The sequence below is a fragment of the Astyanax mexicanus genome, chromosome 9 (assembly GCF_023375975.1).
Source record: "Astyanax mexicanus isolate ESR-SI-001 chromosome 9, AstMex3_surface, whole genome shotgun sequence".
Taxonomy (NCBI): Eukaryota; Metazoa; Chordata; class Actinopteri; order Characiformes; family Acestrorhamphidae; genus Astyanax; species Astyanax mexicanus.
The window spans coordinates 35055001-35483493 of record NC_064416.1 but is presented as its reverse complement, the minus strand read 5'-3'; the positions used below and the strand labels follow the sequence as shown (position 1 = coordinate 35483493).

The 428493-nt window shown below is 39.7% G+C and overlaps 6 protein-coding genes and 1 long non-coding RNA gene across 12 annotated transcripts in view; 4 read left to right on the top strand and 3 right to left on the bottom strand.

Annotated features, from left to right (window-relative positions):
- The first annotated feature begins 4611 nt into the window (after window positions 1-4611).
- LOC125804530 (uncharacterized) lies at window positions 4612-9993 on the top strand. The gene is made up of 3 exons (XR_007440638.1): window positions 4612-4674; window positions 8214-8317; window positions 9279-9993. It is a non-coding gene; the product is annotated as an uncharacterized LOC125804530 (long non-coding RNA).
- Window positions 9994-35285: 25292 nt separating this feature from the next.
- On the bottom strand, window positions 35286-282789 carry veph1 (ventricular zone expressed PH domain-containing 1). The gene is made up of 14 exons (XM_022679788.2): window positions 282685-282789; window positions 266924-267181; window positions 257584-257799; window positions 249146-249320; window positions 204926-205089; window positions 193351-193560; window positions 168768-168988; window positions 162536-162757; window positions 162126-162445; window positions 146331-146470; window positions 145625-145759; window positions 66306-66423; window positions 39083-39219; window positions 35286-35643 (listed from the first exon to the last, which is right to left on the bottom strand). The coding sequence occupies exons 2-14, from the start codon at window positions 267059-267061 to the stop codon at window positions 35407-35409; spliced, it is 2433 nt and encodes an 810-aa protein (XP_022535509.2). The 5' UTR covers window positions 267062-267181; window positions 282685-282789; the 3' UTR covers window positions 35286-35406.
- On the top strand, window positions 227020-236402 carry ptx3a (pentraxin 3, long a). The gene is made up of 3 exons (XM_007232095.4): window positions 227020-227413; window positions 230483-231058; window positions 233963-236402. Exons 1-3 carry the CDS (start codon window positions 227269-227271, stop codon window positions 234598-234600), a joined length of 1359 nt encoding a protein of 452 aa, XP_007232157.2. The 5' UTR covers window positions 227020-227268; the 3' UTR covers window positions 234601-236402.
- Window positions 282790-298420: 15631 nt separating the features above from the next.
- On the top strand, window positions 298421-324724 carry lbhl (LBH regulator of WNT signaling pathway, like). Of its 2 annotated transcripts, none has more exons than XM_049483649.1 (4): window positions 298421-298780; window positions 313879-313960; window positions 316713-316998; window positions 321658-324724. In XM_049483649.1, exons 1-4 carry the CDS (start codon window positions 298728-298730, stop codon window positions 321726-321728), a joined length of 492 nt encoding a protein of 163 aa, XP_049339606.1. In that variant the 5' UTR covers window positions 298421-298727; the 3' UTR covers window positions 321729-324724. The 2 variants fall into 2 exon arrangements, with proteins under 2 accessions (XP_049339606.1, XP_049339607.1); XM_049483650.1 differs by lacking the exon at window positions 298421-298780 and adding an exon at window positions 310749-310962.
- Window positions 324725-331627: 6903 nt separating this feature from the next.
- c5ar1 (complement C5a receptor 1) lies at window positions 331628-339262 on the top strand. Of its 2 annotated transcripts, none has more exons than XM_007250982.4 (2): window positions 331628-331754; window positions 336767-339262. In XM_007250982.4, exon 2 carries the CDS (start codon window positions 336772-336774, stop codon window positions 337840-337842), a length of 1071 nt encoding a protein of 356 aa, XP_007251044.3. In that variant the 5' UTR covers window positions 331628-331754; window positions 336767-336771; the 3' UTR covers window positions 337843-339262. The 2 variants fall into 2 exon arrangements, with proteins under 2 accessions (XP_007251044.3, XP_007251045.3); XM_007250983.4 differs by lacking the exon at window positions 331628-331754 and adding an exon at window positions 331799-331934.
- A 7935-nt stretch (window positions 339263-347197) lies between these two features.
- LOC103030887 (dapper 1-B) lies at window positions 347198-382723 on the bottom strand. The gene is made up of 4 exons (XM_022679786.2): window positions 382163-382723; window positions 356271-356391; window positions 355098-355190; window positions 347198-354677 (listed from the first exon to the last, which is right to left on the bottom strand). The coding sequence occupies exons 1-4, from the start codon at window positions 382373-382375 to the stop codon at window positions 353218-353220; spliced, it is 1887 nt and encodes a 628-aa protein (XP_022535507.2). The 5' UTR covers window positions 382376-382723; the 3' UTR covers window positions 347198-353217.
- A 3389-nt stretch (window positions 382724-386112) lies between these two features.
- Window positions 386113-428493, bottom strand: part of gramd1bb (GRAM domain containing 1Bb) — a 291298-nt gene continuing 248917 nt past the window's right edge. For 2 of the 4 annotated variants that reach the window (XM_049483728.1, XM_049483729.1), the window contains 14 exons: window positions 425497-425517; window positions 410530-410614; window positions 409967-410070; window positions 409302-409397; window positions 408387-408467; window positions 407630-407745; window positions 407305-407473; window positions 405842-406040; window positions 405393-405539; window positions 402812-402930; window positions 400847-400989; window positions 400604-400707; window positions 399514-399714; window positions 399116-399311 (listed from right to left, as the gene is read on the bottom strand). In XM_049483728.1, coding sequence (XP_049339685.1) covers window positions 399217-399311; window positions 399514-399714; window positions 400604-400707; window positions 400847-400989; window positions 402812-402930; window positions 405393-405539; window positions 405842-406040; window positions 407305-407473; window positions 407630-407745; window positions 408387-408467; window positions 409302-409397; window positions 409967-410070; window positions 410530-410614; window positions 425497-425517 — 1680 coding nt within the window. In that variant the 3' untranslated portion in view covers window positions 399116-399216. Of the gene's footprint in view, window positions 394244-395085; window positions 395207-396328; window positions 396437-396683; window positions 396696-399115; window positions 399312-399513; window positions 399715-400603; window positions 400708-400846; window positions 400990-402811; window positions 402931-405392; window positions 405540-405841; window positions 406041-407304; window positions 407474-407629; window positions 407746-408386; window positions 408468-409301; window positions 409398-409966; window positions 410071-410529; window positions 410615-425496; window positions 425518-428493 lie in introns of those variants that run through there. The other 2 variants (XM_049483731.1, XM_049483730.1) reach the window with 2 other exon arrangements.

Here is a 428493-nt window from a genome sequence, read left to right as displayed (position 1 = left end):
CTTCTGATATCACAGGTATTAAAAAGAGTTTATCCTTCTTTTGATGGAGTAACTGTTTCTTCAGTCCAGAGGAAAAAAAAAATCTACTTAACTCCAAAACTTAGTTTAGTATAAGGCATGATTCAATATCCAATATTCAATAGGAATATCTACAGTTTAAAAGTAGTATAAACAAATCTTTTACCACAGCTGAATGCAATTATTGAAAGTGGTGTCCACAAATATATGGATATATAATATAGTGTACTGTGCTTTGTTACCTGTAATTATGCCAGTGTCCCACACTGCTGCATACCTGTAGTTCAGGTTACAGTGGTTCTGTGGGCTGTGTGAGAGATTTCAATAAGGCATTGTTCACCTGATCACGTCTTATTTCAGGTCTAAATTGTGTTTAACCACATGCCTGCGGATGTCTCTCTCTAGCTTGTTGAATTGTTCAGACAACCTTGCCTTTATTCTTTTATTATTAATATTATTATTTATTTATTTTCCTTTTTAGCGTATTTCTTGATACATTTGGGCAGTGGTTTTAGACCTTTTTAGACTTGATATACCACGCACCACCCATGTTCAAACTGAACCTTACAAATACCACCTATTGGTACCTATTGACTACTGTGGGTCTTTGTCTGCTTTTGCAATCTTTAATTAATTGATTATTGTTTCTAGTCAATGCAGTATGCCTACATAGGGATATAAAGGGAAATAACAGGAGTTTAAAGCACTGTACTGACCTACAGTGTTGACATGTCATCCATCCTATGTTAATAATTATGCTACTAAATGCAGAAACGTTTGTGACTACTGTAGCACCTATGAAACTAATAGATAACTATAGAACTGTAGATGTAAGAGTAAAGAATTAAAGTTGTAAAGTATACACAGTTACATACACCAAACACAAACAAAATTTTAAGTTCACAGATGGAAACTACATATTTAAATCATTAATATTTTTGTGTTTGCAGCAAATTCTGAGGTCATCTGGTGTACAACCTTGGGATGCTTTAGGTACCACTAATGGTACACGTACCACAGTTTAAGAACCACTGTTTTGAGAGATTTATCTTTTTAATATGAATATGAACTTTTTTTAAACTGCATCACAGAGACAAGAGGCCTTTAAGGACAAAAATTATTCACAGTATTCAGCAGAATAAGTGTAAAAGGTTCCCCTCAGATCCCTTTTCTTTCTGTTCATAAATAAGGAGCAATCTACAGTTACAGTAGATACAATATGAAAACACTTTTTTGGATGGTTCAGACTTTTAGACCAATTACAGAAAGTTAAGACAGGCTATTGTCACTCAATAAACAATAGAAGAAGAAAATGAACCAAGGCTGTGTCAAAATCTGACTTCTAAAATACTTCTAATGCACTTGTTTCAAGTGTACTTAAAACTTTGATTTTAACAGACTGGGAATTCTCACGTACTGTAGTTTCAAGTTCTACTGCAGTTTTAAGTCATGCTGTGGAACATTACCCAACATTATGATCCACTATAGAAATAGCCCTGTTGTGAGGTCCCCCATCCTCAGTGCAGGCCCAAGCATCTGTGTCGAATTTGTGTGGCTTTGAATACGAATTCAAACTAAAAATGATTTTTCACCAAAACCTTGGCTTTTGTGCTGCAGTTAACTTTGTTTGTTTATCCGCCTCATTGTTTGTGAATGATGTGGTAATCGGAAAATGAAGCGTGACACTTTCATCACAGTTCTGACACAGCTTCGTTTCTTGGCACAAACCTACAGCGTTTTGAAAGATGAAGAGGCGCAGAGTGTTGGTAGAATGGTGGTTAGTGATGTCCTCAGATGCTGTGTAGGCCATCATTCTCGATTTTTTTGATTTTCACTTGGCAGGAGATGTTTTTGAACCAGGCCATCTCTCCTGCTGGCTAAATGGAAAGGAAGTCACACTCTGGAGAACACCACCAGCACACCAACCACGCAAATAAACCCGCTGTGAGGATGATGAAATTACCAGCCCACATCACAGTGTCCAGCACGGGATGATGACATAGTGTTTCCTGTTAAAGTGCTTTGGCAGGTGTGTGTGTGTGTGTGTGTGTTTAAGGGCTGGCCTGGGATGTAGGGATGTGTCAGATTGGAGGAGGTATGGGATGTGATGTTAAAGTTTCCCTTTCTGTTCTTATTATTAATAGTTTATTTACTGTCAACGTAACCACTGATTTACTGATTTACCTTGGGAGACAATGTAAGACCACAAGCAGCGGTCAAAAATTATAAAACAAGTTTGAGTGGGGTGGTAGTGGTTGGATTTCATGTGTGTGTATTGTTTATTCGACCAATATTTTCCTAATTTTTCTTTACTTTTACTCTTCTGGGTCAATATTAATATAACATGCCTTTTGTGTCCACAGCATAGTTGTTTAAATTTGATACAAACACTGTGTAACAATACATTTACTCAAGATTTACTGGGTCTGGACACATTATTACACATATAGAGGATGGTTAATCTTTGGTACATTTTATTCATTTTTCTTTGATGTGGGGGTGGCTTTTTGCCTGCGTGTTTGTAGTACTGTCTGGTTAAACTTAAAAACGAACCAAGACTGTTAAAAAGCATTGTAAATATATCTTAACTGATAGGTGTGATGGTCTGAAAGTGAGGTGTGTTCACATCTGGTGTATGGCTATCTTGATAGAGGAAAACACAGGTGCAGCACTGACCGATTTGTATCCTAACAACAGTCAACCCTCCATTCCTTTTTTAGCTATGCGGTGTAGCAGAGAAGTACAATTATTTTATTTAAATTCGCCAAAATAAGTTGTAAAAGGAAATACAACTAAACAATTATTTCTGTGGGCATACAGCACCATCTAGTGTTCACAGGCAGTATAGCCTAGCTAAAAAAAAAAGTTACCTACCATATCCAGTTCAGTCTGGTGACAGAGTATGTACAGTACTTTTAGTTGGAAAATGACTAAAGGTTTGTTTTTTTTTGCCTAAAATTGTAATTTATTTTGAGTTATTTAGCTTCTAGCTTCCTCTTACCAACTTCGCTAGTGATGTTGACCATGTGGTCATAATGTGTTAGCCCTAGCTAGCTAATTTAGCATTGTTTACTATGGGGTCGAATGCATAAACTTTTACCTACAGTAGCCTAGCGCTGCTCTTCATGTGCTTTTAATGTTAAAACTAATTTTAGTAAGAAGCTAATTAATTTTTTTGTGTTTTTATCTGTTAACAGTGGAGAAGCATACTGATAAGCTGCTGTTTTCTGTCCGATTTTATATAACCAGGTACATATATTCTATTTCCTTGACCTAAGTTAATGTTTTAAATTGTTGTAATATTTAAAATTGTTTTAATTAGTTTCTCTTTGTTTGTTTTTTCGTGTTACTGTTAAGGGCTAAAACAGGGTCCTTAGAATTTTCAATATCAATATCTATTTAAAAATGTCCAAATATTCCTTGTCCACCCTGTCATCCTGGGATAAATCCCTGCCCCTTAAAAAAAAATAAAAAAAATATATATATATATATATATATATATATATATATTAAGGGACTGAAGACACTTGCTGCATGTTCAGCATTAATGCATTAATTAATAATACAAAATTCCCTTAATATTTCTCATATTGCCATATTTAGCTGAGGTAAAGCTTAAGCTGTTTATCCTGTTGTGGTAAAATCTCAAGATAATTAAAATTATTTTAGAAATCAAAATGTACTTTTAAAAACAGAACAAGATCGGTCACCATGAACAATTCAATATGTCCGCAGCTCTAGGTCAGGTCAGTTAGAGCAGACGTGATATGAAATGATTCATTGTAGAGGAGCATATTCACCTTTTACACTGGTGGAAGTTGTAGTTGCCATGACTACAGCATGTATATATAAATAGACATTTTATTTACTACCAAAGCAACCAGTGAACCTACGTGTTCTGAGTTTTGTATGTAGGCACTAAACCTATTCTGGGTATTATATCTCTGTATACACTGTATTACCTTGTGTATTAACCACTGTATTAACCTGTGTATTAACCACTGTTTTAACCTGTGCATCACATTAATTCAGTGATGTAGAATGGTTGCTGAATACATTGTTTTTTTCACATTGCAAAGCACCTATATTGTAAGCCAATTAAATATAAATGTATATATTAACAATTATGCATTAATTATGTACAGATTTTGAACTGTGCCAGTGTACATTGGAACTGGATATGAAGTGAACCTATCAGTCTTAATAAAAGATCATCTTTTTGTTTACTTTAGTAAAGTTAATAACACTACAGCTGGTCATGAGTGGCCTTCAAATGATCTTGAGAAGAAATCTTTTTTCTGAAAATAATATATTGCACAATAATTATAAAATCGTCATAATGCCAATGTTTCTGGCAATAAAGTGAGCATTTGTTTTAAACATTTAATTTGTGTTTGGTTAATGTCTGTGTGATCAATACATCTTAAATGAGTATGGAATTAAACATGAATCTGAATGAAGTGTGGATATTTTATAAAGAGGTTCCTTGTTATTTTTCTGTGACTTATATATTTCCTCCTTTTTTCGCTGGACAATAGCAGTATAATGCTCTACCACATCCCACAAGAGGGCAGTGTCATTCCAGTAAGAGTCATTCTGTTCTTCTGTCCTTTAGAGGGAGCCATTTCCTCATCTGCAGTGCTCCAGAGATATATAGTAAGTATACTTCAGTACTCTGATCCATACAGTACATACAGAACATCCCACACCGGGACCAGGACAGGGTCTCCTCCTGACCATGCAGCTGTTCAGCACAGTGTGGTAATTTCCTGCTCAATTATAGTTGGTTCAACTCCGGTTCACAATTCCTCAAACTGCTGAACTGGAGTTGAAGATTTTTGATAATAAAAAAGGAAAAAGGCCAAATGTAATTGACTGTAATTGACTAAGCAAGTGCACTACTCAGTAACACGTCATACACTATAACACCTTTGGCAAGCATTACAACTTTTAAACACTTCTTCAGTTCTTGTTTAAGGCATTTTCTGCTCTTATTTGTTTGCGGGAGCCTTTTTTTAAAGATTATTGGACTTGCATGCATTTCTCTCTTAAGTTCATCCATGATATTTACATTGAGAGCCTTTAGGGTTCATGACAAAACCTAAAGCTTGTGCCTTCTAATGTTGCCCAGTGTTCTGTATAATCCTGCTCCCATATCTCTGATTTTATCTATTGGTCCCACTTTACTTGAATTATCCATTGCAGATGACTATTGTAGATGTTGTTCAAACAACATGTAACATGAATTCTTAGTTGTAAATGTAAATAATTCTACGATGAACCCTAATCATATACCCTAACTTTAACCCTTTAAGGTTAGGTTTAGAGTTAGGTTTAAGATTTTATGTTTTTGTTAGGGTTAGGATTAGATTTTAGGGCTAATTTAAGGTTAGAATTAAGGTTAGCATAACCAATGAAAATCTTTTACATTCAGCTAAAATGTAAAATGTGCATAGGTAGATTAACAACACTGTTTATACACACAGTACCTTGAGGTAGTTTTCTGGTTGCGCCATCTTGAAATTAAGTCTCGCTTATTTGACTGATGAGCATGAACAAATACGTTGAATAGGGGAACAGAGTGCAAAGTGAATTGTTAATTGTGTAAAACCTTATTTGCTTGCATTGTAACCCTATTGGGAGCGTCAGGCTGTGTTTCGGAATGCTGGGAGAGAACGAAAAAAGTATCACTGCACCCTATGGTCATTTCACACTGGATTTCTTCTTTAAGCTAGTAGGCCTTTTTTGCCTGTAGAATACAAATGATAGGGCCGTGGCAAAACCATCAGTATGTCTCTATTGGGGTAGTACTTTGTGGGGTTTGAGGTGTGTTATTAAGGTTGAATGATGTGCTTAGTTTTGAGAACTGCCCCTGAAATGTTTAAGAAGAAAAGAGAACAAATATTTATCTGCTTATTTAAAAAAAAAAAATAGTAATAAACTTTTATATGAAGTTTTTTTGCAGCACATTTGTCTTTTTAAGAGCCAGACTGCTTTGGTTTCATTTTAAAATCACTGAAACTATACCCTGCCATGTGATCATGAAGTGATCATGATGCTTGAGAAAGTTGTGAGCTGCTATCTTGTGAGCGAGGCTGAACACTTGCCAACATGCACATGAAAGGCGCCATGAGTTATGGGAGTTGAAACAAGGCCTGCTAGTGGGTGCCAGATGGAGAAGACATTCAATTTTTTAAGGTTGTGCAGACATTTTCACTTGTGTACTAGGAATACATCACTGATGGCCGGACATTTTCCTTCCTGTTTTTTTTGGCAGAATTCATAGTTCCATCAATTTCCTCAATCAGCAAGTTGTCCAATTCCTGAAGCAACAAAGCAGCCTCAGACTATCACACTACCACCACCATGTTCTGTGTGATGTCCTTTTTCTGAAATTCTGTGTTTGTTTTACACCAGATGTAATGGGACACACATTAACACTGAATCATTATCACTGAACTTAACTGAGGCAAGTAAGTCCTACAGTTCTACCTCCTGGATGAGTTGCCCATGCCCTTTTGGTGTAATTTCTGTAGCCGATCACTCCTGGGAAGGTTCACCAGTATTCCATGTTTTCTCTATTTGTAAATAATAGCTCTCACTGTGGTTCACTGGAGCCCAAAGCTTAAGAATTGACTTTGTATCATTTTCCTGATTGATAGATGTCAATGACTTTTCATTTGTTTTCTCATCTGTTTTTAAATTTCTTCAAATCGCAGCACAATATGTTGCTTTTTAAGATCTTTTATCTGCTTCATGTTTTTAGACAGGTTCTATTTAAGAGCTTTGATTGAGTGACTTGATTCTACAGGTCTGGCAGTAATAAGGCCTGCTTGTGGTTAGTAGTGAAATTGAACTCAGCTTTCCAAAAAGTGTGGTTAGTCACAAGTTTTTCACACAGGGTCAGGTTGGTTTGGATTGTTTTTTTCCCTTAATAAATGAAATCATAATTTAAAAAATTGTTTTTTTTTTATTTACTGTAGGTTGTTGGTAGGGTATCTTTGTCTGATATTAAAACTGATTTGATAATCTGAAAGATGTTACTATAACAAAAAAAAAACAAAAACAAAAGAAACCTGTAAGGGGCCAAATACATTTTCACAGCTACAGCTACAGTAGTAGCATGACCTATCCTCTTCATAATTAACATAAATATATTTAAAGATACTATGACATAATTACAGAGCTTTTTTATATTTCAAGGCATTTATTTAGTCCCTAAAGCGGACCTGTCTCCTAAAATAACCACATCTTGTGGTGTGTTAATTGTGTGAAACCTGACATATGCTACTTTTCAACTTACTGTACTGTAAATTTATGCTGACTCAGACCTGTGGATATGTGCCCAGTATGCCCTGTTGGTGATCTGTTCCTGCTCAGTGACAAACAGGTATGCTGACTCGGGGCTGTGGATAACTCACGGTAAATACAGTAAAATCACAGGACAGACAAATTCCATGACCCTGCTTCAGCAGTGTCCTGCCATTCAGTCTATCAGCTACTCTGAGCATCTGAGTGCAGTCAGCGGGCCAAAAATGACAAAGCGTACATATGGATATGACTTCAAAACTCCCCCATGAGTCATTACGCCAGAATGCAGAGAAAACCAGAGCGAAATGAGGCAAGTTGTTGCTCTGGGGCTTCAGCTGTCCTGCCTCTGGTCCTCAGGGCTCTGGGATTCCCTCTGTGCAGAAATCCCATACTCATAAACCACTCCTAAAAAGAAAGAACAAGCCCAGTGGAATGATGGGACTCTGTTAAACCCTGCTTGACTTCGTATAGAGAGCAAATAAGAGAATACTAAGCTTTATTTGGCTGTATCTGCTGATCCAGCATTCCCTCTGTCCTATAGAGTGCTAACAGACAGAGCGCCAGTGGGCTGGGCAATAATTCAAACTTCACGTTACCGAGCTCCGAGGGGGGTGAAGTGCTCTCCGCTGATTCAGACGCTGTGTGTATGTATGCTTTAGAAAGGAAAATACATGCTGCTTTCACAACTCAAGACGTAAAATGGATCACATCCAGTGGGGCCAGGAGAGTCAGCACTCTAGAGCTGCTGGATCTGTTGCACGGTTGTAAATAAAGCTCGCAACTGGAAAAATGTCTGTTCCCAATTGATTTAGCTGGAATTGAGCTGTTGCTGAAAGTGCAAGTTTGCTTTGTTAAGTTCATTATTGTTTTCTATGAATTTACAGACATGACTGGGAACTGCTGACTAGGAGACAGTGACCTTCAGACTGAGAAGAGCCAAGACTTCAAAGAGGAATGTACAGTATCCTCCTCTGCTCTGCACCAGATAGTAAGTCCAGTATACTTACACTTTGACATGACAAAATTCACAGCACTTAAAATTGTTCTCTACAAAGTAATTTTCAAAATATATTAATTATTGCAAACCATTACCTCAACTAACTGTATTAACTTTCTTGTTAAATGTTGGTCTGACTAAATAATCTGAGTGGACAAAATGAACGCATTTTAGTTGGTCCCTAGTTGAGGTCAAGATAACTACTTTGCACATGCTCATTTTGACTCCTTAATTGAACAGGGTCTACTGAGCAATTCTGCAGGCGTTTTCACCTGATGTTGATCAAGCAGTTGGTTTTCAGTGCACTATGGCCATTTTCAGAAAACTTACACATTTCCCATTGGCTCCTGGCAGTATCTGTTTGCATATTGGATGTGTCCTCCCAACACTGACAATCAGTGTGCAATCATTCTCCACATGCTGTTTTCTTGTGTGCCTGACCTCATTGTTAAAGACTATAAGAGCAAGTTGCTATATTTTCTGTTGCTGAGTGGGACTATATGCTGGTCACACTGTCATAACTATAAGTTTTGTAGTCAATAGTTAACTTAATGATCATTAGTTCCCATTTGCTTAAACTTGAACAAACAAAAAATATATAGTTTTGGCCCACTATGTGAATTTGATTATTGCAAAACATTGACACTGACACAACTTATTTTTTTTTATTTGATCCTAAAGTCGACAGAACTTACAATACACATTTCATACAGCTTAAATTAGGCCAAATAAAAACATAAAATGAATTTTTAGGTGGATGAGACTAAATATTTGAAGTTTTTTATGCATCTGAATTAAAGATTTCTAGTTGGTACAACTAGTGGTGGTTTTCTTCAAAACTTAAAAGTTGGCCTTAAAACTCTAGTGCAGTAACTTTGCTTTTAAATTTTCTTTAATTGTTATCCCATTTTCTCCCCAATTTACATGGACAATTACCCAACCCGCTCATTAGGACTCCCCCTATTACAAGTGATGCCCCAACACACCAGGAGGGTGAAGACTCACACCTGCTTCCTCTACTACGTGAAGTTAGCCACCGCCACTTTTTGAACTGCTGCTGATGCAGCATTGCCAAGTAGCATTACAGTGCATTCGGAGGAAAGTGCAGCGACTCAGAGCAATGCCAATTGTGCTCTCTCAGGGCTCCGGTAGCTGATGGCAAGCTACATAACCAGGATTCAAACCTGCGATCTCCTGATCTTAGTGGCAGCGCTTAGCATGCTGGACCACTTGGAGCCCCCTAGTGCAGTAAGTTGCCTTAAAATTTTGTTTTCTCAGTTTTTTTTTTTGTATTTGTTCTGGTCGCACAGAGTCCACTGTTTAGTGGAATCTGTCTTGACTTGCTTTTGCACTTGACTTCGGCTTAGTCTTATTTGGATTTGCTCTTATTTAGGCTTGATTCTCTCTCTCTCTCTCTCTCTTTCTCTCTCAGACTCTTGTTTCAGCTTTGCCTCGCTTTAATGTGTGTCATAGTCAGCTGGGGGTCCTAAATCAGATATTCCTTCTTTCAGAGTTGGTTTTGACTCGTACTTGATAAAGGTGCTCTCAACTACCACACTTATTACATTACACACATTATGTAGTTTTGAACTTTCATTCCTCCTGTAATTTATTATTATTTAATCTTGAATGTGACTGAGTGCCTACCACCCGTACCACACACACACACACACGCCATTCCCACATCTCCGTTTGTGTGTGTTGAACAGAAAAAAAACACCAGCCATTGACTGCAGTGTTGAAAGGAAAAGCTCAGTGTACGTGCATGATACCCTCTCTGGAGCCGCCACTCCACGCTGGTACGTGCAGCCCTGCATAGAGCCTTATTAAAGAGAAATCGGAGCTAATTAAGACGCACATGCCGACCCCACAGGGGCGCTGGGAAAATCACAGCCAGAGGACCTGAGTGAAAACATATGCGGCTTCTCATCATCCAAGCACACATACACACTGTCAGTCTTTCACTCATTTGAGTTCCTTCTTTCTTGTCTTTCATATGAGCTTTTGCATCCATCCTTTTAATCGCCTGCACTTTCTCGTCTAATTTGTCAATTTGTTATATGTTCCAAAGCTCTTCATGGCTTTTTAGAATGTCATATGTTTCCATTCTTCATCCCGACTGATCTGATAATCTGGTTGAGCTCTTTCTGGCAGCTCTGTCTGCCACACAGGGATCAGCAGTATGTGGTGGGGGTTGTGGGGGCAATACAAAGCCGAAAGTGATAATTTATCAGCCCATCCAATCCAGTTATCTTGTACAAAACTAAAGTACCAAACCGTTTTCCCAAAATGTGAAAGTCAGATTTTATGATGAAATATTGCTTTAAAGTGACAATATGTACAACATGGAGCTTTTATGTTCTATTTGCCTATTATTGTGTTACATACCTGGCAAACCGGGGTGTGTACAATGTACAAAGTACAATTCAAGGATAAATCATACAGTACTTGTTGCCTTGCCAGTGCTCAAACGTGTTATACTGTAGATGACTTAGAAGATATCATACACACTGGTCCTTTAAGAAAGTGAAATAAAGACAGATAAATGATAATACTGAAGTATTTCTAAGTATGTGTGTGTTGAAGCTGGACCAGGTTTATGATATGACCCCCAGTCTATTAAATATAGAGAAATTTGATCGAGGAAGCTTTGTGAATACCTGGATGGGATTAGGATCAGTCTTGCCTCTGGCCACCAGCAAACTCATGGCACACATATATGTATATTGTTTTGTATAGACTAATTTATATATCATCAGATCAATGTATACTGTAAGTAACGTACAGTTGCAAGAAAACCCTTTGGGATTACTTGGTTTTCTGCATAAATTGGTCGTTATATGTGTTGTTGTCACAACAATAGACAAACACAGTCTTCTTAATCTAATACCACACAAAACATTTTATGTTTGCATGGTTTTATTGAACATGCAACTGTATATAGCATAGTGCAATTTTGCTAATCTACCCATATCTACAGTAACTGTGAATTACTATTTAATTGCATATTATGCATTGGTATGCATGGTTTTATCCATCTAGCCGACCTAGCTAACTAGCCATACCCATTTACACCTGGTCACTTCATGTGACTAGTATCTGAATTGTATTTACAATTTGTACTTTAATATGTTTTAGGTTTGACAGAAATTCGATTGCTATGTGGGATAAACTTGATGGGAGTTTTAGATGAGGAATCATTAAAATCTCATAATTCCTAAGTGTAGCCCTGACTTCTTAAAATATATTAGAATATGGTTTCTGACATAATATGGTTTTAAAAATGGTTAGAATTAGACACAGGAGATGGAAACACAGTTTAGAGGAGAAAAAGAAGATTGAAAATAATCAAGTCTGTTTTGTCCTTATACCTATACCTAAACTGAATATGCACTAAATACATTGACTTTGCTACTGTGATATGAACTCAATGAAGCTGATCTAAAACATGGAGAAGGGTACAGGCCTACCAAATGAGTGGGCGAGTCTAAAATGACTCTGGTTGCAAATTTGACAACACGCCGACATTTTTGGCTTCATTTCTGTGAAACACAAGGGAATGGAGACGTGATGTACATGTTTTCTTCTGTTATTGCTAATTTTGACTGAATTAACACAAGTGTACAGTGCAATCTGTAGCACCCAACTGAAGAAACAAACCACCAAACATTTCTTCTGATTGATTGACTACATCTGGGGTAGCAGTGTGTAAATTTAATCCCTATTAAAGTTTTTCCTTGGAATCTGAAGCATAAAATGAAGCAACAACTCTACACAGTAAAAATAGCTGCGCTCACACAGACACAGAGATAAAGAACTGTAATGAGACTTTTCCACTCATTTCACAACATTTCAGCTGTATTAAGACTAAATCAGAGTGGATTAAGTCTTTGAAGCACACCACATTATAACACATCTGCCTGGAAGAAAGGTGCCAAAACTAACACAGCTTCCCAGCATCTCTCCATCTTTCTCTCAGAGTGTCTGAGTGTGTGGTAGTGTATTATCTCTCACAGTGTCTGGATGGGCTGATGTGGAGAGAAGGAGAGAAGCCATCGGCTGACCACATCATGGGCTCTGGTTCATACCTAGGGCAAACCTTTAAACCGTCCCATTTATAATGAAGAGCTCACTGAGATAATGGAAGATTTGGAGCGATGTCCTGCAGTGTCGTCCTGCTGAGTTCAGAGGAGGATTCTAACAAGGAACTCAAAGGGCTGACCATTAATAGCATTATTGTGGCACTTCTGAAAAAAGGAAGAGTTTTATCTATCAGAGATGATGAGCATGACTGCAAAAATGATAAATAAAGCTTATCTAGAGTGAAACTATTTTGTTTTTCCTACAATGACAAAGGGAGAAAAGCTTGTCAGACGTTACAAAGTTTTCAAGTTTTCACAACGATAATTTGTCTAAACTAGAAAACATAATGATTGTTCCCGAGTCACTAAACACAAGTCCAAGTTGAGTCTGTAGTCATTTGAATACGAATCCAAGCCAAGACTACATCTTTGTGTGTTAGAGCTTAGATTGGGCTCCAAAAATTCAGCCCGAACTGACCCGTGCTCTTTCTGCTTGAGTTCGCACCGGCCCGCCCTATACACTTTCCTTTAGAGCCCGAGCCTGAATTAAACCCGGCATTTTTTGAGTAAGAAGAGCATTAAAACTGAGCTTTTAAAAACATTTTGGACTGTTTAAATGAGCGAAATCTTTTCAGAATGATGTTCATTAACATTGCAACACTGAAGAAGCATAGACCTATTATTTAAGAACAATGTTTATTAGGAACTGATTTCCCCATATACTCTACAGTAAGTAACAATATCTAAGAATGTAAAACATTTTCTGAACAAACATTTTTTAAAAACATATAGCCTATAGCAAAACACAAAAAAACAACAATAAGGCTATGCACTGCATGATCATTAAATCGAAATAGACCAAGAACAATAACATAATTTACAATGGCTTTCGTCTGCTCTAATATAACTAACAATGAATTCTAGGAGCTTGCTGAAATAACGTGTTGTTACTATCAACAACTAACGTGAAGTAGCTCCATACCTGTGACTTTCCTTCACATTGGGCCAAAGTTAGCTCACCTGATGTCATTTTTCTCCTCACTTCAAAAAGCTCCATTTTATTGGCCTGGCTACACACAGTGCTGCAAGTCAAGTACTTAATGCAGACAAGCGGAGGAGCTGACGTGTGCACAGTGCTCACTGCACAGTTTCAGAGCTGCATGTTAATAATATTCTAACTTGTGCAACATTTTTTTTAAAACACAGTTTGATTTGTTAATTTACTATATTGTAATTATCATGCCATATCTTTTTATAAAATAAAAACAGCATTAAAAAACAGTGCCTGACCCGACCTGGCCCGAGGAAAGTAGTGGGAAATCTCGTCCCGACCCGGCCCAAGTACGATATTCGATGTTCGATATTTTACTATATGTGATATTGCATTAAAAATTCTCAAGTTCTTGGGGGATGGAAAACCAAAATGAAAAATTGTAAAAATCTAATTTTCTCAAATTTCGCAAAGAGAACATGTCCAGGAAGAAGAGAATGTCTTTACACTTGTAGCTCGTTACCTCATTACTCAAACCAAACAGGTTAAATACTGCAAATAATTTGGCCCATCTTCTTGATCCAGGGTGGACGAAACAGAAGAGTCTTGTTGTCTTGCTTTGATTTTGACCAAACCATAAAAGTACCACTGTCACACCTAGCCACCGTTCCACTGTCCTGAGATCAGCCTCTCCGGATTACTGAGACTCCGCCCTCACTCACCTGATGCATATTGGCTAATTGCAGTTGTGTATGTGTATATATATTGGGACTCAGTTTCTCTGCGAGATATTGCCACTCTGTGACTTTATTGAGCGTTATTCATCCTGTGTTTTGGTTTTCTGGATTTTTGACTATTTGCCTGTTTTTTCGACTCTGATTTTGCCTCGTGATTTTTGTCATTAAAGCTTCTCTGCATTTGCATCCCATTACCTGGTCTGCGTGTTACAACCACTAAAACATCCTCTCCTGCTGCCATTTCCACCGAACACCCGCCGCTGACCTTCCTGTTCCAACTGCATCCCTCACACTTCTCTCAGCAATTTCCTCCAGTTACACCACTGAACAGTTGGGCTTTCTTCAGCCCCGGGGCGACGCAGTTAACGCTAACTGTAAGAATAACGTCAAACACATGTTAGACCAGCTTCTGACCTGGATAAACATCACACTCCTGAGCTCTAGCTGCTGTCAGCCATGATGGAATGGAAAATACAACCGTCCACTACCAGCCAAAAGTCTGGAATCAATGACTTTAGTAATATAAAACCAGTGTGGTTTCAGATAAATCTAAAAAAAAAAACTTTCACAGGTTTGAAATACTTGGCATACCTGTTCTCTACTTTGAAAATACAATTTTACTAAAATTACACAACCTTTTATCACATTAGAACTAGAATTAACTTATGTACTGTTCCCTGTGCTCTATGAAAGAAAACCTTTTCTATATTTAAGATAAAAAAAGATATATAAGATATATATAAGATAAAAAAAAAACAGTGCACTTCAGAAATTCTGTCTTCATATTAGGATTACCATGTCATTTATGGTCCTTCTGCATGTTAACTTTGTGTATTATTAACCTCTGCCCTCAATTGTGGTATATTAGGTGGGCTGGAGGGCTCAACAATGTCCATTATCAAAACATATACATCACATTTCCATTGTGATGCTAACCAGCACTGAATTCTGTTGGCTGATGTATTAAAGCTGGGGATCCAGAGCTTTCCTCTGAGCTGCATTGGTGGTTGACTTTACATGTATTAGAGGAGGCTGTGGTTGTCCTTCGGTAAAGGTTGAATAAAAAAGATCAAGGTAAAGGTAGAATGAGGAAGAAAATCTGCTAAAACATCTTGGCTGTGTTTAAAATGTAGGAAATGTAGAAAAGGAAGGGCTGCACGATACTGGAAAAAATTGGCATTGCATTGTTTAGTATATTTCACTGGGTATAAAAATATATTTTAATATACTGTACTACAATTTGTTAGTTTTTTAATTAACAATAGTAATTTAATTTGCTTTCTAAAAAGTTACATGATACATTGTACTTTAAGTGAACTACTGTAACAATTGTTTTTAACACACTTTGCTAATAAATTACAAAAGTATATTTGGAAATAAGTATTGTAGAAATATATTGAATTACATTAAGCAAAAAATAGTCTAATTATTTAAAATACACTATATTGTAAAAGAGTATGATCAAAGTGTACTTTCAAACATTTGATAAAACCATAATATGAATGTACTTTTAATATTTTTGGTAAGTACATAAATCTGTTTCTTGGCAAGTTCTTCTTCACAAGTCTTACACACTGCTTTTGGATAACTTTATGCCACTTCTGGTGCAAAAAATCAAGCAGTTCAGCTTGGTTTGATGACTTGTGATCATCCATCTTCCTCTTGATTATATTCCAGAAGTTTTCAATTTGGTAAAAATAAAGAAACTCATCATTTTTAAGTTGCCTTTATTTTTTTAAGAGCTTTTTGTTAGGTTTTACAATTACTTGTAAAAATTGGAATTTTAAGTCATGACAACATTGGAATCTAGCATTCACAATCAGTGGTCCACTTGCATCTGGATTATCAATGTACTGAGTGTTTGAGAGAGGTAAAGTGATGCAGACTAGTGCTGGCTCTTACACCACCAAGCTACATGCTTTTTGTAACGATATATATCAAGATATAAAACAATGCAGGACTGTGACCTCACCAGACCTAGCCCCACCTGCAAGCTGTCTCGCGTCAGATATCCAGATTGAACGAGAGCTGAGTCAGCCCTTTAGAGTCAGGCGATCAATCAAAAAAAAAAAAAAAAAACAGCTAAAGAACAATAATCCGCCCTTTAATCTGGCATTTAAACGGCCTTTAAAAGGTTAATAAGAGCGTTTTTCTGGGATTAAAAGCTTGATTTTGGCACAAAACTGTGCCAGACTGAGGTGCACAGCTTTCAACAGGCTGTCTGCCGCTGCGTTTACAAGCACGTGCCCAGCCATGTTGGGCAGCAAGGCATCAAGTCAGTGATTTTTTGGGGTTTTGGACACAGGTCTTGAACAGGTGAATCAAAAGTCTGAAACAAAAGGGAAAATTACATATCCCTAATGGGTAAGAAGGCATATTTATTAGGCTATGTCCAGATCATGGGTGCCATCTTGAAAGCCCGTTTCAGAAATAAAAGGGTGTCCTGCGTCTTTTCACCCACCCTGTATTAATAAAAACAGAAAGCAAAGCAGTTTATTATGCACCAAAGTTGAGTAATCAAGAAAAAAGCACCACATGTTTAACAGAAATGTCCAAAGTATCAATTACAATCATTGTTGGGTACATCCTGAAACCTGTTCTAACTCTTTTCACATGTTGAAATCTTCTGAAAATAGCTCCAGACTCAAGAATCCTGCAGCGCTGCAGTCGTTACACAGCTGGCTTGGCAGAGTTTTGTACAGAACATATTAGAATTCATCTCAAGCTCACTTAAGCCTTTTGATATACAACAGCACTTAACAGTTCTGCACTTTAAAAATAGCCAGCGTGCCAAACACAATCTCCGTCCAAGCGTTTGAATCGAAATCACATACCCACTGTCTGAATATTTCTGGAGTATTTCTGAAGCTGCTCAGCTGTAAATGTTCCTTTAATGGTTTACCAGCCCGTGTTTTACTTTGGTGTCAGATTTAAGACCCAAACCCATTACGCATTTCTTTTTATTTCTCAACATCTGCATTAGGTTACTGCAGCACTCAAGAGTTCTTACTGTTGAATATGCTCTATATACAGTAGATGTATATTTTAATCTTATAGGGCTTTCTGTTATATGTATAGGTTTCTATGATCTAAGACTGTGGGGAGTCACTGAAAAAGGCCTCCAATAGCTGGCAGAGTTCATGATGATGACAGGAGTCTGTAAATATTTGTGCTTTCTGATTGGCTCACTTTCTCAACTGGAAGCTAAAAGATAACAGAGAGGAGAGGGAAAACGTAATGTGATAAAACAAGATGATAAACCAAAGTACCCTAGTAAAAAAAGCTGATTAAAGTATACTAAGCATTATTATGCTATAGTGCACTAAAGTGTTCTTGTAGCCACATTATTAATCAGTATATTTAAAGAGTGCTAAAATAGAACAACTTTTTTTTTAGTACAAAAGTCTTACTCAAAGTACTAAAATGGAACTATTTTATTTATATTTAAGTAACATTTAAACATACTACTTCATGTATTAAACCCCATATTTTAAATATGCTTACAGTAAAATTATAATACATTTAATGAGTATTACAACTGTATCACTATTATACATCGAGTATATTAGAAATGTATTAAGAATTAATGTTAAATATATTTACATTAGCACACTTCTAGTATATTTCATTGGGTATAAAAATATATTTTAATATACTGTACTACAATTTGTTATTGCGTTACAAATTTACTTTTTTTTAAATTAACAATAGTAATTTAATTTACTTTCTAAAAAAGTTACATGATACATTGTACTTTAAGTGAACCACTGTAACAATTGTTTTTAACACACTTTGCTAATAAATTACAAAAGTATATTTGGAAATAAGCATTGTAGAAATATATTGAATTAAATTAAGCAAAAAATAGTCTAATTATTTAAAATACACTATATTGTACTTTAAAAAAATTATGATCAAAATGTACTTTCAAACATTTGATAAAACTATAATATGAATGTACTTTTAATATTTTTGGTAAGTACATAAATCTGTTCGTTCGCAAGTTCTACTTCACAAGTCCTACACACTGCTTTTGGATAACTTTATGCCACTTCTGGTGCAACAATTCAAGTAGTTCAGTTTGGTTTGATGGCTTGTGATCATCCATCTTCCTCTTGATTATATTACAGAATATATTTGTTAAAAAGAAAGAAACTCAAGAAAATCATTTTTAAGTTGCCTTTATTTATTTTTTTGTAAAAATTGGAATTTTAAGTCATGACAACATTGGAATCTAGCATTCACAATCAGTGGTCCACTTGCATCTGCATTATCAATGTACTGAGTGTTTGAGAGAGGTAAAGTGATGCAGACTAGTGCTGGCTCTTACACCACCAAGCTAACATGAACTGTGACTCACAGTGGAGGAGCAGGCAGGCCACAGATGTTTACTACCTCAGTCTGAACAAGATTAATAGAAACATACGACAGAAACAGAACGCTGATTCTGTTTTGTCTTGGCTTAGATTAGCTATGAAAGTGATTACACTCTGCAATTGTAAAAATGTTTCATTCGCATAGGTTTAGTCTACTGAACCTGGAAACCTTGTGAGGTGAGTTGTGAGCCGACAACTGTCTCCAGTGTTTTAAAATTGGATTGCTTTATACATTTTACACGCTTGCTGTCATTTACTACATATTGTTCCTTTAAGGCAAACTTTTTATTTAACTAAATTTCAACCAGATGTTTCCAGGTCTTTGATTTGCTTATCCATTCAAAGTTGGCAGAAATTGCATAATGCCCTAAATATGCCTTAAGCTCTTCTCAGCATGTAGACATTTGGTTGACATGTTTCTTTCTGAGTGTGGGAATATCCCTCTCAGCATGAGAAAAGAGTGAATATCTAATCTTGAGATCTAGCAGAGCTGAACTCCAAAGCAAGCTGACATCACACAAATCAGAACACGGTATATACGGTACCAGTCAAAAGCTTGGACACACTTTGTCTCTTTCTTTTTATGATTTATGTAAATGTATTACTGAAGACATTATAGCTATAGTAGCTATTATTCTGTAAACAAAAACTTCTGCACACACCAGAATGTTTTATACTTTAGATTCTTCTAAGTATCACATTTATCTTTGAGGACAGATCTGCACACTCTTGGTATTTTAATCTCAGTGTCTTCATGAGGGAGAGTCACCTGGAATAGTTTTCTAAGTGTCTTGAAGGAGTTTCTGGAGGTGCTGAACAATAGTTTCTGCTTTTTCTTCACGCTGTAAAGCTCCAGTTCATCCAAATTTACCGCAAATCACCATCTCAGTTCATCAGGGGATTGTGGAGGTCAGATACTTTTTTTTTTACTGTTTACTACATAATTCCATATGTGTCCTTTAACAGTTTTTTATGTTTTAATATTATTTTTTTCTACAATGTAGAAAATACATAGAAAGTACAGAAATAAAGAAAAGTACTGAATGGGAAGGCGTGTCCAAACTTTTGACCTGTACTGTATGCACAAACGTTTGTGAACAAGCCTTCTAATTAATGCATTTAGCTACTTTAAGCTCGCACTTTTGCTAATACAGATGTGCAAGTGCATAGACACAGAATTTCTAGTCTATATGTACAGTTGCAAAAAACAAGTGTGTGAATCCAGATGGATGGATGGATGGATGGATGGATGGATGGATGGATGGATGGATGGATGGATACTTTATTGATCCCCGAGGGGAAATTCTAGACATCCAGCAGCAGGTATTTATAGTACACAAAGTTACAAAAAGATAAGGTATTACAATACATAGAAATACAATGAAATAAAAAATACAATTAAAAGTATAAAATTACAGTCTTTAGTGTGTGTGTGTGTGTAATGTAGAATGGAGGTAGTGCAGTTGAACACAATAGACAGTGAACACCAGTTGATGTGCATAAAGTGAGGATAACTGATGTCAGCCATACAGAAAGTGCAAATAGTTATATAAATTTAAATTTAAATTTAGCAGTGCAAAAGATCCGTAAACAGTAGATGAAGGAACTACTGAATGAACTACTAGTGCAAAATAGGGTAGAACTGTAAAAATAGTGTTATAGGCATCAGCAAGACTGAGAGTGTGTCCATAGATGGGGGTGTGTCCATGTGTGGCCAGAATTGCCAGAATGAAAAAGTGTCACAGAGTCTTCAGTTTGCTGTGCTGAGAGGAGTTGAACAGTCTTATGGCCTGAGATTCCTTTGAGATTCCTTGGATTTCTACATAAATTGGTCATTTAATGTGTTCTGGTCTTTATTTAAGTCACAACAATAGACAAACACAGTGTGCTTAAACTAATACCACACAAAAATATATATATATATATATTTCCTGTTTTAATTAAACACAATATTCACAGTGCATGGTAATCCCAAAGGGTTCACATATTTTTTCTTGCAACTGTAGAAGTATTAAAAAAAAATAAATAAATAAAAATTGATGAGCATCCTGACTATGTAGGTTTATGTGTATATTTGTGTTTATTTAGTTTAGTTTTAGTGGTTCCACTGGTGGATCAATTTTCATCCTCATGGTATTAGTGTGTAGGGTGAATAAGGGTCTCCACCAGTGGGGCAGCATTTGAAGATCAGTGCTTTTAGCAGTTATACAGGTGCATCTTGCAAATTTAGAGTATCATTAAAAAGTTACTTTATTTCAGTAATTCAGTTCAAAATGAGAAACTCCAAGAGCCATGTCATCTGCCGGTGTTGGTCCACTGTGTCATATCAGTGCAGCTTCTACCACAGGATTCTACAGGACTTTTAAGGAGATGCAGATTTCATTTTCCAGCAGGTCTTGGCACACTGCCAAAATATTCCATAATATTCTAATTTAATTTAATCTGAGACACGTTTTTTTTTAGAATTTTCATTGGCTGTGAGCCATAATCATCAACAATAAAACACATCTGTAGAATATAGAAGTTTCACATTTTTAACTCAATTACTGAAATAAAGTACTGAATCTTTTTCAATTATATTCTTTTTTTTTTTACATGCACTTGTACTCTTTTCTAGATTAAATAATGTTGCTGAACAAGACTATGACATAACCTTGTTTCTCAGCCCCTGGTGACAATACAATGTTATTACATCAACTACTTTTAATTATATAATAACACTTGCAAAGGGATGAGTTTTGATTTGGGGACGAAGTGTCCAATATTTTAACTTTACAAGTGCTTTTGTTTCTGCTGAATGCAATCAAATCCTCACAGCAAAGCTTCAAAATCTAGAAGAAAGCCTTTCTTTGGACAGTGGAGACAGTTCCTCCAACAAAAGCAGGATCAACTCATTTTAATACCTTAATGTTTTATTTTAATATAATCACTGAATAAGAAGTCAGTACTTTTGTCCTCATAGTGTATGTCCAAAGAGTTTATCCACTCTGGAGAAGAATTGTATAAATGAGAACAAAGACCCCCAGCTTTGTAATAGTGAAAAGCATTCTCTGAAGTGATGGATGAGTTGGACCAGAAATAATCATCCAATAAATTGTGTTGTGACTAAATGCAATCAATTTCTCACTGTAACATCACTGTAAAGCATTCCCAGAAAAGTGAAAAGGGGATATTATTGCAGCAACTTCCTAATAATACCTCTAATATCAGAAGGCAGTGTTCTATATGAACGCTTGGTCTGGTTTAGACAGATTTCGGGACATGCATGCATGCTGGTAGGGTTTATTTTGGATCAGGCCTTTCGGGTCTTTCAGTGCCTCTCCAGACTTCAGGGGGGTCTCAACAAGGATATCCCCTAGCAGGCCTGCTGAGGCTACATCAGCACAGTGAGGAGCTCACTGACCCGTCTGCTGTGAACCACCGTGTAACTGTACCACAGCCAGGGCTCTGGTTGCTCTCAGGTCAGTGCAGTGACCGCATCACGGGGAACATGAAGCCCTTCCCAGTGGTTTCAGGAGGCCCCAGCTGAATGTACTGATGTTTCACAGACACACACACACACACTCACACACACACACACGTACAGGTCCAGTCTACCACACGTTTACAATAAGCACAACTTGGTATTGTTGAGTTTAGTGTAACACTTTGTTAGTGTAAAACAAAGTCAGTCTGGATTAGAACATGTGGTAAATTATATACAGTGCCAGTCAAAAACCTCTAATTTAAATGAATCCCAAGTCCAAACTATGACTATGAAGGAACACATAAGTAATCATGTAGTAACTTAAAAGCCAACCAAAATACTCATTTAGTATTTTTAGAAATATTTAAAAACTCTTATATAGGGTGCTGTTAACTTGTGGTTTCTGAGGCTGGTAACTCTGATGAACTTATCCTGTACAACAGAGGTAACTCTTGCTCTTCTTGGTCTTGGTGGCCCGGCGGCTTAGTGGTTAGCATGTTTGCCTCCCAGCACCGGGGTCTTAAGTTCAAGTCCCTATCTAGGTGGAGTTTCCATGTTCTCCCACAGTGTAAAACCTTTAAGATCAGGTAAATTGAATAATCTAAAAATTGCCCAGAATAATATACTCTACATTGATCTGTTGGTGTGTACAGTATGTATTTGTACAGTATGTGTGTGTGTGTGCACAGATATGGCTTGGCACTCTATCCTGGGTAAAATGCTGTAGTACCTGATGCAGTCCTCCAGGTGGACGGTTGTTTCCGGTTGAGAGTACGCTGTGCACTATTGGCTGCTGCTTCTCACCAGTGTGTGGATGAGGTATGTGCTGGGTATAAATGGTTGTGTGTAAACTGTAAAGCGTCCTTGGATTTGTAGAAAGGCAATATATAAGTGTAACTTTATTCATTCACACATTCTTTCTTTCCTGGAGCTGTGCTGATGAGAGCCACTTTCATCAAAACCTTGTTGATGGTCTTTGCGAATGCACTCGAGGGGATTTTTTTTTTTTTTACAGTTGATATTTACATGTGTCCCTTAATTATTGTATGTCTTTAATCTACAATGTAGAAAATCAATTAAATAAAAAATCCAAAATTTAAAGTGGTGCTGTATGTGGATTATTTTTGTGGAATTTTTGGAAGTAAGCATTTTGTTTACCACATATTATAGTTTTAGTAATTTTGATGGAATTACACAACATCCACTTAATTATGATTATTATTATTATTACTATTATTATTATTATTATTAGTAGTAGTAGTAGTAGTAGTATTTTTATTATTATTATTCGTGGTTATTGTTCTGAATTTACCACGTTAGTTAAACATTTAGTAGAGGTGTATATTTCGAAAACTAGAGTCTGTTAAAACACAAAAAACTCTAATTTTTTTACTGCCCTAAACAAACAAACAAAATAAACGCAATTAAAATGTTTTATTGTTTTTTTCCTTGCTGATGATGTCAAGCAGTTGAGAGATAGTAAATGCATCAAGGCTTGCCTGTAACACTAAAAATGCTTAAAAAAAATGAAAAAAGATAAACCAAGCAAAACTATTGCAGTGCAGAGTAACGCGTCTCTGCTGTGGTTGGCTTTGATATATCTTGATTTTTTTCATCAGTTAAGGCTATCACATGTGAGCTGCCTTATCAACTGTTTTCTACCTAATGCTAAAGCTGCAGCTGGGAGCCTCTAAAGGACACCATATGTAGAAAGTCCTGTAATTGAATCATGTCAGTGTTTTGAGTTTTTGGTTGCATAATCTGCTTTTATTTTTAACCACTGAATAAACATTTATTCATTTCCATAAGAAAGCATAAATTAAAGGCACCAAAAAGTCCACATTCATCTCTAATTCAGGAACCTGTGGACATCTTTATATACACAAACACAGAAATTACAAAGCAGGAAGGGCCAAACTGTGGGCGAGTATGACCCATAAAGACCTGTGGTCGTATAATTGGTGTGTTGATACTGTTTTACATAGCTGCTAAAACCACGGACAAATCATACGTGCAATTTCCCATTAGCCTGCGGTCCAGATCTGACCACACGTACGACATCACCACAGAATAGAGTGAATAGAGTGGATGGAGTAGACTAATACTCAACTGAAAATATTGTTACTGTAATCGTTCCATTAAAAGACGGCTTCAGTAAAAAATAAAAAATAAAAAAAAAAAAACAGTTCATGAACAGAGAATCATACTAAGCTGTAGAACTGTGGAACTGCATTGAAACCTCAAAGAACATCAGCATCTGTCAGTATAGGAACTAAAGTTAGTTAGTTACTCCCAGACTCTTACGATGTTTCTCCTTTTGCATCTGGGTTTCTTTCAACAGCTGCCTTTTAAAATCTAGGCTGCATTCAGTAGGAATGTCCTATGAAGGTAACTCTTGCTCTTCCTTTCCTGAGGCGGTCCTGATGAGAGCCAGTTTCATCATAACATTTGTGACTGAACTTGATACTTTCAAAGTTCTTAAAATTCTTCAAAAGTATTTTTTCGTTACTTAGTTGAGAAGTTTTTTTTTGCCATAATATGGACATTACTCAAATAGAATAGAGTTTATATAGAATTATTCAGTGTATACCTGTAACTCTACCTCTTCACAACTTTACAACTGATGCTCTCAAACACATTAAGACACAAGAAATTCAAGTTATTAATTCTTGAACAGCTTTTAACTGAAAGCCATTCCAGGTGACTCTACCTCATAAAGCTGACTGAGAAAATACAGCCAAGATGTATAAAGCTGTCATCTAAGCAAGAGGTGCTACTTTAAAGAATCTAAAATATAAAACATATGTATTTTTTACTAAATAATTTCATATGTTTTTCTTTATAGTTTGAATGGCTTTACTATTAATCTACAATGTAGAAAAATTTGTCTTGGTTCCACTCAGTTTTTCTTCATGTCCTTTGGGAGCTTTTCCTGTTACTGCCCACCTTAAACCAGGTTTACACTACAGGACTCATCAATCATTAGATTGTTGTACTCTTGTTGTACTCTACACCACTTCTTTTCATGCAGAGGGAATACCAATTACACTGTACTTTAACTGTTTTCTGGATATCTGACAATTTCTATTGAAAAAATACAATATTAAAAAAAAAACATTGCTTTTAAAAGAATCAGCAGTAAATTTAATGTCAGATTAGAACACTTAAATCAGTAGAATCCTGCAGAATCTGGTCCGGGCCAAACCCTGACACATTGAGAACGACTGCCTTTTCAACCCTAATGTCTCTAATACGCTGAGAAAAAGCAGACCCCACAGGGAGTGATACCCAATGCCCTCTTTAACTCTGACCACTACAGCCATTGATCAGAGAAGCAGAGGCCCCAGTGACCCCTCACACACAAAGTGTAACCATGTGGCCCAACACGTCTCCAGTTGCAGCAGGAACAGCAGAAACTAGTGTCAGGATCCTCGACTGTCTCCATCCCAGCATTATTATGACTTGGTCTTTGACTCTGTATTCCTGCTTCTGGTGTTGGTCTTGGCTTGAGCTTGATGGATTATTAATAGGGACGTCCTGATCAGGTTATTTCTCTGCACACATTCTTTACTGCAGTTCTCAACAGGTCAGGGTTTCAACTCTTTCATTTGCCTGCTGAGAACTCTCCTCAGCGCTGCCAACTGGACAGTAATGTCTGTTTATGGTGCCTTGAGGAAACACACTGCGCACATTGTGCTCTAAACACTAGACCAGGGGTGTCCAAACTTTTTTTGTTGGGGGCCAGAAGGAGAAATATATTTGAAGTCACGGGCCACACGCTGTAATAAAACAAATAATGAAATATACCACTTTTAAATAATACTTTTTTCCTGATAATTTCATTTACACACCATTTTACTTGACTTACTATCTTTATCTTTGACAGTGTTGTGTAAACTAATATTTTTCAAATTGATGTTTCATTTCATAATGTATCTTAATATTAAACTCCTTAATTACGGCAACTTTAAGTCTCTTTGGCCCGTTTTTCTGCGCTAGAAACGCGCACCCTCTCCGCTATTAAACTCTTTGGCCCGTTTTTCTGCGCTAGAAATGCGCACTTTCTCTGCTTTTAGACTCTTTGGCGTGTTTTTCTGCGCTAGAAATGCGCACTCTCTCCGCTTTTAGACTCTTTGGCCCGTTTTTATGCGCTAGAAACGCGCACCCTCTCCGCTTTTAGACTCTTTGGCGTGTTTTTCTGCGCTAGAAATGCGCACTCTCTCCGTTTTTAGACTCTTTGGCCCGTTTTTCTGCGCTAGAAATGCGCACCCTCTCCGCTTTTAGACTCTTTGGACCGTTTCTGACACCTAGCGTTCAAACTTTGAATCTCACATTATAAAAACCTGCTTAACAGCGGGCCAACTTTCATTCTATTTCTAAAATACCTCGCGGGCCGCTTCAAAAAAGGAAACGGACCGCAAATGGCCAAAGAGTCCAGAACTAGATTTATCCAGAATTAAAATAGCCGATACCTGATACAATAAACTAAACATGGATCAGACCCAACTACTAGTCACTGGATTTGATTGGGTCATTCCTAAATATGAAGGCTTCACTTGAATAAACACTGTGTTTAGATCTCTATCTGGATTTGGAGCTTTAATAACCTTATTACAGCCAGTGTGTCATACTTTCTGGATCTATTTCTTCTTCAATTGACTGCATTACCAGAATTCCAGTGCCTCTCACACCATAGTCACATGCCCCTCTTCAGCCAACCATGGACAGCTCCCACACTCTTTGTCACCTGACTTTTAATCCCCTGCAGCTGTGACTGATTCTTTCACCTGTGTTTGATTGTCTGTATATGAATATAAGGCCTGTTGCTCTTTGCGAGGTATTGCTGAAACTGTTAACGTTAACATTGTTAAAGCATGTTTTTGACCCTTCTTCTGTTTTTGGATTTAGCCTCTTTATCTGCCCCTTGGCTGTGATTACTGTATTTTTGCTCGTTTTTGCCTGATCTTTGCCTGATCCCTATGTGCTTGTTTTTGCTTTGTGTTTTTGACCTGGCCTGGCTTTTTGACTATTATTTTTTTGTATTACCCTTCAAATATTAAACCTGTTTGCTGGTTTTACATCTGCAAATGTCTGGTTTGTCCTGAGAATGTGACAGTGTTTTATTCAATGAGACAGCAAATTCATAAAAAAGGATTTATTATGAATTATTTACTGTATTTATGTTGAGGCAGCAATGCAAAAAAAAAAAGAAAAGAAACGTGCTAAGAAACCAATGATTAGATATGGATTTACATTTGCAACATTATTTATACAAATTATCTCTAAAGTTAGCAAATAAACATGTAATATTGTGCTCTTTTTTCAAGGGTTTCAGACCTGGGTAAATTCATGTGATAATTCTAGACATAAATACAGCAGTGCTAGCTTTCAAAAAAAAAATAAAAATCTACAAAATTTATAAATTCCTATTTTTATACATTTCTAGGTACAGGTATTCTATGGTGTAGCTACTTGATTTTTCTCACAGTTTGTTTTCTATGTACAAAGACTGTAACACTTTTGAATATACCATACATCTAAAGCAGCTCCACTGGCCAAAGGTTTAAATTAGGGCTGCATTGATATGAAAAAAAAAAAAACACTGTAGTACCATTTTTTCTATTTATACTGCAATATAAAAATCTATATTTTCACCAGATTCTACCACATTTCAGTGATCCAACATGTCATAATATTCATAATTTTACTCTAATATAGATCCAATATTACAGTAAAATAAATAAAAATAAATGATATACAGCTCTGGAAAAATGAGAGACCACTTCAGTTTCTGAATCAGCTTCTCTAATTTTGCAATTTATTGGTTTATGTTGCTGTAAAATTAACATTATTGTTTTATTATATGAACACCGGACTGCATTTCTCCCAAATTCCAAATTAAAATATTGTCATTTAGAGCATTTATTTGCAGAAAATTAGAAATGGCTGAATTAACAACAAAGATGCAGAGCTTTCAGACCACAAATAATGCAAAGAAAACAAGTTCATATTCATAAAGTTTTAAGAGTTCAGAAATCATCAGTATTTGGTGGAAGAACTCTGTTTTTTAATCACAGTTTTTATGCATCTTGGCATCATGTTCTCCTCCACCAGTCTTACACACTGCTTTTGGATAACTTTATGCCATTACTCCTGGTGCAAAAATTCAAGCAGTTCAGTTTGGTTTGATGGCTTGTGATCATCCATCTTCCTCTTGATTATATTCCAGGGGTTTTCAATTTGAAAAAATCAAAGAAAATTATAATTTTTAAGTAGTCTCTTTTTTTTCCCAGAACTGTATATGTTGGACCCAGAAGGAATCAACCGATATTTTGTCTTGGTTGTATTGTTCCCAGGTTAAAAAAGCCAGGTATCTTGATGTGGGATACAATTGTGTATGGTGAGAAATCATCTTTTGTCTTTATTTTAGGCACTTTGGCAGTTAATAAATGTTACATTAATGAGGTCCTGCTATCAGTGGTCCCACCTTTTCTGAAAGCACACTCTGGTGCACTATTCCTATAACAATGCTCGTCCACATACTGCTATCATCTCAAGATTTTGCTTAGAAGATGGAATAGCGCATGCAGGACACCCTTAGGAACCTCTACAACTGCATACTGAGATGTCTGGCATGTTGCATTCTTACACAAACGTTACAAAATTGTTACACACTACTATATGTCCATTGTATGTGCAGTTCAAGAATCAGTTTGAATCATTTATTGTCCCTGGTAACTTTTACCTTTTATCTTCTAAATAAAATTGCAATCCAACACTTCCTTCTGGGTGAAACTAATTTAGCTATTTTTAAACTATTTCTTAGACAATTAATATACTCTGCAGCCCTAGTTTAAACCAGTTTTTTCACAGTGAAGACTTCCTCTGATATTCTCACAACGAATATTCTGTATATGACCATGAGTAACACCCTTTGGAGAGAGACCACCACTGAGAACCTAGACATCGTCTGACCCAAGAATAACAATAAACACAAATCCAATACTAATGATACAGCAGACACTCACGTCATGTGCAGCTTCATCTAGCATACGACTGTAGGACCGTCTGGATTTGTTCATTCATTTAGGTCATTCAGATGAACAAAGAATAATAAAATAAAAGTTTTAGCTATGTTTTGGCAAAGTAGCTGCCAGTCAAATCCCATCACATACTGTTCATATCATTCATTACATAATACAGAACACCACACCCGGACCCCACAAAGCCTCCAGAGGGAAACCCAGCAGAAAGGCCAAATGGTCTCATTGGGAAATCACCAGCACAGAGGTAAGGAGGGATGGTGGATGGGTGGGTTTGATGCTTCACACTATTGACAGCAATCCGGATGTCAAAGGTCAGGTGGGTTACTCTAGGGGACCTTGAAGCATCTTGACGGGGGTGATGAAGTTCCAGCTGTGTAAGCACTGCCCCAGTTACAGTGATGTCATGTCAGTCAGTCTGCATTTTTGCCTGCAAACAAAACACAAACAAAACATTTGCAATGCAATTACTCTTAAAATGTGCTTTTGAAGAGTGAAAGTCATTTTTTTTTTCAGAGTGAAGTACATAGAATTTAAAAACAAAGTATGCTTTGTAATACTGTATGTTTTAAGCATTTTCAGTTAGCATGTTGGACATGCAACAATGTCAAAGTGTAGGGGCAGTTTTAAAACATAAATATAGGTATTTTTTGCCCTTGGTATTCAAAAAGCTGACCCTAGTCTCCTCTATTTCATACAATAATTACAATATATATATATATATGATGGTGGAAAAATAGAAGGGGTAAAGCATAGTTTAGAGAAAGCATTCACAATTAAAAACATTTAAACACATAACAATTGCAATAAAAAAGCATAAAAAACATAATTTATTTTATGCACTGATTTTATTTCAAAAGTAATGGGATGGGAGTAAGGTGTTATTTTGTGAGTAAGGGTGAAGACTAGCCACCATAGCAAGGTGATGTGAATTATGGGAAATGGAGTGAGGATGGAATGGGATTTTGCATTTCTGAAATTATGTGATTTAACATTTCTCCATCCACAGTGTCATGAGTGAATACAGGGAATACATCATAGACTTTACCGCCCACAGTGCATTGAGTAGTAATAATCATGAAGGAATTAACCAACAGTAACGAAACTTGGTGGACAGTATGTGTATGAACTTAATTAATGAAATTAACAATGCTTGTCCACATACTGCTGCAAAGTTTTGGACGCATTTTAAACTACACGCCTAACTTAGAATCCGCAGGAACTTTGGGGGAATATTTTTACTGCATTGTATGGATTATCACAGGACACCATTAAGAACCTCAACAACTGCCAAGGTGTTTAGATTATTGTGTTACACATGCATGACCCACTAATTCTAAATGTGTAGCTCAATACATTTGACCTAAAACTTAAATCATTCATTGCTTCTGGTAACTTTTATCTTTTTTGTGAATAGCACTGCAATCAGACACTTCATTCTGGGTGCACCTATTTTTATGAGTGTTTTCTATTTATGTAGAATAGTTCACAAATGTAACTGAACTGGGCCTTTTAAATGGGTAAAAAGAAAAAGAAAACTGGCAAACCTCAGTGAGAGATGGTGGGTGGATTACATCAGCTTCTTGTATTACTGCTCCCGAGAGGCTCACCCACTGAAGGCACGGCTCCCAGCTTGGGGGTCCACTTTCGTATTTGTCAGGGAGCAAGGCTGGTCACATAGTTACTGGGATGGAAGTACATCAAGTGTTCATCCAGGGCTGTTCCAGCCAGCAGATCACTCTGTGCAGTCCTGTGCAGGCACAGCAGAAGCACAGTGTGTTCCCTCGGCATGTGGAGCTCTGCTCCTGCTCAGGGCTGATGGTTTTAAATAATACAATGGAAAAGAAAGACTCATGACCTACAGAGTAAACACGTACAAGAAATTTAAATGTAAAAAGAACACTTAAAATATATATATACAAGTCTGGACATGTAGAATATACTGATCTCACTATACAGGTCACAGTGGTGATAAAATAATATGACAATAAGACAAAAGAAAATAAAATAAAGTAGTCTTTTTCTGTGCTCTATAAAAAAAGAAACAAACATAATGCCAGTAGTAACTGCGTCTTTGGATCAGTGCCCATTTAAAAATTCAGCCAAGATGTGCAAAGCTCTCATCTAATCAAGAGGGACTACTTTGAAAAATCTAATATATATATATAAAAAAAATTCTGGTTTGTTTAAAAAAAAAATCCATTTGTTTTCTTCATGGTTTGGATGACTTTAGTATTAATCTACAATGACATAAAAAAAAAAACTGCTTAAATTTTGATTTACATTTTGACTTTCTGTTTTTTCCATTCATATTTTATACTATGTGAGTAAACTTTATGGTTAAAATTGTGAGCCATCACATGGTGGTAGCACAACATATTACATTTAGTTTTAGATTAATTAAATGTATGTAATTATAATAATAAAGAACATTTCCAACTAAAATATTTAAAACCGATGTGTCATGCATAAAATAGGGATTATAAGCAGTAAAGTTCCTCAGTGGGGGGTTCTCAAGCTCTAGGGGCTCAATGCAATACATGATTTTTACTCCCTGCCTTATCCAACCTAAACCATTAACCAAGTAATTACACTAACACACCAAACGTCATATAAAACATGTTTGTTTTAGCTTTTGTTGGGCTGATTTCACTATTATAAAGGTTTAAATAATAAGTATTTGAACCTGTAGTGTTTATTGTATATTATTATTATTATATTATATAACTGCCAGTGTAAAACTGAAATGAAATACACAAAAATGAAAGTGTTCTTTATAGACCATTAATATCCATAACATGATCTTCAGTAGTTCAGTAGTAAAGCTTATTCTGGCAAAATATGTCACATACGGAGTGTGAACTTAGTCTAGCAGTGACTCTGATTTCCCAAATGGATTATATTCTGATTCACAAGATCCCAATATGATTTAAATTCCACTTCGATTCTATATTGATTAATTTAGAGCTATTTCAGTTACTTTTCTACTTGGATATGAAAAGAGTTTTTCAGGGAAACAGTTGCTGTAATTGTACAAGGAGCCCTAAAACATAATTTAAAATATTTATATTAACATTAATATTTTCAAGGGTTTGTCTTAAATTGACACATTTTGCAGATTTAAATCAGGTTTATATGAATTGAAATTAAATCATGCAAATAAAGATTGTTTCGAATTTAAAAAGTAGAGCTTAAAAAGGTAAAAGAGGCTTTCAACACAGCAGTTACACAACTACAAGCTTCATTTCAAAAGATAAAAAAATACAGCTGGAGAACATTCAGCATCAATTCTGCATCTTTGTACATTTCATTACTGATGCAACATTGTGACACAGTGTTTCTAAAAGCTCTAATACTATAAGTCTGTTTTAAAAACAGAATCCATACAGATACTCATATACAGTATATATATACAGTATCCTACATTATAATGCCACTAAATCCATACTGTTTAAAATACTTTAACATTAAAATTCAGCTAGTTTGACTGTTTCTGGTTAATGTATAGTCTTTCTGCTCTAACATTTATTGCTGTTTTTATTATTGTCCTCTAGAGATTCAGCAAATAAGTGCTGTATTTATTTGCTATTAGTATTGCTTTCAGTTTGGCAAATGCTCAGTTAGGGTCAGTTAGTTTTGGCAGTAAGATACTCTAAGAGCTCTATTCTAGTGTTTAGGGGGCAGACCTAGATCAGTCCTCTGAAGTCACAGTGTATCATCGGCAATAATAACAGCAGGTTGATAGACATTTAAATAGTAAAATGAATGATCGCTCAATTTTTTAAGCCTCAGTTCCATGATCGCATATTGAGAGTCCAATGTATGTCTAGAACAGATTCACTCAAAGTTCTGAGAGTTCCAGCTTGGTTTAGTCTGATTGGTTAGAAAGCAGTTATCCAGTGCCATCCATGAAAAAAATGGCAACTAAGGCTGAATCCTGGAGAGAAATTCCATGTGTGTTCTGGTGAATACATGGCCACCAAGTCCGATTCTTGGAGGGCCATCCTGCAGAGATATCCCAGTCTCAATAGGGTGAACATTTGGTTGCCAAATCCAAATCCTGCAGATCCATCTTAGTCTAACTGTAGTGAACATTTGGCATATAATTCAGAATCCTGAAGAGCTATCTTGGAGAGATATTCCAGTGTTGTTCTAGTGAACACTTGGCCACCAAGTCCTCCATCCTGGAGAGATATCCCAGTCTCAATAGGATGAACATTTGGCTGCCAAATACAAATCCTGCAGATCCATCCCATTGTCATGGCAGTGAAAATGCCAGTGGTTACCAAATCAACTTTGAAAATCATTTCAATGTAGCGGTTACAAAGTTGACCAACTAACCAACACAGTTAGCTTAAATATACCAAAAAAATAAAAACATTTTGACTACAGTTTAGGGAAAATTCCAGATTTCATCAGCCTTTTCTCCTTACCTGCTGTGTTTGTGAGATCTGCTAAATGTTTTTTTTTGTTTTGTAATTAACACAATCATTGTGTTTATAATATCACTGTGGATGCTGTTCTTTGTGGGTTTTTTTGAGTGTCATAAATCATTTGTTTAGTTTAAATTGACTTTCCATTCTTTTCAGGGCTGATCCTATATTGTGAATCAATTAATTTATCTGTTTTCTTTCGTTTCCAGTTATTACAAAATCTAGTTTATTGCTTTACCCGAGGCAAATTATATCTGTTCAACATGTTGAGTTAATTTATTTTTATATATCTCAATATACACTACCTGGCCAAAAAAGGTCGCCACCTGGATTTAACTAAGCAAATAAGTTAAGAGTCTCCTATTGAATAATTACTGCATGATGGGTGATTATGCTTAAGCTGGCAACAAGTTATTTAACCCTAACTGATGCAGTGAGTAACTTCTCATTTATTAAACAACCATGTGGAAAGACACATCATGTGGTTGTGGAAAAGAAGGGACAAATTATTGGTAAACAGTGAAAGTAAGAGCATTTCCACATGTACAATGTGAAGGGAACTTAAGGGATTGGGACTAAAGAGATGTGTAGTCTTAAGAAAAGCACTTTTCAGGAGGCTAACCAGCAATAGGCAGCATAAAGATTGGAGTAATGAAAGAAGATCATGTGGTCTAGATTTACCCTGTTTCAGAGTGGAATGGAGCATCAGGGCAAGAACAGAGACATCTGAAGGCATGCCTAGTGCCTATGGTACAAGCCTGTGGGGGCGGGGCTATGATCTGGGGTTGCTGCAGTTGCAGGTCTGCAGGTCTGGGTTCAGCAACAGTATGTGCTGAAAGAATGAGGTCAGCTGACTACCTGAATATAGACCAGGTTATTCCATCAATGATCAATTTTGTTCTTCCCTGACAACACGGGAATATTCCAAGATGACAATGCCAGGATTCACGGTGCTGAAATTGTGAAAGAGTTCAGGGTTCAGGAAGCATGAGATCATCATTTTCACACATGGATTAAGAATTCACCACAGAGTCCAGATCTTAACCTCATTGAGAATCTTTGGGATGGAGAAGACTTTTTGCAGTGCTCCAAATCTCCCAAAATGTATACAAGATTAATATGCAACACTGGATTGAAATAAAAAATGTGTGAGATTGCAGAATCTTACTGAAACAATGCCACAGCGAATGTGTCCACAATCAAAGATAAGACCTTTATTTTTTGGTGGTGACTTTTTTTTTGTTTGGCCAGGCAGTGTATTTCAACTTTGTAATGAAATTATAATTCAGAGGATCCAATGACGCTCAAGAAAAACATTAACACAAGCCAATTCTATTCTTATAAGTCATAGCTAAATTAAAATCTTAAATAGTATTACTGATGAGTAGAATGCCTATTATTAGGGCTATTATCAGTTAAATAAGGGACTATAAACTACAATTTATGAACACTGTTGGTGGTCAAAGCATCTTGGAAAAAATGTGGGCTCAAATAGCTTAGAAAAAGTCTTTTTAAAGGTTCTGGTCACCCATGGATGATCTCCTTTGGGCAGCAATGAGTTTTTAATGGCTTTACTATGGCCATTTATTTATGTTCCTGACTTTTTGAACATTTATTGGACAGCCATGGAAGTTCCATGGAAGTTCTTTGTTTACTGGGTTGGTTTTCTTCCTTCATCACAATTAGAGCAGTGAAAAAGTGCAGCGCAGTACTGGAAGTGAGGAATGATGGATTACGATGTGTTAAGAAACCCCGCGGTTTCACATTAAGGACTGGCAGCCGTAGCCAGAAGACATCAGTTACAACACTGACATTGACTGACATTGTTCGGAACGGCACATCCAGTTTTCCCAGTTTTTGTAAGCACATGCTTCCATTCAGTATGAATCGACATCTGCAGAGCATCCGTTGAACGCAAACCCCTGTCGTCCTGTAGTCCAGGTAGCTGTAACTCACAGGTATGTAGTGGCCTCGCGATTCTCGCGCTCTTTGGCTTGAGCTACAGCTACATTAATGCACTGCAGCCACTCCTCAGCATGCTTCTCGTCCCGCGCCTTCAGCACGTACGTCTTACTGTCCGTGAAGATCTCGAAGGCCCGGGGCAGACCGCGGTCCCTCCGTTTTTTCGCCACCACCTTCACGCTCTGAACCTTGCTCAGCTCGATGGGGCTGTCGTCCAGCTCGTCCTTCTGTGGAGAGGAATTATAGGTGTTGTTATAAATATTCATGAGATCTGCACTTTTATTTTGAAAAAGAAAAACAAAAATTAACATGTACAGTGATGATTAAAATTTGGGAAACCTTTAGAATTTTTTATATTTATGCATAAATAGGAGCTAAAACATAATTAAACCTTATCACAAGTCATAAATGTAGATAAAGAGAACCCAGTAAAACAATAAGTGGTTGACAATAGGAGGTTGTTTGAACAATAATGAATGATAATAAAAAAAATAAATAAAATGCTCCTCTGGCGAGCTTTTGTTTACATTATTCCCTTGTCTCTCTGTTGTGACTTTAGTTGTTTGCCCGTTCTTGGGCTCCCTTTGTCCTTATAAGGGCCCTGATGACACAGGTTCAATCCTGCGCGAGGAGCATTTTAAGGTGTGTGTTTAATTATTTTTTTTCCTTTTTTTTAGTATTATTTAATTTACCTTCCTTTTTCCATTTTTTCTTCTTGGGTTTACCTGCTTTGAGATCAACTGTTCTGCAATTGGGTTCAAAAACCCTCTGGGCTGGAGAGCTACTAGTCTGTAGCACTCCATCCCATTACACCTCTTTTTCCAAAACAGGAATTTTATAATTTTTTTGTGGCCCGCCGCGTAATGGATAGAAAAATATCTGGCCCGCGGCCAAACTTCATTGCTGACCCCTGCAGTAAAACAAATAGCACAAAAATATTATACTTTTTCGCTTATTTATTATGTAAAATAATCAAATAATAGGTAATTAGGTAGGCAATTTGAAGGTGAAATTAGAATCAGGTATTTTGAGTTGGTGATCAGGTGTGAGTGGGTGGAGCCTGTTTTATTTAAAAAACAGGGATATATCACAGTCTGCTCTTCTCAACACATGTTAGTAGAAGTGCATCATGGCACAAACAAAAGAGAATTCTGAGGACTTCAGAAACATTCAGAGACATTGATGCTTATCAGGCTGGAAATGGTTAATAAATAATTTCTAAAGAGCTTGGACTCCACCAATCCACAGTCAAACAGGATTGGTCGTCCAACTAAGATAATTACAGGCGCAAGGCGTGCAATAATCGGTGGGACCCCAGAGTAACTTCTAAGCAACTGAAGGCCTCTCTCACATTTGCACCCTGTGGTGACCTCTTTGTATGAGGTCTTTTCCTTATGGTAGACTGAGATACTGATAATCCTCCTTCCTGGAGAATTTTCTTCACTTGGGTGGATGTTCTGAAAGGGTTTTTCTTCAATCTGGAAATTATTTTTATGATCGTCCACCACTGTTGTCCTCTGTAGACATCCAGGCTTTATTAAGTTCCTGAGCCCATCACTGCGCTCTTTTTTCCCCCAGAATGTACCAAAACATTGATTTGGACACACCTAACATCTCCGCTATCTCTCCAATGGATATCTTCTTTTTTTCCTAGTCTAATTATGGTCTGTTTGTATGGTCTTCTTTGACTACATATTATAGGTTCACAACAACAGCTTCCGAATGCAAATGCCACACCTCGAATCATCTCCAGACCTTTAACTTGCTTAACTGAAGATTAAGAGCATTAATGAGTTAGTATTCTTTTGGATAATTTGACCAACTTAATTTAACTTTTAAGACCCTAAAATGAGGAGGTTCTAAACACTTCTTATTTGGTCCATTTCAGATCCAGTGTGATGGCATGCAGAGCCCAAATTATGAAGATTGTTATAAAGTTTCACTCTCTTAACTGTATAGGAAGTACTAGAACAGTTTGGGTTGTCTTCTGTCCATGAACCACATGTCTCAGAGCTGCAGCTTCTATCCATTCCCCTCTCTCTCACCTCTCTGGCAGAATCAGCGGGAGAATCTGTTCCACGTTATCTCCTTAACTTCAGCATTCATGAATGCACACATTGCTACCCAGAGAACATTGGATGATGACTTATAAAAGGCGCGGGGGCACAGAGGGGGGAGTCCTGCAGCAATCGCAGCTTCAGGTTAAATTACAACAGACAATACAGTGCCAGATCTGAAGCTTTTAGAAAGGGCCTTCCTAGAAGACACATGGGAATACAGTGTGAGGATTATGGGTAGTTTGTGGTTTGGGGTATTGTTTGGTGTGTGTCCTCCTCTGATAATTACTGTTCTTTTACTGGTCTCTTCCTTCCTGCCGGCATCTCACTTTACTCATTCTTTCCCTGCCAGCAGGCTCCAGGGACTGTTAGGCAAAGGAAGTTGTCTGAATCAATTTAGGAAAACTGCTCAGACAAGACAAGACAAGACAAAAATCAGAACAAAAATAAACTCCAACCGAGTGTGGTGGTGTCCCATCACAAAGCCGGTGAATACAGACGACCATCCAGATTAAACGTCTGGCAAAGTCGCAAGCATTCTGCCAGCACAATAAAAAGCAAACGTGCATAACGAGGAAAATCTGCCCACAATTCAAGTTGGCAGAGCAACAGAGGGCAACGACAGCAAATTGCACAGAGATGCCCCACATTGCGCTGCTTCAAAGCATAGCACATTATAAAAACTCTTTGAAAGTTTTGGGGGGTGTCTTTCTCCTGCAAACACAACTAAATAACAAACATAATGTAAATTTGTAGGTTTGTAAGACCATATCTAATTTCTACTCCCTCGAAAAAACAGGTTTCCAAGATGTTTGGTCTCTAATGTGACGCTAAAACAATGGTGGTTCTGTTGGGGCACGGTTAAATTAAATCACACTAACAATGATTCATGTATTCCAAATAAGAATGACACATGTGAAGCCGGTCAAAAGAGGAACACGAACAAAAGATCTCATTTCCTTGTGGTTTGTGTGTTGAATGAATGCGCCTTTTCTTTCTTTATCAAACAAGCTTGACTTTCCCTTTATTTGGATTTCTCCAGTCTTGTTCTTATTGTTTCCACTTCCACTGTGGTTTTGATTGTGGAATCTCACTTTTTTGTACAAGCACACTGCTAGCCCCAAGCAACAGCGCACTCGCACCAACGTTGGCATTGAAGTCGTACTTGTCAAAGTTTGTTACATTGAAACATTCTGCTAAACCACAATTAGGGTTGTGTTCTTTTTGTTTTTCTACTTTTCTACCTTTTTTGAGGTCATCTTTCCATTCTCCAGAACCTACAGGGTGTTGATTCCATCTTTACTCACAAGAATGAAAAAAAAAAAAAAGGCATGAGTCATTATGAGTCGTTACCCCACGGCCTCGTACCGGGTCCTGCACCATTACATTCAGCTTGAGTCCTTCAATCCCCCAAAGGCGAGTTATTAGGAGATTTTCTTTCTCCATTGTTCCACTGACTATTTGATCACGATCCAATTATAAAGAGCAAGCTAGGAATATAAAACAACTACTAGAGGACAGTTAATGGTGGACAGAAAACTAGACCCCACCGGACATGGATTAGCTTATGAGTGCTTTGATCTGTTGAGGATGAGATATGAACACCTACTGATTTGCCCTTCCGGAAGAGGAGTTGGTTGCCAGCCAGAGTGAAGTAGCGTGTTTTCCAGCGTTTGATGAACTTCCAGCGCACCTGTTTTTCCTTCAGTTTGCCCTCGATGAGCGGCTGGCCATCCAGATTCACGACTGAAAAGACAAGGACAAAGACATAATATATATACAAAAAAAGAACAGCAGGAAATACTGCAGTTTACCCAATATAAAACTGATAATTCTGTATAAAGTGCATTTTATATAGGAAATGCAACACGGTTGGCTAAACTGGGAGGAATGAAGGATGGGATGAAAAAATGACAGATAGAATGACAGTATTAGAGCTTTGCAACCTGATGGATTGGAATTGGAAATTAATGGAAGTGAATGGAGGGATGTAAAGAAAACAGAAAATAAACAAGTGTGGGAAAAAAAACTTTTTTTTTGGATGTTTTTGGATGCTTGTATAGTGTGTTCAAAATGGTGTGTATTGTACATTACATTACATATTACATTAGATATCACCGCTGTCCTATGAAAAACACTTATCTCCACTTTTGTCGATTTTAAGTTTACTACATAATTTGAACAGACAAACTGTCCCTTACACTGTGCCAAAATTTCTTGGTGAACGGACCAATAGAAACTCTTCAAAATGTCCTGAAATAAACTCTTTTTACATTGACTTCCATTGAAAGTTTACAAGGTTTTTTCTCTCTCCTGTAAAGTTGGAGATAAGTGGAGATAAGTGTTTTTCATTGAAAAGCGATGTTATGCACGTACTGTTCACACCACAATAAATTATATTGGGAAAAAAATTGGGTGTTAGCAACGTCCTAATCCTATTATTTCATGTGTTTCTAAATGTGGCTAGGTGATCAGACAGATCAGACAGATCAGAGGGAGTATTAGATCATCAAAACCACTTCGCCCGAGTGCTGATACTGATTCCCATCTGTGTTTGCTGGGTCTGTTTAAAGCAAACAGTGAGGCAACACAGAGTGCTCCACCAATCGGCCCTCATTGGCCAGAGGACGCAGGGTTGTAGCTCATCCAGGACAACACAAAGCACCCCATTGTCTACAGTTTTATTCCTGCTGTTTTATTTCTTATTTTTTTCAGCTATCTCTCTGAAAACTCTGCCCAAGTTAAGTGAGATATCTCAGCTGGTTACCAAACACTGTTAACCTCTACTGGCAGAAGCCCTGTCGCAGGTTCTAGGACCGAACACTGGAACACTGTTCTGCGTTGTGCCACCCTGCAACAGGACAGCAAGACTTGGACTCCTGCTCGCATATAGAGGAGTTCCTGGAAAAGGGGAAAGGTCTACAGTGATGTCATCTGATAGTTTTGGCTAAACTACTACTGCTGAGAGGGACTGTTTGTGGAAGAGATCAGCACCTTGTTGTACAACAACACCAGCAGTGCAGAGACGGCGTATCACTGCTGATATATATGCAGAGATTCTGGCCTGGTTCCTTTGTTCCTTTCTTGATTTATAGTTGGATGCAAATGGTTAGTTAGAATATCCGCTAGCTACCATCAAATATCAGTTAGCTACTGTATCTATCCAGCCATCCGTTAATTTCATCCACGCTTCATTTTCCTCCAAATTGTCAAAACAGCTTTGAATCTCAAACCATCGTTGTCCACTGTCTAACCATCATTATTTGAAAGTACTTACATTTGCGTCCCTCATTTGCTGATTTGCCACAGACCCAACCTGACTTATCACAGATCCCTCCCTCAGATGAAGTCTGCTGGCTAATCCTGCTGTGTACTACTTGAGATTTTCAACCAAAATGACCAAAATGGCTGATCTTCAACTGATCTAGTGGGTCAACCATCTGCTAGCTACTGTATCTATTGAACCATCTGCTAATTTTTATCCACACTTCATTTTCCTCCAAATTGTCGAATTAGCTTTCAATCTCAAACGCCCTCTCTCACTCTCTCTCTGAAGCACACACACTTTTATCTCTTTTTATCCAATCAGGACGGCGTGATCTGAAGACAGAGTGAAAAACAGATATCTAGTGATCAGGGGTTTAAAGAAAACACAAAGTTGTCCACTGTCTGAACATCATTATTTGAAAGAACTTACATCTCCCTCATTTGCTGATTTGCCACAGACCCAACCTGACTTACCACAGATCCCTCCCTCAGATGAAGTCTACTGGCTAATCCTGCTGTGTACTACTTGAGATTTTCAACCAAAATGACCAAAATGGCTGATCTTCTACTGATCTAGTGGGTGGGGCTCTGGTAAGGGGCTAATGGGTGAGGGGTGATGCCAGGGTGGTTCTATGCATGTTTCCTTATTGTGATGTCACAATAAAGAAGCCTTCCAGACAACTCATAGAGACATGAGATTCCTGACACCAAACACTTTTTAATGATTTTTTGGCATTTGGAGTGCTGATAGGGGCAAAAAGTGATATTTGCATAACATGTCCCCTTCGACAGAATATAGAATTGTATTTTTTTATTTAACACACTTTGATTAAAAATGTACTAAGTTAAGTATTACGTATTAAGTTAAGTATTAACTGAGAATTTATTATTATTATTTTTTACATTACAATTGGGCTCAGGACTTCATTCTAAAATTTAAACCCTCAGCAGATTGACCCTTGCCGTATGAAGTTTCTCAGTGTCAGGGTTCTAGTTCAGTTGCGAAAACTCTCTCTTTTCTCTCTGTTGCTCCAAACAGCAAAACAGAAGGGTTTATTGCTTAGCAATACTGTATTTTTTATAGATGTCCTCAATCTGATTGCGTGATCAAAAATTGGGGCTGATCATGTTTTTAATTTTTTTTAAAGATCGGAATCAGGTGCAAAAGATCCAATTTTTTTGAGTGGATTCTGGCAACATGAGTGGCAACGAGACGAGCCATGAAAGCTATCTTCCAATTGAGCCATCTGCTACTTTCATCCACGCTTCATTTTCCTCCAAACTTTCGAAACAGAATTAAATCCTGAATGGTCTCCACACACACAGCTGATGGCATGTTTCACCTGTTAATTTTTTTAAAACTGCCACCACTAATATAAATATAATTTTTTTTTTTCCAATCTAATGCTGATTATTTTATTTACATTTTAAATTATAAATTAATAGAAGCTTAAAAGCTGGTAGGCCACATGGTTTATACCTCTGTGCACTGATACTGATATTTGCACTTGTGATTTTATTGCTTTTGTTTGTTTCAAGTACATTAAAAATGCCTTAAATGTATAGTTTCCATTAATGTATTTAGTATTTAAGTAATTATTGTCCTTTAACCTTTGTGTGGTGTTCGGGTCTGTGGGACCCGTTTTCATTTTTCATCAAATGATACTAAAAACATATTTTTTCTAACTCAAACTCATTGGCATTGGCTCATTTTTTGTGAAAAACATACATCAAAACACATTTTCGATAAACACACACTGTACGCCCCCCCCCCCCCCCCCCCCATTTATATTACATACAGTATGTTTGGCCAAGGGCTAATAAACATTGCTTCATTTGTAAATTTGAAACTAAACAAATTTTCTACTCATATCTTGAGTTTAATTCATTTTCTTTTACATTTTATTAAAAATCTAATAAAAAAAGAGTAGCACTTTTTGAAAGAAATGTAACATAAGAAAGGTAAAGGGCAAATATTAACCATGTAAGCTGTTTATATTGCTGGCAATTTAGGTGAAGCAAGCATGTGTAAAGCATTTTAATGTAAAATTGCTTAATTTTGCTGAATTAAATACAAGTAACAAAGTAAACGAGTAACAAAAATATGAACACCACACAAGGGTTAAGAAGTGCAGGACAGTATTTGAAACGATGTTGCGCTGCTTCATCAGACTTAAAGAATGCACATGCTAGCTCTCATCCCTCCAGCTGGTTAACACTTGAGTGTGATACAGGAAATCCTAGCTAATAGAAATAGCTTTGTTTTTCCTTGACATCAAAGTTTTCAATGCAATTCTCAGTGTATCTTTTTTAAACATCAATCAGCTCAACATTTTATTGATCCTCAGGGAGATAATGTGTGAACTGAGCAGAAGTGGATGAATTAGTAATGGTGTAAAAACCCAGTTTCTTCATCCCGCAGATGACTCATACAAAGCTGGCTATGGTAAATATTGAACTAGGCCATGGGTACGCCATCAGATACACCCTAAATCTCTCCTGCCTCCATCCATCTCCCCTTTTTGTCTTTCAGAATTCCCCTTGTTCTTCCTCCCTTTCCGTGTGAACATTAGTTTTGGGTGTGTGGGTTGGTGTGTGTGTGTGTGTATACTGATGTGGAAATGATGTGCACACTGTAAACCACGTGAAGGAAACCGACGGAGAGTAACAAGCAAATTCAGCCTTGCAGAGGATTTTCTAAACACCTCAGTGTTGATCTGCTGATGGAGGAACATCTGAGTGAATCAAGCCGAGTGTGTGATGTGCTAACAAACTGTTTGGTTGCTTGTGGTTGATGGGCTTGAAATGGTACAATTCAGGTCTGGCCAACGCCAAATAAACACAATCACAACAGAACAGAACTGGAGGTATCCTGGTACACTGAACAATATCAAATACATAAATAAAATAAACTAGAGGGCAGTTTCTTTCCTGCAGAAACGGTGAGTGTGGCTGCTTACTGGAACATTATTATGTTACAGTACTGAATATCCCACTAGATTTTGAACTAGGTGAATATGCTGAATGCTGTAATGTATTAAAATTGTTACAATGTTAAATCAATTGCTTTGCACATTAATTTTCATTTACTGAAAAGTGTGGTGTGCAAAAGTATTCATTTTCTCTGAGTGCAACCAATTGCATTCAGAAATTGTGCCTAATGACTGTTAAAGACTAAAAAAGAGTCCACCTGTGTGTGATCTAATCTCAGTACAAATACAGCTGCTCCGTGACGGCCTCAGAGGTTGGTTAAGAGAATACTGGGTAGTAACCAGCATCATGAAGTCCAAAGAACACATCATAAAGCAGGATTAGGCTCTAAAAAAGATTTCCCAAGCTTTAAACATCTCACAAAGCACTGTTCAATCCATTATCCGGAAATGGAAAGAGTATGGCACAACTGTAAACCTAACAAGACAAGGCCGTCCACCTAAACTTACAGGCCGAACAAGGAGAACACTGATCAGAGATGCAGCCAAGAGGCTCATGGTGACTCTGGACGAAATGCAGAGATCCACAGCTCAGGTGGAGGGAGAATCTGTCCACAGGACAACTATTAGTCATGCACTGCACAAATGTGGTCTTGAAAGAAAACCATAAAAAGACCTGTTGGCAGTTTGCCAGAAGCCATGTTGGGGACACAGCTAACATGTGGAAGAAGGTGCGTTGGCCACTTTTTGGCCAAAATGCAACATGTGTGGCGGAGAACCCCCACTGTGAAACATGGTGGTGGCAGCATCATTCTCTGGGACTGCTTCTCATCAGCAGGGACAGGGAGGTTGATGAGAGTTGATGGGAAGATGGATGGAGCCAAATACAGGAAAATCCTGGAAGAAAAGCTGTTGGAGTCTGCAAAAGACTTGAGACTGGGGCGGAGGTCCACCTTCCAGCAGGACAACGACCCTAAACAGAAAGCCAGGGCTACAGTGGAATGGTATAAAACAAAACATCTTCATGTGTTAGAACGGCCCAGTCAAAGTCCTGACCTGAACCCAATCGAGAACTTGTGGCTAGTTCTGAAAACTGCTGTTTACGAACGCTCTCCATCTAATCTGACTGAGCTTGAGCTGATGTGCGAAGAAGAATGGGCAAAAATTTCAGTCACTAGATGTGCAAAGCTGGTGGAGATATTGTACCCTAAAAGACTTGCAGCTGTAATTGCAGCAAAAGATGGTATTGACTTAGGGGGCGCACTTTTCAGCTTTTTATTTGTAAAAAAATGTTTTGAATCATGCACAACTTTCTTTGCACTTCACAATTGTATACCAGTTTGTGTTGGTCTTTCACATTAAATTCCAATGAAATATATTTATGTTTGTGGTTGTAATGTGACAACATATGGAAAAAAAATACTTTTGCAAAACCTAAATCAAATCCTAAATTTAATCCTAACTTAAACCCTGTAGTGACTCAATTTAACCCTCCATACTTCCCATACGCACACACACCACACTCCCAATAGAGAGAGCAGAACTGGACGGAGTATCTGCCTCTCCCAGTTCTGCTGCTATTTTAAATCTTGGAGAAGTGAGGGAATTGTTAATCTTCTGGGGATGGGGGTCAGTATATGTTAGCATGATTGATGAAGAACGTTCCAGAACTCTTTGGCATCAGCCGGAGTCCTGCGTCACTATTGACGCGTCCTGACAACAGAGAGAAGCTCTGACATTCAGATACAGCTCCAGAAACTCCTGCTGAGAGCGGACGCTGCTCCACTCAGCCCTGCTTCATCTGTAATAGACGGACGCCGCGTGCTTTACTGCTGAAATTCTAACCACATGTCAGAAACAGAGACTGTACACAGTGAGATAAGGAGATTGCGAAAGCTGGGAATATTTTTATTATTTCAAAATTCAGAGTTTTTTCTATAGTAATTCCAACCAGTTCTGTATTCATAATGCATTATGAATGCATTTATAATCTACTAATCTATATAATCGACTAATAATGTACAAACAATCAGAACTGTATTGTAATTTCTTTAGATTTAATTTTTTTAATATGTCAGCCGGAAAAGCCAGAAGCTTAATTTTACATGTGTAAAACGCTGCCTGTGGGGTAAAAATGCAATATTTGATAACCCTGAACTGAGAAACGGTTTGGGCATGCTGTCATTGTGGACCTGTGGAGCACCTAACCTCTTAAGCTCCAAGCCTATTTTTACTAATTTCCACCTGAAATTACATACTCACATTTGAAGGCTTTTCACTCTAATATTAAATAATATTAAATAATCAGAGGCAATTTTAAGAATTAATATTAATTAGAAGCCTTTACACAATTCATTTAAGACACTTTAATTATTCAATTGAACACGTAATGGCCAAAATATGAAAAAAAAAAAAACTAGGAAAATTTCTAGGCGCTTTTCAGATTTTCTATTTTTATTTTTTATTTTCAGAAACATTAAATGAAATAATTACATGGATGAATTGTTTTTGCAGCTCTATATTTTGCTATAAAGTGTTTAAATTCATCATATAAAATTATAAACTGCTCTCTTTCACTGGTTAGACAGGTAAGAGTGTAACGCACTCTTTCGGCTCTAATTCTGGAACCGTAAATTTTATTACTTCAAAATTCTGAGATTTTTTTTTTTCCGATAGTAATTCCTACCAGTTCTATATTCATAATGCATAATGCATTTATAATCTACTAATCTACATAATCTACAAACATTTGGACATAAAATAAATTTTAACTTTCTTAAACAGTCAGTACTGTATTGTAATTTCTTTAGATTAAATTGTTTTGAATATGTCAGCCTGAAATGCCAGGTGCTTATTTTTACATGTGTAAAGTACTGCCTGTGGGGTAAAAATGCAATATTTGATAACCCTGACCTGGCAAACGGTTCGAGCGTGCTGTCATTGTGGACCTGTGGAGCACTTAAAAGCAAAAAATTTACAGTTACTCCCACAGAGATCTCATTACATTAGATCTGTATCTCTCTCTCTTTCATCATTTTCCTAAACAACATTCCTTACAAACCACCGGATACAGAATTCTACTCCTTTGTTCTCCCTAAACCACCAGAGACAGAGGTAACACACAGGCAGCGCACTGCTCACAGGCCTGGTCTAGAGAGAAATCTGGAGCAGATGAAGTATAGGTTGAGGAATGGTCCCTTTCAGTTACATTTACTGTCATTAACTGTGAATCCCATTGTTCTCTACAAACACACGGCCAGTGATCTGAGATGGAACTAATTCATACCGGGTGATTCGGATCTGTTGAAGGAAAAGCATGCCAACAAATCAAATGTACACGATTCTCCACAATAACCCATATGCAATTGATCAGCCAAGGCATATGTGAGGCCTGAAATTTCAAAATTAGTTTCATTAGATTTGCACTGGAACTCCAAGTTAAAAAATAATAAACCTAATTTATCTATTAGCATTTAGATAACCACATGCCGACACTATAACACTGTATGATATGTTGGTATCTATAAACATGGACAGAATTACATTATATCTCTAAAAACAGAAAGAGCAGCTAATTGGAAATCTGTAAGTGAAATATACATACATCAACTGACAGGAATGAAACTTTGGGGGTAGTCGTGCTAGACTGACACTCATATCCAGCTGATCCACCTTGTAGATTTTATCAAGGGGCTCTATTTATACCCTGTGCAAGGCGCGTGGCGATGCTCATTGCTATCTTACAACCTGCCAACTGCCTATTTTCATGCCCTGCACCAGGGGTTGGCAATTAAGTTTGGAAAATGAAGCATAATGGGATGGAGTGCTACATACTAGTAGCTCTCCAGCCCAGAGGGTTGTTGAACCAAATTGCAGAACAGTTGATCTCAAAGCAGGTAAACCCACGAAAAAAAGAAAAGCTGGGAACAGCTGGGAAAAAAAAGGCCTTTATAAGGAGATAGGGAGCTCGAGAATGGGCGGAAACTAAAGTCACGGCAAGCGCAACAGAGAGACAGGGGAGGAATGTAAACAAAATCTTGCCAGATAAGCATGTGGCCCACAGGCCTGCCTATTGTCGACTCCTGCCCTGCACCATTTAAATAGCAATGGTGCTTGTGAACTACCCTGATGGGCATGGTGGTTCGAAAGATGAGGTGTGTTCAGGTACATTTCTAGCGTATTGCTATCTTGTCAGCGGAAAACACAGAAGCTCCACTAACAAAAAACAAAAAAAAAACCTTAGCAGACATCGATAAGTAGATGTTCATTGTTATCTGGGCAGCCCTCGCTTGTTATGAACACAAACACATAGCAGTGCACAAACCCATAGTGTGTGCCTATTGGCAGCCATGGAAACTTTTACATCTATATAAACAGAATAAACAGAATGAGTGTAAACTGGTAGTAAATTTTAAGGCATTTTCTTACATATTTACCCAGTGTCTCATCGTAAGATTCTGCCTTTGTAAATTTCCGCCTCTTCCTGAGACTAATGACTAAACTATGTCTGAAAGAATCCTGATCCTAGATCAGCACTTACTCTTTCAGTCAGAGTACACAAAAGTACAAAGAGAAATATGAGTAATACGCTCTTCTTTCGTTTAAACCAAACAGCTCAGAGTTAAAATGCTGCCGCAGGCTAATGGCTAACACATGTGTGCTGACTCACTACATGACTGCAGATTTTTAAGTGACAGTGCGTGAAGCAGATTGACAGCATTTGCTGGGAAGCCGTTAGGCCTGGGCATTCTTAACACGAGAGTACATTCAGCACTCAAAAACAAATTTAATTTAAAAAAAATGTAAAAGTAAAGTAAAAGAACATGTATTCTGAAGGAACTATTGTTTTAGATTTTTGTTGTGCATCGTCTGCACGAAAAAAGCCACCGTGCCAAACTCCAGGGAGCATCTTCTCTCACTTCAGACTGAGAAATGCCCACATTCTGTTACCTTTAATAGTGGAACAAACACAGTAATACCGGCAATCATTTTTCTGCATTACAATGGCTATTAATATGATGCATCAATCTGGGATATAAAGTAGTTATTAGGGAAATTTCCTTATTTTTTACAATATTAATATGCTTAGTAATTTATTTCTGCTCACTTTCAGATTGATCTCATCTCTAACTTCAAGGAAAGCTCTGGAGACACTAGCAGCATCATGGGAGTTCACTGAAAATGACTCTCTGCCATTCTGCTCCACCCATACCAACAAATCTGAAGAAATATTTAAGCTGCATGGATGGATAATCGCAGGACACCATTGGGAACCTCTAAAACTATTTTAGTTAAATTTCCTTCTGGGTGCACTTACTTTTTAATGGTAAGAATAGTGATGAGGGAATATTTTCTGCTATTTATGGCAAAATTATGGTGAATTTAGGGATTTATGGTGATCAATGTAATGCTGTAATCTGATAAATAACATATTATGTATTGTAGATTTGATTTGTTGCCTATAAAATTGTTCTACAGCTCTGGAAAAAAATTTAATAAATAAGAGACCACTTAAAAATGATCTGTATCTTTAATTTTTACTATTTAGAGGAATATATTTTATATATCTGAGTAAAATGAACATTGTTCAACAACCCTTCCAAATTAAAATATTAAAATAGAAATATTGTTATTTAGAGCAGTTATTTGCAGAAAATTGGAAATGGTCAAAATACTGAAAAAGATGCAGAGCTTTTAGACCTCAAATAATGCAAAGGAAACTAGATCAAATTTGTTTAGAAACAACAATGCTAAAGTTTTAAGAGTTCAGAAAACAATATTTGGTGAAATCACGCTGTTTTTTCAGGCTCTCCACCAGTCTTTCACACTGCTTTTGACTGAACTTCCTGGTCACAGCAGTTCAGCTTGGTTTGATGGCTTATTATCATCCATCTTCCTCTTGATTATAATCCAGAGGTTTTCAGGGGTTCAGATCTGGAGATTGTGATGTCATGATCCACACATAGCTGTGTCATCGCTGCTTGGGAAACATTGCCAGAACAGAAAGAAGCAAGTTTTCTTTCAGGACATGTGTTCCAGGACATACAAGGAACACCATAGATACTTCATCAAATTCCATAGTGGGTGCAAGACACTGGCGTTGGGCAAAGCTGAAAATTGGACTCCTTTTGCAAACTTCATGCTATTCTTTGCATCTCATAGATGAAGGGCTTTTTTTTAGCTTTACTTGACTCATCATGTTGTTGTTTCTATGTGATTCTGAACTTTTTTTATTTGAGGCCTAAAGCAATCTATCTTTTTTTTTTGACCATTTCTCATTTTCTGCAAGTAAATACTCTAAATTACAATCATTTTATTTGAATAGAATTTATAGAATAAAACAACCATGTTCAACTTACTCAAACATATACCTTTAAATAGCACCATCAGAGAAACTGATCGTTATGAAGTAGTTTCTTAATTTGTACATATATTGTATTGCATATTGCACAATGAGCTGATTGGAAAACATATTTGAAAAAAAAAACACATGGAAAGTGAAAGAATATTATGTTCTAGAAGACTGAAGTTGTTGAGTCTGCGTGACACTTAGTCTTGTCGTGTTTAAGCTTTTTGTTTTGAATCTGCTCAGGCACGGAAAAGCCAACGTGCCAAACTCCAGGGAGTATCTTCTCTAACTCTTTAAACACACACACACACACCCTCACAAAAACAGGGTTTCATTTGTAAACTGTCCTTATATTGCTCAAATATTGGGTGTTGTTATCATGTTATCATCAATAATGTTTCTGTCCAATGAAAACCCTGTATTTCCAAAGAGAAGATAAAAAAAAATTCTTTACATAGAATAGAGGTCAATGAAAAAATAATTTTAAAGCATTTCTATTTGTCTATTCACCAAGAAACATTAACACAGTTTAAAGAGCAGCTACAACGATGGAGAAAACCTAAACCAGACAGCAGCCATAATTTCTCTTGATGATAAAAGTGTCCACATAAGGCTCTTAATTTAAAAACTAACGTCAGAAACAATGATCAGGAGACCGTCCCTCTTCTCTGCAGTGCTCCATATCACGCTCCTGATTTACAGACGCATGGTACAGTTATTAGTGAGGCGTTCTGTACACAGTACGGGAACTCTTCCCGACTCTGTTCCTGCCAAATCTAAGAGCTCTGACTCCAGGCCTGCTTTCCAGTCCAGGCCTCTTTAGCTCTGCAAACATTACGCACACCCTATTAAAAAATCACTGCATCTCTCCGCGCATGGAACCCGTCCCACACACCAAACAGGGTGCTGAGACGCAGAGCGCGGGTGAGGCTAATGAGCGGCTGCTGTGCTGGAGGTTTTAAACGGGTCTTTATTCTCACCTTGGCCTGTTTGTTTGTGCTGCCTAGGAAAAAAAATCATTTCCTGCATCAACAACAACAAAAAAAACTACCCATGCTCTAAAGGTTCTGGGTTTGAAAGAGCAGCCATTGATGCAAAGGACTTGAAAGGTCAGTTTAAATTGAGAGAAAATAAACAGAGTGTGAGGTTTAACGCCCTTTAATTCCACAGGTTCAACGAGTTCATCAAAAAGTAGAAATGCAACAAGGTTGCAGAAATAAATAGTTAATAATAAACATAACTAATGCTCTTCTGTTGGTTTCTGTAGGGTAGCTAGGTGGTTGCTGTGGCACTGTTAGGTGATCTAGGGCTAAACGATTATTTGTTTTATAATTGAAATTGCTATTTGAATTAGCCAATAGCCTGCTAGTACGTGTGTGAATACGCAGCCTGCTCTTCCAGAGATGCGTCACGACATTGCGGCAAGTCTGCTGTGATTTCACCGCGTTTGTAGTCTGTAGAGTGCTGGGAATTGTAGTCTTTGGGCTCACAGTCGCAGCCGGGGCCGGCGTGACAATTAACCACTAATACAGGCTTAGAGTTTAATGAATTGAAAATAATAATTTAAATCGCGATAGAAATATTCGGTGGAAAAATCACAATTAGATATTTAGCCCAAATCATGCAGCTCTAGTGGTTACTCTATTTTCTTTGATTTGAGGTTGCTATGGTGCTGCTAGGTGGTCTCTACAGTGGTTGCTACATTATCCAAATGATTGCTATAGGGTGGCTAGGTGGTTGCTATGTGTTGGTGTAGCTAAGCATGTGCTATGGTGTTGCTATGGTCTTTAAGTGTTGCTATTTAGTGTTGCAAGGTGGTTGCAGTAGTGGTGTCGAATGGTTGTTAATATATGGTTATAATATTGTTGCTAGAGGCCTGTTAATAAGCTTCTGCCATGGTTGCTATTTTATCTCATGTGGTCGCTATGGTATTGCTGGTAGTTAATATAAACATGCTAAGTGGTTCCTATGGTATGCAAGTTGTTTGCTAAGTGGTTGATATGGTGTCCCAGGTAATTAATATGATGTTGTTAAGTGGATGTTAGATGGGTGCTACAATGTGGCAAGGTGATTGCTATGATATTGCAGGTGGTTGCCATGATATTGCGTTGTTTTGATACAGTAAGTGACTATGATGCTGGTTGGCTGGTACAAGTGTGTTGTATCATTGTACCAATTAAAGGGTCCTGAAACAGTTGTTATAATGACCAGGGAAGACTTTTTGCAGTGGAGATTTATTGTATTTAGTGATAAGAAAAGGATAGTGATCATCATCATTTTTAGGTGCAGCAACTTGGTTTCTATACATCAGCTCACAGACGCCTTGTGCTGAGCGACATCACCCTGGAATGATAAGACGAAAGAGTGCCATCTTCCCACCCAAAGCGAGCAAGGCCAATTGTGCTCTCTCAGGGCTCTGGCAGCTGATGGCAAGATGCATGATTGGGATTCGAATCATCAGCCTTTCTTCCGATCATAGTGGCAGCGCTTTAGACCGCTGGACCACTCGGCACCCTAGAGAGTCCTATTCTATTGTTCATATTTTCTACAGAGCTGGACAAGCTGTGTTTATGCATTTGCTAAAGTAGCTAAATGCAGTCAGTAGAAGCTCATATTGTAGTTATATAGACATTTAATGTGTATTTTCTAATAACCTTTAACCATTTCAACCACTATACTTTATAGAAGAGTGCAAATAAGTTCTTATCTTCAGTGGAAATAAAACTTAAAAAGATATTACACCAATTACACCATTTAAATTCAATCAAAACTAACAACTGGCAGCTTCACATAATGTCAAAAAGTGAAAAATGCTTTTATGGGTTCTAATACTAACCAGACCAGCTCAGTGCATTCACCACTGTAATAATTCTATTGGATTCCTGTTAAAACTAAAGCCCCAGAGATATTTTATACACTACGCTTTTTAATGAAAACCACCTGTGTCTTCATAAAGTGGGATAAATCTATAAGTCTAATCTATTAGAGATGAATGGCACGTGTATGGGGGGTAATTATCATTACTGCAGATTCTTTACTCTGGTCTTTTGCCAGAAAATATGCACACAGTGCTGCAAGTCCGACGCTGAACACTGAGAAACTGAGCTGCAGATCACAAACAGGAGATAAGGAGAGAGGCCACCCTCAGAACCTGGGAATTCTGCAGTCTTCCCTCTAAACGCTGCAGATGGATTTGCTGGTAGGCTGATTTCCTGTGATTTTAAATGATAATTAAGTGTTATAATAATATTGATGCATGCTCTGTAATAAGTGAATATATTTTACCCCACAATCAAACCCACTATAACACCATACATAATTATACGCTGTGCTAATGGAGGCCAATTAGGCATGTTACAAAATTGCTATTTATTATGTGCAATTTCCGAAATTTCAGAACGATTGCTTTGCTGAATCACGGTTGATTTCCTTTCAGAGCAACAAAAAAAACCTGGAAATCCTCCTTCAGTGCTTCACCTTCTGTGTGATTTAAGACGGATCAGAAGTGCTTAACCCATTACATCCTCTAGTCTACGTTTCTTCACCTCCAGACCTACATTACTGTCATATTTAGCAGTTTCATCTGCCCTAAAATAGAACTCAGTGGAATTACACAAGATATGCTAATCAAAAAGGTGATTTATTTTTAATGATACATTATAACTGATTAATAAAGCTAAGGTTTAAGGGGTTAAAATGAGATATAACAGATCTAAGCCTATGTTCACACTGCAGGATAATTAGATATATATTTTTTTAAATCAGATTAATTCTAATCAATTCTAATTCTACAAATTCTCTACCGTATTTTTTTGCACTATAAGGCACACTTAAAATCCTTTCATTTTCCCAAAAATCGTCAGTGCACTTTATAATCTGGTGCTCCTCATATATGAATTTTACCAGTCAGGATATAAGGAGCAGTTAAACCACTCTGCTAAAGTACAGCATTATACAGGGGCAGTATTAGCATTAGCCAATTAACTGCACTAAGCGCTAGCTCAGTGGTGAGTATTTTCGGCCTGTAGCCTGCTGCTAACCCTGGCTAGCACTGCTGGAGCAGCATTAGCAGTATCTGTGTATATTAACATCCATTGCTCTTTGACTTTCATTTTTTTTTTTTAATTACCAATTTTTTACTTAGCTGAGATTTACTTAACTTAGTTACCGCCTAGAAGGAAAGCATGGCGACACCCCTGTTCCTTACTAGTGTTGTATAATGCGCCTTATAATACAGGGCACTTTATGTATGAAACTAGACCAGAAAATAGACATTTATTGATAGTGTGCTTTATAATCCAAAAATATGGTATATATCTAATAAAGGCTAATTATTAGCTTGGACTTAACTTTTTTGTTTATTTAATGATTCCATGTTTTTGTCATAGTTTAGCATAAATCTTCAATGCAGAACATTTTAAAATAATGAAAAAATACTGAATTTAAGGTGTATCCACACTTTAGACTGGTAATGTACACTATACACAACTTTCATTCATTTTGCTGCAGTAGTAAATTCTTCAAATGAATCAAATATTGTCTATTTTGCAGTGTTTTGTCATATCGTCAAATATATTATTGGAAAAATACCCTGAACTGGTATGTAATTGTATAATTGGTTATATTGCTTATCCCTACTGTAAAACCCAGTAAAATACCTATAACCAGTTTTGTACACACACAATCACATGTACACTCCTGCACACCCACATCTACCATACCAGGTTGTTACCCAAAAAAAGCCCGGTCATTACCACAGATGAACGGTTTCAGGGGGGAATATAAGTGGGTGAATGATTACAGGTTGGGCTGGGTAATCTGTTTCAATCAGGCCTCGCTCCGGGCAGGGGCGAACGAGTCCGGGGGGGTCATCTGTCAGTCAGCGGAAAACCGCGGGACGCTAATACGGGCGACGGAGCTACGGGACGGCGGAGCTGCTGAATGAAACCTGACAGCCAAAGAGGAACAGGAGAGAGGAAAAGGACGACAGTCCCTCAGTCACTGAGGAAACACCGCAATTACTACCTGACCTCATCAGGGGGCTAATGACAGATACATCCTGAACCCATGCCGTAACCGTTCCACTTCAGTCCAACAGCCTCCCGCATTCCCACAAACCCTGTCACTTCAGCACTGCAGATAATTAGACTAAATGATGTTCCTCATGCTTTAAACACCGTACCTAACATCCACTGGAAAATATTACACATTTTACTGAACTGCTGTCCTATCAGAACTGCCTCAGAGTTCAACTGAACCTGGACGAGAAGAGAAGAAAAGCTGAAACTGGATAACGTACGTAAATAATGTCACCGCACCTGCAACGTCTCACTCTGCCACCTCAGAACACCTCAGAGTACAGAGCACATTAGCGTCCCGTCAGAACTGCTGCCAAACCACATGATTAATAAGCAGAGCCCTAACCCTCAAGTCCTGTTTCAGGCCTTCAGGGAAAGACTAACGATTTCTGGGAATGAATGGCAAAAAATATACTTGCCTATAACTGGAGATTATTTTTTAGCATTTACTGTAAAACAGTTAGACACCGTAGTTCCATTAGCTTCCTTTTCTATAGAAGTGATGCTAAAATTATCTGCCATGTTGCCAAATAATTTTCCAAGTTCTTAGACACTTGAAAAGTGACACTTTCCAAGTGTCTCAGACTGCCTTCATTGAGTTCACAGCTCAGCCTAAAGGATCATTAACAAAGTGAATTTTTACCGTGGATTCCCACTTTGTTTTGTAAGTATAATATCCCAACAGTAAAAATGAAGGTCATGTATTTTATTATCAAACCATTTACATTTCTATCAAACTACAGTACCAGAGCTCAGCTCTGTTCACTCTGTTTACTGCTGAGAAGAACCAAAGCTCTTACGTTCCAGCTCAACCCCCAAGCTGCTGCAAGAGTGTCAGGACACACTGGTTAACATTAAAAGAAGAAAATAAATAATGTTTTAAACACTGTTTGGAGTTGATCTAGGCCAAAAAAAATGTGACAAGAGTGCTGTGTGAGATCCGGTACAAATACTACCGAACCCAGCAGGTTTAACGACACTAATTTTATCTAGCTAATTATCTAACATCTAAGTCTCTTAACTTGAACAACAAAACAAAAACAGTGGTGTTTTTCATCGTTCTTTCCTTGTTTTTTTTTAAGTCATGTTTAAAAGCATTATTATGCTTCTCTTACCATTATATCAGTGCCATAACATGTCTTGAAGTGACAACAATACTGTCTATCACACTTATTCCTGTGATAATATATTGTACAAAAAATATATGTAGTTTTTCTTTAAAACACCTGCATAATGAATCTCAACCAAAACAAGCATTACCCAACAATACAAATCGCTAATTCTTATGTAGTGGCATGTTCTGAGGGTACAAAGCAGTTTGAGAGATGTAAAATGCAAGCCATATAGTTTGCAGCATGTCTGTAAAAGAAAACACACGTAGTAAAATACTACATATTGCACCTTTAAAGCCTACCTATAACCTTAAATGTAACTTTAACTGTAACTGTAACCCTAACTTAAACTTAAAATCTAACTTTAACCTAAAGTGTAATTCTAACTCTAAACCTACAGGGGTTGGAAAATGAAACTGAAACACCTGGTTTTAGACCACAATAATTTGTCTCGGCGGACAGTTCTGGTGGAAACAGGAGAGTTGAGGTGCACATTGAATTCTGCCGTGATTTGGGCAGCCGTGGTTTTATGTTTTTTGGATACGACCCGGGTTAGCACCCGAACATCCCTTTCAGACAGCTTCCTCTTACAGCGTCCACAGTTAATCCTGTTGGATGTGGCTGGTCCTTCTTGGTGGTATGCTGACATTACCCTGGATACCGTGGCTCTTGATACATCACAAAGACTTGCTGTCTTGGTCACAGATGCTCCAGCAAGACGTGCACCAACAATTTGTCCTCTTTTGAACTCTGGTATGTCACCCATAATGTTGTGTGCATTGCAATATTTTGAGCAGAACTGTGCTCTTACCCTGCTAATTGAACCTTCACCCTCTGCTCTTACTGGTGCAATGTGCAATTAATTAAGATTGGCCACCAGGCTGCTCCAATTTAGCCATGAAACCTCCCACACTAAAATGACAGGTGTTTCAGTTTCATTGTCCAACCCCTGTAATTGCTAGGCTACAAACAACCTTTATATGTGCATGTACATGTCACATTTTCTGTATCTGTTTTTTAATACAGTCTGAACTATTTTATTTAGTCTTATGTGGACTACATATTGTCTGTGACACACACAAAAACCTTACATCTCTTTACAATGCTCCTAAATGCTTTGGAATAAAATATTTTTACACTGACTCCCATTCAAAAACTTCCATTTTGAACAGTATAATGATGGAGCTCCAGACAGCATTTTCGGGATGAGTTGGGGAGTTTGGGGATGAGGTGGGGTGGTGATCATCCAACATCATGACCTCACTAAAGCTCTTGTGACTGCAATAATATCCTCACAGCAAAGCCCTCACCTCTATTAGAAACTCCCCTGGACAGTAGAGACAGTTACTCCAATAAAAGCAGGCTAAAAGCTTAATTTTTTCATTAAACAGGTTTGACTGACACCACCCCTCTGTGTATGACTCCCCAGCTACTGCAGTACTACTCAAGCAGAGCTCCACAGAAGAGCGCAACAGATCCAGTTCTCCAATATACAAACCTACTGACGCTTACATAAGCTTCTCCTTCATCCAGTTAGCTTGAAGCATTAACTTAAAGAGAAAGCACTCGAGCTGCTGAAAGCCAACACTGATTGCCCAAGAATGTTCTAGATTTGTCCTCATATTTGAGGCTCTATGGACAAGTCGACCAATAAATCTACTAAATGGCCCGTGGGCTGCAGCTGGGTAGTTGACTGCAGTGCCTAAAGTGAGTGGTGAAAAAGAAGCTTTGCTGATCCCAAAGTTGGAAATACCTCTTTACAAAATAAAGTGACTGGCATGGCATATGGTTGAGTTATTTAAGCTTGATGATTCAGCTGCTCTACAAGCTTGATCAACCTGAGAAAACTAGGCACCCAACATTACATTACATTACATTACATTTGGCAGACGCTTTTGTCCAAAGCGACTTACAATAGTGAAGTACAAAAGTAATAGAAGTTAAAGGTAAAACATCTTTAGATAGGGCCTAAAGGAGGTCAAAGGGAATAATAGGATAGAGGAGTGAAGGAGAGGAAGAAGGAAATGAGGTTAGAAGTAGTTAGTGTGTTAGAGGTGTTAGGAGAGTAAGTGCTCTTTGAAGAGCTCTGTCTTCAGGAGTTTATTAAAGATAGTGAGAGATTCTCCTGATCTGGTAGTGGAAGGTAGTTTGTTCCACCATTGGGGAGCTCTGTATGAGAACAGTCTGGATTGCTTTGTGTGAATGTTTGTTTAGTAAAGCGAGGCGACTTTCATTGGAGGGCCGGGAGGTAACGTAAGCCTTCAGGAGTGAGTGCACCTTGTAGGTGATTGTAAGAGCTTTGAATTTAATACGAGAATCAACTGGTAGCCAATGGAGCTCAATGAGCAGCTCAGTATGACCAAGCATTACCATGCTGGTTTACCAGCATGACAAAATTTGTTGGCCAGACTGACCAGCATCAAGCATCCTACACATTTTTATTTGGGCATATGTCTGAGGACTATAACTCTGGGTATGAGAAAGTAATTATAGCCCTTTTAAATATATTTAATACCGTAGTTTAAAGGATAAATTTAATGCACACTGAACTGAATGTGTTTGTCAACTGGAGAAAAAGGGAATTGTGTCTAATTTTAAATACTGTCGTGCCTCCAATGTCTTCAGAAAACCATTGTAAATTGATATTAATCTTGGGTCTGACTTGTGCAATACAGCTTTTGAAAAATATCTATTTTAAATATCTAAACATGGAGTATTTTAAGTCCATTTATTGTATTTATCAAACTATTTAAAAATGAAGCCATGTTAAAGTATCTGTTTTGGATGGATGGATGGATGGATCTTTATAAAGGTCTATTGTTTACATTTACAGCTGTTTTTCTGTTAATAAAGTCTGATTTATTCATATATTGTGTCATTTTGTTGAAAAAAAGTAAACCCAATAGTAATCAAAGCCTTAAATTGAGGCCTTAATTTTTTTTTATATATATTATGTGTACAGTAGAGTAAGTCACAAACCTATATTAAAGCCCAGTCATACAAATTTATAAAAATAAAATTAATAAAAATAAATAAATAAATAAGATAAAATAAAAATACTGTGATATACCGTGAAACTGTCAGAAACTTCAAACATACTGTGATATACATTTTTGGTCATGCTGCCCAGCACTTTTTCAGATATTGTAGACTGTATCTTGTACTGTACTCATGCTTGTTTGTATGTATGAGTGATGCATGGTGTAGAAGTAAACTCCCAGTGTGTTTGTGTCTTTGTATCTCTGTGTCTCCAAATGGAATTGGTTAGGCCAGATAAGGGAGGGCTTCACTTTCTGGACTGGTCTCAGGCTCTGCCACAATCTTTCCCCAGTCCGTGGGGGACAGTAAAGGAAGCAGACTCACTGAGGTGAGCAGTGTTCTCTGGCTATCATTGAGTCCAGATGGCTGTAAAGTCTGATATACCGTAAGAGGCTATGGCTAGATCCCTATCTGGTTATTGTTTCAGTGGATAATGGGGTGCACAAACTGATAATAAACAAGAAGCTGTGTATATGTGTGTGTGTGTGTGTGTGTGTGTGTGTGTGTGCGCTTCCTGCCCACTTAGCAAAACAAAGAGAAATTTGACTCCGATTTGGTTTGAGTGTGTTTAACCACAAACCTTATACCAGCCACTGCCGTGGGGTATCCATCAATAACCAGTCTGGGGGTCTGCTTACTGTGAAATATCTCAGAGACTACAACTGAACTCTGAGAGGGGAGAGAGGTGGGCTGACCAGACAGTCTCTGGTGTCTATTCTGAGATATTCTGCATGAAGGATCAGGGTGTTGAAATTGTATGACCAAAGCCAAATATTTTGATACACTAAAAGCCTAAAAAGTGAACAATGAATATACCAGAATACCAGCACTGCCTGGCTGACTGACCAATGAAATTACAGAAGTTTAACTGAGTATTTACAGCTAATTAACAGAAAGACAATATTAGAGTGAAAGAATACGTTTACTGGTAAAAACTGTACATACCTTCCAAAGAGGCTCTAGTTGGGCCTATTGGGGTACTCTAGCCTTGGTACCGAATGAGATACAGATTAGGAATTAAGGTGTACAGGTTCTGAATGGCATCCTGCAGCACCTTTACCCATAGATGTTGCAGCTGGGTATGTAGATTCTGCACATCCCCTAATTGCAAGATTGGCGAATTAAGAAATTGTCTTGTAGAGGCATTCCTGGAAAACCCTCACTTTGTGTGGGTGAGCATCATCATGCTGAAAAATGCTGAAGCCCTGCAATGAGAGGCAACACATGTGGCCTCTGGATGTTCTGCAGATGTTTCTACGCTGTTAGTATCCCTCATATCACTGTTAGGGGAGAGCTAAGGCAATACTGAATTGCTCACCACAAGGCCTCCATACTTGAACCTGACCTTTCGTTGTTAAATCCTAAACAGAACCTGAGACAGTTCCAGTCTGTAGCAGCCCAAGTGGACTTTCTTGTTCATGGTGTCATGGTAACAAAAGCAACTCTGGCTGGATGATGGACAGAATACATGGCAGGCAATTCAATAAAATAATCATACAGCACAATGTACAATGATCCTTCATCCTGCTTCTGTTGGATTAACTGTCTCTTCTGTCCAGAGAATACGTTCTACTAGATTTTGAGTATTGCTGTAAGGATTTGATTTCATTGGCCACACGAGCATTAGAGAGATTAGGGTGTTGAATAATCACCACCCCATATAAAAAGTACTGGATACAGCTCTAACAGTTCCCCAGCACAGAGCTTCATATTTATCTACTTCAGATAGAAAGTCCTATACTAGGAATGCGTCTCTATTAGAGGTGGACAATTAGACAATACTTTATCATATACAGTACCAGTGAGAAGTTTGGACACATCTTTAATTTAGTGTTTTGCTTTGAAGGTTAAGAGTTTTGCACATCTTGGCTGGGTTTTTTTTTCACCTGGAATGTTCAGCTTTCAGTTAACAGCTGTGCTGAACTTGTTAAGAGTTAATTGCTTGAATTTCTTGTCTGTTAATGTGTTTGAGAGCATCGGTTGTAAAGTTGTGAAGAGGTAGAGTTGATACATAGTGAAATGCTCTATTTGAGTAATATTCTAATCCATATTATGGTAAGAATTACTCAACTAAGGAAAGAAAAAAAAATACTTTAAGAAATGAAGGTCAGTCAATCTGAAACATTTTCAGGAACTCAGAAAAGCATCCTCAAGTGCAGTCGCAAAAATGTTATGATTAAACTGGCTCTCATCAGTTGAAGAATTACCTCTGTTGCACAAGATAAGTTCATCAGAGTTACCAGCCCTAGAAACCGCAAGTTAACAGCTTAACCCCAGATAAAAGCACCTACATTGTGGTTTGTTTAACATTTTTAACTTTACTACACGATTCCTTATGTGTAACCTCATTTAATCCTTCAGTATTTGAATAGTTTTTAAAGTTTGTGGACTGTGATCACATGTATTGTGATAAATATTGTGTATCGTTAACATGTCTTGAAATATCGTGACTCAACGTGATCCATATTGACCAGTCTTATTCTCTATATAGGCACTTGACAACCGTTTGTGTGAATTTGCACGTCTATGTCAGCAATGGGTGCTTACTTAAACAGATAAGATTTAAAGCAGATAAGGTCTGATGCAAAGCCAATGCTTAACAAAGTTCAGAAAAGAACAATAGTGCAGTATTTCCACCTCAACCTTTGAAAGCTGTCAAGGCTTCATGGTCATGGATTTGTATTTAGTGTATTTCTCAGCTGACTTATCCCAGCTAACTTTAACAAAGGTTAAGTTCTGAAATAAAAAACATTTGTCTTCAAATGTGAACAGAATGAATGGGGAAACCTGTAAACGATCAAACAGCGTCACAGTGAACAGTGAATCAGCAACAGCGCTCGGGATCTCTAAGAAAAGCCACGAAAAGTGCTCAAGGGAGCCATTCTCTTTGTGAAAAGGTTAAGAGAGAGAGCGTCCGCGGCAGAGCGGGGCTGAGACAAAACAGATGCGCTTTCTTCCACGAAGACCAATCTCAGATGCTCTGCTGTTGTTGGTAAATAAGCCTGCGGCGGAGGCATGAGTGTGCTGTGAAGGATCTGATAGCTTCGCATGAAAAAAAAAAATGCTACCATCAGGCACATCTGTTTTGCTGGAGTAGCCACAAAGCAAAACAAGTGCAATTATGGGTTCCAGTTGTGTGGGATCAGGAGAAAACAAAGGCGGCATTGACAAAGCCAGCAGCATCCTATTGCTGGTCTTGATTGAGCTACGGTACCTCCATGATGAGGATAGCAGAAGCTGCATCTTCTGCTTCTTCTTCTTCTTTTTTGTCTTATAATCAGGATACTGTGCCTTTTGGCATCTCATAACTTAATGACTTACAGTACCAGTCAAAAGTCTGGGCACACCTTCTTATTAAATGTTTTTTACAATAATAATACTGTTTGCTTCACACTATAAGCAGCACCATTTTATAAGGCACACTGGACTATAGGCACATTTTAAGAGACACTATAAGGAACTTTTAGTTCAGCAGGTCTCACTGCTGGGTGGTGGTGAGGGGTAACTAATTAAGTTTAGCAAAGCTGAAGCATTAGCATTAGCAGCTAACTGCTCTAGCAGTGCTAGCCAGGGTTAGGAGCAGGCTACAAGCCGATAATATTCCCCTCTGAATGGGGAAATAGCGAGCACAGATACCAGGTAATGCTAATGCTACTCTAGCAGTGCTAGCCAGGATTAAGAGGAGGCTATAGGCTGATAATACTCCCTCTGAACGGGGAAATAGCGAGCACGGTTAGCAGGTAATGCTAATGCTACTCTATCAGTGCTAGCCAGGATTAAGAGGAGGCTATAGGCTGATAATACTCCCTCTGAAGGGGGAAATAGTGAGCACGGTTAGCGGGTAATGCTAATGCTACTCTAGCAGTGCTAGCCAGGATTAAGAGGAGGCTATAGGCTGATAATACTCCCTCTGAACGGGGAAATAGCGAGCACGGTTAGCAGGTAATGCTAATGCTACTCTATCAGTGCTAGCCAGGATTAGGAGGAGGCTATAGGCTGATAATACTCCCTCTGAAGGGGGAAATAGTGAGCACGGTTAGCGGGTAATGCTAATGCTACTCTAGCAGTGCTAGCCAGGGTTAGGAGCAAGCTACAGGCTGATAATACTCCCCTCTGAACAGGGAAATAGTGGTCAGTGGCTAGAGCTAATGCTAATGCTACTCCAGCCCTGGTGCTGGAGAAGTAAACAATTTAGTGGAGTGTCTTTACTGCTACTTACAATCTCACTAGTAAAATTCATACATGAGACACACTGGATCACAAAGCACTGTCGATTTTTGGGAAAATTAAAGGATTATAAGAGCGCCTTATAGTGCGAAAAATATGGTACTGAAGTCTTTCAAAATCACGTAGTAACTTAAAAATGATGTTTCATTTGATGACTTTGGAATAAAGATATTGCTAATTATTTAACATTAAGGGAAAAATAAAGTAGGAATGAATTTTTATAAATTGCAATTAATTCAATTCCACTTCCTGTAATTCCAATTTCAATTCAAGTCAACATTCTGTAGGGTGGATACAGTTAAAATGTATTAACGGAATTATATTCTGAACTTTTGCACAACCCTGATGTGGATATGGCAAACAAAATGTAATCAGTTTGAATTTAGATGTGTAATAATGTGTGTATTCAGGGCAAATCTTGAAAAATGTATTGTATGACATTTAAAAAGTACATTATATTAACCCCTATATATTGACCCCTCACTGTATTCTTCTAATTTGCTTTTTTTCTCTATCTTCATCAGCTTTGTTTCTGGAGGACCAGCTTTCAGCTTGACTCTCTTTGACAGTCAGGAAGATTTAGGAGGCCCAGGATGTTCGTAAAACCAAACAGAGTTTCAGCCCAAATGAACTCCAGACTCCAGGTCTCTTATACTCGGTCTGAACACATGAAAGAAGTGAAGCAACTGGGGATAGTTCCTGGATGTAACTGAAGGGAAACTGACCTGCCTCTTTAGGGTCCAGTAGAATACACAGTGGGAGACCACGGGCTATTTGCCAATACTGCCTTTAAGATTCAGTCTTTATGTCAGTTTAGATAATCTGATAGACAGTCAGCCTTCCCTAAATTGGTCCCTCCTCACAAACGCTTTATTACTGATTCCATATGAAGTGATACTCTGATAGCCATGGAAAGTCCAATGATGTACCTCCGCTCACATTAGCTCAACTGGGCAAAAGAAGTTTTATAATAAGTTGTAGAGGAATGCCTAGTAGTTAATGGTCTTTCACCAAGAGGTACACATATGTCTCTGAATAAACTACAGCTCTGGAAAAAAATAAGATTAAACTGAATCAGTTTCTCTGGTTTTGCTATTTATAGGTATACGTTTGAGTAAAATGAATATTGTTGTTTATTCTATAAACTACGAACAACATTTCTCCCAAATTCCCAATTAAAAACATTTACATTTCAAGCATTTATTTGCAGAAAATGAGAAATGGCTGAAATAATAAAAAAAGATGCAGAGCTTTCAGACCTTAAATAATGCAAAGAAAACAAGTTAATATTCATATCAAGTTTTAAAAGTCAAGAAATCAATATTTGGTGGACTAACCCTGGTTTTTAATCACAGTTTTTTATGCATCTTGGCATCATGTTCTCCTCCACCAGTCTTACACGCTGCTTTTGGATAACTTTATGCCTTTACTTCTGGTGCAAATATTCAAGAAGTTCAGTTTGGTTTGATGGCTTGCGATCATCCATCTTCCTCTTGATTATATTACAGAGGATTTCAATTTGGTAAAATCAAAGAAACTCATCATTTTTAAGTGGTCTCTTGTTTTTTTTCCAGAGCTGTATATAAACAATAAAATGTATGAATAATGTTCCTCTTTTAAAGCGAGCTAAAGCGCTGTCAGTCTGAACTGCTTGAGATAACTAAAACTGAGAAGATGAAACCTAAACTTTTGAAGCATTGGTCTTTTGTAAATTAGCATCAATTTAGCAGCATGAACTGTTTAGTCAAATGCCAGATACACACACAAAAAAAAAACAGATTTCAGACACTTTTTTCTTCTGTGTATAAATGTAGCCTAAGCTTTGGTTTTTATCACAGATTTATCACCTTATACATCCATGGCTCCATTGAGTACCAGAGGGCATAACTGGCCTGATCCTTTTTTTTCTGGGAAAAAGTAGCCATTCTATTACCACTCCTCACTCAGGGTAATGCCAGCCAGTATAGGCTTTGGTTAGCTGATTACACAGAGCCTTCAATCCTGTTTAGCTGTCCAATGATGTTGTGTTACTGGCAATTTAAAAAGATGGCTGGCTGTGGTTGGCTGGCTTCATGTGGCTCGGTGGAAGCCCATACTTGCCCTTACTTTTGAAAAAAAGTGGTAACAAAGTAGGTAGAAATTGGATTGGGGCAAAATTTGGATGAAAGTTTTCTACAAGATTTCAGAGTCCTGCTGTCACACCTTAACCTGTGTCTGTCTAGTTATTTTTTTGTTTCTTCCTGTCCTCTTTTCTCTTGTTTTGTTCTTGTCTCCGCCTTAGCTCCACCCTGTCATCTGTAATCTCTTCTGTCTCATTTGTAACCCCGCCCCCTCGTTACTTCCACAGGTGTTCCTTGTCTGTGCCTGTGTATAAATACCCCATGTGCTCCTTTGTTCTCTGTTTTTTTATTGGTGTTTGTTGAGCCTTTGACCTGCTGTGTTTTGATCTGCAGAGTTGTGGTTTGTTTTCTTTAGATTTCTGATTCTGATTTTCTGTTTGATTTGACCTGGTTAGCCATTTGTTTTATAGTCTTTGTTTTTTAGTCTTAGCATTTATTCCTTTGCCTCAATTTTTATTTGTTTTTGTGATGGCTAAAAATAAAAACGACTTGCATTTGCATCCTGCCTCCAACACGTTACACCTGGTGTGATGACTTGATTTGATTGCATTCAACAACAAGAGCATTAGAAATGTCAGGATGTTGCTTGATCCCCAAACTCATCCCCCCCCCCCCCAAAAAAAAATAGTCTGTCATTTTTCCGGCATTTTTTGGCTTATGATTTAAATTATATATCGATTCTATAAATAGGACTGGTAACCTATCCTTACCTGTGGCCTTCTCTGGATTGTTGCACATAAAACACAGCCATCCGCCCTCCTCCTCGCTGTAGCCAAACAGATCAAAAAAGCGAACCTCCTCCAGATGGATCTGCAGACTGTCCAGATCCTGAAAATGAAAAAAGAGTGCATGAAAAACGAGGGCAATATTAGCAGGAAGAGGAAATGGGAAGGACATTCAAGTTCCACGTATGTGCCAAAAGTCATGGGATAGCAGTTTGTAAGTTGATGAAGTGTAACATCAGGGGACGGCTTGGGAATGACTAAAGCTGTCTTTATAAGCTGTGAGGTGTTATCTTGTAAGTGAGGTTAATTAATGGCCAGTAGGGATGTAAAGGTACAGAAAATACACAATTCGGTTCACACCTCGGTATAAACCCCACGGTTTGGTACTTTTTCGGTACGGTACGTAAAAAAAAAAAGGGGCTGGGTATTCTGTATAGCTTTACGTGTATTAACTTCTTAATAACAATGAATCTTCACTATAATCATGTTTTGTTTTTTTGGGATGGAATGTTGGAATGGGGCTCAAGCTCCTTTATTAAATGCAGGATTCTCTCATACTGTCATCATGAGAGAATCCATCTTTTGGATCTTGTTGTAACAAACAAACAATGAGCCTGATTGTGCTTAAACTACAAATATTTTTTTTCTATGCATATTATTAGAAGAGAGAGAAAGAGAGAGAGGGCGAACAAGTGTGAAAGAGAAAGAGACAGTACAAGTGCCTAACCCTGCGTTCACACTGGAAAGCGTCAGGCCACCATTCATTTCCTATGGCAGAGCGTGATTTCAGTGCAGAGTACATTAATTTTGCATTACATTCATTGGTTCCACATACTGCTTTTGTATTGTGTATTCTGCGTGCGTTTACGTGAACCGAACCGTGACCCTATACTGTGATAGTTTGTAAAGAATGCACAAACCGTTACAACCCTACTGACCAGTGTACTCATAGCAAGGCGATGTGAATTATCGCAGTTGGAGCGAGGCCTCAAAGTGGGTGCCAGACGCATGGAACATTCCATTTCTGAAACGAACATTGTGGGAACATTTAAAATTCCTCAAACCACAGTGGCCCATGTACAGAGGTTGGACAATGAAACCGAAACACCTGGTTTTAGACCACAATAATTTATTGTCCCGACGGACAGTTCTGGTGGAAACAGGAGAATTGAGGTGCACATTGAATTCTGTCGTGATTTGAGCAGCCGTGGTTTTATGTTTTTTGGATACAATTCGGGTTAGCACCCGAACATCCCTTTCAGACAGCTTCCTCTTACAGCGTCCACAGTTAATCCTGTTGGATGTGGTTGGTCCTTCTTGGTGGTATTCTGACATTACCCTGGATACCGTGGCTCTTGATACATCACTAAGACTGGCTGTCTTGGTCACAGATACTCCAGCAAGACGTGCACCAACAATTTGTCCTCTTTTGAACTCTGGTATGTCACCCATAATGTTGTGTGCATTGCAATATTTTGAGCAACACTGTGCTCTTACCCTGCTAATTGAACCTTCACACTCTGCTCTTACTGGTGCAATAATGTGCAATTAATGAAGATTGGCCACCAGGCTGCACCAATTTAGCCATGAAACCTCCCACACTAAAATTTCAAAGTTTCATTGTCCAATCCCTGTATAACACAAAATAGACTACACAAGGCATTACCACCCACAGTGGAAAGTGCAGTGAGAGGTAATTATTGTGACCAGCGGTATCTGGGTAGAATTGTCCGTGTGAACAGGCAAATGACTCTGGTAGACATCCCACCCACATTCAGTTCAGGGGAACCAACACACATATCCCAGTCAGTACATAACACTGCTATATTGGTACTTACGAGACCTGAGAGAAGAGTTTCAGAACTTTCTCTTGTATCACGTCTCTCAGATCTTTCTGTTTTTCTCTAGTGACCCAAAATGATAAACGCTGACCGATTTCAGTCCCAGTGGTGCAACCCGAGGAGTCTTGTTCAATAATAAACTGGTAGCAGCCGTCAGCCGGAGCCAGGCTTATGATCCACAGTAACATCTAAACTCTCTAATGAACCATAGACCCTCAGGGCCTCATCTTCAGCCTCCATCTGTCTTACAGTCTACTGGGACCCTGTGGTATCTAATCCCACTCTGAGAAGCTCAGGAAAATAAATGAGGTGGTGTCTGAGAGCATGACACAGCATTACTCTGACCTTAACACAACAGGAGAAAGCACAGATCCTTAAAAACTACAAAATCATCCAGGTGATGCAGGAGAACTATGGAGGTAATTATGTTGCAAACGAGAGTTCTTGTGGGATTCACAAAGATCTAAAATAAAATCTTTACTCGTATATTAAAATGAAAAAAAAAAAAAAATTAAACTAATAATTGCACTTTTAATTACAATGTCAAAACATGTAGACTAAAAATTATACTTGTAGTTTTAAAGAAAGAAATGTAAACAAAAAATGTTTTTGTCACGTAATATTTATAAAATAAATATTTATAAAATAAATCGATGTTACATTTAAATACCGTGGTACACAGTATTACCATCATACTGCCCAATCCTAATATAAATTATAACTACACTTTTTTTTTTTCAAATTTGTAGTTTTTTTTTATCAAATTGTAGTTTTCAAGTTCTGACATCACAATTACAAGTACAACTTGTAGTTTACAAGTTCTGACAGCACAATTACAGGTAAAGTTCTGACATCACAATTACAAGTACAAATTGTAGTTTGCAAGTTCTGACACCACAATTACAAGTACAACTTGTAGTTTACAAGTTCTGACACCACAACTACAAGTACAACTTGTAGTTTACAAGTTCTGACTCTAAAATTACAAGTACAAATTGTAGTTTACAAGTTCTGACACCAGAATTACCAGTACAAATTGTAGTTACAAATCCTAACACCAGAATTACCAGTACAAATTGTAGTTACAAATCCTAACACCAGAATTACCAGTACAAATTGTAGATTACAAGGTCTAATTCTAATATTGCCAGTAAAAAATTGTAGTTTACATGTTCTGACAACAAAATGACCAGAACAAATTGTAGTTTACCAATCCTGACCCCATAGTTATCAGTACAAATTATAGATTACAAGCTCTAATTCTAAAATTACCAGTAAAAAAATTAGTTTACATGCTCTGACAAATATTACCAGTACAAATTGTAGTTCACAAGTTCTGCCTCTAAAAAAACAAGTATAACTTGTAGTTTACAAGTTCTGACACCACAATTACAAGTAAAACTTCTAGTTTACAAGTTCTGACAGCACAATTAAAAGTAAAAATTGTAGTTTACAAGTTCTGACACCACAATTACAAGTACAACTTGTAGCTTACAAGTTCTGACACCACAACTACAAGTACAACTTGTAGCTTACAAGTTCTGACACCAGAATTACCAGTACAAATTGTAGTTACAAATCCTAACACCAGAATTACCAGTACAAATTGTAGATTACAAGGTCTGACTCTAACATTACCAGTAAAAAATTGTAGTTTACATGTTCTGACAACAAAGTGACCAGTACAACTTGTAGATTACAAGCTCTAATTCTAAAATTAGCAGTAAAAAAATTGTTTACATGTTCTGCCTCTAAAATTACAAATACAAATCGTAGTTTACAAGTTCTGACACCACAATTACAAGTACAACTTGCAGCTTACAATTTCTAACACCAGAATTACCAGTACAAATTGTAGTTACAAATCCTAATACCAAATTTACCAGTACAAATTGTAGTTTAAAAGTTCTGACAGCATAATTACAAGTAAAACTTGTAGTTTAAAAGTTCTGACATCACAATCACAAGTACAACTTGTAGTTTACAAGTTCTGACAGCACAATTACAAGTAAAGTTCTGACAGCACAATTACAAATACAACTTGTAGTTTACAAGTTCTGACACCAGAATCACCAGTACAAATTGTAGTTTGCAAGGTCTGACACCACAATTACAAGCACAACTTGTAGTTTACAAGTTCTGACAACAGAATTACAAGTACAACTTGTAGTTTACAAGTTCTGACATCACAGCTACAAGTACAACTTGTAGTTTACAAGTTGACACAATTACAAGTACAACTTGCAGTTTACAAGTTATGACACCACAATTACAAGTACAACTTGTAGTTTACAAGTTGACACAATTACAAGTACAACTTGCAGTTTACAAGTTATGACACCACAATTACAAGTACAACTTGTAGTTTACAAGTTATGACACCACAATTATAAGTAAAAAATGTAATTTACAAGTTCACACCAGAATTACCAGTACAAATTGTAGTTCACAAGTTCTGCCTCTAATATTACAAGTACAACTTGTAGTTTACAAGTTCTGACACCACAATTATAAGTAAAAAATTTAATTTACAAGTTCACACCAGAATTACCAGTACAAATTGTAGTTCACAAGTTCTGCCTCTAATATTACAAGTACAACTTGCAGTTTACAAGTTCTGACACCACAATTACAAGTACAACTTGTAGTTTACAAGTGGACACCACAATTACAAGTACAACTTGCAGTTTACAAGTTATGACACCACAATTACAAATTGTAGTTTACAAGTTCTGACTCTAAAATTACAAGTACAGTTTTTAGTTTACAAGTTCTGACACCACAATTACAAGTACAACTTGTAGTTTACAAGCTCTGACACCGGAGTTACCAGTAAAAACTGTAGTTTACAAATCCTGACCCAGATTTACCAGTACAAATTGTAGATTACAAGCCCTGATTCTAAAATTGCCAGTAAAAAAATGTAGTTTACATGTTCCGACATAAATATTACCAGTACAAATTGTAGTTTACAAGTTCTGACACCCCAATTACAAGTACAACTTGTAGCTTGCAAGTTCTAAACCACAATTACCAGTACAAATTCTATTTTACAAGTTCAGACTATAAAATTACCTGTACAAATTGTAGTTTACAAGTTTAAAAATGCAAGTACAAATTCTCTGATCAAATGACAGGCCCTCACATGTTACAACATAATTACCTATATAAAAAAAAAACATCCTGCTGGAAGAATGTAGATGTTGTTTTAAGTTGGAGTTACAAGTTGGTAATCTATCAAAGGGAAATGTAGCTACTACAGTGCTCTGTTAGGCTTCATGGGAAACATATGATACTCCTGCATGTTTAGACCTGAGGGTAATCTAACCGAGATAATAAAGTTTAAGATCCAGGGCTTCCCAGTTAGACGGGAACGTCAGTATTGGGAATGTTTGATGGTTTGCCTTCCTGTGTTCGTACAACACGGCTCAGATTATACATGATCTCTCCCAAGAATTCTGTGGCATGTTCTCTTAATGTAAGCCTGGAGATTGATGTAGGTCATTACTGAACTCACCTAGGACCATCCTCTCGTACAGACGAGGGGCTCTGTGGAGCCGCTGCCTGAGCTTGTTGGACTCTTACTAAATCAAACGTTAATTTTATTGCCATTTCCCTCCAAAAGGAACCTTAAAAAACTGCAAAACAGGACTGTGCATATATCTATCCCACGCTCCCACACATTACATCGCATTTTATAATATATTAAATTTAATATATTACATTTAATATATTACATTTCCTTTTACTTGTATTTCATTGCAGACAGGCAACATGAAACCAAAATATTTGATTCATTCCCTGGTATTTCCTTCATTTCGTTTGTTAATACCGTAGATCCATTCCTGGATTTAAGGCCTTCATTCCAAAAAAAAAAAAAAAAAGCTGGGTCAAGGATGGGTCAATTTAGGGCTAGAAATAAATACAAAAATGATCTAATGCAGCTACAGGCAAGGGGTTACTTAAATAAACCTCTGTCAAGCAATACAACATGAAGCTACTTCCACAAATACAAAATACAACTTCAAACTTTACTGTGTCAAACAGAAGCCTTTTTACATGTCCAGAAGCAGCCTCAACTTTTCTGGGCTATGAGTCATCTGAGATGGACCATTATAGAGTGGAAACATGTATTGTAATCTGTCACACCTGCACCTTTAAAATCAGCCTCACCGGAGTACTAATAAGCTGACTCCGCCCCTCCCACACACCTGTGGGACATCAGCTTATTACTGAGACTATTTATACTGGGACATTTACTGAATCTAGTTGCGAGATATTGCCACTCTAGTGTCTTATCGAGCGTTTACGTCTGTGTTTGTTATATCTGGTTTTTTGATCCTTGCCTGTTTTTCGACTACGATTTTGCCTAGTGATTTATTCCTGGTTTTGAACTGCTGCCTGTACTTTTGGATTAAGATATTTGCCTTGCATTTTGGATTATTAAAGCCTGCCTGCATTTGCATCCAAATCTCCCTGGTTGGTTCTTAAATAATCAAATAAATCAGTATTTCAAACCAGGATTTCTTTTTTTGGGGGAAAAAAAAGTACCAAAAATGGACACTGTGTGCTGCAAAAACAAGAATCACCCAGACTGTCCAAAAGCCAAGTTTAGGGTATGGGGATGTGTCAGTACATTTCTTTGATAGAGCATTATTGCAGCCTCAGTTAAACATTAGGAACACACCTTTCCATTCAATGTTTTTTTTACTACATTGTAAATGAATACTGAAGGCATCCAGACTATAAAATAACACATAAGGAATCATGTAGTAACTTAAAAAAGGGTTAAACAAACCAAAAATAATCTGTATTTGGCATTTAGGTGTTCTTATCTGGGGTTAAGCTATTAACTACTTAGCTATTATCATCATAACATTTTTAACGGTCACTGCAACTGCACTTGCTTTTAAATGCTTTCAAAGTTCTTGATTTTTTTTTTTTTTAGATTAACTGACATTCATTCCTTAAAGTATTTTTTTCTTTATTTAGTTGAGTAGTTTTTTTGCCATAATATGGATTAGAACATTAACATAAAACAGAACATTAACATAAAATCCTTTCATCCCCCCCCCCCCCCCCCCCCAAAAAAAGTGCACCTTTTAATCCAGTGTGCCTTATGTATAAATTTTACCAGTCAGGTTGTAAGGAGCAGTAAAGCCACTCTGATGAAGTTCAGCGTTATACAGGAGTTTCAATATAGTTCTTCAACACCAAGACTCGAGACTGGAGTAGTATTACCATTAGCCACTAAAAGCTATCTCTTTTGCCATTCAGGTGTGAGTACTATCCGCCTGTAGTCTTCTGCTAACCCTGGCTAGCACTGCTGGAGCATTATTAGCATAATCCTCTAACTGCGCTAAGCACTATTTTTTTTTTTTGTCATCCAGAGGTGAGTATTTGCGGCCTGTAGCCTGTGTGTTTACAGTGTTAAAACAATTTGCGTGGGATGAACTGCTAGCTACTATTGCTAATATTACTGGAACACTCAGGGTTCCTCCGTGTAGCGCTGTCGGGCAGCATTAGCCGCTAACCGTGGCTAGCCTTAGTGGAAATCTGGAAAGGTTAGCTTTTCAGGTCTCGCATGCCGACAGCCCTGTTCCTTGCATAATGTCGCATAAACCAGTGCGTCTTATGTATAAAAGCAAGCACAGCTGTTAACTCAAAGCCATTCTAGGGGACTCTACCTAATAAAGTTGACTGAGAAGATGTGCAAAGCCGTCATCTAAGCAAGAAGTGCTACTTTTAAAACTTAAAATTTAGCACTTTAGCAGGTTTTCTTCATAGTTTGGATGACTTTAGTATTCAACTGCAATGCAGAACATTAAAAAAAAAAAAAAAAAAAAAAAAACACTATTTAGAGCAACATAAGCTGCCTTCAAGAATTAATTTATATTATGCATTTTTCAACAAGACAATATAAAGCCACATGCTGCACACAATACAAAAGCATGGCTAAAGAGGACAAGGGCACAGGTCCTGAACAAAGAACGTAACACTGATGAGCTAAATAACACCTGAAACACATTAATGGTGCCCACAGGATAGGTAGATATTGTGTGGGTGGACTTTTCTAGTTGGTGGATTATTTTCTTTATTATTATTATTATTATTATTAGTGTGATTGCAGTAATGCAATCACAGTATTGTTCTTCTTAAGTCTTATTCTTCTTATTAGTGTGATTGCAGTAATGCAATCACAGTATTGTTCTTCTTAAGTCTTATTCTTATTATTAGTGTGATTGCAGTAATGCAATCACAGTATTGTTCTTCTTAAGTCTTATTCTTCTTCTTCTTCTTCTTCTTATTAGTGTGATTGCAGTAATGCAATCACAGTATTGTTCTTCTTAAGTCTTATTCTTATTATTATTATTATTAGTGTGATTGCAGTAATGCAATCACAGTATTGTTCTTCTTAAGTCTTATTCTTATTATTATTAGTGTGATTGCAGTAATGCAATCACAGTATTGTTCTTCTTAAGTCTTATTAGTGTGATTGCAGTATGCAATCACAGTACTGTTATTCTTAAGTCTTATTAGTGTGATTGCAGTAATGCAATCACAGTATTGTTCTTCTTAAGTCTTATTCTTATTATTAGTGTGATTGCAGTAATGCAATCACAGTATTGTTCTTCTTAAGTCTTATTCTTCTTCTTCTTCTTATTATTATTATTAGTGTGATTGCAGTAATGCAATCACAGTATTGTTCTTCTTAAGTCTTATTCTTCTTCTTCTTATTATTATTATTCCACCTGTTTTTTGTCCGGTTAACTAGTGCCGCAGTTTTCGAAATATCGACTTCGTTCAAAAGAGAAAACGTGCGTCCATATCGGGAATGGTGGGCTTGTATACAGCTTTCCGATCGGACTTACGCTTTTCGTAAAAACTTCGTAAGTACGCGTTTTTTTGCCCATTGAAAATGAATGGGCAGAACTTTGCACGCCCGTGGACGTCGCAATTTTTGAAATACGAAGATGAAACCAATTGAGGACCTGTAGAACTTATTGAGCTCTTTCCGAAAATATGCGTTACGAAAAGTTACGACGTACGGATTTCGTACGATTGTCGTACGAAGTGGCCCCATTGGAATGAATGGGGCCAATCGGAGGACGGCAGCTAGATCGAAGGACAGGTAGCTAGAACTCCAGTACTGTGAGTGTATGGAGCAGCTATGGGATAAATCAGCGTTAGGTCAAAAGTTTGGACACCCCGGCCCCCCCAGTACTGTGTGTAATGGAGCCACGGGTCAAAAGTTTGGACACCCCGGCCCCCCAGTACTGTGTGTAATGGAGCCACGGGTCAAAAGTTTGGACACCCCCGAACGGCCAGAGCAACCTAGCGTGCATAGCTGATTGATGTATTTGCACGTTGCGTAGCAACGTGCAAACACCATTTAATCTAATTTATGCATATAAATCACCTAGCAACCACCTAGAAACACCATAGCAACCACCACAGATACCATAGCAACACCTTAGCAACCGCCTAGCAACACCTTAGCAACCACCTAGCAACACCTTAGCAACCTCCCCGGATACCATAGCAACACCTTAGCAACCGCCTAGCAACACCTTAGCAACCGCATAGCAACCACTTAGCAACACCTTAGCAACCACCCCGGATACCATAGCAACACCTTAGCAACCGCCTAGCAACCGCCTAGCAACACCTAAGCAACCGCATAGCAACCACTTAGCAACACCTTAGCAACCACCCCGGATACCATAGCAACACCTTAGCAACCGCCTAGCAACACCTTAGCAACCACCTAGCAACACCTTAGCAACCACCCCGGATACCATAGCAACACCTTAGCAACCGCCTAGCAACACCCTAGCAACCACCTAGCAACCACCTAGCAACACCTTAGCAACCACCCCGGATACCATAGCAACACCTTAGCAACCGCCTAGCAACACCCTAGCAACAACCTAGCAACCACCTAGCAACACCTTAGCAACCACCCCGGATACCATAGCAACACCTTAGCAACCGCCTAGCAACACCTTAGCAACCACCTAGCAACCACCTAGCAACACCTTAGCAACCACCCTGGATACCATAGCAACACCTTAGCAACCGCCTAGCAACACCTTAGCCAATACCTAGCAACCACCTAGCAACACCTTAGCAACCACCCCGGATACCATAGCAACACCTTAGCAACCGCCTAGCAACACCTTAGCAACCACCTAGCAACACCTTAGCAACCACCCTGGATACCATAGCAACACCTTAGCAACCGCCTAGCAACACCTTAGCCAATACCTAGCAACCACCTAGCAACACCTTAGCAACCACCCCGGATACCATAGCAACACCTTAGCAACCGCCTAGCAACACCCTAGCAACCACCTAGCAACACCTTAGCAACCACCCCGGATACCATAGCAACACCTTAGCAACCGCCTAGCAACACCTTAGCAACCACACCGGATACCATAGCAACACCTTAGCAACCGCCTAGCAACACCCTAGCAACCACCTAGCAACCACCTAGCAGCACCTTAGCAACCATCCCGGATACCATAGCAACACCTTAGCAACCACCTAGCAACACCTTAGCAACCACCCCAGATACCATAGCAACACCTTAGCAACCGCCTAGCAACACCTTAGCAACCACCTAGCAACCACCTAGCAACACCTTAGCAACCACCACGGATACCATAGCAACACCTTAGCAACCGCCTAGCAACACCCTAGCAACCACCTAGCAACCACCTAGCAACACCTTAGCAACCACCCCGGATACCATAGCAACACCTTAGCAACCGCCTAGCAACACCTTAGCAACCACCTAGCAACCACCTAGCAACACCTTAGCAACCACCCCAGATACCATAGCAACACCTTAGCAACCGGCTAGCAACACCTTAGCAACCACCTAGCAACCACCTAGCAACACCTTAGCAACCACCCCGGATACCATAGCAACACCTTAGCAACCGCCTAGCAACACCCTAGCAACCACCTAGCAACCACCTAGCAACACCTTAGCAACCACCCCGGATACCATAGCAACACCTTAGCAACCGCCTAGCAACACCCTAGCAACCACCTAGCAACCACCTAGCAACACCTTAGCAACCACCCCGGATACCATAGCAACACCTTAGCAACCGCCTAGCAACACCCTAGCAACCACCTAGCAACACCTTAGCAACCACCCCGGATACCATAGCAACACCTTAGCAACCGCCTAGCAACACCCTAGCAACCACCTAGCAACCACCTAGCAACACCTTAGCAACCACCCCGGATACCATAGCAACACCTTAGCAACCGCCTAGCAACACCCTAGCAACCACCTAGCAACACCTTAGCAACCACCCCGGATACCATAGCAACACCTTAGCAACCGCCTAGCAACACCCTAGCAACCACCTTAGCAACCACCTAGCAACACCTTAGCAACCACCCCGGATACCATAGCAACACCTTAGCAACCGCCTAGCAACACCCTAGCAACCACCTAGCAACACCTTAGCAACCACCCCGGATACCATAGCAACACCTTAGCAACCGCCTAGCAACACCCTAGCAACCACCTAGCAACCACCTAGCAACACCTTAGCAACCACCCCGGATACCATAGCAACACCTTAGCAACCGCCTAGCAACACCCTAGCAACCACCTAGCAACACCTTAGCAACCACCCCGGATACCATAGCAACACCTTAGCAACCGCCTAGCAACACCTTAGCAACCACTTAGCAACACCTTAGCAACCACCCCGGATACCATAGCAACACCTTAGCAACACCATAGCAGATACCAGCCAGCACTGCAATCACACTCGCAGTTTCTGTAGGAACTGCAATCTAGTTATTATTATTATTCCACCTGTTTTTTGTCCGGTTAACTAGTGCCGCAGTTTTCGAAATATCGACTTCGTTCAAAAGAGAAAACGTGCGTCCATATCGGGAATGGTGGGCTTGTATACAGCTTTCCGATCGGACTTACGTTTTTCGTAAAAACTTCGTAAGTACGCGTTTTTTTGACCATTGAAAATGAATGGGCAGAACTTTGCACGCCCGTGGACGTCGCAATTTTTGAAATATGAAGATGAAACCAATTGAGGACCTGTAGAACTTATTGAGCTCTTTCCGAAAATATGCGTTACGAAAAGTTACGTCGTACGGATTTCGTACGATTGTCGTACGAAGTGGCCCCATTGGAATGAATGGGGCCAATCGGAGGACGGCAGCTAGATCGAAGGACAGGTAGCTAGAACTCCAGTACTGTGAGTGTATGGAGCAGCTATGGGATAAAACAGCATTAGGTCAAAAGTTTGGACACCCCGGCCCCGCAGTACTGTGTGTAATGGAGCCACGGGTCAAAAGTTTGGACACCCCGGCCCCCCAGTACTGTGTGTAATGGAGCCACGGGTCAAAAGTTTGGACACCCCGGCCCCCCAGTACTGTGTGTAATGGAGCCACGGGTCAAAAGTTTGGACACCCCCGAACGGCCAGAGCAACCTAGCGTGCATAGCTGATTGATGTATTTGCACGTTGCGTAGCAACGTGCAAACACCATTTAATCAAATTTATGCATATACATCACCTAGCAACCACCTAGAAACACCATAGCAACCACCCCGGATACCATAGCAACACCTTAGCAACCACCTAGCAACTGCTTAGGAGTGACCTACCAACCACTTAGCAACACCAAAGCAACCACCCTGGATACCATAGCAACACCTTAGCAACTGCCTAGCAACACCATAGCAACCACCTAGCAACCATCTAGCAACACCTTAGCAACCACCCGGGATACCATAGCAACACCTTAGCAACCGCCTAGCAACACCCTAGCAACCACCTAGCAACACCTTAGCAACCACCCCGGATACCATAGCAACACCTTAGCAACCGCCTAGCAACACCATAGCAACCACCTAGCAACCACCTAGCAACACCTTAGCAACAACCCCGGATACCATAGCAACACCTTAGCAACCGCCTAGCAACACCATAGCAACCACCTAGCAACCACCTACCAACACCTTAGCAACCACCCCGGATACCATAGCAACACCTTAGCAACCGCCTAGCAACACCCTAGCAACCACCTAGCAACCACCTAGCAACACCTTAGCAACCACCCCGGATACCATAGCAACACCTTAGCAACCGCCTAGCAACACCTTAGCAACCACCTAGCAACACCTTAGCAACCACCCCGGATACCATAGCAACACCTTAGCAACCGCCTAGCAACACCCTAGCAACCACCTAGCAACCACCTAGCAACACCTTAGCAACCACCCCAGATACCATAGCAACACCTTAGCAACCGCCTAGAAACACCCTAGCAACCATCTAGCAACACCTTAGCAACCACCCCGGATACCATAGCAACACCTTAGCAACCGCCTAGCAACACCCTAGCAACCACCTAGCAACCGCCTAGCAACACCCTAGCAACCACCTAGCAACCACCTAGCAACACCTTAGCAACCACCCCGGATACCATAGCAACACCTTAGCAACCGCTTAGCAACACCCTAGCAACCACCTAGCAACCACCTAGCAACACCTTAGCAACCACCAAAGATACCATAGCAACACCTTAGCAACCGCCTAGCAACACCCTAGCAACGACCTAGCAACCACCTAGCAACACCTTAGCAACCACCACGGATACCATAGCAACACCTTAGCAACCGCCTAGCAACACCCTAGCAACCACCTAGCAACCACCTAGCAACACCTTAGCAACCACCCCGGATACCATAGCAACACCTTAGCAACCGCCTAGCAACACCCTAGCAACCACCTAGCAACCACCTAGCAACACCTTAGCAACCACCCCGGATACCATAGCAACACCTTAGCAACTGCCTAGCAACACCCTAGCAACCACCTAGCAACACCTTAGCAACCACCCCGGATACCATAGCAACACCTTAGCAACCGCCTAGCAACACCCTAGCAACCACCTAGCAACCACCTAGCAACACCTTAGCAACCATCCCGGATACCATAGCAACACCTTAGCAACCGCCTAGCAACACCCTAGCAACCACCTAGCAACCACCTAGCAACACCTTAGCAACCACCCCGGATACCATAGCAACACCTTAGCAACCGCCTAGCAACACCCTAGCAACCACCTAGCAACCACCTAGCAACACCTTAGCAACCACCCCGGATACCATAGCAACACCTTAGCAACCGCCTAGCAACACCCTAGCAACCACCTAGCAACACCTTAGCAACCACCCCGGATACCATAGCAACACCTTAGCAACCGCCTAGCAACACCCTAGCAACCACTTAGCAACACCTTAGCAACCACCCCGGATACCATAGCAACACCTTAGCAACCGCCTAGCAACACCTTAGCAACCACCTAGCAACCACCTAGCAACACCTTAGCAACCACCCCGGATACCATAGCAACACCTTAGCAACCGCCTAGCAACACCTTAGCAACCACCTAGCAACCACTTAGCAACACCTTAGCAACCACCCCGGATACCATAGCCACACCTTAGCAACCACTTAGCAACACCTTAGCAACACCATAGCAGATACCAGCCAGCACTGCAATCACACTCGCAGTTTCTGTAGGAATTCTTATTATTATTATTATTATTATTCCACCTGTTTTTTGTCCGGTTAACTAGTGCCGCAGTTTTCGAAATATCGACTTCGTTCAAAAGAGAAAACGTGCGTCCATATCGGGAATGGTGGGCTTGTATACAGCTTTCCGATCGGACTTACGTTTTTCGTAAAAACTTCGTAAGTACGCGTTTTTTTGACCATTGAAAATGAATGGGCAGAACTTTGCACGCCCGTGGACGTCGCAATTTTTGAAATACGAAGATGAAACCAATTGAGGACCTGTAGAACTTATTGAGCTCTTTCCGAAAATATGCGTTACGAAAAGTTACGACGTACGGATTTCGTACGATTGTCGTACGAAGTGGCCCCATTGGAATGAATGGGGCCAATCGGAGGACGGCAGCTAGATCGAAGGACAGGTAGCTAGAACTCCAGTACTGTGTGTAATGGAGCAGCTATGGGATAAAACAGCATTAGGTCAAAAGTTTGGACACCCCGGCCCCCCCCAGTACTGTGTGTAATGGAGCCACGGGTCAAAAGTTTGGACACCCCGGCCCCCCAGTACTGTGTGTAATGGAGCCACGGGTCAAAAGTTTGGACACCCCCGAACGGCCAGAGCAACCTAGCGTGCATAGCTGATTGATGTATTTGCACGTTGCGTAGCAACGTGCAAACACCATTTAATCAAATTTATGCATATACATCACCTAGCAACCACCTAGAAACACCATAGCAACCACCCCGGATACCATAGCAACACCTTAGCAACCACCTAGCAACTGCTTACATCACCTAGCAAACACCTAGCAACACCTTAGCAACCACCTAGCAACCACCTAGCAACACCTTAGCAACCACCCCGGATACCATAGCAACACCTTAGCAACCACCTAGAAACACCATAGCAACCACCACAGATACCATAGCAACACCTTAGCAACCGCCTAGCAACACCTTATAAACCACCTAGCAACCACCTAGCAACACCTTAGCAACCTCCCTGGATACCATAGCAACACCTTAGCTACCGCCTAGCAACACCTTAGCAACCGCATAGCAACCACTTAGCAACACCTTAGCAACCACCCCGGATACCATAGCAACACCTTAGCAACCGCCTAGCAACCACCTAGCAACACCTTAGCAACCACCCCGGATACCATAGCAACACCTTAGCAACCGCCTAGCAACACCTTAGCAACCACCCCGGATACCATAGCAACACCTTAGCAACCGCCTAGCAACACCCTAGCAACCACCTAGCAACACCTTAGCAACCACCCCGGATACCATAGCAACACCTTAGCAACCACCTAGCAACTGCTTAGGAGTGACCTACCAACCACTTAGCAACACCATAGCAACCACCCCGGATACCATAGCAACACCTTAGCAACCGGCTAGCAACACCTTAGCAACCACCTAGCAACCACTTAGCAACACCTTAGCAACCACCCCGGATACCATAGTAACACCTTAGCAACCGCCTAGCAACACCCTAGAAACCACCTAGCAACCACCTAGCAACACCTTAGCAACCACCCCGGATACCATAGCAACACCTTAGCAACCGCCTAGCAACACCCTAGCAACCACCTAGCAACCACCTAGCAACACCTTAGCAACCACCCCGGATACCATAGCAACACCTTAGCAACCGCCTAGCAACACCCTAGCAACCACCTAGCAACACCTTAGCAACCACCCCGGATACCATAGCAACACCTTAGCAACCGCCTAGCAACACCCTAGCAACCACCTAGCAACCACCTAGCAACACCTTAGCAACCACCCCGGATACCATAGCAACACCTTAGCAACCGCCTAGCAACACCTTAGCAACCACCTAGCAACCACCTAGCAACACCTTAGCAACCACCCCAAATACCATAGCAACACCTTAGCAACCGCCTAGCAACACCTTAGCAACCGCCTAGCAACACCTTAGCAACCACCTAGTAATCACCTAGCAACACCTTAGCAACCACCCCAGATACCATAGCAACACCTTAGCAACCGCCTAGCAACACCTTAGCAACCACCTAGCAACATCTTAGCAACCACCCCGGATACCATAGCAACACCTTAGCAACACCTTAGCACCAGCCAGCACTGCAATCACACTCGCAGTTTCTGCAGGAACTGCAATCTAGTTATTATTATTATTCCACCTGTTTTTTGTCCGGTTAACTAGTGCCGCAGTTTTCGAAATATCGACTTCGTTCAAAAGAGAAAACGTGCGTCCATATCGGGAATGGTGGGCTTGTATACAGCTTTCCGATCGGACTTACGTTTTTCGTAAAAACTTCGTAAGTACGCGTTTTTTTGCCCATTGAAAATGAATGGGCAGAACTTTGCACGCCCGTGGACGTCGCAATTTTTGAAATACGAAGCTGAAACCAATTGAGGACCTGTAGAACTTATTGAGCTCTTTCCGAAAATATGCGTTACGAAAAGTTACGACGTACGGATTTCGTACGAATGTCGTACGAAGTGGCCCCATTGGAATGAATGGGGCCAATCGGAGGACGGCAGCTAGATCGAAGGACAGGTAGCTAGAACTCCAGTACTGTGTGTAATGGAGCAGCTATGGGATAAATCAGCGTTAGGTCAAAAGTTTGGACACCCCGGCCCCCCAGTACTGTGTGTAATGGAGCCACGGGTCAAAAGTTTGGACACCCCGGCCCCCCAGTACTGTGTGTAATGGAGCAACGGGTCAAAAGTTTGGACACCCCCGAACGGCCAGAGCAACCTAGCGTGCATAGCTGATTGATGTATTTGCACGTTGCGTAGCAACGTGCAAACACCATTTAATCAAATTTATGCATATACATCACCTAGCAACCACCTAGAAACACCATAGCAACCACCCCGGATACCATAGCAACACCTTAGCAACCGCCTAGCAACACCATAGCAACCACCTAGCAACCATCTAGCAACACCTTAGCAACCACCCCAGATACCATAGCAACACCTTAGCAACCCCGTAGCAACACCCTAGCAACCACCTAGCAACCACCTAGCAACACCTTAGCAACCACCCCGGATACCATAGCAACACCTTAGCAACCGCCTAGCAACACCCTAGCAACCACCTAGCAACCACCTAGCAACACCTTAGCAAACACCCCGGATACCATAGCAACACCTTAGCAACCGCCTAGCAACACCCTAGCAACCACCTAGCAACCACCTAGCAACACCTTAGCAACCACCCCGGATACCATAGCAACACCTTAGCAACCGCCTAGCAACACCCTAGCAACCACCTAGCAACCACCTAGCAACACCTTAGCAACCACCCCGGATACCATAGCAACACCTTAGCAACCGCCTAGCAACACCCTAGCAACCACCTAGCAACCACCTAGCAACACCTTAGCAACCACCCCGGATACCATAGCAACACCTTAGCAACCGCCTAGCAACACCCTAGCAACCACCTAGCAACACCTTAGCAACCACCCCGGATACCATAGCAACACCTTAGCAACCGCCTAGCAACACCCTAGCAACCACCTAGCAACACCTTAGCAACCACCCCGGATACCATAGCAACACCTTAGCAACCGCCTAGCAACACCCTAGCAACCACCTAGCAACCACCTAGCAACACCTTAGCAACCACCCCGGATACCATAGCAACACCCTAGCAACCACCTAGCAACACCTTAGCAACCACCCCGGATACCATAGCAACACCTTAGCAACCGCCTAGCAACACCTTAGCAACCACCTAGCAACACCTTAGCAACCACCCCGGATACCATAGCAACACCTTAGCAACCGCCTAGCAACACCCTAGCAACCACCTAGCAACCACCTAGCAACACCTTAGCAACCACCCCGGATACCATAGCAACACCTTAGCAACCGCCTAGAAACACCCTAGCAACCACCTTGCAACACCTTAGCAACCACCCCGGATACCATAGCAACACCTTAGCAACCGCCTAGCAACACCCTAGCAACCACCTAGCAACCACCTAGGAACACCTTAGCAACCACCCCGGATACCATAGCAACACCTTAGCAACCGCCTAGCAACACCTTAGCAACCACCTAGCAACCACCTAGCAACACCTTAGCAACCACCCCGGATACCATAGCAACACCTTATCAACCGCCTAGCAACACCTTAGCAACCACCTAGCAACCACCTAGCAACACCTTAGCAACCACCCCGGATACCATAGCAACCGCCTAGCAACACCTTAGCAACCACCTAGCAACCACCTAGCAACACCTTAGCAACCACCCCGGATACCATAGCAACACCTTAGCAACCGCCTAGCAACACCTTAGCAACCACCTAGCAACCACCTAGCAACACCTTAGCAACCACCCCGGATACCATAGCAACACCTTAGCAACCGCCTAGCAACACCTTAGCAACCACCTAGCAACACCTTAGCAACCACCCCGGATACCATAGCAACACCTTAGCAACCACCTAGCAACACCCTAGCAACCACCTAGCAACCACCTAGCAACCACCTAGCAACACCTTAGCAACCACCCCGGATACCATAGCAACACCTTAGCAACCGCCTAGCAACACCCTAGCAACCACCTAGCAACCACCTAGCAACACCTTAGCAACCACCCCGGATACCATAGCAACACCTTAGCAACCGCCTAGCAACCACCTAGCAACCACCTAGCAACCGCCTAGCAACCACCTAGCAACCACCTAGCAACACCTTAGCAACCACCCCGGATACCATAGCAACACCTTAGCAACCGCCTAGCAACACCTTAGCAACCACCTAGCAACCACTTAGCAACACCTTAGCAACCACCCCGGATACCATAGCAACACCTTAGCAACCGCCTAGCAACACCTTAGCAACCACCTAGCAACCACCTAGCAACACCTTAGCAACCACCCCGGATACCATAGCAACACCTTAGCAACCGCCTAGCAACACCCTAGCAACCACCTAGCAACACCTTAGCAACCACCCGGGATACCATAGCAACACCTTAGCAACCGCCTAGCAACACTCTAGGAACCACCTAGCAACCACCTAGCAACACCTTAGCAACCACCCCGGATACCATAGCAACACCTTAGCAACCGCCTAGCAACACCTTAGCAACCACCTAGCAACCACTTAGCAACACCTTAGCAACCACCCCGGATACCATAGCAACATCTTAGCAACCGCCTAGCAACACTCTAGCAACCACCTAGCAACCACCTAGCAACACCTTAGCAACCACCCCGAATACCATAGCAACACCTTAGCAACTGCCTAGCAACACCCTAGCAACCACCTAGCAACACCTTAGCAACCACCCTGGATACCATAGCAACACCTTAGCAACCGCCTAGCAACACCTTAGCAACCACCTAGCAACCACTTAGCAACACCTTAGCAACCACCCCAGATACCATAGCAACACCATAGCAACCGCCTAGCAACCACCTAGCAACCACCTAGCAACACCTTAGCAACCACCCCGGATACCATAGCAACACCTTAGCAACCGCCTAGCAACCACCTAGCAACCACCTAGCAACACCTTAGCAACCACCCCGGATACCATAGCAACACCTTAGCAACCGCCTAGAAATACCTTAGCAACCACCTAGCAACCACCTAGCAACATCTTAGCAACCACCCCGGATACCATAGCAACACCTTAGCAACCACCTAGCAACACCTTAGCAACCACCTAGCAACACCTTAGCAGATACCAGCCAGCACTGCAATCACACTCGCAGTTTCTGCAGGAACTGCAATCTAGTTATTAGTGTGATTGCAGTAATGCAATCACAGTATTGATCTTCTTAAGTCTTATTCTTATTATTATTATTATTATTATTCCACCTGTTTTTTGTCCGGTTAACTAGTGCCGCAGTTTTCGAAATATCGACTTCGTTCAAAAGAGAAAACGTGCGTCCATATCGGGAATGGTGGGCTTGTATACAGCTTTCCGATCGGACTTACGTTTTTCGTAAAAACTTCGTAAGTACGCGTTTTTTTGCCCATTGAAAATGAATGGGCAGAACTTTGCACGTCCGTGGACGTCGCAATTTTTGAAATACGAAGATGAAACCAATTGAGGACCTGTAGAACTTATTGAGCTCTTTCCGAAAATATGCGTTACGAAAAGTTACGTCGTACGGATTTCGTACGATTGTCGTACGAAGTGGCCCCATTGGAATGAATGGGGCAAATCGGAGGACGGCAGCTAGATCGAAGGACAGGTAGCTAGAACTCCAGTACTGTGTGTAATGGAGCAGCTATGGGATTAATCAGCGTTAGGTCAAAAGTTTGGACACCCCGGCCCCCCAGTACTGTGTGTAATGGAGCCACGGGTCAAAAGTTTGGACACCCCAGAGCCCCAGCACTGTGTGTAATGGAGCCACGGGTCAAAAGTTTGGACACCCCAGAGCCCCAGCACTGTGTGTAATGGAGCCACGGGTCAAAAGTTTGGACACCCCAGAGCCCAGTACTGTGTGTAATGGAGCCACGGGTCAAAAGTTTGGACACCCCAGAGCCCCAGCACTGTGTGTAATGGAGCTGCGGGTCAAAAGTTTGGACACCCCAGAGCCCCAGCACTGTGTGTAATGGAGTCACGGGTCAAAAGTTTGGACACCCCAGAGCCCCAGCACTGTGTGTAATGGAGCCACGGGTCAAAAGTTTGGACACCCCAGAGCCCCAGTACTGTGTAATGGAGCCACGGGTCAAAAGTTTGGACACCCCAGTGCCCCAGTACTGTGTGTAATGGAGCAACTGGTCAAAAGTTTGGGTACCCCGGTCAGCTCTGCAATCACACTCGCAGTTTCTGTAGGAACTGCAATCTAGTTATTATTATTATTATTATTAGTGTGATTGCAGTAATGCAATCACAGTATTGATCTTCTTAAGTCTTATTCTTCTTCTTCTTCTTCTTATTATTATTATTATTATTATTATTATTATTCCACCTGTTTTTTGTCCGGTTAACTAGTGCCGCAGTTTTCGAAATATCGACTTCGTTCAAAAGAGAAAACGTGTGTCTATATCGGGAATGGTGGGCTTGTATACAGCTTTCCGATCGGACTTACGTTTTTCGTAAAAACTTCGTAAGTACGCGTTTTTTTGCCCATTGACAATGAATGGGCAGAACTTTGCACGCCCGTGGACGTCGCAATTTTTGAAATACGAAGATGAAACCAATTGAGGACCTGTAGAACTTATTGAGCTCTTTCCGAAAATATGCGTTACGAAAAGTTACGACGTACGGATTTCGTACGAATGTCGTACGAAGTGGCCCCATTGGAATGAATGGGGCCAATCGGAGGACGGCAGCTAGATCGAAGGACAGGTAGCTAGAACTCCAGTACTGTGAGTGTATGGAGCAGCTATGGGATAAAACAGCATTAGGTCAAAAGTTTGGACACCCCGGCCCCCCAGTACTGTGTGTAATGGAGCCATGGGTCAAAAGTTTGGACACCCCGGCCCCCCAGTACTGTGTGTAATGGAGCCACGGGTCAAAAGTTTGGACACCCCCGAACGGCCAGAGCAACCTAGCGTGCATAGCTAATTGATGTATTTGCACGTTGCGTAGCAACGTGCAAACACCATTTAATCTAATTTATGCATATAAATCACCTAGTCACCACCTAGAAACACCATAGCAACCACCACAGATACCATAGCAACACCTTAGCAACCGCCTAGCAACACCTTAGCAACCACCTAGCAACCACCTAGCAACACCTTAGCAACCTCCCCGGATACCATAGCAACACCTTAGCAACCGCCTAGCAACACCTTAGCAACCGCATAGCAACCACTTAGCAACACCTTAGCAACCACCCCGGATACCATAGCAACACCTTAGCAACCGCCTAGCAACCACCTAGCAACCACCTAGCAACCACCTAGCAACACCTTAGCAACCACCCCGGATACCATAGCAACACCTTAGCAACCGCCTAGCAACACCTTAGCAACCACCTAGCAACCACCTAGCAACACCTTAGCAACCACCCCGGATACCATAGCAACACCTTAGCAACCGCCTAGCAACACCCTAGCAACAACCTAGCAACCACCTAGCAACACCTTAGCAACCACCCTGGATACCATAGCAACACCTTAGCAACCGCCTAGCAACACCCTAGCAACCACCTAGCAACCACCTAGCAACACCTTAGCAACCACCCCGGATACCGTAGCAACACCTTAGCAACCGCCTAGCAACACCCTAGCAACCACCTAGCAACCACCTAGCAACACCTTAGCAACCACCCTGGATACCATAGCAACACCTTAGCAACCGCCTAGCAACACTCTAGCAACCACCTAGCAACCACCTAGCAACACCTTAGCAACCACCCCGGATACCATAGCAACACCTTAGCAACCGCCTAGCAACACCTTAGCAACCACCTAGCAACCACTTAGCAACACCTTAGCAACCACCACGGATACCATAGCAACACCTTAGCAACCGCCTAGCAACACCCTAGCAACCACCTAGCAACACCTTAGCAACCACCCCGGATACCATAGCAACACCTTAGCAACCGCCTAGCAACACCCTAGCAACCACCTAGCAACCACCTAGCAACACCTTAGCAACCACCCCAGATACCATAGCAACACCTTAGCAACCGCCTAGCAACACCCTAGCAACCACCTAGCAACACCTTAGCAACCACCCCGGATACCATAGCAACACCTTAGCAACCGGCTAGCAACACCTTAGCAACCACCTAGCAACCACCTAGCAACACCTTAGCAACCACCCCGGATACCATAGCAACACCTTAGCAACCGCCTAGCAACACCCTAGCAACCACCTAGCAACCACCTAGCAACACCTTAGCAACCACCCCGGATACCGTAGCAACACCTTAGCAACCGCCTAGCAACACCCTAGCAACCACCTAGCAACCACCTAGCAACACCTTAGCAACCACCCTGGATACCATAGCAACACCTTAGCAACCGCCTAGCAACACTCTAGCAACCACCTAGCAACCACCTAGCAACACCTTAGCAACCACCCCGGATACCATAGCAACACCTTAGCAACCGCCTAGCAACACCTTAGCAACCACCTAGCAACCACTTAGCAACACCTTAGCAACCACCACGGATACCATAGCAACACCTTAGCAACCGCCTAGCAACACCCTAGCAACCACCTAGCAACCACCTAGCAACACCTTAGCAACCACCCCGGATACCATAGCAACACCTTAGCAACCGCCTAGCAACACCCTAGCAACCACCTAGCAACCACCTAGCAACACCTTAGCAACCACCCTGGATACCATAGCAACACCTTAGCAACCGCCTAGCAACACCCTAGCAACCACCTAGCAACCACCTAGCAACATCTTAGCAACCACCCCGGATACCATAGCAACACCTTAGCAACCACCTAGCAACACCTTAGCAACCACCTAGCAACACCTTAGCAGATACCAGCCAGCACTGCAATCACACTCGCAGTTTCTGCAGGAACTGCAATCTAGTTATTATTATTATTATTATTATTATTATTATTATTCCACCTGTTTTTTGTCCGGTTAACTAGTGCCGCAGTTTTCGAAATATCGACTTCGTTCAAAAGAGAAAACGTGCGTCCATATCGGGAATGGTGGGCTTGTATACAGCTTTCCGATCGGACTTACGTTTTTCGTAAAAACTTCGTAAGTACGCGTTTTTTTGACCATTGAAAATGAATGGGCAGAACTTTGCACGCCCGTGGACGTCGCAATTTTTGAAATACGAAGATGAAACCAATTGAGGACCTGTAGAACTTATTGAGCTCTTTCCGAAAATATGCGTTACGAAAAGTTACGTCGTACGGATTTCGTACGAATGTCGTACGAAGTGGCCCCATTGGAATGAATGGGGCCAATCGGAGGACGGCAGCTAGATCGAAGGACAGGTAGCTAGAACTCCAGTACTGTGAGTGTATGGAGCAGCTATGGGATAAAACAGCATTAGGTCAAAAGTTTGGACACCCCGGCCCCCCCCCAGTACTGTGTGTAATGGAGCCACGGGTCAAAAGTTTGGACACCCCGGCCCCCCAGTACTGTGTGTAATGGAGCCACGGGTCAAAAGTTTGGACACCCCCGAACGGCCAGAGCAACCTAGCGTGCATAGCTGATTGATGTATTTGCACGTTGCGTAGCAACGTGCAAACACCATTTAATCTAATTGATGCATATACATCACCTAGCAACCACCTAGAAACACCATAGCAACCACCCCGGATACCATAGCAACACCTTAGCAACCGCCTAGCAACACCCTAGCAACCACCTAGCAACCACCTAGCAACACCTTGGCAACCATCCCGGATACCATAGCAACACCTTAGCAACCGCCTAGCAACACCCTAGCAACCACCTAGCAACCACCTAGCAACACCTTAGCAACCACCCCAGATACCATAGCAACACCTTAGCAACCGCCTGGCAACACCTTAGCAACCACCTAGCAACCACCTAGCAACACCTTAGTAACCACCCCAGATACCATAGCAACACCTTAGCAACCGCCTAGCAACACCTTAGCAACCACCTACCAACCACTTAGCAACACCTTAGCAACCACCCCGGATACCATAGCAACACCTTAGCAACCGCCTAGCAACACCCTAGCAACCACCTAGCAACCACCTAGCAACACCTTAGCAACCACCCCGGATACCATAGCAACACCTTAGCAACCACCTAGCAACCGCCTAGCAACACCCTAGCAACCACCTAGCAACCACCTAGCAACACCTTAGCAACCACCCCGGATACCATAGCAACACCTTAGTAACCGCCTAGCAACACCCTAGCAACCACCTAGCAACCACCTAGCAACACCTTAGCAACCACCCCGGATACCATAGCAACACCTTAGCAACCGCCTAGCAACCACTTAGCAACACCTTAGCAACCACCCCGGATACCATAGCAACACCTTAGCAACCGCCTAGCAACTTCCTAGCAACACCTTAGCAACCACCCCGGATACCATAGCAACACCTTAGCAACCGCCTAGCAACACCTTAGCAACCACCTAGCAACACCTTAGCAACCACCCCGGATACCATAGCAACACCTTAGCAACCGCCTAGCAACACCCTAGCAACCACCTAGCAACCACCTAGCAACACCTTAGCAACCACCCCGGATACCATAGCAACACCTTAGCAACCGCCTAGCAACACCCTAGCAACCACCTAGCAACCACCTAGCAACACCTTAGCAACCACCCCGGATACCATAGCAACACCTTAGCAACCGCCTAGCAACACCCTAGCAACCACCTAGCAACCACCTAGCAACACCTTAGCAACCACCCCGGATACCATAGCAACACCTTAGCAACCGCCTAGCAACACTCTAGCAACCACCTAGCAACACCTTAGCAACCACCCCGGATACCATAGCAACACCTTAGCAACCGCCTAGCAACACCCTAGCAACCACCTAGCAACCACCTAGCAACACCTTAGCAACCACCCAAGATACCATAGCAACACCTTAGCAACCGCCTAGCAACACCCTAGCAACCACCTAGCAACACCTTAGCAACCACCCCGGATACCATAGCAACACCTTAGCAACCGCCTAGCAACACCTTAGCAACCACCTAGCAACCACCTAGCAACCACCTAGCAACACCTTAGCAACCACCCCAAATACCATAGCAACACCTTAGCAACCGCGTAGCAACACCTTAGCAACCGCGTAGCAACACCTTAGCAACCGCCTAGCAACACCTTAGCAACCACCTAGTAACCACCTAGCAACACCTTAGCAACCACCCCAGATACCATAGCAACACCTTAGCAACCGCCTAGCAACACCTTAGCAACCACCTAGCAACATCTTAGCAACCACCCCGGATACCATAGCAACACCTTAGCAACACCTTAGCAGATACCAGCCAGCACTGCAATCACACTCGCAGTTTCTGCAGGAACTGCAATCTAGTTATTATTATTATTCCACCTGTTTTTTGTCCGGTTAACTAGTGCCGCAGTTTTCGAAATATCGACTTCGTTCAAAAGAGAAAACGTGCGTCCATATCGGGAATGGTGGGCTTGTATACAGCTTTCCGATCGGACTTACGTTTTTCGTAAAAACTTCGTAAGTACGCGTTTTTTTGACCATTGAAAATGAATTGGCAGAACTTTGCACGCCCGTGGACGTCGCAATTTTTGAAATACGAAGATGAAACCAATTGAGGACCTGTAGAACTTATTGAGCTCTTTCCGAAAATATGCGTTACGAAAAGTTACGACGTACGAATTTCGTACGAATGTCGTACGAAGTGGCCCCATTGGAATGAATGGGGCCAATCGGAGGACGGCAGCTAGATCGAAGGACAGGTAGCTAGAACTCCAGTACTGTGAGTGTATGGAGCAGCTATGGGATAAAACAGCATTAGGTCAAAAGTTTGGACACCCCGGCCCCCCAGTACTGTGTGTAATGGAGCCACGGGTCAAAAGTTTGGACACCCCGGCCCCCCAGTACTGTGTGTAATGGAGCCACGGGTCAAAAGTTTGGACACCCCCGAACGGCCAGAGCAACCTAGCGTGCATAGCTGATTGATGTATTTGCACGTTGCGTAGCAACGTGCAAACACCATTTAATCTAATTTATGCATATAAATCACCTAGCAACCACCTAGAAACACCATAGCAACCACCCCGGATACCATAGCAACACCTTAGCAACCGCCTAGCAACACCCTAGCAACCACCTAGCAACACCTTAGCAACCATCCCGGATACCATAGCAACACCTTAGCAACCGCCTAGCAACACCCTAGCAACCACCTAGCAACCACCTAGCAACACCTTAGCAACCACCCCGGATACCATAGCAACACCTTAGCAACCGCCTGGCAACATCTTAGCAACCACCTAGCAACAACCTAGCAACACCTTAGCAACCACCCCGGATACCATAGCAACACCTTAGCAACCGCCTAGCAACACCTTAGCAACCACCTACCAACCACTTAGCAACACCTTAGCAACCACCCCGGATACCATAGCAACACCTTAGCAACCGCCTAGCAACACCCTAGCAACCACCTAGCAACCACCTAGCAACACCTTAGCAACCACCCCGGATACCATAGCAACACCTTAGCAACCGCCTAGCAACACCCTAGCAACCACCTAGCAACCACCTAGCAACACCTTAGCAACCAACCCAAATACCATAGCAACACCTTAGCAACCGCCTAGCAACACCTTAGCAACCGCCTAGCAACACCTTAGCAACCACCTAGCAACCACCTAGCAACACCTTAGCAACCACCCCGGATACCATAGCAACACCTTAGCAACCGCCTAGCAACACCCTAGCAACCACCTAGCAACCACCTAGCAACACCTTAGCAACCACCCCGGATACCATAGCAACACCTTAGCATCCGCCTAGCAACACCTTAGCAACCACCTAGCAACCACCTAGCAACACCTTAGCAACCACCCCGGATACCATAGCAACACCTTAGCAACCGCCTAGCAACACCTTAGCAACCACCTAGCAACACCTTAGCAACCACCCCGGATACCATAGCAACACCTTAGCAACCGCCTAGCAACACCTTAGCAACCACCTAGCAACACCTTAGCAACCACCCCGGATACCATAGCAACACCTTAGCAACCGCCTAGCAACACCCTAGCAACCACCTAGCAACCACCTAGCAACATCTTAGCAACCATCCCGGATACCATAGCAACACCTTAGCAACCGCCTAGCAATACCTTAGCAACCACCTAGCAACCACCTAGCAACATCTTAGCAACCATCCCGGATACCATAGCAACACCTTAGCAACCACCTAGCAACACCTTAGCAACCACCTAGCAACACCTTAGCAACACCATAGCAGATACCAGCCAGCACTGCAATCACACTCGCAGTTTCTGTAGGAACTGCAATCTAGTTCTTATTATTATTCCACCTGTTTTTTGTCCGGTTAACTAGTGCCGCAGTTTTCGAAATATTGACTTCGTTCAAAAGAGAAAACGTGCGTCCATATCGGGAATGGTGGGCTTGTATACAGCTTTCCGATCGGACTTACGTTTTTCGTAAAAACTTCGTAAGTACGCGTTTTTTTGCCCATTGAAAATGAATGGGCAGAACTTTGCACGCCCGTGGACGTCGCAATTTTTGAAATACGAAGATGAAACCAATTGAGGACCTGTAGAACTTATTGAGCTCTTTCCGAAAATATGCGTTACGAAAAGTTACGACGTACGGATTTCGTACGATTGTCGTACGAAGTGGCCCCATTGGAATGAATGGGGCCAATCGGAGGACGGCAGCTAGATCGAAGGACAGGTAGCTAGAACTCCAGTACTGTGAGTGTATGGAGCAGCTATGGGATAAATCAGCGTTAGGTCAAAAGTTTGGACACCCCGGCCCCCCCCAGTACTGTGTGTAATGGAGCCATGGGTCAAAAGTTTGGACACCCCGGCCCCCCAGTACTGTGTGTAATGGAGCCACGGGTCAAAAGTTTGGACACCCCCGAACGGCCAGAGCAACCTAGCGTGCATAGCTGATTGATGTATTTGCACGTTGCGTAGCAACGTGCAAACACCATTTAATCTAATTTATGCATATAAATCACCTAGCAACCACCTAGAAACACCATAGCAACCACCACAGATACCATAGCAACACCTTAGCAACCGCCTAGCAACACCTTAGCAACCACCTAGCAACCACCTAGCAACACCTTAGCAACCTCCCCGGATACCATAGCAACACCTTAGCAACCGCCTAGCAACACCCTAGCAACCACCTAGCAACCACCTAGCAACACCTAAGCAACCACCCCGGATACCATAGCAACACCTTAGCAACCGCCTAGCAACACCTTAGCAACCACCTAGCAACCACCTAGCAACACCTTAGCAACCACCCCGGATACCATAGCAACACCATAGCAACCGCCTAGCAACATCCTAGGAACAACCTAGCAACCACCTAGCAACACCTTAGCAACCACCCCGGATACCATAGCAACACCTTAGCAACCACCTAGCAACACCCTAGCAACCACCTAGCAACACCTTAGCAACCACCCCGGATACCATAGCAACACCTTAGCAACCGCCTAGCAACACCCTAGCAACCACCTAGCAACCACCTAGCAACACCTTAGCAACCACCCCGGATACCATAGCAACACCTTAGCAACCGCCTAGCAACACTCTAGCAACCACCTAGCAACACCTTAGCAACAACCCCGGATACCATAGCAACACCTTAGCAACCGCCTAGCAACACCTTAGCAACCACCTAGCAACCACTTAGCAACACTTTAGCAACCACCCCGGATACCATAGCAACACCTTAGCAACCGCCTAGCAACACCCTAGCAACCACCTAACAACCACCGAGCAACACCTTAGCAACCACCCCGGATACCATAGCAACACCTTAGCAACCGCCTAGCAACACCCTAGCAACCACCTAGCAACACCTTAGCAACCACCCTGGATACCATAGCAACACCTTAGCAACCGCCTAGCAACACCTTAGCAACCACCTAGCAACCACTTAGCAACACCTTAGCAACCACCCCGGATACCATAGCAACACCTTAGCAACCGCCTAGCAACACCCTAGCAACCACCTAGCAACACCTTAGCAACCACCCCGGATACCATAGCAACACCTTAGCAACCGCCTAGCAACACCTTAGCAACCACCTAGCAACCACCTAGCAACACCTTAGCAACCACCCCGGATACCATAGCAACACCTTAGCAACCACCTAGCAACCACCTAGCAACACCTTAGCAACCACCCCGGATACCATAGCAACACCTTAGCAACCGCCTAGCAACCACCTAGCAACACCTTAGCAACCACTCCGGATACCATAGCAACACCTTAGCAACCACCTAGCAACACCTTAGCAACCACCTACCAACACCATAGCAGATACCAGCCAGCACTGCAATCACACTCGCAGTTTCTGTAGGAACTGCAATCTAGTTCTTATTATTATTAGTGTGATTGCAGTAATGCAATCACAGTATTGTTCTTCTTAAGTCTTATTCTTCTTATTATTATTATTATTATTAGTGTGATTGCAGTAATGCAATCACAGTATTGTTCTTCTTAAGTCTTATTCTTATTATTATTATTATTATTATTATTATTCCACCTGTTTTTTGTCCGGTTAACTAGTGCCGCAGTTTTCGAAATATCGACTTCGTTCAAAAGAGAAAACGTGCGTCCATATCGGGAATGGTGGGCTTGTATACAGCTTTCCGATCGGACTTACGTTTTTCGTAAAAACTTCGTAAGTACGCGTTTTTTTGACCATTGAAAATGAATTGGCAGAACTTTGCACGCCCGTGGACGTCGCAATTTTTGAAATACTAAGATGAAACCAATTGAGGACCTGTAGAACTTATTGAGCTCTTTCCGAAAATATGCGTTACGAAAAGTTACGACGTACGGATTTCGTACGAATGTCGTACGAAGTGGCCCCATTGGAATGAATGGGGCCAATCGGAGGACGGCAGCTAGATCGAAGGACAGGTAGCTAGAACTCCAGTACTGTGAGTGTATGGAGCAGCTATGGGATAAAACAGCATTAGGTCAAAAGTTTGGACACCCCGGCCCCCCAGTACTGTGTGTAATGGAGCCACGGGTCAAAAGTTTGGACACCCCGGCCCCCCAGTACTGTGTGTAATGGAGCCACGGGTCAAAAGTTTGGACACCCCCGAACGGCCAGAGCAACCTACCGTGCATAGCTGATTGATGTATTTGCACGTTGCGTAGCAACGTGCAAACACCATTTAATCTAATTTATGCATATAAATCACCTAGCAACCACCTAGAAACACCATAGCAACCACCACAGATACCATAGCAACACCTTAGCAACCACCTAGCAACTGCTAAGGAGTGACCTACCAACCACTTAGCAACACCATAGCAACTACCCCGGATACCATAGCAACACCTTAGCAACCGCCTAGCAACACCTTAGCAACCACACCGGATACCATAGCAACACCTTAGCAACCGCCTAGCAACACCCTAGCAACCACCTAGCAACCACCTAGCAACACCTTAGCAACCATCCCGGATACCATAGCAACACCTTAGCAACCACCTAGCAACCACCTAGCAACACCTTAGCAACCACCCAAGATACCATAGCAACACCTTAGCAACCACCTAGCAACACCTTAGCAACCACCTAGCAACCACCTAGCAACACCTTAGCAACCACCCCGGATACCATAGCAACACCTTAGCAACCGCCTAGCAACACCTTAGCAACCACCTAGCAACCACCTAGCAACACCTTAGCAACCACCCCGGATACCATAGCAACACCTTAGCAACCACCTAGCAACACCCTAGCAACCACCTAGCAACACCTTAGCAACCACCCCGGATACCATAGCAACACCTTAGCAACCGCCTAGCAACACCTTAGCAACCACCTAGCAACCACCTAGCAACACCTTAGCAACCACCCCGGATACCATAGCAACACCTTAGCAACCGCCTAGCAACACCCTAGCAACCACCTAGCAACCACCTAGCAACACCTTAGCAACCACCCCAGATACCATAGCAACACCTTAGCAACCGCCTAGCAACACCTTAGCAACCACCTAGCAACCACCTAGCAACACCTTAGCAACCACCCCGCATACCATAGCAACACCTTAGCAACCGCCTAGCAACACCTTAGCAACCACCTAGCAACCACCTAGCAACACCTTAGCAACCACCCCGGATACCATAGCAACACCTTAGCAACCGCCTAGCAACACCCTAGCAACCACCTAGCAACCACCTAGCAACACCTTAGCAACCACCCCGGATACCATAGCAACACCTTAGCAACCGCCTAGCAACCACCTAGCAACCACCTAGCAACACCTTAGCAACCACCCCGGAAACCATAGCAACACCTTAGCAACCGCCTAGCAACACCCTAGCAACCACCTAGCAACCACCTAGCAACACCTTAGCAACCACCCCGGATACCATAGCAACACCTTAGCAACACCATAGCAGATACCAGCCAGCACTGCAATCACACTCGCAGTTTCTGTAGGAACTGCAATCTAGTTATTATTATTATTCCACCTGTTTTTTGTCCGGTTAACTAGTGCCGCAGTTTTCGAAATATCGACTTCGTTCAAAAGAGAAAACGTGCGTCCATATCGGGAATGGTGGGCTTGTATACAGCTTTCCGATCGGACTTACGTTTTTCGTAAAAACTTCGTAAGTACGCGTTTTTTTGCCCATTGAAAATGAATGGCCAGAACTTTGCACGCCCGTGGACGTCGCAATTTTTGAAATACGAAGATGAAACCAATTGAGGACCTGTAGAACTTATTGAGCTCTTTCCGAAAATATGCGTTACGAAAAGTTACGACGTACGGATTTCGTACGATTGTCGTACGAAGTGGCCCCATTGGAATGAATGGGGCCAATCGGAGGACGGCAGCTAGATCGAAGGACAGGTAGCTAGAACTCCAGTACTGTGAGTGTATGGAGCAGCTATGGGATAAAACAGCATTAGGTCAAAAGTTTGGACACCCCGGCCCCCCAGTACTGTGTGTAATGGAGCCACGGGTCAAAAGTTTGGACACCCCGGCCCCCCAGTACTGTGTGTAATGGAGCCACGGGTCAAAAGTTTGGACACCCCCGAACGGCCAGAGCAACCTAGCGTGCATAGCTTATTGATGTAGCAACCACCCCGGATACCATAGCAACACCTTAGCAACCGCCTGGCAACACCTTAGCAACCACCTAGCAACCACCTAGCAACACCTTAGCAACCACCCCGGATACCATAGCAACACCTTAGCAACCGCCTAGCAACACCTTAGCAACCACCTAGCAACCACCTAGCAACACCTTAGCAACCACCCCGGATACCATAGCAACACCTTAGCAACCGCCTAGCAACACCTTAGCAACCACCTAGCAACCACCTAGCAACTCCTTAGCAACCACCCCGGATACCATAGCAACACCTTAGCAACCGCCTAGCAACACCTTAGCAACCACCTAGCAACCACCTAGCAACACCTTAGCAACCACCCCGGATACCATAGCAACACCTTAGCAACCGCCTAGGAACACCCTAGCAACCACCTAGCAACCACCTAGCAACACCTTAGCAACCACCCCGGATACCATAGTAACACCTTAGCAACCGCCTAGCAACACCCTAGCAACCACCTAGCAACCACCTAGCAACACCTTAGCAACCACCCAAGATACCATAGCAACACCTTAGCAACCGCCTAGCAACACCCTAGCAACCACCTAGCAACCACCTAGCAACACCTTAGCAACCACCCCGGATACCATAGCAACACCTTAGCAACTGCCTAGCAACACCTTAGCAACCACCTAGCAATCACCTAGCAACACCTTAGCAACCACCCCAAATACCATAGCAACACCTTAGCAACCACCTAGCAACACCTTAGCAACCGCCTAGCAACACCTTAGCAACCACCTAGCAACCACCTAGCAACACCTTAGCAACCACCCCAGATACCATAGCAACACCTTAGCAACCGCTTGCCAACACCCTAGCAACCACCTAGCAACACCTTAGCAACCACCCCGGATACCATAGCAACACCTTAGCAACCGCCTAGCAACACCTTAGCAACCACCTAGCAACACCTTAGCAACCACCCCGGATACCATAGCAACACCTTAGCAACCGCCTAGCAACACCTTAGCAACCACCTAGCAACACCTTAGCAACCACCCCGGATACCATAGCAACACCTTAGCAACCGCCTAGCAACACCTTAGCAACCACCTAGCAACCACCTAGCAACACCTTAGCAACCACCCCGGATACCATAGCAACACCTTAGCAACCGCCTAGCAACACCTTAGCAACCACCTAGCAACCACTTAGCAACACCTTAGCAACCACCCCGGATACCATAGCCACACCTTAGCAACCACTTAGCAACACCTTAGCAACACCACAGCAGATACCAGCCAGCACTGCAATCACACTCGCAGTTTCTGTAGGAACTGCAATCTAGTTATTATTATTATTATTATTATTATTCCACCTGTTTTTTGTCCGGTTAACTAGTGCCGCAGTTTTCGAAATATCGACTTCGTTCAAAAGAGAAAACGTGCGTCCATATCGGGAATGGTGGGCTTGTATACAGCTTTCCGATCGGACTTACGTTTTTCGTAAAAACTTCGTAAGTACGCGTTTTTTTGCCCATTGAAAATGAATGGGCAGAACTTTGCACGCCCGTGGACGTCGCAATTTTTGAAATACGAAGATGAAACCAATTGAGGACCTGTAGAACTTATTGAGCTCTTTCCGAAAATATGCGTTACGAAAAGTTACGACGTACGGATTTCGTACGAATGTCGTACGAAGTGGCCCCATTGGAATGAATGGGGCCAATCGGAGGACGGCAGCTAGATCGAAGGACAGGTAGCTAGAACTCCAGTACTGTGTGTAATGGAGCAGCTATGGGATTAATCAGCGTTAGGTCAAAAGTTTGGACACCCTGGCCCCCCCCAGTACTGTGTGTAATGGAGCCATGGGTCAAAAGTTTGGACACCCCGGCCCCCCAGTACTGTGTGTAATGGAGCCACGGGTCAAAAGTTTGGACACCCCCGAACGGCCAGAGCAACCTAGCGTGCATAGCTGATTGATGTATTTGCACGTTGCGTAGCAACGTGCAAACACCATTTAATCTAATTTATGCATATAAATCACCTAGCAACCACCTAGAAACACCATAGCAACCACCACAGATACCATAGCAACACCTTAGCAACCGCCTAGCAACACCTTAGCAACCACCTAGCAACCACCTAGCAACACCTTAGCAACCTCCCCGGATACCATAGCAACACCTTAGCAACCGCCTAGCAACACCTTAGCAACCGCATAGCAACCACTTAGCAACACCTTAGCAACCACCCCAGATACCATAGCAACACCTTAGCAACCGCCTGGCAACACCTTAGCAACCACCTAGCAACCACCTAGCAACACCTTAGTAACCACCCCAGATACCATAGCAACACCTTAGCAACCGCCTAGCAACACCTTAGCAACCACCTACCAACCACTTAGCAACACCTTAGCAACCACCCCGGATACCATAGCAACACCTTAGCAACCGCCTAGCAACACCCTAGCAACCACCTAGCAACCACCTAGCAACACCTTAGCAACCACCCCGGATACCATAGCAACACCTTAGCAACCACCTAGCAACCGCCTAGCAACACCCTAGCAACCACCTAGCAACCACCTAGCAACACCTTAGCCACCACCCCGGATACCATAGCAACACCTTAGCAACCGCCTAGCAACACCCTAGCAACCACCTAGCAACACCTTAGCAACCACCCCGGATACCATAGCAACACCTTAGCAACCGCCTAGCAACACCAGTATTGTTCTTCTTAAGTCTTATTCTTCTTCTTCTTCTTCTTCTTCTTCTTCTTCTTCTTATTATTCCACCTGTTTTTTGTCCGGTTAACTAGTGCCGCAGTTTTCGAAATATCGACTTCGTTCAAAAGAGAAAACGTGCGTCCATATCGGGAATGGTGGGCTTGTATACAGCTTTCCGATCGGACTTACGTTTTTCGTAAAAACTTCGTAAGTACGCGTTTTTTTGCCCATTGAAAATGAATGGGCAGAACTTTGCACGCCCGTGGACGTCGCAATTTTTGAAATACGAAGATGAAACCAATTGAGGACCTGTAGAACTTATTGAGCTCTTTCCGAAAATATGCGTTACGAAAAGTTACGACGTACGGATTTCGTACGATTGTCGTACGAAGTGGCCCCATTGGAATGAATGGGGCCAATCGGAGGACGGCAGCTAGATCGAAGGACAGGTAGCTAGAACTCCAGTACTGTGAGTGTATGGAGCAGCTATGGGATAAAACAGCATTAGGTCAAAAGTTTGGACACCCCGGCCCCCCAGTACTGTGTGTAATGGAGCCACGGGTCAAAAGTTTGGACACCCCGGCCCCCCAGTACTGTGTGTAATGGAGCCACGGGTCAAAAGTTTGGACACCCCCGAACGGCCAGAGCAACCTAGCGTGCATAGCTGATTGATGTATTTGCACGTTGCGTAGCAAACACCATTTAATCTAATTTATGCATATAAATCACCTAGCAACCACCTAGAAACACCATAGCAACCACCACAGATACCATAGCAACACCTTAGCAACCACCTAGCAACTGCTAAGGAGTGACCTACCAACCACTTAGCAACACCATAGCAACTACCCCGGATACCATAGCAACACCTTAGCAACCGCCTAGCAACACCTTAGCAACCACACCGGATACCATAGCAACACCTTAGCAACCGCCTAGCAACACCCTAGCAACCACCTAGCAACCACCTAGCAACACCTTAGCAACCATCCCGGATACCATAGCAACACCTTAGCAACCACCTAGCAACCACCTAGCAACACCTTAGCAACCACCCCGGATACCATAGCAACACCTTAGCAACCGCCTAGCAACACCTTAGCAACCACCTAGCAACCACCTAGCAACACCTTAGCAACCACCCTGGATACCATAGCAACACCTTAGCAACCGCCTAGCAACACCTTAGCAACCACCTAGCAACACCTTAGCAACCACCCCAGATACCATAGCAACACCTTAGCAACCGCCTAGCAACACCTTAGCAACCACCTAGCAACCACTTAGCAACACCTTAGCAACCACCCCGGATACCATAGCCACACCTTAGCAACCACTTAGCAACACCTTAGCAACACCATAGCAGATACCAGCCAGCACTGCAATCACACTCGCAGTTTCTGTAGGAACTGCAATCTAGTTCTTATTATTATTCCACCTGTTTTTTGTCCGGTTAACTAGTGCCGCAGTTTTCGAAATATCGACTTCGTTCAAAAGAGAAAACGTGCGTCCTTATCGGGAATGGTGGGCTTGTATACAGCTTTCCGATCGGACTTACGTTTTTCGTAAAAACTTCGTAAGTACGCGTTTTTTTGCCCATTGAAAATGAATGGGCAGAACTTTGCACGCCCGTGGACGTCGCAATTTTTGAAATACGAAGATGAAACCAATTGAGGACCTGTAGAACTTATTGAGCTCTTTCCGAAAATATGCGTTACGAAAAGTTACGACGTACGGATTTCGTACGATTGTCGTACGAAGTGGCCCCATTGGAATGAATGGGGCCAATCGGAGGACGGCAGCTAGATCGAAGGACAGGTAGCTAGAACTCCAGTACTGTGAGTGTATGGAGCAGCTATGGGATAAAACAGCATTAGGTCAAAAGTTTGGACACCCCGGCCCCCCAGTACTGTGTGTAATGGAGCCACGGGTCAAAAGTTTGGACACCCCGGCCCCCCAGTACTGTGTGTAATGGAGCCACGGGTCAAAAGTTTGGACACCCCCGAACGGCCAGAGCAACCTAGCGTGCATAGCTGATTGATGTATTTGCACGTTGCGTAGCAACGTGCAAACACCATTTAATCTAATTTATGCATATACATCACCTAGCAACCACCTAGCAACACCTTAGCAACCACCTAGCAACCACCTAGCAACACCTTAGCAACCACCCCGGATACCATAGCAACACCTTAGCAACCGCCTAGCAACACCTTAGCAACCACCTACCAACCACTTAGCAACACCTTAGCAACCACCCTGGATACCATAGCAACACCTTAGCAACCGCCTAGCAACACCCTAGCAACCACCTAGCAACACCTTAGCAACCACCCCGGATACCATAGCAACACCTTAGCAACCGCCTAGCAACACCCTAGCAACCACCTAGCAACACCTTAGCAACCACCCCGGATACCATAGCAACACCTTAGCAACCGCCTAGCAACACCTTAGCAACCACCTAGCAACACCTTAGCAACCACCCCGGATACCATAGCAACACCTTAGCAACCGCCTAGCAACAGCCTAGCAACCACCTAGCAACCACCTAGCAACACCTTAGCAACCACCCCGGATACCATAGCAACACCTTAGCAACCGCCTAGCAACACCCTAGCAACCACCTAGCAACCACCTAGCAACACCTTAGCAACCACCCAAGATACCATAGCAACACCTTAGCAACCGCCTAGCAACACCCTAGCAACCACCTAGCAACCACCTAGCAACACCTTAGCAACCACCCCGGATACCATAGCAACACCTTAGCAACCGCCTAGCAACACCTTAGCAACCACCTAGCAACCACCTAGCAACCACCTAGCAACACCTTAGCAACCACCCCAAATACCATAGCAACACCTTAGCAACCGCCTAGCAACACCTTAGCAACCACCTAGCAAACACCTAGCAACACCTTAGCAACCACCCCGGATACCATAGCAACACCTTAGCAACCGCCTAGCAACACCCTAGCAACCACCTAGCAACCACCTAGCAACACCTTAGCAACCACTCCGGATACCATAGCAACACCTTAGCAACCGCCTAGCAACACCTTAGCAACCACCTAGCAACCACTTAGCAACACCTTAGCAACCACCCCGGATACCATAGCAACACCTTAGCAACCGCCTAGCAACACCCTAGCAACCACCTAGCAACCACCTAGCAACACCTTAGCAACCACCCCGGATACCATAGCAACACCTTAGCAACCGCCTAGCAACACCCTAGCAACCACCTAGCAACCACCTAGCAACACCTTAGCAACCACCCCGGATACCATAGCAACACCTTAGCAACCGCCTAGCAACACCCTAGCAACCACCTAGCAACCACCTAGCAACACCTTAGCAACCACCCAAGATACCATAGCAACACCTTAGCAACCGCCTAGCAACACCCTAGCAACCACCTAGCAACCACCTAGCAACACCTTAGCAACCACCCCGGATACCATAGCAACACCTTAGCAACCGCCTAGCAACACCTTAGCAACCACCTAGCAACCACCTAGCAACACCTTAGCAACCACCCCAAATACCATAGCAACACCTTAGCAACCGCCTAGCAACACCTTAGCAACCACCTAGCAAACACCTAGCAACACCTTAGCAACCACCCCGGATACCATAGCAACACCTTAGCAACCGCCTAGCAACACCCTAGCAACCACCTAGCAACCACCTAGCAACACCTTAGCAACCACTCCGGATACCATAGCAACACCTTAGCAACCGCCTAGCAACACCTTAGCAACCACCTAGCAACCACTTAGCAACACCTTAGCAACCACCCCGGATACCATAGCAACACCTTAGCAACCGCCTAGCAACACCCTAGCAACCACCTAGCAACCACCTAGCAACACCTTAGCAACCACCCCGGATACCATAGCAACACCTTAGCAACCGCCTAGCAACACCCTAGCAACCACCTAGCAACCACCTAGCAACACCTTAGCAACCACCCCGGATACCATAGCAACACCTTAGCAACCGCCTAGCAACACCTTAGCAACCACCTAGCAACACCTTAGCAGATACCAGCCAGCACTGCAATCACACTCGCAGTTTCTGCAGGAACTGCAATCTAGTTATTATTATTATTATTATTATTATTCCACCTGTTTTTTGTCCGGTTAACTAGTGCCGCAGTTTTCGAAATATCGACTTCGTCCAAAAGAGAAAACGTGCGTCCTTATCGGGAATGGTGGGCTTGTATACAGCTTTCCGATCGGACTTACGTTTTTCGTAAAAACTTCGTAAGTACGCGTTTTTTTGCCCATTGAAAATGAATGGGCAGAACTTTGCACGCCCGTGGACGTCGCAATTTTTGAAATACGAAGATGAAACCAATTGAGGACCTGTAGAACTTATTGAGCTCTTTCCGAAAATATGCGTTACGAAAAGTTACGACGTACGGATTTCGTACGATTGTCGTACGAAGTGGCCCCATTGGAATGAATGGGGCCAATCGGAGGACGGCAGCTAGATCGAAGGACAGGTAGCTAGAACTCCAGTACTGTGAGTGTATGGAGCAGCTATGGGATAAAACAGCGTTAGGTCAAAAGTTTGGACACCCCGGCCCCCCAGTACTGTGTGTAATGGAGCCACGGGTCAAAAGTTTGGACACCCCGGCCCCCCAGTACTGTGTGTAATGGAGCCACGGGTCAAAAGTTTGGACACCCCCGAACGGCCAAAGCAACCTAGCGTGCATAGCTGATTGATGTATTTGCACGTTGCGTAGCAACGTGCAAACACCATTTAATCTAATTTATGCATATAAATCACCTAGCAACCACCTAGAAACACCATAGCAACCACCACAGATACCATAGCAACACCTTAGCAAACGCCTAGCAACACCTTAGCAACCACCTAGCAACCACCTAGCAACACCTTAGCAACCTCCCCGGATACCATAGCAACACCTTAGCAACCGCCTAGCAACACCTTAGCAACCGCATAGCAACCACTTAGCAACACCTTAGCAACCACCCCGGATACCATAGCAACACCTTAGCAACCGCCTAGCAACCACCTAGAAACACCATAGCAACCACCACAGATACCATAGCAACACCTTAGCAAACGCCTAGCAACACCTTAGCAACCACCTAGCAACCACCTAGCAACACCTTAGCAACCTCCCCGGATACCATAGCAACACCTTAGCAACCGCCTAGCAACACCTTAGCAACCGCATAGCAACCACTTAGCAACACCTTAGCAACCACCCCGGATACCATAGCAACACCTTAGCAACCGCCTAGCAACCACCTAGCAACACCTTAGCAACCACCCCGGATACCATAGCAACACCTTAGCAACCGCCTAGCAACACCTTAGCAACCACCTAGCAACACCTTAGCAACCACCCCGGATACCATAGCAACACCTTAGCAACCGCCTAGCAACACCCTAGCAACCACCTAGCAACCACCTAGCAACACCTTAGCAACCACCCCGGATACCATAGCAACACCTTAGCAACCGCCTAGCAACACCTTAGCAACCACCTAGCAACCACCTAGCAACACCTTAGCAACCACCCCGGATACCATAGCAACACCTTAGCAACCGCCTAGCAACACCTTAGCAACCACCTAGCAACCACCTAGCAACACCTTAGCAACCACCCCGGATACCATAGCAACACCTTAGCAACCGCCTAGCAACACCCTAGCAACCACCTAGCAACCACCTAGCAACACCTTAGCAACCACCCCAGATACCATAGCAACACCTTAGCAACCGCCTAGCAACACCCTAGCAACCACCTAGCAACACCTTAGCAACCACCCCGGATACCATAGCAACACCTTAGCAACCACCTAGCAACACCGTAGCAACCACCTAGCAACCACCTAGCAACACCTTAGCAACCACCCCGGATACCATAGCAACACCTTAGCAACCGCCTAGCAACACCTTAGCAACCACCTAGCAACCACCTAGCAACACCTTAGCAACCACCCCAAATACCATAGCAACACCTTAGCAACCGCCTAGCAACACCTTAGCAACCACCTAGCAACCACCTAGCAACACCTTAGCAACCACCCCGGATACCATAGCAACACCTTAGCAACCGCCTAGCAACCACCTAGCAACACCTTAGCAACCACCCCGGATACCATAGCAACACCTTAGCAACCACCTAGCAACACCTTAGCAACCACCTAGCAACACCATAGCAGATACCAGCCAGCACTGCAATCACACTCGCAGTTTCTGTAGGAACTGCAATCTAGTTATTATTATTATTATTATTATTATTATTATTATTCCACCTGTTTTTTGTCCGGTTAACTAGTGCCGCAGTTTTCGAAATATCGACTTCGTTCAAAAGAGAAAACGTGCGTCCATATCGGGAATGGTGGGCTTGTATACAGCTTTCCGATCGGACTTACGTTTTTCGTAAAAACTTCGTAAGTACGCGTTTTTTTGACCATTGAAAATGAATGGGCAGAACTTTGCACGCCCGTGGACGTCGCAATTTTTGAAATACGAAGATGAAACCAATTGAGGACCTGTAGAACTTATTGAGCTCTTTCCGAAAATATGCGTTACGAAAAGTTACGTCGTACGGATTTCGTACGATTGTCGTACGAAGTGGCCCCATTGGCATGAATGGGGCCAATCGGAGGACGGCAGCTAGATCGAAGGACAGGTAGCTAGAACTCCAGTACTCTGTGTAATGGAGCAGCTATGGGATAAAACAGCATTAGGTCAAAAGTTTGGACACCCCGGCCCCCCAGTACTGTGTGTAATGGAGCCACGGGTCAAAAGTTTGGACACCCCGGCCCCCCAGTACTGTGTGTAATGGAGCCACGGGTCAAAAGTTTGGACACCCCCGAACGGCCAGAGCAACCTAGCGTGCATAGCTGATTGATGTATTTGCACGTTGCATAGCAACGTGCAAACACCATTTAATCTAATTTATGCATATAAATCACCTAGAAACACCATAGCAACCACCACAGATACCATAGCAACACCTTAGCAACCACCTAGCAACACCTTAGCAACCACCTAGCAACCACCTAGCAACACCTTAGCAACCTCCCCGGATACCATAGCAACACCTTAGCAACCGCCTAGCAACACCTTAGCAACCGCATAGCAACCACTTAGCAACACCTTAGCAACCACTCCGGATACCATAGCAACACCTTAGCAACCGCCTAGCAACCACCTAGCAACACCTTAGCAACCACCCCGGATACCATAGCAACACCTTAGCAACCGCCTAGCAACAACTTAGCAACCACCTAGCAACCACCTAGCAACACCTTAGCAACCACCCCGGATACCATAGCAACACCTTAGCAACCGCCTAGCAACCACCTAGCAACCACCTAGCAACACCTTAGCAACCACCCCGGATACCATAGCAACACCTTAGCAACCGCCTAGCAACACCCTAGCAACCACCTAGCAACACCTAAGCAACCACCCCGGATACCATAGCAACACCTTAGCAACCGGATAGCAACACCTTACCAACCACCTAGCAACCACCTAGCAACACCTTAGCAACCACCCCGGATACCATAGCAACACCTTAGCAACCGCCTAGCAACACCCTAGCAACCACCTAGCAACCACCTAGCAACACCTTAGCAACCACCCCGGATACCATAGCAACACCTTAGCAACCGCCTAGCAACACCCTAGCAACCACCTAGCAACACCTTAGCAACCACCCCGGATACCATAGCAACACCTTAGCAACCGCCTAGCAACAACCTAGCAACCACCTAGCAACCACCTAGCAACACCTTAGCAACCACCCCGGATACCATAGCAACACCTTAGCAACCGCCTAGCAACACCCTAGCAACCACCTAGCAACCACCTAGCAACACCTTAGCAACCACCCAGGATACCATAGCAACACCTTAGCAACCGCCTAGCAACACCCTAGCAACCACCTAGCAACACCTTAGCAACCACCCCGGATACCATAGCAACACCTTAGCAACCGCCTAGCAACACCCTAGCAACCACCTAGCAACCACCTAGCAACACCTTAGCAGCCACCCCGGATACCATAGCAACACCTTAGCAACCACCTAGCAACACCCTAGCAACCACCTAGCAACCACCTAGCAACACCTTAGCAACCACCCCGGATACCATAGCAACACCTTAGCAACCGCCTAGCAACACCTTAGCAACCACCTAGCAACACCTTAGCAACCACCCCGGATACCATAGCAACACCTTAGCAACACCATAGCAGATACCAGCCAGCACTGCAATCACACTCGCAGTTTCTGCAGGAACTGCAATCTAGTTATTATTATTATTCCACCTGTTTTTTGTCCGGTTAACTAGTGCCGCAGTTTTCGAAATATCGACTTCGTTCAAAAGAGAAAACGTGCGTCCATATCGGGAATGGTGGGCTTGTATACAGCTTTCCGATCGGACTTACGTTTTTCGTAAAAACTTCGTAAGTACGCGTTTTTTTGCCCATAGAAAATGAATGGGCAGAACTTTGCACGTCCGTGGACGTCGCAATTTTTGAAATACTAAGATGAAACCAATTGAGGACCTGTAGAACTTATTGAGCTCTTTCCGAAAATATGCGTTACGAAAAGTTACGACGTACGGATTTCGTACGAATGTCGTACGAAGTGGCCCCATTGGAATGAATGGGGCAAATCGGAGGACGGCAGCTAGATCGAAGGACAGGTAGCTAGAACTCCAGTACTGTGAGTGTATGGAGCAGCTATGGGATAAAACAGCATTAGGTCAAAAGTTTGGACACCCCGGCCCCCCAGTACTGTGTGTAATGGAGCCACGGGTCAAAAGTTTGGACACCCCGGCCCCCCAGTACTGTGTGTAATGGAGCCACGGGTCAAAAGTTTGGACACCCCCGAACGGCCAGAGCAACCTAGCGTGCATAGCTGATTGATGTATTTGCACGTTGCGTAGCAACGTGCAAACACCATTTAATCAAATTTATGCATATACATCACCTAGCAACCACCTAGAAACACCATAGCAACCACCCTGGATACCATAGCAACACCTTAGCAACCGCCTAGCAACACCATAGCAACCACCTAGCAACCATCTAGCAACACCTTAGCAACCACCCCAGATACCATAGCAACACCTTAGCAACCGCCTAGCAACACCCTAGCAACCACCTAGCAACCACCTAGCAACACCTTAGCAACCACCCCGGATACCATAGCAACACCTTAGCAACCGCCTAGCAACACCCTAGCAACCACCTAGCAACCACCTAGCAACACCTTAGCAACCACCCCGGATACCATAGCAACACCTTAGCAACCGCCTAGCAACACCCTAGCAACCACCTAGCAACACCTTAGCAACCACCCCGGATACCATAGCAACACCTTAGCAACCGCCTAGCAACACCCTAGCAACCACCTAGCAACCACCTAGCAACACCTTAGCAACCACCCCGGATACCATAGCAACACCTTAGCAACCGCCTAGCAACACCCTAGCAACCACCTAGCAACCACCTAGCAACACCTTAGCAACCACCCCGGATACCATAGCAACACCTTAGCAACCGCCTAGCAACACCCTAGCAACCACCTAGCAACCACTTAGCAACACCTTAGCAACCACCCCGGATACCATAGCAACACCTTAGCAACCACCTAGCAACACCTTAGCAACCACCTAGCAACACCTTAGCAACCACCCTGGATACCATAGCAACACCTTAGCAACCGCCTAGCAACACCCTAGCAACCACCTAGCAACCACCTAGCAACACCTTAGCAACCACCCCGGATACCATAGCAACACCTTAGCAACCGTCTTGCAACACCCTAGCAACCACCTAGCAACCACCTAGCAACACCTTAGCAACCACCCCGGATACCATAGCAACACCTTAGCAACCGCCTAGCAACACCCTAGCAACCACCTAGCAACACCTTAGCAACCACCCCGGATACCATAGCAACACCTTAGCAACCGCCTAGCAACAACTTAGCAACCACCTAGCAACACCTTAGCAACCACCCCGGATACCATAGCAACACCTTAGCAACCGCCTAGCAACACCTTAGCAACCACCTAGCAACCAGCTAGCAACACCTTAGCAACCACCCCGGATACCATAGCAACACCTTAGCAACCGCCTAGCAACACCTTAGCAACCACCTAGCAACACCTTAGCAACCACCCCAGATACCATAGCAACACCTTAGCAACCGCCTAGCAACACCTTAGCAACCACCTAGCAACCACTTAGCAACACCTTAGCAACCACCCCGGATACCATAGCCACACCTTAGCAACCACTTAGCAACACCTTAGCAACACCACAGCAGATACCAGCCAGCACTGCAATCACACTCGCAGTTTCTGTAGGAACTGCAATCTAGTTATTAGTGTGATTGCAGTATGCAATCACAGTATTGTTCTTCTTAAGTCTTATTCTTCTTCTTCTTCTTCTTCTTATTATTCCACCTGTTTTTTGTCCGGTTAACTAGTGCCGCAGTTTTCGAGATATCGACTTCGTTCAAAAGACAAAACGTGCGTCCTTATCGGGAATGGTGGGCTTGTATACAGCTTTCCGATCGGACTTACGTTTTTCGTAAAAACTTCGTAAGTGTGCGCTTTTTTGCCCACTGAAAATGAATGGGCAGAACTTTGCACGGCCGTGTACGTCACAATTTTTGAGATACGAAGATGAAACCAATTGAGGACCTGTAGAACTTATTGAGCTCTTTCCGAAAATATGCGTCACGAAACGTTACGACATACGAATTTCGTACGATTGTCGTACGAAGTGGCCCCATAGGAATGAATGGGGCCATCGGAGGATGGCAGCTAGATCGAAGGACGGCAGCTAGAACTCCAGTACTGTGTGTAATGGAGCCACGGGTCAAAAGTTTGGGTACCCCGGCCAGCACTGCAATCACACTCGCAGTTTCTGTAGGAACTGCAATCTAGTTAGTGTGATTGCAGTAATGCAATCACAGTATTGATCTTCTTAAGTCTTATTCTTCTTCTTCTTCTTCTTATTATTATTATTATTAGTGTGATTGCAGTAATGCAATCACAGTATTGTTCTTCTTAAGTCTTATTCTTCTTATTATTATTATTATTATTATTCCACCTGTTTTTTGTCCGGTTAACTAGTGCCGCAGTTTTCGAAATATCGACTTCGTTCAAAAGAGAAAACGTGCGTCCATATCGGGAATGGTGGGCTTGTATACAGCTTTCCGATCGGACTTACGTTTTTCGTGAAAACTTCGTAAGTACGCGTTTTTTTGACCATTGAAAATGAATGGGCAGAACTTTGCACGCCCGTGGACGTCGCAATTTTTGAAATACGAAGATGAAACCAATTGAGGACCTGTAGAACTTATTGAGCTCTTTCCGAAAATATGCGTTACGAAAAGTTACGACGTACGGATTTCGTACGATTGTCGTACGAAGTGGCCCCATTGGAATGAATGGGGCCAATCGGAGGACGGCAGCTAGATCGAAGGACAGGTAGCTAGAACTCCAGTACTGTGTGTAATGGAGCAGCTATGGGATAAAACAGCATTAGGTCAAAAGTTTGGACACCCCGGCACCCCAGTACTGTGTGTAATGGAGCCACGGGTCAAAAGTTTGGACACCCCGGCCCCCCAGTACTGTGTGTAATGGAGCCACGGGTCAAAAGTTTGGACACCCCCGAACGGCCAGAGCAACCTAGCGTGCATAGCTGATTGATGTATTTGCACGTTGCGTAGCAACGTGCAAACACCATTTAATCAAATTTATGCATATACATCACCTAGCAACCACCTAGAAACACCATAGCAACCACCCTGGATACCATAGCAACACCTTAGCAACCGCCTAGCAACACCCTAGCAACCACCTAGCAACCACCTAGCAACACCTTAGCAACCACCCCGGATACCATAGCAACACCTAAGCAACCGCCTGGCAACACCTTAGCAACCACCTAGCAACACCTTAGCAACCACCCCGGATACCATAGCAACACCTTAGCAACCGCCTAGCAACACCTTAGCAACCACCTACCAACCACTTAGCAACACCTTAGCAACCTCCCCGGATACCATAGCAACTGCCTAGCAACACCCTAGCAACCACCTAGCAACACCTTAGCAACCACTCCGGATACCATAGCAACACCTTAGCAACCGCCTAGCAACACCCTAGCAACCACCTAGCAACCACCTAGCAACACCTTAGCAACCACCCCGGATACCATAGCAACACCTTAGCAACCGCCTAGCAACACCCTAGCAACCACCCAGGATACCATAGCAACACCTTAGCAACCGCCTAGCAACACCCTAGCAACCACCTAGCAACCACCTAGCAACACCTTAGCAACCACCCCGGATACCATAGCAACACCTTAGCAACCGCCTAGCAACACCCTAGCAACCACCTAGCAACACCTTAGCAACCACCCCGGATACCATAGCAACACCTTAGCAACCGCCTAGCAACACCCTAGCAACCACCTAGCAACCACCTAGCAACACCTTAGCAACCACCCCGGATACCATAGCAACACCTTAGCAACCGCCTAGCAACACCCTAGCAACCACCTAGCAACCACCTAGCAACACCTTAGCAACCACCCCGGATACCATAGCAACACCTTAGCAACCGCCTAGCAACACCCTAGCAACCACCTAGCAACCACCTAGCAACACCTTAGCAACCACCCCGGATACCATAGCAACACCTTAGCAACCGCCTAGCAACACCCTAGCAACCACCTAGCAACACCTTAGCAACCACCCCGGATACCATAGCAACACCTTAGCAACCGCCTAGCAACACCCTAGCAACCACCTAGCAACCACCTAGCAACACCTTAGCAACCACCCAAGATACCATAGCAACACCTTAGCAACCGCCTAGCAACACCCTAGCAACCACCTAGCAACACCTTAGCAACCACCCCGGATACCATAGCAACACCTTAGCAACCGCCTAGCAACACCTTAGCAACCACCTAGCAACCACCTAGCAACCACCTAGCAACACCTTAGCAACCACCCCAAATACCATAGCAACACCTTAGCAACCGCGTAGCAACACCTTAGCAACCGCCTAGCAACACCTTAGCAACCACCTAGTAACCACCTAGCAACACCTTAGCAACCACCCCGGATACCATAGCAACACCTTAGCAACCGCCTAGCAACACCCTAGCAACCACCTAGCAACACCTTAGCAACCACCCCGGATACCATAGCAACTCCTTAGCAACCACCTAGCAACACCCTAGCAACCACCTAGCAACCACCTAGCAACACCTTAGCAACCACCCTGGATACCATAGCAACACCTTAGCAACCGCCTAGCAACACCGTAGCAACCACCTAGCAACACCTTAGCAACCACCCCGGATACCATAGCAACACCTTAGCAACCACCTAGCAACACCTTAGCAACCACCCCGGATACCATAGCAACACCTTAGCAACCGCCTAGCAACCACCTAGCAACACCTTAGCAACCACCCCGGATACCATTGCAACACCTTAGCAACCACCTAGCAACACCTTAGCAACCACCTAGCAACCACTTAGCAACACCTTAGCAACCACCCTGGATACGATAGCAACACCTTAGCAACCACTTAGCAACACCATAGCAGATACCAGCCAGCTCTGCAATCACACTCGCAGTTTCTGTAGGAACTGCAATCTAGTTATTATTATTATTCCACCTGTTTTTTGTCCGGTTAACTAGTGCCGCAGTTTTCGAAATATCGACTTCGTTCAAAAGAGAAAACGTGCGTCTATATCGGGAATGGTGGGCTTGTATACAGCTTTCCGATCGGACTTACGTTTTTCGTAAAAACTTCGTAAGTACGCGTTTTTTTGCCCATTGACAATGAATGGGCAGAACTTTGCACGCCCGTGGACGTCGCAATTTTTGAAATACGAAGATGAAACCAATTGAGGACCTGTAGAACTTATTGAGCTCTTTCCGAAAATATGCGTTACGAAAAGTTACGACGTACGGATTTCGTACGAATGTCGTACGAAGTGGCCCCATTGGAATGAATGGGGCCAATCGGAGGACGGCAGCTAGATCGAAGGACAGGTAGCTAGAACTCCAGTACTGTGAGTGTATGGAGCAGCTATGGGATAAAACAGCATTAGGTCAAAAGTTTGGACACCCCGGCCCCCCAGTACTGTGTGTAATGGAGCCACGGGTCAAAAGTTTGGACACCCCGGCCCCCCAGTACTGTGTGTAATGGAGCCACGGGTCAAAAGTTTGGACACCCCCGAACGGCCAGAGCAACCTAGCGTGCATAGCTAATTGATGTATTTGCACGTTGCGTAGCAACGTGCAAACACCATTTAATCTAATTTATGCATATAAATCACCTAGCAACCACCTAGAAACACCATAGCAACCACCACAGATACCATAGCAACACCTTAGCAACCGCCTAGCAACACCTTAGCAACCACCTAGCAACCACCTAGCAACACCTTAGCAACCTCCCCGGATACCATAGCAACACCTTAGCAACCGCCTAGCAACACCTTAGCAACCGCATAGCAACCACTTAGCAACACCTTAGCAACCACCCCGGATACCATAGCAACACCTTAGCAACCGCCTAGCAACCACCTAGCAACCACCTAGCAACCACCTAGCAACACCTTAGCAACCACCCCGGATACCATAGCAACACCTTAGCAACCGCCTAGCAACACCTTAGCAACCACCTAGCAACCACCTAGCAACACCTTAGCAACCACCCCGGATACCATAGCAACACCTTAGCAACCGCCTAGCAACACCCTAGCAACAACCTAGCAACCACCTAGCAACACCTTAGCAACCACCCTGGATACCATAGCAACCCCTTAGCAACCGCCTAGCAACACCCTAGCAACCACCTAGCAACCACCTAGCAACACCTTAGCAACCACCCCGGATACCGTAGCAACACCTTAGCAACCGCCTAGCAACACCCTAGCAACCACCTAGCAACACCTTAGCAACCACCCCGGATACCATAGCAACACCTTAGCAACCGCCTAGCAACACCCTAGCAACCACCTAGCAACCACCTAGCAACACCTTAGCAACCACCCCGGATACCATAGCAACACCTTAGCAACCGCCTAGCAACACCCTAGCAACCACCTAGCAACACCTTAGCAACCACCCCGGATACCGTAGCAACACCTTAGCAACCGCCTAGCAACACCCTAGCAACCACCTAGCAACACCTTAGCAACCACCCCGGATACCATAGCAACACCTTAGCAACCGCCTAGCAACACCCTAGCAACCACCTAGCAACCACCTAGCAACACCTTAGCAACCACCCCGGATACCATAGCAACACCTTAGCAACCGCCTAGCAACACCCTAGCAACCACCTAGCAACACCTTAGCAACCACCCCGGATACCATAGCAACACCTTAGCAACCGCCTAGCAACACCCTAGCAACCACCTAGCAACACCTTAGCAACCACCCCGGATACCATAGCAACACCTTAGCAACCGCCTAGCAACACCTTAGCAACCACCTAGCAACACCTTAGCAACCACCCCGGATACCATAGCAACACCTTAGCAACCGCCTAGCAACACCTTAGCAACCACCTAGCAACACCTTAGCAACCACCCCGGATACCATAGCAACACCTTAGCAACCGCCTAGCAACACCCTAGCAACCACCTAGCAACCACCTAGCAACACCTTAGCAACCACCCCGGATACCATAGCAACACCCTAGCAACCACCTAGCAACACCTTAGCAACCACCCCGGATACCATAGCAACACCTTAGCAACCGCCTAGCAACACCTTAGCAACCACCTAGCAACCACCTAGCAACACCTTAGCAACCACCCCGGATACCATAGCAACACCTTAGCAACCGCCTAGCAACACCTTAGCAACCACCTAGCAACCACCTAGCAACACCTTAGCAACCACCCTGGATACCATAGCAACACCTTAGCAACCGCCTAGCAACACCTTAGCAACCACCTAGCAACACCTTAGCAACCACCCCAGATACCATAGCAACACCTTAGCAACCGCCTAGCAACACCTTAGCAACCACCTAGCAACCACTTAGCAACACCTTAGCAACCACCCCGGATACCATAGCCACACCTTAGCAACCACTTAGCAACACCTTAGCAACACCATAGCAGATACCAGCCAGCACTGCAATCACACTCGCAGTTTCTGTAGGAACTGCAATCTAGTTATTATTATTATTCCACCTGTTTTTTGTCCGGTTAACTAGTGCCGCAGTTTTCGAAATATCGACTTCGTCCAAAAGAGAAAACGTGCGTCCTTATCGGGAATGGTGGGCTTGTATACAGCTTTCCGATCGGACTTACGTTTTTCGTAAAAACTTCGTAAGTACGCGTTTTTTTGCCCATTGAAAATGAATGGGCAGAACTTTGCACGCCCGTGGACGTCGCAATTTTTGAAATACGAAGATGAAACCAATTGAGGTCCTGTAGAACTTATTGAGCTCTTTCCGAAAATATGCGTTACGAAAAGTTACGACGTACGGATTTCGTACGAATGTCGTACGAAGTGGCCCCATTGGAATGAATGGGGCCAATCGGAGGACGGCAGCTAGATCGAAGGACAGGTAGCTAGAACTCCAGTACTGTGAGTGTATGGAGCAGCTATGGGATAAATCAGCGTTAGGTCAAAAGTTTGGACACCCCGGCCCCCCCAGTACTGTGTGTAATGGAGCCACGGGTCAAAAGTTTGGACACCCCGGCCCCCCAGTACTGTGTGTAATGGAGCCACGGGTCAAAAGTTTGGACACCCCCGAACGGCCAGAGCAACCTAGCGTGCATAGCTGATTGATGTATTTGCACGTTGCGTAGCAACGTGCAAACACCATTTAATCTAATTTATGCATATAAATCACCTAGCAACCACCTAGAAACACCATAGCAACCACCACAGATACCATAGCAACACCTTAGCAACCGCCTAGCAACACCTTAGCAACCACCTAGCAACCACCTAGCAACACCTTAGCAACCTCCCCGGATACCATAGCAACACCTTAGCAACACCTTAGCAACCGCATAGCAACCACTTAGCAACACCTTAGCAACCACCCCGGATACCATAGCAACACCTTAGCAACCGCCTAGCAACCACCTAGCAACACCTTAGCAACCACCCCGGATACCATAGCAACACCTTAGCAACCACCTAGCAACACCTTAGCAACCACCTAGCAACACCTTAGCAACCACCCCGGATACCATAGCAACACCTTAGCAACCGCCTAGCAACACCCTAGCAACCACCTAGCAACCACCTAGCAACACCTTAGCAACCACCCCGGATACCATAGCAACACCTTAGCAACCGCCTAGCAACACCTTAGCAACCACCTAGCAACACCTTAGCAACCACCCCGGATACCATAGCAACACCTTAGCAACCGCCTAGCAACACCCTAGCAACAACCTAGCAACCACCTAGCAACACCTTAGCAACCACCCCGGATACCATAGCAACACCTTAGCAACCGCCTAGCAACACCCTAGCAACCACCTAGCAACCACCTAGCAACACCTTAGAAACCACCCCGGATACCATAGCAACACCTTAGCAACTGCCTAGCAACACCCTAGCAACCACCTAGCAACACCTTAGCAACCACCCTGGATACCATAGCAACACCTTAGCAACCGCCTAGCAACACCTTAGCAACCACCTAGCAACCACTTAGCAACACCTTAGCAACCACCCCGGATACCATAGCAACACCTTAGCAACCGCCTAGCAACCACCTAGCAACCACCTAGCAACACCTTAGCAACCACCCCGGATACCATAGCAACACCTTAGCAACCGCCTAGCAACACCCTAGCAACCACCTAGCAACACCTTAGCAACCACCCCGGATACCATAGCAACACCTTAGCAACCGCCTAGCAACACCTTAGCAACCACCCCGGATACCATAGCAACACCTTAGCAACCACCTAGCAACTGCTTAGGAGTGACCTACCAACCACTTAGCAACACCATAGCAACCACCCCGGATACCATAGCAACACCTTAGCAACCGCCTAGCAACACCCTAGCAACCACCTAGCAACCACCTAGCAACACCTTAGCAACCACCCCGGATACCATAGCAACACCTTAGCAACCGCCTAGCAACACCCTAGCAACCACCTAGCAACCACCTAGCAACACCTTAGCAACCACCCCGGATACCATAGCAACACCTTAGCAACCGCCTAGCAACACCCTAGCAACCACCTAGCAACACCTTAGCAACCACCCCGGATACCATAGCAACACCTTAGCAACCGCCTAGCAACACCCTAGCAACCACCTAGCAACCACCTAGCAACACCTTAGCAACCACCCCGGATACCATAGCAACACCTTAGCAACCGCCTAGCAACACCCTAGCAACCACCTAGCAACCACCTAGCAACACCTTAGCAACCACCCCGGATACCATAGCAACACCTTAGCAACCGCCTAGCAACACCCTAGCAACCACCTAGCAACCACCTAGCAACACCTTAGCAACCACCCCAGATACCATAGCAACACCTTAGCAACCGCCTAGCAACACCCTAGCAACCACCTAGGAACACCTTAGCAACCACCCTGGATACCATAGCAACACCTTAGCAACCGCCTAGCAACACCCTAGCAACCACCTAGCAACCACCTAGCAACACCTTAGCAACCACCCCGGATACCATAGCAACACCTTAGCAACCGCCTAGCAACACCCTAGCAACCACCTAGCAACCACCTAGCAACACCTTAGCAACCACCCCGGATACCATAGCAACACCTTAGCAACCGCCTAGCAACACCCTAGCAACCACCTAGCAACACCTTAGCAACCACCCCGGATACCATAGCAACACCTTAGCAACCGCCTAGCAACAACTTAGCAACCACCTAGCAACCACCTAGCAACACCTTAGCAACCACCCCGGATACCATAGCAACACCTTAGCAACCGCCTAGCAACACCTTAGCAACCACCTAGCAACCAGCTAGCAACACCTTAGCAACCACCCCGGATACCATAGCAACACCTTAGCAACCGCCTAGCAACACCTTAGCAACCACCTAGCAACACCTTAGCAACCACCCCAGATACCATAGCAACACCTTAGCAACCGCCTAGCAACACCTTAGCAACCACCTAGCAACCACTTAGCAACACCTTAGCAACCACCCCGGATACCATAGCCACACCTTAGCAACCACTTAGCAACACCTTAGCAACACCACAGCAGATACCAGCCAGCACTGCAATCACACTCGCAGTTTCTGTAGGAACTGCAATCTAGTTAGTGTGATTGCAGTAATGCAATCACAGTATTGATCTTCTTAAGTCTTATTCTTCTTCTTCTTCTTCTTATTATTAGTGTGATTGCAGTAATGCAATCACAGTATTGTTCTTCTTAAGTCTTATTCTTCTTCTTCTTCTTCTTATTATTATTATTATTATTATTATTATTCCACCTGTTTTTTGTCCGGTTAACTAGTGCCGCAGTTTTCGAAATATCGACTTCGTTCAAAAGAGAAAACGTGCGTCCATATCGGGAATGGTGGGCTTGTATACAGCTTTCCGATCGGACTTACGTTTTTCGTAAAAACTTCGTAAGTACGCGTTTTTTTGCCCATTGAAAATGAATGGGCAGAACTTTGCACGCCCGTGGACGTCGCAATTTTTGAAATACTAAGATGAAACCAATTGAGGACCTGTAGAACTTATTGAGCTCTTTCCGAAAATATGCGTTACGAAAAGTTACGACGTACGGATTTCGTACGAATGTCGTACGAAGTGGCCCCATTGGAATGAATGGGGCCAATCGGAGGACGGCAGCTAGATCGAAGGACAGGTAGCTAGAACTCCAGTACTGTGTGTAATGGAGCAGCTATGGGATAAATCAGCGTTAGGTCAAAAGTTTGGACACCCCGGCCCCCCAGTACTGTGTGTAATGGAGCCACGGGTCAAAAGTTTGGACACCCCGGCCCCCCAGTACTGTGTGTAATGGAGCCACGGGTCAAAAGTTTGGACACCCCCGAACGGCCAGAGCAACCTAGCGTGCATAGCTGATTGATGTATTTGCACGTTGCGTAGCAACGTGCAAACACCATTTAATCAAATTTATGCATATACATCACCTAGCAACCACCTAGAAACACCATAGCAACCACCCCGGATACCATAGCAACACCTTAGCAACCGCCTAGCAACACCATGGCAACCACCTAGCAACCATCTAGCAACACCTTAGCAACCACCCCAGATACCATAGCAACACCTTAGCAACCCCCTAGCAACACCCTAGCAACCACCTAGCAACCACCTAGCAACACCTTAGCAACCACCCCGGATACCATAGCAACACCTTAGCAACCGCCTAGCAACACCCTAGCAACCACCTAGCAACCACCTAGCAACACCTTAGCAAACACCCCGGATACCATAGCAACACCTTAGCAACCGCCTAGCAACACCCTAGCAACCACCTAGCAACCACCTAGCAACACCTTAGCAACCACCCCGGATACCATAGCAACACCTTAGCAACCGCCTAGCAACACCCTAGCAACCACCTAGCAACCACCTAGCAACACCTTAGCAACCACCCCGGATACCATAGCAACACCTTAGCAACCGCCTACCAACACCCTAGCAACCACCTAGCAACCACCTAGCAACACCTTAGCAACCACCCCGGATACCATAGCAACACCTTAGCAACCGCCTAGCAACACCCTAGCAACCACCTAGCAACCACCTAGCAACACCTTAGCAACCACCCCGGATACCATAGCAACACCTTAGCAACCGCCTAGCAACACCCTAGCAACCACCTAGCAACACCTTAGCAACCACCCCGGATACCATAGCAACACCTTAGCAACCGCCTAGCAACACCCTAGCAACCACCTAGCAACACCTTAGCAACCACCCCGGATACCATAGCAACACCTTAGCAACCGCCTAGCAACACCTTAGCAACCACCTAGCAACACCTTAGCAACCACCCCGGATACCATAGCAACACCTTAGCAACCGCCTAGCAACACCTTAGCAACCACCTAGCAACACCTTAGCAACCACCCCGGATACCATAGCAACACCTTAGCAACCGCCTAGCAACACCCTAGCAACCACCTAGCAACCACCTAGCAACACCTTAGCAACCACCCCGGATACCATAGCAACACCCTAGCAACCACCTAGCAACACCTTAGCAACCACCCCGGATACCATAGCAACAACTTAGCAACCGCCTAGCAACACCTTAGCAACCACCTAGCAACCACCTAGCAACACCTTAGCAACCACCCCGGATACCATAGCAACACCTTAGCAACCGCCTAGCAACACCTTAGCAACCACCTAGCAACCACCTAGCAACACCTTAGCAACCACCCTGGATACCATAGCAACACCTTAGCAACCGCCTAGCAACACCTTAGCAACCACCTAGCAACACCTTAGCAACCACCCCAGATACCATAGCAACACCTTAGCAACCGCCTAGCAACACCTTAGCAACCACCTAGCAACCACTTAGCAACACCTTAGCAACCACCCCGGATACCATAGCCACACCTTAGCAACCACTTAGCAACACCTTAGCAACACCATAGCAGATACCAGCCAGCACTGCAATCACACTCGCAGTTTCTGTAGGAACTGCAATCTAGTTATTATTATTATTATTATTATTATTCCACCTGTTTTTTGTCCGGTTAACTAGTGCCGCAGTTTTCGAAATATCGACTTCGTTCAAAAGAGAAAACGTGTGTCTATATCGGGAATGGTGGGCTTGTATACAGCTTTCCGATCGGACTTACGTTTTTCGTAAAAACTTCGTAAGTACGCGTTTTTTTGCCCATTGACAATGAATGGGCAGAACTTTGCACGCCCGTGGACGTCGCAATTTTTGAAATACGAAGATGAAACCAATTGAGGACCTGTAGAACTTATTGAGCTCTTTCCGAAAATATGCGTTACGAAAAGTTACGACGTACGGATTTCGTACGAATGTCGTACGAAGTGGCCCCATTGGAATGAATGGGGCCAATCGGAGGACGGCAGCTAGATCGAAGGACAGGTAGCTAGAACTCCAGTACTGTGAGTGTATGGAGCAGCTATGGGATAAAACAGCATTAGGTCAAAAGTTTGGACACCCCGGCCCCCCAGTACTGTGTGTAATGGAGCCATGGGTCAAAAGTTTGGACACCCCGGCCCCCCAGTACTGTGTGTAATGGAGCCACGGGTCAAAAGTTTGGACACCCCCGAACGGCCAGAGCAACCTAGCGTGCATAGCTAATTGATGTATTTGCACGTTGCGTAGCAACGTGCAAACACCATTTAATCTAATTTATGCATATAAATCACCTAGTCACCACCTAGAAACACCATAGCAACCACCACAGATACCATAGCAACACCTTAGCAACCGCCTAGCAACACCTTAGCAACCACCTAGCAACCACCTAGCAACACCTTAGCAACCTCCCCGGATACCATAGCAACACCTTAGCAACCGCCTAGCAACACCTTAGCAACCGCATAGCAACCACTTAGCAACACCTTAGCAACCACCCCGGATACCATAGCAACACCTTAGCAACCGCCTAGCAACCACCTAGCAACCACCTAGCAACCACCTAGCAACACCTTAGCAACCACCCCGGATACCATAGCAACACCTTAGCAACCGCCTAGCAACACCTTAGCAACCACCTAGCAACCACCTAGCAACACCTTAGCAACCACCCCGGATACCATAGCAACACCTTAGCAACCGCCTAGCAACACCCTAGCAACAACCTAGCAACCACCTAGCAACACCTTAGCAACCACCCTGGATACCATAGCAACACCTTAGCAACCGCCTAGCAACACCCTAGCAACCACCTAGCAACCACCTAGCAACACCTTAGCAACCACCCCGGATACCGTAGCAACACCTTAGCAACCGCCTAGCAACACCCTAGCAACCACCTAGCAACCACCTAGCAACACCTTAGCAACCACCCTGGATACCATAGCAACACCTTAGCAACCGCCTAGCAACACTCTAGCAACCACCTAGCAACCACCTAGCAACACCTTAGCAACCACCCCGGATACCATAGCAACACCTTAGCAACCGCCTAGCAACACCTTAGCAACCACCTAGCAACCACTTAGCAACACCTTAGCAACCACCACGGATACCATAGCAACACCTTAGCAACCGCCTAGCAACACCCTAGCAACCACCTAGCAACACCTTAGCAACCACCCCGGATACCATAGCAACACCTTAGCAACCGCCTAGCAACACCCTAGCAACCACCTAGCAACCACCTAGCAACACCTTAGCAACCACCCCAGATACCATAGCAACACCTTAGCAACCGCCTAGCAACACCCTAGCAACCACCTAGCAACACCTTAGCAACCACCCCGGATACCATAGCAACACCTTAGCAACCGGCTAGCAACACCTTAGCAACCACCTAGCAACCACCTAGCAACACCTTAGCAACCACCCCGGATACCATAGCAACACCTTAGCAACCGCCTAGCAACACCCTAGCAACCACCTAGCAACCACCTAGCAACACCTTAGCAACCACCCCGGATACCGTAGCAACACCTTAGCAACCGCCTAGCAACACCCTAGCAACCACCTAGCAACCACCTAGCAACACCTTAGCAACCACCCTGGATACCATAGCAACACCTTAGCAACCGCCTAGCAACACTCTAGCAACCACCTAGCAACCACCTAGCAACACCTTAGCAACCACCCCGGATACCATAGCAACACCTTAGCAACCGCCTAGCAACACCTTAGCAACCACCTAGCAACCACTTAGCAACACCTTAGCAACCACCACGGATACCATAGCAACACCTTAGCAACCGCCTAGCAACACCCTAGCAACCACCTAGCAACCACCTAGCAACACCTTAGCAACCACCCCGGATACCATAGCAACACCTTAGCAACCGCCTAGCAACACCCTAGCAACCACCTAGCAACCACCTAGCAACACCTTAGCAACCACCCTGGATACCATAGCAACACCTTAGCAACCGCCTAGCAACACCCTAGCAACCACCTAGCAACCACCTAGCAACATCTTAGCAACCACCCCGGATACCATAGCAACACCTTAGCAACCACCTAGCAACACCTTAGCAACCACCTAGCAACACCTTAGCAGATACCAGCCAGCACTGCAATCACACTCGCAGTTTCTGCAGGAACTGCAATCTAGTTATTATTATTATTATTATTATTATTATTATTATTCCACCTGTTTTTTGTCCGGTTAACTAGTGCCGCAGTTTTCGAAATATCGACTTCGTTCAAAAGAGAAAACGTGCGTCCATATCGGGAATGGTGGGCTTGTATACAGCTTTCCGATCGGACTTACGTTTTTCGTAAAAACTTCGTAAGTACGCGTTTTTTTGACCATTGAAAATGAATGGGCAGAACTTTGCACGCCCGTGGACGTCGCAATTTTTGAAATACGAAGATGAAACCAATTGAGGACCTGTAGAACTTATTGAGCTCTTTCCGAAAATATGCGTTACGAAAAGTTACGTCGTACGGATTTCGTACGAATGTCGTACGAAGTGGCCCCATTGGAATGAATGGGGCCAATCGGAGGACGGCAGCTAGATCGAAGGACAGGTAGCTAGAACTCCAGTACTGTGAGTGTATGGAGCAGCTATGGGATAAAACAGCATTAGGTCAAAAGTTTGGACACCCCGGCCCCCCCCCAGTACTGTGTGTAATGGAGCCACGGGTCAAAAGTTTGGACACCCCGGCCCCCCAGTACTGTGTGTAATGGAGCCACGGGTCAAAAGTTTGGACACCCCCGAACGGCCAGAGCAACCTAGCGTGCATAGCTGATTGATGTATTTGCACGTTGCGTAGCAACGTGCAAACACCATTTAATCTAATTGATGCATATACATCACCTAGCAACCACCTAGAAACACCATAGCAACCACCCCGGATACCATAGCAACACCTTAGCAACCGCCTAGCAACACCCTAGCAACCACCTAGCAACCACCTAGCAACACCTTGGCAACCATCCCGGATACCATAGCAACACCTTAGCAACCGCCTAGCAACACCCTAGCAACCACCTAGCAACCACCTAGCAACACCTTAGCAACCACCCCAGATACCATAGCAACACCTTAGCAACCGCCTGGCAACACCTTAGCAACCACCTAGCAACCACCTAGCAACACCTTAGTAACCACCCCAGATACCATAGCAACACCTTAGCAACCGCCTAGCAACACCTTAGCAACCACCTACCAACCACTTAGCAACACCTTAGCAACCACCCCGGATACCATAGCAACACCTTAGCAACCGCCTAGCAACACCCTAGCAACCACCTAGCAACCACCTAGCAACACCTTAGCAACCACCCCGGATACCATAGCAACACCTTAGCAACCACCTAGCAACCGCCTAGCAACACCCTAGCAACCACCTAGCAACCACCTAGCAACACCTTAGCAACCACCCCGGATACCATAGCAACACCTTAGTAACCGCCTAGCAACACCCTAGCAACCACCTAGCAACCACCTAGCAACACCTTAGCAACCACCCCGGATACCATAGCAACACCTTAGCAACCGCCTAGCAACCACTTAGCAACACCTTAGCAACCACCCCGGATACCATAGCAACACCTTAGCAACCGCCTAGCAACTTCCTAGCAACACCTTAGCAACCACCCCGGATACCATAGCAACACCTTAGCAACCGCCTAGCAACACCTTAGCAACCACCTAGCAACACCTTAGCAACCACCCCGGATACCATAGCAACACCTTAGCAACCGCCTAGCAACACCCTAGCAACCACCTAGCAACCACCTAGCAACACCTTAGCAACCACCCCGGATACCATAGCAACACCTTAGCAACCGCCTAGCAACACCCTAGCAACCACCTAGCAACCACCTAGCAACACCTTAGCAACCACCCCGGATACCATAGCAACACCTTAGCAACCGCCTAGCAACACCCTAGCAACCACCTAGCAACCACCTAGCAACACCTTAGCAACCACCCCGGATACCATAGCAACACCTTAGCAACCGCCTAGCAACACTCTAGCAACCACCTAGCAACACCTTAGCAACCACCCCGGATACCATAGCAACACCTTAGCAACCGCCTAGCAACACCCTAGCAACCACCTAGCAACCACCTAGCAACACCTTAGCAACCACCCAAGATACCATAGCAACACCTTAGCAACCGCCTAGCAACACCCTAGCAACCACCTAGCAACACCTTAGCAACCACCCCGGATACCATAGCAACACCTTAGCAACCGCCTAGCAACACCTTAGCAACCACCTAGCAACCACCTAGCAACCACCTAGCAACACCTTAGCAACCACCCCAAATACCATAGCAACACCTTAGCAACCGCGTAGCAACACCTTAGCAACCGCGTAGCAACACCTTAGCAACCGCCTAGCAACACCTTAGCAACCACCTAGTAACCACCTAGCAACACCTTAGCAACCACCCCAGATACCATAGCAACACCTTAGCAACCGCCTAGCAACACCTTAGCAACCACCTAGCAACATCTTAGCAACCACCCCGGATACCATAGCAACACCTTAGCAACACCTTAGCAGATACCAGCCAGCACTGCAATCACACTCGCAGTTTCTGCAGGAACTGCAATCTAGTTATTATTATTATTCCACCTGTTTTTTGTCCGGTTAACTAGTGCCGCAGTTTTCGAAATATCGACTTCGTCCAAAAGAGAAAACGTGCGTCCTTATCGGGAATGGTGGGCTTGTATACAGCTTTCCGATCGGACTTACGTTTTTCGTAAAAACTTCGTAAGTACGCGTTTTTTTGCCCATTGAAAATGAATGGGCAGAACTTTGCACGCCCGTGGACGTCGCAATTTTTGAAATACGAAGATGAAACCAATTGAGGACCTGTAGAACTTATTGAGCTCTTTCCGAAAATATGCGTTACGAAAAGTTACGACGTACGGATTTCGTACGATTGTCGTACGAAGTGGCCCCATTGGAATGAATGGGGCCAATCGGAGGACGGCAGCTAGATCGAAGGACAGGTAGCTAGAACTCCAGTACTGTGAGTGTATGGAGCAGCTATGGGATAAAACAGCATTAGGTCAAAAGTTTGGACACCCCGGCCCCCAGTAGTGTGTAATGGAGCCATGGGTCAAAAGTTTGGACACCCCGGCCCCCCAGTACTGTGTGTAATGGAGCCACGGGTCAAAAGTTTGGACACCCCCGAACGGCCAAAGCAACCTAGCGTGCATAGCTGATTGATGTATTTGCACGTTGCGTAGCAACGTGCAAACACCATTTAATCTAATTTATGCATATACATCACCTAGCAACCACCTAGCAACACCTTAGCAACCACCTAGCAACACCTTAGCAACCACCCCGGATACCATAGCAACACCTTAGCAACCGCCTAGCAACACCTTAGCAACCACCTAGCAAACACCTAGCAACACCTTAGCAACCACCCCGGATACCATAGCAACACCTTAGCAACCGCCTAGCAACACCTTAGCAACCACCTAGCAACCACCTAGCAACACCTTAGCAACCACCCCGGATACCATAGCAACACCTTAGCAACCGCCTAGCAACACCTTAGCAACCACCTAGCAACCACCTAGCAACACCTTAGCAACCACCCCGGATACCATACCAACACCTTAGCAACCACCTAGCAACACCATAGCAACCACCTAGCAACCACCTAGCAACACCTTAGCAACCACCCCGGATACCATAGCAACACCTTAGCATCCGCCTAGCAACACCCTAGCAACCACCTAGCAACCACCTAGCAACACCTTAGCAACCACCCCGGATACCATAGCAACACCTTAGCAACCGCCTAGCAACACCCTAGCAACCACCTAGCAACCACCTAGCAACACCTTAGCAACCACCCCGGATACCATAGCAACACCTTAGCAACCGCCTAGCAACACCCTAGCAACCACCTAGCAACCACCTAGCAACACCTTAGCAACCACCCAAGATACCATAGCAACACCTTAGCAACCGCCTAGCAACACCCTAGCAACCACCTAGCAACCACCTAGCAACACCTTAGCAACCACCCCGGATACCATAGCAACACCTTAGCAACCGCCTAGCAACACCTTAGTAACCACCTAGCAACCACCTAGCAACCACCTAGCAACACCTTAGCAACCACCCCAAATACCATAGCAACACCTTAGCAACCGCCTAGCAACACCTTAGCAACCGCCTAGCAACACCTTAGCAACCACCTAGTAACCACCTAGCAACACCTTAGCAACCATCCCAGATACCATAGCAACACCTTAGCAACCGCCTAGCAACACCTTAGCAACCACCTAGCAACATCTTAGCAACCACCCCGGATACCATAGCAACACCTTAGCAACACCTTAGCAGATACCAGCCAGCACTGCAATCACACTCGCAGTTTCTGCAGGAACTGCAATCTAGTTATTATTATTACTTCTTTTACTGAGCTGAGGTGTTTAAAAACTCCAGCAGCACTGCTGTGTCTGACTCACTCATACCAGAACATCACATACTAACACCACATACACCACCACCATGTCAGTCCCACTGCAATGCTGAGAATGAATGACCCACCGCCCAAATTATAATATCTGCTCTGTGGTGGTTTTCTCTCCTGTGGGGTCCTGAGTATTGAAGAACAGGGAGAAAGGAGGATAATAATAAAGTATGTAGAGAAAGAGATACAAGACTACAGTCTGTAATTACAGAACTACAAAATGTTGCAAAAAAAATGGAAAATGTAGGCAAAACTTCTCAGAGCTAAACAAGAACCATGTGTGGGAGGGAGAAAGAGTGAGTGGTGGTACAGAAAACTGAGAATTTCCTACCTACAACAAATCTGCCATGGAGACACTGTAGACCTGGGGAGAGGGGTTCTGACCAGGATCATGTTTCCTGGTTGAGGACAGCACTTAAAACAAGCTCTGGCTGTTTGAGGTTTGATTGGAACTGTTTCATTACTGAACAAACTTTTTTTTTTCTTTTTTACGTTTGTTCTAGTTTAAGCAGAAGCATACCTAACAGAGGTAGTCAATGATCCTCAGCACTTTATTTGAACGCAGGTGTTGGGAAGTGTAATGGAACAAATATGTAGACCAACTGGGGGATATCTGGGAACCTGTGTTCTACAGCATGTCACTTTCAAGGTCTTAACTTCCTTTGTGTCACACCATAGCCTGTGTCTGTCCAGTGTCTTTCCTTTTTTTGGTTCCTTCCTGCTCCTGTCCTCTGTTCTCTTGTTTTGTTCACCTGTCATGTTTCCCAGCCATGTGCTACTGTTGTGTTTTGGTCTTGTCTCCGCCTTAGCCCCGCCTTGTCATCTGTAACCCCTCCTGTCTCATTTGTAACTCCGCCCCTATCATTACCTCCACAGGTGTCCCTAGTGTGCGCCTGTGTATAAATACCCCATGTGCTCCTTTGTTCTGTGTCGTGCTTTTTGTTTGACCGCGTCCTGTTACTGTCTGGATCTCGTTTATCTGTGTTTTGTTTCGCCTCAGACCGGCTGTGTTTTTCTCTTCAGTTTTTCCAGGTTTGCTTTATATAGTTTGTTTCATTGTTTGTTATTTTTGCTTGTTTGTTTCAGTCTTTTAGTTTATCGTCTGTTTCGTAGTGTTTTGTTTTATTACCTTTTCTTTATTACTCCCTAGTGTTTTGTCCTTTGTTAGTTCAATAATGAAAAATAAAGAAGACTTGCATTTGCATCCGGCGTCCTCTTCCACGTCATGTGGATCAAAAATAGGAATGCTGGTAAAAATCTTGAGGAATGCATTGATGTGAGTACAAGGCTGCACGTAAAATGGCAACATGTAATGCAAAAGCCTTTTATCTTTAACATGGCAAATTTTCAGCAAAGAAGGTCAATGGAATGGAAGCCATGGTATAAACATTATGAGGCATTTCTACGACTCTATTTATATCTGCCAGATTCACATTTTGTTTAAAAGTAAGAAGCATTGTCAAGCTGTTTGCATGACAGGGGCAATAGTATATAAAGTACCAGGCAAAAATTTGAATGTAACGTTACAGAGCGGATTCACGCGGTAAAAACTAGATGGGGCAAAAACAAAGAGCGTAGTCGTAATACTGGCGAGGGTCAGAACCAGAGAGACAGTAAACCAATACATTGGAGCCAAATCGCTAGACAAGAGTAATCCTGATCCAAAAATACAGAGTCAGTAAGCCAGAAGAGCTCTAAGTAAACAAGCAAATAGGGCGAGACAAAAACGGAGTCAAAATACGGATAATACACAGAGATACAAACAGAAATAGAACACTCGGTATGTCGCTGGATAACAGTGGCAATACTTCGCAGAAAACATGTGAAATAGACAGACTTATATACCCAAAGATAATGACAAACAGCTAAAAACAATCTCAGAATTTTGCCAATGAGGAGAGAGAAAGCGCACTGATTGGTGGAGTCCAGACAGATGAATTCTGGGGTTTAGAGTCCTGAGGTGGAGATTGTCCATTGACAGAAATGGAGGAGTCCACATTGTGAATACTGAAGTCATCCAGACTATAAAGAAACATATACGGAATCGTGTGGTAACTTAAATGTGGCTCTTATTTGGAGTTCTGTTAACTTGCGTATTCTGAGGCTGGTAACTTCTGGGGCGGTCCTGATGAGAGCCAGTTTCATCATAACGTTTTTGATGGTCTTTGCGACTGCACTTGAGGAAACTTTCTTGAAAAGTTCTTGAGATTTTTTAGATTGACTGACCTTCATTTCTTAAAGTTTTTTTTTTCTCTTTGCTTATTTGAGTAGTTCTTTCCATAATATGAATTAAAACATCATTTAAATAGAGCTATTCACTGTTCAGCACAGCTGTTAACCGAAAGCGATTCCAGGTGACTCTACCTCATAAAGCTGACTGAGAAAATGTGTAAAATGTGCAAAACTTTGAAGAATCTTAAATTAAAAAGCATATTCTGGTTTAACACTTTTTTTGTTTGCTAAAAAGATATATATCTATCTTTTTCTTCACAGTTTAGTATTAATCCACAAGGCACTAACAAGGAAAGTGTGTCCACACTTTTGACTGGTTCTGTACTCAATTGTTACACTTTTATCTACATTCCATACTCAAAAACAAGCTTGAATTAGTAATTAATACACAGTTGGGACGCACCCCTGCCGAAATCCAAGAAATCATGCCATCAGTTGTAAAAGCAGCACTGGAGTAAAAACAGTCGAGCGAGACAATAAATCTCAGAGACGTTCAGGCAACATCCCAAAGATTTGTAAACAGCTATGTCAACTGCTGACCCCATTAGGACACAAAAACGGTCAGTTACATTCTACATCTGGTGTGTAGTTCTGTGTGGTATTGGAACTACAGCCATGACACAGACGGGGGTCCTGTATTCTGCTCTGCTCAAACTCACACACTGAGATAGAGACCCCTTAGCAAGGATTCTGTCCCAGGAAATGGATAAAAAGTTCAGAGTAAACCAATTAAATGTACACATGTGAGGTAATGGCTCAACGATACGCCACTGCCAGAGTGAGCCCAGTCTTTCTTTATATAGAGCTCTGCAGCAGAAACAGCTGTGTCCTGTGTTTCAGCGTAAATACAGGAATCTGACTGTATACTTGGCGTGTAGCAGTGACAGGACCACATGTGGCTCTATCAGTGGACTACTTCAGGAAAGCTACAATCAGCAAGTCACATGACAGACTGATTGGAAAAGCAATACCTTGTGGGTATTTGAGTAATAAATAGGCAAAAAAAAACAGCGCTCAAAAAACAGCCTGGCCAGTTCAAGCTTGGCTCTTTACCTGCACAGGGTTTGTCTGAGTTGTTTGAGTTTATTGGTTTAGGTGGCCAACAAGATAAACAACCGGAATGACCAAGCTAAACACGCTGGTAGAACAGCATGACCAGCATTACCAAGCTGGTTAAATGGCTATTTTACCAGCATAGTGTATGTTTTTGAGTGGATTATCAGATATTCAACCACCTTTACCATTAAAATACTATCTAAGACCAACTGATACCAGCTCTCAGCAAAATCTGGATTTCTTAGTTTTTTTAGCAGGTAATTGTGGACTAAATCTACAGTATATCTCAATACCTGTGTAGACTTAACAGTATTTTTTATGTATTATGAAGGTAAATAAAAACAAAATGTATTGTACTCGATGTACCGCATTTTTTGCACCTAATAAACAGTTTTCAGGAGAGAAATCTGTGTAGATTACTGTGAGACATATATTAAACAGATATAATCAGATAATTTTTAACAAGAAATGAGAACAGTGTGGATTGTTCCTTTCTTTTTTCTAGCATTTTGCTACAAACTTTTTTTGCCAAAAAGTTGGCCCTAAAATAATATCTTGATATTTCAGGGTATTCTTTAAGAAATATGCAAATATATTATCACACAACGATACAATATGGTACACTCCTACTTGTTGCTGCTGCACACATTGAGATAACATGAGGCACATTCATTTTTAGTTTTGAATATTGTAGTTTTTAGAAAAATCTAGTATAGAACATGGTTGATTTGATAACATACAGTACTGCGTTGTGACTAGCATACTACTTGGTGAATAGGGTGGTTCTTTGGGGCTAGTCAACATTAGATTGGGACATTTTAAAACACAGCATTTGGTTCAAATATTGTACTTTTTGAAAGATTTAGTTAGTATTAAACTGTATTGCAATATATTAAACTGTGCTGTGATCAGTATAATAACTTCTGGAAAGTGTATTACCATGAGCTGAGGTGTTAGATTGGGACACTTTGTTCGCCAATATTTTACTTTTTAAAAAGTATCCAGAAAGCTGAAATCAATTTTTGTTGCTTCTGTTGGTTTTTCTATGGACTAAGCTGGTTGCAAGCTGGTTAAAAATCTGGATATCTTGGAGAAAACATACTTTATACTGATAAGCTAACTGGGTACGCAGTGCTTGACCGGCATTGTGTTTGTTAAATTTAATTTTGACAGATGTCAGCGTGGTCATGGTCATTTTATTAGTCATTGCCAGTTTTATCAATTTGGTTGATCTTATTGGTGATGGTGGCAATGCCGTTCGACGAGCTTGGTGATGCTGGACATGAAGGTCACTTACCTTTGTCATGATGGTCTTGCCAAATTATTACATATTTGGTGATTTTGGTTAAGCAGTGTAGTTATGTGTTATGAGGTTTTTTTATTTGTTTCAGTAAATTGAAACTAGTGTACTGTTTTGATTTTTCAGTTTGTTTTGGCAAGTGCTGATCCTTCGTAATTCACTGGCAACTTGTTCTGTGAAATTCCAAATTTATGAAAAATTAAGATCCTCTTTCCAGGAACACATTAAAACTGTATCCCTTCTGCTTCATTGCTTCAAATGCTGGGAAGTCTGATGAAACTTACAGCACTTTTTTTTTTAACAAACCAGGAAAATCCGTTCTGTAGTACCAGGAAATGACATTCACAACATTCACAGTTCAGAGGCGTGTGAACTCTTGCCAGCCTGCAGTGCGTCTTGGAGCGTAGATAAGAAGGCGAGTGAGTGGATGTGAGCACTAAAAGGAACGTGTGTGTTCTTATCCATCCCAGCTGATACACAAATGGCTCAAAGTGACTCAGGATGGGGGACGGGGCCCGAGGGGAATGACGAATAACCCTGCAGAGCCGCTGTCGGAGCCACTTTAGCCCACTGAGGGCCACCTTGCTGGAGGTGGGCGATCGTGAAGAGTGGTTTTGTGGACAGGACCTGGACGTGAACTGCTTCTGGCTTGGGCAATGCGGTGCGCTCCCTCTTTCTCCTTCTTTAGTTCCAAGGAGTTGAGCAATCAGAGCCGGCAGGCTGCCTGAGCAGAACAATAGCGCTATAATATTCCTGATACGTAAAAGGAAACATGTCCACATCAATCTCAGCCAGACACACAGCTCAAAAAAGCCTTGGGGTTGCGAGGGCCAGGAGGGATTCTGGAGGCAAAGGGGGAGAGCCTGAGGACCCGGGGCCCACCTCCCCCTTCAGCCCCTTCGGCATGGCAGAGTTTATATATATATATATAATATATATATATATATATATAGAGCCCACAAGATTGTTGGGCTTCCTTGCGTTTGTGACGGATGCCATTGCAAAACTCCCAAGTATCCTATTTCTCTCTGTCTGTCTCTCTGATGATCTCATGCCTTGTGCCTCATGCATATTATATAACCACAAAAGGCATTGTACATATGGCAACGTAAATACAGTAAATGAAAACAATGGGAACACAATATGCTCTCCATATTCCTCAAAACACGTGTTTCTTTATTTACATCTACTACTATGGCATTTCCAGAAAAGCAGAGCTCCTAATACCTTCAAGATGGTGCCGGCAGCACCACAGAGACCCCCAGCAGCTCTTTTATTCCCTCTGTTCTAATCAGAAAAGATCTGGTATAAAGACGTTCGGAGCCTCGCTGCATTCCTGAAACTGCTCCCACAAGCTGCTGTGATTCAGCACTCTCTTTCAGTCTCCGATGTTGTAATAATACTCTTTCTTCCTGCTGCTACTTAAAGCCAGAGTTCAGTGCCAAATCAAATTTACACAATTTGTCTCTTATCCCACATGTGGTGGATCAGTTAGTAGTGGCTACAAAAAGTGTGCCATAAACTATTAAAACCCAATGCTGAATTGTTATAACATAAATAAGGGTGTTTTCACACTAGCCTTTCTTCTTTAGGACCAAGAACGCTTGCTCTTTGAGTTTGGTACATTGTGAGTTTGGTAAAGTGTGAACGCTGGTTTGGAGCCCAGGGTTTGGTCTTGAGTGCCGATCTCTGGTCCCTTTATTGTCAGTGATCTGGGGTTCACTGGAAGCGGTCTGCTCCCTGTGCTACGTGTGGTATTATGTGATCGGTTCATTTTGCAATGTGATTTTTTTTGTTTTTTTTACAAGAAAGACTGTTGTTTTGGAGCATTCCAAAAGTCCCATTATTCATCACTTGTATAATTGCATTCAAATGCAATAATAAAAAGCAGCAAACAGCTAAAGCTTTTGTGAATCTACACAAAATGCATGCGCAATCCTTCCATGCTACGGAAAGAGTCAATATGTATTAAAACAAACCAGTGATAATGAGCCCCTCCACCAAATGAGCTCAGAATCAGCCCTGGGTGTGCACTCATTTATTTGTGACAAGTGTGAAAATGCCCTAAGATGCTCAAATATTTATTAAAACACTGTTTACACTGTTTAACCTATTTTTCCATCAGTCAGTACTTCATCAGTCAACTTCATTAGTTATTTGTCAATAAGACACCACTATTCCAAAGGTGGTTGTGTTAGTCAGAATGATCAATGTAGTCAAAAAATAAAGTCCAATGAAAAATCCAAAATCTGTAATTAAGCAATTTAATTATAGAAAACCGCATGCTGGTCTCGCTAAAGGATTTTTATATAGCCAGAATGTGAACGCATAGGTCAAGTGGCTGAAATAAATAATGGAACAAATTAAAAATCTAATCGTATTTTTGCTCCATTACAGAAAAGACAGGGGTATAGGTAAATTAAAAACGTATTGGTTCCTTACAGTAGCAGAAAACAAAATAAATACAAATAGAAACATAGAAAATTTAGGGCAAGAATCCTAACACTACATTGGCCCATCTCTGTAATAGGAACCACCTTGTAAGTCACTCTGGATAAGACCGTCACCCAAATGCCGTAAATGTAAAATGTAAATATTTTTTGTCCCTGTTTCTTTTCACCATGTTTACTTCGACCGCCACAGAACACTCTGCCTTCTTATTGGTCAGCGCCAGGGAGCATGTCACAGTGCATGTCAAACTAGGCGATAAAATACAAAAAGAAATCGGTACCACTTTAAAATAAGACTACCTTTATAAAGGGTTTATAAATGGTTTACAATTAGTTTATTAATGGTTACTAATTAGGTTGTAAATGCCTTAAAAGTCATTAATAATCAGTTATAACACATATGTAGAAAGGGCAACAATATAGATGGCTGTGGGTTCACTATTTGACAAACAACAGGTCATTGTTGCCCTTTCTACCTATGTGTTATAACTGATTATGAATGATTTTTAAGGCATTTACAACCTAATTAGTAATCATTAATAAACTAATTGTAATTAACCATTTATAAACCCTTTATAAAGGTAGTCTTATTTTAAAGTGGTACCAAGAAATCTAACACGCTAGAATTTTTGCAGCCATTGCATGGCGTCGCTAACGTCAAATTACCACTCTTTGACTATTTCATACTAGATGAACTTTTGACACTTGTGACACTGAGATTCAGATTTGACACAGGCCATTTGTCGGCTTCGACAAAATCGGGTAAAATTTTGGCTAAATTCTTGAAGTCTGATCCAGACATAACAGGTACAATGCTGACTTGAGAAACAAATTCTACTAGGTCACTATATGGACAAAACAATTGGGACACCTGATAATTTGTTGTTTCTTCCAAAAAATTAAGTCAATTAAAAATAACTTTTTTCTGCTTTTATTAGAGTAAACGTCTCTTCTGTCCTGGAAAGACTTTCTACTAGATTTTGGAACATTGCTGTGAGAATTTGATTGAATTCAGTGAAAGAATAGCTTTTGAAGTCTCAGAATGTTGATGATGATTACAACCCCACCTCATCCCAAAAGAACTGAATGGAGCTCCATCATTCCAGAGAACACTGTTCCACTCAATTCCACAGCTCCTCAGCTAAACATCAGCCGTGGGTGCAATTTAAAGTTGCTTAATGCATTCATTAGGAGGGGTGTTCACAAATATTTGGACACTAATGACTTTAAAACGGTCATAAGACATGGATTTTATAACTATAGTAACCCTGGTGTATCTGGGGCTTCATCACAGCCCTCTTTGGCCCCCTTAACTGACTGTGCATGTTCAGTGTTCTACCCAGCTGCCATGGAGAATAATAAAGGAATAAATGAGCCTGTCCGTTTGGGGCTTGTGTAATTTAACAGCACTCCCAATAAGAGTCCAGCGCCGCGCTTCAGGACACAGTGTAAACTGTAACTTTCCATTTTTAAACAAATCACAAGCGCATTAAAAACCACAGCCTGAAGAGGACACGCTGAGTTTAATGCAGTTCAACCTATTTCTTTTTAAGATACGTGATTACCAGCAGGAAAACAATTGGTCCAGCTTTTACACTGGAGTTTTAATCGGTCCTTCTTTCTTAGACCTTCTATTATTGTGTCACCAGGACAGTGGAGCGGGGGTGTTAATGTTGTGGCAGCTCCAGACAGTGGTTATTAAAGGGAGACAGTTTATGCTCAGCCCACACAATGCTTTAAATAAAGAAGCTCATATGAGGTCAGAGATGATGATACAGAGCTAACGTTAGCTGAACATTACTCTACGCAGTGTTGATACACACTCTTAACCTGACTGATGGGCGGGGGAGGTACTATACACGGATTCAGAGACCACCCAGTATGTATTTGGTTTTAAGCTGTTAAGTTTAGGTGATATTTCTGAGTACTTGAAAGCTACTTCAGACAGTTTAAGCTGGTTCAGACTGGTTCAACAGCCAAACTAGCTGACCAGTCTGACCAAACTACCAAGCTAGTCGACCAGTCTATCTGTCTGTTTGTCTGTCTGTATATCCATCCATACATCTATCAATCCATCCACATGTACAGTATGTGTCTGTCTGTTAATATGCCTGTCTGTTGGTTTATCCGTCTATCTGTCTGTTTTTCTCTGTTTATCTGTCTGAACATCTGTCTGTTTTTTTATCTGTTTGTCTGTTTATCCAACTGTCTGTTTGTTCCCTTTAGTCTGTCCATATTTATCTGATTGTCCGACTGTCCGTATATCTCTCTGTCTGTGTATCCATCTTTCTGTTTGTCTCTTTATCCGTCTGTCTCTTTATCTTCTCTGTTTGTCCATTTGTCTGATTGTCCTTCTATCTTTTCCTGTCTGTTTTTCCATCTGTCTGTACATCTGTCTGCTAGTCTATCTGTGTATCCATCTGTCTGTTTCTTTATCCGTCTGTCTCTTTATCTATCTGTCTGTTCATCTAACTGTCTGTTTACCCATCTATCTGTTTGTTTATCCGTCTTCCTGTCCAACTGTTTGTCCGTATGTCTGAGTGTCTATCTCTCATTATCTGTCTGTTTATCCATCTGTCTGTTTATCCGTCTGTTTTTCGTGTGTCCGTCTGTTTGTCTATCTTTGTCTGGGAACACAATATCGATATTGCGATACATTGTGCTGATTTCGTGTGCAATACGTCATCAATACATGGTGTCAAATATTGATTTTTTATTGAAACCTAGCAGCTTTAAAGTCCAAATTGTCTCCATTATGGCAGGTGGTGCCACTCATCAAATGAACAGGGTAAATCTGTGGTGAAGAATACTGGTCATCATATTCTGTGAAATTCTGTGTTCAATAAATCCATAATTTCTAGGTTTTTAATTATTTAAGAGTATTTTATCGTCTTCATTAACACAGATGCCGTGAGAAATCATAGAGAATTGTACTGCAATATTGTGGGCAACGTATCATTAAAAATATTGTGTCATTAGATGCCCTGTGATTCCCAGCCCAGCCTGGCACAAACCAAATAAAGGCACAAAACCAAAATTAGGACCAAACCCGATAACTTATCTAAGCACAAAAGTCAGATTAAGCCCAGAAATAAAAGTCTGATTAAACTGTATGAGTGTGCTATATAAACACAGCTTGAAAGATAGAAATGAACTCCAATGATAAAAGAGGCCCAGAGCTTCAGACTGTGGAGTGTTTATTGGTGGCACACTGAGCAGCTCAGCCTGGCCAGTTTGGACTGGGTTAGTCCAGTGCAGATGTTTATGGTAAGTGCTGGACCTTTAAGAGCAGGGGAGAGAATAAATCACAGGGCCAATCCGAGGCCAGGGCGATGCTACAGCAACAGAAGGCTCTTTTTTTCTTTTAAAAAGACATTATGTTTATGAGTATGTTCATGAGTATGATTGTGCACAGTGTATGTGTGGGTATTTAGTTTTAATCTTTTGTAGCGTCCCCATGATGATAGAAAATGAGAGGAAATGAAAATAATGGTTGTTTATACATATGGAATCTTTTTTCTTGTATAACATGCAGCTTTTGTTTAAACACAAATGATTGGATGCCTCTAATCATATAGGGATAAATGGGGGTTGGGGGTTAGGGGTAGCCCCCATAAAGGAATAGATTATTAAGCGTAACAAATGGTTATTTATTCTGTGTTGTACTGCGTGCAGACATTTTAGACCAGTTACAGTTACTTTTCCTTACTGCTAACTCTTTGACAACTGCTGTTGTCAGATGTGTTAGCATGTTAGCATGCTTACTTGTGAGAAGGAGCATACTAAATAGAAAAGGGGAAAATGGAAAACTACTTCCGCTTTTATGCCAGATACAGGCCTCTTTCAGTGTTGTTACCTGCTTCACTACTATAGTGATTACACGCCGACTGTGGTCAGTATCATTACTGCAAAGTTAGCACATATTGCTAATGGCCTCATTACTGCTAACAGCCCTATCCTACATTGCTATACAACAGCATTAGCATGTTGCCTACCTGCTTTATTCCCCATCACTACCATGGTATTTCTGGCACCAGCTACCAGATCGTTAGCAAGGCCAGCTAGCCAATCAGCAACGTTTAAATCTTTTGTAGCTTCCCCATGATTAACGAAAATGAGAGGAATTAAAAAAAAGTGTTGTTGAGGGTAGTTTGTTGATACATATGGAAACTTACCGCATTTCACGGAATATAAGGTGCACTATGAATGAACGTCTATTTTCTAGTCTATTTTCATACATAAGGTGCACTGGATTATAAGGTATATTTAAAGCGAAAATAGTAAGGAACAAGAGTGTCGCCATATTTTCCTTTTAATTCAAGCAGGTCTCACTGCTGGGGGGCACTTAAGTAAACAAAACTGTAATTCTTTAAAAAATATATATATTTTAAAGTAAAATGAACACTAGATGTTAATTTTACGAAGATTTCTCTCTTGAAAATGTGTTTATTTAACTGTTTAATAAGCTTAGATTTCCAATATTTTAGCGAGGTTAGCAGCAACGCTACTCACGGTTAGCAGCAGCGCTAGTCACGGTTAGCAGCAGCGCCAATCATGGTTAGTAGCAGCACTATTCACGGTTAGTAGCAACGCTTTTCATGGTTAGCAGCAGCGCTAGTCATGATACGCAGCAGCGCTAGCCATGGTAAGCAGTGAGTGGTTAGTCCCACATAGCTTGTTTTAACACGGTAAACACGCAAACTACAGTCTGATATATTCACCTCTAAATGACGAAAGAGCTAGCGCTTAGCACAGTTAGCGGCTAATGCTAATACTACCCCAGCATTAGTACTGGAGAAACTTTTACTGGCAATACACTATTGGAGTATATATATTCACAAGCACTGTTGCTACTTAAACGATGCAAGTGCAAGGTGTGAAAATAGACTGTTGGCGGGGCGTAAGATAGCAAAGAGCTTCGCAAAACGCCTTGCACAGGATGTAAGATCCATTGGGACCACACCTAATACCAGGTGTGGGTTAGAGGAGTATAAATCCTACAGTAAAATGAGCTGTGCAGCAGTATAACTGTGTTCTCTGGAATGATGTAGCTCCATCCAGTACCTTTAGATGATTGATGGATGAGTGGGATGGTGGATGAGTTCCGACATCCTGAAGCTCACTAAAGCTCTTGTCACTGAATGCAATAACTCTTACACGCTATGCTCCAAAATGTGTTAGAAATCCTTCCCTGGACAGCAGAGACTTTTGAATACCCTTGATTTTAGAATAAACAAAGAGTGAGCAGGTATCCCAACATGTAAGCTTTGGCCCAAAAGGATTTCACCTTGACGTACACATTTTAATGGAAAGGCCTCCAACAGACTGTGATACTAATGTGTATACATGAGTGAATGTGTATGTGTGCATGTGTATATATGTATATGTGTATACATGGACATTTGCCAAATACATTCCATATGGTTGCTGCATTATTTATACTCTGATTTCTGAGAGAAGAGAGCTAAAGGAAGGAGAGGAGAAAGCAGGGTAACAGCTGCCTTCGCTTTTTACCGCTAATTATTCTCGTTTACGACTTCAAGCTGGGATAAAAGAGAGCATGAGGACGTCTCTGCTTACACGACTTAAAAAATGAAAGTAAGAGGATCATTACAGAACCTTGAAAGCTCTTGTAAATCTTGACGACAGTCCGGCCCAGTCCAGTCCTGCTCATTCAGCAATACAACACCACAGTTCATCTGTAGTGCTGTCATTCCTGTAATGCTGTTACGGTCATTCTCAGTGGCGATTCTCCAGTGTGGTCAGTCTTGCAATTATATGCCCTGTTTTGCTGTTAAAGTCATAAGCAGTGGTGATTCTCCATTGAGGCAATTTCTGTACTGATTTTTACAATAAACACATAGAAAGAGCAGTGTAACACCACCCAAAAGTAAGGTCTTCAGCTTGTCCTGAAATGCATGTGTAAAACATGCCCTTCAAGGGTGGTTTAAAGCATGCATTACACTTCTCAACAGTAGAGGAAGCCCAGGTGCAATAAACACAAATTATTATATAAACACACATAATGCTGCGTTACCAGGTAAAAATGCAAGGTGTTTTTCGCTCTTTGGCTGGTGGTGGTCCTGTTCAGACACAAAGCTTTAGAGCAGAACATTATAAAGGGCTAATCCTAGATCAACACTGCTTTTCTGCATTGGCAAACAGGGTCAGGTGAGAGGTTACTGGTCATAGTTGAAAGCTGAAGTATGCAGAGGGAGCTGGAGGTGAGAGGTCAATTGTGATGTTTTATGTACTTCAGGGACACCAGAAGACTGAGAGGGTCAAGTAAGCATGTGGATAAAAAAAAAATGTGTGGACTTGTTGAACTGTGTCAGCATACAGTCATATCTTAAAGCTCACATTTGCACATAGGGGTGTACCGTATTTTTCGCACTATAAGGTGAACTGTATTATAAGGCGCACTATCAATGAACGTCTATATTGTGTTCTCTTTGCACCAGATTATAAGGCGCATTTAAATTTTAAGTACACTAGTAAGTCATATGAAAAAAAAACAGGAGGTGCTGAGTGGTTCAGCGGTCTAAAGCGCTGCCACTATGAGCATGAGGTCGCAGGTTCGAACCCCCGCTCATGCAGCTTTGCCATCAAGCTGCTGGTGCTCAGAGGGAGCAAAATTGGCTCTGCTCCCTCCGGGTGGGTAGATGGCGCTCTCTCCCTACATCACTCCTACGGTGATGTCTGCAGCACAGGGCGTCTGTGAGCTGATGTATCAGAACCAAGGCGCTGTGCTTTCCTCCAAGCATCAGCAGTAGCTCGAAAAGAAGCGGTGTCTAACTTTACATGTATCAGAGGAGGCATGTGCTAGTCTTCACCCTCCTGGTGTGTTGGGGCATTACTAGTGATGGGGGGAGTCCTAATGAGTGGGTTGGGTAATTAGCCGTGTAAATTGAGGAGAAAATGGGGAAAAAAAAAAATTCTTTCAAAGTAAAACGAGTGCTGGATGTAAATCTACACAAATTTCTCTTCTGAAAACTATTTACTTGGGCGAGTAAATCGCTTCTTTTTATTTATTATACAGTAAGCTTGGATTTCAAATATTATAGTGCGGTTAGCAGCAGCACTAGCAGCAGCGTTAGCTGTGGTTAGCAGAAGCGCTAACTGTGGTTACCAGCGCTTAGCGCTAGTAAATTTCCTTCGGGATAATTAAAGTATCTATCTATCTATCTATCTATCCATCCATCCATCCATCCATCCATCCATCCATCCATCCATCCATCCATCCATCCATCCATCCATCCATCCATCCATCCATCCATCCATCCATCCATCCATCCATCCATCCATCCATCCATCCATCCATCTAGCGCTACACTGTGGAACCCTTAGTGTTCTGGTAATCCAGGGAGCTATCAGGCAGCGTTTCGTCCCACGTAGCTTGTTTTAACACGATAAACATGCAGATAACAGTCCAATATACTCACCCAGCCGCAGTGCTGGACACCTAAACTGAACCTCCTGTATAAAGCTGTATTTCAGCAGAGTGGCTTTACAACCTGACTGTTAAAATTAATATAAAAGGTGCACTGGATATTAAGGCGGGCTGATGATTTTTTAGGAAAATTAAAGGATTTTAAGTGCTACTTATAGTGTGAAAAATACAGTACTCACGGTTAAGACATTAATGGCTGTGTGTCATTGAGTTATTGTGAGGGTTATTCAGTGTTGTCCTATGAAAAGACATAATAGAATATTGCGTGTACTGTATTTGTGCACAAACATATATTATGTGAGACTGTACCTTCTTGTGTGGGACAGGAGTCTGAGTCATGGCGAGCTCAAAGCTGTGAGCTCCTTTCAGCTGAGTCTTCTCCCACAACTTCCTCAGCTGCTGCACACACACATCTTCATAACTCAGCACCTCACTCGTCTTATTCTGCGTACACACACACACACACACACCAATCAGTGAACATGTACAGTTCTTACAGAAGTTTAAATACACTCATTATGTGCACAGATGTGAATGAAATGATAAAATTGGATTATTTTTAATGACTGAATGGGTGAAAACTTAACTTTGCCTAAATCTGAATCAGGCTCAATCATGCTAATAATTATTAGGTTTTTTTTCTTCACCTCAGTTTTCACTCTATTTCTCTTTCTCCTGTATTAAGATGTGCTGTTCCTTTTATTCTGCCTTCTGTGAAGCTGCCCTGCTTCAGACTCTCGCTTTAATTCTTTCCCGCCACACTCCTCAGCTGTTCTGTCAACATGTGTTCAAACACACACCTTATACAATTAGGAAAATACATAGCTCTTCGTTATCTCTTTATTATGACTGTGCACCGCAAAACTATTTTGTTATCTGATTTATCCGTCTTCTTATAGTTATTTTATTTTTCTATTTTTTGGCCACTGATCAAGCATAACATTATGCCCATATCCTTGTTGACTGTAGTTATTCTAGTTCTCTGCATCCCAAAGACACTCAGACACACGCTGACCTGCAGAGCGAGCAGCATGATCCGTATCCAGAGGTGGGGCTGCCGGCTGGACAGTAAAAAGCTGGACTTTCCATAAAGGCAGTAATGACCCTTCAGTGGACAGGAGAAGGACAGCTTAGCCACACAGCCACGGTGAGAGTCTGAAACACACAACAACACATACTCACAGATACTCAAAAAAGTGAATACGCACTTCAGATATTATAATTAGAAATACTCTACACCGGAGGTATTAAATTAGAATTCAGTATGGTCCAGTTAGAGAAAATTTCGTCAGGCCAAGGTCCGGACCGCTGTCATTTTAAACTTGTGTTATGATTCAGTGATAAATTCTGTATACCAGGGGACGGCAATCAGCGGCTCGTGAGCCAGATGTGGCCCGCAAGCATGAAACATCTGACCCGTGAGGATGTTTGAACTATAATTGGAAAAATATATATAATAATAATAATAATAATAATAATAATAATAATCTAAAACTCTAGCATTACAATAAATACAAACAGCCATTTTACAAAAAGCAGACCTTTTACAGCCCTGTTTTCCTTAAAACGTCTCCTAATCTCGCCTCATTGGCTCAGGATACAACCTACTTACCTAAAAATGAGAAATTCTTGTTACTTTTTACTGTATTTATTTTTATTTGCATCGGTTTAAATCATACGTGTTGTTTTTTTAAGCAAAAACACTCATATTGCTGAGATAAATGAATTAGTGTAATTGGTAACGCTTTCTTTTACAGTACCCTAAGTTCTAGGTATTAACCAGGTAATAGTGAGGTACAAACTCTGAAGTACTAAGTAATTATTTTGGGTAACGAGATGGTAAGTACCAGGAAAGTCTTGCCTAATTACACTGAAATATCTAGGTATTAACCAGGTAATAGTGAGGTACAAACTTGGAAGTACTAAGTAATTATTTTGGGTAACGAGATGGTAAGTACCAGGACAGTCTTGCCTAATTACACTGAAATGTCTAGGTATTAACCAGGTAATAGTGAGGTACAAACTTGGAAGTACTAAGTAATTATTTTGGGTAACAAGATGGTAAGTACCAGAAAAGTCTTGCCTAATTACACTGAAATGGAACTAGGTAATAAACAGGTACATGGGTGGTACAAACTCTAAAGTACTAGGTAATTATGTTGGTTAACAAGATGGTAAGAACCAGACAGTTCAATTTAATTACACTGAAATATCTCACAGGTTCTAGGTAATAACCAGGTAAGTGTGAGGTACTAACCCCAGCAACATGATGATAAGTACCAATATAGTCTCCTTACCCTGATATACCTCACAGGTTCTAGCTAATAACCAGGTAAGTGTGAGGTACTAACCCCAGTAACATGATGATAAGTACCAATACAGTCTCCTTACCCTGAAATATCTCGCAGGTTCTAGGTAATAACTAGGTAAGTGTGAGGTACTAACCCCAGTAACATGATGAAAAGTACCAATACTGTTCATTTTAATCAGTCTCTATTTATTTGACTGAGAAATCCCTAAAAATGAATTTAAGGTTTATAGAGTGGAATTCTTCTCTAGGAAGACAGCACAGGAATGGAATACTTGGCCATATGTTTAAAGACATTAGAGCATGTTACAAGGTTTAAGGGTGAAAAAGTATACCATAAGAATAAAGTGTTGAATATGTGTATTTACCCCCTTTTTAAACATAATTTGTAGAATAAGGTCTTACATGTTAAATATATATATATATATTTAACTTATATATATAAATTAAAACTGCTTAAAAATCAGGGTTATTAAAACTACCAAATATTGATTTCTGAAATCTTAAAACATTATTATAGTTGTTTCTAAATTAATATTAACTGCTTTTGTTTGCATTATTTGAGATCTGAAAGCACTAAAGCATCTTTTTCATTATTTTGACCATTTCTCCTTTTCTGCTCTAAATTACAATATTTTTATTTAGTATTTGGGAGAAATGTTGTCAGTAGTTTATAGAATAAAATAACAGTGTTCATTTTACTCAAACATGTACCTATACATAGTAAGATCAGAGAAATAGAAAATTTGAAGTGGCTTGGAAGGGTCAAGGGGGCGAAGGCAAGCTCCTGCCCGCAAGCTGCTTACCCCAATAAAAGCTGTCCTCAGCTTTCATTGTATATAAGTTCAGTAATGCATGCTTGGTTGTGTCAAAAAAGAGATAAATAATAAACAGTAAACAGTTCTGTTTTGTTTTGAAGTTGTATGTTGTTCTTTTTGAAGTGCTTATTTGTTGAACAGAAAGTTCTGTTAGTTACACAGTGTTTTATATGGTACTTACAGAAAGTTGTGTCACATTTAAGTAGTTATTATATATATTTTAATATATATATATATATATATATATATATATATATATATATATAATAACTACTTAAATGTGACACAACTTTCTGTAAGTACCATGTAATATATATTCTTTTGGGTTTCTGAATGGGTTTTTGTATGTGAAACGTGAAACATCCAGTCCTGTAGGGGGAGCAGTGCCAGGGGGCGGGCGCTAGGCTGTGGCTTAGGTGAGCAACAGGAGATGGGTCTCAGATTCAGCTGAGAACTCACACTGGGAACACCGTGTCTTCTCTGTATCCAGGTGGGGAAATATGTGGAACTGTGCATATAAATGTTTCCAAAGCACTATAAGAGGGATATTTGAGTGTATATGTTCGTTAAAAGGTTTTGCTGTGTAATATGAGCCGCTATGGTCTTGTGTGTTGGTGGACGCTCAGCATCGGGGAGCATTCACTCCCGCGGCCCGCTAGCCGCGCGCCTGGCCGGCGCTCTTGCCTTTGCCACTAGCATTAGCCACTGCCCCCGCTAACCGCGCGCCTTACCGGCTCCGCGCTGTTATTCCTCTCGCTCTTTCGGTCGCTAACTTCGCTCTATAACCGTGTTTAAGCCTGTAATTATCTCTCGTGTGTTCGCGCTCTAGTTTTAGCTATTTTCGCTCGGTAATTGTGCCCGTGTGTCGCTGTTTCTCAAAGTAGCTCGGGCTAATTTCGCGCCTTCATTCCTATTGTTTCTCTATACATTTACGCTAGCATTAGCAGTCGCTGTTAGTTAAATACATGTTTATTAAAAGTCAAGTCAATTTTATTCTCTTTTTAAGAGCCAGTTTGGCCTTGTTAAAGTAAATATAGAGCCTCTGCCAACCACAATAATGAGTTATTACAGCTAGATAAGCTACAGTTTAAGGTTTCTCTAAGTAATCATGTTTTTATACACTTTGTTCAAGTTTTATACTTTGGTCAATTCTATACACTCTATGCAGATACAAATATTAGAAACTCTGCTTAAAATGAGATTTAAAAGCACTAAGATGTAGTTAGTGTGCTCAGTAAAAGTTAAAGGGGTTTTTGGTAATGTAGTGTGTTAATATGAAAGAAGTTTGAGTATTGGTATATGTATGCATATGTAAATGTATTAATATAGAGTAGTATTTTTATATTCATATATATATATATATTTTTTTTTTGTGTAGAAACAGTATTAAGAGGGTTTGCTGATTAAAAAGTAAAGGTAATATGTACTGTGATATACAGAGTTTTGTTAACTGAAAAAAAGTAAAAAAAAAAAAAAAGGATTCTCTGTGAATGTATGTAAAATGCAGATGAGATGTAATGTGTGTGTGAAACTGCAAAAGAAAGAGAAAAGAGACCAAAGTAAAAGTGGTTTAGTTTGTGTATGTTGTTAAATAAAGAGATTAAGCTGAGAACTCACTGGAAACACCGTCTCACTGTGTCTTCTCTGTATCCTGTATTCAGCTGATCTAGGCCCTGCTCACCCGGGGTCGCAAACTGTTATAGCCTAACCCACGCCTGTGGAGTGTAACAGTTAGTGTTTTTACATGGTACTTACAGTAGGATGTTCTACAGAGGGTTATTTGTTGAACTACACGGTAAGAACTGAGTAAAACCAGAGAAATAAGCTCTGCTTTCTTTTACAGTCCTTTTACTCCTTTATTAAGCAGAAAGTTCTGTTAGTTACACAGTGTTTTACATGGTACTTACAGTAGGATGTTCTACAGAGGGTTATTTGTTGAACTACATGGTAAGAACTGAGTAAAACCAGAAAAATAAGCTCTGCTTTCTTTTACAGTCCTTTTACTCCTTTATTAAGCAGAAAGTTCTGTTAGTTACACAGTGTTTTACATGGTACTTACAGTAGGATGTTCTACAGAGGGTAATTTGTTGAACTACACGGTAAGAACTGAGTAAAACCAGAGAAATAAGCTCTGCTTTCTTTTACAGTCCTTTTACTCCTTTATTAAGCAGAAAGTTCTGTTAGTTACACAGTGTTTTATATGGTACTTACAGTAGGATGTTCTACAGAGGGTTATTTGTTGAACTACACGGTAAGAACTGAGTAAAACCAGAGAAATAAGCTCTGCTTTCTTTTACAGTCCTTTTACTCATTTATTAAGCAGAAAGTTCTGTTAGTTACACAGTGTTTTATATGGTACTTACAGAAGGATGTTCTACAGAGGGTTATTTGTTGAACTAAATGGTAAGAACTCAGTAAAGAGAAATAAGCTATTTCTTCTCTGTTATCAGGTATTGACCTTTTATTTTTAAATCAAATAAATAGAGACTGATTAAAATGAACAGTATTGGTACTTATCCTCATGTTACTGGCGTTAGTACCTCACACTTACCTGGTTATTACCTAGAACCTGCGAGATATTTCAGTGTAAGGAAGCTGTATTGGTACTTATCATCATGTTACTGGGGTTAGTACCTCACACTTACCTGGTTATTACCTAGAACCTGTGAGATATTTCAGTGTAATTAAATTGAACTGTCCTTGTTCTTACCATCTTGTTAACCAACATAATTACCTAGTACTTTAGAGTTTGTACCACCCATGTACCTGTTTATTACCTAGTTCCATTTCAGTGTAATTAGGCAAGACTGTCCTGGTGCTTACCATCTTGTTACCCAAAATAATTACTTAGTACTTCCGAGTTTGTACCTCACTATTACCTGGTTAATACCTAGACATTTCAGTGTAATTAGGCAAGACTTTCCTGGTACTTACCATCTCGTTACCCAAAATAATTACTTAGTACTTCCGAGTTTGTACCTCACTATTACCTGGTTAATACCTAGATATTTCAGTGTAATTAGGCAAGACTTTCCTGGTACTTACCATCTCGTTACCCAAAATAATTACTTAGTACTTCAGAGTTTGTACCTCACTATTACCTGGTTAATACCTAGAACTTAGGGTACTGTAAAAGAAAGCGTTACCGTGTAATTTGCTCAGGTGCCTAAAACCTTTGTACAGTACTGTATATCCAAATAGGCCTGTTTTATTGCCAATACTTTTCTACAAAGATAAGGCAAGCTGTGTGTGTGTTCATTTGCACATCTGTGTTAACTATCTTACACCCCACCAACAGCATATTTTCATGCCTTTTTGCCTGTGTTAAAATAGCAACTGGGCTTGTGAATATATCTACACTGATGATGGACATGGTGGTCTGGAAATTAGGTGTTTTCAGGTAAATGTCTGGTCTATTGCTATCTTGGCAACAGAAAACACAATTGTGCCACTGATTGAAAAAAACCTAAGCATACATCAACTGTCAGATGTTAATTGCTATCTTGGCAGTGAATGATCAACACAGACGCATCCACTAACACACGTTCAACCCCGCTTGGTATGCCCACATGGACATTTAGCAGTGCACAAACCCATAGAGCATGTAAACTTTTACATCAACAACAAACTGGTAGATTCTTGCGGTTCCTGTAAGTTTCCTCTTCTGAGAAGCGTTGGACATGTCCAGGGAGCTGCGGCATTGAAATAGCAATGGTCAGAGCAAACCTGGCTCTTAAAGGAAATGGCACTTGATTTGTTGATTTGTTTATTGTACCTTTATAATTAGTGCACAGCTTTTTGAGCTTTGCAAGGTGTACTTTTCCTGACATTTGACAGCTTACCTAAAGATCACTAAAATATATATAAATATATATTTATATTTTAAAAAATATATGTATATGAATGCAGAGGGTTTAGTTCTGTACTTCTTAAAAAATTATTTTGCTACTGTTGTCAGTAATAATCTCAAGTAACCCATTTCCATTTGCAGTGAAAATAAAGGGACTGAAAAAATTGACAAAATACTTAAAGCAACATTTTAATTCATCTATTTTAATCCTACAGACAAAAATGTTAAAAATGGTTGCAAAATGATTTTTAAGTGAGTAATTGAGCTTAATCCAGTAATCCTGTCAGCCCTGATCAGTTCAGTGATGCGTTTGCCGGTCCGTGCCGGGTCATCTGTACACTGTAGATTACAGGTAATCCAGGGAGCTTTAGGTAAGTGAAAACAGCAGTGAGAATTATTTTAAAGACTACAGGAGAAAACCTCTTGACCTGCACATGTTCACAGCCTGAGGGTACTGATCTCTTCCCTCAGATCTTCACTTTTCTAACGTTCCCCCAACTCACAAACGTATATCATAGAACACCAGCCTGAACTCTCAACTCTTACATCATCTGCCTTCGGTGATGTCACATCCGTGCACCCGGAGGCGGCACAGTGAACTTCCTGATAACCCTAATCTCACTTCATCTGCAGTGATTACATGAACTTCCAATTAGCACTGATTGGTTGGGCTGATTCTGTCACGGAAAGGGGATGACCCAGGCAGGGAGACGAGGAAAACGGACGCAAGTGCAGGTAAGGGCGAAACAAACAATAATAATTTAATAAATAAATAACAAATAAACAAAGAAACAAGGAAGGAGTAACACTAAACAAAGAAACACAAATAACCAATAACCAAAACAAACGAGCGATAATAATAAACAAACCAAACAGGGCAAGGAAATATAAACAAGGGAATAAACTAATAAACACAAAGCAGGGGTATATACAAGGAACTAGGGAACACGGAAATAAACAAGAAACTAGAAACATTAAACAAGAGATAAACAAAGGACAAGGGCTAAAGCTAAGAAAACGAGGGCTAGGCTAGAAAACACGAGAACGACAAAACAACAGAGGAAGGTGCAAAGACCGACGGAGGACAAGTGGCACAGGGGATCTATTTAACAAACAGGAAACACACTAGAATTGGAAACACCTGGGGAAGGGGCGGAGCTACAAATGAGAAACAGGTGATGGAAAACTACTGACAGGAGACACAGAGGGGCACAGGTCACGTGGGGAAGACACACAGAGACATGAGACAGGGCTAAGACATGACAGATTCTTGCTGTGATGTCAGCTGAAGTTTAAATGGTTGGTTAGTCCGAGGTGCTAAGCAAGAGTTGTAGTACGAAAAAGTAGTGAAGATAAAAAGATAGAAACACTGAAGCTGCCTCATCTGCCAGCTTGACTTTTTGACTTTGACTTTTTATTGTCTATATATTCAATTTAGATATGTATTTAGGTATGTAAATATAAATTTTTCATATCGCTTGAACTTTTTCACAGTTTTTTTCAACTGTATTGTATGTATTTTATTAAGATGTGTATGTTTATCTGTATGTTCAGGGTCATTGTCTTGCTGGAAGGTGAATCTTCTTTCCAGTCTCGAATATTTTGCAGCTTCCAACAGGTTTTCTTCCAGGATTGCCCTGTATTTATTTATCTCCATCTATCTTTCCATCAACTCTGACCAGCTTCCCTGTCCCTACTAAAGAAAAGCATCTCTAAAGCATGATGCTTCCACCACCATGTTTCACAGTAGGGATGTTGTATTCAGGGTGATGAGCGGTGTTACTTTTCCGACAAACACAGTGTTTTACTGTGTCCCCTATATGGTTTGTGGCAAACTGCAAATGTCTTTTAAACAATGGTCTTCTTCTTGACACTTCTTCTTCCACGAATGCCAGATTTGTGGAGAGCACGACTTCTAGATTCTCCCTCCTGAGCTGTGGATTTCTGCAGCTCCTCCAGAGTGACCATGGGCCTCTTGGCTGCTTTTCTTACTGATGCTCTTCTTGCTTGATCGGTTAGTTTGAGTGGACAGCTATGTTCTTGATTGCTTTAGAATATGTTTTCAATTATTGGATGATGGATTGAACAGTGCTGCTTGTGATGCTTAAAGCTTGGGATATGTTTGTATAACCAAACCCTGCTTTAAACTACTCCATAACTTTAACTCTGACCTGTCTGGTCTTGATTGGTCTTCTAGTGTTCTCTAACAAACCACTTGTTCCGGAGATGGTCATTGGACGAGGAGATGATCATAATATTCTGACTGGATTGTAAATCCTGTATGTATATAGTGGCCAGAAAGTGACCCCGTGAGAGTGTATTAATGCCAGCTGTACCTTAAGGAACACAGGTGGCCTTTTACTGTATCTCTGTTCCGTACACTGTACCCTAGCTTTGCTCTAAACTCAAGGAAAGTATCCAGTTTAATCCCCTGAGATATCTGCAGAGCTTGCAATTTTAAAAGGGGGTGTGGAAGGTGGGGTCTTGTAGGGGGCGGGGTCTTGCAGGAGTCACCAGCTTCTTCTTTGATCACCATTTAAACTGTATTTTACAGCTGGTGCACAGGTTATATGGGCATTAAAGATGAAAGGGGGACTTTAAAACATTAGACAGGTATGTTTACTGCTGAGCTGATAACGTCAAACTAAAACACATTGACCAGGACATAAACGTATAATATAAGTATAATATAATATATGAGTTAAAATATTGGGGTTCAGACTGAGGCGGTCTTGAATGCCACCAGGGCAGAGTCTGTTATTACCCATTTAATTACCCACATGATCTATCCTGCTAATATACTGATATGCCTAAAGTCATAAGACAGGAACAAGCATCCTAGTGATGGTAATGCCCTATATGATGTGTTCCCAGTACACATGTAATGCTGTGGATTAACGAATGTTAAATACTCGCACACATTTGGAAATGGAATGCCTCCTCTATCAGGCATTCACTAATATCAGGCCTCCAACTCCCATAATTCACATCGCCTTGCCATTAACCCATTGGTCAGTGTTTAACCTCACTCATAAGAGAACACCTCAAACCTTATACAGGTATGAGTGTTCAATTGTCTTAAATTATTATTATTGTTGTTGTTGTTATAATAATAATAATAATAATAATTATTATTATTATTATTATTATTATTATTATTATTTTATTTTATTTCAAGCCCATATGTTATTTTACCTCGAACCCAGTTGGTCTTTTCATTCCAGTACTTTCGCAAATCGATGAATCGAGCAGCTCTAAGTAAGATGTAGAATAATTTATAATGGGGTACAGTGATTTATAGTGAGGTAGCACAAGGTAGAGCGAGGTAAAGTGAGGTATAGTGAGGTAAAGTGGGGTACAGCGGTGTACAGCAAGATGTAGGGTAATGTATAGTTAGACAGAGTGAGGAAGAGTGATTTATAGCGAGGTAGATCAAGGTAGAGTGAGGTAGTGTGAGGTAGAGTGGGCTAGAGTGATGTAGAGTAAGATGTAGAGTGATTTACAGTGAGGCAGAGTGAGATAGAATGATTTATAGTGAGGTAGAACAAGGTAGTGTGAGGTAGAGTGGGGTAAAGAGATGTAGAGTAAGATGTAGAGTGATTTACAGTGAGGCAGTGTGAGACAGTATGATTTACAGTGAGCTAGAACAAGGTAGTGTGAGGTAGAGTGGGGTAGAGTGATGTAGAGTAAGATGTAGAGTAAGATGTAGCGTGATTAAGAGTGAGGCAGTGTGAGACAGTATGATTTACAGTGAGGTAGAACAAGGTAGTGTGAGGTAGAGTGGGGTAGAGTGATGTAGAGTAAGATGTAGCGTGATTAACAGTGAAGTAGAGTGAGATAGAGTAATTTATAGTGAGGCAGAACAAGGTAGTGTGAGGTAGTGTGAGACAGTATGATTTACAGTGAGGTAGAACAAGGTAGTGTGAGGTAGTGTGAGGTAGAGTGGGGTAGAGTAAGATGTAGCGTGATTAACAGTGAAGTAGAGTGAGAGAGTAATTTATAGTGAGGCAGAACAAGGTAGTGTGAGGTAGTGTGAGGTAGAGTGGGGTAGAGTGATGTAGAGTAAGATGTAGAGTGATTTACAGTGAGGCAGAGTGAGACAGAATGATTTATAGTGAGGTAGAACAAGGTAGTGTGAGGTAGAGTGGGGTAGAGTGATGCAGAGTAAGATGTAGAGTGATTTACAGTGATTTATAGGTAGAACAAGGTATAGTGAGGTAAATTGAGGTAGAGTGAGCCACTGAGAGTGAGGTAGAGTGAGAGTGAGTGAGGTAAAGTGAGGTGGGAGGATGTAGAGTAATTTATAGTGAGGAGGAGTGAGACACAGTAAAGCAGAGGCAGGTAGAGTCTTGCGATATATGGAGCATCACAGAATCACAGTATCGTGATATCATTGTTATCATATTGCAATAGGATATTGTGAGGTGCCCTGTGATTCCCTCCCCATTGGTGCGTTCTAGACATTACTCAGCCCTATATTACAGTCAGCTGTGCATCAGCATGATTCTGGAGCTGATAAGTGTTTTGAGTGCACATAGTGTGTCAATTAACAACAAAAAACGTAAACTGCCAAATCTAAAAACAAAACCCGAGCAGCACAGCAGCACGTACACAGGGCTTTTTACACTCAGTGACGTCAGCTAACCGCCCAGCTACTGTTGATAACCTGCAGCGGACGGCTCTCCGTAATACTACCTCCAGTTTCCACATGTTCTGCAGCATGACTCAACCCTGTGCCTCCCGCTGACACTCACACACTCTCAGACTGATGAATTACCTCGCTGTACCTCTGTAAGGGAACTGTTAAGTTACATGAACGAGCTGAGCAGGAAGTCTGCGGAGGAGACCCCCGGCCCACTGCTGAGAGATCAAATATACTCCATCAAACCAAAGCCAGACTGCTGCTCTGTACTCCTGAACTGTGAAGTATTGCTTACATTAAGCTGAGACTGCCTGAATTCACTACAGTACTGTAAGCTGAAATGTAACTTTACTCCAGTACTTCATGTATTTCTTACTTCAAAATTCCATCTACTATATATTTATTTTGACTTTAATTTAATTGCAGACAGTACTAGACCAATTTATTTCATGTTTTGTCTGCTCAACTTCATTTCATTTACTAAAATACATCCATTCCTGCATTTCAGCCCTGAGGTGAAGCATTAATGTAAAAAAAAAGTACATTACAGGGTTCATACACCTTTTAAACAATACATTTCCATGACTTTTTCGTGACTTTTCCATGCTTTCAAAGCAAATTTTCATGATCACACGATCTTTAAAACACCCATGCAGACATGAACAAACAATATTATAAACTATAATCAAAATTGATAACAGGCCTAAATTTAATTTAATAAAAAAAATTATTTAAGTAATGTGCAGGGCTAAATTACTTAACTAACTGATATGGTGTATTTGTGTATTTGTACAAAACTTTATGGGTATTTTTATTTTTCCAAAACTTATCCAGGCCTGGAAATTGCTTTTTTTTTATTTATTTCATGACTTTTCCAGGTTTTGCTGACTGTACGAACCCTGACATTAAGATCTTGTACACGATCTAGATCTAGAGCAACTGAGCTTCTACAGTAGAGAATGTGTGGAGAATTTTGAAATGCCCTATTTTAGCAATCTATAGGCAAGCCATCAACTGTGCACTTCATAGATTGACATAGGGTGTGTCTTAATAACAGGAAAAGTATGTGCAGCTTCAAAACACACAAAACCCATTCATTTTAAGAGACATCCCAGATAGCAAAAAGGATCTGGCCCAGATCCGGCACAATTCAAAACGGATCTGCCCCAGTGTCCTTTTGCACAGTGGGATGTGCGCTCTGTCTTTGGCAGATTGCTATTTTAATGCTGCAGCTACCTGAATTTGTCCATTGCTTCTCAGCAGAGAAAACTGACCACACTCAATCACACTGTTAATGTGCACAAGCAGGTTTTTTAATTAATGTACCAATGGCCTATATTCACTGCCAAGATTTGAATGAATTTGACTGTTGACATCTGTATAGGTTGCTTTCAGTCAGTGGCGCACCTGTGTTTTCCGTTGCCAAGATAGCAATGTGCCAGAAACGTACCTAAACACACACAACTTCGAGACCACCACGCCCATTGGCGTAAATCTATTTACAAGAAACCAAAAAAAAATGTTGGTGGGTTTAAGATAGGGCCCGTAGTGTTCATGCCTACTACTAAGCACACTTCACAGTGCAGGCTAGAAAAAGTAAGTCACTGATTCTGACTGATTCTAATACTAAAATGTGATCTGAACCTTATCTAAGTCACAATTATAGACCACAACAACAGTCTTAGTAAAGCAGTTAGACACAGTTAAACAGTTCTACTGCTCTTTTACTAAGCAAACTTAATAAATATCCATAAATATCAATGCAGACTAGAAAAAGTAAGTGAACCCTTTCATTTTTGTAATCTGTAGCCCCCAATAACAGCAGTCAATTACCTCCTCTTCCTTCTTCAGTCAAATATTTACTGTAGCTGCAAATACATTTTAGACTATTCCATAGAAATAGTCTAAAATCTATATTTTTAGTACCATATTAAAAAGGCGTACTATCAATAAACATCTATTTTCTGGTCTGTTTTCATACATAAGGCACACTGGATTATGCAACACTAGTAAAGCACAGGGGTTTCTCAATGTTTTGCATCTAATTCAGCAATTCTCGACACCTTTAAAGATAAACTAAGCTAAGTATACAAAATAAAATAAAAAATAAATAAAAAAAACGTTTCCTTTTGAAGTCAAATAACCGCTGGAAGTTAATCTATACAGATTTCTCTCCTAAAAAAAAATTTAAATTGGGAGAGTAAAACACTTCTGTTTATTTACAGTAAGCTTAAATTTCTAGATTTCCACCAAGACTAGCCGTGGTTAACGGAGAAGGGTGCACGACAGCGTTACACTGAGGAACCCTGGGTGTTCCGGTAAGCCAGGGTGATATTAGTTAGAGCTTCGTCCCACGTACAGTAGCTTGTTTAAACACGGTAAGCACAGGCTACAGCCCGATTTACTCCCCTCTGAACGGCAAAGGAGCTAGCGCTTAGCACGTTTAGTGGGTAATGCTAATGCTGCTCCAGCAGTGCTAGTTTGGGTTAGCAGCAGGCTACAGACTGATTATACTTACCTCTAAACAGTGAAAGAGCTATTGCTTAGCTCGGTTAGTGGCTAATGCTAATACTGCTGTAAAACTAAACTAAAACAACAGCGGAGTGGCTTTACTGCTTCTTACAACCTGACTGGTAAAATTCATACATAAGACACACTGGATTATAAGGTGCATCAACGATTTTTAGAAAAATTAAAGGATTTTAAGTGCATCTTATACAGCTAAAAATCATGCTATGGCCCAGCTGCACTGATTTTAATCACTCATTAAAAGTCTTGCAAAGTGCATAAAGAGGCGTTATGAGTCTGGGGCTGGTTGATACAAGATGTAATGTTCCAAAAACATTTCTGCATAGCTCACCAATGAAGCAGCCGACACACGTGAATCATACGAATCATATGAAGATGAACAACAGTGCTGAAAGGGGAGTGAAACGCTCTGAAATATCAGATACAGTATATCAGATATATATGAGCAGGAGGGACAGTAGGAAAATGGCCAAGAAAAACATGTAACACACCCCCAATGACTTTGTCGACAGCTGGGCCAGTTTTTGGGTCCAAAATAGAAATGATTCAATGTACAAACACGACACTTCGTGGATTAAATGTGGGACAGATGTGGCCCAGAGTTGAGAGGCCCTGACAGTGTTTCAGTGCAGCTGCTACAGCTGGGCCAGTTTTGGCTGACAGTACTCTTGTCATTGTCTTAACTGACCTGTAAACCCCTTACTGTAACTGCACTGAACTTGGCCTTGGAATCATCTGTTATGAGGATGACACACTTGGCTAGTGTCCTTTTACAGTACATTATTGAGTCATATTTAAAATCAAACATTGTGTATTTTCCTATTTAAACACATGTTAAGTTGGACAAACTGAAAATATACAGTGGCTTGCAAAAGAATGTCACATTGTGTCACCCTAGAACTACAAACTTAAATGTATTTTATTGAGATGTGGAAGTGGAAGACCAACAAAAGTAGCACATATAGTTGTAAAGTAGATCAGATTGAGATTTTTGCCCATTTTTCTTTACAAAACAGCTCGAGCTCAGCCAGGTTGGATGGAGAGCGACTGTGAACAGCAATTTTCATGTCTTACAACAGAAGCTCAAAAGGTTTTAGATCAGGACTTAGACTGGGCCATTCTAATATTCTAACACATGAATATTCTTTAATCAATTTAAACAATTCCACTGTAGCTCTGGCTGTATGTTTAGGGTTATTGTCTTGCTGGAAGGTGCATCTCCTTCCCATTAGTTGTAAAGTGACAAAATGTGAAACCGTTCACGTTCAAGGGTATGACTAATTTTGCAAGCCACTGTATGGACAATCATACAACACTAAATGGAACAAAGTTTGGGGACACTTGCTCATTAATTGTTTATGCCTAAATCAAGAAAGGCAACCCATCCCCAATTTACCAGCTCATACCATTACAAAGTATTGGTTTGAGCTCCATCATCCCAGAGAATACACTTCCACTGCTGCACAGCTCAATGGAATACTTCAAATGCATGGAAAATTCTACCAGATACCGCAGGTCACGATCATTACCACCCACTGCACTGTCTACTATGGGTGGTAATGTAAACAGTGGATTGACATATGTCTGGTGCATCTGCACTCACTATATTCACATTCACACCTTGCCATGAGCACAATGGCCAGTGTACAGCCTCACTCACATGATAACTCCTTACAACTTAAACAGGTGTGGGAGTTCTCAAAAGGTAGCACTTCACGATAAATTTCTGTACTGTTGTCCCATGATATCAAGCATATCAGTGTTTTATTGTAATATAAAGGGTAATTCAATGCATGTAGAAGGCTACGTTCACGTTACCAGACTAAAATGACTCAAATCTGATTTTTTGTTCAATGTGGCTCAGATCTGATTTTTTCATGGCTGTGTGAACGTGCCAAATCTGATTTTTTAAAATCATATGTGGTCCTAAATCAGATATGTATCTGATCCATGTACATGCGACATGAACGTGAATGGTCTGCTTTTCTCTCGCACTCACACCTCAGTGCCTGCTAGTGCTGGGTGATTTTCACAATTAATTCGGTTAATTCGAATTACAGTTCTAATGCAATTTTCAAAATGGAGTAACCACGATTTTACATAAAGACATTTTGTGGTTTTATTCTAAAATATTCAAAAATGCTACTAATTTCTGAAGTGTTTCTCCGTCTTTTTATACAGGTAAACCTATTTTTAAACCATTTCTTTGTCATCTGTAGTTTGAAGTTCAGTAAGGGGGGAAATTTTTATTTTTTTATTTTTCAGATTATTTTTTAGGTCATAATCGCCCAGCACTAGTGCCAGCTACAGCTGCAAAAACAGCAAAAGCAAACCACCTGGGCTTTTTTCACCTCCTTGACCTGAACATGTACTTGAGATCAACTGTTAGCTGTTTCTCCACTCGAGAAAAAGATGCTCCCCATATGAGCTGATATCTCATCCATTTCTCTTTATAAAGCTACGAGTCGTCTCTCTAATATGAGATTTTTTGTTTTTGGTGAAGAAGGCGACGTTTATACACATATCAATGTGCGCACATGAGACGTTTTAGGGACTTACTTACTTACATTTGTGAATGTGAACCATCAAGAAATCCGATCTGAGCAAAAAATCTGATTTGAGCAATGTGGCTTTTAATATGAACGTAGCATTAGTTGGTGTACCTTCAATGATGCACTGCTCTGGAATGGGGATCTGTCTGATCATCTCGGAGCAGAAGGATCTGATTTTCTCCATGTTGTCCCGCAGGTGCGTCCACAGTCTGTCCCCCTCCCGAGTCTCCACCCCCTCCTTCTCCGTCTCCCTTTGTGTCCCCGTGTCCCGGGCACTGTGGTTCTCCTGCACATGGGAGGGGGCAGTCTCTGGGTTCAGAGTGGGCTCAATTAGAAAGGAGTCAGGGTTAAGCTCCGCCCCCTCCCCTTCCTGAACGCTGTCGGGGTTGGTGGACCGGGAGCGGATGGCATGCAATGCCAGACTCTTAGATCTGAGAGATAGAAAGAGGAAAAGACACTTAAACACTCAATTATGTAGACATTATATAGAATTTTCCCTTTAAATATATTATAGGAGTTACCTATTGAATCTCATTTCTCGCCGCTCATCCCGTGCCGCCTGTCCCAGACTGTGGCGTCTCTGTGGTCCTGGAGAGCCTCCCCCAGCCTCTGTCTCAACCCCGTCCTCTCCCATCTTCTCCTCAAAGGCCTGGATCTTCACCTGCAGATGCTGCTCTTCACCATCTTCATCAGGACTGCACTCACGCTCCCCTCGCTTAGCGTCTGCAACCTCCTCGTTTCCTCTTACAGAAAAACACACAAAAAATAACATTTAATGGTAACTAAACCCCTTATTAGCTTCTCACAAGAATACATTTAGTAACTGTAGCACATCTACTCATATACAGTCAGTGTTGGGCACTTTAAAACCTTAATTACTGCTCAGTTTTTGACCACTAAAGCTGTTCTTCACGGAATGTTTTGTGGGTGAACAACCCATTCTCAATCTTGAGGTAAGACTTGTAACATCCTCAGCAATTCCTGCTGTTTTGTTATGTCAGAAAATATACATCCATTTTGAATTCCATTGAAAACAACAGATTAGCCCTAGCTATTTCAAGTTTTGTCTGCTCAAATTATTATACAGCTCTGGAAAAAAATAAGAGACCACTTAAAAATGATGAGTTTCTTTGATTTTACCAAATTGAAAACCTCTAGAATGTAATCAAGAGGAAGATGGATTATCTCAAGCCATCAAACCAAACTGAACTGCTTGAATTTCTGCACCAGGAGTAAAGTTTTAAAGTTTTAGTTTAGTTTTAAATATGTTGCAGATCAAACAGATTTTGGGAAAATATTCTGTGGGCTGACGGGAAAAAGTGGAACCTTTTGGATGGTGTGTCCTGTTACATTTAACATTAAATTGTACATAATTTCAGAAAAACAAAACAAAAAAACATACTGAAAATAAAACATGGTGGTGGTAGTTTGATGGTCTAGGGCTGCTTTGCTGCTTCAGGACCTGGAAAACATGCTGTAATAGATGGAACCATGAATGATGTGCTCTCTACAGAAAATCCAGAAGAAGAATATCTGACCATGTGTTTGTCACTTTAAGCTCAGGCATACTTGGGTTCTGCAGCAGGACAATGACCCAAAGGACACCAACAAATCCATCTTGGAATGGGGCCCTAAAATGTGGCTGAATTAAACAATTTTGCAAAGAAGAGTGGGCCAAAATTCCTCCACAGAGAAATGAAAGACTCACTGCCAGTAATCAGAAAAGCTTGATTGCAGTTGTTATTAGTTATTAGGTTTAGGAGCAAATACTTTTTCAATTTGGTTCCGGGTTGGTTTGGATTTAATTTATCCCCTAATAAATGATTTTTTTTATTTAAAAAGCGCAATTTATATTTACTCAGGTTATATTTGTCGGATTTTTAAATGTGCTTGTTAATCTAAAAAAAAAAAAAACATAAGAATGATAAAAATCTGTAGGATTTTTTCACAGCACTCCATATATGTGTGTGTGTGTTTGTTTATGAGAGCTTAATGAGCCTGAGCTAAAGGAACACCCCCCCCCCCCCCCCCCCCGTGCATGACATGTGAAAGACATCCTTGTGTGTCATCCTGACATTTACTCTTCAGACAGCTGCTGATATCACCCAACCAATGTCCTGCACTGTCTCACGCCCGCACCAGCCTACGTGTACACAGACAACGACGCATGCATTAAATAAATAATGCTCTAAAACCTGAAGTATGCACACACAGACAAGCAAACACAGTAAATGAGGCCTCTAAAACCTAAACACACACACAGAAACATACACACACACAAGCCCGTAGGCAGCGGATAAACTGCTGCTGTGCAGGAATGCACCACGTGCAAAAGAAAGAGAGAGAGAAAAACAGAGAGAATGAACTGAACTGGCTAACTATCTGACAAAAACACATTTCAGAATTCAGAGTGAGGAATTCCCACTTTACCCAGTGAACACTCTACCTGCTGCTATATTACAGTGAAAATGATGCACTGACCAGTATACTGCTGCTACCAGGCCTTAAACCCATTTCACAATAAAAGTCCCATGGAACATTTCTGGAATCAGAAGCCCTAGACAGTAGAGACAGTTACTCCAACAAAGCAGGATAAACACTTTCTAATTCCTAATAAGTACCAATCAAAAGTTTGCACACACTCTTTCTGATTAAATGTTTTTTATTTTTATTATTTTTTCCATTGTAGATTAATACTGAACACCTCAAAACTAAGAAGAAACACATATGCAATTATTTTGCAAACAAACAAAAAAAAAAGTATAAAACAAACCAGAATATGTTTTATATTTTACATTCTTCAAAGTAGCACCTTTTTCTTTGATGCCAACTTTGTCCACTCTTGGCTTTATTTAAAAAACAGAGGTTTTTAAAAATATCTTCGTCCACACGAGCAGCGTTTTCCAAAAAATACCCGTCCACACGGAAATACCATACCACTCAAAAACGCTGGAATGAACCTGGGATTCTTAAGACATTTGCATGTTTTCTCGCCACTTCTCAGAAAAAATTACTTAATTTTGAAAACTATCCTACCAGGTGCTTGTTGGTCCAGGCCTGGTCCAAATGTTTTTATACCTCCAGACAGGAGGATCAAAAAAAAAACATTTTGGTCCCTCTGCTAACAATAAAATAAGCTATAAACATGTTATTAATCTACAAATCGCAGAGAGAACAGAACCAATCCAGACGCTGCCCCTGTTTCAATCTCATTCTGAACAGGCTAAGCTAATCTAAACAAAAAGCAAACGCACAGACTCGCTGTGTGATGTTGGCGTTTTTAGAAAGCTCCAATTTCCCCATCCACTGCTAAGCAATAGTGTGCGTCAAATAAAGGCAGAGCCACCGATTGCAGGACCTCATTAGCATAACACTGGGATGTCAAAGTGCCTGACCAAGAGCCATGAAGACCAGGTGTTTTCTGGTATTATTCATAATTGCACTTCACACCATGATACCAGGTCTTCAACAAACACCGATTGGTTGGTTGTCTCCATTAAACATTTTAAAATACAAAATATAAAGACACAAGCATAAGGCTTCATCCCGACAGTAGGGATCTGCTGGTCAGTAGAGTTTTCCAGCACAGCAGCAGTCTATCAGCTGCCTAAAACTCTGTAATGCACTGTAATGTAAGCAACGTGATCTCAGCTTGGAACAAAAGCCATTCGTGTCTCCATAAGCACATTTTCTTTTTCTCTTTTCACAGCAAGGCATGCTTCCTTCATTCCTGAGACCCCAAGCAAAGCCCAATTGCACAAAATGTTCTTGTTTGGAAAAGCTTGACTTGGAATCTGCGTGCCACCTTCAGTTAGTCGGGCCAGTTGAGCCTCTTTCAACATAAACTTTTTTTTTTTTCCCCAATCCCAGAAGCTCCGAGCTCTGGACCTTCAGGGGGATGTGATTCATAAGTGTGGATTTTTATAAATCCATCGCTGGTCATTAGTGATTAATGGCCGAAAACATTGTGGAACTCATTATTATTTGTTTGCAGAAAGTGCTTACACCATTCAGCCTTTTTAAATGAGGAGTGAAAAACAAACAGAAATCAGAAGCTTCATTAAACTGCACTAATAAAAACCTGAAATGCTGTTATGAAACTTGTTATGAAAATCGCTCAGATTTTTGGGGTGAAACACAATGACACGCTGTATAAACACAGAAAATCATAGCAACAGATAGAGAAAAGCTGAAGAAAGAACAAGAAAAGAAACTCCACCAAGTGTTGGCACCCCTAAAAAATTATCCCGAAAATGACTGCAAATTAGGGGTTTTACGATTTCAATATTTTAGTCTTATTTTTCATGTTTAACTGTTATAGTAGGATAGAGTTCAGTTTGTTAAGGCTCTAATTGTTCTATTATTTTGTACATGACTGTTCCTGTATTTTCTTATGATTTATTTTGTTATGTTGCACATTGCTGTTTTAATAGTGCAGAGTGCTGCTACCAAAAAAGCCACTAGATGGCATTACATATATATCTTACATATATATCTTATTTAAATTTGACCATTAGTGCCTAATGTGATGTATTACAGATCACTTGTATCACTTTGCATCACTTATATCAAGCCCACCTTTTGAAATAAGATATTGTAAATTTGATGAATCAAACCAACGACTGACCATAGACTAATCTAAAACTGGCATAGGCCTCTCTTATGTAAAAAAAAAAAAAAACTGGAAATTAAATCGAATCGAGGATTTAGAGAATCGTGACACCCCTACTGCAAATCCATATGTTTTAAAATACACTTGTTTATTCAAGTAAAAAAAAAAACAGAACAGTATGAAAAAATAAATCTGAATATTTGCATTGTGGGTCTGTGTGTGCCACACTATGCATGGAGAACAGAAAGAGCAGAACAGAACTGTCAGAGGACTTAAGAATCAAAATAAATAAAAAAAATATATATATATATATATATATATATATATATATATATATCAACAAGTCCATCTCCAGAGAGATTGATGTTCCTTTGTCCACAGTGCACAGCATAATCAAGAAGTTTATAACCCATGACACTGTAGCTAACCTCCCTGGCTGTGGATGGAAGATATTGATGAAATTGATGAATAAAAGTTAAAATAAAGGAAAAAAAAAAAATTTGGGTGCATCAGTGTCAGCGTGAACTATCCGTCGATTTATAGGAAATTAAACGCTATGTCAGGTGACCAAAGAGGACACCACAGCTGACACAGTGACAAAAAAAAAGCTATAGTCTAGTTTGCCAAAATGCATGCGAACAAAGCCAAAATCGTTCTGGGAAGATGTCTTGTGGACAGATGAGACCAGGATGAACCTTTTTGGTAAAACACAACATCCTAAAACGAAATGAGGCCTACAAAGAACCACAGTCAATCATGCTGAAGTTTTAAAGAGTGCTTTGGGGTTGTTTTGCTGCCTCTGGTACTGGGTGCAAGGCATCATTATCAGTCTGACAGTCTGAGGATTACAAAAGGAGCTGGGTTTGCGTCCTAGGTCATGGGTCTTCCAGCAGGACAATGACCCCAAAGATGAATCTAAACTAAGAACTGGAGAGTTCCGAAGCAGCCAGCAATAAGTTTAAATCCCATTCAACACCTGTGAAGAGATCTTAAAATGTTTACATTTTAGTTTAGAGGTGTAAGAAACTTGCTGACGGTATAAGCGATTGATTTCAGTTATTCTTTCCAAAGTGTGAACAAACAAATATAAATTTAAAGGAGGTTTGACTGAAATTCTATACATTTTTGGGATTTTCTACCTGTTTTTTCGCTGTTCCAATACACACAAAGGAAATAAACCAGTATAACAAAACCTGTGCAATTACAATAATTCCCTGTGAGAAATATGTAATGCCTTCTATGATGTATTCTTGGACACAAATGATTGTGAATCGAGAAATGTTAAATGCCTTTTTGATTTGAATGTACAGTATCTGCCCCCACTATCCGACCTCACTCCAACTCCTATAATTCACATTATAATTCGCTTTGCGTGAGCACACCCCAGCTGGTCAACAGATGTTAATTTCAGGTTGAATGTTAGTCATGACGTCAGATGACAAGAATTTTACCTCAGCATGATGTCTAATACTGTTACGTGCTTGCAGGGACTGGCCAGTGTTCAGTCTCACTCAAAGGGTAACACCTCACAGCTTATACAGGTGTTTGTCAGTTACCTACCGGTAAAAGTTTTTCGGTATCTACAGTATTCCCATCATTAAGCAATTAGTGGGTAGATTAGTGCTAGTGCTATTGTGTGTGAAGCTTGACGTCCAGAATCAGCCAGTTTCGAGACAGCTTCTTCCCCCAGGCGACCAGGCTGTGGAACAGCCAGTAGAACAGTGTTCTGCCCAACCCACCCCAATGACTGACACCCATACAAACTCTGCTCCCTGCACTTTCCACACAAACTCTAGATATCTGCATATCTACATGGCATCATATATTACTTATTCAGTCTTACATAACATATTTCTGTGCAATATTTGTCTATAGTGTAAGCTATTACGTGTATTGTTATTGAGTATACTGTGTATATTGTTTATACAGTAAAGGTACCTGTATGTCTTATTTTATATTATATTTTATTTTTCTTCTTGTAATTATTATTTTCTGCACATTGGTGGGAATCTGCACCCAAGTTTATTACTCACATGTTCACATGTACTCTGTGACGTGACAATAAAAATCTTGAATCTTGTGTGTGTGTGTGTGTGTTGGGGGGCGGGGACCATGGTAGTGGGTTGTCTGGGAGATGATACCTGTTAGCTGGGCCAACGTCAGCCTCTAGCCTCCGCCCCAGAAGCCTGGCGATGGCACTGAAGCTGTTGCTCATGCGGTAGATGTCTTTGGCTCCTCCCCCAAGGATGTTGCTATAGCGATCAGTTAGGCTGCGGATCTCCAGCAGCAGGGTGTGGTGGACACTGTGCTCCATACACGCTAACAGAGACACCAGGTACAGCAGAGCCTCCCGAGCCTGATCCTAAAGCATACACACAAACACACACACACACACACATTGATCAGACTCTGACTGCTTATGTAGTTTCTCACACTTACAGCACCAGAGCATCAGAGCTTTTTCCATCATATTTTTATCCTCAAAACTGTATGTGTAACCAAGGGGAGCAGACGGGAGGCGGACGTAAATGCCGGTAAGACAAACTTTAATAAATAATAAAATAAATAAACAAACAAATAATGAAATAATGAGAAAATATATAAACATAAACAAACAGGGAAACAAACAAAAGAGCTAAGCTAAACAGATAATAAACTAACAGGGCTAAGGAATATATACAAGGGATAAATATGTAAATATATACAGGTATAAACAAGGAAACAGGCAGGAAATAAACGTGACAGGAAATAAACGTGACAAATAATAAACTAGAAATAAACAAGAGTGTGAAAATACAAATAACCAAGGAACGAGGAATAAGCTATAACGTGGCGAGACAGACAACACGCGAAGGTGCAAAGACCGACGGATAAACATTGACAACAGGGTACTACTTATACAAACAGGAAACAATGAACACCTGGGGAAAGGGCGGAGCTACAAATTACAAACACGTGACGGGAAAATACTGGGGAAACACATTAGGAAACGCGGAAACAGTATGTGCATGTCTAATGTCTACTTCCAACAGATAGTTGTCCCTGTACTACTACTGACATATTTATATTTCCCCTGGAAATAAGTTTTTGACCCTTATTTTGCTCTATTGTAAGAAGGCAGGATTACATCGAGGAATTAAGTGATTGACAGCCTGGTGCAAGTTTACACTTTCCCAGCAGCTTGGGGGTTAAACTGGAGCTGAGCTCCTTTACTGTAGTTTGATGGCAATGTAAATTGTTTGGTAATAAAATACACAACCTGCACTTTTACTGTTAAAACATTACACTTTCGGACAGACTTTTTCACGTATCTACGTGAAAAATCCATTCTGCCTCTGGTCATTTAAACTGTAATACAAACTCAATGAAGGCAGTCTGAGACTGGGCTTGGTCTAGGAACAAGTCTACTTGGGTGGGTCGACTAAATAAGCGTGCAAGTCTGCCTCAACCTCTGGTCTCTATTGCTCTCTATGGACTCTATGGGTTGCAAATATGACAATATGGCAGGCATTTTTTTCTTTATTTCTATAGAATAAGAAGGAATTTAACCACTACACCCATGCTTCTAAAGTGAATTACACTGATTCACTGTAATTCCATTGTACTGCTGGATTCAAAATTGATACAACACTGATATCCTCATTTCATCTACTGGCATCCATCCACAGCAACTAGAAACTGAGTCACTGCTTTTCTGCAGGGATTTCAGAGAACTTTAATTTAATAGGAAATAATTTCCTTCCAAGAAAATTAGAAGAGGAAAAGGAGCTGGCCGCCTCGTCACTTAATGACCAATGTCAAAACAGGATCCAACACATAAATGGAAAAACATACCGATACTGTAATATCAAGAGAAAAAGATGGCATTGTTCTCAGTGAAAAATGCTAACTATTTATGTAAGTTGTGGACAGTATAGTGCATGAGTCAGAGTGTCTGTGCCTCCCTGAATCTGGGGAATTGGGTACACATGTAAACATCTGCTAGTGTTTAAATCAGACACAAGCCTGGCTCCAGAAAACCGCGTCTATACAAACCAGGGCCAAGAACAGCCAGAGTGCTGCTGATTCAATAAAGCCCAGCTCTACACGTCTCTGTAATCTCCCCTTACCTCCACCGGATCTTCATCTAACATCTCACATCAGCGTTTTCATTCAAAATCATTTGAGATTTACACAAATTTCTGTAATATTGCTTTAGTACACTGTACTGTAGTCATATCATAGATTACATTTCACCCTCTGAAGAAATTATGAGTCAAGAGACCATAATTGAGACCATGATGTGCTTCCTAGAGAGACGTTTGTCTCTTTAAGAATTTGGCTTAGAAACAAGGGGCAGATGAACACAAACAGAGAGAAGAAGAAAGAAAGAGAGAACGAGATTGAGGAAGACAAAGAAATGACTTTTTTTGTAATACACATTCATTATGCAATTTATTATGAAGTCTTGTTCACTAGGGCTGCACAATATATCGTCTGAGCATTGTCATCACAATGTGCACATCCGCAATAGTCACATTGCAGGACTTGTAATGTCACTGAAGCCAAACTATACAATATACAGGGGTTGGGCAATGAAACTGAAACACCTGGTTTTAGAGCACAATAATTTATTGTCCTGACGGACAGTTCTGGTGGAAACAGGAGAGTTGAAGTGCACATTGAATTCTGCCGTGATTTGGGCAGCCGTGGCTTTATGTTTTTTGGATATAATCCGGGTTAGCACCTGAACATCCCTTTCAGACAGCTTCCTCTTACAGCGTCCACAGTTAATCCTGTTGGATGTGGTTGGTCCTTCTTGGTGGTATGCTGACATTACCCTGGATACCGTGGCTCCTGATGCATCACAAAGACTTGCTGTCTTGGTCACAGATGCGCCGGCAAGACGTGCACCAAACAATTTGTCCTCTTTTGAACTCTGGTATGTCACCCATAATGTTGTGTGCATTGCAATATTTTGAGCAAAACTGTGCTCTTACCCTGCTAATTGAACCTTCACACTCTGTTCTTACTGGTGCAATAATGTGCAACTAATGAAGATTGGCCACCAGGCTGGTTCAATTTAGCCATGAAACCTCCCACACTAAAATGACAGGTGTTTCAGTTTCATTGTCCAACCCCTGTATCTCATGCTACAACTCAACATTTGGTTGATGCAACCAGCCACATGAGCATGTGTCCAAAAACTTATACTACTACTAATACGGTTGTTCAGTGAGTGATTAACAAAGAATGGCCAGTCTAGTTGGAGCTGGCAGAGAGGCTACATTAACTCATATAACTACTCTTTACAATTATGATGAGCAGAAAAGCATCTCAGAATGTACAGCGTGTTTAGTGAACAGACACAGGTTCTGGTTCTGTCAGCCAAGAACAGAAAGCTGAGGCTGCAGTGAGCACTGAATATAGCAGGATGTTCTGCTGTGGATCATCATACAGAGAGTAGTAGTATCCATTCCTTGATCCATAGTATCATATGTGTACCAGGGATACAGTATGTCAAAAAAGGCATCATCACCCACAATGGATGTGGTACAAGTGGGTGGTAAGGATCATGACTGATGGCATCTGGCTAGAATCGTCCATTCAAACAGAGAACCAACTCTGGCAGAAATCAAATTCACATTCAGTGCAGGAAACCCCACATATCCCAACGGTTTGTCTTTAGCTTCCATGGGACATGGAAAAAGTCAATAACTGTTTCTGTCCTGTCCCTTCATTTTTGGCATTTCTGTCCGAAATATGGGGTTTTACTTTTAACAGTTTCTTAGCCCATAATACCATGTTCTATAGTAGTTCTATAGTAGTTACTAAACAATTCATAGTAGTTACTAAATCATTCACAGAGTCCTATATATAAGTGACTTAAAAAAGTCTTAAACTCAACAATAATCTAAGAGTTCAAGAGGTTTGCAAATCTTTCCTTTATAAGACCTTTCTGGCTTTACCTTTAAACATATAAATACCACTGGCACTATGTTTTATTACTTAGTTTCATAACCTTTAGAGGTGATGACTGTTTCCAGAATTGACATGTTAAAACCTATTAAGCTACACTATAAACCTAACCTGAACATTTGCAGAACTGATATTAAGGGTACAGTTTTTTTGTTTCTACTGTTCAGAGTTCTACTGTTCTACTGACAATACTTCTCTACCGAGACCAGAAACTTTGGGCGCTATTTTATTTATAATTGAGCCGTCAACCGTGCAGCTTGATTTAGGGCGTGTCAGTGTGTGTCATTGCTATCGTAAAGTGAGGATGCAAAAGGCATGCATTAATTATCTTAATTATTCATGGGTGTGTTTTGGGTGTAACGTACAATAATCCAATCAGCGTATCACTTGTCATTCCCTTTAAAGGACAACTCCAGTGTAAAATTGACGTTTGGTGTAGTAAAACATGATAAAGAGTACCATGATAAAGAGTACCTCCGCTCTCCTACAGCTTTCCGAGATCCAGAAATGTTGTGCTTTTTTGCCCAACACTCTTTACAACGGCCACTTCAAGGCATCCACTTCCTCCTGCAGATAAAACCCTTTTTATATTGTTATCCAGGCTCAAAGTAGCTCCACACTTCATTGGTAAAACGAGGCATTAAGAACTTTAAAAGAGCACTAGAATTTTATTTAAAACCAGTGTTTACATCCCATATCGTAGCGTAATCTCCGGGTTATTAATTATTAATGCCTCGTTTTAAATGTCAGGGCTGTCTGTATTCTACCAACAAGGTGTGGAGCTACTTTAAGCCTGGTAACAGTGTAAAAAGCTGCCCTCAAGCGCCCGTTATAAATATTGTTGGGCAAAAAGCACAAAATTACTGGATCTCAGAAAGCTGCATGAGAACGGAGGTGTGCTATTCAACAAAGGTAAGTACTGTTTATCATGTTTTTTGACACCCAAAGTCCATTTTACACCAAAGTTCTCTTTTAAAAGACAGGTGCACTCTGATTTTGGAGGATTGCTATATTAATGGCTCAGCGCTTCTGCGCTTCTCAGCAAAGGAAACTGACCTGTTTGTTCATGGTTCATTTACAGGAACAGCAATGTTATTTTATTTTGTATTCTGGTTATTGTTGAAGTTGGGTTTGTGCTGCTGCCTGTACTTGTGTGTGTGTGTGTGTGTGTGTGTGTGTGTGTGTGTGTGTGTGTGTGTGTAAGTGCCTACGTTGCTAAGATAGCAGTGAATGTGACTGTTGTCAGGGTTCAAATCAGTCAGTGGCACACCTGTGTTTTCCGCTGCCAAGATAGCAATACATCATAAATGTACCTGAACACACCTCACTTCCAGACCACCACGACCATTGGTGTAGTTATATTCCTATGAAGACAGAAGGCGTGAAAATTTACCGTTGATTGGATGCAACATAGTAATGAGCATTGCAACGTGCCTTGTGCAGCGTGCAAGATAGGGCCCTGAGTGTGTGTCCATTTCTGTTCATATTGTGCCAGCAATGGATACAACCTAAAAAAGCTCTATCATTTTACTTTGATAGGCTCCATTGTTCCAAATCCCATCTGAGCTCAGCAGCAGCGGCAGTGCACACGAGTCCTGGACACTTCTGCCAAAGCCCCGGCCAACACGCCATGTTAGTGAATAATTAGCAACGCAATCAGACCGTAACGAGAGGGTGTTAGCTGCTTATTAAGCCCTTACAGTAAAACGTGAGCACTGCACACTGCCCCTCTGCTCAAACCTGGCCAGGGATCAAGCGGCGCTCCGCAGCCTCCGCCTCGACGTCCCTGCATTTTAATGGCGGCGGCTTGGAGAGAGAGAGAGAGCGAGTGAGAGCGAGCAAAAGTGAGAGAGAGAGAGCTCTGTAACATTGTAGCTGGTCTGGATGACCTACTTCAGTGTGGTTCTTCTAGCTTAAACAAAGGCCACACCAGTCGGCATGGCTCATTTACATTAGACTAACTGGCCTTCGCTTTTACTGGCAACATTAGTAAAATATTTTGGTGAATAATCCTTTAAGCTCTGCTAGCATTACGCAGTGGAGGATTGGGTGGTGCCTGCCTGCTATTTATTAGATGTTGTTTTTAGTAGAAGAGAACTTTGCTTAGTGACTAAGGCCAAACTCTATATGTCTTTTGGGTACCACTTTAAAATAAGACTACCTTTATAAAGGGCTTATAAATGGTTTACAATTAGTTTATTAATGATTACTTATTAGGTTGTAAATGCCTTAAAAATCATTTATAATCAGTTATAACACGTAAAAGTAGAAATGTACGTAGACCTTTAGTTCGCCAATTGTGAACCCACAGCCATTTATATTGTTGCCCTTTCTACGCATGTGTTACAACTGATTATTAATGATTTTTAAAGCATTTACAACCTAATTAGTAACCATTAATAAAGTAATTGTAAACCATTTATAAACCCTTTATAAAGGTAGTCTTATTTTAAAGTGGTACCGTCTTTTGTACACCTACCTCTTGTTCGGAACAGAGTTATAAGAAGAAGGGCTGAAATCCACTCCCAAAGAATTGAGACAACCCTTCAAGCACCCGATACAGATATAGCTATAGCAGTGGAGTGCTAAAGTTCAGCAACCTAACTGCTGCTTGTTAACTAGTTAACTTTAGGGATTTATTTTATGTCTTCAGAAAGGGGTCAATGTGGTGCAGAAATGAATTATTATTGTCTATTCTTTAATTCCTTTGTCATAAGGAGGTGAAATTAGCTTTTATTATTATTTTTTTTTTATTTAACTTTTCCATTCCACCTTAAATAATGAAGCCTCTTCTGCATGTTGCACCCTGCAAGATGGATTTGACCAGAAACAATAAATGATAATTTATTAATAATTGCATTTTTTGATCATACCTGTACCAGCTACGCCTTCAAATCCTTGTTTGTCACTCAGGGTTGTTTCTTTACCTCATTGATGAGTCTCTGTTGTGCTCTTGGAGTAATTTTGATTGGGCGCCCACTCTTTTGCAGAGTATTCACAGTCCCAAATTGTCTCCATTTGTAGGATTTGAATGCATTAGTGAGGTAAGGATATTTCCCCAACTCATCCCACAAGTACTGAATGGAGCTCCATTATTCCAGAGAACACAGTTCCACTGCTCCACAGCTCTGTGCTTGGTGTGTTTTGGAAACAGATGATTGGTTGGTTGGCTGACTGGCTGGATGGATGCGTGGACGGATGGATGAAATGCAAAACTGGGTTTGCCTGGTTTTTCTTGTTTGAATGGCAATGAGATGATGAAAGAATGATTTTCACAGGAAGAATTATAAACCTCAGCATTTTCTTTGGTAAATGTTTATGGTGTTCATAAACTGATGCTGGAAAGCTGTGGTGAACTGTGGTAAAGAGAATGTTTATCAGGTCTGCTGGTAAAACGGTATGAAGAGGAGTTCTTTAGGGAATGTACTTGAAGCTCAGTACACACAAGCAATGTTCTTTCATCTGGTTTATTCAGGCTCCTTTATGCTGCCCAACACTCTACACTCATCCTGCTGTTTCATCCCCTTCATCTCCTCTGTTCTCCTTCAGGATTTCAGTTTCGTCTGCCTTGGTTCCCTGCTTACAGCTGACTAGAGGAGTTAGCTGTTGCACATGGTCAGCAGTAGGGCTGCACGATACTGGAAATTTTATTTTGCAATGTTTTTTTCCGATTATATATATATATTATGATACAATGCAGAACCCAGTCCCACCCCCACCCACCCACTGTCTCGTGTCAGAGATCCGGACTGACCGAGAGAGCTTTAGAGCACTTTAGAGTCATCTGAGCACTAAAACCCCGAGGAAAACAGTAAAACAACAATAATCTGCCCTTTAATCAGGCATTTAATGCCTTTTAAAAGGCAAGTAAGAGGGCTTTTCTTTGATTAAAATCGTGATTTTGGCTGTAACTGGAAATATCTGCGCAAAACTGTGCTGGACTGAGGTGCACAGCTTTCGACAGGCCGTCAGCCGCTGCGTTTACAAGCACGTGCTCAGCCATGTGGAGGCCATGCGGTTACCTCGTGTTTATGCTCGCACTTTGGGGAAAGAATGGGTTGCTCTCAGGAGCTCAGTGAACTCCAGTACTGTGGTGCTGTGTACTGTGCAGCACCTGTGCAACAAGTCCAGTCGTGAAATTTCCTCACTGCTAAAGATTCCACAGCCAACTGTCAGTGATATTATAACAAAGTGGAAAAAGTGACTGGAAACAAAACCAACTCACTCTGTCAGTGTAAAATTACAGAGCGTGGTCAGTAGATACTCCAAACCTTATGTAGCTTCAGATTATCACAAGAACAGTAGAGCGTAGGGAGAGCATCATGAAATGGGTTGCCATGTCCGAGCTCCATCCAAGTGCAAATACAGATGAGTACTTTTGGCAACACAGTGTTTGTACAGTAGAAAGGACTGGCTGGAGCACCAGTATTCCAGAGAACACAGTTCCACTGCTCCACAGCTCAAAGCTGGGGGCTTTATGCCCCTTTAGCCCACACCACAAACATTTGGATATACAGGACCCTATTGTACACCCTGCGCAAAGCACGTCGCGATGCTCATCAACAGTCTATGTTCACACACCACAATGGTTAATTTTGTGCGTTTCAAGCTGCACAAGGCGTATTTTTTGCACCCTCACGATGCCAAAGACACATCGACACGCCCTAAATCATGCTTCGCAATAAGCTTCGCAATACACAATTCACCAGTGCATGACAGAGCACTAAAACAGGGCCTATAGTGTTCAATATGTGTGTGTTAAGGACACAATAGACTAGGTTTATAAGATTGAGTGGCAATGGAGCATTGCCATTAAAATATGCAGCACAGTAATGACATTTTTATTGTAGTACTCGATTATTACATTAGCATTAAATGAATAGTGTCAGTCAATATAGGTCAAACGGGATATGCTACATATTGCAAAAAATAAAAATAAATAAAAATATAGCCGCAAGCGGCAATCATCGGGTTCAAGCACCAACTTGCACAATGGTGCCTACTGGAGCATTGAATGGTGATGTGTAAGAAGGTCTAATATGATTGGAGATGCCCTGTCACATTTAGAAATTATCAAGTTTTTCACCTGTTATTAATGTTGAGCAGAGGCCTTTCAACCTGATCAGTGCTTAAATTCACATGTAAATCTAGTGAACTTTGTAGGATATTCATTAAGTGAGTTAGAACTAGTCAAAAGGTGTCTACATGTTATTGGTATTGATCAGGTGGCTTCAACCAGAATGTTCACAAAGTGGTATTCAGATTGACCTTTGAACCTTTGCAGAACAAGCTGAAATGTTTGACCAAACAAGTTTAAATTAACACAAAGGAGTGAATGTTCTGATATGACATGTAATTACGAAGTTATTATAAATCTAGTTCTGAATTAAATGGCGCTTCATCAAGCACCAACTAGCACAATGGTGCCTACTAGAGCATAGGATGGTGATGTGTAAGAAGGTCTAACACAATTGGAGACATTCTGTCACATTTAGAAATGATCAAAAGTCTTTCACCTGTTATTAATGTTGAGAAGAGGCACAAAGGAGTGAATGTTCTGATATGACATGTAATGTCAAGTTATTCTTAATCTAGTTCTGTATTAAATGGCGCTTCATCAGAGTGATATTGTACAGAGGTCTTTAACATTGTGAGATTACAGCAAATACTGCAGAGTTACAGCAATTTAGGTTAGAAATTCCAAGGACGCACAGATTGCTTGATGCCTGGAGAGTATTGTATGTGAAATTTTCACAAATGTTTTTAATGAGCATTTACCTAGAGACTCTACAGTGTGCAGCAAGACTGAAATGGAGGTGATAGGCCAAATATCCAGAGAGTAGTTTCAATATAGCTATTTTCAAACAATTAGCAATTATGAATGAACAAAGCACTTTTTAAACATAGTTGTATTGAGAAATTTGTCAGAGCCACTGTACTAAATATGGCAAAAACAATTAGATGTCAAAATAGTACAGCATGATTGACATATACTCGTTTTTTTGGAACAGCGCCCCCCAGTGGGCGGATTGTTTCAGCACTTTGCAGGTCACTACAGTGTCTCCACCTGAACATAACTGTCAAATATCATCCAGATTGGGCAACAGTCAGCCTGCCAAAATGTCTGCTGAATGCTGATTGGCTGATGGTGTTCAGCCATGTTGATTGATTAAGTTGCCCTTTGAACATCCTTTAGAGGCTGTATGATAGATTCTGCATGCAAAGTTTCAACTTGCTAGGTTGCACGGTTGCTGAGAAACAGTGCTCCAAATTTACCTCTTGAAGTGAATGGGGCATATATCCGGAAGGACTAATTTGCATATGGCGGCCATATTGTTTACATATTTCAACTTTTTCTTAATGGAAATTGAAGCGCATGCTCTCACGAGTGTTTTGATACCAAACATGCCAGGATTGGTCAAAATTCCTAGGACTAGTTTGCAAAAGTAGGTTTTGCATATTATGCAAATTAGCACAAAATCTATATAGACGGAAGTGCATGGTCCAAATTGGAAAGTTGTTGGTATTGACCCAAGGAATCCATCAAAAAAAGAATTTTGAATGTAGGTCTTATGTTTTTTGAGTTATTGAGAAAATTGTGAAAAATGAATTTCCTTGTTTATAGCGCCACCACTTGACCAATCGGTGCCATTTTTGTTGTCCACCGAGATGCACTGATCCTACATCTACCTACCAAGTTTCATTTCTCTATGACTTACGGTTTAGGCTGCACAACTGTTTTTACAGGAGAAAAAGAATAATAATAATAATAATAATAATAATAAGAAAAATCTTAGCAAAAACAATAGGGTTCTACGCACCTTCGGTGCTTGAACCCTAAAAATAATAATAATAAAATTTGCTTGTTGTCGTATGGTCCAGAGAAGTGTGTGAAAAAGTGTAAGGAGCATCAAGCAAACGTGACCCAGAAGTGACCACAGGTGCCAGCTTCACACACATCGCTGGGCTGTGCGATTTTTATGATTCTGAGAGATGCGAACAGAACTGCCGGAATTCTTGTTGGTAAGCAAATGAGAAATTAGTTAATCTGAATGAACAAGTGGTGGGCTTAATAAAGCAGTTACAGATTTTCTCATAGACACCAATAAAATACTACTATTGGGCCTTAAATCTGGAACAATAAAAAAAAAGAAGTTTTGAGGAGGGGGGTTGGTGAGTCAGGTTGGTAAGAGAGACTTGCATGCAGGGTCTCTCGTTACAGTCTGGAAACAAGCGTTTAAAAGTATTTCATTACCTCTAAGGGGGAGAAATAAAAGGCCGGGGCAAAATATATGACTTCATGCCTGTGTTTATGTACGGATGTCTATAAAACGAGTGTGAGAGGGAGCAGTTTGAAATGTGAACCGAGCCATGGAGTGTGTAAGCATCATTGACATTTCCATTAGGAGTGTGTAGCGTAGGAGTTCCCAAAAACTAAAATGACAGAAAGGCATTATGATGCATAAGATGTCCCAGAAGAAGTCCAATCCTCAGCTTCATTTTCACAATCGCCACTTCATATTGACTGAAATATTGCTTGGTGCTGAACGCTATGTGCCATAAAGCCCAGTGGTTATTTTGAGTCATAACCACAAATGGTTTTCTTGGTTCTGAGGACAGAATTTGTTTAGAGACAATTTTTAAACGGTATCAACCAAGCCAGAACTGCAAAGCCAAACTCAGATTGACAATGGGATCCATTTACTGCTGCCAGATTGACGCACAACCGACGGTGAACAAACATTGCTCATCTTGGCTTCGTCATGCCCTCCCTGCCTGTTGATGCACTCTAGTGTCTTTGATTTTGCCATAGCGAAACCAAAAGGAAGCACCCCATTAGAATTCTCCAAAGAGTTGAAACAATATTGAGACAAATAACACTCAGCATGTGGTGTCCAAATGCTGGATCTTCAACAAGCGTTTATTTATTGTTGTTTGTGTATATCCACAGCGCGAGGATACCTTGGATGATGCTGAGCTTATTCCATGAATGTCCCAATTCTCGCCGCAAGAGAAATTTATAAATGTGTCCTTAATCAGGAACAGATCAGTATTGAATTAAATGTGTGCAAGACATTTACTATATTGCCAAAAGTATTCGCTTATCCATCTATTTAATCACCAATCATTAAAGTCAGGTTCTAATCTACAATCTCTTCCATGGTCACAGGTATACAAGAGCACCATCTACCCACCCATAGAGAGCACAGCCAATTGTGCTCTCTCAGGGCTCTGGCAGAGCTGACGGCTAGCGGCATGACTGGGATTGGAACCAAAAATCTCCCGATCATAGTGGCAGCGCTTAAGACCGCTGGACCACTCAAAGCCCCCAACATCAAATTTTTATCATTTTATTTTAGGCTAATATAGGCTAATATACTAATTTTCAATTGGGTACACGGATTCTGCAAAGCAACATATTTGTAACGTGAGAAATGAATGGGGTCCAAACATTTTGCTGTTCTTCATATGTCACAATGAAAGAAATACACTGAGATCCCCACAGCAATCATCCCACCCTCTCCTTCTTCTGTGTTTGTCCTCAATGGCTCTGCTGAGGTAAATGTATGATAAGAATGGCACTGCTGAAGTAAATCTGTGTTTGTATCATCACTGTAGAGGTATCTAGTAGGGGTGTGATGAGATCCCGTTACACGAAACCTCGCGAGATTAAAACGTGACGATATTTCTCGTCAGGCTAAAAACTGTCTCGTGGGGAAAAAAAAAACAGTTTAGCGTGGACTTTTTAGGAGGGATCTGGCAACACAGTAGCGATAGCAGCGAGTGTGGTGGCTGAGCAGTGAGAGCAGCTCTCAGGAGAAGAGGAAAATTCGGGCATTTGTATAGAAGATGCTACTTTTAAGTTGTAAGTCTGGCTGCATTTTGGCTCCAGTGGAAACAATAAACGGTAACAGAGTGACCAACAAGACACAAACCATATGTAAATACTGTAAGTAAATCATGTGACACGTGACTGTTTCATAGACAGGAGTACTAATCCCATAACTCTGTACTGTATTTAAAAAAATGTTCTGTCTCTGCACTTCAAGCATAGTCTTAATATGACTGGTTGTGGTTTGCACTTATTGTTTGCACTATATAAGACCTAGAAAAGTTTTATTTTATTTTTTTTCTTATTCTTATTTCTATTTCTTATAGAATCAATGTGTGAGAGAAACCACTCTGTTAATTGTGCGTTATATGCTTTTGTTAAATAAAACTCTAGTTTTCATTTTTAACGTTTTCTTTTAAATTTTATTTTTAAATCTCCTCTGGTCTCGTTCTCGTGAACCCAGTATAGTGTCTCGTCTCGTCTTGTGATATTAGTGTCTCGTCACACCCCTAGTATCTAGCTAATGCTAAGTTAGGCTTTGTTTTTTAACCATTTACTTGTGTTCCATTTACTTTGTTTTTCAATTTTGGCCAAAAATGTTAATTTTGGTGCATCCACACTCAAGCCAGAAGCATGAAGATAAAGTCCATTTCAGTTCCAGAATGGGAAGAAAGAAAGATCCACAGTTTTAAAGAACATGACTCTTAATTTCTCTCCAGGTTTTTCCTTTAAAAAGAGAGAGTCTTGTGAAAGCCAGGTTCCTACAGTCTCCACAGACCTCTAGAAACAACACAAACGTGAACATGTCCAGTGCTATTGACCGACTGATTTACTGGACATTGTTCACAGTGTGGTTTACAGCGCACAGTCGGATGACTAACAGCAGTAAACTCCCAGTTGTGCAAGAGAAGTGTGCATTCCCCGCTGAAGAAGACTCCGCTGGAATGCTGCTGCTCGCTGTGTCATTTAGAAGAATGTAAGTTTTTACGATTCAGGCCTTGTTAGGCTGTGTTTACAGACGCAACACACACACAGTGTAAAGAAAACACTCTCGCATGTTGCGGGAATGAGCCGGTCTGCGCTGGATTCCACGGGGGAGATGTTTTCATCTGTAATGCTCAGAACTGGAAGATTCTACCCCGGGGAAGATGAGCACTTTGGTACGTCACTAGTAATCTTCCCAAAACTGCCATCCAATGATCGTCCAAGAATTCTACCCGCCTTCTGTGTGGAGCACGTGTGGAAGTGCATGTTTACCCTCAGCAACTTCTTGATGCTCCAAGGCCATGTCAGAGCTTGTGTAACATGTGTGTAACTGTTTTTAATTTCAAAAATTTATTTCTTCGGTAAAACTTTTCTGGAATCTAAAGAACGCTGTACTGACCTGTGGGACGTGTGTGTGGGGGTTATCGGCAGAATTAGCCAGTAGACTTCGTCTGACTGAGGGATCTGTAGTTAATGTCGGTGGAGAGTCAAATGTGGGAGATGTAAATACTTTGAATTAATAAGTTTTGTGCTTCTATCACAGTTAAGTGTGAACTAGCTTAACTTGTTTGTGTTTTGCTACAGTTGCAAGGAAAGTATGTGAACCCTTTGTTCTTTGATGTTCATGTGTCCACGGTAAGTCTAAATATGCACTCATACATGAGTCTACCTGACACTAACTTGGAACTGACACATCAAACTTCTTAGAATTTTCACCGTGGCTTACTTTCAAAACCTCTTCCTTATGCACTGTTGCTACTCTCCCTAGGCGTGGTTGTCCTGTAAAGCAGAATGATCAATGAGGTGAGGAAGAATCCTAGAGTATCAGCTAAAGACTTACAGAAATCTCTGGCACTTGCTAACATTTTTGGGTCAACCAGTTATTAAATCCAAAGGTTCACAGACTTTTTGAATGTTAACATGCAAACATATAATTTGGAAACTGCAAACAAAAAACATGAAGTGGCCAGCAAAAGCTTGTTTGCATAAAAGTGGCCGAGCTGTGAATATAGAGCTGTTCTTCTGGATGAGCAGCAAAGTGAATAACTACCCTGAACATCAAAGACCAGATTATACTTTCTCAAATTCTCCAGGGGTTCTTCAGTCCATTACTTCTTCCACACTCAACTAAGAACTGCTGCCACATGTCCCATGAACTAAGCAAACAACTTACCATATCCTACTAATAAAACAAATTACCACTAATAAGTAACATAAGTAAGAATAGTCCATAAATCAGTCGTGTGATTTATCAGTCTACTCAGGCTTTAACAGGGCTCAGTACCCGGTTAATTAGTGGTTTATCAACTAGTCAACATATGCTTTAGAAGAAACTTCAGTGTTTTAAAAACATCAGTTGCTCCATTTCAGAGTGTGATACATGCCATGTAGAGATTGTTAAAGGGACATATTATACAAAACTCACTTTTTGTGTGCTTTTCTGTTTCCACTTGCGTCTTGGCTGCCCCTATAAATACTCCAAACATGAAAAAAAAATCCATCCATTTGTTTTCTGTGAATCAGCTTAAAGAGTCTGGTGTCAGGAATCATACGCTTCTCTGAGCCAGTGTAAATTCACAAAAAGGAAACCTGTATAGAACTGCCCTGTCACCACCCATCACCTGTCAACCATCACCAGAGCCCCACCCACTTGATTACTAGATTAGTTGAAGAAATGCCAATTTTAATTTTGCTGGTTTGAAACTCAGACAGTACACAGCAGGATTAGCCAGCAGACTTTGTCTGACTGAGGGATCTGTACTAACCATACCTGAGATATCTTTATTTAAGAGTGATTTTGTGCTAAGACCTTCATAATCATGTTTTTTGTATTCAACGTACCTATTCTTACTTGTGTAAAAAGAGGTATAATATGTCCCATTTAAACGTTTCTAGATTTAGTATTTTATTCAGTGGGTAAAATATTCTCTTAAATTGTGAAATATCCAACACTGGCTTTTCAAAATGCAATTTGAATACACATTTCAAACAATTCCCAACTTCATTTTCCCTCAAAAAGCTGTTCATGCTATCAATCATAGCATAGTTACGCAATCATGATAGCATCATCATCTTTCTAAGGAATGTATTGGCTTCTGTTCATACATGAGTCTACCTGAAATCTGGGAACTGACACATCAAACTTCCCAGAATTTTAAGCCTGGTTTACTTCCTTACTATTGCTACTTAAAGCCCATGTGTAAAACATGTACCTTTACACAAGTAACATTTAACACAACCTTTTATGCTGGAAATCTCTGGAGAAGTATAAAAATATAGCTGTCTTCTTCATTTTTCTTCCATTTCTTCTCCAATTATGCGAGGACTCATAGTCATACTTTGGCAGCATCTTTAAAACATATCAAATCAATCGAATCTAAATAAAGTGTGTTTGAGAGCTCATATTGAGTGGAAAGTTAGCCACTGCGCTACTCTTGCAGTTTTGTAATATTCTGGGCATTTCTTCAAATAGGCTTCAAATGAGGGTGAAATGCCAACGTGGGCACAGTTACATGTTCGCCATGCCTCTAGCATCGTCAAATCCTCAATAAAACCTGGTTTAACAGAGCTGGTGGCGTAGACATGGTACATGCCAATGTTGCAATGTCAGGGTTGTGCTCCAAAACCAGCATGATGCAAATTAATGTACTTTCTGAAGACAAGATAAATATACAGCTCTGGGAAAAAATTAGGAGACCACTTCAGTTTCTGAATCAGTTTCTCTGATTTTGCTATTTATAGGTGAATGTTTGAGTAAGAGGAACACTGTTGTTTTATTCTCTAAACTACAGACATTTCTCCAAAATTCGGAAATAAAAATACTGTCATTTAAAGCATTAACTTGCAGAAAATGAGGGCTAAAGGCTAAAACAACAAAAAAGATTAAGCAAGTAAAAAAAACAAGTTCATTTTCATAAAGTTTTAAGAGTTCAGAAATCAATATTTGGTGGAATAACCCTGTCTTTTAATCAGAGTTTTCATGCATCTTGGCATGTTCTCCTCCACCAGTCTTACACACTGCTTTTGGATAACTTTATGCAGTTCAGTTTGGTTTGATGGCTTGTGATCATCCATCTTCCTCTTTATCATATTCCAGAAATTAACAATTTAGTAAAATCGAAGAAACTCATTATTTAGACTCTGCATTCCACCACATTCAATTCAATTTAAATTGAACTGATGGCTGCATAAAGTCTGAAACCAATGCACATCACCAAACACTGGGTTTCCATCTTTATAATGCCTTGATGGATGTGTGTATCAACTCATTCCAAGCCTTTCCTATACTTTCTTCATTCTATCATTCTAGTACAGGCTAACCTTGGTTTAATCTGTCTAAAGAATACTGTTTCAGAACTGGGCTGGCTTCTATGCACACTAAGAAAAGTAAGTACAGATTTGTACCTAAAAGAGAACAAAGCTTGTCGCTGGGGCTGTATCTTATATTGAGGTACAAAAAGTACCTTTCAGTGAAAGTCCTTTTTTGTACCCATGGTTTTAGTGCCAGTAAAGATTATAAAGATTATAAACATTATCATTCACTGAATATGGCTCAAAAACTTGATGATCCAAAATTGTCTGGCTTTTAAATAAAAAATGTGCAATTTAAATATATATTGTTTATTAGTACAGTGATACAGAATACTGAATGTACCTGAATACTGAATGCTGGTCAAATGGTACAAATTTGTACTTATTGCTGTTAGAAATGACTTTGTACTTCAGAGGGAACAAATCTGACCCTGTAAAGACCAATATTGTACCTTTGAGGGTACAATTATGAAGAGTGTACCTTTGGGTACAAAAAGGTACTCATATCGTACCTCTGTTTTTTAGAGTGTAGATGTTTTTTTGGTAAATTCTAATCTGGTCTTTCTATTAATGGTTTTCACCTCATGGTGAACCCATTGTATTCGCTCTCATGAAGTCTTCACTTTATGGTAGACTAAGGTACTGATACACCTACTTCCTGGATAGTGTTCTTCCGGGTCCAGGCTCTTTTTGAGTTCTCGAGCTCATCACTGCACTCTTTTTTTCCCCAGAACTTAACAAACTGTTAATCTTGTTTGTTTCATTTCAAATCCAGTGTGGTGGTATGTAGGGCCAACATTACATTTTAGGGCCTAACTGTATGTTGTTGCTATTATGTGTAAAACCTGTATTTTAGCCACAGTGCAACAATGAGCTGGAATTTATTAAAAAGAAATTTAAAGCTCTGCTTACAAGTGTCATTGATGGTGTCAGTGGATTTTAAATTCTTAGTGTTGATTTTCCAGACAGGGATTAAGCCTAGCCTTGGACTTCACATCATTCTGAATTAGAGCTTAGATCGGGCCCAAAAAATCCGACCCGACCCAGCCCGAGCCCGTGCACGTTCTGCCCGAACCATGAAATGCCATTATGAGTCCGACCCGATCCGACCCATAAACTGTTTTCGGGCTGATTGAATGAGTGAGAGATCAATCTCTCATCAGAGAGATCAATCTAATAAACATGAGAGAGAGAGAGTGAAAGAGAGATAAAGAGAGAGAGAGAGACATAGAGAGAGAGAGATTTCTGGTATGAGCAACTCACAGGTAAAAGTTCTCACACACTGTATCTCCTGTTTCTCTTTCATCTGCCTGGCGCTCATATTGTAATCCCATACATAGTTCTGCAGTTTCTCAGTGTTTTCTGTCGTATTTTGCGGCTAGCGCGAGCGCTTTACACAAGAACTAACGGACCATGAGGTGCTGCGCGCTCGGCACAACACCGCCCGCTGTACAACTCCGCTGTACAACAGCGCTTATAAATAAATTAAACATGAAAATGAGGGTATTCTATCAGTAATTTCAGTTCGTTTTAGTTAGTTTTATAAACACAAAATACCGTTCGAGATAGTTCTGTTTTTTCCTTTTAATTGCCGTTTTTATTAGATTCAGTTAACACAAATGTTTTTTCACTTTCAGTTTTCGCTATTTCGTTCGCTTTAGTGAACAATAATAATTGGTTACTTAGAAACATTGTGATTATCACACCAGAGCTTTATATAAAATAAAAATAGGAGCCCGATTTCGGGTCGGTCCTCGGGTCAGATCGGTCTCGGGCAGAGAATCTAAGCTCTATTCTGAATGGAGATTTTCCATTTAAAGAAAAAAAAAAATATGTATGTATAGTCAGGAACTAGCGGATAAGAATAGAGTGATTTGCTTTGCAATCAGTACAGTGTGACCTTGAGTGTAAAGCAGGCACAGGAACTGTTTATCAGGGTATATAACACCTCAGCAACCGTACTCACCCAGCCAGCAGTTTCACAGAAGTCTATTTCAGGGATGAGCAGGTTTGGTTAACTAAGGCTGGCACAAGCGGTTTTACAGTTTTTGAGCATTTGCTTGAGAGAGAGAATTACAGAGAGAGACAGAATACAAACAAGCGAACATGATGTGAAGAAAGCTCTAACAGAAATAATGGAGTGGGTTTCTTAAAGAGTTCATAGTGCTAAGATCCTTGGAACCATGTGGAAATAAAATGTGAAAATTACAAGTGTTTCCCAAAACATTTTGGTATATACAGTTGCAAGAAAATGTATGTGAACCCTTTGGGATTACTTGGATTTCTGCAAAAATTGGTCATTAAATGTGTTCTGATCTTTATCTAAGTCACAACAATAGACAAACACAGTCTGTTATTAAACTAATACCACAAAAAAAGTATATGTTTACATGGTTTCATTGAACACAACAAGTTAACTTTCACAGTGAGGATGGAAAAATATGTGAACATTTGGATTGGAATAACTGGTTGATCCTGCTTTGGCAGCAAAAACCTCAACCAAACCAAACGTTTCCTGTAGTTGCAGATCAGACCTGATCAACAGTCAGGAGGAATTTTGGATCATTCCTCTTCACTAAACTGTTTCAGTTCAGCTGAATATTCTTGGGATATCTGGTGTGATTCGCTCTCTTGAGGTCATGATGCCACAGCATCTCAATTGGGTTGAGGTCAGGACTCCAGAGTGTGTATTTTCTTCTGTTGAAACTATTTGGTTTTTGATTTACTTCTATGTTTTGGGTCGTTGTCCTGTTGCATCATCCATCCTCTGTTGAGCTTCAGTTGGAGGACAGATGGTCTTAAGTTTTCCTGCAAAATGTCTTGGTTAACTTGGGAATTAATTTTTTCCGTTAACGACGTCAATCTGTCCAGACCCTGAGGCAGCAAAGCAGCCCCAAACCATGATGCCCCCTCCACCATGTTTCACAGCTAAGATTAGGTTTTGATGATGGTGTGCTGTGCCTTTTTTTCTCCACACATAGTGTTGTGTGTTCCTTCCAAACGACCCAATTTTGGTTTCATCTGTCCACAGTATATTTAGCCAGTACTGCTGTGGAACATCTAGGTGCTCTTTTGCAAACTTAAACGTGCAGCAGTGTTTTTTTTGGACAGCAGTGGCTTCCTCCGTGGTGTCCCCCCATGAACTCCATTCTTGTTTAATGTTTTCCTTATTGTAGATTTATCAACAAAAATGTGAGCATGTGCCAGAGATTTCTGTTAGTCTTCAGGTGACACTCTAGGACTCTTCCTCACCTCATTGATCATTGTGAGCTGTGCTCTTGCAGTCATCTTTACAGGACGACCACGCCTAGGGAGAGTAGCAACAACAGTGCTGAACTTTCTCCATTTGTAGACTGTCGTCTGTCTTACCGTGGACACATGAACATCAAGGCTTTTAGAGATACTTTTGTAACCCTTTCCAGCTTCATGCAAGTCAACAATACTTGAATGTAGGTCTTCTGAGAGCTCTTTTGTATAAAGCACGATTCACAGCAAGCAATGCTTCTTAAGAACAGCAAACTCAAAACTGGTGTGTGTTTGTTTTTATAGGGCATTCAATCTCATCACATCCTGGCTCCAATTAGCTCTTAGAAAAGTCATTAAATGTCATATAATGACCAATTTATGCAGAAATCCAAATAATCCCAAAGGGTTCACATACTTTTTCTTGCAACTGTAATTAAACATGTTCTTAATATTGCCTTTTTAAAAAAAAATGTTTCACATACTTAAAAAAAAGTCTATATTCTGAATATGTATTGCAAATACATTGTTTTATCCTACTTCACTCACCTAAAAGGATGTCAGCACATCATAGAAATAAAAAAAAAACAAAACAAAAAAAAAAAACAGTTTTTACCCCTGTACTGTACGGGAACTAAAAAATAAAAACTAACAACCTTAATTACCGAACTTTCAACACACTGTGCACTTTCTGTATTTATTATTGGGTAAATTTGTTACAATATTGTATATATTTTCATACATCCACTGTAAATTTTGTGTATTTGTACATAGAGCTGTTTTTATTTTATTTGCTGTATATATTTTGTTCAGACACCGTAAGGTTTGCTGCTAAATTTCATTGTACACCGTGCAATGACAATAAAAGTATCTTATCTTATCTTATCATAGAACAACAATTACATGATCAAGACATCATCATCATTGTAAGGATGTAGGAAATTCTGTTTTATGTAAAGACAGGAAACAGTGAGATACTGGACACACATCAGGTATACACACACGCACACACACACACACACACACACACACACACACAAACACACACACTTTTACAACCCCTGGATGTGGAGAGAAAGAGAAGAAAATCTCGTCATCTGAAAAGTCGGTTTAAATAGAGTGATATCCTCTCCAGTCCTGCTGTACTGCATGCGTTCTGTCACACAGTCACGGGAGGGTCCAGATAAACGGCCTTGACCACACTTAACAGCACGTGGGGACCATCATATACTCCACTGCAAATCCAAATGAAGCTTTTAGTGTGTGTGTGTGTGTGTGTGTGTGTGTTCATGTATGTGTGTGTGCGTTAACCTGCTATAGTCAGACTCCTCTGGAGACAGTAAGAATGCCTGACGTTAGTCTATGAAGTATTCTTAACTCAGGCCATAAATCACAGTATAGCTAAATCCTCTATTTTAAAAGAGCATCCACAGTGATGAATGCGTCTCTGGTGTCCAGCGTTAAGCTCTGATGAATTATGGGAAGTGATATTTATGATGTAAGAATGGAATCGTCTTATTTTTAACAATAACTAATGATCTGATTGTGGAGCTGCACTGCTCCAGTATTGTTCTCCAAAAATAAACCTTGGTCTTGAGAAGTTTAATTAAAGACATTTGTTGAGTATGTGTAAGTGTGTGTGTGTGTGTGTGTGTGTGTGTGTGTGTTTAGCTTTGTCTTTGTTGGCAAACAAATAATTTCTGCTGAAAAAAAGGGTCCATTTTTGCCATTTTCACGTTTTTTTCCATAATATAAGTCCAGGAAATGTCCTTAACGTTGTAAAAACTAAATGTCATCTTAATTTAACCAATATAAAGTTTTTAGAAGTTTTTGGAACACTTTAAAATAAAGGTAGATTAATTAACAGAACAAAATATCTCAAACAGTTATTAAATTAATACATTAGTTAACACATTACAGTGTACCATATAGCTTTTTTTCAGGGCCTGTCAGTGTGTTTTTGCTATCATAACGATGGGAAAAGTAACATGCTAAAAGGATGTAATGATTCTCTTAATAAATCATGGGTGTGTTTTGGACGTAATGTGCGAAAGCCATTCAGCGTGTCACTTGCCTCGCATTCTCCTTAAGAGTCAGGTGCACTCTGACTTTGGCGTATTGCTATTTCAGGGGCGCATTACAGCTACCTCAACGTTTCCAGCGCTTCTCAGTTATTTTTAACAATAAGTAATGATCTGATTGTGGAGCTGCACTGCTCCAGTATTGTTCTCCAAAAATAAACCTTAGTCTTGAGAGGTTTAATTAAAGACATTTGTTGAGTATGTGTAAGTGTGTGTGTGTGTGTGTGTGTGTTTAGCTTTGTCTTTGTGGGAAAGCAATCTTTTCTGCTGAAAAAAAAAGGTTTTTACTTTTTTTCCATAAAGTAAATCCAGGAAATGTCCTTAACGTTGTCAAAACTAAATGTCATGTTAAATAGACCAATAGAAAGTTTGTAGACGTTTTTGGAACGCTTTAAAATAAAGGTATATTAATTAACAGAACTTACAACATAATGTTTCAAACAATTATTTAGTTAATACATTAGTAAACACATTATCATGCACTGCACAGCTTGATTTAGGGCCTGTCAGTGTGCTTTTGCTATCATAATGACGGGAAAAGTAACGTGCCAAAGGCATCTATCTACTGATTCTCTTAATTAATCATGGGTGTGTTTTGGGCATAATGTGCAAAACCATTTAGAATGTCATTTGCCTCGCATTCTCTGACTTTGGCGTACTGCTATTTCAGGGGCGCATTACAGCTACCTGAACGCTTCCAGCTCTTCTCAGCAGTGGAAACTGACCTACTCGTTCACACTCATTCGTTCTGTTTAATGTTGATGTAAGCTAGTGAACTGCCAACAAGCGCGAGCTATGGGTTTGTGCACTGCTGTGTGTCCATGTGTGCATAACAAGCAAGGGAGTACAGGTGTTGGGGATGCAACCATGTTGACAATTTACTGCCATGATAGCAATGAACGTCTGGGCTGTTGATGTCTGTCTAGGTTTTATTCAGTCAGTGGAGCACCTGGGTTTTTTATTGGCAAGATAGCAATGCACCAGAAATTTACCTGAACACACCTCATATCAAGACCACCAAACCCATCAGTGTAGATACAGTATATACACAAGCATTGTCCGAATGAGAACAGACTGCTGGCAAGCTGTAAGATAGCAATGAGTCCTATTAAGAAATGGCCCTATTAACCATTACAATTTATTACACTAATGTCTTCATTCATTATTAGTTCATTTATTTCAGCACTAAAATTCAGTAATATTTATTAATGTCTTAATGAGTGGCATTTAATAATTAGGTGAGACATTACTAAACATTTGAACTATGTTAAATCTCCTGTAAAGTTAGACTGGACTACTTAGATTGGTCTTCATCTAGGCTTAAAGAAATGAGTAACATCACACAAATGTACCCAATATTTGAGGTAAGAAGCATCTTTAGCACCTGTTATTTCATGCATTATATTTTGTGGCTTATTTTGTGGCTTATGTTAAGCCATTATGTTAGTGTTATTTAAAGCATATACATGGTAATGCTATATATTGTAAGGCACCATTAATGACAGGCATCTCCATAAGCTTTTCACAACAACAGACACACTATAATCCTCCATAAACACTTATTATGACGAGCATTGTTGTGATAAAAGCTGCTTTTGCCAAATTGGACATAATTTCACCAACAAAACAAAGTGTTTTGGCAACTAGTGTGTTATAATAAGACTAGGCCTAATCTGGAAACTGCTGGTTGAACACAGGTGTGGCGTGAGGAGGAGGTGCGGCAGAGATCTGACTGCAGAGCTTTTATTCTGGATTTAACTGTGTAGAGGTAATCACAGCTTTTCAGACTGGTTTAAAGTGCCATGGAAACATGTGAGTTATGATGAAGAGTCACTCCAGCTGTGAAGAAGAAACACTTTGGTTGAAAATGTCTAAATCAGGGGGGAAGTCACATTCAGTCAGTGATATAAAGAAATCAAGGTGTGGCTCATGATCATTGGATGGTCTAAGCCAGGTTTTCTCAACCAGTGGGCCATGAAGCACCACTAAGTGGTCTGCAGACCCTCCTTAGTGGCACCCCAGACAGCAGACGACTCTGATCTGGGGCAGATCCGCATAACAGTCACGTCCGTTGAGTGGGTGTGGCCCGGCTACAGTCCTGGTCCGGTTTGTGATAAGATTCCAATAATTTATCTATAATAATTTATTGTTGATCTTGCTGGTCATCAAGATCAACTAACTCATACTGGTTGTCTAGCTTGGTCATATTGATTATGCTTGTAGAACAATTAACTCAATCGTTAACATCCAAAATGAACATGTTAATCAGGAATTGACCAGTTAAACCAGCTCGCCCAGTCACTAGGTTCTCACCTCACTGGTCAGGCCCACCGCCCCGTGGATCTTGGCTACATGTCCCAGCAGCCCCGGCGTCTGCTGACCCACAGTCCTCAGGACGGGCAGAAACAGGCCGAGAGAGGTGGGGCTAACCTGAGCCACGCCCACCAGCACAGTCAGGAGGGAATCGTTCAGTGTGGCGTCGCCGAGATGACCAATCAGACACGGCACCAGAGGGGTCAACACCTACGACAGAAGCAGGAGAGAATTTATTCACAGCAGCAGCAGCAGGAACTGAGAAGAACAGTATACACTCACACACACACTAGGAGTATAAACCTCCTGACCTCATAACGACTCCAGAGAGTGACAAGCGAAGAAAGATGGCAAGAAAGCAGACGGAAAAACATAAAGAGGTGAAAGTTGACAGTAAAAACACACACGCTGAGCGCTGGAGCTCATGATGCGTAATTACAGCGTGATGATGGTGCGCGCTCTGCGGGGGTCCGAGCTGGTAAGAATAGAAAACAATCCTTCAACTTCTCTCTCGCTCCCTTTCTTGGTCAGATCTCCTGAGACCCCGATCTGGCACCAGCCAGTATACGCTGCACTGTGATTGGTTCATTCCAGAGCTGCCCACCCCGTAATGAATTCCTGATATTCTGCTAGGTTTTCGGGGAAATTGAAAGAGAAGGAGAAAGAGAGAAAGAGGGAAAGAGGGAGAGAGAGAGAGAGAGAGAGAGAGAAGAAAGATGTATACAATTGTGGTCGGAGGTCTATATACACTCATCATGGCCTTAAATGTAATGGCAATATTGGTCTTTAGTAGTTTATTTGAGCTGTTGTTTTTTTTATTTGGGGATAAAAGAATTGCAACATACACTATATGGACAAGAATATTGTCTATATAACACTGTTGAAGCAACACCAGTAAGTAATAAACTGGGGGATTTACAGTGGCTTGCAAAATTTGGGGCCTAATGTTTGAGAATGGTTGGAGAATGGTTTGGCTCTAGGTCTGTAGGCCTAAGGAAGCTCAGCTCATAAAGTACTATAAACTCATTGTCAAAGAAAAAGGCATATTGATTGAGCTATACATTTAAAAGTACAGGGTTTGGACAATGAAACTGAAACACCTGGTTTTAGACCACAATCATTTATTGTCCCGACAGACAGTTCTGGTGGAAACAGGAGAGTTGAGGTGCACATGTTGCACACAGGTTTTATGTTTTTTTGGATACAATCCATGTTAGCACCCAAACATCCCTTTCAGACAGCTTCCTCTTACAGTGTCCACAGTTAATCCTGTTGGATGTGGTTGGTCCTTCTTGGTGGTATGCTGACATTACCCTGGATACCGTGGCTCTTGATACATCACAAAGACTTGCTGTCTTGGTCACAGAAGCGCCAGCAAGACGTAGAGTAAAACTGTGCTCTTACCCTGCTAATTGAACCTTCACACTCTGCTCTTACTGGTGCAATATGCAATTAATGAAGATTGGCCACCAGGCTGCTCCAAATTAGCCATGAAACCTCCCACACTAAAATGACAGGTGTTTCAGTTTAATTGTCCATTCCCTGTAACTCAATTAACTCAAATGGAAGCTGATTGCTAGATATTTAAGAAAACCACATATTACTGTGAATATTAGCTCATCTTCATCTAGTAATTGCTGGAGGGAATGGAGAGAAACAGGCTCAAAACTTCTAAAGAAGTATTGGGAAGGTATCTATGATGCCCTTTAGTCAGTTTTTGATGTTCCTGTTCCTAAAGAGCCTTTGGTGTCGCTGTTGGAAGCTGTTCCCCATGGTTTTGACAACAGGAGCCGGATCTACAGTATTTCCTTCAGGTTTTATTTGCATGATTTAAGGAAATAACTGGGAATAATCACTGGCTCAAAATCAGTGTCACTATGTATGAATCCTGGAATACAGGGTCTATGGGTGCTACATTATATGGAAGAAATAAGATAAGCAATAGAGTCTAGAGATGAAAGAGAGTCTAGAGAAGTGTATGGGACAGTATGTGTCAATGAAAATGTGTACTAAATCATATGCAAACCCTTTATAAGGCTACTTTTTTTTAAAGTATAAAGTATAATACCCTTGATTTTGGAAGAAACGATGAATAAATGTATGGTCCTATGTTCCTCGACTAATTGTCAAGATAAAACTCATAAAAGACACATTAGACACATACTTTTCTGTTTCCTGTCTGAAGACGGAGACCTGACGCAGGAAACTGACTCATCTCCACTCGTCCTGATAAGACAGTGACATTAAGGAGATGCAGAGCTTAGGAAAACTCTTAGTCACTGAACTGCTAACTACATCTGTTTTATCAACGTGCGCCCAAGCACTTTCCCAGTAATCCTCAGCCCATTCATTCTGTCTGGACATTTCCCACTGCACTCCTGACCCACTGCTCAGAACACACCATAAAAACCTCCATTCATCCAACAGTCCCCCAAACCCCCATAGCAGAGGGTCAGCAGAGGCCGCAGGGTTAAACAGAGGGCATGCACAGAGACAGGGACAGAGAAACAGGGCACAGGTGGACAGAGGGACAGAGAGAGGACGAGACACAGAAAGAGGACAGTTGGCGAGAGATAACAGGCTGCATGCTCACGTGCCTTTTGTGGCGACAAACTGTCTACATAATGGCATAACTGGGCATAAGTATTGGGCACCCATGTAAGCATTGTTTCTTTCAAACTCAAGGGTATTAAGGGGATTGTTGGAGTATCTAGTATTCGGAAGCATCGCTGTGAGAATTTGATTGTATTCAGTGATGAAAGCATTAGTGAGAACATGATATTCAATGATCACCACCCCACCTCATCCTTCCCAACTCTCCAACTCATCCCAAAAGTAGTGAATGGAGCACCATTCTCATGCCAGGGAGCACAGTTCCACTGCTTCACAGCTCAATGCTCAACAGGGTTACACCTATCTAATCCACGCCTAGTTATTGGCATTAAGCATATTGCCAGTAGGTTTTTGGTCAAATGCTCAAAAAATCTAAAAAAAAAAATTTTTTTGCAGTACTTCTCTACAGGAAATTGTGTGAAAAGTATTCACATTTATTATTTAGATAGAAGTAAAGATACTAGGATTAAAAAGAAAAAGTCTGTAGAAGGTTTTTATGTAAGTAAAAGTGTAAAAGTACTGCTTTCAAAAATGTCATTAAAGAAAAAATGTCATTAAAGGAAACACAAAACACATTTTTCTAAAAGCCATAATGACTATTGCGATGCACTAGACTCCTTGTTCTAGCTGCATTTACAGCTCTGGAAAAAAATAAGAGACCAGTTAAAAATGATGTGTTTCTTTGATTTTAACAAATAAAAAAAAAAAACTCTAAAATATACTCAAGAGGAAGATGGATGATCACAAGCCATCAAACCAAGATAAACTGCTTGAATTTTTGCACCAGGAGTAAAGGCATAAAGCTACCCAAAAGCAGTGTGTAAGACTGGTGGAGGAGAACATGCCAAGATGTATGAAAACTGTGATTAAAATTATGAATTATGAATATGAACTTGTTTTTTTTTTTTTTGCATTGTTTGAGGTCTGAAAGCTCTGCATCTTTTTTGTTATTTTCTGCAAACAAATGCTAAATGAAAATATTTTAATTCGGAATTTGGGAGAAATGTTGTCTGTAGAATAAAACAACAATGCTCATTTTACTCAAGCATATACCTATAAATAGCAAAATCAGAGAACTGATTCAGAAACTGCAGTGGTAGAACTGTATACCCATTGAAAATTAATATATTTTAGTAGAATGTAAATATATTAAAGAAGCTAAGTTGGACATTTCACTCAAGTTCTCTTGAGTCTCTGCACGGATCATCTTCATACTAGACTACATATGTCTGCTATGTTCTTGCTGGAGTGTGGGCGGGGTGTGACGTGATGTGCAGGTGTGATGGATCTTATATAAACCAATAGGGTGCCAGAATGGAACATGTTCATACTTCTCATCCTACCACAATCAGATTCACTCTAACAGGGTGCAGAGATTTATTGGAAAGGGTTTTTTTTAATTGATGAGATATCAGAACGAAAACATGTACCCCTCTGTTTTGCGTGTGCACTTCTAGGAGTAGGGTTTCCTGATGCTTGTTAAGCTGAAATGAAATAGGAGTAATGAGGCTATATTTAAATTGTAAGTTCAAGTATAAAGTACAGATCATTGTTGTCACGTCTCTAGACTCTCCTTTCACACTTCCGAACTCCATTTCCCAAAATCCACTGGCGATGACGTCACCATCAGCCGCTCACCTTCATCCAATCGCGCTACGCTCCCCCGTTCAGAGTCACCTGTGTTCTAGGAAGTTCCGGTTCAATGTATTTCTCTGTTTTGTATATAAACTTTCAGTTGGCGTCTGTACTTTGCGAGGTATTGTCGACTCATGTTGCGTACTGAGCGGTTTTCCCAACCTTTTTCTGTCTGGCCTTTTGTATTGACCCATTTTTCTGTCTCACGGATTTTGCCTTTTGTCTTTGCCCTTATCGGATTTGCTGAATTATCGGACTGTCTATCTGGCTTTGGATCTTGGACTGTTTCCTGTACTACGTCTCCTGTTTTCAGTGTGAGTGTTGTTCAACCTGTTCTCTGGCTGTGTTATCCAGTTTACTACTCTGTAAATAAACCAGTCTTTACCTTTTACTCGGCGAGCGTCTATCCTATCTGTCTGGCGTTACAATTGTGTGAAAATGTGAGGAGCAGAAGTAAAAAAGTTGTCTGAAAAACAAAAAGCATTTCTATCTAAGTAAGACACCTCTGTCTACAGGGACCAGACAACTTGTAAAAGTAGCTGAATGCATTAAGAAGAGGCATTAGGAAGAGGTGTTCACAAATATATGGACATATAGTGTACAGCTAATTGATTGCATGTGCAGTGCTAGAGTTGCATAATTAAGAAAGTCTGTTTCAGGTCCAATCCTTTCCATTCATTACCTCTCTCTCTCTACACTCAACACTCTACATCTTTTTCTGATGACTAAACTACATGTTTCAGACTTTACCGATTGCTGTTATTTTTAATGCTGCAGCGCTGATAAAGCCAGATGTGTCAATCAATCTGTCGCTGAGCTATGCGGCCATCTGTCTGACCCTCTTTTCCTGTAGTTGGAGCTCATTAAGTGGTCCTCACTCGCTCGTTTCCCACTCTTTCGCTGACCTCTACACTTTTCCTTTTGTTGCTCCCACCCAAAATGGGGTAACATTCAGTCAGCAGAATGCTGGGCAAATACCAATCGCCAAGCCAATTCCTACAATACAATCTTTATCTCGTTACACTGTAAAAAACGACTTATTTCATCCAATCTAATGCTGGGTTGAGTCTGCTGGGGTTTTATTTTGTTGGGTTTATTTATTTTTACATTTATTTTTAAGTCACTGAGGCTTTAACAACAGCTAAGCCAATATCGAATGCGTCCTCACGTACTGTTGCACAATGCACATAAAAAAAATTGTTAGCTGGGTTGTTACTTTTCGAGTAAAATATGAATAAATACATTACAAATATTCATTTAAAATAATTAGCAGTGTCACAGTTGACAGTTGACTTTGGCCCAATCCCATTTCAGCCCTTGGCCCTACCACTTAGCCCTACTCCTCTGTTTTGCATGCCTAGTGCACGCCTAGGGGTAGGCTGTCCCAATTCTTGTTAAGCTGGAGGGGTAGGAGGAAGAGTTAGGGCTTCTTGACCATTCAAAACTGACATTTTCAGAGGCACACTCAAAACAGAGGGCTATGAGAATCACGGGCAACATGGCGACACCATAAGCAACCAAAGAAACCCACAAATTTAAGTATTTACTTTGATAAAAATTACAATAATCATTATATTACCGAAATGTAATGTAATGTAGTCCCAGTGGTTTATTGCCATTTTATTCATAACAAGCATAAAATAATTGCTAAAAAATTGTCTCAGTAGCTAGCTAGCTAACAAAAAAAAAAAAAATATATATATATATATATATATATATATATATATATATATATATATATATATATATATATATATATATATATTACCATCATATGGGATACACTTGAACCTCCTAATCTTTCGCTGTGGCTGAAAGAGCTGGCTTCCTATTTATATCCCACTAGAAAGAACCCTTTTCAATATCAAGAAAAAATCTAAGCTGTTTAATGAATACTGGGGAGATTTTATAACATAATACAAACTACAAAATCCAGGACAATATTCGTAACTGATAACTAAAATTGAGTTGCTATTGCGGAGTGTATTTGTGGATTTATCATTTTATTTACTACTACGCTGGCTCTGCTCTGTGGATTTCTCTACATCCTAATTGCTTGTTTATTTGCTCTTCCTCTTTTTCTTCCATAGACTTTAATGGCACTGTGTGGGTGGATTGGTGTATGTGGGGTGGGAGTGGGTTAATTGTGTTTATTTTAAAGTATCTTTCACACGTAACATTGATATGATTGTTGAAAAGGAAAACATTAAATATATTAATACAAAAAAAAAAACAATGGTGCAACAGACGGCAACAGAGGCTGCAGCATTTATAGTGGAACATAAAAATAAAATAAAAACAAAAAAAAAGCTAAATTCAGTTACCCATTACAGAGAAATTGGAAAGGTTGGACAATAATAACGTATTTCTGCTCTACCTGCCCCTTTTCTGAAGACATATGATGCCCTAAAGTTAAGTACAGTTGTGGTCAAAAGTTTACATACACTTGTAAAAAAACATAATGTTATGGCTGTCTTGAGTTTTCAATAAGTTCTACAACTCATATTTTTCTGTGATAGAGTGATCGGAACACATACATGTTTGTCACAAAAAACAGTCATAAAATTTGGTTCTTTCATAAATTTATTATGGGTCTGCTGAAAATGTCACCAAATCTGCTGGGTCAAAAATATACATACAGCAACAAAATTTGTCAATTTTGGTGATGTAGCGAGTTGTGTCAATCAAATTAGCTTCATGTCATGGCCTCTTCACTTCTTGTAAGTGATTCTGATTGACTACAGCTGTTGACTTCTCATGAGCCCATTTAAATAGGGCTCATTTGACCCAGTGATTAGACTCAGCTACAAAAGCTACAATGGGAAAGTCAAAGGAACTCAGTGTGGATCTGAAAAAGCGAATTATTGACTTGAACAAGTCAGGGAAGTCACTTGGAGCCATTTCAAAGCAGCTACAGGTCCCAAGAGCAACTGTGCAGACAATTATACGCAAGTATAAAGTGCATGGAACAGTTGTGTCACTGCCACGATCAGGAAGAAAACGCAAGCTATCACATGCTGCCGAGAGGAGATTGGTCAGGATGGTCAAGAGTCAACCAAGAATCACCAAGAAGCAGGTCTGCAAGGATTTGGAAGCTGATGGAACACAGGTGTCAGTCTCCACAGTCAAGCGTGTTTTACATCGCCATGGACTGAGAGGCTGCCGTGCAAGAAAGAAGCCCTTGCTCCAGAAAAGGCACCTTAAGACTCGGCTGAAGTTTGCTGCTGATCACATGGACAAAGATAAAACCTTCTGGAGGAAAGTTCTCTGGTCAGACGAAACAAAAATTGAGCTGTTTGGCCACAACACCCAGCAATATGTTTGGAGGAGAAAAGGTGAGGCCTTTAATCCCAGGAACACCATGCCTACTGTCAAGCATGGTGGTGGTAGTATTATGCTCTGGGGATGTTTTGCTGCCAGTGGAACTGGTTCTTTGCAGAAAGTAAATGGGATAATGAAGAAGGAGGATTACCTCCAAATTCTGCAGGAAAACTTAAAACCATCAGCCCGAAGGTTGGGTCTTGGGCGCAGTTGGGTGTTCCAACAAGACAATGACCCAAAACACACATCAAAAGTGGTAAAGGAATGGCTAAACCAGGCTAGAATTAAGGTTTTAGAATGGCCTTCCCAAAGTCCTGACTTAAACCCCATTGAGAACATGTGGACAGTGCTAAAGAAACGGGTTCATGCAAGAAAACCATCACATTTAGCTGAACTGCACCAATTCTGTCAAGAAGAGTGGTCAAACATTCGACCTGAAGCTTGCCAGGAGCTTGTGGATGGCTACCAAAAGCGCCTAGTTGCCGTGAAAATGGCCAAGGGACATGTAACCAAATACTAATGTTGCTGTATGTATATTTTTGACCCAGCAGATTTGGTGACATTTTCAGCAGACCCATAATAAATTTATGAAAGAACCAAATTTTATGACTGTTTTTTGTGACAAACATGTATGTGTTCCGATCACTCTATCACAGAAAAATAAGAGTTGTAGAACTTATTGAAAACTCAAGACAGCCATAACATTATGTTTTTTTACAAGTGTATGTAAACTTTTGACCACAACTGTAGTTAACCAGCAGTTAGGTTGCTGAACTTTAGTTGCCCACTGCTATCCCATCAGCCCAACTGTAGGATTACCTACAGGTTCTAAAAGGGGTTGTCCCAATTCTTAGGGGAAGGATTTCACCTCTTTTTGTTCTATTGCTGTTCCAAGAGGAAGGGTTACACTCAAATAAACAAGCGGAAGGGCTAAAATTAGAAATGGAATTAGGCCTTTGTGTCCTTTTCAACAAATTTGCATCTTACTTTTAAGCAATGGCAACACTTCTCTGCAGGGACTAGACAAGCTGTGTGTTGTATCAACTACAGATTCAACTTAAAGTCTTGGACAAAACAGCACTTTAAATGTAGATTTTCCATTGAATGCCAAATATAGTCTAGGAGTAGGAAATATTCTATGGAAACGGATATATAGAATATCTGTGAACAGTAACACTGTAGCAGGGAAACGTAGATTAGCATTAAGAAGAAATACAGCACTTACTGTCATGTCTGGTGCTGTAGTCGCTTCTGTTCCTTCCACATTGAGCTCCAACAGAGGTTTGCGGTTAGACAACTACACTACCCAGAACGCACCACACGCTGACATGACACACACACCCACTCACGTGACACCTCACCTGCTTCCGCCAGGAAGCCGGGAGTACTGATTACCCCAGTGTATTTAAGGACACTTCACGAATACACAGGTGCTGTGTATTGCCTGGTTTCTACCACTTAACAAAGCGTTACCTACTCTGTGATTGTTTCTCGTGTATGAACTTGCTCTTTGTTTTCTCGACGCCGATTTCTGCCTGTACCTCTGATTGTGGATTTACTGTGTTTGACCTGGACTGTTTAACGTTTCCGATTTTTTTGGATTATCTCTGATGCTGGCTTCCTCGTGTATGAACTCTGGACTGTTCCCCGTTTATGGTATGGTTTATTCTCTGAGGCTTCTGTTTACCGGTGCTCTACTTTGTTTTTTGTATCACTCCTCTTTATCTGCCTTCTATTCTATTAAACAACCCATTTTACTGTATCTGCGAGTGTCTGTATTCTGTGCACACCATGACACATACTTGTCACAACTACTGGAGAGTTTTAAAATAAAGTATATGATTATGTATCCTTATGAAAGTGCCCTTCTTTGCAGGAACACCTAACTACAAAAAAACAAACACACAACGCCAACTAAGATATTTTTCCAAGTTAAGTTATGACTCATATTTTAATGACAGGGAAAAATGCCCCCTACTTTTGGATTATGAGGTTAGAAATATTTACAAAAAAAAAAACAATTGTGTGTACGTGCTGAGTGTTCATCTCGCTGGTCAAGTCTCAGAACCCCATGTCCACATTTCCAGCAGACCTGAGACCCGCTAGCCCACAGTCTCCAGTGTGGGTACACATGCACTTATTCAGGCTTTCCTAACAACAACCCATATTTACTGCACTTTCCAAAACAACAGTGCTGATCCAGGGTCCTTATATGTAAGAGCAAGAGCAAGAATTTGGTGATATGGTCCTCATCATGCCACAGGGGTTATTATCATTTCATTTATTGCGATATATTTAAAATTTCAGGAAAACTGTTTTAGAACAGTTTTAAAACTTAGCTTTTTATCCAATCAGAACAGTGGGATCTAACAACAGAGAACCCCACTGCTATCTAGTAGACAGGGTTTGATCAGCACTAAATAAACCACTACCTAACATTAATCTTCACCTCTAACTAAACTAAAACTTAAAATATCAATAATACCGTGTTTTTGAAAATTGATCCAGTATTGCAAAGCATCCAGTAGCTTCTCCCACAGCAAGATTCATGCTAACGTAGTTAAAAAGGAAACAGCAGCTCGTTAGAAACTTCAGCTTTTGACTGAAACTCTAAAGCTTTGTCTGAAACTCGGCAATCCAAGTTTCCCTACTGGTTAACACATCTCTGGAATAAATTAAGAGACCATTTCAGTTTCTGAATCAGTTTCTCTGATTTTGCTATTTATAGGTATATGTTTGAGTAAAATGAACATTGTTGTTTTATTCTATAAACTACAGACAACATTTCTCCCAAATTCCAAATAAAAATATTGTCATTTAGAGCATTTATTAGCAGAAAATGAGAAAAGGCTGAAAAAGATGCAGAGCTTTCAGACTTCAAATAATACAAAGAAAACAAGTTCATATTTATAAAGTTTTAAGAGTTCAGAAATCAATATTTGGTGGAATAACCCTGGTTTTTAATAACAGTTTTCATGCATCTTGGCATCATGTTCTCCTCCACCAGTCTTACACACTGTCTTTGGAGAACTTTATGTCAATCCTGCTGCAACAATTCAAGCAGTTCAGCTTGGTTTGATGGCTTGTGATCATCCATCTTCCTCTTGATTATATTCCAGAGGTTTTCAATGTGGTAAAATCAAAGAAACTCATCATTTTTAAGTGGTCTCTTATTTTTTTCCAGGGCTGTACAGTGTTAGCATTTATATTACTGGCAGTACTTGCATACCTTTAGGTATAATTATTGTGAGTTGTCGTAATGAATCGAAATGACGTAAATGATCGAAATGTCCACGATGCTTTTTTTCCAGAGCTTTACAGTAATTTTAAACGGTTGAACAAAGACATGGCTGACCATAAAAGTGCAAATAATTTCCATTTTAATTCAGCAATGCTATTATTATTATTATTATTATTATTATTATTTTAAATTAACTTTCATTATTATAAATAAAAAGGGGGGAAAATCAGTCTTTATGTATCGGCCACATCTGCTCTTTAAATACTGCCATTGCCAATAAAAAAGTCGATCATTACATTACATTATATTACATTTGGCAGAGGCTTTTGTCCAAAGCGACTTACAATAGTGAAGTACAAAAGTAATAGAAGTTTAAAACATCTTTATATAGGGCCTAAAGGAGGTCAAAGGGAAATATTAGGATAGAGGAGTGAAGGAGAGGAAGAAGGAAATGAGGTTAGAAGTAGTTAGTGTGTTAGAGGTGTTAGGAAAGTAAGAGCTCTTTGAAGAGCTCTGTCTTCAGGAGTCTCTTAAAGATAGTGAGAGACTCTCCTGATCTGGTAGTGGAAGGTAGTTTGTTCCACCATTGGGGAACTCTGTATGAGAACAGTCTGGATTGCTTTGTGTGAATGTTTGGTTTGGCAAAGCGAGGCAACGTTCATTGGAGGAGCGCAGCGGCCGGGAGGTAGCGTAAGCCGTCAGGAGAGATCAATAGTCAATATGTAAATATATGGGTCTCCAATATACAGTGTAAAGCACACTCACCTGCGGCTGCTGTTCTGAGATCATCTGGAGCAGTCGGAGCAGATGCTGCCTGTTGGCCTGGTCGAGCTCTGGCATCATGGCCGCCAGCTCTCGGATGTGCTGGTGGATGGGTTCAGGCTGCAGAGGATAAACGGAGGGGAGGACGCGCAGCAGCATGCTGTTACCTGCCAAACCAAAACAGAAAATACTGATATAACTATTAAAAATAATAATTCAGTAATTATTTAGGAATTTAATTAATACTGAACACAATGTGAATCAGCTACCAACAACAAAATACAAGACATGGCTGGGGAAATAAGGAAATTATATAATTAAAAGGACAAGACAGTCAGAGAAAAGGCTCTGTCATCTTTAAAGCTCATTCACGAGTGAGGAATGGCAACGAACAAATGGTTGTTCAAACACAGGGGTCATGAGGTCAAACAGAAACAGAAAAGGTCAGAACTCAGAGCCAGGTCATGAAAAGCTTTAAAAACAATTAACAACACACCAAATTCAACTCTGAATTTTACTGTTAGCCAGTTCTGTAAATATTACAAGTTTAACTTGAAAATTCCAAGCAAAACAAGGAAATAAATGCAAAGTTAAGAACATAATTTTGTTAATATTTGGTCTGATATCCAATCCTAATATCGACAGAGTTTGTACTCGTTTTAATCAATACATTTCCATGATTTTTCCATGCCTTCAAGGCAAATTTTCATGACCACACAATTTTTAAAACATCAGTGCAGACATGGACAATACAATCAAAAATGGATTACAGTAGACCTAAAATGAATCGGACACAATTTTTTTTTACATAATAAAATGTATATCAGATACTGAAATTCCATTGTGGAGGACTAAATTAGTGAATTAACTCTGATCTGACGTATTTGTAGCTCAAAATAGATTTTCTCCATCGACAAACGGAAACACAAACATTTGTGGACCAAACTTCCATGACTTTTTCAAAACCTTCTGGGTATTTTTATTTTTTTTTTTAACTTATTCAGGCCTGGAAATTGCTGCTTTCAGATTTCATGACTTTTCCAGGTTTTTCATGACCGTAGGAACCCTGTATCAAAGTGGTGCATTCTTATTGTAAAATCAAGTTTTTCTTACACGGTTATGTACTTTAGATGACAAGGGTTTTGGACCATAAACGTTCCAAAAGGTAAGCTTTTATATTTTGATTTAGACTAGGAAAGTTTTTAGGCATCTAGCTCTTCATGTTGCTCCAAAATCACAAATAAGTCACAGTTTTTACATGGTTTAAATGTGAGGTACAACTATATGCCATCTGGATTACAATAATGAGATTTTGCACTTTTGAAAGGTCAAAGGGTCAAAGTGGAAGCATGTATAAAGAAAAGAGAATGGATCCCAATATATAGCCCTGAGGTACACCACAAGTAATAATAGACACAAAGGAAGAGAGAGAGAATGACCCATCAATTACAAAAAGGTTCAGTTTTTAGATAAGAGTCATACTCAGATAAGAGTTCAAATTGTTTGAATAATTTATTAAAGATTACTTGATTAATCTGTTGATTATCATTTAACAAATCTCCTTACAAAATTCTCTCTTTCTAACAAAAGCTCAAAATTGCTTTAATAAACTAATACACTGCAAAAAAAACTAAATCTAAGTAAGAAAAATTATCTTATTCCAACACAGTAAATCTTTTTTTTTATCTTCTGAAAAGGATTTTTGTCTTACTAAGCACAGTAAGTGTTGGATTGTTTTGAATAATGATCTTAATCAGTCTTTTCACTTTATTTTAAGTCAATTAAACTAAAAAAAAAGCACTAAAACTCTCTGTTCAAGTTACTCTGATGATTGTATTTAAATTTAAGATAAAATCTGATCAGATTTCTTTTTTTTGCTTGATTAAAGTCTTAAGGGAAGACTTTGGGAATGCTTATTTTAAGAAATCTTACTAATAAATTGGCTTAATCCATTGGCAGTTTTTTTGGCTTGATATAGGCATACATGTCTCAAGTTAAATTTTTTGCAAATGTATTTTTTGCAGTGTTTTCTCAGCATTTTTCATGGATTTATTTGGAATTCATTTGAAATTAATGACACATTAAAACAAAAGAAGCTGCATCATTTCAATTCATCAAGTATCTGTCATGAAGACCATGGAACATCTTTAATTTGGTTTTAGTTTGGTATAAACTGAATATCTATTCTTAGAACTTGCAGTTCTACATTATAAAAAAAACTCTTCCTGCCTTGGGCATTTTCCTATTAGAACTCTTTACTGGTGATTCACGTTTGGTGCACATTTTCTTTTGCAACATCAGCATTTCCAAGTCATTTCTGTTTCTGAGAATTCCGCACCATGAATCGAAATGACCAGTTACTCATGTGAGAACAGATGGGCAAGGAATTTCAGCTTTAGAATCCCACAAAATGCAAACTGCATGGAACAGTGACAGAGCTGACAGGAATCACCTCCAGCGTTGGACAGATCCAGAAGAAATGGATACCATGCGTTCTGAGAGAGAGTGAGAGTGAGTGAGGCCTGATTCATTATGTGCGAAACGTCAAAACAACACAACAGCCCCTTTTCCTGTTGTTGTTCTTCGTTTCCTCATTCGTTTATTCAGTTGGAACTGTCGTGCCAAGGTGTCATATGCTCAGCAGATGGTTTTGCCACCAATGAAAAGGGGAAAATTCACAGAGAGAGTCAGGCCCAGTCCCATTTCACCCCTTGCCCCTAACACTTAGCCCTTAGCTCTTCATTTTGTGCCTATAGGTAGGATGTCTTCATTGTTTTTGGGATAGAGGGGTAGGGTGAAGTGCTAGAAAGGCATGGTATCCATTTCTTCTGGGCTACATGACCCTTCAAATAGAGGGTTATGAGAAAACACAGGCAGAATGATGGCGAAAAATTGACCAAGGAAACCCACAAATGTTCAGGTGCATCTTAAAAAAAATTTAATATCATTGAAAAGTTGCATTATTTCAGTAATTCAGTTCAAAATGTAAAACTCATATTATATAGATCTATTTTAAGCGTCTATTTCTTTTATTGTTGATGATTATGGCTTAAAGCTAATGAAAACCCAAAAATCAGTGTCTTAGAAAATCTTAGAAATAATATAAAAGACCAATTGGTACTTTGGGCAGTGTGGGCAAAGTGTGCCAAATCCTGCTGGAAAATGAAATCCGCATTTCCATAAAAGATGTCAGCAGAGGGAAGCATGAAGTGCTGACATTAAAACAGTGGACCAACACCAGCAGATGACATTTTGGAAACTTCACACTAGAGCTCAAACAGCTTGGACTGTGTTTCTCTCCACTCTTCCTCCAGACTCTGCTCCCTTGATTTACAAATTAAATGAAAAATGTACTGATGATCAGTGATGGTTAGAAGAGACATGTTATCTGCGGATGTTGGTCCACATTAGCATTACCCGCTAACGGCGCTAAGTGGTAGATCATTCGCTGTCCAGAGGTGAGTATTATCGGCCTGTAACCTGCTGCTAAACCCTGGCTAGCACTGCTGGAGCTGCATTAGCATTAGTCGCTAACCATGCTAAGTGCTAGCTCTTTCGCTGGTTAGAGGTGAGTATATCAGACTGTAGTCTGTGTGTGTTTACCATGTTAAAACAAGTTATGTGTAACGAAACGGTAGTTACTATCACCCTGGCTTACCAGAACACTCAGTGTATGGAATTGGACCTAAGAGAAATTGAATTGGGCCTAAAAAGAAATAGAAGAGGTGCAAAATGAATAAGAATGAGAGTGACAAAGTGACAAAATGATTAAAAAATAGGACAACTGATAGAAAAAACATCTTAGATAAAGAGAAAACAGTCAAGCTGCAGTGCTCCAAACCCCCCGCATCCATCAACAGCTCCCTCTCATCTGGGAACAATCCCGAGCTTCCTATAGGTGACTACGGGCCCTGAAACAGGAGGTCTATTTGTAGTCCGGACACAACAAGATTCCACTGGAGCTGGCTGGAATAACAAACACGTGTGGGAACAGGAAGGCCACAGAGCTCTTAAAGCTGAGGGCTCTAGAGGGTGAGGTCTGCCCGGTCCAGGAAAAGCACCACGAGAAAGGTCCTACACCAATTTGTGACCTCTTAAGCGTAACAGGAGTGTTTCCACTTATTCCCTACAAAAATAAAATAAATCACTTCTCAATTTATTTTCCCTTCCATAACTCCACACATATATTTACACTATATGGACTAAAGTATTGGGACACCTGCTCATTCACTGGCTCCTCATTACTATTGTCTACGATGGTCCCCATCCCACCTCATCCCTCACTTCACACAACTTATCCCAATGGTACTGGACATAACACCATCCATCATTCCTGAGAACACACTCGATACATGAACACTGACCTTAACTAAGGCAAGTGAAGCCTGCAGTTCTTTGTGACCTCTTAGATGAGGCGTCGCTGCGCTCTTGGTGCAATTTTACTCGGCTGGCCACTCCTGGGAAAGTTCATCGCTGTTCTACATTTTTCGATATTTGTGGATAGTGGCTCTCACTGTGGTTCACTGTAGTCCTAAAAATTAAGACATGGCTTTATAACCATTTCCAGACTGACAGATCTTAATTACTTTCTTTTTCTACTTTCTTTGGACACTAGCATGATGTCTAGTATTTGAGTATCTCCTATTTAAGTTATATTTTGTTTGAGAACAGGTGTGGCAGTAATCGGGTCTGGGTGTGATTAGAGAAATTGGAACTCAGGTGTGATAAACCATAGTTAAGTTATGTTTAACTAGGGGGGGGGGGGGTTGAAAGAATGAGGTCAGCTGACTACCTGAACATACTGAATATAGACCAGGTTATTCCAATGGATCAATGGATTTGTTCTTCCCTGATGACACGGGTATATTCCAAGATGACTTTGCCATGATTCATGGGGCTGGAATGCTTGAGAAGACTACGTGCAGCGGTCAGACTCTACATCATCAATGATGCAAGATCTTAGTAAAAAATGAATGCAACACTGGATAGAAATAAATCTTGTGACATTGCAGAAGCTTATCGAAACAATAACCTTTATTTTTGGTAGTAACTTTTTGTTTGGCCGGACAGTGTTTGTTAAAAGTCATGGGAGACGATATCATCATGTCCATTGACAATATCAACTTTTGCCATGTCCCAAAGAAGCCAAAGAATGCCACACTGTCTTGTGGGAAACGTTATGTGGATGTGATTTCTGCCAAAGTTGCTTCTTTGGTCACATGGACCACCAGTCACAATCATTACTTCCCATCCGAAGTCTAAAGATTCTGTCTGAAGTAAGGTTGATCAGACACTGAAACTAAACCTTTAGTATACATCAGCTCAAAAAACCCAAAAAGGAGTTCCAGCACCCCTAAAAGTGAAAGTAAAAAGCTATTTTAAAATGGACAAGCAAAGAATGGTTGAAATCTTAAAAAGAATGTAATTAAACGAAAATAAAGGCAAGAGTGCAAGGCTTTGGGGTACATTCTAGATCAAGTCTCAAGTGTTTAGGCTAGAATCAAGTCAAGTCATAAGTCTAACAGATTTGCTTGTCTCTTCATGTATCCCCACTGTAGGTGACATACTCCAGGTATACACTTCACACTGTGGAACGAGGAATGTTAAATTCCCACACAGATGACCTGAGGTAATGAGGTACCAGCTTATCATCAATTTGCACACTGCTGTCACTTTTGGCATTTCAGTATATTAGCAAACGTTAATGAAGAACTTGAAGAATACTTCCATGAATTCCAAAAAGTCCATCAAGTTCCTTTCCAACACTTGTCAAAATGGAAAAGAAGGGTCTAAAGCGTTTCTTGGTGGAAGGCACCACTATAGAACAAACATGTCAGAATCATGGCGCGAAATGTAATCTTGGGGCAACACAAGCCAAGAAAAGTCCATGTGCAATCATTCTGCGATACTGCAGGCTGTATACAACACATGTCACATGTAGACACTGCGGGGCTGGCCAAGAGGGAAATCTACAGGGGGCCCACAGAACCCTGTTTGAGCTTGATGCTCTCTTTGCCGGGCCTCTGTTTCCCCTGCTGTTTCCAATCAGATCTTGCGCTTCTGGACTGAATAAATCTGCTCTATACAGCCCTTATGAAATAAGATAGAGTTTAGGGATCTAATGCAATCCATAAACCTGTGGCTCCCAACTCTGATACTTACCCGAGGACCCCTGGGTTTGGGATTTCAGTGTTTTCCCTGCTCTAACAAACCACATCCAGTCAGAAAGGGCTTCACAATAAGACGATTAGTTGGATTAGATTTATTAGAGAAGGCAAAACAATGAAATATAGAGGAAGAAGGTTTTGCGGGACTAGTGCTGAATCCATAAAAGAGGATCAGATGTACACTTTATATATCCAAATGTTTTGCTCTGTAAGTCCAAAAATACACAGACACAGCTTGTCTATTCACAAGTCACAAAGTACAAGTCCAAGCCAAGTCACTAGCCTTTAGACTAGAGTTCAAGTCCAGTCATAAGTCTTCAGGTTAGAGTCCGAGTTGAGTCATGAGCTCAGTAAAGAATCTTTTGACTAGAGTCCAGATCAACTGTCTCAAGCCTTTAGACTCGAGTCCAAGTCAAGTCTCAAGTCTTTAGGTTAGAGTCCAAATAAGGTCTTACAATTTTAGGTTAGAGACCAAGTTAAGTCTCAAGTCCTCAGGCTAGAGTCCAAGTTGAGCAAAAATTGCTTAAGGCTAATTGCATAAGTCCAATTCAAGTCTTAAGTCTTCAGACTAGAGTTCAAGTCAAGTGAAAAGTGTTTAGTTTAAAGTCCAATTTGAGTCAAGGGTTTTTAAGCTAGAGTCCAATTCAAGTGACACGTTTTAAGGCTAGAGTCCAAATGAGGTCTTACACTTTTAGGTTAGAGATCAAGTCAAGTCTCTAGTTTTTAGGCATGAATCCAAGTTGAGTGAGAAGTTCTCAGGCTAGAGTCCAAGTGAAATGAAAAGTATTTAGGCTAGAGTCCGAGTCAAGTCTCAAGTCCTCAGGCTAGAGTCTAAGTCGAGTCAAGAGTCTTTAGAATAGAAACCAAAACAAGTCACTGGTGATTAGTAGTCCAAATCAAATCATTAGTCACAAGAATGGAATCCAAATCAAGTCAAGGGACTCTAAGCTAGAGTACTAGAGTTTAAGTCTCTTGCCTTTAGAGGAGAGACCTAGTCAAGTCAGGAGTCTCTTGGTAAGAGTTCCAAGTCAATCCAAGAGTCTCTAAGCTAGAGCCTAACTCGAGTCACAAGTCTTCAAGTTAGATTTCAAGTCATTTCTCAAGTCTTTGTGATGGAGTTCAAGTCATATCATGAGTCTTTAGGATAATGTCCAAGTCTCGAGTCAATATAACACAATATACATTTTTACTGTGCTCACACTAGCAGGCGAGAGAGTGTAAAATGACCATTCATTCCCTTTAGAAAAATGCAGTTAATTTGTGGCCATAATTTAGCGACAGGCAACGGTCCACACCCCGACAGAAATCTTCAATCTGTGTTACGCACATAATTTTATAATGCAATTGTAAGGGAAGAAGCTACAAATTCAGAAAACCATGAACTATATTCCTTTGCTGTACAATTCCCTATCATAATGAGCAAACCAAGGGATTCCAGACTTTGCTTGCCCTCTGTCTCCAAACCACCGGTGACCCCTGACAACCAGTTATTAGGGAGCTTTGATGAAGATACGTCATCCATCTCACCTCCCCACTGACACACACATAAACACAAGCTCCAGATGTTGGCAGTTAAAAGTCTAGGTACATTATGTACAGTATGTCCAGCTCTTCCTCACTTATGAAGGATGATCCGTGAAGGAGAATGGGCAGGTTGCAGGGGGAGCGTGGAGTATTTACGGACATGTATTTATTAGCCTGTGTGACGGAATGTGAGCGGCAGGATTCAACAGCTCCACAGGGGGGCTGTGTGAAGCAGACCTTCAGGCAGAGTCTAGAGACCCCCTCTGATTCGCTGCCCACAAGGTTGCCTACATCAGCCTGTAAACACTGTAAATACCATTTCCACTTGAGCTCGGAAAACCATAAATCACTGAACGTGAAAACTTCAAGGACCTAAGGAGAGGTGGTGTTCATGTCTTGCCTCAGACTTCATTGATCAAAAAAAGAAAGAAAGAAACTTTCCATACCACAAGGGGTCTGGAGGGAGTAACAGAAACCTGCTTTTACGGTAATCCAGACGACGATCAACATCAGACTGTCAGATTTGCATTACACAATAGGAATTAGAGGGCATAGAAGTGTATAAAGACCTGTGTTTTCTGGAAAAATGGTTCTCAATCCAATACTTGTGAGAGAAGAAGAAGAGAAGGGGGAGTTGGAAATGCGCTGTGGGGGTGATTGTCCAACATCCTGAACTCACTAGTGCTTTTGTCACTAAATGCAATCAAATCCTAACAGCAAAGCTCCATAAACTCCACTGTAAAAAATAAAACTTAAAAATGTTCTGCTTATTGTGATTTTTAAGTCAGCTGAATGAGAAATACTGAATTGCACTCTAAAATATTGCAAACTAATCACCCCAACGTACTTTATTAAGTTTCTTGTTAAAAGTTGGTCTAACTAAATAATCTGTGTTGTTAAAATATACTAATTGTAGTTGAACCCTAGTCAAGGCCAAACCAACCACTCTGCACTACTGCACATGCTCAGTTTGACACTTTTTTTTGATTGGGGTCTACGGAGCAATTCTGCAGGGGTTTTCACTTGATGTTAATCACGCTATTTGCATATTGGGCGTGTCCTTCCACTTCTCACTTACCATCAGTGTGTTAGCATTTTCCACAAGCTGCCTTCACTTGGAATTTGCATATGTGTTATATAATAGTAACTGTCTGGCTTCTGTGTTGAAGACTGTAAGAGCAAGTTACTATATTTTGTGTTGCTGAGGCCATCTGGTTACATTTGCATTAAATGCAATTGTTTTACATACCTGACAACAAGGTGGTTATATAATAATCATAAATTCCAAATACGCAGTTGCTATGTTATATAAACAAAAAAAATAGTGTTGAACCTGCTTTTGGTTCATGTAAAACATTTCATTGGTGCAACTTATTTTTTCAGTTGGTCCTGAAGGATAGTCATCAAAACTTGCAAAACACATTTTCAGGCCAACTAAAGACACAAAAAGTATGTTTTGAATTTGGTGAGATTTTATATTTGAAGTTTCAATGCATGTGAAAAATGAAGGATCTGAGCTAAAGATTTCTGGTTGGCACAACTGCATGTGGTTTTCTTCAAAACTTAAAATACTGAGTTGGTCTCAAAACTCAGTACGTTGCCTTAATATTTTGAGTTTTCTCAACTTTTTTTATTTTTACAGTGTAGTAAAATGCCTTCACTGTAAAACATTACAGCCATATTAAGTTATGTGAACTAATTTGTTCTTTTCAATTCAAATTACCATGAGAAGTTTAGGATATTGAACTCAAGTTCCTTCGTTTTAAATAAAAATAACTTAAAATAACATATTGTCTTAACTTCCTGTGAGTTATTCAAATTTGCCCAAGTTTATTCAACTTACGTTTTTAAGTTATTGGTTAAAAAAAGGAAAGTGGGAAGATTTGTAAATGCAGAGAGTTAGAGTGATAGGCAGCAAGTTAGAAAAGACTGGAGTACTTTTTACAACTTTAAAACCGTGAGCACATTGGGCTAAACACTTTTTAACCGACACACAGCAATTAATAATAACAAGAAGCAAAAAACTAAAGGGGATTACTTTCAGCTGCGGAGGGACACGCCTATCTCCGGACTCCTTGAGTGCAGTGTGAGTCACACTAAACACTTTAAAAAAGTAATTCTGTGTTTTAGTCCGGAAAACTAATATTATTTAGTTGAGTGAACTCATCGGCCAGTACAACTCAATTGTTTTCAACCGGAAACCTTAAAAAAGTTGAGTGTTGAGCCGATGAAAAAATGTGATTTCAACCAACTTTTAGCTCTTTCTACAGTGTTGGTTCATGCAGCTTTCCTATAGGCTCCTGACACCATATATTTGCATATTGGGTGTGGCCTCTCCCTTACTTACCATCTTTGAGTTGTCTGTTGTCCAAAGCTACCTTATCCTGGGTGTGCAGTAATTATAATATACATGTTGATTGGCAGGTCTCAGTGTTGTAGAGCTGTAAGAGCACATTAACTTTATTCTGTGTTTCTAGTGATCACAGTATGCTGACCAATTTTTTTCCGGTTCAAAAAAATATTCTGAGACAAAGTTTTTTGGCAAACAAAATTTTTCCTGAGACAATTTTTTTTGGATTCACAAAAGATTTTGAGACAAAATTTTTTGGAGTCAAAATTTTTTCGGCTCACAAAATTTTTCAGAGACAAAAATTTTTATGGTTCACAAAAACTTTTGGAGACAAAGTTTTTAGGTCCACAAAATTTTTCGGAGTCAAATTTTTTTCAGTTCACAAAATTTTTCTGAGACGAAGTTTTTTTGATTCACAAACATTTTTGAGACAATTTTTTTTTCGGTTCACAAATTTTTTATTTATTTTTTTTTTTAGAAGTTTTTTTGGTTTACAAAATTTTTCGGAGTCAAAATTTGTCTGAGACGAAGTTTTTTTGGTTCACAATTTTTTTTCCGGAATCAATTTTTTTTTGGTCCACAAAATTTTTCGGAGTCAAAATGTTTTTTGGTTCACAAAAAAATTTCGGAATAACATTTTTTTTGGTTCACAAAATTTTTCTGAGACTACGTTTTTTAGGTTCACAAAAACTTTTCTGAGGCAAAATTTTTTTGGCTCACAAAAAAATTTGGAGACAAATTTTTTTAGGTTCACAAAATTTTTTTAGACTAAGTTTTTTTGGTTCACAAAATTTTTCTGAGACGAAGCTTTTTTAGTTCTCAATTTTTTTCTGAGACGAAGTTTCTTAGATCCACAACATTTTTTGGAGACAAAGTTTCTTAGGTTCACAAAAACGTTTCTGAGGCACAATTTTTTTGGTTCACAAAAAATCTTTCGTAGCCGAATATTTTTTGGTTCACAAAATTTTTCTGAGACAAATTTTTTTTGATTCACAAAAAGTTTGGAGACAATTTTGTTTTCGGTTCACAAAATTTTTCGGAGTCAAAATTTTTCTGAGACGAAGTTTTTTGGTTCACAAATTTTTTTCCGGAATCAATTTTTTTTTGGTTCACAAAAATTTTTCGGAATAAAATTTTGTTTTGTTCACAAAATTTTTCTGAGACTACGTTTTTTCAGTTCACAATTTTTTTTTCGGTTCACACAATTTTTATGAGATGAAGTGTTTTTTTGTCCACCAAATTTTTTGGAGACAAAGTTTTTTTGGTTAACAAAATTTTTTAGACTAAGTTTCTTTGGTTTACAAATTTTTCTGAGACAAAATTTTTTCGGTTCACAAAATTCTTTTTAGACAAAATTTTTTCGGTTCACAAAAAATTTTTAGACTAAGTTTTTTTGGTTCACAAAATTTTTCTGAGAATTTTTTTTGATTTACAAACTTTTTTGAGACGAAGTTTTTTGGTTCACAAAATTTTTCTGAGGCACATTTTTTTCGATTCACAAAATTGTCCTGAAACAAAATTGTTTGGTTTCACAAAACATTTTCGGAGACAAATCTTTTTTGGTTCACAAATTTTTTTCGGAATCTAAAAAGTAATTCTGTGTTTTAGTCAGGAGAACTAATATTATTAAGTTGAGTGAACTTACCGGCCAGAACAACTCAATTGTTTTCAACCGGAAAACTTAAAAATGTTTTTTGAGCCGATGATAAAGTGATTTCAACCAACTTTTAGCTCTTTCTACAGTGTTGGTTCATGCAGCTTTCCTATAGGCTCCTGGCACCATATATTTACATATTGGGTGTGGCCCCTCCCTTCCTTACCATCTTTGTGTTGTCTGTTGTCCAAAGCTACCTTATCCTGGGTGTGCAGTAATTATAATATACATGTTGATTGGCAGGTCTCAGTGTTGTAGAGCTGTAAGAGCACATTAACTTTATTCTGTGTTTCTAGTGATCACAGTATGCTGACTTTGAGCTACAGATTTTACTCTTTACTGGGTTTACTCCAAGATTGCTCTAGTATTAAACTGTCAGTATTGGCAACATCTTGAGTTGATACAAAGGTTTTTATCAAGTTGAGTTAACTCAGCTTTTTAAGGCAGCAGGGGAAGTTATGTTGCTGAGTTTAAACAACTTGAAATGTTTTACAGTGTTCCCACGACATTTACTCCAACAAAAGCAAGATAAATACACTTCAGCTTTGGAAGTGGGCTTTGGAACCGAACATTTTTTTCGGTTCACAAAAATATTTTAGACTAAGTTTTTTCAGTTCACAAAATTTTTCGGAGTCAATTTTTTTTCGGTTCACAATTTTTTTCTGAGACGAAGTTTTTTTGATTCACAAAAAGTTTTGAGACAAAATGTTTTCAGTTCACAAAATTTTTTCAGAGTCGACTTTTTTTTGGTTCACAAAATTTTTCAGGTTCACAAAAAACAATTCGGAGACAATTTTTTTTCGGTTCACAAAATTTCTGAGACAAAATGTTTTTGGTTCACAAAAATGTTTGGAGAAAATTTTTTTCGGTTCACAAAAATGTTTTAGACTAAGTTTTTTCAGTTCACAAAATTTTTCGGAGTCAAAATTTTTCTGAGACAAAGGTTTTTTGGTTCACAAAATTTTTCTAAGACGAAGTTTTTTCAGTTCACAAAATCTTTTCGGAGTCAACTTTTTTTTGGTTCACAAAAGATTTTCAGAGACAAAATTTTTTAGGTTCACAAAAAAATTTCTGAGACGAAGTTGTTTTGGTTCACAATTTTTTCTGAGAAGAAATTTTTTCGGGTCAAATTTTTTTTGGTTACCAAAGTGTTTCTGAGACGAAGTTTTTTCAGTTCACAAAATTTTCGGGTCACATCATTTTTTGGTTCACAAAAATTTTTCGGAGACGAAATTTTTTAGGTTTACAAATTTTTTTTGAGACGAATTTTTTTCAGTTCACAAAATTTTTCGGAGTCAAAATTTTTCTGAGACAAAGGTTTTTTGGTTCACAAATTTTTTCTAAGACGAAGTTTTTTCAGTTCACAAAATCTTTTTGGAGTCAACTTTTTTTTGGTTCACAAAAGATTTTCAGAGACGAAGTTGTTTTGGTTCACAATTTTTTTGTAGACAAAATTTTTTGGTTCACAATTTTTTTCCGAGACAAATTTTTTTGGTTCACAAAATTTTTTGGAGTCAAATTTTTTCTGAGACAAAGTTTTTTGGTTCACAAAATTTTTCCGAGACAAATTTTTTTGGTTCACAAAATTTTTTGGAGTCAAATTTTTTCTGAGACAAATTTTTTTGGTTCACAAAATTTTTCAGGTTCACAAAAAACAATTCGGAGACAATTTTTTTTCGGTTCACAAAATTTTTCTGAGACAAAATGTTTTTGGTTCAAAAAATGTTTTGGTTCACAAAAAAATTTCAGAAACTAAGTTTTTTTGGTTCACAAAATTTTTCAAAGACAAAATTTTTATGGTTCACAAAAACTTTTGGAGACAAAGTTTTTAGGTCCACAAAATTTTTCGGAGTCAAAATTTTTTCAGTTCACAAAATTTTTCTGAGACGAAGTTTTTTTGATTCACAAACATTTTTGAGACAATTTTTTTTCGGTTCACAAATTTTTTATTTATTTTTTTTTTTAGAAGTTTTTTTGGTTTACAAAATTTTTCGGAGTCAAAATTTGTCTGAGACGAAGTTTTTTTGGTTCACAATTTTTTTTCCGGAATCAATTTTTTTTTGGTCCACAAAATTTTTCGGAATAAAATTTTTTTTGGTTCACAAATTTTTTCTGAGACTACGTTTTTTAGGTTCACAAAAACTTTTCTGAGGCAAAATTTTTTTGGTTCACAAAAAATCTTTCGTAGCCGAAATTTTTTTGGTTCACAAAATTTTTCTGAGACAAATTTTTTTTGATTCACAAAAAGTTTGGAGACAATTTTTTTTTCGGTTCACAAAATTTTTCGGAGTCAAAATTTTTCAGAGACGAAGTTTTTTTGGTTCACAAATTTTTTTCCGGAATCAATTTTTTTTTGGTTCACAAAAATTTTTCGGAATAAAATTTTGTTTTGTTCACAAAATTTTTCTGAGACTACGTTTTTTCAGTTCACAATTTTTTTTTTCGGTTCACACAATTTTTATGAGATGAAGTGTTTTTTTGTCCACCAAATTTTTTGGAGACAAAAAATTTTTAGACTAAGTTTTTTTGGTTCACAAAATTTTTCTGAGACAAAGGTTTTTTGGTTCACAAAATTTTTCTAAGACGAAGTTTTTTCAGTTCACAAAATCTTTTCGGAGTCAACTTTTTTTTGGTTCACAAAAGATTTTCAGAGACAAAATTTTTTAGGTTCACAAAAAAATTTCTGAGACGAAGTTGTTTTGGTTCACAATTTTTTTCTGAGATGAAGTTTTTTTGGTTCACAAATTTTTTCAGAGAAAAATTTTTTTGGTTCACAAAATTTTTTGGAGTCAAAATTTTTCCGAGACAAATTTTATTGGTTCACAAAATTTTTCTGAGAAGAATTTTTTTCGGGTCAAATTTTTTTTGGTTACCAAAGTGTTTCTGAGACGAAGTTTTTTCAGTTCACAAAATTTTTCGGGTCACATCATTTTTTGGTTCACAAATTTTTTTCGGAGACGAATTTTTTTCGGTTTACAAAAAAATTTCTGAGACGAAGTTGTTTTGGTTCACAATTTTTTTGTAGACAAAATTTTTTGGTTCACAAAATTTTTTGGTTCACAAAATTTTTCCGAGACAAATTTTATTGGTTCACAAAATTCTTCTGAGACGAAATTTTTTAGGTCCACAAAATTTTTTGGAGACAAATTTTTTTGGTTTACAAAATTTTTCGGAGACAAAATTTTTTCGGGTCAAAATTTTTTTGGTTACCAAAGTTTTTCTGAGACGAAGTTTTTTCAGTTCACAAAATTTTTCGGGTCACATAATTTTTTGGTTCACAAAAATTTTTCGGAGACGAAATTTTTTCGGAGTCGACTTTTTTTTGGTTCACAAAATTTTTCAGGTTCACAAAAAACAATTCGGAGACCATTTTTTTTCGGTTCACAAAATTTTTCTGAGACAAAATGTTTTTGGTTCAAAAAATGTTTTGGTTCACAAAAAATTTTTCGGAGACAAAATTTTTTCGGGTCAAAATTTTTTTGGTTACCAAAGTTTTTCTGAGACAAAGTTTTTTTCAGTTCACAACATTTTTTTCTAAGACGAAGTTATTTTGGTTCACAAAAAAATTTGGAAACAACATTTTTTCGGTTCACAAAATGTTTTTGAAGACAAATTTTTTTCAGTTCGAAAATTTTTTCGGAGACAAAACTTTTTAGGTTCACAAAAATTGGTCCGAGACAATTTTTTTCCGGTACACAAAATTTTTCTGAGACGAAGTTTTTTTGATTCATAAAATTTTTCGGAGACAAATTTTTTGCGGTTCACAAAATTTTTTGGAGACAAAATCTTTTCGGTTCACAAAATTTTTCGGAGACAAATTTTTTTCGGTTCACGAAAATTTTCGGAGACAAAATTTTTCGGAGACAAAGTTTTTTTTGGTTCACAAAAAATTTTGAGAAAGTTTTTTCGGTTCACAAAATTTTTTGGAGACAAAGTTTGTTTGGTTCCCGAAATTTTTTGAGATGAAGATTTTTCGGTTCCCAACATTTTTTTGAGACAAATTTTTTTTTTTAGTTCCGAAATTTTTTTGAGATGAAGTTTTTTCGGTCCCCAAAATGTTTTTGATGATGAAGTTTTTTTAGTTCACAAAATTTTTTGAGACAAAGTTTTTCTGTTTTACAAAACAGAAAAAACTTTGTCTTCGAAAAATTTTGTGAACCGAAAAAAAAGGCTCAAAAAATTTTGTGAACCGAAAAAACATCTCAAATTTTTTTGGAAAGCGATAAAACTTGGTCTCCGAAAAATTTCAGGAACCAAAAAAACTTTGGGAACCGGTTCCCAAAAAACCCATATTTCACTGTCATGGATGGCATGTAATACATTCTTTTTAGAAGTAAAATATATATATATATATATATATATATATATATATATATATATATATATATATATATATATAAAGAAAAACTAAATGTATCATAAATTATTTGAGCAATATTGTATAAATGAAGTAAAGTTTACTAAAAGAAAGGATTGACTGAAGATCAGTTCACTTAGTTACTCTATGTAACATTTAAGTCTTGAAACCAAGTTGAAGTTACTTCAATTTATCTGAAATTTAATTTACTTAAAAAAAGGCAATTGCAGAAAGTTGTGAAACTTTTTTTAAGTACATGTTACTCATCATTTGTTTCAGTGTAGGAGGAATTGGCAATGGCTAAACTGGTAAAAGCAGTGAGTCGCTCATTAGTTTCTAGTTCCATCAGTCTTGTGGCCCCAATGCAAAACTTTGACAGAAAAAATGGCCAGAATTGCTTTAAAATTCATCTTCGGGACTGTTCTTCACTGCGTTCTCAGAAGACACTGCCCACTGAAGAGAGAACCTTATTGTGCCTCCCTCTCCTCCACTGTTGGTGTAGGTGCAAGTGGTATTTTGTTTCAACAGCACGTTCCGTTCCAAGATGGCAGATGTCTTGTGTCACCAGCGGCTGACCTTCCACTGTGTCCTGTTCCGGGACAACAAGGCCAGTCATTGCGACTGTACTGAGCCTGTGCTATTAAGACATTTCCACATTCATTACCGCCTCTGCATGTTTCACACCGGGAGATACCCACCTTCAGACTGAAACTATGTGCACTGGGGGAAGACAAAGAGCAGCACACACATCTGTGTCATGCATCTGCTGGTATTCACCGCCCGAAGTGTCCGAATGTTTGTGGTCACCCCTTAAAATGAATGCATTTAGCATTCTTTAGGTTGCAGCCATAGCTGACGCAGCTTTTCAGGTTCCTGTAGAAGAGCATTGCTGATAGAATAGCACTCTCTGGAACAGATGGATCAGATAAGAAAATGGAAAGTATTGGCACCATGTCTAGCGCCAGACATGGGTAAGGGTGGGATAAAGCCCCCAGCATTGATCTGTGGAGCAGTGGATCTGTGTTCTCTGGAATAAAGAATCACCCTCCAATACTTTTGGGATTTGGAGATGAGGTCAGTGGTGATCATCCAACAATGCTCCAAATTCTAGTAGAAAGCATTCACTGGACAGTAGAGACAGTTAGTCCAACAAAAGCAGGATATTCAGAAGAAACAAGCAAGAAGCAGGTGTCCCAATACTTTTTTTTTGTCCACAGACTGCTGCAGTAGACTTTGATTAAGTCTGGTCTTCTTTTCACATGGATTTTTTTGTTTAACATTTGTGTGTTTTTTTGGTTTTTTTCTTTCTAATTTTTCCCTATTTTCTCCCCAATTTAGCACAGTCAATTACCCAACCCACTCACTAGGACTTGGCTCTGATACATCAGCTCACAGACGCCCTGTGCTGCGGACATTACCCTAGGAATGATGTGGGGAGAGAGCGCCATCTACCCACCCGGAGGGAGCAGGGTTAATGTTGCTCACTCTGAGCGCCAGCAGCTTGATGGCAAAGCTGCATGGGCTGGGGTTCAAACCCGCAACCTCCTGTTCATAGTGGCAGCGCTTTAAACTGCTGGACCACTCTGCGCCCATTCTTGTGTTTTTTACAGTTGCAGCTTTGTTTTATAGACTGTTGTCTCAAAGAGTTGAATACTGCTATCCCAAAGACGAAAGGACTACATTTTATTGTATCCTGTGACTTTTGCCATGCCCTATAGAAGCTAAACAATGTTGCATTGAATGTGGATGTGATTTCTGTTGGAGTTGCTTGTCTGCTAGCATGGAAAATTCCAGCAAGACACCGCCAGTCACAATCATTACTACCCACTGCACTGTCCACTGTGGGTGGTAATGCCTTGTATGATGTATTGCATTGTGAATCGAGGAATGTTAAAGGAATGCCTCCCTCAGAAAATGAGTCTCATCCATCTGGAACCCACTATCAGGCCTCACTCCCACTCCAACTCCAGTTATTTGCTAACTGCTATGAGCACACTGGCCAACGTTCCACCTCACTCACACGATAACAACTCACAACTTAAAAAAATACAGGTTGTATCCTGTATCCTTAACATTCATGAACCATTGACATACTGTTAAACCCATGACTTGCTGCTTTTGTATAAAAACAATAATAAAAAAACAAAAAAGTTAAAGTGTATTAAAATGTGAGTATTATTTTTTAATAATAATGTTTTATTATTATTTACATTTCTAAACTGAAAGCAGAAGCATCTCCGAGTGGAGATAGGAATAATATATTTTGTTTAATGGTACCAGTGTTCTGGAACGACCATCCCTGCTAAGCCTAATATATATACATTCTAAAAACTGGGGTGTCAGGTCACTTTTCACAGGAGTCCTTCTTCTGGCCACGTCACGCGTCTTTACATACTTACGTCACACGTACAGCCTCTAAAAGAGGATCCGGCTCAGTTTTACTGAATGCAAGCGGCTGGTGGAACATTGGAGACTCCAGAAGGGGAAACTCAGATCTCAGTAGCTCATTCACTCATAGTAAAAACTAAGAAACGAAGGAGTGAAGTTTCTGACTAAGAGCGCTCTCTCTCTCCCTCTCTCTGACTGAACATAACCTGGAATCGGATTCATCCGCTCTGAAAGGAGACCACATCACACCCACCCAGTTTAAAATGATTCTTCCGCATGCTCTGTGTAATTACTCATTCTCACCAGAGAGGGCTCTAAATCCCAAAACGTACGGACATCAGCTTTAAAGTACAAGGCTGACGGTTACACTAATTTTAGGCCACTGCACAAAAATACCTGCAAAACTCTGCTGTTACACTTCTGTTGTTAGAAATGCAAAGAGGGACCAACTACACATTAATGACTATACATTTAAAATAGGATTTCAAGTCTTTTATGTCATAATGTCATTATGTCTTCACCAAGAGTGACCTATCCTCAGCGCATCACAGGACTGAAGTAAAACAGAGGTCTGGAGGAGGTCTTCTTCTGTTCTGGGGACCAGAGAACCCTGTTTAAAAACTTTTTGGGGGTCGGACAGCTTGTTTAATCTACATTCTGATGACAGAGACTTTCCATGATGGCAGCAGCAGTCGGTGTGACCCTAGACAATAATTACTTGACTGGAAGTGAGGGCCAGCCAGAGGAACGTGAGGAAGCTGTGGAAATTAATAAAGCACTGACTCATCAAATACTGAATTGCTTTATTGTCTAAAACACCAGGCCACTCCAGCAGGATTAGATTAAAAGACAAATGATTTATGCTAATCCAGATCCCTATCACTTTAGACTGACCTCATAAAGGGGTTCTGCTTTAGAATTTGTTTATTATAAATGAGCGTATTTAGTATATTAATTTGTAGTTTTAACACCTTACAAATCATTCATCATCAGCTAAATAACACAGCACATAAATACCTTGCTTTGTGTTCTATACAAATCATTTATTTCAAAATCAAGGTTATTAAAAATCATTTATCCTGCTTTTATTGGAATAACTATCTCTACTGTCCAGAAAAGGCTTTCTACTAGGAGCTTTGCTGTAAGAATTTCGTTGCAATTACTGACGAGGGGTTTATGGCATTAGTTATACTGCAAAAATTCAAGTCAGTCTATGGTACTTTCTGTAATTATAAGACTCTAGACCCCTTTATGCATACATTTTGGGATTGTCAAGAAGTAAAAAAAAACTGAAGAACTTTGAAAGTATCCTCAAGTACAGTTTCAAAGACCATTAAAAACGTTATGATGAAACTGGCTTTCCAAAGGAGTGGTATGATGTTTTCCAAAAGCAGTGTGTAAGACTGGTGGAGGAGAACATGCCAAGAAGCATGAAAACTGTATTTAAAATTTTAAAAATCAGGATCATTCCACCAAATACTAATTTCTAAACTCTTAAAACTTTATGAATATGAACTTGTTTTCTTTGCATTATTTGAGGTCTTTTTTGTAATTTCAGCCATTTCACATTTTCTGCAAATAAATGCTCTAAATGACAATATGTTTATTTAAAATTTGAGAGAAATATTGTCCGTAGTTTATAGACTAAAACAACAATGTTTATTTTACTTAAACATAAACCTATAAATAGCAAAATCAGAGACACTGATCTAGAAACTGAAGTGGTCTCTTATCTTTTTCCAGAGCTGTATGTACAGTATATATTATAAATAAAGGCCATAAGTAATTATGCAAAAGGATAATAGATAATAACCCACATCAAAGTGTGGGCAGGTTTCTGCATGTGTGAAAGTATGTGTGTATAGAGAATCTGGTGTTTATTTTCTCTACCTGGACATGTGGGGTCAATGTTTGATTTGTTTGTCAATCACTTTTTTCCTAAGCGTGACCACGCCTTCTTATGATACAGCAGTATACAGTTTTAATAGCTGATTTATTATATATATATATATATATATATATAACAATACCAATATTATCTGTTGGTATTAGACACTGAAAATGTAGAAATATAAAATTCAGATGTTGGATGTCTTAAACTGTGTTGAATTGTTTAATTGTCTCAAACAGAGTTGCTTATGTAATGTATGTGTGAAAAATGTGGACCAGAATCTAAGTAAAATTCACAACGCTATATGGTTTAATATTTTGATGAACCGGTAACTGTGAAACATTGTTAAATTATTTTACAGTTATTACAGTTTTAGTGTATATAAGGTAATTTGCTTATTTTTATTATATTTTAATCTATTCATCTAATTTGTATTACTTTAATTGAATGCCCCCTTAAAAATGCCTCATTGATGCTTAACTAACCATCAACTAACAATTAACTGAATATCTATCCAATGCATCTGAACTCTGAAAGCTGAATGTAAATGATTCTTAATGCTTATGCTATCCTTAACCCTAACTCTGAATCAACCCTAAAACCTAACCCTCACATTAACATAACATGTCAATCTAACCACAAACCTAACTCCTAAAAGTTAATCTTAGGGCTTAGGGTTGGGTATAGAGTTATATTCAATAGAGAATAATTTAAATTCCACAAAGAATTTAGTTTAATTTAATTAACATTTAGTTGAATGCTAGCTGAACATCTACGTAGCATCAAAAATGGACCATTACCATCAAATTTACCATTTTTTGTTTATACTCTTTAGTTTCTCTTTAAATTTATGGAGACCAAAGAATGATATTCAGGCCAGCATTACTGCAAATTCTCCCAAGAAGAAGACAGGTTTTACAAAAAGAGTTTTTGGTCATCCTACCATTATCTCCACTACAAAACTAAGGAATATTCTAAAAAAAATATTCAAAGAAAATTCAAACACTAAATGCAGTATCATTCAATTGCTTGGAATTTTCTCAGTCAGTTTTATGAGAGTTAATTACTTAACGTGTTTGAGAGCATCAGTTGCACCATGTTGTGAAGAGGTAGAGTTGGTATATTTAAGGAGTGTTTTAATACTCAACTAAGAAAAAGAAAAAAAAAATGAAATGCGGTCACTATGACCATCAAAAACATAATGATGAAACTGGCTCTAATCAGGACCGCCTCAAGAAAGGAAGAGCAAGAGTTTCTTCTGTTGCACAGGATAAGTTCATCAGAATTACCAGCCTCAGAAACCAAAAGTTGACAGCACCCCAGATAAGAAGGGGTTTCCAAACTTTTGTTTAATTCTGTATGTTTTGGCTGACTGACTGTTTTTTGATAAAATGGGAACATTTGTGTTGAGATTTATAGGATGATTTGCTGACAGAAAATGACACATAACACATTCTTACGAGTGGATAATTCCTTTTCATTCCCAACCACTGTTTAAGAGTGATTTAGGAAAATCCAAAATTGCTATTTTTAGTTCTCTTAAATCTCTGATTACTTAGTTTTCACTTTGTTTTCCCTCTTTTCCAGTCACCCCCACATCCTTCTTCCCCTCATTCTCGTAACTGAAGGAGCTGCAGATTTCTGCCATTACACCACACAGACTGCCTCCAACGAAGCTGGGTGTCTCTCTCTCTCTCTCTCTCTCTCTCTCTCTCCCTCTCTCTCTCCCTCTCTCTCTCTCGCTCAGTGTGTTTATATAGACTGTGGAGCAGCTCTCTGCAGCTCATTCTCCATTCAGCTTCAGCTCTCGGCACATGCTGGAACGCAGCCAACACATTGCTCAGCATTTAAAAAGGACCAGTCGAGAGAGAGAGAGAGAGAGAGAGAGAGAGACATAGAGAGAAAGTAGAGAACTACATTCACTCTCCATTCATTTAGAGCACACTCTCGCTCTCAATCAAACTCAACCCAAATACTCTCTCACACACACACGCTTACACACTCACACAGCCAGCATGCCACTGTGGAGGGTTCTCCAGGCCGTGTGTCTGGTGGGTTTAGTCGGTGTGGTGGTCCGGGCTCAGAATTATGGGGATGAGATTGAGGTGAACTACGCAGACGCCTACTACAACGAGATCAATGAGGGAGATCAGGCTGAGGGTGAGTTCACCTCTGGAACTTTCTACACTTTACTCTATTTTAACTTATTAACCTGTAACTTTTCACCTGCTGTAGGCTTTAACCTGTAAAATGTACAGTAACATTCTCTGAACATTACATTTAAAGTTCTTAGAGAATTTAAGCTGTCAAGTTTTTGGGATGTTCTGGTAATTGGTCACTGTTTTAATTGTGTCAGTGTTTTAATTTGAATTACTTTTAACTTTAACATCATGTAACATTTTAACATTGTCACACGTTTTCACAACATTTCCTTGAACATTATTTCTGTAATGTTACAGACAAATCTTCCTGAATCCTTTTCAAAATGTTGTTAAATGTTTTTTTAATAATGTTCTCTATAAGCTGGGCTGTAACCTGTAACATATAGTCAGTCTATAGTGTTACAAGTTGATGTATTCTAAACTGTAACACAATTAACAGTCTAATGTTACCTGTAACATACAGCCATTCTGATTAATACCCTGTCTACTATAAACAGTAACACATTCTGTAACTCATTACCTACTCTGAATTGTAAAATACAGTTAGTATACTGTAACTTGTGAGAAAAAAAAATCTGTAAGAAAGTGTATTGTAACCTACAACATAGTTAAATGATAAATAAATCCAAATAAAATCAATCACAGTGTTCATGCATCTTGGCATGTTCTCCTCCACACTTACACACTGCTTTTGGATAACTTTATGCCTTTACTCCTGGTGCAAAAATTCAAGCAGTTCAGTTTGGTTTGATGGCTTGTGATCATCCATCTTCCTCTTGATTATATTCCAGAGGTTTTCAATTTGGTAAAAAAAAAAAAAAAAGAGCTGTAGGTACTACATCCTAAACCATAACTAATTTGGTAAATCATAACCTACTCTAAAATGTTACAAAAAGTCAGTATGTTGTAACCTCTAACATTTTGTACCTCAAATTCTAATGTAAACTGTAACAATCTTGTAACAAACTTGTAACTTGCTGTAATTTGTAAAATACTATAATTTTCTTGTAAACAGCAACAAATTCTTTAACATATAATGTACCTCTTGAGTATTACATTTTATGGCATTTAAGAATATGCAATACTAATTTGATTTAGGGTTAGGCAATATGACAATACGTTATCTTATACTGGATACTATACATATATATATATATATATATATATATATATATATATATATATATACATATATATATGTGAATCACAATATACTGTACTTTTCTAAGCATGTCTTTTTAGTATTATCAGTATTTAAAGAAGACGGACCAATTCTTTACAATAAGGGTCGCAAATAATAGTACTTAACTACAACTCTCAGCTGATTATAAATTGACATTAGTTGATACATTATTAAACATTATTAAATATTAATGCTTACGAATGTTGCAAATAATAATGAATTGAGATATTAGCTAAGCAATCCGTAATGACTAATAATGTCTTAACTAGAATTATTTAATATTTAGTTAAGGCATTTTGTCATTAGTACTGTTAATTAATGAACCCTTTTGTAAAGTGCTACCGCATACTTATCACAGAGGATGTAATTAATTTATTAGTTAAGACAAAGTGCAGCAAAATTCGACAATTTAACAAAACAGCTTTTTTCTGCATGTCAAAATAGTGTATTGGTGTTTAATCTATACTTGTTTTATCAGGGCTTGTAGGTACTGTGTGAACATGTAGGGATCGGTCCTCAGTGAACGGCAGAGACAAACCTCCCTCTGTATTTCTCTAACTCACAAACAAAAACACACCAAAAAGACCTCAAAACAAACAAAAGCCCTGGCAGATTCCTCCCGCCAAATGAGCTCAGCAGGGGGAGAGAGAAAAGAAAGAAAGAGAGAAAGAAAGAAAGAGAAAAAAAGATAGATTGGTGTATTTTAACAGACCTGACGCTCTGACACTTACTTAAGTTCTTGCAAAGGTTTTTGCACAATGAAGTGGTTACAGGGCTTAGGAGTACTTTGCCTTTGATCTTAGTACTCCACCCATTTAGACAAAACACCAACAATAGCCATCATAAGAAGTGACCACCACTTGTATCCCACACTATAATTTATTTGGCAGAAACAAATTAGATAAGGAAAGTCTGGAATCCCCACATTTCCAACATAGACATGCACAATTCAACAATTCTAAAGGATTATAAGGAGTTAGAACTACGGCTGCCCCACTACCCCAACAAGTTCTTCATAATCTAAACATACAGTTTCCCTTTACCTTTATGAGACTGGCAAAAAGTGTGGAGCTCTGGGTCCCTAGGTGTGGACCCTATAGCTATAATCCTTCAGTACTGGTCCTACACTGTCAGAGGAAAAAGGTGCTATATGTATATTTTAGGTAGATAGGTTGGTAGGTAAAGAGGTATGTAGGTTGGTAGGTAGGTAGATCAGTCAGTTCGCTTGCAGGTAGGCCAGTAGGTAGATAGGTAGGTATGTAGGTTTGTAGATGGGTTTGCAAATAGGTTGCTGTGTTGGTGAGTAGGAGTGTGGGTATGTAGGTCGGTATGTAGGTAGGTAGGTGGGTCAGGTGGGTGGGTAGGAAGATAAGATCGGTAGTTAGGCAAGTTGTTCGGTAGGTAGGTATGTATGTCAGTGGGTAGGTCGGTGAGTAGGGCGCTGGGTAGGTAGATATGTAGGGGGTCAGGTAGGTAAGAAGGCTGCAAGATAGGTAGGTGGGTCGGTGGGTAGGTCAGTCAGTCAGTAGTAAGGTAGGTTGGTGGGTATGTGAGTAGGTCAGTAGGTATGTAGATACTTTATTGATCCTGAAGGAAATTTAGAATTTTGATTTAGGATGTTTGTATAACAAAGTACAAGCAATGCAAATGTTCGGTCAAAGGTAGAACACGATCTTTCAGGTCCAACTATGTCTCTAAAAAGTAGGGGAAAACAACTGCAAAGGATTATAGTACAAATATGTTCCTTAACTTAAGGCATTGAAGGCATGTGCCCTGCCTATTTAGGAACACTAATGCTTTCAGTTTAAAAGGAATCTTAAGAAAATCTCAAGAAACTGCTCCTTTACCTATGTTTTCTATGTCTTCCTTTTAACCCTCTAACAGAAGCCCCCACCTCCAACCCGCCACCTCCCTGCTCAGCCCCAGAGTTCAGCAAGTGGGACAAACTCTTCACCATGCTGGAGAACTCCCAGATGAAAGAGAACATGCTGCTGCAGTACTCAGACGACCTGATGAAGGTGGAGCTGCGCTCCCTGCGGGGTGAAGTGCTGCAGTTTGTGGCGCAGTACGGCGGCTCCTGTGCAGCGGCTGTGGAGAGCGCCGCTCGCAGAGCAGGGGTGCAGGCTGACCTCCAGCTGAAGCAGGCCCTGGATCGGCTGAGGGAAACAGCTGCTGAGCAAGGGGAACAGCAAGAAGAGGTGCTGAGGAGGATCCTGGAGGCTGGCGGAGAGCAGGCTGCCCGCCTGGACAGACTTGAGAACAGCTGCTTGAATGGAGCGGCAGAATGGGGAGAGCCAGAGATGGGCGGACGGACCAAAAGCTTCCAGACCAGGCATGCCACAGAGGATGGGGGAGAGAAGGGGAACAAAGGGAAGCTGGACATCTCAGAAGAGCTGCAGAGTCTTCGGGAGCAGCTGGAGCTCTACGTGAGGGCCACGTCCACTCGAGTGTTGCCAGCAGGTATGTTCAAGCAGGTCTTTTATTTATACAGTAGTTTTAAAAAGGACAAAAAGCAGTGTCCACAGTAGTTCTGCACTGGACTAGAAAGATCTTAAGTACGTAATGCAACATTAGAAGGTTGCAGGTTCAATTCCTAGAACTGGCTGGGTGCTCCTCGTAGTGTCCTTGAGGAAGGTTCTTAACCTTCTACTGATCTGAAGTTTAGTCTTAAAATATTTTTGAGAAGCCAATTGACTCTAAAGTCTTTCAAATACGAAGTTGACTCTAAAGCCTTTCAAATCCTGACCTGACTACAAAATCTATCAAGTCTATAGTTCAATTAAAAGTCTGTCGAATCCAGATTTGACTCCAAAGTCTGCTAAATCTAAAGTTAATTCCAAAGTCTTTCAAGTCCAAAGTTGACTTCAAAGTCCTAAGCAGAGCCATTTAGCGACTGTTGGCCAGGACACAATAAAAAAAAACATGAAATATGAAGAAAACAGTGCTTGATGTGACAAATTTTGGGTTCAGCACTGTAAATATTGAGCCATAAAGTTGTGATTTACTTACAGCAGCTGCAATATTAGCCATTAGCCAACATAGTTAATTACTGGTCCACTGGATCAACACAAAATCATTACCCACTGGGGCCCTACTTGCAGATTGCAGAGTTTCCAAAGTCCGAGCGCATAATAACATTTAACATGCTGACCGACATCAAGATATCTGTGGAGCGCTTGTTCAGAATCCAGCAAGTGAGCCAGATGCAATTCCCTGCTGAGATTAGCCAGAAAGCATTTAATCCACACGTGCCCAAGCAGTCGGTGTTATCCGGCCAACGAAAGCTGGAACAAATGAGAAGCAGAAGGTGGTCTATTCATCTGCAGGCTAGGAGACCACACCAAAGCGGCTGGTTGGTGGGGGGAGGGGGCCAAAGAGATTGGGGCATGTTCAGAACAGACTTCAGGAGTTCCTCAGGCTTGGGGAGAGATGGCTCAAGAGACTTTCTCAATGAAAAGATTATGAAGTCTGAGGTATGTAAGACGAGTATACCATATCTGAAGCTGTCACTGCTGAATAATAAGCTGAAGAGTAAAAATAAAACTCGAAACTGCAAAAAAAAAAAAAAAAGCTTGCTTAACACCCCACTTGGACGAATACACAAATCTTTGATAGATAGATAGATAGATAGATAGATAGATAGATAGATAGATAGATAGATAGATAGATAGATAGATAGATAGATAGATAGATAGATAGATAGATAGATAGATAGATAGATAGATAGATAGATCTGGCTCTAAAACAAATTAAATGGATTAGGGGTATTATGGCACTTTTTGACAAGGTTGTATCTATACTACTTAATTTAACTGGTGGTAGCTGTGTTTGCGGAAAACAAATCAGGTACATGGAACCAAGTACCAATACGCAAGTACATTTTAGTAGAATGGATCAGTGTAGGTAACATGCAGCAGGTACTATGCAGTCATTAGATAAGAAGAAGAGGTAAACTGCAGGGTTGAAAACCTTCAGTGCCAGGCTTGGACAGCCTTGTTACAGAACCTTACAAAATATACTGACGATTCGTAACATTTCACAGAATTGATGTCTTTGACAACCTCTTGGAACCAGAGATCTAAAAGGCTGGCCAGGTGTCTTGTTTCAATTTTCAGAAACAGTCTTTCTGTAACTGAACTTACAGTATGTACGCACACCAATGACGATATTTACAGTGGTCCCTAGCCATTTCCTCCTAAACAAATGAGGTAATGAAACCACAGCACTAACATAAAGAGCGCCCTGGCTCTTCCAACCAAAGAGACAAGTGCAGTTGTGACATTTGCTATGGGAGGAGGTGGATCTTTTCTCTTTTAGCTGGAAGACAGCCACAGGGACCTGCTGTTTACAGTATGAAAGTCGTTAATAAGATAATCTGACAATGCATCGAAAAAAGGGAGGATTTGTGGCTGATTACATCAATGCTTGACCTTTTCATTAGAACATATTTCTGCACTTGGGATTGTTTATCAAGTATGTTTTAAAATGCTTAATACATCACTGTCAACAGTTTTGGCACTGACATCAGTTTTGCACTGAGAAGTCTAAATTTGATTGTCTTTAGTTGGCACGATTTATCTCAGAGTCTAAAGACATGTGGAACTGGATGACACGCACTATATGGAAAAAGTACTGGGACACCTGCTCATGCGTTGTTTCTTCCAGAATCAACAGTATTAAAAAGAGTTGTAACCTGCTTTTGTTGGAGTAACTGACTTTGAGAATTGTTTTTAGGATTTGATTGAGCTCCATCATTCCAGACAACACAATTCCACTGCACTGCAGCTCAGTGCTGAGCGATTATACCCTTCTGGCCTATGCGTGGCATTAGGCATGGTACCAGCTGAACTGATATCATAGATCTATATGCAGAAGCATTTGAAAGTTTGGAACACACAGAATTATTAAACAAAAGTGTTAAACAAACCAGAATATGTTTTATGCTTTACATTCCTCTATAGATTATTTTTTGCTTTGATGCCAGCTTTGGCCACTTTTGGCATCCTCTCAATCAGCTTAATGAGGTAGAATATGGAATGGTTCTCCAACAGCCTTGAGGTTCTGAACACTTGTTGGCTTTTTTTCCCTCGGCCAACTTTTCCAAGTGTTCCAACCCAATTCCCAACTTCCCAACTCATTCCAAAAGTCTTGGCTGGAGAGAACACTGTTCCATTGATCCACAGCTCAATGCTGGGGGGACTTATACCCCTCTAGCCTATGTTTGGTGTTAGGCGAGGTACCAATTGGTTCACTATATATATATATTTGCTCCAGATTCTTGTGACCATGTATTGTCCAGTTATTTTTGAAGATCTATTAAGGGACAAAATAAACTTCTATTTCTTTTCCCACCTTCTCTTCCAGGTTGCGACATGGCTCTGTTCTTCCCCATGCGTTCTCCGAAGACGCACGCCGAGATCATCCCCCAGCATTCCATGCAGACCAATGCCTTCACAGCCTGTCTTTGGGTCAAACCCACTCAAGTTCTCAACAAGACCGTCCTCTTCTCCTACGGCACCACCACCAACCCGTTGGAGCTGCAGCTGGTGCTGAATGGGCAAAGCATCCTCTTCACCGTTGGAGGGGAAGCACACCTGGTGGAGGCCCAGGGGGCGGTGGAAGAGGGCAGCTGGACACATCTTTGCGGAAGCTGGAGCTCCGAGCAGGGCCTTGCCTCGCTTTGGGTCCACGGCCAGAAGGTGGCAAGTTCTCCCGGTGTGGCTGAGGGCCACCAGCTGCCCACCGGCGGGAACATTATCCTAGGCCAGGAATACTCTGCCGACGGCCTCGCCAAGAGATTTGGCTTCCAGGACATTTTTAACGCTGAAGAGGCGTTCACTGGGAAGATGACCGGGGTTAATGTGTGGGACCGTGTGCTGGGGAAGGACGAGATTTCCCAGCTGGCACGGGCAGACGGGAGAAGATGTGGCAACCGTGGCAATTTGGTTGCATGGGGCGTGTCTCAGATCGTGACAAAAGGGGGTGTTGAATTGATCTTCTAACTGACTGTGCTGCTTAAAACGATTGATAAATAAGCAGTTTTGCTACCATGGCAGAGCATATTTGGGTGATTTCTCTACTCCAGCACCCCAGATTCAGCTAATCAGGTAATAAGTATAGGGCTGGGCATAATGACTAAATACTCGTATCTTGATATGCTTAAGAAACTCATCCCCAACTCATCCTAAACGTAAACCCATGCATAAAATGATTAGATGGAGCCCCATCATTGCAGAGGAGACAGTTCTGAAACCAGGTGCCAATTAGTTGATGTAATGCTTTCTACATCTATTCCAGAATGTTCTAGATTCTATTGTCAGGGTATAGACAAGCTTTTTACAGAGTGTGCTTTTGTAAATCTGTGTCAGCAATGGGTGCAACCTAAAAAAAACAAGCTGAATGAGTTGATTCCAAGGGGTGTTCACAAAACTGTACCAGATTATGGTGTTTGAGATGAGGTCCTTTAATTTGGATATATCTATGGCTTGATTTGCATTAGACCTGTTGCGTACAAAGCTGTTGAGTTCCTCTGTCCATTCCTCTGGAAAGCAAACCATTTCCACATAATCTAAACATGTATGCCCTGTGTAATATTTAGAACTAGTAGACAAAAGAAAATATTGATATATTGAAGTTTTACAATATTTTATTTTGCTTTTATTTATCAGATCTCAAATAAAAAGTACAATTTCTTTCACCCAGATTTTAGAACTATGACAGTTTACCTTAAATTTTCTTTGAACAATCCAAATATATAGCCTTGCTTACAGTATTGGAATATATTGTGATATATTTAATCTAAACCCCTCTATTATGCTGCAGAAATAGCCCCCACACAGACATCCCACAGGTCAGTTCAGCAATCTTTACCTTTAGCTTTGGCAAAAGTCATAGGACACCATTATATGGCCATATTTAAACTTCCATACAATATACAGTATTTTTTATATTTTGCCCAGCCCTAAACCAGAACCTTGCTGAGTTTTTCTGGGTGCAATGAAGTAGAGAAAACACTATAATATGTAGAACCGGGTTACTCCAAGACCAGGACTGCTATACTCCATGCTCCAATTCTCTCTGCAATAAACCCAAATCAACAGCCCTCTATAATAACCCACACTGTTTCAGATAAATAAAGCCCTCTCCCTTGGGGAACAAATGTTTCCATTTAAGTTTTCCTCGGAATGATGCAGCCTCAGGAACGCTGATGAAAGTACCAAAGAGCAAAGGATGGAACAATGCGTCTCTTAAATGAGTTTAAGATGGACTGTGTCCAAGCCCGTAAATGTGCTGCCACTAAGAGTGGTTATTCTCTTTTTTATTAAGACTGCTTTCCTTTAATTATGATCCCATATCTTCCAAACATTCGCTGTGTATTTCTGTGCATTTCTTATAGTATTGTTCAAAATGTTTACATTCAGATCTGACCATCTTCGTCACATAACCTTTTCATCCTTCCGTGTCTTTTATTTTGTTCATGTTGTTATATATCTTTTGAGTGGTTTGTTCTGAAATGTATGTTGCGGCTGAATAATGCTATTAATGCTATTAAGCAACTCTGATCTTGTTTGTTCTTAAATACTTTAACATTTTGATAATGGAATTGTGTAAAATGTTTACAAAGTCCCTGGGGACTTTACCTTGGTTTCTGATAATGTGATGAAATGTACCATACTGTAAATTGTTTTTTTTTTTTTATGCTAAGAAGTTGAAATGAACATATATTGTATATAGATCTTCATTGTCTGTTACTGGAGGTTTGAAAATGTGGTGTTTAATAAAGAAAACTATTATATATAGTAAACCTGCAGTCTGGAGAGTTTTTCTTTAAAAAAAACCCTAAAAAACGCTTCCAAATATATAAACTAGGATTATTTCACTAGCCAAAACTTCATGGGACAGCACTAGGTCATGAGAGCCCTCCACTTGCTTACATTCAATTAAGGTAATTTGGTTTTCCATCCAGTGGCCCTACCTTTGTGCATCTCAAAAAATTTAAATATCCTTAAAAAGTTACTTTACTTTAGTAATTCAGTTTAAAAAGCTCATATATTCTATAGATGTATTACACACAGAGTGATCTATTTTAAGCGTTTACATATATTTAATTGTTGATTATTATAGTTACAGCCAATTAAAACCCGAAAATCAGTGCCTTGAAACATTTGAATAGGACATAAGACCAATTGGTACTTTTGGCAGGGTGGGCAGTGTGCCAAGTCCTGCTGGAAAATGAAATCCGCATCTCCATAAAAGTTGTCAGCAGAGGGAAACATGGAGCACTGCAAGATATTTCGGGAAAACACTGCACTGACTTTAGACTTGGTTTGGAGAGCCATGTCATCTGCTGGTGTTGGTCCACTGTGTTATATCAAGTCTAAAGTCAGTGCAGTGGAAATGTGGATTTCATTTTCCAGCAGGACCTGACACACTGCCCACACTGCTTAATGCGCCAGTTGGTCTTATATAATATTCAATTTTTTCTTAAACTGATTTTTGGGGTTTTCATTGGATATAAACCATAATCTTTTCAATGATATTAATTTGTTTTGAGATGCATTAGTTTGGTAAACCTGCAGCATGGAAGCACAGCATATTAACAAGAGCATGTAGAAAAATTTTTTACATCATCTACATGAGCCAAGTACATGATAATCACATGATATTAATTAGGGTGCAGAAGGTTGTATTTTGAAGGACAGCATGTTGTCAATTTGGCAAGAAGCTTTTCTAGGTGTTGTGCCAAATTCTGCCTCCCGGAGAACAATCAGACGGTAGAGTAAAACTCAAGTTTCAAGCGTAAGATAAACAAAGCAAGTGAGTGAGCTGCTAACTTTCACCATTAGGTGCCACATCCCTAGACTTATTCTAAATTATAGGATGCTATTGGAACTGCATGGGAATATTCAAGCTGCATAGGATAGATTACTACAGGACTCCATTAGGAACCTCTCCTACTCCAAACTGAGACGTCTGGCTGTTTTGTTACTCATGCATTACACACTACTTCTGTATGTGTAGCTCAATCAATATGACCAACAGCCAAGACCAAGACCAAGAGTACAACACGTCATGGGTCAGCACTTCAAGACGAATGCTGACAAGCAGGCTGCATTCTTAACAGGGACGTAATTCATGCACAAAGGGGCCTTCGGGAGCCACGCTGGGGCCCTTGATGTCTCAACATAGTCCCTCGTTCCCCTTTCGCCCACAGTGCTGCCGTACACAGAGGGGGTCCCGTTGTTGTAACACACTCCAGACATCCACCAACACACCCACACTTCCTGCAACCTAACGCAACACGAAAGCCCCTGTATTCACATGGCCTGAGGCTGTCCTGGGGTTTGGGCTGTAAAGGAATAGGACAACAAGCTAAGTTACCTGCAGAACATGGAGACTTTGGAACTAAACACAAGCAGATGGATGAGTGCCGAACCGGGAGGACAATCAACGCATCAATGGATAAAGTAGACTTACGGAAAAGTTTCCAAGGCCATCAAACCTATTCCGTCTGCTGATGGGCCATTTGCTTTTCCACTCCACTGCAAATGGATCCCTCAATCATTCCTTTAATCGAATTAAGGCGAGCCCTATTTAAGGCAAAGCTCGACTGCACCCCACACAACCTAATCTGAACCCCATTACCTCAGCACACGGGGGTCAGAGGTGGCCGATTCCCTGTGCGGCTGAGGGAAGCCGGGTTTGGGCGGTGTTAATGAGAGAATCAGTGAGGAAATAGTACATGCACGTCCCAACAGGAGGTCAGAGGCAAAGTTGGGATGAAGGGTACACCATTACGTCCACATAATCCTGTTAATCAGGACGCCGTAGTTGCTCAAAGTTAATATAAGGCATATGCAGGGTCTGCGAACATCTCACGTGCTTTACTGAGGAATGTAGAGGTTCAGCCGCACACATGAGGTAAGGGTAACCTATTGACACTCTTTACGTTGACTTGTGTTGAATTACAACATCTGCATATCTGTCACATGTATGAGCTGGAGACCATATACCGTGGTTTTCACACTATAAATCGCACTTAAAATCCTTCAATTTTCCCTGTGCGTCTTATGAATGAATTCTACCGGTCAGGTTGTAAGGAGCAGTAAAGCTACTCTAATGAAGTCCAGCCTTATAAAGGAGTTTTAGTAAAGTTTCTCCAGCACCAGGGCTAGAGCAGTATTAGCATTATCCGCTAACTGCAGTACTAGTTCTTTCACTGTTCAGAGGTGAGTATATCGATATACAGAAAATGAAGCCAAAATCTTCCGCCATGTTGGCGATCCTGATACCCGAGTCTGCTCAGTAGAGACCAGAGGAGAGAGAAAGACTGTGGAGAGACAGCCTACTCATTTGAATAACCCCGCCCCTAAGGGCTGCCTTCACAGAGCTCACCCACCCATACAGTCATTGGTCCCACCCCGGCTAGGTGTAACCCAGCCCTTTTACAATAACCACACCTTTTTTAATAGAGCTGAATAACGTTTTAAAAAATGAAGGATGTGAGGATATTAAAATTTGACAGTATAAGCAGAGGATACACTAGCTGTTGCATTTAAATAATGGAGGTAGAATTACAGTATACTGGAAAAAAAACGTGATTGAAAGTTGTCTGTTTTGCCGTTGAAACCTATGGGGATGGGTGGGGTTACACAGCTTTCTGCAACCGAACAGCAGGGGGCGCCCGACCTGTGGTGGCTTCACTTTTGAGATACGATGCTCTGTCCAGCTATACACAGTCTATTATTTGTATTGTGCCATCTTTAAATCGTAATGATGATAACATTTTTTATTATTTGATTCAATTGCACCCCTTCCCTTCTTTGCTACCTCAGAATACAGATCCCTCGTGTAATCATAAGGCACACAACACAAGACATAACATCATAAGACATGCATAGATGAGCTAATCCAGTTAATGAAGAAAGAGTCAGGGACAGAGTACTGCACAGCAGGAGGGCAGAATCAAAAAGACAGACAGACTAAAATATTTGAGTGTATGTTTAAAAAAAAGATGAATTGCTCAAACAGTAAAACGTCTCTGCTTTTCATCTTCAGAGCAGCTTGAACTTGAGCCAGTGTTTCTGCTCACTCTTGTATTGTACAGTACAGTGCCTCACACAGACATACACACATGCAAACATACTGTACGTAATGGAGGTCAGGAGTAGAGAGACCATTCAGGCCATGGGAAATGCTGTGGAGATCCAAACTCCGTGATCAATAGTACAAGCAATCGTGCTCACAGTGAATGTTTCACAACTTGGCAATGCGCAAGTCCGCCAATCATGAAGGCCAGACTTCATGATTAAATGCACCTTAGTTAGGCTGCTGACCCTTTGTTAGATGTAGAATTACATATACACTAGAATCACACAAGAATCCACACGCCTGCATTGCATTTGGTGATGTAAGGCTTGGATGGAGCTGCACAGCCACTGAAATCCATTCCATTAAGCTCTCTATGCTCTACTGTTCTTGATCTAATATGAAGCCACATGAAGTTTGAAGGCCTGTAGTGATTGACTCTGCAGAAATTTGGTGATCTCATTTTACGCTGACATAGTAAGTGGCTTTTATTCCCAGTCTCTTCTAATTTGTTATAATATCACTGACAGTTGGCTGTGGAATCTTTAGTAGTGTCACACCTGCACCTTTAAGATCAGCCTCGCCGGAGTACTAATAAGCTGACTCCGCCCCTTTACGTCTGTGTTTGTTATATCTGTTTTTTTGATCCTTGCCTGTTTTTTGACTACGATTTTGCCTAGTGATTTATTCCTGGTTTTGAACTACTGCCTGTATTTTGGATTACGATTTTTGCCTTGCGTTTTGGATTAATAAAGCCTGCCTGCGTTTGCATCCAAATCTCCATCTCCATCAATCATCCAAATCAGCTGAGTTCAGCGTTTAACACTCTAACTGAGCGTTTGGAGGCTCTGTTTAGTAACCAGCCTGCTAACCCTGCTCAGCAGGTGGTTACCCCGCCAACTCAACCTCCATCTACGCCGATTTCTCAACCACCTTCTATAACCCCCCTCAAAGTTGCCTTGCCTGAGAAATACAACGGAGACCCAGAGGTATGTGAAGGTTTTCTACTCCAGTGTAGTATCTATTTTGCCCAACAACCGCCACCTGGGCCAAACGATCACACTAAAGTGATGTTTGTAACCTCTCTGCTCACTGGTAAAGCTCTAAAGTGGGCTACAGCACTCTGGTCTCATAATCCCACAGTTAGCGCGAGTTATGAACACTTTACCAGCACTTTTCGGACTGTTTTTGGTAACCCTAAGGGGGGCAGAGAGATCGGGGAGCAGCTGCTGGAAATCAGACAGGACAGTGATTCAGTAGCGAACTACGAGCTTACCTTCCGCACGCTGGCTGCTCAAAGTGGGTGAAATGAGGCTTCCCTCATTAATGCGTTTAGGAGGGGGTTGTCGGAGGATATCCAAACAGAACTGGCTTGACCTTATCAAGATGGCTACCCGACTTGATGTTTTGCTGCAGAGCCGGCGTCACGCGTCACGCAGTCAGCGCGCTTACGTCATGCCACAGATGAGGAGAGGAGGTGGAGTCCATGCAGCTCGGCCATGCACGGCTCAGTCAAGTGGAGCGCCAGCGCCGCCTAGAGGGAGGCTTGTGCTTATACTGTGGAAAGAAGGGTCATATGAGGAGTGGATGTCCCAATCGTCCGCTTCCAAGGCCAGGCTACGTCACCCAGTGCACGAGTTCCGATTCGTGTGCTGACGCGGTGAGTATGCCTGACCCTCTTATCTCTGAAAAAATGCTAACTGTACCTGTAACAGTGCATTACCTTAATGAAGTTTTTTCTTTTTAAGCCCTCGTGGACTCCGGAGCGGCGGGAAACTTAATTGAACAAGCGGTGGTCGAAAAATTGAAGATCCCCATTAAAGAATTGGAAACTCCAAGAAAGATTCATGCCATCAACAACCAACCCATCGGAGAAGGCACTGTAACACACACCACTCAACCATTAACTGTTAATATTGGGTCCAATATTACCAATTAGCACCTCATTTGCCATTTCTTTTAAGAGTCAGGTGCACTAAATTGGTGGATTGGTATTTTAGGGGCGCAGCACTTCTGTGCTACTCGGCAGAGGAAACTGACCTGCATGTTGCATAAGCAGGAAAACACAGACGCACCTCTGAGTGAGACAAGATGTCCAGGGAAGGATGTTGGATGATCAATACCCCCACCTTATCTCCAACTCATTCCCAAACTCATCAACTCATGCCAAAGATACTGAATGAAAAACCTTCATTCCATAAAAAGGTAAATATGATATCCTCCAACAAAAGCAGGATAAACTCCTTTTTAATACACTTAATTTCTGAAGAAACAATGAAGGAGCATGTTGTGTCCCAATCCTTTTATCCATGTAGTGCACTGACTGTCCAATGTCAAGTCAAAGAACCAATTATGGTTATATTTATATCATTATTTGACAAGTATGTGATGATTTAGGCATGCAGTAGTTTACACAGTGCTGATTAGTGAGTTATATGCCTACATTAGCTACATTAGCTTCATATCTCCAGAGAAAATCTTCAAAACTTCAGCCATGGAACATGTGTTGGCATGATTGAGGGGGAAGGTTGTTTAAATCTTAGTTGAGTTTTTGGCCGAACCATCACTCAGTCACAGTCTTCTCATTAGCGTACAGTATGTGAAGGTCAGGCTCGGTCTGACGGGTTTCTGCACACCCAGAGCGGCACAGTCGGCACAGGCTGGCGAGGTGCTGCCTCATTTATTAAACAAACAAATATCTGGGGTGCATGGAGCCTTTTTTCACATGGGGTGGAAACAGGAAAGCGGTGATGGGAGGGGTGCGTGGGGTGGGGGGCTTTCTCTGTTATAGATTAACCTCTAACAGTCCTCATTATCCTGGTTTGGGAAAGCAGCCTCGTCGTGGTTTACAGTGCCATACAGTTCAGAGTTACCTCCATCAGGCCCAGCCTGTGGGCAAAACTGTCCGTCATCCAGCCCCACTAAACGCCGGCCCCTAATGAGCTCCACTAAAGAGACTTTCGACTGAGTTTTCTCAAGCGAGTGCTTAAGAGCGCTTAATCGCCTTCCCCGCACTGTAATTCTTCGACGTGGAGCACCAGCAGGGTAAAGGCCTGGTAGATCTTGTGCTAAGACAGCCAGCATACTGTACTTTGGCTCTATAGTGCCAAAAAAAGGTCTGTAATGGGGCTTTTACCCCTCCAGACTTTTCAGTTTGGGTTCTGAACCAAAGGAGCAGATGTGAAAAGGGCTGCAAACCACAGTTTAGACCAAAGAACCAGACCAAATGAGGTGCTCTCAGTCTGGATCTACTGAACCATGGTCCCACTTTTCTAAGTGGCTTGCACTTTCTAACCACTTATAGGAAGCTAAAGCAGGGTTAAAACAAATCAGAGGATAAAAGAATTGGTGAATTGGTTGATAAAGTCTGACTACCCCTTGCGTCACGCTGCAGTATGAACACAAACACTTAGGGCATTTTCACAGTTAAAACAAACTCTGGTTCGTTTGTACCCTTAGTGCGGTTCGATTGAGCAGGTGTAAAACAGTAATCACACTCAGGTGATTACATTGCGGCTCCAAACGAATTCTGGAGCAGTTCACTTCTGGTGAAAATGTGATCTGGTCTTGATCCAACCCAGCTATCAAATATACTTATATTATTTTAGCTAAACTGCTAATAAGGTCCAGTTCAATCTGATATAAAAGCCACATAATGCTAATTCCCACAGCTATGAACAAATGCTGTCTCTGCTGCTCCGTGCTGTTTACACGTGCCGTGTGTGCTGTGTTCACTACTCGCAGCCATGCGGCTTCTTTTACTTTACATACATCTGCGCTGCATGTCCCTATTGAAAACACGGTGTTTGAAAGCCCAGCATCAAATTTTCAGTGTTCTGTGTTAAAGCAGCTTCACACTGCACAGATATACACGCTGGAACACAGAACCTTCTCACTATTTTTACTTCCTTACTCCCTTGACAGGCATCTCTGACCAATCAGAGGAGACAACATGCCTGCATGGTTTAATGCATGGTTGCATGGTTCACACTAAACTGCAGTGTGAAACTAATCAAAACTAATTGGACCAAATATTCACAATGTAACAAAGACATGAACCTTAGTTCAGACTCTGGTCTGGACTTCCATGTGTAAAAACAACCTTAAGCCAAATCTGGACGGGATTAGTTTTGCAGGGGGTCCTGGGGTAATTTTCTCTTTTATAGGGGGTGATTTTATTCCCATCCGGAATGACCATGTATGTGTTTTTCTCAGACGTTCTCTGAGAAAACTACATGATCAATTACCTACTGTTTACCTACTGTCACTGAACTCCGTGGTTCTCCAGTAATTTTAGTCCTGTCCAGACGCTAAATGATTTTATATGTGGCACCATTAAGAGCATGCCACCTTTGCTACAAGTTACTTGGTGAAATTTCTATTCTGCTAGAGCTGCCCCAGTCTATACTGTAAGTGTAACTGCAACTATTACTGTTAAATATTAGCATCTAGGAGCATCAATCTTAGCAACAAAGCAGCAGACCATACAAACTCTTTATAGCAGTGTGCTTTAGCTTCCATGGGACATTGCAAGTCATGAAGCATGTCGCTGTAGTGTTTACTGCACACAAATGTAGCATACCTAAGCATTTTTATGATTCTATAGCTTTAGCTAAATCTGCAAAACCACTATTAATATTCTTATTGCAAATATGTATGTATATGTTTGATAAAAAAGTAGATGTTTGAGTAAAATGAACATTGTGGTTTTATTCTATAAACCACAAACAACATTTCTCCCAAATTTCAAAAAAAATATGAGAAATGGCTGAAATAACAAAAAAGATGCAGAGCTTTCAGACCTCAAATAATGCAAAGAAAATTAATATTTTGTGGAATAACCCTTGTTTGTAATCACAGTTTTCATGCATCTTGGCATGTTCTCCTCCACCAGTCTTACACACTGCTCTTGGATAACTTTATGCCTTTACTCCTGGTGCAAAAAATTCAAGCAGTTCAGCTTGGTTTGATGGCTTGTGGTCATCCATCTTCCTCTAAATAGTCTCTCATTTTTTTCAAAGCTGTGTACATATGTCTGAAACTAGATTGTCCACAATGATTGTGCCTATGTTCATTCACCATGCTTACTGTTTATTGCTGTTAGTGTGAAAATCAGTAAGGTTAATATGAACCTGATCCCTAAGAATCTTTATTATTGTTAGAGCTGGTAAAGATAACATACATTTATCCTTCGTTTTCATGCTGTATATGAAGTATGTCTCACTTACAATAAACACACTACTGAAGCTCTCATTACCTCACAGAATAAACATCTGTCCAGGTGTTCCTGTATTTGAACAGCTGAGAGTGTGTACAAACTGCTCACTCTTACAAAAATAATCTGAGACAGACCTTATTAAAATACATAATGTCAGCGCTCACACTGAACAGTGGACACAGTTAAATTTTATAAATTGAATAGTTTTATAAACAGGCAAACCGGTTTTAAAGAGTTTTATCATATTAATATTTGTTCAACAACAGAGTGAAGTGTAACAGATTCCCTTTGGATTTCAGGATGATCTACAGTTACAGTAGATACAGGAATCAACAGCGTAATTTGTTGGACCTTTACCACTGTGCGGTGCATGCACGTTAAAGTCAGTAGTCAGATTTTGGCACAACACCAGTCTCAACCATCTCCAGCCATTAAAAGGCATGTACTAACTCTCTTTATTAATTATGAGTGTGTTTTGAACGTAATGTGTAATAAATCAGTGTGTTAGGTGCCATTCCCTTTTAGGGTGTAATTACACTAAGCACGGTTTGGTTGAATCTTGCTGAAGCCCGGTTCTGCCCCCTCCCCACTCCTGTGCAGGCCTGCACTCACGCTGCGTTTAAACAATCCGTGCCCAAGCATGCTTAAGTTACTTACTGCTCAGTGGGCTTGCCAGTGTTGTGCCAAATTTAACACCCCCGCCATAAAAAGCACCCTCTCTCAGGAGCATGTCTTCTTAACAAAGTGGAGATAATCAAATTCAACTTTCTTAGAAATATGCACCAAATGTCATGGTTATCTCAGTCCCGAGAGGGGGTGCTTTTCCTAACGGGGGTGCTAAATTCGGCACAACCCCCCCGTGTTTGTTTACAGAAATGTTGCATCACTGACATCATCTTGTTCCGTGCTTGGGTACGGATCACGCTCATACAGCATGCGTACTATGCTTGAGTCCAAGTAAACCAGTTTGGAGAGATCACACGAGTCAATGAACCAGTGCTTTGGGAGGTAACCGTGTCAGGGCATGGCACGGATTGCCTAGTGTGAGCACACCCTAAGAGTTTCTGCTGTCTGATTTTGGCATATTGCTATTTTAACAAGTCAGCTATCAGCATATGTCCAATTTTTTTTTAGCAGAGGAAACTGACCTGCATGTTCACAATCGCCCATTCTGTTTATTGTTGACGTAAAAGTTTGCATAGCTAACCAAAGTATGGAGACACTGCCCGTACCAATTAGCAGTCACATGACAACGTTACACTCAACAGATTGAAGCCAAGATGATGGGAATCCCAGTCAAAAGTTTCTACAGCCAGTCCAGGCAGAAACATGGGCCAGATAAAATTCAAAAAAGCTATGTTTTTATGTTTTGTTTTTGTCAAGGTTGTTTAATGATCAATTGTTAAATGATAACATAAACTACTGCCCTCATATGTAGACATTAGGGGTGGGTGATATGGCCTTAAAATAATATCACAATATTTCATAGTATTTTTGCGATAATTATATTTTTGGCGATATGACAAAATAATGAATTTAACATATTTCAAAAGTACACTTCTGCAACAATGGCACACCCTTAACTGAGATATTAAAAAAATAAAAAAAAAATGATCAGATTTGTAACAGAAGTCAACGATCCAGAATGTCATGATACTAAAAACGCACTCCAAATATCTCCATATATCCAGGACTGAAGTAAAATGAGTGATAGTGGAGAGGAGAGAAATAATCTGTCATATAATGAAAGAATAAGAACAGTGAGAATTATTATTTTGCTAAAAACAGTAAAAGAGTAGTACCCTGATGTGATAATTAGGGCTGGGCGATATGACAAGATATTCCAGAGTATAATATCGTTCAAGATATTCTAAAATGCTGGCGATATTATTGCGTACGACATGATATGGCACACCCTTAATGTACATATATGATTTGTTGTGCAAAGACAAAGATTAATCTTTTACTTGTTAGGTTTTACTAATCCCAAATATCTTGAAGAAATAAAATGCACATCAAGCTAAAGTCTGGCTCTCAGCAGCTTTGGCATGAAGCCAGTAGATTCATGTTGATCTGTGTCAGCAATGGGGGCAACATTAAATATCTGACCGCATTCATTAGAAAAGGGGTGTCCACAAACAATTGGACACAGTGTAGAATAAGTCACCCCACTGCTGCCTGTTTTATTGCTTAAGAAATATGCAATAGCCTCCTGACCTATTTATACCCTACATAAAAGAGAAAAAAACACTGGATTCAATAAAAACACACCCATGTGTATGTGGGTGAGACAGCAGAACCACACACTGCGGGATGGCGTGACCGCACACTTCCTGCTCTGCTTGTGGCTGTGGTGGGGTACGGCTATGGCAACCAAACAGCCACCCACAGCTGTCGTTAAAAAGCGCTTTAAAACGCTGCACGGAAAGGGCCCACTAATTAGCACAAAACGCAAGATGCAGAAAGGCACTGACTCAGTGCTGAGGCAACAACACTTACATCATCATCATACGGCTTTCCATCCGTTCATTCAGTCTGCTGCACCACATCAAAGCCAGTGGAAGGTAATGCACATCTTCAGAGCCAAGAAATAACAATTGTTCGAGGAAACATACTGGTTTGTTCAAGATCGCCTTCTAAAGAGCTCGATTCCATTTTCTTAATTGTTTTGTGTTCTTTAATGTACTGTGAGATGAACAATGAACAAATCTATGCAGTCCATATATATATATAGGAACTACACAGACATACCCAATGTATGTAACAGAAAAAGAAGAAGCATTGTGTCCAATGAATTGACATGCCTTGTCCAATTAAAGCTATAGAATACTGCACTGACCTGTGGGATATGTGTCTCCTGCATTGAATGTGGATGTGATTTGCTTGTGTCTTTATATTTACCATTCTTCATATAGTTTCCACTATTTTCTCGTTGGGATTTGTATGAATTATAGCTATGGCTGTACATAATTCTACCCAAAACTAAAAACAAAACTACAAAAAATGTATCCCTTTAAATCCTTTATCCTTGCTCACAATTAACCACACACACTGACATTAACTGCACACCTCCCATCGCTATTGCACTATTGTCTTCTGTCTTACATATATCTATTTGTGTCCTTGTTGTATTGTACATAGAGTGTCGCCCATTATTTTATATTATATATATATTGTATATATCTTATTTTCACCCCCCATCACTATTGCACTATTGGGTACCACTTTAAAATAAGAATACCTTTATAAAGAGTTTATAAATGGTTTACAAATAGTTTATTAGTAGTTACCAATTAGGTTGTAAATGCCTTAAAAATCATTAATAATCATTTATAACACATACATGGAAAGGGCAACAATATAGATAGATGGCTGTGGGTTCACTATTTGGCAAACAACAGGTCATTGTTGCCCTTTATACGTATGTGTTATAACTGATTATTAATCATTTTTAAGGCATTTACAACCTAATTATTAACCATTTATAAAATAATTGTAAACCATTTATAAACCCTTTATAAAAGTAGTCTTATTTTAAAGTGGTGCCCACTATTGTCTTCTGTCTCACGTATGTCTATCTGTCTCTCCCATCTATACAACGTCTCATTCAGGGAAAGCCTTGCATATTCTGGCAAAGACAATGTTAAACCACAGACTGCATTCATATAACAAACAGCATGACTTTCATGTCTCATGAAAGTCTGTTGAAAGTGTGAACGTGATGTGTGTAAGTGTGTAAATGCTGCAGTAGTGCAGTAACACAATCTATTCCAGCACTGCTTTATTACAGACAAAGGTTGCAAATTAAAAGAAAAAATAAAATCAATTTCCAAAGCTCAATTTATTTCCATTGCTACTAACCAAGGAAATGTTTGCTAAAAATCACACCCCCTTTTTTAAACAATAAATGTTTTTTTTTTACAAAATACTTTTACACTGTACTATTTTGTACAATACTAAAATTACTGTTTCAATTACTGTTTTAATTATTGTACCTTTTCCGTTTGCTGACTGAACCTAAAGAGCTTAAATGGTAAAAATAATGGAGGCATTCTAAAACTTTTGACCGGTAGTGTACATAATAATCAGATACATGTACATATAATCAACAAGTCACTACCTTTTTCATATTTGTTTAATGTTGTAAAACGTCCCAAAAACATCTGAAATGTGTTTGTTCTTTGTATAATAAAGAATAATAAGCCTCTCCTGATCCTTTTGACCTCTGCTTTGAACCCTACCTCCCAGCACGCTGAGGGTGATGGCCTTGGTGTGTTGGACGAGGAGCTCAGCTTTAGCGATGGCAGCCAGTGAAAGGTAGCTGGACATGTTCCGACTCAGCTCTCGGTTTCCCTGCTGCAGGAATCGGACCGCCACCGGAACCGCCAGGGCCATCACCGGAGCCCGGTTATAGTTCTGCAGGGAGGGAGAACAGAGGTTTTGTTTTAAATATCTATATTAGGAGTTCCCAGATTTTCCCAACAACAGGAATACCTGTCTGCCTGTATGGTTGGGATTTCCTGACAAAAAGAAGAGGTTTCCAAGAAGAGGTTTCTGGAATGGAATGCATCTTCAAATATGTGAATCTAAGGATGATACACAGTGTGTAAGTGATTAAAGTATAAGAGTAAAATGGTGATAAGTACTAGTACCCTGTTGTGCTGCATCTATTGCCTGGATACAATAAGATTCAGTTGGGTATGTAGGCATACAGTGTCTATATGGCATCTTGCAGCACATTTACACCATTGCACCACAGATGTTGCAGCTGGGCCTGTAGATCTTGCTCTACACTCGTAGATTGCTCACAGCATCTTAGCTGGTCCCAAACATGCTCGACCAGAAGCCCAAGGAAATACTGCAATCCTGTTGAAAATGCCAGTTGAAAACCCTGCCATGAGAGGCAGCATACTGTAGAGCAGAGGTCACTAACAGGCGGACCCAAACTGATAAACTACAGAGAAGGATTTAATTCTCACAGTGTTTATTTAAAGCGGCGGAACGTCTCTTGTCTACGGTATACGTGCTTTGCGGCGCAGTAAACTCACAGACCAATCACGTGTGTTGTAGGTAAGATCACCAAACACTCTTCTCTGCCCATAAGATCTGTACAGAGGCGAGAGCACGGAACACAACATAGGCGAAGCAGGCAGCGAGAAGTTGCAGTCAGAGAATAAAGCGAGAAAGAAAAATTCAGATGGTGCGCACCAGAAAAAGAAATTGAAATACTACATTTATAAAACATACTAACAGTAGTAATATTAAATAAAATAAAACTACTATTTTTCTGGCCAAGCAAACATTTCTCCATATATTGTACGATTTGTCATTTATGTAATTATTATGACAGGCAGGCCTAAATCTAATATAAATAAAATCACATAGAATAAATATAGCAATAGACTCGATAAGTTGAATTATTAAGGGGGTTTCCCTTTATTGTATGATAAGTCAGTAATGTAATTACTGTGACAGGCCTATTTAAAACAATACATATAGTCAAAATATTTTCTATAGTATTTGTAACTGACAGAACTACTAGGCTTCTTCAGTATACAGGATATAGCACTGAATCACAACAGTAGAGAATGTGGCTGCAGGCTGTTCTGCACATATCACTGTTACTGTCCCTCCTATTACTACTAGGGGTAACCAACTGTCATATGTGATGACTTTCCAAATCATCACCAGTAGTTGGGTGAGTCAGAGGAAGGACTGAAGTGCTCACCTCCAGGTGTTGGAAGCACTTTTATGCCCTCTTGTGGCAAGACCCAGGCATAATCATACCACACCTGTAATCATTTACATGACTGCCTAAGACATAAATGCATGCCAACTTCTACGGCAATCTGCATGCCGCAATTTAGAAACACATGTTGACCTACACCATTCAGCCGTAACATTAAAACCACCTGCCAAGTACTGTGTCAAGTCACTCCCCAGGTTTACAAATATGATCCATTAAGATATGGACTCCATAAGACATCTAAGGGGTTCTGTGGTACCTTGCAAAAAAAAGAAAAAAAAAAAATCAGCAGACAATTCTTTAAGCTATATGTTGTGAGGTGGGGCCTCCATAGATTTTAAATTAGCGTTAGAAAAAATGTGTACTCTTTGTAATTTCATGGGTTTCTTCTTATTAATTTGATAATATACATGTGACCTGATCTTTATCTGAATCAACAACAACAAAAAAAAAAAAACACAGTTAGTTCCAACCCTGCAATGTGATTGGCTGAGAGGCATTTCATGAGTGCCATTATCAGCCGGTAATGCACTGTAACCGAAGCTCTCCATGTATTACTAAACATGTAAGCTAGCAACGATGCAGCGCTTACAAGCCGAACAGCACAGCTACAAACAGAGCAGTAATGTAACTATTTTTACTCACTGAGTTTTATAACCAAACAGATTGTTTTTTCTCGTACTCTTTAACTTAAAATCTTTCAATAAACGGTGATAATGGTGATAACAGTGATAACTGTGGTATGATCACAATAATACACTTGAGGTTTGTGCTATAGCGTGTAATACTGGCACTGCTGTGCTGATCTTTGATACTCAGTCTGTGGCTTCCTGCCCACGACCGCAGCACAACAGTGCCAGTTTTACATGTTATAGCATGAACCTTGAGTGTATTATTGTTTAAATATAATGTGCCTAAAATAATTACACAAATAATATGTCATTCAAGCCTTTAGTGAGAACAACCTACAAGTTAACCATAAAATAATGTTCGTTACATAAGCTTCAAATGTGAAACTGTTTTGTCTTTAAGAAAAAATTAGTCCTGACTGGGGGGTTTAAACCTATATCTCAGGCTAAATGTTATTAGGACTAATTTTTGATATTAAGAACAACCACCCAGTATTTTCGGACCCTGTATCTCTATCCCAGCATTCTGTTCTTTAGCAGCTGTTTAGAATAATCTACAGACCCCGGGACTCCTGATTAATCAAGTCAGCGGTTTGACTCCACTAAGTGGACCCAAATGGATTTAAATGAGCTTGTTTTAACCAAAAGACACCCAGATTTATTCAACAAATGTGTGGCACACAGCCAGAGACAACAAGCGGGCACTGGGCAGTGACATCTGCTAATTTAACCTAAACACATGTGACAAAGTAAGAGCAGACCAGATGAACGCCACGGCCAGATTTAGGGGAGAGTTGGGTGTGATGTGAATGACTCTGGCTCCACCAAGTGTTCACTTCCAGAGCATGCAGGGAATTTGCATGAATTGGAAAAAGAGCTCACAGGAGCTCTTACGATCATTAAAAGGACCAGATTTCAACAGAGAATATCACTGGGGTTTACTGTATGGTCCTAAAATAATATTAATATTCAGTATTAAAAAAGTTTTATAAAGTACCAGTCAAAACTTTGGACACATCTCATTCAACGTATTTTCTTTCTTGTTTATTATAATTTTTTTTACATTATAAAATTAAATTGAAGACTATATTAAAGCTATGCAGTTACATGTAGAATTATTTAATAAAAAATATTAAACAAAGAATATTTTTATAATTTAGATTCTTCTTAGTAGCACATTTAGCTTTGAGGACAGATCTGCACACTCTTGGTATTTTAATCTCAGAGTTTTCATGAGGGAGAGTCACCTGGAATGGTTTTCTTACTGTTTTGAAGGAGTTCCTGGAGGTGCTGAACAATAGATGCTGCTTTTTCTTTAAGCTGTGAAGCTCCAGCTCATCCCAAATCACCTCAAATCACCATCTCAGTTGATCAGGTTTAGATCAGGAGATTAATGTGGAGAACAAACACATTTTAACTGTTTACTCCATAACTCCATATGCGTCCCTTAATTATTTCCATATCATTACTATTAATCAACAATGTAAAAAATAAATTAAAGGAAGAAAAAAAGAAAAAAAAAGAACTGATTTGTGGACGAGCTGAAACTATTGTTCAGAACCTCCAGAAACTCCTTCAAGATACTGAGAAAACTGTTCCAGGTGACTCATGAAGAAACTGAGATTAAAATACCAAGAGTGTGCAGATCTGTACTCAAAAGCTAGTTAAATGTGGATACTTTTTGATTACAGAATAATTCCATGTGTTCCTGTGTAGCTTTACTGTCTCCTGTATTAAATTTACAATGGACAAAATCCCATAAAAAGAAAAAAAAAAACACCCTGAATGAGAAGAGGTGTGCCCAAACTTTTGACTGGTACTGTTAGTATGCTACAGTTACATTAAGCACTGCTTCATATCCAGCCCAACTGTGAAGAAACCAAAGAAACAACGTTTCCCTTAAAACCATCAAAACTAATTGATTTATGCAAAAATAAAAGAATTAAAAAAATGTTGGATTTCCCTTTAAATGAGCAGCGATTCTGAACATCAGAAAGCAGTGAGTTTTTTTTTTTTTTTTTTTGTTATTTTTAGAAAATGCATCAAATACAAACTTATTCCAGACTATTTATGACATCAAAAGCATTCCTTCCGGGATCAAAGTGTCGTCAGTGTAAGGCATTTCTGAATCATGGAGGCTTTTCAGCAGCACAGAGAACAGAAAAACTGTTAGTTCTTCAGAGAAACTCAAATGCACACACACTATATGTCCAAATGTTTGTGGACACCCCTTCTAATAAATGCATATTTTAAGTTGCACCCACTGTTAACACAAATTGCCTGGAGCAGACATCTAAATGAGCCCATTGGTGGCATGCCTAATAGAGTTTCTCAGATGTTGCCAAACCTTAACCACACTACACTATTATTACTGTCCAATCACAATATTACAGGGAGCTACCAGTATTTAAACTAAAAAATCATAATTTTAATAATTTTATAATTAATAATAATAACTATTGACACCACGTATATAAATATAATTTAACTTTCTCAATCTAACATAGATTTTGTATTCACATTTAAATACCCATTAATAAATGCTTAAGAAATCTGTGCACTACTTGATATTTGCACTGATACATTTTATGTTTTTGTTTGTTAAATAAAAAAATAAATAAAATAAAAAATACAAATATACAATTTCTACTATTATATTGAGCAACCAATTATTATCATTTAAGGCTAGTACAATACAAGACATAGTTTAAGCACAAGTAATGCTGTTGTTTTTGTTCTAAATAAAGAGCCACTTTTATTAAGTGCTCATTGTTTGTTTGTTCCAACAAAATCCATAAAGATGGAGCCTCTCCTGGTGACAGTATGAGAATGAGAGGCTGTTAAATGAACAGGTTATGTGCTAATAATTATTGCTTTTTTCACAATTACATACATTTTTAGCTACAGTTAAGATAAAAAAATATATATATAATTTGTGTATTTATCAAATTCAAGTATCGTAAATGTTCTAAAGGATACCCAGCCCTATGTATGAAGCCCCCAGTATTGAGATGTGGAGCTGTGGAACTGCGTTCTCTGGAACGATGAAGCTCTATTCAGTACTTTTGGGATCCAACATGCTTACCTTACTAATGCTAATGTCGTTAAATGCAATCAAATCCTTGTAGCAATGTCTAGTAAAACTATTTACTGGATAGTAGAGAAAGTTTCTCTAACAAAAGCAGGAAAAACACTGGATAACTTCAGTAAATAAATAAATAATTATAATAGTTATAGTAAATTGTAAATAATGAGAGATTTGCACATAAAATAGTCCAAAATCCAGGTTTTCCTGGAAGCAAAGAATTTTTTTTATTGTATTTTACACTATATTCAGAACATAATACAGAATATAACCTTTAGCGAACAGCTTTTAATATTTTTAAAAACACATTGCATTATGTATCACAGAGTGAAAATAATCTGCTTTCATGGCAAATCATTACAAACTTATAAATAATTAGAATCATTCAAAAATAAACAAAAATATGAAATCATATTGCTGACAATGTCTTAATATATTCATGGCAAATGCGCATTTTCACACCAAGTTAAGAGAGATCTCTTTCCCATTTCACAGGAAAGTCTTCTGTCCACTGGGAATAAATCCCCGAATGTCCCAAGCAGAATTTTCAAAGCTTCGGCTGTTCCGAAAAACTAACGAAAAAAAAAAAGAAAAAAAAAAAAAAACTACCTCATTATAAAGCAGTCACTTCAATATCTGCCTTCTGCTCAGATCAAAGGCTCCTTCCACAAATAGCTGGGAAGAATTCAGGCGCCCGGCTGAACTGTCCCAGAGTGGCTCTCTAATGAATACTGATCTCTCCTTTTACCCAGCATGCACCTCTCCCGCCCAGCTCCCACCACGTCTCAGTCAAATATTCATAAGCAACTTATAAAGAGAAGAGTGAGAGAGAGAGAAGAGTGTGAAAAGCGAGGGATAAGAGTAGGAATAAATACTCTGATTTTCTGAGGATAGGTAAAAGACAGGCTGGGGAATAGATGGAGAGTATATAGGGCAGGAAAAAAGAGACAAGACTGTATTCTACAATAGAAAGTGTTAATTGTTCTCATGACCGCAGGTTTTCAGCCACAGAAGGTTAGAAAAAAGCTGTCTGCACACCAGTACACTCTAAAAAAATAAAGCCTTGGATATTTTTTATACTATCAATGAACATCTATTTTTTTTTGATAAAGGAGGCACACCGGATTGTAAGGTGCATTTTAGGTGCCACTTGTTAGGAACAGGGGCATCGCCATGTTTCCTTTCTAATTCATCAAGTCTTGCCGCTGGGGGGCGAGAACTGTACAGCTAAGCTAAGCTAAGTAAACAAAACTATAATTCTTAAAAAAACCTTTTCAGATGAGTCAAACTAGCACTAGATGTTAACCTAAACAGATTTCTCTCCTGAAAACTGTTTATTTGGTTAAGTAAATCGCTTTCAATTATTTAAAGTAAGCTTAAATTTTCTAATTTCCACAAAGGCTGGAGCATTAGCATTAGCAGCTAACCACTAATGCCGCCTAACTGCCGCGATAATACTCACCTCTGAACGGCCGAATGGTTAGCGCTTAGCAGGTAATACTAATACTGCTGGAGAACTAAACTGACACTCTTGTATGACGTTGTACTTCAGCAGAGTAGCTTTACTGCTCCTTACAACCTGACTGGTAAAATTTCTACATAATTAGTACTGGATTATAAGGTGACATAGGAGTGTTCCCATGATGCCTTGGGGTTCTATTGAGTATTTTTTTATTGGATTAATTAATAATTGTTTCTCAGGCATTGTGGTGAAATAGATGTTTAAAGGTTTATTTATTTATTTTTTTGGTCTTTTTGAGCAGTCACCATGAGAAAGTAAAGCGCGGTGGGAAGGTGTCCCAGACTCTAATGTGTGGACTTTGAAGTCATGAGCGAACAGTGGGACAATTACAGTTATCCAAATCATTTGATGTCAAAGTTTCAAGGGAAATCTAAAAGGAAAAACTGGTAATTCACTAGACAATAACCAAAGTTCCATTTCTGTACTGATCAATATCTGATTCAATATCTTTTATAAAACTTTACGTATGTTACAATATCCGTCCTATCACATCTTTGTCATGAGTCCTTTAGTGAGTTAGTTTAGTTTCTTAGTAGCACTGGCTTTGTTTCTATTTTAAATATTAAAAATGACACATTAGGGGTGTAACGGTACAGAAAAATCCTGTCACTACCATCTCACACTAAACACACTTTCAGCTGCCTGCAGCAATGTGACAGTAGCAGCTCATACTGACCTCACACACACACACACACACAGAAACAGCACTGCGGAGAGACAGCTCTCAGGGGGAATGGCAGGTATGACAGGTGTTTGTGTGTGTGTAAGTATGCGAAGACAATAAGGTGAATCTGTATCAACTACTACAGTAAACTCACTAAAGTATCTGAACTGGAGGAAAACACAGGTGAACACAGGTAAATCAGAATTAGAATAAGATACAGTAACACTCCCCTGTTTTTGGACTTGGTAGAACACAGTGGATCAACACCAGCAGATGACATGTCTCTCCAAACCATCACTGATTGTGGAAACTTCACACTAGACCTCAAGCTGCTTGGACTGTGTGTCTCTCCACTCTTCCTCCAGAATCTGGTCTCTTGATTTCCAAATGAAATGTAAAGTTTACTGATGATCAGTGATGGTTTGGAGAGACATGTCATCTGCTGGTGTTGATCCACTGTGTTATATCAAGTTTAAAGTCAGTTCAGTGTTTTCCTGAAAAATCTTACAGCACTTGCTTCCTTCTGCAGATTTAATTTCCCAAACTGCCAAAAGTACCAATTTTTGGGGGGGTTTCATTAGCTGTAAGCCATAATCTTCAACAGTAAAATAAATAAACACTTAAAATAGATCACTCTGTGTGTTTCACATTTTGAAATAAATTACTAAAACAAAAGTAACTTTTCAATGATATTCCTATTTTTTGTGATTACACTAGTATTACACTAGTGTTCTGCAAAGAAGAGTGGGCCAACAGAGACAGTTATCCAGTTATCGCCAACATTTGATTAAAGTTGTTTCTGCCAAGGGTGGCACAACCAAGCAATTAGGTTTAAAAGGCAACTACTTTTCCACACAGGTCCAGATTAGTTTGGATAGATTTTTTACCTTAATAAATAAGAGCATAATTTAATTTAAAAGCAAAAACAAAAGAAACATGTAAGGAGGAAAATACTTTTCCACAGCACTGTATTTACTACTTTTTACTACTGTATTTATCTACTGGTCAGATTGCTACATACAGCGATACTGACCTGCAGTATGCAGCTGGTGATGTCAGAGGCGATCTTGGCGTGGGGCGTGTCCTCGTCTTTGCCCTGCGGCTGCAGGTTGTGCTCGAGGCAGGATTCCCACAGAGCCACCAGAGCGGCACCGTGTTTCTCAATAGAGCCGGTCTCCCGGATCGCTGTGGTGATGCGCGTGATGCAGATCTCCACAACCGCCTGGTCATTGTCATTGGTCAGGTAGTCCTGAGGGCAGCCAATCACAGACAGATAAAGTTATATGAAAGAGTCCAATATGTCAGTTTTATGATGTGGCTTCACAGTAGGCAGATACAGGGGCAGTAGTGGCTCAGAGGTAGGAGCACTGGGTTGGGTAAGTGATTACTGAGTTTGTGGGTTGGATACCTGTGTTCAACAAGCTGTTCCTCAATTCTCACTGCTCCCCAGGTTATTTCACTGTCATATTTTGTAGTTTTTAACAGTTTCTGCATAATTATTATTTTTTTTTAGATTGATAACTAAACAATAATAGGCTTAAGTTTCAAATGGTGAGGAAAGTATTAACATAATATAATTAATATACACTGCCTGGCCAAAAAAGGTCACCTGGATTTAGGAAATAATTAAGTAAGAGCCTTCCATTGGTTAATCACTGCAAGATGGGTGATTATGTTTCAGCTGGCAACACCTTATTAACCCTAACTGATGCAGTGAGTATCTTCTCATTTATTAACCAACCATGTGGAAATAAAAATCCTGCGGTCGAGAAAAAGATGAATTAGTTGATCTGTTTCAGAAGAGTCAAATTTTTGGCATGACTCAAGAAAAAAAAAAAAACCTAAAGAGTTAAAAAGCGTCCAACGCATCAAAAATTAAAATTAAAAACACCATCTTTGAGCAAGGAATGTGGTCGAAAACAAATTCTGAAACATTTGGTGAAATTAAACAGTAGAAAAGCAACACTAGAATATGTTTAATAGTGAAAGTAAGAGCTTTTCCACACTCACAATGTAAAAAGAACTCAAGGGATTGGGACTAAACAAAGCTGTGTAGCCTTAAGAAAACTATTTATCAGTAAGACTAACTTGAAAAAAAACAGCTTCAGTTTGCAAGGAAGCATACAGATTGGACTCTAGAGTAATGGAAGAGGGTCATATGGTCTGATGAGTCCAGATTTACCCTGTCCCAGAGTGATGGGGTAAGAAGAGAGGCAGGCAAAGTGATGAACCCATCATGCCTAGTGGCTACTATACAAGCCTGTGGGGGCAGAACTATGATGTGAGGCTGCTGCAGTTGATCAGGTCTCGATTCAGCAGCAGTATGTGCTGAAAGAACAAGGTCAGCTGACTACCTGAATATACTGAATATATAACAGGTTATTCCATCAATGGATTTTTTCTTCCCTGATGGCACAAGCATATTCCAAGATGACAAAGTGAATATCACAGCCATATAAATGTACTACACAAAGCCAACTAGTTCATACCACCATATTTATTCTGCATAATGCATAAACTGCATTGAGGCAACTTTAAGACTACATTCTGACTGGCTGTGCTGTCTCGTGCTCTGCAGACGTATGATGAAACACAAGCACATATGGAAAAGAGGCCAGTGCTAGTGAGAAAGACACTGACAGACAGAGACAGTGCGTGAAAAAGATGCTCTTTTAGTAGCTCTCCCACAGGACATACCCATGAGACACTGAGAACGCTGATATCTCCCATCACAAAAGCTGCCAGGAACAAAGAAACAATCACAGGCAGACTGAAACTGTCAGAGGAGCACAGAGGAGCACATCTATTTTTTTCTGCAAGCTCAATCAAAGCTTTACACTGAACCAGTGCTCTGCACTTTCCAGATACATAACACCTACTATACAGCTTTAAATGGCTCCTAAAAAAGTTGTAGAAGCAGTAACTTTTGTAATTTAAACTGGGGGGAGTTTAGAGCACCTGTGTTTCAATAAAATATCAACATTTGGTGTAAATTTTCAATGCAATATGAGCGAAACCATGCAAAATATCGTAATATCAATACGGGGCCCTATCTTACACCCTGTGCAAGGCACGTTGGGATGCTCATTGCTATCTTACAACCCACCAACAGTCTATTTTCACGCCTTGTGCCTGCATCGTTTAAACAGCAACGGCACTTATAAATATATCTATGCTGTTGATGAGTGTGGTGGTCTGGAAATTAAGTGTGTTCAGGTAAATTTCTGCCATATTGCTATTGTGGCAACAGAAAACACAGGTGCGCCACTGACTGAATACTAACTAGACAGTCAACAGTCAACAGTCAGACGTTCATTGCTATTTTGTCAACACAGGAGCATCACTATCATGCATACGCTCCCACTAATTAAACACATGGATACGCAGCAGTGCACAAACCCATAGCTTGTGCCTGTTGGCAGCTATGCAAACTTTTACATCAACAATAAACAGAATAAATAAGCAGGTCAGTTTCCGCTGCTGAGAAGCGTTGGACACGTCCTCATAGATTTGTCCCTGAAATAGCAATCCGCCAAATTCAGAGCACACCTGGCTCTCAAAGGGAATGACAAGTGACACACTGATTGGTTTATTGCACGTAACACCCAAAATACATCCATGGTTAATTAGGAGAATTAGAACATGCCTTTTGCGTGTTTCAAGGCGTATTTTGCCTATTGTTATGACAGCAAAGACACGTTGATGCCCTTATCCAAGCTGCATGGTGCACAGTTGAAGGCTCAACTAAAGATCGCAGTCTAGGGAAGCCTTTGATTTCAAAGCATTGAGTATTTGACTGCACTGAGCCCCAAGTCCCCGACTCAAAGGTATTGAATGGAGCACAATCATATCAGGGAGCACAGTTCCACTGCTCCACAGCTCAATGGTGGGGGCTTTATAACCCTCTAGCTCACACCTGACATTGGGCACAGTGCTAATAGGTTCATGTTTATCTGCTCCAAAGAGTCCTATTGCCTTTTGGACATACTTCTCTAAAATGACTCTAGAAGACTAGAAAAAACGCTTGTCTGTTCACATAGACAATTCTAACCAGACACCACCAGTCACAATCATTACCACCCACTGCACTCACTGTCCACTGTGGGTGGTAATGTCTTGAAGTATGTGTCCACTAGCACTTAGGCAGCTCTCAATGTTTAAATGAATAGGATGTGTCGAGGACTATGGCGTGACATCAATGTCAAAGTATGGGGCGCAAAATTTTTTTAAAACTCGCGAGCAAAAAAAAGAGAATCATGTAAGCTCTGAACAAAACATCGCTCAAGCTTAATATTTTTTTCCTCTCAAATTCACAGTTGTCCTTGCGTGCCATGTGAACTGCCTGCAGCAGCTTTTTTGCTCGAGTGACTTATTTGCGCACAAGTGTTGAAAGGGGTGGTTTTAACAGTTTGGGGGAGGGGTCAGCGAATGTTATTGGCTGATATCTCCAGGGATTGTGACGGACCACCTGCTACCAGCAGCCGGAGGAGAGGGGAAAAAATTGACATTGACTTAGACATTGATGTGACACCAAGGTCATCGCATGTCGTGGTGCATGCTGGGTTGCATTGTGTTAAATGCAGCCCCACCTTCCGGCGAAAAAGTTTAGCAAAGCTCAGCTTTATTCAAATGTATCTGGCCACTGCGCTGTACCTCACACTTACAGAACAGGCACTTTTGAACCACAGAAGAAGCTAAAAATTGTGGAAAATGGGTTTATAGAACTACAGAATACAATGAGGTTGATTAAAAATCTTAATATCTTATAATTGCCTACATCTATAGCTTTATTTGAAATAAAAAATGTCACAACACGTCCACACGGAGAGCCAAGAGATCTGGCACTTAAAGACATGCGTTGAAGAAAAGTGCTAGTGGGCACGTACCATTCAATAACGTTTTGCTGGTACACACATGACCCTGTGGAATGTCCTATATCTACAGTATCTGCACCCACTTTCAGGCTTTAATACAACTCCCATAATTCATGTGGGCTTGCCATGATCACACTGGCCAACACATGTTTAACCTCACAAGATTACATCACAACAAGATCCCATGGCTTTTGGCATGTTCTTGTACATCCAGGTGTTTGTTACAAACATTAGCTTAGCATATCTAGTTCTTAACTAAAGAAGCAAATCTCAGAAAATAAACGTCTTAGCTAACAGCCTTAATCGAGGGTAAGTGATAAACCATGTTCATTTGATTTTCTTTTGTCGAACAATTCCTTCAGGAGACAGAGGCAGAGCTCTCTCAGATAAAATATGTATTACATAAAAGTTCTGGAGTGACACATTACACGGAGAGCTTGTCACAGTGTGTCACATCGTTTCTTTAACAACACTGAATAAACCCCCCCCCCTCCTCGGCTCCAGGAGAGCCTGAATAGCTGCAATAGCTGAAATAGAGCCACAGTCTTTCTGGGATTAGCTGGAGTTTATCAGCAGAGGTAAAAGCATGAATAAAGCCCTTCCTGCAGAATGTCCAAAAACCTGCCAGAAACAAGTGACAATTTGTAAATAGGGTTTTAACTTGGTCTTTCTAAGAATGTACATGTATTTACAAGTCTACTTGAAATTATGTAACAATTAGTGATAAATATTTTCAGATGTAAAAATGTTAGACACACCTCTTCTCATTCCATGGGTTTTTTTTCTTTTTAGGATCTTTTACATTGTAAATTTAATACTGACAACATTAAAAGTATACAGGAGCACATGCAGAATCATTCTGTAAACAGAATTTGCACACTCTTGGTATTTTAATCTCAGTGTTTCATGAGGGAGAGTCACCTGGAACAGTTTTCTCAGCATCTTAAAGGAAGGAGTTTCTGGAGGTGCTGAACAATAGATGCTGCTTTTCCTTCACACTGTGAAGCTCCAGCTCATCCCAAACCACCTCAAATCACCATTTCAGTTGATCAAGCTTAGATCAGGGGATTGTGGAGAAGGGCACATGTTTTTTTACTGTTTACTACGTCAATCCGTATGTGTCCCTTAATTGTTTACATGCCTTTAATATTAATCTACAATGTAGAAAATACATTAAAGAAAGAAAAAAAGAAAAACACTGATTGAAAAGGTGTATCCAACTTTTACCGGTAATGTATACCCAGTATGTAATGAGCAAGGCTCTGATGTTTTATTTTCAAGTTTATTTGCCATTTGAACATCAAGTCAAGACATACGTGCATTAAAATGCTTGAGGTGAGGCTCAGACAATCACTTTACAGTAATAAAAAACATAAAAACCCTTGTGTATATGCACATTAATTTTATATATATATATATATATATATATATATATATATATATATATATATATATGTGTATATATGTGTGTGTGTAAAAAAAAAAATATATATATATATATATATATATATATATATATGAAAGCACAGTACAGTAAACTACAGTGGTATGAAAAGTTTGGACACTCCTGATCATTTTTGTGATTTTCCTTTATAAATCATTGGTTGTTCAGATTAGCCATTTCAGTTTAATAAATCATATATTGTGATATTTAAGAAGTGAAATGAAGTTTATAGGATTTACAGAAAGTGTGCAATAATGCTTTAAACTAAATTACACCCTTGTCATTTTACTGATTTTAATACATTTATCACTAATTATTGGAACACAAAAGGAGTTTGCAGGTTTTTCTTCTCTTTGCTTCTTATCTGATGAGTGGCAACATGTGAACCTTAAAACACAACTCTTAAATGTCCTATAAACAAAGACTGTTCAACATCATGGTTTAGAGAAAGGATATAAAAAGCTATTTCAGAGATTTCAGCTGTCAGTTTCCACTGTGAGGAACAGAGTGAGGAAATAGAAGAACCACAGACACAGTTCTAGTTGAGGCCCAAAGTGGTAGAACAAGAAAAATCTCAGATAATCAGAGGTGAAGGATGGTGAGAACAGTCATAGTCAACCTACAGCTCCAAAGACCTACAACATCATCTTGCTGCAGATGGAGTCACTGTGCATCGTTCAGCTATTCAGCGCACTCTGCACAAGGAGAAGCTGTATGGAAGAGTGATGCAGAAGAAGCATTTTCTGAGCACACGCCACAAACAGAGCCGCTTGAGGTATGCACACAACAAAACTTGAAACAAAAGCTTTTTAAACTGACTTTCATCAAAACGATTTTAGCAATAGTACACACTGTTATTTACACCTGGGGGCAAATAGCATGTGCCTTGTTTTAAATGCTTAAAGCAACATTTCAAAGTTGTAAAGTAAAAGTTTAGTACTGATATGCAAGAATGATTGAATACATTCAATGCCTCGTTTTAAATGTCAGGGGAAAAGCTATTTATTAGGGCAAATTTTGCCCTGTTTTACCCAGCCCGAAGGGTGTTTGGACAAACTGATCACGGAACGCTCCGGGAGTTACAAAAGTACTTTTTTATCATGTTTTACTACACCAAAAGTCTATTATACACCAGACTTCTCCTTTAAAACAGTGTTAAATGTAGTAGTTTGGTAAACACATGCAGCAGTGAGTGGAAATACAGAAGAAAATTACTTACATTTGTACAAAAACTCTCCTGCTGATGTTTTTAAATCTGGAGCTCTGGAACTCTGAGCTGGTGAAATGCATCATGGGATTGCTTTCACTAGTAAGGATACATCTCACCCTGATTTCAGAATTTGGGTAAAATAAGGTTGCTGCCCATGAAGGATCATATGCTGCCTACCAGTGGCGTGCACAGACATTTCGGGGGGCAAGTACTCAGGGGGGAAAAGGGCACTTTTTAGCGCACATGGAACACTTCACTATAAAAAAAATGAAGCAAAGACAGATAAAGAGATGGTGAGAGAGACAGGGATGGATATAGAGACAAACACAGGGACAGTATGATAACACTAAATGAAGCAAGGACAGATAAAGACATGGTGAGAGAGACAGGGGTGGATATAGAGATAAACACAGGGACAGAACTTCAGCCTTTAAGGCTTTAAGACCTTAGAGAACCACAGTGAACACCTGATCAACTGACTAGTGGCTAGGGATGGGCGATATGTATTTTTGTGATGATGTTGGCGATATGACGAAACACTAAAGAATATTTTACACTACTGCAGCAAACAAATGTCTATGACTTAGAAGAAAATAATATTGATGTAAAAAAGAAATAATGTAATGTAGGAAAAAAACACTAAAGTGCAGAATAAACTCCAAACATGGCTCTGGCCCAAAAAATGTCATAATTAACATCTGGCTGTGTTTATGAATAATTATAGGCTCAATACAGACACCCAATATGCCATGTTACAGGGATCTCTGCTTTTCAGTTATCTAGCCTATTTAGCAGTATTTTCTTTCAGAAAAATAAACATTTAAGGCGAAATATGTCTTTTTTATTTAAAATATGATTCATTTGCATATTTGCATTTTCATCAGGAGCAGATGAATAATATATCTAACCAGTGAAAGGAAGCAGTTCATTATTTTACGTGGTGGATGTAAACATCTGATATAGAGCTGCAAAAACACTTCCATATAAATATACATGCATATAAATATTTTATTTCATTTTATTGATCTGAAAATAAATAATAAAAATAGAAAATCTAAAAAGCGCAATTTTTTGTTGTTTTTATAATATTTAATTTTATCGATCTGAAAATAAAAAATAAAAATAGAAAATCTGAAAAGCGCCAGTATTTTTTTTTTGTTTTTTTACTATATTTAGACCAGTACATGTTCAATTGAATAATTGTAAGTGTTTTCAATTAATTTTGTAAAGGCTTCTAAGTGATAATATTTCATAAAATTGGTACACAAGGATGCTCCACTGCTGAAAAGGGCCAGACTGGAGCTGGAGAAAGGTGCATTATGGGAAACAAGTAAGTTTACTTACCATATTTGGTAGCCTAAGCCTAATGTTTATTTTAATACTGTAGTGATGATAATCTGCCACAATGCTGTTAATGGGTTGCAGAGACTGTCGTTATCACCAAGGGCCTGGCTGTCTCTGATGTTCCTGGTTGTCTGTCTGATGAACGGTACAGGATTTCATTTATAAGTACTATTTTTATTGTAGAAAATTAAAAATGATCATGTGAAAAACATCAGCCTCCAACCTGAGTATTAAATTGAGTTATGAAACCCTGTCAGTTTTAAATAAAACTCCTCATTTACTGAAGATGTTATGGTACTGTCCTCCTGTAGAGTTTCTGTGGGGAGAAGTGATCTCATCCCCTGTACTTGTGCTGAGACGGAGCGACGTGGCCGCAAGCGCCGCCCCAACACTGATAAACAGGACTGTGCAATTCCATTTAAACGAGCCCAACTAGAGCCTCCTGTCCTTCAATGGTACCAGTCTTCTCTTCTTCAGCTGATTTGCTAAACTGTCATCTATCTTTTGTGTGTGTTCAGACTGTGTGAAGGATTTGGATGAACTGTGTGAAGTTTTTGTGAGTGAGTATTAGAAAATGAACTGAATAGGTTGAGTTAAAATAAGTTAAATTAGTTTAAGTTCCTGTTCTTATGGATTTTAAAAGTCTTATTGATTGCTGTTGTTTTCATTTAAGGATTGCATAGGACCTTCCGTCCTGCGGCGTCGGCCGTGCTGTGCCCCGAGCGAGGGAGCGCATGGCCATGGGGTGAAATGGGATTGGGCCTTACTGTCCTGTTAGGAAGTGTTGGAGCTATCCGGTGTCGACCAGAGAAGGACTGGTTCCTCTTTTGAGCCTTGGTTCCTCTCAAGGTTTCTTCCTGATGATCTCAGGGAGTTTTTCCTTGCCTCCGTTGCTCAAAAGAAGCTCAGACCCGGATAAGAAGAATGAAAAAAATCAGAAGACAGCCTCTTCCTCATCAATAAACATGCTGGCAGTGATTTTAATTCCTCAGTGACGGTGTATTGTTTTATATTGCAGAGATTTGAGGGTGAACAGAGAGGTCATTGGTCCTCCTAATATAAAAACTTCTAGAGATGCCCCTTTTCTCCACTAAATTGTTTTTATTCTTGTGTTTGATATACAATATAATTCGTTTACATATTTTTTTTAACCTATTAAATAAATGATGATTTGATATTGCATTCAGAAAGCACAGTACAGTAAACTGCAGTGGTATGAAAAGTTTTGAGAGTTTGAGGCTCAGACAATCACTTTACAGTAATAAAAACCATAAAAATCCTTGTGTATATGCAAATTAATTTAATTAATTTATATATATATTATTAAATTAATTTGCATATACACAAGGATTTTATCATGTATGCCTCCATTCTGTACCTCATCTTGTATCCAGGTTTCCCCCAACAGACACATATCTTTTCCCCCTAAAATTTGAATACTTCTGTGAGTGTGTATGCTGTGTGTGTGTGTGCTGTGTGTGGTGTGTGTGTGTGTACTCACTGGAGAGCATGAGATGTTCTTGATTTCCTCCAGTGCCTGAGACAAGCAGCCCTCGATCTCGCCGTCATCCAGGGAGAAGAGATCTCCAGCTCGGGACAGGTCCCTCTGGCCCAGCACTAGACGGAAGAGCTGGTGCATGCTGGGATACACTTAGGCCTGGTCAGACCATTCCCAGTGCCCTGCGCCGCCACACTGTCCTGACATGCTCCAGAAGGCAGAGGAGTGTGTGCTGAGTGCCCACGCATCAGCTCCAGAACACTAACAAAGAGAGAGAGAGAGAGAGAGAGAGAGAGAGAGAAAGGAAAGGAAGTTCAATTAAGGCAAACCAAATCCCCCTTACTTTTTGAATAAAAATGTCTTTTGTAGTATTTGAAACACTTTTATTAATACAGAATTTATCTAGATGTTTAAAATGAGTACATTAGTAGATGTTAACTGTTAAATGTCAGGTGTTTGTGAAGACCAACCACTTTCTGTCTACTACCTACTTGCATATGTGTTCCTTTATAGATTTTGAGTCAATAGTAATCTACAATATATTAAATAATACAAATAAAGAACAAACAACTCTTGACTGGTACTGTTTTACAACAGGAATCAGGTGCACTTCTCCTCACCCCCCATCTCTCCTCAATCATTAACACCCCATAGCACCAATCAGCAGCTGAACACTAGCCTAACAATTACTGACAGTGCAGTACACTACTGCACACAATAATCCGCATCTAAACATTTTTTATGGCAATTAAAAAAAAAAATTAATGATACATTTTTAAAGACACAACAATAGACCAAAATATTTTGAGGGGTTATGTTTATATGTGGGGGGGCTAATAAACACTGTTTGGGGGGCTATTGTCATGGGAGCACAATAAAAAAAAGTTTATTAAATAAGGAATTTAAGGCAAATAAGAGTAGTCAAGGGCAGACAGATCACAAACCTAAATGGAGGTCAGGCAGGAGGTCATACACAGGTAACCCAAAACCAGAGTAATAGGGCAAGGCAAAGGGAAAGTCAAATAAGGCAAGACAAGAGGGTCGACAACAAAAGAGACAAAATACAAAAGAAACGGAAAGTAGACAAGATATGAGAGACCGGTTCAATACGGGGCGACGTGAAAGTGAAATGAGAGATATTTATAGTCCAGGATCCAGGTGTGTGTGATTAGAAGGAGGGCGAATTGGAACGCCGACAAGTCACATGTAAGTACGTCCATGCCCAGGACTAGCTATAACTTTGCCATAAAATTTATATGGAAAAGGCTTATATTGTTTCTTAAATTTTAAACAATAATGTATTAATCTACAATTCAGATCAGAATTTAATTCAGCTTTATACTGACCGACAAATAAAATGCAGAGCAGGCCCTAACTGACAAGTAGGACAGGCACAAATTAACAGCTCATATTTCCAACCTTAACAGAAATATCTGGGTTTGACAGGACAGAAATATCTGCTATACCAGAACAATCCAATAAGTAAATTTGCAGACTGAACCAGACTGAATATGACTGATAGCAAGTAATGCTGTTGTTTTTGTTCTTAATAAAGCGCCACAAACCAGCTCGATTTTTGTTTGTTCCAACAAGATCCAAAAAGATGGAGCCTCTCATGGTGACAGCATTGGAATGAGATTACTCATGTTGGCTGTTGAATAAATACATTGTGTAAAAATAATTATCACTTTGCTAGTATTGACCCACGCCCTTGACTGGGCAGAGAAGAAGAAAAGAGGGGGAGCGAACTCAGAGTGTTGGGGTGGAGTTCGGGGCAGCTTCGCTGTAAAGCGTGAAGCCGAAGCCCCCCCTCTGAAGAAGAGATACATGAGGAAAAATAATAAAATTAACGAAGGAGGAAGATGGGGAGGAGGTGGGTGCGAGTTTGTTCAACGAGCATGTAGAGAGGAAGTGACGATTTAAATAGGGAAGGAAGTGGGAGGAGTGAGGGCGTGGATCAACTCCCAAAACTTAGTTATGGATACATAACTCCACTTTGCTAGTATTGACCCACGCCCTTGACTGGGCAGAGAAAAAGAAAAGAGGGGGAGCGAACTCAGAGTATTGGGGTGGAGTTCGGGGCAGCTCTGCTGTAAAGCGTGAAGCCGAAGCCCCAAAAATTAAAATCAGAACTTTCGACCGCTGCAAGGATTTAAGAAGAGGTCTGACTGTGAAAGGCTTGGGAACTCCAGCATCTGAGTGTTGGAAGTGCGATCTTGTAGTCTTTGAGGAAGCCAGAGGATAAGCCGATGCATGAGGAAAGCAGTGTGGAGGTCAAAGGAAAGAAAGGTAGGGAATTAATTCATTAGGGTGTTTCAAGTAGGAGTGCACTGGAATAACAGCATAGAGGGTGAGGTCCTAAGAGTCAGAAAGCAGTTGAAGTGGAAAGATGGTGTTGAACGACTTTGTGGAATGATGCACATGGTGTAGGTGTAGTTTAAAAGCCCCAAAAAGCAGCCACCGATGCACGTCGCGTAGCAAGAAGGGGGGGGGGGGCGAAGTGGGAAGATCAGGGCGATGGAGTGGGAAGATGGAGCGGGAAGATGGGTGGCGATTGAGTGGGAAGATGGAGCGGGAAGATGGGGGGCGATTGAGTGGGAAGATGGAGTGGGAAGACGGAGTGGGAAGATGATGGCAATGGGAGACAGAAGAGGAGTAGGGAGGACAGACAGACTGAGGAATAGGAGAGAGAGAGAGGAGGAGGAGTGGCCACGCTCGAGCACCGCCCTACAAGACTGCAGGGAGGCGGAGCCACGGCCCGCCAGCGGGCCCGGCGGACGAACGCAGGTTAGAAGGGAAAACAGGGAAAAAGCGGGCCGCGGGAGCGGCGTGGGCGCCGGCAGCGGCGTGGCCGCCGGGAGCTCCAGCAGTAGCGGCGTGGTCACCGGGAGCGGCAGCAGTAGCGGCGTGGTCGCCGGGAGCGGCAGCAGTAGCAGCGTGGTCGCCGGGAGCGGCAGCAGGAGCGGCGTGGTCGCCGGGAGCGGCAGCAGTAACGGCGTGGGCGCCGGGAGCGGCAGAGGTGAGAGAGAGAGAAAGAAGTCCGGATGGAACTTTTCGGTAGCGGCCAGACCGGGCTGAAGAGCCAGGGCGGGCCGAGGAGCCAGGAGAGCAGACACCAGCTGGCAGCAGTGGGGGTGGAGGAGTAGGTGTGGACGAGAACAGCCGGTCGTGCGAGGTCGGACGCCAGCCGCAGGAGACATAGAGGTGGAGTACCATCGTGGAGCAGGTAAGGAGCGGGAGTCAACGCCGCAGGCGAGGTTGATCAACTGCGAGGCAGGTTAATCGCGGGGTCGTTCAACTGCGAGATTGTTCAACGAGCATGTAGAGAGGAAGTGACGATTTAAATAGGGAAGGAAGTGGGAGGAGTGAGGGCGTGGATCAACTCCCAAAACTTAGTTATGGATACATAACTCCACTTTTTGTATTTTTTTTGTTACAATTTAGAAAAAAGGTCTCTCGTTGTTTACAAATTGATTTGTTTGCTTCAATTATTATTATTATTACTATTATTACTATTATTACTATTATTATTATTGTAATTACATCTTTTTCTATTAATTATCTTTTTTGTCTCCCTCCCCTTTTTTCCACTCTCATCCACTTTTTTTCCAGTTATACTTTTTTTTCTATTATATATATATATATATATATTTTTTTTTTTTTTTTGTCTTCTTCTCACAATGCCCACAGTACCTAATACTCTGTATAAACACTAATAAACAAAGTTAAATCGGTCCTCCGAAGAGGGGGGGGATGGTGGCGGGCAAAAAAAAAAAAAAAAAGAAGAAGAAGAAAAAAGTATTGTTTGGGTATCATTATTTAAATCAAAGTATCGTATCAGTATTAAAAATCCCAGCCCTAGATATGACAGTGTGAAACAAGTAGATACCATCCAACCCTGCCTGACACTGAGCTGCCCTCATTCTGCAGAAATTGATTCTTTTGGACTGATCTGTCACAGCGAATTTGATCTGTTTCTTACCGTGATACAACGTAAGAGGGGTCAGTCTCAGGTCAGTCAAACACATCCCCATCTGTACCCTGTCACTTCTGGAAAGTGTTCGTTCACACCCTCGTGAAAAATTACACCAGACACAAAGCGACAGGACCAGCGCTAATGCCCTTTACATGTGAACAAACACCAAATCTTTGAGAGAGATTTTCTGAAAAGGACACTGGCTGGCAACTCCACATGCAATTTATGCAATTTTGATGGGAATAATCCTGATGACAGAATGTTGACAAAGATTAAACCAGAGAGCCAATTCTGTCAGCAGCACGCCAATCAAAGCACTCTGCACAACCCTACAGAGATATCCCAGCATCAGTATCTGACAAAAAACATGAGCAGAGTCTTCTAGAGTCTGAACACGTGTGTCTTCCTGAGGTCATTTACCTTTTCAGCCCTCCTAGTTTTACCTTTTAGTTAATAATTCTGTGTGGAGTCCCATAAGGTTCTGTTATTGGGACAATTGTTACGACTTAGCTCAGCCCGTAACAAAAAAAAAAGAGGCCCCGTGCCCTCCAGGTTCCCCAACCACACATACTCCTGTTAGTTAAAAGGTTTAGTTTATTTACCAAATTGTAAAGAATAAAAGGCTTAAATCAAAGGGGAGACAACAGTTAGGGATGAAAGAGAAAATACTAAACAAAACAAAGCTAACTAAAGATTAGGAAAACTAACTTACCTAACAAATAAAAGAAACTGAAATACAAATCTCTAACCTAACTCCCTAACTAAACAAACCAAGAAAAAACATAGAGAAGTAAACTCTTTCTCACCACTGAGAGAACTTGTAAAAATAAACTTATTTTCTCCCCACTGAGAGACCAGAAACAACAATGTTCACACCAAAGAACAAGATTTTACCATCAGCATAGTTCTAACAATTTAACAGGCTACAAACTTTGTATAGACCATGCGGCAGAGAACCAAGAACACACTTGAGCCATGTTGGAAGCCAGGCACCATCCCAGCACTTCCTGTTCCTGTTCTCTTTTATGGTTGGTTCCCCCTGGTGGTGAACAATAAGTTTGGTTAAATGGCATCAAGCAGCAATCTGCAGTAATAAGGCACACTCAAAAAAAAAAAAACAATGATCAGCAATTGTGACCTATAGGGTCATAACACTATAAAGTAGGGCTAAGCAATATATCACAATATATTCAAAACTAGACATGGCACCACTCCGATATTGGATGGTCAGTGTAACATTTATTAATTAAATTTTCTGACCGTTTGCTTAATGCAAAATAGAAAATTAGATGTAAAAACTAATTTACGTACTTTTCGCACTATAAGGCGCACTTAAAATCCTTTAATTTTCCCTAAAATTGTCAGTGTGCCTAATAATCCAGTGCACCTTAATCTATGAATTTTACCAGCAAGGTTGTAAGGAGCAGTAAAGCAACTCTGCTACATCATTATAAAGTAGTTTCAGTGAAGTTCTCCAGCACCAGGGCTGGAGTAGCATTAGCATTAGCCGCTAACCACTATTTCCCTGTTCAGAGGTAAGTATTATCAGCCTGCCTACTGCTAACACTGGCTAGCACTGCTGAAGCAGCATTAGCATTACCAACTAACCATGCTAGAGTATATTGTGCTGCAGCCTAAACGTTTACTGTGTTAAAACAAGCTATGTGGGACGAACTATCTAGCTAACATCGCTCTGGCTTAGCAGAGCACTCAGGGTTCCTCAATGTTGTGCTAGCAGTTAGCTGCTAGAGCTAATGCTCCAGCCTTTACTCATTCAGAAAAAACAGTTTTCAGGAGAGAAATCTGTGTAGATTTACATCCAGCACTTGTCTGACTTTAAAAGAAAGCCTTTTTTATTACAGTTTTGTTTACTTTGCTTAGTTTTACCCCACCACCACCCAGTGGCTGAATCAGAAGTTCCTTTTAAAATGTGCCTTATAATCCGGTGCGCCTTATATATGAAAATAGACCAGAAAATAAAGGTTTATTGATTGTGCTCCTTATAACCTGACTGGTAAAATTCATATATATGGTGAACCGGATTTTTGGAAAAATTGTAGGATTCTAAGTGTAAAAAATAAGGTCCATGTCATCATACTAGCAATCAACAACCCCACTGTTCTTTTAATCATATCCTATGCACGCGTGTTGATGTGTTTTATACTATGACATAGTTCTAGCCGATATTCCTTGAATCTTTAAAAATAGTTTATTTAACATTGAAATATCGGATATTTGAGGAAGAAATGAGGAGAAATGGTTTTGAATTTGAGAGCACAATTCAAGCCTTTATTTGTCCTCAGAGACTGAACTAAACCAAAAGAATGGCCGCCAGACTCATGTTTACAGTCACTCTGAGTGCTTTCTCCAAGCTTTTGTGAAATGCAGCCGGCCAATCAGAAGTCAGAGCAGGACAACCAGCCAATGGAACAAAGCTGGTTGGCCAGGAGCAGCCGCACTCCCCACCCTCTCCGTGCATTCCAGGGCAACACATCGCTAAGATACCAGTGCAGGAATTCCCAGTGGCCCGTAAGAGATCAGACTATACAAGTAAAGAGTAACTGCAGCCCCTCTGGATTTAACGGGGAGAACAGTGCAGGCCCAGAGCGAGCGCTGGTACAGAGCAGATTTTTCACTCTGCTGGACAACAGAAAGAGAGGAACACTGTTCTACAGCTAGTGGGTTTGTAGTGCCCTGATTTAAATGTCACAATAAGGTTTATAGTACAGTATCAGTCTGGACACACCCTCTCATTCAATGTTTTTTTTATTTTTTTATTTCTATATTTAATAGATTTTCTACATTGTAGATTAATATTCAAAAATTGAAAGCAATTGTTCAATTGTTCAAACTATTGTTTTTAGCACCTCCAGGAACTCCTTCAAGATGCTGAGAAAACTGTTCCAGGTGACTCTCCCTCATGAAGACACTGAGAGTAAAATACCAAGAGTGTTCAGATCTGTCTTCAATGATAAATGTGCTACTTATAAATAGAGTATAAAACATATACTGGTCTGTATAAAATGTTTAATATGTGTTCCTATTAGGGGTGTGCCATATCGTAAATCCTAAAGCGCGTCATGATTCCCTCTGCTGACAACTTTTATGGAGATTTCATTTTCCAGCAGGACTTGGCACACTGCCAACACTGCTAAAAGTACCAATTTGTGATTTTTGGGTTTTCATTGGCTGTAAGCCATAATCATCAACAATAAAACTCTTAAAATATAACATCTGTGTTTAATACATCTATATAATATACTTTTTGAACTGAATTACTGAAATAAGATAACTTTTCAATGATATTCTAACTTTTTGCGATACACTTGTATGCAAACACACAGCGACAGACACTCCTACTACTGAACTGTGTGTGTTCTTTAAATATAAACGAAAAAAGAAAAAAAAAAAAAAACACCAAGGCCACTGGATTTAGACTCTTCAACAATCGGCCAGTTACAATTAATCACCAGGTTACGGCTCAGCAATCTCAGGAATGCAGCCTTTACACACTTACTCGCTCACACACACACACACACACACAGGGTATTTAGCACATGGGTGCTCAAACTGCCTCTGGTAAATACTTAACCATGCGGACCCGTACCAACCTGCCAGCGGAGCATAGCAAGACAACGATATTACGAGAGAGAGAGAGAGAGAGAGAGAGAGAAACACTGAGTCTATTGTGTAACGGTTTCCCTCCCATACCTCAGTAATAGGCACCTGTTGAACACAGGCCCAGTCATGGAGACAGGTAGACAGGCCTGGGGGTGGGTATGAGGGGGTAGATCATCCCATACTTACCACACACACACACACACACATCTCCCAGTCACAACACACAGTCTGCAGTCAGAGACGGTGGGCTGGGAGTGGGCTTCTCTCCAGACTGGCTTTCATAAACACAAAACACAATCAAAGAGGGTCTTTGTGTTTGCAGAGAGGAGAGGGAGTCTGCGGACCCTGTTCACACACAGCCTTACCATAACAATCCCATTCCACCGCTATTCAGCTCTGCCTACACGACCAGACACAAACTCTTACCACCAGCTCCAGTAGAGTAACAACATGATCTCATCATTAAATACACACACAAGGTGTTGTGAATTATGGGAGTTGAAGTGAAGTCAGTCACTGCCTCTTTTCAAGCTGTTGCTGATGCAGTATTGTCGAATAACCAGTGCACTCGGAGGAAAGTGCGGCGACTCGGGTCCGATACATCAGCTCACAGATGCCTTGTGCTGATCAACATCACCCTAGGAGTGATGTGGGAAAAAAATCAATTGAATCAATTTCTCTGATGTTGCTATTTATAGGTATATGTTTGAGTAAAATGAACATTGTTGTTTTGGCTGAAATGGCTGAAATAACAAAAAAGATGCAGAGCTTTTAGACCTCAAATAATGCAAAGAAAACAAGTTCATATTCATAAAGTTTTAAGACTTCAGAAATCAATGCTTGGTGGAAGAATTCAGGCTGCTACAGAATTCAAGCAGTTCAGCTTGGTTTGATGGTTTGTGATCATCCATCTTCCTCTTATATTCAAGAGGTTTTCAATTTGGTAAAATCATGGAAAAACATCATTATTAAATAGTCTCTTATTTTTTCCAGAGCTGCACACTCTTAAAAGTGATTTTGCGTTTTAGTCAGGAGAACTAATATTATCAAGTTGAGTAACCTTACAGGCCAGTACAACTAAATAAAATAATTTCAGAGAACTTTAACATGGAAATTTAAAAATGATTGTTGAGCCAACAACAAAAAAAAGTGATTTCAACCAACTTTTAGTCACTACACGTGTCAATGCTGTTTCTACAGTGTTGATTCATACAGAGATCCCATAAGGCTCCTGTCACCATATATTTGCATATTGGGTGTGGCCTCACCTTTACTTACAATCTTTGTGTTGTTTGCTGTCTAAATCTACCTTATCCTGGGCATGCATTAGTGTAATATATGTTTTGATTGCCAAGCCTAAGTGTTGTCAGAACTATGAACAATCAGCCAAATAAGTGAAACTACCACTATCAACCTAGCGTTGTGTAGATGAGTGGACTGGCTCAGATGTTTTCCTGCAGAACCTGGCACACATACCAATACACATCTTTCACATTCACTGTTCCCAAACTAGCTCACTTTCTGTCACGAATTGGGTTATGTTGTGACATAACTGCACCGTTTACACCTCATTATCTCTCTGATTATGCACCCGGTGCTGAAAGCAGCAGCTGCGGGGAACTTTGCACACAGCTCCAGCGCTCCTATGTAAAAATCATAGCTAATGGAAAGATGCGGAATCGCACCAAAAATAGCACGCCACGCACTTCCTTCCTGGGCAGCAGCTTTGCAGCGCATCGCATGTTGCATTATTTATGGTTTGCAGCACTGCAAGCTGCGGCTCGCGAGAGGACAGACGACGGCAGCCGTGCAGGGGGCTGTCAGAGACCCTCCTGTACGCTGACTGGGAACACAGACACACACACACACTCGGCAAGGAGACTCAACTGTGACCTCTAAGATACACGACCTGCACGTAGACGGGCAAGGATGCTGACACACACACACACACACACACATAAAGAGCAGATCAGATACTAGTCCATTAGTCCTAAAGATTCAGGAGTTCCAGACAGCATAATTGGCCTTGATCTCTCAGGATGGGTACGATGGCCCTCCCTCTCCCCCAGTAAACAGAATGCTGGTCAGTGCAGGCGTCTGTCAGCTGATGTAATAGAGACTAGATTGTTATTGTTGTTATAGTACTCCTCAAAGCGTGTTCAGCTGTGCAATGCATTAGCTGCAATTCACTGTGTAATAACTAGAGGAATCCAACTAGTGAGTACTTCTGGGATGAGTAGGCCACTAGATAGCAGTGTTGTGATCCCACTGTTATGATTGGATAAAAACATTATTTTTTTCAGATTTTCTACATATGATAATGGAGTAGTTTTTTTCCAGAAAGGAATTAAGTGTAGTGTAGGACTACACAGAATTGGCAACGGCAATTTTTCATTGAAAGAAAATATAGTCTACATAGTACAATATAGTCTATGACTAAACTTAATGATTTTTCGATTCAAATCGATCCTCATTTGAAGGATCCAATATCGATTTATAGCCCAATTTCCAGTATATGCATACAGTTTTACGTCTGACGTTTTATTGCACGAGACCAACCAACCACAGGGCGGTGCCTGATTAAAAACGATGGTCTCGCGCGATAAAATGGCACCTGAAATTTCTGTAAAAATAAGTACTTTTCTTCTGGATTCTTACTGCTGCATGTGTTTATCAAACTAGTACATTTTAAACTGTTTTAAGTTGTTTTTCAGTGTTGTTTTCACCTGTACTTAATTTTAAGTAATAGCTTACCGGGTGAAGCTACCGTTAGCTAAGCTGGTTAGCCGATTCACCGGGGAAGCTAAACCCCTTTTAGCCAGATTTCCAAGTATCAAATGTGGCTTGTGTGCTAAACTAATTCCGCTAGCATGCTAAGCTAAACCTGCTGGCGTGCAGCAGCTTCAGGCGGTCATGTAAATGGTTTATTTGTTAGACAGAATAACTCTAGATTAACCTGCAACTCAACAATTTAATATGTAAATAGTGGAATTATGATCCTGTTCTCCATAAAGCGCTGTTACTAATTCAGGTTATTTTTTGTCTCCAGGGATGAACGTGATTACTGGGCCGGGGAAGAGTCTCTTATAAGTGAGAAGAGCTCCGCTCAGACTGGCTGAAGGCAGCGTTAGCTCCTTTTATGAAGAGGTTTTCCTTTGAATTTAATTGATTAAATCACTATTTACTATTAACTGTAATGCAGAAACTGTTAAGTACTGTTGAATTGTTGGTTGGACGGATGGGTATTATTGCTGATTGTGTGCATAAAACAAATTTGTTATGTTTAGCTACCTATTTAACACACTCATGCTGCACAACTACCTTTGGGCACTACTCTATTTACTTACTAGCTGGAACACACACATGCACAACTGTACTTGCAGTATCTTTTCAAATTAAATAAGACATATTGGATGTAACTCATCTGTACAAATAAATAATACTAAAATTTAACTTGCTTCAGGCCACATTCCATCTGCATATGCAACACAAATATGATGAATATAGTTGTCTTGTTTTAAATACTATAAACTTGACTAATTTCTGCAGGTTTGACAGGTTAGTACACAAAATAATACATGTACCAATACGTTTCTTACTACAACTAAAAGCGTTACATCAAAAGCGAAACTGGTTAGTATTACTAATTCATAGGCAGAAGGGATGCACCCCTTGTCTTATGCCTTTGGGGCTTGGCTTTTTTCCATTGTTATGCTGAACTCGAACTGAACTCTGAGATGCTACCATCAGTGTGAACCCAAGAGTGGGTGCGTTCCACTTGCATACTAATAAGAAGAAGTAAGTTTTATTTAAGTAAGAGGTATGTAGTAAAAAACAGGCTTTCTTGTTCTGTGGACCACGGGCTGTGTGTGAAGCACAGTTTAGTGGTCTGCAGACCATCCTTCGTTGGAGGTAGTCCATACTGGACCAGTACTTGTATTTTATATGCACTGTACTCACCAAAAAATGGGAGGTGCCCTTGAGGTAGCATCAGAGTGTGTGAACTGGCTATTTGATCAGCTGTGTGATTGGCTGTTGTGCACAAAGTTGAAATCTAGAAGTGTGACGAGACACTCATCACACAAGACAAAACAAGCACACATAAACAATATTAGTGCTGGGTGGTATACCAGTTCTTACAATATACCCGAGGGGAAGTTAGAACCGGTATGCATTTCACCTACCACTAGAGGCACTGCGGAGCGCTGTGTGGAACAGCGCCACCAAAAAAATCACAGTAGCAGAGCTCACTAGCTAATGTTAGCCAGTTAGCATAACAAGCATAACACAGATTGGTGGAGTCTCACACTATCCTGCCTGGAGAATCATGAGAACAGACCTTCTGAAACTTCTGCTACTGCTTCATGTAATATGAGTAACTATAGCACTTTTAAATATATGAATAATGTAGAGTGAAGGATAATATTAATGCACACTGAATGGTGGCCAATCTTCATTAATTGCACAATGCACCAGTAAGAGCAGAGTGTGAAGGTTCAATTAGCAGGGTAAGAGCACAGTTTTGCTCAAAATATTGCAATGCACACAACATTATGGGTGACATACCAGAGTTCAAAAGAGGAAACATTGTTGGTGCACGTCTTGCTGGCGCATCTGTGACCAAGACAGCAAGTCTTTGTGATGTATCAAGAGCCACGGTATCCAGGGTAATGTCAGCATACCACCAAGAAGGACCAACCACATCCAACAGGATTAACTGTGGACGCTGTAAGAGGAAGCTTTCTGAAAGGGATGTTTGGGTGCTAACCCGGATTTTATCCAAAAAACATAAAACCACGGCTGCCCAAATCACGGCAGAATTCAATGTGCACCTCAACTCTCCTGTTTCCACCAGAGCTGTCCATCGAGACATTAAATTATTGTGGTCTACAACCAGGTGTTTCAGTTTCATTGTCTAACCCCTGTATGTGTTAAGTGGAGAACCAAGGGAATTGTGATAAACTGATAAACAGCTGCTTAAATACTCTAATACCTCCAATGGCTTCAATAATATATTGTAATTTGATATTAAACTTTATTTTTTTAAACTGTCTTACTTGTGCAATAGAGCATTGGAGAAATATCTCTTTTGAATTAACATTGAGCATTTTAGGTCTATTTATTGTGTTTATAGAAAAAAATATTTAGTAAAGGAAGCTAAGTTTTTGGCCTGTTTATTTTTAGGCTATATCATTTAAATTTTTTCAGCTGTTTTTCTGCTCATAAAGTCAGATCTCTTCATATACTGTGTAATTTTGTGGGATAAAGTAAACTCAAAAGTAATAAAAAGTATTTTTTTTTTATTTTGAAGTTGAAATATATGACTGAAAATATTTAATTTAATTGACACTCACAAAATGCGAAACTGCAGATAAATTTTTAAAATATTTTGTAAGTAATCATCTTTTAATGAATGTCAATAAATTTTCACTCTGATTATGAATTATGTATGATTTATTATTTGCAGTATAAGCTAACCGCTAGAAAGCTATCACTAACAGGGTAACTGCTAACAGACTAATCGCCAACAAGCTGTCGGCTAACAAGCTAACCGCTAACAATCTGACCGCAAGAAATTTAACTGCTACTAGGGTAACTCCTGGAAAGCTTACCCATTACAAGCTGACCGCTAGAAAGCTAACTACTAACTGGCTAATCAATAGAAAGCTAACAGCTAATAGGCTAATTACTAGAGTAACACCACAATACAGATGGTGTTCCAGCTAAATGAGGCTCAAATCACAGGTTTAGAAGATACAACTCCAGATCTGTAAACAGTGGAATGAATGATCTCAGGGAAGTTCTGCAGCTCATTCTACAGACTCCTTTACCCAGACTTATGTCCTCAGATTTGAACAGAGCTAAACCTTAAACTAAGGTAGAGAAAAAACAACCCTGAAATTTATCCCCCCATTTTCAGAGTATGGCTCAGAGAGCGCCACCATTCTGTGCCCTTCCTAACTGCCCATGAATGAATTAGTTATTTCAGCCTGTTGTCAAATGTCCCGACCGAGCTTCTTTAATATATTTGCAAAGGGCTCAGAGTGAACCACCACTGTAAAGCGCTGCCACTATGATCAGAAGTTTGCTGGTTCGAATCCTGGTCATGCATCTCACCATTTCCTGCCAGAGCCCTGAGAGAGCAAAATTTGCCTTGCTCTCTCTGGGTAGATGGCACTTTTAACCCTCATCACTCCTAGGGTGATGTCGATCAGAACAAGGCATCTGTGAGCTGGCATATTGAAATACGTACATTATTCACCCTTACATTATTTTTAATGTTATTGTTTAAGCAGTTTTGAAACCAGTACTCTTATACTTTTACTTAAGTAAAAAGCTTGAGTTTAAATTGTAAGTTTTACAGAAGTATTTTAAATCCTAGTATAAATACATCTACCTGACTAATGAATGTGAACACTTTTGACACCTTTAATATTCATTTATAAACAGGGTGTCTGGAAGGTCCCCATACTTTTTTCTGGATTTTGCTGGAAACATGGGCAAATGTGAAACTGCTAATAGTGCTGGGACAAGAGCTACTGCAAACATTGAGATATTAGAATAGCAAACTCAATCCTTATCTACTCATCACCTGCAAAAAAAATCCAGCTGGTCTTTTAGCAGTTTTTCCACATCATTAAAACCAAAAAAAACATATAACTAGACCTAAAAACAGATGGTGCACTCTAAAAAGTAACTTTGTGTTTTAGTCCGAAGAACTAATATTATCAAGTTGAGTGAACGTACTGGTCAGTGCAACTCAATAAAATGAGTTCAGAGAACTTCAACCTAAAAAAAAAATGTAATGTTTGGTGAGCCAATAAAAAAAATGGGATTTAAACCAACTTTTAGTATACTACAGATGTGCCAGAGCTATTTTATTAGTGTTGGTTCATACAGCTTTCCTATTGGCTCCTGGCACCACATATTTGCATACTGGGAGTGTCCTCTCATTTACTTACCATCTTTGTGTTGTCTGTTTGTGTTGTCTGTTGTCTGTTTGGTTTGTACATGTTTGATAGGTGTCAGATCTCTCTATTGTAGGTTGTAAAAGCAAATTATCTTTTTTTCTGTATTTTCATTGGTCGTAGTGTGTTGGTTTGGAGCTACGAAGCTCATTCTTGTGTTGCAGCGGTATTATTCAGTAAGTATTAGCAGTTCTATACAAATATGCTAACTATGTTAAGAATTCCAATATATATATTTTAAATAAACTTAAATCCTTTAACCTGCAATATTTAAACAAAAAAGCTGAGTTAATAAAACTATTGTTGTGTGAATAAACGTAAAATGTTATATATTTTTTTCAACTTATCTTCAGTGTAAGCTGAATGAGAGCACAACATAGTCCTCACTACAGTCCCAAGATTTATCCACAAATTTGTTTCAAAAGTGCAATTACACGTTTTTCCAAACACTTACAGACTGTTGCTTTAAATTTCAGGTGGTTTAGGGGTCGAGAAAGTGACCACTCAGCCACTGCCCATCCAAGCGTTTCATAATGCACATTCCAGTCCAGCATTCCTATAATACTTCCAAAGACTTCCTTACAGAACACTGTATGAAGATTTGTGCATGCTCAGGAAATGCATCATCCAGTGCAAAAACATCACACTCCTGAGGTTTACCTCTCACACCCAGTAAACTTGTGATTGCAGAGTTATAGGGGGTACTGGCTCCCATGCAAAAACTATGCAATACCTTGCACGTAAGCAACGTTTTGTGCGCGAGCCTGCAGGTGGTTTTGGGCTCGTGCGCGTGTAGAGGACACCTGGGACCCATGCAAATCTGCAAACACGACCCAAGAAACCAATCATGCAATACGGTGCAAAATGCACGGAGAACCCAAACATGCCTGCAGGTGGTTTTGGGCTCGCGCGAGGTCACTAAGCATCGAATGCGTTCAGCAACAGTTCATTGAATAAAAAAAACAATCTGTAACAGTAACCAACAGCGCGCGCGCACTTATACAGCTTAACATAAGTGCCCCACCGCGCGCCGGTCTGGATGTCTCCTGCCTCCCTCCTCTCGCGCCTCCTCGCGCCTGCTGCCCCAGCAGCTCCGGGAATACGGGATCAGCACCGTTTCAGTCTCCGGAAGCCAGATCCCGCCACTACAGACCCGATACTACAGCCCCCGCTCTCCCCAGCACGTCAAGGTCACTCACCGTGTCCGGCCGCTTAGATCCGCAGCCTGGAGAACAGCTGCACGTATTCCGTTCAGAACCGGCGGAGAGCACGAGACTCTCTCTGATGATCCAACTTCTCCCCCAGCAGCGCTGCTTCCCTCATTCACACTCACTCACTTCTCTACTGGACTCAGAGCGCCCCCGCCTGACCAGAGCCCGCATCGCTTCCAGCAACAGGTGCACTAACTAACTGCACTACCAACCCAAAAAAAATAATAATTTGTTACACATAAATATAATATTTTAATATTTTAATTTATACTTAAAATTATTACAAAAAATAAATTAAATCATTTTTATTCTGTCTATTCTTAAAAATAACATTAAATTAACAACTTCTAATAATATTCTAACATTAAGTACCAAATGAAATTAAAAAAAGAACTGTTAAAGTTCCTAAACAGACTTTCATTCATTAATTGACCATACAAAACCAGTATAACTGTGCAGTAAAACAACTGAAAATACTACAACTTGCTCTTACAGTCTACAACCCTGCATACAGGCAATCAGACATTAAACAACATTTTTCCCCAGTAGCTAAGAGAAGATACCCTAAGAGGTACAACTTCACAATGATGGTGAGGGAGGAGGTCACGCCCTTTACGTGTAATAGTGGTGACGGGAACCAATGGAAAAAATGTGTGAGACTGACTGATAGAGAAAAACTCCAGGAGAAAGGATCTGATGTGATGTCATAACCTCTGAAATTAAGTTAAATTATATATTTTAAGTTGTTTTAATGAAATGATTTGCTTTCGGCCAACTGAGAAAAACAGGTTTGATCAAGAAATCATAAATTTTCATAAGACCAACATAAAAATGCTCTTTAAATCAATGACAGGGTTCTTACACTTTTTTCAGTGTAGGACCAGTTAAAATTTTGTATACGTGTATACTTTTGTATGTTCTTCTCTAAAATATTTCCAAAGAATCTAATATTTAAAACATTTTCTACTCTTCCAGAAATGATTCATGGCAGAGTTCATTTTAATGCTTTTACCTCTATTTGATTTTATTATATTTCCAAAATACATTTAAACTCCTAGTGTCCAACCACCTTCAAACTTAACTGAGTCAAGTTATCAATTTGCTTTTACTGAATTTAAATGAAGTCATAAATAAAAACAATTTTAAGTTTATTTAACTTAACTGAGCTTTGTTCACAAAAAAATAGCTTAAGTAACTCAACTGTTTTGTTTAAATTCTGTTATATTATACCAGTTTTTATTCCACTAATTGTATTGGTACTTTCAACATTTTCAGCATGTTATTAAAAAAACTGCCAATACAACATTGCCAAAGTCTACCAACCATGTGACAATGACAAAACTAGCTCATGCCTAGAATAGGATATTTTTGGGCAACAGACAACACAAAGATGGTAAGGAATGGAGCAGCCACACCCAATATGCAAATAGATAGAGCCAGAAGCCTATAGGAGAGCTGTATAAACCAACACTGTAGAAAGAGCATTGACGTGTAGTATAATAATAGTTGGTTGAAATCACATTTTTTTTTATTGGCTCAACAAACATTTTTAAGATTTCAGGTTGAAGTTCTCTGAACTCATTTTATTGAGTTGTTCTGGCCAATAAATTCACTTAACTTGATAATATTAGTTCTTCTGACTAAAACACAAAATCACATTTTAGAGTGTGTTGTAGCTGATTTTGTTTATTCTTTTATGATTTCTGTGTTGTTTTTGGTTTTGGTTTATTTAATTTTTAGTTGACTTTTAAAATGTTGCTTTGTTTTAGCTTTCCCTTTACCTTCCTTTTATATTTTATTTTATTTTTTCTTCTTTAAGTTATTGCTTATTATTTTTTTTACTCCTTTACGCACTTAGTTTAATTTATCTCATTTTAAAATATTTTATATACCTTATTAAAATGCTTGGTCTTTTTATTTATTTATTATTTTTCTGTGACAGTCCCTTTCCTACATTGTAAATGAAGGCCAGCCTCAATGTACTCCAAGTTTAAATAAAGGTTCATTGATTGAATGATTGATTGATTGATATGGATGCATTTCTATCTACACAATTGTATTAGTCCTAAAAAGTACTGAATGTAATTAGTTAATACATGGTTTAAATAATCAAAGTTGTAAAACAAACAAGATACTGTTATTTAAAATATATGTGGTTTTCACAGAAGTTATCAGAAGTGGGCCACTCCTACGGGGAGGAGTTAATCTAATTAATAATGTTTATAGTGCTAACCATGATGCTGTTGCACGGCAGTTCTACCCACCTTGCCTGGGTTTGGACGTTATGTGTTCGTAGTTGGTGTTTCTTTTCTTGTGTACAAGTAGTGTACTGTTTTTTTTTCCTCATGTTGTTTGAAATATTGTTTTCTTTTTGTTAGTTTCATACAGTTTTAGAATGCTCATCACTGCTGGAAATGAGACATGGCTGCTTCTGTGGTAAGACTGATTGTAGCTCACCTCACTGTAGCTAACCTTGCTAATCTAACTATTTCTCAGATACTCTCTGTCTTTTTATCCCAGCTACACACAGATTACCGTATTTTTCGGACTATAAGGCGCACTTAAAAACTTTTAATTTTCACAAAAATTGACAGTGCGTCTTATAATACGGTGCGCCTTTTGTATGGATTTTACTCGTCAGGTTGTAAGGAGCAGTAAACACACACTCCGTGCAGCGTTATAGAGAGTTTCAGTGCTATACAGAGTCCAGAGCCGTGCAGCTCCGAGGCTGAGCAGCAATAGCATTAGCTAGATGCTAACCGCTAAGCTAGCTAGCTTATTCACTGAGATCAGTATTATCTAAATTTTACTCGTCAGGTTGTAAGGAGCAGTAAACACACACTCCGTGCAGCGTTATACAGAGTTTCAGTGCTATACAGAGTCCAGAGCCGTGCAGCTCCGAGGCTGGAGCAGCAAATAGCATTAGCTAGCTTATTCACTGTTCAGAGATCAGTATTATCTAAATTTTACCCATCAGGTGTAAGGAGCAGTAAACACACACTCCGTTCAGAGCAGCAATAGCATTAGCTAGATGCTAACCGCTTAGCTAGCTAGCTTTTTCACTGTTCAGAGATCGGTATTTTGTAAATTTAGCACTTTTAATACTGCTGGAGCAGTATTATTAGAGTTAGATGCTAATCGCTAAGCGTTCACCGTTCAGAGGTGAGTTATCGGCCTGTAAGTCTGTGCTGCTTTGCCTGGCTAGCATTAGCTAGATGCTAAGCGCTAACTCTCTCAGAGGTGAGTTTTATCAGCCTGTAATCTGCTTGTTTACCGTGTTAAAACAAGCTACGGGGGACGAATCGCTAGCTAATATCTCACTGTCTTACCAGAACACGCAGGATTACTCAGTGTAACGCTGTCGTTTAAGTTTGGGTTAACTTTACTAGTTTAGGTGACTAGCTAGCGTGCTAGCGGATAGCTATGCTAACGCTGGTGCAGCAAGCCTTAGTGGACATCTGGAAATCTAAGCTTACTGTAAATAAACTGAAGCACGTTACTCACCCAAATAAACAGTTTTCAGGAGAGGAATCTGTGTAGATTAATATCCAGCACTCGTTTGACTTTGAAAGAGCTAGATTTATATATACTGAGACGCTCCACCGGCAAGCGACCACCCCCGGTGGGGGAAGGGAAACATGGCGCCACCCCTGTTCACTTTGATATAGGCACCCTTTCTAGTGTCACTTAACGCGCCTTATAATGCGATGCACCCTATGTATGGAAAAATAGCAGAAAATAGGCGTTCTTTGATAGTGCGTCTTATAATACGGTGCGCCTTATAGTCCGAAAAATACGGTACTGATATGAATGTGAACACTCATTTTCTTAAATACCAGTCCCAAGTAAGCTAACCTGGTGGTGGTGATAAACAGTGGTGTGCAGCGAGGCCCTTCTAACCCTTTTTCTGATTTTGAGAAGGGTGTAGTAATGAGTCTGTTAGCAAAGTCGTAGGACAATCTAACCAATCAGATTGGGGGGCGGGGGTGGATGGTTTGCAGAAGGGGTACCCACTATATTCACTGCACGGCACTGGTGATAAATTACCTGACTGAATTAGCTAGCAAGTTAGCATACCTGATTTCAAGCTGTACTGAAGTGAACCCCCAGTAACTTAATCACAGTTCACACCCTGCCCCGTATCATGCAGGCGTGGTACATTATAGCAAAATGCACTTTAAATCAATGACATGGTTGTCACACTGTTTTCAGTGCAATCTAAAAAGTGATTTGTGAGTGAACTTACCGACCAGTACAACTCAATAAAATGAGTTCAGAGAACTCTAACCTAAGAACTTGTTTTGCTTGTGTTGCTTGTTGAGCCAATGAAAATATAATACTTCACATATCAATGCTCTTTTTGCAGTCTTTCTACAGCTTTTCTATAGGCTCCTGGTATCATATATTTGCATATTGGGTGTGGTCTCTCTCTTACTTGTTATTCGCCATCTTTGTGTTGTCTGTTGCCTAAAGCCACCTTATTCTTGGCATGCATTAATCTTGTATATGTGAGATGTTTGCTGGGCTTAAGTGCTGAAGGCTGTGAAAGCAAATATTCTTTATTCTGTGTTTTTGTGTTCACACTATGATGGCATGGAGTTTATTGTGTCTGTTCTGTTTTAAGCAGTTAATTCAGCTCAAAAACATCCATTTCAATAAACATGTGGCCAAATATTAACCATACTCAATATAATTGCCCAAAAGGACATTTGGTGATGCCCAAAAGGACACTTAAAGATGTCCAAAAAGGCACTTGGAGATGCCCAAAGGACACTTTGAGATGCCCAACAGGGCACTTGGAGATGTCCAAAAGGGCACATGGAGATGCCCAAAGGGACACTTGGAGATGCCCAAAAGGACACTTGGAGATGACCAAAAGGACACTTGGAGATGCCCAAAAGAGACACTTGGAGATGACCAAAAGGACACTTGGAGATGACCAAAAGGACACTTGGAGATGCCCAAAAGAGACACTTGGAGATGCCCAAATGGACACTTGGAGATGCCCAAAAGAGCACTTGGAGATGCCCAAAGGACACTTGGAGATGCCCAAAAGAGCACTTGGAGATGCCCAAAGGACACTTGGAGATGCCCAAAAGGACGCTTGGAAATGCCCAAAAGGACGCTTGGAGATGCCCAAAAGGACACTTGGAGATGCCCAAAGGATACTTGGAGATGCCCAAAATGACACTTGAAGATGACTAAAGGACACTTGGAGATGCCCAAAAGGACACTTGGAGACGCTCAAAAAGGCAATTGGAGATGCCCAAATAGACACTTGGAGATGCCCGAAATAGCACTCGGTGATGCCCACGGGACACTTGGAGATGCCCAAAGGGACACTTGGATATGCCCAAATGGACACTTGGAGATGCCCAAAAGGACACTTGGAGATGCCCAAATGGACACTTGGAGATGCCCAAAAGAACACTTGGAGATGCCCAAAATGACACTTGGAGATGCCCAAAAGGACCCTTGGAGATGCCCAAATGGACACTTGGATATGCCCAAAACGACACTTGGAGATGCCCAAAAGGACACTTGGAGATGCCCAAAAGGACACTTGGAGATGCCCAAAAAGGCAATTGGAGATGCCCAAAATGACACTTTGAGATGCCCAAAAGAGCACTTGGAGATGCTCAAAAGAGCACTTGGAGATGCCCAAAGGACACTTGGAGATGCCCAAAAGGACACTTGGAGATGCCCAAAGGACACTTGGAGATGCCCAAAATGACACTTGGAGATGCCTAAAGAACACTTGGAGATGCCCAAAAGGACACTTGGAGATGCCAAAAAGGACACTTGGAGATGCCCAAAAAGGCAATTGGAGATGCCCAAAATGACAATTGGAGATGCCCAAAATGACACTTTGAGATGCCCAAAAGAGCACTTGGAGATACCCAAAAGGACACTTGGAGATGCCCAAAAGAGCACTTGGAGATGCCCAAAGGACACTTGGAGATGCCCAAAAGGACACTTGGAGATGCCCAAAAAGGCAATTGGAGATGCCCAAAATGACACTTTGAGATGCCCAAAAGAGCACTTGGAGATGCTCAAAAGAGCACTTGGAGATGCCCAAAGGACACTTGGAGATGCCCAAAAGGACACTTGGTGATGCCCAAAGGACACTTGGAGATGCCCAAAATGACACTTGGAGATGCCTAAAGAACACTTGGAGATGCCCAAAAGGACACTTGGAGATGCCCAAAAGGACACTTGGAGATGCCAAAAAGGACACTTGGAGATGCCCAAAAAGGCAATTGGAGATGCCCAAAATGACACTTGGAGATGCCCAAAATGACACTTTGAGATGCCCAAAAGAGCACTTGGAGATACCCAAAAGGACACTTGGAGATGCCCAAAAGAGCACTTGGAGGTGCCCAAAGGACACTTGGAGATGCCCAAAAGGACACTTGGAGATGCCCAAAGGACACTTGGAGATGCCCAAAATGACACTTGGAGATGCCTAAAGGACACTTGGAGATACCCAAAAGGACACTTGGAGACGCTCAAAAAGGCAATTGGAGATGCCCAAAAGGACACTTGGAGATGTCCGAAAGAGCACTTGGAGATGCCCACAGGACACTTGGATATGCCCAAATGGACACTTGGAGATGCCCAAAAGGACACTTGGAGATGCCCAAATGGACACTTGGAGATGCCCAAATGGACACTTGGAGATGCCCAAAAAGACACTTGGAGATGCCCAAAAGGACACTTGGAGATGCCCAAATGGACACTTGGAGATGCCCAAAAAGAAACTTGGAGATGGCCAAAATGACACTTGGAGATGCCCAAAATGACACTTGGAGATGCCCAAAAGGACACTTGGAGACGCTCAAAAAGGCAATTGGAGATGCCCAAATAGACACTTGGAGATGCCCGAAATAGCACTTGGAGATGCCCAAAATGACACTTGGAGATGCCCGAAAGAGCACTTGGAGATGCCCACAGGACACTTGGGGATGCCCAAAAAGACACTTGGAGATGCCCAAAAGGACACTTGGAGATGCCCAAATGGACACTTGGAGATGCCCAAAATGACACTTGGAGATGCCCAAAAGGACACTTGGAGACACTCAAAAAGGCAATTGGAGATGCCCAAATAGACACTTGGAGATGCCCGAAATAGCACTTGGAGATGCGCAAAATGACACTTTGAGATGCCCGAAAGAGCACTTGGAGATGCCCACAGGACACTTGGGGATGCCCAAAAGGAAACTTGGAGATGCCCAAAATGACACTTGGAGATGCTCAAAAAGGCAATTGGAGATGCCCAAATAGACACTTGGAGATGCCCGAAATAGCACTTGGTGATGCCCACGGGACACTTGGAGATGCCCAAAGGGACACTTGGAGATGCCCAAATGGACACTTGGAGATGCCCAAAAGGACACTCGGAGATGCCCAAAAAGGCAATTGGAGATGCCCAAAGGACACTTGGAGATGCCCAAAAGGACACGTGGAGATGCCCAAAAGAGCACTTGGAGATGCCCAAAAGAGCACTTGGAGATGCCCAAAGGACACTTGGAGATGCCCAAATGGACACTTGGAGATACCCAAAGGGACACTTGGAGATGCCCAAAAGGACACTTGGAGATGCCCAAATGGACACTTGGATATGCCCAAAAGGACACTTGGAGATGCCCAAAAGGACACTTGGAGATGCCCAAAAAGGCAATTGGAGATGCCCAAAATGACACTTTGAGATGCCCAAAAGAGCACTTGGAGATGCTCAAAAGAGCACTTGGAGATGCCCGAATGGACACTTGGAGATGCCCAAAAGGACACTTGGAGATGCCCAAAAGGACACTTGGAGATGCCCAAAAAGGCAATTGGAGATGCCCAAAATGACACTTTGAGATGCCCAAAAGGACACTTGGAGATGCTCAAAAGAGCACTTGGAGATGCCCAAAGGACACTTGGAGATGCCCAAAAGGACACTTGGAGATGCCCAAAAGGACACTTGGAGATGCCCAAAGGACACTTGGAGATGCCCAAAATGACACTTGGAGATGCCTAAAGAACACTTGGAGATGCCCAAAAGGACACTTGGAGATGCCAAAAAGGACACTTGGAGATGCCCAAAAAGGCAATTGGAGATGCCCAAAATGACACTTTGAGATGCCCAAAAGAGCACTTGGAGATGCCCAAAAGGACACTTGGAGATGCCCAAAAGAGCACTTGGAGATGCCCAAAAGGACACTTGGAGATGCCCAAAGGACACTTGGAGATGCCCAAAATGACACTTGGAGATGCCTAAAGGACACTTGGAGATACCCAAAAGGACACTTGGAGACGCTCAAAAAGGCAATTGGAGATGCCCAAAAGGACACTTGGAGATGTCCGAAAGAGCACTTGGAGATGCCCACAGGACACTTGGATATGCCCAAATGGACACTTGGAGATGCCCAAAAGGACACTTGGAGATGCCCAAATGGACACTTGGAGATGCCCAAATGGACACTTGGAGATGCCCAAAAGGACACTTGGAGATGCCCAAATGGACACTTGGAGATGCCCAAATGGACACTTGGAGATGCCCAAATGGACACTTGGAGATGCCCAAAAGGAAACTTGGAGATGCCCAAAATGACACTTGGAGATGCCCAAAAGGACACTTGGAGATGCTCAAAAAGGCAATTGGAGATGCCCAAATAGACACTTGGAGATGCCCGAAATAGCACTTGGAGATGCCCAAAATGACACTTTGAGATGCCCGAAAGAGCACTTGGAGATGCCCACAGGACACTTGGGGATGCCCAAAAAGACACTTGGAGATGCCCAAAAGGACACTTGGAGATGCCCAAATGGACACTTGGAGATGCCCAAAAGGACACTTGGAGATGCCCAAAAGAGCACTTGGAGATGCCCAAAAGAGCACTTGGAGATGCCCAAAGGACACTAGGAGATGCCCAAAAGGACACTTGGAGATGTCCAAAGGACACTTGGAGATGCCCAAAATGACACTTGGAGATGCCTAAAGGACACTTGGAGATGCCCAAAAGGACACTTGGAGACACTCAAAAAGGCAATTGGAGATGCCCAAAAGGACACTTGGAGATGCCCAAAGGGACAATTGGAGATGCCCAAAGGGACACTTGGATATGCCCAAAAGGACACTTGGAGATGGCCAAAAGGCCCAAATTTATTATCTCCCTAAAATGACCTTTTAAGCAGCATACTGTATGTCCTCTAGTATATGTCCCGCTTAAATTTAATTGATTGTAAACATAAACAAATAATTTACCAAACATAAATATTGGCTCCAACAAATATATAAAGAAATATATTTCTATGGGAACCTGTTTACAATGCTCCCTGTGATAAATATACATTTCAATCCAAAATAACCAAACATCTTAAATGTATATTTCATCTGTATAAAAGCTTTTGGAATTTTATGATGAGCTGGTGTTTTTGTTTGCAACTAATTGCCCACCATAATTTTCTGACCATACTAATGCTCTTGGTACTAACTGCAATCAAATCATCCTCAAATGTTTCTTCATACACTTAACATTCTTTATAGGAGAGTAAATCACATAAAGAGCAAATTGTGCTTCACTTATATTTAAGTAATACTAACAAACATACTTGACACCTTTACGCCTACTCTCTGACATCTGCTCAAGGTGTGTTTGGCACCATGCCTAATGACAGTGTGTGTTTTATGGTAACTTATTTTAAAGTTGTTGTTTTTTTTGGCTTTTGGCTCCTTAAAAAATGTATTGTAGTTCCATTGGTTACCAGATGGTGGCAGGAATGGTGCAGTTATTGAACAGATGCAGGGACTCGTTCTGGTTTATCACTATTTAAAAGTGGTTGACCTTCATAAACACTTGACAAAAAAACCCAAACCAGATGGTTTTGGACGAGTTAGAGTTTAGAGTGAAGAAAAAGCAGTTAAACAAGTTCTCAGCACCTTTAAGAACTCATTTAAGACAGTCAGAGAACCATTCCAGGTTCTTCCTGATTCACTCACACTGAAAAAAAAATATTCATTGGGTCTACTTAACTCAGTCAAGTTGTCATTTTGCTTTGATGTTGTAAACATACACATTTTTAAATCTATTCAGCTCCACTGAGGCAAAGCAAGATAATAATTTGAATTCATTAAGCTTATTTTACATAACTGAGTTTCATTCACACAGCAATAATATAATTAACTTAACTCCTTTTTTTTCAAGTATTGTGGGCTCAAAGAATTTAGTGAAGTTAGTATACATAGGTAGCTTATAGCTTTGGGCAAGACACAACACAAAGATGGTAAGTAAGGGAGAGGCCACACCCAATATGCAGATATATTCCAGGTTCCAGGAGCCTATAGGAAAGCTGTTTAAACCAACACTGTAGAAAGAGCATTGACACATGTAGTATAATAAAAGTTGGTTGAAATCACATTTTTTCATTGGCTCAACAATCCTTTTAAAGTTTTCAGGATGAAGTTCTCTGAACTCATTTTATTGACGTGTACTGGCTGGTAGGTTTGCTCAAGTTTATAACATTGGTTCTCCTGACTAAAACATAAAATTACTTTTTAGAGTGCATGGTTAAAAGTTTATTCTTCTTATTTTGTTGGAGTAACTTTCCCTACTGTCCAGGCAAGAGTTTATACAAGATTAGTGAGGTCAGGATGATAAAAGATCAACACACTGGCTGCGTGCAGAAACCCCAAAAGTGTTTCCTTATGCCTCCTCATGGCGGCTTATTGTGAAACAAACAAATATGTCAGTAGTTTCCTTTGCGTTTGTGAAATCAATATGTTAACACGCTATAGTCTCAGTGTGTGGTCTAGGTTGCTCAATAATGTAATTTTATTATTACCTAGGCATTAAGACTTACCATTATACATGGTAGATCATAACTTTTTATGCCCTCAACTTTTAAGCATCCACCATTGGCAGTACAGTAGCCCTTTTACATTCTTGCATTTAATAACTGAATAACATTGCTTTTAAAATAAATGTGTATATACGCTGTATATATGTAAAGTATATTGAAGGGTTCTCAACCTGGAGGTGGCATCCCCCAAAGGGATCCTGACACATCCCTGGGTGGTTGCAAGGGTGATGCTACACTGTGTATGTGACTGGAACTCTTAAATTGTGTCAGGGTGCATTTCAAACGATGATAGACAACAAACTTTCTTAAACTTTTATTTTACTAAAGTTGTATATGATAAGATTTGAACAAGAATGCTGCCACATCTTAAAGTGCAGAGCAGCACTTTTCAAAGTCAAACATATGCTGGATGTTAATGTACACATATTTCTTTCCTAATAACTGTTTATTTGGGTGATTAAAGCACTTCCTTTTACATACCGTATTTTTCGGACTATAAGGCGCACCGTATTATAAGGCGCACGATGAGTGAACGGTCTATTTTTAGTGTTAGTCCATACACAAGGCGCACTGGATTATAAGGCGCACTAAATGAAACTTTATTTATATCAGTAACAATAACTCTGAGCAATAAATCCTTCACAATATCTGTGAAAAATAACAACATCTCTGTGCAATAAATCAACAAGCACAGCAAGTACGTATTACTCCGCGACGCTCACAACGGTAGCCGCAACGCTCCGACAGACCATAATATTATGTTGAAGCACAGCAAGTACGTATTACTCCGCGACGCTCCTGACAACGGTAGCCGCAACGCTCCGACAGACCATAATATTATGTTGAAGCACAGCAAGTACGTATTACTCCGCGACGCTCCTGACAACGGTAGCCGCAACGCTCCGACAGACCATAATATTATGTTGAAGCACAGCAAGTACGTATTACTCCGCGAGGCTCCTGACAACGGTAGCCGCAACGCTCCGACAGACCATAATATTATGTTGAAGCACAGCAAGTACCGCATTACTCCGCGAGGCTTCTGACTATAATAGCGTGTTGTGCCGAATTCGGTGAATAAAACGGTTTTAAAACAGAGATAAAGATTGGATAAGTTTCATTTCTGGATGAAGTGATTTCCAGCACTGTTTGGATATAACTGTGGATTACAGGAGACTGGATTGATGGATTCTCTTTAGTCTGGACGCGTTTTGTAGGTAGGACCTGTGGCTGAGCGCGGGTGTGTGTTCGGGGGGTGGCGGCAGTGACCGGAGGTTAACCCCGGACAAAAGGAGAGCCTTTTATTACTGGAAACATGCGCTCTGACGCAGCTCTAATTCATGAAACATACATCCTACAGTAAAAGCACAGTTCTGGAATCCGGAGAGCCAGACGGTTCGAATGGTGTATGACATGACCGCATTCGATGAAATATGGACGAACGATAAACGCAAATATGAGAGTTATGAATTATTAAAATCATAACCAAGGCATATTTCGCCCTAAATGTTTATTTTCTGAAAGGATATTCCGCTTAATAGGCTAAATAGCTCAAAAGCAGAGATTCTAAGCTTTAAAATGGTATATTGGATGTCTATATTGAACCTGTAACTGTTCATAACTATTCAGAAACACAGCCAGTTATGAAATATTAAATATTTCTGGCCCGCCGGTGGGCCAGCGCGTGTTAAGAGGTTAACTTTACTTAGAAGTGGGCGCTAAAAAGAAACAGTTTGTGCTATTACCCCAGAACGGGTGGAAAGGAAAGTTTACCGGCACCTTGTTCTGGCCACGGAGCTACAGTGGAAACTAGCTACCCTGAACCACAGCCGAGAGGCAGTACGGCAGTCAAAGGTAACCGCGCGCTAGCCCAAGAGGGGGATCTTTTTCTGGCGTGGGTGAGGAATTCTGCACAACAGAGCGCCGTGTACCACATAAAAATCGAGGTCAGTAAACACAAGCAAAATCCATACACAAGGCGCACTGCATTATAAGGCGCAATGACGATTTTTGGGAAAAAATAAGTATTTTAAGTGCGCCTTATAGCCCGAAAAATACGGTACATAAAGCTTAGATTTCCAGATTTCCACTAAGGCTGGGTGCAGCAGCATTAGCATTAGTGGCTAACCACTAGCCTTGGTTAGCGCTAGTAAATGCCACCCGACAGCACTACACTGAGGAACCCTGAGTGTTCTGTAAACCAGGGCGATATTCCGATATACTCACCTCTGAAAAGTGGTTAGCTTGGTTAGCAGCTAATGCTAATGTTGCTCCAGCAGTGCTAGCTGAGGTTAGCAGCATGCTACAGGCTGATAATACTCGAATAAATCTCTGAATGGCGAAAGAGCTAGCACTTAGCACAGTTAGTGTGTGATGCTAATGGTGCTTCAGCAGTGCTAGCCAGAGTTAGCAGCAGGCCAATAATACTCATCTCTGAACAACGAAAGGGCTAGTGCTTGGTGCGCTTAGCGGCTAATGCTAATGCTGCTCCAGCCTCTGTTGTGAAGAAACTAAACTGAAACTAAACTGTATAACGCTGCACTTCAGTGGAGTGGCTTTACAACTCCTTGCAACCTAACCGATAAAATTCATACATAAGGTGCACCATAAGGCGCTTTGATAATTTGGGGGAAAATTAAAGGATTTTAAGTGTGTATTATAGTGCAAAAAATACGGTATATATATATTTGAACCTGTTATAAAAATGCCATAACATTATTTAATCACATTGGACGAATCCTGCTCATATCTAGACAGCTCAGCTTGGAGGCCTGATGGATGGTTTTGTACAGCTTTTATGCGGGTGGTTCTGAATATGCCAGAGCCATATTAATTGTTCTGGCTCGCATGCTAATGCTCCCATCAAATGTAAAGAACAGCACAAATGTTCAGTGTTACGTGATCTGTCTCTTTCTCTAAAAATAACCCGGCAGCATTTTTCTCTCTGTGCTCCAGACCCAGCATTAGAGCTCTAAATCCTACCGCTGGGGCCCATCTGTCTCCGCCAGAAAACGCTGATCTGGGATCAGCTCGTCACCCGCCATATTGCCTTCATTAGGGTCAGCCCTGCAGCAGCTGATCCTAGATCAGTGCTGTAACTCCGAGGAGCTCTGACACACTCGGGTGTAACTTAAGGGAAGTGGGTTAAGCTGTAGTGGCACGTGAGGCCTAGCAGGACAATAGGTAGAGGGCAGTTAGGATTACAGTCTGGTGGTGTTGTGGTCAAACACATTATGTATGGTATATTCTCCCAATTACCTAAACACAGTCTGACAACAGAGGTTTTACAATTAAGACCATTGCACAGGCAAAAGAACAGGATGATTGCTAATGGCACTAGCTAGTGGTCACTTATAATGATTCTTGTGTTTATTGGGTAGACATCACTGTTATATGTATATGTTATACTGAATATGTTAAGTTTAGATATTGCATATCTGGAAAACTAAATTCTAAGATGCCATATTGAATTGCATAGAAAGTAATTTTTGGAGCCAGTGTTTGTTAAGTTTTGGAGTCAATTTTTGGTAGGTTTTGAAGCCAGTGTTGGAGTCAGTGTTTGTTAAGTTTTGGAGTCAATTTTTGGTAGGTTTTGAAGCCAGTGTTGGAGTCAGTGTTTGGTAAGGTTTGGAGTCAGTTTTTGGTAAGTTTTGAAGCCAGTGTTGGAGTCAGTGTTTGGTAAGGTTTGGAGTCAGTTTTTGGTAAGTTTTGAAGCCAGTGTTGGAGTCAGTGTTTGTTAAGTTTTGAAGTCTGTGTTGGAGTCAGTATATGGTAAGTTTTGAAGTCTGTGTTGGAGTCAGTATATGGTAAGTTTTGAAGTCTGTGTTGGAGTCAGTGTTTGGTAAGTTTTGGAATCAATGTTGGGAATCAGAATGAAATCAGTGTTGTAATCAGTGTTAAAGTGACTGTGTTTCATTAGAGTTGGAATCAGTGCTGGACTTGGACGTGTTTTGGCAGTCAACATTGAGTGCTTAATGACTAGATGGCAGTTGGGTTAAGGCATCTCCAAAATATCTGGCAGGTCTTAGTGTTTAGCCACTTTTGGACTCGTAAGTTGTGTGTTTCGCTAGTTTTGGAGTCAGTGTTTGTCATGTTTTGTATCAGTGTTCAGTACCTTTTGGAGGCAGTGTTTGGTAAGTTTGGGAGTAAATGTTTGGTATAATTTGAAGCCAGTGTTTGGTACGTTTGGGTATCAATAACTGGTATGATTTGAAGCCAGTGTTTGGTATGTTTGAGAGTCAATGATTGCTATGATTTGAGCCAGTGCTTGGTTTTTGAATCAGTTTTGGTACATTTTGGAGTCAGTGTTTTGTCAGGTTTTGGTGTCAGTGTTAAGTAACTTTTGGAACCAGTGTTTGTTAAGTTTGGGAGTCAATGTTTGGAATGATTTGGAGCCAGTGTTGAATTCAGCGTTTGGTAAGTTTTGAGTTGTAGTCAGTGTTGGCACTCAATGTTTGAGTCAAATGCTGGGAGTCAGTGTTGGAGTAAGGGTTGAGTCAGTATATAATCAATGTTAGGAGTCAGTGTTAGAGTAAGGGTTGAGTCAGTATATAATCAGTGTTAGGAGTCAGTGTTAGAGTAAGGGTTGAGTCAGTATATAATCAGTGTTAGGTGTCAGTGTTAGAGTAAGGGTTGAGTCAGTATATAATCAGTGTTAGGAGTCAGTATTAGAGTAAGGGTTGAGTCAGTATATAATCAGTGTTAGGAATCAGTGTTGGAGTCAGTGTTAGAGCTCTGAAGCAGTGTTTAGTCAGTTGCAGTGCTCTTCCAGCAGGGCGGCGCTGCTACTTTGACGTCATCAGCCTTGCAGCTCTAATCGACACAGACACTAATCCAGCTCCTTGACAAAGCCCTTCTGCTGAGAGAGAGAGAGAGATAGAGGGGAGGGGCTGAGAGAGAGAGGGATGAATGGAAAAAAGAGTGTCAGATGTTGTTAGCTTGAGGAAGAGCAGACCGGTACTCTTGTTCGGGACAGTTTCAAAGGAATATACACCTAGCTGCCCTCACTTTCTGCTGATCATCCCTTTGCCAACCTCCCTGCGGTACCCATCCAGCCTCCTCCAGCCCAGTCCAGCCCACTACACCCTGCCACTGGCCCGGGCAGCGCCCTGGAGACCCAGTGCCCCTCACTGGGGCCTATAGAGGGGGAGTGCTGTGGGAGCTGCCCCCCTCTGGCCCCAATCATCATGCCCTGCATAGACTGCAACAGTCCAGGGGATGGATGCATCTCAACGGATGGGTAAGAGACCTATAGACACTTTTTCTAGGCTTAGAGATAAAGCACGCAGTGAATCATGTTGTTGATTCTGGGAATATGTGAAGAATAGAATGTGCAAACATTAGAGCAGAGGTGTGAAGAGCCATGAAGGTGTTGAAAATTGAATAATAGCATAAGTTGTAGTACTTTCATGAGTGCTTTTCAGCCAGAGTCTGAATGTGCACACTAATTTGCTGAATTAAAATGATGGTAATAACAACCAGGGCCTACAATTACACAGACAACACTAGCTTAGTGACTTTGAAGAGGCAAAACTTTACACACACTTGAAAAGGGCATGTACACTCAATAACCAAAACTGTTTAGACCCCAGATCATATATAGTTTCGTCTCAAATCAAGGGTATGTCCAGAACAAATAGGCCAATATTGTTTTCTTGCCTTGTCTTTGTTTGATTGCATTCAGTGATAACAGGAAGTTGGACGATCACCTCTTCTCCTCGTCCCAAACTCCCTATCCAAAAAACATCGGAAAAAGCTTCATCAATCCTGAGAACACAGATCCACTGCTCCACAACATATCTCAACTTCATAGCAGAAACCAAGGTTTATCAGACCAGGCTGCATTTCTTCTGTCTTCAACTTCCCCGTGTTGGTGGTTCTGCTGCAGCCTCAGCTTTCTGTTTTTGGCTGACAGTAATGAAACCTGGTGTGGCCTGCTGCTGTTGTAGCACAGCTGACTCATATTTGGACATGTTGCTCATTCTGAGATGTTTGTTTTTGAGTTACTGTAGCCTTTTTGTCATCTCCAACTAGTCTGATGACCTCTTATGGAATTCCATTGCATCAACAACATATATGGGCTAGGGGGCTGTGGAGCAGTGGAACTTCATTCTCTGAAATGATTTTGCTCCATCAAGTACTTTTGGATGGGAAGTTGAGGAGTTGGGGAGTAGTGGACAAGTCGGGGTGATGACCATCCAACATCCTGACCTCACCAATGCTCTTGTGACTAAATGCAATAAAAACCCTCACAGCTATGCTCCACAATCTAGTAAAAGACATTTCTGCACAGTAGACAGTTATTAAAACAAAAGCATGACAAACTCTATAAAAACACCCTTTATTTCAAAGGATATAATAAATGAGGGCGTGTCCACCAACACTTTTGTCCATGTAATGTAGTTATTTAAAATAGCAAATTAAAAAGTATTGATCAAGAAGCTATCTATTATAGAGAAGGATCAGTTCACAGTGCAGTGAGTGGTAATGATTGTGACCAGCCGCATCTGGTAGGAATTGTCCATGTGACAAGACAAGTGCAGAAATCACATACCATGTTCAATGCAGGAGACACCACACACATTTCCCATAGCTCAGTGCAGCATTTATTAGCTTCCATCGGACATGGCAGAAGTCATGTCCCATGACTTTTGTCAATGTTTGTACATAATTGCTGTTTATAACTCCAAATTATGCACTCTGGCCTCTCCATAGGGCATGATGTTTTATGATTATGGCCTGAGGCTTGCTTGACTTGCTTCTGGACATGAGGGATAATCAGGGCAGACTTATGAATGTGTGGGGAAAATATGAACAGTTCTATAGCAAAATTATATATGTTAAAGTGTGTGTGTGTGTGTGTTTGTGTATGTCTGTGTGGTGATCAAATGCACTATGCACTACAATGCAGAGATAACAGATCAGATATCTAATCCCTAAGTTAATTGTTAGCATTGTTATCTTAACTAAATCCAAAATTAGCTCACTAATCCCCAGACCTGGCTGTGTAGTCTAGCCCCTCTGCACTGTATGGTAAGTAGAAAGAGATGAAAGGTGTGTATTTTTTGCCACTTTTTGTGAGATTCGCAGAAAATTGGGTTTGCCAAGTGATTACTATATACGTAAATTTCTTTATTATATATAACCATTATTATGGTTCCATGAAGATATGTTTATACTATATATACAGAATATTGACACAAGTACCGTATTTTTCGGACTATAAGGCGCACTTAAAAACTTTTAATTTTCACAAAAATTGACAGTGCGTCTTATAATACGGTGCGCCTTTTGTATGGATTTTACTCGTCAGGTTGTAAGGAGCAGTAAACACACACTCCGTGCAGCGTTATAGAGAGTTTCAGTGCTATACAGAGTCCAGAGCCGTGCAGCTCCGAGGCTGAGCAGCAATAGCATTAGCTAGATGCTAACCGCTAAGCTAGCTAGCTTATTCACTGAGATCAGTATTATCTAAATTTTACTCGTCAGGTTGTAAGGAGCAGTAAACACACACTCCGTGCAGCGTTATACAGAGTTTCAGTGCTATACAGAGTCCAGAGCCGTGCAGCTCCGAGGCTGGAGCAGCAAATAGCATTAGCTAGCTTATTCACTGTTCAGAGATCAGTATTATCTAAATTTTACCCGTCAGGTGTAAGGAGCAGTAAACACACACTCCGTGCAGAGCCGTGCCGCTCCGAGGCTGGAGCAGCAAATAGCATTAGCTAGCTTATTCACTGTTCAGAGATCAGTATTATCTAAATTTTACCCGCCAGGTGTAAGGAGCAGTAAACACACACTCCGTGCAGAGCAGCAATAGCATTAGCTAGATGCTAACCGCTTAGCTAGCTAGCTTTTTCACTGTTCAGAGATCAGTATTTTCTAAATTTAGCACTTTTAATACTGCTGGAGCAGTATTATTAGAGTTAGATGCTAATCGCTAAGCGTTCACCGTTCAGAGGTGAGTTATCGGCCTGTAAGTCTGTGCTGCTTTGCCTGGCTAGCATTAGCTAGATGCTAAGCGCTAACTCTCTCAGAGGTGAGTTTTATCAGCCTGTAATCTGCTTGTTTACCGTGTTAAAACAAGCTACGGGGGACGAATCGCTAGCTAATATCTCACTGTCTTACCAGAACACGCAGGATTACTCAGTGTAACGCTGTCGTTTAAGTTTGGGTTAACTTTACTAGTTTAGGTGACTAGCTAGCGTGCTAGCGGATAGCTATGCTAACGCTGGTGCAGCAAGCCTTAGTGGACATCTGGAAATCTAAGCTTACTGTAAATAAACTGAAGCAGGTTACTCACCCAAATAAACAGTTTTCAGGAGAGGAATCTGTGTAGATTAATATCCAGCACTCGTTTGACTTTGAAAGAGCTAGATTTATATATACTGAGACGCTCCACCGGCAAGTGACCACCCCCGGTGGGGGAAGGGAAACATGGCGCCACCCCTGTTCACTTTGATATAGGCACCCTTTCTAGTGTCACTTAACGCGCCTTATAATGCGATGCGCCCTATGTATGGAAAAATAGCAGAAAATAGGCGTTCTTTGATAGTGCGTCTTATAATACGGTGCGCCTTATAGTCCGAAAAATACGGTATATGAACTAGTGCCACATCCCATTCTTAATCCTTATGAATGGGTTTAATATGATTTTGGACCTCCCTTTGCACCTATAACAGCTTTAACTCTTCTGGAAAGGCTTTACACAAGGTTTAGGAGTGTGTTTATGTGTGTTTTAATCATTTTTCAGATTATTTTTACATTTGTGAGGTCAGACACTGTTGGACGAGAAGTCCGTTGCATTAAGTTCGTTGACTTAAGTCTTGGCTGCAGCTGCTCGGCCATTAAAACCTATTCCTTAGAGCTCTCTACGCTCTGCTGTTGATGAGCTAATCTGTAGATCACATGAAGTTTGGGGGTCTGTAGTTAGCGATTGACTCCTCAGCAGCCACAGACCCCGCTCTGTCATTTTATGTGGCTGAACACTTTGTGGCTGAGTTGCTGCACAGCAAATTATGTTTTTTTTTTTTTTTTTATAAACTCACTGAGAGTTGATATCAATTAATTATAAGTGTATACAATATGCGTGACTATCAAATACACTCTATAACAGAGTTAAAGCAACTCTTTTCTGGGTATTTTCTGGTCTTTTAACTCTGTTCAGAAGTTAAAATATTTATCCCATCTAGAGTAAAATACAGCTCTCAGTTGGAGTTCATTTAACCTTAACTCTTTCACAGTGTTAACAATAAATTCAAAAAAATATTGTGTTATTAATATAATATTATCTAAAAACATTGTAATACTTTAGACACCGCCATTTTCAGTGCATTGCCAGCACTTTGCCACACTTTACAGTGCAGAAGATGGTAAATTGCTCTTCTAGCCAACAACACGTCAGCTAAGCAAACAACCATTACATACAATGTAATGAAATACCCCATGGAAGAAAGCCATGGTGGGCAAGATTTCACACTGATGGTAGGCTAGGATTGAGGGACACGCCCATTAGAGAGTTCAGTCACGCTCCTCAACAACTTGGAGTAAACTCTGAAATACTCTGATACACCACCAAAGAGTTGCCCTCAACTCAACTTGTAGTTTAAGTTGGAGAATAAACTCACACAATTTAACACTTTCACACATTTTTGTTCAACTCCAGGTTTTCGAACTCCAGAAATGTGCTGTGTCTTTCTTGTCATGCTTCCACTGTGTTATAATATCACTGACAGTTGGCTGTGGAATGTTTAGTAGTGAGGAAATTTTACCACTGGATTTGTTGCTGCATCCTATCACTGTACCACACTGGAATTTACTGAGCTCCTGAGAGCGAACCATTCTTTCACTGATGTTTGTACACTGTAAAATGTAATAAGTTGATCTTACTTTAAAAAAGTTAAGTTCACTTTAGGCTTGCTATATAAGTTTACTCAAATCATAGTTAAATATGTTTCTACTTAAAAAAACCTGTAAATGCAAGTTGTTGTTTTTTTTTAAGTGTGTAAAACCCGATAAGTTGACTAAATTCAAAACGTTTGTTGTAACCGATTACCTAATACATTTTCAGTTCATGTAATATAATTTTCAAGTACAGTGAACTTAACAAATACATATAAATATATATTTAAAATAAATATTTTCCTGAACTTGTATTTAGTCTTCTTTCTGGTTTTATTTAACTATTTTTTTAAATACTCATAGAAAAGTAGATGAAAGAAAACAGTAAAGAATTAAAAGTACTGAGAACACAGCGAGAACACAGAGTTACTGAAGCTCAGTAAATGATACTTATTCTACAACTACAACACAAAGACCAAAAATTTAATCATAATATGTGATCTACAAATTTACCTAACCTAGCCTGGGAGGAATCACTACACACTGATGGTGAGTGCCAGAAACTGATGGACACACCCAGTATGCAAATCGATTGTGACAGAGGCCAATGGAAAAGAAGCTGTTGATGGCAACAGACTAAACTCAGTTATTATAAGTTGGTTCAACTCAAAGATCTCAGTTTAAATGTATAATATGTGCCCACAAATGTTCAACTAACTCAAAGTAGTTGAGTATTGTTAGAAATATACAATTTCATGTAAAACAGACTAAATTTATTTGAGTTCAAACAACTTCTGGAATTACAGCGTAGAAGCAGTCTGCACGACTAGGTGCTTGGTTTTATTGTACACTTGTGAGCAAGGAAGTAGCGCACTTAAATAAAAAAAAAACATTCAGTATGCAGTCTATTGCTGTCTCTTGTCTTGTCCTAATCCAGATTTTAGCAAATATGAGAAGAGAGAGAGAGAGAGAGAGAGAGAGAGAGAGGAGGGAGGGAGTGAGACCCTAAAATGTTGTCTAATTTCAAAGAGTGGACCAGTCTTACATCATTTGGGACCTTTTGGGAAAATCTGTCCTACATGGCTGTGCAGACAGTGTGTACAAAAGCACATCTTTGCCATTTCCACAAGCATAATGCTTCTCAAAATAATGAGAAATGTTTTCAATATACAGAGAAAGCATAATATGACCTAGTTTGTCAAAAAAAAGGTATTCAGTATCCTAAAATAATTAGACAGTATCTCAAAAAATGACCAAATAAAATGCTATTAATGAGAGTATCTTAAAATAATTAGTCATTTATTCATTACTCAATAATCATTCCAATTTATTGACATACTGTAATATTGAACAAATATATTCTGATGATGGTTTCAGATTTTTTTCAATTTATTAAAATATTCTCTAGGCATGTTTTTGGTGTCTTATAACTTATAGCAGTTATAAGTTTTTACTGAATTATTGTGCAAAGCATTAGATATAATGAGAATATGATAAAAATATCATCGTCTATGAGCGGGAGGTCGCAGGTTCGAACCCCAGCTCATGCAGCTTTGCCATCAAGCTGCCGGCACCCAGAGGGAGCAAAATTGGCCCTGCTCCCTCCGGGTGGGTAGATGGCGCTCTCTCCCCACATCACTCCTAGGGTGATGTCCGCAGCACAGGGTGTCTGTGAGCTGATGTATCAGAACCGAGTCGCTGTGCTTTCCTCCGAGTACACTGTGATGCTGCTCGCCAATGATGCATCAGCAGCAGCTCGAAAAGAAGCGGTGGCTGACTTCACATGTATCAGAGGAGGCATGTGCTAGTCTTCACCCTCCTAGTGTGTTGGGGCATCTCTAGTGATAGGGGGAGTCCTAGTGAGTGGGTTGGGTAATTGGCCGTGTAAATTGGTGAGAAAATGGGAAAAATTTGAAATAAAATTATATAAAAAAATAAAATAAAATTAAAATAAAAATGGCATTGTTTTTGTTCGCCAAATCTTGCATATAAAGAGCTACATAGGCTGTTTTCTACAAAACAAACGTGTCAGATTTTGTATTTTGTATAAAATAAGAATAGAATAGAATCAAAATATTAATGTTTTAATTCTGACCATGAGTTAAATACACACTCACACACACATCTCAGTGCCCCATATCCTGGTGCTAGTAGGCTGTGTGATGGAGAGCTTGTTAATGACTTTACCACTGACAGCAGGAAGGCCAGGCTGGATTACCCAGCGCTCGGCTTCAGTGCTGACGTCACACAGCCCTGCAGGGATCTGTCACAGATGCAGGTGACACACATAGACTGTGATAGTGAGGATTTTAGTATTCCAGATGTTGCACACAGGGAGGTAAATCTCTAAGGACCCACTGGTCTGGCCAAATATCAGTGGATACATTTAAAAATAAAATTTTTTTTTTTTATTTTTTTTAAATATTGTTTTTTTATTTAACTAAACATTGGTAAAAACTGAATGTAACTGAATGAACCTATTCACACATAGATTGGTTAAAACCTACTTAGGCACTATACCTATTGCTGTGGCGTGGGCAACAAGGGTGTAAACCCCCCAGTATTGAGCTCTGGAGCAGTGCACCTGTGTTGTAAACTGTGCAGCAATCAAATCCTCACAGCAATGCTTTAAAATCAGATAGCAAGCCTTTCTAGGACAGTAGACAGAATTACTTTAAGAAAAGCAGGATAAAATCCCTCTATAGATCTAATTTATTAGCTATATCCATGGTTACACCAGCACTTACCTACTTGCAAAAAAGAAAAAAAGAAGTCATAAAGAGTGTTTCAGTCCAGGCTGCTGCCAATCAAAACAGACCCAGTTAACATATATTGGTCTGTTTCTAAAGGATGAAGAGATGTTGGTCAAAATTAATTTTGACATAATAACATAAAAATCAAGAAATGCTAGTTTTATACTTAGAGGAGAAATCCAGTATAAAATGGACTTGGGATGTAGTGAAACATAATAACAAGTATTAACTTTTGTTGAATAGCCCACCTCCGTTCACTCCCAGCATTCCAAAATACAGAGCTTTTAGCCGATGCTCCCAACAGGCTTACAGTGCTAGTGGGTGGGGCATAGCATTGTCCACACAAAGAAATTCTTTTTTTTACACCATTAACAAACTCAAAGTAGCTCCAAACTTCATTGGTAGAATAAGGAGAGTCCTGACCTTAAAAAAGGCACTTTGAAGAACATTAAAGGTGCACAGATTTATTAGTTTATTAAAAACACTTTCTGGGGGCGCCAAGTGGTCCAGCGGTCTAATGCGCTGCCACTATGAGCGGGAGGTCGCAGGTTCGAATCCCTGCTCATGCAGCTTTGCCATCAGCTGCCGGCGCTCAGAGGGAACACAAATGGCCTTGCTCCCTCCGGGTGTTTAGATGGATCCCTCCCCATCTCTCTCAAAGGTGGCGCCGGGCGGGACGTGGCATCTGTGAGCGGATGTATCTGAACCTAGCCGCTGTGCTTTCCTCCGAGCACGCTAGCTGATTCAACAATGATTCAACAGCAGCAGCTCGAAAAAAGGGGGTGTCGTGTGTCGGACGAGGCATGTGCTCGTCCACATCCTCCTAGGGTCGCAGATGCCATTGGCGATGGGGGACGCACAAAAGGGTGGGACAATTAGATAGCCAAAATTGGAAAAAATCATAAATAAAATAAAAAAAAAAAACACAGTACCTTGAGTGTCGGCTTCTTTAAATTAATTTATCTTTAAATCAATTAATTTTGAGTGATGAGCATTTTTAAAGTTTTCAGTGTTTCTAGTTTTACTTTTTTTGTAATGTCAGGGCCTCAAAATTCCATAAACCATAAAATGTCATTAAAAATAATTCTCAGCAATAAATGTAAAAATGACGCTGGCTTAGCAAGCACTCAGCATTTGTTATTTTTCATACAGTCATAATACAAATGAACAATATTAACATTTTCTTCTGTTTCCAGCTAAAGCATCACTAGTGTCATTTATTCTTATTTGGAACAGAACTTTACCATAATGTCCTAATATATACTATGTGTCTATCCTATTTTGAACAACAGGTCATTTTAGCATAATTTCTTATAATATTCTATAGCATTTTTCTATCTATACATTTTTGCTCATCAGTCGATTATTGTGGCTTAATTTCAAGATGGTGACAGAGGGAGAAAGACATCATGCTACAGTGTGTATAAAACAGTGTTTTAAATAAACTACTAGTGCACTTTCAAAGTTCTCAGTGTCTAGTTTTAAATGTCAGGAAGTTTGGAGCTACTTTGAGATTGTTAATGGTGTAAAAATAGCCATTTCTTTGCATGGGCTGTACTATGCCCCTATCACTAGCATTGTAAGCCTGTTGGGAGTATCGGCTAAAAGAGCTGTATTTCAGAATGCTAGGGGTGAACGGAGGCTGGCTATTTGACAAATTCTATGCACTTTATCACGTTTTACTACACCCTAGTGTAAAAGTGTAAAAAATTACTTATTGCACCAAGTGAGCAGCAATAAATGTAAAATAGAAGTTGACTAAGCAAGTGCTCAGCATTGGTAATTATGATACAGTCATGATAAAAATAAAATGTTCAACACTTTTGTTTAACATTCTTAAATGTCTTTTATTTTTGTTGTGTCCAGCAGAGGCATCATTTAGAGTCATTTTTTATTATTTTGAACAGCAGGTCCTTTGACCATCATTTCTAATAATATTATACTCCATGTTTCTGTCTTTAGGTCAATTTGGAGTTCTTCACTCAGGTTTTCTTTAAATGCTTTAATGCAGTTTTACCGTGAGGTCCCAGCTGTGCAGATGCTACATCCTGACGTGCCCTGACAGACTGAGAAAAGCATGCTTTCTGTGAGCTAAAAATAACCTGAGAGTTTTTAAATGCCCCGAGATGGGCCAATATAATCCGTGTATCATTCGTTCATTTGATATTCAATTGAGAATCAAAATCGGAAAATTAAAAAACCAATTCGTTTTTTCGTTTTTTCGTTTTTGAATATAATACCAAAAAACGAATAACGGCTTGTATTTTGTATTTTTATTTGGTTATCCAAACAAAAATTGGAAATTTAAAAAACGGACCAGGAGCCGAATTTGATTTTGATTTTGAACTTGACCCATTTGTGTGCCCCGGAAGTTACTGATTTGTTTATTCTTGGTGGGTTTCTGTTGCGCGGGAGTTCACTGCAGTGTTATCTACACAGTCTGTATTGCTGTAGGCTTTGGATGGAGTTGAGGATGGAGAGTTTTATCTTGTTCAGAGGAACTAAACGCGTTGCAGTGAAAGAAGACGATATGACAACAGAAAATACATGTCTTTTTCGCTTAAGGTCGTGTTGAACACAGAACCTTCTAACACTCATTGCAGAACATCGCTGGATCCCCATTTGCTGCAACGTGCACGAAATCTCTTCATGCGTCTTACCACCTTCAAAAAGATCTTTAATTAGGCCAGAATGTGGTTCCAGTCCGGCCATGCTGCCTACAGCAATACAGACTGTGTAGATAACACTGCAGTGAACTCCCGCGCAACAGAAACCCACCAAGAATAAACAAATCAGTAACTTCCGGGGCACACAAATGGGTCAAGTTCAAAATCAAAATCAAATTCGGCTCCTGGTCCGTTTTTTAAATTTCCAATTTTTGTTTGGATAACCAAATAAAAATACAAAATACAAGCCGTTATTCGTTTTTTGGTATTATATTCAAAAACGAAAAAACGAAAAAACGAATTGGTTTTTTAATTTTCCGATTTTGATTCTCAATTGAATATCAAATGAACGAATGATACACGGATTCAATATGTCCTGTGTATTTCCCCTTTCAGCATTTCACATATATGTTTTCATCTCTGTCCCCTGTCAGGGGGGAGTCCCCTAGGAGCAGCAAGATGTACATGTATATGTCATATCTGGAGAAAAACAAAGGATTCTGGATTATTATTTTTATAATAGCTCTTTAAGCCCTCTTAATCCCTGCCTAACTCCACTGGAGGACATTAACCGATTTCAAACAGGATGAAAAAAAAAAACGTATTTTCTCTCTCTCTCTCTCTCTCTCTCTCTCTCTCTCTCTCTCTCTCTCTCTCTCTCTCTCTCTCTCTCTCTCTCTAGTTCTCACTCACACATCCCTCCATACCCACTGGGCATTGTTCCACTCTTCATCAACAGAACATGATAAGCGATTAATCTTTTGAGGCCGTTTTGGCCAATTGTAAGTCTTCTTGCTGCCTGGGTTTGAAGCTGCCTCACAGATTTCAAACTGCAGTGGCCTGAAGAGAACCAGAAAAAATCTTAATCTCACTTGATCATTTATTAATAAATAAATTTAATCAATTTCTCGTTTAGTTCTTCTTAAAAAGGTAATAATGGCTTTGCATGTTTTAGAAAACCCAATGTGCATGTATGCAATTCATGCAATTTTTTAAACAAATGTATTTATTATTTATTAAACTTATTATTTATTAAACAAATGAATAAATGGTAAACCAAACAAACTAATATTCACATTAATAAGTCAATAAACCAGGGACAATACTATTACAGGCACTCACTCCAGTTACTGACACGCAGGCCAGTTACTGGCACTCAGTCCTGTTACTCTTTAAGTTATGAGTAACATCACTGAAAGTAACAAGACTGTGTTTTTAGCATAGAATTAGCAAAAACATGAAAAATAGCTAAATGGCGGCTATGTGTGAGTGAGAGAAAACCCAGAAACACTAACATGTATATTTTAACTGAAATATTGCAGATTTATTATGAAGAAATATTTTTAAAGCATAGATGGGATTTGGAGTCACACAACAATCCAAAAATACATCTCTGAAGGATTTTAATAATAATTCTGTTTCATGGTAAAGTGTAGAGTGTGGGGACAGGTAAAAATGCTATTTTTTCAGTGTTCTAATTAGTTTTATTAATTATTTTAATTCCATACTTACTTTTGTAATTAGGCCAATGTACAAGACACTATGCTTAATAGAAAAATGTATTTTAAAGTTATTTATATGTGTCATTTCCTGGGGACAGAAATGGCACAGATTTGGTGGAATATGCCATATATATTTATTGCTTACAACATTTTTTTAAACAAGTTAAAACACATAGCTAGTACACTGATTAACTATTTAACCCTGTATATTATGACAAGACATGTTTAAAAAAGTAATTTTAAATCGGTATGTAGTTGTCAACCAAGGGGGGGCAAAAAAAAAACATGGCTTATCTTATAAATGTATTTATGTAATTAAGTATAATTGAGTATTTCTTAAAATACAAAAATACAAACCCTTATTTCTAAAATACATTCACAGAGAAATAGCTTTTACATATTAAAATAATGGGTTTAAAAATAAACAAATAGCTCATAATACATAATACTATGTCTTGTGTACATAGTTAGAGTACATATTTAATGTATTTTCTTTGTTTTAATTGCAAGAAGGCAGCTTAAAAAGCCATTAAAACTGTTTCACAGGAAGAATGAGTAAGTAAAGGGGAGTAGTACAAAAATGGAGGTATCCTGAGGGAGAAAAAGGAGGAGTGCAGAGGCAGCAGTTAAACAGTAGAGGAGAGCTAAGCATTTCCCAGCTCGGTAAGCAAAGCCATGTAATGTTCAGCCAGATTGCCAAACTGGGAATCATAAGGACACTGATGTTCATCTCGAGTGCTTGTGTGTACGTTTGTGAAGAGTTTTCAAACTGAGTTATGTTAGCTCATTAGCTTAGCCAGCCCAGCTAAGTAGCCTGGCTAGCTAGATACAGTGTGTTAGTGTGCTCTATGCTAGTGCTTTAATTCTTCTCTTTCTCGTAAAAACTGTTGTGTTAGATAAACCTCGCTGGGAACAGAGACTGTTAAACTTTTACACAGATAGTTAGCGCTTTAAGTTGACGTGCGACTTAATGTTTCTTTGGCTCTGAGGGAAATAAAGCACCAGTATGAGCAGTAGGGGAAAGTGGGGTGATTTGTGCCACCACTAGTGAACCATAAAAAAAACACACATTTTTAAAGATTCAGACATTTTACTCATCCTGCAAAGAAAAGAAACTTTGTGCATGAAAAGTAAGCACATTTACTTTAAATAAATGTTTTTTTATTTCCTTTCAAAGTAACATTTCTTTGGTTAAGATTTTTATTTCTTGTGATATAGAAAAAACTGAAAACATTTTATAAATGTTTTAATACTTTGTAAGCTACACTATGAGTCTATAGAGCTAGCATGATGTTAGCTCAATTTTTTTTTTCAAAATGGTGGAGTTGGGGTGATTTGTGACAAAGGGCCTGGGTTAAGTAACTCAGTATCTGTTATAACTAAAACTGTGAATAGAAATAGAAACAGACACATGCCACTAAGTTATAAAAGGAAGACAGGCAGGGCTTTCACTCCTCTAGAGGACATGGACAGAGCAGTGAAAAAGGTGGAGAAGGAAAAGTCCATTTGTTAGGTGCACATATGGAGATGTCATCAAAGCATTAAATGCCCTCCATCAACACCCAAAACTTACTTAAAGAAACATAATGACGGCCCAGTACGGCTCTTGTTGCTTAAGTTTAGTCTCTTAGGTTCATGTTGCCCCAGGCAGGGTGTTTATGCCGGTTCAACGCGAGCCAGCTGGGACAGACCGGGGCTGCACGTCATGGTGTGGGGCAGACCTATGGTATCCCTGCCTCAGTACTTCGCAAAATTGTACGCGGTTCCAAAATTAGGTGCGTGAACGGGAACGGATCGTTTATTGTCTTCAAATTGTACCACAAGACCACTTTTTTCAGAAAGCTATATTTTCCACATTCTGAAATATATATATATAAGTTGGAAGCATTACTGTCAAGGGCTTGCTTTTAAGTCACATTAAGTAAAAACTGGCACAACTCACCACAACTCACCCCAACTCTCTACGTAGGCTAATTCATTCTGAGGTACTCTGACACTTCATGGCCATCTGAAAGATCCCCAGCATCGATCAGTTTCTGTGTGTGGTAACCTCCTTTTTTCTTTTTTAATTTGCAATTTTTACATTTACTGGTAACAAACAGTGAAATGGGAAGAATATATTGAATTCAGTGAGAAGGGCATGAGTGAGTTAAAAATGTTTGATTATCACCACCCCACCGCACCCCCAACTTCCTCCATTCAAATGTACTGTATGGAGCTCCATCAGAGGCTTTTTACCTCTCTAGCCCACACCTAGCCTTAAGCATGGAGCCAGCACTTTAAAGTTTGTGTATATCCTACTTAAGGAGTTTTATTCTATTAGCATTAATATTCTATTGGGATTTGATGGGTGTATATATTGCTGTCAATACAAGTAGGCAAATGTATTTATTAGAAGTGGAAGGCTGATGTTACAGGGGTCTCATAAACTCAATATCACTATTTGACTTTAAAAGGTTAATGTAAAGTAATGGAATATAAGTTAATGACAACATAAGCTGCACATGATTTGCACCGGACCACCAAAACAAAACATCACCAAATTAGTCTCCTCCAAAATAAAAACTATGCATTTTAGCGAACTAACCGCATACCAGGGTGCCAGTATACCATATTGTTTATATTGTAAAGGGACAATATGTAATTTCCCCTGTTCCCTCAGTCTGCTGTAATGAAAAATGATGATAGGAGGTGTGTAATCCATTTTGATGTGATCAGTCTCTAGTCAAGTGCTAAATCTAATCCAGCCCCCTGGCACGCAGGAGAGCCATGCATACAGATTAAGATCAGGTCAGCTGGCACTGCTTAGGCCAACTTAAGCTGTCAGTGTATCACCCTGACTTACAACAGCCATGATTGTTGTCCCAGTGAGGCTGTGATTGCATTTTATGTGTTGGTGCTGGAATGCTCAGTAGGCATTGTGATGGCCCAGTATATGTATGTGTCCCCACATATGTATAAATACATGAGTTGGTGGATGTTTCGGATCCAGGCTTGTTGAATTTATATATATTTTTAACCTGTTCAACACTAATGCTCATATTTGACCATGTTCAAACTTTCCAAAAGAAGGGTTATTAGTCATGTACTATGCAAAGTTTTCTCACTATTTCCGTCATCACAATTTTAAAACAGTAAAGGTTGGAAAAAAAAAAAGATTAAAATATTCTCTCGGTGTGAAGTGCGGTGGAATGTGGGAGAGGTTTTTGGAGGGGCGTGTACTTCCTGCGGTCTTTATCTGAACTAATACAGAAAAAAAGTGGGTCAGAACTGTGCAGGTGCCTCAGGATGTGGAGAGATGTGTGAAATTGTGTGTGTGTGTGCGTGTGTGTGTGTTAAACAGAGGATTATAGAGAACAGAGTAAAAGTAAGGCAGGAGCGAGGGAGCAAGCATCTGTTGCGCAAAGTCACCCGTGTGTGATGTAACGGGCACATCTCCAAATCTGTCATTACAGTATTAGTGTAAAATACACACACATTAACACACACACACACACACACACACAGCCTGTAAATAGTCCTGATTCTCTCCCCTTAAATCCTGATTTATTTATTTATATATTTTTCTGTGTGGAACAGATGCGTGGAGGAGCTGAGGGCAGAGGATTCAGCCATGTATGAAATTCCACTGCAGAGGAAAGGGGACAGACTGCCCTTTCAGGTAAACTGAACAAACACACACACACACACGCAGTACACATACACACACAGTACACCTACACACAATCTCACACACTAGACCTGCAAAATATATTATTTCAGCATCGACATCACAATTCTGCTGCTTGACACAAAGAAAAAAAAATGTTAATGAACATACTGTTTATTTTTTGCATAATATCTACCATACATCTACAAATGTACATATTGTATTGACACAACACCATTTATGTTACTCCAGTCATATAATCATTAATACACAGATTCAGTAATTGATATCATGACTTGTTGGATTATTGACTTTTGCAGAACAACAAATATTACAATTTCATTTTTTTTCACACACACAGAAAATAGACAAGCTGTGTATGTCTAAGGCTAATTAAACCTTTTATAATTTGATTGGCTAGTTTAGCTATGTGTGACAGAATTCCATAGCATCAGTATGGTAGTATAAGATTTGTGTGTACCCCCAGATGAGAGCTTGAGACAGGAAAAGACTGGTGGAGGCAGAACTCCTTTCACTTATATCTGGCATTTATTGAGTAATAAACAGTTTTAACACTTCCATGTTGGTAATGTGGAAACATACAGTAAATAGCAGGGTTAAGTGATTTCACAGTTCTAATCACAGTAGCGTTGATATTCACAATCGTTCTATCAACATTACTGTGCCATTGTTTTCTTCTAACATTGGGGGAACTTGTAGATGGTGTTAGAAAGTTATGGAAACATTTCCTGTTATGCCAGGGTCACACTACACAATTTGATCCCAGTTTTCCAGTGGCCGACTGTTGACTTTCATCACCTACAAAAACTTTGGCTCGGGAGCAAATCGGCGATCGCTCAGTCTTGCAGTGTAAACTACTTAAAGGCTCTCACTGAGCCACTGGAAAATATTTGGAATGCTAAATATCTGAACCAGTCAATGACTGGAAGTCAAGAGCAGTAACTACTAACAGCCTAACTAAATTCTATTTCTATGAATACAAATAGGATGAGTTAAAATAGGAAATATTTACTTATTATGAGTATCCCTTAGATAAAAGTAAGTAGAATAATATATATTTTAATTAAAAAAGTAAAGAAAGCGTACCTGTATATTTCCATTTTTCTACAGTAAATGGGTTTTACACAGTAAAGAGCTACTGAGGGATGACTGGTTGGTAAAGTGATGTACAGCCAGAGCACATTTAAAAGGTTTATAACTAAAGTTCAAAATCTTAAATAATCTTTGTGGTACTTAAACATTCAATATTGTTCTGTGTTAAGGAGTACATAAGCACATAATTTTATATAGATTTTACTTAGTTGCTTCGTATGTTCCAAAAATTTTGCTCTCACTTAAAATGGTTATCAAATCAAATCAAATCAAATTTATTTGTATAGCGCTTTTTACAACAGGTGTTGGCACAAAGCAGCTTTATTCTCCTCTCTAGAGATTCTCTGCCATGGCATCGCTAGTTCTCGCATGTGTTTAGTTCTGGTGTGTTCTTGTGATAATACATGTTTTTGGAGAGTGGCCAGCTGAGTCAGTGATTTCCCATTATTAAAAATCTTATTATTCATGTCCCTGAGTCACCAATCAGTCATGTAGAGTAAAAGTCACAACAACTGAAGGACTCACTTGTACAGGACAACCAGTCATGTAGCGTGAACAGCACACTACTTTTTATATCTATTCATTTGTCCATTCAATTGTTTAATTAATGCATCCTTTCATTTATTTTTGACATATCTATTTATCATTAATTCATCTATTGATATATCTGCCTATTGATTTACTCACTCATCTATACACCAATCCAACCATTCATTTGTTGATCTATCTGTAAAATGTTAGGTGCAGGATTTATCATCTTACTGTATTATGTTACTTACTGTCTGTCCATCAGCATGTCCATCCATCTAACCATTTAAATATCCATCCATACATCTGTCCACCCATTTGTTCATTTATCAGTCCCTCTATATATCTGTCTGGTCATTAATTCATTTATCAGTCCCACTGTCCATCTGTCCTGTCATTTATTCAGCCATCTATCTGGTTATCCTTCCATATTTCCACTCATATATTCTTCCAATCTGTCCATCCCACCATCTATTGATCTTTTTTATTTATATACTGCATGTATTCAATTATTCATTAATCTAGTTATCTGTCTGTCTGTCTGTCCATATATCCACCCATTGGTCTTTTCATTGATTTATTCACCAATCCCATATGTTGACCCATGTTTATGTATTCATTCATTCCATTGAATAATTCATAAATCACCTAATCCATTTTACCAATCATCCAACTAATTGTACATCCATCAATCCCTAAGTATTATCCATCTAAACATCCATCCATTCAGCCATCCTTTCATCCATTCATCTGTTGTGTCTGTTTATCTAATTATTAATCTTTTCATGTATTCATCCATCCAACCATTGATTCATTTATGTATTAATTTAGCCATCTATTCCTGTGCATCCATCTACATATTCATGCATCCATTCATTCAGCTGTAAACCTACACAAACTATTTTTTCATTCACCAGTTTCTTAGTCTATCTGTCGATACTTTTTTCTGTCTTGTTTTTCCATCCATCCATCCATCCATCCATCTATATGTCTAACCATTCATTCATCAATCCAACCCGATCTGTCAACCCATTCCTTTTTTCAACCAACTATTCCTCTTTTTCTCTTAGTTTATATTCCTGCATGCTCACTCTCCCTCCGCTTTCTCTCTCTATCTGTGCAGATCTTCCCGGAGCCGGTGGAGACGGTTCTGGGTTCAGATGGAGGTCTGGTTTGTGTGGAGCAGGGGAAGGAGAGGCTGCCCTCCATCGTGGTGGAGCCCACAGACGTTAGCGAGGTGGAGAGTGGAGAACTGCGCTGGCCTCCGGAGCAGGATGACTACGAGGAAGACGAGGACCTTTTTCTGGAGCAGTGCATCCCCCCCGCCAACATCGCAGACTGGGGGGAGGAGGAGGAGGAGGAAGAGTCCTCCATCATCATCAACCAGCGACAGGAAACCTCTCTATTAGGTGGGCAAAGATGGGTTAACAAAATTATGCATCAACATTAAGATTTAATTAGCCTTTTGGTTTGAATCTGACAGAGGTTGTCAACTTTCACGTTTGAAAGTGTTGGGTTGAATGTTTCACTTTTGAAAGAGTCGGGGTAGAATGTTTCACGAGTGAAAGTGTCGGGGTTGAATATGTTAGGATTGAATGTGTCAGAGTTGAATGTGACGGGTTTAATCTGACAGAGGTTGTATATATCAATGGTTGGAAGTGTGGGGTTGAATGTTTCAGGGTTGAAAGTGTCGGGGTTGTATGTTTCAGGGTCAAAAGTGTCGGGATTGAATGTGTCAGGGTTGAATATGACGTGTTTATTATGACAGAGGTTTTATATGTCATTGTTAAAAGTGTTGGGGTTGAATGTTTCAGGGTTGAAAGTGTTGGGGTTGAATGTTTTAGGGTTGAAAGTGTTGGGGTTGAATGTTTCAGGGTTGAAAGTGTTGGGGTTGAATGTTTCAGGTTTGAAAGTGTTGGGGTTGAATGTTTCAGGTTTGAAAGTGTTGGGGTTGAATGTTTTAGGGTTGAAAGTGTTGGGGTTGAATGTTCAGGGTTGAAAGTGTTGGGGTTGAATGTTTCAGGGTTGAAAATGTTGGGGTTGAATGTTTCAGGGTTGAAAGTGTTGGGGTTGAATGTTTCAGGGTTGAAAGTGTTGGGGTTGAATGTTTCAGGTTTGAAAATGTTGGGGTTGAATTTTTCAAGGTTGAAAGTGTTTGGGTTGAATGTGACAGGGTTGAAAGTGTCAGAGTTGAAAGTGTTGGGGTTGAATGTGACAGGGTTGAAAGTGTCGGGATTGAATGTTTTAGGGTCAAAGTGTTGGGGTTGAATATGTCAGAGTTGAAAGTGTCGGGGTTGAATGTGACAGGGTTGAAAGTGTCGGGATTGAATGTTTTAGGGTCAAAGTGTCGGGGTTGAATGTGTTGGGATTAAGTGTGTCGGGGTTTAATCTGACAGGGTTTAATCTGATAGTGGTTGCATATGTCATAATTGAATATGTCAGAGTTGAATGTGACAGAGGTTAAATGTAACAGGGCTGAATCTGACGGTCCTGAATGTGTCAGGGATTAATGTGTTGGGGTTGAATGTTAGTAGCCCTAGTAGCCCACAATAAATTTGGAATTGTTATGGAATTATAAAATGTACATTTTGTGCTTATTATTGTTTATTGCTTATATATTATATAGTTTGTTTACTATTATTTGTTCATATGACAGAGTTGAAATCTTGAGCCTGATATCACAACAATATAAAACTTGAAATTTAGGTAAATCTGTCAAAGGAACTGATTGTTAATTTTATAGGTGGTGAACTGAATGGTGTGATGGGTTAGAGAAAATATATATTTTGTTAAAATAGACAAACATATGGTTACATTAACATTTTTAACTTATATGTCTGATAAATACACTTTAAATGTTGTAGTTTCCAATTAATTAAATATCTTGGAAGTACGGTTGTGGAACTTAAAGGCCACCCGGCACCCAAGTTATTTTTACATACTTTAAAGAACTCTGAGATGGTGTTATCTGATTACAACACCCTTCAGCAACACCTTCTTCTGTTTTTAACATCAGTGTTGGGAAATATTTACAGCATATCTGAAAATAACTCAACTTACACCAGAAATTCAACACTGGCCTTTTGCTGTGTACTCCACATTTACCCACCAGAATTACTACATTTCCGGGTTGTTATGGTTAGGGTAATTTGCAAGCCACATTCTTATAGATTGTCTTGGCTACCTGGTTAAATTTGGAGTAAATTAAACAACATAAGCATTTTGATAATACAGCTCTGGAAAAAAATAAGAGACCACTTAAAAATGATGAGTTTCTTTGATTTTACCAAATTATAAACCCCTGGAATATAATCAAGAGGAAGATGGATGATCACAAGCCACCAAACCAACCTGAACTGCTTGAATTTTTGCACCAGGAGTGGCATAAAGTTATCCAAAAGCAGTGTGTAAGACTGGTGGAGGAAAACATGCCAAGATGCATGAAAACTGTGATTAAAAAACAGTTATTCCACCAAATATTGATTTCTGAACTCTTAAAACTTTATGAATATGAACTTGTTTTCTTTGCATTATTTGAGGTCTGAAAGCTCTGCATCTTTTTGTTATTTCAGCCATTTCTCATTTTCTAAATATAAATGCTCTAAATGACAATACTATATGACAATAATAATGTTGTCTGTAGTTTATAGAATAAAACAACAATGTTCATTTTACTCAAACAAAAACCCATAAATAGCTAATTCAGAGAAACTGATTCAGAAACTGGAGTGGTCTCTTAATTTGTTCCAGAGCTGTAGGTTAACAATTATTTTATGCATCTCCTTTAGTTTTGCTGTTGGATGTTTCCTGCATACACTGTGTTTCAGGTCTAATACATTGCCTTTAAGAACTGACTGTTTACTCGCTTTCTAATGCATCCACCTTTTCAAGTCAAGTCAAGAGGCTTTTATTGTTATTACATCTGAGTACAGGTACACAGTGTAGTGAAATTACGCTCCTCCAGAACCATGGTGCAACATAGAACAACAAGCAATAGACAACATAAAGTGCAGGAGTGACGAGAGTGCAACATAAGACTATAACACTACAATAAATACAAAAGATGAGACAATTTAAAGACAGGACAGTGCAGTACAGATACGGTATAATAGAGTGTATAGTGAGGATAAGGTGCAGAGATGTGTAACGTACTGTAACATATAGAACATATATAATCACAGCAGTTACTGAGGTAGAGATTTTATAGTTTTTGAAAGTAGCAGCAAATATTGTTAATAGAAATAAACACATTTTAGACATTTCTTTTGACAGATCTTACAGTACATTTTGTATTTTTTCACTTTAACTGTCAGTCAGTGGTGCTAATTTTATGGCTGATTGATATATACCTATATACAATGGGGGGAAAACATATTTAAAAGGCCCAATCACATTTTACCCCTTGACCCTAAAACTTAGTCATACTCCTCTGTTTTGAACTTAGGGCTAGGGCAGGGGTGTCCAAACTACGGCCCGCGGGCCATTTGCGGCCCGTTTCCTTTTTTGGAGCGGCCCGCAAGGTACTTTAGAAATAGAATGAAAGTTGGCCCGCTGTTAAGCAGGTTTTTATAATGTGAGATTCAAAGTTTGAACGCTAGGTGTCAGAAACGGGCCAAAGAGTCTAAAAGCGGCGAGAGTGCGCATTTCTAGCTCAAAAAATGGGTCAAAGAGTCTAAAAGCGGAGAGAGTGCGCATTTCTAGCGCAAAAAACAGGTCAAAGAGTCTAAAAGCGGAGAGAGTGCGCATTTCTAGCGCAAAAAACAGGTCAAAGAGTCTAAAAGCGGAGAGAGTGCACATTTCTAGCGCAAAAAACAGGTCAAAGAGTCTAAAAGCGGAGAGAGTGCGCATTTCTAGCGCAAAAAACAGGTCAAAGAGTCTAAAAGCGGAGAGAGTGCGCATTTCTAGCGCAAAAAACAGGTCAAAGAGTCTAAAAGCGGAGAGAATGTGCAGTTTTAGCGCAGAAAAAAACTGGACAAAGAGTCTAAAAGCGGAGAGGGTGAGCATTTCTAGCGCAAAAAAAAACAGGCCAAAGAGTCTAAAAGCGGAGAGAGTGCGCAGTTTTAGCACAGAAAAAGGGCAAATGAGTCTGAAAGTTGCCGTAATTAAAGAGTTTAATAATAAGAGACATCATGAAATTTAAACATCAATTTGAAAAATCTTAGTTTACACAACACTGTCAAATATAGATAAAGATAGTAAGTCAAGTAAAATGGTGTGTAAATGAAAATAATCAGGGAAATGTATTATTTAAAGTGGTATATTTCATTATTTGTTTTATTATAGAGTCTGTGGCCCGTGACTTCAAATATATTTCTCCTTCTGCCCCCAACAAAAAATGTTTGGACACCCCTGGGCTAGGGTATCCTGACTCTACATGGCCCCTTTCAAACTAAGATTTTTCAGAGTAACTTTTAAAACAGAGGGAATCATGAGAATTACTAGCAATATAGCGGCAAAAGCAGCCAAAAAAAAACCCACAAATTTGTGTATTTCTCTGTTAAAAATTACGGAAACCACTATATTAGCATAGTTTAATGTGTAGTTTTAATGTTTTATGGCTATTTTCTTCATAACAAGCATAGGAAAAAATCGCTAGTACTTCATTTCAGTAGTTAGCTAGCTAGCTAACTTTCCTGTTCCACCTTAAATGGCGCAACAGATGGCAGAGTCTGCAGTGGTTAAGGTGGAGCAGAAAAATGAAATAAAATAAAAGCTAACTTCATCTCCTCTAGTTAACTAGTTAAGCAGCAGCTAGGTTGCTGAACTTTAGCCCTAAACGGCTATAGCTATATCTGGATTGGATGGGTGAAGGGTTGTCCCAATTCTTAGGGGAGGATTTTACTCCTTATTTTTGTATCTCTGTTCCAAGGTTGCACTCGAAACGAGGGGTTGGGGTACAAAAGAGAAATGTGATTGGGCCACAGATTCTGAAATTGTCCTATTTTTTAAACAAAAACTGTTGACTGTATTACTAAAAAAAACTGCAGTTTCTCTCAAATTTCTTGAGTGCTCCCCACCTTTATGAATGATGGTGATTCAATTTGTTTTCTTTCTTTTTCTTTTTACAGATTTTCAGTCTGATGATTTTAGGGATGAAACCCCGACCCTGCCTCCAGAGAGCGCTCCAGCCCTCAACTAACCTGCTGCACCAGCTTCTCCTCCAGTATCAAAACCACTGAATCCTGGGAAACCCATTAGCAGAACCCCCAGCCCAGAGACATCCTGCTGGATCATTCTGTAAAAGGACATTATCCTGTATCACAAAAAACTGGACTTATTAGATACGTAAATAAGATAATAAAATACAACACTATGCAACAACCAGTGATGTCTTCAGTCTTCAGCATCATGACTGAAGATGTTCATCCAGTGCAGCTACTGTATGATGTTTTAGGTAATAGTACAGGGTTTTATGTCATATTAAAAAACCCATCTTATTCACCACTTTCACATATTAAACCTGATATACCAGATACCATATACCATATCATAGATTTGGAGAATTGTATATACTGTAAACACTAGATTGACTTAAAAGGTTGAAAAAATATATACAGTACCAGTCAAAAGTTTGGACACACCTTCTCTCCGACATTGTTAATGGATACTGAAGTCATCCAGATTATGAAGGAACACATAAAGAATAATGTAGTAACTTAAAAGTGTTAAACAAACCAAAATAATCTGTGAAGTATTTAGGTGATTCTTATTTGGGGTGCTGTTAACTCTGATGAACTTATTCTGTGAAGCAGAGGAAACTCTTGCTCTTCCTTTTTTGGGGCAGTCCTGATTAGTGCCAGTTCCATCGTCTCTTAACGTTTTTAATGGTCTTTGCAACTGAACTTGAAGACACTTTTAAAGTTCTAGAAGTTTTTCAGATGCTTAAATAAGTTTAAATATAAAACATATTCTGTTTTTTGTTTAACACTTTGTTATTTGCTAAATAATTTCCATATGTTTTTCATCATAGTCTGAATGACTTTAGTATTAATCTACAATGCAGAACATTTTAAAATAATGACAAAAAAGGTACTATGTAAACATGCTCACAAATGAACATTAACCAAATCTACTGATTATTTACAAACTGCTTCTTTAAGTGAGTTTTTCTTGCACTACAGCACACAACAGCCAGGGGCCGCTAATTCCTGCTGGAAAGCAGTCACATGAAATTGGGGAAAAAAATATATTTTTTTTATTAGCTTCAAATATAAAATTATACATCAGTAAGTATTAATGTAATTATTATTAAAAAGTAATATCTCACACATATATCTCACATGTCAATACATTGATATTTTTCAATAAAGCTCGATTAATTGTCAGCAAATATGCTCTTAAAAGTAATTTGGGTAAAACTTTCTATGAACGTCATGTCTATTAGACTATATAAACATATATTAATAACACATTATAATGCATCCATAAGGCATTATAAACATGGCTTTAAAATGTTTAACACATTATAGCCATGTTTAGTATGTATTATGTATTGTGATTATAGTGCATCATAAGCTGTGCTTGTAATATGTTACACATTTGGGTAAACTGACATATTTCTGTTATAATAGTAGTAATAATATGGGTAATACTTTCTATGAATGTCATATGTCTATTAGACACTATAAACATATTCATTACACATTATAATGCATCCATAAGGCATTATAAACATGGCTATAAAATGTATAACACATTATAGCCATGTTTAGTATGTATTATATATTGTGATTATAGTGCATCATAAGCTGTGCTTGTAATATGTTGCACATCTGGGTAAACTGATATATTTCTGGTATAATAGTAGCAATAATATGGGTAACACTTTCTATGAACGTCATATGTCTATTAGACTCTATGAACATATTCATTTCACATTATAATGCATCCATTAGACATTATAAACATGCATAACACATTATAGCCATGTTTATTGGACATTATGAATTGTGATTTAAAATGCATCATAAACTGTGCTTGTAATATTTTACACGTCTGGGTTAAAATATCACATATCTGTCATGATTCTTATAATATATATATATAATATATAGATACCTGTCACTTGACTTTCTTGACTTACTCATTTGACTTTATAATACATTATTAATTAATATATTATTATATTATATAAGTTATTATACTGTGTAATAGAAGTCTAATTCATGAGTGGTTAAAAGTAATTATTGCATGCTTTGTTAAGTGTGATTATGTGCATGTTTACAGAGTCTAATAGAAATGACATTCATAGAAAGTGATACCATAATACTGGACTGGCTTTTGGTTATTTTCTTTTCATGCCCTTCGTGAGTTTGTTGTATTTTCTGAGACTGATCAGTTTAGGGAAACTCACCCCAGCTTGATTAGAGTTCACTTTCTCTTTTGTGAAGTCTTACATCTTCAGTTTAAAGCAGTGTAGCACCATTCATTCACAATACAATAAACAGGGGATGTTGGGCTGCTTTAGTATGGGCTGCTTTTTGAATAAGACATAATAATGGAGAGCCAGTCAAAACATAGTCTATTTACATATCACAGTGTAAAAGGAACAGTAACAAAAACGTATTGTTTCAAATGAAGGTACTTAAAAACGTGTTCTAGTGAGGTATATGAAGAACGTTGGAAAATGTTTGTAATAATTTAACTATGATTATTTTGTACATAAACCCCTAACAATATCATAAGTTAACCTCAGGGAAAAAGAAAATGTACAATACAGGCCCTTTCTTTCATTTTTGAATTACTGTGTATACACTACATGCACTGTGAAGCATCTGTATTTTAGCGTACAGAATGGTTTACTTTCATTTATTTTAATTTATTGATAGCTAGCTCTCTTTAAATAATAAAAAAAATGCTACCAGCAGCAGCAGCAGCTACCAGTCAGCAATAGATACTGTACCAAAAGCTAAAGTACCAAATGTTTATGCGTCCACCTTTCTTTCTATATATAGAGAACAGCATTACTGCAGCGCTGATACATAGAGCACTAGTATTAAGCTAGCAATGAGACGAATAGATTAATAAATTAACAAAAATTAACACAATCTAATCAATACTGTATATGTGTGTATAAGTGTTGGGACACCTGATCATTCATTGTTCCTTTTAAAAAATAAAGGGTATTAATAAGAGAGTTTTTCCTGCTTTTTTGTTTTTTGTTTGAGTAACTGTCTGTACTGTCCACTGAAGGCCTTCTACTAGAATTTGGAGAATTGCTGTAAGGATTTGATTGTAATCCCCAGCTCCTGATGGCTTAACTCAATCAGAATTAGGGTTGATTTTAAAGGACCAATATGCAGTGATGTCAGTAACGCGTTACTCTAATCTGACCTTTTTCTTCAGTAACGAGTAATCTAACGCGTTACTATTTCCAATCCAGTAATCAGATTAAAGTTACTTATCCAAGTCACTGTGCGTTACTCTCTCTCTCTCCACCTCACACACTCACACACACACACACACACCACTGCCTTCCCCATCCCCCCTCCGCTCTCCCCCAGTCACACGCGTCTCGCTTCTGTTAATGAGGTACAACCATTGGTTTACTCACCGCACTCCACTGTTTCACTCTTAACTTTACATTCCTCCCCTGTCTCTCTCTCGCGCTCGCCGTGTCTTTAGTTTCCGCCCGTTCTCGTTTTTCTGCCAGTTCTCAGGCTCCCTATTTCTTTATAAAGGTGTTTTTTCCCGGCCGCGTCCCAATTCACTAGCCAGGGCAGCAGTCTGCACAGATCTGATTGGCCGAGGAGAGTGTTTGAAGATTTTACACCACACGTGATTGGTCTGCAAGTTTCTTGCGCTGCAGAGCGTGTATACCGTAAAGAAAAGAAAAGTTGTGACGCTTTAAATGAACACTGTCAAAATTACATCCTTTTCAGTAGTTTATCGGTTTGGGTCCGGATTGGACATCGTCTGGGTCCGGACCCGGACCGCAGTCCGCATATATGTGATCCCTGGTCAAGACCATATACACGGTTTTGTTTTATAAAATCACTCCTTGCTGCCCTGCAGAGAACAACAGATTCAATGTTCAGTTTTGCAGTGTTAAATATGTCAGGTCAAGAAAGACTTTCTTTATTTTATTTTTTTTTTTTTATAAAAACAAGTATTTATGTTAAGTGAAATTAAGAAAGACAATATTTTATTTTCTATAAAAAAATATTTATGTTTAGTTAATTCAATAGAAATGGTCTTTTATTTTTATTTTTATTTTTTCAGGAAATAGTTCAACTTTAAATGTCTAGAGATACATTGTTGCTATTAAAAATGCATTTTCCAATAAAGGGAGTATTGGCAAAACTGGTTATAATGTTTATGTTAAGGCGGCGGGAGGTGGTGTCTGCAGCTGCTTAAAGTAACTAATAAAGTTGTAAACTTGTAAAGTAACTTAGTTACTTTTAAAATCCAGTAATTCATAAAGTAACTAAGTTACTTTTAAAGGAGTAATCAGTAATCGGATTACTTTTTCAAAGTAACTATACCATCACTGCCAATATGTCATTTATTTTCAGTAGTAAATGATAAAATGATCAGGATGTCTCATCAGATATTAGGAAAACATGCTGAGTTAAAGCACTGGCAGCTCTTGTCAGCAGCGATTCAGCCAGTATCTTCCTATTTGGAGTGTGCAGTCCATCACGGGTATTTGTGTTTGTTTTGGCCTCGGTCTCTACCTGCTCATTCCCCAACACTAACTCCACCCCCGAAGTGGCCAGCACGTACACCACTGTGAACGATCGGTGGTACAGCATGGAAGCTAGCAAGCAGGGCTGGCTCAGTTAAACTTTAGCTGCTACACAGCCTAAAAAGCCTCAGCATGTCATGTTACACCCACTAAAGTTAAAAGCTGTGGTCATCTCACGCCTCGAATACTGCAATGCCCTACTAACTGGCCTCCCGGCCTGTGATATAAAACAACTCCAAAATGATCCAGAATGCAGCAGCACGTCTGATCATCAACCAGCCAAAACGGGCACATGTCACTCCACTGCTCATTGAGCTCCATTGCCTACCAGTTGATGCTCGTATCAAATTCAAAGCTCTTACAATCGCCTACAAGGTGATACAGAACAGCTCCTTCCTACCTGCACTCGCTCCTGAAGGCTTACGCTACCTCCCGACCGCTGCGCTCCTCCAATGAACGTCTCCTCACTTTACCAAACAAACATCCACACAAAGCAATCCAGACTGTTCTCATACAGAGTTCCCCAATGGTGGAACAAACTACCTTCCACTACCAGATCAGGAGAATCTCTCACTATCTTTAAGAAACTCCTGAAGACAGAGCTCTTCAAAGAGCACTTACTCTTCTAACACCTCTAACTAACTACCTTCTACTACCAGATCAGGAGGATCTCTCACTATCTTTAATAAACTCCTGAAGACAGAGCTCTTCAAAGAGCACTTACTCTCCTAACACCTCTAACTAACTACCTAACTACTTCTAACCTCATTTCCTTCTTCCCCTCCTTCACTCCTCTATCCTATTATTTCCCTTTGACCTCCTTTAGGCCCTATATAAAGATGTTTTACCTTTAACTTCTATTACTTTTGTACTTCACTATTGTAAGTCGCTTTGGACAAAAGCGTCTGCCAAATGTAATGTAATGTAAAAAGTGGGCAGGTGCATAAATTTGGGCCCCAACAGAAAAAAATTACATCAATATTTAGTAGATCCTCCTTTTGCAGAAATAAATAACAGCCTCTAAACACTTCCTACAGCTTCCAATGAGAGTCTGGTTAAAGCTTCTGGTTGAAGGTATTTTGGATCTTTCTTCTTTACAAATCATCTAAAGTTCAGTCAGGTTTGATGGTTTGTGATCATGAACAGCCCGCTTTAAATCACACCACAGATTTTTTAAAATATTCACCATTTCAGAATGTTGTACTTCTTCCTCTGCATGAATGCTTTAGTAGATTTTGAGCAGTGTTTAGTGTTTAGGGTCGTTGTCGATGCACAGTGACTCCATCTGCAGAAAGATGATGTAAGTCTTTAGAGCTGGTCTGTGGGTTCTCTATGACTTCCACTTCTGGCTTTAACTAGAACTGCACCTGTGTTCTCCCATTTCCTCACTATGTTCCTCAGTTTGGAAACTGCAGCTGAAATCTCTGAGATAGCTTTATGTATCTTTCATGTAACTTAAAATGTTATATATTTACAACTTAATTGAGTCAAAGAAAAATGATGACTGAGGTAAGTTAAGGCAATGAATATTTTTTGTAGTGAACCATGATGTTGAGCAGTCTTTGTTTTTAGGTCATTTCAGAGTTGTGTTTTGTGGCTCCCATGTTGCCACTCTTCAGAAAATAAGCAAAGAGAAGAAAAACTTGCTATGGGCCACCCTAACCCTTTCTTAGGATTGGATTCACCTGCAGGTTTGACTCAGTTAAGTTGTAAATATATGCAATTTTAAGTGTGTTCAACTTAATTGAGTCAAAGATAGATGACCACTTGAATCGCTTACGTTTATTCAACTTAACTGAGTTTTGTTCACACAACAGCAGTTTAATTAACTCAACTGTTTTTTTTTTCAAGTATTGTGGGTTTAAAGGACTTAACATACTACTGGGGCAGTGTAAGAATGAACTCTGTAGCTCTAAGCCAAAATACTGCAACAACTAGAAACACAGAATTAAGGTAACTTGCTCTTACAACCTACAACACTTAGGCCTCACAAACAACACATATATTACACTGATGCATGACTAGGATAAGGTAGCTTTGGGCAACAGACAACACAAAGATGGTAAGTAATGGAGCGGCCACACCCAATATGCAAATATATGGTGCCAGGAGCCTTATGGGAAAGCTGTATGAACCAACACTGAAGAAAGAGCATTGATACGTGTAGTTTACTAAAAGTTGGTTAAAACCACATTTTTTTTTATTGGCTCAACAAACAATTTTATTTTATTTTGTGTTTAGTGCTAAAGGTTTTCAAATCAATAAAAGGACAAAAGTGCCTAAATTTATGCACAAATCCTATAAACTTCATTTTACTTCTTAAATATCACTGTGTTCGTCTGCTATATGATATATTTAACTGAAATTGCTGATCCAAACAACCAATGATTCATAAAGAAAAAAATCATTAAAATGATCAGGCGTGCCTAAACTTTTTAATACCACTGTATATAGACAATAAATAATTTTCATCTGAAAAGCCAGTGGATCTTTCAACACTATTCAAGAGTGTTATAGGAAATGGCCTGTTTCATTTTTGTACATCACTTCCCGTATTGACACAGTTTTGTTCATGTGTAATAATATCAGATGTTTTTGGCTCATCAGTAGTTTTAGAGATCTTTTTTTCTTTCCTTCTTCATCATCTAGTTTCAGACCTCTGCTGATGTTCCTCTTTCACAGGATGTTTGTTTGGGATGTGGCATCACAATTGCTGACACATTAAAACTTCCTATTCTGCTACATTATACAATTCAGGCCCTAAACATGTGACCTCGTGTGTATTACAATGATCAGGCATAACTCTAACACTTGTCCATAATGTTATAATTCATTTTTAGCAGTGATTATAAATCTATATCTAAGACTCCAGTTTGATCTTCAGTTTCTAGTATTTTGTCTCTGTTCAACAAGATAGGTGGCTGGATAACCGATGACTGCCCTAGTGAAAAAAAAGTAGATTAAAGTTTACAAAGCATTATTATGCTATAGTGCACTAAAGTGTTCTTTAACTGTAGTAAAATAATAATAATAATAATAATACTTTATTTTTATATAGCGCTTTTCTAAAACCCAAAGACGCTTACAATTATTGGTACAAAGATACAGATATACAATACACAGACAATACAGGTACAACATTTACAGTGGAGCTCCAACTCAGCAGTACTATAGTATGTGAGATCAAACATAATGTTAAGCAGAAGAGAGACCATAAGCAAGAGAGAATAGATGAGTTTTAAGATTTGATTTAAATATGGGAAGAGTGGGAGATAGCTTAACTGCAGTTGGAAGAGAATTCCATAGTCGGGGAGCGATCCTGGAGAAAGCCCGATCACCGAAACTACGACGATTGGATGACGGGACATTTAGAAGCCCAGCAGTAGAGGATCTGAGAGAGCGGGAAGGTTTGTAGGGATGAAGAAGGTCAGAGAGATAGGGAGGTGCCAGGTTATTTAAGGCTTTATAGGTAAGTAGGAGAATCTTAAAGTGAATCCGGTGTTTAACAGGAAGCCAGTGAAGATCTTGAAGAACAGGTGTGATGTGATCGTGAGTGCGAGTGTAGGTGAGCAACCGAGCAGCAGAGTTTTGAATCATTTGGAGTTTGTGGACAGAAGAAGAGGTAATGCCAGCCAATAGGGTGTTGCAGTAGTCTACCCTGCAAGAGATGAATGCATGAATGAGGAGCTCAGCAGCTGATTGAGAGAGGGACCGTCTAATCTTAGCTATGTTACGCAGATGGAAGAAGGCTGTTTTTACGACAGTGCTTACACGTGCTGTGAATGAAAGAGTGGAGTCGAGGACGACACCCAAATTTCAAACCAGTGCAGATGGTGAGAGCTGTATGTCACCAATTTTGAGGGAGAGAGGGGGAGTGTGGTTAAATATAGTACAAAAGACTTTCGTAAATTGTCCTAACTGTTCTTAACTGAACTAAAATGGAACTATTTTAAATATACTTAAGTGTATATTTGTATTCTGTTTATTGTTGATGTAAAAGTTGGGTTTGTGCACTGCTGCGCAAGCTTGACAGTTGACTGTTGTCAGGGTTCATTTCAGTCACTGGCACACACTGTGTTTTCTGCTTCCAAGATAGCAATAATGCATACATTTTCCAGACCCCCACACCCATCAGTGTAGGCATATACACATAAGCATCTTTTCTATTTTTTTAATGCCACAGGTGGAATGTGTAAAAAGTACACTGCTGACAGGGTGTTAGATATACAGCTTTTAACCACCAAAACCACCAAAGTTTTAATTCCTTTGAATTTCCCTTTATTGTAGATAACAGATTGTCAGATTGTAGGGGGTATTTCCATTCTTATAAATATGGGTCATCTTTTTACTCTGTTGGCACCATGCCAAACTCCAGGCATGGGCTAGAGGGGTACAGTATTGAGCTGTGAAGCAGTGGAACTGTGTTCTCTGGAATGATGGTGCTCCATCAAATACCAATACATAAATACATAAAATATGCAGGAACTGTGTGGCAATATTTGAGCTGCATGCACTATAAGCCTGGATAAGTTGAATTAAAGTGGTTGCCTTAAAAAAAAGTTAAGTAATAGGGAATGAAAACTAAGGTTAGCATAACTTAGAACATCAAGTTATTACAACTAAAGGGGAAGATGATTTAACTCAATCTATTTTTGTTCTCCTGTAAGACTGGATAATTTGAGTTTACTCAAATTGTTTGAGTTGAATTTACTTTAAAAAAATTGAGAGAACCTGTTGTCTTAAAAAAGTTAATTAATGAGAAATGATTTAGCATAAACTAAAACAGTAAATTGTTACAACTAAACTAACTTTATTTGTAAGGTAGCCCAGGGGGAATCACTACACACTGATGGTGAGTGTTGGTCAGAAACTGTTGGACACACCCAGTATGCAAATAGATTGTGACAGAAGCCAATGGAAAAGAAGCTAAACTAAAGTTTGTTGTCAGTTATTATAAGTTGGTTCAACTCAAAGATCTCAGTTTGAGTGTATAATAAGTGCCCACAAATGTTCAACTAACTCAAAACAGTATTGTTTAGAAATCTCCAATTTTATGTAAAACAGACTTAAATCATTTGAGTTCAAACAACGTATGGGTTTACAGTGTTTTATGTATTATCACAGAACACCATTAGGAACCTCTACATCTCCATGCTGAGATGCCTGAAATGTTGCATTACCTGTAGCTCAATACATATTGCCCTAGGTGTGACTTTTTTTTGATGATGAGTGTATATTCCATTACATGTCAGAATGTTACTAGGCACCTTCTAATCCAACACTACTAAACACACCCTGTGTTAAATCCCCAGTCTCGCTCTCTGGTGAGACGGAGTGTAAGTTGCAACATCTGTAGAAAGAAGTTGGGCAATAGTTTCCTTCCTCTACAGGCAGATTCAGATCAGCTTAACCTAACATCACACAGAGCAAACCTGCAACCTCAACACCCACAGCTACCAGCCTGAAGTTCAAACTCAGGTGAGTACCAGTCTGTTTAAGAACCGCTTCTCCACTGCAGGTCCCGGTGGTCTGGTGTACAGAGCGGAGCCTCGATTTCCCTCCTCAAATACAACCTCCCACTTTATATTATACCTGCCCATTAGTCACATCTGTTGTGTTTGAGTAGGGAAATCACCAGACCTTCAGCACAGACCTGCAGTAAGTATCCACTGACTTTACTTTAACTCACTTTTACACACAATATGTGTTAGCATTTACTAGTACATTTACTGTACAGTGCAACTTCTTTATTTATAAGCTTATGAAAGACTTGAGACCTATATAGGTATTAGGTATTAGACCTATATAGTTAATTTTTATTTATATTTATATTTTCTTCATATGACTTGGATGATGTAGATACTTAATGCTAATTAAATAATTAATGCAAGATTGGTAAAATAGAATATATATATATATTCTATTTTAAGACGACTTAAAAATAATGAGTTTCTTTGATTTTAACAAAATTGAAAACCTCTAGAATATAATCAAGAGGAAAATGGATTGATTTTTTACACCAGGAGTAAAGGCATAAAGTTACCCAAAAGCAGTGTGTAAGACTGGTGGAGGAGAACATGGCAAAATGCACGAAAACCAGGGTTATTCCACCAAATATTGATTTCTGAACTCTTAAAACTTTATAAATATGAATTTGTTTTCCTTATGCTTTATTTAAGGTCTGAAAGCTCTGCATCTTTTTGTTATTTTAGCCATTTCTCATTTTCTGCAAAGATTTTTTTAGTCGAAATTTGGAAGAAATGTTTTCTGATGTTTTTGGAATAAAACAATGTTCATTTTACTTAAACATATACCTATAAATAGCAAAATCAGAGAAACTGATACAGAAACTGAAGTGGTCTTTTAATTTTTTCCTTCTTAATATTATTTACAAATTGTCTGCATTAAATAATATTATGGACTTATTTAGTAAACAGTGTTAAGCATAAAAAAAGTTTCTTCAAAGTAGCACCTCTTGCTTATACAACAGTTTTGCACATCTTGGCTGGATTTTCTCAGTCAGATTTATGAGGTAGTCACCTGGAATGGACTTAGTTGACAGCTGTGCTGAACTTATCAAGAATTAATTATTAGACTTAATGTGTTTGAGAGCATCAGTTTTAAGTTGTGAAGAGGTACACAGTGAATAGCTCTAATAGAACTACTCAACTAAGTAAAGAAAATAATACTTTAAGAAATGAAGGTCAGTCAATCCGAAAAAGTTCAAGACATTTGAAACTATCCTTAAGTTCTGTCGCAAAGACCATCAAAACATTATGATGAAACTGGTTCTCATTAGGACCACCCCAGAGTTATCAGCCCCCCTAGATAAGAGCCACTTAAATGCTTCTCGCAGTCTTCTGGTTTGTTTAACACTTTTAAGTTACTACATGATTCACACTATAAGGCACACTTAAAATTGTCTAAGTTTCCCAAAACTTGTCAGTGTGTTTTATAATCTGGTGTACCTCATGTATGAATTTTACCAGTCAGGTTGTAAGAGGCAGTAAAGCCACTTTGCTGAAGTACAGCATTATACAGGAGTTTCAGTTTAGCTCTCCAGCAGTATTAACATTACCCGCTAACCACATTGCTGCTAGCTGATATAGCCCTGGATTACTGAAACACTCAGGGTACCTAGGTGTAGCGATATCAAGAAGCATTAACCGCTAACCGCTAGCGCTTAGTCGCTAATGCTAATGGTCACGCTTTAGTGGAAATCTGAAAATCTAATCTTAAAAACAGAAGCGCTTTACTCACCCAAATAAACAGTTTTCAGCAGACAAATCATCTAAAATGTTTTTTTTTTAGAATAACTGTTTTGTTTACTTAACTTAGCTTTACTGCTGGATTAGCTTAACTGCTGTTCCTACTACTAGTTACCAGTGTCTCTTAAAATGCGCTTTATAATCCAGTGCGCCTTATGTATGAAAATAGACCAGAAAATAAATGTTAATTAATAGTGCGCCTTATAATCCGGTGCACTAGTGCGAAAAATATGGTATACAATTTAAATTTTAATGCTCATTTTTTTCAGACAAATATATACTCAAGTATACTGTTGGAGTATGTTGTTAACGGCCAATGAAACATATATCTGTACAATTTTAAGTGGAAGTCAATGTAAAATAAGTGAAACCATTTCTAGTTATCTATTCATCCAGCGGGTTCAAATAATAGAGAAAACTAAAAACAGACAGGAACTGATGTACACATTTCAGGATCAATATAATACATACACATGTGGGTGTGGAATGTGTATGTTAAAGATTAATGTTTAAAGTATAAGAATATATAATAGAATGTTTTAAAATTTTAATATATATTTTTTAATTATTTATTTTAATAATATTTTAATAATTAATATTTTAATGGCAACTTTATAGCAAAGAAAAAAAAAACAAATTTTGAAGAATGCTGCTTACTAATAATCAATAATCAATTATTCCATATTTTTAAATTCATGTATCTATAACGAAAAACTAAATATAACTTTCCTTTAAAAAAAAATGTCAGATGACAGTTTTGCTTATTTAGCTATTTTACTTCTGCTTCAGTTCTTTTGAGAAGTGTTTGAAGTTTTGCTTGTGAGAGTGTGGAGTAGATGGGTGTGATGTGTGATGTTTAGTTGTGTAAGAAGTACACTGTAAACCCATACGTTGTTTGAACGCAAATGATTTAAATCTGTTTTACATAAAATTGGAGATTTTTAAACAATACTCAACTATTTTGAGTTAGTTGAACATTTGTGGGCACATATAAACATTTAAACTGAGATCGTTGAGTTGAACCAACTTATAATAACTGAGTTTAGTCTGTTGTCATTAACAGCTTCTTTTCCATTGGCTTCTGTCACAATCTATTTGCATACTGGGTGTGTCCAACAGTTTCTGACTAACACTCACCATCAGTGTGTAGTGATTCCCCCTGGGCTATCTTACAAATAAATCAACTTCCCCTTTAGTTGAAACTTAATGTTTTAATTTATGCTAACTCAAGTTTTCATTCCCCATTACTTAAAAAAATTGAGCAAACCGACTGCATTAAAAAAAGTTAAGTAAACTCAACTTATCCGCTCTTACAGTATAAAAAAAATAAAAAACGTAAATCAACTTCGCCTTTAGTTGTAATAACTTGATGTTCTAATTTGTGCTAACTTAAGTTTTCTTTACCCATTACTTAACTTTTTTAAAGCAACTGGTTTCCTCAAATTTTTAAAGTAAATTCAACTTATCCGGGCTTACAGTGCACCACCACCACAGTTAACAAAAGTTCAACTTACTCACCCCACACAAACAAACATCTGATATATGGCATATGATGATATATGATGATTTATCATTTAATATCCAACATATCTAGCATGTAAAATTTGTCACAAATTGGGACATATATTTCAGCCACTGCCTGCAAAAAAAAAAAAAAAGTGGCACCAAAAAAAAAGGTCACACACTCTGATATTTCATTGGACCGCCTTTAGCTTTGATTTGCTGTGGCATTGTTTTAATAAGCTTCTGGAACGTCACCATTTATTTATTTCAATCCAGTGTTGCATTCATTTTCACCAAGATCTTGCAGCAGCATTGATGATGGTAGAGTCTGACCGCTGCACAAAGTCTTCTCCAGCACATCCCAAAGATTCTCAATGAGGTTAAGGTCTGGACTCTGTGGTGAACTCTCTCAATCCATGTGTGAAAATGATTACCTCATGCTTCCTGAACTCTGAACTCTTTCACAATTCCAGCCCCATGAATCATAGTATTGTCATCTTGGAATATGGCCGTGCCATCAGGAAAGAAAGAAACATTTTTTTAAAATAAAATATTGTCAATTGTTTAAATAAATACATGGTTTAAACACAAACAGTTGCAAGAGAAAGTATGTGAACCGTTTGGAATTACTTGGATTTCTGCAGAAATTGGTCATTAAATGTGTTCTGATCTTCATCTAAGTCACAACAATAGACAAACAAAGTTTGAAGTTTGCAAAAAAACTAATTTAAGTTAAGCACACCGTCATCAACACCTCATCCCAACTGTGAAACATGGTGGAGGGGGCATCATGGTTTGGGGCTGCTTTGCTCCCTCAGGGCCTGGAGGGATTGTCATCATCAACGAAAAAATGAATTCAGTTTTATGAAGAGGAATAATCCAGAATTCCTCCTGACTGTTGATCAGGTCTGATCTGCAGCTACAGGAAACGTTTGGTTGAGGTTTTTGCTGCCAAAGAAGGATCAACCAGTTACTAAATCCAAAGCTTCACATACTTTTTCCCCCTCACTGTGAATGTTACAATAAATGTGTTCAATAAAACCATGCAAACATATATTTTACATACGTACATACATACATTGTGCGGCATTAGTTTAAGCAGACTATGGTTGTCTATTGTTGTGACTTTGATTATGATCAGAACCCATTTAATGACCAATTTATGCAGAGATTCATACTTTTTCTTGCAACTGTATGTGTATAACATGTATTTATTTAACAATATTATATTTAAAAAAATGTTTAATTGTTGAAATGAAAAAAGTCCTACTTAACTGTGAAGATACAGTGAGGACATGTTTCATATAAAAAAAAACTACAATAATGCATTAGAATTTACCTTTATTTAAAGTATATGTATGTACATATGTATTTACCTACTGATCAAAATATATGTATAATTTTCATACAATACATATGTTTCCAATATGTGTTACTTATAGTATATATGTACAGTATAAAGTATATTTAAACTTACATTTTGAAAACTATCCCAATGTAATGTGTCATATGTTAGTATGCTTTTGTGTCAAGTTAGGGGTGTAGCCTGTTCAAGTGGCCTACACTGTAAATTAAAACTTGTGTTGGGTTGCATTGACTCAGGGCAGAAGTATGAACAGTCCAACACGGCTCTGTCATACCTGCTTTGGAATGTAGCTAATATTATGTTAATTTTTACATTTTTATATTTTGTTTTCTTTTTTTCCCTTTTCTTTGCAGATAAAATGAACAACTACGACAATTACTACGATGATGTTGACTTCAACACTCCATACAATGCCACATCCATCCCTGAGTACATCCCTGACATTACAGACTCTGTGATTGGCGGGCGCCACTACTTCGCCCTGGTCTGCTATGCCATTGTCTTCATTCTTGGAGTTCCAGGAAACGGCCTGGTCATCTGGGTGACGGCCTTTCGAATGCCACGATCAGTCAATGCCCTGTGGTTCCTCAACCTGGCCATAGCCGACCTGCTGTGCTGCCTTTCCCTGCCTTTGATCATGGTGCCATTGGCCCAGGACAATCACTGGCCTTTTGGTCCAGTGGCGTGCAAGTTGTTGAATGGTCTGTTCTACACGCTGATGTACTGCAGTGTGCTCCTGCTGATGCTCATTAGCCTGGACCGTTGGTTGCTGGTGTCTCGGCCCACTTGGTGCCAGAACTGGAGACGTCCGCGCTATGCTACCTGGGCTTGTCTGGCCATCTGGTTGCTGGCTTTCGTTGGCAGTGCTCCCCAGTTTGCTCACATAAAGGAGAACAAAAGCGGGTCGAAAATAGACTGCGTGGGCGTCTATTCCAACCTGAGCCACGCCTGGAGCATGGTCATTTTCCGCTTCTTGATGGGCTTCTTAATTCCATTCATGGTCATCTGCTTCAGCCATTGGATGGTGTACAAGAGGGCAGGCCAAGGTCCAGGACAGAGGCAGAACACAAAGTCACGGCGGACCCTGCGCGTCATCCTCGCCGTGGTGCTGAGCTTCTTCCTGTGCTGGCTTCCTTTGAACATTGTGGACATTACACTGCTGGCCACAAACAAGAACATAAGCCCAAATACAAAGGCGAATCTGCGCTTGGCCCATGTGTTGGGGCTCTGCCTGGCCTATTTCAACAGTTGCCTTAACCCGCTGCTGTATGTGTGCCTGGGCCGTGGCTTCAGGGAGAGTCTGACGAAGTCTTTGAGAAGTGTACTTCACTTTGGCTCTGAGGAACCGGCTCGAGGCCTGAGCATGACGGGCAACACCAAGAGCACCACTGATAACAATCTCGTAAAAACGAGAAACAGACCCAACTAAAGACACCTTTTATAGTTAAGATCCAGGATGGTACCCTTTTGGCTTTTCTATTTCTATTTATTTTCTATTAAATTTACCTCCAATTTTCTCCCCAATTTGAAAAGTCAATTACCCAATCCCTCATCATATGAACTCCCCTATCACTAGCAGCGCCTTCATCACTTGGAACACTTGAAGTGCTGCATCATTTCCAACTGCCGCCTATGGAGCATCACTGGTGGCCAGTGCACTCAGAGGAAGGTGCAGTGACCCAGCTCCGATACATCAGCTTTCTCCAGTTTTTGAAATCTTTTAAAATTGAGGAAAACAGCTTTTCAGAAATTGAAATGCTTTAAAAACTCTTTGCTACTTACCAGCTGAAAGCTGTTAACCAATAAACTGTATGCTAAAAATCACTCCTCTTTCTTAAACAATCTATGATTATTTTTTTTATATACTTGTACAGTATGTTTTTGTTGTTTTTTTATATATATATATATATTTTTTTACAATATTTTTTTTAGTTCATTTGTTTGTTTCTTAAAGGCCCTGGCAGTTTACTGTAAAATTGTGAATGCTGGATGTTCTATATGTACTATTGAGGTCATAGAGGAACCTCTGACTAGTAAAACAGGTGATTTTTCTGTATGCTTAGTGGTATATATACTTTCATCAGGGTCCTCCTCAGGAAATGAGTCGTTTTGTTACTGTCACTCATAAACATTATATTTCCAAAATAGCATTTTTACAAAACTTTTAAAATAAATCAATATAAGAATATTTTATTCCAAGTTACTTTTATGCACTGTTTTGGCCAATTCATTACAAAAGTGTACATGTGTACCCTCTTCCAAGGGTACACATGTAAAAATGGGACTGGCGGTGGGCAGATTTGAAGGTCACAACCCACACAGATATCCATGACATATCATACAGTTCAAATATATAAAAAAAAATACTGGCTGATGCTCTGCTGACAGGAGATCTGTGTTTTTACTTCTAAATTCTAAATATCAGATGATACATCCTGATCATGTTATGAGTTACTACAGGAATTGTCATTCTTAACGATTCTTAAAAAAAAAATCATAAACAAAAACAAATTGAGATACATGTTTTTGGACGATAATGACGATATTGTAGTGTACAGAATAAATAATTATATTAAGAATGCAAATTTGTTGGATTTCCTGTTAAAACTGTATAATGTGCTAACAATTTAAGTATATCAATTTATTCTATCTAAATATTCTATCAAAATCTTGTTTCACAATACGTATGCATGTTGTAACACCTATTAAACCTGCATCTCTTTTCATTGTTTTTATTGTATTTTACTCCACTAATTATGTAAAATATTTATATGAATAGCTCGTCTGCTGTGTGCTCATCTTACAGTGTTTATGAATGTAATACATAATAATAAAAACAGTAAATGGTTTGTAAAAGGTGACTGCCTGTCAGTTCTGTGATTTTCTGTTTTTCTTTCTTAAGCAATTTCAAGCTTCAAGAGTACAGAGGACAGAGTATTCAGGATGTGGAGCAAGCTGTGGCCCCTAGTACATTTCAGCATAACAGGCAACATATACTACATGGACTACATGGTTTAGTAAAATAACAGGGGTATTTGCTGCATTGTTGTGAGGATTTGATTGCATTTAATGAAAGAACTAGAGTTAGTGTAGTCTCTACTTCAAATTTAGTTTAAGACCTGAACTAAGAATCCAGAAAAGAATTTCCAACAGAGTGTAGGTTTTTCTGGATGACAAGCTGGTCTTGAGCTGGATTTTTAAGCAGGTCAGAAAATTAGATAATAACCATTCCAAAATAAATTGTATTTCTTTCTCTTTGACTCATCCCCAAAGTTCAGAAACATCCCAGAGATTCATTCTACAGTTCCACTACTCCACTGCTTAATGCCCTATACCCCATGGTAATGTATGTATTTGCTTACAACAATATATATATTTGTAAGCAGAGACAGTTGGGGGGTTCAGGGTTGGAGGGGGTACAATGGGGGGAAACAAATGAACAAATAAACAAAGAGAGAGAAAAATATATAAAAAATAAGAAAGAAAGAGACATACAAATGTATATATATATGGCAAAATATAGCCAAACAAAAAACAGAATCATGAACTTATGTGCAATTTTAACTAATGATTTTGCTATGGTTTATCTTGTGTTGGATTTTTCTGATTTACTGTAATGTTTGAATTTCATGTGTCCAAATTGGGTCTGAATCTGTGTTTTTGGTGGATTCTGAGTGCGTGTCTAGAGGGAGCAGAGATGGGAGTAACGGCTTTGAAATAAACAGCGTTACTAACGCCGTTACTTTTTTCAGTAACGAGTAATCTAACTAATTACTCTGACTGTAACTATAACGCCGTTACCATTTCCCACACCCCGTTCCCACACTTTAGCCGCTCAATGAACTTTTTTTTTGTTTAACTTCGCGCATACAGACAAAGGCGCAAGTGTGTGGCTGCAACTGAAATGGCTCCCTATTTACTAGTTAGGGCACTATTGAGTATGTCAGCCATTTTTCTTTGAGTGTCCAAATCATAAGGGGCGATTCAAACGTGATTTTGAGGTCACAAAAAACTCCCATAATGCATCATGATTTATAGTAAACATCGCTGCTTACTAAGCAAGCTAAATGTGTCCCAAAATGCATTGTGTGTCTCGCTACTAAGCAACAGCAATAGTTACTTTTACTGGTAACTAGTTACTTTTCTAGTGGAGTAACTCAGTTAGTTACTTTTTTGGAGGAGTAACTAGTAACTATAACTAATTACTTTTTCAAAGTAACGTGCCCAACACTGAGAGAGAGTCTGTTAATAAATTTTTCCAGTGATTGATGTTAATGCTATTTTCTGTTTTCACTTCATGAGGACAATTTTCTTAGTGATCCAGACAATTTTGGACACATATTGTGGCTCTAAAGTCTCACAGTTGTTGTCGCTGCAGTTTCATAGCCATGGTTGCAAACCTCAGTTTTTTTATTCAGCAAATTCTTTTTGTAGAACTAAATGTGCTTGTGTTGGCTACAAAATCTACTCAATCAGCAGTTTGATGTTTCCCAAATGTAGCGTTTTCCCACATATGTTGTTTGGTTTTGGTTTGGCTTATTCTGTATCTTAGCTACTGCACCTACCTCCATAATGCCTCCATATATTTACAGCGGCGTTAAAAAGTATTTCCCCCCCTACAGATTTCTTTTTTGTGATTTTTTTTGTAATACTGCTATTTTTTCAGTTATCAAACAAACTTTAATATCAGACCACGATACCCTGAGTAAATACAAAAATTACTTTTTTAAATGATACATTTATTTATTAAAGAAAAAATATATATGAAACTAATCTAGTCCTGTGTGAAAAAGTGTTAACCCCCTAAACCTAATAACTTGGTTGTGCCACTCGGCAACCAAGTTTTACCGATAACTGACAACGGGTCTGTCACTTCTCTGTGGAGGAATTTTGTTCCACTCTTTTTTGCAGAATTGTTTTAATTCAGGCGCACTGAATTTGCTGTTTAAGATCATGCCACAGCATCTCAATGTAGACTTCTAGACCACTCAAAAACCTTCATTTATTTATTTTTACCATTTACTTGTTTTTTGTCCTTTGGTTCATTGTCCTGCAGCAACCCAAGTACGTCTGAGCTTGAGGTCACAAACAGATGGCCGAACATTTGGCAGGCCACTCCTGGGAAGGTTCACCAGTGTTCCATGTTTTCCCCATTTGTGATGAATAGCTCTCATTGTGGTTTGCTTGAATCACAAAACCTTAGAAATGACTTTGCAACCTTATCCAGACTGATAGATGACATCTGTTTTTAAATTGCTTGATTCTACAGATCTGACAGTAATCAGGACAGTTTATAGCTAGAGAAATTGAACTCAGCTTTCCTAAAAAATTAAAAATGTGACGTGAGAATACCTTTTGAAGTATAAAAACTGTATTTTTTTTACTGGCCAAATACTGGTTAAATACTGCCACTCTTTTTGTTTTGTTTCCTCCTGTCTTTAGATACTGTGAGTGCGTTGCCTGACAAGGTGCTTTATCTGAAGATGTCTTTACAGCCTAAGAAGAGCCAAATGGTTCTTCTTACTAGACTTAATTAGGAAAGAATGTGTTTCCTTTTACAGCTTTATCTCTTTGGAAAAATGGCACTATTGGCTTAAAACTGCCTCCTTGAGTTGCCAGGCCAAGTGAATGGATATTTAATATATATAAGAGTGTGTGCAGTAGTGCTACCAGTGAGCACTAGTGCATTCAGTGCTCTCACCAATGTTTAAGATTGTTTTGCTCAACAGCATCACTCACAGGATAAAACCAACCGAGTTTGGTCATTGAGACATTTACAATATCAGCAAAAGTAACCACTGAAAACACAACAAAAAAAAACCCACTCCAGTACATAAATATTCACGCTCAAGGATTATTGCAGGATCAATTAAGAACCTCTACAATGTTTTCTTATATATAAAACCTATTTTTCTTTGTGCAATGAGAGTATATTATAAAATATACAAAAAAAAAAACAGGATTTTAGGAATTTCCCAGTAGATATTTTTCATAATACAAAACTGACTGGTGACATGAACACAATGTTACGTTTTGAATGGGAACAGCAGTTATGAAAGGTTTGCAGACGTATGTCCTGTGGCAACCTCACTTAACAGCCTCTCTATGCCTCTCTGAACCGCTCTCTCCGTGATAACATGGCTGTTCTGCTAAATATAACTGAACTCCATAGCAACCACTCTGAAGTAAGAGGAATGATAGGAGAAGTGAAATAGAAGATGGTGTGATTTCATAACCCCGGTGACTTCTCATCCACTGCTGATCACGCAAAGTAGATGATGATGTTCTTTCCCATATGATGTACTGAGGAATTACACAACACAGATCGTGGATAGACGTCAAATGGTTGGGAGGAAAATACATCCGGATATACTGTATTTAAAGACTAATGACGTTTCCACAGATGCAGCTCCGGATTACGCAATGCAGTAACAAACCAATGAGGGACCTTTCGTAAACTACGTTCATGACTTAACGTTAGGTTAATGAGGTCATGCCATCAGTGGTTCTTCCTTTTTTTTGAACACTCTGGTGGTTCCTTAGATGTTCCTGACTACACTCTACAAAATTAAAACTGCGATGTACTAATTTTTTTTGTAAAACATTTTTACACTTAATAATATTGAGTATATTTTAAAGATGGAAAGATGGAGTTGAGTAAAAGTTTGTAAAACATTTAAGTAGATATAAGTAATCACATTTAGCTCAACACAACATAATATTGAGTAGAAATGAATGAAAAAATCCCTTACTTAAATCTATATAAAAATAGACTAGATGTAATTGTGATGGGTAAAGGTCAAAAATGGTATATGCTTTAAATGGTTTTACTTTAACGCTACTCATACTGAAAGTATGAGTAATCGGAATTTACTTAACTTTCAAAACTTTATCGCAATATAAAAAAAATATTCTCACATTACACAGGAAAATTAACTCAGCACAAGATCAAACCTTGCATTAAACAAATTAGTAACTTACTCTTATGGCCTACAACAAGGTGCCCAGGCAGTCAGTTGTTATATGAAGTGAAAATGAAAAGGCAGCCCCGGTGGGTAATACTACACAATGATGGTGAGGGAAAGTTGGCGAGCTAAACCCATTATGCAAATAAACGATTCCAGGAGCCAATAGGGAGGATATATGTTTAGTGTAATGTATTAAGTAAACTTTACCATATTTTTTTCATCATATTTACTCAAAATGTGGCGTGAACTCGACACACAAACAAGTTCTTTTCACTTGTTTCTTTTTTAGAACATAATATACACAATTATTAGTAATATTTAATGCTCTTCCTGAAGTATGTTTACTGCTGAAAATTAGATAAAAGTATGGATTTTACTTAAAATGCAAATGTTACACAATTACTAGTATGCCAACTAGTAAGAAAAAGCTAAGACAATAAGGAAAATGCTATTTTTTTAATGCACAGTGTTTCTTATATTTTATTTTGTTTTTATTATTTCTCTACAGACAGTACAAACCCAATATATTTCAGGGTTTTTTTTTCTGTTCAAACTTAATAAATCTATTAAAATTCATCCATTCCTGTATTTCAGCCCTGCAACATATAAAAAAAACTGATAATAAAGCATTGACATTCTTCTCGCTACAGAGGATATCAAAGCAATATATTAAAGGTATAATTCTGTCCAATTTTCCTGCAATCAACCTTATTGCCGTATTATTATTTTTTTTGCTTCAGTGTTCTCCACACATGCTCCACTGGGGAAAGGTCACACTAGTACGTTCTTCTTTCACAGCCATTCCTGTAAAAGATGTGGTTGAAAGTAAGGTTGTACTCACACTAAGCAAGGTTTGGCTGAATCGTGCTGAGAAAAAAAAATAACCAGTGTGTTTTAACATTTTGTGTGTGTAAATTAACTTCAAAAAGCAAAAAAAAAGTGTATTGTGTGTGCGCTAAACAAAATATTGCTTTTGAGCTTGTGTGTTTTTTTCCCTCTCTAATTCACAGTTCTCTTCGTGTGCTATAAGAATTACCTGCGGCTGCTGTTTTTGCACTCGAGTTTTGAAAGGGGTGGTTCTGACAGTTTGGGGGCAGGGTCAGAGTCATCCCCCTTAGCGAATGCTATTGGTTGATATCTCCAGGGTTTGTGATGGACCGCCTACATCCAAGAGCAAGAGATGGGCAGAGAAAAAGGAAGAGTTAGCTAACTAGCTATGCTAAAATCCAAACAACCCTCTTGAGAGCAATATTTTGTTTAGCACGCACACAATTACCCTTCTTTTTACTCACGAGCTTAACATTTGCACTCGTGAGAAGTTTTACACACGCAAAATGTTAAAAAACACAGGTTAATTTTTTCCACCTGGTATTTTTGCGCCCCTGACTTTTGAAATTGATGTGACGCTATACTCGAATCCAAGGGTATGCTCTGGCCCAACTCTTCAAGCGGGCCAGAGCACTGTCTAGGAGCGGCCATACTGCCCTGTTTCTCCTGTTGCCCTTGATGTTGCCAATTCATTACCTCTTTCTGCATTAGCTATCGCTTCCTATTATCTCTCTGTTGCTATGTTATTTGTTTGTGCTGTCCTGGTGCTGTACTTCCACACTAGTGTGAGGAAGTTTTTCCTTTTCTACTTTTGCCACCATCACTGTGGTGTTTACTCATAAGGAGCTTGGACCCGTATCTCTGTAAAGCTGCTTTGTGATTAATTTTGTGGTAAAAAGCCCTATTTAAACACATTTGAATTTAACTGTATTGAACTTCAGAAAAACCTTTAAAAACAAAATAAATGTCTGTGCCAAACGCTCATTTTCTTCTACAGTATTAAAAAATGTATGTTTTATACTCATTCTGCCCCAGTTTCATTTACAGCTTAAACAGATCAAATAAATAATTGAACGGCCCATATTACCATGGCATTTGAGTCTTTGATAAATGGTTAAGAGGTAAAGTTCATTTATCAAAAAACTTCAAATTCATGAATATATGTGTATATAGATTCTTAGGAAGGAGCTTTAGGAATCATTAAACACTTCAGACGTCTGCTTTCATTCACCAACATAGATACAGTAGATCTGTGAATTAAGTTGGACTCTCAGGAGCAGTCTTAAAATGGTTGAATTCATTCAGGCAAGGATGAAACTACATATTTTAACTAGAAAATTAGGTTTCTGAAATTGTGTCAGAGACCTGTGGTACGCCCCAGGGTTTGCTACATGGGCCACTCAGATTTTATTTATTTATGATCCCTCTTGGCCAAATCCTTCACGACTTTGGGATGTCTTACCACAGGTAACACTCACATGTACTTGACCTTCAGCCTGAATAACTATGTTCGCTATGACTCACTGTGTAAGTGCCTTGAGAGCACATCAGTAAGTGGATGGGTCGCAGCATTCTGCAGTTAAATAAATATAAAACAGAGGTTACAGTTTATTATTCAGAAATAGAAATGAAAGGCACAGACATACTGCAGACTACAACCATTAAAAATCTAAAACTAGCACATGACCTTTGGGTACTTATAGACTCAGATCTCTGTTTTAGCAGTCATCAGTCTCAATGCCACTACTATTTTACAACAATACCCCCATTCTAAAACAGGACACCGTGAGGAACCTCTACAACTTCATGCCAAGACATCTGGCATGGTGCAGAATTACTTGTTGCATATTCGTATATCTTCTTACTTTGAATAGCATTACAATCAGACACTTCCTTCTAAATACAACTTATTTTGATGATGAGTTTAGTTGAATTGACTAATGTTAGACAGAATAATTACTTTTGCTTATTTGCATCCAGGCTATTTAATATTGCACATTAGTATCTTCTAATACGATACCTGCCTAAATATCTCAATACTGATACTGAAACAATATAATAGCCCAAACCTAAAACATCAGACATTAATGGAAAAATAAAAGATTCAATTATTATTCTTATTTTTTGTTTATTAATCATTTAAAAAAGAAAAAAAAATACTTTTGTCTGTGCACTGTAAGATTTTCTGGGAAAACACTGCACCCCGAAAAACTTACAGCACTTCATGCTTCCATCGCTGACAACTTTTATAGAGATGCGGATTAAATTTTCTAGCAGGACTTGGCACACTGCCCACACTGCAGATAGTATCAATTGGTCTAATTTAATATTCTAATTTTTTGAGATACTGATTTTTGGGTTTTCATTGGTTGTAAGCCATAATTATCAACAATAAATTATATAAATGCCTAAAATAGATCACTCTGTGTGCAATTACTGTCATAATGTATGAGTTTCACATAAAGTAACTTTTAAATTATATATAATTTTTTGAGATGCACTAATATTTCTAATATAGACTAACATATGCACTAATGCCCTAAATTTCCTTCGGGACAAATAAAGTATCTATCTATCTGTCTGTCTGTCTGTTGTTCTTATATTGCCCAACCTTACTTACAGCTCTGGAAACATATAAGAAACCACTTAAACATTATGATTTTATGATCTGAAAGTCCTGTATCTTTTTTGTTATTTCAGCCATTTTTCATTTTTAGCAAATAAATGCTCTAAATACAAATATTTGGAATTTTTGGAGAAATATTGTCTGTAACACAATGTTCATTTTACTCAAATATATACCTAAAAATGGCAAAATCAGAGAAACTGATTCAGAAACTGAAGTGGTCTCCTATTTTTTTCCAGAGCTGTATAATCTTAATGTCTGATCAATATTTAGTAAGAAATCTTTCAACTACAATATCTAGAACAAATTATACAAATCACATTATATATAATGCAAATCCAAGAGTAATAAACAACAAAGCATATTATAAATAAAGTTTATTATCAACATGCAGAGAAAGAGAACAGGAAATGCTTTTCCAGGTACTACAAAATGTGTCTCTAAAACACTATATGACAAAGACTGGAGATGCTGGCGTAACAAATGCAGGCAAGGCAGCGTTTCATTATGTACAGAGAGTCTACAGTGCATTCACAGCTAGAGTTAAAGTCAAAGGGTTGTTTATGTACAGATATTTACAGCTGGAGGGATTTCACCCCTCCTGTGTAGAGTTTGGCAGTGCTATAGCAAGACAGTGACAAGTCACAATCCTCCAGGACACTAGGTGGCGCTACTGGAGCTCATACAAATAGGAGGCCATAGGAGTGATTCTAAAGGTAAGATGCAGGTAAGGTAATGGTGCATTCGGATGGTCCTAGAAAACTCAAAACTTTCAGTTTTATAGACCAACAGCTTTACAAATTGACATAACAAATCAAGGCTTTTAGTTTTTGGCTATAAAAAATTACAAATACAAATTCCCTCTAGAGACTCTATGGAGTATCTCACAGGGTTAGCACTAAGCTAATGCTGGTAAAATAAACATCTCCTGCCCATTCTGAAGGACTGAGATATATACTGAATATACTGTAATATACCCTGTAGCATTCTGCTTTATAGTGTCTCTTTTAGTAAAGAAAAACAGGCTTTTAATGCTTTTTTATATAATATAACAAATAAAGCCTTAAGTCCATCTCCTGAAGACCTATCCGATGGGAGAGGTATCTTGGATATAGTCACCTATGTAAATATTACAGGGGGAAAAGCCTCTTGGAAAGTACAAGCTGTTAGGCTTTTCACTTCTACTATCTAATAATTATCATTCCTTCATCACATGGGCTAAAATGCCATTAACCCTTTAACTTCCCCTCAACATTTTGATAGAGCACATTGAGTCACTGTGGTATTCTTATTATATAAGTTATTATGAAAGTCTTATTTATTCTAAGCTTTTATTTCTAGTTTTAGTCCTTCTCTTTGTTTTTATTTCCTTTTTTAATTGTATTATTTATTATTGTTTTCTTAATAGTTTTGTTATTAACTATTTTGTTTTAACTTGTTTGATTAATTAGTTTCCTTTCTATTTTTATTTTTTATTGTTTTGATCTATTTTCATATTTTATTCACTGTTATTTTAATGCCTTTAATTTAAAATATTTAAATGTAGTTATTATTTTCATTGGCATGTTGATCCCTGTTTTTGTAAATGCTCAGCTACATTGAAAAATAAGAGTTTCTCATTATGTACCAAAAGTCCATGAGTCAAAAAGAAGGTTCACTGATTTTAGAAGTTGTTGAATTTATTAATAGTAAGACAGGCCACTGACTGCTGTTTGAATGCAAGTTTTTATGCAATATCAGATTTTATCAGTCATTTAAAATATATATATAGCTGTAGTTATGTTTATAATTGACTGAGTTAGCAGAGACCGTCCGAACACACCATAGATCAAGTCAGTCACCAACAGAGCAAAGAGCAAGCAGAGCAAACTGTACGAGCTTTTTCAACGAGAGATTTCATTTAAACATTGTTGGTTTTAGCGTAAGTGTAGATGACATCAACAGTAGTTTGTACCATGTAATGGCCTGTAAGCAGCAGTGGCAGCTCGGCTAAGTGCTCAAAAAAGCAGTCGTAAAAACATGAAGTTTAAGTTAGTTATTAAAAATAATTATTGTATTTTGACTTTATTTTTTTTATGAGAATAATTAATGACACCCTCATAATAGGCTTGGCAAAAAAGTCACAAAAAGGTAACTTTTACTATGAATAGTGTGTGAATATTAAAACTGTGTTGCTAACAGACACAGCAGCCTGTGTGTGAGTTAGCTGAGATGCTGTTTTTTTTAGCTGGATTACTCGCTGATAGTTGATGACAGGTTGATGGCAGTGCAGTTTTTAGAAAGGGTTTTGCTGTTGTTTGTTAGTAAATGTGCATCATGTCTGTACCTTACTTTGAACTTGTGTTTTAACAAATAGAATGGTAGATTAGACACATGCTAAAAATGTGATGTTAGCTGTGATGTTACTGTGCGGGTAGCATACTGTTACTGTAATTATAACAGCCAGCATTAGGCTTGAATCATGTTTACAGTCATGATAACTGTTTAGCTTGTTCAGAGCTGGATTACTTGCTTATAGTTGATGGCAGGTCAGTGGTTAGATAAGATACATGTCATGACACTCATGACATGTACCTGTTGGGTTCTGAGTGATATTAAAATATTGAAAAATGCATTATAAAGCATATATCTGTTAAAGTAATATTTTCTATCACAATATATATATATATATATATTGATATCTAATTACTGTCCAGCCCCGTGATAGCTATAATGAAAAAATATTTTACTGTTGCTGTAGCTTTCTCACAAGCTGTTGCTGTTTAAAGTCTCTTTTGCGTATAGCAAACTGCATAATGTCACCAATGTGCAGCAGGTATGTTGTAAACGGGCAGAATATTAAAATACATGTATTGAAACTAATATACGTAGTGTACAGTGGTCCTGGATTAAACCAAACCTATTATAATACTCTAAACTTAAAAAAAGGGTATTTTTATTATGACACTATATGAACAGTATAGTACACTATATGGACAAATGTATATACCTGCATAATCATAGTTTCTTCTGAAATCATAGGTATTAAAAAAGAGTGTATCCTGCTTTTGTTGGAGTGACTGGATTAATACTCTTCTAGTTCATGCCTGATGAGTATTAGGCCTGGTGCCAGTTGGTTCATTAGGCTTATTATCTGCTTCAGAAAGTCCTATTCTATTGGCTGCACTTCTCTAAAGTGTCTAGATTTGTGTGTCTAGATTGTGTGTGTCATTAATCCTTTGCACATTTGTAGCCCTATCCGTTGGGGATTAGTTTCTCAGGAGGATGTCTGTGAAAAGTATTTCACACTTCTACTCAGTGATAAAACTCTTGCATCTGGACTGCAATTGAAAAAACAGGAGGACCAGTGAGTTTTTTGGCTTTTCTCTGCAACAAAACATCGCTGTTCAGTAGCTCCTCCATTTCCACTCGCTGTTGTGTTTTTTTTTACGTGGATCTCTGTGGAAATGTGCACCCAAAGTGTAATTACGCTGCGTGGCAGTGGACAATTAGCTACTTTATTAAACTCAGACATGTGAGTCTGGACGGTATTAAAATTACTGGAGGACCACAGAGTTCAGCGAAAAACAGTAGATAATTCAGCCTGTAATTTTTTTTTCAGAGGACGTCTGAGAAAAACACGTACATGGTCAATCAGAACTGGAATAAAATCACAGAGGACCCCCCCACAAAAAAGAAAGTTACCCCAGGACCCACTAAAAATCTAATCCTGTCCGAATAGAGCTTGTATCAGTGACTGCCTTCATAATTAGAAGGAATGTCCACAAACATTTGGACATATAGTGTATCACTGTTTACCAACCCAGTTTGAAGTAGGACAGAGCAAAAAGAAAACAGTAATTAGGGAAAAGCCTAGAGCAAGTACTTAATTAGCTCCTAATGCCTACTTCAGGCACTTTATATATATAAAAAAAAATAAAAATAAAACTGTGTGAAAATATTGGTGAAGACCTCATTAAAACCTGGCTTTAAAGAACATTCATTTTGCAGAGAATCTCTCTTTGCACAGTATTATTCAATTATATAGTCAAATTAGCAGTGTCACATTAGCGTCTGCCGTGTTTATCTGATCTCTGCAGGATTTAAATGAATCACGTTAGATTAAAATCAACACGAGGAGAGAGATAATTCAGCGTTTGCTGTGTTGATGCAGCACACAGCTGTACTCCGGCTAGGCTATGAGCCTGAGGGAGACGTAGACTGTTTTAGCAGCACGAGACCACGAGTGAACAAAATCAAAAGCGAAGTCAGTAATAAGGTGCAGCGTAGTGTCTGTCTTTCAGTGTCTTTCTGCCCATCCCAGGACAGGATGAAGTCGGCGGCAGCAGCAGCAGGATGGGATCTCTGTCCAAGACTTCCATTAGGTTCTGAGGTATGAGTGCCCAGAGCGAGCACAAAAGCCAAAAGACAAAAAAGTCGTTAGAAGAACAGTTCTCTCTCTGAAGACTCAATCAATCAACACACACCAGGTCTTGGCAACTGTCCATTAAGCTGAGGAGCTTGGTAGGATGTAGTGAAGATGCCAAAACCTTTAGATTTTGAGTAAAAACAAAACTGGCAGTTTATTTTGTACATCCTTGACCTTCTCGCAAGTTGTACCTTCTAAAAATGTACTCCAAAAGTAAGTTTGACATATGCATCAAACTCTTTCAAAATGTTACTTTCAAATCTTTGCAATAATACAGCACAGTTGAGAAACTCTCTTCTGCTTACAGTTTCTAACTGGTCAATTTGGGTGTATCTATAATTGGTGGATTGGTGTTCCTGTCTATGTTTTGTGTGAAAATGACCAATGTCCGCTCAGGAAATCAGTAAATTGTGAAATAATACCTGTGAAATCGACAATGGTTCTGTTGTCAAAACAACTACTGGCCTAGAATACTGAGAATTGTGTAGGCAAACTGACAGGCCCCAAGCAAGCAAATCACATCCTAATTTAGTTGGCAGATGGTTCTAATAATTCATTAATTTGTTGCATTTTGGACAATACTGGTTAAGCTAGTTGACCAGTTAAGCTTCTGCCCTGACCAGCACCCAATATGTTTTAAATTGATCAACCTGACCAAGCTTGTAAACTTGTTTGACCAAGCTTGGCCATGTTGGTTGACCAGCATGAGCATCGTCACCAAGCTAGTTAACCAGGATGATTCAATGTATTATGCCCTATGCTGGTCAAGAGCCAGCTAGCTTACCAACATATCATGTGTTTTAGTGTTTTAGCTCAGCTTTCAACTACATTTTAACCACATTAAAGAGCAGACAGAGCTGGCCTTGAGCTGCATTTACCAGGAGGATATTATAGAAGGATATGAATTGGGTGTATGTAGCAATTGGGTATAGTTTGATGGCAGGGGTAGGCAATCCTGGTCCTGGAGGACTGGATTTTGGCACTGTTTGGTGCTTTTCCTGCTCAACACACTTGAGTTTAGTTGGTGCATTAGAGGAAGAGAAATGAGCAAACTGTGCTGACCTCCAGCCCTTGTTGCCCAACCCCAGTCTATGGCGATGGTCTGATTGGTGTCAGCAGTATAGCCAATAGTGTAACAGTGTAAGGGGACATAAAACAAAGCAAATAAGGTATGAAAATTTGGGTTTAGTAGATTACTTATTTGTTGTAACAATACATATACCATTGGAAAGTCTGTTAATTTATCTTTTTAATTGGTGCTGCGTTTGTAAGGAACATGCATTTGTAGAATGAGCAGCAGAGCTAAGTACATGGGTTGTGCAAAATGAACATTTTGGAAATCTACTTTGCGGTTATATGGAAGTTGGAATTCAATTCGAAGATGGTGCTAGGGCTCATTCCAAGTAATGGTGCAACTTGGTTTTGTGGAACACCAGCTTGAAAGTCGAAAAAGGCATGTCGATTTTTGGAGCAGACACCTGACTATCTGCCTCTATGGCTACCAGAAGCTCAAAACAAGTGTCAATAGTGACAGCAGAATAAGCTTTTTGGCAATGGCAGAGAAGATCTGGCCAGTTTTCCAATGGTATAAGATTACTGCCAAGAAGCACAACAAAGAAATAATCTACCAAACACAAATTTCCTTCATTTTTGTGCTGTGTTTATATTAGGACCCTAATTTGAAAGTTGACCAATGTCTGAATGATGACCAATTTTAGCCTTACATGACTACAGTCACAGGACTGATATAACCACCCAATGGTTTCTGAAGACAAAGACATGCTTCAGATTTGATTCAAAGGCCTGCACTGCCTCTAGATCTCAGCCCTGACCAACTGGTCATTACATGTTATGTTGTACGATTTTCTTTGCCACTATAAACCATCAAACACTGAAGAAAGCACTGGAGCAGATTATCAGTGATTTGGCATTGGGTGGCATGGGCTAGAAATCCACAGTTGGACAGCTGTATGACTAGACAGTAGTCATAACCTTGAGCGATCCTGAACGGAATCGCATGATCTTCCTTTTCAGTGCATGTGAAGCTTTGATCTTGACCACAGTGCTGGGTGTATTCTGGGAGGACGTGGGCAAACGTGGAGGCAGCTGCTGAGGCCAGACGAGGCCCCCGCTCTCGTCTGAGTCACTGGACACAGAACTGGTGGACCTTGGAGAGCATGTTTCACTCAGACTAGAGTCAGAACCATCAGCTTGGGAAGCTCTGGCATTCGCCCTATTTCTCGAACGCTGGCTTTGCTCATTGTAAGGTACGCCAGAGTCTGAAAGGGGTAGGGTGTTACCAGGTAGGCGGACATATCTGCTCACAGTTTCATCTTCTCTGAGCGGCAATGGCTCCTCCTCCTCTTGGCTGAGGTCGGCAGAGGAACTCCAGAGGCGCTGATTAGACAGATAGTTGTCATCACTGACTTGGTGTCCTTCCCTCTCCTGTTCACGTCCTACAGTATAGTACCTATGGTCTGGTTGGGCGGTCCATCCTTGTGGATGAAAGCTTCCTTCAGATTGGGATCGTTGTGTTGTCTTGTCACGTCGCTCGCCGACTGACTCCCACCTATCCTGCTGATGCAATCTGGACAGTCGAGATTCCCACTCTTGGTCAGCTGCCTGGGGGGTTAAGGGTGGAGACAGAGATGTACGAGGATGGATGTAGCGTGATGATGTCCTGTGGTCTAACCCTGCACGAGGATGCTCCAGGTAGCCTCGTTGGTGCTGAAGCGAGTCAACGTCGCTACTGCTGGAGCAATTCTCCGTAGTTCCATATTGATCCATCTCTAAGGAGGATTCTGGATTTTCACATCTTAGAGATGGTACCCCATCCTGGGCATTCAGATGGGGCATGTAGTACCCTTCTTGCGGCTCTTCTCCACCATCCTCCTCCTCCTCATTGAGGGCAGACCACTCCTGCCAGTGTGTAGGGTGGCCAGGTGTAGGGTCATAGTAGCTGGGTGTGTTGGATGCATATCCATGTAGGTTTTCCCAGTGGTCGGGGGTACAGCTGAGTCCTCGGGAAGGGCTGGAAGCTGGGTTGAGGGAACAGCGCTGTAGGAGGCTCAAAATGTAGGCCTCCACCCGCATGGCCTGCTGGATGTCCTCAGTTGTGGGGCCCTCATCTATCTCCTCAACAGGGCTCTCATCAACCTCCTCAGTCAGGAGGTCCTGATCGACCTCCACAGTGGGATCCTCGTCAACCTCCTCACTGGGGCCTTCATCCTCCTCCACGTTGGGGTCCATATCATCTTCATTCACCTCTTGGTCTTCAGACCACAAAGCTCCATCCTCGACATCGTCCTCCTCCTCTTCCTCCTCGGTGCCCTCTGCGATGCCCTCTAGAGGAGGGTAGGGGGCAGAGAAGGAACGTGGCATGGCAGCACGAGGGGGAGGATCCCTTTGACTCTCCCAGTCCCACATGTAGGCATCTGAGGATGAAAGAAGTGTATTTAGATCCAGTATGTAGTTCTAAATATGCTGATCTGTATTTATACATATATATATATATATATATATATATATATATATAATGTCTTTTTATACATTATATATAAACACTGAGTTTCCAACACTCAGTTTGTCTATACAGCCCCCTTGTTTCAGTGTTCCTTATATAGTCTTTTGTAGACAAATTTCAGAGAAAATTCTAAAAAAAAGGTCTATTGTACTGTATTGCAATATTTATACATAACAGTCCCCCATACGGGTTTGGAAAATATTTAATTAAGAACAAAAACCATGAAATATAAAATCATACCATATTAAATCAGTGCAGAGTCTAATTTATCAGTGGTATTTAGAGGAAATCATGTGTATAATAAGTATAAACGCCTGGAGCGTATACTGACCCACTGATCTGGGTCTGTGAGTGGAGAAGGAGAGACTGGGGGACGAGCTGGAGCGCCTTGGAGGGGAATGAGTCTCACTCTGCTCATAAAAACCTGAGGACACACACACAAACAAAAGCAATCATGCATAGAATATTAAACAGTTACACAGGGCCCAATGATAAACAGGAAAAGGCAGTATTTGACACGCCTCCCCAGTTGGGTTCCCATAATATACAGATAAGGGCTACTGCAGATTCAGCAGCGATTCAGTAGTGATTAATTACGCATTATTAGATATTCAGACTTTTGTAATTATAATAAAATTTACAAACATGCTGCATACAATATCCTGCATTTTTCTTCTATTCACTCCTCCCGAAAGGCCACAGTTTACTAGGAATGCACCAAATATTCAGAAAAGGAAATGAATAAGCCAAAAATGACGAAAAAACAGATTTAGAATTAAGCTCAGTAAGTGAAATGACCAAATAATTTCTACTGAATAATAACTTGTTTATTTAAAAAAATGTTCAGTGTTTAACACATATTTTTCAATTGTAGAATTGCTTTTTCTGATAAGACAGACAAAAATACATTTAGGCAAGTAAATAGATTTAAATTACGCAATGGTAAAGTGGTGAGTGGCAAAATGAGTTTTTAATTTTAGCCAAAAATGTTTTTTGTATCCTTACTATTTTCATTACATATTGATCATTAGTATATACATATATATATATATATATATATATATATATATATATATATATATATATATATATATATTTATATAAGGAATCATGTAGTAAGTTACAAGTGTTAATCAAACCAAAATACTCTGTAAAGTATTTAGGTGTTTAAGTGAAGTGACAGCCAGTTGTGCAAAGCTGTCATCTAAGCAAAAGTTGCTGCTTTCAAGAAGCTAAAATATAAAATATATTCTGAATTGTTAAACACTTTTTGAGCTCTGTTCTGCTTTGCTGCTCATTTAAAATGGCAATACGGAAAGAAATATTCTTTATAACTTCAATGTAAATGGAGGTTGTCTGAACATAATCTACAAAAATTAAATTAGCTGTTTTTGTAGCTAATATATAATAGAAATGTTAACAACCATCATTATACACCATGCCCCAGCAATGGGAGCACACACAAAAGAAAACAGTTAACAGTTCCAGCCTGTAGAGGGAGTACCTGAGCTGGAGGGACTGTCCAGGTCATCATCTGCACTCTGGTCACACGTGTCCACCCTCAGCTCATTAAACTGCTGCTGCAGTACCTGCATCAGGGCACCGGGGGCATCCTGGAGCTGATTCTGCAGAATGAAAAGGGTAGATTAGAGCAGTGGATGCTGGGATCAGGTCCGGACCTCGCTGTCCTCCACAGAGAATAGTGTGAACTGAAGTGGGTAATTAATACAAGGAAAATTTGGTGCTGAGTAGAAGTCTCTACCAGCTTTGTGCATTTAGAGACTGAGATTTTTGCCCCATTCTTCTTTATAAAACAGCTCAAGCTCAGGCAGGTTGGATGGAGAGCGTATAGTAAGCTATAATATAAAGGTTATTATCCAAGAATTAAGCCCTTCTACTACTATTACTATTACTGCTACTACTACTACTACTACTACTACTAATAATAATAATAGTTTTATAGTACTCTACACCCCCTCCCTAAAACATTTATTTTCTAAAAGCCACAATGACTATAATGTTATATTGAAATGTTAATGTTGAAAAATGTGGGATTTTGCACCAGGCTTCGTGTTTTAGCTGCATATATACTTATTGAAAATGAATGTATTTTAGTAGAATCTAAATATATTAAAGAAGCTTAGTTAGACATTTGTCTCAAGTTCTCTTGAGTCTCTGCACAGATCATCTTCATACTAGACTACATACATCTGCTAAGTTCTTTCTGGAGTGTGTTTGGAGTGATGGATCCTGTATAAACCAATAGGGTGTTAGAATGGAATATGTTTATACTTCTCTACATCCAATCACAGTCAGATTCACTCTATCTGGATGAAGAGATTTGGATAGCCTCTGGATAGGGGCTTTTTTGAATGAAGAGAAGCCGTAATTAACCCTTGTGTGGTGTTCGGGTCTGTGAGACCCGTTTTCATTTTTCATCAAATGATACTAAACAAAATATTTTTTCTAACTCAAACTCATTGGCATTGGCTCATTTTTTGTGAAAAACATATATCAAAACACATTTTCGATAAACACACACTGTACGCCCCCCCCCCCCCCCCCCAACCATTTATACTACATACAGTATGTTTGGCCAAGGGCTAATAAACATTGCTTCATTTGTAAATTTGAAACTAAACAAATTTTCTACTCATATCTTGAGTTTAATTCATTTTCTTTTACATTTTATTAAAAAAAAAACTAATAAAAAAAGAGTAGCACTTTTTGAAAGAAATGTAACATAAGAAAGGTAAAGGGCAAATATTAACCATGTAAGCTGTTTATATTGCTTGCAATTTAGGTGAAGCAAGCATGTGTAAAGCATTTTAATGTAGAATTGCTTTATTTTGCTGAATTAAATACAAGTAACAAAGTAAACGAGTAACAAAAATATGAACACCACACAGGGGTTAAGACAAGCTGAAATGACAAAGGAGTAAAGAGGCTATTTTTAAAATGTAAGAAGTAGAAAGTTAAGTTAGATAATTGTATGAAAATGTAAAGAGTAGAAGAAAAAAGTCGCCTGAATAATAATTACTTAAGTACAGTATAAATAACCAACATTTCTACTTAAAGTAATGAAGTGTTTGTATTTTGTTACTTGACAACTCCGATTGTGAGTAACACAACATCCCCAGACACAACTGGCTTTGAGTATTGTGCTGGCCATCTATTGAGGACACTTCACACACACACACACACTCTCACACAATCACACAATCATCCTCTCTCTCTCTCAACCCCATCCAATTGATTTGGTGGAAAGCAGCTCCTCAGACTCTAATGCCTGCTGAGGATCCCACCGAGACGAGCACTATCTCTCCGACTCAAAGGAAATCTATTGTGACAGTCTCTCTGCCGGACAGCCAATCAAACGTTACCATGCAACCTCAAAAAACAATCCATAATTTACGGCCTATCTTGGCAATGTAAAGTTTGCTAATTAGTGGAAATCGTTAGGCCGGAAGCGAGAGCGGTATTGGAAGCAATAATTCTGGAAAGACTAAAACGGCTGCATGTTTCCGACACACACTGAATCATTCATGCTCTTCCTCTACACACACACGCACACACACTCTCACGCTGTTGCTGCTGCGGGGAGAAATCAGAGGCGGTGGGGTGTGAGACATGGCCCAATAACAGAGAGGTGGATGGCTGCAGGAACGCAGTGGGGACATGGGGGCTGACGTGGCGTGAGCTGACTGTATGCGTGCTCCGGTGTGTTCATGCATGCTGCTGGATTCTGTTACATAAGCTACGAGCAAAAGCATTCAAGTGGAACATCAATAATTTAAAGTAAGTGAGGCTTCTCTTGAGGAAACTGCAGAGTGAGCCTTTATTTAAACCACACACACACAGACACACACATATAGTAATATATACAATTGTAGAAAAAGTATGTGAACTCTTTGGGATTACGTGGATTTCTGCTTAATTTGGTCATTAAATGTGTTTTGATCTTCATCTAAGTAACAACTATAGACAAACACAGTCTGCTTAAACTAATACCACAAAAAATTATATGTTTGCATGCTTTTTTATAACACAACATGTTAACATTCACAGTGAGAGTGGAAATAGTATGTGAACATTTGGATTTAGTAACTGGTTGATCCTCCTTTGGCAGCAAAAACCTCAACCAAACATTTCCTGTAGTTGCAGATCAGACCTGATCAACAGTCAGGAGGAATTCTGGATCATTCCTCTTCACTAAACTGTTTCAGTTCAGCTGAATATTCTTGGTATATCTGGTGTGAATCGCTCTCTTGAGGTCATGATGCCACAGCATCTCAATTGGGTTGGGGTCAGGACTCTCCAGAAGGTGTATTTTCTTCTGTTGAAACCATTTGGTTGTTGATTTACTTCTGTGTTTTGGGTCGTTGTCCTGTTGCATCATCCATCCTCTGTTGAGCTTCAGTTGGTGAATAAATGATCTTAAGTTTTCCTGCAAAATGTCTTGGTAAACTTGGGAATTCATTTTTCTGTTGATGACGGCAATCCCTCCAGATCCTGAGGCAGCAAAGCAGCCCCAAACCATGATGCCCCCTCCACCATGTTTCACAGTTGGAATGAGGTTTTGATAATGGTGTGCTGTGCCTTTTTTTCTCTCCACACATAGTGTTGTGTGTTCCTTCCAAGCAACTCAAATTTGGTTTCATTTGTCCACAGTATATTTAACCAGTACTGCTGTGGAACATGCAGGTGCTCATTTGCAAACTTAAAACGTGCAGCAATGTTTTTATGGACAGCAGTGGCTTCCCCCGTGGTGTCCTCCTATGAACTGTATTCTTGTTTAATGAAAAGATTTGTCAACAAAAATGTTAGCATGTGCCAGAGATTTCTGTGAGTCTTCAACTGACACTCTAGGATTCTTCCTCACCTCATTGATCATTCTGCGCTGTTCTCTTGCCGTCATCTTTACAGGACAATCACTCCTAGAGAGAATAGCAACAGTGCTGGACTTTCTCCATTTGTAGAACGTCTGTCTTGTGAGCCAGTGAGCATGGTGGTCTGGAAATGAGGTGTGTTCATGTAAATTTTTCTAGCAGATTGCTATCTTGTCAGTAAAAAACACAGGTGAGCCACTGACTGAAAACACCCTTGACATAAATCAACAGTCAGATGTTTATTGCCCTCTTGGCAACACAGGTGCTCACCATGAATACGCCTTGTCTCATTACACATACAAGTGAATGACTTGCTCGGGCACCTTCACAGCGTGAACAAGCAGGTCAGTTGTCTCTGCTGAGAAGAGCAGAAGTGCTGCACTGTTAAAATACCAATCTGCCAAAGACAGAGCGCACCTGCCTTTTAAATGGCAAGTGAACACTGATTGGTTTATTTTATGTTACACCCAAAACACACTTATGATGAATTAAGAGAATTAGGGCATGTCTATTACACGTTTTGAGCCATGCAGGGCATGCTTTTCCGGTTGTTACAATAGCAAAGACACTGCATCACAGTCTGGCATGGCCACCCACCAAGTTTCATTACTGTCTGTTGATTCCTTTTGCATACACACAGGCTTGGTTTGCTTCTTCTGCAGCATCATTTTGCAGAGCGGCATCATTTTAGCCCAGTGACGCAGAGGTCCTTGCCTTCTGTCCAAGTCCTAAGCTGTTTTTATCTCTGCTTTCTTGTGAAGACAAACACAGGCCTAAAACTGAGAACTGTGCAGTTAAAAGCAGCACATTTATGCTGCGCTCGATTTCAGACGACCCAGATTTACAGAGTGCCCACACAAAAACACACTGTACAGAGAGCAGGCAGAAGATGATCTCATATCCCACAGAAAGGTACAAAACACAGGTCTGCAGCCTCCCCTGTTCTCCAGGAATCATTCCACACCAACCGTCTGGAATGATTTTACATAATGGATTCTTCACTGTCACCAACTACACCCACGCTGCTTTCTGTCCCATACAAAAGAGTCATCCTTTCAGAAGTGCTTCAGGCTGACGACTGCCTTCAGAGGAAATCTTCACAACACGTCCTCTCAGTTCACTCACACTGCAATCCGATATACGCTGAAAAACTCACAGACGAAGCACAATAAAACACCACCCAACTGAAATTAATGAAAATCAGCATAATGCTGCCCTGGCTACGTCTTTGAGTGACTGATGGCAGAGCTTAAATGAGAACGACAGAGACAAAAGAAAGATAGAGAGAGAGGAGAGAGAGAGTGAAGCTAGAGGGAAATCAATGCTTTGTGCGGTTAATCATCCAAGTTCGCTTTCCCGTTCTGGCACGTTCCAATGCCTTCAGCGCTCCATCCATTAAACTGATTCTTCTCCAGCGTCTAAACAATTAAAAACCAATACCATGCTCCAGTGCAAACGCGCCGCCGCCAAGGTGAAGTGCTTCTCAAGAAAGCCTTGTCTTGCATGCATGTCTTGATATAAAATTAGAACAAGTGCGTGTCCAAAGACAATGTTTTCAAGTATTATTTTTGGATAATTATTACAATACTATGCGTTTTGCGAGTGGTGTATAGGAACTTAGTGTGTTGTGTTGGTATGAGAGGATCAGACACAGCAGTGCTGCTGGAGTTTTTAAAAACCTTACTGTACCGCAGGGGGATAATGTATATAAAAAATGTTTTTTTAAGATTCTGGTGGTTTCGACTGTCCTAGATAACATATGGTCCCACTCGCTTTAGTGTTAAAGTAACTCCACCCCAAGAGTTTAAATTAATAAATTTAATTTAAAAAAAAAATATATATATATTATATTTATCTGAACAGTGTCTGGTCAAATATGTAAAATATATATTAAATAAATTACATTAATAAATACATTTCCATTTTATCCAATTAAAATCCAATATATAATACAAAATAACCAGCACATTAATCAATTGTCAAAATAAACGTTAGTTGCAGCCCTACAATACATAAAGGAATCAGTTTGTATTTGAAGGAAAATAGGTGCAGAATATACTTTTTTCATTGTGTAAACTACAACGTATTAAAAATAGAACTATATTGAACTATACTGTATGAAAACAGGCCTGTCTGTATTTCAGGAGAGTCTTCATTAATCAGATCTGTGTGTATGTAAGCAGTTATAATATCAAATCAAATATATAATATAATAATATAATGATGTCCTCCAGTGAGAGAGTGATTCAGAATGAGCTCAGAGACGACATCACACTCTGGTGAACAGCCTCTGCCCTCTGTTCCCCTGGAGACCTTTAGTTCTTATCCATAATTAATCTTCATATGCTGTCGCTCAGGTGCACTGACACTCCAGCTGCTTCACCAGCGCTCACACCCACAACCTTGTGTACGTCTATTTCAGCCTCAGAGCCCCGCACCACTGGAGACAGGACCCGGCACACGTGCCAGCCTTCAGTCACACACACACTGTGGTCGTAACAGCTTAATGACCAAAGCAATAATTGATAGATACAGTATGAGGGTGGATCTGTTGCAATGTGCAATTTTTTTATTATATATATATATATATATATATATATATATATATATATATATATATATATATATATAGAATATTTAAAACAAATATAACCTGAGTAAATATAAAAAGCACTTTCTAAATGATTACTTCATTTATTAATTAAAAAAAAATATCTATTCAAACTCACCTGGCCCTGTGTGAAAAAGAATTTGCCCCCTAAACCTAGTAACTTGATTGTGCCATCCATGGTAACAACAACGACTACAATCAAGCATTTTTACACACCTTCCAAAAGTCCACAGAATATTTACCCAAAGTCCTGGGGATCATAAGGGTGTTTGCTGGCATATGTTCACACAGTCTCTTCCTTATTATTGACCTCTTATTATTAACATTTACCTTTACTGAGGTTGGTATTGCCTGCAATTCTTTAGATGTTGTTATGGGTTCTTTTGTGACCTTCTGGATGAGTTGTCCATGCCCTTTTAAAATCTGCTTTTTATATTTACTCATGTAATCTTTGTCTTATATTAAAGTTTGTTTGCTGATCTAAAACATTTACAAGTGAAACTATTTTAGAACCTTATAGTCTACCCAGTGACAGTCTCTGTTGACATCCAATTATTTTAATGATCCTTACAGCTCCTTTTGGATTTTTTTTTTTATTCAGGTAAATTACAAAAAAATAAGACTACATCATAAAAAAGACAAAAATAAAGAAATCTTTAAGGGCAAATACTTTTTCAGAGCTCTGTATTTCCGCATAAATGTTTACAATAAACAATATTACTGTATTGTAATGACCATGTTACATATATAGGCCAAGTTGGAATGGAATGTAAATGGAACTGTAATATACATATATTGAAATATTCTAAATAAATAAATACAACTAATAAAATAAAACACTGAGAAAAGGCTGAACTGGCACATTTATGTCAATGTGCTTTTAAAAATAACCAGAGAAAATATCAAAACATATTTTGTGGATAATGTACAGTAAGTTATTAATGGAATTACTGTGACAGACCTATATGAAGCTAATGAGTAGTTAAGGCTGTAGGACCTGCTGTATTATGTACAAAATGCATGGGCCACCCCAACAAACATGATGGCTGCTACTGTTTTAACTATGACAAATGTTTGCTTGTGTTTATAGATAAGCTACATAGATTCATCTTGGCTGGATTTTCTCAGTCAGCTTTATGAGATAGAGTCACTTGGAATTTTCTGCTTTCAGTTAACAGCTGTGCTGAACCTAACAAGATTTAATTACTTGAATTTCTTGTCTCTTAATGTGTTTGAGAGCATCAGTTCTAAAGTTGTGAAGAGGTAGAGTTACAGGTATACAGTGAACTTTAAAAGGATCCTCAACTGCAGTCATAAAGATCATCAAAAACGTTATGATAAAACTGGCTCTCATCAGGACCACAAGAGTTACCTCTGTTGCACAGAATAAGTTCATTAGAGTTATTAGCCTCAGAAACCACAAGTTAACAGCTTAACCCCAGATAAGAACACCTAAATGCTTCACAGAGTATTTTAGCAACATGTAACATGATTCATTGTGTGTTCCTTCATAGTCTGAATGACTTCAGTTAATAAAAAAAAAAAGAAAAACTTTGAATGAGAAGCTGTGTGTAAATTTTTTTATGTTTTATTATACTGTACAAACACATTAAGCAGAGTTTATTCTTTGACTGAGCCAGGGGCAAAAAAAATGGGGGCCATAGTTCAACAGAGGTTGGTGATTTTTCTGCTTTTTTCTGCACAATAAATAAACATGGTAATTAGCTCATTAATTAAACTGGGGGGTATTCCAGAAAGCGGGTTCAAGAAACTCCAAACCTAACCCTGAACTCCGAGTTGACTTACCTCACCGCGTCATACTCCGAGTTTTCAGTTCCACAGCAGCTGATCAGAGTTAGGTTACTCAACTCTAATTAGGTTAAACCCAGCTGAAGTGCGTTCACGGCTACCTATAAACAGGCATTCTCAACGGAGCGCTGAAACAGGGATTGACCATGAAAATGAATGAGGGAAAGCACAAGGCATCATATTTCACCCCCATTGAGCAGGAAATATTAATATCTGCGTATGCAGAGTATAAAATCATATTCAGACATAAAAGCAATTCAGCAGCAGCAGCAAATAAGTCAGCTTGGGCAAAAATAGCTGACAGAGTCAATGCGTGAGTTAAACTAAAAATTAAAAATTCACAACAATACACTTAGTGAAAAGACATGGAAAAATATTTTAATTGTTGTTTAATTTAATTGTTAAGTTGTTATTATTATTTAAACATCTTTATTTGTCTTGATTTGTACCCTTTTCTTTTTTTTAATTAACCTAGGTGTAATCCAAGTGGGATTAAACGGAGTAAATGGCAGCAAGTGAAGATGAAATATAAAAACATAGTCCAAAGTGGTATGACTTTTACACAACTACCTGTTTTTACTTTTATCAAGCTTAGTTTGCCCTACAGTTGATTATGGTTTTGTAGCTAATAGGAAAAAGGCTGAGGTAAGAAAAACAGGAGGGGGGCACCACCGCCACCTTTTACCCAGGCAGAGGAGCTGGCACTTTCACAGAACAGTATAGGAGGCCTATCCCTCATGGAATCACTGGAAGGAGCTCATCTGAGCCATCAACCCCCCAGGACACACCTCATTATGTTAAAGGCATGTTTATTACATTTATTAGTTCATAAACTGTGAACTGCATTGATATTCTTAACATGTTTCATGCTACTAAAATAATGCAACTAAATGAGCCTTCTGCAGTTGTAAGTCATCTTAATGTTCCCAAATCTTACTTGATGTGAATAAATATCAGTGTTTACCCAAAAAATATCTAAATTCAGGATGATGATGAAACAATCTCTTCTGCCTCAGAATGGGAGAATCCTGGGAGGCCTATAGAGGTACAGTATGTTACATATGTTGATCATAATATTTCATTTGATTAAACATAGTAATGTGTGTGACTGTCCTATAACGGAATGTGACTGATTATCAGGAATCTGATGAGGAACCATCCACCTCCAAAGCTCAGCTTGGAACAGTGAAAATGCTTATGTCTCAACAAATGTCAAAACTATTCTGAACACAAAGCTATTTATTTGAGCATTACATGGTATTTTTGTCTCTTCCTTTTAAGATGGCTGTTAAAGATTTATACTAGGTTCACCTAAAAAAACAAATTGAGAAGTGTGATCTACAAAAGGAACACATAAAACGGCAAATAAAACAGACAAGACTGGAAATTGAGTTGCTGGAATATAAATTAAAGGTGGGAGTAGTTGCTGTGAGTGTATATATCTGTTTTTACCAAGAATAAGGTCAAGAAAGTTCACTTGTTGGCATTTTTTTTTTCTTTAGGAAATAAATAAATCAAAAACATAGGCCTGATCAAATTTACTGTATAGTGCAGACTCTCGAAAAATCCTTGCATCATGTACAGAGCCTGGCCATTTGGCTTCAACATTAGTAATGTTGGTAGCATCACAATCTTAATAGAGGAGAAAATATGTTTTTGTAATGTATTAAATATTAGTCTTTTTTTTTTTTTTTTTTAAGTAGTAAATTTATGATTAATACTTGTATATTAATGCTGTGGAAGTATTTGCTGTTTACATAATCCCCTTCATTTTTGGCAGGTGCTTTAATTGGAATGTGGGTTCCATCCATGCATCCAATGACTCTTGGAAATCCTAAAATATAAAATTTTGCAGAGCTATTCATCTTTTACTTCCCATTTGTCTGATAATTTTGTGATTTTTGTTATAAAGACAAACCTACAATTCTGTGGAATTCCTCTTTAATGTTCATTAAAGGCTTATGCCCAGGGAACGCCACAAAACTGGACAACAACTGTTTTAAAGCTAGGCATACTTTGCGGACTGACCAACATACAGTTGCCTTGCCTATGTGTTCAGTGCGTTTCCTACATTGTACAAAAAAGACCCATTGGCAAAGAAACAGAGCGCAAATCGGCAAAGATGTAAGGGATGATATTTTAAATGTGTGGCTTTAAAATATTGTTTAGGTATAAAATTGACAGCGAGGAAAAACGGTAACGTGCGAATAATTTGCGCTTCAATATCAACTGGATCCGCTTGCATGAGAAAAGTGGCCGTAACCCTGAGTTCGGTGTAAATTAACCTGCCAGTGAGCAGGTTAGCTTCAGAGTGTAAGTTGCTATAGTAACTGACTCAGGTTCTCTCTAAGCTCGGTTTCTGGAACGGAAAATCCAGAGTTTCCGTTAGAGTTTACTTACCCGGTTTTGTCACTTAACCCGCTTTCTGGAATACCCCCCTGGTGTGTGTGTGTTTGTGTGTGTGTGTGAAAAGCAGGAGAGCCCTTTGACGGTCATTATTGTGGCTGTAGTTGGAGAACTCTGTTTTAATTTGTTTATTTTAGTCAGATAATACAACATTTAGATGGAACAAAATGTGTGCAGTTAAAAAATAGTATGTTATATTGGTGTTCATTTAGGGTGTTTAAACATGATGTGTTTAATATACTTAATAATAATGTCTGAATATTCTTAATAAATAAAAATTCATTGCTAAAATTGTTCATTGGGGTAATAACGGCATCATTATGCCATAATACTGTATTATCATTATATCAGTGTCAAAAATGGTCTTAAAATGACCTTTAATATTATTGTATATCATAATTATATTGTCAGTTTCTTGTAAAATTAATAATTGTTCTGTTTTATAAGGAGTGTGTGATGCTTTTTAAAGAATTAAAATGTGTTGAAAAGAAAATATTTCATGTAATTATAGGACTATATTATAATTATATTATAAATAAATTATATTATCAGTTCTTGTAAAATGACAGTAATAGTTGTTAATCATAGTAAATACAATAAGTTTTTTTTAATGTGACAGTATTTTTCTGTGTTTTTACAGACATTTTCTGTTGCTCCCTGCTGCCAGAAAATGACAGTTTTTTTTACACTTTTTAAGAGTGTATTTAGACATGATTTGTATTCCAGTAAAAATGAATATTGAATATTCTTAATAAATAAAAGTTCATTGCTCTTAAAAAAATGGGGTAATAATAACTGCATTATTATGCCAGTATACTGTATTATCATTATATCAGTGACAAAAATGGTCTTAAAACGACCTTTAATAATAGTATTGTATATCAGAATTTATTCGCAAAAAATAATAGTTATTGTGACAGGCCTTACAAAAACCAAACGTCTTAAAAGCTGCATAAATAAATTTTTTCTTATAAATCCAGACGACGGACGCGCGGGCGCGTCAAACGCAGCGTTGCTGGGTGTTTCTATAAATAGATTTGCAATAATACGGCACAGAAACACAGTTCAAACATTTCCTGAATCAACAGAGTCCGCCCTTTTATGATATCCAATCCTGAGTCTGTACGTCACTCAGGTCCGGATTTATATGCCTTTTAGACGAGCAATACGGTCCGCCTCTCTTGTGTGACTGGTGGATTCGCGTGTCTATCACCAGCCTCTCATCTGCGACTGGTGGATTCATGTGTCTGTCACCAGCCTCTCATCTATAATTGGTGGATTCATGTGTCTGTCATCTCTGTTGGTTGTGTAAAACTGACCAATAGGCTTTCAGAAAATCACAAAAAACCCTCCCACACATGATTACATCAGTCTGAGTCATATAGAAAGACACGTGGGGGCGGGGTGTAAACAGTTCACCGCGGCTCAAGTTACAGCAGCGTTAGAGAAGCAGCGGTTTTAGGTAGAAGTGCATCAGCGGCTTTGATTCTTATAATGAGGAAAAATATAGAACCGATCAGGATCCAACTGAAGATCTGTGAGTGTATTTAGTGTATTTATAAAACTGTCACTCATTAGGGATGTTTTGTTATGTGAGTTCGCGAGCTAGCGAGCTAAATGCTGCTGCCGTATGTAGAGAAAGGATCTTTGGGGAAACGCAGGGCTGATAGAGAAGCTGGAATCTCTCTCTCTCTCTCTCTCTCTCTCTCTCTCTCTCTCTCTCTCCCATACACACACGCGAACACACACACTCACACTCTCTCTCTTTCACACACACACACACACACACACACACACACACACACACACACACACATACCGACACACTCTCTCTCTCTCTCTCTCTCTCTCTCTCTCTCTCACTCACTCACTCACTCACTCATGCACACACACAGTAAACACTGAAGCTAGTTAGGTTTCTGTAGTCATGATCTGACAAAATTGATTAGTAAACAGTAAATATTTACTTTGCTATTGGAAAATTCATTTTCTACCCATTAGTAAATATTTATTGTATAAAGTTTTTTTTCTTTCTTTTAGTAAAAGTAAGCTTCACTTACAAATTGCATACAAATAAACATTTTATGACCACTGATGGATTGTGCCATATATATCATACTGTTATGTTCAAATTAGACTTTGTTGTATTTAGTTTTATTCTTATTTTTTATTTGTGTGTGTAGTGAATGCAAAACACTGGTAGTCTGTTTAGGTGTAAAGTGAAGTAAAGTGAAATAAAAGAGAGTAAATCCACCGTCTCTTCAGGTGGGCTCTTCTGCATTCCACTTAGGTGAGTGGGAGAAAGGGAAACTTAGTTAGCTTTTATATGTGAAAGTAAGCATTTTCTAATGAACAGACAATGTTTTTTAATACAGTAAAGTAAACATTTACTAATGAACAGTGATTTTTTTTTTATGTTTATGTCCAAGTTTATGGCTGTTTGCTGTTGTGTCAAGTACAATGGCAACATGCTACTGAATAAATGTTTTTACAAAAATTTAATTTTATATCTTTATTTTACATTTATATATTATTTTATATATAGTTAACTACTGATGTGAAGCTAAGACTTTAGTAAATAAATTTCAAGCACCAAAACATTTTATCCACACAAGTAAAATATATTTTTAACATTATATAGGAATAATTTTTAAATCGTATTTCACATTTTTGAGGTTTAGGGCCACATAATCTCTTCATACATCCTCCAGGCCACTTATTCCCTTATTATTGAGATAGTTGAGATTATTCTGAACATTTTGATATAAAATATGTGGGTATTATTTTAAATGAAAGTGCCTTTAAAGGCAAAATTAAGAAAATATCCAAAAATCGAGATAATGCCCCTAGACTGGAAAGGGTTAATCTATCACTTCAATGTGGCAAATCCAGACAATTCCAAACAATAGCCTGACCCCCATTACCCCTCTAAACAAATGCACCCGTGCCTTTATGCTCTCCAGGCTTCTAAACACACAGCAGGGCATGTCTGACATTAGATCAGCGTTCCGTGTCGGAATCCCGCCAGGTCCAACCACCGACCGCTGCCTCCACCTGCATTACTAATTCATCTCCAGCAGCTCAGACCCCAACCACACACTCCCTGGACCAGGCTTATGAGATACTGAGCTATTACAGCACTAATGAGCTGATTAAATCCCGGATTTGGGATTACACGAGTGCGTCGGGTCACGTAGGTGCCTCAGCACTTTCTCCTTAACTGTAACATCTTCATCCGCCGGGGGAATCCAGCTCAGACTGGGGCCGAGTGCGCCGTCTTAATGTGCGTGGGGTGTTAATTAATGGCTGCGGCTGAAATCAATCACAGCCTCGCCGACGGCCAGACAAACGCTACACGGAACACAGAGATGAACACATTAACACAAAGCTCTGGAGACACGGCATGCAGAACACGACTGAACGCTGTAGGCTGGATCTGCTGGAGTGCTCACTGAAGTGTGGACCACAGAACATACACAGCTCCACCACCGCTAACTACACACACACACAGTATAATTACATTTATATACTTTACAGTCATTATCAAAGAAATGGTTGTACTGGATGTAATTTTACTCAACAATAAATAAGTAAGAATTTAGACTGATATGGGAAGCCTCTGTCATACAGCTACAGAAAAAAATAAAAAATAAAATAAGAGACCACTTAAAAATGATGAGTTTCTTTTTAAAATTTTACCAAATTGAAAAGCTTTAGAATATAATCAAGAGGAAGATGGATGATCACAATCCATCAAACCAAGCTGAACTGCTTGAATTTTTGCACCAGGAATAGCATAAATTAATCCAAAAGCAGTGTGTAAGACTGGTGGAGGAGAACATGCCAAGATGCATGAAAACTGTGATAAAAAAACAGGGTTATTCCACCAAATATTGATTTCTGAACTCTTAAAACGTGAATATGAATATGAACTTGTTTTCATTGCACTTCATATGCATTTCACATGCATTTCATAGCTCTGCATCTTTTTTGTTATTTCAGCCATTTCCCATTTTCTGCAAATAAATGCTCTATAAATGCATATTTTTGGACTTTGGGAGGAATATTTTGCGCAGTTTACAGCATAAAACAACCATGTTCATTTTACTCAAACATAAATGTTTGTTGAGCCAATAAAAAAAAAAACTTTTAGTATACTACACGTTAGTGCTCTTTCTACAGTGTTGGTTTATACAGATTTCCCATAAGGCTCCTGGAACCATATATTTGCATATTGGGTGTGGCCTCTTTCTTGCTTGCCATCTCTGTGTTGTCTGTTGCCCAAAGTGACCATGCGTTTGTTTTGTATGTTTATTAATAGCCAGGCCTCAGTGTTGTAGGCTGTGAGAGCAAGTCACCTTTGTTTTGTGTTCCTCTTTGTTGCAGTCTTTGTTTGGAACTACAGAGTTAGTTCTTGTGCTGCTTCAGTATTGTGTTAAATGTGTTGAGAATACCTATATATATATATATATATATATATATATATACACATATGTATATATGTATACGTGTATATATATATATATATATATATATATATATATATATATATATATATATATATATATATATGTGTGTATTAAATAAACTAAAGTTCTTGAAATTGTTATATATTCACACCTCAAAAGCCAGTCAAAGCCAAATGATAACTTGACCGAGTCAAGTTGAGCTAATTAATATTTTTTTTTCAGTGTACCTCACTTCAAGACCACCTTGCGCCATTTGCGTAGATATATTCATAAACTAAGGCACTATTTACACAACACAGATGAATGGCATGAAAATATACTAGATAGGTGTAAGATAGCAACAAGCATCGAGATGCACCTTGCACAGGGTTCAAGATAAGTCCCAGGGGTTCATTGGTCATCATCTCTAAAACAAAAGCAGGACTCATCACTGAGGATGACCAGCTGCCAGTCACTCCATGACAGTCTGGCATGAAACCAGATTCTGGGGCAGGTGTGAATACAGTAATCACATTCAGATGTGGACCAAATCAACCCTACCAAGACCTGTGAGAAGATGTGGTCTCGGTCCAATCCCAAACCAACTCTGCAGCAGTTTCTTTGTGGTGAGATAGTGAATGAACTCAAATAACACCTGTATGAACAGCATTTGGTGAGTAACATTCGTTTAGCATTCAGTGGTAAGAGCAATATATTGAGATCAGGATGCTGGATGATCAGCTCACAACCTCATCTCATCCAAAAGTATTAAACTGTGCTTCATTCTTCCATAGAACACAGTTCCACTACTCCATAGCTCATTTATCAGGGCATTTCTGCTCCAGGGAGTCCTAATCTATTCTGTTACTTCTCTACTGGGACTAGGCAAGCTGTGTGTCTCTATTTGAACATCTAAGTCAAAAAATATTTGGAAATATAGTGTAAGCTGTTGACTCTTACTCTCATTCCCAAAAAGTTACCCCACCCACACTCTCGCTTTAATCATGCTGTGGTCTGAGAGCAGTTATGGTTTTACAGAGGCTACAGAATAATGCAGGGTCAACTGTGGTTGTATTGTGTTTTGGTTTTCCCAGACTGTATCCATAGCAACAACTTCACCTGCACATTTTAACAGCAGTCGGCCAACAGCAGCGATTCATGGCTAGATTCTTTAATTCACCTGATGATAGCTGGCCAGGCTTTTTTCAAGTACAGCCTTCCCATAACAGGGTTAGTTATAGCCATTATGCCACCTGGTGGAAAGAATGAGAGAAGTCCATGGGACCAGCTTCATTATGCAAATACCATACACTAAAATCACAGGGCATCTCACAACATGTCGCCTATGATAACGATGATATCCATACTGTGATTCTACTATAGTACTCAATATATTGCAGTACAATTCTCTATGATACTTTACATCATCTGTGTTACTGAAGAGGATAAAACACTCCTAAATAAGTAAATACCAGGAATTATGGATTTATTGGTGTCAGTTTCACAGAATTTCACAACCAATATCCTTCATCGCAGGTTTACCCAATTCATTTGATTAGCGCCACCATGTGGAGTAATGAAGCTGTAACTTTAGAGTAAGTCAAACTAGGGGGAGTCTAGAGAGTTTAGAGAGGCTATGTGTTAATAAAAATATAGATATTTGACATCACGTATCAATAATGTATTGCAAAAGAAAACACTATAAGATATATCACAATATTGAGATTATGGGTCGTATTTACATATGAGCCATCAACCGTGCATTGTGCAGCTTGATTTAGGGCGTCATTGTGTCTGCTGTCATAACGACAAAAAAAGTATGCCTTGCGCGATTCGAAATACACTAAAGGCATATACTAGTTCTCAGAATTAATCATGGGGGTGTTCTGGGCATAATGTGAAATGAACCAATCGGTGTGTCACTTGCCATTCCCTTTAAGAGGCAGGTAAATCGGTAAAATGTAATCGATTCTTAATGCTTATGATAACCTTACACTCTATAAAGTGATTTTGTGTTTTAGTCAGGAGAACTAATATTATCAAGTTGAGTGAACTTACCGACCAGTACAACTCAATAAAATGAGTTCAGAGATCTTCAACCTGAAAACTTAAAAATGTTTGTTGAGCCAATGAGAAAGAAAAAAAAAAGTGACTTTAACCAATTTTTACTATACAACGCGTGTCAATGCTCTTTTTACAGTGTTGGTTCATACAGCTTTCCCATAAGGCTCCTGGTACCATATATTTGCATATTGGGTGTGGCCTCTCCCTTACTTACCATCTTTGTGTTTTCTGTTGCCCAAAGCTACCTTATCCTGGGCATAAATTTGTATCGTACATTTTTTTTTATAATTGCCAGGCCTCAGTGTTGTAGGCTGTAAGAGCAATTTAACATTATTCTGTTTTCTTAGTTCTCACAGCATGTTGGTTTGAGTTCACTTTTATACTGTGCCAGTATTGTGCTGTCAGTATTGGCAGTTCTACAAAAATATGCTAAATATGTTGAGTGTGCATATTTTAACTAGATAAACTAAACTTTTTATGCCCACAGTACTTGAAAAAAAAAAACTGCTGTTAGTTAATAAACTACTGTTGTGTGAACAAAACTTATTTTAGTTGTATACATTTAACTGATTCAAGTTATCATCTAGCCTTGACTCAGTTAAGCTGAATAAACTTTAAATTGTATGTATTTACAAGCCAAAGCAAAATAATGACTTGACTGAGTTAAGTTGAGCTAATGAATACTTTTTTCAGTGTATAACCTCTAACTCTAAATCAACCCTAAAACCTAATCCAGACTCTCACATCAACCTGAAACTTTAATCTAACCATAAACCCATAACTTGTAAAGGTTAGGTTAAGGTTCAGGTTAGGGGTGGGTGTAGGTTTACATTCAGTAGAGAATCATTTACATTTAATGGACATTAGTTGAATGTTACTTGAGCATATGCGATGCTTCAACCATGTACCATCCAAGTGAAGTGCTACCAAATTATTAAGGTCATGTCCATATATTGTACGAAGTAAAGGGCGTAATTAATCTGACAGGCCTAATTGGACAGAATTAGATAAGCTATATTTGTACAATTGCACATCTGTGTCAGCAATGGGTGCAACATAAAGCAACTCAATGTATTCATTAGAAGGTTTGTCCATAAACATTTAAACACACTGCACTGCAACTGGATTCTCTCACCCTCTCCTCATTCTTACTCCAGTCTGAATAGAGCAGTTATGCTTTAGTGCACAGACTAATGCAGGGTCAAAAGTGGTCAAGCTGTGTTTTGATTTTCTCCTGTTTCCATAGCAACATCACCTGCACATTTTGACAGCAGTCGGTCACATATTTCTATTATATTTTGGCAGCTTCTGTCAATAAAGCTTTACCATAAACATACAAAACACTAACATACTAAAAGCTACACTATAAATAAACAAACTTAAAATAGTTTCTCCTAATTAAATTTTTAAATCAGATGCATCTTACTACAAGCTTATACATAACAGTCATAAATCTTTACTTGCTGACCTAAACTAACAATAAGTGTAGTGTTGTGCTTTTTATGTTAGTTTGATTTATGTAAATCATTTGATGGACACAAGTTAAATTGTTTTAGTTGGTCTTAAAGGATTGTCAGCAGAACTTACTAAACACATTTAATAAAACCCAAATGGGGCCAACTAACAACTCAAATATATTTTTTTAAGTTGGTGAGACTTAATAAAAAGTTTTTATGCATATGAAAAAAAATAAGTTATCTAAACTGAAGATTTCTAGTTGGCACAACTGTCTGTTTTTTTTTTAATCAAAACTCAAAAGTATGAGTTGGCCACAAAACTAAAAAATGTAGTGCAGTAAATTGCCTTGAAATTTTGAGTTTTCTCTCCTATTTTTTTTTTTTTTTACAGTGTAATTGCTTCAACTAACAATATAAAGTTTCTTGTTAAAAGTTGGTCTAACTAAATAATCTGTGTTGAAAAAACTGTACAAATTGTAGCTAAACCCTAGTTGAGGCCAATCCATATACTCTGCACATGCTCAGTTTGAATCTTCAGTTGAACAGGGTCTACTGAGCAATTTTGTAGGGGTTTTCACCTGATGTTGGTCATGCTATTTGCATATTGGGCGTGTCCTCCCACCTCTTACTCACCATCAGTGTGTAATCATTCCCTACAGGCTGCCTTCTCTTGGGCTTTATTCTTGTTTTACATATTAGTTAACTGCTTGATGCAGTGTTGAAGGCGATAAAAGCAAGTTAAGGAAAAGAATTAAGTAATGTTTCCTGGAAACTTGTGTTAATTAATCTTAAAATATATAGTTTTGTTCTCGTTATTAGTTTAAAAATAAACACAAAATTTCTGAACTTTTAAAACAACTTTTAACAAACATATTATCTGTTTGTCAAATGCTGACAGATTAATTCAACACACAAAGAAAAAAAATAATTCAATACAATAAACAATGCAATTCGATAAAAAACCTGCTAACATGCTTTTGTAACCAGAAACATCAAGAACTAGTGATGGCAAAAGTGGGGCTTTTGGGAGATCGAATCAAATGAACCAACTGATTCGGAAAATGATTTGATCTTGTGAAACGTTCGAAGCATCACACGCCACAGTGACATCTAGTGGGCAACCAGGGCCTAAATCCACAACCTTTTTCTAACAGAAACAGAAGTGATGTGTTTTTTATGAAAAATTTAAGAAATATTCCCCCATAGCATGTTGTGTCCCTAAATAAATTTGAGTCATGAAAACATATCATTTTGCAGAGAACAGGGTTGTTTTAATCATTAATCATTAAGATGTATTTTTCATTATGATACACAGTCAGTGGATTTATATAGCTGACATTATTCGTTTTACATGGCAAGGTAGGGAAATGCTTGTGTTATACTTTATTTATTAAACATTACAAGTAATCAGTTGTTTTTATTAATAAACAGGATCTGTGCCACAGTGCTTGGACTGCTGGGTTGCTGGAATTGAGAGATATTTTTTTGTTAATTGAAACAAATGAGGAAAGACGGCAGAGTGTATGAGCCAGTAATCCATAGGGTCTTCTTCTCCTCTGGGCAGATATGAGACCAAGCATTCTGATCTCAGACCAGCTGCTTGAACTTAAGCACGGACTAAAACGCGCGAAAAGATTCGAAGCGTTTCGAAACTGCGTGACGTAACGAACCCCGTTTTTGGAACATTCACGTGGCTTTCCCCTTTTGAAACGGACTTCGAAACAGTGCTTCGGAACACTGTGATTCAAATGAATCGATTCAGTTCGATTCCGCGTTTCAAGTTTGACATTACTATCAAGAACAAACAGCTAACTATAAAACTTACCCCAAAGGTTTCCCTAAAGTACCTTGGGGAGAATGACCACACATAGATGGTTGGTGTCAGAGGCTGGAGGACACACCCACTATGCAAATAGATGGTGCCAGAAGCCAACGGAAAATAAATTACCAATGCCAACACAATGAAGTCTGATATTATATTATTCAACTCAAAGATCCCACAAATGATCACCTTAATCAAAATAGTTCAGCAATATTTGGGAATATTTGGTTTTACATAAAACAGACTTTTGTTTATTTGAGTTCAAACTGTTCAAATGTGGGCTTTACAGTGTATATACAGTGTGTATATAAAGGCTCTCAGAGGATACTTCTGGGTAGTGTTTCTCATGGTGCCCCATAAACCCTAATAGGTTAAGTCTGTTTAAATCATTAGAGGTAATTCACTCAATTGTTTCAGAGCCAAAAAAAAAAACTAAATTAAAGGAGCAGCACTAAAACATCTAAACAAATAATGATACCAGAGTTATGTTGAATTAACATAAACTCCTAATAGGATACAGTAGACAAAACAAGCTAGCATTATCAATCTTAATATCACAACCAATAATTCACATAAGCTAGCTATAGAGTGAACAGTACTGACAGCACAGCCAACTCAAGAGTCACTGCAGCTGGGAAAGTAGGCTTGTTTTTTTACAACCAACAACACATCAAAGTCATAATATATGATGCACAAGTTTAGCCAAGGTAGTCCAGGGGGAATCACTACACACTGGTGGTGAGTGTTAGGAACTGGGGGACACTACCAGTATGCAAATAGCTTGTGCCAGAAGCCAATGAAAAAGAAGCAGCAAATGTCAACAGACTAAACTCAGTTATTATAGGCTGGTTCAACTCAAAGATTTGAATGTGTTTGTACCCACATTGAAAAAAAGTGTAACAACCATGTCATTGATTTAAAGTGTGTTTCTTTGTTAGCCTAAAAACAAATCCATTCCCTATTAAAACAAATTAAATTAAATAATTTTACTCAAATAATAGTTCTAATTTAAGCGAGAAGTAATGACATCACATCAGATCACTTCTCTGGGAGTTTTTCTATCAGTCTGTCTCACACTCTTCCCATTGGTTCCCGTCATCATCATTACACGTAAAGGGCATGGCCTCCCTCACCATCATTGTGAAATTATTCTCCTCGGGGTATCTTTAATTAACTACTGGGAGAAGTTTTGTTTACTGGTTAAATGCTTCTGTGCAGTGTTGTAAGAACTGTAAGAACAAGTTGCATAGTTAAAAGTTTTGTACTTATAACTACAGAAAACATATAAATAATGCATTTTGGTTGAAAAGTAAATTAAATAATTAAAGTTATTAAGTTAGTTTATTCAAAAATAAAACTATACATGGCTGTAACTGAAAATAATGTAAAAAAACAAACAAAAGGTATTTATTATAGATCATATTTTTTCTATGTTTTAAAGAACTTTTTGGTATTTGGGTTAAGTATTATATTGATTTTTTTTTTAAATCAAAGTATTAGATTCTAACTATATTATAAATATAAGATGTAACAAATTAGAGTATAATTTTTAGGTTGGTCCAAAATATCTTTTTTCCTAGTGTATATTTATTTTTTATCAATGAGTGTATAATTAAAATGTATATATATATTATACATATACTTATAATGTATTTGTAAATATATATTTACATTTTATGGGAGTATAGATTTTTCATATAGATTTTTTTTTTAGTAGTAGCATGTGGGTGTTGAAAAGCTTAGTATTTTGCCACATGTATATATAATTAATAATATAGTATTATAATAGTATATATTTGAATCAGTATACTGGTTTCTGCACATGTATGATCAGTAGCAGCTCTAGATCTGGGCAGGCCATATACTTTACATATAAAACAGTGTGTGATGCTCTCTCTCCTCCGGCATAGAATCAGAGGGGCCAACACTTCTTATCTAGTGTTGCAGATTGATAGATGTTCTTCAGGCACCAACTCAAGCAGAACGGGACCACCCCCCACCCGCCACCCGCCATCACCACCACCACAGGCGTGTGACAGCTCATTTGGGTGACGCATATCAGGCTTGGGACGGCTTCAAAGCTCGCCTCCCCGTGCTCTCTGTCCTGGGAGAGTCTGGCTCATTAGTATTCCACTCCACACACCCCTTTTGTTAGATCCCGCAGAGAGAGAGGGGGGTAAACTCAGGGGACTCGGGGTGGAGGGGGGGTGCTGTTTATTTGATTCCTCTCGTCGCCTTTCCGCGGGACCTTTATTGAATGCTGTTTGACGACAGACGTACAGGGCAGGTCAGTGAATGGCGGCTGCATCCTGCGTAGAAGTGCACTAAGCTTCACTAGGCTATTCACTAAATAAAAGTCATAATAGATGATCATAGTATAGTATATGTAGTATTATAGGGGGAGTGTTTATTATTTTGTCTTATTTTACCCTTTTTATATGTAAAAAATATTCAAATATATACAGAAAAACACCAATACCAGAGTCCAAGTACATATTAGCCCTATATTATACTATACTATAGTATCATAGGGGGCTTATTTATTATTTTGTCTTATTTTATACTTTTTTATATATAAAGAATATTCAAATATATACAGAAAAACAGCATTTCCAAGGTCCTTAGCACAAATTAGCCTAATATTATACTATACTGTAGTATTATAGGGGGCTTATTTATTATTTTTGTCTTATTTTATACTTTTTTATACATAAAGAATATTCAAATATATACAGAAAAACACCAATCTCAGGGTCCAAGCACAAAATAGCCTCATATTATACTATACTATAGTATTATAGGGGGCTTATTTATTATTTTGGTCTCATTTTACCCTTTTTATATATAAAGAATATTTAAATACATACAGAAAAACTGCAATCCCAGGGTCCAAGCACAAATTAGCCCACTATAATACTATACTATATTATTATAGGGGGCGTATTTATTATTTTTGTTATATTTTACACTTTTTATATATAAAGTATTTTCAAAGATATAGGAAAAACAGCAAACCCAGGGTCCAAGCACAAATTAGCCCAATATTATACTATACTATAGTATTATAGGGGGTGTATTTATTATTTTTGTCTTATTTTACCCTTTTTATACATAAAGAATATTCAAATATATACAGAAAAATTGCAACCCCAAGGTCCAAGCACATGTTAGCCCAATGAGGCCCAACACATAAAAAAGAAAGAATCATAAAAAAAAAAAAAAAAAAAAAAAAAAAATATATATATATATATATATATATATATATATATATATATATATATATATATATATATATATATATTTAAAAGAGAAATCAGACCGCGGCCACCAGGACAATAGACTAAATTCTTATTAATTTACTGTCTTTAAACTCCAATTGAGCAAACATTAAGGGCTCTAGGTTGGAAGCACCACGAGGAACGAACAAAGGATCATTAAAGGCTAGAACCTCCACCCCCCATCCCACCAGAACATGAATCTTAGCTGTCAGACGTGGCCACACAGCCCACAAAGAGCAGGAGACAGGATTTAAACTGCGTAACACAAACCGGAAAAAATACCTGTAAATATATTTACATTTTATGGGCATATAGATTAGCATATAGATATATATTTTTAGCTTTTAGCTTTTTTGACACAATTCACACACCAAGCAATAAAGGCTCAATTGAAATAACCACCAATGAATAGTTGATAATCCACGTGGTGGATGCTTGCTTTTATGTTGCCATTCCAATATACTATTCCAATATATTGGATTCAAAAGCTGGCAGGTGCCCAGCAAAACACTACTGATAAACTGATTGCTTTAACCCTCGGTACTACACAACAAAATAACCCAATATAACAAATCCAATAACAAAAGTAAGACCATTCAAAACTTGCACTTAGCACATACTCAGCACCTACACAATATCTTTTAATTAAACATTACCCTTGCACTTACACAATACAATATAGTAATATTGTAACAATGAGTTTAACCCCCCAAATGACACAATAACACAACATTTGTTCGTATATTCTCTTTAGTGTTTGCAATTGCACAACACAATACTGTCCTCAAAACTATCCATTAACCCTTACACTATACATCATTATTTCAACTGCACAAGCACTCCTTTAAGCCCTGCGATTACACAACACAAACTCAATATTCCCTACATTACTATCCAGTTAACCCACAAAACTACACAACACTATGTGTATATAAGACAATATAGGCAATAGATGTGCATTTAACTCCCACAAATACACAACACTATAACCCAATATTCCCAATATTCCCTGCATAACTGCTCATTTAATCCAAAAGCTTCATAGGACAATATTCACTGCATAACTGTACAGTTACCCCCAAATCACACAACACAACAACACAATATTCTCTGCATAACTATACATGTAACTTCCTTAAATCCACAACACTATGATCCAATATTCCCTGCAGAACTATATATTCATTAAAGTTAACTCCTTCAGCTTTATAGCATCACCCAACCACGCTCTTAACCCTTTAATACACACAGCATCCTCTAAATAATGCATTTAACCCCTTTAATAGACACACAGCACCATCTAAGATGTATTTAACCCTCTTGTCTATGTAGCATTCTCTAAACTATGTATTTAACCCTTTAACTAAACAGCATCCTATCAATTGTGCATTTAACTATTTAACAAACACTTTCCCCAAACAGAGTCGTGAACCCCTTTAACATTCAAAGCATCCTCCAAAACATGCATTTAACCCTTTAACATACAAAGCATATTTCAAACCATGCATTTAACCCTTTAACACGCAAAACATCCTCCAAACTGTGCATTTAACCCTTTAACATATAAAGCATATTCCAAATCATGCATTTAACCCTTTAACACAAAATGCATCCTCCAAACTGTGCATTTAAGTCTTTAACATACAAAGCATCCTACAAACTATGCATTTAACCCTTTAACATATGAGACATCCTACAAACTACGCATTTAACCCTTTAACATATGAGACATCCTACAAACTATGCATTTAACCCTTTAACATATGAGACATCCTACAAACTATGCACTTAACACTTTAACATACAAAGCATCCTACAAACTATGCATTTAACCCTTTAACATATGAGACATCCTACAAACTATGCACTTAACACTTTAACATACAAAGCATCCATCAAACTGTGCATTTAACCCTTTAACATACAAAGTATCCTTTAAAAAACCTGTGCATTTAACCCTTTAACACACAAAGAATCCTCCAAACCATGCATTTAACCATTTAATATACACAGCATCCTCCAAACTATGCATTTAACCCTTTAATACACAAAGCATCCTCCAAACCATGCATTTAACCCTTTAACATACAAAGCATCCTTAAAAAAAAGCTGTGCATTTAACCCTTTAATACACAAAGCATCCTTCAAACTATGCATTTAACTCTTTAACATACAAAGTATCCTTAAAAGAAACTGTGCATTTAACCCTTTAATACACAAAGCATCCTCCAAACCATGCATTTAACTCTTTAACATACAAAGCATCCTTAAAAAAAGCTGTGCATTTAACCCTTTAATACACAAAGCATCCTTCAAACTATGCATTTAACTCTTTAACATACAAATTATCCTTAACAAACTGTGCATTTAACCCTTTAATACACAAACCATCCTCCAAACTATGCATTTAACCCCTTTATTCCCTTAAAGACAGAGCAATCGCTAAACTTTTAGACTTTTTTTACATGCTTATACACTGAATCCTGTGCAAACTTAGAATTTGATTTTTAATTGTATTTATTATTTATGTACTGTTTTTATTTATATCGCAGGTGAATATAATGGCCAGGTTGTGAGGGGACGCGCAGCTGTATGCAGATGTTCCTGCTCACCAGTCTCCTCCTGAAAGCCCACTCCTCTGGATCCACGGCGCTGCTGCCTCCCCCCGGCGGCGGCGCGCCCCCCAGCGCCAGCGCGGTCAGCACGAGGCTCTGCTGCCGCTCGCGGAGCTCCTCCAGCTCCCACAGCCAGGCCACGCTGGCCTCCAGCAGCTCCTTATTGCGGCTCCGCTCGCCCGGCATGAGGAGCTCAGTCCCGCGCTGCATGAAGGATAAACTCCCCCCTAAAGATCCTGCTTCTGCTCCTGGTTGTATGGAGAACCTGCACTCGGCTGCAGCTGCAGGTCTGGGTCTCAGCAGATCATCCCGGATCCTGAAGCTCCAGAGCGGGTCTGAGCTGCGCTTCTCCCCCCTGTCCAGCAGCTCCTCTTCCTCCGGATGAAGCGCAGCCTGATCGCGCCACTACTGCCTTTAAACCGCGCTCATCTCTGTGCCCCCTGCTGGATCAACACCCCCTCTGCTATTGGAGGAGAACTCGTGAATATGCATGTAGAGTTTATGAATATGGAGATATGAGCCTGCCTATAGGCTCCTGTGTGATACTGGGGGGAGTGAACTGCTGTTTAATGGATGGACAAATTAATGGATGTGTTAACGGATGGATGGATAAATTGATTGAGTACTTGATGGATGGATTATTTACTGGATATATGGATGCATTAATGGATAAGTATGGATGTATGGGTAAATTAATACACTCTAAAAAGTGATTTTTTGTTTTAGTCAGAAGAACTAATATTACTAAGTTGAGTGAACTTACCGGCCAGAACAACTCAATATAATGAAACCTGAAAACTGAAGAAAAAAAAAAACCTGGAGAAAAAAATGATTTTAACCAATTTTTAGTTATACTACACAAGTGCCAAGGCTCTTTCTTCAGTGTTGGTTCATACAGTTTTCCCATAAGGCTCCTGGTACAATATATTTGCATACTGGGTGTGGCCTCTCCTGTACTTACCATCTTTGTGTTGTCTGTTGCCCAAAGCTACCTTATCCTGGGCATGAATTAGTGTACTATATTTGTTAATTACAAAGCCATAATGTTGTAGGTTGTTGTTCTGTGTTCTTAGTTGTCACAGTATTTGTGTGCATCCTAAAATCACTTGTTGAATAACCTTGCAATCACTTTAATCTTATTTACACACAATTAGTTTTCAATTACTTTTTCTGTTTTGTTATATGTGAACATTTATGGGCACATAAACATTCAAACAGAGATCTTTGAGTGGAGTTAACTGAAATAACATAGCTTAGACTTTTGACATCGGCAGCTTCTTTTCCATTGGCTTCTGGCACAAGCTATTTGCATACTGGGAGTGTCCGACAGGTTCTGACTAACACTCACCATCAGTGTGTAGTAATTCCCCCTGGACTACCTTAGGTAAACTTGTATCTCATGTATAGCAGGTATGATATACTTTATTTGTAAGGCTAAGAATAATTTATTGAGCTATTAGATCACTATGCTACACTGTTAATTTTGTAGCATTTTCTTTCTTGCTTTGTTTCCTTTTCAATTTTTTTATGTCTTTCAATTCTGTGTTTTACTTAATGAAATGAAGTAAATGACAAAAAAATATGAATATATTGAGTTGACCTGGCCATTAAATTCAAAGTAGAATTATTTTGCAAAGCAAGTGATTTACCAAAAAATATCAGTTAAATAAACCTAAAATTTAGCTCAAAAAAATTTGAGTTGAGTTTTCAGTCAACATTACTATATTTAAAACATTATTTCTTAATTTACTCAAGCAATTTAAATGTATACAGGCTTACAGTGCATAAAGAGTGTTTCAGTAAACTGCTTTAGAAACGTCACAATACAGGCCTGCCAATCAGACTCAAATAAAGCAGTTTTAAAGTCACAGTAACAACATTATATCACATATTATTATATCATAAACAGTAACTTGCTCTTACAGTTTACAACAGTGGCCAGACAGTCATCCTTTCCATAAAATATAACTTTTTGTAATTTTTTCTAACACTTTTAGCACAATTGGTGTTCAATTTTACACACACTCACTAAGCCTAATCGTATACTTTCTTTTTTTTTTAGTGGAGAATTTAAACTGCTGTGTAGTTCAAGACTAGGCCTAATCCATGTCTGGAGAACTGCCCCTAACCTTGTTGACTAAACACTAGCAAAACTCCAGTGTAGTCTCCAAAAAAAGCACGTTACTTGAACATTATGGACAAAAGAACTCACACAGACAACTCATTTTCTCCAGTGTTTTATTTTTTTATTCAACCTTTCTAATTCACATAGATCAGAAAGCCACTCATTCTCTATCAGGCAAAGTTGTGGGCCGAGCGAAAAACCTGCGCACAGCGCAGCCACGCCCCCCAGGTCAGTGTACACTGCAGATATACACTACATATACATACAGTGCATATGTACTCATATATTATGTAGAAATCTATCCTATAGAGATCTAAACGGCTCTAAAAAAATAAATTAAAAACGGAAAATAAAAGAAACCGAAATGTACATTACAAGATCCTTTTGCTACACAGGTTAGACCGGCGGATGCTAACAAACTGCGGCTGTGACGCTTTGTGAAATCAGCCAGTGCGTGGTGAAGGAGAAGAGAGCGGTGTGGCATTGTACGGGTGTTAACACGGATCCGCCGCTCGCTGCCTGTGTGAGGATGTGGCTGCCATGCCAACCTGCCAAACTGTCAATCACGCCTCTGCAGCTGCAACGCTGGCGAATCGGTGATGTCAAGAGTTTGCGTTGGCATGGACACTATGTTCCTACATCACTAACGTACTGATCTACGACAGCGTCTTCCGAGACGCTGCCTACTGCCAGTGCAGTACAGCAGGTGTTGGACGACGGTGGTCCAGGCTTTGACTGGCAAAGCTGATGGTGACTGTGACTGAACAGTAACTTTTTTGTGTGTGTGTTTGTTTGTACACCAATCAAGCATAAGATTATTGTATATCCACCTTTTTGTTTCCTCACTCATTGTCCACCTAATCAATTCATCTCATCATATTAGAACGATTTGTAGTTCTATAATTGCAGACTGTTCTTTTTATCCTCCTTTTAACTTGTTCTTCAGTGGACAGGGGCCACCAGGACAGCTGTTCGAGAAGAGAAAGACGAGAGGAGAAACCTCAGAGAACTTTGGGCTGGATTTGTGCCAAGCTTCAGCTTGTCATAGAAAGCGAGTCCCTCCTCTACACTAAGTAGAGTCAGGAAGGAGAGATAACAGTTAAAGAGATAAGGGTGGAGATGACAGGATGCTATATTGGAAAGGGGAGGAGCTTCAGATAGGTTCCTACTCCAGAGTTGCCAGGTTCACGGTTTTCCCGTCTATTTGGGCTTGTTTGAAAATCCAGTGGCGAGTGAAAATTCTAGGGGTGGCAGGGGTGCATTTTTTGGGCTACTTTTAGAGAGAGAGAAAGAGAGAGAGAGAGAGAGAGAGAGAGAGAGAGAGAGAAGAAAGTTTTTTTTTTTTTTTTTGATATTTTTGTTGGACATGGCAACCCAGTCCTTCTCCTAAAACTTAGTTATTTCATAACAGTTATTTCAGGTAGTGGGTCAGCAGTGCTGCTGGAGATTATAAACAGTACTGAAGAACAGGGTGAAAGGAGGATAATAATAAAGCAGCAGGACTACAATCTGTATCTATATAGATATGCAAAGTGTTCTATATGATAAGTTGACCGAAAAAGAAAAAAAAAATGGAGGAGGTGGTCATAATGTTATGCTTGATGGTTGCATGTTTGTTTGTTTTCAGTAACAATCATTCAAGTCATTCAGTTTCAAATTCACAACCTCGCCGTCATTTTGGTCAAACGCACCAGCAGGAGTGTTCATTTTGTCGAAAAACGGAAAAAAGGACAAGATAGTGAACCATGCACACATCTTCAGAAAAGTGAATACAGTAGCTCTGACTGACAGTAGAGTGAACAGGAGGACATCAGTGACATCATTATTGACACAAAATATATTTCTCTTCTTTTCTTTTTTTTTTCTTCTTCAGAACTGTTCAAGATGAGGCATGGTCCATAAAAAACAAAAAAACATAACAATCTGCTTCATACAGACGTAAAACATATGCACACTTACACACACATACACACATTTACACACACACTTACACACACAAACAAACTCCAAGGAAGAATCTGAATGCAATTTGGAACTGACCGATTTGAATTGCAGAAAATCTGATAAATGAAAAATAAAAAATAAAACCATAACAGAATCTTCAGTAACTCCATAATCCTCAGTGCACACAAGCAGTCTGTTTTTTTTTCCATTCAACAGCTTGAAAAAAAAAAAAAAAAAATACACGCCAAATACAGTACAAAATAAAAGTGGAAGAGGAACACCTCAAACTTCTGAAAAAAAAAAACCCAAAAAAAACAATAAAATCATCAGCAGGTCATTAAATTACAAAGCAAAGCACACCAGTGGAGGAACAGCCCAGGGCCTCATTTATAACATGCTTATTAACAAATATGAAGAATCACAACTGGGTTATCTTTTATAACACACAAATTTCCTGATAGAAAACCAACAAGTTATGACCTGGTTCTGGACCACTCTGAATGTTTCCATCCAGCTGTGCAACGACACCAATAAATTTGTCTTAATCTTTCTGCAGTGAAACAAGCACAGCTGGCTGCTGCCGGGCCAGCACTAGACCATATTACACTTTGTCATTGTCATAACTGACCCATAAGTGACCGGAATTTGGCCTAGAATTGTCAGCTGTATGGGATCTGTAATTTTTTGACTTGATATACTAACATTTAATAGCAGCAGTTTCTGTATATGGGCTTTTAAGATGTAGTGAAGAAGATCTGTCAAAAACAATACCAGTAAAGTATTTATCCAAAAATTCAGCCTGGTGAATCTTGGCATTGTCATCTTAGAATATGCCCATGTTATCAGGGAAGAACAAAAATTTATCATTGTTGGAATAACCTGGTCTATATTCAGTATATTTAGGTAGTCAGCTGACCTCATTCTTTCAGCACATACTGTTGCTGAACCTAGACCTGCAGACCAACTGCAGCATCAACCCCACATCATTTACTTACTTAAACCCAGGTGGAGACTTGTTTTTTTATTTGGCCAGGCAGTGTAGTGAGGGGAATAATTAACATTATTGCAAACTATCTAGAAAAGTACTACTAGATCCAGACCGAGACCACCTCCTTTGAAAACTCTGTTCCTTTAATCCAGACTCATGTGTAGTTAAAGCTGGTATATTACCTAGATTATTACTACAGCTATGAACTAATGCAATCTCTGCTGCTGCTCCATGATATACTATACAGAAATGGCTCTGAGTGGTCCAGTGGACTAAGGCGTTGCCACTATGATCAGAAGATCGCTGATTCAAATCCTGTTCATGTAGCTTGCCATCGTCTACCGGAGTCCAGAGAGAGCACAATTGGCCTTGCTCTCTCTGGGTGTGTACAGTAGATGGTGCTCTCTTCCCACATCACTCCAAAGGGGTGATGCTGATCAGCACACTGGCGTCTGTGAGCTGATGTATCGTAACCGAGTCACTGTGCTTTCCTGCAAACGTGCTGTGATGCTACTCGGTAATGCTGCATCAGCAGCAGTTCAAAAACAGTCGGTGGCTGACTTCACATGTATCGGAGGAGGCATGTGCTAGCTTCACCCACCTGGTGTTGGAGCATCACTAGTGATAGGAGGAGTCCTAATGAAAAGGTTTTTAAAAAAACTATACAGAAATATGCACTAGTCCAGAACACAGGACATTCTTTTTGTATTTGCTTTTTTAGCTTTGCCACCTGGACAGGTCTATTTGATAACCAAAGACCCAGAGTTGTTTTCCCCCAACTAAGGTGAACCAATATGGATCAGACAAAACAACTACAAGTAGTCAACTCTATGCAGCACCTATCTATTTTTAGAATTCAATTCATGCACATTCTTATATAAATGAGGCCCCAGGTTTCAGTCGATTCAGTAGAGATCAAACTACATGAGAGATTCACACCAAAAAAAACTACAATAAAAAAACAAACTACAAAAAAACAAACAAAAAATAATCAAGCTAAGTAACTCTGATTCACACCTTCTGCAACCAACTGCAACCAAGTGCTGGAGTGATCGATACCACTGTAAAATCAGATCCAATGTCATTTCAGTCGTTACATTCTTCTTTCATGTTTCCAGCTTGTGACATTAAATACACACAAAATACTTTCCTCTGCAACTCACACTTCTAACACACACACACAGCGCCGTTGAGCCGTAATCTCAGGCTCGGAGTCTCTCCTTCGGTACGTAAAGTGCTTTTTTTTTGTCTCCTTTGTTTCCATTTCGCACATGCAATTCCTACACTGACCACTCCAGTGGTCTTTTGCATCCGCACGTGAACATCAGTGGAACGTTTAGAAACACTATATTTGGTTCAGGCTTTACAAGTTAACTGCCCTTTGCTTTTACCATCATTATCGCCGTCGTCTTCACGTGTGCAAAACGTCTCGTTTCATACCTCCACATCTCAACAGGGGCTGCCGAAACAAAACCATAAGCTTGCAGGAAATTCCCCCAAAAATTTCCTGTTAATCCAATCAGATTTTAGGAGTTTACAGCTAGCATAAATATATCTTTATTCATTTTAGGCATTCACTATGAATTACTATTGGAATGGTATACTGTATGCACTGGCAGATAACTCAACCAGATGGACCAATATTTCAAATCTGCCCAGTTTAGGCACAACTTTACACCACCTTCTGGTTTCTACACTCACTGTCTTAATCTGATGGTTGGTCAGAGTACTCCACAAGAAATATCACCACCACAGATCAGGTACAGTATTATATGCTGCTGGAGATTTTTATAGACTGTGGGCCCTATTTTAACAATCAACAGCTTGATTTAGGGTGCATCAGTGTGTCTTCGCTATCGTAACGACAGGAAAAGTACACCTTGCACAGCTCCAAACAGGCAAAAGGCATGAACTAATTCCCGTAATTAATTATGGGTGTGTTTTGGTTTATTTGCAACGTGAAATAAACCAATCAGCGTGTCGATTGCCATTCTCTTTAAGAGCCAGGTGTCCTCTGACTTCGGCAGATTGCTATTTTAACAGCGCAGCACTTTTGCGCTTCTCAGCATAGGAAACTGACCTGTACGTTTACCCTGTAAAGGTGTGCGATCAGGGCATTTACAGGAACAGCAATTTTATTTTATTTTGTATTCTGTTTATTGTTGATGTAAAAGGTGGGTATGTGCACTCTGGGCACGTGTGGCACACCTGGGTTGCCAAATTAGCAATGAACGCCTCACTGTCGACTGTTGATCAAATCAGTCAAGATATGAATATGCCAGAAAAACACGCTGCATATCGGTGCAGATATATTCACGAGTGCCGCACTACTTAAACTAGGTGTAAAAACAGACTGTTGATTGGGTGTAAGATAGCAATAAGCATCGTGACACGCCTTGCACAGGGTGTACGATAGGGCCTTCTGTCACTGTCTACCTCGTAAATGTTAAGTCAGGCACGTCTAGAAGCTCTGTATCAGTTTGTTTGCTCATTCTTTTGACCCGTGCCCACAGGACGCTGCCCACAGGACACTGTTGGCTGGGTTTTTCTGGTTAATGGATTATTCTCATTCCAGCAATGACACTGAGGTGTTTAAAAACTCCAGCAGCACTGCTGCGTCTGAACCACTGAGAATGAATGTCCCACCACTTAAATAATAGCTGCTCTGTGGTGGTCCTGTGAGGTCCTGAATACTATAGTACAGGGTAAAAGAAGGATAATCAAGTATTCAGAAATTTGCTCCTATATTTGGACCACCCAGTGGAGCTGGAAATATATGATAAAAGGTGTAGAAACAAGAAGGTGGTGTTAAAGAAATGGCTGGTCAGCATACATTTGATGTTATGTGAAGCTGTTATGTGATTAAACTAAATCTACGACTTCTCTATTATGTTTCAGCTCTATCAGTGCTTAGGTCATGTGATCTGCTTAGCCCAAAATAACTGAAAATATAATAATCTGAGCAGAAAAAGGAGAAATAAGTTGGGAAAATTGGACTGTAGTATTTGTATTGTTTCATATTTCACTCGCTCGCTTACCTTTAGCAGGCTCCTCCACGAGGGAGCGCTATTAGTACTACAGTAATCAGCTGTTGGTGCATACAACCTGTTCACAATTATGTATAAATGAACCGCTTCTATATAATTGGTTGCGAATAGGACTTCTTATCGACATGTACAGCTGGCTGAGTGGAGCCAGACTGAGCTGTAAACGCGGGAGCTGGCAGATTGAGAAGATAAGGGAAAGGCAGTCTGGCTCTGAACACCAGACACAGAAAACAGGGTGGAATGGTTCTGAAACCACTTACTTACACAGAAACACACACACACACACACACACACACACACATTACTCATTTTCTGCTTGCGCACACACACGCGCACACACACACACACACACACACACACACACACACGTCACAGACGCGTGCAGGTGCGACGCAGAAGATAGAAATTAGAAATTCTCTCTCCTTCACTTTAGAGCTGATAAATTCCTCACATCGATAAATTAACAATAAATATCTACAATAACTATATATATATATACATACTCTTTTATATAAATATATTGAAATATATATTCAATTTCACAATAAACTATATATTCCATATATATTCATATCATCTGTCCGCGGTTCCGTTTTCATTTTCAAGAGAAAGAAAATCACAGTTTCGTAAGCAAACACTGTCGTATTCAAAAAAACGAAAGGCTTTCTCAGCTGTCTGGCTGCAGTCTCCCTCTTTCTTTTTTTTATCATAAATACACTTTCTGTTTACACTCCCACGCGAATAAGTAGATTTCTGGGTTCCATTCAAAGCTGACCACTAGTTTTGGCTGCTGTTTTACAATAAGCGTAGGTGATAACAATGCACATTGTGGGTGGAGGCCAAAACAATCAGGACTGAATGATATTTAGATACACAAAAGTGTCAAAAGAGCCAGTTATAATTTTATATAATTTAATAGCACAGATGATTTAATATCTGACTCATTCGGACAGTACAGTCTGATTAGTGTGGGGTTGGAAAGGCACAATACAGTAATATTATGCTCCATTAACACTAATTTAATGATTGCTGAATTGACCTGTGGGATATGTGACTGGGGTCTGCTCTATTGAATGTGAATGGAATTGCTGGTCTGTTTGCATGGACAGTTTGAGCCAGACACTGCCATTCACGATCATTACCACCCACTGTACACTACACTGTCCACTGTGGGTGGTAATGCCTTATATGATGTATGTATTCCTAATACACGGCTTGAGAAATGTTTAATAGTTGCAAAACTTAGAAAATATTGAATATCCCGTCCATCTGGTGCCAAATATCAGGCTTTTTACTCCACTTCCAACTCCCATAATTCACGTTGTCTTACCATAGGCCCTCAGCTCTCCCCCGAGGTAACACTTCACCATCAATTTACATTACATACTGCTATCCTATGACATGACAATGTGATTCCATCATTGTTGGGATATCTTGCAGTAACAAGATCTCTTGTTCAATACACCAATCAGCCATAACATTAGCAATATTAGCTGCCTAATTTTGAGTACAGCTGTTCCTTGTTGTGACACCATAACAGATCTGATCATTTGAAGAAAGGAATCTACGAAACTTTCGAAGATGTTCTGTGGTGTCTGACACGACAAGACAAGACCAGACAAGACACGACAAGGCGAGACAAGACTAGATGTTAATAGCTGTTATCTCTTATGACTTGTAGGCTCAAATCAAAGAGCCTTAAGTTAAGACTGTATGATTTTAGTGCCTAATTTTGGGATCAGGTTATGGGAAACAAGAAGCAATTAACACCTCACGACCAGCTTATGATCAGCTGATGTATGTTCTACTTCTTTTGCTTCTTTTTCCATTGCAGTTCCAGAAAAAAATGTCTGATTTGTCTTGTATGGATGTACAGTGCAAGTATATATATGTGGTATCACAGCATCGGGTGGTATAGTGTAAGAAAACATGAATCACTGTGAGCTGCGAACTTTTTGAAACACTGCGAGTTTGAGCTACAGGCTGAGTAAAACGATTGAAATCATTGTAAAATGTATGTGAATCTAGCTTTAGCAGCCCATGACCCTGTCGCCAGTGCAGTGGCTGTCTTTCTTGGGGCGCTTTTGCTATGTACTGACCCAAGCAACCCTTCCTGATGTTTTGGAGAGGTTCTGAACCTGGTTGTGTACAGCCATTAAAGTTTAACCTTTCTTAAAGTGGCTTAAAGTGGCCTCACTTTACTTTTCAGTGATGCTGTATGTTATGGCTGATCGATACATACATTTCAATGGCTCAACTCAACCTTACATTGCTCTGCATTCCTAAATTCCACCATTCTGGACCAATCGCCAGCAAGCCCTTGCCGTATTCTACTAAAAATAAAGAATAACCCTTCTGCGTTGGCCTTCAACAGGTTTCTTCCTGCCAAATTCAGTTCACATCAAGACTTTAGGGGTCATTCTAAACATCGCACAAAAAGTAAGGAAATATGGGTTTGGTAGATGACTTCTTGATAAATCTTATACCATTGCAAAGCTTGTTCATTTCTCTTTTTAAATGGAGCCACATTTGTTAGGTATCAAGAGTATCAGAGCTGAGTATATGGGTTGAATCCTAAAAACAAAATGTCAGATCTTCTTTGCTATTAATTCGATGTTCTTTGTCGTCTTCTTGTGACGCCCACTTCATGGCTTGTCTCTAACATCCACTGTTAAATGGAACTTGGCCTTCAATTTGGAGATACTAGAACTAGGGCCAAAAAAATGAGGCAACACAAGCGTGAAGTTGCTCTATCACACAGGTCCTATCCAGATCAGTTAGAGACATGCTGATTCTTGGAGCAGCTAGACACAAACTGACCACTGTAGAAGAGCCCATGCTCACAAGGTGCTCAACAGGTACCAACTTGGGGGTACCAGAAGCTTGAAACAAGTGTCAATAGCAAAATAAGCTTTTTTTAGCACATTTTTTAATGGACGCAACCCATATACTCAGCTCAACAAAGCCATGATCTACCAAACATCAAATTTCCTGTGTTATGTTTAGATAAAGCACCCTTGAGTGGTATTTAACTCAATGTATGTAGCTCTGGATCATGTTGCTCCAGAAGAGATTTAATTTATGTGATTGGTTAAAGATTCAAGGCACTTTTACCTATTATGTCATTGCTTTCTGTTGTTCTTGGTCAATCCCAGACCATCGTTCAGCACAATGGATTCTGCATCTACTGGACAACCTTGCGAACCCCACAAGAAGCCTTTTGGTCGAAGACCACGTGATATAAATTGGGACACTGCAGCCTTACAGTGAGAAAGCCTTAAAAGAGAGACTAAAAGAAGACATCATTTCGTTTCCTGCGTCCTAATTCATAAGATAAAAACACATCGCTTCAAACCACATCACTCCAAAGATGGATTAGGAGGAATCTCAAAAGAAACCATAAAATAACCCTTAAATAACCTTCTTTTCTCTGTGACGTCATTCCACTTCTTTTAAACCATGGCTTTCCTGGGTTTGTAGCGACCGCTACCGTGTCTTCAGGCGACGGCAGGCAGGGGGAGGGACGGACGCTCTCACGACTCCGCAGGCCGAGCCTGGACTGTCTGTTGATGCTCAGGGCTGGTCCAAGCGCTCGGCGTTCTGTTGTGATGGACAGATGGGCAGTTACCCATCCCCCGCTCTCTTCCTCTGCTGTTTTTCCTCTTCCTCCCTGCCTCCCTCCCTCCGTCGGGCAGGAGTGCAGAGTCATGAGCTCACACACACAGATGGACCCTGTGTTTTTTCATGCCTGTCCTGGTCTGGGATGTACGTTTACAGAGACACACACACACTTACACACTCAAACACACTCTCTCGCACACTCAAACACGTGGCTCTACATTGCACGGCGTGCCCTGGTGGCCTGGAGGGGAAGTGACGCTCCTTCCTCAGTGGTAGTGACTCTTGTCGTCCGAGTCCGAGCCAAAGTCTCTTAAAGTCACTCCCCTCTGCAGACTCAGCAACGAGTCCTTCATCTGAGTGAGTACAAAACACACACACACACACACACACACACATTATGTACTGTATTTTTCGCACTATAAGGTGCACTCAAAATGCTTTAATTTGCCCAAAAATCGTTAGTAACCCTTATAATCCAGTGCAGAATTTTACCAAAGCCACTCTGCTGAAGTGCAGCATTATACATGAGTTTCAGAGTTTAAGTTTCTCCAGCACAGAGACTCTAGTACTGCTGGAGCAGCATTAGCATTAGCCGCTAACCACATTAGCTCTTTTGTTGTTCAGAGGTGAGTATATCAGACTGAAGTCTGCCTGTTTACCATGTTAAAACAAGCTGCGCAGGACGAACCGCTAGTTTATATCACCCTGGCTTACCGGAACACTCAGGGTTCCTCAGTATAGAGCTGTCAGGCCGAATTAGCTGCTAATCACTAGCGCTTAGCCACTAATGCTAATGCTCCAGCCTTAGTGCTGGAGAAATGTACGAATCTAAGCTTTCTCTAAATAAATATAAGCACCTTAGTCACCTAAATAAAAAGTTTTTAGGAGAGAAATCTGTGTAGATTTACATCCAGCGGTCTTTCGACTTTAAAACAATTTACAGTTTTGTTTACTTAGCTTAGTTTTACCTAGCTTAGTTAGCTACACCCAACCACCATCACCCAGCAATGAGACCTGCTGAATTAGAAGTTCCTTGTAGTGTCTCTTAAAATGCGTCTTATAATCCAGTGAGCCTTATGTATGAAAGTAGGACAGAAAATAGACATTTATTGATAGTGAGCCTTATAGTGTGAAAAATATGGTATTTAGTTTTGTTCGCGAGTGTCTTTGTGTGTGTGTCTGTGTGGGTGTTTACCTGGTCCAGCAGCAGCACAGAAGACTTAATGATTTCTCTCCATTTCTGCAGCTCAGCTTCATGGAAGCGCTGCTGAGACTCCAGGAGCTGAGCCCACTCCAGCTGCGTTTGTGGTAATTTACTATTCAGCACACATACACACACTAAATCAGGAAAATGCATCCAAAAATAACATACAAAATTAAATTTTTTACTTTCTGATACAAAGGTATACACCAATCAGACCCAACATTAAGACCACCTGCCTGTTTCACCTGCCACTCCATTATATCAGCATATACAGTGTATCACAAAAGTGAGTACACCCCTCACATTTCTGCAGATATTTAAGTATATCTTTGACAAAATGATACTTTGACACAACGAAAAGTAGTTTGTGTGCAGCTTATATAACAGTGTAAGTTTATTCTTCCCTCAAAAAAATACAACAATATACAGCCGTTAATGTCTAAAAACCACCGTCAACAAAAGTGAGTACACCCCTATGAGACTATACCCCTAAATGTCCAAACTGAGCACTGCTTGTCATTTTCTCTCCAAAATGTCATGTGACTCGTTAGTGTTACTAGGCCTCAGGTGTGTATAGAGAGCAGGTGTGTTCAATTTTTAGTAAATCTCTCACACTTTTTCATACTGGTCACTGAGTTCCACAAGAAGTTCCAACATGGCACCTTATTGCAAAGAACTCTCTGAGAATCTCATTCGGGAAACTAAGCTTATACTGTAAATAAACGGAAGTGCTTTACTCACCCAAATAAACAGAAGAGTGCTCTTTTTTTCTTACAGTTTTGTTTACCTAGCTTAGCTTTACTTAACTTAGTTAGCTACTCCCACCACCACCCTTATAATCCGGTGAGAAATACTTTATTCTAGATACTTTTCAGGGGTGTCTACACTTTTGGCCATGACTGTAAATAGTGTCCTATATGATTAGTGGAGCTGATACGATGAACAATGAGTGTAAAAACACCACCACTGATATTTTTCAAATTTTGGATGTAAGCTAATCTAATCTGTACGCTGGGTCTGATCTCAACCCAAAATATTTATTTGATCATTTCTGTGCGTTATCTGTAGGGGGTTGCACTGTCAGATCCAACTAAAATTAAATATGTTTTATTACATTTATTCTATATAGAATAGAATATGAAAACATTTTATTATGTGCAATATATGACACACCTCCTAAAAAGCTTTATAAAAGAACCTTTGTGTGTATGTATTTTGTGTTTGTGTGTTGTACCTTTTGTCCAAGCGTAGACCCTGCCAGGTCATTAGGCTCTGTGCAGAATGCTCCAGCATCCACAGCTTATAGAACAGCATCATATTCAGAAACACCAGCAGCACCAGACTACACACATCACACACACATCACAGACACACACACACAAAAGAGAAGGAAAAAAAGTGTTAAAACATTAAGAGAAGAGAGAGCTCTCGACAGAAAGCATCTGGGTCATCAGTATAAAGATCAAGGATAAGAAAAAATGTCTGATTAATCATCAGTTATTCACTGCTGATATTCAAAAGCACTATTCAAAAGCACCATTACTCATGATATTAAAGCATTTATGTTTTATGTAAGAAAGTCTATGTACCTTATGCAGATCCTAAGACCAGCCAGGATTCGGAAAAAGAGAGAAAAAAAAAACACAAATAAACTGATTAACAGAAGCACAACCAATAGACATTTTCAGTCAATGCAAACTACTGGAATTAATTTAGATGAGGGTAACACAAAATTTGAGGCAATACAAAATATAAAATAATAGAAATATAGAAAATATAGAAAATATATAGAAATAGAAAAATTGCTCAGATCTTCTCTGACAATGACACGTAGCTTTTTCTGCCATTGATTTGTTTGGTGTTTAACAATGTTCTTGGGGTGTAGTCTTCTTTTTTTGCACATTTAGCAGCCTGTCTCTTATATCCCCCGTTATGTGGAACTTGTTCTTCAATTGGGAGATACTAGAACTTGGGCTCACTCCAAAAAATGCTGCAACTTGGTTTTGCAGAACACCAGCTTGAAGTTGCCCAATCGCACGGGTCCTATCCAGATCAGTCAAATGAGACATGCTGATTCTTGGAGCAGCTAGACACAAACTGACCACTGTAGCAGAGCCCATGCTCACAAGGTGCTCAACAGGTACCAACTTGGGGGTACCAGAAGCTTGAAACAAATGTCAATAGCAAAATAAGCTATTTTTTTTTGCCATTTTTAAAAAATATATATAAAATATATACTTTTTTATGAGCAAAATGATTAAATAAATCAATAATTTAGTTGAGAAATGTGTATCCTGTTATCAATAAAAAAGTGTAAAGGGTTCCCATATATAATATTACCACAGAGTAAAAGTACACTGCTTCACACCATTCTAATAATGTCATAATAAATAATTATAGCTCGTAATAAGCTTTATTGTACCATGCTGTGAAAAGTATTTGCCCCTTAAAGATTTCTGTTGTTTTTGCTTTATTTATTATACTTTACATTCTTCAGATTATCAAACAAACTTTAATATTAGACAAAGATACCCTGAGTAAATATAAAAAGCTAGTTTTAAATGATGATTTCATTTAATATCCAAACAATCTAGCCCTGTCTTAAAAAGTGTTTGCTCTCCATGAATTAACTGTGATTAACCACATTTTTTGGAAAGCTGAGTTCAATTTTACTACAAACCACAATCAGGCCTGATTACTGCCAGACCTGTAGAATCAAGACATCACTTAAATAGAACCTGAAACTGTCTGACAACATGAAGCAGATAAAATACGGAGTGTCTATTTGCACCCGGGTGCAAATAGCACGTGCCACACAGCAAGGCTATTTTCACCCCTTAATTAAAAAAAAAAGAAAGAGAACTCAATGCGAGGGAGCGAAAAGGCGCAAATTCACAGATGGGGAAACGGAGACCATAGGAAATGGTAAGCAGAATTTGGTTATTATTTATGTATAAAAGGCCCATCACTCAATTTAACTCTACATTTTAAGATAAATTTTTAAGACAGAGTGTGAGAATTATTATCTATCGAACACTGTTGACTGAAAACGAATAAACTAAGCTAGTGTTTTGGTGGATCTCAGTTTAAGTTATTTGATTGAATTAAAGTTTGAGGCAGTTAGGTAACTTGTATCTAACCTTATCTTAGTTATTAAGTAAAAAGTTTTGTATTTTGTTGCTTATTCTGATTAATTTAGCTAGGGTTACACTGCTATGTACACCCGGGTGCAAATAGCACACACTGCTATGTACACCCGGGTGCAAATAGCACACACTGCTGCATACACCCGGGTGCAAATAGCATGTGCCGATAAAATATCTTAAAAAGCAACACATTATGCCACAATCTGAACAAAATCATTGATTATCTATCAGTCTGGAAGTCATTTCTAAGTCTTTGTGACTCCAGCGGAACACAGTAAGGGCTATTATTCACAAATGGGAAAAACATGGAACACTGGCGAACCTGCCCAGGAGTGACCGGCCTACCAAAATTACTCCAAAAGGGCATGGGCGACTCATCCAGGAGGTCACAAAAGAACCCAGAGCAACATTTAAAGAACTGCACTTCAGTCTCACTTGCCTCAGTTAATGCCAGTGTTAATAATTCTATAATAGGAAAGAGTCTGGTCGAAAATGGTGTCTTTGGGAGAGTTCCAAGACAAAACACTGCTGACCAAAAATAACACAATGACCCATCTCAAATTTACCAACAAACACCTTGATGATCCCTAGGACTTGGCATAAAACTAAAACATAATTGAAAAATGAAACATGGTGGTGGTAGTTAGTGTGATGGTCTGGGTTTGCTTTGCTGCTTCAGGACCCGGGCAACTTGCTTTAATACTGTAGATGGAACCAAGACTTCTGCTCTCTAACAGAAAATCCTTATTATTTCACAACTCAGGCATACTTGGGTTCTGCAGCAGGACAATGACCTGAAGCACACCAGCAATAATCTTATGGTATGATCTTAAACAGGCGGTTCATGCTCGAAACGCCTCAACAAAATACTGCAGTGTACATGTCAAGAACAAATCAATAAATAAATAAACAGAAAAAAAATAAAAGGAGTGAGAAAGCAAGGACTCAAAAGAAAGTGTACAAAATAGAGGCATACTTACACAAAACTGATAATGAGCAGCAATCTGGAGATACTGCAGAAAGGCCCGCCTGCAGCACTGTGTTCAGGCGTCTGTCTCGTTTGGGTGGAGCCTATTTGCAAACAGACAAACAAATGAATACCAATAAAATAAAAATGCTGTTTTTGTTAGTAATGTAATACAATTTCTTAATTAATGTTTTTTAGAATAAATACAAAACCAACAGTTTCACCTTTTATACTTCAGAATTAATTTTGTCTTAGTGTGTGTGTGTGTGTGTGTGTGTGTGTGTGTGTGTGTGTGAATGTAACAACCTGCCACATGTTTTATCCGTTGGATGACCTCCTCGTCGGTGGGAGTGGTTACGGGGCTGAGCGTTTCCTCCAGGTGTGGTGTGCGCAGATGTGGGAGGGGTCTTTTTCTCCTTCGGAGGGTGGAGCTCTTTAGCGCTTTCGCTTTTGGAGACGGCCGGTGCGTCTCTAACAGAACGTCCTCTGCTTTCGCCAGCTCAAGCTCTGCGTGATTAAAGAGGGTTCAGCCTGACTCACAAGATAACACCTCACAACGACGATCGACGATCCCTCCCTCTAAGCTACGCAAGCACGCGCGCACGCTACGCAAATAGCGCAGCACACGCCCCGGACATTGTGACTGCTCAAAGAGCAGCCCTTTCTCCTGAGAATGTGGACATTCTCATCTTCTTAAAGAAAAACTTGAAAATATAAAAATAACAGTTTTGTCTAGCCTCAAATATGTTAATAGTTTTGGTATCTTAAGGAGCATCTTTCTCTCAGATAAAGTTAATAATATATCTTTGTTAAAGAAAAAAAAAACATGTCATTCTTCATGTTTAACTGTTATAGTAGGATAGAGTTCAGTTTGTTAAGGCTCTAATTGTTCTATTATTTTGTACATCACTGTTCCTGTATTTTTTCATTATTTATTTTGTTATGTTGCACATTGCTGTTTTAATAGTGCACACTGCTGCTACCAAAAAAAGCCACTAGATGGCATTACATATATATCTTAATTAAATTATTTAAATTTGACCATTAGTGCCTAATGTGGTCACAGATCACTTTGCATCACTTATATCAAGCCCACCTTTTGAAATAAGATATTGTAAATTTGATGAATCAAACCAATGACTGACCATAGACTAATCTAAAACTGGCACAGGCCTCTCTGCTGTAAAAAAAAAAAAGAAAATCGAGAATCGAATCAAATCGTGACCCTAAAATTGGAAATTAAATCAAATTGAGGATTTAGAGAATCGTGACACCCCTACTGCAATCCCATCAATAATACTGTACTTAGAGACACTAATTAAATTACCCCATATGTAATAGAGTTCCAATTAAGCTCTGTAATATTTATCCAGTGATATTATAGCGTGTCTCTTACCCAGACTCCTGAAATTCTCCTCCAGTCCACTCCAGAAGTTCTTCTCAATAAAACCCTTCACCAGCCCCCACGGCTGCTTCCTATAGCGCAGCTCTGTGGAAACCCTGGAAAGATGCACAAGCCTAAAGGTTAAAATTTAGCCTAAATTTACTGAATTTACTGAACATTTTTGACCCTGGAACCAGATGTGTTGAGATCACATGCTGGTTGCTGTAAAGGGGAATACAGCAGAGTTCTGCTCACTTGAGCCGGCACTTGTTCTTGGCCACGCGGGTGAGCGTGTAGCGGTTGAGTGTGTAGAAGTAGTCGTGATACGGGACATCGTGAGTGACGACCTCGGCATCGATGATGTAACACTCGCTCTCCTGACTGGCCTTGTACAGGGTCTGAGGGAGAAAGAGAGAGAGATAAAGAGAGAGAGAGATTGTATTAGAGGAAGACAGGCATATTACGACAGAACTGAATAAACACATAATAAACTACTGACTCAGTGGTACCCATCATGACTTGCCTATGGAATATTATATATTAAAATGTATAATACATCAACAACTGAGCTAACATTGACTTTTTGGAGTGGTCCGTCATCATGCTGGTAGTTGCCTTTAAAGGATGGAGAGAAAATTAGCTTAAAAAAAAAACTAATTAAAACAGTGGAGAGATGAGACAAGAAGAAAAGTCATGAGAAGAGACAAGACAAGATGAGAAGATAAGAGGCAAGACAAGAAGAGATAAGACAAGAAGAGATTTAAGAAGATGAGAGATGAGGCGAGAAGAGTTTTGAGGAGATGAGAGAAGAGACAAGACCAAAGAAATTAAATGCAGAGGTGAGAATAAATGACATGAGATGAGGAAAGTAGAAATAAGTCAAGATGAGAAAAAAGGAGTTCAGATGACATGAGACGAGAAGAAAAGAGAAGAGATGAGAAAATAAGAGGCATGACAAGACAGGAAAAGATTAGACGAGAAGAGTTATAAGAAATGAGAAGAGAAGAGAGAAGAGACAAGACCAGAGAAGATGAAAATAGATCAGATAATAAAAGGTGAGAATAAATGAAACAAGATGAGAAGAGAAGAGTTGAGACAAGAAGAAAAGATGAAAGAAGAGACTACATGAGAAGATAAGAGGCAAGACAAGACAAGAAGAGATAAGATGAGAATTTTTTTTGAGAGATGAGAGAAGAGACAAGACCAGAAAAAATGAAAAGAGATGAGACAATAAAAGGCGAGAATAAATGAGATGAGATGAGAAGAGATGAGTCTTGAAGAGAAGAGTTGAGATGAGACAAGAAGAAAAGATGAGAGAACAGACTAGATTAGAAGATAAAGGCAAGACAAGACAAGAAGTGATGAGACGAGAAACGTTTTTGAGAGATGAGAGAAGAGACAAGATCAAAGAAGATGAAAGAGATGAGGCAATAAAAGGCGAGAATAAATGAAACAAGATAAGAAGAGATGAGTCATGAAGAGAGGAGTTGAGACAAAAACGAAAAGATTGAGATAAGATACAAGATGAGAAGATAAGATGCAAGAAATAACAAGAAGAGATGAGATGAAAAGAGTTTTGAAGAAATGAGAAGAGATTGGTGAAGAATCAAGACCAGAAAATACGAGAAGGGGCAAGAGAATAAGAGCTGTGAGATGTGAGATGAAATGAGAAGAGAAGAGATGACATGTGATATAAAGAAAACAAAAGAGACAAGAAGAGAAAGATGAGAAAGTAAAAGGCGAGACGAGACAAGAAGGAATGAGACAAGAAGGGGTTTGAAGAGCTGAGAGGAGATGAGAAAAGACAAGTCCAGACAAGACAAGAAATTTCTGAAAATATGACAGAAGAGACAAGACCAGACAAGAAAATAAAGAGTTTTGAAGAGATGAGAGAAGAAACAAGATGAGAGAAGAAGAGAAGAGATGAGACAATAAGAGGTGAAGATAAATGAGACAAGATGAGACACGCAGAGATTAGTCAAAATGAGAAGAGAGGGAATATAAACCTACAGGCAACATGTCTAATACTCTCTGGAATGATGGTGCTCCATCCAGTACTGTTGGTATGAGTTGTTGGGGAGTTAGGGATGATGAGATGATACGAATCTAGTATAAAAGCCTGTCCTGGACATTCTCTTTATTAAATACCCTTTTAAATAGAGCATATATTGTATATATGTGAGTTGTAGTGTTTATGTGTGTGCAGGGTTTGGGGCTCACCTGAGTCTCACTGACGGTGGCTGTTTTGGGTGCGAGTGGGTTGGACAGGGAGATTGTGTACATGATCTCCCTCGTCTGATTCCCTGCATCCTCCTTCTTCCACGGGTGAAACACCACATCTGTGTGTGGGAGTGTGAGCGGTGTGAGCAGCCAGAGGAGAGAACGAGAGAAAGAAAAACGTGACTGTGGGGTATTGTGTTCTAAGATGATCTGGCAAAAATATATACATTACATAACAATATATATATATATTACAACATACAACAATGTAGAATGCCTGGTCAAAAAAAAGATTACACACTCTAATATTGGGTTAGACTGGATTTAGCTTTGATTGCAGCAAACATTCACTATGGCATTGGTTCTACAAGCTTCTGCAGTGTCACAAGATTTATTTCTGTCCTGAATTGCGTTCATTTTTCCCCAACATCTTGTATTAATGATGAGAGATTTGAAGGACTGCACAAAGTCTTCTCCAGCACATCCCAATGATTCTCAATGGGGTTTAAGTCTGGACTCATCTTATTATATAACCTACATTGCAGTGGAATGCAGTGAATATAGTGGATACCCCTTCTGCAACCACCTTCAACACAGCGCTCAGAAGAAGTTAGACAGCCATGGCCCCGCCCCCGGAGTGAAAATTGTGAATCTGATTGGTTAGACTGTCCTTCAGCTTTGTTAATAGAATCATTACTACACTCTTCTCAAAATCAGGAGAAGGGTCACGCAAGCCATTTTAAAAAGCTCTGATTGGTTAAAACCGCTGTCAGTCAGATAAGAGTCCTGTAGTAAAACTTATTTTAGGTCATTTATAAAAGTAATTCTTATACTTACAATAGCTATGATATATATATTTCCTCACTAAAAAATATGTAATTATTTACATGCATTTATTGTCACCCCTTCTCTGAAGGGTAAGAAGGGCCTCACTGCACACCACTGCTATATTCTATAGACTATATTCAATATATTCATGTAGCTGACCTCATTCTTTCAGCACATACTGTTGCCGAACCCAGACCTGCAGACCAACTGCAGCAACAAAAAGAAGCTATGCACTGCATTAGTTAGAGTTACATAACTTGTTGCTAGCAGAAACATAATCACTCATGCAGTAATTATCATTATTATTAAATCTAGGTGGTGACTTTTTTGTATAAATAATAAAAAAAAACATTTTGAATCCAAAAGATATCAGTGATTTAAAAGAGCACAAATGTTGCTCCCATTGTTGACACAGATGTGCAAATGTACACAAACAGTTTGTCTAGTCCCTGCAGAAAAAGAACTTCCAATAGACAACAGACTCTCTGGAGGAGCTTAATATAAAAAAAAACAAGATAAGATAAAATAAGATCAGATGAGTTAAGATAAAATGACATGACATGGGAAGAGACAAAAAGAGATGAGAAGAGACAAGAAGAAACAAAACGAGATGAGAAGACATGAGATTTAGGAAAATAAAATGAGAGGAGAAGAGTTTCAAAGAGATGAGAGAAAAGACAATACCAGATAAGATAAGAAGCGATAAGACAATAATAAGTGACAATAAATGAGACAAGATAAGGAGAGTAGAGATGAGTCAAGAAGAGAAATTAAAAGATCAGATGATAAGAGAAGAGATGAGAGAAGAGACGAGACCAGAGAAACCAGATAAGACAACAAGAGAGGAGAATAAATGAGAAGGGGCAAGAAGTGGAGATGAGTCAAGATCAGAAAAGAAGAGCTCAGAGGACATGAGATGAGAAGAAATGCTAAGAGATAAGAGGAGAAGAGTTTTGAGATGAGAAGAGCTGAGAGAAGGAAAGAGACTAGGGAAATTAGATGAGACAATAAGCGGTGAGAAGACATGAGAAGAGACAAGACAAGATGAGAAGATAAGAAGCGAGACAAGAAGAGATGAGACAAGAAGATATTTAAGAAGACAAGATTAGGTAAGAAGAGTCTTAAAAAAGATGAGCGAAGAGACAAGACCAGAGAAACGCAAAGAGATGAGACAATAAGATATAAGAAAAAATGAGATGCGATTAGGCGAGAGAAGTAAAGATGAGTCAAAGATGAGAAGAGTTAAAAAAAAAACATGAGACGAGAAGAAAAGAGACGAGATGAGAGAGAAGACAAGACCAGAGAAGATGAAAACAGATGAGACAAAAAAGATTAGAGAAGAGACTAGAGGAGAAGATAAGAGTTTTGAAGAGATGAGAGAAGAGACAAAACCAGAGAAGATAAAAAGAGATGAGGCAATAAAAGGCGGGAATAAATAAGACAAGATGAGAAGAGATGAGTCATGAAGAGAAAAGATGAGAAGAGACAAGACCAGAGAATATGAGAAGACAATAAGAGCTGAGAATAAGGTGTGTTAAAGTGTTTTAAAGGGATGAGACGAGATGAGAGAAGAGAAGAGACCAGATAAATGAGATGAGAAAATAAGGAGAGAATAAATTATTATAATAATAATCATTTATTATTATTATTAATAATAATAATAATAATAATAATAATAATAATAATAATAATAATAATAATAATTTTCCATGACCATATTTGTATATTTAAAAAAATATATAAATCTTTCTACCTGAAAATCTCCTCTGCACCATGAAGTCAGACATGAACTGCGACTCAGTAAAGAGGAAGGAGTACATCTTATCCACACTGAACTTATACACCTCATTAATGTACTGACGACCGTTCAAATCTTCATGGAATGCCTGGACTTCCACTTCTGAAAACATCACCACACACACACACACAAACATATACACACACACAGGGAGAGAGAGTGAACAATTTTTTTGCCACTCACAAATATGGAATAAGAGATTTGGTCTAATTTGTTTAATTGGTTTCTTTTTATCTACTCTGATGTTTTGGTAATATTTATGCAGAAATATAGAAACTTCTGAAGGGACCATTAACTTTCAAACTTATCTGTTCATAATGTTCTGGCTCACTGATGTTTTCTGGTTCTGTGTATGATAAATGAGTAAATATGTGTTTTTTACATGGCTCTACGCGTCTGCCTACCCTCGTCGTGTGTGTCTGAGGAGTCGCTGAGCTCAGTGGGTATATCCTCATTATCGTTGAAGTCGAGTGATGGTGAGGGCACTGGACTCAGCTGACCTGCGACTGCCTCGCAGTTCCTCTCCTCCTCCGCCAGCAGGGGCAGCGGCAGCAGCTCACTGTCAGCAAGGCAGTCTGTGTACTCCTCAGGAGCGAGGTCAAACTGCAACCAGCAGAGGGCACCACTCACTCACAGCATTTACAACATATTTACAACAACTTTAAACTGAGCATCAGGTATTTACAGTTCCCATCTCAGACCATCATCTAAGCAGATCTTCATCACAGTCAATCAGATGAGCTGCTGAGGAACAAATCCATACAGTGACTGAAGGATGAATCAATAACTGAGGATTTTCTCACTATTATTGACCATCCTGATTATAATTAGGTATTTGAATTGACTCCTATGTGAGAAACATTTTGCAACTAGAATTGCAAACTCAAAATATAATGTTTTGTTTATTTAAATGACAATGTATTTTTTGCACTATAAGGTGCACTGTATTATAAGGCGCACTATCAATGAATTTGTTGTCTGTTTTCTGGTGTATTTTCATACACGAGGTGCACCGGATTATGAAGAACATTTTAAGAGACACTATAAGGAACTTCTAATTCAGCAGGTCTCACAACTTGGTAGTTAACAAATTTAAGTAAAACTAATCTAAGTAAAAAACTGTAATAAAAAAAGACTTTCTTTTAAAGTCAAATAACAAATATTAATCTATACAGATTTGTCTCCTGAAAACTGTTTATTTGGGTGAGTAAAGCTCTTCCGTTTATTTACAGTAAGCTTAGATTCCCGAATTTCTCCAAGACTGGAGCATTAGCATTAGCGGCTAGCTGCTCCATCAGTGCTAGCCGGGGTTAGGAGCAGACTACAAACCGATTATACTCCTCTCTAAACAGGGAAATAGCAATAAGGAGCTAATGCTAATGCTACTCCAGTCTCTGTGCTGAAGAAACTTCACTTAAACTTCTGTGTAACGCTGTACTTTAGCGGAGTGGCTTTACTGCTCCTTACAACTGACTGCTAAAATTCATACATAAGACACACTGGATTATAAGGTGCACTGACAATTTTTGGGAAAATTAAAGGATTTTAAGTGTGCCTTATAGTGCAAAAAATATAGTGAACATGAAAAAAATTATATAATTATTTAAAAATAATTATACATTATAATACAAATAGATACATATTAATACACATTTAAGTTTTTTTTTATTCTTGTCATATGTTTTAATCTTTACTATAGCAAAGTGCTGTAAGATTTTGCAGGAAAACACTGCACTGACTTTGCGCTTGATATAACACAGTGGACCAACACCAGCAGATCACATGTCTCTATATACTAAATGGAATAAATATAATATACTACTTTTGCACTGTGTGTGTGTGTGTGTGTGTGTGTGTGTGTACTCACAGACAGTGGCAGGTCGGTGCTGCTGGGTGGGGTGGTGGAGTTGAGGGTGGAGTGTGTGATGGATCGTTTATGGGATGGGGGGCTGCTGTCCGGTTTATTCTCTCCGCTGCTCTTGGACGAGTTATCATTACTGACCTCGTTCTCCTCCGCTGGGATTTCCTCACAGTACCTAACACACACACACACACACACACACAAATAAGAAAGGGAAAAAATGAACATGAAATGTAAAGTGTAGGTTGAAATGTGAGACTGTCTGTAGAGCAGATCAGAAAGAGTGTATGTGTATATGTGAGTTCAGTATGTGTTTGTTGTGTAAATTCACCCCATGGTGTTGAAGTCGTCGTCAGGGGGGACGTAGTCCTCGTCATCGCTGGTCAGCCCAAGCTCATTACCATAACACTGATGGACAAAGTGCCACAGCTCCTTAGGACACAGCGGCTGCAGAGAGGAAATACATAATGCAATATTTAGAAAATATATAGAAAACAACAATAAATGACAATAAAGAATATGCTTTCATAGTTATAATATATTAGTATGTGCCAGCGGGACAACACTGAAGATACGACACTTTGATAAAATGTAAGTGTACAGCTTATATAACAGTGAAATGTACTGTGCCCTCAAAATAATTAAACACACAGCCATTAAACCCCTGTCAACAAAAGTGAGTGCCTACCTAAGAGAATAATGACCTCATACATAAAAATGACCCCAAACACACCTCCAAGAAGGAAGCTGAAGATAAAGGCGATGGACTGGACAACAAAACATGTCTCTAGACCTAAAGTCAATTAAGCATCTGCGGGGCATCCTCACACGGAAGGTGGAGGAGTACAAGGTCTCTAATATCCACCTGCTCTGTGATGTCATCATAGAGAAGTGAAAGAGGATTCCACTGGCAACCTATGAAGCTGTAGTGAACTCCATGGCCAAGAGAGATAAGACAGTGCTGTAAGTCAGACACTGACTTCTTTATATTGTATCACAATGTTATATCTTCAGTGGCGTCCCATGAAAAGAGAGTACTGTTGATTGGTGTCTGTGTTGTGGATGAGTGAGTGGGCCTCCTGTCTCACCTTCTCTAGCAGGGCATTTTGCCAGAGTCTGAACATCATCATGTACGTCCTGTCCCTCGCCCCGAACGACGTGAAAAAGTGCTACAGGACAGAGTGAGAGACAGAGAGACAGAGACATTCATGATGCATGGACAAATAAAAATTCGGTACCACTGTAAAATAAGACTACCTTCATAAAGGCTTTATAAATGGTTTACAATTAGTTTATTAATGGTTATTTATTAGGTTGTAAATAAATAATAAATAAATATAAATAATCAGTTATAACACATACGTAGAAAGGGCAACAATGACTTGTTGTTTGCCAAATAGTGAACCCACAGCCATCTATATTGTTGCTCTTTCTACGTGTGTTATAACTGATTATTAATGATTTTTAAGGCATTTACAACCTAATAAGTAACCATTAATAAACTAATTGTAAACCATTTATGAACTTTTTATAAAGGTAGTCCTATTTTAAATTGGTACCAAAAAATCTCCAGAAATTATAATATAATAATATTATAATAAAATGTTTTTATTAAACCATATATTGTTGATTCCACTAAAAGGTAAGTAGCTTTTAGGCTTCTACTATAAAGCTGTCATTTTGGAAACACAAGTATTTTGTCCTACAGCAACAATATTCCCTGCATATACACAATAAAAACTGCAATACAGCTCATTGAAAAAAGTAAGAGACCACTTAAAAAAATTGTGAGTTTCTTTGATTTTAACCAAATTGAAAACCTCTGGAATATAATCAAGAGGAAGATGGATGATCACAAGCCATCAAACCAAACTGAACTGCTTGATTTTTTGCACCGAGAGTAAAGCAGCATAAAGTTATCCAAAAGCAGTGTGTAAGACTGGTGGAGGAGAACATGCCAAGAAGCATGAAAACTGTGATTAAAACCAGATGCCTTATCTTACCTTCTCAGTGTCCGTGCACACCTGGATGGCATTGGGGATGAGACGTGCTGTCTTTTCTTTCGTCATGGAGCAGATGTCCTTTAAACGCACTGTCAGCTGCACACAAAAAACAAATTTTACACATTTTCCTTCTAAATTCAGAAAGCCAGTTAATCCACCCACTCCTTAGTCTTTCCTCCATCACTAGTAACACCTCTTACACTAGGAGGGTAAGGACTATGGACTAGGCACATGCCTCCTCTGATATATATATGAAGTCAGACCCTGTCTCTTCATGTCTAACAGTTGCGGATGCAGCATCACTGGGTAGCCAGCACATTGTCTGTGTCTGAGGAAAGCACAGCAACTCAGCTCTGATACATCAGCTAAAAGACGCCTGTGCTGATCAGCATCACATTAGTGAAATGATGTGGTGAAAAAGTGTCATATATATTCTTGCAGAGAGAACCAGGCCAATTGTGCTCTCTCAGACTCTGGCTGCTGATGGCAAGCAGTATGATCTGGGATTCAAATCGGCGAACCTTAGATCATAGTGACAGTGCCTTAAGCCCGCTGGACCACCATGAGCTTATATTGCATTATTTTATAACTAAAAATGAACAGTGAATGAATAAATAAATAAATAAATAAATAAATAAATAAATAAATAAAAAAGACTATCATACCAGTGTCTCCCAGCGGAAGATGTTGCTGTAGAAGCAGATCCAGTTCTCGGAGAGGTAGAGTCGACCCTGCAGGAGGATGTCTCTCTGCAGAGCACAGGAGTAGTCTGCACAGGGCAAAGGTCAAACATCACTGTATACTCTATACTGCATATCGCCAGAGGCCCATAATTTGTTCATTTAGAGTTCATTTACATAATAACGCATATGTCAGTATAGGAAGATACACGCTGCTCATTGCTATCTTGGCAGTGAATTGTCAACAAAGGCGCATCCGCCCAATGTGCCAAAGTCAGAGCACACCTGGCTCTGGTTTACTGCATGCTACACCTAATACACACCCTTGACTAATTAAGAGAACTGGTTAATGCTTTTTGCGTTTCTTGATCTGTGCAAGGTGTACTTATCCCATCATTACGATAGCAAAGACACACTCACACGCCCTCATGCTGCAGGGTGTGCAACTTTTGTTGCTTGGCTTTTTTTTTTTTTGCCATCGTGATCCTAAAATGAAGTATGCTAAAATGAGGGTGAAGATGATTTTAAGGTGTTTATAAGCCACATACCCACGATGAGGCGCTCTGTGTCGGGGAGCTGCTTGAAGAGCTTCCTAAAGTCTTCATTTCGCTGCTTGTAGGTGGGGCTGAGAACCTGCAGGAGACAGATCAAGAATCAAGAGGTAAGAAAACATATCAATACATAATACATACATAAATAAACACATTTAATATATAATTGCACACATTGCAACAGGTATGATGTTTTTTTAATATGCAAATTTTCATGCACAGCCTGAAACGCCTGACACCATTCAAGCTCCAAATCCACCAATCAAGCACTTGTGCAGATCCATCACTCAGCCATGGTGCACTATAGTATGTTCAAATGTTTGTGGACACAATTTACAGCTTGTCTGGTCCATAGTAGACATATTGCCAATAGATTAGGACTCTTTAGAGCAGATAAATCTAAATATGAAACTTATAGGCATCATGCCTAATGCAGGGTATGAGCTAGACTGCAATAAAGCTCCCCAGGGTTGCCCTGTGGAGCAGAGGAACTGTGATCTTTGGAATAATGCTACTCCATCCAGCGCTTTTGAGATAAGAGGAGGAGTTTAGGAGTTGATTAATGCAATCAAATCCTCACAGCAATGCTCAATGCTCAGCAAAATGTATTACAAAGTTTTCACTGGACAGTAGAGACCCAATACTTGAGAGGTGTCCCAATACTTTTGTCCAAATTAGTCTATATATGTAGATGTGGCCCACAAGCATGAAACATTGATAAGGAACGATAATGAAAAAAATTAATAAATAAAATTCTTCACTGTTGAGCTTCTGTTTACATTCCTCCCGTCTCTCTCTGTCGCGCTTGACGTGACTTTATTTTCTCTCGTTCTCTTTTTCTGCTCGTTCTTGGGCTCTCTATCTCCTTATATGGATGTTTTTATCCCGGCCGTGTCCCAATTCACTAGCCGGGGCAGCAGTAGTATATTGGCCGTGACTTTGACGACACAGGTTTGATCCCGAGTGAGGAGCGGTGTGTTTATTTATTTATTTTTTTTCATTTTTTCTTGGGTTTACCTGCTTTAAGATTAACTGTTCTGCAATTGGGTTCAACAACCCTCTGGGCTGGAGAGCTACATGTCTGTAGCACTCCATCCCATTACACTTAATTTTCCAAAACCGGATTTTATATATTTTTTGTGACCCGCCACGTAATGGCTTGGAAAATATCTGTCCCGCGGCCAAACTTTAATGCCGACCCTTTCTATATTTACTGTGTATCATTGCTGTCCAATGAAAAATGGGTATCTTCATTTTTGTCGATTTTTAGTTAACTGCATAATTCAAACATACAAACCATCTCTTACACTCTTAGACATTTCCTAAAGAGCAGACCAATAGAAATTCTCCTGATCACCTGAAATTAACTCTTTTCACATTGATTTCCACTAAAAAGTAAGAATTATCTCTCTCCTGTAAAGTTGCTGTTCAGAAAATACATGTTTCTATTGGAGAGTGCTGATATACAGCACCGATTGTTTTAGGTTATTATATTAACAGGCTTATAATCCATTAAAAAGCATAATCAGGGTCATGAGGACTCCGGAAAATGTGCTTGGCGTCACTCAGCTACATCATATCCATAAAAGATTATCAGCGAAACCACCCTTTGGAAATGCCATTATAGTGCGTAACGGTGCCAGCCCGTGGGCACAGCTACTGCCGGAGCATGTGAATACCGACCCATCGCCTTATCTTATCTCACTGGTTCTCCAGTAACTCCTCTCTAACAGGAAATCAATGTGTGGATGAGTCACTGTCATGCTGTTACAGAAGGACCAAAACATCAAACACCAGAAAAATGGTCAAGTACTGTACTTTGACCTGACTTATAAACTACCTACACACTACACAAAACACAATGATGCAAAGAAAAAGTATATATAATAACTGACTGCAGAGTGCTTTTTGGAGCTATATTGAGTTCTTAAATTTGCTGGGCCAAACTTAGTTCTACATAGTTTAGTCAAACACTCCCCCAGTCACTGTGTTTTATGAGTTAACACAAATAAGTTTGGTCAAATAGTTTCCTAGCAACAGATTTTTAGTTAATTTGACTAAGTATTGCTTTTTTCTGTTTATTTAAATTAACTCAACTTACACACTATATAGCTGACTCACCATATAGCCCACTATTTCTGTAATAAAGAGCGACTCCCAAAGTAATTCTAGTGTTGTTTGCGTTAAAACAACTTAGTGTAGTCAAAGGTTTTCTTAGTAACAGATTTTTTGTTTATTTAGTGATTCAAACATTTTATTAATTTGTTTCTTTAGTTATCTCAACTTATTTTAGTCATAAAGTCTAGTAGTTATAATGTTTGTTTAGTTAACTCAACTTAGTTTAGTCAAAAAGTCTAGTAGTTACAATGTTTGTTTAGGTAACTCAACTTAGTTTAGTCAAAAAGTCTAGTAGTTACAATGTTTGTTTAGGTAACTCAACTTAGTTTAGTCATAAAATCTAGTAGTTACAATGTTTGTTCAGTTAACTCAACTTAGTTTAGTCATAAAATCTAGTAGTTACAATGTTTGTTCAGTTAACTCAACTTAGTTAAGCCAAATGAATAATTACAGTGTTATTTTGAGACAACCAACGTAATTTAGTCAAAAGTTATCTTAATTCGTGTTTATGAGTTAACTCTACTTAATTTAGTCTTTTTTTTGTTACAGTGTTTCTTCAGTTAACTTAGAGGAGTTAAAAGTTCTGCTATTTAGTGTGTTTAATGAACTTTAAGTAATTTAAGTTAATTGGTGTTTATTTGAATTAACTCCACTTTGTTTAATCAAAAGGTCTCTTAGCTTCAGCGTTTCTTCAGTTTGTTGGAGTAACTGTCTCTACTGTGCGGTAAAGGTATTCTAATAGATTTTGAAGAATTGCTGTGATGATCTGATTGCATTCAAGAGCAACAAGAGCATAAGTGACCTCACCACCCCAACTCATCATTCCAGAGAACACAGTTCCACGACTCCACAGCTCAATACTTCATACTCTTTTAGTCAACTTACAGAGGGGTTGTCTAACTTATTTTACTTTCTGCTAATGTGATGCCAGGTTACTAAAATAACCACTGACATCACAAATTATTGTTAAAACCATTTTCTTATTGAAAACCATTCTTTAGTCCAATGAATAATAAATAAATAAAAAAAAACATTACATTATAGTCCCATTCAGATTCATTCAGGTTTATAATAGTTTCCTAGTTTGTGAAGTCCCGGAAACTACAGCAGCACCCACTGTCATATTAATCATTACCCAATACAGTTGTAACTTCACTATTACAGATATTAATGATTAATGATATTAATTATTTTATTAGGAGGGATTCTATCAGTTTATTTGATTAGCCCTAAAGATCAACTTCTTCCTGCTTCCCTCCCACACCCAACACCTCTTCACCCGACCTCATCACGCAACTCTTCTAAAGACAAAAAAAAAAAACACATTCTTTAACTAACTATCACCACACTACTAACAGTGCACAAAATAATATATATATATATATATATTTTTTTTTTAATTTAAATTTTCACCAGATGAATGGATAATCTGATTACTGCAAACACGCATTAAAATAAACAATAATCAGATTTTTGTTTTGCAACCAGCCAATAAACTCACAGATCATGTTAAGTCCAAACTGAACACACAATGTTTTTAATAAATCAAGCTGCAATATGATCATACATCATCTAGAAGATGAGGATTGAGACATCTTAGAATACTCCGGTTAATAGTTTACTTTACATGCACTGAGAAATCTGATTACTGAGCTAAAATCCAGCTCTCCCTCTCTCTCAGATTTTTAGCTCTTTAGCATCCTTTACACTCTAAAAAACAGAGGTACGATATGAGTACTTTTTTGTACTCAAAGGTACACTCTTCATAATTGTACCCTCAAAGGGACAATATTGGTCTTTACAGGGTCAGATTTGTTCCCTCTGAAGTACAAAGTCATTTCTAACAGCAATAAGTACAAATTTGTACCATTTAACCAGACAAAGGGTACATTCAGTATTCTGTACCACTGTACTAATAAACTATTTATATTTTAATTGCACATTTTTTATTTGAAAGCCAGACAATTTTGGATCATCAAGTTTTTGAGCCATATTTAGTTGATTGTAATGTTTATAATCTTTACTGCCACAAAAAAATCATGGGTACAAAAAAGGACTTTCACTGAAAGGTACTTTTTTGTACCTCAATATAAGGTACAGCCCCAGCGACAAGCTTTGTACTCTTTTAAGTACAAATCTGTACTTACTTTTCTTAGTGTGTAGTTTAGTAAATTTATATGATGTTTGAGTATGAGTATGCTGTTTACATCACGACTTAAAATATCAGATACCTGCAGAAATCAGTTTATGATCTGATTATGTAATGCATGTAAATGACCCTTAGAGAAGGGGCTCCCACTCCACAGTGATGCAGTGAGACAATGAACAGTTTCTCTGATTTTATTATTTATGGATTTGTGTTTAAGTAAAATGAACATTGTTGCTTTATTCTATAAACTACAGACAACATTTCTCCCAAATTCCAAATAAAAATATTGTCATTTAGAGCATTTATTTGCAGAAAATGAGAAATGGTCAAAAGAATGAAAAAGATGAATTGCTTTCAGACTTCAAATGATGCAAAGAAAACAAGTTCATAATTATTTGGAAACAACAACGGTACTAATGTCTGTAATAATAATTTTTTAATAACCCTAATTTATAAACACAGCTTTCATATTTCTTGGCATGCTCTCCATCAGTCTTTCACACTGCTTTTGGGTGAATTTAACAGATAAAAAACATATTGTGTGTTTTCCAGTATTCGTACTATCTGATACCATAACTCCCTTCAGATTACTAAAAAATTATACCAAATATAATTATACCAAATTATACCAAACATCACCTACCGCACAACATTTCACCCCCCAAACAGCTGGTATCAGTGAGTACCTGCAACACCACCACCACCACTTTCCACCACCCTCCACCTCCAGAAACTTTAGTAACTTTAACTCACAGCAGGTATCTCCTCACTGTCCTCCTCTTCCTCTTCATCTTCCTCTTCATCAGCATCAACCCCATCATCATCATCATCATCATCATCATCATCCTCTTCCTCTGTCCAGCTCTCTGTTAAGCCCCAGGGCCAACCATCAGCCCAGGCTGAACCCTGCAGCATCCACCCAGCCAGGGCTTCCTCCAGCTCCAGCAGGGTCTCCCAGTCCCTCGGGCACTCCTCCATTCCTCACAATGAACCTTTGAAGCCTTTAACTACTCTAAACTTCCTAGATAATGCTAAAGGCTAAATGCTACAATACTAGAACATCTGTTGAATGGTCTCATACAATAAAAATATATATAGTGTTGACCGAAGACCAAATATAACCAAATATAAACTGATGATTCAAAAAAAAGAGACTGAATCTTCTGATTCGTCCATTTTCAAGTTGGTTTAAATTGGTTCAAGTTAAGATCCGAAGAGTGTCCAATCTGAACAAAGGCTTCTGAATTACAACATTGATGACATTTTGAAATCTTCAAACCTTTTATCCTATCCTAAAGACTTTCCAATGTTGCCAGATCTACTAGATCTGATGTTCCTGACCAGAAAGATGACCCGCCAAGATGTTTACCGAAGACTGTCCACACAACAGAATTAAATTTGAAACTTTCTAAACCATCAAATTCTTTAAAAGCTTTTTCTCTTTAGAAGACTGTCCAAAGTTTCCAGATCTTCCGAAATGGTCCTGATCTAAACAAGTACGTCAATCTCTTTCCGAAGACTGTCAAAGATTCAAAGCTTCCTTGGACGATCCTTTAACAACTCTACCTTTAACGACTCTTCCTTTTGGCAGATCCTCCTCTGGAAACAGTCCCGATATATATGAGCGCCCTATCCAGCCTGTGCTGACTAGCGCCACATGATTGCAGTGTTTGTCACACACTCGCACACACACACACACACATCTACACACTGCGGCCACTGCCCTATAGTAACCCTGGCAAACAGATCCGTTATTATGTTGGAGCCTGTTCCAGTGTGTTTGGCTGGTAGCTGGCGTCCGTGTGCCCTGCACAACCAAGACTCAATCCTTCACACTCGTTCTGGATGGTCTGTCCAGCCATCAGCATCTATTTATTCACGGGAAGATTCTTCTTGTAGCTTCTTCATACCTCTACCATTTACTATCTCTCCTATTGTCGTCTTTGGCTCCTCCTGAATGAAAGTATCCAGATAGAAGAACAAGAAGCAAAGCAACATCCAGGTCCATTAGATGCTAACAGTGGTCAACAGTGGTTAACTTCTGATCCAGAGACATTTCATTCTTCTTCATGCCTTCATGAGCTTCTCAACTGCAGCCTTTATGGTATTCACAAGTGTGGAGACCAGAAGCATTGTCCTAGTTCCTTTTGGAAGTCAAACATGCTCTCAATCCAAACCAGTCCAGCGCTCTGAACTTTGCCCCCGAACACTGTTAATTCTACAAATTCCAGTCCTGCTTTCTTCCCTTGTGTCTTGCCACCTGTTGTGACCGTGTTCCCGCCATGCTGTCTAAAGATAACTGACCACAATGTGAGCCATGTGACCTCCAGTGTTCCCCTACAAGGGTCAGCTTTGATCTTGTTTATCTCCATCTTTCTCTTTTTTTTTTTTTTTACAGAAGTGGTGGATTAATATGCACACTACAAATGTCTATAGAAGGGGTCTAAGCATATTTTAATGGATTAGTTATTTAATATTGGAGATAGGGGTGGGCGGGTGACCCGGGTCTTTCTGTGTGGAGTTTGCTCGTTCTCCCCGTGTCTGCGTGGGTTTCCTCCGGGTTCTCCGGCACGTTCAGGCTAATTGGAACTTGATTGAAATTGCCCCTTAGGTGTGAGTGTGTGAGTGAATGTGTTTGTGTGTCTGTCTGTGTCTGTTTGCCCTGCGATGGATTGGCGGCCTGTCCAGGGTGTATCCTGCCTTCCGCCCGATGCTGGCTGGGATAGGCTCCAGCCTCCCCCGCCCCCCCCGTGACCCTTAATGGACAAAGCGGTTGACGATGAGTAATGCTAGGGGTGGCCGATATGGCCCTAAAAGCTATATAACAAAACACTGAAAAAAAAAATCTAAAATATATTACTGCCAAAAACATATATATATCAATTGATTTGGTTGTATTATCGCATACAATATAACATGACACACCCCTATTTGAGATTTTCACCAGATTGTAACAGAAAACAATGATTTAACATGTCATGATACTAATAATGCACTCCTAGCTAGCAGCGCTAGCTCTTTCCCCGTGTAGAGGTGAGATTATCAGACTGTAGTCTGTGTGTTTACCGTGATAAAACAAGCTCTGTGGGACAAACCGCTAGCTGACAGTGGCCGGGGTTACTAGAACACTCAGGCTTCCTTAGTGTAGCTCTTTCAAGCGGCCTTTACTAGCACTGCTGCTAACCGCGCTAAAATACTGGAAATCTTAGCTTGCTGCAAGTTAACGAAGGCACTTTACTCTTTACCAAATATATAGATATATAAATAGACATGGTGAAACCCTTGTCTTGTTCCTTACTATTGTCACTTAAAATGAGCTTTATAATTTGATGCGCCTTGAAAATAGACCAGAAATAAGAGAGTGCACCTTATAATACAGTGTGCCTTATAATCCGTGAAATATGCTTGTCTGTTGGTTTATCTGCTGGAACATTAAAAATGTTAAGAGTACAATAATTTAGTTTTTTTGTTTATTTGGTATATGACCCTTAAATTTCAGTGTATGTCTAATTATACATTTTGTAAATAAACCAGCACTGAGGAGAGTTCTCAGACGGTAAGTAAGAAAGTTCAGCTAGGATACTGATACAGGTATATAGTAACTTTAATATATGATATTGAAGCGACTTTTGCCAACCTCATAAACAGACCTCATAAATATTTGGACTGATGTGTTTCTTCCAATAATATTAGAAGCGACGCATCACAGCCATGCAGTGTTCCTAATGATTTGGCCAAACACAGCTACAAATTCCACTGTAGGACAAAAAAAATAAAATAAATAAAAACCTGATTGTGATTGAATAACGAATGTTTGGTGATACGCTCTAAACTCATTCACGGCTCTGACAAGGATTAAAGTGAAACTTAACATGAAGCATTGCTTTGTCTTGCATGCGTGCTTCTTGCACAGCATGATCTATTCTAACAGATTTCAGATAAGGATCACATCAAAACGATAGTGTAAACAGCCTAAACTTAATACCAGATTTGTGGAGAAAAAGGTTTTAGGGCCACTTTTACCCACTGCATAAACAAAGCCTTAGAAACTTTGGTGCACTCCTAGTCTATAGTTTTGAATGATTTGCTGTGTGGTCATTGTTCCAAATGCTCAAATCCCCATTAAAGAGCTAACAGCTTTAAAATATACCCAAAAAAGGGGTTATCTAGCACTTGCAAAGTGATGGAAAGGATCTTTATAAAAAAAAAAAAAATGTTAATGCTCTGGTAGCATTTATAAGAGATTCTGTGTCTATAAGTATGTATGAATGTGTGTGTTCTTTCATTTGATGACTATGTAAAGTTCGTTATCCATTAACTGCAAGGACAAACAATAGGAGCTGTCGCTGGCTGGTACCAGGACTAATGATCCAATAAAGTCATCTCGCTCACCCGTGCAAACAGACACAGGGCCTTTCCCAGTCATTATTTTTTTATGTGTTATGATACCTGTACCTGTGTGTGTGTGTTCATGTGCACCCTATACACTGCTTTAAAGAAATAAAACTACCAAAAATTGTCTCAATGCCACAGAATCCCGTGAATGGAACCTCAATATATATAAAGTCATGCCGAAAGTCACAAAACACATACATACACAATATAGTTAGTATCATGTCCCATGATTTATGCTGCACTGACCTGTGGGATATGTGTGTCTGGGGTCTCCAGCATTGAATGTGGATGAGATTTCTGCCACAATCACTACCATCCACTATTTGGTATTGGCACCCATTACCAGACCTGAATCCAACTCCTATAATTTATGCTGCCTTGCCATGAGCACAATGGCTAGTGATTAACATCACTTACACAAGATAACACCTCACAATGTATACAGATATGGGCTTTCCCAAGCCATTCCCTGATGTAACACTTCATGATCAATTAACATACTCATATCCCATGACTTTGGGCATGTTAGTGTATACAATTCAGCCATAACATTAAAACCACCTGAAACGAAGGGAATAACACTGATTACAATGGAGGTTACAAGGAGCTGGAGCTGGAAGGAACCACCAGTGAATTGGCACCACATTAAAGTGGACATGAAACATTTCAGTTTGTACAAGTTTTCTAAGGGATTAAATATAACGGAATTTATTTGGAGGGGACATTTTTATATGAAATATTTACACTAATTACACTATTTACGCTATGACAAGATGGCACTGCGCTTACTTAAAAAATTACATTTCATTCGCTTATTATTTTAATTCTGTTTCACTGACAGCTGTTAAACTTATAACATTTGTTAGAGTGAAAATCCATCGTGTGACTTTACTTAATACTTGAAGTGTTTCATGTCCACTTTAAACACTTTAAGTAGAAGTACTAAAGTACTTTAAGTATTGCAAGTAGTTTACTGTTAAATGTAGTGAATGATTTCTAAAATCCAACGGGTATCAATGCAGCACATAAAAAAAATAGGAGTAAAAATATTAAACTCATCAGAAATATGTAGTAAAATAAAAAGTGGAAGTAGAAAAAAAGTCTACTTTATTACTATATATTATTATGCAGTTTTTTTTTTTTTTAATGTTAAGGCTGATCATTGTAAAGTAATAATAATCATGCAATGTTTTCTACATAGACACATTTTGCTTTTTTTTGGGGCACTTTTACACCAACCAACGATAATACAAACAGCTCCACGATAAACCAGACAAAAGCCAGACCACATAATAAGACTAATGTGTGCAGAACAATTAAACAATAACCATAAGTGAGATATTTGCTAAGCATTGTTCAAACACACAGCTAGAGACACTGGCTTTTACATTGACCACAAAACACACAAACGTGGAGCTTCTAACATAATATATGGACAAAAATTAGTATGCAGCATGAAATGCACAAAAGGCATGTACTAATTCTCTGAAATCAGTCCCCACATACGCACTGTCCTCTTAATAAAAGTGGAGATAATCTGCTTTAACCTACTTAAAAGTTTGCACTAGAAGTCACGGTTATCTCAGATACGATTACATACAGTGCATAGTGACGTAGCGCACACACACGAGAGGGGGTGCTTGTCCTGGCGGGGTACTGGATACGGCACAACTCCGCCATGTTTGTTTACAGGAGCGTCGCATCACTGACATTATCTTGTTCCATGCTCGGGCACAAATTGCGCTCACACTGCATACTACCGTGCTCGACTCCAAGTGAATTGTGTTCTGCCCCACCTCTTCAACAGGGCAAGGGCATGGTTCAAATTGTCTGGTGTGAGTACACCCTAAGATAGCAATGAACATTGTGACATGCCTTACACAGGGGGTAAGATGGGGTGGTAGACATCCACCAACTTGATCTCATTAATGCTCTTGTCCAAAAAAACCCCAGCTGGGGCTGACTGGGGCTCTGTGCCCTGGCATAGTGGAGGACCTGAGAACTGAACAAACTAAACAAACTGAAAACTATTGCTAATTCTGATTAGAGCTCCAGTTGGAGCAGTATTTCTGCATGTTTGGTTAAGTTTTGTTTGGTTAAGCTTGGTGTTGTTTAAGGATTTCCTACCAAATAAAAGTATGAATTAATCTGATCACTTGCTTCCTGACTGTGGTTACTTCCACTTATTTCTATAACAATAAGTATTGATATCAAACTACTGTCCAGCCCTAGATGGGGGACAATTCTTCTCTGCTGCTGCATTACAGTATCAGGTGGTCTCCATTAGCTGGTTGTGGGCTCAGAACTGATGTGGACGGTTGAGCTGTAATCACAAAGACTCAGTGCCATGGGAGATCTTCATCGCCCATACACTCATACACACATATATATTAGAGCTGAGTATCGGGAGGAATCCATATGTCGATATCATAGGTACTGTATCAGGATACAGTGATTAGAATTTAACATTCAGTTAATGCAATATACAGCTCTGAAAAAAAATATGTTTCTTTGACTTTTACCAAAGTGAAAACCTCTGGAATATAACCAAGAGGAAGCTGGATGATCACAAGCCATCAAACCAAGCTGAACTGCTTGAATGTTTGCACCAGGAGTGAGTAACATTAAGTTATCCAAAAGCAGTGTGTAAGACTGGTGGAGGAGAACATGATGCCAAGATGCATGAAAACTGTGGGTTATTCCATCAAATACTGATTTTTTCTAAAACTTTATGAATATGAACTTCTTTTCTTTGCATTTTTGAGGTCTGAAAGCTCTGCATCTTCTTTGTTAATTCAGCCATTTCTCATTTTCTGCAAATAAATGCTCTAAATGACATTTTTTTTTGGAATTTGAGAGAAATGTTGACTTTAGTTTATAGAATAAAACAATAATGTTCATTTCACTCAAATATAAACCTATAAATAGCAAAATCAGAGAAACTGATTCAGAAACTGATGTGGTATCCAGAGCTGTATATCACAATACCGTAAACATGCAGATACTTCGCAATGTGAATTTTTGTTTGATCTTAAAGTGCAAGAGTAGGGCTTTTAGGAAGATTAAATCAATCAGAGATTAAACAAAAAGGTCCTGCTGTGATCTTCTGCGATGCAGCTGCACCCCCTAGTGGCAAATGACTCACAATTACTGATCATTTGGTTATCTGCACAGATAAACTAGGAGGAAGTCTTACAATGAGATATTTCTGTTTGATTTGTTCATTGTTATTTACATTTCAAATCAAACAATATACCTTTATCATTCTGTTCAGTATTTTATAATAATAACAGATTATTATTATAATTATTTCATATAAAAAAAAAAAAAGCAAATACTTTATTTTAGTGAATAATGCATCAATCTAAATATTTCTGGTATTTTGGGAATAAGAAAAAAGTTCTAAACACATTATGAAATGAAAACACATGAAACACTACATAATAAACAGTAATCCTGTAATTTAATAAAATGGGCAATATTTATTTAATTCTCTATCAGTCATATTTAACATAATTTATTATTAACCGTAAAACTAATGTTTTACCTGCTTTATTATTATTATTTTTTTTTACATCTTCCATAATACAGGTTTGCAGAACAATAACCTGCTCACATTATATTACTGAAAAAATCATTGCAGACATATGGTTTTGAATAATATTGTTATAATAATCACTGTTCTGACAAAATAGATAAAAAGAAAAAAAAAACATGAGAATAAACACATTCTTTTATAAAAATAAATCCTTATTAATAACGGAACTTCAAAAACATAGTGCAAAAGTTCAGATAATGAGCATTGTCTATAAAATAAGTCAAAGTCCTAATAAGCTGTTTGGTGAAATAAGGCAAGAAAAAGTAATCATTTTGAACATCATTATTTTATAAGAAAAGATAATTGAAAGTTTAAAGATAATACATTTTATAATAGCCTAAATAGGTCCAAAACTCAAAATAAATATTCACTGGAAGACAATCTTTCCTTTTCAGCAGAAAGTGGAAAAGCCAACACGTAACCCAGACAACAGAGGATTCTGGGTCAAATCCGGCCCAGTTAAGGCACTTTATGGTCAGTTATAACAATAACCAATGTGTCTGTATAGCAACATACAACAGAAACAATCCTTTTTTATATTTTCTACAGATACAGAGATTCCCCATTTACTGCTCCTACAGCTCTGTGACTGTGACACGTATGCATACTAATGAATGCATTCAGCTAAATTTGGTTGCACCCATTGCTGACACAGATGTGCAAATGCACACACACACACACACACACACACAGCGTGTCCTGTACCTGTAGAGAACAGATTACCATTAGAACTAGAATAGGACTCTCTGGGGCAGATGAACATTAAACAGCAGCAGAGTTGAGCTGGAACTGTGTTCTCTGAAATGATGGAGCTCCATCCAGTACTTTTGGATGGGCTAAGTTGGGGAGTTGAGGATAAAAAGGTGGGGTGGTGATCATACCGTCCTAAGTCTCCCGGAAGTGGCGGGAGTCTACCACATATCAATATCAGCTCCCCGATTCCCACAAGTCAAACAAAATCTCCCGGAATCTAGAATGAGTGGCCCAAGAGTGAACACAAACGTGCACTCAGGCGACACACTTTTTTCACTCAATCGCATGTGTGAAAGAGAGGGAGAGGGAGAAAAAGGCACTTCCCTCGTGTGCATGTTCATAAAGCGCATGCCAAACAGAGAGAGTTCTGATTGGCCTGTTTTCTGCAAAGAGTCTGTGAGTCAGCCAATAAGTTTTTAGTGTGGGCGGGCAGTAGGGCTGCACCATACTGGAAAATTTTCACACTGCATTGTTTTTGTTTTCTGCAATATATATCGCGATATTACACCATGTAGGACCCGTGATATCACCGCCCCCACCTGCGTGCTGTCTCACGACAGAGATCTGGACCAATCGAGAGCTGAGTCAGCGCTTTAGAGTCAGCCGCGCACTCAAAACCCGAGAAAAACAGCAAAACAACAATAATCAAGCCATCCAGCGCCGGCACTCAGAGGGAGCAAAATTGCCCTTGCTCCCTCTGGGTGGGTATATGGCGCTCTCTCCTCATCTCCACATCACTCCTAGAGTGAAGTCCGCAGCACAGGGCGTCTGTGAGCTGATGTCTCAGAACCGAGCCGCTGTGATGCTGCTCAGCAATGCTGCGTCAGCAGCAGCTCGAAAAGAAGCGGTGGCTGACTTCACATGTATCTGAAGAGGAGGAAGCATGTGCTAGTCTTCACCCTCCTGGTGTGTTGGGGCATTACTAGTGATAGGGGGAGTCCTAGTGAGTGGGTTGTGTTAATGGTCGTGTAAATTGGGGAGAAAATGGGAAAAATTAGAAATAAAATTATAAAAAAGGAGGTAGCATCATTGCGGAGGGACGAAAACCTTCCAAAAAAGGAAATCTAAAACTCATTTCTCCTCTCACTACTCTAAAGTATATCCATGTCTGGTAAAAGTAAAAAAACAATAAAAGTCTCGCTCACTGTACAGTTTGTAATAGTGATTTCAGCATTGCCCACAAGGGAGCACAAGTTTTTTGTGTTCCAAGTCTAAGTCGAATAAGTCTAAGTCTAAGTCTAATAGAAATCAAGTCTCAGGATTGTTTTCCAACAAAAACAGAATGAACTCTTTTTATTTCCCTTGATTTTGTATGAATCCATAAATGCACCTGTATGTTTCTGTGTTTGTTAGAATTCAAATTTGAGGTTAGATTGAGGTCAGCATTGAGGTTAGATGAAAGTATGTGAAAAGTTAGGGCTATTTGAGATATTGTTTGTGTGAAACTGAAAAAAAAACATGTTTATTAAATGATTATTGGTTCATGATCACTCAAACTCCCACGTTTTTTAATTCTCTACTGAGAAAAACAAGTTAAATCGGATCAGACTTGGTTGGACTTTGGATAAAACTTTTCTCAGACGTTCCAGTCCAGGCTGGTAAACAGCTGAGGCACAGTGCCAGCATTAGGGAGAAGATACGAGCCAAATTACAGTTATTATTGCCTAATAAACACCCTGTACCATCCAATACAGATTACACACTGCTGACAGCCGGGTATTAATAACCACACTGCAGTGATTCATTTCTATCATAAATCAGACAAAACTCACTTAGAATGTTCACAAATACACACACATACAAACACACACACACACTCAGACAAGGATAGATCATACAATTAACTCCCCCGATTTACTCACTAAATAAATTACCCACAGCTGCACCTGCTGCACACACACACACACACACACATTCTGCTCTTTAAACAACAAGAAGGGGTGTTACTTACGTTGTACCAGCTCTGGCTTTTCTGGAAAGAAAGAAAGAGAGAGAGAGAGAGTGTGAGTAGGCGAGAGAGTTGCTATAAAAACACTGTGCTATCTATAGACACACACACACGCACACACACACATACGCATGGACGCACACACACACAAACACACAGAGTACAAAGGTTGCCACAGAGTGAGCAAAGTGGCACATGGTAGGTAAGTTGTTTTTTTGGTCCCTTCAGTCCTGCCTTCAGTCAGGTCACACAGGTTGTTGCACACAAACACACACACAAACTTTTTAATACATGCACTCATATTCTAAAAATATATATATTTTTTAAGGCAATACATTTTAATACAACACAATAAACGTACAATACAACACTAGAGAAATGAGCAGAGCAGACAGGTCAATAGAGGGCAGCATAGCATCACACTGTTAAAACTAAATAATACATAAAACTACTGAAGAGGCTTAATCGCACCTATTTATGCACATATTTAGTGCCTGTACACTTAATAATATATTATATCTATCAGAGGTGGAAAGTAATGAATTACATTTACTCAAGTTACTGTAATTGAGTAGATTGTATTAATTTGTAATTTTTAAAGTAGTTTTTCCTCAAGTACATTTTGACACAAGTAATTTACTTCGCTACATTGGGAAACTCCCCATTACTGAGTAAAAAATAAAATGCTGGGGAAAAAAAAACAATTGTCTGAATAAAAAAAAAGAATTGGCACGGATGCTCGTGTGTGGAGTAACAAGGCAATAACCTCCTCATGCAATGCAAAATGTGCCCTGCCAGACAGAGCTGTCAGATTTCAAAACTTCACATCAAACTTGAGAAAGCATGTGGTGGTGAGTATTTTTATCATTAAACAATCTGCTTTAATGTTAAAAAAAAACATGTAAATAGCAGTTAAAGTATAGCACTGGCAAGTTAAAAAATAATAATGAGCTGTAAAACTGTAAAAATACAGTTTATAGTCAGCTATATGACCATAACCTTTAAATAGTAAATAAAAAATGGATGATAGAAACCTATGCCACTTGTTCTTAAAAATGTTTTATTGGGCTGGTCTGAACAAATACTGCCTGAAAGGTCCAAATTATTATGTGGAATAATAGTTCATTAAAAACGATTTAATTTATGATTTGTTTTTACTTTTTACATTAAATAATTAAAAGTAACTATGTAACTTTTACTCAAAGTAAATTTAAATTAAGTCCGTTTACTCAAGTAGATTTTTAGATGGGTACTTTTACTTTTACTTGAGTAGAATTTTAGCAAAGTAAAGGTACTTTTTTCATTACAATTTTCAGTACTTTTTCCACCTATATATATATATATATAAATAATATCTTTCTCGGACTCTTTGTTTAGAGTTTACTTTTTGTACCGGACACCAAATGTGTCAAAAGTCTTCACATTCACATTCAATACTAATAATAAAACCTATACTTATTTCTAATAATAGATAGAAGTATATATGTTTGGGTTTAAAATACTTCTGTAGACGTATCATGAAGTATCATCAAGCTTTTTACTCCAGTAAAAGTGTAAAAGTACTGCTTTTAAAACTTCTTGAAAAATAAAAGTAAAAGTACTGTAAAAAAAAAAAAAGGAAAAAATAAAAATAATTTAAGGATACTACCCCCCCTCTCCCCCCAAAAAAACACATTTCTCTTAAAACCATAATGACTATAATGTTGTATTAAAATGTAAATGTTCATAAATTTTTTGATGCAGCAGGCTACCTGTTTAAGCTGCATACATGCCCATTGAAAATGTATGTATTTTAATACAATACAAATATATTAAATATATAACAATTTTTTCAGGAATTTCTAGAACTTGTATATTCTACTTTGTATTCTAGAATATACAAATAACTCTTTAATGTAAATATTAAAAGAATTCATATATTACTTTGAATTTGACCATGATCTTATGTAAGGAAGACTTTTGTAATCATTTTATTGACAGGGACACAAGTATAAGCACTTAATGACAACAGACAAATGAAAAACACTTATTTATATGATATTTGTTTATTTATTAGTATTTACTTATTTTATTATTACTTTTTCCTTTGTGTTGTATTTTAACCTGCCTCTATAACCTGATACCATGGCCAGTCACATAATTAGCCCCTCCAGGTTTTTACCACAATTGTCAAAAAGCCTTCATTGCAAACCATTTAATATTAAAATATACTTTGTTGTGAACGTCTGTATCAACCTTATATAAATTGGGCTAGTTTAAGCTTCTGATGGGCGGGCTTTAGAAACACCTTGGGCTAAACCTGGCAACCCTGCTCTTAGTGAGCGTTTCAAGTGGAGCTGCAGCACATGGTAAACTTGCTCTCTGCTTTCCTCTATCATTTCAGAGACAACAGAAGCCAGTAAATGTGGGATTTAAAATCTGATTTAAGAACATGCTTTTATGTGTAATGAGCTTATAAGCAGTGAGCATGGGTGTTGCCTTGTCCCTTATCTGGTGTGTTTACACATTTTTGGAGAGCGAGCCAAGATTGTGAGTCCATTATCTTTCTCCATGTTTCTCCATGAGACAACAATAAAATTTTGTGTCAACTTTTTTTTTGTCAAATTTGTAGATTATGTTAATTACTCATTGCATCCCAAGCACAGCCCTGGACCATTCACTGCAGTTCTTCTGAGCAGGGGTTAATGTGGAGGGCTAATGTGGAGAGCTGGACTGAAGAGGGTCATCTGAATGAACAGGCCTTTAAAGCTTGTTAGCACATAACAATCTGAAGCAGTGCGGTGGAATAACAAGTGCAGCTCATCACAAGAACTGATGCACTTGTGTTTGTGTGTTCACACTTGTGGCTTTGATAGGAGCTGAAATTGCTGGTCTCTAACAAGCCAATTAGCACATGATAAAGAACAGCAGTAATAGTGTGTGAGTGTGTATTTCACTCATCCTCAAGATGTACTTCATTAAATATTCTCAAATATAAAGGACAGGTGGAGGTTTTAGGGT

Excerpts from the sequence above, each read along its gene's own strand:
- ptx3a (XM_007232095.4), top strand. The coding sequence starts at position 227,269 with ATGCCACTGTGGAGGGTTCTCCAGGCCGTGTGTCTGGTGGGTTTAGTC. Across the intron at positions 227,414-230,482 it reads TGAGGGAGATCAGGCTGAGG|AAGCCCCCACCTCCAACCCG; the intron begins GTGAGTTCACCT and ends ACCCTCTAACAG. Across the intron at positions 231,059-233,962 it reads CACTCGAGTGTTGCCAGCAG|GTTGCGACATGGCTCTGTTC; the intron begins GTATGTTCAAGC and ends CTTCTCTTCCAG.
- veph1 (XM_022679788.2), bottom strand. The coding sequence starts at position 267,061 with ATGCACCAGCTCTTCCGTCTAGTGCTGGGCCAGAGGGACCTGTCCCGA. Across the intron at positions 193,561-204,925 it reads TCTCAGAACAGCAGCCGCAG|GTGTTGACCCCTCTGGTGCC; the intron begins GTGAGTGTGCTT and ends CTTCTGTCGTAG. Across the intron at positions 35,644-39,082 it reads TCTTCCGGAAGGGCAAATCA|AAGGACGAGCTGGACGACAG; the intron begins GTAGGTGTTCAT and ends TCCTCTCCACAG.
- lbhl (XM_049483649.1), top strand. The coding sequence starts at position 298,728 with ATGCCCTGCATAGACTGCAACAGTCCAGGGGATGGATGCATCTCAACG. Across the intron at positions 298,781-313,878 it reads GGATGCATCTCAACGGATGG|ATGCGTGGAGGAGCTGAGGG; the intron begins GTAAGAGACCTA and ends TGTGTGGAACAG. Across the intron at positions 313,961-316,712 it reads GGGACAGACTGCCCTTTCAG|ATCTTCCCGGAGCCGGTGGA; the intron begins GTAAACTGAACA and ends CTATCTGTGCAG.
- c5ar1 (XM_007250982.4), top strand. The coding sequence starts at position 336,772 with ATGAACAACTACGACAATTACTACGATGATGTTGACTTCAACACTCCA.
- LOC103030887 (XM_022679786.2), bottom strand. The coding sequence starts at position 382,375 with ATGCAGCGCGGGACTGAGCTCCTCATGCCGGGCGAGCGGAGCCGCAAT. Across the intron at positions 355,191-356,270 it reads GGACAGTCCCTCCAGCTCAG|GTTTTTATGAGCAGAGTGAG; the intron begins GTACTCCCTCTA and ends GTGTGTCCTCAG. Across the intron at positions 354,678-355,097 it reads TCACAGACCCAGATCAGTGG|ATGCCTACATGTGGGACTGG; the intron begins GTCAGTATACGC and ends TTTCATCCTCAG.